The 576716-nt window shown below is 45.5% G+C and overlaps 2 protein-coding genes and 1 pseudogene across 2 annotated transcripts in view; 2 read left to right on the plus strand and 1 right to left on the minus strand.

The window, feature by feature from the left end:
• Positions 1–71673: 71673 nt before the first annotated feature.
• KCTD3 (potassium channel tetramerization domain containing 3) lies at positions 71674–391261 on the plus strand. The gene is made up of 18 exons (XM_086927901.1): positions 71674–71889; positions 118238–118291; positions 125849–125894; positions 204583–204656; positions 210213–210271; positions 213310–213390; positions 232223–232399; positions 238722–238812; positions 261676–261866; positions 304066–304181; positions 317771–317858; positions 317963–318079; positions 319998–320168; positions 338339–338494; positions 350004–350100; positions 371254–371438; positions 371547–371685; positions 389610–391261. The coding sequence occupies exons 1-18, from the start codon at positions 71798–71800 to the stop codon at positions 390187–390189; spliced, it is 2514 nt and encodes an 837-aa protein (XP_086784027.1). The 5' UTR covers positions 71674–71797; the 3' UTR covers positions 390190–391261.
• Positions 345245–346906, plus strand: LOC147709325 (uncharacterized; annotated as a pseudogene).
• Positions 391262–450279: 59018 nt separating the features above from the next.
• The window catches only part of USH2A (usherin), a 2319650-nt gene continuing 2193213 nt past the window's right edge, over positions 450280–576716 (minus strand). The window contains exons 55-62 of the mRNA XM_086925936.1: positions 514561–514770; positions 510716–510954; positions 509158–509375; positions 502233–502409; positions 492322–492405; positions 471023–471267; positions 453708–453932; positions 450280–450369 (exon numbers count right to left, since the gene is read on the minus strand). Coding sequence (XP_086782062.1) covers positions 450280–450369; positions 453708–453932; positions 471023–471267; positions 492322–492405; positions 502233–502409; positions 509158–509375; positions 510716–510954; positions 514561–514770 — 1488 coding nt within the window. The remainder of the gene's footprint in view (positions 450370–453707; positions 453933–471022; positions 471268–492321; positions 492406–502232; positions 502410–509157; positions 509376–510715; positions 510955–514560; positions 514771–576716) is intronic.

Here is a 576716-nt window from a genome sequence, read left to right on the forward strand (position 1 = left end):
ACCTTAGCTGCAACAGGCTTTGCACCTAACTTCAAGTTGATACTGTGATTGTATCCTTTCAAACGTCCTAAAGAGTTTTTGAATAATTCACCAAACTTCTTTACACATTTTCCACCATCACACTCACTAGATTGCACCTTAACAGGAGGATTACTATTGGGATCTAGAATAATTCCAAGCCTCGCTTGATGTGACCAACTCAATAGATTATTCCCTTTCTCCGCTACATATATCTTTGCCTCTGCAAGTCTCTCTTTGCACTCCACACAAGACATAAAATACCCTAACATCTTGATTAGAGTTCCCCCATAACCTGTTGGCCTAACATCTGTCTTTAATAACTTTACTTTGTCTTTAAAATTCAAATCAAAAGTATCCTTTGATATGAAAGTTAAATGAGAACATGAATCAAACTTCATCTTTACTTCCACAATTTCTATCTTAACCAATTTAGATGGATGTTCTAAACCACACACCTCATTCACTTGAAAGCTGACGTCTTTCACATCAGTCTTAACATCTCTTATGTTTCTGAAATGGCAGTTTTTTTTAAAAGGCCCCTTTTTCCACAATAATTACAAATCACATAGAATGCAGTGCAAAAATATCATTTGCTTTATGACCATTTCTCCCATAGCGATAACAAGTTCCTTTGAAAGGCAAGACATTTTTTTTACACTTTCCCCAGACTTGTTTGCCTTCTCATCTTCTTCACTTTTTTTGTTATCAGTAACATTTCCCTGTACTGCCTGACATACAACTTCTACCTTTTCTTGTACTACTGCAGACTTGTTTACCTTACTCAACTAATTAACACACTTCAACATGTGTTCAACCCTTTTTGCAATGATCATTACTTCATCCAGTGGTGGCTCATCTTTTAACCAAAGTTCTTCTCTTATTTTATCGCTTCCACACTTTAACACAAACTGATCCTGTATCCTTTCTTCAACTAGTTCCCCAAATTTACAACTTGAAGCCATTTTCCTAAGTGCCATTACAAATTCCTCCACACTCTCTTCTTTTCCCTGTTCTCTCATTCCAAAATAGTAACGCTCCATAATACTGCTTATTTTTGGTAGGTAATGTAAATCTAATTGTTTCACACATAGCTCATATTCATTGAATCCTCTTTGACATACTTGACTCAAGGGAGGTAAATTTTCTAGCACCTCTTGACCTTCCCCCCCTAAACAATGAAGTAAAAGTGCCTGTTTTCTTTCCGCACTTAAATTTGCACCACACACCCTAGCATAATTCTCAAAAATCTTTTTCCATTTCTGCCATTTCACCGGTGGTTCACCTGGACTAGTCATAAAAATGGTGGTACAGTTACATTCTGCATTTTTGATTATTATGAACCTTTTTCAAATATTTTCTCTTAGTTTTGACTATTCAAATTCTCAGAATATCTTAATACCTATTAATTCTAGATACTCTACACCATAAACCTGCTCCAACTTTTAACTACTTCTTTCAACTTTAAAAAAAGAATAACAAAAGTATTTTATGGTGTGCAAGTCACCATGTTGGTTTGCTTGCAGTAGTGTAATTATATCTGTCCACGCAATTACAGTTCTTTATGGTGTGCTTATCACCGTGTTTTCCACATCCAAGCTATATAATCCACTGTGACAAGCTTTTTCACTTTTTTTTCCGACTTAAACTTTGCCACAGATGTTTTGAACACCATTAGTCCTTTTTCTTAGGTTAGTTGCGCTTGTTTTATTTTTTTATTTTTTATTTCCTCCCAACCTAAAATGGCCACCGACTACGTCACGTACTCACTGAGTATTTTTCCTTTAGTTTGTTGGGCTTGTATTCTTTGCACAAGCTTGACGTCACAATAATGAATGACTCACCAAGATTCAGCTTGCAACGCATACGCAATCTGCTTTTAATCAGGCTTCCCTTGCTCGCGCTGCTCAGCTCTACTTGGAAATTCACCAAATTTGACCAGGACGACACCAGCTACGGACCGCCACACAGGTAGACTGCTTCCGCGATCTCTTGTTTCCGATGTTCCCGTCCGATGATTTACTTTGATATATAATGTTTCAGTGAAGAATCCACTCCTTACACGTGTTAGAGTCACTCTTACATCTTTCAACACGCGATCATCACCACTGTAATAATGTTAAAATACACTGGAAATGTTCAGATAAATCCAAGTATTTATTAACGTGACCCCATCCAAGGAGGACTTCAGTCAACTGACTAACTTAGAATACATTCCATGTTCTAACATGGAATCAAAGTAACATCACATCTTTCTTTGCCGACAGAGAGGGTGGGAATTAGGGTGTCCAAACTACAACGTTAGCCACCCAATGAGGACCATTAATCATTGACCAACCCAAAAATTTGAGATCAGGTTCAAATACACTACTCCCAGGACTATACTATAGAAATACAATATTGTGATGGGAAGATCCAACCTCCTAAAGAAGTTAAGTCTAACTAACACTATTCACACAAGAAGTTCTGCTTGTGCTACACAAAATAAAAGAAGCAGAACGTAATATTCTGGAAAGATTTGCTGAGTCTGCCCACAACTAATTTGGATCTAAAAGGAAAAATATAGCACCGTTTTAATGAAGGAACATCAGGGCACAATAACAGTTGCAGACAATTTAGATAGTTTGGTTATTGTATTAATAATATTAAATTATTCCAGATAAGCAATCTTTTAAGCATTTCAGTCAGGAATATTACAGCATGTAGTACAAGTCTACACATTTAGTCAGACAATTAAAATCCAAAAGAGAATGGCTTAATGGTTGCAGATTCCAACTACTATTAAAGACAGAAGGATGTTACACTCTCCAACAGCATTCAAAAAGAATTCTAAGCAAAGGGGCAAAAAGTATCTGGTTTAAAGTTTTCTAATGGCAAGTCAATAAGAATAGGCAAAAGGGGAAATAAGGCAAAATCAAGTAGTTCGGCAAAGAAGGATTCCAGAACAACTTCTCACGGAAGCAGTATAAACAATAAGGCAGTCCAAATTAAGAAATGAAAAGATGGGTATAAAATCATAGGGAAAGCATTCAGTCCTCTTGCAAGGGAAATAAAATAAAAACAAATGTGTTGTGTTGCCCCATAAAAGGAAAAATAATAGCATAGCTCTCATATAGAGAGAAACAGTAATGGCATTGAGTACGTCCTCCAAAGAAAGGAAAAACAATTATATTGAGAATGATGCCCCTCCCTTAGGGTTTCTTCCTTTATAGTCTTTATGACACTTTGGGTGATGTGGTATCACCCCACGGTCAGTCCATCACATGATTAGTTTACCTATGAAATTACTAAATATGTTTTGTTATCCCTACATATTTATTTTCCCATGCTGTTCATGGGAATGTCTTGGCTTTCCAGGCCTCACAAGTTTGTGAACTGTCAGCGTTCAATGAATTAAACTCAAGTTGAATCAAATATATGTTATGTTATGTTACATATTTTTATATATTAATCAAATATAATGCAGTTATATCAAATATCTCATAGTAAGAGAAAAATAAATAATACTTCACCACTGCATTACCATACAAAATTGATTACCGTTAGCTATGGCCTATTGCTGCAATTTTTCAATATACATACATACATGTCATTTTATTCTTAAATGTAATTTTTCTAAAATTGTTTCTTAATTTCTATGTTCGATATGGTCTTTACTATTACATTTCTAAATTTCAACTTATTAAGTTACTTTTATCAATGAAAGGCAGTAGAAATACTAAGCCACACGATTCATTCTTAGTCTCATCAGTAAACGAATAATAAAACATCACCTTATACATATTTTCGTTGTGTAGTTCCAATAAATCTATATAGGATCTGCACGTTTAGACATACACTGTGGGATTTGTGTCCAGACGGGTTCCAGACACCCCCACTGGGTATGTTAGTCTGTTTACCAGCTAGCTCACAGTGCCACTGTAAACTCCTCTTACCAAGGAGAGAATAGTTCTTGGCAACTATCGAACATGACAACCCTGTCCCATCAGGGATTGTGAAAACAATACAGTACTTTTCAGTCAGTCACTCGTGCTCATAGAATAAACGGTGGGGACGCTTTTCAATAAGCATGTATTGAACCAGTGTCATTCTAGTGTAAAATAGATGAGCTGAAACAACCAAAAGACAGAAACAGATAGAAATGATTATAAGCGCCAATAGAGTAAATGGTTGGTAGATTCCTACCATAGTGCTAAAACAACGAATACAGGCAGGTATATAAATGCATGATGTACTCCTACAATGCAACCCTAACAAGATGTACCTATGTGTACCTAGCATGTATGTAGGTGTAGAGCCAAGAATCCCCCTAGGCTGAAGCAAACCCCATAATTTGAAGAGAGACTGTGGAACCCCGTCTTGGTCTTGAGATGGACACCCCGCGAGGGATGTCAGACCACTGCATGCTGGAATGTCTGTGTGCAGGAATCGCAGCGTTTTGCGACAGCGTGTCAGCATGGAAGTCTTACTTCTCTGCCTGCCCCAGCCAAGATATGGTGTTTCTATACCCAAGAAGGTACCCTAGGGTTTCAACCTTGCTGTGTCATGTCAGTTGAGGAGGATGAAAGGGATGACCCTTATACATATTTAATATGCAGAAGATGGTAGTCCTGCTGTGATTCCAAAAATCCTTATGCACAATAAATTAGGCTAGTTTTTAGAGAAAACAATACAACATTTATGCAGTCCCTTAACCAGCTGAAAGGTCAATACCAAAAACCGTTATGTAGTGTAATGGCAGGAGAAATATAGGTGAAAGGTTGGGTGACTATCGAAGCCTATATTGGGGTACATTTATGAATCACAACAGTTTGTTAAAGAAAAACCTGTTATTAAGGATTAAAATTATTTTTTTTATTCTAAAACTTTCAAACACTCTTTTACGGTGCTATTACTCCACTTGTTCCTATTGCTGTGTCACTTTATTCAACACATGTAATGACCACATTCAAGTGTCTGTGTCTAAATCAGTAAATGTGTTGTATGAAATGTTTTTATCATAACCATTACTGTAATTCCTCCTATCCATGGAAATGTCATATTGCTACCTACTTTATTTGAACAGGTGAGTGTGGGTGTGTGCATGCCTCCTTCACAGTTTAATATTTAGCGTTAGGTGTGGGTGTGTTTGTGCTGTTTGCAGCATTATGTATGAAACAAGGAACACTACATTAAGGGCCATATGTAGGTGGCCAAATATCGGTCGGTAAAGCCGAAATTCAGTACATTGCGGCTTTAGCGACCGGTATTTAGCCCTGTGAGATGTACGTATTACCGAATGGCATCTGTAATAACGATTCGGTAAATAATTACCGATTCCTTATTTACCGATCGGTGAACACCGAAACAATGAATACCGAATCGGTAAATAACGAATCGATAAAAATCCCAAAATGCGATCAGTATTACCGAATTTGATCAAATTCGGTATTAACGATTCAGTATTTACCACTGACCCTGAGCAGGTGGTAATCAGGTGCAGTGCATAAAAACAGCCCCAAAATGCAACAGTGTGAACACAATGGTGAGCCTCTACCTAATAGCAAGGCGGCTACGCTTGAGGGCAGCAGCAGTGAGGATCTGGAGACGGGAAGAGCGGGTGTACAGACTGCGCATCACATTGTTTCAATTGACTGAACCAGAAATCCATGAATGGTACAGGCTGCACCCACACACCATCATTGACCTAATACGGGACCTCAAACCATATCTTGAGCATCAGTCACCAAGGGCGCACACAATACCCACCCATGTCCAGGTACTCTGTTGCCTGCACCTCCTGGCATCAGGAAGTTACCAGGGTGTGATAGCCGCAGTAGGTGGTGTGTCACAGAGCTGTCTATCCCGTTATTTCAACACCTTCTGGATGCCATGATGGACAGAATGGATCATTACAATACCTTCCCCAGTACACCATGCAGAAGACCAAGCTGGATTTCTACCAACTGGCGCAGTTCCCACACATCATTGGCTGCGTCGACGGGACCCATATACCAATCTGCCCACCTGCAGCAACTGAATACATTTACCGCAACCGCAAATCCACCCACTCCATTAATGTGCAGGTGATATGTGATGCCACGTTCATCATAACTGAGATCGTGGCCAAATTCCCAGGGAGTACCCACAACTAGTACATATTCCGGAACAGTGGCATCCATACACGTCTGGCCGCTGGTGACTTTGGAAAAGGATACCTACTAGTTAATCAATGTGACACACCCTGATGTATACCTTGGCTCAAGCTATTGGTGATGCAAATTAATGGCACTTTCTTTTGTATTTAGGTGACAGCGCATATGCCCTCCGGCCTTACCTACTCACACCATATCTCAACCCATCCACCCCAAGGGAGAGGAGATACAATGTGGCACATAGGAGCACACGCAACGTGGTGGAGCACACCTTTGGACTGTTTAAAAGCAGATTCCGTTGCCTCCACAAAAGTGGAGGTGCACGTCAGTACAGCCCCATCAAATGTTGCAAAATAATTGCTACATGTGCAATGCTACACAATCTGGCCACAAAAAAAGGAACAGCAGTGGAACTTACTGACTCTGAGGATGAGGATGAGGACAACCCCAAGCCAGAGCCCTGCGCAGCTCGTGTTGCAGTTGAACATGATGGGAGAAAGAGACGGGCAGAGATAACGTCAAACTATTTCTGAGTGAGTAACGAGACAGAGCCAGTAACAGATTTTTGGAATGGTGTTTAATAAGCACACCACCAGTATTGTAAGCAGTGTCCATTTGGACATGGGTTACATCACCCATATAATGTTTGCCAATTGGCAGTAGTACCTATTTCCTGCATCCACACGCTGCATGTGCAGGTTCCCTGCCAACACTGTCTGTAGTGCCAGACTGTTCCTGCGCAGCGCTGTGGCGTTCGCTGCGCCTCCTGCCCTCGGTGGGAGAGGGCATAATGCTACCGCGGCTGGTAGCCTCCTCACTGTCCCCCCCCCTTCCATTGTGGCCGCCTTCGCATTCTGCGCCAGTTCTAATGCAGAGGTCATTGATAACATGCACCTGGCCACATCCCTGCTACAAGGCGCCATCTCCTCCTGCATGGCGATGGACCTTCGATACATTAGTGAGGTTGCAGTGGCCAGCCGGTTCACTTACTTGGTATAGGCCTGGAGTCTCTGCCTCTCCCTGTGCCTGCCAAGACGGTCCTGCTCCAACTGGCTGCAGAGGTTGTCCACAGAGGTTGCAACTCTCTGCATTCCCTCACACATGTTGTCTCCCATTGCACTGATGCCCTTTTCCATCCGGGGCATGTGTTTGTTAATGTGGGCCACCTGCCTATTTAGTGATCGCATCTCTCTCCATTGCAGGTGCTGGACCTTGAGCATGTTGCCTTCCAGTCCAGAAAACACACTTTCACCCTGTTTGGATGCTTCAGGACTGGCCGGCCTTGCCCTGCAGCATCTGGATGAACTGTGGGCGCCCTCAGATGGAGTACCAGCACTCTCTCTGTTGCTCCTCATGGACTGGAGACTGTTGGTCCCCTGTGCCCTCCTCTGACGACTCCTCCATCTGCTGGAGGGTGGCCACGGCATGCCTCCTGCCTGACTGTGGTGGTTGTGGTGGTGGTGGTGTTCATCACAGTGGGGACTGGGAATGAGGGGATGGCAGTGTTCCCTGACGCTGTGGTGATGCCTGTGATGGAATAGTTGGTGGTGGTGGTTGTGCGGAGCTTGTGGCCCCTGCAGGCATACTCATTTCCTCATGTTGCCTCCCCTCTGGCATGGCTGTCTTTGCTCTGCTCCCCTTTGCAGCACTGCGAGATGTCTCGCCTGTAATGACACAATGTAGATATACTCACTGCTCTGTCTGCATTTGAATTGCATTAAACATCATGCATACAGATCACAGTGACTGTCCTGAGATTGCCAATTACTTTCACATGCTATTGTGTTTGCTAGCCTGACTGTCCTATACATCAGTTCCCTCGAACTACATCTCCCACAATGCATAGCAGGTAATGAGAAAGACATGGAGTGGAGTGGGAGCCCCCATGCCACTATGGGGATTGGGGTTGGGGAGGGGGTAGCACAGCATGCTGGGCATGCATCTTACCTTGTTTCCTTGCTGCTCTGGCAGAGCTGTCTGCATCTCCCACGCCACTCACACTCTCCGTCTGGAAGGTGGACTCTACCATCAGTTCCAGTGGTGTTGGTGTTGGTGCTGGTGCTCTGTTCTTTCCTCTGCCAGCCTGTCTCTGCCTCCCTGCCATCCTTGCCTTCGCCGTCTTCCTGAGGTCGTACCACCCCTTCTTGATGTCCTCAATGGTACGCTGTTTCACACCAATGGCATTAATTTTGTCCTGTATCCCAATCCAGATCTGTCTCTTTTGAGACTCGGGCACATGGTGGGACTGCTTACCAAAAAGCCTGTCATGGTCCTGACTCACATCCTTGATCAGTACCTCCAGCTGAACTTCAGCTTCCTTTTCCTTTCACTTCCCTCCTTCTCTCTGTCCTGGCTTGCCATTTCCAGGTTTTTTTTTTGGTTTGTACCTGTGAGGCTCTGTTGCTCCTGGCTCCTCAGCTCACCTGCCTGCCTCACAGTAAGCTCCAGGTTATGTGCAGCTGCCTGGGTGTGGCCACTTCCTGTTTGGGAGGTGATTGGGTGACACAGGATTGGCGATTCATCAATTATGATTTTTTGAATTACTGAATCGGTATTTACCGATTGAGTAATGAATTCGGTAATTCCGATTCGGTATTGGTGTTTCGGTATTTTATTTTTTACCGATTTTTAACGAATCGGTAAAATTTACCGATTTTTTATCTACATCGCATTTTCCGATTCCTTAATACCGAATCGGTAAAATTTGGTATTAAGGAATCGGTATTCATGTTTTACCTACATATGGCCCTAAGTTATTAGAAAAAAAGTAAATAATAAACTTAGTTTAAACATATTAACTTTGGTTTAAAAAATTAAAAACATGTCAAATAATTCAACACATTACATTTAATATAATGTAGTACATACAAAATAAAATGTTATAGTGGGTAAAAAATATATGTCATTCTTTAAGAAATATGTGTAATTAAATAAATATATTTTATGTAATCAATTATTTAATACACATTTAATGATTTATTATCCTGTGACTTTTTATTTTACTAGTTCTATGCTAATAATAAATATTACACATTATTTACATTTACATTTTATAATAAAATATTTAAAATATTATTTAAATAATAATAAACTTTAATAATGTTCCCTTTACTTTCCCATATGAAGATCTCCCCCAGTGTGGCAGAGATCTCCACCTACATGTGAAAGTTACTAGAAGTAACTTTACACTCTTAAATTCAGTCTTAAAATGCATCCAGAACATGAACTGATTCAGTGGATATATGTCAGTCTACATAACAATTAGTAATGAATACCACAGAATATTGTATTATTCAAACGAATGGTTGTTTTAAAGAATTATAAAGGATTTGGGCAATACCACACGTCCTAAAAACAATTTGTTAGCATCTTGTTTTTCTGAGCTGCTCTTGTCCCGTTTGCAGGTCAATAGTTTAAATCTGATGTACAGCGCGAAAAGAAAGAAACAATAAAAAGACTTTTGCCGCCATCCTGTGGTATAAGTGCAAATTGAAGGTGAATGTGTCTTGAAACGCAGAAGAAAGTATATATTTTTTATTTCAGATGAAAGATAATTATTCGAATACGAAATTAAATCAATGCACTGTGCGTTTGGAATACTGGGATTTTCACTGATGGTGTTTTAACTCTCTATATTTCGGTCAGCAAATCACTGTACACAGTCACGATAATATTTGTGGGAATGGGGAGTGAAGCAGGTTACCTGGCTGCGCTGCCCTGTGTCACAGGGAAAGGGCAGGGATGCACCGTATGTATTCAATAGGGTGCATTTCAGCAGCCTACAATCCAATATAGGCACTATTGCACCTTGGTGTAAGGGTGCCTAAGTTGTAGGCAGGATTATTTTTGTGCAGGAAGGGATACCTACCTGTACAAAACCAATCACTTTCAGCACACACAGAAAAAGGAAAAACAAGGAGAAATAAACATATTTTTCCTGGTTAGTATCATTTTGGTGCATTTCCAGGTTTACCAGATTTGGTAAATCTGGAAATGCGTCACAAACTATGGAATTTGTGTGGGAACGCCGACAGAAATGCCTCCCTTGCGCAGAGTAGTGCAACGCGGCGATTTGCACTGTGCCTCATTACCCCATATTTATGAAGCCTCTCAAAGTGGCTTTGCGTGGCTTCAGAAAAATGACTTGGAACTTTGCATCGTGCATGTACCACATGGCTTGGTGCAAGCATGATGCAAGGCTCTCGTAAATATTCCTCCAAGAGTTGTGAAAAGTTGCATACAATTTCTGTGCCGAATACCTTTAATTCTAGCGAGAAGTACAGGTATTGTGCTTAATAGGGGAAATGTATTTTTGCTTGAAAATTGTGTTTGTGAAAAATGTTTCTCTGCTAGGTTCTGATTTTCCCCATCCATTCACTTTTATATTTAACCTGGCACATTTTCCCTGGTGTTTGTCTACTGCCCTTCCCATCTGAAGAAAATGCAAGGTTTGTACCCAACATTTGTTAACAAGATCATTAATCTTCTACATGCCTCCAATGAACTGTTGTATTCTTTACATTTCTTGTACTTTTTGCTGCTTTTTGTTGTTGTTAATATTATTATTGTTGTTATTAGTAGTGTCATTTTAGTTGGCGTTGTAATTTTAATCCATACTGAGAAGCCTAGTCTCAACATACATGAAATTGTGTGAAAACTATGAAAGTTTTCTTCACTAACACTGGTTTCGTTATGTTGTGTTATATTTGTTAAATCTTGGCAAATTTACAGAATGCACTACAATACACATAAACTTCCTTTTGACCAACCAATATTCTGTTCTTTGTTTTAATGGAGATAATTTCCCAGACAGATCATTTTCTTCCCCTCATCATTCTCACACAGTATCATCACGTTTTGGCTTGTCGTTCAGATGGCACATCATTAAACTGAGCAAGAAAATACTTCTTCATTTTGAATATGGTCGGTCTTTTGCCATTTTCTGCACAAAGATGGTTCTTTCTGTCATTGAAAACTAACTCAGATGAGTTGAAAACATTGGCTGCAGGACGTGATGGATATTTTATTGCCAGCTTAGTAACTTCTGGCCACGCCTCATTTTTTCATCGCAATATACCATCAGCTCTTGATCTAGAGCATGGGTACTCGCAAACATTTTCCTTGGGGCCACAAAGCTTGGTCTGTGATGTGACAAAGGCTTGCATTGAAGTCAGCAGGGTAGCGATCAGGGATTTGGGGGGGAGTTGGCGGTAAGGTGGGTGTGGGGGAAGCAAAGCATAGTATCTGCATTGCACAATGTGAAACCAAAAACTTGGGATTAATCCCAGTTTCTCCACTTAACCAAATTGTATGATCGTAGGCAATTGTTTTGCTACACTTTCCATACTTTTTCTTCATTATCGCATATAAGAGAATATCAAAATTCAGGACTTCAGCATGTGTGCTGTACAAGTCTTCTCCTTTGTTTGATTTAATACACTATAATGTAGTTCAAGAATAATCCAAACTTAGGCCAGTGTACATAAACACCTGACTTGCCTCTTAGTTCACTGTTGGCATTGTTGTCAGTATTGGGGGGGAGGGGGTTGGGGGTGAACAAATGTTTCCAAATTCATGTTTGGAAAGTATCACTTCTCAATGCACTGATATAATCTGAGGTACCAAGGTGAAACGGTTCTGCATGATAATGAAATACACTTGTTGAATTTTTAACACACTTTATCATACTTTTACATTTTTGCTCCAAGATGTCTTTACAAATGAAGGTATTTCGAAAGTAAATCAATGCAAGACACCCTAGTTACTTCCTTACCTTAACTTCAAGTATCCTTTAAATAAATGCTTTCTTGTTTATTTTAACATCTTTGCAATGTTAGTGCTGAGTCAAGTAAACAGATGCCGAGTGCTGCTGTTAACCGGGGGGGGCGCAGGTAAAGGTCTGGAGGGCTGTATTTAACCCCCAGGCCTTACGTTCAGTATCATGCTCTAGAGGGAGGTTTTTATATCCTCCATGGGCTCCAGTACCATTTTCTATATTATCATTGCGGTCTGTAGAAGCTATGTACTTCCAGCAGCGGCTGACATGACTCATGGGTGGTGAGATCGTGGGGGCGAACAATGGGGAAAAAGCATTCACTTAACTTGCCGCCAGCGGTAGTTATGCTTCTCGCTCTGCTCCTGTTCTCATCGTGGGACAGGAAGCAGAGAAGAACAGCCGGGCTCCCCTGACCAATCACAATGCTGCAATACAGATTTGTGAATGGTAAGCACCCAGGTGTCCCTTACCAATCACAATGCTACAATGTGTGATTGGTTTTGAGCGTCCTGGTTCGCTGCTTAACCAGGGAATGGGGGCCTGGGTATGTTCTCCATGCACGCTGCAATGCAGCCTGCATGGATAACGAGGAAAGTGTTAATGACTGGTTTGGGCAGCCCTGAGGGGGCCGACCAAACAGTCATTGCGCACTTAGGAGTGGGTAAACCACTTCTCCCCTGCCCTGCTCCGAGAGCAGTGCAGCCCTGCCTGCGCACTCAAAAAGGAAATAGAAAATGATTATAAGTTATTATCATTTTATATTTCCTTTACTGCACACTGCACAAAAGCAGTGGGGCAACGTTCCTCCGCCATACTGGAGGAGCTGCCACTGTGTACTTCCTTCAGGTCTGAGGATGTCTCTGGGGCATTTTTTAAGACAACCCCAAACAGAGTACCGTAATGTTAAGGATGATGCTATTTTTTTGTGATTTGGATAGAGGAAGAGAATTCATGGAAACTGATTTGGAAACATACCCCATATAGTTGTATGTCAAATAATTTCAGTTTTGAATTCTTCTTTGTCACATCTCTCATCATCCTCAAGTGTGCAAGTGTGTCAAGCGGATACATTAGGGCAATGTCTTTATTGCTACAAGCAACATTAAGGATTCATTTAGTCATTTTAATCAGAATGTATAGTTATTATGACAAGAATAACTGCAATTGTGATTTAAAAAATCTTCATTCCCCATTTCCCAAATATTGCCCACAACCAAGACCAGATGTCACTCAGATTGAAAACTCAAATCCTTTCTTCACACTATCCTCAATGTGATCCACCTGCTTTTGTATGCTAAGGGAGATGGTGGAAAGTTAACTACAACACTCTGAGCCTGCTAGCGCCTTAGAACCTGACCTAGCGGCTTTACTGGCCATTAAAGGCCCGCTTCAGCGTTAAAGGACACAGAAGAAGGTGAGGGCCTTTAACAAGGGAGTGGGCCTTAAATGGCAGGTAGAGCCCGCTTGCAGGGATCTAAGGCTCCCCTAGAGGGCAGAATTTTCTAATTAGTAAAAACAAAGGCCTCTCGGAGCCTGATCCGGTTTAAATCCCCTCAGGCTCTGAGAGGCCTTTCTCCACAGCAGCAGCTGTGAAAGGAAAACACCATTAGAACGTTGCTCTCCGAGATTCTCCCGGCCAGTAGAACTCCAGAGCACTCCATAGTCTTCAATGAAGTGCTCAACACTCTGATGTTCTAATATGACACAGAACCTTCCTTTTGGCTCAAGAATATAAACTAAGGCCGTTAAATCCTGTTCCCAAACTGTGCACCGCTGCACCCTGGTGCGCTGTTATGAGTTGCCAGGGGCGCCGCGCACGGTGTGGTAAAATAGCGTTGGGCCGTGTGCTGAGCAAGACCCTCTACCAGGGCCTGAATGCAGTGAGCAATTGAAGGTTATTCCAGCCGCAGCGTAACATGAGGGGGAGTCACTGCTCGCTCATGATTAACAAATTTATTTTGTCATGTCGAGTTTGAAAAGGACAAGTGTTAAATAAATGTCTGTGCAGTGGCCCCCAGTCTCCTCAGAAAACAGGACAGCATCTTAAAGATCACGTAGGGCAGGCTCCTCGCAGAACAAGATAAACTTTAAATATTTCAAGTATTGCTACTTCACACAGCCCTTGTATAATTATATGCTGGCTGCTGTCCCCGCACTTTATGTGCACTTGAAACACCGTCCTGATTTTATAAATCAGGAACTCCAGTGGGGAAACTCGTGGCCGCATTGCAGCCAGGAATAAATGCCCGACCCCACTCCTGGCCCCAGTCTTACATTTTCCCATGTTTCAAAACTATTACTACCCGTCCCTCAGCCATGTCCCAATATGGCTTTGAGTCTACATGACAGATTTACCCTACATTTACCCATTATTGTTGTTAGGTCGGGGAAGTTCCTCTAAAGCGCAACACCAGGCTATCAATACAATCTTACAGTTAGTGTCTATTAAGCAGGTAACACTTTTATTCGACCCTACATGCTTTTTGCAGAACTCTAAATATGATTTCAGGGCACTAAAGAAAACAAAACAAGAGCTATTGGGGACACAACTTATAAAGATTGTTCATTTTCTGATATGGCCAATGTTTGGATGTTGATTGATTACATATTTCTCTTTTGTTCAACAAAGGCAAGGTGCACTCAGAAAGAACAAATTAACCTGAATGAATACCGGAGTTACTGTGAGGTACTGGGGAGGTCCAGAGTGCTACAACGTTGTTTGGTTAAATAGGTCACAAAGGGACTAAATGGGATGAACTGTGTGACCTTAATAGGGAATACGATTTCAACCAATAAATGCACATTATAAAATAATTTCTGAAAAGATGAAAAGCACTTGAGAAGTGAAGTGCACACAAGACTGGAAATACACACTTCCAGTTACCACTGCTAAAAATGCCTGAGTCACCATTGGCTACCTGTGAATAATCCCTTTGGCTTTGTGGATGGACACACGCCCGTTTCCCTTTTTAGACTGCCCATCTCACTTGTTCTTGGCATACATGTTCTTCTCTTAAAAATTGCAGGTCCCTATTGCTTACACTTGACTAGCCTAGCGCTTCAACCTCAGACGATACATCACAGCGCTGATAGTTGTGGTCATTCTCCCCGCTCAAAGAGGGTGAAAGGATTGTTTCCTCGCTTTTAACAGGCGCGCACTGTGTCTTGTATGTACCAGAGCAACCCGTGACCCAGAATTGAAGGACACAAGCCTTTCTGATTAAAGAGACAGGGATATATCAGTGCCCTCCATACCCAACGCACAAGAATAGAGAGCAATCCGTGGATGTGGATGTGGAGTTTTATGAATATTCTTTAATTGGGGCTCTTGTATTACTTGATATAAGGCACAATTAGGCTGGTTCTACTCCCGGAAGCAACTGGCAGAACCCCAGGCCTGCATCCACTGCTACTGTACTAGCCTCTCATGCCACTTGTTCTTCTGCTGCCCTGATGTCTTGCCATGTGACCTGCTCGGTTAAGATGTACTGGCCGGTGTGCTAAAGTGACTTTCTCTCCCACCGTCCAGCAGACTTGGCATGTGACAGGCTCGCCATATGAACTTGCTTTGTGCCTGTCTGTAACCAGACCTACATGTCTGCCCTGCCAACAGAATTAGCTTGGTCCCCCTCATTCGCCTTCCAACTGACTTTGGCCAAGTCCTTCTTGCTTGTCATGCAATCGGTCTCAGTCTCAGTCCAACTGGCATGCCATGCATATCTTAACCTGGCCACCACTGACCTGGGATGTTACTGTGTCTACCACCTCCACCTTGTGCAACGGACTCTACCTTATCAATACCAGCATGCTACAAAACTGCCTCTTGCCCGTCCATTCTTCATCCCATGAGACTGGGTCTACCTCAGCCCCACTGAGCTGGCTGGATCTTACGCAGCCCTGTCTTCTGCCATTCATCTTGTTCTGCCCCCAACCTTACTGTCCGGCCCTGCCTCAGCCCCTGTGACCTGGAGTGTGCCTACTAGCTCTGCCAATGCGCGCTCACCTGGCCCCACTGACAGTATATTACTTGCTGCTCACTAGCCCTCCCAGTCTGCCATCCAACTGACTGCCCCATCCCTACTGTACTACCTTTACACAGTAAAGTGACATGGCATGCACTGTTACTGCATCACCCGGCATACTTGCATAAACCCATCTTTGTGGTAACTTGACCTGACCTGTTTTGGCCTGCCAGGGAACCTTTAACAATCACAAAACGCTCCAAAACATGACTTCCTCTGCTTGTCATCAATTGGAAAATCAAAAAGCGTACTCACAGAAATATTCAGAGTTGCCAGCTAAATAAAAAAGTTAGTGCTTTCTATTTCCTAGTCCTTCCTTGAAAAAAATGACGATTCTATTACCTATTTTACCCTGTTTAAAATTTAAGAAAGTACATATTCAACAACAATTTGAAAAATGAAATAAAGTCAACAGGTGATTGTATCGTTTCTCACTTAACGAGTTCTTATTGAACAACTGTTATATTTTTATTTTGTTACTAATATGATTATAATACATTCATCGCATCCCAATTAATTTCAGGAAGACAACTGGAAGTGCTCCCGAGGTCGGGCTTACATCCCCTCACCGGTAAAATAAATGGTGGGGAGCCACGGCCAACTGCCAATTAGGTCACGGGAGCCACAGGTCAAAAAAGTTTGGGAACCACTGCTGTAAGGGCATGGTATTTTGGGCATCTGGTTGATCTACTACTAAACCTAGGGAAACTGTGTTGGCTTCTTCCAGGTTGTATGACGTTACAACACGGGCTTTTACCTCGCATGCCATTACAACGCGGGAATTACAACGAAAGTTGTTACAACGACTTTCGGTGGAGGGCGCTGGATAGTGGAATAGTTTAATTTTCTACTCCAACTTCAGCCCACATTGACAGTAGGGAAGGTATTGAATAGAAAATTAAACTATTCCCTATCCAACAGCGCCCTCCAGAGAAAGTCGTTGTAACGACTTTCGTTGTAATCGCATTGCCGGGTAATCCCCGAGTTGTCATGGCTGTTCACCCTTCTTCCAGTATGTGAACATTGTGTCCGGGCTCTTGGATGATCTGTCTGTCACCATAGATAGGGAATATAAAGGAGAAGACTCTGTACGTTTCAGAGACCTTGTAGCACATCTGCAGGAGAGGGTGAACAGTAGTGTCCGATAGCAGGAACAATATAACCAGGATACTCTTAAGGCAGCCACAGATAGGCTTTTTCCACAGATATAATCCGCATGATCGCTGTGACATTGAAGCTCATGGAACACTATGCCAGTTGAACCATGGAGTTTATATGTGGTTGTTTCATGGTGTATAATCTCTACAACACTGCCCCATTCACTTGGCCCATCAAAGAAACTGCAGTTAGTTGTTTCACAATGTTCACCCCCTTTTGGAAAAGACAAAATGAGTGAGCGAGCTGTGAGATTGTTGTTCTCGCCAAGACCCTGCAAAGACTGTAGGGAAGCACTGGTACATTACAGCAGTCTGTGGTGTGATAGCACAGATGATGTCAAGTTCTGTTTTTGCTGAGGAGCACAACGATCAAAGGCATACTCCCCAGGGCCGCTGGCAGGCAAGTGCATGCAGATCCACCAGGAGTAAAGATTAATCGTTTGGTAATATATCTCAAGTGACAGCAGGTAGGAGTTATTTTTATACACAGAACAATGACTCGACTCAAGAATGAGAGCAGTAGTTAGGTTTCTTGATTACTCCTCGTTCCATAGCTATTATAAATCCCACCAGCAGCCAGAGACTGAGGACGGTGACAGAAATAGAAGGCCGGACCGACCAAGGGGTCCAGTATCCAAGAGACTACCGCTTATGTCAGGCAGAGATGGTGATGATGAGGAGTAATGGGCCATCCTCCAGCTGTGGTGATTCAGATGAGGATGGTGGGCACTGAAGACCAAACCCACAGGCAGATGGCATTTGAGCCACATTAGTCCTGGTCAGGGGCTTGATGCGGGTCCAGACGCAGGCACTAGTGAGAAGGCATCTTGGGAAGGTATATCATTCTTGTACTGGGAGGAGTGAACCCAGTTGTCAGACTACAACACTTGATGCATATGTTGATGATGAGCAACACCAGTCATGGACTATTTCGTGAGATTGTAGTGTGGACATCCTCTGATGAATGCGGATATAGACCCAATCACTGAGCTTGAGGGAAAGGCAGACTTACCTCCGGTCAGTGACCTGCTCTCTTCCCCAGCAGCTCCACCATCATGCCTCCGCTGCTGCTGCTCTTGTAGGGTTCGAGCCTGCCCCTGCGACCTTCTGCCTCGCTGTGCCCGCTTTTTTATTCCTGTGTCTAATTTTGCCTATTTTGTGTTTTTCCTGCCCAAATTGTATTGTTGTTCCTGTTTATTTGTTTGTGCTATCTTGATACTGTTATCCTGTTTTTGCCATGACCCCTCCGCCCTGCCGCCCACACTCCTGCATCCCAGCTCAGCTTTCCCTCCCTCCTCCCCTACTTAATGGCACCCGCTGCGTGGCCGCGAAGATGCGCCCATCTGCAACCCGACCACGACTCGACCGCGACCAGCGCCAGGAACCCTGGATCGCCAACCATCCACCACTACGACTCAGCTACCCTTCTCGCACTCAACCCCAGGTGGAACAACAACTGCCAGCTAGGCACGCCGAGCACCACCCACGGCAGTTCTCCTGCCTCCACTGCTGCCAGACCTTCAACACTATCAGCACCCCCACAGCCACAAGGCCCACACAGAATGCCAACACCTCTGAAACCCTGAGGTGCATCCTCCTCAACATGCGCTCCCTGCTCAGAAACTCTGTTGAGATCTGAGACCTTCTCGACACCCTCTCACCAGACGTCGCCTTCTTTACAGAAACCTGGACCAACACCCTTCCTCCCCATCTTCTTTTGTTTCATAAAAACATTTATCCATACTTAAGAACATCCCGCCAATGTGTTTAATTCAAACAAATTTTGAACTTCGTCAGGGCTCAAAATAATTCATATTCCTTATGCTACTTAAACACCACTAGACTACCCTAAAAACTAATACACTACCCCCTACACGACCTTCCCCCTGCCGGGACCCTACACTCTAACACTACACTTCACGACCCCTGACACTATTCTAAACCCTAAAACACTACCCTACACTAAACAAACACCACAGCACTAAACCTAAACCCTAAAACAGTACCCCCTGGATGACCCTCACCCTTCCCCCAGTCTGCTCTCTACACTACAACACTACCCTGCACGACCCGCGACACTACCCTAAACCCTAGAACATTACCCTACACTACAATACAACACTACCCTAAACCCTAAAACACTACCCCCAGCATGACCCTGCCCCCACCCCCAGTCCGTTCCCTACACTAAAACACTACCCTGCATGACCAACCGACACTACCCTATACCCTAAATCACTATCCTACACTACACAAACACCACATCACTACCCTAAACCGTAAAACCCTAGTCCCAGCACGACCCTGCCCCTACCCCCAGTCCGGTCCCTACACGTAAACACTACCCTGCACGACCCTCCGACACTACCCTAAACCCAAAAAGACTACCCTACACTAGACAAACACCACATCACTACCCCCCAACACTACCCTTCACGACCCCCGACACTACCCTAAACTCAAATACACTACTCTACACTACTCAAACACAACCCTACAACCTAAAAGACTACCCCTGCCCAACCCCAAAAAACTACACTTACCTCTCTCTCCTCCGTGGTTCCTCTCTACTCCGGCTTCCAGCGATGTCAGATCTGCACATAGTTGTTTGGAAACAGAAGCGCTTTCCAAACAATGATGTGGATAGCGCATACCATTACAACGCATGCATTGTAACAATGCTTGCGATCTAACATCTTGCATACTAATGGTACGCGTTGTAACATCGCAACACATCGCAAGCATAGTAACGAATGCAATGTAATGGTATGCGCACTAACAGTCGTGCACTAAAGGCTGTTTACCATTGGTAGCGTACATTGTATAAGTACAAAGTTATCATCTGGGAAAAACCATTCCCAAGCATTTTTGTTGGATAGGAAATTTGATGCTGGTCTTTCCAGGAGGGGATGAGATCCTTTGTTTCCCACATACCAAAGAGTAATTTCATGAATTGATTTTTAAGGCGGTTGAAAAAGGAGCCGATAAATAGTCCTGTGGTTTCCAGGTACCATATGACTTGATCACCGCCAAGCATGACGGCTTTGTAATAAGATGTTCTCATCTCTTGAGTGAGACAGGAGTTTTGTTGTCAGGTTAATTACTTTGTTGAGGGCCAGTTTCCCCATGCCGGAGTTACAAATTTCTTGAGCGGAAAACTCCTCTATAACCTGGCTTAGGTAGGAGCCCCAGAAACCTGCTGTTTTTGTCTCTCTATGAGCTTCTATTTCTTTCCAGCACAGGTTATCTGTCTCCCACATAATTTGATAAATGCACCTTTGCTCTGGAATATTTGATTTGACAAACCAAACTCGAGTCGGACTTGAGCCTTGATTGCTAAATGAGGAAGACGTTTTTGTAAACTTTTGTTTGGATGTTATTTAAAGTTGAAATTTTAAGACCCCTCATTATTTCGGTACTGTACGTCAGGCAAGGCATTAGCTGTGCGGACATGACAGATAGCAGATAGCTATAGGATGGACAGCTTAATTTCTTTTTTAATAATTTGAATCTGTATATGAGGTGTTGGGCTTTGGTCCTCATTGCTGAAAGCTGCTGCTTGTAACTCAGTTCTTCTTCGATTTTAAATCCCAGATATTTGTATGAGGTGACTGCCTCAACTTTTTTTGCGTCCAGATACCACATATCGTTCTTGTATTTGGCATCTACTAACCACACTACTTTTGTTTTAGAAAGATTTAGTTCAAGCCTGTGCCGGTCCATGTACTTAGCTAATGCATTCATGCCATGTTGAATCCCAATTGGAGTTTGGCTTAGAAGCACTGTGTCATCAGCATACTGTAAGCACCTGATTTCCTCATTGGCTAACGTTAGTGGACAGCTATTTTTTTTTGTCAGTCATTAAGTCTTTATTGCGATTCTTCATCATAAAAGACCGTGTATAACCAAATTATTATAAATTCCATCCAGAATAAAATACACAATTTTGAAATCTCTAAAACACATCTCTAAATTCCATCAATGTCAGTTAATAGATAAATACATATAAATTTACATTTTAAAACCGTTTCTAAAAAGGATTAAATATGTAAACAAGCAAAGAGACTTAATACATGTGTTAAATTTGAAAGAGAAAAGGGTGGGAACTCTCAAATCATGGGATAATTACCAACACCAACCCCTACTTTCGGTAGCGCAGCTTGGATCTTTTCATGGCTACTATGCCCCCCTTTTTTATTACGAAGAACCAATGCCCAGCTCAAAAACTTTGCTACTCCAATTACAACAGAGTTGGAAGTATCGGTTTTTAGTATTTTACTTGCGACCGTCGCTGATCTCGTTCCCATTGGCAAGCATACTGGTTTAAGCCAGATAACTCTAACTTGGGAGTTGAGATGCGAGAGTGTTATGTTATGTAGATTTGTAGAGTGTACCATCACCCGGGAGGGCATGCTGGTACTGAAGGTTAAAGAGTAACATCATAGGGCATTCCATAACTATTTCATTAGGGCTCAGGTTGATATTATGTGTTGGTATGGTCCTACAGATAACAGAGCTAGGGGCACAGCATCAGACCATTTCATTGGTTTTCAGAAGTATGTCTGTTATCTTGTTTTTGGCAGTACCGCTAATTCTCTCTACTTTGCTAGCTGACATGGGGTGATTGGTGTATTGGAAGTGGAAGTGCTGAAGAATCCCTAAAGGTTTGTGAATCTACTATGAATGAAATGAAGTATGTTCCTTTGTCACTCAAAAGGTGACTTGGAATACCAAAACATGGGATGGGAGACCCTTCATAAGGGATTTGAGACTATAATGGCATTTGGTCTTGTGCAAGAATAAGTCTCCTATCCTGAAGATATACAGATAATTACTAGCAAATCAGAATACGAAGCACATCATTTGAAAAAAAAAATCCAGTTGCAGGTGGATGAAGGGGCCCCAAGGAGAATGGTGTGCAGGGGGATTAATCATTTTCCTAGCATTATGGGACTGGCATGTGACACAGAAATTCAAATGATTTCGGGCCATAGAAGGTAAGAAGAGCACAGACCAGTTTGCTGCAGGAGTACAAATCATTCCATGACTGGTGACATGGGCAGCTGCAGGATACAACCATGCAAGGCAAGACTGGGAAGAAGAAATTTCAGCATGACCACTTGTCCTGAGCTGTCTCTCTACACTCCCTCAGGTTTCCTATTACATTGCTGCCTGATTCAATACTCTTTCTCAGTCTCAGAGGCACATTCCTGCAACAGAGACAAATCTTTTGTGGATGGTACAGAAAACACCTTAGTCTGTGAAACATACATAGCAGCACCCTAATGAGGATAGCTAGTAACATCAAGTCCGGCTCTCCCAGTGACCCTGCAAGGCCTAGGGTGCTGAGAGGGCGTATGGAAGTCCTTGAACCATATTAGACATCTGTTAGAGCTCTCTTTTAGCTCAGGCATTGTGCCAAAATAAATGGAAGGAAGCCGTGCTTATCCCGTTGAGGAGGAAGCCGAATGTCAACATGGACGAGCTAGACAATTTGCATCCCATCTCACTACTCCCTTACTTTGCGAAAATTGCAGAGAAGGTAGTGAACGTCCAGCTGACGACACATATCAGCAAACATGATCTTCTCCATCCCACTCAGTCCAGTTTTCGAGCATTGTACTCAACTGAATCTGCTTTGCTCTTTTCCACTGAGACCATTCAGAAGTACGTTGCTGAGGGTCAGACGGCGGCCTTAATTTTATTAGACCTGAGTGCCACCTTTGACACTGTTGCTCATCACTCGTTGCTTCAGTGTCTCAGGAATGGAGGGGTGGGTGGGAAGGCATTGGCATGGGAGGAATCTTTTCTGCAGGACCGCAGCTTTCAGGTAGCACAGGGACCTTATCTGTCTAAGAGCATCAGGCTTAATCAGGGGGTGCCACAGGGGTCCACCCTTAGCCCGACCCTGTTTAATCTTTATGTTGCCCCATTGGCAGACATCACTGGAAAGTATGGGGTCAAAGTCGTGTCCTACGCTGATGACATGCAGCTGGTGGTGTCCTTAACACAGTCGGACGAGGAGGCGGCCATTTATTTTAATTCCTGCCTGCAAGAACTAGCGGTATGGATGGCTAACAACTGCCTTAAACTGAACGGGAGCAAGACAGAAGTGATGGTTATTGGTAAGGCCCCTTCTGTGTGGACATCGGCGTGGTGGCCACCGACCCTGGGCCCTATCCTTGTTCCTAGTGATCAGGTTCCGTAGCGCGGGGACACACTAGTTTAATGTAACCAATCACTTTATAAATGCCATTGTCATTATTATTATTAATATTATTATTATTATTATTAGTGATAAGGTTGCTTGCTTGGACACTTTGTCAAGGGGGTACTGGTGGACATCACATTTTACTACCGAAATCTTTTATGACTTCATTAAAACGTTCAATAACTTTTGAATGTATAAGCCATTTTTAATGGGGGGGTACCAGCAGAAATCTCTTTTACATCTAGAGGAACCAAACATCATGCATCGATCCAAACACATACTTTGAGCCTGTGTACACATTCACAATCTTTTCTCTTCCAGGATACAGGTTCAAGTGAGTACAACGGGTTTGGCGACATGGGCAGTTTTCCCATTGGGCAGGCAGCGAGTTTCAACCATTTGATTGATCGTGCATACAGTGCAACCTGCATTCAGGACACTTCTGTCATTTCTGAGCTATGAACCCTACAAAAAATACATTAAATCACAGTTTGGTATGGTTGCATCTGTTACATCAATAAAGATAATATGTTAGTGACATGCTCAGTTACAACAATACAATCATGAGGTGCTCCTTCCTTACGGGTGGGCATCTAACTGGGTTTAGACTGGGAGAGCAGACAAAGGTAATATGAGAAGCAGACCGTAACTGTTTTCATTACATTTAAATAAAATGTCAGAATAAAAAGTATGTCTTCCTCCTTTGTTGTGTAGAGCCCCTCCTTCAGGATGGTTAGGACAGAAACTAAATATTATTAGGTTGCATTGTAGAGCTATCGGGCTAAATATCTATTCTAAGACATTCATTTCATTAAATAAGGGTATACAGAACATCCATTCCACTCCTAGTGACTGTTTCTCAGGAGCTACCTGCCCTAATAGTGGAAGACTTTTACTGCTGTCTATACTACTTATCTATACTACGCATGAATAAGAATGTATATTTATTACATGAAGAATGAATATTTTATAGTGAGGTTTGTATGGGGCAAAGTATCTTCTGCTACACATTTTGAGAATATTGGAAATTACCAATGAGTTCAATGAAAATATATAAGAATGGATTCTATATATCATCAAAGAACTCCTTGTGTCATGTTACCGGGTTAGGCCCATGTAGCAAAGTTGCTAATTTCTTACATTGTCCTCTTTTTCACAATAACATTTCTGCTGTGAACTTTTGCACATATTTTTATGCACAACAATATTGGATTAGTCTCTCTGAAACTACTTTGTTTACAGATCTATCTTTGCACAACATTATCACATTGCCTCGAACATAATGTACAAGGCCTCTTTACGCATAAGGTACAAAGTTTGTTCTATCTCCTTCCACGGGATGGCAGAGCTAACTACATATCCAGAACATTGCTAATCTACACATGCATCTCAAGGCTGCTTTCTATTATAAATAATGAGCATCCCTATAGATTAGCCAAGGAGGCACTTCAGCTGACACTGAAGGTCCCTGCATGGTGAGACTTCACCACACAGCGGACTCACATCCCTGTGAAGGGGTCCAGTTTGTGACCAAGATGGATCCTACATTCTCTCCCAACAGGTAATGGAGATGGATCGTCCCTTGGGGGGATTCTTGGATTCACACCTACACACACTCGAGTTACACTCAGAGTAGGGTTTTGCATAGAAGAAGTATGCCTGATTACAGCATTGTTTCTATGCCTGCATATATACACTGTTTTAGCACCATGGTAGAACTCTATTTACTATTTACGCTTTTGGTGCTTGTTAACCCGTTCATCTGCTTCTGTCTACTGATTATCACAGCACATGTATTCTATAACAGAATAATGTTGGTTCAATAAAACTACTGAAAATGTCACACTGTCTATTCTGTATATTTCTCCTAGCACAAGAAAGCATGAGTGACTGAGTGAAAGGTTCAGACCAGTTTCCAAAATCGCTGAGGGGTTAGGGTTGTCATGGTCAGTGGTTGCCAGAAACTATTCGCGCCTTGGTAGGGTTAGGAGGGCTTATGCTGGCACAGTGAGCTAGTTGGTCTCTGGACCAACATATCCTGTAGGGGTGCCCAGAATCAGTCTAGGCCCCTCACCCAAAGTTTATGTTGTTCAACAAATGCACAGGTCTTATGGTGTAGTAGGAACTACATGACATGGCGCTGCCAACGTTGGTTGGGTTCCCTATTTAACTGTCTATCTGAGTACTTCAGTTGTGCTTTTCTCAGAGAGCCCTACTCAACTCTAACAGGAGACGTCCATTGTGTGAAGTAATTCCGTCTCAGTGGAGTAGGTATACCTTATGTATTGGCTGTGGGTTAATTCAAGCTTGTAGGATAAAGATTTTCTTACAATTGTGCTAACCCTATCTCCATATATTCATTTACTAATAATCTACTCTCTTCAAATATTGTCTGAGCACGGAGATAATGGGAATAATAATGCAGATCGAGAAGTTAGACTAAATATTACAGAAATTTGCTGACATGCAGTTACTACATTACCGCCTCCCGGAAATGGGTGGAGAGGCAACCTTCGTGGTTAAGGCACACTAAGCATTCAGAACAGATGTATTCTACTCTTGGGTTACATTCCTGCCTGCGGATGCATGCACAACATTGATTTACACTTACATTGAAGATGAAACCTCAGAGGCTTACTTTCCATACATGGACATAGAAATTCCATTAATTTACCAGGAACACATAAATTGGTTTAAAGAGGCCCTCCCCATACCATAGAAAACGTGAGACTCAGTCCGCTCAGTAAAGAAGGAGCAACTTGGCCGGTCCTAGCTGCTTATACACTGCATCCTAACCTTGGTAATTTAGATGCAGCAGAAATAACGATACTATCAAAATTCTAGTAAAAATGTACAGAAACCATACGCAATTTATTATACGACTAGTGCTGGGCGTAGTTTGCAAAGTAGCACTACGCGAAGCTACGCAAAGTGCACTTCGCACTACGCGAGCTATGCGTAGCACTACACGAACTGCGTAGTACCCTGTTTGCACTGTGCAAGATGCCGTTTTCAATAATTGCACAGTGCGGACAAGCATCCAGCACTGTGCAATCATTGAAAACGGCACCTTGCACAGTGCAAGCTGTAGTTTTCTGCCGCTAGAGTAGGTTTTTACTTGAGCGGCAGATTTCTCAATGCGGACTGTTAGTTTCTCATCACGAGCGGTCGCAAGCATACGTGAACACTCTCAATGAGAAACCTGACCTCCCCGCGTTGAGAATCTCGCCGGGAGTTTATTTTCCAGGCTCACGATCGGCAACTTGATGTTGCTGATCGAGAACGAGGAAAAAGTCTCGCCGCTGTGTCATTTTGCTTGCTCGCGGTCGCCAACTTGACGTTTAGGACCGCGAGCAAGCAAAAAATGACTGCTGCACTACGCTACACGTGTTTGCACTGTGCTACGTGCTAGCGCAAACTACGCAAGCGTAGTGTAGTGCTTTGCCCAGGGTTATATACGACCACTGACATTTATACCTGCACGGACTGCTCAAGCTGCACAACCACAATTGACTGCTACGGGTATCAGCCCTCAAACGTTGAATGCTGTATTGGGAAAAGTTCCCACAAGTCGGGAGCAAATTCCGTTCTGGGTAGCACAGAAGACAAGCCAGCATGAACAGTTTTTCCCCATATAGGACAACAGGAAAAACACAGAACATTAACAATTTGCTTGTCCATGTGGATGGCTCCCGCGGTGGAACACTGTACCACTTGGGGTACAGTCTTCACTGCAGTTTAGACCAAAACCCATGTTACCCCTTCAATAGCAGTTTATTCTAAGGTACTGAAATAAGTACAGAATGAATATGGAGCAGGACCTGCCCTGGACTTGGGGATAAAACTGATGGCAATTTTGTCACAATATCCAACATTATGTTAAGTAACATAAAAGGGGAAGAAGCATTGGATATACACCAAAGCAGAAGGAGCGGTAATTGCTAAAAATATCAAAGAAACCTATACTACGCTAGGCAGAGATATTTTGGGAGCCAAACCTGGGAAACCACAGGTTAAGAGTAATTCTAACAAGCATTTGCAATGCAATAGGTCTCGCATTTGCGAGAGTTTGAGATATTGGTATTGTAAATGACAATGCCTTTTGTTTATGTGTTTTGAAAACTGCAAGCGGTGCAATCTTTTAGGTTTTTAAAACACAAATAAAAGGCTTTGTTATTTACAATGCCAATAGCTGTCTGAAAAACTAAAATAACGTACATGCGCACAGTCTCGAAACCACCAACCTTATCAGGATTTGGTGCATTACGATTCATACACAACCACGTTAATAATGAAAGAAGTCCAGATGCCTTCTGGATACTAGCAATGTAACACGCATTTTCTTAGCTGATCAGAGCCCTTCAAAATGTGACTCATCTTGTAACCAGCAATCACTAGAAAAACTGAATTATACTCGGCATCCTACAGTATGTACCCAACCAGGGGTCTGCCCAGATAAATCAGTCTGAAAGAGTTAGCCAGGGGAGGCTCTGAAGCATGGTATTCTACAACCGCAGCATGTACTCTGTATGAAAAAAACAAAAGAAATGAAGTGAAATCATTAAACATGCATATCAAAAGACGTTATACGCACAAATAAAAAGACTGCTAACAATTCCAAGTACAGTATACAATGGGGGTCTTTGTTCAGGTAATTATTTCATTTCTTTAATCATTTTTAAAGTGCCTAAACTGGACTTTGAGATGTTTTAATTACGAAATATACACTAGAAATAATTAAAAATCTGATTATCTTTGTTATGCTGCTAATACTTAACCTAATGAAGCAGCTTTTAGATACAATGTTAAATGTGTTCTGCTATTTTGTGAACAATTACGATCATTAAGCATATTTCTTTTATTTTTATAAAGGCCTTCAAAAGAGACATACCACAATATGCTGCTTAATGAGCTTTCATAAAAGAACAATTGCATAAAAGTCAGAGACAAGCCAGATGGTGAGTCTATATTTGGTAATAACTAATTACCAAATCAGAGAGCAATAGGTTTGACAATACCGATTCCGCAGTGATCGGGCCTGCATTAAATGAAGTAGTGGTAGTGCCCAAATACATTTCCGTATCATGTGATAAAATAAATGATAACAGTAACTGACACAACAGACAATGAGAACTGTAGTGTTTGAATAAACTATTCTGGCTCTCAGCAGGCACAGATAATGAATGGAACTAGTTTTCAGAGAACATATTTTCAGTACTAGCTTACCCGTTGCTGCGATCTCAGAAGAAAGGAAATTTAAGGAAGCTTGTTATGATAACATTTAATTTTTGTGTCATTTTTATTGAAACTTATTCATTTTAATATGGAAAACATTTTAAAGTGTTGTTTTAATTCTGTTTATTTATTCGAGTGCTTGTGGATACACGGTATTTTTTGTTTTTCCGTCTGGTGCGTACACAAATAAATCAGAAGGTTTTCCGACGCGTGGGCTGGCCACATACAGTTGTCCATGTGAGAAGTACGGATTCTCCAAATCTAGTCCACACACTTGCAGCGATTGTCCTTGTGCTTTGTTGATGGTCATTACAAAAGCGAGTCGCATCGGAAACTGTAAACATTCAGTATTGGAAAGATTATGAGGGCCCTGAGGGGGCGGGGGGCTGATATTTAACACGTTTTTGTTTTCTTTTTTTTTTGCCAGAAACCGTTGCGGGAGTGTACTCAACAACTTTTACAATTTTTTTTGTGTTTTTTTTTGCCAGAAACCTTCGCGGGAGTGTACTCAACAACTTTCCAAAGTTTCATGCCGATCGGATGAATGGTGTAGTAATGCATAAAGGACAAACAGACATAATTTCGTTTTTATATATATAGATGACATGGTCAGTGGCAGGCCCCTCCTTGTACGATATAATACCGAAATAACCAGTGCAACTTACCTGAAATCGCTGCAATGTTGCATGCAATAAGCAAATGCCAATATCTAGAATGTAAATACGGATTGTTTTTTAAAGGGCTGGTAGGGGTGGGATTAAACCACATATTTGTTTTTCGTTTGCTAAACAAAATTCGGCCCAAAGTTTCTTTAGTGAAACCGCAGGGAGAGACAAAAATGAAGAATTTCAGTGATTACCAAGCAAAAACAATAAATAAGTTAAAAAAAGACAGCATGGGGTTGATTCAATACTTACTGCACAGAGTTCCTGGCTGTAACAACTCTTTCTGGCATTGTGGGCAGCTGCAGGGGAGGAGGAGAGGTGGGCAGGTCTGAGGCTGTTCAGCGGCTGATCACCGTGGCTCTTGCAGCTGAAGAGGTGATCCGGGAAAGGCTGAGCCTGGCTGATGATGAAGGGGCAGTCTCCTTAACCTAGCAGCAGGGGATGGGGGGAGGGTGAGGGAGGTGCAAAGTGGTGGAAGGAAGGTGAGGGAGGGAGGGCACCCTACAGAGAAATACAGTGTCCAAGCTGCAAACAAAAACGTAGCAAACGAGTTTGAACCCGGCCGCTGATGAATTCCTTAACCTGGCAGTGAGGGTGGGAAGAGATTTCAATAGGTAGCTTCTTTTGGGTGGTGGGAGGGAGGGTACCCTACAGAGTAATGGAGATTTAAATTTGAAAGAACAGCGCTTGTGAAATAGGCGCTGCGCTGAATAGTGTAAAGTTAATAACAAAAAATGGAGGTGCAATGTCAAATAAAGTGCAGCTGAAGGATTCTCTCTTTCTCTCGTGCCCCGCGGGGAGCTTTTGCCCTGAAGCATGCAAGGTGCTACTAATACAAAGGCTGATGCTGTGCTGAAGCAAAGAGTGATGTTCTATCCCACTAATACTGATTACTTGATGCCTCCTATGTGAGACCTTAAAAGTAAGTCCCTGCCCCCAAAGATAAGCGCTGGTCCCCACCTCCTCCAATCACTTTCACTGTAAGCACTGCAAACACGCCTTTGCTTTTAAGAAGCTCCTCTATACACCCTTCTCTCCTCCCGATAATAAAGATATCTCCCCCAAAATATTGTCAGTTTTGACGGTGATGCATTTCTGGTATGTTGGCAGTGTCTGGCGCCTTCTGGTTTAATGGTTCTGTAAGACTGTCTTCGTGCTCCTGTCTGCACAGGCCAGTTTTACAGGCACTGCAAGCATGACCTTTTGAATTGACAAACCCTGTTGCACTATGTTGTCAGTATCGAGGCGCTGACTTTTGACGGCAACTTACTTTTGACCTGTTGCCCGTGCACTGCTGTAGTTGCGTTTAGTCGTTCCTTGAGGATTAATTCTTTGACTCCTTCCTTGAAGCAGCCAGCACTTGCAGTAGTGAAAAATTCCCGTCAGCATCTTCTCCTGAGCTCGGTGTTTGCTCGTGAGGCACAGCAGAGCGTGATACCGATGGTTTCCGGGTTTCAGTGGAAGGAGCCAATTGAAGTCTCCGCACCCCTCCGCTACAGCCAGTGAGCGGGCATTGGTGCCGGAGGGACGTGTGTTTGGCTGTAAAGGCATCTTGCCTCTGCTCGATGGGGCTGCTCCCTTTCATGTGTGCCAGGGTGTCACGGCAGCCTTTTGACAGCACTGCCTGCGATAGGTCAGAGGTGTGCGGGGACAAAAACATCCAAGAAGCTATGGACGCCCCAGAGAGAGAGTGCGATGCTGAGGAGCTATTGATGGACGGTAAGCCTGGAGCAATGGGCACTTTTTATAAACCTGTGCCAAGTGGCTGCTATGCTCGACTGTAGGAATGCCGCCATTCTATCGAGAACAAATTAGTACAAAACAAGGAAATAGTCCCTAACTAAAAATAAAACAGCCTAGCAGTGAAACTACACTGTAGTTGGTCGGTGCTGCTTCCTGAAAAATGGAAGCAAAACTTAATCAATGAGAGAGATAAGAAGACCAATGCCAGATTTAACCAATAACAAGCCACAAAACAAATTGAAAGGCAATGGTTAGAGTTTCTCCACTAATTCTGACTACTTGATGCCTCGTAGAGGCAGCGCATGCGCTGCCTAATGCAAGACCTAAAAAGGATAAGTCTAAGCAAGCAACCAATTCTTCTAAGAAGAAATGGGAAAATAAACTAAAAAAATAAATAGAATAAAACACAATCTCAGGGTGGGTCTCCTCAGAAGGAAACCACTGACAAAAAATATAATTCAAGATACTGTGATAATATTAAAAAGCCTGACAGGTATCCAGGACACGTTCCTCTCATTCCTTTCAGGATTTAACCAATACATGTTTAGAGAGAGGTGGACGGTCAGAGGGCAGATCAGAAAAGCGCATGAAGCCGAAAAGGGAACCACATCACACTTCAGTCAACGTCCTTAAAGAGGACAAACCAAAGACTCAATTAAAATAAGACATGCCCAGACTACTGGGGACTCTGCTTCTGAACTGGGAATGGGCAGAGACGATGCTGGACAGTGTGGCAGAAGTCACAGTAGCTCGCCGGAACCTGATGAATTACTTGGCAGTAGTAGCACTGAATGAGCATATCTCAGTGGAAATACCTGATACAAGGGTAAGTGTGCCCCATTGTTTATCCAAAATTTCACTCTAATTGAAAGAGGACATACCCAGAAACATGAAGACTCACTTTTGGGATAACCTAACATAAGGTTACAACATTCTTTTAGCTGAAAAGGATTTTGCCACCTGAGTTCATAATGGAGGGCCCAATGGGAGAAAATGTAATTATACCTGCTTTCTCAGACCTTGTTCCAGAATCATACATTCATACATGCAGGAGTGGGCAATAGCGCTAGCTCCTGCACTTTACCACAATCCTTTTGGGTGGGATGATGAGTCTCCCCATCACGAAATCCCATCAAAATCATCTCCTCAACCTCAGAGACCGTGCCCAATAAAGCATGAAGCTAAAAAACAAGTAAGGGAAATGTTAGATCAACTTAAATACCAAGGTATAATAGAAAATTGCACTTCGGCCATAAATAGTCCCTTGTTTCCAAAAATAAACTGGACAATTCATACTTTCTAGTCTTAGACTACAGGCATTTGAAGACTTCCACATGCACATAGAGCTGCACTAATGAATAACATTGTGGGGAAGAAATATAAACAACACTAGGTATCTCAAATGGATTTTTCTGCTAGAATATAGCACCTGGAAGTAGATATTTGACCACATTTTCAGCGCTAGGTCCTCAGGGTCAATGTTGCCGTTTACCTCAAGGGTATCAGAACAGGCCTGGATTGTTTGCAGCAAGGGTAACAGAGTTACCTCAAATTTTTAGATAAGGAGGCATTTTCCTATGTAGAGGATATTTATCCGATAGATGGTTAGCTAATGGAACACTTGGCTAGAGTAAAACACCTAATTCATGGGTTCGCTCACTTGGGCTACAAATTTAATTTCTGAAAATCACAATATGCCCACCTCACTTTCAATGACTGTTTCTGGGTTACAAGTTGTTAAGTGAAGGCAAAAGCCTGGCAGCAATTTTTTTTAGAAAAATGTCCACTGCTCCAAACTTCCAAAGACTCTAAAAAGACTACAATCCTTTTTAGGATTCCTACATTTTGGCAGAAAATACATTTTGGATTAACCACAATAAGTGAAACCATTCCCTGACTTAATTAGACCTAATTTTTCAATCAACCATTAGATACAGGAACATATAAACATTTTACGTTACGCACAAGCGGATACAATAGCTTCCAAACATTTGCACACACGTAAACACAGCTTACCTGTTGATCAGCATAGTCGCTGGACCAACCGGGTACACCTATATCAATTTTAATGAAGGTGATATGGTACCAATTGCATACAAATCAGTTTTGCACACAAAGCTGAAATGCATTTTTCACCAACTGTGAAAATTCTCATTGCGATACAGACTGCTGTATTGAGAGAGAGAGAGAGCACTCGCTCAGAATAAGCGCATAGTTGCTGTTACCCCAGTACTGATTTTAGATGCTGTTCCTAAAGCAAGTGTTCCAAATGCCAAAGCATTTTATCCAAACTAAAATCAATGGGCTAACTCACTTACTGCAACATATGTAGATTACAGATTCGATTCTACATTACAAACACAAGCATTCCTGCAGTACTAACAAGAATATCCTCTGCCGGATGAAATTATGCCTCTAGATCGATATGAATACATAAATTATACCAATGGATCTGCTCAGCCTTCCGTAGGGACACAACAATGATATTCATCAGCATGCGCAATTGTAAAGGGGCTTATGCATGATGGGAAGTTTCGTCCTGAAAAAACACTCACTCAGTCACTGAGTCCCTAAGGGACTGTACAGCGCAGCTGGCAGAACTCAAAGCCCTGATACAGGCACTACAAAGTACAGTTCTCAAATTCCCCACACTTATAGTGTGCAATTCATACTACTGTGCCCAGTCATATAACGAATATCTTCACTATTCGGGTCAAACTGGATCATGAGATACCAAGAGTTGCACAATCAAGCACAAGATGCTTCAGAAACAAGGGGCAAAGCTGAAAGAAGGCTTGCCACAGGCCCATGTTATCCATACATTGAGTCAAAAACGTATTGGCATTCATGTTGAAGGGAATTCCATGGCTGATGAAGCCACTAAGGCAACAGTCCGTACTGCTGCCTTTGCTGCAATCACTCATTCAAGTACGAGATTGGACAGAGACATTTTGGGGGCTGTAAATGAGGCCCACAATAATACCCACCTCCCGAAATGCTTTCCACTCAAGTTCTCCCTCAACATAGATGCACAAAACATTCTGTATGCTCAGATTATGGAGTGGAAGATAGAGTAATTATAAACACTGATCGCAGATTGGGATTGATACTGGCTGCACATGAGGGTCTAGGCTCAGCACAAACAGGGATTACTACTACAGTTTTGTTACTGAAGTAGCGCTATTGGTGGTCAGATCTAACAAAGCAGACCAAGGGCTTTGTCCTAAAATGTGACATATGTCAACAGAAGTGTGTGAGAAGTGTGGCTCACTGGTTAGAGCAGGCAGACCCTGAAGCAGAGGTCAGACCTGGGACCAGGGTTCAATTCCCGACGCGGCAGGGACTTGAGCTCAAATGTCCACGGACTCGATAATTCTCGCTTCGGTGCCTGACCTAATCATGTGTTCACACTCTGCAACTCTGGGCATTAAGCTTGCTTAATCTCCACAACGGCCCCCCGCGGCGGGATGCCTGGCTTTCACCTTGGGGATGCCCTGTAGGGGCTATCTCACAGGGAAAAGCCAGGACGGGTTCCCAAGGCAAGCGCTTAGAGACCCCTGGGTGATAAGCGCTATATAAATCCAATATACAATACAATACAATACAACAGATGAAAGGCTTAACCATAGCACAACCACCTCAAACACCTATAGTGATCTCAGATAAGCCTCTATCAGTTACTTATTTGGATCACTGCAGCCCCCTACACTCAGACAGGGCTTACAAGTACATCTTGGTGGCAGTGGATTCATGCTCCAGAATGCTGTGGATTTGGCCACAGCGCTTGGATGATGCTCAAACTCTTATAAAGGATTTGAAAGTCTTCATCAGGACATACATGATTGGCACACTACATTGTGGCCAGGGCCTGGGGTGTAGCTCTCAGGCTTACAAAGAAGCCATGGGAAGTTTGGGTGTGGCCTTGAGGTAATCCTCCCCCTACCATCCTGAGGGAAATTCAGTAGTTGAGAAGACAAACTGTGACTTGAAGCAGTCCTTAACAGCAAGGGTATTAGGCTAAGGTGGCAGTTGGATCAATCACCCCCATGGGGTCCAGAGGGCACTCAATAACATGCCAAGAAAATCCCTGAGGGGTTGCACACCTTATGAATTCCTGTTTTGTGTGACAATGTGGATACTTAACCTTGCTTATGTCAGCACAGTGGTAGCAGAAACACCATTTGACATCAAAAACGTTTGGCTGTTTTACAAGACTCAATGAATTCCGGAGTGCACAAAGCAACGTCCAAGTAAAACGCATGGCCACTGGAGAAGTGAAGGTCAAACCTGCAAGAACTGCCTGGGTCCCGAATGTTGGGGGCTTGGACAGACATAAAATTGTGGACAAGAAAGAATGTGGGCCATCTTACAGAACGCCTCCACCTGTCCTGGCTGTCGAATGTACTAGAACTGTACTTCTTCCGCTCCTTGCCAGCTACAGAGACAAAATGTTCATCTCCATTGATTTGATCAAACCACACTATGTGGCCGATTCTCAACAGTAGGCTGTGTGGGCTCCTGGGGTGTCACCGTACTCCTATTACTAACGTCTAGGAAATTCAGATGTAAGCTTTAATTACTACAGAAGATCCCGCTCTCCAAAGAGAAGTTGTAAACAACAATGAAGTGCTGCTTCTTCCTGTTGAAACAACTAGAACTGTAAAATCAGTGAGTACAGAAATCTGAATTCCAAAAATCGACAATGGCTATATGAATATATACAGATCGAGTCACTTCCCAGTTCTACAAAACCTGATGAGCTGTCGAAAATAGATCAGACAGCATCTGGCTACTTTGAGCATTATGTCAACTTCTACCTCTCACTTTCAAGCTACAAGTGTATGCTTTCTATCTTTGGCTGAAAAAGACATACTTTGTTGTTCCTTAGATACATCTCTGGATTACAAATGGAGTACTTTTCCTGGTCCTCTGGATTGGTTTGGTAACTGTCTTTTTCCTACTTCTGAATGGCAGTACAACTTGTGAACTGGATCCTTAAACAACATGCATCATCGCACGGTGAACTAAGGGACCTGTCCCGGGTGAACACTAAAGCAGTTCCATTTCCAGAAGGAATAGTGTGGGACAGGCTATTGTATGATGTATATGTTCCTACTGAACTTTTGCAAATACCATATTTGTTTCAAATTTCCTTAAAGATATCCTCACTTCTCGCACTTTCTCTGATGATTGGGACATAGAAACTGTGCACAATTTGCTTGCAGATCTAGAGCAATCGGCTACAGTTTCTAATGATGAACTGTATGATGGTATATATAATTTAGGTAACATGCTCTGCTATAAACATTATGGTCACCATCTCTTACACAAAGCAAGTATCCCACACTCTGTTTACAAGTACACTCAATGGGGACATTACCCAACACTGCCCATAGGTAGTTCAAAAACATTTGCACAAAACTTTGCTTATTTTTTTGGTTTTGGCACATCAGACCCTGCATCTTATTATTATGGGCTTGCACCTACACTTGCAAAGAAAAATAAGCTAACAAACACCAAGCTGATATACTCTGCTTCTTTCATTTCCCAACTGTCTATACAGGGTTTCGTATTTTCGAAAGACACAATGGACACAAAATCTGTCAGGCAACAAAAGATTGTCAGGTTCAGGCAACTGAGGCTTTATTTAGAGCTTGACCATATATAAACAAAGAGGTTGAGGCAATATGCCACCGCACCTCCGTAGGGAAAGGTAATAGAAAATTCACAAAGGAGCAAGAACCGAAAGTTCAACCTCTTTCAACTTTAGACAATGGAAAAATAAATTCCAACATTAATCTGAAGACATGGCTCAGCACTCAATTATTTAGAAGATCATATTACTCAATATAATTATGCTAAACAGAACTCATGAGGTTCAAAGAACAGTTTAAATGACACACATTCTTCATTAGGTGTATTTTGAAAACTATTTCTCTTTAGAACCACAGTCTTCCATTATAATTAAGAATAACAGTAGCCAATGTGTTTCACCCAGAAATACTTCTTCAGGGCTTCATTGAAGAGCTGTTTTAGTTGAAGAAAGCAATTTTTACTTTATTTTGTCTAGTTCCATAGCAAATGTTTGTGTCTGGCATCCTGTTAGAAATGGGGGTCTCTAGTTGGCAATGGTGTGCACCTTTGTCCAAGTAGGGACCCTTCTTCCTAGTCAGGCTAAGGTAGTTACACTCCTAGAATAACCCCTGCTCACCTCGTTGGTAGGATGGCATGAGCAGTCAGGCTTATTTCTGAGGCAGTGTGTAAAGCATTTGCACTTAAACAACAGTAACCCAGTGAAAGCACTACAAATGGACACCATACCAGTTTTGAAAAATATCCAATACTTTATATATTTAAAACAAGGCCAGAATGATAAAAATCCAACATACTGTACTTTGCAAGAAAAACAATGAACATTCAGTTCCTTAGAGATGGTAGCTCTGAAGGGGTGACGGAAATGGAGGGCAAGTTTCAGTGGTGGAGGGCACGTTGGGTGAGCTGCAGAACACGGTCTTGAGGCTGGTGGGCATGACACGATGCCTAGAGGACCCTGAAGAAGATGCAATGAATAGGGCCGGCGCTATAATCTACACTTTGTAGGCTATGTGGGGGCATGATGGGGTCCACACCAGAGCACTTTCTTGAAGAATGAATCGCATCCTGGTTGCCATCTGCCCAGGTGTCCTCCTGTTTTTTGATCAAGTGGGCCCACAGGTCCTTGGCCACCAAGCTGCCCTCGGGGGCTTTGCCCAGCCTGCTTATTTCCAAAATCCGCAGCAATAGGGATTGGGACTGCATCCTGCAGGAGGCCCTACATACCTGGAATCCTGCTCAGGGTGAGCAGCGAATCATGATTTTCCCGGACTATACTCACCAGGTGCTGCTGGCCCGGAAATCCTACAACATGGTCAGGGTGAAACTCTGCTCCTTAAATCTGGAGGACATGTTGATGTTTCCGTTGTGCCTCCAGGTCATTCATAAGTTCAAAACTGTCTAGATCTATACCCTGGAATCAGCCTGCAAGTGTGCGACAGAGCATCAGGCCTTGACAATGAACCTGGGGCCGGAATGGGTGTCCCACCTAAGTATGTACGTATGTATGTATGTATGTAAGTATGTGTGTTCTTTTATAGCGCTCTATTTTACCCTTGGGCATCTCGGCGCTTGCCTTGGGAACCCGTCCTGGTTTTTCCCTGTGAGATCACCCGTGCTGGGCATCCCCAAGGTGAAAGCCAGGCATCCCGCCGCGGGGGCCGATGTGGAGATTAAGCAAGCTTGTTGCCCAGAGCTGCATAGTGTGAACTCATGCTTAGAGTGGGCACCGAAGCGAGAATTATCGAGTCCGTGGACAATTGGGTTCAGGACCCTGCCGCGTCGGGAATCGAACCCTGGTCCCGGGTCTGACCTCAGCTTCAGGGTATGCCTCCTCTAACCAGTGAGCCACACTTCTCCACAAAGTTAGAGGCCCCTGGAGGTGAGAGGAGCAGGCTCTCAGCTCACCACCAGAAGTCACAGAGATGGGGCCACCAGGATCAGTACTAGACTCTGGCTCTGAGGTGGGGGACCTGGGCTCAATCAGGACTGCTTAGCTCACAAGGGCTATCATCACCGCAGCAGCAGCTCCCGCAGACACTGATCTGTGCCTTATCTGTGGATTCGATGGACATAGCTTGAGGCATTCCGGACCCTTCTCTACTGAACTTAAGTCTGCATCACTGTCTCCTTAGTCATGTTAGGAAGGAGCAGGACTGAGCAGGGAGTATGCTCTCAGACTTTCACCTAAGTTTGAGTTCTTGTTTTTGGGGAGGCAACTGATACTTATGGGGGGAAGTGTGGGGTGGGAGGTTGTTGGGGATGGGCAATGTTTGTTTTGTTTTTACATTGCAGGTTGGTTGTCTTTTGTTTTGCAAGGAAGGGGGTACAACAGGAACGTTGCTTTTCTATTTCGTTCCTATCAAGGATGGGCAACCAATTCCTGTACACATACATACCCGGGGTGATACTAGCAATGTAGGTCCACTCCCTAGGGGATTGCTCCTTACGAACTGATGACGTGGAATGTTAGTGGTCTTAACAATCATGTCAAACGAGGGACGGTGCTCCACTTTCCTAAGCTGCAGGGCCTCATGGTCCTGCACTTGCAGGAGACCCACCTATTCTGCACTAATTGCCCCTTCCTGGCCCGTTATGGGTTTCATAGGATCTTTAATGCAGGACACACTAGGGGCTCCAGGGGTAGAGTGGTGCTCCACCATAAAACATTCCCGCTAGTGGTCTCACAGGGCCACCTAGACTCTCTGGGGAGTATGTTGTGGTGGAAGGTACTGAAGAACCAGGTTTTAAACCCAGCGGCGCCAGGGGCACGCCCGAAGTCTTCGGATTCACCTGTCTTGGTATACAGAGACACAGAATACTTCTGGGTGGCGTCAAAGACCAAATTTATTAGCTGCAGCTAGTAACAGTGGTCCTAGAAATACAACACGGTGTACAACTCAGGAAACTTTTAAATTTTGTAAGGCGAAACATCCCTTTTTATACCTAATATTCACTTTACAAATGGACACCCACTGTGCAAAATTCTAGCCAATAAGGTACATTTTCAAACAAAGTATCACATAGCAAAAACCTCAATTTACATTGTCCCAACCCACAAGTTAATTATTAGGGATGTCCCAAATCCAATCTCCACAAGCCGGACAAACCCATAATTGAAAGCACAATGCATGTAATGAAAAAGCATAGAAAAGAAACAATGACAGATAACGAGCAAGATAAGGCATGTGTAAACAACCTAAAAGTTAACGATGTCCTGAACTTTGATTGGCAATCTCAGACAACGATCAACCAAGGAAATTGGCTTAGCAAGGTCAGTTTCAAGTGAAGGGGTCAGTTTCTTACAATTCACCTTAGAGTCAAGAAAAGGCCTAGTTAATAAGTGCATGAACAACGAAGCCCATGCAACTTTGTTCGTTCGTTACCACCACGGGCCCACGGGCCTACGTGATGGCAACACAAAATGGAGGCACGGACAAAATGGAACCCATATTCGAGACAAAGTCTCTGAATACGTAATGAACTCGCTAGTTAACGCGACAAATTCACTCCATATTAGCCGCACTTACTGAATACGGTACAACATCACCAAAATCGTGACGGAACCATAACCTCACAAGACAAGACAGAATTTTACAGAACCTCAGACCCTCCTTTTGCCATTACGTAGACAATAACCCAAACTCACGTTAATCTGAATCTAGGTCTATATCAATATTCATCAGATCGTCAAGGTGTTGCTGGAGCATCATCCTACTACTCTCCACTTCTCTCGAGACAGGTCTCCGCACACACAAGGTGGCACAAAGACTACAAATGGCGGGGCCACACTGGATGCAAAGACAGCAAGAGAAGAGGATAGCTAAAACCATACCAAAGAACATCAGAATCTTACATCCCCATTTGGACAGTAGTCCCCAAAACCATCCAGTCAACGACCAGTCTCCTTCGTTCACATGAATAGACTCAGAAACCTTATACAGTCTAGAGATGGCTTGGTATACTGTAGGGGCATTGTCTGGTATGAAAACACAGCAACTAGATGGGATCAATTTACATACCCCTCCTCGATCTGCAAGTATGATGTCTAAAACCATACGGTTTTGTAACATCATAAGACGATCCGCTTGAAGCTCAGCGGTAACATTACTAAGGGCACTTGCAGTTTCATTGATAGTGGCCTCAACCACTCTCGTAAGTTGTCGTATGTTCCTGCTATTGGCCATAGGACCCCAAAACAGTAGGAAACCCATGAAAAAGTCTCCTACTTCTTGTGCTGCAGTATCTTCCTGATCGAAGACACCTCTACCATATCTTGTCCTATGATAGTCCGGAGTAGTAGTGTATGTAGGGGGAAGCAAAAATGCCACATAACAAGTTCCAGAAAAATCAGGCGGCAACCATGTATAGACTCTGTCGTGACAAACAAAATACGTGCCTTTAGCTGGCACGAACGGAGGAGAAGTCTGAGATGAATAGACATAGGTTTCAGCACACACACTCTTACCTAGCTGAGCTCTCGGATTTCGACCACTACCTTGCAAACAAAAGTGGCCTCGATGTGGTACAATCCAAATCGGGGGAGACCTTTTTCGTCTCTCCTTCTCTGTCAAACTAGTACTGTATCCAGTCACGTTCCAACCAACGTAAGCCTGCTCCTCATCCTTAGGTATAGCATTATATGCATTAATATCTCGAATCATATCCACTATTCCCTTTATCAAGGCACTATTACTCGGATTGTCTTTCACGGAATGTAAGGGATATACCTCATTTGCATAGATGAACATAGTCTGAAAAGCCCATACAGACCCATTGAAAGAAAAAGGCAAAACCAAATAAGGCATACCTCTATCTGTCGTATGAGGCATAAGACCACAAACCCAGCAATTAGTGGTATTTACTACCAACTGATGCTGATGCAACAGCTATATAAACGAATTGTTAACAAATTCTGACCTCCTTGTCTGTTCATGTTCAGGCAACGTGTAAAATTGGTGCAAAGAAACAGTAGAAAAGGAAAGCATAGGTTGGTAAGTGGGTGCAGATTTCAGTGGTGTAGCAGAAACAATCCAACCCACACAAGCTAATGTGATACTTAAAAACATAAAAGAACACAATATTATAAAACATTTGCTACGTATTAATGTATAGAATCTTGTCTTAAAATCCATTTTATCAACAACTCTCTCAGTTACAAAAAACTCCATCCTCTAACGTGCTGCTCACGGCAATTTTCCTTCTTCACTTAAGTGTGCGTCCAGGCGTCCTAGACGTCCTTAGAACCGCAGACCTTTTGTCAATACGCGGGTCACCCCTTAAGAACTTATACTATGACCCTGCAGCTGAGATCGGATGGTAGCTCAAAAAAGAAAAATAGAACAAAAAAGTTTCTTGTCTGAAAGAGTATAATTCTCAAGAAAACATTCAAATATTATTTGTCCTTTTTACACCGCAGATTATAACGTTCTTTACCAGACACCGTCTGATCCTCGAAAAGCGTCTCTGGTTGTGTAATATCAAGTCTCAAATGCAATGGCACAGCTTCTTGCAAAATTTTGTCATCCACACGTTCCGACTGAGTTCATTTCAAACATGCATCACAGAGAGGCACAAATCTCGGAACCCTTTCAGTCTCGGAATCAGCAATACCATCTCTGACCCATTGGTCATATGGTAAGGGTAAGGGTATCCTTTTTCAATGGGTGGCGTGCACCCAATTTTTCTTGCCGCAAACCTTGACAGCAGTTTGAGTTGCCAATAACACCTGGTATGGACACCTCCACCTCGTTTCCAGATTCTTTGTCCTCTAGAAATTCCTTACGAGAGTCCAATCTCCAGGTTGAATCGATTGACCTGCATCCACAGAAGCTGAAGGTAAAGTATTGTGCACCTGTTGGTGAAGAACACGCAATTTAGCAGTCAAGTCATGTAAGTAATCAACCAACATAGGATACTCGATGTCGCTATATTCATTCGGCCTCGGCACACCCCAAACATTCGCCCGGCGACCAAAAACAATTTCGTATGGGCTAAGTCCCACACGAGAATGTACTGTCGTCCTCGTTGACAAAAGTGTCAACGGCAAAGCATCCGGCCATGTAAGGCCAGTGCTTGCTTGTATTTTGGCCAATTTAAGCTTAAGAGTGCCATTGTAGCACTCGACCAAACCAGCTGAGTGGGGGTGATTCACAGCATGAAATTTCTGTCTGATTCCCAAACCCGCACACACTTTCTTCATAATCTGACCCACAAATTCACTTCCGTTTTCACTCCATACCATTCTCGGCAAACCATACCTAGGGAAATATTCTTTGAGCAAAACCTTGGCTGTAGATAAAGCAGTATTATCCATGAGGGGGTAGGCCTCTATCCATCGGGAAAAGTCACAAACAACCACAAGGACATACTTTAGGTTATTGCATCTTTCCACGTGAATAAAATCCAGCTGTAACACCTCAAACGGATACGTTGGAGGAGCAAAATGACCCGCTGGAGTTGGGGTTCCCTTGCCAGGATTATGCATCAAACAAATCATGCAGTTTTTAACCAGATTCTCAGCATACTTAGGAAGTCCAGCATTCTGCCATACCGGAGCCAACAACTTACATATCCCTTTTGAACTGATGTGAGCCAATCCATGAGCCATTGTAACCACTGGGAGCACATATGCATCAGGCAACAACCATCGTCACATCTTTCGCCGTTTCTCTCGCTACTTCATCCGCAAACGCATTACTACGATCAACATCATCCGTAACCTTCCTATGTGCACTGCATTTCACAATCGCAACTTGTGTTGGCAAAGTAAGTGACTCAAGAAGTTAATTCACTAATTGTCCATGCTGAATTTTCGTACCATGAGAAGTAAGAAATCCTCTCTCTCTCCACAAACGTCCAAAGCTATGGGCCTGCAGCGATCGCCACCGTCGACACAGCCAAATGCAAAAGATTCCGTACCGAACGCCCCTTATGGAAAAACTACAAGTCCCAGAAGGCCATCCGGCGCTGGGGGTTGAGTCAATGGGAGGACCTTATTTAAACTCCACCTACGGATGGTAACGGGGCTTGTCAATCTTGTTCCGTATTCTCTCGTTAGCAGTTGGTTTGTTCTCTCTGAGTTGAGTTACCTTTGTCTACGCCGAAGAAAAGCCTCCGTGGTCAGAATTCTGGTAAGCAAAAACGCCGACGAAGAGCCTGCGTGGTCAGTTATCGTTTGTGCAACCAGCGCCGACGAAGAGCCAGCGTGGTCAGAGTGTTGTTCGTTGTGTGCGCCGACGAAGAGCCAGCGTGGTCAGAGTTCCAGTGGAATAATTGTTACAAGCCGTATATTGCCTCGCAAGTATACCTGAGGAGTGCGGGCTCCTACGATATTGTCTTGTTGTTTATTGATTTTTGTTTAGTACTGTGCAGAATCATCTTCCATTATAGTTTATGTACCGTGGGGTTACAATTCTCATTATCAGTGTTTACTGACGCTAACCTTAATTTGGGCTAAACCTTCCACAAGGAGTATTGTGGTTCTCACGAAGCGTGTCAATTAACGCCGAGTACATTTAGCCCTCATATAATCTACCCTAGGCAACTGAAGTGTGTTTAGGTCGAGAAGTGAAGCTAACTTCTCCGTACTTCTGGCAACATTTCCACAAACGTGCAGAGTGAATGTTATGGATTCATTCTCGGATACATGGGGTTGAGAAACTGATGAGTTTAGAAACAGGGGGGACCATAGTTCAGACAGTAACGGTTTGTGGTATTAATTTCTTGCTCTCTGTCCTCTCCTCCGTCTGCAGTGTCACAGTACCGGTAACCTCGTGGGTATATCGACCAGACGATACCAGAAGTACCAGATCCCCCGCTGCCAAACCACCTCCCGGCCCCTTTCTGTACATGCTCGAATAGTGGGTATAATTCCATTGTTGGGTTTTGTGCAGTACGGAGTTGGGAGGACTATCGTCTATCGTCTCTGCTGGCCATCGGAGTCAGGTTAGTGGCGCTTGCGTGTTCTTGCGCTGCTTTCAATCCCGACAGGGCCACACCAAATGCATATTGGCTATCAGTATACAAATTCACTCTCTTTCCTTTCGACAACACACACGCTCTCGTCAGTGCAATCAACTCTGCTGCTTGAGCTGAATTCTGTGCAATACGTGCAGTTTCAACAATCGTGTGCAAAGTCGTAACCGCATACGCTGCAGTCATATCGCCATTCGGAAGCTTAAAGCATGAACCATCTACCCATAAGGTACCATCTGGATTCGCAAGAGGAGTATCTTTCAGATCAACTCTACCCTTCGTTTCCTCATCTGTCCGAAGAAAACAATCATGCTGTTCCTGAGCGTCTGTCTCTACAGAAATCGGCAACAATGTACCTGGATTCAACGTGTTGCACCGCTTATTGTGCACATGACTAGCCAAAAGCGTCAACTCATAACCTGACAAACACGCACTAGTAAGGTGCTGAGTCCTTGTTTTATTCAATAAAGTATCCACTGCATGTGGGACCATCACAATCAATGTATTATCCAATACCAAACCAGCAGACTGTCGAATAGAAACAGCCGCTGCCGCTGTAGCTCTCAAACATCTCGGCAACACCCTAGCTACCGGATCTAAAGTAGCTGAAAAATACGCACATGGGCGCTGCTTGTCTCCAAAGGCTTACTGTAGTCCGGAGTACCCAACACCGGAGCAGAACACAATGCATCACGCAGCTCAGAAAAACTCTTCTGACATTCGGCAGACCAAGGAATAGGATTTGCTGAATCCTTAGGGGTAAGTGCCAACAAAAGTTTCGCTAACACCGAAAAATTCAGAATCCACTGCCTACAATACGAGGTGATACCCAAAAAGGCACGCACCTCTCTCTGTGTGGGTGGCACAGTCATTTGAGCAATCGCTTGAATACGCTCTGGGGTCAATCGTCTTCCCTCCTTCGACAAGAGATTACCTAAGTAGGTCACTTCTTGGCGGCAATACTGCAACTTCGAAGGTGATACTTTATGGTGAAGGTCAGACAAATGTCGCACCAAAGAAAGCGTAACTGCTTTACAAATCTCTTCATCATCAGCAGCAACCAACAAATCATCAACATACTGTATAAGAGTCGCACCAGGAGGCAAGACAAAAGCATCAAGCTGAGGTTTCAAAGCCTGACTATAGATGGAGGGACTCTCACAATAACCTTGAGGAGCGCGCTTAAACCGGAAGCTTCGGCCTCCTAAAGAGAAGCCAAAAATATACCTACGTTCTTCAGCAATCGGAATACTAAAGAAAGCATTCTTCAGATCGATAACAGAAAACCAAGCAGCTGAAGCAGGGATCATAGTCAGTAAAGCAGTAATGTCCGGAACAACAGGAAACTGTGGCACGACAATTTTATTGACCTCTCGAAGGTCGATCACAAACCGATACACAGGTGGCTGGGAAGAGTCAGTACGCTTAAGGACAGGCAGAACAGGACTATTACACACATTACCTCTTGTTTCTTCAATCACACCTTTCTCAACCAAATCATAGATAATCGCTAAAAGAGCTCTCTCACCATCACTAGAGATCTTGTATTGGGGAATGCGAGGTAGCTTAGCATTCGACTTGAGGGTAACAACATAGGGTGGAATCTGCAAGAGGCCAACATCATTGGGACCTGTAGCCCAAAGAGTATCAGGGAGCGAACGCAATTCCAGTGGAAGCCGATCTTTAGACAAATACATCGGAGAGATCACTCTCTTACCCAACGTAAGATGTACTCCCGAAGGAGAACAATGTAATGTCACATGCAATCTTTTCAACAAATCCAAACCCAACAGATTCTCACCACAACCTGTCGTTAGAATAAGGGGTGCTTCCAATTCACAGGGACCAATAGTAAGAGGCAAAGGACTAGAAACCGGATTACGAACTGGGGCACCAGAAAATCCTACTGAGACATTCATCAAGCCAGACAAAGGTGCGCCAGGGAGTTTAGAGTGCATGATAGAAGTCTTAGCCGCACCAGTATCCAAAAGAAAAGTTTCTGACACACCTGATGTAATTACTTCAACATAAGGTCCACTCTGGTCTACTGGAACTGACACTGCTCCCTCCCTTTGTCCATGGCTGTCCTAGCTATCATTAAAACCAGCACTCTCGCTTTCAACATAATAGTCATCCGTGTAGTACTGAGCAGAATGAACAATCAGAACATTCTGTTGATCAAAAAATAATTCATAGAATTCTGACGGGGAAAGGAATGTTCATTCTGAGGAAACGCACCACGTCCTCTACCCCTAGGCGCTTGTTGAAAACCACCACGACCTCTCGGACCAGACACACCATTCGTACGTTGTAGCAGAATCGGGAAACTATTCTTGAAATGACCTTCTTCCCTACAGTAAGCACACTGATTAGGACCTAGCGAAAGTTGCGGAGGAAAAGACTCAGGCTTCTGCAACAATCTCTAAAACTGTGGAGGCTGCTGAAACTGGGAAGGTTGCTGACGCTGATTAGAGCGAGGCGGATACGCCTGCTGTAAAAGAACCTTTGTTTTCAATTCTTTAGTCTTCTTTTCTGCTTTATCCTTCTCATCTTTATCTCTATTCTCATAATATTGTGCAGTAGCCAATATCTGGGCCGAGGAAGAAACAGCCCATGAACTCTCAGAGTCCTTCAACTTATTACAAAGTTCAGGAAGCAAATTAAAAACAAACTTGTCTACAAACAACCTTTGACTACCTTCTGTACTCATGTCCTGACCACTGTGATCAATGAATGTTTCCTCAAACCTAGTGAAGAAATCAGACACACTCATCTTTCTTTTGTTTGCATGCTGCTCACTTGTCCCAATTCATTCGCATAGGAGGCATCAGGGTTTTCATTAAATTAATAATCCTACCAGGTAGATCTGCAACTAAAGGTTCAGGTTTGGCACCTCCTACCTGTCGACCATCTGCAGCAACAATATTAACCCAGGGGGAGGAGCTACGACGGAGACCAAGATGGCTGCTTAGGCTCTCGGCTCCGCTGATCTCCGTATCCCGCCGCAAGTTCCTGCATCATATCCTGACTTTACGCCCAGCCTCTGCGTACATGAATAGTTCCTCATTCCGAAGGTGAAATCCGGGGACTTTTACCGTCCGATTTCACGGAGATACACCGTGTTGAAGATTGTGGCCTACTTCAACATCGAAGCCGGGGCCTCGAGTATCTGCGTGGCCGAGTGGTAGTGCAACAACAACGGCTGAGAGACCCAGGCAGGGTCCGGTCGGTTGTGGTGGAGGCTTCTTTGGCGCCCGGAATTGGCAATGACTGCTCTCTTTGCTCGGCACTGATGGAGCGGTGACCTTGCTTGTTACAGACGGTGGGCGGGGGTTCCCATCTCGCGGACCCGGTGCCGGTTCCCTCTGGGGCTCGGCGGGTCGGGGCCCCGGCCTGCGACGATAAGCCGGATGACCGCGGCTGTGGAGAACAACGGGCTGCCGTCTACGCCTGCTTTCTGGTGATGCCTGTCAGTCCCCCCCCGGCGATACTAATTCATCCGGTGGGAGATTGCGGTCGGTCCCGGGTGTGAGACCATGGATCGGACAGTATCCGAGCCATCGCTACGGCCATTATTGGCGGAACTCTGGGCGCTTAGTTTGCAAATGACACTCTCCATGAATAAAATGGATGCAAGCCTGTCGGGAATTCTGCATACTGTACCGGACCCTGCCCCACTGTTTGAACTACCATCGGTGGCCATTCCACCAGCGGCCATTTTGCCTCACTGCGAGGACCCTAAGGGGATGCGAGCATTGGAATCACCGGACGTAGCCCTGGAAGATGGTATCCTGGAGGTCGTGAGAGTGCCACTGCACCTTCCTCTGTTATTGACTATCGAGGAATTGAAGGGCTTCCTACCCCCGGAGAATTGTGTTGGTGACCTTTCTTTGTCTGTTGATCGTCTCCCCCCCATTTTGGAACTGTTGCGGCCCCGGGGCAAGAAACATCGACATTGTTTTGTTGGGGGAGGGAGGCTTTCTGTACATGGAGCTCCTGTGGACTCAATTGCTGCAAGCGGTAATGGATTGACTTTCGGTGCCTTCCCTCTCCTCTATGACTGGCTTCTATGCCATCGGGTATCGTTGGGGAGGGTTTCTGTGCTGGTTCGGAAGGGTCAGGGGTGAGATTACTTGACTCGGGGTGGATTGAAATGCTGATGGGACTGTTCGATCCATGAGGATTTGAGTTTAGAGGCTGGGCGATGTGTTATGGTTCCCCCCATTTACTTTCATAAGGTTCGCATAACATTCGTATCTCTGTGGTAGGGGGTGCCTGTTTCTGGCGGAGGGAGTAAGGGGCTGGGGGTAATGTACTACTATGCCCTCCTCCATTCTTTCTTCTACTTTCCCTTCTTTTAGGGGTTTTAGTTTTTAGGGCGACAGGCACGCTGCTAGTGGGTTTAGGCTATAGCCATAGGCAGGGGTGCAGGGTGGGGGGTTGGACGGGTTTTTTTTTATTTTGTCTTTATTATTTTCTATGGCCTTTTTCTCCCTTCCCTTTCTTACCTCTCGGGTCAGTATCGTCTGTGTACTATTCTGATTGTACTGTGTTCTGGAATTTAGTGCTTTTTAGGTTAATCGACGGGATCTGGGACCTAGCGCTCATGGAACTGTCTCCTGTATTGTTGCTTACATCGCTGTATAGGTATTGGCGCTAGGGTCCCACATATTGTTGTTTCTGACGTATATCCTGTTTCTCGGCTTGTCCCCCGTCTCCTTTAGCTTGATTATATTGCACCTGATCCGTCTATTTCTATATTATAAAATGAAAACCTTTATTATATTCTGTACCTTACTTATACGCTCCATGATACACCTTATCCTGAATCGCTGCCGGACCTCAGGTTGTCGACTGATGAGCTGTGTTGAACCGTGATATGTTTGGGAACGTTTTTGACTAGCCGCCAGCCCCTGTGGTTGTAGGCCCATACTTGTATTTTCATAATGTTGCAATAAAGGTTTTCGAAAAACAAACAACAAAAAAAAACAATATTAACCCACGTATCTCCTAACTCTACCGCATGATCCTCGTGACGGATCTTTGCCCACAAAGGTTGAGGGACTACATTAGCCAACCACATATCCACGTCAGCTAAATTCATAACACACGCATCAACTGTCTGGGACAACTCCTTGTAGTAACCAGCAGGATTTTTACGGGGATCAGGCAAAGTCTGTTTAAGAGCCAGGACCTCTGCTCTCTTCCAAGGAAGATGTACCCACACTCGCTGAAAATGAGCCGGTACAGCCGCAATACCATTATAAGGATCAGCAACAACTGCCTCTCTCCATACAGGGGGAACCTCTCTCATAGGATACTGCTTCACTTTCCTCCTAACAGAAGGATCAGGTTCAAACAACGACTGAGAAGGAAGTCTACACCTAAACGCAAGAAGCGTCTCTACCGCTTCCTCAACATCGGGACCCACTATCGTACCTTTAGCAAATTCAGACTGAACATCAAGCACTTCCTGCAGAATCAGACCCAACTCATTATTTTCCCATTCTTCACGAAGGAAAGTACACATTACATCAAAAACAAGCCTTTGCGGATCCCACTGTAAGAAAACATCCATAACCACTTGTAAATTATACCTAGAAACATTTAAAACCCATCTACGGGCCAAAAGATCCAACACTGCCCGCTCTTCGGGACCAGGAAGCTGACTACGACTCTGCTTACTTTCCGAAACCGGGGTCATACTCAGTGACCCAAAGAGTGGAGACAAAAGACTAGCAACAGTCTCAGTCATTCGTTTTCGAGTAGAAGGAGAAGAAGTTGACATAAGAACAGGAGACAAAGTGTTTTGAGGTGACAAAGACATAGGGTCAGTAGAAAAGGAAGTCAAAGGCAAAGGAGTTTGAGGCAGAACTGGTAGCAAAGCTGGCGGCCCTAGAGAAGGCTGCGCCAATGGATGAAGAACCACCTGTGGAAGAGCTGGTGGCTGAACAACACCAGGGGGTTGAACAACTGGGGGTCGCGGAGGTGCTGTAGCACTCTGCACATAAGGGGGTGGTAATCTCAACAAATGCGACATCAAAGGATCCTTTTCAGGGTCATTTGTCGCATTCGGAAGAAGAGGTGGCAAAGCCGGATAACATTTGTCAATGGCCATGCAATGTTGTCTATCTGACACCTCAATCGCACGATCTTCTTCATCTTCCTTAAACTGCCTAGCAGCTTGCATTATCAATATATTCTTTTCTTTCCTATCTCTCTTAGCTTGCTTAATTTCTCGCTGTTTGGCTACCTTACGCCAGAGGCGGAAAGAGTCAAACATAGCCGGCCGGGCTTTCTTCCTAAATAGCGCAACTTCTAGGTTATCTAAAACGATTCGAAACTACCATGTTGGGGCCATCGTAAGACACCATCTTTCTTCGTATAGCGGATCCATACTTCATTAAACGTAATTGGACCCATGCCATGCTTTGAATAGAGCTCATAAGTTGGAGTTACAACCGGAGGTATCGGACAGGAGTATTCAGCAGGTCAATGGTTCACCCCCTGCAGACTCCGTGGCCCATGCCTCTCTCCAACCTCAAGTTCACTCCGCCTCCCAGAGACTGGGCACATGTGGCTGAAGTCATACTTAGTGTGGGTCCTCAGGAAGCAGGTGCGAATATTTAACCGTTTTAATAAGGAGGTAGATATAAACAAGGGAGTGGTTAGCAGCCACAGGTCTCGAAACACAAAGGAGTCATGCAGTCTCATGACCTGCTTCTGAACTGTTTCCAAAGCGTTTCTTCAACCAAGTCAATCGCTCGTGCTATGAGCTGGTGCCAAGACATCTTCAGGAAGGGCAGGGTGTGGAGAGGGCAGTTTGTCCACCGCAATGAGGGTCAACAAGGGAACAACCAATGAATAGGGAGTAACACATTGGGGCCTCTCGATAGGAAAGGAAGCACAGTGTCCAGTGCACGATGATACAGCTGTACCAGACCAGTCTGGTCACACACATAAGCGCAAGTGCAGCAGAGCCACATGAGGTAGAAATGAGGCACTACTCTGGGTACAGCCCCACCCCAAGGATTGCACCTTGTGAATTGAACACCATACACCATTAGTAGGAAGTCAGCATGTCGCACGAGAGAGATGCAGTGCGATCGACAAAACGGGCCACGGGGTCCCGCAACTGGTGAATACGTTCACCACCAACTACACGCTTAAGAGACGGAATACCTGAGGTACAGAAACCACACGTCTTAGATGTAGGACCGATTTCTGGAGGTACGCACTAGACAATCCGGTCTCCAGACATAAGTCTTAGTTCCATGCTCGCACCACGCGGCCAGTTGAGATTCAGTAGCCGAGGTGGGCACTTGAGAGGGCACCTCTCTCCAGATTTCACAAATAGATGATGGAGGGCTCTCACAGAAGATCTTTGATGTCCCCGAGAGCCCCAAAAGAAAAGGAGACCCACGGTCCGGCCCTTGGAGAGCACAATTCGGAGCGCCACACTTCAGCAGGTCCTTGGCCCAGGCCAGCCTGTATTTGGACAGTTATCCTCCATGTGCACAACAGAGTCATCTTACAATGTGCAGTCCGGGTTCTCCGGTCCCACCTCCCCACAAGCGTTTCTCACCCTTTACTGAAGGATGACACCCATAGTTATAATGCTGTGTGTCTTTGAAGTTCAGGTGGTTTAGGAGTTTTCCCATTGAACTACAGATTTCTCCTCTAAATTTTATGTTGCAGGGAAAGGGGTCCCAGTAGTTACACTTTAAAGAAAACATATAATTCAAAAGGAATAAATTCATAAATATACTGATGATTGGTGAGTGATGTTATTTAATCACATCCTCATCAAAGCTTAAACATGACAAAAAACTCTTCCTTATAGATATACACATGTATTAAAAATATTTGTGCCCAGAGAAAGGGAAAAGGGAAGGTAGGTAAGTGGTTTTGTGGTGAGGGATAAGGGTTGAGTGAAAAGTTTCAAAGGTTAGGTGTGGTCACAGTATTTATTCATAGTTGACAGCACACACGTATTTTGCTAAATCACATAGGATAACATTTTTGTCCTAGCCCATGTGTCAGAACACAGTAACAATAATTCTGTTGTTCAAGGGTAGGAGAAGGTAAAAAGAAGTCGAAGTTTCGACCCTTGCGGTACGTAGGTTGAGTTCCACCTTACACTGGGCTCTCTACTGAGCCATTTTTGACCTCCCTTACCAAGGCACATTTTGCCTCCCTACATTGTTTATTATACCAGTGCTCCTGTGCTTTTGGTCGAACCCAACTGGATTATAAAATTAATCTGCTAAAACTTTAACTAAATTGGTATGAATTGTCTCCAGCGCCCCAAAGTTCTTGGGATCATTGGTGGCTGGGAGCTTAAAAGTCTCTTCAAGGGAGGAGGTGACTTGTTGATAGAGCTCCGCTACTTTGTCTGGAGCCATCACGAACTTGGCCCATCTAATTAGTCTGCCACCTGCCTCCAAAACGAGATTTGAATTCGTATAGTTGGCAGGTTCCCTTGCACCTGAAGTGCTATCCAGGGCAGTGTTTAATTTCAGCGACAACAAGCTGTGGTCGCTATCCACCCTCTCTATAACAGTAAAAGATTTAATTTTGGACCAGAATTCAACATTGACCATAATATAGTCAATAGTTGAAGATTTCCCGACTCTGTTATAGGTAAATTTTCCCGGCATGTCAGGGCAAAGCCTGCCATTACATGCCCTTAAGGAGTGGGAGACTAAAAATGTTTTGATCTGTAGTGCCAGTGGAGTCAAGCGTTTAGCTTGATATGAGGAACACTCCTGTCTCGCTCTTGCCGGGCCTCGGCAAAGTTGCTGAACGATTGGTCAACAGGCAGTTGTCAGCCTTTTTGGAGTCGAATGGACTCCTTCGACCATCACAAACTGGATTCCGCCCAGGTCAGGGCACAGACACGGCCCTCTTGGCAGTAGTCGAGGAGGCAAGATGCATACTTGACTCAGGAGGGTCAGTGGCGGTGATCCTCCTGGACCTCAGCGCGGCGTTCGACACTGTGAACCATCAGGTGTTGATCCGACGGCTGGCTGAGGTAGGGGTCTCCGGGGCGGCCCTGCAGTGGCTGAGATCTTTTCTCTCGAATCGTTCCTACCAGGTGTGGGATGGCCCTGAGAGATCTAAATCCACGATACGCAGCTAGTGGTTTCCTTATCTCGTCTGGCCGACAATCCTGACATCTTGAACTCCTGCTTGGCAGATGTTCACACTTGGATGGGAGACTCCTCCCTTATGTTAAACGGCTCAAAGACGGAAATATTGCTGCTGGGGAGTAAAACCACCCTTCTCCCGCCGCTTAGTTGGCCGGGATGTATGGGCGACCCCCCGGCCCCTAAAGATGCGATCAAAAGCCTTGGAGTCTGGCTGGAACCAGACTTGTCTTTCCGCACCCAAGCCAAGAAAACAGCAGGAGTATGCTATGCCCTGCTCAGGTCGGCTCGGAAAATCTTCCCCCTACTTCCGGTAACATCGAGGAAGCTGCTGATTCAGGGGCTCATAACATCTAGACTCGATTATTGCAACACCATCTTTTTGGGCGCCCCTGAATCAACCTTTAAGACTCTTCAACAGGTCCAAAATGCAGCGGCTAGGCTGCTCACGGACATTCCGAGGACGCAATCTGCGAAACCAGCATTGAAGGCGCTGCATTGGCTCCCCGTGCGGGAGAGAGTGACTTTTAAAGCACTCTGTACCGCTCACAAAATTCTTGCAGGCAAAGGTCCCCTTATTTTAAATAACCTAGTGACTCCCTACAAAGCTGGCAGAACGTTGCGGTCAGACACGAAACATCTTTTGATGGTGCCTAGAGTCAAAAAGGCCCGCACTGGCGGGAGAAGATTCTCATTTAACACGGCAAAGCTTTGGAACTCGCTTCCACAAAAACTCCGAGCCGAGCCCTGCACATTGCGTTTCCGCAAGGGTCTTAAAACCTTCCTGTTTCCGGCATAACGCCCCGATGCAGTTCCATTTACCATCCGATGTTGTCTTGAAGCGCCGGGATGCCCTAGGGTAGCTGCGCGCTATATAAGATTTTAAATTAAATTAAATTAAATTAAACATGCCACATAGCGTCCTCCTCCACGGTTACAGATGGTATACCCGCCAAAGGTTCGAAATGGCAGTTAAAATCCCCTCCCAGTATCCTATGGGTAGGGGCAGAATATAAAGAAAGGAGGTCATCAAGCACCTCAATTAAAGGAGACCCCCTCGATGGGGAACTAGGGCGCTGGTAGATGTTAAAAACCACCAAAGAAGTATTATTTAAAAATGTAAGAGCAATACCCATGATATCAGGGGAAGAGGTATCTACCACCTTTACAGAACACCCCAGGTGAGCAGCCACCCATATACACAAGCCACCCGAAGGTCTGCCTCTAGGTCCCTGTAGTGCCGGGCTATAATAAGAAGGATACCCCACCCTATATGGTGCTGTTGTCATCCAGGTCTCTTGGAACAAACAGACATCATAAAGGTCAACCAACTCACCCCAATCTGGGTCTGATAGCTTGGTACCAATACCTGCTACATTCCAAGACCCCACAAGTGACATGCGGGCTGGTACCCTAATCATCCACCAAGGGAGCGAGCAGACTGCTGGTCCGGGAAGTACCTTCGCCATTAGCCACCCCGGTGGCCTCCTCATGATGGCTGGCCATTATCGGAATTGGTGGTTGCATCACCGATGAATCCACTTGAGGGGTCCAGGTACTAATCGTGCCCTCTGGCCCGGCATGCCTCCGACCTTTCTTTTCAACCCGGTTCCCTGCTACAGTGGGCTCAATATCCAAGTCCAAATGCCCTAGTGGAGGAAGTAGTCAATCCACATTTTCCAGGGTATCGAATCTGTTCTCCATCGGGATACTATAATCCATCCTCGCACCTCTATTGTGTATAGGGGTAGGTCCAGATGGGCCTGGGTACCTTGAATGGAGATAAAAATGCCCCAAATGGAGGGGGATAATTGGGCACCGATGTTGAGCACCACCCCCTGCTAAAATGTGATTGACCACACTCGGGTCCCTAAAGTTGATAATCACACAGTCTCATGCCCTATCTTTGGGTTTGTTCCCTACCCAACTTACTCTTCTAGTGAAAAGAATTTCTCCCTGACCTGGATTCATTAATGGTCTGTGTTTGTTCAACCAAAAAGTGACTTTATTTTTAAGCCCTGGAAATGCTTCTCTTTGCTCACCTGACAGTGGTGGAACTCCTGATAAGACTACCACATAGGGGGCAGCTTCGGGAGGAAGCTGTATGGATGGTAAAGATTGGGGGGGAAATTAAAGTGGGGGCGTAGTAGCAATATTAGATGGTACCCAATATTTTGGCAACTGGTTACTAGGTCCTACTGAATTTGGTAATAGCATGCGGGTAGCAATATTCTCACCAGTCGGGAGTTTGCTTAGCTGGCTAGGGATTGCAGGACTGAGATGGATAGGGTCAGGGTTACAATTAGTCATCCCCAAATGTCCCCTCCCTTGAGCTTGGTTGTCTTGACGAAGGTCTACCACCTGGCTGAGGACTTGGGAGGGCTGTCTAGTGTTTCTTCCCACCGACTTTACAGATGTATTTGTCTTTAGCGTTGTTGTTTGCGGGCATACAGGACTCTTATTGTTTATCATGGATACAACGTTATCAATTCTGCTCATCACAATTTTAAACTGTGAATTGATAAGTTGTTCCATGTGCGTTTGTAGGTCAATTATTAAATGAGTGGCCCACAGCGGAGGCGATGTAAGGGAGAGGGAAGGCCCTGCATCCGCTTGTGGGTTATCAGGAGCAGATAAATTCCGTCTAGCCACTTTTTTATTAGATTTAGGTTTCCTTTTTTTGTGGCAAAGCTTGGGAGCCTTAATGGGTCCATGGGGACCCAGAGTAGGTGGAAAATTAATGCATAGGCTAGCGTCCAACTTGGTTGGCCCACAAGGGAATGCCGCAAAGGAGGGAGCCAGCAAAGAGTCTGGGGGGTCTGCTGTTAGTATATACTCATTTGCAAGTGACAATGGATAGGTTGGGGTGGGTACCTTAGGAATGGGCGTAGCTGGAGTCAGGGAAAGTCGGCATTCTGTATTTTCAATGGTTGTGGCTACGACCCCTATTGTCTTCTGTAGCATTTTGTCAATAGCAGTAAGGGTTGGGAGTTGAGTAGTTTTAGCTGCCATTTGCCGAGTGTTAGGGCGAATTGTAGGGGTATTATTCTTACCCATTTCCCTCACCAGTCTAAGTTCCTAAACACTAGTGTGGAGTATGAGGTAGATGTGTATTAATTACAAAAGAAAGTATATAGTAAATCCACCTATAAAATGAGTTAATGACTGACTACAGCTAACATTTTGATTAAAATACATACAATAAGAGCCAGAAGTCAAGAATGTCCAAATAAATTGTTATCTTAACCTGCCAAGAGATTTGGCCCAGCCCGGCCTCCTTCGGCCCCGGACGGCCACAGACAGTCCCGCCCTTGTCCCAGGCTTTGCCCGGCGCCCGCCCGCATACCGCGTAGCAGGAACTATGGTTAGTTAAATAATGGGAGGGGGCGTGGCTAACAGCTCCAGCACAGGTGTGCCTGGCCTCGAGGCTCCTGGTCACTGGAGTTCTCCCGTCTTTACCAAATGCTGCTCCTTGCTGATTGCAGAGTGTAAAGTCCCCCAGCAGCAGGTACGCACACAGATGCCCCAAAGATACTTCCACGAGCGGCGCATTGTAGCCCAGCAGGAAACAATATGTTTTAATCAACTTTCTAAACATCAATACCTTGTTATATTGGCTATGAATTGGCTAACACATCATAAGCCTTACATTAATTGGACTACTAAGCTGTTATTACTCTGATCGAAGTTCTGTGTCAACCATTGAATATTAAGTGGTCCTGTAACAATTGGAATTGGAATTGGAATAGCCTTGCCCTCATCCAGCTAACTCAAACCACAAAGCTTAAAATGAGTTCCTCAGTGGGTTTTTTTCTGAAGCTAAATATAAGGAACTAACACCCCAGTAGCAATTTGACTTTTTCTATTGACCTGGTTCCAAATGCCATTGTGCTGTATGGTCAGCGTTTTTCACTGTCTCCTCTTCAGAAAACTACTCTGCCAATTAAAAGAATGAATAAGTTGTACCTTCCAAGTCTCCAAGAGGGGCACCATTTTCTTATTCTGGAAAAAAAGTAACCAAACTTTGACCTTGCATTGTATATTGTGGGTTAAATCAAGTCATGGCCAAGGACTGTTCGCTTATGCCCCTGATATCTGACATTCTAGAAGCAGTCCAAGGCGCAAAAATCTTCAGAAAATGGGTTCTGAGAGGGATACATCACCACATTCGAATAAAAGCAGGAATCGAGTGAAACACTGCCTTTAGAACACTTTTTCAGCACTACTAAGATCGAGGCATGCTTTTTTGCTTTTGCAATCTGCCAGCAGTTTTCCAATGTTGTATGACTACTATATTCTCTGATCCTATTCTCCATTGAATGTTAGTTTACCTGGATGACATCCTCGTTTCTTAAGATCTTAAAGATACCCAAGTTTCAAGCGAAACCCGAAAAGTGTATTTTTTATAAAGACCTTTGGCTTATGTCCTCTTTGCTGAAGGTCTTTCAATGGACCCCCAAAAAGGAAGGCTACACTGGATTAGCCAATACCAACATCTATCAAAGAGACTCAAAGTTTTATCATCAGGAAAACTACTATTGCAAATTTCTTTTAACAAACTAAAAGAAGAATTAGCTCGGACTCCTATTTTGCAATCTGATTTGTCCAAAGCATTCATTCTTGAAACTGATGCCTCTGACCAGGCAATTAGGACAGTTCGGATACAAGAAGGTCCAGATGGGATGAAACATCTAATTGCCTATTTTTCTCAGAAATTTACTCCACCAGAATTTAATAATTCTTGTTGGAAAATGACCAATTGGCCATCATAGAGGCCTTTATTGAATGGAAAGAATTCCTTCTGGGGGTTTAATTCAAGGTAACTGTTCATACAGATCATTGGAAGTAACAAATACAGAGTTCCGGCATATCGGAAAAGCTAGATGGGCCATTATCGAGCTGTACAATTTTTCAGTCAATTACATTCCTGAAACTTGTAACATGGTTGCTGAAAAATACTATCTGGAAATTAAGTTACTTGGAAGTATAGAATAGTTTCCCACACAAGTATTTGTTGCTGACCTCACATTAAATTTCTTGGACTAAGTTTGTATACAGATCAAAGGGCTTCATTGCTACCTTTTTTATAGTTACTTCCATCCTTTTCACTTCAAGATTATCGGTTATTTACTAAGTCCTGAGTTACCTACAATCCTTTGGTGTTGGACATTGCCTCCTTAGGGGAAATTACCCCAAAACGTTTAGCTTTTCCTCCTAATCTTTGCCAACACTCTCTGCATAACCTTAAGAAATTGGGCACCTTTCCCCTGTACGACGGAGGGAAGGTGTGCGAGCCCACGTCGCCCGTATTAGGCTCGGGGGGGTATATGTTGGGTTTCTGGTGCCATACCTCTGTGCACCCTGTAAGCAGTTACACCACATACCTGGGGTGGGTATGGCATTGGCTGGTAGTGGGACGTAGGGCTGAGTCTGCCACCCAGAAAATAGCCATCAACCCTATCTCAGGTCTGCCATGACAGGCATGGGGACTCCATTGGGCCCCTACCTAGATTGGCACCACTTACGCCTCAGCCAACCCCGAGTGGGCCATCCTATAGCAGAAGGGCGCCCCCAGGGAAGCCCTGATGGGCACCAGAGGGGTGGTAGGTACAGTGGGCACCTATGAATGTTCCCTGCCCAGGCAGTGAGGAACCTCCCCAAATGGTTCTTCCCCTTGTCTTAGAGCTCGACTGTACCCACGGATACTCTGGGGGTATTGTCAATTCTTTGGATTGGTTTAGGGCCCTGCGCATGTCCTCACTGTCATGGCCATGTGGAAGTATGTCAGCCTTCTTACACAGCTGAGGAAGAGGCGCTGATATGCTGTTACAGATCATGGACTGGTCTGCCAACGCAGACTGTGGTGTGCGCACCGGTCCTGATGTTATTTCGGACAGTGTCCTGCATGCGGTGACAGGCTGGAGGATGTGCCATGGCACCAATGACATTTTGGATAGGTGTCCGGGCTGCCATTGTGGGCTGATGAGTTATACCTGTATCTCTCCGGGCTGCACGCTCGCACCCATGGTGTTAGCAGCAAGGTGCAAGGTGCACTGTGCCTGGTCCGCCATCGCTGGGTTGGAGTGGTCAATCGCACCGAAAAGGGGGCCACCCATCTCCGGCTGGTATGAGCAGGGTGGTGTGTGCGCCCCTGCAACAAGTGTGCTAGGGCCTTGGTAAGCCAAGTGGCTGGCCTGTCCTTGCCGCATGAATGAGTGCGCTCCTTTTCTATCCATGTTGGGAAGTGGCGCCGAATCCATGTTCTGAAATACGGGCCGATCTGTCATTGCCGACTGGTGGGTGCACACTGGTATCTATCATGAGTACACTCATGGGCAGCATTCAATTGTAGGCCGTTGTGAGTATGCACCTGTACCTAGGGCACCCATGATTGCATGTGCTTCCTGCCAACACACAGACACATGTATTAGTTAAACCCATGTCCAGTCTGCTGTGCAGACTCGGACAGGCGCACTTGCCCCACCGGTGCTGGGAATTATGTGTCCCTCCTGCCATCACAAGTAGGTGGGCGCAATGGCGCAAGAGTTCACATGTAGAGAGAAGTACCTATGTGTATTTTCACTATTGTTGAGGCCTGCTGTTCACATAGGTTAACATGGGGAAGTGGTTGACATTACTTCAGACTGCAATAGTGGTTTGCAGTGGATTAGCCTCATGATGTTTCATATCAATGGATTCGCAGTGCCAAACCCTTTCGATTGGTAATGGGGGTGCTGGCATAACTCGTTTAAAAATGGCACTTATAGAACAGGGATATTTCTATGCTTCAAGATTCCCAGGGACCATAGTGTCTGGCTCCAGTGGACTCCAGGGGTCAGTTGAGGCACATCTTTGCATTCCCCAATCAACAGCAATAAACTATGGGTATTCTATGGGAACCAGACCTCTGCCATTAGAGTGCCGAATGGGACAGATTGAAGATTGAGGTTGTGACACTTAGCCTAAGGGGCTGGATCATGTTCCCATCAAAGATTAAGATCTGCCTTCAATAGCCCCATGTTATGTATAAAGTGGTCCCAGTTAAAGCAATATTCAAAAGAACAATCAAAATTTTCATGCAATCAGTATATTATGAAAAAAGGACTTTTTAGACAAACTATTCTTGAGTGATGTTATTTAATATACACATCCTCAAATGCAGATCAGTTGTCAGAACAATCAACAAAAACAATAATCGACATTCAATCTTATAGCCCAAAGAGAGGGGGGCGTGGGAAAGGAAGGACAGGTGAGGGAGGGGACCGTGATCAGGATAGTGAGAAAGTCAAATGAGTTGTGAAGTAAATAAAGCGTGGCCATATATACATTCTAAATTCAGTACCACATTGACATATGTACATTGTCATACAAAATAATTATACATTTGATATTCCTATCCCAATAGCAAAATAACACAGCCACTTAATGTTCTGTTGTCAATGGGTGGGAACAAAGGAAGAAAGTGTGTCGACGTTTCGACCCCAAAAGGTGTGGGCTGAATCCTGCCCTACTGGGTCTTCCTCAGGACGAGTGGGGGGTAGGGTACCGGGGTGGTGAGGGAGGGTGTAGGAGAGTAGGGTCTGCAATCCTATGATCACCCAGATTTTTTGCTTTTGTTTCACTGGTTTACGACTTTCTCTGGCTGTGGGCCTGCCAATCAGACCCACAGCCTGGCTGTTCTCTTTCTAAATTACGATATGTACCCTAGGTGCATTTACCAATTGGTACTGGGCCACCTTATCAGACCCTGTAACTCAGGGCATAGGTGTACCCAGGGCCGCCAGGGGCTGCAGCATGTATTATGCCACCCCTGGCTGGCCTCCTAAATTTGACACAACTGGCTGCATGACAGCTGGGGCGAAGTCGTGTAATCACACTTTGCTGTAGATATAGTAGCCCTATATCTAACCTTACAATGGACACTCGAGTTCCTATCAGTCACTCCTATGGCAGGCCTTGACAATCCTGAAGGCAGAGTGCATGGGCTCGTGTGAACTAGGCTCTGGCCCGAGCCGAGCCCGGTTGCAGCTTGCGGAATCAAGACCCAATGGCTGTTCCATGATAACGCGTACCACATCGGTAACTTCGGTGTCGCGTTATCAAGACATGTCGAGTAAGGTGTCATACGAATTGGGATGCTGCCCTCTCACCAACTCTGGCGACGAGGTTAGCATTCCGCCCTTCTAGAGGGACACGACATGTACGTAACTGTGAACCCCGGTTAAAGTTAACTAAAGCCTCAGCTCCACAAAATGGGTGCTGCCACCACAGACACGAGTCTGACCTCCTGCTGCTGGGAGTCCCTCCAGCGAGGAGAGCTTGGACAAAGGGTTTCCTGTCGAGGGCGGTGTTCGCACCGTCCCAGACAGGGTTTGTGTATTCTGGGTAGGTAGGGCTTTTGCGAGAAGGTGACTGCGGTGTGGCACCCCGGTGCTCACTACGCATCTGCCGGTTAGAACCAGTTCCAGGGGCACCAGCCCTGGCCTGGGGAAAGTCCGGCAGGGGAGAGGGGTGTAACTACCCCCCTTCCTGGTCCCACCCTTAGGGCAGGACCTAGTCATGTACCCACCCCTTTCTTTAGAATAAAGGCCGGAGCGGGCACCCTTCCAAATTAGATCATCTTTGAATCAAGAACTACTTTCTACGAAAGGACATTCGAGACTCTTCTCAAGATTTCTCCCTTGTGACTAAGGAGTAGTCACCCTGCATCAGCGGGCACCATCTAAGAACTCTGCGGTTTGCTGCAAGTCCTTCCTCAAGGAATCCGACGGCCCAGCTCGACGAGAACCGACTTCCCTGGCACCTCTGACCTCTACCCACGTCATCAGCTCAGCTGTGATCTGTGGGTGCGACAAGACCTCGAGGGACCGGCCATCATCAGAACCTGCACGCTCTTAACCAGCACGACCATCGAAGCAATTCCCTGGTGAGTGCTCTGGGGTCCGAGAAGCCCCGACCCTGAGCCGCTCCAGCACCGAAGTGCAGTCCCCCAGCATCTCCACGATCTGCGTGGGGCCCTTCTGCTCGCTGCTCAGCACGTTGTCTGGTCACTAGCCGCTGGCTTGTGCCCTTCTGCGACGACTTCCGACAATCAACACTGCTAGTCTGGTTGCTCCAGACTGGCCCTTGCTTCCATCTTTGCGAGAAGCACCCCGGACCCTCCTGGTCCACTCAAGACGCCATCTTAGGCCCACCACGTGGCCCTGAGATCTGCCAAGGCTTGTTGCCCCATCCTGGGCCCAGCGACGCCGACAGCATCATCCTTCGTGGGACAGCTCGCACCTCCGCCGTGGTCGCCGACAACGCCTCCTGGTCCGTGAGACTGCAGAGCCTAGCGTCGCCCACTCACCTGGTCGAGGTGACGGCCAACCGGTGCCATCCTGGTACCCTCTGACTACTGGCTAGTAGTACGAACTTGGTCCCCTCTGCTTTCAGGTATCATCAATCTCTGATCCAGGCTTGGATCTCTACGAACTATTCATCACTGGTCGCCGGCCAGCAACTCCTTTTCTTCCGGCTCCTGGCTCGTCAGCGAAGACCCCGACGCCTGTAAGACTTGTGCAGCCGCAGCCCTCGTGGCTAGGTAACTCGGCATTTCGGTGCCTGCATAGCCTCTTTACTCTAGGGTCCCGAGTCCCTCGCTTCCGACTTGCCTTATCGGGTCCGCCCGAGACCTTAAACTTCCGTGTCCTCGGACACTTGTTTTAATTGTGCACTTGAAGTATTTTCCTAAGAGATTTGGTTTGTGCTTAGTACCCTGTCCTCATAAAGAGTCCAGGGCTGTTGTGAATCTTAATAAATATCCTGTTTATTTTCATAACACTTGTGTGGTGTCCTTTCACTGGGTGTTCAAGGGGTACATGTGTGGTAAACAGCTGGCTTAACGCGCCCTCTCGAGTCTTTAGCCTTAGACTGCTCGTATCCACGCTACTAGGATAGCTGGTCTATAGGTTGACTTACAACCAAACACCATAAGGGTCGTTGGAACGATACATAGCGGTCGCTAGAACAGCGAACGTTGCATATCGGGCCAACTTCTCACAGAGGGCACCTAAGAATTTAAAACAAACTGTTCAGTTGGAGAAAATCTAATATCATTCCTAATATGTGCAGTATCAGTCACACCGTATTACCTAAACAAACCACCTCTGTATCGTGTGGCACCGTCTACAGTGTATGATGGGCCAGAAGGCTCCTATGATGAAAGAGAGCGCATAAACCTAAAGGAAATAGGCTTAAATTAGAATTGTGGGCAATTGTGGAAAAGCGTCCCACATAACAATGGATTTACTTTCACAAAGCGTGCATAAATTACAACGCATCCAATATGTACCCAGCCGGGTTAAAAAACAAAGAAGTTATTCTGTCATACGTAGGAGGATGAACCAACCAGAACGTAACCAGGATAAAACCACATCTTATCAACACATTTATACACCGTAGTGCTGTGTAATCTATGCCCGTCAACGGCAATCTCTAAGGAAAAAGAGGTATTGCTAATAGAAAGTCCCTCGTGATATTATCACAGAGAATACAGCGATATCCATCGCCACAAAAATCATATTTGTAATTACCTGAAGTTCATGTACTCAGGCCGAGCTTCATATGGTAAACTTCATAGGTAATTATGTCCAGCATTAAATCAGGGGGTGACGTTCAGCCTTTCTGAAATGGAGTAAGGAAATCAATGTGGGTAGTACCTTGTCCCATAGACTAAGACCAAAGCTGTATTGGTCCACGAACGACGTGTCTAACTGTCTCACCTCAACAACTTGTGGTGTTGGTAAACAATGCCGACTTTTAACTTTCGTCAAAGCACAGGTTCCAGGTTGTGGATCTCAGGAAATTGGGGCCTCTTAGCTCGCTGGGTTTCTCAAAACGAGTTAAACCTCGGTCACCGCATCGCGCTTATTTAAAGCTGCCGTGCGCGTGTTGGTGCAGCAGCTACATGTCTCCTCATCATTTAGCCAATGCCGAACCGTTAGTGGTTTAAAAGAAAGACTACTGAATGGTAGTTCGAGGGCCGGCTCAAGTTAAGCTCAAATCGAAAATAGTACGAGGGGTGATTTACACGGAGCTCAGATCGTATTACGTAATTGTGCGGAGGAATTGGAGTTATCCGTTCGGTACCACCCGTAATGTTTATGTTTAATGAAAGCAGTAATTATTCCGATTCAATATTAGTGGCACACATATTCTCAGGTTTGTTATCTCACATTATGGGTTATTCAGTGATGATGCAAACTATAAACGTCAATGAGGGTCACATCATAGTGGAAGGTCCTTCTCAGGGTTACATAACTGAACATCAAGTTAAGCAAATATTCAATCACATTTGAAATTCCTGAACAATGTAACGATAGATGCTGGTGGTATGACAACTCAATGAAATTCGAAAATTACTGAACAATGTAACAATTGATGCTGGTGGTATGACAACTAAATGGAATTCACAGAGGGCTAGATAGTATCATTCATTATATACTCGGACATCAGAGTACCACAGCATCATAATTTTAGGTTACACATATTTCTAATGAATACCACGTTTGTAAACATACAGGTAAGAGAACATTGCATGAAAACCTTGTAAACATTAACATTCTGTTCCTTTCTGCGAGATCCAAAAAAGAAAATAACCAGAAAACAAATGTATACATTTCATAAAGACAGTTAATGTAAGCATGCTAACTGCGCAAAGCTAGTGTCTTGTTCATTTAACCCATCTTGTATAGTGTTCAAACGGTTCATCCATTTACTTTCCCTTAGGTCAAGGATAGCACTGATGTTACCACCCCTGGGTCCTAGGGATACTCTTTCAAGGACCACCCATTGTATCTGCTCTACAGTATGGCCTGCTCTTCTGTAATGTTCAACCAATGGTGCCCCAATCACCTCACATCTGATCCTACTCTGATGCTGGAGGATGCGTGCCTTGACTTTCTGCTGTGTTTGTCCTATGTAGGCTAAACCACACGGACATAGAATGCAATAGATAACATTGTTCGTGTTACAATTTGTGAATGTCTTCAAGTCTATGTTGTGATGTTTGTAAATAAACTTTTTAGTTTGTAAACACATGGGACAAGCTTTGCAGTGTCCACATTTGTAGTTGCCTGTTGTCATAGGTAAGTTCCACATGGCTTGTAAGGATGGGGGCTCCGGAGTTTCCAGGAAGGAACACACCACATGATCTCTTATACTTTTTGATTTTTTAAAATAATGCATGGGTAACTGTGATTGTCCAATCTCCTCAGATACCAATGGCCAGTACTTGTTGACAATTCTTTTTATATTGTTACTTTGTGTACAGAATGTAGTTACACAAATCATCCTCTCTTTATTGTCATCTTGTTTAGGCTGTGGGGTAAGGAGTTCATCACGTGGGCTATACCATGCCCGTTTCTGAGCTCTCTTCACGAGTCTCCGCGGATATCCCCTTTCCATCAACCTGGTGCTCAGATCTTCAGATTCTGAGAAATAGTCCTCTTTCTTCTAGCAATTACGCCGTATTCGAAGGAATTGTCCCACTGGTAGATTGTCTCTCAACCCCCTCGGATGGTGGCTGTTATAAAGCAGCAATGAATTCTGCTCGGCATGTTTTCGATACAAAGTCGTTGCCAACTTATTATCCTCATGGAAGATCGTAATGTCAAGGAAATCCACTCTTTCTTGATTCGACTGCATGGTAAATTGGATATCTCCACTTTGCTGGTTCAACCATTGATGGAATCGGTTCAAAGCTTCTTCCGTGCCCGTCCATGGCAGACAGGCCTAAAATTTAGAGGACGTTACATGAAAGGGTAAACCCAAAAGTACTGGGACCTGGGTAGTCAATGTTGCAGGGAAAGAGGTCCCAGTAGTTACACTTTAAAGAAAACATATAATTCAAAAGTAATAAATTCACAAATATACTGATGGTTGGTGAGTGATGTTATTTAATCACATCCTCATCAAAGCTTAAACATGACAAAAAACTCTGTCTTATAGATATACACATGTATTAAAAATATTTGTGCCCAGAGAAAGGGAAAAGGGAAGGTAGGTAAGTGGTTTCGTGGTGAGGGATAAGGGTCTCACCTCAGTTCATACTTTCGAGTACTGATAGAGTTTACACCTGGAAGAGACCGGTTGCACTGAATGCTAGCGATAATAGTTATATAACGCATTTCACGTTTCATTTTATTTTATTTTCGTTTTAATTTTTGGTTAGCATATTTTGTGATTCTACACGTGTATAACCCTACATTAGTGTATGTAGTTACAGAGCGTCAAACGCGATTGTATCCATATCCTGTAACTTCCACTCTCGCACGTTATACAGCTTTTTTAGCATCATAACAGTATCTCTTAAGATCAAAACTATATTCTTTGCACGTTTTGTACTACTTATTTTCACTATTGGTTATCATGTTTATGCTTGCTGATTCATTAACCTGGTGATGGATAGAATTTGGTAGTGGAATCGGAATAGTACAACCTATTCTTTGATTTATTCAACAGACTTCCCCTGATGAAGGCAAATGCCGAAATGCATTGGGAATGCGGAATTGCTGTTATTTATGTTGGATGAGCATTGAATATTGAAATCAATGGAATTACTTCAAATTTGAGAGTCAAGAAGTATTGGCACTCTTAAAGGATCTTAATAATCAACATTAAAATACTGATACCTTTGGAACTTTGGCTGAAGTTTTTGTTTGGAAACTTTGCTGTTGTACAACAGCCTACGAATATCAGTGCCCTAGGAGACACCCACACACACTGGTGTCGGTGCTACTTTTTTGTGTAATTGTTGTACTCCCGAGCGGGAAGTAATCCGGAGGAGCACGATCAACAGATTAAACAAGCATTTACAATGCAATGGTCTCGGCAATATTATAGGTAGAGCTATTAGAATTGCTCATTATTTTTTTATATCCCTAAATAAATGGCAGTGTCATTTGTATTGGCATTAGCTTTGTTTTTTGCATATGTGATACCTATTGCATTAGCAGAGAGAGAGTGAGATAGAGAGAGCGAGTGAGGTATTGAAATAGAGAGAGAGTGAGGTAGTGAGAGAGAGTGAGGTAGTGAGAGGGATGTTGTGAGGTAGTGAGATATAAGCATAGAGTGATGTTGTGCTGTAGTGAGAAAGAGGTAGTGAAAGAGAGAGTGAAAGTGAGTTAGTGAGATAGAAAGAGTGAGGTAGTGAGAGAGAGTGATTGAGGTAGTGAGTGAGTTTGTGAGGTAGTGAGATAAAGAGGTCGTAAAAGAATGAGGTAGTGAGGGTGAGAGTTGTTGGTCTGGTGGATGGGGACTGGTGGTGGTCTTGGGGGGTACAGGGCATCATTGGCAGCCTAAAAGAACTGTTGCGGGGAAGGCGAGGCTCGGAAGATGGCAGGGGATGTGAGGTGCTGTCGGAGGCTGTTGGGGGAGAGCATTTTGTTTCCGAAGTACGGGAAAGGCGGGCGATGGTCGCGTGTTAGCACCACTTGGCGCAGAGGTGCCAACTGAGTCCTGGGTTAGGGGCGTGGGGATGCTCGGGGTGCGGAGTGGGAGCCCGTGCGTGTGGGGTGGGCACGGGGACCACGCGGGGCGTGCGGCAGCTAGGCAGGACGTGGGCCGCACTCCGGCACACTATGCGGTGGTCAGGTCTTTCGATTGTCACTTTTGTAATGCACCGTTTCCTACCTCTTGTATTTGTTGGCTCACGATTGTCACTTTTGTAATGCACCTTGCAACAGCTTGTCTTTGTACATGTGAGAAGGGAGTGATGGCTTGGAGTCATGCGAGAAGACAGGCAGCAAGGTGCAAGAACCAGTCTGTTAACAAATTGTTTCCTGAGGCATGAAGTAGTGCTATGTTTACGTTGCCAGGTTAATGACTCTGAAAACAATCGGGTAATATCGTTATTTTTCAATAACTGCCTTCGCCCAACCAAAAGAACAACGGGTCTGCTGAAGGCCAGCGAGCTAGCAGTCGCAGGAGATGACAGTTCCTTTTTAGGTAAAGCATGACTGCCCATAATGACATTTCCGGTCCGACAATAATGAAATGAAAAACTACTAGGCTAGCTAGCACCAGAGGCTCGAACCACCAAACTCCCTTTCTTCAAAAGGTAAACAGGCGAGTTTAGTTGCATACTAATGGAAGGTGTGGGTATGCCACTCAGTTCGGTATTATATAGTAAACGTATGACATCACCCTAATATGATAGATCAAAGAATAGAGAAGGTATGAACACCTTCACGAAGTATATGATAGACACCTTAATTCGAGATCGCATGTAACAATGCATCTTGCAATCTCCTTACCGGGCTAGGGATTCATTCTGACCAACTACTGTGCATATCACTTAGACACTGCGACTACTGTCTTTTCCAACAGGAAAATACTACAGGGTACTGGACAACTACACGTGTGCTGCTTTCCCTTACAAATATACTCGAAAGACTCTAGGGTAAAGAGGTCTCGTTCTTTTGCAAATTTGGATTACATGATTCCCAGGCTGCAAATGACTTGTAATTAATTCTCATTCCCCCATTCTGCTGCTGCATTTCAATATTATTGAATTATGACAATCAAGAATGAGCCGTCTATAAAAAAAAAAGCAGCGGGGTCAATGTGTGTGCAAAATGGCACACCACGAGTCAGGCTGGCGCACAGATTAGGATGTCGAATAGAACCGTACAACGTACCTCACCTGGGCTCAGACGGCACACGTCCTCATAGAGTCAGCTGTACATCTTCCCACCTCCGCAATGCCCTTCAGACGCTATGCCCACCCCTCAAACAAGGAAGCCCTGCCAGATTGCATGCACTCCCTAGCCTCAGCTGCGTTGCACCCCATCACTTCAGAAGCTGCCCTGGCCTCATGTCAAACGACCCCTGCACCATGACATCAGCCTGGTGCAAAGGATATTTACACGATCCCCCTTCTGCATTATACACATTATATAGGCTGCACACTCAGCTAAACTGGACTGCACTGTATTCTCAGACACATTAATTGCCCCAAACTCATGTGACGTTCTACTGTTGTTTGCACTGCACTATGTACATACAGGTTAACTGTATCCCATCTTGTGCATGTTGTTGTATCCTTCGGCTCTACTTGTCGTCCCCTTCCCTGCAGAAGGGGAAGGGGGTGCAGTTACCTCTTTTTTTTATTTATTGCGATTTTCTATAGCGCGAACATTAACAGAAGGTGTCAGGGCGCTTCACAAAAGAACCAGTTGCGATACATACGGACTTCGGATTAAATGCAAATGTACAAGTTGTAAAGTCACACAGGGAAGAGATACAAATAGAAAAAAATGCAAATGTACAAGTTGTAAAGTTATCTGGGATAGCTGCACCACTTGGCTTGCAACACCAGCCCCCTCGCTCACCTGGACGGGCGGTCGTCACGGGCCCCACTCTCGTAGTATTCCTGCTCGGCTGTCGTCTCGTCGTCCTCCACTGTCACATCAGCACCTGAGCCGGGGAGGGAGCGGAGGCTCCGGCTCTCGCTGGCACCTTCCCCTGGAAACGCATTGACAAGATCCGCCGCCCAGCGCAGCAGCCAAAAGGTGAGCAGAGTCACCCGCAGCGCGGACCGGCAGCCCATGGGCACAAAGCATGGGAGCACCTACGAGCCCCCGAATCCAGCTGTCACCCACAGAGGCGCGCGCCCGCCGCCATCAGCGGCACCCGCACAGATGCCACACCATAGGCATGGACGACGGACTAGCCTGAGTCGAGCCTGGTGACGTGACGTCACTTCATACACCGGCGGGGAGGGGGCTACCTTGAAATGCGAGAACTGTTTAGACATGGGGTTCAACGGAAGCATAGCAAACGCCGCTATAGGAATGCTACACAATAGTGGTATGGTAATGTTACAGCTGATATTAAGATTGTAGGAGAGCGCAAATGAAAAAAAAAATCATAATTCAAACGGAGGTATAACATAATTTGTTTTCCGCACTAGAAAAGTAAAAATAAAATAATTTTGAATCATGTTCTTTTCATGACCGACCTCCGGAGGGCTCGAAGCGAGCTTCAAAATGGGAAAATACACGGAGAGCGGGAGGGGGTGGGAAACAGACCGGGGGAGACGCAGAGACGCCCACCGAAACAGACAGGGGAAAGAAGGCACACACGGACATCGGGGCACGCAGGAAAACAGAAGCACACGACCCAAACCAACCTCCGGAGGGCTCGAAGCGAGCTTCAAAATGGCTGAAAAAAGCCCCGAGATTTTTTCGGATTTGGGGGCGTGGTTTTGTGGTTCTGAGTGACGGACAACGTCACTGTCTAAAGAACGCAAAAAATCACGCCCCCAAATCCGAAAAGGACGGGGCTACATTGGAGTGACTGATCTCTCCTCCAATGGCTGGCCTCCGTTTAGGAAGCCAGCCAATGAAGGAGAGATGGGGCACGGAGGCGGGACCTTCGGCGCTACTCAGACTCATTAAATCTCCGGCCTAAGACTGCGCAAGCGCAGCCTTTTAGGCCTTCGACCTAAAAAGGGCTTTGAATTTTCGCTGTGCACAGTCATATCCTATTGTATTACCATTTAACGATAAGCCATGACACATTTAATGTAATTGCCAATCGATATGTAAACCACAATACTCTTTGCTATAGTATTCTATATAGTACTGCCACCAGGGCCCCAAGAGGGGTTTGCCTTTGCCCCCTATGTACAGTTTCTTCTGCTGTGGCCCAATCGTCCATGGATCTAGAAACCGGTCAAACTTGCCTGGAAGACACTTTCACTGGAAACCAGAGGTTCGAATTGATTGTTCCTTGAGAAATTCAAATTCAGCTGTACCCAGCCTTTGTCGAACGTATGTTTAAAGTGTGGATCTAACGAGTAAAAAGGACGTTTTTATTACTTCAGAAATTGTACATGACCAAAAAATGCCAATAACAGAGCCCCGAGTCCTCCTGTAAACTCCTCTCCCGCTGCTATGTGACTCCGGGCGCTCGCTCCCTCCTTCCCATGCCGCTATCCCGGCCCCGATCCCGCCCAGCGCCTCCTCCCTCCCTGCTCTCTCCATTCCTCGGCTCCGGGAGCTCAAGCGGCCGCAGCGGGCCGGGGCTGCTCCCGCGGCTGCTGCTGCAGCAGGAAGCGGACGGCGGGGAAGCCATGGCCGAGAACGGCGGCGCCGGGGCGGGAGGAGGAGGCTGCCTGGCCTCGGGCATCGGGGAGATCATCCAGCTGAACGTCGGGGGCACCAGGTAAGAAGCGGCGGGTGCTGCTTGGCCGAGGCGGGGCCGTCAGCGCTGCTGCAGCCGGGAGGAGGCTGCAGGAGCCCGGCTCTCTGGCTGGAAGGAGCCCGGGGACGCCGCTGGCTGCCCCGGCCGAGGCAGAGAAGGCACCGGAGGGGTAACGGGAGGGCGCCCTGCCCTGACAGCTGCTCATAAACACTGAGCAGCGGAATCACCAGCGGGACCGACACTGCGCGTATTGATCTGACCGCAAGGCTGGCCACCTCCGGGCGACGTGGACCCGAGCCAGGGACCGCTCCAGGGAGCGCTCTGCGTGACACGTTGTGGCGGACGCGGGCAGGGCCCCCGGAGGTCCACCAGCACCCCCGAGGGGTCAGAGCGCATCCATTATTCATTCTTGTTTACAACTGGTGAAAAAACATGGACGTGGGGTTTAATGGGGATGCTGACGTCTGACAGAAGTAACGGGCAGGTGACAACACCGAGCCAGCGCTCAAAGTGCAGTGGTGTGCCCCGGGGGCTGCTGGCAGCTATCCGGGCTTGGCACGAAGCTCCTCGTTTAGGCTCACACTTACCTTTAGCCTCCCACTACTATTCAGATGTCATCGGAGCAAAATGGATGTCCGCTGTATTGTAGCTTTTTTATAGCGCTTATGTGGGGCACTGAACCACTTATCCACATGGATAGCAGCCATAACGTGCAGTGTCGTTGGAAGGGTGTTGTTTATTTTTGAGGCTGCATGAGAAGTGTTTTTATGTGATATGCGAGGACCACAGAGGTGCGGGTATTGTGTTTTGGGAATTTATTTATTTATTTATTTATTTATTTATGCAATTTTATATAGCGCGGACTTTACCCGAAGGTGTCAGAGCGCTTCACATAAGGACCAATAATGAAATACAAGAACAAAATACAGATGCATACAATACGTTACATGGATCAAAAGTGACACTAGTGAGCAACCAAAAATACATGAGGTAGCAGTCGGTGCATTACATGAGAAAAAAAAGTGAATGGGTGCAGGTTACAAAGATGTACAAAAAACAAGTCGAAGAATAGTACTGCAATAAAAGGCAGACACTCCATCACAAGAACAAACGTTACGTAGGCAATGGAGGCACTTGTGCAAGTATCTAAAACAAACAAAATGTGTGAGGTAGCGAACAGTGTGTTATAAAACAAAAGTGACGTGTGCAAGTTCCAAAAGGGTACCATACACAGGTGATTAGGATATTACTAAACATTTAAACTATCAAAACACACTGGGGAGGAAGACCATACTCCTGGCCAAAAGACTTTCCAGTAATGGGAGGTCTTCCTTCAAACGAAGGCAAGGGTGTGAGTTAGACTTGGAGGTGTCTTTGGAGGAGGAGAACTTTAGCCTAACCATGTGTTGGCTGAAGGTATGTGAGAGCTACCCGTGCAAATTACAATTCTAATAAGGACTAGCCCGCTTAGCCACAGGGGAAACGGGGTGTTGTGTTCCCGTGTACCCTTTTATTTTACTTATTTATTTTTAAAGGCGGGGACGCTGTCTACTGCTGATTAAATATACCTCACGGAGGTAGAATGATGAGGAAGAACAGTCAAGGCTGGGAACTTGAGCAGAAAGCTGTCAATTAAGACCATCATGCATGCTATATCCACCACGTTAACGCCACAAATGTTATATATGCCTAAAGCAGTGCTTTAAATGGAAAGAAAATAAGTGCAGGTACTCACCAAAAATAAGCAGTGGACTGAGGGGTGGAGTTTTGGGCAGGGCAAGGGGCGGAGCTACTTCTAAACTTTCTAAGCTCTGTATGCAAAAAATATGCATGCATTGTAAGAATGTCTAACCATGTATACGGTACTCACCAATAAGTCCTTAATATTAACCAAAGTAACTTTTTTTAGCAACCTTATAATAATAAAAATATTGAGAGAAAAAAACAGCAAGTTTCCTTACGTTTGCCGGGTAGTGATGCAGGATCATGAATCACTAAACTATATGACAAAGATTTTAACTCGTGACCTGCAGCTAACACCATGATCCCTGCAGCAAAAACAGTAACCAACAGTGTTCTGTATAACAAAGAAATCTGTGATCAGCATGTTTCATGCTGTGCGTTACAGCAGGCACATTGATCCTCTATGCTATTTTATGTTCAGTCAAACCTTTTATTAGAAGAATGCACACAGATATTTCCAGCAAGTGCATTAACCACCAGAGTTATTAAAGTGCCACTGTCCCTGAGAATTTAGAGGATATGCAAAGATCTCTGTATCAAGTAATATTTTGAAATGCAGCATGTTGTGATGAGTTAAGCAAAGCAGAATACATTTATTATCCCATTTGTCTTGTTAAATTCTTTGCGGCAGATTTAAAAAAAATAATTACATTCAGACTTTGCTATTTGCGACTGCGCCCACTTTCTGCTGCAAACCCTTGGCATTTGCCTGATTAATAAAGCTAGAGTTAGCCTCATGAAAAGCTATTTTTAAAGTACATTTGCCTAGAGGTGTGTGAGCCACTTACAGGTCAAGTCAGGCTTGAACCAGATCCTGGGTTCTGGATCAACTCAAGGTTCTCTTGGAACTTCGATCCCAAAAAGAGCCAACATTTCATGTGGCTTCTGCCTGCTGCACTCCCTGTACCCTTATGCACAAAGATACTCATTTAGTGGCTGATATGTACAAAGTGAAACAAGAAAACCTGGGATATCTCCCTGCTTCACCACTTAACCAAACTCTGTGATCTTAGGCTAATATTTTCTTTCACAAATCTTCCTTTTTCTTCACTATACCTCAATATTGTATAATGTGACCTATTAATGTCAAAGTTGTACTATGCTAAAGAAATATGTTTGTTTTTAATTTTGAAGAGACTTTATCCTATTTTAAGTAATGTTTCTTGTATAATTTACATCGCAAACTGTTCCAGGGCTCGGCTCATGCTTCCCTTTGGAAGGCACCCTGCAGCGATACTTCTCCTCTCCTAAGTTCCAGAGAGGCACACGCAGCTCTTTTGGGTTTTTGAACCAGCTCAGCCCATGCTTCAGCTCGGTTTGAAAGGCACTTCATTTTATGCAGGACATGCAGAAGGTGCTTCCAAGGATGGAGCTCAGAAGCGCAGCACCAACCGCATCAAAGTCGGACCTTTATGAGTACCGGTACTCTCCTTGTCCGAGGGAAGGTCCCGGTACTCAAGGGGAGAAAATATAAAAGTGCAGGTACTCGGTACCGGTGAGGACCAGCCCATTAAAGCACTGGTCCAAAGTAACCAGCGTTATGAGTGAAACTCCATTAAACTCACACTCCACAAATCCGATTTTCCAACTTTATTCAGGATGAATAAACTTGGAAAATCGGGTATGTGGAGGGCTAGTTTACTGAAGTTTTACTACTAACGCCGGTTACTTGGACATTGTTAACGGGTCCTGCACCCGCTTACTCGCACCAGATTTGCCTCTGGTGGACGTGGCCGGATCTAGCTGTAGGATTTTTCCTTCTCTCTTTTGACACTTTCTATCCTAAAATATTGGTATTGAACGTATTTGTTATGCATTAGGCCATCTGACTTTTTTTTTTTTTTTTAAATATATTTTTATTGCAGGAATTAGCCAAAGTTACATGACAGATCAGCGACATAGCTTCAAAGGAAAAGAAAATCATCAGATCCCCCGTGAGGAGGTACTTCCCATACACAGCCATTCAGCCCACAACCCGAGGGTCGGGCGGCGTCTGCGATAAGATCGCATACGGGGATCTGGTAGTTTGCTGGGGTTGATCCAAATAAACGAGCAATCTTCATCTGCTTTTCTAAATCATCCTAAACCCCCCCCCCCTAACACCCTCCCAACCCAACGTCCCCCGGAGGAGCGGGGACTAACCACTTAACGTGAAAGGACTCAGAATGATAGTAAAATGAAATGAAAGCGATCTACGCACCCCCCTACCTCCAACTACCCCCCTCCCCCCGCCCAGTCCCGCCATCAGTGTGGTGTGTGTGTAAGACGAGCTTGTGGATGGAAACCTTAATCAACTGCGTGGAAACCAGTGTTATGGACACCTAATGGGACTCAGGTTGTGCTGCTTCATCACTCTCGGAATCGCTGGAAACGCTGTAATCTCGCAAGGCCTGCACTAAAGTCTCCCATTCCAGTGCAGCTTCTAGCGCCCTCTCATTCTGCTGTCGCCTCGCCAGCTGGTATCGCAAGGTGCTCTCCCCCGTAGCCCACTTCAGAAGTTCATTGTGCCATTTAGTGCCTGTTGGACCAACTCGTGCCTTCCAATGCCTGGTTATCTCTCTCTTTGCTAGAATGAGCCCGAGGTCAATAAACTTACTAGAGATCTTGTTTTTAGGGGTATGAGGGAACCAATGTAGGATCCCCACCGCCGCGTCAAAGGTCAGGGATCTCCCAGTGACCCTATTGAGGGTGTCCCCTATCAGGAGCCAGTAGGAAGATAGCGCTGGGCAGGACCACAGAATATGTATAAGGTCCGCAGCAGGAGATCGGCATCTGGGGCAAGCCGCCGTGTCTGAGGCGAAGTATTGTTGGATTTTCGCCGGAGTCAGGTAGGCCCTGTGAAGTACGTAAAAGTGAACCAATTGAAACCGGGCGTGGCGCGTGCCTTTCCAGGCACGACGCATTAGTTGTGCCCACGCTGTTTCCGGTATATCTTTCCCTATGTCGGCTTCCCACCGGTTCCGTAGTATGTTGAGCGGGGGCAATCCCTCATTGATTAATCTAGTATATAAACACGTGACCGCCTTGACCGTCCCCGAGGACATCATAACATATTGGCACACCGGTGATGTTGGCGGTTCCTCCATACCTCTCTTCCAGTGTGTCTGAATTGCTCGAATAACTGCTGTGTGAAGGAGGAAGTCGCCTCGGGGAACGTCAAAGCGGTCTAGAATCTCCTGGAAGGGCAGTAACACCCCATCTTCGTAGAGGTCTCCCACTAATTGCAACCCTGCATCTTCCCAGTGCCGTAGGCGCGACCAGTCACCACAGTGCGGCAAGTCAGTGATCATCCCCAACGGAATCTCTGGAGCATACAGGAGTTGCAGCTCCCCCCGGCCATGTGCACGATTCCAGCACAGCTGTATAGTCCGTTCCTCGAGCGTAAGGTCTTTCAGAGCTAAGCGCTGGCGTAATGTAATGTAGGAGATAATATGTCTGGGCATTCCCCTACCTCTCCCATCTTCCGGGCCCCGGAACTCTCTCGCTACCTCCTGAGTAAAGGTTTGCAATTGAGCCGCTAGATAGTATTTTTCGAAGTCCGGCACCGCTAGGCCGCCCTCCGCTTTTGATCTCATCAGGGTCTTGAGCGCCACCCTACGGCGGCCCGATCCCCAGAGGAACCCCACCAACATGCATTAGGCCATCTGACCTATGCGCTTTGCATATATAGAGACTCAAAACAACACATTTTGAATCTAAAATAAATACTTTAAACATTTCTGTTTGTCCAGACTAGAGTTTGGGAAACAGAAGAACAGACTTAGCAAGAATGTGGCCGGTTCAGATTTTGAGTTTTTTTTTTTTAACAACAAATTTTATTGGGTTATAATTCGAGAGGATGGGCAATAGCCCTACAGTGACCTGTAGGAGAGAAAGGATGATGTGCACACAAATAACCACATTTCTGCCATCAATCAACACCTGCCAAACATGCAGGTGAAACAATGCACAGACAGTTCAATCTCCATATTAGTGCATACGGCATAGTGACATCGATATTCATATACAAATGGCGCTGCATAGCCCGGTCAAGGTGAAGTAGAGAGTAATGTGCAATAAAGATCAAGGGGTCCGTATCCGGCAGGGGGGGAAGTTCGATTCCTCGATATGTCGTCCATTGGGTCCAGATCTTTCGGTGTTTTGCAGGGCATCCCCGGGCAAGGAACACAGCTATCTTGGGCCCCATACATCTGTCTAACTCAGTCTCCCATTTACCCAAGGTCTGGTGCGATGTTGCTGTCCACAGTTGTGCTATGTCCCTCATGGTAATAGTAGGAGCCAGAAACAGTAAGTGCTGCATGTACCTATTCCCCCAATGTCGTCAGTGCTGTGTAAGAGGAAGAGTCACTGGTCAAGTGAGAGCTCCCGCGATAGTACCTCATTCAGGCAGGACTGAATCCTGCGACAAAAGGGGTGCACCACCATACAGCTCCATACCGTGTGCAGAAATGTTCCCTCCTCCCGGTCCACCTCAGACATGTGGGGGACTGAATAACTCACATTCGCCAGAGCCAGTCCGGGTACAGTACGACCGGTGTAAGTATTTGAACTGTATTAGACGGTATCGCATGTAGACCGCCGAACCCCTCAGGCTAGCGATGGCTTCCGCCCAGTCATCATCAGTCAGGTCTGGGGTGTCGGCCTGCCACGCAAGTCGTGTCTTGTCAAGGGTAGTTGGTGTGTGGGTTGTCAGAGTCTGATATATTTGCCTGATCTTGTGGAGGCCAAGGTCGCCCATCAGCAGGCGGCCCTCCAGGGGGTGAAATTCCTGGGGGTCTCCAGTGTGCAAATCAGGGGGGTGAGTGCATGTCGAAGTTGAAGACATTTGTAGAATTGTGTTCTATGGAGGTCGAAATCAGCCTGTAGTTGTGGGAAGGATTTCAATGTGGTGCCCCCCAACACATCCCTGAGGGTCGAGATCCCCACCAGGTCCCACCCCCGGAACCCCTTCAGAGCGGCCACTGGGCAGAGGTATGTACCCTGCCACAGGGGGGCTTTCTGGGTGAGTTTCCCATTCCAGCCCATTTGTCGGACTTTACCCCGCCACAGCTGTATCACAACTCTACCTGCTGGCGGCACAAACTGTAGGTGTGTAGCACTGTATAAAAGATGAAGGAGGGGAACCCGCTCCATCACTGCGTGCTCTATCACGGTAGTAGTAGGTGGTGGCAGCTCCTACGATTCCGCTTAATGCTGAGGGCCAGACTGCGAGGCACTTGATTGTAATGACTAAGATTACTGTGTACTCTTCTGCTTTACTGATCGCCTAATTGCTCGTTTTGACTATTTTCACTTGCATTTTTAAATTAATTTTTAACAGTTCCAATTGCTGCTGCAACACCATTTTTGATTTCCCTTTCCTATCTGGAGCGAAGTGTGCTCCCCCTGCCCCGGTCCATCGTGGCTGCATTGCCGTTTGTGTGGAGGGCAGGGCGCCATCTTGGGTCAGTCCCGGAGCCCGACAGGACCAGAGGTTGCGGTCTAGCTGGAGAAGGGGCTAGACTATATCTTGGCTGACAGAACGAAGCACGAGGCGGTAGTATTAGGTGGTGGCAGCTCCTACGATTCCGCTGAACGCTGAGGGGCAGACTGCGAGGCACTTGATTGTAATGATTAAGATTACTGTGTACTCTTCTGCTTTACTGATCGCCTAATTGCTCATTTTTACTATGTTCACTCGCATTTTTAAATCAATTTTTAACAGTTCCAATTGCTGCTGCAACACCATTTTAGATTTCCCTTTCCTACCTGGTGCGAGGTGTGCTCCCCGTGCCCCGGTCCATCGCGGCTGCATTGCCGTTTGTGTGGAGGGCAGGGCGCCATCTTGGGTCAGTCCCGGAGCCTGACAGGAGCAGAGGTTGCGGTCTAGCTGGAGGAGGGGCTAGACAATATATTGCACATAATCTACCGGATGCGCCGCAGGCGCACCAAAGCCGCGCCAAAGGGAAGCCCGTCTGCGCCCGTCCGCACCTGGATCGCGCCAAGGGCCATATCCCTTGGCCCTCCGAGACCCCTAACTGGAGATAAGGTAATAACCTACACTAGCTCCCTACTCATGGATATTGGGAACACCACCTGCATTTCTCGATGCCCCTATTTTAATTCCGATTCCCTCTTTACCTTATTATCCACTCAGTGTCCCAACTGCTCCTATAAAATGATCCTACCTTTCCACCAACAAACGGATAACTTATCTATGGGAGCAAATGATTTCCAATACATTCAATGCTCGCTCATCAATGCTCGTTCACTTGTAAAACATAAATATGAAATCTTTGAAATGATAACTAGTCATAACATTGATCTCCTTTTTATAACAGAAACCTGGGCAGACCAAGCATCCGGCCCGGACTTCTGCATTGCCACCCCCGATGGCTACCAAGTAGTCACACAGGACAGATCCTCAAATAAAAAAGGTGGTGGTATAGCAATTATATATAGGAAAAAGTTTGTGACTAAAATAGAATCTATTGACTTCCCATTTACAGAAGCATTAACTTTCTCAATTATGCTTTCTCATTCTCAATCCTTTAAAGGAACCCTTCTCTATCGCCCACCTAATCCCCAGACTGAATTCCTTGCAGCTCTTAACAGCTTATTAGAACCTATATCCACTACTCCTGATTACACTATATTAGGAGACTTTAATTTCCATTTAGAAACCACCACTGACAAAGACTCCTTAGTTTTAACCTCGGACCTTCTATCAGCAGGTCTTCGACAATTGATTACAGTACCCACTCCTCAAGCGGGACACACCCTTGATGGTTTATTTACCAATAACTCCCATATTGCTTCTTCAACAGTTATACCAATATCCTGGACAGATCACTCGGCAGTTATGTTTACCATCATGACAACTAATCACAAAAACTCACATGTCACTTCTCGCTCCCCTGTTCAATTTTGAGACTGGAAGAACATCGATGTCTCGACCCTACAGACAACCCTTTCATCCACTCAACCGGATGACATAACAAACCCACATAGAGCCTCCAACAACTATTGTCGTTGGCTACATAATGCCTTTACTACTTTAGCACCTTCTAAGAACATGTTGCCCAACCGTACTTCACCATCTGCCCCCTGGTTCTCAGAAACCCTTAGACTGGAAAGGCAATGTTGTAGAAATTTAGAAAGGCGATGGCGCAAACATTATGATAACAATGATAGAGCTGGGTATAAAAAAGAACTTGCCACATATAGAAAGCTTCTAATCACAGAAAAAAGCAACTTCTATCTTACACAAATAGAATCAGCTCAAATTTCCGCCAAACAACTTTATCAAGTAGTAACAAAACTATCTATTCCACCGGCAAGTGCAACCACAGAACCTTCCCAAAATCTATGTAATTCCCTGGCTGACTTTTTCAAGGAAAAGGTCAATGACATCTATTCCAACTTTGCATCCAAGGCTGTCACTGATCATCCTAGTCACTACCCTAGCCCCAGCTCCTCCTCCGTCTCTTTTCGCAAATTTAGTCAAATCTCCCCGACACAGGCAGCACAACTAATAGCAACCACTAAATCAGGATCCCCCCTCGACCCATGCCCACCTTCCATACTCTAGTCTGTCTCTAACCTTATAGGACCTGCTCTTACTAAAATATGTAACTCCATGTTCCTCCCAGGTTCCTATCCATCCATTTGGAAAAAAGCCATCATTAAGCCCTTATTAAAAAAAAAACAATCTTGATCCCGCAGAACCTAAAAGCTACAGACCGATCGCTTCTCTTCCCTTCCAAAATATTCGAAAAAATCATGAATATCCAGTTGTCTCATTATATTGACCAGAACAATCTCCTGGATGACACCCAATTTAGGTTTAGGAAGGGTCATGGGACAGAAACGGCACTCATAAAGGCATCGGACGAAATCAGAATGATCATCGATCAAGGCGGCGCGGCAGTCCTGATATTATTGGACTTGTCCGCAGCCTTTGACACGGTCGATCATGCCATTTTGATCGACCGTGTATCCTCTAGTAGCCACCAGTCAAACTTGGTGGCTACTACCAGCATGGTGGCCTTCTGATCTGGGTCCCCCTCCACTACCTGTTACCAAGGTCAGGAACGTAGGGGTAATATTTGACGACAAGCCATCTTTTGTCAGCCATGCAAATGCTGTTGTCTCCTCCTCTTTTTACACCCTTAGAATGGTTAGAAAACTCCTGCCTTTTCTTCCTCCCAGTGCTGGCAAGACCCTCATGTGTACCTTAGTACTATCTAAGGTTGATTACTGCAATTGACTTCTATTAAATGCACATGAGAAAGTCCTTAATAAAATGCAGTTAATCCAGAACGCGGCAGCAAGAATTCTGACCCGCACCCCAATGTTCACCTCAATATCTCCCATCATTCGTCAACTTCACTGGCTCCCGGTCAGAAGCCGCACTAAATTCAAGGCTCTGTGCATTGCTTATAAAGCAATGATCAATATAGGGCCGGAGTTCTTAAAAAAAGCTTTGCGCATATATACTCCCAAAAGATCCCCACGCTCATCCACGGCGCACCTGCTCCCAATCCTGCGTACAAAAAAAGTGGCCTGGGGACACAGACGATTCATAGTGGGGGTATCCAGATTGTGGAATACTCTCCCCCTCCATATTAAAAACAGTCCATCCTTGATGTTATTCCGAAAACCGATAAAAACATGGCTCTTCAACCAGTAAGACCATCTAGCGTCTCTTCAGCCACTTTCAGCGCAGAGACACCCCAGGGTATTTGCGCGCTATATAAATCGTATAAATAAATAAATAAAATAAATAAATATGCCGGATCCGTGAGGGAGTTATACCACCATTCATTCACCACGAGTATGTGAGACACTACATAATATGAGTAAAAGTCCGCAGCTGCAATCCCCCCACAATTTGTAGATTGCGCACAGGTGCGGAGAGCAACTCTAACTTCATCACCATTCCAGAGAAAAGTATTTTGTATGGTGGCAACTTCTGCGAACGAGGAGCGTGGAATAGGGTATGTGAAGTTTTGAAGGCGATACAAGACCCGGGGCAGCGACACCATCTTAAAGATGGCTGAGTGCCTGTATAGGGAGAGTGGAAGAGAAGACCATATTGCTGTTTCGCCATTGAGACTTGTTAGCAGTGGCGTGATATTATGTGCCCAGGAAACTTTGGGGCACGGGAACACGAAAATGCTGAGCTATTTGAAACCATCCGTTGCCCGGGAGAGTTGTGAGGTCCACGCATCGCGACCCTGGTGTTAGCACACTGGAAATAGAATAGATCTGGTGGGATTTGTGTGTAGGCCTGTAGTTCCTCCAAACACTCTTGAGGATTTCTAATATGCGGGGCCCAGAGTACCAGGGATCAGTTATGAAAAAGAGGACATCGTCCGCATATAACGCGATGCAGTCCGATCTCGACCGTGACCAGTCAAAAAGCCCGGAGTACCGGGTCCCTTCTGACCCACAACGCTAAGGGCTCAATTGCAAGGGCAAAAAATAATGGGGACAGGGGGCAGCCCTGTTGAGTACCTCTTTGGATAGGGAAGGGGTGGGAGCGATAACCCGCGATGCATACAGACGATGCCATCAGGTCGGTGTATAACAGGCGTACATACGCCAGGAAGCGCGGCCCAGAGTTGATCGCCCCGAGCAATTTGAAAAGAGTCACCGAGCTCAGCAAGTCAAACGCTTTGTCAATATCGGTGAGGAGCATGGCGGCCGGCCGACCGAGTGCTGGGGTTGCCGCCATAGCGTTATGTACTCTCCCGATATTGTGGCAAGTGGCTCTTTGCAGCATCAAACCTGACTGATCGAGGTGTACCAGATCCATTACACATGCATGCAGGCGATCGGCAAGGACTTTTCCCAACAATTTGGGTTCGAAGTTAATAAGGGAGATGGGGCGGTAGGAGGAGGGGTCGTCTGGAGGGCGGCGGGGCTTGAGAAATAACACCATTTTTTTTGCGTGTCGCCAATCCCGGGGCAGAATGGTAGGTTCCGTGGCCTCCTAACAAATGGGGCCCCAAGAGGTATATGTTCGGCCGTAGATATTCCATAGGGAATCCATTAGGGCCAGGGGTGTGTCCGGGGTGAAGCGCGGTGAGGGCACCAGTCAGTTCATCCACTGTAATTGGGGCTTCCAATTGCTCTCGTAGATGACCAAGGAGCCGCGGAATGTCAGCGAGGAATTTCACTATGAGTTCGGCCGAGATATGTTCATGTCGTGCATAGAGCGTTGAGAAGTGTCTCGCGAATTCCTCAGCAACACCCTCCAGGGATGTGTGCAAGGACCCATCAATGCCCCGAATAGTGGGTACGACCGCCGGGGGAGTATCTGCTTGGCAGAGCCAATGGAGCATCCTGCTGGACTTGTTGCCACATTGATAAACCTGATGTTGTGAGGCTTCCCAGATCTCTTTGGCCTCGCCCATGAGTAATTGCGTAGTTCCTGTTGCACCTGTATCAGGTTTTGCTGTATAGTAGGGCTAGGGTCCGAGTTAAGCTGCGAAGCCAGCGTCGTCTGGCGTAACTCTAAAGCCTTTAGTTGCTCCAGCCATGCATGTTTTTCTTTGGTGCGATAACTGATTTCAGTACCCCGAATTGTTAGCTTTAGGGCCTTACATAAAATAGACTGAGAAGGGGCAGAGCAACCATTATCGTCCAGGTAGGTGTGATCGCCATGTGAAGCATATTCTGATAAGCAGGGCACCGCAGATGCCAGGGAGACATGCACCAGCGGAAGGGGGGTTCCCAGGAGCATGTGTGGAATTGCAAGGTAACCGGAGAGTGGTTGTAGAGCCCACGGGGCAGATGTGTTACCTGTGAGAATCGGTGAAGAAACACCCGAGGGGCAAAGAAATAGTCTAAACGGGACTGCGACCCATGTACTGCGGACAAATATGTGTAGCTATGTTCTGCAGGGTGATATTCTCGCCAGACGTCAGCCAACCCAAGGTGGAGACCAATATATGCAATTTTGTGGTGCCCGGTAGTAGTGGGCTGTGTGCACTGTGTTGTCAGTCCAGTGACCCCATTGTATCGTTCCAGTCACCCCCTAGCAGGGTCAAGCCTTCAGGTATGTTCCCCCCAGACTCCTGAGATCTTATCAATAAAGGCTGTCCGTAGGGTGGGAGGGGCGTAGATACTGCCTATGGTGACCCGTTCCCCGTACAGCGTGCCTGTGACAAAGAGGAATTGACCTCCATGATCAGCCTTGTGTACTATGTGCTGAAACTGGACCATGAGATGTATTAAAATAGCCACCCTCCTGGAAGCCCTGATAAACCCTTCATGATAAACATGATAAAAGCCGAAGCGGGCCAGACATGGGGCTTTGGTACTTAGGAGGTGGGTCTCTTGTAAAAGTAGAATATCTGCCCCATACCTCTTTGCCTGACGCAAAACGGCACCCCTTTTCACTTTGTTTAGTAGGCCCCTGACGTTCCATGAGACTACTGTAAGGTCTCCAAAAGGGGTTACATCACCTAGCACCATTTCCCCTTGATTTAAAAACAATTGCAGAGGAGAGATCAAAACCGAAATGGCCTGTTTGCATATAACATAAAAACACTAACATACTAAGACTACGTTCCCTTAAACCCCCCCCCCCCCACCTTACACTGCCAAGAATTAGGAGCATCTGTCGCGGTGTGAGGCACACAAGGCTCCCAACAGAGGAACCCCGCGCCCCCACATCAAAAAGACCCTACCCACCCTAGAAACATGAGAACAAGAGGGGCACAATAAGTCTGTCGCTCAGCAGTCCCATGGCACAGCCCCCATGCCCACCTAGAGAAAACTTTGTATATAGAGGCTTAGTAAACAATTATCACTGTCAAATTGCTGTTGGTCACCTGTGCTGCTCCAAAATGTTCAGGGGGGCTGCTCCAAGCTTGCTGACATCCTGTCCGATCCTGAACCCCGTTGTTTCTTGGATTTGGTTCTCTGTGGCCGTTGGCTTCGCGAGCTCTGTGAAGAATCTGATCTACTAATGGTGGTGAACCCGACCGGAGCTGGGGGCGCTCATCTGTCCAAGCGAAGACGGCCTCAGGAGTGCCAAAGAAAAACGACTTGGAGTTGTAGATCACTCGCATCCTAGCTGGATATAGCAGCGTGTATTGTATATTTAAGTCTCGAAGCCAGTGCCTTGCCGCAGTGAAAGACTGGCGCTGCTGTTGGACCAGGCAGGTGTAATCCGGAAACACCATGATGGAGCTGGACTCATGTTGGATACTGTCCTTATGAGTTGTGGCATAATGCAAAATTGCATCTCTGTCAGCATAGTTCAGGATTTTGGCGACTACCGGCCTAGGAGCCGCACCTGGGGGAGGTTTTTGTGTCAGGGCCCAATGAGCCTGCTCCACCACAAAGGCAGAGGACAGGAAATCTTTCAGCAGGAGGTCTGTGAGCCACCGAGTGATGAAGACTCCGCATCCTCCGCATCCTCCACCCTGGAAGCCAGCTCCTGCGACACCACGGTGAGTTTGTTCATCTTTGTTTGGAGGGTGGCAACTGTATCTTCCACTGTTGAGACCCTCATTTCTGCCTCCATGATATGATGCTCTATACCGTTATAACATGCCTGTGCATGCTCATGATGCTCTATACCGCTATAACATGCCTGTGCATGCTCACGTTCAATAAGAATTAAAATCTCTCAAAATAGCACATAGACTAATTCATGATTCTGATGATGATAAAGTTCAAGTTCAAGTTCAAGTTTAAAATTTGTATAGAGCACTACTCACCCAGAGGGTCTCAAGGTGCTTGAGGGAGGAGGGTACATTACTTATCGAATATCCAAGTTTTTAGTTGTTTCTGAAGGAGAGGTGGTTCTGTGTAAGGCGGAGGTGGGAGGGGAGAGAATTTCAGGTCTTGGCCGCTAAGTAGGAGAAGGATCTTCCCCCCATGGAGGATCTTTTGATGCGTGGAATTGCGGCGAGGGCTTGATTGGACGATCGTAGTTGGCGGGTGGGGGTCTAAAAGGACAGGCGCGTGTTGAGGTATTCGGGTCCTAGGTCGTAGAGGGCTTTGTGAGCGTGGGTGAGGAGACGGAACATTATTCTCTTGTTGACGGGGAGCCAGTGGAGGTCTTTCAGGTGACCGGAAATGTGAGCTTGGCAGGGGATGTCTAGGATGAGTCTGGCTGACACACCGCAAAATTACCATTCACCTGTAGAAAGATAAATTCCAACGTACATGTGCAGTGTTTTCACATGAGTGCTGTGTTCTCACCTACAGTCTGGCACCTTAAATCAGGGTATAATATAAAAAATAATAATAATTTGGCTATTCATCATATCTCTCCATTATGTCTTGGGACTGTTTTCTTGGCCACCTGATCCGCTGCATATGTGTTTTGGCCAAAGTGAAGCCAAATCACCTTATCAACAAAAGTCTGCTGCGGCTTGGATCACAAATGCACTGATCCTGGTGCTGCTCTGTCTCCAGTCAAGGCTGTGTGTGTGCACAGATCTGATCAACATATTGGAGGGTATGAGAGTTATCAACAGGAAGGACACTGCTGGCAATAGGCCACCCGAGATGATTAGTTAAGTGTACCATGTTGCCTGAAGGGGTAAGACCCCAATAAACTAAGCATATTTGACTGTGGCATGCAAAAAAACTGCAACTAGATCTGATCATGCTACAACTTAATTCAATAGAAGGGAAACATAGAGCTAAAGGAATTATCTGGGAGTAGAGAGGGAGCAGGGAAGGGATAGCTCCTCTAGGGGGACTGCACTCAAAGGCAGTAACTTGTGTAATCACTGAATTGAGTGGTGATTAGTGAAATTGTGTGATTAAAGTACTTGTATTCTTTTAAAGGCAAGCACTGGGCTACACATTAAGATTATGTTATCTGATGGTTGATTGATGTGTGCTGAGCAAAAGCACTTATACACTTTCTTCCTGAGAAGCCTGTGACTGACTGCCCTGGATACTCTGAGAGTTAAGCGTGGGAAGGGTTGTAGTTAGCCCAAGACATAGATAAATGGGCCCAAAACATTAATGGGAAATAAACTCAGCTTCCATGGTTGTGCCGCAGTAGTCCCTGCCTGCCCCAATGTCCCTGACAGGTGTCAGACACCCTGCATCAAGCCATTTAGTAGTTTTTAGGTAGAGACAGTCACTTGGTGTCTGCTAAAAAGGCCACTGCTGCATAACTAAAGCAGCCCGTCTCCATTCTTCCTCATCTTACTGTTTAATAACAAATCCAAAGTTTGGAGATGCCATGAATATACTTTGCCAAACTAGGAAGGGTGTCCCTTAACCTTCATTTTGTGTCCGCATTTAACAGGGCCTATTAGCCATGTAACAGCATTAAGCAGGGACTCAAGCCATATAGACTCTTGCTGCAGACAACACTCATTCAGGGATGTCAGCGCAGGGTCTAGGCAGATCATGGTAGAAGAAATGTAACTGAATGGGAGTGTTGGACTTGGCCCTTCTGGCAGGTTCACCCCTAGACTTTTTGCCTTATGTGTGACCCTGTGTCAGTGATTTTTGGGTCTCTGCGCACTTTCCCCTGAGTCCCAGAGTGAAAGTGCGTGCGTGTAGTATGGCTGGCCTGCCCTCCCATAGGAATGCATGGGGAATGTGTGTGTCCCTGGTAGTTCCTGATGCGTGGGGAGTGCAGGCTCGAGTTTAGTATGTGTAAACTCGTGAGAGTGAATGCTGCGAGATGGTGTCTGCGGCATGTATGTGTCTAGAAGGGAAGTGCTACTTCTGGACATTGAGATATGTGTGCATGTGCTGTGAGGGTGCTGGAGCGTGATTGGCTGGAGCTGGCTGGCATGCCAGGCTCCAGGAAGTCTAGATGGGTTTGCCCGGTGGTGAGTGGGAGATTAGCATGAGTGATGTGTGGGAGGAGTGTACCTGTGTCCTGGATGGGCTGGGTTTTCCCCACACAATGCTGGCTCCGCCCCCCTGTGGTGTGTCTAACGACCCTAGCCTCCCCAGTGAATGAAATGGGTGGTTGGGCCATCAAGAGTGCTCCAGAACCAGCTGCGACTGGTTTTCCCCCCACCCTGCACCTTGAAACAAAGGATTTTACAGTATAAAGAAGGGGCTGTGTCCCCTTAGAAAATGTTCTACTTTTGGATCCTGCCAGAGGGGGCTGTTGCTGCTGCTGGGCCAGAGGACCGCCACTTGGGGAGTCTCCCTGCCTGGAGACCCAGTGTGCTGGCTCTGGGCCCAGCCTTGCCCCCCTGCCCCTTGAAAGGACTTTTGCTGGACTTGTTGGCCCCTAGCGCCTGGGAGCGCTTTTGATTGCTGTTTAGCGCTTAAGAGCGCTTTATTTTGCTTGCAGCGCTTGGGAGCGCTGTGGTCACCCCTCTAGCGCTGGGAGCGCTTTGTCTGCATAGGCCGGTGCCCACCCGGCATTGTCCGCCCCAAGCGAGTGCCACCTCGCTTATTTTTGATTAATTTGCCCCCTGGCAGGTGCCCACCCTGCCAGGGACCTTGCCGCTATCTTTTAAGTTTACCTCGAGGGAGCCCACTCCTCGGTAAACTCACCCCCCGCCTAGAAGCGCCGGAGACGGGCCGCCGCGCTGCCCACGACGACCCGGAAGTGTTCCTGCCGGTCGGCCAATCAGAGAGCGGGCCGACCGGAAGTCCCGCCCCGCAGCCGCGACCCGGAAGTCAGGCCGGCCGGGGGCAGGACAGAGAAGCAACCGGAAGCGGACGGGAGGCCACCCCGCGCTCCGGTGAGGGGGGAAGCCGGCGTCTTTCGTTTTCCCCCTCCCAGGCTCCCAAAGCCAGGAAGAGCCCAGGAGAAAGAGAGGGGAGAAGTGTGCAGGGAGCCCCGAGGAGCGGGAGCTCTCGTTAAGCAGCCGCCCACCGCAGGAGAACCCGGTGAGTGCAGGTGCTTGCGAAGAGGAGAGGGGGGCATCGGGACACATTGCCGGTGTCCGCCCCGCCCCCTCTCTGTAGCGCGACCACCGGGGGCATTGCATTGTCGCTTGAGCCCCGAGAGGCTCCACCAGTCTGGGGGCAGTTCCGTTAAGTGCAGAGTCCCCCGTGAGGGACTCCAACGCCCCACATTTTGTGCCTAGAGCCATGAGAGAGGCTCTAGGCGCGCCAAGTGTTCCTGGGTCCCCCGTGAGGGACCCCACAGCCCAGTGAGGCTGCACCTTTGCTTAGAGAGTCCAGAGAGGCTCTGGGGGCATTTGCATGGTTTAGAGCGCTGAGGCTCTTTGTGCCATTCCCTCGTTTTGGAGCCCAGAGAGGCTCATTGCCCATTCTTGCGAAGAGCCTGAGAGAGGCTCAGGGCACCATTCCTTGTCCAGGAGCCCAGAGAGGCTCCGCAGTGCCACAGTGGTGGTTCTTGAGCCCAGAGATGCTCCAACGTTGCCCTAACTTTCCCTGCACCAGTTGCCCAGCACTTTGTGGGCAACTGCTACGTTTAGGCCCTGACATTGGGACACAGGGACTGTCACAGGTGGTGACTGATATTAGTGTTGCGCAATGTTATTGCTACACCTCTGAATGTTAATGCATCATGTGTTTTGTTTTTACACCCCTACAGGTATTGTGATGTGTAGGTGGTTGTTTTCTCCCTAGTACAGGTGGTGCTAGTGAGGTCCTGTTACCAGTGATTACTGGTTGTGTGCTCTATGTTTATATTGTGTGCTACACTGATTTTACTTTCTAAAGTGCTATTTCTGAAAGTATTGCTTCTAAAAGTGCTGATACCCTTGACAGTGGTCCAAGTGGCCCTGTCCTGTACAAATATCCCTTGTAAATTCCGCCCGTGCCTGTTGGCACAGTGTAACAAGATGTGTGTTTTATCTGATGTATATTTATTATAATACAAAGGCTATTTTTATATAACCTTGTGTGGAGTTTTCCTTTGTGGTGGGCCTTTGGTTGTTGTTGCTGGGGTGCGTGCGCAAATACTTAACTTACATCGCCTCCAAGTTTAGCCTTGCTGCTCGCGCCACGTTACCTAGAGGGCGAGTAGGGGTTATCTTGGCGTGTAACTCCCTTGCTCTGACTTGGGAGTGGTGGTCTCTGACTGACTTTGGCGAAAGCCCTGGCCAGCCGGGGATCCCATTTCCAACATTGGCGGCAAGCGGTGAGGATAAGGATTTGTGTTTGCGTTGTACCACAGTAGCGGCTGGCCACACTTCAAAGCTCTACATTGTTAGATAACCACATTTTGGGGATTATTGTGTTTTTGGTGAAATTCCATTGTTTCTTCTCCTGAAGAGTGTCATTTGATAATTGTGTTCAGTACATTTGTCCCCCGCCCTGCTTCCAGAGTTTGGTACCTGTGTCACATGTGGTCAGGTTGAGAAGTCAGGGGTGGTAGAAACTGCCTTACCGATCCGAGGGGAGGGTGTGTGTGGATGAATGGTGTGTTTCCCTGCACGCATGAGTGAGTTCTTTTTTTAAGGAGAGTGTGGAAGTTTTTGAATCGTGTACTTTTACTTCAGATTGCTAGGTCCCTTGTGTTGCATGTGTCTGTGAGCATCCTGTCAAGATGGAATCTCCTTTTAACCTTTGTGGCCTGTTTAAGTACAGTGTGCATGAGTTGGTACGGTTATGTAAGGAGAGAGACATCCCAGTGAGTGAGTCAGACACCCAGTCCAAGCTTAGGGATAACATGATCCTGTGGCAGAAGAGTGACTGGGAGCGTGAGCACAGTGAGAGGGAGAGGGCCCGGACCGCACACCATGAGGGTGGTGGGTCTGAGGGGAGCCCTGAAGAGTCTGATGTGGAGAGTGAGTTTGACAGTGGATGGGCGCCAGCAGAGAGCGAGTACCCCCTAGATAGGGAGTCCCTTGCTGGGTCCAGTGTCAGATGTAGCCCCCCATCCCTTTCCCTGTCCCCAGAGGAGTGGGTGGATAGGAGAGAAGAGAGCGAGCACCAGCTGGCCATGGAGAAGCTCAGGTTAGAGCATGCCAGAGAGATGGCGCAGCTGGGTGTGAATGAGCGGACTGCAGAGGCTGAGAGGGCCTTGGCCAGGGAGAAGATAGCCCTAGAGTGTAGGTTATCCCCTGACCGCAGTCATAATTTTCTGGATCCCCCAGGGAGGGTTGAGTCCAGTGGTGGCAGCTATTTGAATCTCAGTCTAGAAATTCCCAGTTCCCAGAGTATGGTTCCTGTTTCCCCAGAGGAGGAGAATAGGTTGAGGTTTAGGAACCTTAGGAAACCGTCTCACCAGTCTTGGGTAGACTTTGAGGATGACTGTTGTGGAGCCCTGTGTGATTGGGTACGGGAGCCCACGAAATGTGATTGGGACATATTGTTTGATATGTTTCTCAGAGAGCAGTTGCTCAGTGTTGTTTATCCAGGATTGCGCTAACACCTAGTAGGGTGTGGATTGTCTGAACCATACGAGCTTGCAGAGGAAGCAGACCGCTGGGAGAGGGCCAGAGGTTCTTTAGAGTCCCTAGTGAGTGAGTCCAACAGTAGTGGTATAGGTATCTTCCAGCCCAGCGTGGTGGAAGAGGCTCAGTGTAGCCCAGCTAGGTCCCAGTATAGTGAGAGAGGTGGAGGGGCTGACTACCTGGCTCAGTGGAGCAGGAGTCAGTGGGTGGCTGAGAGCCCCCAGAGGCCCGAAGCCCTATCTCAGAACCTGGGTGGTTTCTTGAGGGAACACCAGGTTAGGGACCTAGGCTGTCCTGTTAGTACACTTGAGGAGGATCTCCTAGTGTCTAGGGAACCTGGAGCATCTGTAACTAGAGCTCCAGGGGTTCCAGTGTCCGGCAGTGCTACTCCAGGAGGGAGTGCACAGAAGTCCGAAGTGAGGAGTGATTGGGGGATGAGTTTCCCAGTGGATGCACCAGTGGACCAGGGACTAGCCAGTTGGGCTAGATCTTCCTGGGTGGACCCGGGTGGCGCCACTTCTGGTCTGGGGGATCTTTGCGCACTGTCAGGTGGACAGGAGGCGGGAGATCTGCGCCAGGCAGACAGTCACACGACACATGGGTCATGTGTCAGCCTCAGGGGGATTGCGTGTGAGTCCCCAGAAGTCCTGGAGTGCCAGGCAATTATTCCACCAAAGGTTTTAGACCGGCGGGTGGATGGCCAGGTTCAGGATCTGCCTGACCTGAAGGGTAGGACGACTGTAACCAGTGTCCTGACCGGTTCTTCTTCCAGAGGAACTTCTCCAGTTGGGAGAGGGCAGACCTCTGGAAGGGGGTTCAGAGGGTGGGAAAGCCCACCTCTGACCCCGGTGCAACCTGAGGGGTTAAACCCTGGGTTGGAGTGGCGTTGTAGGGGTACCCCTCGCAGGAGGAGGAGGAACCCTGGAAGAAGAGGTAGGGGGAGGAGAGCCTTCCCTGAGACTCCTGGTCAGCCTGAGGTTGTAGACCAAAGGCTGGTGAACCAGTGGCAGTCTAGTCCTGTCTTGCAGACAGGGAGAGTGGAGAATGGCTACTATGTGCCAGGGGTTACTACCCCCTGCTCTGCGAATTGGCAAGGACCGGTGGCACCTGGGTGGCCCAGGGCCTGGTCCTGGCCGCGGACAGCTGAGGAGTACCAGTGGGGTAGCCCAGTTGGTCCTTACAGTAGCTTTAGAAGGAACCCTAGGGGTTCACCGTGGCATAGAACAGGAGGGTGTCCCGGCAGTGGCGGGCCTGCGTCCGTGTTCTATCGCCCCAAGCAGGGAAGTCCATCACGGTGGTGATTGTTCTCCCCTGCGTTTTGGCTGGAAGGGGGTTGTGTTGGACTTGGCCCTTCTGGCAGGTTCACCCCTAGACTTTTTGCCTTATGTGTGACCCTGTGTCAGTGATTTTTGGGTCTCTGCGCACTTTCCCCTGAGTCCCAGAGTGAAAGTGCGTGCGTGTAGTATGGCTGGCCTGCCCTCCCATAGGAATGCATGGGGAATGTGTGTGTCCCTGGTAGTTCCTGATGCGTGGGGAGTGCAGGCTCGAGTTTAGTATGTGTAAACTCGTGAGAGTGAATGCTGCGAGATGGTGTCTGCGGCATGTATGTGTCTAGAAGGGAAGTGCTACTTCTGGACATTGAGATATGTGTGCATGTGCTGTGAGGGTGCTGGAGCGTGATTGGCTGGAGCTGGCTGGCATGCCAGGCTCCAGGAAGTCTAGATGGGTTTGCCCGGTGGTGAGTGGGAGATTAGCATGAGTGATGTGTGGGAGGAGTGTACCTGTGTCCTGGATGGGCTGGATTTTCCCCACACAATGCTGGCTCCGCCCCCCTGTGGTGTGTCTAACGACCCTAGCCTCCCCAGTGAATGAAATGGGTGGTTGGGCCATCAAGAGTGCTCCAGAACCAGCTGCGACTGGTTTTCCCCCCCACCCTGCACCTTGAAACAAAGGATTTTACAGTATAAAGAAGGGGCTGTGTCCCCTTAGAAAATGTTCTACTTTTGGATCCTGCCAGAGGGGGCTGTTGCTGCTGCTGGGCCAGAGGACCGCCACTTGGGGAGTCTCCCTGCCTGGAGACCCAGTGTGCTGGCTCTGGGCCCAGCCTTGCCCCCCTGCCCCTTGAAAGGACTTTTGCTGGGCTTGTTGGCCCCTAGCGCCTGGGAGCGCTTTTGATTGCTGTTTAGCGCTTAAGAGCGCTTTATTTTGCTTGCAGCGCTTGGGAGCGCTGTGGTCACCCTTCTAGCGCTGGGAGCGCTTTGTCTGCAGAGGCCGGTGCCCAACCGGCATTATCCGCCCCAAGCGAGTGCCACCTCGCTTATTTTTGATTAATTTGCCCCCTGGCAGGTGCCCACCCTGCCAGGGACCTTGCCGCTATCTTTTAAGTTTACCTCGAGGGAGCCCACTCCTCGGTAAACTCAACCCCCGCCTAGAAGCGCCGGAGACGGGCCGCCGCGCTGCCCGCGACGACCCGGAAGTGTTCCTGCCGGTCGGCCAATCAGAGAGCGACCGACCGGAAGTCCCGCCCCGCAGCCGCGACCCGGAAGTCAGGCCGGCCGGGGGCAGGACAGAGAAGCAACCGGAAGCGGACGGGAGGCCACCCCGCGCTCCGGTGAGGGGAGAAGCCGGCGTCTTTAGTTTTCCCCCTCCCAGGCTCCCAAAGCCAGGAAGAGCCCAGGAGAAAGAGAGGGGAGAAGTGTGCAGGGAGCCCCGAGGAGCGGGAGCTCTCGTTAAGCAGCCGCCCGCCGCAGGAGAACCCGGTGAGTGCAGGTGCTTGCGAAGAGGAGAGGGGGGCGTCGGGACACATTGCCGGTGTCCGCCCCGCCCCCTCTCTGTAGCGCGACCACCGGGGGCATTGCATTGTCGCTTGAGCCCCGAGAGGCTCCACCAGTCTGGGGGCAGTTCCGTTAAGTGCAGAGTCCCCCGTGAGGGACTCCAACGCCCCACATTTTGTGCCTAGAGCCATGAGAGAGGCTCTAGGCGCGCCAAGTGTTCCTGGGTCCCCCGTGAGGGACCCCACAGCCCAGTGAGGCTGCACCTTTGCTTAGAGAGTCCAGAGAGGCTCTGGGGGCATTTGCATGGTTTAGAGCGCTGAGGCTCTTTGTGCCATTCCCTCGTTTTGGAGCCCAGAGAGGCTCATTGCCCATTCTTGCGAAGAGCCTGAGAGAGGCTCAGGGCACCATTCCTTGTCCAGGAGCCCAGAGAGGCTCCGCAGTGCCACAGTGGTGGTTCTTGAGCCCAGAGAGGCTCCAACGTTGCCCTAACTTTCCCTGCACCAGTTTCCCAGCACTTTGTGGGCAACTGCTACGTTTAGGCCCTGACATTGGGACACAGGGACTGTCACAGGTGGTGACTGATATTAGTTTTGCGCAATGTTATTGCTACACCTCTGAATGTTAATGCATCATGTGTTTTGTTTTTACACCCCTACAGGTATTGTGATGTGTAGGTGGTTGTTTTCTCCCTAGTACAGGTGGTGCTAGTGAGGTCCTGTTACCAGTGATTACTGGTTGTGTGCTCTATGTTTATATTGTGTGCTACACTGATTTTACTTTCTAAAGTGCTATTTCTGAAAGTATTGCTTCTAAAAGTGCTGATACCCTTGACAGTGGTCCAAGTGGCCCTGTCCTGTACAAATATCCCTTGTAAATTCCGCCCGTGCCTGTTGGCACAGTGTAACAAGATGTGTGTTTTATCTGATGTATATTTATTATAATACAAAGGCTATTTTTATATAACCTTGTGTGGAGTTTTCCTTTGTGGTGGGCCTTTGGTTGTTGTTGCTGGGGTGCGTGCGCAAATACTTAACTTACATCGCCTCCAAGTTTAGCCTTGCTGCTCGCGCCACGTTACCTAGAGGGCGAGTAGGGGTTATCTTGGCGTGTAACTCCCTTGCTCTGACTTGGGAGTGGTGGTCTCTGACTGACTTTGGCGAAAGCCCTGGCCAGCCGGGGATCCCATTTCCAACAGGGAGTTGTAGGCATCTCACTCTTGAAAAACAGGAAAAAGGCCTGTCCTTTACTATAGATCAAAAAATGTTCTACTGCCACCACCGCTTTATGATTATATTCTGGGACGGATTCAGTAGTCCAGTTTCTTAACCCCGTTACCGCGGCGCAAATTCCGGCACGGTCAGGGGCGTTCCATTGAGTCGGCGTGGCTACGTCGGCCAACGGACATGCGCAGCACTACTGAGGTAGTGCTCGCGACAGCCGTTGCCCGACGGGCACACTTAACGGGTTAAAGAGGTACCTTTAGTGCAACCCTCCAGACCACAGAGCGACACTCTGGGTCTTCGAAACCTTCACACAGCATGGTCCTCGGCATGCACATAATGGTTGTGCGAGCTGAGTAAAATAAGTTAAGATGCCAGCGAAAATTACAATTACAGAGTGTACACCTGTAAAATTATGCATGTGATGCTCTCATCCAAACCACAGGTAATCTGTTTTTTCAACATATATTTACTATTTTGATTGCTTACATTGTTCATATATGTTACAATGTGCTGCCCCAAAGCACTCAGTGTAAAGTGAAGATGGATTACGTTTTCATTGGTGTCAGTTAATTAATTTCCTATTGGGCTACTTCGGTATACAACCTTTACAACGGATCTTTTACCACGCACTACCATTACAACTCAGTCATTACAACGCAAACCATTACAACGCATTGCGCTGGGGGGCGCTCTAGGATAGGGAATAAGTTTAATTTACTATCCAACACCTTCCCTAGTGTCCACGGGGACTGGAGTTGGAATAGTAAATTAAACTATTCACTATCCAGCACCCCAAAGCGCTATGCGTTGTAATGGTATGCGTTGTAAATACCGCGTTGTAATGGTATGCGTGGTAAAAGTATGCGTTGTAACGTCATACATCCGGCTACTTCCCACAGTCCTGTCTGCAAAGGTAAATAGGTTCCCCATAACGCATCCTTGGCTCCACTTTGGTAATGGATTGTGGTGCTTATCACAATTTACACTACTGTCCACTAAAAAGAAGCCTTTTAAAGTTCTAAGTATGTTTAATAAATAAAGATAAATGTTCAATAGTTGTTCCGTAGTAAAATCAATCATCAATTGAATGAAAATATCCATAATTTATGACCAGCAAACGCTGCTCTAAAGGAAGGAAGGAAGGGGCAAAACTAATCAAGAGTTCAAACAGGGGAAACCGTGATGGACACAAATACTTATTGGGGTGGGAACTACCATAGGAACACTCCTGAAAGTTAAAATGTTGAGCTATTGACATAAGGAATCTTTATCACCAGGTGATGTGCTGCTAATGCCTTTCTTTGAGAAACCTCTAAAGTGGTTTAGATTTTGTTTGATATTGCCTTTGCTCTGAATAGTGCTGCGTGGATATCAACTATCTATGGAGAAGTAGGTTCTGTCGGGAGTGGAACAATTACTTTAAATGTATCATAAACATTTATACATGAAGGAAGAACACACCTAGATTGATGTAACCAAGAGGAATTGTATTAGCAACTGAATTCATTTTTTAATTTTACAATTTGCTCCAGCTGTAACGTAGTCAGGCTGTCATAAAAACCAAAACATTATTGAAAAACGACGCAAGATAAACTAATCTGTGATAAGGTGCTATTTAATGTTAATCATGTCTGGCAAGCAAAATCCATCTGAGACTAGTCGTAGCTCAATTTCTTTTCTGACCTAGCTTAAGTAAGTAACCTTTTAAATCTGTAGTTGCAGTTTTGGCAGGATTTCTTTCATCAGGTATACAAGTTTGAGTGTAACAATTTTCAGTACATTTCTTTTTCTTTTTTTTCTTTGTAGACTGTCATTGAAGTCACCGGTGAGATATCTTAAGCTATTTGATATTTGATATTTCGAGTGTATTACAAAAAGAACATCAGCTTTTGGCTGTTATGATTTACCCACTTGGTGTTGACGCATTCTTTAACGCACCTACAATTGTTGCTCATTACGATGTCATTCAAGGAGGGGTAATCAAAAATTCTGAAAAACATTTGGAAGTCTTTGACATAAGTATGGAAATGACAGAACTACTACATGCTATTATGTGTAGATATTAAAGTAAATAATACCTTAGATACTGTGATTGAATTTAAAGTGAATTGAGTATAGCTGTTGCTGAAGAAGGTACAACATAATTTTACAACATGTGTGGGTTCCCCAGCACAGTCTGAAGTTCTAAATAACCGAGTAGAGTAGTTCACGCTGTGGAATAATAATGTGCAAAAACGTCCAGAACCTTAAACAAATATGGCATTTAAAAATAATTTGAAATAGTTTCCTGGAAGTAAGTGCAAAGACTGGTGCATTTAGGGATGAGGTCAGACGCGCTTGAGGTAGTATTATCAAGTTTGAAGTATATAATTTTCATCTAGAAAACATTGAGAACTTTTGCCCTACTATAAACAATTGGATGAAGCCCTATAACATTATATAAGAAAGTGATGATAGGAATTTGTAAAGGAAGAACATTATTACAGCCTAACAAAAGTCAGTGTGACTGAGAGACACTTGATCAAGACAGAAAACGAGTTTCACAATGTAGCAGCGAGCATGAGAAAGAGTTTTCACCCGTGCAAGTGTGTTTGGATATGGGAACATTGAGCATCAATTTATACTTGGAACACAGGAAACGAACAGAGTGATTTAGCTACAGCCTATCTTTAGGAAAACTGGGTCCTACTTCAGGAAGGCAGCAATAGTCCAAGTAAAGAATTTTGAAGTACATTTTTTCTTTTACCGTTTGGTTGCGGAATTGTCTGCATTTGGAGGCGACCCAATCTAAATTCTGCAGGTAGATATGGATGACAGTCCCTGGGGTTTTGGAATCTCTGTTGATAATGTAGGAGATAAGCTGCATAGGCATATTCAAGACTGGATTAAATAAAAGAGCATGCTTTTGCTTGTTAATATGTTGAGTGAAGAGTAAAAACTTTTTCCTCTAGAATGTTGGAAAGAAGCACAGCTCCACAAAGTTGACTTGTCCGCTTATGGACAGCTCAGATAGACAAGATTTGAATGTTCTTTGTTTAGAAGTAAGATCACAGACCAAATAAGCAGAAGAGGGAAGCCGGTACAAAACGGGCATAACTATCTCTAACATGGAGAAGGACAGCTATTGATTTCCTCTTTTGACAGAAGAGAATATTGCACGTTTATCTTCCACACATTTACTGCTGTCCAACGCTATCCAGTTTTCAAGAACATATATGGATCTGGCACAATGTTTGAGGATGCTGCTTTTTTGATAGATACACCCAGGAAAATGATGAAGCATATTTAGTTAATACCAGGGGCAAATGTCTGTAGAAGCCTATCATTTGGATTTTGATTTAAGTTCCGATTAGGATGCCTGACTGACTAATTTGTGACTGGGTCACCAGTGGCCTGATCCATTCCTTTAAGACAATGTTTATTATAACATACCTGTGTGAATAATTTAGCTATATTTTAGAATGTTGTTGTTTACAATAAGGTGGACTAGATGGCTTTTAGTTTACAGAGTTCTTTAGGCTCTCACAAGACATGGTTATGGACTCATATTAAATTGCCAGTGGGGATTATGGCATACACCATCATTTTCACCATGACCTGCTTGAAGCAAGACTTGGATTCACAGTTGGTGAAGATATCGATGTCTGTAATATTTGTCCCGTGAGTTAATTTGGAGCTGGACCCGAGTTGCCAGTCGACAAGTCAAATATACGTGATATTTTTGTAGCATTGAACATCTTCATTGAGCCTGTTAATTTAAGTTTGGGCTTTTTCAGGGATTGTTTGAGAGGTGATACACTCCAGTTGCTAACTTTTCCACTGTAAAAAATATAGATCAGCAATTTAATGAAAATCTACAATTTTCCAGTACAGAAGTGCCCAGATAACAGTTTGTTGTTGATCAGATTCTGTTTCAAAATAACTTTTTTGTCTTGAACATGTTAATTACTGTAAACATCGAATACATAAAAAGGGCACTTAAATATCCTCTTAAAATACAAAACCAGGTTCATTTAGTCTGATATCGCATAGTCTCACAATTAGCCAAATATCAATAAATGAACACAAGAAAAGAAAGCACATCTCATGAATAACGACAAGCCAAATTGTCAGGACTAAAACAGCGTACATGTCCAACAAATATTGTGCTTATATATGTACATTTATAACTGTTTTCACATATATCACGAAGAAAAGATTCAACAATTTTCAATTATTTGGGCATGGTAAGTGTGGACTGAGATTCCCAGTTTATTGTGAGAAAGCAGCTTTTACAGAGCTTTTTAAAATAAACAGTACTGATAAAGTTCACTTTTTAAATTAAACGACATAGCTTTAGTTCACTTTTTAAATTAAACAGTACTGCTGATTTTCAAGCTGTTGAGTAGTTGCACAGTTTGAGGTTCACATTGCCTCTTTGAATCTTTTCCAACTCATGCTGTTCAATTCAGTTGTGGGCAAATTTATCTCTCCCCTGCTAAAACAGATGAACACATTTGGTTTTAAGCAGGTTTATGAATCAAGTAGTACACTTCTTGCTTCTTTTCACTACAAATCGTGTTTGTTTATGTGATCAGATGCAACATTTGTTTGGGCATTTGATTTTGAAGTTATGGGTCTACTGTATATGCTGTAGCGCCACTGCACCCATATACTTTGTCTCACTTTATCTCCTTACACTACACCATAAATTTATTTACTTGGTCCTCCGATGGATCTTGAATCATGCCGAGATGCCTCGTAAATAGGGAATCTAATCAAGTTATTCAATGAGGACCAGGAACTGGGTAACTGACCTACAAACTCGTAATTAGATTCTTATATATAACTCTCAAAACTATGCTATACAAGTACAGGATTATTACAGCTAGACCAAATCTCTTGAAGAAATTCAACCGGACTAGAATCATACAAACAGATAATTCGGTTAGAGCTATGCAAAATAGTAACATTAGAATCTATTGACCAGAGACCTCTCTATTAGAATTTCCATCCCTCATTATTAACATATTGGAATGCACAATTAATTATTGGAGACAAGTCATGGAAAAACAGAAACAGCATTTTGCTAAGATTAGATTTTATCAGCAAAATTTAGAAGTGTAAATACATAAATATCCGGAATTTAAATTGAGAAATCCACGATAATTGAATTTATCTCTTGTGGCCCATCAATTACCAAAGCTATAGAAGAAAAGTTCAGGAAAGGACGTGAATCATATCAGCTTAGAGGTTTTCTCCCAATGAGGGAAAAGTGTCCCGGGAATAGGGCACTCAAAGTATGCTTCAGCACAAGGAAAGTCAGTAGAATCCGCAAGATTGAAAGCTGTCTCTCAATCTGCAAAGAGGAAGATAGAAAAAAAGCTGACAACCTTGCGACTCTCCATCACACAATGTATATCACTCCTTAAGTTCCGGGGTGACACTTCCTGCGTCACCTCATCTGGTCAGATCAAGTCCATTGGTCACTTCCTGTTGGGCGAATGTCATGTAACATGAAGAAGACACATTTTATGCCAAACAGGTGGATCATCACGTAAGCTGTCGTATCATTCAAAATGTAAAGTTTGTGAACAATACTCCTTTAGCTAAAGGCACATGAGTGATTTTAGGAGGGCAGTTTCTCAGGGCAGATGTTCCCAAAGTGATAAAATGGTAGCAAGTAGTCCTAGTATGTGAATGGGAACTCTTTCTATGAAACATAGTTTCATCTCACACTGCAAGTTTATGAAACCTTTCCATAAGAACAGAATCAAGCAAAGAAAATTAAATGCTGGCCTACATTGAATTAATTTCACGAAATACAAAATAAAAAATAATTGAACAAATGTTACATCCTAGAATTTCTAAAACCTTATATCCTTTTCTTCAATTTATGATACTTACACAGTGTTTTAGATTCATTGAAATTAGCACTTGTAACTATGACACATTACTACATTTTCAAAGTACCAACATATAAAATCATTGAAAAATATAAAATATTAATGTTGTTTCTAGTAATTCTGATCAGTACATGTATGAAGATTATTCTGTAGAAGTTTCAAAGTAATTGGAATTATTGTAAACCTGCAGTACTTGTTTCTCTTTTTCTCTGTTGTACATATTTTAACATGAGCAAAGATAGTTAAAAAACAAAACTCTTTAATAAACATTCATATTGTCATCTAGTTTCATAAATTCATCACACACATCATTAAAAGAGAATAGTTAATGAGATCTCTATAACTCAATTTATCACATTTACATTTCTATTCCATGTTAAAATAATACACTAGTGTAATTTAGTAAAACATGAGCCTATGTTATTCAAACCAGCATGTACGTCTAGTCTACACTCTTCTGCATGCATTTACGATGCAGTAACTAAGTCTTATTATGATCTATTTCTCAAGATTCTCCAACGTATAGTGAGCACAAATTGAGCATGTTGTCATTTTCTCTCAAAGGTGTCCAAATTGATTTTGTGTCAGCTAAGAGATTCAGCAGTTTATCGGCTTCATCAATTCCCCATTTGAAGCTGATTTAAGCCATCACAAAATTCTCTTCTGATGTCACATCTTACAAGTCTGTGGTCTTCATCATTTTTAATGTAGAGATTTCCAAATGCCTTCCTTTTGTCACAATACCCACATTGTCTATCTTCCAATTCTATTTCAGCTCTTTTCCTTTTATTTCCCTAGTTCCTTTCTTAGTGTTTAATTGTCTATAAATCTTAAAGATGACAACCAAGGTTAATATACATAATGTAATTGTCAAGATGGGCTTCAAGAGTTTTCCCAAGAACCCAATTCCCAAATTTGCAAACCATCTTCCTATAGAAGAAAATCCTTTCTCAATTGACTCCCACACACCATCGGCTTTTAAATCTTTTAAGTCCTTTCGAAGGTGTGTGATGTTCTGAATGTAACCTTTCAAAGCTTTACTTAAGTCTGGAATATATGTAAAACAATGTTGCACCTTTAGCATTCGACAGACTCCGCCTTCCTTTGCAAGAAGAATGTCTAAAGCAAGACTATTTTGTAGAACCATAGATCTCATGGCAATCATTTCAGTATCTATTTCTAAAAATCGTCCAGCAGTATCAGTAGACAGCTTATCTACCACAGTAGACAGTTTTCATATTTTGTGAGAATTCATTATCACCCCCAACAGATAGTATTAAGGCTCCAAAAATATCTCCCACTATCTCTCCTGAACTTGTACCTCTCTTGTCTCTTGTGGGAAGTTTTGTTGGTTTCATCAGATTGACCCACATGATACATTTTTGGAAAAACTATTCCCATGTAACAAGATCAATACCAGTCTATAATAGGCCTTTTTCCTACAGATGTAATAAAGGCATGTGCGTGTGTGCGTTACATGCAAGGGTTGTGAATGGCACCAGGTCGTGTATTCAGTACGACTGGCCTGCTTCTCGCTTTGGGTTAGCATGAGAGGGTGTAGAGGCAGGCTATCGAGCAGTATTTCCTTCGGGCAGATTAGTAACCGTATAGTGTTTTGTATCTATGAGTTCGTAATGGCAAATCCTCTCCGGTATTGGGAGTGGGTTTGACATTACAGTGATGGAAATGTCACTTTTGGAAAAGTTGGCATTTCAAAGCTCGTGGCTCTGTGATCCTATCGGCTAACTCACAGCTGGGTGCTAGGAGGACAGCCACAACTGTGCATTCCTGATAGACATCCACAAACTAGGGGCTCAAAGTAAACTGCGAACCTCTGACTCCGAGGGCCCTTTCTGGGACAGATATGTTGGGGTGGTATTGGCACTTGCATTCCAAGGGGCAGGATCTTGGCTCCACTAAAAATTATGGTCAAACCTCCCGGGGTAGAATTGCAGACAGTACAACATTTAGAGAGGGCCTGTGCATTTCAAAGGTGGCCTTTTGAACTGATAGTATCTTCAAAGGCCAATGTGAGTATAACTATTGGGACTCTCGTCTCAGCAGTTCGAGATGCTTTCGAACTTGGAACCATACTACGCTGGTACGAATCTGGGACATTGACACGATAAATCTTTAGGGCAGGAGGCACACTAACTGGATGATCAGCAGACTTGTGGTGACCTAGATTTTCGCACTCCAGGAAGAGGACTCTCACTTGGTAGATTTTGCCTGGACGTTGCTGGCCTGCCACTAAGTGCCAACTGTCATGGCCTGGGTCCTGAAGTACTTTCCAAGAGCCTCTTTTCCATGACATCCCAGGTACACAGCGAATATGACTGTCTCCATGAAATTGTAAGGAGAGCCTTGGGTGTGGTGGAGACAGATCGAAGAGATCATGATTGGGACAAGGACCATCCTGACACACATCATCTCACTTTGTAGAGGAGTGTGCACTTAAAGATCAGCTGCCACCTGAGGTGCCAGTACGTGAGAGTGTGGAGGAAGCTGACAGAGTCCAAGGGACCCTTGCTTGCAACCAGGGGACCTGTGCTCATTTTTACTCCGGTCCAGGAAAGACATGGCTTGGCAGTTCAGGCTGGACTGTTCCCATGAGGCACAGGGTCAAGGCTGATTTGCATATGACCATGTCTGAACTGGGGTAGTGTGGAGTGTAAAAAAACAATGGAATTAGGTCCAGATCTCTGTACTGGGGTGAACGTATGACACCGTTCTGCATTCTGTCCATCAATTGTTGTTTTTGCATTAGTCACCCCGAGTGGGATGGGTATGCTCAGCGAGAGTCCCATGCTCTCCAGACCACTGGAGTCAAGCTATCCTGGCTGAAGACGGCTGATAGCCAGAAACCGGTCCTAGGATGCTTGATTCCGGTTCAGGAAAGACATGGCTTGGCAGTTCGGGCTGCACTGTTCCCATGAGGCACACGGTCAAGGCAGATTTGCATTTGGCCATGTCTGAACTGGGGTGGTGTGGAGTGCAAAAAAACAATGTATTTAAGCCCAGATCTCTGTACTGGGGTGAATGTATGACACCGTTCTGCATTCTGTCCACCAATTGTTGTTTTTGCATTTGTTACCCCGAGTGGGATGGGTATGCTCAGACGTGAGTCCCATGCTCTCCACACCACTGGAGTCAAGCTATCCTGGCTGAAGACGGCTGATAGCCAGAAACCGGTCCTAGGATGCTTGATTCCGGTCCAGGAAAGACATGGCTTGGCAGTTCGGGCTGGACTGTTCCCATGAGGCACAGGGTCAAGGCTGATTTGCATATGGCCATGTCTGAACTGGGGTGGTGTGGAGTGCAACAAAACGATGGATTTAGGCCCAGATCTCTGTACTGGGGTGAATGTATGACATTGTTCTGCAATCTGTCCATCAATTGTTTTTGCATTTTTACTCCAGAGCGTGTGGTGTCCAAGGTGTGTTGGGAGAACTTGAGCAGGGAGCTGAGACTGTCTTCAGCCACTGTAACAGGAGAACCACAATGCCTGACATTGCAGCCTCTGTCTGAGGCGGTTGGTTCCCTCTCCCTTGGCCCATACCACAATGTGCTTTGTTGTGGACAACACCGTGACGAGGCCTGAGGGTTTTTGTGTGCCTTGTGTGCACCAACAGATGACTGTCGAGGGCTGCAGCAGGTCACAAATTTGCTTGATGGGAAAATATTTCAACAGACTTGAAATGTGTGTCACAACCTTTTATCTACAAGGGTGGTAGGATTGTGATCCCGCACTCGTGCAGGTGCTGTTGGGTACCTGGTGGTCAAATCCAGAGGGACAAAACCAAGTAACTGTTTCTTTCCGTGTTAGGTGGTTCTGATTGTGTAGTCAAAGGGGCGCCAACAGGGGCAACGTGTATCGTTGGCTGGTGTAGTTGAAGACTGAGGGGCTGGATCACGAGTTGTAAAGAACTGTAACTATTTATTCTTTCTGTTAATAGGAATGTCCAACACATATAATGTGTGTTTCTTTTTGATTTCAATAGAGAAGTTTGACAATTGCGTATAACTGTAAAGTGTATGTCGTTTTGATTTCAGTGTGTTGGTGTAATACAAAGACAAGTGTTTTATACATACGGTGTGAGCAAAGGTTATTGGACAAGTGCATCGTACTCATCCTATTTAGAACAGTGGATTGTGACTGGCTTGGATGCGTCACAGCGAACCCAAAACCGCTGGGTCTAACATATGGGTAACCCAAAATTCAGAGGTGTACAATTAACCACTGCTCCTAAACTCAGTACCTTGTGCACATTTTAGAAATACATAATTTATCTTCATACCTATTTTTCATTTAGATTTTAGCACATGAATTTCTGCATTATCGGTACACAATGAAAAATTATTATAAGCTGCAGCTCAGTTCTTGTCTTTGGGTATCTCAGATTTTTGAACAAACAACAATCACTATATTTCCCTTTGACCAAAAGGGACTGACAGGTGTGACAGTATGTTACTTTTGTAATTTGGCTGTTGGGGCAAAAAAATGACAGATGAAAACTTTGTCACCAATTGCTGTTATTTTCCTACTTTATTCATATTTGTTTTTTATATCAACAATTAGTTATTTCTAAAAACCATGATCAATATACACAAATTACCACTTTCTGATTTTGGAATTTTTTCTAGAGTTTGAAGCTGTTTACCTTGCCTCGTTCATCTATGGGTTTCACACCTGTTTTCACTTCAGCTTTAAGTAGGTTGAAACTACAAAAAATAGGAGAAATGGAGTACCACTTAAAAATTCGCAAAATCTGTGGTAAAAAATTGCTATTCAATAACTCTCGATATTAGTGGAAGCTGGTGATCTTAGCACAGTAAACCATTTGTTGATCCCATTTTTAGGGAACAAAATGCGTTTTCCTGTGCAGCACGTTTTTTTACAATTTTTCTCAACAAAAATAAACAATTGGCTATATTTTGCCTATTTTCTTGGATCCCTCGAGGAAGTCCACAAACCTTGGGTACCTTTACATCCCCAAGATGCGGGGTTAAACACACAAATTCATCCTGAAAACATTTTCTGGAAAAGCAGTTATGAAGGCATAAGCGTGATGTGCCCCATTACATCAACAAATGGCCTGAGCACTGGAAATGGAAAAACCTAAGCAGCTGAGGGTTTAAGGACATTCTTCCTAGCACAGCACACTACATCATGGGTTAGAAGAAATACAACCGCATCACTCTTACCTTGATGGGACTCCATTGGATCAGTTTCCCTGCCTGCACCAACTTCAAAACTAGCTTTCGTATCTACAAAGCCTTCACCACTGGCACTTTCTCCTATCTGTCTGACCAGCTAACCTTATCCAATGGCTCTCAGCACACCTGCAGCCTGGATAGTCCCAGACTGGATGTACATACGTGCAAACATACAAAAAGGAGCATGCTTTCTCCATCCGTGCACCCATGATCTTGAACGATGTCCCCATATCCATTTGACCTTCAACACCAAATCATATTTAGGAAAGCGCTGAAGACATACCTCTTTAAAGGATACTACATCATGAGGCAGTTACAGCACACTTTCGCTTTCAGAAACAAGCTGCCCCTCTATAACAAACTGACTTTGCCATTGACCCTGTATGGCGTTCTGCTGCCTCCTGGCTCGAATTGTGCTATATCAATTCTACATACACATGTACAGACAAAAATAAGTGTTCTTGAATATCATAGTAAAGTAACAAAACAAATGCAAAATCCGTGCCACGAGTACTTGCAAGGCAAAGGGACATTGCCTTCGAGTTTGCAGTTGTACATGTGGTGTGGTGGAATTATACTGACCTTAGAAGTGCCAATAGGCAAACTGGGCAAACCTTAAGGGCATGTTGGGCTCAAGGTGGGTCATAAATGTCTCTAAATTTCTACACGGTCTCCCATAAGATCCTCTTGCCCCGCTTGGAGGAGTTGGGGGGTGGTAGGTCAGGCCCTGGAGTGGTTCCAGTCTTTTCTATCTGACAGATCATTCAAGGTTGCGGCCCCCCCTTCCTGTCCCATGCTCATGCCATCAAGCAGGGGGTTCCTCAGGGCTCGGCATTAAGCCCGGTCCTGTTTAACCTCTATGTTCAACCACTGACGGCGGTAGTAAGAGACCATGGTCGGACCATGATTTCGTACGCCAATGATACGCAGCTGGTGGTGGCCCTCTCTGAAGACCATACTCTGGGTGCAGCGCATTTTCAGGCTGGCCTTGCAGTGGTCGCGCAGTGGATGACCACCAACTGCCTGCAACTCAATGCCAACAAGTCAGAGGTGCTACTGGTGGGGAAAGACAAGGGACTCTGGAGCAAACATTTGTGGCGTGATTCTATGGGTAGTGCCCCCACCCCTAAGTCGGCTGCAAAAAACTTAGGGGTCTGGTTTGACGCCAAGCTGGATTTCCAAGAGCATACCAAGAAGATCGCTGGCACCTGCTTTGGTCTCCTCCGGGGTCTGCGGCCTATGCTTGGCTTCTTTGACCCTCCCACCCGCCAGCTGATACTCCAAGCAACTATTCTGTCTAGGTTGGACTACGCTAATTCACTTCTATTGGGAGCCAATAAGGCAGAAGTCACAAGCCTTTTAAGGGTCCAGAATGCAGCTGCCTGAGTCCTTTTGCGGCTCCCTAGAACGTGCTCTGAGACGGGCGCTTTTCGGCGCCTGCACTGGCTGCCTGTGCCTCAAAAGATTCAATTTAAGGCACTCTGTCTGACCTTTAAAATTCTAAAATGGTCCTCTCCTGAGATTTTGTCTAATCTGCTGATCCCCTATGTACCTACACGCCAGCTGCGCTCGGCCGAGCATTTCCTTGTAACGGTCCCCCGGATGAAGCGTCTTAGTGCAGGGGGTCGGTCCTTTCGGTACCTTGTTGCCAAACTATGGAATTCCCTCCCTGTGCAGATCCGCCGTCTAGACTGCCTTCTGTCCTTCCATAAAGCAATTAAAACTCTCTTATTTCTTAGGGCCTAGCTTCCACTCCTAGGGTCTAGCTTCTGCACTCTGTTGGCATGGCTATAAGCGCCGGGACGCCTCTTTGCTGAAGCATCTGTTGCACTTTATAAAACTTCCAAATAAATAGCTGGCTAGCCAACCATGCACAGATAGGAAAAAGTGGTACAACGAGGGAGGGGTGATTGCCAAGCCTAGGTACTATGACCTCTGCTACATGTTTTGGGTAGAGCTTAAGAGTAGGCTGTCTACATTGCTGGTGTGACCTAGAGTAGCTCAGTGGATGTTCACAAATGTTGTTGTGCATAGACGTTGAATTCAAAACTGCCCACTTTTGTCTCTTTTTGAGGAATAGAGTGGGCTTAGGTCTTGTTAAAGTTTTTCCGTAGTTGTAGGACTCCTTGTGCTGACTTGAGGCTTCCACACAGAACAAGGGTAGTGCAGGCAAGCAGAGTTTCTCCTGGATTGTGGGTTAGTTCCAGCCTGTTATTAAATTAGCAGTACTCCAGCTCTACAGCTGGACACAAACCAGCAACCAGGGGTCCACATAGCTCAAATTTCAATACATGATCAATAGGACAGCTTCAGTTCACACAAAGGTGGACACTTGTCAGCAAGCCAATGTCCAGTCATTACAGATGCTTCTTTAAAGAAGGAAGAGAGTAGCCAATCTGACCAAGTTGGTTTTCCCTCCTTAGGGAACGCGTTTGCTCCTAGTTCAGGACTCTAGGTTAACTCTTCCTTAGCTTCTCTGGCTGGAAGCTGTGTGGTGGATTTCCTTCAAACTACTGTAGAGAAGGGACGGGCCTGGAAAGTAGTGGTGGAATGAGTCATTCTTTGTTTCAGCACTCATCCTCCATGTTGCAGATTCCATACTTTCATTATGGCACATTTTGAAAACATATATAGGTCAACCTTAATTAGGCATGCGAGTAATATTTTTGAATCATTATTGTATGTCGTAAACGCTAATATTTTCAAAGGGTGACGTCAGTGATGGCTTCCAACCAATTTTGAAAACCTTACCATTATTAATAATCAAAATATTCTTGCAAATGCCCCACCCCAAAACCTGTGAACCAGCGCCCTCCAGCAGGGTTTGCAATTTGTACCTGCTATTGGCGCAAAGGGTGTGTGTATTTCACTGGGGGTCTCTCCTCTCACAGTTCACCAAATGGGTAACTTGGGGTACAAACTCAACAAACTTTGCCAAAATGTAAAGAAACAATCCAGGGCACACCTAGAGCCATGGGAAATATGATGGGGTTGCACAAGGTACAGAGAACAATGTGTTAGAGCCTAAAAGTTAAAATAAACTCTAGTGTATGTTTAAGATTACAGAACGTGATAGTACAGCTTCAAACATTTTTTGAGTATAAGTGGTTCAGTTTATGTAAGCAGAAAGGAATTTTGTTTTCTGTATGTCGTTCTTTCTGGGCATACTGGAGATTTTTCTTTGCTAATGTTGTTCTGAACTCATTTGGCAGTACCAGTACATTCCTGGTACACCACTGTCAGTTTTGTTAATTCTGCTACAAACGCTTTTATTTTTCTGAACTAAGAGCCAACTTCCACAGTTAAATTTCAAAAAATACAGAGACTCACATTGAGACACTGAATTTGTAGAACTGCAAATATAATCTAACCAAAACTTACAATATGAAGCAAGTTCCACATAAATGTGCATAGTCAAAGAAATGTATGTCCAGGCCTGGACTATGGCTTGTTATTGGGTGGGTTCAAAAGGCATCTCCTGGAAATAAACCTGCCACTCTTAGATGACTAATGCTTGTTTGGCCAGGACGTTTTTCAACGGGTTTCTGAGCAGTGGGCTCTTGAGATTTGCTCTCAACTTGAGTTCTGAGCTTCTCAAAGACCTACTTATTTGGATACCTGTACTGGTTTTCAAAACTCTGCATCCACCATTCCAAATTTTAAGGTAAATGTTTATCAGAATGAGGTCCTATGGATATTTTTAGTCAAACGTAGAATTTGGTAGTGGTAAATCTACTTGTGCGGCAGTACAAAGTGCATGGCTACTTTAATTGGGATTGTAACAATGAGTCAAAGTCTAAGATCCACAAGGAAATTTTAGATGGTTACACTTATCAAATGAAATTCAAATCTTGTTAACATTTCACAGTGGTGTCCCAATTCCATTCCAGTCAGTGATCTAAGGAGAGACAGGACCATAGAAATAGAACATCAAACCTAGATTGATTTTAATAAAGCTGATCATAAAAATTGTATAGTTAAAAATGGAAATAAAAATAGAAAGCTGTCTAATGTAAAACCTTTCTTTTGGCAGTGTACTTCCACATTCATACATTGGACTGATCAGTCTCTGCATAGGGCTCAGCACAGAGCACTTGTCTCTAGTTCTTAGGAGAAGAAAATGTTTCAGGGAGAAGATAGTAAAATGAATGAATAGATGAGATATGAGGGAGTCATTCTCAAGGTGTGGGAGGAAAGAAAATTGTAACTGGGAGGGATAGGCATGAGAATGGCAATGGGTTATTTTTCCATTCTTGTGTAAGAGAGAACGCGATGAAAATCAGGAATTGAGGAGTGACAGGAGATGTTATATCCTGTACACAGTGTTGCAAACAGTGATTGGAAGTTGTGGAGGAGGAGAGCAGACACACTAATTTCAGCAGTGGTGAGTGAACAGACAATGGCGCAGTGTTGATGCAATGTCGATCGATGGCTTGCAAACTTGGTCACCTTAGCTTGCACGGAAAATAAACACATAGATATGAATGCACACAGCTTCCAGGAAGAAATTCAGTGGGATGCTGTGGCTCTGTCTAACTCCCAGATACAGTGCAGGAGCCATTACTAGACGAAGATAACCTTTTCATTTAAAAGTATTTTAGAGATCATCTAACTGCCTAACATAAAACAGTTACCTTCTCTGGTTGTTAGCAAGTTTTTCTAAGCATGCAAACTTAATTTCTTTTTCTCCCCAGTCAATTCTCATTTATTGCTACTCAAAATTTCACCGTTTTGTTCCTCTGCTGAGACCTACAAAACATTATTTAATAATTCATAAACAAATGCAAATCAAGTATTCATGCTAATACAAAAACACATGATAACAGACTAATTAATTTAGACTGCATTAAAGTTAAGGCGGCCTTTGAAGATTCAATATTGAATATTAAAAATAGAAAACCTAAAATAATTTTCTGGTGTGCTCAAAAAACTTGGCAGACAAAAACCACAGGATTAAAATTATTAATAGCATTTATGCAGAGAGGACACCCACAATGATTTATTGCTAGGTTTTTCTCCGTAATCCTTTCAGTCTGTCTCTGGAAGCGCACTGTTCTTAGCACTGTTCTTAGACATGATGTTTGTCAGAAATTGTCTTATTAGTTTGGGAGAGGGGGCACCCCTACCAACACAATAAACCCACTCAGCTTGGGTCAAAACTCAATTCAGATAAAATTGTTGCTCAACCCCTGGTATCTTTGGCTCACGCAGCAGGCAATCTCAAGAGAAGTACATGATCAGTACATGCAGTAGCAACAATTTCAAAGTAAAGAACGCAACACAAAAAAATTCCCAAATCAATATTTGAAAAATAGAGCAAATTTTAATGAGCAAATAGACAGACACTATGATCATCTAAATGCTAACGGGATATGGATTTTTAAAATTTAGTTTTTAAATTTTATTAAGGGAACAGGCAAGGACTATGGAAAAAACACCTTTTAGCAGTGAACAAGGGCCTAGGCACAAATTGAAGGTCAACCGCTATGAAGCGAAGTTTGGACACGCCAAGCAGGTTTTCCTGGTTAAAGATTTTACCTTCAGGCTTAGTCTCCGGATGATGGGAAAGCAACTTCTGGTCAGCCATTCAGTCTCTAGCTTCTTAGGGCAGGCTTCTGGGCACCAGGTCTCTCCCCAGTGAGGTCTCCCGGAGGATCTTTTTGCTTTTTGTTTCCTTGAAAAAAGTAAATAGGAAGCCAGCCACTCCACCCTGGGAGAACAGTTCCAGTCCCTGGATGCCAGCAGGGTTCAGGAGTCCTGAAGACATTGTCTACGTTCTCTTCTTCCTGCAGAAGCCAGGATTAAGGAGTCAGGATTCTTCTTCAGATAGTCATCAAAGGTTCTGAAGCGATGGTGGTGCTGGTGCCAGATATATACTATGCACTAGCCAATGATTGGAACAATTCTACCACACACACCTAATCATGTTCTTGTTGTCGCCCACTTCCTTTTGAAGCACCTCCTCTTTATCTTACTGTAAAAGTACCCAGAAGCCCATATTTCAAGATGGTGGGCCCAGCTGCCATGAGGCAGTCCTATCTACACTTGAGTCACGTTTCACTGCTGTATTCCAAACCAGGCAAGGACATTCTTTGTTACACAAACACATTTTGGTACACCTTGTTGCAGACTGAGCTAAAGCAAAAACAAATTATAGTCCATTGAAAGTCTGGGTTTATAATGGAGGGCAAGACTGACCCTCAACTAAAGAACCAGTTTGTTTCCAGAGATTACTGTATCAAATCTGCAAATCTAATGCATAACACATGAAGCATTTCGATTGTGTGTGACTTGCTATTGCAATTTCAGGATGAAGCACTGACTGTTGTGGTTGTCAATAAGCTAGGTTAGGTGTTTTAATTCGAAACAAATAGCATATCGTCATATTCATTTAAGCCCCCCACATTGGCCCTCACAAAGACTACTTTAAAAACCGAGAAAACGAGGCTACTGTTTCAGTTGTTAAATGTTTCAAAATAGAACTGCTGAGTGTTAGAAACAGTGTCTTACTCTCATCTGTTTACTACCTGTATATACCCCGACTGAGTAAATGTTCCACCATAATTGTACTGTAGTCTCAAAACCACAAGCCATATTTATGATTGTGGTTAACCTGTGACTTTCTTGTGTTGTAAAGGGTTTCTTTTTATGTTTCCCCTGTGGGTATATTTATTGACTGGTGGAGGTTTAATGAACTATTAGGAGGAATTATGGGACCTCATTTGCATGTTTGTTCCCACACTTCGTAAGTGACATTGGCTTTTTGAGCAGCTGTTGTTTGCTGGACCATGTATGAAATGTAAATCCTTTTTTCAGGCCTGCCAGTCATTTCTTCCGAGAAGTCTATCCATCGCATTCTGAGCAGTGCAGTTATAATGGACGGCAAACACCTCGGTACAAATATTGTCTGTGCATGTAATCCGGACAGATTCTAACTTTTGCCTACATAATGGGGCATAACATGTGAAAATAGCTTTTGTAACCACTTGTTGCCACATATTTCCACACTCCACAGATTTGCCTGTGTAAATTCCTGTGAGTAGAACCTGGGAGAAACTGCACAAGCAAAACTCAGGACTAGTTAATGTTTCTGCTCATCCTGTAATATGTGTAGGTTGTACTATCTTGTTACACTTGTGACATTTAGGATGACATATTCCAGATATGCTGGGTTTGGTGGCTTAGGGGACTAATACATCTACTGTAGGGGCTTGTGTGTGTTTGACATCATGGCCACAGGTTCAAATCCCCGTGGGTCCACTCAGCCTTTCATCCTTCTGAGGTGGCTAAAATGAGTACCATTGATTTGGGCAATAATAAACATATGTTATTCAGTGGCAATAACCCTTGGGTGGTCCCGCGTTTTACAAATACACGTTATGTTATGTTATATTCATCAGGAGTTTACTGACCCCATCGGATTATAGGTTTATGCTGAACACTGCAGCTTCATGGTAGTTCACCCACAGATTGGACCTGCTGCAAGCAGGAAAAGTGTCTGGGTGAAATATGAATGGGCATGGAAAGTCTGATTCCTCTATATTTATCCTGAACACCTGAAATTCCTCTTTGCTCCCCCCGCCTCCCCATGAATTATCAGGCTCCACAATAATGGTAATTTCAGAGTCAGGGGGTGAAGTTAACTGTAGAGATAGAGGGACACTGGTAATTATTGCCTGTAGTTTTCAACCAGAATATTGTTTTTTAAATATCGAAATAAAAAAAAGTGTGACCATAATATTAACTACCAAAATATCACGAAAGTAAGTATACATAGGTAAGTATAGGTTTATTATACTTAACCTCACATGTGTCTTCTTTGACGACATACATAGTGTCAGGGTACATATGTAGAGTTAAGATGAATAAATATGTTTTTATTTGTATATATTTATCTTCACAATATTTTGGTACACAGTAGTCTGGTCACAATGCTTGTTTAGTTCATTATTTCTGTACTCTGTGTTCTGATGATGTAAAAGCAGCCCATGGTGGTTACCTGTCGCTCAGCGTGTGACTGCACGCCTCACCATTCAACATGGTTGAGCACGTCCGGTGTCACTGTACACACACAGAGCCATCTACCAGTTGTTACTTTCTTTTGTTGACTCAGTATTTGAGTAATGACCTACCCCTTTACCTTCAGGTCCCTGAGGATAGGCATGCACCTGAGATCATTGGTCACTGCACGTTCTCTCCTGTCGCAAGGTTTCTATTTGCAGTAACATGCAACATCTTGGGGTATACCAACGATCACAAATATTTTAAAGTAGTTTCCTTTACTATAGCAGGGGTGTTGTGCTTAAACAGCGATTAATTATTTTACACTAAACATTTGGCCAATGAGCCAAATACTGAGCATGGAAGAGCACTATATCATAGATTGTTTATCACAATTACCTGGAAGTGCATATTTACCTTGATACTATATATAGCAATACAGAGCCCAACATGTGAGAACACATGCAGTAGTATTTTAGGAGTTATTTGAAGTTGTGCATGTCTGTCTAGTCTAAAGTGCAATTTTGAGATTAATGTGCTAGTTGTACACTTACAACAGAATTTCCTTATCGAATTCTTGAAAGACACCTCTTATAAAGCGATCCGGGTTAAAGGTGATGCACTGCCATTTTCTTTGATATCACTGGATTTAATGGATGTTTGATGTAACTTGTGGCATCAGGGTGGAAGGCCAAAGGGTATTTGTGGTCTCACCCACTACTCCTGGGATTTTGGTAACCAAAGGGAGGAATGATGCTATGCAGAGATCATTCTCCCTTCCCCAGTCTGTGGTCATGCAGTGTAAGGTCAGAATATCTAATACTGTAATATCTCCATCTTGCTTAATTAAGCATATACGCGTGATGGCAAATAAGCAGAGTCTGTATAAGGTAAGCCATCTGCCGATAAAATGACCTGGTGAGCAAAGCTTGCTATATTTTAACCACTGAACACTAATAAAAATATACAGGTACATGACTAGATTCTCATGTCCAGAAGCCCAAATTCAGTATCTGCTCAGGACATTGTAACTAGAGATTGGCATACTCTGTCTTAGTAAACAAACTCAAGGAGATGATGGACGGAGCGCTGAAACCTTTCAGACACCCACCCCCAGTCACAGATCTGGGTTGAATCCATCATCGTTCTTTATCTCACTTCGCCACCTCAGTTTGGACCCAGCTATATGCAAATCAGTCTTGATCCTGTGCCTCTTGGGAACAATCCAGCACGAACTGCCAAGCCAGATCTTCCCTGAACCGTAAAAAAGCATCCTGGGACCGGTTTCTGGGTAACACCCTTCATCAGCCAGGCTAGCTTGAATATAGTGGCAAAGTGAGCAAGGGACCCACGTCTGGGCATACACTGCCAATTTAGGGCGACCAAAGTAAAAACAAGGAGATGATGGACAGAGCGCTGAAACTTTTCAGACAGTCACACCCCAGTCACAGATCTGGGTTGAATCCATTATCATTATTTAGCACACTTCCCCACTCTGTCTTATTACCTTCTCATTTCTATTTTTTTCTCATAAATATTTGTGTCTACAACTTATGAAATTAATGTACGACACCTCTACAGCCTTCACTTCTGTACAGCATTAATGGCTGTGGAATATGAATCCTATTGTCTTACGCATTATTAAGGTACAGTGAGGAGTGGGCTGAGCTAAGTTCACCCACATCCGGGTACCCCATGCGATCAATAGTGTTTCCTCTGATGGCTTAAGTAAGGATCAGATAGGAAGTCGATTGGCAGTGCTGGAGAGATCCCTGCTTGGAATAAATCCAAACAGGTAATAATCTCATCTAAACTCCAATAAAAGTTCTTACTTAAATTACCAGAAAATTAGCTTCTGGCTTATCCTCCATAAGCCACATCTGTGTACAGACATCACTAAAAGCTGACCCTATCTACAACCTTATTGTGAATACCTCTGTACAATTTTGAGTACTATGCAAATTATTCCACCCGCTGCGGTATACAGTGTACAATGTGGTATGCTGCTACAACCTTACTGTGAGTGCCTCTGTACAATTTTGAGTTCTATGCAAATTACGCCACCTGCTGCAGTATACAGGATACAATGTGGTATGCTGATATACCATGTATCAATACTGATCTAGAACACCTAATCCTCGCCTTATTTACAATAGGGTGACTCTGAAAAGGGTGCAAAATAGCCGGGGGTAACGCAATCGCCCTGCGCTAACAGCTGTTTATTTAATCTGTAGTAGAGTGTGCCCTGCATTCCTCGATGCCTCGCATCTGATGCTTTTTGAAGGCACATTTGTGCTGTGGCTACTGAGGTGTTGCCCGGTATGCCCCCCAGCAGGTAACACATGCAGCGCCCATGCCCGACCATGGGGCCTGCTAAGGGAGATCTGGATTCTACTACCTTGTTGCTGGCGCTTTCCACATTAATTACTGCATAAGCCAGAGCCACTTAGATAGGAAATCCTTTCACCTATCAAATAATGTCATGCCACTCATATCTAGGAGTCCTTTCTGGAGAATGTCAGTATTAGAGTATTAGCATTAGCATTATTGTATGAATGGCTCAGCCTTTGATTATTACTAAGCACCGTAGTTATAGTATTACAGTAAGAGCATTAGCATTATTGTACGAATGATTGCCTTTGGTTATTATAAAGCACTGTAATTACCGTATTATAGTATGGGCATTAGCATTATTGTACGAGTGACTCTGTCTTTGGTTATCACAAAGCACTGTACTTACAGTATTACAGTAAGAGCAGTAGCATTTTTTGTATGCATTACTCCGCCATTGGTTATCACAAAGTATTGTACTTACTGTATTACAGTAAAAGCATTAGCATTATTGTACGAGTGACTCTGCTTTTGGTTATTACAAAGTACTGTACTCACAGTGTTACAGTAAGAGCATTAGCATTATTGTACGAGTGACTAAGCCTTTGGTTATTATAAAGCACTGTAATTACCGTCTTATAGTATGGGCATTAGAATTATTGTATGAGTGACTGCTTTCGATGAATGTACATAGCAGTGTACTTACATATTTACAGTATGAGCATTAGCAATGTACGAATGACTCTGCCTTTGATTATTTTGTATCGCTTTGATTATTACAAAGCACTGTACTTACAGAATTACAGTACAAGAATTATTGTGCGAATGACTCTGCCGTTGATTGTTACAAAGCGCTGTACTTACAGTTGTTTTTTTGTTTCTACCTGCAGGTTCAGTACCTCAAGACAAACATTAATGTGGATACCAGATTCCTTTTTCTCTAGGTAATGCAGTTCATGTACTATTGTTCCCAGTTAATGTATGTGTTTGCTGAAATCGGAACATAGTCCGTGTATCTCTAATCATAATGTGCCTGTTCAAATCATTTCAAACCATTACATGTCATGGTCATTTTTCAATGTCCCTAAACTCTTTTAATTCCAGTGTAAGGTGGGGCACGGTAAAACTTGTCAAAGAGTGCTACTTTAAGTCCAGGCAGGGGAGGAAACTTTCCCTGATGAGACCTGGGAGTTTTTGGAACACTATGTTAGCAATCATTACGGTCCCGCCGACATGCTATATATAGTCTATATTTACCCTGAACAAAAACGCACTCTTTATATTAAATTTAGATTTTGGACCTTGTCAGCAAGAAGAATACCTATTCAAATGTTCAAGGCTTCCCATAAGTAAAGAATATTGTACTGTCATTTTGGGGGGGGGGGGGGGTGGAAGGGGGGGGGGGAAGGGGGGAGGATAATCTATTGCACTTTCTGCCGTTTTGCATTAGACACGTCTTAGCACGTTAAAGGTGGTTTGTTCCCCTCTTTAGAAAGTATGAGACTAACTCTGTTGGAGCAGCATTACCATTTTGTTTTAGAACAGATGATGAATGTATTTGTAACTGATTCGCCTCACACTTCTCGGCCGCTTGGCCATGTACGAGGGGGTTGGTAGCCGTACAATGGCGCTAATTCGGTTCTAACAGGAATGAATATAATCATGGACATCACAGTGCTTACGCCCCTTTATATAAAAATGTGTATATCTGCCCCCTGTGAGGATCTTCATTAGTAGTTGCTGCATTAATAGACACAATTGACTGGTAGGAAATTGTTGGTTTATGGGTTTGTTATGTAATTTGGGGAGGGCAGATATACTACTGTAAGGCAGAACAATGTTTCGGACATCATGATGCTTATGCTCTTTATTATTATTTTCTGTTGTATATGCATATTGTTCTTTATGGGCCCATTAGTTTGTAGTTGCAGGGCCTATGGTGGTATACAACTGTTACAACAAAGTTTTTACAACGCACTACCATTACAACGCAGGCATTACCACGCATACCATTACAACGCATTGTGCCGGGGGGCGCTCTAGGATAGGGAATAAGTATAATTTTATATCCAACACCTTCCCTAGTGTCCACGGGGACTGGAGTTAGAATATAAAATTATACTTACCACTATCCAGCACCTCTAAGCGCTATGCGTTGTAACGGTATTCGTTGTAAATACCGCGTTGTAATAGTATGCGTGGTAAAAGTATGCATTGTAACGTCATACATCCGCCTATGGTCTTTACTGTCCTTATTGCTTGTTTTTTGCAGGCTAATTTGATTAATAAGAAACTATTTTATGTGATTTTATGTATTTATTGATAATATTGTATATAATTGTATGGCAGAAAGCCGACAAAAGAAATAATAAACTATAAAATTATTACGTCCCAGCTTTTTTCAATGTCCTAAACTCTTTTATTTCCAACTTGTGGGTGCCAGGTCTCAGAGTACCAGGGCCAGAAATTGTTCTCAGAAGCTGTTCAAAGTGCTTCTCAGAATCGCTGATGGTATAAACGTTTGGGCCGAAACATGTGCCAACACTTTTTGCCCCACTTTCTTGCACACCCTTGCCAGCTCCTTTACTTCTCATCCTTTAGTGTGGACTGAAGCCAGCTTCTCCTATGTTCTACACTTGAAGCATGTTCTACATGGGAAATATGCTCCTGCGGCTCACATGTCCTGTATGTGGTACGGTTGTTAGAAGGTCCCTGAAGAACCAACTCATGATTTCAGCGCAAGGATGACATATACCACAAGAAACATCAGATCTTATTTTAAAGATGAAGTGACAAGGTGCAGTACATTTATGGCATAATACGGAGTACATTACAATACATTGGGGAAGAAAGGCATATAATCTTGTAACTTTACTTAATTTCATTTTGGATGCTTTCCTCACAGACCCTATACAGTGGATGGTTGCAACCAACTCTAGATGGGTGAAAGCACCAATCAAAAGTATGAAAGCCATGCGCATGGGTGCATTCCAAGCCCATTAACCTGAAAGCTCGACAAGGAACAGAACATATCTTTCTCTTGTAGACTTGTGTACTATCAGGTCGAGTAAGATAACTAATCTACTTTTGATGGTTCCTGCCAACAATTGCATCTCCTAGTCCAAGTACTTCCATTTCAATGCATAGTGACACTGGTTTGTTGCTCCAATCGGCCATGCATTCGTCTATCCCTGGATGCGTATCAAGGGAACAGACTTTTAATCGCTCCTGTGGCAGTAAATTATTGTACCTTGGAGTAAATGTAGCCGCTTCCAATGCCACCCTTCATATCTCCTAAGTAAGATTTGCCTTGCTCTGTCCTCTTCTGCAACAGGCCAACTCCTGTTCCTGGTAGGCAACATTTTTACAGGAAGGTAGCGGTTTCCCATATGTCCACACCACATGGAGAAGCATAAGAGGTCAGGTCCACATAGGCTCCCAGCACGGCCCAAAACTCACCAGTTGCAGGAAAGCATTTGAAAACATTTGGGTGGCACAAAAACCTGAGTCCTTCAAGCTTACCTACATAGCTTGACTGACTCCTTTAGTCTTTTGTTTTACTGTAACATTCCCACAACTGCAGACTAAAGAAAATATGACACTGCCATCCGTCTCTGACAGCATATCATATAATCTGGCAACTCAGCGTCAGGGGCTGTTCCTCCTGTCCGTGCAGGGGTATGCCAAGACTCCACTGGTCCCAGCTGTTTGCCTCTACTACACTCCTTTGGTGCAAATATCCCTAGTGGCTTGCTACGACCTGACACAGTTAACCTCCCAGTTTACCACTGTGTTCATGCAGCCACTAACTTCATGAGGTTAATGAGTACTTTCAATTCAAAGCCTATGAGAAAATGACTTTGCCAACAATATATATTCTATCTTGTGTCTGATTCATTCATGTCTGGCTGAAGCACACAACTGTGGGGAAATGAATGCTGTCCCAGTCTTTCCGGTCCTGCAAGTGTCTTTCTGATATCAACCACTCTTGAGGATGCTTCTACAGATTCTACAACAAAACACCCTCGGCAACAAAACACCCTCGGCAACAAACATCCGAGGCTTGCAGACCCCAACAGTTTTCTCAGTACCAATCGAGATGGTGGTAATGGTGAGGTAGAGAAAATTCTGCATGCCCAGAACTACCTTGCAGTTTTCAGTAATTTTTTGACAGTGCCACTAGAATTAATTTCCTCCTCCTCCAAAACCATGATTTCTCATCGAGGCCAAAGTCCTCAAGTAAACAAATGTAGTTTGGAAAGCCTAACTGGAAATGATAACTAGAAACATCCCTGACCAACGCGGCTTTTACTCCTAATACTTGTGATGAAAGAAAAAAACCTGCCTCTACCGCAGGCTCTGTCTGTGCAATCTTTATCTGCTCACACGGCTCAATATTTTAGATGCTGACTTTGCTCAAGTTCTGTAAGAAGTTCAGCCTGATAAATTGAAGTTCCAAGGGGCTTAAAGTATTTATGCTTTCATGCCCCATGTGCATCAGGTCCACTTGTAATGTCTCTGCCTCACTCACTTCAGGCTGCTTCCTGAAAGACATTTAAATTTTCATGCTTACCATTACTTCAGTGAGGTGAAAGCCCTGAGTGGTTCAGACCCTACACTGTCTTTCATCATGGCCATGGGGATTTATCTCCCAATTTTCTTTCTGGAACCTCATGCTTCTTCGATCAAGTAGGTCATCAATGCTATGCACAATCTGTTTTAATGTGAACAGGACCAAGGAAGTACCTTCATCAAAGTCAGGTGGATAATCTATTTTACAAAACGTAGGTATGCCGCATAACGTACTTCTTTTGTGTTCATTGCCTGTGCATTTAATCACAAGGAAGGCAGCTTAAGTTGGGTTCATTAAACATGTGCCTTTTATGGCCAAATGGTGGCCAAATGGAGTACCTCATGCATTCTGGAGACATTAAGCCATCGATGGGTCTTCTTGAGGGAAAAAACTATTTGACTAAGATAATATATGCAATTATTTGCTTACCTCTTGGCCGACTAATGCTGCCCATTCTTTTTACCCAGCCATTTTTTTGCTCACTGTCTAATTTATCCACAAGTTGGAAAACGATTCTAACCACGATGATGAAGTAGGATAAGAGTACCTTAATGATGACTCCATTAGTGCTTGTCTGTGGGCACCCTGTAACATTTAATAAATGATATAGAATGGTCAAATGATTCTGAGAAATTATAAATAGTGGACTTAAAATATTCATGAAGATGTGAGTTCATGTCCAGAAGGCAATACATTTCAAATTATTGCTATTGAGAATCATAAATTGTGATAGCATTGCAGGCATACACTTCTGGCATATACCTGTAAATAGAGTCAGTCAGTAGCTCGGGCAAAAAATAGTTGCAACGCTTAATTGGGTTCAAACTCATTGAAGCCCCTTACCATGATGTCCCCGCAGGGCTTGACTTTGGACTGGAACTGAAAAATTATTTGATCACTCAATTACGTATTTTATTTCACAGCTGAGCTTTTGTTTGTGAATAAATGGAATTGGGTTTGTCCAACTCTTTGCAACATTGTACATGATTTACTTCCCTTTACATAAATTTACCCCCGATAAAGTGAGAGCTTCTGTGTTTGCTGGGAGTTGCTTTGCTTCTCCATAATTATCTAGTTTTGCCTTTCAAATCTTAACAAACACATTTAGAAATGCCTGCTGCAGTGTAAATACATTATTTCTTTTTGTATACAGTACATCTATGAGCTAAACGTGTGATAATTCAGAATACCTTTGTGATAGCAGAATAGGGCATAGGAGGCGGAATAATACACCAAACAGCATGACACGAGAAGAAAATACTCCTCTGAGTAGAGCCAAAGCTGAATCTATGTATATTGTAAGGAACTGATAACAATAGAATCCTGCAGACAACTTCTCTGTCAAGCCAGACCTAAAAAAGAAAGTTTCATGTTAGAATCGACTGGTCTCTAGTTGGCAGAGGTATACACTTCTGACAAATAGGGACCTACCTCCTCTAGTCAGGGCAAGGGGATCACATACTCGGATAACCCCAGCTCACTCCCTTGGTAGCTTGGCAGAGCAGATACGCTTATCTCAGAGGCAGTGTGTTAAGCATTTATGACCACATACAGTAATAAAGTGAATACACCGCAAATGGACACAACACAGAAGGTATTATAAAAATAAGGATGTTTATAAAAGGCTTAGCACAAGACCAAATAACGACAAAAATATACCACAATCTTAATAAATACTCTTTGGAAGGACAAAAATAATAGTTCAGGTAAAGTCTCTTCTTAGTAAACGGTTCTTTAGCAACAAAAGTAAATCTTCTTCTTTAAAGCACAGTTCTTGGCAACAATGTAACCCCCACAGGAGTCACACGACGTTGAGGCAAAGTTATCCCAAAGGTGCGGCGTCGACCGCGTGGAGCGCGACGTCGAGCCCGGAGTCGAAACAGACCCCACAAACAAAGTACCTTTGAGAATGAAGAAACGATGGTCCACGGCATCGAGATGTATCGGCGTCGAGTCTTTGGCGTCGATCGGGCCTTGGAGTCGGAGCGATCTGCAGTGGCGTCGACAGGTGTCAGGCTGGAGCAGCACTCACAGTGGCGAAGCAGGGTACGGCGTCGTCGTCGATGTCGTTGTTGCAAGAGTGAGCAGCGCTCACGGCGTCGAGAAGGGCTGCGGCTTCGATGCGATCAGCGGCGGCGTCAACACCGGGTCACTTGGAGCTGGAGCCGAACTCGCTACTCACTGGCGTCGCTACTGGCGTCGATCGGGCCCGGCGTCGAAGGTGCGGGACACTGGAGCCGTTACTCACGATGTCGAGCTGGATTCGGCGGCGTCCGTCGACGTCGAGATTGCTGATTTCTTTAGAATACTGGAAACACCACTCTCCAGTTCAAGTATATGACAAAGTCCTTTAGCCCTGTGACTTCAGCAGGAGACTGGCACTCTTCCAGTCCTTCGAGATTTTCTTGGCAAAGCTTGAAAGTACACACTCAGTTCCTCTCTCCTTGTTCCTTGGCAAAAATAAAGAAGCAACTGCAGGATTCCCCCCAGAAAACAGCACTCTGGCAAAAGGGGTAGCCAAGTCTTTGGATCAGCAGGCTTCTTGTCCTTGGTATAGGTTTCCTTGTCAGAAGTGATCGTAATTCTTGGTTCAGGGGTCCTTCTCTTATACCCCTTTTCTGATTTGATCTCTTTGTCCATGCAGGGGAATTTCCCACCCAGCCTGGGTTTGTTGTAGGTGTTGCCAGGCCGAGGCACCTGGCCTATTCACTGTGCAGGGCAGGGTCCTCAGCCGCCCAGCAGGAGGTGGAGCCAGTATTGTCACTGGCAGGAGCAGGGCTATCATTCGCCCGGCAGGAGGTGGAGCCAGTATTCTGCCAGGCAAGGCAGGCTATCAGGAACTACTCTTCCCCCACTCTAAACGCAAATGCCTCATTCACCCCACACTGACTCATTCAGACCTCTGGAGCCACCCAGCCCCTGTCACACACACACCAAACCAGCAGAGACCGGTAAATAGTTAGACAAGAAAATAGTCACTTTCTAAAAGTGCGAGTTTCAAACTCAGAATCTAAAAACCATCCATCCTAAAGGATGTGTTATTAAAATCTGAGTTCAGGGATACTAAACTCGACTTTCCACCATGCTCTCTGAGTCTGTTAGGATTATATAGTGTAATAATTCCAGCAGCCCAGTCTGGCCTAAGGAGAGCATGTAGCCTTACAATAGTGAAAAACGAAAATGGCTGTAATTCACTATTAGGGCATGCCACACACATCAGGGCTTGCCCTACCTTATGCTTACAATGCACCCTGCCCTTGGGCCTACCATAGGGGTGTCGAACATGAAGTTAAGGGAAGGTTTTGGGGACTGGCAAGTAGGTGTACTTGCGCAGTCAGCATGGCAGTACCAGACTGCATGCAGGTTCTGCAATGGCAGACCTTAGACATATTTTACTAGGCCGCTTCTGTGGGTGGCACAACCAGTGCTGCAAGCCCACCAGCAGCATTTGTATTTACAAGCCCTGGCACTCCTGGTGCACTTTACTGGGGACTGATAGTAAACCAAATAAGCCAATCATGGAAACCAATTAATGTATCAATTTAACACAGGGAGCACTTGCACTGTGGCACTGATCAGCAGTGGCACAGTGCCCAAAGCAATATTCCAGCAAAACATCGTAAACAGAGGAGGCAAAAAGACAATAAAAATGGAGGAGAGACTCATGCCAATGATGCCAGGTCTAACATTTCATTTCTTTTATTCTTACACAGGTATGTGAGGATTATTTTCTAGTAATCCAGCAAAATGACTCTCTCAGGAGTGTGAGCTCTTCTCAGTGTGTACCAACATTGTGTGAAGAGAGTGCATAGGTGGCAGTGGAAGCCATTTATTAATCTAATCTAATACCATTACTAGACAAGAGAACTTGCAAGAAAGGACACTAAATGGTGGTCAAATTAATAATAATGTCATCTTTATTTTTTAGTTTGTTGAGTGGAAGAATTTCAACACTTCGGGATGAAACTGGAGCGGTAAGTATTTTCATTATGCTCTAATAGTTTGGATTGTTTTGATGACACTAAGCACTGGAGCTATTTGAGTTGTGATAGGACACTATGAACGTTTTAACTGTCCACTTGTTTACCATCTTATGCAAGTAATCAGAAAGGAATGGTACAATTTCAATGTGGTCCCATGTTAATATGGTTAGAACATGTATAAGGATGTGCTGAGCAGGAGAGCCCTTCAAACCAAATGGTGCTCACCTAACTATTGAAATCGGTGTTGGATGGCCACAGTGTTTAGTATTTCTTTCTGGTTTTTAGCGACAGATTAACAATGTCCAAGATGTATGCTGGCAAGAAAGTTTTAGTTGGCTTCAATTTCCACTGTCTGCAATCAAGCCGTTTGTTGTTACTGGAATCTGAGTTTGTTTCTTTTTGTGCAGGGAAGTGATTTCATCAGCTGTAATTTCAGTCACTCTGTGGTTTGTTTCTTTGACAAATGTCCCTCCTTTGCTGCATATACAGTCCTCCAAAGAGGACATCCTCTTTATTTTCCTGTCAGATTATCAAAATGTTATGGAGTATGACATTTGTTAAGCAGTGTTGTTTATGAATGGAGGAGTAGGGAGGCAATTATGGAGAAATTGACACTCTTGTGGTCAGAATTTAAATCCAGCCACAGGCTAAACAGAGACTATGCCTTCTCTTTGTGCCATTGTGTGATCCTGTTGGGAATTGGGTCTCCAGTTGGCAGAGGTGTGCACCCTGTTCAATTGAGGACTACAATTCTAGTCAGGGTAAGCTAGATACACTTTAAATTAACCTGTGCTCACTCTCTGGTAGCTTGGCACAGAGCAGGGAGGCTACAACTCAGAGGAAATAGGTAAAGTGTTTGTGCAACACACACACAGTAACACAATGAATACACCACAAAAAGACTCCACACAGGTTAAGAAATATAGGGACTATTTATTCGATTAAAAACAAGACCATAATGACAAAAATCTGATGTGTAGAAGGTAAGATATGAATTGGTAAAGATTACATCCCAAAACAATGCTTAGAAGTTAGTAGCACTAAAAGGTTACTTGAGATCGCGCTGGACCAGGGTCAATCCAGAGTTCAGGCCGACTGCGATGGAGGGCAGGCCGGCTACAGGACTCACTCAGGGTCTGCTGAAAAAGTACCTTGGATAGAGCAAAGCATTGTCGTCTAGAGTCCGATGCATCGGCTCCGATTCACACAGTCGTGTCAATGCGTCAAAGTTCAGCTTTGCAGTCGGGCCCTTGGATTGGAGTTGCGTTGTCATTGAATCTCGCAGTCTGGTCCCATGTCATTGTCAAGCCACTCAGTGATGCCTTCGGATCAGCACCGCGCCGGTTCTGATTGGTGCAGTGGTGATGATTCATTGAGTTTTAAGCAAATCAGCTGCAGAACCCAATTCAGAGGCCCAGGGCTGGAGGGTCGCCTCAGGCAAGGGTAGGAATCACAGATAGCAGAGCCAGCAGCACCATCAGAATTGCAAGAAGTCTTTTGTGTCCCTGAGACTTCAGAAAACAGGACGCAAGCCAGAAAGTCCTTGGAGTCACTCTGGGTTCAAGTGAGATGGGTTCAGTCCTTGTCATCAGCAGAGCAGAGATCAGCAGGCAGCAGGGGCAGCTCTTCACAGCAGTGAGGCTGCTCCTTTTGAACAGTCAGACAAGCAGACTGGCAGTCATTGTAGCACAACAGTGCTTACTCCTGGCAAAGTTCTTCACAGGTCCAGTAGTGTACTGGGGGGGGGGGGAGAGGGGGGAATCCGTTTTTTTGTGTGGGGACAGGCCACAGCTTAATCAACTTTGTGTCAGCTCCCTCTCCTCCTTCCTGTCCAGGAAGGCTTTCAGAATGCAGAAGAAGGCAGATGAGTCTTCAGTCACACCCACCCTTCCTGTGTTTGTGGCTGTCTAGAAGGAATGCACAAAGTGTAGCTGTCACCCAGCCCAGATTTGTATTGAAGACAAGCTGCAGGCACACAGAGCTACGTTGAGAGCAGAGGCATGTTCACTTTCTAAATGTGGCATTTCTAAAATAGTAATGTCCAAGCCAACTTTTACACTAAAGAGAATTTCATTACCATTCCAAAATTCTGAAACGTGTTAGCTACTCCTTTCTAATCAGGACATACACCAACGTCACCATGGTTTAGGGGAGAAGCCGATGCACATTTGCACTGGTTAGCAGTGGTAAAGTGCTCAGAGTCCTAAAACCAATGAAAAGATAGAGCAAAACGTGAAGGTAAGCAGATAAAAAGTTGGAGGAAGACCACCCTAAGGATGACAAGTCTAACAGACCCCCTTTGGTACCTCTAGGCATTCTTTGAAGGCAAGGTATCATTGCTCCCATTAGTGCTCCACTTTTGTGGTAAAAGCATTGATGTTGCAGGCTTCAGATCTCGGAACCTTACTGTCGACTTAGGGCCAGATTTATATACATACTGTTGGGCTGTTGTTCCACCAGGGAGACTGAGTAAATTCCTCTGTTGCACTGGCAGAAGTCCCGACCGCCATATTCATAAATGTCCGCTAAACTGGTGGTCATTTAGAAAGCATTGGCAGAAACCGCCGTCACAGTGGTCCCCTTTTTTGCTGTTTGTTTCAGGGCTTCTTCAACATGATGGTGAGTTGCACTAAACAGCAAAATGCACTAACAGGGCCAGCTAAGAAGTTTGGCTATGGAGTTCCGTCTCCAACAGCAACATATAAATTAGGTCCTTAGCCATCTTCAGGGCACACTTCACTGTCTATAGTCCCACTGGACCCAGAGGGCTTCAACATAAATAAAAACTTTTGACGTTTGATGTTGAGAGCTGAAAAGTTGGATCCTCCATTCTTGGGCTCTCCATGGTAAATATCAATACTCCCTTCTACTCCATCTTACAACAATATGCCAAAATCCTGTGCTAGAGTTGAAGAAGATTCTGAAACTTCCAATGTGTTCCAGTCTTTCATCATGCTCCACTTCAAGGTCTAGGGCATCTCCTTTCTAGAAAAAAAGAGCAATATTCCTTCCTAGATAGTAGGTCAAGCAAGGTTTAACGTCTCCCTGATTATTAGCCAGACATTGCCTTCTGGGAAGATCCAACAAAATATGCTGCATAAAGAGATCGTGCCCTAGAAGACCAACAAAAACCAACACCTCCTCTCTTTTCTTCCTCGTTAAAGAGCACCACTAAGCAGGCACACTACCACCAGACCACTCCCTAATTATGGCTAGTGCTATCTAGCATGACCATATAGTGTCCCTAGTAGAATCTCTTCAGCATGTAACATTACATCCTTCAATGTTTCCACGTCCCATTTGAGAACTTTCAGTATGTCTAGAAGAGTTATCACTTGGAAAATAAAAGGCAAGATTGACAATGATTTTTCTGTGCCTAATCTGAATTAATGCACAGGTAGGCAGATGGTCCCTAATGAAAACTGACCGTTAATCCACTAAGCCAGTTTTTCATGGAGATGTCACACACGTTCAAATGCGGCTACTCATGGAGAAGTTTTCCTTCATAAATGGCACATGACAAATGATATAAACACCCCAAAGCTATAACTTTACACATAACCTTCAATACCTTTGTCTCACTTACCTGCCCTGTTATACTGCACCAAAGAAAAAGACAGATGTAAGTAGTGCAGAAAATCTATGAAAGTTTATTGATACCCCTATTTTTCATGCAACTTGAAAAAAGATTCTAGACTTTCACCTCGCTTCCCTGAAAGGCCATGAGCCACCAGCCTAAAAACCAAAAGTACTGTACCCTGGAGAATATCTGAGACAGCTCCTCCCAAACCAAAAGGCCATCCATGAAGGGAGCTCCCCGCCATCCACATTACGATGGAGGAAGTTGATACATTTTCGAGATTGTTTTAGAAACACAGACGTCACTTTTCTAGACCCTTGGCACCAATGATTTAGTCAATGGCCAACCTGAATCAGGAACCAGTTGTACTGCAACCATTTCACAACCAACTGAGCAATATTTCAGTGAGCTGTTTTTCAGGTAACAATCAATCCAATGAGACATTACAGAGATAGTCAGTGGAACCCCAAACTCTCTTTCATTAAAGAATAAACATTAAAGAACACTTGAACATGACAGATACTTTTGAAATATTTATTTGAAGTTAAAATCCTAGTCTAGTGCACACAATATGAATTGTAACTACAATAAAGACAAATAAAATGTCAGCAGCAACGTTCACCAAAAGTGTAAATTAGAGGAAACACTCTAACAGCGACAAATCTAAAGCAATCCAAGCCTAATTCTGCTTTTCTCAGCACTAATCTAATTAGTACAAAATTAAACCTATTTCTAGTTTCAAAGATGAAGCACGCTCACATATGTAATGTAATGTAATGTAAAAATTACTTATAAAGCGCAGCATTCACCGGACGGTTTCTTGGCGCTATTCACTTTATTCAACAAGAGGCAGGGAGCGGGGGGAGAGGAAATTATGAGTCAGTGCCATGGAAGAGGTGGGTTTTTAGGAGAGATCTGAAATGAAGGTGAGAGGAGGAGAGTCTCAGTTCCAGTGGTAGTGAATTCCAGAATGAGGGTGCCAGAAAGGAGAATCTGAGACCTCCGTGTTTTTTGCGCTTGAAACGGGGAGTTTGAAGGAGCGCAAGATGAGAGGAACGGAGGTTCCTGGAGGGGGTATAAGGGTGCAGGAGGGAAGAAATAAAGGAGGGACCGGTGCCGGCTAGAGATTTATGAGTCAGGCAGCCAAGTTTGAACTTGCAGCTCTCCGAAACAGGGAGCCAGTGGAGGGCCTTGAGAAGGGGACGGACGTGTTGATGTTTTGGTTGGTGGTAGATAAGGCGAGCTGCCTGATTCTGAATCAGCTGCAATCTGCTGATTAGGTATTGTGGGATGCCAACATACAGGGCATTGGCGTAGTCGATCCGAGAGATGACTAACGCCAGCAGTGCCAAGGTGAAGGCTTCAGTGGTCAGGAAGTGGGCGATTTTCCGGATCTTCCGGAGCTGAAAAAAACAAGAGGACACAGTGGCACTGACCTGGTGCTTCATAGAGAGGTCTTGGGAGATGTAAATCCTGAGGCTTTTCACTTTGTCCGCAGGTTGGGGTGGGGGGCCGAGGGAAAGGGGCCAGAAGGTGGAGTTCCAGGGGTTGGATGAGCCTCCGACAAGAACGAGCTCCGTCTTGTCGGGATTGAGTTTGAGATGGTGAGTGCTCATCCAGTTACTGATATGGCAGAGGGTGGATTGGAAATCTTGAGCCGCTTCGTCCGAGGAGTCGAGATTGAAAACGAGCTGTATGTCGTCTGCATAATTAAATGCAGTGACATTCCTACCGCGGAGGGAGCGGATCAAGGGGGTGAGGTAAAGGTTAAAAAGGAGGGGTGACAGGGATGAACCCTGCGGCACACCGCAGGTGACTCTCGTCCGGTTTGCTGTGAACTGGGAAAGACTTGATGGCGGTCCGCAAGGAAGGAACAAACCCAGTTAAGGGCCGTCCCGCTGATGCCTGCCTCTTTGACACGGTCGACTAAGATGGTGTGATCGACCGTGTCAAAGGCCGCTGACAGATCTAAGAGCACCAGGGCTTGGCTGATGTTGAAGTCAGCGCCTCTGCGAAGTTCCTCCATAACAGAGAGGATAACCGCCTCTGTCGAGTGGGCAGGTCTAAACCCAGCTTGCTGGGAGTCTAGAAAATTGGAGTCCTCGATGAAGGAGCTGAGGATGCTGGTCACATGCGTTTCAAGTACCTTGCTCAGGTAAGGCAGAAGGGAAATGGGGCGGAAGTTGCCCAAGACCGAGGGGTCGGCGTTGGGTTTCTTTAATATGGGGACCACTTCGGCGTTCTTGAACTGGCTGGGGACCACGCCGAGCAGGAGAGAGTTGTTCAAGAGGGCCAATGGAGGGCCGGGGCAGGTCGAAAAAGCGGTCCGGAGAATGGCCGGAGGGCAGCAGTCTGTGGGGGAACCAGATGAGACTTTGTGGAGTAGGGGGAAGAAGTCTACTTCGGGAATAGGGGGGAGCTGGGTCAGGGAGCGAGAATTGAGAAAAGGAGCGGCCTCTGGGAGGGACATTGCTGGGGCATACCTACCTACATACCTGTTTGTACAATAGATCTCATGTTCAGTGGAGTCACTCGGTCTACTAATCGGATTTCACAAGGGCAGCTGCACTGATAAGTGAGTGAGTGAAGGCTAAATGACTCCCATCCTGGTAGCTTTTAGGAGCAGGGAGATAATTCTATTTAGCGTGTCCCAAAATCGTCTGGCGTGAAGATTCCCCTCTACTCTTGGCTCTCCGTAATCAATTTTATTACATAATCTCATTATAAATTCTTATCAAAAACAATTGGCAGAAAGGGACCTCATGCCTTTTAACTATTTTAATTCTATGAGTTTGTGTACTTATAAAATAATGGTAAACGAGACATGTAGTATTCAGCTTTCAAAGTAAATACTGCATTGATAATCACATTGCAGAACATAAAAATATAAACTAAATGTGAGTCATATTACTCACACTCGTTTAGCATTTTAATAATCCTACATATTCGGTTTTTGATTTATTGACTTTCACATGTAAGTCATGCAGGGGAATGCTCAGAATAATAAAGACATGATATTCATGACAAAGTGAAGAGTTCATTATAAAGCGTTTCCTTATGTGAAAATAAAGAAATACACTTTTTTGGGGAAATTAATTCATTTTCTGAAACTTTGTGTACACATTTTACACCGTATGTGGTTGCAGAAACGTAAAAAAAACTATTTTCTCCTAAATTTTTTGTGAATTACATTTTGTGGGCCTCATTTAGAGTTTGCAGAGAACTAAAAATCCTCCAATTTGATGAGGAAACTTTAAAGGCAGAAAACAGATTACTCTAGTGTAGGCAAATTATTGTGTAGGAAATCAGCCAGTTGATTCTACTTCATATTTAGGGGGTCATTATGATTGCGGATTTTCCGCATCCTCGGGGCCGGCGGAAGCCACCGCCGGCCCAGAGGATGCGGAAAATCCGCAGCGGACTGACCAAAGACCCACCGCCACATTAGGATGGCTGGTGGGTCCTGGTTTCCGTCCGCAGCTTTTCCGCCGCGGCTGGCTTACAACCGCGGCGGAAAAGCTCTAATATGGTGACGGTGTCTGGAAGACACCGTCCACCATATTAGGATGGCCAGTAAAGTATGCTTTTCCGCTGCGGGTTTTCCGCCGCGGAAAAGCATACGGAACTTCACTGCGGGGGCCCGTTGCGGGCCCCCTAGGTGAAGGGGGGTGGGGGGTGCACATGGGGGGTACCTATGGTACCCCCCTGCATTTGCATGCAGAAAGCGGCAGGCACCGCGCGGTGCCTGCCTCTTTCTGCATGCAAATGCAATGCGTGCATTTTTCACATTGCCGCGGGTGCAGCTTGAAGCTGCACCCGCGGCAATGTTAAAAATAGAGGATGTGACCGCAACCCTTGCGGTCACATCCTAATTGCACAGGAGGGAACTCCGCATGCCATGCGGAGGTTCCCTCCTGCTCTGGGGTCGCGGACGGACGCAAGTCCGTCCGCGATCCTAATCGACCCCTAAGTGTTTCATTTTAAAATTATACCATTGTAAGTTCCCCCCTTAAGAAAATTCTTAAATCTTTACAATACCTCACTCCTATGCATACAGAAATGTCAAACATTTGTGATTCAAGCTTAATTTCCACCAGTGAAAAGTTACAGAGAGACTAGCTCTTATTCTCAGTTCTTTAGTTTGGAACTTGGTTATCTTTATTCATGATTGTATGATGACAGTAGTTATTGTAGGAGATTTCCCTCCCATTTATACCCCCTCAAAATCCTGTACCTTCTACCTGTCAAAAAACAATTACTGTTACACTTAACAATATCGTCTAAACTAATACAATTCTGTCAGACCAGCAAATGTGGTCATTAGTTAATGAGAACACAGTGGTATGATGTATTAAAGACTTCACACCCTATAAATGCCTACACTATGCAAAGCTGCAAGGTTTGCAAGGAAGTAGAAATTAATTATATCCATGTTCCAAATGCTTATCAGAAGTTCCTTGTATGCTAAGAATTCAGGTGGTACTGACAGCTCTCTTGCATAGACTCAAAGACGTAGCTGAATGGCAAAAGAAAAAGTCTATACTAGATGGCCTTCAGAACTGAGAATGCTGTCACCTGATTCTGGGCCAGCAACCTAGAAACTAGAATTGTTTCCTACTAAGTTTTAATATATCATCGATGCTGCCGTCAATCAGTATGGATGATTAGAAAAAGATAAAGAATCCATACCAATGCTTCCACTCCATTCATGGGAGATAAGGGTTAACGGGTTTCCAGCTTTAGTCTGTTTGCTTTTCAGCTGGTTCTTTCAGTACCTTGCCACTCTGATTTGCCCTTCCCCAACCATCAACTTCAAGTCAGAGGGAGGGTCTAGAATTGGGAAATCTAGGGAGTAACAGACAGTACCCTCACCGCCCAGCCTTTAACGCAGAGGGGCACGGTCTTCAACTGTGTTTGCACTACGAGCCACTCGTTCTGAGCAATCCGCCAGACACGTGAAGAAATAAGTCCAATGATCCTATAGACACGTGCAATAGCCACCGGCATAATTTTTCAAGCTTTGCACTAAATAGACGACATATGATATGTCTCTTGTTTGAACTGCATTTAAGCCCCTTGTTCAACAACACCATGCTCACCAGCTTCGCGTAATGCACCTAATAGACTATACCGCACGCACTATTGGGTCACCATGCATGCTGTTTCCCCAATTAAGATTTAAATCAGCTACTCCATTGGCAGCGCAAAACAATCTTGACATACTCACTCTTCTCTCACTGATACATTGATCACTGTGCTGTTCCGACCAAGGCTGAGGGCCCCCAGCCTATGAACACAGAGTGAGTACACATGCTTCCTTCTAATTTAGGAGCAACGTATAGTGCCCCTACAGTCTCTCTGATACACAGCCTCTTGTTTAATTTCAGACTGTCCAAATCAATCCCCCGCCCCCCTACCACCGCCACTTGTCTTGAGAAAGACCCCGTGACCACCGATTTGGGCACCTTAGGGTCGAAACGTCAACGCTTGTCTTAGGTCCAGCATCACCAGGATTCTATCAAGAAAAAAAGGGGTCCTTGGCTATAAATCAGAAGCTGGCCGCTAAAACATTTGTATATATCTGTACATATGTAATTGATTCCACTGTATATATCTTGGACTTTATGAGCACTACATACAAATGTCACTGAATTTCCCTTTAACACTCATTCAGACAGTCTACTCATGTATTGTATAAAAATCATTGAATGACTAAATTGAGATTAAAAAGAAACAATACAACCACTTGATCGTATGACGTATTTGTTAAAGCATTGTTTTCTGTTAGCTGGATATTCCAGAGAGCGTTCACCCCAGAGTGCATTAATAGCAATGTCAAAGCAATTTTGTCTTACCCAACAGAACCACATTTTTGTTTAACCTAGAATTTTCTGGCCAAGTGGAAGTCCTTGTCCATGGAATGCTATGTGCTTCATTTGATACAGAAGGATTTCTCCCTCCCCTTTATGGCCAGTCCTTGGCTGTTGGGAAGTATTCTCCAGTCCATGATACATTCTCGGATGGGGAAGTGCTGGCCTTGTTGTTCAAAAGGGCCATTGATGTGGTGCCCCAGGAGTAGTGTGGCCTGATACTTTACTTGAGTGTCTCTACTCCCTCATACCCAAGAAAGATGAGGTCCTAGGTCCATTCTGGATTTGAGGCTTTTGAATCTCTTCCTGCATCCGGACAAGTTCAAGATGCTGTCTCTATTAGTTCACTTGGCCTGTATTGCACAGGATTGGATAGTATCCATGGATCTCCAGCAGTCCTCTGTTCACATATGAATTCTTCCACCTCACTGTGTTATCCTGGCTTCACATGTCACTCCTAGCTCTATAAATATTGTTGTGTTACCTTTGAGCCTTAACAATCACTGCAGGTTTTCAAAAAATGAGCGTTGCGTCACCCTCCTTCAGGAGTCAATGTACTCCAGGACTTGGATGACTGGCTGGTGAAGCCAGGTACCCCACATTGGTGGTGGGCCTTTTGTTGCACACACTGACTTTGGTCCATCCCCTGAAATTCAGCAGAATTTGCACCTCATTCTGGCTCAGTGGCTGTCTTCATTAGACCCATCCTAGATTTGCATTGCATGTGAGTATTTCCTCCACCTCAGAGGATCTCAGAGGTTCGGGGTACTATCTCAAATTTTCATACTCTATTACCCTTTCGGTTCTGAAAGTCCTGCACTTTTTGGGCTGGGTAGCTTGTATCCCTTCAGTGTCACATGCCTGGTGGAAAAATATGGCCTTACAGTTGTGCCTTAACAATCACTGCAAGTTTTCAAAAAATTAGCGTTGGGGAAGACCTTTCTGCTCTGGTGGAGATATTCAGCTTAGTCTTTCCAGATCTACATTGGTAGAAGTGTCATTTCATGTTTATGATGTCACCCCTTTTGCTTTCAGCAGTACCTGGCCACCTTTCTAATGGATGCCTCAAGATGTAGTCCGCTCACCTTGAGAAGATGTTCTTGTCCTTTCAAACTAACACATTTTGCAATTTCTAGATGAGGGCCTAGAGCTTCCACTGCTCTCATTCAAATGAGGGAGGGCCATAAGAGACCACTTGGTTACAGTTTAAAATCCATGTAATGCTAACTCTGCTCCACAAAGCCAAATCACTCAGGTACAGGGTGGGGTTTGGCCCCTGCAGTGGACATTAGAAATATGGTACCCGTAGTGTATATGATTATAACTTTAATACAAGGGTCTTTACACATTATAGTGTGCAGTTCACACTGGCTTGTCATATGAATTTCAGTTTTCAAAATGTGGTTTAGACTGGCTGGTGCCTGTGTGATAAGATCTATATAGGAATGGCAATGCATTTGCTGCAGGATTTTGCTACACAAGAGTAGGATCCGATGTGGCATCACTAATGCTCTTCAGTCGAGCATTACCAGCAGAAAGGACTCCCTGACCAAGAGTTAAAATGGCAAAATATTGAACAAGTGACTACGAACACACAAGTGGCCAACATGCGATGGATTCATGTGACCTTAGAATGCAGAAGAATAGATCATTTGGACTTGGTTACTGGCCCAAATATCAATGAAGAAACTATGCAGACATTATCAATTTATAGGCTCTGATGACCTCTGATGGCTCTGATGACCTCACTCACATGCTACAGATTTCTACCCTTAGTAAGAAATGGTTATACCATCTGGACGTTTTGAGTCTCTCCTTGAAATGGTATCCTGGTGTTTTACTGATTGGACTGTGCGTGCCTTAGAATAGAGTGATGTCCGAGCTCAGCACACTCGAGCTATTCTTCGGCAGCCCGGTGGGTCTACTCTGGATTATGGATTCCTGGCAGTTGTATGCAATTTATAGGTCGAGCTAAACGGTGCAGCTGTCTCTTCTAGACCTGCTTTAATTAGTCTCTAGTCTCTTGGGGTCCAGTACATCCACTTTCTTGATAATGCTTTTCATTGGTCTGTGTCAGTGTCCTTTAAAAATCTGTGCTTGCTTTTGGCCAGTCCTGCCTCTTTGTCCTTCCTTTCTCTCTTCTGTTCCTCCCACAGAGCAGGGACTTAGTACTGTCTCATTCCATCTGAGGGACTATTTGTTTTTGGTCCTGCTCTGTTACTGTTTCTGTGTTCAGCTTCAGAGCCTTAGCTGTTTACATTAAAACGTAGCATTCTTCCTCCCACCTCCTCCTAATGCCACAGTTTTAATCCTGCTGCCTTTTTCACTGGTGCCTCCCCAACCGGGACTCCTGCTGCATTGTTTGTTCTAAACCTCTCCTCTTCGCTCCCTCTCTGGCTGTCTGTGGCTGCCTCCTCCTCCCTCCTGATTAACAAAATAGAGTGGTATATTTAGCATGGGCTTGTTTTGTCTCATTGTAAAACCCTGTCCTGAAACGCTAGAAACAGTGCTGCAAAAACATAACAAACAATGTTTGTACATTGACCATTTTTTAAATTTCTTATGAATGGGATCCGAAATATGTATATTCGTGCACAATTAAAGCTTCCAGAGCACGAGAGGATGAATTGTTTCCGCTGTGCCAGCACTTTCACTTTTGGTTTTTAGGTCTATTGTTGCCGACTTGCCGGGAATGTTGGACAGTGGATGGGCACGTGCTTTCCCTTGGCAATTTCACCTCGTGGGCGCGCACGTCCAGCCCTGCGCCGTGCACATCTCCTGTTCCACATTCCCAGCAAGTCAGCCTCTCGCCTCTCTCAATCGCGCGCGCGCACACCCACACTCATGCATGCACACACGCACGCACCCACACACACACACACGCATGCACACACGCACACTGCATGCACACACACACAAACACACACACCCTTACCTGATTTGATTTGATTTGAATAAAATGTATATCGCGCAGACAATAACCCGAAGGCATCAAGGCGCCTAACAAAGCATATCATTATCATAGGCATGACAGCATTACAGATAAGCCTGCACAAACAGCCTCACTGGGCTCTTGTCGCTGCACTCGATCTGCTGTCCTTTCGTCTCCTCGATGTTGTCTGTCTTCGCCCTTTAGCTTAGGCCTGCACTATCGAGGAGGGTCGGAGGCACGCATCCCCGAATGCCAGAATGACTAATGTCCCCTCACTACCCTCCCCAGCCCCTCGTGCCCCTTCCCACCCCGCTCTGAAGAGGAGTCCCCGGGAGGCGGGTTTAATTGCTCTCTGGGGACTGCGCGTGCCGCTCACCCTGCCTGGAAAGATAGATGAGATAGAAAGAGGCCAGATGGCTGGCAAGAACAACACTGAGGCAAAGGAGCAGCGGCTTAGAGGGGTTTCCTTCGCCTCAGACCTAGCTAATGATGAAGGACCCCGCCGCGTCAGGCATTTCCATGACAAAATATCTCCCACACTGACTCTGGGATAGAATGTGGCACATTTACCCAGCTGGTGGGGCGGGGATTTATGTGCTTGAAGTTGCATAGCAGAGCCACGGATACTTAACAAATGAGCAGAGTACACCATGGAGATGTGGATATGTGCCATTGAAAATGCCGAAGGTGCCAGCCCATACGTTCCTAAATACAATGTGCGTTTTGTACATGAAGTTAGTTGCTTCTTGTAATGTGTGCGTGGACGCTGCAGTAAAAACATGATGTGGCATAACGACCAGAGCTGCCGACCTTCGAGCTGGGTTACCGGGTTCGAGCCTCGTCTTTGACTCCACATCCTGTGGTTCTGAGAAAGTCACTTAATCTCCCGGTGCCTAGCAACACCTTCAGGTCGAGTTTGTGCTATATAAAACTGCAAAAAGCAAAACAAAGTGTGAGTTTAACTTCATAGGGCTTTTCCCCGGCATGTCAAAGCGGCTTTCCTGTGACTTTAATCATAGGTACCTCTTAGCACCGCTGATTGGATGCATAGTGATTCTCAAAAGAGGCCATGCCGAATTCTAGGCCTGCGTGCTGTATTTCGTGCCATTGTGGTGCTGAGCCACAGCTGACGACAGGCATCCACTCACATGAGACATTGTTTGCTCTCGGGTTACTTGGCACCATGGCCTGTGGCATCACTGATTAATTTCTAGCACACACAACACACACAGGATGCATGGTAATATGATTTATGATTACAAAGTGACGTTATTGCAGAATTCTGCTCCCTCTGTATGAACTCAGGGCCCCTGAAAAGTTCTATTAGTTCACCGAAAAAGCAGGTTACTCGTTTAATCGTTTATGATACGGGCCTTTTTGTAAAACGCTTTCTATGGCTGATGGGCCGCTGAAGTGCTTTGTGAATGGGTAGGTTGCTCGCTCCTCCCTAGAGGCCCAGTGCTAGATTTAACCTAGTTAAGTTTACAAATAGTCGTCCGCTGAATTAGTTTATTGCGAGTGTAGCAACATTGCAGACAGATTTTAAACTATTGTACAAGTTGCACGTGAGTGTTACCCTGTTAGTCGGTATGTTTTTAGATTGGATAATTTACAGCGTGTGTTAAACATTTACTCTTTGGTTATGAGTATTGTAATTATGTGGTTTGTTTCATAGGCCTCAGGGTGGGGGTCCTTTGCATCAGACATGCTAGGATCAGGCAAGATCCTGGCTGTACAGGTTTTTCTGCAGTAGTATGGTCCGGATTGTTAAAAATAATCTTTAATGACATGCTGTCTGTTTTGTTTGTGGGTAGCGGAATGGTTGTGTAGACAGACCTCCAGATGGCGCCAGACACCATGTTTTCTCTTTTCCATAAGTACTTTTTAGGTTTTGGCTGGCGATGCGCTTTGCACATGCGCCAAAAAACCTCTTGAGTTTTGTGTGATGGTCGGGTATACGCCCCCTCCTCCCATTGGCTAGCTCCATAAATGGAGGCTAGCCATTGGTAGAGGGCTCCGTCCGTCAATCTCGGACCAGATTCGGGGGCGTTCCCGAGATGTTTTGGCTTTTGGCTACGTCAGCCGAAAGCCTGTTCTCGGGAACGCCCCCGAATCTGGTCCGGCATTGAGCCGGCACCCGCCTTCCTGTGCCCCGTTCCCGCCCCCCTACCGCTGCTCTCCGTGTCTAGTTGCTAATTAAGTACAGCGTCTCACATGCGTATAGAAACAGAACCGGTCAGTGGCACAACACAGTCCCATATCTGTACACAAGTATACTTTCTCGAAGAGCGTGTGGAATAGATAACATTAAAATGAGTCCGTGAAACAGGGCAATAGAGAAACTACCTTACGTTTGAGAAAAGTTGAGGTAGCAATAAAAATAGCCGGCAGCCATTAAATTATGTCAGAAAGCGGATATAAACGGGGTTGGAGTTTGCAGCCAACAGTCATTGTTTTCTTAACTTTAAATTGCACACATTCCGAAGTTATTGAATATCCTTATTTATAGATGGATAAGTGAAAGATAAGTCAAAGCGCCAGGATGCCCTTGGTGGTGACAGGTCGCGCTATACAAGTATGCCACAATACAATACAAAGAAAATGGGGTTTCCAAACCAGTAGCAGCACTGCCATCTAGTGGCGAGGACCACTTATGAAGAAAAAGTGAAGTCCTTTATAAACCTCAACCTCGGTGTTGTGTTGTATTTCAAGATAGCGCTTCCATCCCTCTGCGGGGCGCTGAAGCACTTGTCCACGTGGATAGCACGCTGCACCACTTAGGGTGCGCATGTGCCAGGAAGTTGTCTTTGGATCGTATTTGTGGAGTGTTTCCAGGAGTCCTGTCCATCCCCAGCGGCTCGATCTCCTACCCGCACCAGTCCCGTTCCTCTCCCGCTCACCCACCACCTGTAGTACATGTAAGACACTCACCCGAGCCCCCACCCCAGCCGCAGCGCCTAGAAGCCCCTCGCTTCGCTTACCTGTCCCAGTCTAGTCCCGCTTGCTGGCAGTCCATCCCCAACGCCTCGAGCTCATCTTACCCGCACAAATCCCGTTCCTCTCCCGCTCACCCATCCGCTGCAGTCCCTGGAAGACATTCTCCAGTGTTGCATCCCACCCACAGCGCCTAAAAGCCCCTCGCTTCTCCTACCTGTCCAAGTCCAGTCCCACTTGCTCACAGTCATCCCCAACGCCTCGAGCTCCTCTAACCCGCACCATCCCGTTCCTCCACCGCTCACCCACCCCACCACCTGCAGTCCCTGGAAGATGCTCTCCCTCGCACCACCCGCAGCGCCTAGAAGCCTCTCTTACCTGTACCAGTCCAACCCCTTCTCGTAGCCGCGGTCGAAGAAGTGGGGTTCGGCCCCCAGCGCCCGCACCTCCGGGTGGATCCGCGGCACATATGCAAAAATCCGGAGCCACGGGCAGCTACGGAGGTACTGGGGACGCGGGACGACGAGGACATCAAGGATAGTTTGGGAGATAGCAATGCTACTGGAGCGATAACGGGCTCAGGGGAAATACATTGTGGAAATAACTGTGACAGTCGCACGGGCACTGGGGCAATAAACACCTAACTGGTAGAGCGGCAGGACCACGACGGCAGTAGAACGTTTGCCATAGAAGCATTGGTGCTGGTCCAATAACTGGGGTTGAGAGTATTATGATTATTAGGGGGTAATAGGAGGTAGTTCATACGTGGATATTATGAGCATTGGCAATACGTGAGAGGTGCACGGCGGTACAAATAGTTGATTGTTTTAATGTATTGAACACCATGTTAGTAGCACAGAATCTACATAATAGCAGTGAGACTTGGAACAGTAACTGTTGCTCTGTGTACGAGAGGGATGTGGTTAATAGTGTAGGACTATCACATTGACAGGAGTACTAGGGCACCAGCTCTTTCCTGCCATGTTCACTGGGGCGCCCTGGGCAAATAGCCGGGCTTTTGAAATAATAGCACAAGAACTAGGGCAATAATGAGTCTAGTGAGCCTTGATGGGGTGCGGCGACAATAAAAAACACACTGGGGACAAAAACTGTGGAACTGGTGAAAAAACAGATTAATGACAAGTATTGAGATAATAGGCAGGGGGCACTGGGGCATTAGCTGGGCCAACGTGTACCAAAGCAGCTGTAGTGACATTAAATATAGCAGTGCTTGTGCCTCGGTGTGCCCCTGTCGCCAGCTTGTGCCTCGGTGTGCCCCTGTCGCCTGCTTGTGCCTCCGTGTGCCCCTGTCGCCTGCTTGTGCCTCCGTGTGCCCCTGTCGCCTGCTTGTGCCTCCGTGTGCCCCTGTCGCCTGCTTGTGCCTCCGGGTGCCCCTGTTGCCTGCTTGTGCCTCCATGTGCCCCTGTTGCCTGCTTGTGCTTCCGTGTGCCCCTGTTGCCTGCTTGTGCTTTCGTGTGCCCCTGTTGCCTGCTTGTGCCTCCGTGTGCCCCTGTTGCCTGCTTGTGCTGTGTGGGTGTCTGTGGAAGGCTCTGTGTGGCTTTGTGTGTGGGGGGCTCTGTGTGGCTGTGTGTGTGGGGGGCTCTGTGTGGGTGTGTGTGTGGGGGGACTCTGTGTGTTTGTGTGTGTCATTTGCGAGAGATAAAGCTAGTGGCATTGTAAATGACAATGCCATTTATTTATGTTAAAAAAACATAAATAAAAATAATGTCAAGAGCAATGCCAATAGCTCTAACTTTAACAAAGGCAAAACCATTGCATTGTAAATGCTTGTTTAATACTTAGAAACAGGTGCTGTAATGCACATACAGGAGAGAGTTAAGCATGCACTCTGACACTCAGGGGCTGGAACATTGTGGGCTGCCTGAAACTGAATTCCTTCGGCTGCTGGTAATGTATATCAGCGGGTTAATGCGCATACTGCAGAGCTCAGCTTGCAACCTTAAAGGAATCTACTGGCTCAGCCTTTCATCCTTCCTTATCCTTCCTTAATGCCACTAAGCTGGACAAATCCCTGTGCCTAATAATCATCGGGTTAGTACAGCTTCTCCTCTGCACTAGTAACTTACGAAATCTTATCGCCCTCACTCTATCTATCTATTGCCCTCACTCTATCTATCTATCGCCCTCACTCTATCGATCTATCGCCCTCACTCTATCTATCTATTGCCCTGACTCTTATCTATCGACACGGTGCCCCACTCCCTTCTTCTTACTAGATAAGACTCCATTGGCATTACTGGCAAGGCACTCGACTGGTTGACGTCCTTTTTAGATAACAGGACGCAACAAGTCTGGATGCCCCCATTTGCTTCCTCTCCAAAGAAACTTTCCACTGGGGTGCCCCAGGGGTCTACTTTGAGCCCCCTGCTTTTTAATATCCACCTGACCCCTTTGGTCTATTTGGCAGAACAGCTAGGGGCTAAAATTATGGCCTACGCCGATGATACCCAACTTTTGTTCACTTGGCCTAAGGACAATTTGGATACGTCAGCGGTTCAACTTTGTCTCTCTTCGGTCTTTCGTTGGTTAGCATGGGCCCAACTTAAATGCAACGAAGGCAAGTCTGAGGTTCTTTTTTATGGCTCCTTCCCCGATAATTTTAGCAATCTTATATGGCCCAGTGATCTGCCCTGCCCAAAATCCATTGGTGGTCCAGCTAAAAACCTAGGAGTTTGGTTCGGGCAGGACCTCAAGTTTGAGGACCACATTAAAAAACTTACGGGGGTCTGCTTTTCTACCCTTAAAGCCCTACGTATGTTTTTTCCGCTTCTCCCGTGAGAGGCCAAAGAGACAGTTTTCCGTGCACTAATACTTTCCAGGTTGGATTACGCAAATGTTCTGTTCTGCGGCCTACCGGCCTATCTGATCCAACGCCTTCAGGTCATACAAAATGTGGCCGCAAGGCTTCTGTTTAACTTAACTAAGAGATCCAGTGTCCGTTCTTATCTCCGCAGCCTGCATTGGCTCCCTGTTGCCCACAGGATCATGTTCAAAAGTCTTGTCCTTTCTTTTCGTGCTGTCCATCAGACTGGCCCTACCTACTTGAGAAAAAGGTTTAACTTGTACATCCCTAATCGATCCCTCTGGACGGCCAATTTGTGCCAAATGACCGTGCCTAAATTTAAGTACGCCCGTTTAGGTGGTCAGTCTATCTCGGTCCGAGCTGCGAGGGCCTGGAATGCTCTCCCCCTGTACTTAAAGACTGCTCCGACCATTACGGCCTTCAAGAAGGGGCTGAAAACTCACTTGTTCAACACCACTTTGTAAACTATTTCTCTTTCCCTTGTGCCCTCTGAATCGACCTTACCTTTCCGCGCCAGGATACTATTTTAGTAATAGAGCGCGCTACAAAAGTTTTTATATCATATCATATCTATCTATCGCCCTCACTCTATCTGTCTATCGCCCTCACTGTATCTGTCTATCGCCCTCACTCTTATCTATCGCCCTCACTCTTATCTATCGCCCTCACTCTTATCTATTGCCCTCACTCTTATCTATCGCTCTCACTCTTATCTATCGCCCTCTCTCCTATCTATCGCCCTCACTCTTATCTATCACCCTCACTCTTATCTATCGCCCCCACTCTTATCTATCGCCCCCACTCTATCTATCTATTGCACTCACTCTATTGCATCACCACAGCATCACTCAGCACCACCACATCATCACTCACTGGCAACACAACATCACTATGCGCTACCACAACATCACTGAACGCCACAGCATCACTCGTTCACCATCACAACATCACTCAGCACCACCATAGCATCAATCTGTGCAACCATTCAACAACAACTGGTTCAAATATGTTCTCTCAATGTTTCAAGCTTTATTACACATGTCACAAAAAAGATGTTAATATTTCTCCTCTGTTCTTGGATTTTCGTCACAATAAAATACATTGAACATAATCTTCACAAAAGTTATTTACAAAGGTTTAAGCTAATGCCATTATAAATTACAATCACTTTTATTTAAGTATTAATTTTACAAAAAATTAAAAGCCATTTTTATTTGTAATATCAATACATCTAAGTCACGTAAATACAACACATATTGCATTACAAATGCTGTAGTTGTCACATTTGCGAAAGTTAAAACTATTGGTATTGTAAATGACAAAGCTATTAATTTCGCTATTTTCAAAACTAACACATAAATAAAAAATGTGTCATTTACAAGACCAATAGCTCAAACTTTCCTAATGCGAGACCTATTGCATTGCAAATGCTTGTTTATAACCGTCTCTAGAAGTGAACTGGGACACTGGACGCATGTATGTGGTGAGGTGGGGCTTACAAGAGCTCGGATTGTACCAGTTATGGGGCTGCTTACACAAGTTTGTTTTTTTATGGCTAGCCACCAGCACATACTGCGTTCGCCATCCGTTCCCAAACTTCCCACAAAGTGCTAGTCCAGTGCTACCTTTCATTAGCCCATACGAGTCAGCCCAGACTTCCGTGTAGCCCAAATGTGCCTACCCGTTACTTGAGCCATCCACCATTTATATCCTGTATCCTAGCTCAGTCAGCTCAGCATTGCCTCCCTCAAGTTGTGAATTCTGAAGCAGTTACTTGAACGCCCGGAGACCAACGTCTGCTGTTCGATTCACTAGCGCGCAGGTAGGGAAGATAGTGTCGCAGTGTGGAGCTGGAAGAGTCTTGCTTTGTGAGAATAAAGTTAATAAAGCATAAGACTAACTGTCAACTGACCGGAGGCAACATTTTGGATGTTCCTTCTAAAACATGAGGAGATGTGATCTGGGGGTACAGACCCTGCTGAGACAAAGGCACCTCTTCTGTTTACCTGACTTAGAAGCTGTAAAAGTCAATTGTAGGCCTATTTTTCACTGAATCCGCATTCCTACTGCTGTCCCTGTCATCCGACTGCCTCTGGGTCCGCTTTCACTCATCCGTATGGTGAAGTGCGCCGCCTGGAATTCCGCCTTCTGGTGTTTGCCTTCCCTGACAGATAGGTGTGGTAAATGGTTCTATGTATTTTCCCTCTCTACCACTTTATCTGAATGTCCTGTGACATCATGGAATGTTAGTGTGCCTCTCTGTGTGGAGATTGTCAGTTGGTCATCTGAGGCTGAGGAGCTGGTAGCTCTCTCCTGGTGGGGTTTTCTCCTTGTAACTTCCTATCCTGTAACCTGCCACCTAACTACCTGCTAATAAAGAGGGATCTTCTACTACACCTGGACTACGCATCCTTGTTTATGTACCACATTTTGGCGACGTTTTGAAGCTGATGAATCTACGTGTCAACCAAGAACAAGTGTCTACTTAAGGACTAAGCAATTTAAAAGAAGGAACCTGAATCTAAATTCAAAGGTAACGCCCAGCTAACCCCACCAGTGTCCTTTTCATCTTGGACAGCCTCCACCCTGGGCGTCTGTTTTGTGAAGGAGCTAACTGCTGTTCTACTGTCATCTGGAGATTGTCTGCCTCCAGCTTCAAAAGCGAGTGTGACCCAGCTGGCCTGATCAACCTGTTGTGTCCCTGTTGCTTTTACTCCTTGACAGTTCGCCCTCGCTACATTTGATGTGGGACTGGCTAGACAGCTGTGTGTTCTCCCACGTTTCTTGGGTGAGCCTTTCCTGCCTTTGCCTTCATGGATGCTCTGGGCGCAAGCAGTACTTCTTTCACAACAGCCACCACTATCTGTAGTGTCGGACCCGTCATGTGTCTTTGGAGGGCGTGTTGAGCTGGATTTTGTTAAGGTTTCTCTTTGTCTGCTTCGGTGTTCAACATGACACACGTGTTGAGTCTGTTTACTGCCCTCTTTCAGACATGCTAGCACACAATGAATTTGAGGCCGATATCGAGGACGTTAAGCATCTGACTACATTGTGGTGAGACATTGAATCTTTATTGTTCGAAAGTGACTGTGTGGAGGATTTGAATGTTTGACTCATCAGCGTATTTTACCCTGAGCGTAGGGTCACGCAATCCATTGTGCTGTGTCTACGCTGCCTGCTTGATGCGCTCGAGTTTGAAAGTGGTTCAAACTTGACTGTTGTTTACCTGCTTTGGCGTGGGAGTCGCGAGACTGCTCATTCGTTGCCAACGGCACTTCTGTTCTCAACTGTTCTGCACTCCCTGCTCTCTTCTGCCTTACTGATGACGTTCTCGGATGTCCAAGGGAGCTGGTGGAAGGCATTGATGACGCGTATTCTAGCCTCCAATCACGTGTTTACACGTCATGAAGGAAGCCATTTTCGTTCTTCGTTGGGCACACGTCTTGAAGGAAGCCGTTTTCGTTACCATGGTAACCTGTTCGTCTCTTTAGTCTTCGGTGGAAATTCAACGCTGATCCTCTGTTGCGCCTTCAAGTTTACACGGCGCATCTGTTCTTCGGTTTTTGCATAATCTGAAAAGAAACAACAACACACGATCTTGAAAAGAAACAACAACACACGATCTTTTCTTCAGTGTAATTTACACGCTGCTCGTGTGTATGTCAATATGTATGTCATTAGTATCCAGAACTTGCTTGCGTATCACTTCACGTTTCCTGTGATGCAGTCACTCTTTGGAACTTTTGGACTATTCTGCCTAAGAAGATCTCGGGTGAGATATCGCTCACCGGAGCTAATGTCTGTTGTTTTATCATTTCCTATGCTTCAACTCATTTGTTTTTCAGTGTATGTTGTGGGTTGGTGTATGTGTTGAGCATATTGGATTGTTATATTTACCTTTTGGGGGTTGTTGTATGTCAATGTTGTTTTATGCTGTACCCTACCATTGTGAGTTTGCGTTGGGTTCCTAAGGCAATGTTTTAACACCTAGGGGAGGGTCTGTGGCCAGTCAATGCCATATTTCTCCTTAGGGGGATGTTGTACCTTTTTGGCACCCTGTATATTTATAGGGGATGTTGTAGTTTTTTTGGTCTCACAGGGTGTGTATCCTGTGTTTCACCCTGCTTGGGCAGCTAGGGTGTTTGTGTCTTATCTTACTCCATCCATGTACGTAGGGTTAGTACTTATGGTGTACCCTTCTTTAGGGGGGGTTGCGGGGTTGTGGTGCCAGTCAGTGCCTACATTTTGTTTCCTAGGGTCTTGTTGTTACCCTTTGGAGAGGTTACGTTGCGCACTTTCACGTGGTGTACCCTTTTATTAGGGGAGGTTGTCTGCATGTAACTATTTTGTTCAAAAGTCCCAAGGATTGGTATCCTTGTGTACCCTTTTCTGGGGAAGGTGGTGTGCGTTGTCAGCGCCGCCATTAAGTGATGATGCGTTGAACAATTTCTTCATTGTTCAATTGTGTACCCTTTTGTTAGGGGAGGTTGTCTGTGTTGGTCTAAGTTGCATCACTCTATGTGGGTTGTCGGGGTGCGTTGTCAGCGCTACCTCTTGGTGTAGTTGCGCCACTATTGCCAGTGTGCGGCTACTGTGTACTTTGTTCCAGGGGCGCTAGTTTCCTCTGGTGTACCCTTTCCTGGGGAGTTGTTTCGTTCCACAGTTTATAGGTTGCCTTGTTTGGTGTACCCTTGGAGGGGAGGTTGTTAGTTCTGTGTGGGTTGCTATTTCATCTTATTGTGCTTACTTCCATCTGCACACATTTTGTCATTTTGTGGTTTCACCCTACTTGGTTTGCCTGGTTCGCCACCTTGTTTTATTAAGGAGGGTGGATGGGCATGTTATGTAATTTGCATTTAGTTCATCTGTGCATCTTATGTTTATCTTTCTACATGCCTCTTTTTTTTGTCCTTTGTTTCTGCTTTCACGCTTGAGTTTCTTGCTTTTCAAATTGTCTCTTTGACTAGCTCTTGTGTCTACAGTCTCCTCTGAATCCTTCTGCTCCGTCTTAACTTCTTTCTTGCTGTTGTTTGTTAACGAAAGAGGATGTGTGGTAAATGGTTCTATGTATTTTCCCTCTCTACCACTTTATCAGAATGTCCTGTGACATCATGGAATGTTAGTGTGCCTCTCTGTGTGGAGATTGTCAGTTGGTCATCTCAGGCTGAGGAGCTTGTAGCTCTCTCCTGGTGGGGTTTTCTCCTTGTAACTTCCTATCCTGTAACCTGCCACCTAACTACCTGCTAATAAAGAGGGATCTTCTACTACACCTGGACTACGCATCCTTGTTTGTGTACCACAATAGGACTATTTGTTTCTAATTAAGTTAATTCCTATTAAACTGTGTTTAAAAGCAATAGAGCGTGGATCTCTGAATACTAGAATATTGATGGTTTTTTTTTTAAATAGAATAGTTCTTAGCTTCCAACTCCCAAAGTGATACATAGCTGATTATGAGCAGTTTTCCTTGTTAGGTTACAGGTCGCTAAATATTTGATGCGTTTTTGGCAACTCTATCTCTACAAGCCCACCTTCAAAGCGCAGACTCTTTGCTTTATTATTTATTATTATTTCCACAACAACGACACCTGCCTTGAAACGCAACAAATTGATGCGCTGCATTAAGTTGACTTTTACTATGGAACTCTTAAATCTCATGGTCTAACTGGAAGTGTATTGAATGGACATATTTTGGGGTGCAGTTTGACAACAGGTACAAACCAGTTAATAGATAGGCATAAAGTTTGGCCCGACAAAATGTGATAATGCTTATTTGATTAATTTTAGCCAATGCACGTTAATAGTTAGGTGAAATACATATGTTCACAATGACCTGCTAACAACACCGACCTGCATTGTTTTGTCCAAGGCCACGAGGTAGTCCTCTCACCCCCCACGGAGACATTCACTGGGATACGCCATGCGCCGCAGCGCACAGATACGAACAGTGAGCTGAGGAGAAGGGACGCATCCGCACAAGTTTCGTGGAAAGTCCCAATAGAACTGACCTCGCATAGAAGCACTGTGTTGACATAACTTGCATGCAAGCACACATCTAGAGATCCCCAACAGCAGCCGCGGGACATGAAGCAATGTATGTTGTGTTAAAACATATTTTCATGTAATTCATGCTTCCGTCATGCTGAGGATTTCTATTATATCAATGTTACTGTGGTAAACTTCATGATGTTACTCCGCTCTGAAAATGTTGTGCTGTTTGGCTGTGCAAAAATGGATAGGCCCTTACTGCTGTGTGTGGCTGCCTCTCCCATCGAGTCGAGAGGGGACGGAGAACTTGGATGACGTACCAGCTTTACAATAAATATTTTCATTATGTACAGCTTTGTTTGTTTAACTGTTTATGATGGCTTCCTATCCCTCAGCCATATTAAGGTTTAATTTCAAAGGGCTTTCCCAGTTTTGTGTTTTACACTTGGGCTGGTAATTTCTTGGGGGTGTACTGCTGAGAATCCATGTCAAGAGCAGAGGGTGTAGAATGTTTTTTTTTCTAGCACACAAAAAAAGAACTGCTGATGTCTCAGAATGTATGGGAATTAGTACAAATGAAGCACTTTTTTTGTAATGGTGTACACAAATATTTGAATACGATCAAAACACATCTAGGTGTTGACATTTGCACACATTGTCGTTTGTGTGCAGTAAAACTAATGGCTATTTCAATTGAAAATGTGTTGTCTGTAATGGCAGTGCCCTACCACATTATGCATAATCCACACTACTCTGCCCTGCCACTCCATGCCACGCCACTTGACTCACAAAAGGCCACTACCCTCTACACTGTCAACTCCACACCACTTAACAAACTCCACTCCAATTTACCCCACCCCATTATACCCACCGCACCAAATGTATCCCACCCTAATGGTCCCCACCCAATTTACTTCACTCCAATCTACGCCAATACACTCTGCTACACTCCACTCTGTTCCATTCTACTTCACTCCACTCAATTTACTCCACTCCAATCCAATCTACCCCACTCCACTCTGCCTAACCCAAGCAACCCCTCCCCACTCAAATATACCACACCCCACTCCAATCTACAGCACTCCATTCAAATCTACCCCACTGTGCTCCAGTCTGCCCCAGTCCACCTGACTCCTGTCCACCCCACTCCAATGTACCACACTCCAATGTACCCCAATACACCTACTCCAAAGTACCTCAATCCAACCCACTCGAAATTACCCGACTCCACTCCAATCTACCCCACTCTCCCACGTCTAATGTATCCCACTCCATTCCAATTTACCCCACTCCACACGTCAGTGCAATCTATCCAAATCTTCTCCACTCCAATCTACTCCTCTCCAATCTACCCCACTCCATTCTACCAGGGCTTTTTCTGGACCCCATTTTTACTATGCACTTTACCCCCACTAACCAGTGAAGGGCCCTTTTTAACCCCCTTTAAACATTGGTAAATTGTCTTCTTCCTAATTGACACCTTTAACTTGCATATAGGTCCTTTATGGTGCACCCTGCACCCTGGACCTGGAACTTAAATGCCACTTGTAGACTGCAAAACCTATTGTGCCATCCACAGAGTGTGCCAATAAAACATGGCATCAGGCCTACCATTGTAGCCTGAATACTGCTGGGTAACAGCTTCAGTCTGACCTATCAAAAGAACCCTTTTTGACAGGGAAAGACCTCCGTTTTATAAAATAATATTGAGCCACCCCTTTGACGGACATGCAGCCCACGAGGTACGGTGCATGGTATTTAAAAGGGGGACATGCAGATAATTAATGTCACTCTGTCCCTATACCGAGAAGGCCCCAAAAGCTATTTCCACTGCACCAGGCCTGTCCTAGAGAGAAAGCCACAGTGTAAATTAAAATATTAATTCTGTATTTCCGGATTTGGACCAGTTAAAAAAACCTTAATGAGATGTGAAATTCCTTCCAGGAGCTGCTCATTAGATCTCTTTGATTGACAGGTCAACCTGGTTGGGCAGGGAAGACTCCTCTGAGCTCAACTGGACTTGCAAGGTGGGATTGCTGCTCCTCCTGTTGGCACTAAAATGTCTAACCTTGTCTGAAAAATCTGTCTGAGGCACATGTAAAACCTTTTCACCCTTGAAAGGGGTCCAACATGGCCAGAACAAAACCCCCCATTCAGTTTGCTGAATGGCCGTGCTTTATCTTACCAGACTTCTGCCTCATTTTTTGTTGTGAATCCTAGGTTTTTCAAATGTATTTTAGTGTTAGATGAGGGGAACACAAGAAATCCATAGTACGCTCTCCTACTCCCCTCCAGCTGTCAGAGCTCAGTTTAGTGTGGCTGAAGACTTTGGTCTATTGGACTTGCCATGACATATTGCATTTTTTTTTTGCAGAACAACAAACCGGTCTAAAAAAAAAAGTAGGAAGGCCAGGGCCTGTGAACTTTTACCCCTTTGGTTAGTAACGGGTTGAGGAGTCATCCTAACCCAGCAGCTAGTGTCAACCATAAATGTAGCACCCCAGGCAACCCTCCTCAGAACACTTTCTGGACCTGTGGTAGTACAGGACAGGACTGGACCCTACTTGCTGCTACATGTGGAGAGCCCTAACGGGACCTGCTCCCTCTTTTACTCACAACAAAGCAGAGGACTCCAAATGTCAATGGGCAGACCTATTGTGTGGTTTCGGGGATGCAATTAGCTGCAAGAGGCCTGTTTCCTAAAGTGATTGTAGTTGACCAGCATCAACTGGACCCCCTTGCTGGGTGGCCTCTGTTGTACTGAGTCCAGCCCCTTAAGTGCTGCCCCTGAAGCCCTCTGAGCCTAACAAGTGGCCCAGAGGAATTACTCTGGGAACCCTGAAAATGTAGGACGAACCTGCTTGGAATATTCGACTCTCTCTCCATAGTGTCAGCTTGAAATTACACCTAGGTCCCGGTCTTCTGTGTCCAGAGACAATCATTAGTGCTTAGCGCTGTTGGCTGACATTCTTACTCAAAACTTTAAAAACTCATATCTCTGGTTCCCTTTATTGGATTCCTGTCATTTTGGTGTAATTTCGTTCAGTAATTGTACTCTATTTTATTGCTTGATGTTAATTTTATTACTTTTTTCATACTGCATAATTACTTTACACATTGCCCTAAGTTAAGCCTGTCTGCTCGTTGCCATTGCTACCAAGGGTTTGAGCTCCGGTTAATTTTGCACCTTTGAGGTTTGAACCTGATAAGATATATTTTAGTACCTTGAAGAAGGCAGTCGGCCACACCAAATAATGATCCTCTTTCTTACAATCACAAATGGGACTGGTGTGTTCTTTAATGAGTTGGAACTGTCCCTGCATCAACCCCTTTATTACAGCCCTAAATAGGAAGTATCCTTTATTCTGTGCCTTGCACTTTATTTTGCGGGACCGCTACCAGAGGCTACTTTATGGGCACCCTTTGATTCTGCTAATCTTGAGTGTTCTTGATTCTGCTAATATTGAATGTTCTGCAGAAAGTGCATAGGTATAGCTCGCCTCTGCTTCTCATCGCCCCGGACTTGGCAAGCAGGATTTGTATGCTGATCAATTGGAACTTGGTGTTTGGGCTCCTTTTCTTCTTCTGACATGCCTGAACTGCTTTGCAGCAGAAGGGGGGGCAGTTCTTGACCCCAATCCTTGGACAGAGGCTTCTCTGTCACTTTCACACTCAGCAGGGTTTGGAGGTCTCACCCATGAAAGGGTACTTGAATATATTGTGTGATTTCTTGTCTCTTCTAGACCAGCCTTCTTTTTAGGTCTCGGTACTATCCGGTTCGTCAGAACCGGAAGTAGCGAGATCTTATGTCTCTTAGAGGGGCTCTTCATCCCGTCTCTAATTTTGGCTCTCTCCCATTGGCTGGCTTCCTAAATGGAGGCCAGCCATTGGAGGAGAGAGCCGTTGCTCCAAATAGGCTCCGTCCTTTTCGGATTTGGGGGTGTGTTCGGTGTTCTTCTTTCCACTTTTTGGCCACGCCCATTCTGAGAACACTGAACACGCCCCCAAATCCCAAAAAAACGCAGAGCTTTATGCCGCCATTTTGTTTTCTTCCTCGCTGTCCTCTCCTCGCAGTCCTCTTGTTCTTGTCTTGCCTTCTGCCCGCGCCGTGTCTATTTCCCGCCCCCCTCCCGCTGTCCGTGTCTTTATCCCTCCCCCGTCCCGCTGATGAGGTCACAGCTGTCACAAGAGCCGGGCACCGGCCTTCTGCTTCATGTGCGCCTGCTCGCAAGCCTCCCTCTCAGCCCCTGCAGACTCCCACCTCCCTACTCCCTTTCGCTCTCACCCGTCCTCCCAGTCCGTAGAGCGGGGCCTCGAGGGGCTCTGCGGGTTGTCCGGGGCGCTGTAGATGTCCGGGCGTAGGCGTCCCTTCGACGCGAAGCTTGGGGGCGGAAGACTCCTCTGGGGGAAAATGCCACTCAGAGCGGCCCGTACTCGGCGTACAGGGCAGCTCCTCTGACGGTGGCGCAGCCTCGGGGTGTCTCCTGGTGCGGTGCGGGTCAACGCAGTGTACCGGCGTTAAGGCACTGGCCGGGTACCGGAGTGAGTAGGCAAGAAGGGAGGTGGCGCAGCGGCACCCAGCAGCGGGTACAACTTGTACCGGTAGGTCAGCTAGTGCAGCGCAGCCTCAGCAGCAGAGTACGGTGCGGAGCAAACGCTCAAGGGCACGCACCGTACACACCGTTGATCTAGCATCCCTGACTAAGGTGCTCCCGGTAACATCCCAGGTCGCTGATCTGGGACGCAGCCTGGACCGTGAATACTCTGATCTAACCAGAAGCATGACCCGGGCCATTGATCAAATAGCGCCGGTGAGAACGCAGCAAATAAAGCGATCCGGTAAAGGGGCTCCCTGGTTTACGCCAGCCTTAAGGGAAACAAAAAGAAAGCTTAGAGCTCTGGAAAGAGTGTGGAGGAAAACCAAGCAGGATACTGACAGGAAACTCTATAAAGCCTCCCTTCAACAATATAAAAACCTTATGACCCAAGCTAAAGCGGACCACTTTGAGTCCCGCCTAAGTAAGGCAGCGAATATTCAGAAAGAGACCTTTAAAATACTGGCAGAGTTGAGCAAAAAAACAGATAACTCCAAGGCCCCTATTGACTGTAACACCTTTCAGGCTTACTTTTTAGAGAAGGTGAAGATCATCATCCAGGAGATAAAGAACGGGGTGGTATTGGGGACTGCTATAACATCAGCACCTGAGATCATGACCGACTGCTCCCTTGAAATGTTTCCAGAGATGGATGTATTGATTCTAGAACAGCTGATGAGTAAAATTAAATCTGGCTCCCCAGCTGATCCATGCCCACCTGAGATCTTCCGTGTTGCGCGCCCCTTGTTGGAGGAATGTATCATCTCCCTCCTCAATAGATCATTAGATACGGGGTACCTACCGGTTGAGCTTAAGGAGGCGCGTGTAAGACCTCTACTGAAAAAGTCTGGATCAGATCCTGCGGTGTTAAAGAATTACAGACCTATTTCCCAGCTGCCTTTTCTCTCAAAAGTTCTTGAGCAACATGTATTAAAGTCCCTGTCCCTCTATCTGGAAACTCATCATCTACTCCATGAGCGACAGGCAGGTTTCCGAGCTCATCACAGCACTGAGTTGGTGATGCTCTCGGTGTTGGATGAACTAAGAGGCATGGCTGACTGCAAGAAACCGAGCGCCCTGATTTTGCTGGACTTATCAGCGGCGTTCGATACTGTCAGCCATGCCTTGCTTTTGGAAAGACTGAAGGACTTTGGGATTAAGGGCCTGGCCTTTCAATGGTTGCAATCATTCCTTACAGGAAGGACCCAAAAGATACAACTGGGGGACGAAACATCTGAGATAGGGATTTTAGAGTGCGGGGTGCCACAGGGGTCCGCCCTGTCCCCGCTTCTATTTAATCTCTACCTGCAACCATTGATTGCTTCTTTGGCCACCATGGGCTGTAAAGTCTTTAACTACGCGGACGACACGCAATTGCTGTTAAGTGTCGATGACACTATGGCCGCACAACTCCAAGCTCAGAACATCTTGCGGTTCACAGTGCAATGGATGACGGATAACCTGCTCAAAATTAACCCTGACAAGACTGAGGTACTAGTGATTCCATCCACTGCCTCACCTTGGTGTGATCTCTATTGGCCCAGAGAGTTAGGCCCTGCTCCAAAACCAAGCCCTTTTGTAAAGAGCCTGGGGATCAAGCTGGATGATGATCTGTCAATGGCCCCTCAGATCTCTGCGGTTGTGGGAAGTTGTACAAACATCATTAGGCAACTGCGGAAGTTAATTCCTGTCCTCTCACAATCCATGATGCGATCAATAGTAGCAGCCACCATCATCTCCAGAATTGATTACGGTAATGCCCTTTACCTTGGCTTACCTAAAACTCTGACCAGTAGGCTTCAGGTCATAATGAATGACGCTGCCCGGTTGATCTTCAGGCTACCGAGGAGATCTAAAGCCACTCCCCTACTACAAAGTTTGCACTGGCTCCCCATTAAAGAAAGAGTGGAATTTAAGAACTTATGCACGGCCCATAGGGCAATCTATGGCAAAGCCCCAACCTACATCAAAGATCGTCTGCAACTTTATTGCCCTATGAGAACACTTCGATCTTCAGACTCCCAACTACTGGTCTGTCCTCGCTACAGGTTAGTGACCAAGGGAGGGAGAGCCTTTTCAGTGCTAGTTCCTCAGCTATGGAACAGGCTGCCGGAGGTGCTGCGCCGGGAAGGGAATCTATTACGATTCAGGAAGAGCCTAAAAACATTTCTGTTCAGCAAAAGCATGAGCACAGTATAATCTAGCTATGACCTCAGCTTCCATCTTGCTAAGTTATTGTCTGCTACCATCTTTCCAGGGGCTTAGAGACCTGCAGGTGATTAGGCGCGATATAAAACCTCACTAACAATAACAATAACAATAACAATTGAGTCACTCGGGTCCCGGGGGTTCGGGGTGGCTGATAGGCAGGCGGTGCAATTTTGGCCTCGCAGATGGGTGGAAGCAGGGTGCGGGGCGGCCCCTAGGGACACGGTGTGGCTCTCTCTGTCCGTGTCTTTCCCCCCCCCCTCCCGCTGATGAGGTCGCCGCTCTCGCTGTCCTCTTGCCTCCCCGGTGATCTTGGAAGCGGGCATCGGGGGGCAAAATTCCTCCTTTAAAAAAACTCCCGAATCCTAGGGGCACATATCGTGTGCTGTGCTGATTGCACCCAGCGCCCTGCTGGTGTCACTGCGAGGCTCAACACCAAATTGACTGGGCACCCGCAGGGGCGGTCGGTCCAGCCAGAAATGCCCCTAACCAGCCCTGCAAGCTGCTGCTCAGGTAACGCCGGCTCCAGCGGACGTCTGGAGGCTACATTGGAGGCCGGGAGCGTGAGTAGACTGCGGCCATAGGAGGATCCGGCCTGGAGGCACTGGTTCAGCCTGACGAGGTGAGTGTGTGGCTGGTCGGGCTGAGCGGAAGCCTGTGTGTGTTGCTGCCATCTCGTTAAATATTCCCCGCTTTCTTCACTTTAATCAATTTTGGGTGCGTTGTTGTGGATGGCGTGTGAACTAAATGGCACACGTCTGGGCGTTCATTCGAGAATGAAGCTTACAACCACGGGGTTAAAACTCAATGCCCTCATACAGCCACTTTGTAGAGTTTTGCCCACAGCTGACATGGTCGTCACCATCAGACACGTCCCCAGGCCCGGTAGGCTGAAGTTGCTCTCCTGGGCTCCAGCGTTTCCTGTTGACAGTGGTGGTAACACCTTGTACCGTAGCGAGTTCTTCGGGGCGATGGGCACGGAGAGTAGTGCTCTTCGAGGCTGTACACTGCAGGAACCCTCCTGGACCTTGCCTTCCGGCCTCTCCATCCACCCGGCATTGCTGCAGGATGGGCGGTTATGCACTGTTATCATCTACCAGCCCGACAATCAGAACAAGGTTCACAAGGCAGCACAGGTACCGAGGGGGTTCAGACTGATATTTAAACACGAGATGTGAAATCGCAGCCTATCCCAGAGAGATTTAAGATTATGGTTACCCTGGAGCCCTACATGGGGAGACTTGGTGTGAATTATCCGACAGAAGAATATTTTTTCGTAGCTAATAGATGGGAGAACACCCTAGCCAGTCATTTGCGGTACGAGCCTTTCACTTAGTCAATGCCACCATTATTTGAAGGGAAGCATTTCACAGACCAGTCACACACGCTGCATTTACTGCTTCCTTTGTGGGGTCCGCGTTTCCCAGGAATGCTCTAAAATGCTCATTGTTAATGACGTGTCTGACTGCAGCAACGAGAATGCTACCTCAGAAGTATGTAGTGGAAAATGTTTATAATTTTTGTGCCCGGTGTCCATTGCTGGGCGCAAGTGTAACTTCCCCCATGGGGGGGGGGGGGCTCCTCCTGTTTCACACCTCCACAGGCATTCAGGAAGGGGAGGGGAGGGGCAAGGGGTACCAAGGAGAGATTAAGAGATTGGGTAGGCACATTAGGGGAGAAAATGTTTATAATTTTTGTGCCCGGCGTCCATTGCTGGGCGCAAGTGTAACTTCCCCCATGGGGGGGGGGGGCTCCTCCTGTTTCACACCTCCACAGGCATCCAGGAAGGGGAGGGGAGGGGCAAGGGGTACCACGGAGAGATTAAGAGATTGGGTAGGCACATTAGGGGAAACATTTAACGACACAAACAATGGTATCATGCTTTTTTGACACAGCTAAAATTGGACTTTTGTGGTTGTGTTTAGTTGTCGTGTTTTCAAGCGACATAAACGTTTTAAATCACAGAATGGATGTGCAACAAACTTCTACCGTGAGCTAAACATGTTACATGCTGTCAGATTCCGAACAGAAGCATCTAATGACAGGGTCAGAGTCTGAGGTCAGAGTCTGAGGTCAGAGTCTGAGGTCAGAGTCTGAGGTCAGAGTCTGAGGTCAGAGGTCTGAGGTCTGAGTCCTGCCTGCATGTGTGTGTGGCTCTATGTGTGGGTGGCTCTGTCTGTGTGGCTCTGTGTAGGTGGCTCTGTGTAGGTGGCTCTATGTGAATGACTCTGTCTGTGTGGCTCTGTGTAGGTGGCTCTATGTGAATGACTCTGTGTGTGTGGCTCTGTGTGTGTAAATGCAATAGGTCATGCATTTGCAAGCAATTAAGCTATTGGCATTGTAAATGACAATGCCATTTATTTAACGATTAAGCTATTGGCAATGTAAATGACAATGCCATTTATTTAACGATTAAGCTATTGGCAATGTAAATGACCATGCCATTTATTTAACGATGAAGCTATTGGCATTGTAAATGACAATGCCATTTATTTATGATTTAAAAAAAAGAAAGAAAAAAAAATGTCATGAGCAATGCCAATAGCTCTACCTTTAATAATGCTGAGACCATTGCATTGTAAATGCTTGTTTAAAATTGCCCATGGTGTCTTGTTTCATGAAAGTTGTGCTTGATATGTTTTTTCACCTACTTGATTTGTTGTTCCACGGTGAGATTTAAAATGTGTTTCAACAGTACGTATGGCTTCTGCATTTGAACCATTGCACAGCTGTTCTGTTTGTGTTTTGACTCTCCATATTGCCATCCACGTTTTGACTACTTCAGCCCTTAGAGTTAGGCAGTTACACTTCCTGTCGGTCCAGTCACCTTTTACAGTATTTTGCACAGACACCATAGTCCTACAATCTTGCCTCCGCTTTCTGTGAAGGTGGTGTTTGTCTTCCGGAAGAGCTAGTCGTTAGCTCAAACAATTTTCTTTCTCCCTCTTCAAACTTCTTAGGAGGAACAGTTGCATAGCCTGGATCATAACCTTGCTATCTCCTATTTCTATAATCTGAAAACCTCAAACTGGGTGAATGATAATTTTTGTTGGGGTGAAGAAGGGTTAAATAGTGACAAAGTTAACTGTTTCTTTTTGGGTCACTCTTTGCATCAACATCTGTTATTCCTTGGCCAAGAAAGATCCTCCATTTAGCATTTGTTTGCATTCTTCGCAGACCATGCAAGCAGCTTCTGTTGCCTTGACCAGGGGTATCCCAGCGGCTGATATTTGTGAAGCAGCCACTTAGTCTTCGCTGCATTCTTTTGCCAAGCATTATTGTCTGGTGGCTTAGGCAAGGAGCGGTGGCTATTTTATCAGAGCAGTTCTGCATGATTTCCTTGTTTAGTCAACATTAGTGTGTCCTGAATCCTTTCCCTGGACTCATTCTTAAGGTGAGGGATCTGTGGGAAGAAGTATCCATGAGAAGAAAAAAAAAACTTACCTTTGCCAGTGACATGTCTGGGAGATGTTACATCTGTCTGTAAATTCTTCACCTTCCTCCCCTTCTGTAGTAGGGCTGACCCCTAGACGATTCCACAGTATCTTAGTGTTACATTCTGATGTTAAGCATTTGTCTGTACCTCTTTACACCTCAGGTTGGCACAGGAAATATAAGAAACTGATGCCAGCACTCGAGGTGACACTATCAGTTACTACGGGTTGGAGAGCGGATTATGCAGTTGGAGTCTTGCAATACCACCTGTCACCACTAGGGAGATACTACCAGGAGAAAATGTTTCCAGTCGGGTCTGGCACCACTGGATATTTGTAATGTGGGGAATCTGCAGGAATATATTCTATACACAAGAAATATTGTTACCTAGAAGCTAGAGCTGTCAACTTGAGACCTTTGGATCAACAAACACCCTGTGATTCTGGGCAAATCACTTAAACTTGCTGTGCCTAACACTCATGATGAATCGGACCTTGTGTAATGTAATCTAGTACTCCTGTAAAGCACTCTAATACCTTTGCACTGCACAAAACTGCAAAAACTAAATAAATAAATATACTAGAACTGATTGTTATTTTGTTCCTTTTTTTAGTTGATTGATTGCTTTCTTTTGCTGAGGAAGAAATACAATAGTGTTGTTTTCTAACTAAAGTGTCTGTATGCTTTTGGACTGCATTTGTGTACCTGAGTGTGTCAGATCTGGACGATTAGTTTAAACTCCACTTTCTTCCATTTTGCATTGATATTGAAGAGAACCATCTTAGATCATTTCTCTCACTAGCTTCTGAATTGAACACATGAGCTATGAAAAAGTAAGTGTGCTCTTTTTGCTTACTGTCCTCCCAATTATCACATACGTTGTGGTTCTGTTGTCTGCTATTGCCATCGCATTATGTACATGGCCGTTCATTGAACAAAATGGCAGGGGTAGCAGAAGTGACATCATATACCATTTGACCTTAATGGCATCCCAGGAAGTGACATCATAGGACCCTTGGCTCTGAAATGTCCCAGGAAGGCATGTCAAATGAGCCAAATATCCCAACTATTGACATTACTGAAGTACCATAAAAACTGCATAATTATTATAACAGCATAACACAAACAAAGGTTTAATTTTGAAACCAACTAAATTAGTATGCCGACTTGATCTTTGAAAGTCCCTGAATTGTAGTGAGGGAACCAAGAGCATTAGCCAGACCTCTTCAAGGTTGTTTGTTACCAAGAGAAAAATATCTGAAAAATGGATGATGGTGTGTATTTTAAAGCTAATTTTCAAATAAATGTGCTAAAATTCCCTAGGTGCTGAAAGAGCACTTATTACATTTTCAAATCATTTCATGGTTTGCCAAGCCAATGAAACCTGACATTCCCCAGGAGTTGACCCCATTTTTTTTCATATACTATGGGTGAACTTTATATGTCAAAATTTACCTCCATCATGCCAGGAATTATATATGCCAGTGCTAGTATTTTGCAATTTCTTTTGCCCATATACCATAGGTGACCCTTATATGGCAAAAGTTACTTCAGTATGTGAGGGCAACCGTTTTGTCATAGGTGCCACACTCCCATAAGCCAGGTTGTCCACCTTTATGGCAAGAGTTACCTCCATTGTACTAGCGCTAGTACCAACATTTTGCCACTAGTGTCCACATGCTAAAAATGTCCTCAGGTATGTGAATATTTTTCCATGGGTGTCCTATACACCATGAATTAGCTATTTTATGACAGTACCTAGTATTTTACCATTAGTTCCCTTTATGGCAACAACTGCCCACAGTGTGCCAGTCTCATGTCACATCTGTCTGTCATGTTAAGAATTCCTTCAAGTATGACAGCACCAGCATTTTGCTTTGGGGGTTTCTATAGAACAATAATTACCATCCGTAAGCCAAGGCCAATGACAAACTTGCAAGCATCACATCCCATTCTCACTCTCACTTCCATTCACTCAGTCAGAATTATTGTCTCACTTGCACTCATTCTCACTCATACACTCTTACACCCCCTGACACTTATTAATTCTCACTCTTTTGCATTCACTCTTAATGTTACTCACTCATTCTCAGTCACTCAATCTCACACAGCCTCACTCATGATCTGTGGCTGACTCACATTCACTCTCGCACATGCACACGCATACAGACACACACGTTCAAACGTACACTCAGTTATATTAACACACTCTCATTGCAAGCACACGCACAACAAACATTTAAAACCACTTTTGCTCATCACAGCAGCCACCGAATGTCCCGTTCCAGCTAAGGGTGCTCCATTTTTTATTACACTAATAGTGAGTAATAGACTAATGTTCACTATTAGTATGATGAAAAATGGGCAGAAAATAGGGAATGCGGTCTCAAGGCGCTGGGGGTGAGTTAGGGGGGTTGCTGATTCGTCTGGGTTCAGAGGTCCAGTGGAAGAGACGGGTCATGTCCAGTCTGCTCAGCACTGCCTTTAGCAGGGCCTGCTCTGAGCAGCATTGGGAAAAAACACTTTTCATTAACTGGACTGTGTGTTGCAAGGCCGACTTTGTTGAAAACAGAAAGCCTGTGTGTTTGGTGACTTTGTGAGTTAAAGAAAGTAAACTGTTTCCCTTATGTTCTTGGCTCTGCTTTTCCTCTTGACAGTCTCTGGGTCGGAAGAACAGTGCCAGGGGTCGCAATGGACAAGCCATGGGTAGCAGACGCAATCATCTGCAACCGCTAAATGCGTCCATGATTATTTAGTGTTATGTGCAAGTCGCAGCAGTAAACACACTATTTCTGAATTCTCCTTTCCAGTGGTAGAACCATTAGCTGACACTTTCATTGAATACTTGTCCTCTGTGTCATTGCTTTTTATTTGCAGGTATATTCCTAAAATATTTCATGCCTCCGAAGTGTGTTCAAAATACCGCTCATTGACCTGAATAAACACATTTTGGTAGAAGAGTGCCTGCTCTGAGCTCATTCACATTGGGTAACATTCCCGCCCTATGTCTATCTGGGCCTTTGACCTGCCAGTAAAGGCAAAGTTCTGAGCATGGAGGTTAACATTTGCTGATTGGTTCTATCCTTCAGACCAAAAGAGTCAAATGTTTACTGTTCTTTGTCTGGGAGTAAACATATATAACCTTCATTTCTCACTTCTAAACTAACAAAAAAACGAATAAAAATTATTTTTCTGATTTCGAGTGTTTCAGTAAATCCCATTAGTTGTGCCTCTAGGCCTGAGAAAGTAATTCAGCTCTAGGTAAATGCAGGAAGGGTTAGAATTGGTTGTCACGTTCTATCTAACCGGAAGAGAGGTTTTCTAGGACTGCAGCAGGCCCACATTTATTTATTTATTTGAAAAGTTGTATAAAGCGCAAATATGATCCTTGGGGGTATCAGAGCGCTGTACACAGAGGCAGAAGCATGAATAAACTCAGGACATTAGAGGTCAACACTGCGAAACAACAAGGAGTACACAATCATGATCAGGGACCGGGTAGTGAGCCAAACTAGTTCAATTTCTCATCGAGTGCAAAAGATTTCCTGTAACATTCAGCAAAACAATCAATAGTGACTCGAAATCCAGCCGTGAGGGGAACGGCCATTTGTTTCTTTGGCAGCAGGTCCTGCGGAGTACTCGTGACAGCCCCTTGAGAGGAACGGCTGTCTGCTACATCATCGCCGTGACTACAGTATCCAGCAGCCCCTGCTCTCAGTGACGCCCCTTTACCTACCTTCCCGCATACGGAGGCGCTTAAGTAGCTGCACGCGCCCCCCGCAACGCGGGACGCGCGCGGGCGGCGTTAAGGCAAAGCCCCGGCCAAGGGCGGGCCCGTCCTTGCCCGTCATCGCCAGGAAGAGGCAGGGCTGGGCCAGGTCTCTATCGTCAAGATTCTCCATATGGAGTCGCATATTCAACCCATTCAATTCACAAACGAGGCAACAGGCTAAGGTACTGTGTGCTTACATTGTTAATACGCTGCAATCGCCCTACACCTGAAGCAACAACTGTGACCCCGACCTCTACCTCTACCAGTAATATCTGCCCAGGAACACTCTCAATTCTCGATATACTTCATTCTAGTGAGGACATTAGACCTCTAGATACAAATCAAGTGATTAAGTGACATTTAATTAATTGTTTCTTTCAAGTACAAATGATTTGTTATTTATAAATTGGTTTAGTAGGTGTAATATAGTTGGATTGCACTCCACGCATTTGATTGGCCCATGCTTATATCGCCTTAATGCTGCTAAAGTACTGTATACCCTTCTAACTAGGTTGGTTTATGGTCGCCCAGGGTGCTGTTCTAGTCTGAATCTAGTAGACAACACATTACACTTTACATTTTCTGCCCAAACAAATGTTCTAGGTTTTATGTTTCAGCAATAGTTGATACCTACCAATACTTACCCTCGTCCCTGCCCGTTGTAATTTCTTTGATATAATCACGCACGTAGCATTTTATTTACTCCCAGTTTGAGTGAGGAACGCTCCTTACATTTTATTACGCCTGAGGAGAATAGAAGGGGCAAGAGAGGGAAAGGATGTTAAGATCGAGAACTGGGCAGGGGGTGTTCGATACACTGGATGTGTTCTTAATAAGAGCAGAATCGGGTCTAATTCACGAAATCAAATTCAACGAACGTAGGCTATCCTTGTCCCTGGACCCCCCCCCCCCTTCTACCAGCACAGACGCCTAGGGCGGAGGTTACTGGATTTGCCAACCCTGATGAATCGATGGCACATCAGGGGCCATACAACAGCCTATTACAATTGGGCCCCCAGGAATACACCAATCTCCGGTTAAAGAAAAGCTGCACAAAATTGTAACAACAAAAGTTGTTACAAGAGGTCAATCCACTAAAAATAAGGGGGGAGGAAGCAAACCATTACAGCCAAGGAAAAAAAGGGGCCAGGCTGCAACAAAATCTTCCAAACAGCTAGTTGCCCATACCAGTCTAAGCCGATCCCAGGAGAACTTAGAAGGCATGGAGCCTGACCTGATCTCAAACAGTCCTGTTATTCAAACAGCAACGCCATATGCTCAGCCAATACTCCCGGGGGAAGGCGAGGGTGAGTGCTTTTGGGGCAAATTACAGGCACTATTAACAGCAAGCCTAGACCCCATTCTTCAAAAACTGTCTGATATGGACTGCAGGCTACGTAGCCTTGAAAATAACGCTACCGCCCCCCTACCTTCGTTAACTCTGACACCGATGCCCTAACCCTCGAGAACTAGTGTAAACAACACACGGGGGAATATCCCTGTAAATAATAAGGGAGACATCCATTTAATGGTTAATGTAGCTCAGAGGGGGACACCCCCTAACAATAGACACCCCGGGCCCATAACTCTAGAAATGGGCATCCAGTACAAAACGTACTTCCTAGTAAGGACGGGGGAACTCAAATAAAATTTGTAAATCTGACCGCTAGCCAATCTGATTGTGGTCCTAATCAAGGCCACCAGAGAGATTATAGTAATGGATTTAGTTTACACCTACCACCTCAGGCCACACCATATATCACTGCCCTAGCCAACGTCCCGAGCCTTCGGCCACGGCAAAGGGAAGACTGGCCCTCCCTAAGAAACAAGGCACTTCATTTTATAAACCAAAAAACAGGCTTGAACAATAAATGCCTTTTTGGCAATTTAAATATGGCCCGCAGAGTAAGTTGGGTGGGTGCAAGGCACAAACATTTAGGGGGGGATTGCATTGTACTGACTTTTATATCCCCGGGTTTGGCAAAGGCAATTCTTGACATCGCAGCCAACCAAACCGGGGATGACAATTCCCCCCAAATACTACCCTTGGGCTTTTTCTATCCCCCTCCCACTTCTAAACCCATGAGTTATGATATGGGGAGGGGGAGAAATACCCCGACTAATATGTATTTTACTGGTAGCCATTTTCAACCATGGTTGCACGATAACAGATTTGCACCATTGAGTGATCTAGCAGAAATAGATTGACAGCAAACCCATAAGGACGGGCTAGGAAAATTTACTACTGATCACTCTATGGAGTGGTGTGGCTCACTGGTTAGAGGCGGCAGACCCGGAAGCAGAGGACGGCCCGGGCCCGGTACCAGGGTTCAATCTCCGATGCAGCAGGGTCGTGAACCAGGGTCAGCGGGCTCGATAATTCTCGCCTACATAGAGTGTAGAGAGAGCTACCCCAAATATCGTAGCATGGCCTACTGTACAAGTCACAAGATCAGTTCAGGTTCAGGATGCAAATATCTGTCTCATTTGCTTTTTATCTCCCATTCAGTTTTATATCATATATATTTCCTTATGGCCCATTGTTGTATTGCTCCTCAGTATAACGCCATATATGTGGCTATCGTCTCAACCTCTATGCACCTAAGTCAGAGGTTGTAGCGGGCCGTCGTGTCTACCAACTTCATGACACGTATCAAAGTCTCTACAATCCATAGGCCTATAGATTGTATACTGTAGTGGGGTCCAACTGCTGAACTCTCTGATATTGGACAAGAATAGTGGCTTTTTATTTGATGTCCCCTGGGCAAGTGTGGTTGTGTAATCTGGAAGAGGTCCTGAGGAAGGTGGTCTTGTACCACCGAAACGCGCGCCGACCAAGTGCGAAATCTCATACTGTGGTCTGAGATTTATCTATTGGCAGAGATTTCTCTGCCAACTAGATCCAGCCCTTGTACAGATTTTGTTTGAATGAGTGTAGTGAGGGTATGATTGTGTGAGATTGACTGATGGAGAGTGGTATTATCCAGGGGGTGTAATTGCTTTATGATGTGTAATTTTTTTCGTACATTGGTGTTTTTTATTATGCGTATATTTAAATGAAATTTTTTTTGAGGTATGAATCTGTAATGAAATGTCATGTTCACTGTTTATGAATTGTTTATGAACATAGACACAAGGTAGTATAAACCTTTATGAGAGAAAGAAAAAATGTATACATTATATATGAAAAGATATAGAAGAGAATATCTTGTGGAAAAAAATAATAACATTTTATAAAAATAATAAAGGAATATTGTGCGTTTGTCACCCATGTTCTGTTCAAATAAATGTTAAAAAGTAAATGAGAATTATATCTTTACTAAATTATTGTGGTCAATGAGGGAAATGTGTTTCTCTTGTATTATATTGAAATGGGACAGGGTGGACAATGTCAAATTTGAGGAAAATATTGTCAAGTGTAACCTAGCTGAATTTAGGACATGCACAATTTACTAGGCCCCTCCGAATGCCATTATAAGGAGCTACGAGAGCATTTGTGAAGAGGTAAATAAAAACCTGTCCAGACCGTCTAAGAAATCACATCAACCTGAACACAAGTAGTTTGACTCAGAGTGCTCGAAGGCGAACAAAGTTCTTAGAAAGGCCCTTCAATCTGTACCCCGAGAAATGAACCTGATTAAGGAAGCCAGACACTCATATAAGCAGACGCTGGAGCATAGGAAAGAGGAATTGAGGGAACAGGCATGGGGTGACCTAGAGAAAGCCAGTGCTTTAAGGGATTCAAGATTTTTTGGGGAAGTACTAAATCGCCCAATTTCTTTTTAGATGACCGTAGGTCGGTAGAATCACATATATCAGCTACGTCTTGGTGTCCCATTATTCTAAAATTTTTAACCCACATGACATTAATCTTAAATTTACCCGGTCAGATATCGGTTTTAACGTAGACACAGCACGGCAATTTAGTGCTTCCCTAAGGGTGGATGAGATAGAGGCAGCTCTTCAAAAGGGCATAAATTGTAAAGCCCCTGGCCCAGATGGGGTCCCGTTAGAACTTTTTAAAAGAAATCCGGATCTATGAGCCCCCATACTTCTAAATGTTTTTAGAGCCTCTATAGAGGACCACATTCCAAAATCATGGAAAAAGGTGTTGGTCGTTCCGATATTTAAAAAGGGAAACAGGAACGACCCGACTTGTTATAGGCCAATCTCCCTTATAGATGCGACATGCAAGATAATGGGGAGGGTCATTTTAGCACGCCTGGAATCGTGGTCTAATAGTATGGGGTTATTATGTTGTACCCAATATGGTTTTTGCAAAGGCATGAGAACAGAAGAGCAGTGCCTCAACCTCTCGATGATTATGGGCAAGTACATGAAGGCAAAGGGAACGGCGATTCACCTGGCGTTCATGGACTTGTCCAGCGCCTTTGATACGGTTTGTAGGAGTAAGCTGTGGTCTATGATGAAAGACCTAGGCTTTGAAGAACCTTTAGTCACGCTGCTTCGTAGACTTCACGACTCTACCTTGGTAGTCATTCGATATGGCCCAGGGGGAGAGAAGACTGAAGCTATTGCCTCGACCGAGGGGGTTCGCCAGGGCTGTATTCTGGCCCCGTTTTTATTTCTGGTTTATACGAACGGGCTGGAGCAGTTCCTGCTAAGTAAAAATCTTGACTCCCCTAAAATAGATGGCGTTAGAATACCCCCGTTGTCGTACGCAGACGACACTGTCCTGATGGCCCTAACAGCCAACGGCCTTCAGGGCACATTGGATGCCTTTATGGATCACATGTCCGCATTAGACCTGAGGGTAAACTATAACAAATCTTTCATGATGGTCTGTGGCCCTAAGGCCACAAAATCCCGAAAATTCATGCTGAATAGCCAAGAAATTGTGAAACTGAGGGAGTTTAACTATTTGGGCAATACTTTTGATTGTAGACTGAACTGGGATCATCTGTTGGTGAGTCGAACCCAACAGACTAGCAAATCAATAGAGGGACTCTTTCGCTTTGCAGCGAAACTGGGACCATAAACCAGACGCTCAAATGCTAACCTTATATAAATCAAAGTGCTTGCCAGGAGCCATCTATGGATACGGTGTGTGGGGATATCAAAAGGGACCCCAGCGCCAAATTTTGGAGAACAAATTCTTAAAGAGAATTCTATGCCTCCCAATCTGTTCCCCAACATCTTTTAGTCACACGGAGGTGGGCATGGATTATCTCATAGACAAAATCCATCTAGCCCCGCTGCTCCTTTGGGTAAAAATTTGGACCACAGGGGAACTTTCCCTTTCACAAAGGGTTCTAAGGGATTGTATGAACCTGGCTCCGCTATGTCAAGCAAAATTTGAATAAACTAGGAATGATTGCCCTGTTTAATAATCCAGACAGTATTGAACCAAACTTGAAAAAGAGTATAAAAGAAGCTTTTGAAACCAAGCTGAGCACAGCCGATGGTCAAATAGGCCTATCGGACCATCCCGTCCTAAAACAGCAACAAATGTTATCTTTCTTTTAGTAAACAAATTCATGCACGCTTTTTACTAACTAGATTACGCCTAGGCACGTTGCACTTTATTGTGGCTTTCCCGAAACAGATGGGATGGTGTGAGTGGCTACCCCCCTGTATGTGTGATAATATGTCAAAACAGTGCACATTGCACTTAATGCTCTTTTGTACACTCTATAAAGATCCGAGGGCACGCTTTTTAAAACCCATACTAAAGGAAAATGTTATTCGTTCGCACATAGTGGGATTTAATTTTCTATGTTCATTGTCAACTGCTCGTATATGTATATCTGTTATTAGATTCTTAAAATCTGTTTTAACCATAAGGAAAAGATACGCAATGTAGTACTAAATGATTTCTTTTTCATGTAATGCTGTGCTGTGGTGGTTGTCTCGAAGCTTTTATAACTTTTAATGTATGTCTATCTGTACTTTTATGGTTCAAATTTGAAATCGAATAAAGAAATCTGACTGACTGACTGACTCGACAAAACATAATACAATAAATGACAAATCTGTAGTCGGCCCAGCTAGTATAGTTGCGTAAGGGCCCTAGGGTAAAATACCAATTTACCAACCAAACATGAAATAAATAGAAAACGATATGTTGGGATAAATGTCAAATCTGTCAACAAGGGGACTAGAAAAAGAGTACAAGATGATGCAGTTATGATCACTCGGGAAAAGGCATTTAGCCTGTTTCGTGAAAGAGGCAGTGGAAGGATTGGCTCTAATCCCAGTAGGAAGAGCATTCCAAATTCTAGGAGCATGTTTGTACGTACTTTTCTTTTTTAATTTGTGAGTTTTCAAGAGTAGTGTGTACGTACTTCTTAAGTTTCGACCCGCGCCAGAAAGAAAAAGCTTGTTCGCCAGATAGGCTGGAGTGTTGTAATGCAAGGCTCTATGCATGAGGCAAGCTATTTGAAAACAAATCCTCGCTTCAATAGACAGCCAGTTAAGCTGCAAAAGGTCAGGTGTAATGTGATTGTGTTTTTTGGAGCCTGTGATGAGCCTGGCCATTGAATTGAAAGTGGTTCTGAAAGGGTACAAGCTCGCTTCTGGAAGCCCCGCAAGGGTCACCAGACCATATTCAAGTTGTGAGATCACCAGGGATTGTACTGCAGGCTGTATTTCTTCGGGGGGAAGGAATGGCTTGATTTTCTTAACCCCTTCGATGCTCATGACGAGGCACAGTGCTCGTGTGCTCATGACGAGCTGAGCTCGTCATGACCACACCCAGTTCTATTATGGCCCAGCACCGGAGAAGAATATCTGCAGCATCGATGAGGTTAAGGGTGTTAAGATGAAAGTTGGCACTGATGTTAGTGGCACTGATGTTAGCTTGCATATTAAGGTATTTGTCCAAGGTAATGCCTTACGATTTAGCGGAATCAACCATGTGAGGGGTGCGGTTAAGGGCTGTAAGTTGATTTAGCCAGTCCAGGGTGGGTGCAGAGTGGTTGTGGGGGACAATCAGCAAGAATTTAAAAGATGGTTCTAGGCTAACCATTGCTGCGTTTGCGAAGGAGCTTCATTAAAAGTTTTAATGTCATCCATAGAGGAGACCTTCAAGTAAAGTTGCGTGTCTTCCGCGTACATGTGGTAATGAATGTTAGAATGGTTCAGAATGACAGTGAGCGGTTTCGTAAAAAGTTTGAAGAGCGAGAGTGCGGATCCTTGCAGAACTCCAATCCTGACCTGGGTACTGGATGCAAGGGACTGGTTGAGTTTAATCCTTTGTGTGCGGTTATGTACGAAAAAGTAAAACCACTTTAGGACTGGTCCAACGATACCCATCCTACGTTGAAGAAGATTTCATGTTTGATGGTGTCGAAAGCAGAGGACAGGTCCAGAAAGATCAGAAGACAAGGGGCCTTTTGATCAAGGGATTTCAGGGCATCATCCACAATGTTAGTTAGTGCAGTTTCACTACTATGTCCTGCTCTGAAACCGTATTGATAGAGGTCAAGTAGTTGAAATTTCTCTATATGTTGCAGAGCTGCTTGTGGATGCATTTCTCTAGCAGTTTGGCTAATATCATGATGCTGGTGATAGGTCGGAAGTTGTTAGAATTAGATAAATCCGAGTTGGGCTTCTTAGGGATGGGAGTGACTTGCCCAATTTTAAAGTAATCAGAGATGCTCCCCTGCAGGAGAGATTCATGAATGATCCTCGACTAAAGAGGTACAATGGCCGAGATGAGGTCTTTAATAAATTTAGCAGGCAGTGGATCATTGAAGTGATTGGCCGGTTTTAGAGTTGCCATAACGTGGAGTAGTTCTCTGAGATCTGGCAGGATAAAGGAATTCCAAGAAGCTTCATTTTTGGGAGAACAACCAAGAAGAACTGAGACTGCAGAGGGAACCACACGCTCCGCTGTGGTGTAGATTAGAGGCGGCACCATGGGAGTGACAGGTTGCAGCTCCAGTTCAATTTTCCAAGTTTTTTCAGAGAGGTGCACTGTGAAGTCCTCCCCGCTAGGAAGCGGAGTCAAGGAAGACAGGTTTGGGTTGGAAGTGTGGTTTGCTTGCTGTTAGATGATTTCAGATAGCATCTTGGGTCTGTTTTTAGCGCCTTCCAGCTGCGCCCTGAAATGGTCAGTTTCAGCAATGCAGATTTGTTTATTGTAGGCGCTTCTTATTTTCTTTAGCTGATAGAGGCTTGTGGTGAAAGGCTTCTTTCTCCAGATCCTCTCTGAAAGCCTAAGTTTACGGCGTTCGTCATTTAGTGAATCATCAAACCAAGTTTGAGAGGAATCCTTTTAAATTGTTTCAGCGTAATGGTGTAAAAAATATTAGCCACAGCGCTATTGTAATGATCAGAAAGATCATCCAGGTTGGTCATGTTAGGGGGAGGCTGAAGTCTATTCGTAGTGATGGAAGTAAGAGCATCAATGTTGACGTCTCTCGTTGTGAGACAATTGTTTAGCTTTAAGAGGTTGTCCCTTTCTGCTAGTGGTCTTTTCCAGTATGTGGAAGGCAATTTGATGATGATCCGACCAGTCACAAGGTAGGATGTCCTTCATTGAAATGAGATTGTCTCTAGCAATATTGAGGTCAAGGGTGGCGCCTTTGTTGTGGTTAGCTCCCTTACAAAACTGAGAGAAGTTGAGATCGGAGAGGAAAGTCTTAAAGGAGCTGACTAAAATATCATTGGTGTCATTTCAATGGAGGCTAAAGTCTCCAAGGAAGATATGGAATAGTTGATCCGAATACGAGCTAATAACCTTGAGAAGGCGGGATTTCCGATCTCTTATCTGATCACTCTTGATCTCAATTCCCACCTAAATCGACTGGATCGATTGTTGCCTGTCATAGAGTAAAAAGCAATCCAGTACCAAGTCCAACCCCCAATATTTACACGACTCTAAAGAACCACTTACCACTAATCAGTTTTAAAGTTTTATTATAAAGCCAAGGTTAACTGAAGGTACAAGCATCTCAATATAAGGTTCAAAAGGTATACTGGCACTAATACAAACATAAGCTGTCCAAATGCTCTTAGGCGACAAAAGAATATCACCAAAACAAGTTCAAATATCATTAAGTTTGCAAGAATGGACACAAGTTGTAACCTGTGCGGCATTTACAAAAAGGAAGAAAATTCAGGTTAGACTGTCCCTACACTAGTCTAAGTGACATCCCTACTTAACGAGATCTTAAGCTAAAAAGGTGTCAGCCGTGGTGACTTCCAAAGAAGCTCACTCACTTTCTCTTAGCCTTAGGTGAAATCTATGTATAGCAGTCATACCCTCTCTGCCTACCCATCCGCTCTCTAAGGGTCCTCAGGCCATCTGCTCTAACTCCTCCCCAGGGTGCTGTCCCTAATACAAAATCACAGTTGTGGTTGGAACGCCCCTCTGAGACGCCCCTCACGTACACCTCTCACGTGGTGTCGGTTCTGGCTTTTTCCATACTGGCACTCCTTTGGGCCTCTTGTTAGCGTTGACCTTGCTTCCCAGGCTTCTTCTCCAGCACGCCGGTACCCCCCAGGACATTCCTGAACCCTCCTCCAGGCCTGTGCCTGTCTCCCCGGACAGAGCTCTATTCATCACGCTCTTGATTGGAACCCCCTCGCACCTGCAAACAGACACACACAATTTGGGCCCCAAATTCCAGACTCCCCTTATCTGTTCAGGCCATAAACTTCGAACATGGTCGGCAATTTATTCTTAACGAGACTCGACTTTAACTAACACGTGCAGATCAAAGAAGCCACTTTATCTTTCCAGGCCTACTAAATTTCTTGCAATGGCCTGCACTCAGTGAACCCTTTTCTTAGTCTAAAATAATATTCTAACACATTACACATTGATTATATGAAACACTTCTATAAAACATAACTCTAATATATGATCAATAATATTCTAAACAATAGCAAATCCATGTCATGTGGAAGATGTAAAGGCACGTTTTCGTTCTTCATACATTGCCATGAGGCCTGCACATTTCTACGTTTTGCAGCATTACAATTTCTTCAGTAGCAGCTACATAACATGGAATCTAATAACACTCTAACATTTCTAAACATTACTACATTAGTTTCACACTCTAAAATATGCTCTCTATATTAATTAAACACTCATGAGTATATGCGGTTATATATTTTCGACATTTCTAAATGCTTTAACTGAATTCGTGCAGCTAGGTTGTACATATGGTGCACTTATACATTTTACTCAAATTGCGCTCTCTCAGTTCCCCCCTTTGATGACCTCTAGGGGTCATCACCATCACAACATCAATCTGAAATTGTCAAACAGAACACGTTGCAAGGCTCCCTCTCTTGATCGTTTCTAGAGCCCTCAGGTTATCTTGCATGGCAGCTAGTCTCTATTCCCGCTCTCTCATGGATCTTTGCAACCTATTTGACCCATACCATTGGTACAACCTCACTAACCCCCACAGTATGATAATGCAGATCACTATTATGAGGATAGGCTTTAGTATGTACCAGATAAAACTCTTCCCTAGATTGGCGAACCAACCTCCAACTTTACCCATTCCGTGACCAACCTTTTCCCACACGTTCACCCGTGTTAAGTCCTCAATTTCCTGATGGAGCTCGGTTATATTCTGTATACCTTTCTCAAGAGGCTTTGAATCGTCTGGAATGTAAGTGCAACATTCCTGAACCTTCAAAGCCTTACAGACTCCGCCCTCTTTGGCTAACAGAACGTCTAAAGCAAGACGGTTCTGAAGAACCATTGCCCTTATTCATTGCATCTCTCCTTCCACCAGCATTAATGATCTTGCAGTACTGGCAGACAACCTATCTACGACTGTTGCCAATCTCCTGATTTTGACATCATTCAATAGAAGAGGGAACATAGCACCAAATACGTCTCCAACTATCTCAGCATCTCCTACATCTCGTCTCCCTCTAGCTGGAGTTTTTCCCTCTATGATTTCTAAATCTTTAGCATGATATATTTTGGGGAAGACGATCGCCAAATAACATGAGCCGTACCAATTGTCAGGCAGCTTCACGTAGGCATTTCTCCCACATACAAAATATACATTTGGAATCATTTGCATTCCCTTTAAGAAATCCTTCGTGTAGTATTCTAATTGGAAAGCATGTTCACAACTAACTTCACCTACAAACACATTCTCATAGTAGGTCTTACTCCTGTGTATACATAGCTTCCCTTTCTGTGTTCGATCTAACGCTATTGGACCGTTACTACCCTTCCTCTTGTGTGCCTTCTCCTCCTCGGTCCAATCTGTTTTCCATTGTCCCGACATTTTCAGAATCTTTTGCCTTCTGTAACGGTCATCCACCTGCCCTATAAACTTCTTCTCAATTTCTGACACTTTGCAAGTCAGATTATTTCTACGAGCATGTGAAGTATCTAGGGTATTCCAAGGAATGAAGAATTTCGTTAATCTATCGTCACTCTTGTAATAGTCCCATTTATTCATCTGTTTGTAGTTCGGGACTTCTGGTAGCACTGAATCAAATTTTGAGAAATAGTATTCAAAACTATCTCGTCCATAAAATATGCTAAGCAGTAAACTACATGTAATCCCATAAGTCAATGGAAGATGATGATATCTGATACCTTCGTCTACAGAGGCTGGCATTTGCATGCAGACGTAACAATCCTTAGCCTCCATGACATCAATGTATTCGTATAACAATTTGGCATATGCATTGGATTTGAAATTTCCCTGCGACTCATCCATGTGCAACCTGCGAGCTTCTGCTGCTAGTAAAGCTTTGTCCTTCGCTGCATTGTCCTCCTTTTTACCAGCAGTAGTAGGTTTCGGTGTTATTATAACCTTTGCTTCTGTTGCTTTTGTCTCACTCTCATGTCCCACTATATATGATACAGTAACTACTAAAAGTATAAGAAAAATCACTCCTGCTAAAAGTGTGCCTACTATGCATTTTGCCTTGCGGTTCGGGTTACCGGCCTCCATGTTCTCAAATAGTGTAGTCTCTTTCTAATTCCAACTCAAAAGTCTCTTTGTTCCTTCAACCAGGTTCTTTTTGCATATTCAGTCTTTCTGAACCACACCTGGAAGCTGATAAACCCCTTTTGCAAGTTCAGTCTCTTGAATTTCAACAACAGACAACCCTAGCCCTTCTCCGTCCACTAAATGAAATGTCCCTACTTTCTTCTTCTTCCACTTGGCGCTAGGTTATCCTTTCGATCTATTTTATTTACAAAATGTCCTTATGTATCCACTATGATACGGGTTCCAGCGGCTCTAATAGCGTATTCTAATATTTCTAGGCGAAGAATGGTCTCCTCGCGTTCTGATACTGTTGTGCCAAAAGTTGGAAATTCCACTCTGTTCAAGACCAGTTCTTTTATTTTGCTCAGGTAGGGAGGATTGGGGATATTGAGTGTCAGTAACCCTTCAGCTTCGACTCCAGGCACCAACAACGCCACTTCCACCTTGATGATGGGGTCAGTGCTGACCACTATCACTCCCCTCACTCTCCCGGATCTCTGTGCCCAAGACATCTGCTGCCAGATAGGTCCACTCATGAGTAGCGTATCTTCTGCAAGGCACACGCACCCTCCTTGATCTTCTTAGACCCTCCGCTTCTGAGTCCTGTGCACCTTCGTCCAAGTCTGAGTCTTCGGATATCGTAGCAAGGGTTCTCTCTGGAGTTGTCCTTAGGCTTGGCCTTCTTCTTCTTTCAGGCCAACTAGCCTCTCCACGCCTTGTTCTCCCGCTCCTTGTCCTCGCACTCGACTCTTGATCACTCGCAGCTTGATCAGTGTCTGATTCGTACTCACAGCTACTTTCTCCTTCTGTGGCAACGTCAGTTTCACTGTTGTACTGTCCTTCTTCAGCCTGATCAGACACACTCCCAACTTCCTCTGACACCCCTACAGCTTGACTGGTCCCCTCTGTTGGTTCTCTGTCAACAGCTGGATTTTCATCCGAGAGAGGAGCTGTTTCTTCCAAGGGTGCTGGAACTCTTCGAGTGTGGGAGGCGTGGATCCAGTTGGGCAGACCTCCACACTTAACTGCAGTGTTCGTTACCAGTATGATCTGGTAGGGTCCACGCCAACGCACGTCTAAGCAATTCTTCCTGACGTGTTTCTTCACCACGACCCAATCACCAGGGCACAGGTCGTGGCACAAGTCTTGAGACGATGGAATTTCGGCAGCCTGCACCTGAAGAGACACAGAATGAATGGCGTCAGAAAGTCCCTTACAATAGTCCAGGATCAGATCATCTGTGATATTCAACAATGCTGCAGTTGGGACTGATGGTAGTCTCATTGCCCTCCCCATTAAAACTTCGTGTGGAGAAAGTCCTGTTCTCCTGTCTGGTGTGCTACGTATGCTCATAAGTACTAGTGGCAGGGCATCAGGCCAACTTAAAGATGTCGATGAACAAACTTTGGCAATCCGGGACTTTATTGTGCCATTGATCTGCTCCACGATTCCCGAAGCTTCTGGTCGATAGCTACAGTGCAATTTCTGGTCTATATTCAGGGCTGAGCAGAGCATTTTCACAATTTCGCTGTTGAAATGTGTTCCCCTATCTGATTCCAAGGAGGCCGGCACCCCGAAGTGCGGTACTAACTCCCTAAGTAACAATTTTGCTACTGTGAGTGTGTCACACCTGCGTGTAGGGTAAGCCTCGACCCATCTGGAAAATATGCAAACAATCACCAGAACATATCTGAGGTGATTGCATTTTGGCATTTCAATGAAATCTAACTGCATCCGGTTAAAAGGGCCACCAGACCTTCCAATGTGACTCAATGTAACTGGTGTCCTTTTCCCTATGTTCAATTGTTGACAGGTGACACATCGTTGACACACTGCCTCTGCGGCTACTCTAAACTTGGGGTTGTACCAGGTTTGCCTGAATACCCGCAACATAGCATCTCTGCCTAAGTGTACTGGACCGTGTATTCGCCTTGCCATTGGACTGATTAATTCGTTTGGTAACACTGCCCTTCCGTCTGCTGAAACCCAAAAATCCATTTCACTCTTCACACAACCTGCAGTTTCCCATGTCTTTTTCTCAATGTCGGGTGCGTTTTCTTGTATGCATTTTAACTCATCCCAGGTGTCTACAGTTTCTAACATCATAGTTAATTCTGTCTTTTCCTGTATCCCACTCACTTCCACTTCTGTGAAAGAATATCCTTGCTCTGCACAGTAGCGTGCAACTTCATCCGCATACCTATTTCCTTGTGACACAAAGTCAGTGTTTTTTGTATGGGCTGTACATTTGACAACGGCAATTGCTGCCGGACCTTGTAATGCTTCCAACAATAGGCGTACAAATTCCCCATTTCGAATAGGTGAACCTGAAGAGGTCATGTAACCTCTTTGAGACCACAATTGCCCGTAGTCATGAACTACCCCGAAACCATATTGGCTATCGGTGTAAATGGTGACTCGAATTTTGCTACCTGCTAAACAGGCACGTGTCAATGCAATAATTTCAGCTACCTGAGCGGAGTGTACTCCTTCCAGGCAAGCGGCTTCCACAACTCCGGTAATAGTGCAAACAGCATAAGCTGCTCTCAACTGACCAATATTGTCCCTTACACATGAGCCATCGACAAAGAATATTTCATCGGGGTCAGTCAATGGCTCATCCACAATATCTGGTCTTGGTTTGGTACATAGTTCAGTCACATCAAGGCAATCGTGATCTTCACATTCTTCATCTTCTATATCATTTGGAAGCGGCATCAAAGTAGCAGGATTCAAAACAGAGCATCTCTTAAGGGTCACGTTTTCTGCGGCAAGAATAACTTGTTCATAACGCGTGAGCCTGTTATTGGTCAGATGCTGAGTTTTAGTCCTGGTCATTAACAATTCCACTGAATGAGGTACATACACCACTAACTGGTGTCCCATGACGATACTCTCGCACCTCTCAATGCTGACACCCGTTGCAGCAACGGATTTGAGACATCCGGGCAACGCTGCGGCTACTGGATCTAAGGTAGCCGAGAAGTACGCAACTGGTCTACGGGCATTTCCATGAATCTGGACTAGAACTGACAAAGCACAACCTTCTCTCTCACAGCAGTAAAGTAAGAATGGTTTTTCGTAATCCGGCATTCCCAGAGCAGGGGCACGACACAAGTCCTCCCTCAGCTGCAAGAATGCCATCAAACAATCCTTGTCCCATGGTACCGGATCACTCACCTCCTTGTGCGTCAGCTTCTGTAAAGGTTTTGCTTTCAGTGAAAAGTTAGCTATCCACTGTCGGCAATAACCAACCATTCCTAGAAACATCCTGACTTCTCTCTGAGTCGTGGGCGAATTCATTTTCATGATCGCCTCTATTCTGTCTGGTGACACCTTCCGTTTCCCTTTTTTAATTCTGTGACCCAAGTACTGCACTTCTGTCAAACAGTACTGTAATTTGCTCGGAGACACCTTGTGTCCGTTCTCAGCTAAATGGTTCAACAAGGTGATGGTGTCTATCTTACAAGCCTCCTCTGTTTCTGACGCCACAAGTAGGTCGTCTATGTACTGGACCAGAACCGAGTTCTGTGGCAGTACTAGACTCTCAAGATTTTTCTTCAGCAGCTGGTTAAAGATCGATGGGCTTTCTGTATACCCCTGTGGGATACGACACCATGCTAATACGCGATTTTCCAGCTTAAAAGCGAAAAGAAATTGGCTCTCCTCATCTAATGGGATTGAAAAGAAGGCCTGGCAAAGGTCTATCACTGTAAACCACTCAGCTTGGAATGGTATCTGAAACAATATCACTGATGGATTCGGTACCACTGGACAACATGAAACAACTATGTTATTAATCTTTCGAAGATCCTGCACTATTCTGAATTTCCCACTAGGCTTCTGCAATCCCATAATCGGGGAGTTACAAGGACTACCCATGATTTCCTTCAGTATTCCCTGCTTAATCATGGATTCGATCACGGGCTTTATTCCTGCAATCGTCTCTGGGGTCAACTTGTATTGGGGTGTTCTTGGATATTCAACATTCGGTTTTACCATGATTTTCACTGGTTCCACCCCTTTGATCAGTCCTATCTCTTCCCCAGTGAAATCCCACACTTCAGATGACACCAAACCTCTTAAGTCCCATGGAAGCTCCTCCAACGTCAAGGTAGGATACAGCTCCACGCATACCTGGGAATTTGCAACTTTAAAGTCGGCATCATCGTCGTTAGTCTGTACCTCCACTCCTTGAGGTGTGCAGTATATCGTGCAATTTAATTTGCACAATAAGTCTCTTCCTAACAGACACACAGGGCTAGAATCACAGACCACAAGCTGATGTTCATCGCTGTATTTCCCTATTTTCACTAATACTGGCTCTGTCAGAGGGTTAGTCATTCTCCTGTTTGCGACTCCTACCACTTGTATTGTTTCTCCCGACATTGGCAGACCTGGACCTACTGCTGATCTCAGAGTGGATCGAGTGGCCCCTGTGTCCACCAAGAAGGTCGTGGGACACCCTGCCACTTCGGCCTCCACGTATGGTCCCCTTTGGTCCACCTCTAGAACTGCCCCAAGGGTACAGTCTTCCTCTCTATCCACCCGCTGTCCAGTTAGGGGATCAACATAGTAACACTCTTCTCCTCCTACAAAAAGAGGCATCTGTTTGTAGGTCTTTCCCCCTGTCGCAATTGTAGGTGGTTGAGGGAACTGGGCTCGAGGAGCCGGGGTCCCCCCTTTGACCACCTTTCCCTTGTGCATTGTTGTCCCCTTAGCCAGACTGCTCTGAACTTCTTCCTCCTCTAGTTCTAGTTCTCCATTTTCAGGGTTATAGAGACACTCGCGTTTCCAGTGTCCCACCTGGTTACACTGGTGACACCTGGTTGTCTTTTTCAATGTCGCAATGTCTAACCTAGGTCTCGAATTGGAATTTTCCTCACTGTCCCTATTCTGGTTATTTTGTCTCCTACCCATGGTCCCTGTTCCCTGTTGCTGCTGTCCACCCTTTCCAGCCGACTGCATCTGCACCATCATCAACTTCTCCTTAAGCTTATTTGCTTTGGAATCTATCTCGTCACTGCAATACCTTGCATATCTCAAAATCTCATCTAATGGTTTGTTTTGCCAACAAATTAAATGTTGCTGAATCATCAAGCAAATATCAGGTCTCAACCCCAAAACAAATTTTGACACAAACTGTCCTATGTCTTTGGGATCCATCACATCTAGCCCACTGTACTGTTTGAACGCTTTCAGTAATCTCTCATAATATTCATGAACTGTCTCCTTGGGTTCTTGCCTAGTCCGATCTATTTTAACCCAATCTATGTCCTGCAATGGCACCTTATCTTTCAGCCATGTCATTACCCTTTCGTACTTTTCCATGACTTTTTCTGATGGTCCATTTGTCTGAGTATCCCTCTCCGGTTCGGACGTGGGCCATTCAACACTAACCTTACATGCTGTCCACAAGTCTCCTGGCACTACAATATCAAACAGGGTGTTCAGGTCAACCCACAGTACTTAAGAGATTTTTACGAACCTTTCTACCTGTTTATACCACTCCACGGGGTTCTCCCTCAGCTTAGGAAAAGAATTGGTAAATGCTGCTAAGTCCCCCCTACTCCAGGGCACATGCACATAGCTCCCATTCGCGATTTCTCGCAAAGGGTATGCTTCCATCCTCTGTAGCCCTCCCTCCGGGGACATTCCAATTGTGCTTCGCCTGACAGTCCCTTTCTTGGACCACCTTTCCTCCCATTTATCCAACTCCCTCCATGTTCTTATTCCCGTGATCAGTTCTCTTATGTGTGTCTTTAATCCGATTTTCCTTCTCTCATCTAGATCCTGATCTGAATAATGCAGCCTATGGTTACCCTGCAATGCCTTTGTCCTTGACAGATCCACCATGTACTTGTCTGCCAATTCAGATAGCCTCTCATGTACTGCTCTCGCTTTCCGAGTAATATCCTTTGCTATAAACAGTACCTCATCTTGCTCGTACATGTCAATCCTCTCCAAAGGCAACGTACCATCTATTATTTCATCTAAATCCGATTTTAAACTGGTTACATCAAGCCTTCTTGCTTTTATCTCGGCTCAAAGTATGTCTTTCTTAGGGTGTTCATTGACATCTCTCCCATCCCAGCTCCGAGTCCTACGCCTAGGCTCAGGTGAGTTATGGGGAGTCCTCCCATGTTCCCATCTTTCTAGATCCCATGCTCTTCCATCTTCTCTCGGCGTGTGGTGAAACAATGCTCTATTTCCCACACTTTCATTCTGTCTATTCTGTTTTATTTCTCTAGACACATGATAGGATCCTCCATCGTTCCCCATGCTTTCGCAATTCCCTTGTTGCCTAGTGTCACTCAACACATGATAAGATCCTTCGCAGCTCCCCATGTTCCCACGATCCTGTTCCTGTCCGTGATCACTGGACGCATGGTGAGACCCCTCGCGGCTCTCCATGTTTCCGTGACTCCAATGTTGTCTACTGTCGCCAGGTGCATGGTGAGTACACTTAAAGCTATCCCTGTACTCCTGCGTTCTTCGATCCCCTTCGCTGTGAACGGGGCGAGGCACCCCTCCACATCCTGTACTCCCATCCTCCTGCTCCTGTCTACTTCCACCACTGGTATGGCGGGTAGCTCTTTTACTCTCCTGACTCTTCCCGTCCCACTCTGGACCGCTTTCGCCAGCCCCGCAGTGAGACAGGGTTCCTTTGTCTCGGCTTCCCCATTCAGCTTCCGCTCCTGATTGCTTATTCTGAGTTTCTACAGCATCATCCCATTCCTTCAAACACTCCCTTAACTCCTTAAAGGATTTAGTCCGTGGTCCCCTTAGATCCATCAGCCCTCTCTGACCCCCTTGATCTATGGTGGGATTCCCTGCCGAGTTCAATGGAGTGCTCCAATCTCTTGGTCCTGGCAACTGCCTTTGAGAATTAATCATTTTGTTCCTACTTTCCATTTCTGCTCTCTCCCTGTCCAAGCGTACCTGTTCCTCCCCTCGTGCTCTCTCTGGGTCATAAATCGATACTATAGGACCTATGGTAACAGGTACTTGGAGAGCATCTGGTAATTGATAGGACTTGGCACGCTCTGTTTCTGGCACCTTTTGTACCACAAGCCTTCCGACCACTCTCTGTACTGGGCTAGGTTGAGGTATTTCCTCACTTTTGGTGGGTTCCCAATCCGTTATAGGAAGTGGTCTATACTCCCCTATGCCAACCCTATCTTCTCTTTGGAGCTCGGCACCTTCTATCCCTCTGTTGTACGGAGGTGGTCTGTCTGTCAACAATCTATTTATCAGACTGTCCTCTGTCTCGCTCTCATCATCCTCTTCTGGTGGTCTCTTATCTCCTGTAACCTCTATTACTGGGTACAATTTATTTACTTCAATAGTCTGCACTCTCCATTTTTTGGCTTCCTCATCCCACTTGGCGTCTTGCACTGCCCTTACCGATCGTTTCACCCTTTCTTGACGCCTGTTCTGGTTCCTGTCGTGCGCCGCCCTAATCCATGCATTAAGGGCTTCAAACTGTGTTGGTCTAGTCAGAGGTCTCATAGAGGTCATAACTGCTTTTAGCTGATGCAATACTTCTAATCTAAACGTTCCGTATTTCGGAAACGTCAGTTCCTCATTCCCCTCCGTGATCTTACTCCAATTAGAAATCCACAGTATAGTGTGCAACCCAACATTCGTAGCCATATAATGAGCCGGTGTACCCTCTGGCGGAGCTTCTTCCCCGTCTAACGATTCTCTCTTTTCTTTCTTAAAGATCGCTCTCAGACATTTAAAACATTTCATGTTTGAACTCTATAAGTTTCCTTGATTCCCTTCGTTTGTTTACTTCCTGATGACAATCCACCAATCCGTGCGCGACTCTCGCTAACTGGCCTATCACAGCGCGGCTATACACCAACCGTCCTGTCACAGCGCGGTTCGCGTCAAACAGCCTATCCCAGCGCGGCTTCACACCAACCGACCTATCACAGCGCGGCTCTCTCTGACGTCACTCGTCCCCTTTGCAGCGGTCCCCCTCCTTTCTCAGCTCGCGTCCCGGTCATGCATGCATCCCATTCATACTCTGAAAAATGATTACTTCCGACCAAGCGATCACTTTTCTTGACTGTACGTCCACAGTCTAACTGTAATTGTCACCTCAACTGACGAAACGTCTTCCATAACCGTTCAGACGATCGCCTTAACTGATAGGTTACTTACACACAGTAAACGTCCGTCCAGCGTCCGTTACTCATACACTCACTCTTACGTTCCCCCTATCACGGTCCTGCGGGCGATCAATGGTACCTCATGACCCCCTTCACAATGGTTGACAATTACTCTGGATGTCCGATACACCCGAACCACTTAAGCTCTCCTCTGAACTTAAGATTTTCACCAGGTTGCGCGCGCTCACAACCGTCTCACAATCACACTACAGGCATTCAACTCTGCATGACATTACAATACAAGTACAGCACAAAACACTGCAATCTGACAACGCATGACCCTTTATACTCACTCTCGACCGTTTCTGCTGCTTTTCTCTCTCACACCGTCAGCACCTTCTTCGGCAGGCGATTCTTCTTCTGGTCATCGATCTCTAGGGGCCTTGGGGTAATCTTAACCTAGCCTAGATCACCTTCCTCAAGAAGGCAACCATCTTTCTCTGCTACCAACTGAGAAGGCGGGATTTCCGATCTCTTATCTGATCACTCTTGATCTCAATTCCCACCTAAATCGACTGGATCGATTGTTGCCTGTCATAGAGTAACAAGCATTTACAATGCAATGGTTTTGCCTTTTTTAAAGTTAGAGCTATTGGCATTGCTCATGACATTATTTTGATTTATGTTTTTTAACATAAATAAATGGCATTGTCATTTACAATGCCACTAGCTTTATCTCTCGCAAATTACACACACACAAACACCCACACAGAGCCCCCCCCACACACACACACACACAAAGCCCCCCCCCCACACACACACCCACACAGAGCCCCCCACACACTGCGAGCCCCACCCCACACACTGTGGGCTCGCTGCGAGCCCCCCCGCAGGCAACAGAGGCACGAAAACAGGGTCACAAGCAAGCAACAGGGTCACAAGCAAGCAACAGGGTCCCAAGCAAGCAACAGGGTCACAAGCAGGCAACAGAGGCACGTAAAGAGGGCCACAAGCAGGCAACAGAGGCACGAAAACAGGGTCCCAAGCAGGCAACAGTGGCACAAAAACAGGGTCCCAAGCAGGCAACAGAGGCACGAAAACAGGGTCACAAGCAAGCAACAGGGTCACAAGCAAGCAACAGGGTCCCAAGCAAGCAACAGGGGCACGTAAAGAGGGCCACAAGCAGGCAACAGAGGCACGAAAACAGGGTCCCAAGCAGGCAACAGTGGCACGAAAACAGGGTCCCAAGCAGGCAACAGCGGCACGAAAACAGGGTCCCAAGCAGGCAACAGTGGCACAAAAACAGGGTCCCAAGCAGGCAACAGTGGCACAAAATCAGGGTCCCAAGCAGGCAACAGTGGCACAAAAACAGGGTCCCAAGCAGGCAACAGTGGCACAAAAACAGGGTCCCAAGCAGGCAACAGTGGCACAAAAACAGGGTCCCAAGCAGGCAACAGAGGCACGAAAACAGGGTCCCAAGCAGGCAACAGAGGCACGTAAAGAGGGCCACAAGCAGGCAACAGAGGCACGTAAAGAGGGCCACAAGCAGGCAACAGAGGCACGTAAACAGGGTCACAAGCAGGCAACAGAGGCACGAAAACAGGGTCACAAGCAGGCAACAGAGGCACAAAAACAGGGTCACAAGCAGGCAACAGAGGCACGAAAACAGGGTCACAAGCAGGCAACAGAGGCACGAAAACAGGGTCACAAGCAAGCAACAGGGTCACAAGCAAGCAACAGGGTCACAAGCAAGCAACAGGGTCACAAGCAGGCAACAGAGGTACGTAAAGAGGGCCACAAGCAGGCAACAAAGGCACGAAAACAGGGTCCCAAGCAGGCAACAGTGGCACGAAAACAGGGTCCCAAGCAGGCAACAGAGGCACAAGCAGGCAACAGAGGCACAAGCAGGCAACAGAGGCACGAACACAGGGTCACAAGCAGGCAACAGAGGCACGAAAACAGGGTCCCAAGCAGGCAACAGAGGCACAAGCAGGCAACAGAGGCACGAAAACAGGGTCACAAGCAGGCAACAGGCACGAAAACAGGGTCACAAGCAGGCAACAGAGGCACGTAAAGAGGGCCACAAGCAGGCAACAGAGGCACGAAAACAGGGTCACAAGCAGGCAACAGGCGGATCACTTATAACAAACCAACTCTCCCCTTTTTTCCCGAACTATCCACCACTTCTTGCTATACGCTATTTCAGGCCCCTCATTCTCACGGTCTCTGAACCCCACACTTTTTCCAGTGTTGAGTTGAACATTTCTTCCTCCCATGTACTGCAGAGAGAGATAGCGACACAGGGAGGGGGAGCAGATTAGGGGAGATAGTGACACAAGGAGGGAGAGTAGCACAGGGGGAGATAATGGCAAAGGGAGGGAGAGTAGTGCAGCAGGAGATTGCGACACAGGGAGGAATAGCAGCGCAGAAGGAGATAGTGACACAGGGAGGGAGAGCAGCGCAAGGGGAGATAGCGACAGGGAGGGAGCCGAGAGTAGCACAGGGGGAGATCGTAGACGTGGCCTGGTGATGGCAGACATACCACTTCGGACTCCAGCAGCCAGGTGCCAACCAGTGCCTCAGTGCCACACCCTGCGAATCACTTACTGCCTCCCCGTGCATTAAAGCAATGCGCAGTACAATGCTCTAATATAAATGTCCAAATAAAACATAAAATAAAAAAGGCATCATATTTTAAAGAGTAAAACACCCACAACTCACGTGAACAGACGAGTCTCTCAGACAACCCACGCACAGCACAAGCAGGGCACAGGCATACACAACACACAACAGCACTTACAGGCCCACACGACTTTCAAACACACAGACAGTGCAACACTCGCAGAACATAGACAGACACCACAAAGAACAGCACACCCCACAGACCCACATACAGGACCATCAATATATTACACCACCTGGTGACACGTAGGAAACAGGACATAGACAAAAAACAGCACAAAACACACACAGACAACCCATCCGATTTAGAGGTAGCATATACAGACACAACACAACGAGATGCACACTAGACACACAAATCAGCAACATGATGCAGACCCCTGGTGTACAATTCAGATTTACACAAAACAGAACACACGTAATGCAAAACGCTGGGTGGCACAAAGCTTGTTTCCACAGACACCACTGATGCTGAGACCCCGCCCCCACCCCTTCCCCACCTGGCAGCCTCCATGGTAGGTTCCAGCAGTGCTGGGTGGCACGTGGCTTGTTCCCACAGTCACCGTTGGTGCTCACAGAAGCCCCCTGCCCGCCTCATGTGGTAGGTTCCACCAGTGCTTGGTGGCACAAGGCTTGTTACCACAGACACCGCTGCTGCTCAGAGAAGCCCCCCCCCCAACCTACCTCATGTGGTAGGTTCCAACAGTATTGTGTGGCACCAGGCTTGCTACAATAGACACGCTGCTGCTCAGGCCCAAGGTCACGCGGTGGATCGTCGTAAGTGGCAGCTCACTGGGACTGCTACAGTGAGGGGTGGGCCAAACCGACCCCACCACCGCGGCTAGTGAAGGGGCGAACTGGGCCGGATTTTACCCCTTCTCATAACCACCCCCGGGACGAGAGTTCCGCACATGGTAATCCCGCTTTTATGGGGTTGTGGACGATTTGACGGAAATGGTCCGTGGTCGCTCCTCATCTGCATGGCAGCGGAAGCAGTCACAGCGCAGTGAACTTCCCTAATGGTTGAGGTGAAAGTGCTGTGTCCACTTCCTGTTAGAATGTTCCAGACACTCTTTACCGTAATGTTGCTACACCCCAAGGCTCGAACATTGGCCGAAGATGGGCCGAATCTATTTTGCGGCTAATTCAGCGTTTACGGGTTCCCCGGCAGGCGCAGCATGCACCCCCCTCTTGAATTGCCACCCCCTACCCGACTCGGGGTTGGGGGGTGGGATATGGTCCTCCTCGGTCGTGGTTAACCGGGGGAAGGGAGAGAGTAGCGCTCTTACCTGGCATGGCCGGCCGGCTAGCTGTGCTGGGTGGGCATGATCTTGAGCCCGTTAGCGCTGGGTCGGTTAGCGCTCGATAGTCAGGTGCTCTTCGGCCATCCTGGGTACCTGGTGTGGCCATGATCCACGCAGGGGACCGGGCGGTGCACATGGTGTACCTTTTCTCCACGCTTGGTGCAGCTCTGCGTTCCTCTCCTGACCGAGGCGCCGCTGCCTGGCGCTTTTGAGAGCCCCGTCCCCTCCCTCGGGCTGGTTTGTGCCTCGCTGTGCTGGGGTTTAGTGGTGCATGCTTCATTGCGAGCAATCGGGTGGGGGGGGAGCAGGAACAGACGACGGAAGGCGGGTGCCGGCAATGCCGGACCAGAATCGGGGGCGTTCCCGGCGTCGCGTGACGTCGGCAAAAGCCAAAGAATGTCGGGAACGCCCCCGTGTCTGGTCCGGCATTGACGGACAGGCCCCTCATCCAATGGCTAGGCTCCATTTACGGAGCCAGCCAATGAATGACGAGGGCCGACCCAAAGCACACTACAGTTCTCATCAGGTTTTCGCCTGCGCGAAAAAGATGCGCAGAGCGCATCTTTTTGGCGAGGCAAAACCTAAAAAGCAATCCAGTACCAAGTCCAACCCCCAAGATTGACACGACTCTGAAGAACCACTTACCACTAATCAGTTTTAAAGTTTTATTATAAAGCCAAGGTTAACTGAAGGTACAAGCATCTCATTATAAGGTTCAAAAGGTATACTGGCACTAATACAAACATAAGCTGTCCAAATGCTCTTAGGCGACAGAAGAATATCACCAAAACAAGTTCAAATATCATTAAGTTTGCAAGAATGGACACAAGTTGTAACCTGTGCGGCATTTACAAAAAGGAAGAAAATTCAGGTTAGACTGTCCATACACTAGTCTAAGTGACATCCCTACTTAACGAGATCTTAAGCTAAAAAGGTGTCAGCCGTGGTGACTTCCAAAGAAGCTCACTCACTTTCTCTTAGCCTTAGGTGAAATCTATGTATAGCAGTCATACCCTCTCTGCCTACCCATCCGCTCTCTAAGGGTCCTCAGGCCATCTGCTCTAACTCCTCCCCAGGGTGCTGTCTCTAATACAAAATCACAGTTGTGGTTGGAACGCCCCTCTGAGACGCCCCTCACGTACACCTCTCACGTGGTGTCGGTTCTGGCTTTTTCCATACTGGCACTCCTTTGGGCCTCTTGTTAGCGTTGACCTTGCTTCCCAGGCTTCTTCTCCAGCACGCCGGTACCCCCCAGGACATTCCTGAACCCTCCTCCAGGCCTGTGCCTGTCTCCCCGGACAGAGCTCTATTCATCACGCTCTTGATTGGAACCCCCTCGCACCTGCAAACACACACAATTTGGGCCCCAAATTCCAGACTCCCCTTATCTGTTCAGGCCATAAACTTCGAACATGGTCGGCAATTTATTCTTAACGAGACTCGACATTAACTAGCACGTGCAGATCAAAGAAGCCACTTTATCTTTCCAGGCCTACTAAGTTTCTTGCAATGGCCTGCACTCAGTGAACCCTTTTCTTAGTCTAAAATAATATTCTAACACATTACACACTGATTATATGAAACACTTCTATAAAACATAACTCTAATATATGATCAATAATATTCTAAATAATAGCAAATCCATGTCATGTGGAAGATGTAAAGGCACGTTTTCGTTCTTCATACATTGCCATGAGGCCTGCACATTTCTACGTTTTGCAGCATTACAATTTCTTCAGTAGCAGCTACATAACATGGAATCTAATAACACTCTAACATTTCTAAACATTACTACATTAGTTTCTCACTCTAAAATATGCTCTCTATATTAATTAAACACTCATGAGTATATGCGGTTATATATTTTCGACATTTCTAAATGCTTTAACTGAATTCGTGCAGCTAGGTTGTACATATGGTGCACTTATACATTTTACTCAAATTGCGCTCTCTCAACCTCCATGATTTGCTCTACATTCTACTTCATCATAGTATGCATACCAGTTATGTCACTGGGCGGTCTTATGCTAGACTATGTTTAACTTGCAGTATGCTTGTTACTAATGCTGCATGTCTCAGCGTGAGTCCAAGGTTCTGATTCGTACCAGGGCCATCTCACAGTACATGCAAGCGCATGTAAGTAGTCTGCAGCCTACAGCGGAATGCAGGACTTCTAAAAGTAACACAGCTGGCAGCAGGCTGTTGTTGTGCTCAATAACCCACTGCTCCTCATGGTTGGTGACAAAACATACTATTTGGTGTGCACCGTGAGACTGGCTGGCTGCCATGATGCCACTGTACTTCTGCTGTGGTCTTTATTCTATGCCCTCATTGCATTATTGGATCGTACCCCTATGAGAGCGGGAAAAAACACACATACTCTTGCTTTCTCGGGCCCTACAGTGCATGGAGCCTATTGGTCCTTTCAAATACTCGTGGAGTGGGCTATAGCCCCGCCCACAGCAATACTCTCTCCCTTCGTTCTGTTTGCTGTCTCCTTTCGTCTCCTGTGGAATTGGCAATGCATTAGGTTCTATTTTAAATTATACCCCAAAAGTACCCTGAATCTTCATGTACAGAAAGCAATATTTTATTTGAATATTTTTCACAGCAGCGGTTGTTTCTTTATTGTTTTTATCAACTCCGTAAATAACCCAGATCGCTTGGGTTTACCAATGTTCGGTTTTATAATTTGACTTTTAACGCATATAAGTTACTATTTTCCGTTCTGCATTTGATTTAAAAAGGTATTATACCAACATGATCAGTATTACTTCGATACGGAAATATATGTAGCAATTTCTGTGCAATGACCGCCATCTCGTGGCTAATGTTAAAATTACACTTTGTTAGAAGATTCCTAAACTCTCCAAGATTTTAACTCTATTAGCGATTCGCCGCCCACGGTAAAACAAGAAGATATGCCTCTGCTCAAGGGATGGTAGCAACAATTTGTAAATATGAAATACCATATACGTACTAGAACAACACCGTAAACGATTAATATATGTATTTTTTACACATTTAATTCTTTGGGTATTTTATGAATGGCATCGTACAGGCAGGGCCGGTCCTAGGACTTCTGGGGCCCCGGGCGAAAGGGAGGATGTGAGGCCCCTCTAATTTGCATGTAACATCACAAGGATTGACATCACAGAAAGTGACATAGCAGAACTATTGATCTTATTTGGCTTCACTGAAGAGACCTAATGTGGATATCAGTAACATGGACAAAAAGATAAATATACAGATGGAATAAGTCCATATATTTTAAAACTGTATGAAATGGATTACATTTGTCACATTGGATGGAAAAGCTAGGTGCAGGTCTCAAAATAATGGATATTTTTTACTCCATGTTAACTGATTGTTTCCAGATGAGCGCATGATAAAAATCCCACAGCATTGTAGAAAATAAATTGAATGGCATCACTGGGAAAATGTTTGCAAAAGGGAATATATAGCAAGATTAATTTGAGTTCAGATACATGTATTTTTCATTTTACTTTGAAAGCTATGTAATTCACTGACCATAACACAAAAGGGCAGCTGAGAACCAAGAACCAGTGCTTTTGGATTTAGAGTACAGAATTATTCACTTTTCCTCACAAGGCTTGAGGGGATGAGAGCATGGAAAACAAGTGAGCAGATCTACATTTCTTATAAAAAGCAGATAAAAGGAAAGATTGCAATCAAACAATGAAGATAGAGTAACTCCAACATTCTAGATTATTCTTGTTGAGTGGCTCCCTGGTATTGATTCATTAGGAAAGGTCTAGTATCTGGGTGTGTTTAAAGTAAAGGTATGCTGTGTAGATTCAAGGGGTTTTCAAATCAATGTTTTTGATTTGGTATTAAACTGTAGGAAGTGGTACTGGCCGGCTTTAGCGCTGGTGAAGCACTGTGCGACAATGTTTGTTGGTGCCCTCCAATGACGCCCTCCGCTACAGATTCCCTCACTAACACCCTTTAGCAGTGCCTCTCAAGTCTCCATAACCATACTTTCGCTCAGATGCATTTAATTTGATTTACAGTGCCACTGATACCAGTGTAGAGTGTCAGAGCACTTTTTCTTTGCAGAGTTTTATATAGCGCGGGTATCAGAGCACTTTACATAGCACCAGTTACGTTACATGAGGACACACATTCATTTTTGTTAGGCAGGGGGAGATTAAGTGATTTGCCCAGAATCACAGGATGTTTGGCATTGTTACCGAGACTCGAACCCAGATCCCGAGTTCGAGCGCCCTAGCTGTTAGGCCAATTCCTCTCCCCCACTTAATATCACATACATTACACAGAGACAATCAATCCTATGTGTGTAAATCACTCTATAGGAAATGTTACGTACAGCAAAGGACTCGCATGACAACACATGACAACCATACTAGTAGAAGTATAGTTTAATAGTGATTGGTCAGGAGAAACACAAACTATGAATTTAGAATGTAACACCATGGTTGAGGGTTCTCCTTAATAACCAGAATTGATTTCTACCTAAAAGGACCCATTTTGCAACATTAGGATAATCATAGACTGAGGGAAAAACATAATGCTCTAATTTATACCTTGCAGTTTGCATCAAGCTCTAAGATGACAGTTAACAGCTCACTGTTCTTTGTTAGGATTTTGACTTATAAACTGCAACAAACAAAAGGCTCTCTCTGACAAAAGCAGTAACCCACTGACCTATTTATATTATGTGCACTTGATGTTCTGCATAGTACGTGTTCTTTGCAGCAGGCACATTAACCGTCTGTACTACCTTTCCACGAATCAAAACTTCCACTTGACAAAACTCTATCTCTGACTAGGAAGAATATTAATCACCGGAGTTATCATGAAATTTTTATTGTTGCCGGAAATTGCTGGAGGCCAGGAGGAGGCATTAAGTGTTTTTAAAAACATAATATACCTGCAAACATGACACCCCATCCGAAGTCAGCGCCAGGTGCGATTGTACCGGTCGCAACGCCCTAGAGCCTCCCTGCTCAAGGGTCCTCTGACCTCAGTGACAGTCATAGTCGCATTATGATGTGCTGCTTCGTAGGCCTCCGTGCAAAACTGGAGGTGAACTTCAGTATGGATTATGATTGTCAGACTTTCAAGGTTAACCCATGCTTGCCACTGTTAGGGTCCACCTGCTGGTGCTAAGACACCAGAGCTTCTAAGGTCTTGCAGGGCCTTCGACAGTCTAGCATGGTAATGTGCTCCCTCAGGAGAGTTGTTTAGCTCTAGCAGACAGGTCATGAAGGCTGAACTTGGTTCCCCATTTACAAATTCAGCAGCTCTGGCCATAGTGCCACATCTTCTCCCCCACTGAACGCCGCTCTGCCCCACTGAGAGAAACTCGCACTGCTTTCAGCTACAACCCAATTGTGCCCTGCTATAAACACCTGGTTTTGACTCAATTGAAATTATGCACTAGACAAGAGTAATATGCTGCTGAAAAAAAATAAGTTACAACATCCTGGAGAAAGCAAACACTCAAGGGAAAGCAAGATTAAGAAACACATGTGAAATGTAAGAAGGAACAACATAGTTAGTTTCCTTAACACTTTTGCACTTATTATTCAGAAATCAGTGAGTGCTTTTGCCTGAAAAGTTAAGGATGTGACTACAAGTCCCAGAAAGTACATTTTGTTATCCAATCCACCCTTCAAGCAGGTATTTCAGTACCTCCAGGAGTGTTGCACTTCTCTACCGGGGAAAACCATGTTGCTCAAAGAAAGACTAGAAAACAAAAATAGCGCTTCACTGGTAAACTCTGTAATGTGGTGCTAATGTGTTTGGATTTGAATAAAATCAATCCGGCCACTTTGCAACCCACTGTGTCTTGCTTTATTTGGTTATATTTCCCATCTTGAAACTTATTTCTCTCCGTCCTGAGACTGCACTTTGGAATAGAAAAATTTCTAAAAAAGACGAAATTTCCAGCTAAAGTGTTTTTCTTTTTGGATTAATTTCACGGAAGAACAAATAAAGAAAAGAGATAAGAGGAAGTGATACCCATTTCTTGAAGTTACGGTTTTCAGTAAGTGCGGAGGAGCAAGACAGACAAAGAGTAAGAGGGGGGGGGGGGCAGCTGCCAGCGGCAGAGCGAAGTGGGCACTGTCCTTGTCCTCTCTGGGCAAGAAGGAAAATGACAGTCTGACCTCCCTGCCCCGAACAGCCAAGCCTTATCTATAGGCTTTGGCTATTTCTGCCATCCTGGGAGGCGTGTTTAAAATGAAAAAGTATGGGGAACTAAATATATTAAATTAAAGAAGTAGGGGCATGCCACCAAGGCTCTAGACATGAGACCTAAAGACAGGCAAAATACTTCGAAGTAAATCTATAGGCAATCATGACATGCCTGGGGCTCATCTGCTCTTAGCATAGCAGCACTACAAAATGGGTACAAGGCCCAGGGAAGGGGGCCCCCCACACCTGGGCCTTGCAGCTCCTCCGGCGAGTAGAGGCCCAGGGAAGGGGGCCCCCCACACCTGGGCCTTGCTGCTTCTCCAGCGCTTAGAGGCCCAGGGAAGGGGGCCCCCCACAGCTGGACCTTACAGTGTACTCAAGTGTTTTGAGACCATGGGAAGGGGGCCCCCTCTCCCCTGAGCCTCGGAGCAGTAACGAGCAGGCACATTTCCATTAAAAAACAAATCGGTATCAGTGATGCGATCTGGCTGCTCCCTCCTCCCCTCACCCACCTCTCCTTATCTAAACAAAGGGGCCTTCTGTCACCTAGAATGGCCGGTACTTAACAGGGGCGCTGCGCCGTCCCGCACTGTGAGTTAACATAATTGCTGGCCCCTTCCCATTATGTTTGTCTCTTCCCCCACTGCACCCCCTGGAATGCCACCACTACCTCACCAGCAAGATCAAGGCACCTCTTTTTGTAATATGATAGTGTGGGGCATGGGGCCTCAGAGGAGCAGCGCGGCTAACTGTAGAAGTGTGGCCTTTCACACGGATGCGGTGGCCCCCCGGTGTTTTAGCTTAGCGCGAGGCCCTGGGCAGCTGCCCACACTGCCCATGCCTAGCGCCGGCCCTGCGTACAGGCGTACGCTTGCTTGACCATCAAAATCGTAAACTTTTGAGGCAATGCAGTTTACACAAAGTGGGAAATCATTCAGGATAGATATTGACACGCAGCATCAGTCACATACGACGTAATAGATTTATCAGGCTCAGTGACCCATCTCCTGGGTGTCCAAGACAGAGTATTTTGTACGTAACGAAGTGTAACTAACCCATTGGTCTTCCCAACAGGTGAACGTTCAGCGTAGGCGCTATATTTGCGTTGGCAATAAAAAAAAAGGTCTGAGTAATAGCCCTGTTAAACTTTCAAAGTAATAGCCTAGAAAGGCAGATAGTGTTGGGGTATTACGTTATGAATCGTACAATAATGTGTGTGTTATACCAGCCTTTAAGAAATACACAGGTGTGAATGCAGGCAGAAAGCACATGATTTTAAGATGTGTGTGTCAATGTAAGTTTATTGTTTTAGTGAATTAAAAAAATCACAATTTGCATACATACAATATTAAATTACAATATCCAATTAAAATGACTAAGAAGCCATATTTTACTGTCCTATTAAAATTGTTTCCAAAAACACAGGATCCACTCCATAGAGAGGGGACGGGGGAAGTTAGTTTTAGTCAAGAACTCGTAGGTTGAAACTGCATGAGCAAAAGGAGGTGTTAAAACCGAATGCTGAGTGTTTAAAGTGCGTTGTGCGAGAGTTTGGCATAGTTCACAAAGAGAGCTGCAAATCCAAGGACACTTCGGTTGTTGCAGTGCTGGACTGTTTCACTCAAGGTAGGCCTTGCACCTCCCCATGCACCCGTGTGCAAAAGGTCTCCTTGAACTAAAGTGCATAGATAGGACAGGCAGTGAAGTGGAGAAGTGTGGCTCACTGGTTAGAGGAGGCAGACCTGGACCAGGGTTCAATTCCCGGCTCGGCGGGGTTTTGAGTCCTAAAATGTCCATGGACTCGACAATTCTCGCTTTGGTGCCTACTCTATTCACGGGTTCACACTCTGCGACTCTGGGCAATAGCTTGCTTAATCTCCACAACAGCCCCTCGCGGCGGGATGCCTGGCTTTCACCTTGCGGATACCCTGCAGGGGTTATCTCACAGGGGAATACCAGGACGGGTTCCCTAAGCAAGCGCTTAGAAACCGCTCGGTGATTTGCGCTATATAAATTCCTGTACATTTACATTTACATTTACAGTGAAGGAAAATTGTGTTGTATAGTGCATAAAGTTATTTCACTCAGAGCTGTCTCCTTGATATTGCAAGAAGAATAATAGGATTGTTGAAAAAGGAAAAAAAATAATTCCCTCCCTCCACCCCCAAGTTATACTGACAAAGTGCTTAATTCAAAGCAAATAAGCTGAACCGCTTGAAGGTGGTATTGAAATGTAACTACAGATGAGTGGCGGGGTGCAAAGTCTTTGCCCTCCCTGCTGGAGAAGGGTGGCCCCAGGTGTTTTACACTGTTAATTGCTCAAATATTCAAATATCATTCTTGTGTCATTCTGCTGATTACCACTCTCCCGCATCCATTGCCACATGTAGACCAAAAACCTCTTCCTGCACCATTATCTCCAAATCTTTATTTCGATCAGATGATCATAAAAGATGTACAAAATTTACCACATCAATTAAAAATCCGAAATATCAAATGTCATTAACATAAAATACATTAGGGATTAAAAAACTAGTAAAAAATGGTGCCAGTTAGTCAAGGGATGAAAGTTTGTCAAGAGTCTCCGACCCCGTTTATCAGTCGGGTGCGGGCATACCACATTGCAGTTAAAATTTTTGCCATGGCGAACACAATTGGCGGGGATAAATCAGTCTTTAAAACTCTGTATGCGGGTAGGAATGTTCTAAATCCTAAGTTTTTGAGGAGGGGGACAAGCCAGTGTTTCCTACTTTTCCGGTAGGCTCGACAAAAGAAAACCGCGTGCACATCCTTTGTGTGGGCACATGCAGGGCATGTCTCTGTGGCAGGCCGACAGGACCATACTTTGGTAAAAGACCTGAGAGGAAGGGTCCCATACCTCCACTGCAGGAATAGCTTCCTTGTTAGAGTCGGAGTCATACCATCCAAAACGCATTCAAGGTTATACGAGTCTTTAGTTTTAATGAAATGGTGTGTTAGGGAGCCTTCACGAGTGCTATCCAGAGCTCGAAGAAGCATGTGGTCATAATACGCTCTGGACAGCACTTTCCTCGGAATCCTATTGCTTGTGCTTTCCGGGTCTGACCATAATTCTGGTAGTCCAAGGGAATCACAAGTTCTCTTGATGTAGTTTAACCAGGGCGTTTTGGAGGCATTGGGCAGGGATGGAAATTCCTGTAGCTCGGTTCTATAGGTGGTGAGATTTTGACTGCTCCAAAGACGGCGCCAAAAAGTTAGTGGTTTGAGCCCTAGTTCCTCCGTAATGGGCCTCAGACCCAGGTCCAGTCTCAGGGGCAGGAGTGGAATGCTTAAGGGAAGGGCTGTCAGCTGCCTAAGGAATTTGTTTTCTGTGGTCAGCAAGTTATGTGACAGGATGTGGCCCCACAACTCTCCCCCATAGGTACCTCCCCCCCGCGCCTGGGCTTTATAAATTTGGATTGCAGGGCCGAGTGGGCGATATGGTGACTTACTCGCAATTCTCGAAATGCCTCCCGCCCTCTGGGCCAGTTTCATGTTAGCTTTTGTCCGGTGTGCCCCCCACGTTAGATTTTGGTTTAGGGTTAGGGAACAAAATTCCTGAAAACCCATCCAACACCCGCTGTATGCCCATCGGGGATTTGGACAGCAGCAGGGTGTCATCCGCAAACATAATTGCGGGCACCCTGCTGCCGCTCAGTTTTGGGGCGTCAATGTTGGCAATCCTTGTCAGGTGCGCGATTTCCCCGTTCACAAAGAGGCAGAACAGGGTCGGTGCGAGCACACAACCCTGTCTCACCCCTCTGCGAACGGGGAATCTTTCAGTAAAGTTGCCGCTTCTCCCGCACCTGACACGTGCGAAGTTATTGTGGTGTAGTTTTAACAGGATAGCAAGGATGTCTTTCGAAACGCCTAAGTCCTACATTACCTTCCACAATTTTGATCTTGGCACCAAATCGAAGGCGGCACATAAATCCACAAAAACCGTGTACAAAGTGCCGCCCTCGATCAGTGCGGTCCTCCAGTAAATAAGGTTTAATTGGAATATTTGATCAATTGTGGACACTCCCCTCCTAAATCCCGCCTGGTATGGGCTCAGGGTATCAGTCTCCTCCAGCCAATTCTGCAACCGGTCCAGTATTAGCCTACCGAAGAGCTTCTGTGATACGTTGATAAGGCTTATTGGACGATAGTTGGATGGAAGCAGAGGCGATCCCTTTTTAAATATTGGAACCACCTCTGCACCCAGCCAAGTATCCGGGACCTCCATTCCCTTAAGGACCGCATTGATTATCAACAGGAGATAGGGGGCCCATACTCCTGGCTCCTGTTTGAATAGGTCACCTGGCACCCCATCCAGCCCCGGGGCTTTGCCTGTTGACAACCCTGCGATAGCTGCCCGAATTTCTTTTTCAGTGAACGGTTCACCCTACGGGTCACTCGCTAAAGTGCAGGGGGGGGACTCAGGGCCTCATCCTCTAATGCATATAAGGACTGGAAATGGTTTTGCCATATGCCCGGGGCAATATTGGGTTCAATTGCCGAAGGGAGATCTTCTGATCCGTTATTAACTACCCGCCAGAAGTTGCGAGAGTCTCTGGTAGCTAATGCGCCAGAGAGTTCCTCCCAGTGTTGTTGGTCCCATTCGGCCTTGGCGTTTGCCAGCAGTTTCTTATATGCCCTTCTTCTGGCTTGTATCTCCTCCCGGCTTCTACACGCCTTAATTGCGAGTAGAAGTTCTCGTTTGGGGTTCCGGCATGTGGCATTATACCAGGTCTTCTTGTGTATCCCGCTAGTTCTACCTGCACCATTTACAAAAAGATCTAAATCCATGGTGTTTATTAGATCTTCATGCGTTCGCCATAGCTGCTCTCTATTTTTTTGGTTGCTAAGTTCCTCCCTAAGAGCAAATGCCTTTTCCAGCACTGGGATAATTCTGGCATAGAGCCTGGGTAACTTATCGCCACTTGTGACCAATTTTCCCCATCTTACTCTCCTTCTGTTGTTCTCCAGGAGTAGCCCTGTCTTTGCCCTTTGTTCGTCCTGTCCCATGTTCTCATTACCTGGCATGGCATATTCAAGTTCCAGGACGCTATGGTCACTGTCCAATCTTTCAATTACCCTAAATCGTTAATTCGTGACCAGGTTGACAATTGGACAATTGGACTAGGACGTAATCCAATCTTACTCCGGTGGGGAACTGTGGTCTTTTAATTCCTCTCAGCATGTCTGTACCTTTATTAATCTGCTAGACCTCACTTCAGGAGGAGTGGCTTTGTACACTAATTGTAACTTTCCAGCTATGGGCACCAGCCACATTCCAAAATCCTCAAATACCGTATCCAGCTAACGCTCCCAGCAACCCACCGACAAAGCTATGGAGTTTATTCCTTAATGCTCACTTCCTTGTTAAACATGCATGGGAACTAGCCAATTTGATTGAGAGTTAACAGTTTGAATAGCATTTTTATTATGGAAACCTGAACTAATGAATCCTCTAATACTGATCTAATAGTATCAACCCCTTCAGGTTACTCTCTTTACAGACTAGATCGACCCATCAAAAAGGGTGGTGGCCTGGGCATTATCTTCAGAGACTGGCTAAATATCAGATTTGAACCCACATCAACTCTGGACTGTCAACCGATGCTGATCACTCTGGATTCTGGATTGTCGAATCCAGGGTGGTCAGAGTAGACTGTTATTGGTGTGAGAGAACGTGACAAGGGTTTTTGATCTATCGCTCAATAAACTTCACTTAATCATCCTTCTGCATGGCGTCTTAAAAGTGGCGACAGAGGATGGGAATCAATATGCAGGCAAAACGGCATGAGGATTGCAATTGGAAGATTGTAGCGAGCAGGCAGAGTTAAGTGCAACTCCTTGGCTATCGGGTCGCAGAGACCAAGCGGCTCCTCCCATGCAGTGAGTCTAGCTGTATGGTCCCAGGTGTTTGGTGCAGTGTTCATTTTTGACTAGTGTGTGCTGCTGTGGTTGAATCATTTGGGCTAACAAGCGCCATTGCAGAAGACATGAATTGAGTATCTGTGGCACGAGGAACAAGAGTACGTTAAATTACCGCAAGGCAGCAGCATGGAGAAGAACTCCATAGACGGCTGTGTGGGAGTCAGGAACGTGGCGTGTAGGAAGCTGAAGCTCCAGGAGCGACAACATGACGTGGTACCACAACATATTGCATCACGCACATTACAGATATCCTTTGTAAGCAGGGTAATCACGGAGATATGTGTTGCTACAGGGAGACAATACCATTGGTACGGCACCAGTACAGCGAGGTGCGCATGGCTCAATTGACGGCTGTTAGGAGGAGGGACCAAACATCCTTTGTCAACAATTCTCGAACGGTGAAGGGATAAGTGATGGAAATCACCAGTGTACTGTTACTGTGCGTAATTTGGTAGTTGGCTTAATAATGTTCAGTCTAGCACTTTTGGCATATATTACATATATATTATTAGCAATTAACATAGTGCACATTTAAAGTTGAAGTATATAGATGTGTAATCAATAGCTGCTCCCTCCCAAGTTTTTACAAAACCATGGGGTTCCTTCTAAGGTGTGGGAACATTGATGTGATTCCTTAAAAAACCTACCTAGAGGCAATTGGGGGGAATCTTTTGTGTCATCATGAAAAGTTGCATTATTGAAACACAATTTAAGTGTGAAGGGCAGAAAGGTTTTAAAAACCATACACAAATCTGTCAGGGCAACATACTCTAATCAAGAAGGAGACTTCTTTTGATGAGTATGTTGAGGTTATGGAAGCACTGGAGGACAAATACGGGAAGAAAATCAATATAGAAGTGGAAAAAAACAAGTTTTGTTCTAAAGCTCATTGCAAGGGGAAACAGTGGAGCAGTATGTAGCTGTGTTAAGAAGTTTAGCTTCTATCTGTAGATTTATGGACTTACACGTGGAAATAATTAGAGAACAGAACTAATAACATTAAGATCCGAGAAAGGTCATCAGAGCTGGAAGATCCTTCTTTACAAAAGACTATCGATGTTTCTAGACATGTAGAAAATACATCTAGCTATGGCAAAGAACTTACGGTGGATCAAGTCAAAGACAAAGGTGCACTCAACAATGTTGAACGTTGTCCAGAAATCAAGAAAAGTAGTTGAAACTCCTTCAAAAGTGCCACCAGTTGAGGACAAACGAATGTGCTATAGATATGGGAGCTTTAAACTTACAGCGGATTCAGAAAGGTGTCCTGCTGCAAAAGCAATCAGTTTTAAATGAAAAAGTTAGGACATTTTTCATGCATGTGCAAAGCAGGTGGGCAAGATGGTTGGGAATTTTCAGTGAATGTTGTTAACAAGTATTCGGCTGAATATTCAGAGGAAAATGATAGAGTTGAAGTGCTAAATGAGAATGTAATTGAAGGAATAAGGGAAGGTGTAGTCCATCCAAATGAACTATGAAGATTACTGGGACATGTGTGTCTATTCGGGCAGACTCGTGCTCCTTGCATACGGTTATTAACATACAAGTGTGGGAAAGTTTAGATGAATGCAAATTGTTTCCATCAGACATAGAGCCTGAATGATGTTGTTTTGTGAAGCTTCCCTTAGTGGGATACTTCGATTGTAACTTATCTTACACGGATGGGAAGATATGTGGGCGAGTGTATGTTGTGGAAAAAGGGAGATCTGGTTTGCCTGTGCAACTGTCATCTAACCTTTTAACCTACACCTATATTATCCTACAGTTCAGTATCCACCCAAATACATATCCATTTACCTACTTGTATACTTCACATTACCACACAACATTGTTTTAAAGTCAGACCTATATTCATTACCAGTGCTTGCTTGTTTTCTGTGTAAGCAAGGAAAATACATAGGTATAGTATTTATAGTGTACCTAGTGGAGAAGTGTGGCTCAGGGGTTAGAGGCGGCAGACCCGGAAGCTGAGATCGGCCCTGGACCAGGGTTCAATTCCCCGCCCCGGCGGGGGTTGGGCTCAATAATTCCACGGACTCGATAATTCTCGCTCCGGTGCCTACTTGATTCACGGATTCACACTCTGCGACTCTGGGCAATAGCGTGCTTAATCACCACAACGGCCCCTCGCGGCGGGATGCCTGGCTTTCACCTTGTGGATACCCTGCCGGGGTATCTCACAGGGGAATACCAGGACGGGTTCCCTAAGCAAGCGCATAGATGCCTGCGATGTGGGCGATTTGCGCTATATAAATACATGTACATTTACATTTTTACATTTACATTTACATTTACTGGTGTTAGGAGGGGAAGGGTGGATGAAGAGCTTGCTGAAGGGCTGTTTTTAGTACAGATTTTTTTTAAAGATGCTTATTGAGGCGGGGTTGGGGAGGTGGTTATTAATTGAAGGAATATAAATAAATTCTTGGATTTCTTAGAGGTAATGAAAGGTGTTCTGGAGAGGTATCTGCTTTTTGAGTTATGTAGATAATCCTAGCGGTCTTGAGATCTTCGATTTCATTTCTGGCATCAAGTCAGTAATCAAAACACGTGACCCGAAAGTTCAGTAGCATCTTTGGGCTGTAAAAACTTGTACATTACAGGAAGTGACAATAACAGTACAAAGTAGTGAACTCTTTAGGATATGGGTCTGTTTTATATACAGCAAGCAATATAAGGAGTATAAGCGAAGACTGTGGAGTTTACTATGTGAAAAAAAGTGGAGACAAAGTATGACAATTATGTCAAGCATAAAGGCAGAGTAACTGAACGTGAAAAGCAAATTATAAAAATAAAGCGGCTAGTAAGGCAGGTAATTGGAGAAATGTTATAAGAGAATGTTATACACAGGTGGTCAGAACTACTTGCAAGTGGATAGTACCCAGAGTGAAAATAAGAAAGAAAGGCTTGTGTGTTATTTATGCAGACATCAAAGGCTGTCATTGAGTGGACCTGAGTAAAAGAATGTTGATTGATGCTATATCTCCTTAAACTTTTTCATTGTGGTTGCCATGTAGCATATTTCTATTTTGGTTACACAAATGCCAAACTCGGAGGCAAAAATTGTGAGTTCAAAGGGAATTTGCATATATCTGCCACGTGGAAGATGGTCTTGATGTGGGCTCATCTGTTGAATTTTAAAATAGTGCTTAAATAACGCAATAGAATATGGGTGTTGGTGGCAGCAGTACATTTGGAAAACGACACCGCAAGAAGATTATTCCGCTCAGTATTTAATGATTGTGTTGAATGGTTTATGGTACAGAACTACAACTTCTAAAGACAATGTTAAGTGTTTCAGACCAAGCTGGAGTGGTACAAGCTGATTGGCCATTCAAGCTTATTGTGTACTCTGAGTAGCTCGCATTATTGTTCTTGTTATGTAAGCCAATGGGAACTCCAGGATGTATGTAGATGTCAGAGTTCCATATTAAAGCCTCCAGCTAGCCCACAATCTCATTTAAATACATTGCTGGCCCAGTGTGAAAAGGAGAAAAGATGTAGGGGCACATGCATCAAGCCTGCATTTTGCGATTTCTAAATAGCAAATTTTATCCTTTCGCTATTTAAGAAATCGCAAGTGCAATGCACGTAGGATTTGCAAAAAAAATGTGATTCCTTAAAATGTCTTAATTGCGACTTGCAAATTGCGATTCTCAATTAAGGAATTGATTCTCTTTCATTCCTATGGGCCCATAGGAATAGATGGAATTTGCATGAGCAATTTGCGAGTACTACATAGGAACTCGCAAATTGCGCATGCCATTTCAAGGGTTCAAAAAAGATAACCTGTTGCACCTCTGAAATTCCCCTTTTTCCACATGTTGCGCAAACACATGCCCCAAGCGCATGTGTGTGTGTAAAATGTGACTTTGAAAAACGCACTTCAGTGCATTTTTTAAAGCAATCGCAAATTTACCATCAACTTTAGTTTGATGGTAACTTGCGATTCCTAATAGCGAAATCGCATTAATTCTTTGCTTAATGCATTGCATTAAAGGAATCACAATGATGCATTCCAAATGCAAAAATAACGGTCGCAAAGCGGCAGATTCTGTGAATCTTCCCCATTGCAACTGTTTTTTGGTTTGATGCATGAGGCCCGTAGTATATTAAAAATGTCCTTTAGTTACAAGTCCACAGTATTGCTTCTTTCCACCAAAGGCATAACATCCTTCATTGCACCGTTTGGGCCTTTCAGGTATGCACATTTGCCACTTGGCTTCTCATTTGCATTGAGCATATCATTCATAGATTTTCTCTTTAAGGCTATTCCCTAGAACACAGATAATCATGCACTTTATTTGCAGTAAGTACAAAGTTTGTTTTTCCACTAAAAATTAATTTTTCTTTTTTTTAATTTCCAGATATTTATTGATAGAGACCCAGCAGCATTTGCACCTATTTTAAATTTTCTCAGAACAAAGGAACTTGATTTGCGGTAAGATAATTTTTTTTCTTTTGCATGATATTTAGTGATGCATAACCTGTGAATTAAAGAAACTTAAATATATTTAAGGTTGCAGCTCCTCCATAGCCTTGCATGTCATGTCAAGCATTGATGGTTTTCATGGTTGATTCATAAGACTACAATGTTACCATACAGCAAATAACTTGCTCCCATTCAGTAGGACTATCTCCTAGACCCTACCTCTTTTCATCACCCAGTATGTGTTAATTCAGTTTTTCTAATGCATACATCTAAACGCAGATTCTTCATCTTGTAAGTACTCCCAGCTGCCAAATTGGGTCCAGAGATTTTCTCTGCATCGCTCCTGTGCTTCTTTAGGTTGCGTCATGCAGCTCAGCATCAGCTTCGTCCCACCCTGGAAGGGAAACTGTAGCCTCATATATGCATCACCCCTGCATGTGACGTCAGCTCTTTTCTTTCCATACATTTGGAGACTGATCCGGAGCTTACTCACTCATCTTTTTCTTGTCCTTTTGTCAAATATATTCTCTCAGTGTGCAAGGAATTATATCCCCTCCGAAAACTACAGGATTTAAACCTTGTACAGCCTGTCACAAGCAGATATCTGTGATAGATCCCAACAACGTATGTCTCTGATGCCTAGGGTCTTCACATGACTGCAGGTGTTTCGGGGACTGCACCTGGATGAATCTGGGGCCAGGAATCCTTGCTGTACCTTTTTTGAACACTGTCAGAAGGTGCATAAAGGCCAGCCTCGGTCGAAGTTAAGGACACAGACCCATTCCATCGAAAAGTCCTATTCACACTCCAAGTCATCCAGTAAGTCCAAATCAAAAAACAAACACAAGAAGTCGATGGGTCATTCTCCCTCATCCTGGCACTCATCAGAAGTCGCAAGGATGTCAAGCTGCCTCCCAGTCTCCTAGCAAGGAACAAATTCTACAGCTCATACCAATGCAACACAAATGGAAAGGGTCCATCGGCTATGCTGCGACAAGTATAGGTTTTTGGGGAAGCATTGTTGCACGTCTTTGTACTCCAAGTATCCAAGGTAGCCTCGAGATGGGCTACCGTCAGTGAATCCCTCTTTGACGCCATCTGCACTTCATGACTCTGCTGAGAGATCTACCCCGATTTCAGGACAAACGCTGAGTCCGACTTTGAGTCTGGTGCCACAATCCTCGCCTGCCATTTGTATATCAAAAGATGAAGAACTGATTGTTTTAACGGAGTAGGAAGCCAACCTGACATTACCTCGACTGAAGAGGCCCCTTTCAAAACCTCTAGCGCAGCCAGTCCAACATCATTGTGACTAAGATAGAACTCTGTCTTGACCTAGAAAGGTACTTGGCACACAGACAACACTAAGGTCCGCGTCCACAGCAACATCCCCTGTCCTTTGGAGGCTGGGATCGGGGATGCGGCTGACAATGTCTACGTTCTCTGTGGCAGTGTACTGCCCAGTTGCCCACAATTCCCACTACTGCCACCAAACCACCTTAGCTTGCCCTCCGCAGTACATGATCACTGTATTGGAGCCAGGATAAAATATTACCTCCATGGTATCAGAGCATCACATACCACAGATAGGTGCCTCAAATACTCCAGCAAGGCTATGCCCTACCATTCCTTTTGGACCCACTGGCTATTCAACCCACATCAGACCGACTGTTGACGACCATTTGTCCATTTTCTGCCGGTAGGACGATTTCCTGGTGCCTAAGAAGGATGGGGACCTTTGTCCTATTTTAAACCTTTGTCTTCTCAATTTCCTCCTAATAAAGGACAAATTCAAACAGTTCATATTGGCCCACGTTCTGTCTGCCATGTATCCAAGAGAGTAGATGGTAGTGCCTGCCATGCAGCAAGCCTGTTTTCACATCCCTGTGCTGCAGGTTCACAGGCATTACCTGCCGTTGAGGTTGGGCCAAGAGCATCTCAGCTTTCCTCGGCCTCACCAGTGCCCTTTGAGAGTTCTGTAAGTGATGCCGGTAGTTGCAGCACACCGGAGATTGGGAGTACCATACTAAGCAGGTATTTTTACCTAAAGTAACGACCGCCCTTCATTTCAGAAAATTAACCACCATTCTGGCATTTTTTGCTCCACCTCTCTACTTAAAAAAAAGGAGATGAGAGACCGTTTCAAATATCCCAAAAGGTCTTTCAGCTTTTACTTCGATCTTACCAAAGACCATCAGGGTCACCTCTTTGTTGGGTTTCCTGGGATGAAGAAGGGCGAGGCAGTGCAGAGAAGGACCATACCCAGGTGGATAGGCCTCTGTATAAAAATGTGCAATGCATTGGCCAAGAAGCAGCCCATGGAAGATCTGAAAGCTCATTCAAACAAAGTCAACGCTGCTACCACTGCAATGGCGCACCGAGTGCCTGCTCTGATTATCTGTCCAGCTGCGACGTGGGCGTCACAATATTTTCACAATGCACTCCTTCTTGATAGCCAGGACCAGGAAGGGCATTTTCTACATTTGGCCCTGCAGGCCTATCTGTTTTAAGCCATTCCACTGACCCACCCCTATGGGAGATACTGCTTTGGTATCTATTCACAAGGTGAGGAATCTTCAGTTAGAAGAATCCTTCAGAAGAAGAAGCTACTTCTGTTCAGTAATCCTGTTTCTCCTTGATACTCTATTTAAGCACAGATCCTCCATCCTTTAGTGAAACAGACTCTTTTCACCATCCGTTTAAAGACCCCAATTTAGAGATCTGCGCACTGTCATATCTGATCAGTTATTAAGCTCTGCGTCCGATGCCTCAGACAGAGTCAAGAAAGAAAGTGACATCAGTGTGCAGGAGCTGCTTATATAAGTGACTGGCAACCCTTTCGGATCAGGGTGTAGCCGACACAGAGCTTCATGATGCCACTTGCTTGTACACAGAAACAATGCTGAGAAAAATCTCGGCTCAAGTCTAGCACCTGGAGGTATTCAGAGGTTTAGGAATCTGCAGTTAGATAGAGTATCTACCAGAAAGAACGTTACCAAAGGTAAATCATTTGTTCATTAATGCTATTTGGTATTCTTGCTTTTGACCCAACATACATTACTACCCTACAGCTGTGCCATGGATGTCCCAACACAGGTACCGGAATGCTGATTTGCAGATAAACTCAGCAAAACAGGTTTTTGAGTCAAGCTGCCTAGAACACAAACTCTATCTTTAACACTCAAACTCTCAATGCAATACTGTATTGCTCATGATCTTACGCCAATTTCAGGTAAGGTAGTCATCTGCAGTCTCTAGTGCAGAAGTCATGCTATCAGTAGAACAACCTACCACCAGAAGAAGAAAACTACCAGCATCAGTTTCAAAAGATTCAAAAAATAATTTATGATGTTCCCTGTCCATTGATGCATTTTCACAAATGTCCCACTGCTCTATCTTCATAAAAATGTACCCCCTCTGTTGGACCTGAGATGGGCAAACCCAGCACAAAGGGGGTAGCTTGGCTCAAGTGTCAAGGCAAGTGAAGGTTGTCGTGTTAAGCCGGATTTGACCCAATAATATCTCCTTGAACAACCACCAAAAAGAAGGACACCACACCACTGTTGTAGAAAAATACGATTCCTTTATGTAAAAAGTTCTCTGTTTGAATGGGGATCAGTTAGGAAAGTACATACATATTTCTTTTGGCCACAATTTGATGGGTTTTGATTCCGGGTTGAATACAGTAAATATATCAGGAATAAATATCATCAATAAATAGAATAAATATCACTTTTGTTCAGCAGAATAAATACTGGTTCATTTAAATATACAAACACATGTTCATTCTGGTATCGCTGCCACCAATTAAATATGTCAGGAACATTGACTTGCAATGCATTTCAGGATAGAAAGATTACTCTTACAGTTTATGAAGACTTCACTGCTAACGAATACAGGCTTCTCTGGGCACAAGAGGGTGTTGGGACTCTTTGAAAATCTCTCAGGGCATAAGCACATATATCTACAAAGCAAGGAAACACAGTGAGCACTTCGTTTACACTCGGCTGCCACCGGGTTGAGTTCGCGGTTTGCCGGTGGGGTCTAAGCGCGCCTAGGGGCTTCGTTACCACTAGCACTCAGGCGGCACGAGTTCAAAGTCTTTAGACTGACGAACGGGGCTGCCGAAGATGTCACACAATCTTCACGCTCAGTCAAGTAAATGCCGGTTCACGGTTCCTTTTTAACAGCGCTTCCCACCTGAGGAGACGGGCCCACCTCACACCGGCTGCAATCGAAAAGCGATTCAGTCGGGTTCAGCACTTCTCTCGCCAGCGACGGGTTCTCAGGGGCTCCACGGACCTCCCTCCGACTTCCTCAAACAGGGATGGTTCCCGCCCACAGCTACAGCCGCCGATTCACTGGGGAGGGGCAGAGACAGTAGTCCCGCCCAACGTAGGCCGGCCTTTCCCCGCCCCGGCGCACCACCTCACCTCAATCTGCGCAGGAAGCACTCTACGCCTGTGGAGCTCGGAGACGTCCGAGCTCCTCGCTGGAGGCGTCGGTCACACAAGGGGCACAGAGGACGCTCGCGGTCGCGGCGAACTTGCTCTCGCCTCGCGACCCAATCGGTCGAAATTCACCACCGGGGGGGGGGGGGGAAGGCACACGAAAACGGCCACAGTCTTTTGGGGGTGACGAGGCACTCGCTGGGCAGGCGCTGTAGGCGCGAGGTCACCGCACCCGCGGCTGACTGGAACGCCAGTCAGGATCCACACCAGTGACTCTTGCTTGCTCTACTGCCCGCGCTACCAGCTGCCTCAAGGGGTCAACAGGGCAGGTGTCAATCTGGTGTCAGGTCTGGAATCTCCTTCTTCACCTAGATCTGGAACATCATTATCCTATCTAGTCTTCAGATCATCTCCCAAAATGGCCGCCAGGGACTGGACCTTATATAGCCAGTGCCCTGACGTGCTGGCTCGGGCCAGTAGGTTCTAGAACCTTCTTTGGGCTAGGCCAATGACATGGCACTTCTGGGGTATTTGGGTCTCTAACAGCCACCATACTGGGGTTCTAGAGCAGCCATTTTGTGTACCTGAGAGAAATAAAGTAATTCCTGTCAGGAATGCGCGCCAAGTAAAAGAGCGCCAAAACCTTGAAAGGTCAAGGTTGTTGGAGGCTCCAAGGGGAGTCACTCACATGAGGAAAATGGATGGCCACCATTTTGAGGTCATTCATACAGGTTGCCAATACCAGTCTATAATGTCACAGGGCCCTTGTAAATAGGTGCCAAAAACCTTGTGAACAACTGGGCGTCAAGGAACATCTAGCCCCATGAAACAGCACACAAAAGGTCCTGGTAGACAAAAAAAAAGCAACACATTTTGGGAGGTACAGGGGAACAAAAATCATAGTGGTGAGGGGACTCTCAGAAACAGACGGGTCTAACACCCTCCAATATCCGTTGTTTCAGGTTACCGTCATAAACCTTCAAATGATGATCATTCTCTTGTAAACACAAATAAATAATTTGCTTTTGCATTAGAAGACCAGGCCTGAAACGTGTTGTATTCTTTTCTTCAGCGGATCTACAGATGCTTTTAATATTGTGTTTGTGTTTTGCAGTGGCGTGAGCATTAGTGTTCTCAGACATGAAGCAGAATTCTACGGGATCACTCCTCTAGGTAAATAAATGTTTGTTGGATTCAGTGCACTTTTGTCCAAAGACGTTTTTAAAGAGGCTGAGGCTGTCACTCAATGGGCAGTTCAGAAATATTTGTAAAAAAGTAAGTAGTGATTGCTAATAGTAGAGAGTCAAATGCTGTTGATATGTGATTATATTTATTTATTTTCTATGGCCTTCCATGAGAGAGAGAATTGGGGCTTGATTCTACAATGTTACCTGCAGAATTGTTTCTTTGTAGAGTTACTCATCTGCTCGGCGTTAATGTTCCACCTTTTAGGAATTCACAAAGACTTCCATCAATAATTTGAGGAAAGTCAGACTGTCGCACATTCTCAGAATTTCACCCTTATGCAGAAATACTAGAGTTGTTCATCCTGCTGGTGAAATGACAATCTAAAGTGCACTTTTGTTGTACACTTTTGTTTTTCCACTGAGCAAACTGTTTTCCCTACATAAAAAACCCTTCATCCCTACCAGTTTTGGGAGAATTTGCTTCCCGTTTCAAAAAACAGATGTTCCCCTCCCTTTATAAGAATACATTTTCCAGCTTATTCGGAAAACAGCCTGGGCAAAATTTCAGTTTTACATGTTAAATTGTGTGAAATGCCTTAAAGATTAGCCTTGTGTTATTTTATATAGTTTTCCCGCAGGACACTGATTTGTTCAGCAATTGTCTTGCTGAGAAACCTTTGCTGCTTGACCCAGTCCCCTGCCGGCTGCTTGTGTGAAGTTTTTACACGAGTTACATTCTCATGAAAAAGAAAATCACCTGAGCTTCTGTCAAAAGCACAACTCCTCTTCATGGAAAATTTCATGCAATTTTGAGAAATGTCATTTTTATTTGGAAACTGCCTTTAAGTGTTCAATGAACGTCCACAAACTTGTTGAGTCTTAGTTTTTTTCAAACTAAACCCACGTCTACAACTAGATTGTCTGACACAGAAACCCCCCTATACTGGTTCCATTTCCATTGTTCCCCCATTCTGTGATTCAGAAGTGGTATTTTTCTATCACAAATGCATTTACTTGTATCCCGAAACCCAAATTATTTAGTCAAAAAGGTATACGAATGGGGCCTTGAGTATTTTAATGTGTGTGTTCTATGAGTTGGATTTTCTTGATTTACATGAATGACATTGATATGCTTACCACACGTGGAGAGAAATGTCAGTGTTATGCATTGAAGGTAGTGATGAAAACCCCACATTTGCATATTGAAGAGGGACATTTTGCATGAACTCATCACTAGCTCACGTTTACATGCATGGTGTTATCTGTGTTGTTTACCTGTGCCACCTTATCTTATTCTGAGCCAGGATAGCTATGCAATCTGTGCGACATTTCATTCGCAGAAACTCTGCAAGCACTTTGGCTCATGAGGTAAACGATTTTGTGCTTGTCCTGCAGCAAGGCTGGTTTTGCATCTCCCAGCTGCAGTCTTGCTCTCAGCACTACCCCTGATAGGGTCTCTGTACAGTGGCTGCCTTGCCCCACCATGGGGACACACCAGTCCTGTTCATTAGTGAATGTAGACAGTCTGAATGCCTTTAGCTTTCGGTACTGGATGCTTTCCGTATTTCAATGAAGGCATGCAGGTCTGCAGGGCTTTGTATCAGGTGGGGTGTCAGCAATATCCTTCTGCAAAGGGACAAAAGGTATTTTGTGGGTAGCAATACATTCAGTGGTGGCCCGTTCTTAAGGGCGGAGGGCAACACCCTCCTTACTTTTTTCTGAACCTGAAAAGTATGTGTCAGTCTGAGCAAAGTCACTCGCGCAACTCCTGGACGCTTCCCCCGTCACACAAGGGAAGGAGATGGTGCAGCTTACATATTTTTGGGGGTTATACATGCCCTTATTGTTTTTAAAGCTAGCTGGATGATCCTCCATTTAGGGTGACCCAGACCTCTTTTCCACTCTACACTTCACTCAAATTTAAATTGGTGTTTGTGGAAGGGGTTTTGCTTTTCTCATATATCGACTTTAAGAGGGTTGCCAATACATTGTTAGGGACTCTGCATACCAAATACACTCTTTCAAAGATCGCTCCACGAAGCCCTGAAGAAGTTCCAACTTGGAACGAAACGTGTCGGCTGAGCCCTTTTAAGAATTTTGAAATACAATAAAAAGGACTATTTTTGAAAATTATAGCGCTTTGGACTGATTTATAGTGCATCGTCTCCATTTTGAAAAAATCAGACGAGCAAAGTCTGCCTGTCAGACACTCTACACGTTCAGGTCTGGCGACCCGGTGGTGTACAGGCACTAAATGTGCAGGCGCCGGGCTGCCTGAGCTGAACCTTTGCCAGGTTGAGGATTTCACGACCTGTCAGGCGTGAGCACCCCAGTCTGTCAAATGTCTAGGTGATCCTCCCCCCTCATGACAAGCCAAAGTTTTAAGCCCTGAAGTGCCCAGGGACAAGTGTCTACCATGACGCTTGTAACATAGTGGGGTGTGGTCAGCAACTCTCACTGACCCAGTCCCACTCTGTGTCGAGTAAGGGACTGCCGTCTCCTCCACCTAAGGTCAGCCAATGAGAGGAGGCCGCAATTTCAACTCTTCAGGAACCTCTGAGGCTTCCCTCAGGATGACTGCTGCAGCCCAATAAGTGGTCTTTTTTTAATTTTGGCGCGTGCAGATGTGTGTATGTACAAACGTATGTGTATTTGTGAGTACGTGCTGAGAACGTGCTCTGAATGTGTGTGTGCACGTTTGTATATGCGTGTGAATAATTGGTGAATGTGTACATGTGTATGCATGCATGGGTGTGAGGGTGTGTGTGTGTGGCCTACCTGCCCTCCCACCCCCCCCTCACAGAATACATTGTTTCTAGACTTGTGGTTAATTGTTCTTTCTTGCAGAGCTTCCCTTACTGTTGAAGGCTACATTAGCCGTTCATGGGTGAGGCTTGCTCTGCACTCATGAGTGAATGCTTTCTTGAAACCGGCACAGATGTGCACATGCACCATGGTGAAAAAAAAATTCTATTGAAGTTTTAACATCTACACGCTCCACTCATTTATATTGTTTTTGCTTAGTGAGAAGACTTTTACTCTGTGATGAACTGGAGCGCTCGTCTTGCGGCAGTGTCCTGTTTCATGGCTACTTACCTCCTCCAGGTACTGGTATTCTTCATTATAAGTTTATATTCCTGAACCCACAGAATTGCTGCTGATAGGTGAATTTACTCTCTAGATGTTGATGTCATTCTGCCTTCACAGTAGTGCACATGCATGGTCCTTTAGGCGCTTGTTTGGATAGGCGTATAATCCCAATAGGTTTCTTAAGGTTGCTCTGTCCAGTCACTGTTAAATATATATATTATGAAGTGATCTATTACATTTTGCTGCAGTTGATTTAGGATAACGTGAACATTTATGCAAGCAATTGTGAGAGATTTTGCTGTAGGTGCTTGAATGCAGTTGTACTCTAGAACAGTGGCAACAAGTCTACACCTTCTGGGGATCATATCGACAATAAAGGGTATAGTAAAGAAAGACCCGTCTACTTGAATCAGTTGGTTTGAATTAGGTGGAAGATTGCCCAACCTGGCCATACCTAAAGTCAGTAAATGGATTCATGAGCGTTATGTGGTAAGGAATTACAGCCGCACTTTAGAACCGGATCTCCTGGTAAAGGGCTCCTAAATCGCACTCCTGTGTCTTTTAACTTCACCTTCAGGGAAAGTCCTTTTTAACTGCACTGTTGTTCCACCTAATCACCTCACCACCAGCTTAGGAGCGCCTGGCAAAGGGCTCCTCCAGCTGCTCTCCGAGCGAGTATTTTGTGTAAAATTATTTGTAAGCGCCTAATAGTACTTGATTGCATGCCTGCTGAACACTTACCGCCTATAGTTGTGCTTTTCCCCGGTCCACCACCGATTCTTCGGATTGAGTGGAGAGAATCCTACGGCACTACACGACGGGCCTGCCCTTCCGGCGCGCCCAGGCAAATCAGCTGATCAGCAGCTGACTTGCTACTTAACCGGGATGCCACATGCTCCGCGCAGCACCGAAGGCATGCCAAAGGCAAGCCCGTCTGCTCTGTCCGCGTCCGGTCGGGGGCCAATGGACACAACCCCGACTTTTTCCCCCCAGAAATCAGGAAGTACAACGCCTCAGCCCTTCACAGCTTTAATGTAATGCCAACTACTACCTGTCACACACTTGGAATGTAGATTTTAGGAATGATGCCTGTCCACACTGCGGGTTCCACTTTCAAACAAAAGTCCTCTCATCGGCCCCCCTCCCCCAAATTACATCCAGTGAAGCATCTATCTTCTTAACTGTAGGTCCCTTCCCAAGCACTCAACCGAAATCACTCTGCTCCTAGAAGAACACAAACCTGATGTTCTCTTCTTAACAGAGACCTGGCTCAACACGGACTCTGAACCGGATATCCTCTTAGCACTTCCCCCAGGGATACCACATCCCTCTTGAGGATCGAAAGACCGGCAAAGGTGGAGGCCTAGCGATGATTATTAAGGATCCTCTTAACTGTCGCTGCACCTCCAACCTAGTTCCAGACTGCGAAAGTCTCTCTTTCGCAATCGATTTTTTTCCCCACTAACACCTTTTCTGGGATTCTTATTTACCGGCCACTCAGTTTCTCAACGCCCTTCCAACTATCACAGCTAACTTAGCCGCCACCCCAGCTAACCTCTCAGTACTAGGTGATTTGAATATTCATCTAGACAATGCCTCCGACCACAGTGCTAGGGAACTAATCGTTTGTCTGGCGGCCCTACAACTCAAACAGTTAATTGTAGTAGCCACTCATGTTAAAGATCATCTACTCGATCTGGTCTTCAGTAACTGCTCTCAACACTCCGCAGGAACTCCTTGCCCGCTCCCATGGACGGATCACTCCCTGATCCCCCTTTCCTGTGTTACTCCTAATTTACTCTCTCCCTCTGCTCCAAACACATGTAAAAAACTAAACTTGTCCAAACTCCCCCTTGATCTCTGGCTTCCGGCCCTTGAAACCTCCAGACCTCCCACCAACCCTGACCCCGGCATAGCAAATTAAGAGTATAAGAGGTGGATACATTGCTCTATAGACGCGGTACTTCCTCTGCAAAATTTGCATGCCAAACGCAGCAGCCCTTTCTCTCCCTGGTACACCCCCCAACTACGGGAACTGAATTGTGAATGTAAAAAATTTGAAATGAAATGGCGTATTGAATACTCCCCACTCAGTAAAATCAGGTACAGGGACGCAATAAAATTATACAAGAATGAAATCAAAGCATCCCAAGCAACATTCTACGAAGAGAAAATTAATGCTGCCGCCTCTGCCCCTAAGGAAATCTACCGTATCGCTAAAACCTTGCATAAACTCCCTCAGAAACCTGCTAACACAATTGACGCCACAGCATGCTGCAACAAACTGGCAGAATTTTCCTACACAAAATACAGAGTATTTATACTTCCTCCCCCCTCTCCCAGTGTGTCCCGGCCCTGACATCCCCTACAAGCCCTAAATCAGGACATGCAGCCAGCCTAGACTCCTCCCCCCCCTTGTCCCCAGCACGCCAATTTACCTTATGCACAAAGTCAAATCCGGCTCCCCTTTGGACCCAGCACCCCCACGAGCATTGCTGCCGGCTATAGATAACATTCTCCCAACTGTTCTGGAGTTACTTAACGCCTCGATCTCATCATGCACAGTGCCCCCCTCATGGAAGCATGCCATGGTTAGGGCAATTTTAAAGAAACCCACTCTTGACCAAGACAACCCCAGCAACTTTAGGCCAATCTCTTGAGACTGCCCTTCTCACAGTAACGGAGGAGGCCAGACGAATTCTTGACCAGGGAGGAAACGTGGCGATTATTCTTTTAGACTGAAGTGCTACGTTCGACACTGTAAACCCCGAGACACTGCTCCACCGACTTACCAACTTAGGTGACTCAGGGAAAGCCATCACCTGGCTTCGGTCTTTCTTAGCAGATCGTTCCTTCCAAGTTTTTGAGGCCAATTCAGCCTCCTTCAGTCTCTCACTCAGATGTGGTGTTCCTCAGGGCTCCTCCCTGAGCCCTACTCTATTCAACTTATATATGAGCCCCCTAGCTGAGATCGCCCGCCCTTTTGGCATAAAAATTATCACCTATGCCGACGACACTCAGCTAGTGGTGGCTCTAAACCAGCTAAACGTTGTCTCACCCAATATGAGCGGTTGTCTTGAAGAGGTGGCTAACTGGATGACCCGTTCCTGCCTAAAACCAAACAGAGAAAAAAGAGAGCTGATGTTCCTGGGACACTCCCCCCACTCAATTCTAACCTATTGTGGCCCACTTGCCTTGGACCCCCCTCTACCCCAAAAAGCTAAATAAAAAGTCTGGGTATTTGGTTGGACCAATCACTCAACCTCAACCACCAAGCAGTGATACTATCCACCTCCTGCTATGGCCTACTCAGACTACTATGCAAAATCCTTCCCTTGCTTCCTTTCCAGGCGAGACAAATTATGGTCCAGGGCCTCATCATGTCCCGCTTAGACTACGGGAACGCTTTATATTTGGGCGCCCCGCAATCCACTGTTCACAAACTCCACATTATCCAAAACTGTGCCGTCCATACCCTTCTTCAAATTCCGCGCCGACTCTCCTCCAAACCCGGACTGAAAAACCTTCACTGGCTCCCAGTCAAGGAACAAATTCAGTTCAAGGCCCTGTGCATTGCTCATAGAACACTCTGGACTACAGGCCCGGATATCTGTCAATCACTGATCTCCCCCTTTCAGCCTCCTAGACAGCTCCGATCAGCTACATCCCATCTAGCCCTTCGTCCCGAAAATCAAAAGAACGATTTGTGGTGGCCGCTCCTTTTCATATAATACATCCAAGTTGTTGAACTCTCTTCCTCTTCCGCTACGAGCAGAACCCAACTTGCTGTCCTTCCGCAAACTTCAAAAAACTTTCCTTTTTAACTAATTCTTCACACTCGTCCTTTCTCCATATACACGCTCTGTCTATAGCACTGGGACGCCTCAGGGTAGCCATTGTGCTCTACAAATGCTATTTTCATTTCATTTCATTTAACCACCTGCGTGCGAGCGGAATTCCGCTCGCACGCTCAGATTTTCTAAATCCCATTATTCATGACGAGCTGGGCTCGGTATCAGCGTGCGAGGAGGCTACGCCATGACGAGCCCAGCTCGTCATCAGCCCCGAAGAGGTTAAAAAAGAATTGTTGTGCAGATTGGGAGAATTAAAGCCGTACTGCGAATAACTAATTGTTTGACCCTGATGTCAGACACTGCTGCTGTGTAGAAGACAACCATCACCCTATTCAATTCAACCCCTTAAACAAGATCAGTACCGTTTGAGAAACAATATGTACAGTTTAGAGAAAAAAGCCTTGGCGTAGCCACTGCATAGATAAACGTTTTATTTTCTATACAATTTCAGATGTTAATGGTTTGCAGTTTGTCTCTTTGGTATTGCTAATCGTTTAATCAACAAATATGATATAAACAGCTTATTATTTTCATAATGTGATATATATATTCTGTTTGTATGAAGCATTAAATGCTTTTACTTAAAAAAGACTATTTGACTATTTCTCAAATGTTTAGCTACAACAAACTCAACGTGTTCATTCACACAATGTAATGGGGTCAAAAATTAATTCAAGTGCATTTACTTTTTAATGACATATCACCTGAATTAATCTACATTAATACATTAAACCCACCCGAGAAATAAAACTGAGCTGGTGTATCTTCCTTTTTACTTGGCCTCTTATATCCTGTGTGTAGAAGATAGGCATCCAAGTAAATCCTCTGGATTCATGCTGCAAGTGATTGATGACAGGAGGGTTTTGCCAAGATTGTTTACTTGTTTTAATGAACTTATAGTTTGTGCAAAATAGATTATTCCATTCAAAGTTATATATTTGCTCTGCTTTCTCTAAGCTAGGATGGTGGTCGAGCTGAATAGGATATAAAACCTTTTTAGAGCAATACTAGCAGAGATGTGCCTAGGCCCATAGTAGAAGCTTGCAGTAGCCGTACAGTCTAGAAATCCCTTTATTCATTCATCCATTCAAGCGTCTTCTCTCCGGACACGGCTGCGACATGAACTTGCTGGACTTCTCTTGCAGGTTAGGCATTCAGTGACCAAGACCAGGGCCTGAAACTCCAGCTAAGTGGAAAGACGGAATGCTTCATTGAATTGAAAAAAAAATTGAGAGACAGGTTTAACAAGACTGGTATTCAAGACTTAGCCTAAATTTTTATTTTGCAGTTTGTTATAGAATAAAATGTTGGACCGGTAATGACTATGGAACATGATCACAAACAATAGGTGGCTGTGAATGGGTGCAGCGGAGGCCGGCATGGATCGGGGTTAGAAGGGCGGGGATCGGGGAGGGGGTTAAAGATTAAATAAAAATAAACTTATCTGATAGCCACGTCTCTCCTCATTGTTCCTCCGCATAATCTCTCTGCTCCAGTTGGAAGAAGGAAGCACCCAGGCTCCCCTGGAGCCAATCACAATGCTGCCGAGCAGTGTTGTGATTGGTCTGAGCGCAGTGGTTCAGCACTCAGCTGGCTGGATTGGGAGTCTGGGCAAGTTCCCCACCCAGACTATAATGCATCCTGGGTGGAGAACATGCAAAGTGGGCATGAATGTTTAGCCAGCCAAAGATGACCGACCAAACATTTATGCGCACTATCAGAGTGCCCACCACTCCTCCCCCTGCTCCTCCATCACCAGAGCAGCCCCGCCCGCATACGTGCCGCAGCAGGAACAAAGAAAATGATAATAACGTTGAGTTATCATTTTATGTTTCCTTTATTTACACTGCTAAAAAGCAGTGGGGCGATGCCCCTCCTCCTTAGCGTAGGAGCTGCCACTAAATGGGTGCGTGATTCTCTGTCTATCAAGTTGGGGAACTCTGTAAATGCCTTAGTACTGAAGCAGGACCATAGCTGTGATCAGATGTAACTCAGGTTTTTCTCAACAGCTTGATGAGCCCTTGCTCCTGAATGTGCCATGTTTTGTACTGAATTTGTAAAGCGTGTTCAAGGCCTTTGCTAATGACATTGGTTATCTCTTCCTTGGGACTACTTTTGTAGGAATACTCAGCAACATTCCTTAAGGGAACTGCAGTATGTCCTGACGAGAAGAATATTTCTCACTAGTCAGACGCAGGTTGCATATAGGCCTGAGCAAAATTTTATTACGCTGGCGTAATTTGTGTAATTTTGTATAACAAAATTTATGCAAATGCCATTATGCCACACTGTGTAATTTTGGGTAGCAATTTTAACCCAAGATATATCATACAGGTAATGTTTCAATACGAGCAGTATTTCAAGTAGATTTTATTTACCAGAGTAGACCATTTGGGTAATTTATAAGCGCAACACTACAAATCTCAATGCGAGGAGCAGTGTTTTGAATGTGAGCAACCAGAAATCGACTTGAAATTACCCATTTTTTAGTTGAATTTTTACCCAGGCAGATTGTTTGGTAATTTTATCAGTGTGAGATGCATTTGACTCAATTACAATTTGCTTTTATTTCGCATAATTATGCTACTGCTACCTCCACATATTTTTCACACCCATAGCTGCATATTAGGTAAGAACAAGTATGTGTACGCATTGGGGAAAAAGTATTACATAACAGAGAGCAGCGTTTTTTGTTTATTTAAGAGCTTCTAGTGTCACAGTCTTATACTCCGTAGAAAAGGGATCCTAAGGAGTGACGAGCAAGGAAAGTCTTAGGAAGATACCACTGCCATGTAGAAATGTGACTGTGTTTTTCCAAGCGGTTCTCACACATTTTTCCACTGACAGACAGACTGTTATTTTTATTATGTCTCGTAGAATTAAGCATATACTCGGAGTGAAAGCCTGAACTCTCTTTTGGAATAAAAAAATATTGGAACTATCTACTCAGTGAAACTGGAGTTATAAGATCTTTGTTAACATAATTTGCCATTAACATTTAAATACGGTTCACCAACTTCAGCCAAAGGATCTCCAACTGCGCCAACATCCTTGCACCCATCGAATCCCACAAACACTGCAGTACAAACAACTGGGCCTTTTGCTACACCGAAGAACTCCGGGACTCCAAAAGATTCTGCAAACAGTTGGAGAGGAAGTGGAAAACCAACCAGGGCGCCGAGGCAGGATAAACCTACAATGCCACCTTCAGAAACTAATACCTCTTCCTGAGAGTTACCAAGAAAAGAGCCCTCATGAGTAGGATCAAAGCCAGCTCTAAAAGCAGCAAGGAGATTTTTGAAACAATCGTGGAATTCACCACCCCATACACCTCAACTAACTCCATCTCCCCCTCCCAGGAATTCTGCAATGACCTTTCACATTATTTCAGCAACAAAATCGAGAAGATCTACAGCAATTTCAAAAAGCAACCAAATCCAGTGGCCATTATCAGCACGCTTGACACCTACCACTCAGATAGACACCTAACCAACTGGAGGACACTCACTGAGGAAAACTCCACATCAGTCATGAAGACTTTCCACTCTGAGGCCCCCACAGACCTTTGTGCATCCCTTATCTACAACCTAGGAGGACCCATACTCAGAAAATTCCTCACCCTCATCATCAACTCCTCCATCGAATCCGCAACTTTCATTGATGAGTGGAAGCATGCTGCAGTGACAGTACTTCTTAAAAAATAATCAGCTGACCCCAACAAACTTAGCAAATTCTGACCAATCTCCCTACCACTGTACCTAGCGAAGGTGTTAAAGAAAGCAACCAACCAACATCTAACCAACTACCTGAATCTACGCAATCATCTCAACTGCTCCCAATCCTGATTCCTCAGCAGTCACAGTACAGAGACAGCACTTTGTGCCTTCACAGATGAGATTCGCAACCTTCTAGACTGAGGAGAATCCGCCAGCCTCATACTGCTGGACTTCTTTCCAGCATTCAACACCGTGTTACATTCCAGCCTCATCAAACGATTACATGACACATGCATCCAAGGAAAACACACAAAATGATGGATGGAATGTTGCACAATGGCAAAACATTCACCCCCAGTCACAGATCTGGGTTTAATCCATCGTTATTTTGCTAACCAAGCCACCCTGGGTGAATGTTTAGCCATTGTGCAACATTCCGTCCTTCATCTTGTGTGTTTTGCTGTTCACCCTATGTGGGAAGGGTATGCCCAGACGTGGGTCCTGTGCTCACTAAGCCACTGAAGTCAAGCTATCCTAACTGAAGATGGCTGATAGCCAGAAACCCGTTCTAGGATGCTTGATTCCGGTCCAGGGAAGACATGGCTTGGCAGTTCGGGCTGGACTGTTCCCATGAGGTACAGGGTCAAGACTGATTTGCATATTGCCATGTCTGAACTGGGGTGGCTTGGTGAGCAAAATAACGATGGATTAAACTCGGATCTGTTACTGGGGGTGAATGTTTAGCCATTGTGCAACATTCCGTCTATCATCTTGCGGGTTTTACATGCATCCAAGGCACTGCCCTCCATTTGATATGCTCTTCCCTCACAAGGAGAACACAGTGACTCAGACTCCACCCCTACACATCGGAGCCAAAGGACCTGATATGCGGAGTCCCTCAAGGATCTTCCTTCAGGCCCCCCATGTTCAACATTTACACAAAACCACTCGAGGACATCCTCCCATCCCACGGCATATCCATCATCTCCTATGTCGATGACACCTAGCTTATCTTCTTCATGTCAGAAAAATCCTCCACAATCAGATCCAACTTCACTGAATGCGAGATCCACGTATCAGAATGGATGAGAAACAACTGCCTGAAACTCAACGCGGATACAACTGAAGTGGTTTTTTCTGGGAACAAAAAGTCTACCTTGGACTCCACCTGGTGGCCTTCAGAGCATTGGTCCTACTCCTTCACCCACCAACCACGCATGCGACCTGGGGATCAGATTAGATGTTTTAATTTTATTTAAAAAAAAATTGGGGGGAGAGTTCAATTTACAGTTGTTCATATACAGAATAAAGTGCTTACGGTGTTCAATTTAAATTTTGGTTGAGACATTCATACAAACATGGTCCATCCTCAAAGCATATCGCTATCAATAATGCCATTAAAAAGTATATAAAAGCACTTCTGAAAAAGAAAAGCCACATATTGCACAATTTCCCTTTAACATTCCATTTTATCCAATTTGCTGACTAGTTTCCTATGGACTTCCAGCGTTTCGCAAATTTTGTAAGTGTGCCTGACCTTAGAGTGTAACGCCTTTCCAGCTCTTTAACATGTACAATTTTGCCTGACAGGCATCGAAAGTGAGTACAATATTATTTAGCTAATTCTGGAGAAATCATGATTTTGCCACAAGAGCCGATATATATAAAGATTCCTCTTGTGTTTTATTTGTCGTTATGTTTGGTGAACACCCCAGAATTGCAATATACTTGTCAATGTTTAATGCAGGTCCTATAATCTTTCTGAAGTGTTTCTTAATTTCTTCCCATAGTTGATAGATCTTTGGGCAATCCCAAACAATATGAGTCCAGGTACCTCCACCCTCTTCAGAACAGTGAAAACATCTATCCTCAATCTGAGGGTATATATTATGGAGAAAGGATGGAGTCCTGTATATTAACCATTTTGTGTAGAATTGCATTCTCCTTAAATTAACGCCTCTTATTATTGTGTCATTAACTTTGTTGATTGTAATCTAGACCGCTCTTGAGATATGGAGGTCTTCTTTCTCCTACCATTTGTCTCAGGCTTTTTCATAGACAGTAGAGGTCTTATTTTCATTAAAAATGTTCACCCAACTACTTATTGACCACTTCTTCATTGCTTTTAGTAGCGCCTCACTTAGTTCTAATCTTGCTCTTAGTGCTGTTGAATCAATATTTTCTAAAAAGTACTTGATTTGAATAAACAACCACTTAAGCATATCTATAGAGTGAAGCAGCCCATTCTCTATCTCTGGCCAGTGTTTGTGTTTTTGAGGAAAAACTATAGATTTTGTTTGCTACCTCTATGCACCATTCCTCTCTCTCTAAATTAATTTCATTAAAGTATCATCTCCTAGGTGGTCTTTCAGGCCCTACCCCGGTTACTACCATTTTGACTAGTGCATGGTCTGAAAAGGCATTTGGAATGTAGTCGTGCGTACTCATTTTGAGACCATGCGAGATCAGAAAAAAGTCTAGTCTAGAAGACGTATTGTATTTTTGCAGAGAAACATGAAAAAGCATGTTTCCCAGGTTGCAGGAGGCGCCATGGATCTACTAGGTCTAGGTCCCTTTTGCAGCTAGCCACAGTAATGGCCACCTGTGGCTTATTTTGTTTTTGGGCTTTAGTGGAAGAATCAACTAGTGGATCCTGAAGGAATTTGAAGTCACCACCCAATATAATAAAGCCGGGAATGCTGGTTGGGGATCAGAATAGATGACAAACTTAACATGGCCACTCAGGTGAACGCAGTCAGCTTCTCCTGTTTCCACATGCTATGCATCTTTAATAAAATAATCAGATGGATTTCCAAGAGCACCAGATGTACCGTCACTCAAGCCGTAATCACCAGCAGACTCCACCTCCTCCACTGGCTTCAGACAATTCAGAACGCCACTGTCCGATTCATCTTGGCCCTCCCCCAGCGTACCCACATCACTCATCACCATAGAGATTTACACTGGCGGCCAATACACAAACGCTGCCAATTCACACTCCTCACACATTATTCTAAGCACTGCACAACATTGGATCAGCATACCTCAACTCCTGCCTCCACTTGCACCTGCCCACCAGACAACTACACTCTTCCTCCCTCTCTCTCTCTCTCTCTCTCTCTCCCTCGCGCACACACACCTGCATTCGCGTGCAGAACAAGAGGGCTAGCCTTCTCATCTTTGCACCCAAAACATGGAATGGCCTCCTGATACACCTAACAGCCTCTCTACTTCCGGAATTCCGCCGGATGCTGAAGGCATGGCTCTTCAACTAAGACCTTGTCAACGACCTTGAACACTTGTTCCAGTGTCTGGATACCCCACAGGAGATTGGTCGCACTTTACAAATCCTTATAATGTAAACATAAAGAAACTGAATTGATGCTTTGAAATACTAGCACAAACATGTAAAAATCGTAATCCTATTTTGCTGTACCTTGCCTTGGTTTGAACAGTGCTTTCATAGCCTTAACCTTAAAAAAAAGACCTATCTTTAAACATTTGATTTTTAAATTTTATTAAAGCAACCTAAAATTTAAATAAATTTTTGTAGTGAGCGTACTAGTTTATGCATGTCACGTAGACGTGACGTGCGGCGGCCATTTTGGAGGCGGTGCGCGCGCTTAGCATTAGCGCGCTGGAGACGAGGAGAGAAGGCAGCATCGGCCGGCGCTCTTCAGTTATAACTGTACTTGTACAATAAATAAGTTTGAAGCACACCTAAAGCATCAGAGTGATCATTGCAAGCAGCGACTTTACAGTGGCGACGAGGGTGGGATCGGCCCAGCAGAACCACGCTAAAGGAAAAAAGGAAAAAGGAAAACGGGCCCACCACGTGGACAGCTGAAGAGAGCACAGCCCCCCAGTCCACCCTGAGCAAGGCAGAGATCCACCCTGTGCGGCCAGCTGAACCCGAACAGCACGAGGGACACGACAGCACACACTGAAGGTACGGCGAACCTGAAGAGCGTGGCAGAGCCACGGCTACCCACACAGGCGACAAAGAGGCCGAGAAGGGGACACAGACACCCTATATCAGCCAGATTAAACGCGCAAGTCCCGCCGAACGCGTCAGGGAGGAATAGAGCTGGCTACCAAAGAGGAGGAAGTGGGGACTAGCACGGAAAGTCCCCAGGTGAAAACCAGCACAGTAACAAAGGACAGCACCCCAGGGAGCCCCACCAGCAAAGAAGACAAAGCAATTGTAACCAGGGAAGTTAAAATGAGCACACCAGCAGGGTATGCAATTGCACCAGTACAATTTCTACCGAAACCAGGGGACCCACTGATGAAGTGGGAGGACTGGAAGGAATATATTGACAATTTTATAGGGGTCCTGGAGGACGAGAATGAGGAAAAATTTACCCCACAAAGGAAGAAACGCATACTGTTACTCAACTTGGGACCGGAGGGACTCAGGATTTACAAGAGCTTGGTGCCCAAACAGAGAGAAAGTACTGATGATGATGTGTATGCCCACGCCATCGAAGATCTGGATGAACGTTATCGACCCACGGTCTGCGTGTCAGTCGACAGGTTCAATTTCCAGCAGAGGAAACAACGGGATGGTGAGTCCATAGAAGAATATGTAACGGCCTTGAGGAAGCTGGCGACCACGTGCAGGTATGCACTTTGGGAAGACGAGTTCATCAAGGATCAGATAGTAATGCACACGACCAGCACGAACATGCAGGACAAGTTATGGGCAAGTGGGGACACCAAACTCAATGACGTAATGGTCATTGTCAAAAGAGCAGAGCTCGCACGGAGGTGTGCTGACGCGACCAAGAAGGACGTAGCAACCCCACCCATGGTGAACAAGATACAGGAGGAGGAACATCACAGAGACCAGAGACACAAGAACCCAGTACCCAAAGGAGCCAACAGATGGCAGGGAAATTCCGGACCACAAGGGAAGCAAGCAAGTAGCGACAACAAGAAAACGTGCTATAGGTGTGGAAGTTGGGCCCATGAGGCACATGACAGAAGATGTCCGGCGTTCCGGGCCAAATGTCTGCACTGTGGCATCGTAGGCCACTATGAGAAAGTGTGTCGGAAGAAGTTATCTAAGGGTGTAGTGAAATGTGTTGACCAAGGCGCAGTGGATCAGGAAGGGGTCGCAGAGGAAGATGTGGTCACCGTCTTATGCATATATGACCAGATATTATGCGTGGAAGGGGAGAGGACAACCAAACCCGTACTGGAAATGACGATGGGTGGTATTACCATCAGTGTTGTGGCAGACACAGGTTCCCCCTACACTATAGTTCAAAAGGCTGTCTGGGATGAAACGTTCAGACCAAAGTTAGGCCCAGAGTTGGAGAGATTAAACATTCGACCAGTCACGTACAACGGCGATCGCATCCCAATGGTGGGATTCCGACGCATGAGGTTTGAATTCAGAGGCCGATCGGCGTTGTGCAAGCTGTACATAGCAGAGAGGGGACCCTCCGTCTTAGGTTGGCTAGATCAGGGCGATCTGGGAATCAAATTGGACCCAGGAGGGAAGGAACAAATACTGCTCATGGAACCGGAAGTGTGGCCTGATCTGAATAAATGGAAGGAGAACTACCCAAAAGGGTTTGTGGGCACGGTAGGAAGAATGGAAAAATTCCAACACAAGATTGTGCTCAAGGAAGGTGCCATCCCAGTAGCCCACAAGGTGAGGAATGTACCCATAGCAGTAAGAGAGGCAGTCCAGACAGAACTCCGAGACTTGGAGAGGAAAGGAATAATTGAACCAATCACCTGCGCTGAATGGCTTGCGCCCCTGGTGGTAGTCATGAAGCCCAATGGGAAGGTCAGGCTTTGCGTGGACTTGAGAGAACTAAACAAGAACATTGTTGTAAAGAAATTTCCCCTCCCAAGGATTGAGGAAATGCTAGCAAAGACCAGGGGAATAAGGTGGTACTCCACAATTGACTTGACCTCCGCATACCACCAAATAGTACTACACCCGGACAGCAAAAGTCTCACATCCTTCATCACCCCGTTTGGGTGCTACCAGTTCTGCCGTATGCATTTGGGCTGGCCTCGGCTGCCGCAGTGTTTCAGAAAATGATGCACCAGCTGTTCAGAGACATTAAAGGCGTCCAGTATTTCCTGGACGACATTCTGGTGATGGGGCGTGACAGACTGGACCACGATCAGAAGCTTGGAAGGGTATTACAGACATTGGAAAACAAAGGCCTCACAGCAGAGTGGACAAAGTGTCGATTGGGCCTAGAGTCGGTGACGTATCTGGGCCACGAGATAGGTGTGCGGGGCATCACACCCAAAGCAGAAAATGTGAAAGCAATCGCAGAAGCGCCGCCCCCCAAGAACAAGGAAGAGGCCAGGTCGTTCTTGGGGATGGCGGAGTACTACAGCAAGTTTGTGGTACACTTTGCCTCGAAGACTCATCATATGAGATTGTTGACCAGGGAGAGCACCGCGTTCCAGTGGACCCCAGAAACTCAAGCGGAGTTCGAAACAATTAAGAAGGATGTCACAGGAGCCGTGCCGCTCAAAGGATATGACCCCCAGGGCGCCACAGTACTCACCACTGACGCCAGTGACAAGGGCCTGGGTGCTGTGCTCATGCAGGATCGGGGACGAGGAGAAATGGAGACGATCAGCTTTGCATCCCGGGCATTGACAGATACTGAGAGCAAATACAGCGTGATCGAAAAGGAAATGCTGGCGGTGGTATGGGCCATGACGAGATTCCGGCAATTCCTATGGGGTACCCGATTCCTACTCAAGACAGGCCATAAGCCGTTGGTAAAAGTGTTAGCGTCAAGTGGACACACCAGCGCCACTCCCAGGATATCCAAAATGACTCTAAAACTGCTTGAGTTTAGGTACGATGTGGAGTACATTCCCGGAAATCGGAACCGAGTAGCCGACTACCTGAGCAGAGCGGCTGCCATGGAGCCAGGGGAGGAAGACCCTGCAGGCAAAGGGGAATTGGTAGCTCTCGTAGAAGACCTGGAGAAAGTCATCAGCCACCAGGAGTGGACAGAGGCATATGAGGAGGATAGCAACATGAAGGAAGTGAAGAGACACATCGTACAAGGCTGGCCAGACAAAAGACACGTGAAGGAAAGCATGAGACCATACTATGAAGTAAGGGAAGAACTGTCGGTAGGAGACAAAGGGGTGTTCACTTACAGAGGAGACAAGGTGATTCCCCCAAGGAACCTCATCACCAAGCTATTGGACATGCTACATGAGGGCCACTTAGGCATAGGCAAACTGAAACTAAGGACCAAACAAAACTACTGGTGGCCAGGCATGGACATGAGGGCGGAAAGGCACGTCAGGGAGTGTCCGCAGTGCCAAGGCGCGGACAAGACACTCAAACCCCTGCGTCCAGCGAGAGGGCGAGAGCCCTTCACGCATGATAACAGGATTTGGAAGGAGAAAGTCATCACCAGCGAATGGTCCCCTGCAGTAGTGCGGGCCAACCTTGAGAGGGCACAAACCATCTACACCAATCATTACAACAAGCGACGGAATGTTAAAGGAACTGACCTGGAGAAGGGAGAGTGGGTAAGATTAAAATTAGCCACCTTACAGAAGAAAGGAGACAGTAAATATAGCAAACCCATGCAAGTCAAGGAGGTGTACCGAGCGGCCCTGCTGAGTGATGGAAACGTGTGGTCCCAGGACCGCATGGCCAGGTGCAATAAGGTATTGCGATGGGGGCACACCGGAACGGAATGGGAGGACATTGAGGTTTCGAATACAGAGAAGGGACAGTGTGTAAGTGAGCAGCAAGGCGGAGCAAGCGAAGAAACGGAACAAGAGGACGAAGAAGGAGCGAGTGGGAGTCAAGGGACCGACATGGACTGGCCGGGGAGAAGAATGGAGGAGAATGTGATGGCGAAGGAAGGAATGGAAGGCACCGAGATGCAGAGCCAAAGGACCCCGGAGAACCCTATCAGGATAACAAGGAGCGGAAGGCCGGTGGTAAGGCCCTCCAGATTTCGAGATTTCGAATTGGACAATGAACTGTAAGTGACTCTTTAATGTTTGGTAAAAAGGGGAGATATGTAGTGAGCGTACTAGTTTATGCACGTCACGTAGACGTGACGTGCGGCGGCCATCTTGGAGGCGGTGCGCGCGCTTAGCATTAGCGCGCTGGAGACAAGGAGAGAAGGCAGCATCGGCCGGCGCTCTTCAGTTATAACTGTACTTGTACAATAAATAAGTTTGAAGCACACCTAAAGCATCAGAGTGATCATTGCAAGCAGCGACTTTACAATTTTAACAACTCTTTTTAATAGTATTTTCGTTATTGAGGTTATCCAGGTTTCTATATAATATCGTCACTGTAATATGACGAACAAAAATTGCATTTGTAATGCAAAAGGTCTCGCATTTTTAAAACGTTGACCCATTGGCATTGTAAAGGACAATGCCTTTAATGTATGTGCATTTTGTATTTCTAGTGAGTCGCTGCTTGCAGGTTTTCAAAACACATAAAAAAAGGCATTGTCATTTACAATGCCAATAGCTTAAAAGTTCGCAAATGTGAGACCTATTGCATTGCAAATACTTGTTAGAACTTTTTTCCTGTTTGTGGCCGAAGCGTTATCCTGCAGATGTGAGAGGGGACTGCTGGTACCTGGATTACTCTTTTCCTGCAGACTTATTGGTCTGTTCTGGATCTTCTAAGGTAGTGTCATGAAAGGCGGTGTGAGGTCCACAGCGAGCGACAGCATGCTGTTACTGCTCACAACATTCACAACATTTACTTAGGACGTAACGATCTGGACATAACTTTGGTGTGCATGAATTGAGTGATAGAAAATGAGGTTATCACTTCATTGATGTCTGTTTAGTTGATTGCAGCCCTCTGCTGCCATCCAGTGACCAACGTTACAAATGCTTGCTTATACAGAAAAAACACAATGTTCTGGCAGGTTGATATCCCCAGAGTAAAGGCCTGATTACAACCCTGCTAACCAGTTTAGCCAAATACTTGTGTAGACCATTCTTATGGCTAGGTTGCTTCATATTTAGACTAGGCATGACGTTACATTGTAAAACTTGCAGATGTAAATAATGAGGATAGTTTTGACCTTGTGTGAAGAGCTGCAGTACAAACAACATTTGACGGCAGCACTAGTATTAAGCTTATATTTAAAAATGGGTATGGACGTTGGAAGGGCGAGATTTTGATCGATACCTTATCACTATTGATCTAAAACCCCGATCTGGTCGACTGAACCTTTATTGCCTGTCATTGAGGGAAGAAAGTGCATCCCTTACCAAGTTAGTTTACCCAATGAAGGACTCCGCTCCAAAAGATCACAAACAACTTCTAGCTTTCAAAGGTTTATTATAAGGTCAAGATAAGTTGCAGGTACAGGCATCTCAAAATGAGATTCACAAGATACACGGGCCCAACTACATACATGTGCTCTCTGAAAGCCCTCAGACGAGCAACAGAAACTACAAGAACCAGTTCTAAAAATAATAAGGCTATTAGCATAGACACGTATTCAGATCTCTCAGTCATTTACAGCCGGAGGGAAAATACAGGTTAGGCTGTCCCTACCCTGATCTAGATGGTATCCCTACTTAGCCAGGTCCCAACCTAACAAAAGGTGTCAGCAGTGAATGACCCCCAAGGGAAGTCACCCACTCTCAGTCTCTTGGTGAAAACCTATAGTTCTCCAGTCATGACCCCTCTCTGCCTACCCATCCGCTCTCTAAAGGGTCCTCAGGCATCTGTTCTAACTCCACCCAGGGGTGCTGTCCCTAATACAAAAATACAACAACAATTAGGACGCCCCTTGTGAGACGCCCCTCACGTGGTGTAGCTTCTGGCTTTTTCCATGATGAGGCCTTGTGGTTAGAGTCGACCTTGCTTCTCAGACTCTTCTCCGGCCCGCTGATACCCCTTAAACATTCCGGAACCCTCCTCCATGTCTGGGCCGTCTTCCGAACAAACCTCTATTCATATTATTTATAATTGAATACCCCCTTTTCTCTTACAGACAGACATCTGCAGCCAAAATCCCAATTCTCATAGTCTTCCAACAGCGTTGCAACATTCCCCGGCCCAGACTAATATGTGTAAATCAACGTTAAAACATTCCAGCCCTACAACATTTCTCATAATGATTATAGCATTCAACTTCTTCTTTAATTATTAGCATGTTAGTACTCTTATTCTATTTATTCGGTAAACACATCTATAAATCATGGCCTATTCGTTATTACTAAAACATTAGTGCAATCCATGTTATGAAATGAACCACCTTCCCCCTCCCCTCTAACTCTGGCCCTGAGGCCTACCTCGTTCTACGTTTAACCGTATGCCATCTTACATTTTAGCAGCTACACAACATGGATTCAGGAATAATCACGTCTAATAAAATCATATAGTTTCACACATTTCTGTATTAGTTCCACTTCTACTTAAATCTCTACATTAACTACACATTTCAGAATATAGATGTAGGTACTATCAGCACTCATGGCATTTCTCTTCATGACTTGTGCTTACTACGTGTAAGTGTGATGCACTTCTACATTTAGGTCAGTTTGCGCTCTCTCAACGTTTAGTTGCTAAAAGAAAGCAAGTTTCTGTAGCGCAGCTGCTAAAGTCAAAGCGGGCTGCACTGCAAATTAATTAAATAAAGAAGCGCAGCCGCCTAAGTGAAAGCGGACCGTGGAGTAAGTTAAATAAATAAAGCAGCACGGCCGCTAAAGTGAAAGCGGACTGCACTGCAAATTTAATTAAATAAAGCAGGGCGGCCACTAACGTGAAAGTGGGCCGCGCTGCAAATGACAAAATAATACGTAACATCAATGTAAAAGCAGGCTGCGGCGCTGCCAATTTAATAAATAAAGCAGCGCAGCCTCTAAAACAGACCACGCTGGAAATTACAAACAAAAACATAACAATGTAAAAGAGTGCTGCGGCATTGTGTGGGTGGAATAGGGAAAGACCATTAAAGAAAATAGTGCTTACCCACTAGATAACGCAGACCATGTAATGAGCCAAGTAAAAGGTCCAGTTGTAGGTGGTAACAGATACAGGCAAGGTGGTACCAAGGAGGGACTAACAAGTCTGTGTACGAATCAGAAGCCTGCATTTACGAAGGACAGTGACACAAGCCAATTACAAATATGGGTGGAGAGTGAGCGGGGCTTCCAGTGCATACTCCCATTCAGCATGTCTCACAGAGGGAGCAGCACATGTGTGCTGCCGCTAGGCTCGACCTAAAAAGGTACATTACATTTTTATTAGTAAATGGTGCCCTGATTTTCTTTTTGTAGGTATTCCTAGCCGTAAACTAAGTTGTGCTGCGGCTGTAGCCGCTGCAACTGCTGCTTCAACTTCCTCAGAAGCCAAACTTGTTCAGAGTCCATCAGAGGGTGGAGTCAGAGGAAATGCCTTGCAACCTACAATACTTGCTGCTGCTTCCGCCACCGCAGAAGACATGGCTAAACTCGGTAAGGATTCAGAGCATCTTTCAAAAGACCATGTTTTACCTTGACTGACTATTAAGTTAACATACATATTCTCAAATAAACTGGTATGTAATAAAAAGATTGTGTTTCACTTCATTGCTGTATCCTGTGAGAAAATATAACAGTTGGTCATTATAAATATTGTTTATTGGTTAGCACCCCTTTACATTCGCAGTGGTGCTTCCTACGTTTCATTATTGCCATTCGGAGAGTGTTTAATTTTAATAATGTTGTCTGTCTGGGAAAAAAACGTGTTTGAAGCTATTCAGGACTAGTGTAAAAGTTGACTAATATATAAATACACTTGTAACATTTAGGGAGATTGGTTGTGTCTGTGCCTGATCACCACCAGGTAGATTCCGGGTACATGTGTCTGTATCGAATGTAGATGCATTAGGGGATGGTATGGAATCTCTGGAATGCCTGTTTGGTACATGAGAGGTGCTACCCTCATCAGATTGCTGAGATAAGTGTGAAGCATTGTGGGAACTCTGAGCCTTAGACACCAGCATTCACTAGAGATGCATGTACCCTAAAACTACCTGGTGGTTACTCAGATACAGAGAAAACGGGGAGAAGGCAATTAGGAAGTATGCTGCGGGAGTTAGAGATGGAACAATATGGAAAGAATTAATGAGGTATGTCTATCTGATATCATCTGCAATAATTTACAACCCAGAGATTATGGACATATTCAGATATCCTTGCACGAATAAGGTAATATATATCATACGCTTTCTGCTTCACTTGTCCCTTGAGGCGGTAATGTTTACTGCTTCAGGTCTTACACTAATGCTAGTCCTTACTTTGAATGCTCAAAGCATTCCATCTCCTGTTCCTTGTCAAGAGAACTTAGCATCCTCTTACTGATTAACAAAAAGAACGCAGTGTACCTTTCACCAATCTAGTACCTTTCACTTTTTACAATAGGCACACATTTTGAGTTGTGACCTTCCCCTAAGCAGTTTTTAAAATGTCTTCTACCTTACACACAACTAAACCTGGTGGTTCATTGGCAAATGACAAATCAGAAAGAATACCAAGAGTCCTGTTGCCTCACAGACCCTCTATCTTCAGATACTGAACTGCACACACACCCCAGGCCCTACCGCATATCGAAGTTCTCGGGCCAGAAAGAACTTAGTTGATATGAGAGAACTACCGAATCTCCGCTACAAAGACTTATGTTGCTTGGAGATAGCAACAGGAAATGACAACAAGGAACAACAAGAGCCATCAATACTCCACTGCTCCCAGCAGAACAAGGCAAGCACTGCTATAGCAATGAGGGCATGGCACCTATTTATATTTGGCCTGCAGAAAATGACTGCCGAGATTTGAGCTAGTCATGCACATTTTCTGCAGAGCACACCTTGCACAAGACTTGCTTCTGATATGCCCTCCAGCCACTACAACTGCCTAAAAGAGCTCAGGAGTCATCTGCTGCCATCTAATCTGTTATCTGTCATGCTATTGGTACGATCTCAAGTCACTCCAATTAAAGGACTAATTAGCACAGAGAATTTAGCGCTGGACAGAATTGAGGCGGGGAATGAGGTTTTACTCTGCAGCCAAACTTGAAACAGGGCGGTGAAAAACACCCATCGTAGCCTGATTCGTCATCTTTAGACTTCCCTGTCCGAATTTTATGGAAAGATAGTTGGTTAAATCTACTCATCTTTAACGCCTATTGGCTAGATGTTCTCGTCAATTATACATGGTTTTGTGTCATGCTTCCAATCGGGTTTCTCTTTCCTCCGCGCTGGTGTCGTTATCTAGAAACCTTGAGCCATGTAATTTTGTTTCCTACCGTGTTTTTTTTTTGCGCATGTGTTTGGTTGGGGTTTTAGAATCATGGGAGAGCGACTGCGGGTGATCCGCCATTTTATCGCTCAGTGAGCGTGCATTTTCTAATGAAATAGTGCATGTGGATCGGAAACGGTTAATTGCACCCACATTGTAATATTATATCACATCTGCGTCCCCCGTCCTCATCATAATCATTATTATAAGAGGCAGATCCCATCTTCAATTTAAGAATGCTACAAATAAACAAAGAACACAGCTCACCCTCGCTAGCTGCCATACAAACAGGCTTCCTTTGTTGAGTGACAACTACGTACATCCACCAAGAGCTTGCCATGAGACAGCCTTTTGTCTCTAAGCCCCATGCGTTTCGGATTGGGGGCGTGTTTTTTGTTGAGTGACGGATGACGTCACGGATAGAAAGGACCACAAAAAACACACCCCTCAATCCGAAACAGACGGGGCTTAGAGTGACAGGCAGAGCTCTTCTCCAATGGCTTGCCGCCGTTTAGGAAGCCAGAGAACGGAGAAGAGCTGGCTCGTTTACCTCCCTACTCTAAGACATAATTTCTCGCCCAGCGAGACTGGGCAAGCGCAGCCTACGCAGGCCGAGACCTACAAAGTCTTGCTTCTGGTTCCCTTCACCAAATTAGGATAGTCACTTTCTTAATTACGTTTTCCATTTCTAATGGGTTTGGGAGTTTATTGGTCTGTTTCCCATCCATTTAAATTACATTGTGTATAGCTGTATACTTTAAATCATGCAGCTGAGACCTAGCCCGATTTTTGGTGCATGTCCCACATTATTCAAACCTTGAATAACACACAAATCCCTAAGGTAAATGTATTTACTGTTGCAAACAGGTGTTCTTACCTACCTGCACTCCATGGCACTGTTGATGGAATGGTTAACAACTTACACCTTCTGGAAGTCTTGGGCTTGGTGGTGGATCACTGAAGTCCATTCTTGTTGCCACTTGGACACTACTATTTCTGTACTGGGACTTTGCTAGTGTCTTCATCTTTGAGCTTCCTGACCATTGAGTGAAACAGCTAAAAGTCTTATATCTACTTTAATGTTCTTCATTGGATTCATTAGAGACATTGGATTTGTGGGAGAGGTTGGTTATGCTCCCTGTGCCCTATGGCTGTTGTGCATCTGCAGGGTCATCACCCTCAGTTTGTGCTGTTTGCTTAGCTTTCAGTCTTGTGTAGGGTGCCTAATGTGCCCCGTGGATTGCTTGGCAGGATTAGCTGGCTGAATGATTTGTTTGCAGGTGGGTTTCACCTCTCTAACAATTTTCTGACCCCTTGTGGGAAAACCCAGTGGATCTTAGTTTATTTTAACATTTTCTGTAGGGTTCCAGTGTGATCTGGTCCTAGCTCTTAACCCCTTCCACGTGGGGCTAATTCCCCCGGGGCGCGGGGGAGGGGGAGCGGCGTGCGGCGCCGCAGTGCTCGTGACGAGCTCAGCTCGTCATGCTCCACAGCGGAGCGACGACTCCACCCACTCAATGGAACGCCGAGCACAGGAGGGGAATTAGCTCCTCGTGGGCATTCCATGGCTGTTATGACAAGCTCAGCTCGTTATTAGCACAGCTCCACTGTGCCGAAGGGGTTAATCCTGCTTTTAATCTCCTACGAATCGGGACGGTACTCGCAGGTACTGAGTACCGGCACTTTTATCACTCTGGGTACTGGCACTTCTCTACTGCAGTGGAGAGTACCAGTACTCATAAAGGTTAGGCACATTAGCTGCTAGTGGTGGTAGCCTTTCTCTTTGACAGCCAGAGAATTTTTTTAGCCCTGAGCTGAGCCCCCGCTGAACTATTTAGCGTGGGCTTATTTGCATGATATCTGGGTGCTCGCCATCATGCTGTGTTGCAAGGAATCGAAGCAGCCCAGTGATAGGACAATGAGAATAGCCATGGGAGGTAAGGAGGTTTAAAGGGTTTTAATCCCTCCTGATTCTTTGGTGTGAGTGTCTGCTTATGTTTGTCTGTTTGCCTGCTTGTGTATGTGTGTTTTTGTGTGAGAGAGAAACGAGAGAAATAAAACAAAATAAGGAAATGTTAAAATACCTCAGTGATTGACTTTCGTTTTGTATAACGAAGTAACCTGTTTTGTTTATAGAAAAACATTTCTTGTGTTTTGGTATGTGCTGCAACTAATATATAAGTCAATAAACTTTGCATGTCTTGCCTTTAGTCCCGTCCCTAGCCCCACCCATCGCCACATTTAAGTGAGTATCTGCATACTTTTTCCCCCATTTAAAGCACTGCCTACGATAATTCATGATGGGCGCAGCTGACATTTTCTTTGTAAGGTTCGACATAGCCCCGGTTTCTCTGGTAATTTCTTCTAGTTTGCAGAGGTGCAGGCCGAACCCAGCAAATCCAAGGGAGATCCTAGGACACCAGTTGCAGCGTGAACACAGGGATTGACTATGCTGGCACCTAAAGTGGCCACACCAGGGCTGCAAGAAAATCCAATCCCTCAGTCTGGCTGACCCCACCCCTCCCCAAGCAATTCCCGCCAACTGCATTAGACCTTGAGCACCAGTGCTTGTGTAGAAACTAAGGAACAATCCCCCTGGCCACAGTGACCTATGTCAATCTGTGAGTCACCCTCCCAGGGAACACACAGGGCGGCACCTTGAAAGCTATCACCACCACAGAAGAGACCGCAGAAAGCAAAGAAGCACAAGTCTGAGCTTTATAAGTATGTGGGGGCCTGATCTGGGAGCAGAGTGCAGGGCTCAGCGAAGGAAGGGCACTTGGACGCCGTGGTGGATGCCTCGAGCGGGCAGAAGCCTCACCTGCCTAATGCCGCCGACTTCCATGCAACGCGGGGTGTCAGCAGCCTATTGTGCTTACCTTCGTACTACCACACCACTGTCTGTCTTGGCCAGTGCTGGAAATGCTCTCGCATTTTTCCACTTCCTCCTGGATGTCTCCCTCCTCCTCTGGCAGGAAGGACAGCGGGAGCTGAACAATCCACCCGCCTTCCCGCCTAAGTGCTGAATCAGCAACAGCGAGCCCCTCCTTGCTCCTCACACGCAATCATCAAATGGTGGCCTTGTTCAAACATGAACACATTAACCAGCAGAGACACTACTTGGTAGCTGCAACTGATGGAATCGGAAACACCCCCTCCATTTTGGGACTACCCCAGTTAAGGGTGGGGGGCAAGGTAGTCACCTTAAACACAATTGCTCCATATCAGTGACTGGGAGCTACTCGCAAGATCATTCACCGTCTGCAAAGGGCCAGGTCCAATCCTCTATCAAACTAAAAAGTGAACCGTTGTTACCATTAGAGATCTTTTTGGTTTGTGGCCTTGCATCTACCAACATATGATTATTTCAGATGAGCTAGTTGGCTTTCAGATAGACAAGAGGATGTTGACAGCCACATTATCTTGCATTTTCTATTTATTGTCCAGAGCCGTTATGTAGAGCAAGGTAGGACAATTGTTGGTAAAAGGTCTTACAACTACCTAGGCCTATATTGTATACATTGGGGCTCATAACAAGATAATCCTTTGCTTTGTTTTATGTTTGACAGAGGATGACTCTCAATTTTTGGAGATTATTTAGTGTACTGTGCAATCTTTAGTATGAATGGGAGAGTATGGAAGGAAGAGGTTTTGAAAACAATATATTGGGAATTTCACTTTTTTTGCAGAGTTTTGCAGAGTGTATGCCTGATGGGTTCAGGTAGCATTTATTTTCCTGATATGAGGGAATTGCAACTGGGATTTAAACTAGTACAATATTTAAGTATCCATACTATGCATACAAATTATTATTTTTTAAATTATGGTTGAAGAGAAGAGACGGATCATCCATTACAGGGTTTTGACTCTTCGTTTTCTTTTCCCACCATGTGTTCTTGTCACAAAATAGATAATAGGAACATTCATATTGTTCTACATCTCTGTCATTAAGAGAATTAATAGTTTTAAGTGCTTTATGTGATTCTTGTTTGCTTTATAAGGGTTTGGTATAGGAATACCCTGGAATCTCTTGGAGAACATTAGGAAAACTCAATACGTTGGTATTTGTAGGATGGGATTATAGGTTTCTGTTAATAGTTTATTTTTGAAAGTAGTGTAGCATATCAGAAAAGTAATAAAAGAGAAAGTATAACGCCCCACACAGAAAATCCTAGGTGACCTGCCTTTCAGAATAATGCCTTGTAAGCTATCAGAATGTAAATGTCCTATGGTTGGCCTGTAACATGTTTCTTTCCCTTAGGAGACCCATAGGTCAGTTTGATTAGAGACTGATATCACAGTTGTAGCTGTCATGATCTTTTCAGGGTGTATTTAAGTAGCAAAGTGACGTCTGTATGCCAAGAGCAGTCTGATTGCAATTCTATTGTAAAATTGAAATAGGCAAATAATAAAATGCATTTTGATCCTAATTTGTTGTATAAGAACAGGGATCCACTCAGATTTGACTGATGCATCTGTTTTGTTGTTGTTGGTGTATTAGGTCTTCCGGTGGATCCACGCAAGGTGTTGATAGTGGCCGGCCATCACAACTGGATTGTTGCTGCTTATGCCCATTTTGTTGTTTGTTACAGGTACACATTTCTTCGAAATGTCATGTGATATTTACCTTTGTCTTGTTTCCTTGTCTAATCATTTTATAAAACATGGGAGCATGCAATCCCTGTAATAAAAACACTCCTCGAAATTCCATTTTACGGGTGATTTCTCTTGTCTTCAGTTGCCTGTAATAAAGAAAGGATGTAGCTTCTCAGTTGTAAAAATGTATTGCAGTTGAACTAGGAAGCCATAATACATGCTGCTTGCTTTCGCTATCGATCCGCTGTATGGTCATGGATGTATTCGGTGATAAGCAATATTCATATACAATACTATGGGGATCCTTTATCCTATATCAAATATGCTTCAATCAAAACTCTTGTTTTCTGCTCATATTTCCTTAAGCTTAAAAAAAAATTTAATCCGTTTACAAGCTTTACTCAATACAGGCACTTATTCAATGTCACGTACAATGTTTTTTATACATAACAAAACAATTCATCAAAATCACAACGTCAAAATATTAATTAAAGAAAACTGTAATGCAGCATAGAATTATACTTAAGAAATAGCTTCATTTACATAACAATGTGCCGTTGAGCATTCAATTGTGGCCATAAGGCATCATTTGGCACTATATAAAATTCCCAAATAAACGACTAATCAATGCACTTTTGTAACGTATGCTACACTCTACATCACTCCACTCTGTCACTCGAGTCTGCTCCACTTTACAACCCTCTACTCTACTGTAGACCCCTCCACTCTACCAAACTTTACTCCGCTCTGTGCTATTCCACTGTACAACACTTCTCGTCGGTCACTGTACCACACTGTAGTTCTCAATATGCCACTCTACCAAACTCTACTCCACACAACTCTCACTATGCCACTCCACCACAGTTATCTCCACTTTACTCTATAACACATTAGTCCACTCTACTCGACTCTACTCCACTGCACTGTATGCCATTTGACTCTACACCACTATGCCACTCCAATGTACCCAACTCAATCACATTCTACTCTTCTCTGACTCTCTCCAACCCAGAATGCTTTACTCCACTATATACCACTCCACTCTAAGACAGTTTTCCACACTCTGCGACACCCACTTTACACTCCTCTCCTCTGCTCCAATCCAATCTACGGTATTCCACTGAATGCTACTCTGCTCTGTCTATTCCACTCAATGCGTTTCCACTGTACGCTACTCCACTGTATGCTACTCTAATCTAGACCACTCCACTGTAAGCCACTCTACTCTACACCACTTCCCCGTACGCTATTCCAATCTACGCCAATCCACTCTATGCTATTACACTGTAAGCAACTCTACTCTATACCACTCCCCCACTCCACTGTATGTCACTCCACTCGCTATTCCACTGTACACCACTCCACTCTACGCCACTCCAGTCTAGGCCACTCCATTGTACGCTACTCTATGCTGTTCCACTGTTCGCTATGCCACCCTACCGTACACTATTCCACTGTATGCTACTCCATGCCATTCCACTATATTCAACTCCACTGTATGTTACTCTACGCCACTCCAGTGTACAGCATTCCACTCTATGCTATTCAATTGGACCCAATTCCACTCTACTCTACGCTATTCCCTGAATGCCACTCCACTCTATGCCGCTGCATTGTACACCATTTCATTCTATGCTATTCACTCCACACCACGCAATTGTACGCCATGACACTCTACTTCATGACACTGTATGCCACAATACTCTACAATATAAAACCCTATGACGCAACACTACAACACGAGACTCTATGCCTCTCCAGTCAATGCCTACTCCACTCTACGACCCTCTTCTCCATTCTACGCCCCTCAATTCTCCCAAGATTAACTCCACTCTATATTACTCCACTGTACAATACTGTGCTCCAATCTATGTCACTGTACAACAGTATAGTCTTCTCTGTGTGAAGCTACCAGACTCTACTCCACTCTGACACTCTCCACTCCCTCTACATCACTCCACCACAATTTACTCCACTCTACTCTGTAACAACTATTCCATTCTAATCGACTACACTCTACACCACTTAAGACAGTGGCACTGTATGCTGCTCGACTCTACCACACTATGGCACTCCTCTGTTCCAGAATCTATTCCAAACTCTGCTCTTCTCTATTACAAGTTTCCTGCACTCTGACATGCCAAACCATGCCACTGTATGATGCGCTGCAGCACTTTACTCTACGAGACACCACTGCCCTGTATGACACTTTACTCCACTGTCGGTTGCGTCACTCAACTTTGCAATACTTTACCCGAGTTCACGCCACTGTATGACTCTCCATTCTATGCCGCACCACTTTACAACACTCTACAAATCTCTACTGTACTCTATGCCACAGTATGACCCTCTATTACACACTCTACCCCTGTACAACAGTTTACTCTACTCTGTGTCACTGAGTGAAATTCTACTCTATTCTAGTCTATGACTCTCCACTCCGCTCTGAGGCAGACTACCCAACTACCTTTATGCCACACCATCTCCCTTTACTCCACTCTATGACACACTATTCGACTCAACTGTACTCCACTACTCCACTTCACGTCACTCCACTGCTCATCACTCAGTCACTCTACTCTACAACACATTATACCGCTACAATTTATCACACTGTATGCCACTACACTCTACTGCACTCTACTCCACTCCATACCACTGCACTGTGTGACATTTTCCAACACTGTGTGACACTCCACTGTATGATAATGCACTCTACTGTGACACTTTATTCCAGTGCATGATACACCAGCCACTCTATTCAACTCCACACCACTCTACTCTACAACATAACACTCCACTGTATTACACTTTTCTCCATTCTGTATCCTATGTGACTCTACTCAGCTCCACTCCACTATAATTTACACCTCTCTACAACATTGTTCGACATTCCAGTGTACAATTCCCTACTGTACTCTGTGCTAGTCAACGCAACAAGTGCATCTTGCTGAACACCCGCTCAGTCCACAGACACGCCACTGAACTCTGGGACCTACTTGACACCACATCGCCGGACGTCGACTTCCTTACAGAAACCTGGATGAACGCCTCATCAGCGCCCAACATCGCCATAGCCATCCCGGACGCTTACAAGATCATCCGAAAAGACCGCACCAACCAAACAGGAGGAGGCATTGCCATAGTCCATAAGAACACCATCCGAATCACGACCAACTCCAACGTTAACCTCGCGACCGCCGAACACCTTCACTTCCAGATCCACACCGACCCCAGGACTACACTTAGAGGCACCCTCATCTACAGACCACCAGGAACCCGCACACATTTCAACAAAGACATCACTGACTTCATCAGCCCACATGCCCTCACCTCGGAGAACTATATTCTACTGGGAGACCTCAACTTTCACCTGGAAAAGAAAAAAGACAGCAACACCACCACCCTTCTGGACAACCTGGCCAATCTCGGGCTCAAACAACTTGTTGACACCCCCACCCACCTTGCCGGACACACGCTCGACCCTATCTTTACCTCCAGCAAACACATCTCATTCGATCACACCACAGCTCTCCATTGGACGGACCACAGCTGCGTTCACTTCAGCTACAAAAAGACCACGACCCACAACCCCCCACAACCTATTCCTCGAAGAAATTGGAACAAAATTACCACCGACCAACTCTTCACATCGCTTAACCAAAACCCCGTGCCATATCATCCGACCCAAACCATGCTGCCACCAAACTCACACAATTGATCACCCACAGCGCTGACGAATTAGCACCCTTGAAAAACCACCAGACCAAACAAGGTAACAAAAAGGCCCCCTGGTTCAACGATGACCTTAAGAAATCCAAGAAGTTATGTCGTACATTCGAGAAAAAATGGAGAAAAAACCCAATCACTGACAACCTGACCACCTTCAAGGACGCCACCCGCAAACACCACCAACTGATCCGATCCACCAAGAAATCAGCATTCAAGGATCGACTCGACAACAACGCCCACAACAGTAAGGAATTATTCAACATCGTCAAAGAATTTACCAACCCCACCGCCGGCACCAACGACATCACTCCCTCTCAAGACCTCTGCGACTCTTTATCCTCTTTTTTCCACAACAAAATCGTCGACATACATAACAGCTTTGAAAAACAATCCGAAGAACAGTCCACTCCACACACCTCCGAACCAAATCAGCACTCTCACGAACTTTGCGCCTGGAACCCAATCACTACTGAAGACACCATCCGCCTGATGAACTCCATCCACTCAGGATCACCAACCGACCCATGTCCCCACCACATTTTCAACAAAAGCAGACTCCATCATCGCACCCCATCTTCGCGATGTCATCAACTGTTCCTTCAAATCCGCCACCTTCCCGGAAAGCTGGAAACATGCCGAACTCAGCGCACTTCTGAAGAAACCCACAGCAGACTCCTCAGAACTTAAGAACTACCGCCCCATCTCACTCCTCCCATTCCCTGCCAAAGTAATTGAGAAAGCCGTCAATAGTCAGCTCGCCGCCTTCCTTGATTCCAACAATTCCCTCGACCCCTCACAATCTGGCTTCCGAACCAAACACAGCACCGAAACCGCCCTCATCGCAGCTACAGACGACATCAGAACACTACTGGACAACGGAGAGACAGTCGCCCTCATCTTACTCGACCTCTCCGCCGCCTTCGACACAGTCTGTCATAGCACCCACATACAACGCCTCAACAACGTCGGAATACAAGGAAAAGCCTTGGACTGGATCCTCTCGTTCCTCGCCGGGAGAACCCAGAGAGTCCGCCTCCCCCCATTCAAATCAGAGGCCACTGAAGTCATCTGCGGCGTACTACAAGGATCATCACTCAGTCCCACCCTTTTCAACGTTTACATGAGTCCCCTCGCTTCCATCGCACGACAACACAACCTCAACATCATCTCCTACGCAGACGACACCCAGCTGATCCTCTCCCTTACCAAAGACCCAAACACCGCCAAAACCAATCTACACGAAGGAATGAAAGAAGTAGCCGAATGGATGAAAAACAGCCGTTTAAAACTGAACTCAGACAAAACGGAAGTTCTCATCCTAGGATCATCCCCCTCATCCTGGGACGACTCATGGTGGCCACCGGCCCTGGGCACAGCACCCATACCTACAGATCACGCACGTAACCTGGGTTTCATCCTGGACTCCTCCCTCTCGATGGCCAGACAAGTCAACGCCGTCTCATCTTCATGCTTCAACATCCTACGCATGCTCAATAAAATCTTCCGTTGGATCCCCACCGAAACAAGAAAGACAGTCACCCACGCACTGGTTACTAGCCGACTGGACTATGGAAATACCCTTTACGCCGGAACCACTACCAAACTACAGAAAAAACTCCAACGCATCCAAAACGCCTCCGCCAGACTCATACTGGACATCCCTCGTCAAGCTCACATTTCCGTTCACCTGAAAGACCTCCACTGGCTCCCCATCAACAAGAGAATAACGTTCTGTCTCGTCACCCACACACACAAGGCCCTCTACGACCTAGGACCCGAATGCCTCAAGACAAGACTGTCCTTTTACACACCCACCCGCCAACTACGATCATCCAGTAAAGCACTCGCCGCAATTCCGCGCATCCACAGATCCACCATGGGAGGAAGATCCTTCTCCTACTTAGCGGCCAAGACCTGGAATTCTCTCCCCACTCACCTCCGCCTTACACAGAACCACCTCTCCTTCAGAAAGCAGCTAAAAACCTGGCTTTTCGATAAGTAATTCACCCTCCCTCCCTCAAGCGCCTTGAGACCCTCTGGGTGAGTAGTGCGCTATATAAATTCCTGAACTTGAACTTGAACTCTATGGCTACCCACTCTTCACCACTGTTCTACCTTACATGATTCTAGCACAAGCCACTGCAGTCTTCTCTACAAACACCACTCACTATATGACACAGCACTTCACTCTGCAACACTCTCCTCCAGTGTGCAACGCTGTACCACAGACCACTGTATCATAGGCCACTCAACGACACCACATTGTTCTAGACTCTCTGCCACTCTGCTGGACTACACTCCACTCCATAACACTGAACTGACGACACTTTACTCCACTCTATGCCACTACATTGTAATACACTCTTCTCTACTCTATGAACCTGTATGACTCTCTACTCGATTTCACTACGCGACACTCCACTCCAGGACCCTGCAGTTGACAACACTCCACTGTACAAAACTCAACTCCACTGTATCACACACCACTCCACTCTATAATACTAAACTCCACTATACGAGACACAATGCCACTCTACTTCATAACACTGAACTCCACTTTACACTATACAAGACCACTCTGCTCCACTTTGTTCCACTTGACTTTGTGCCACTAGTCTGTACAGCACTGGCCTACAGTATACTCTACGACACTCAACTGAACTACGAATTGAAACACACTTTTAATTAAAAAATAAAAACAATTTAAATTAAACGAAAAAGGCTAAAGATAAGTTATAATTTGGAAAACTTTATTCTTTCTATATTAACCAAACTTAAACTATAAACCATTGGAACTTCTGAAGCTATAGTTATAACTTAAATTCATAATTTACTCACCACCTTCAATTTACTGTAAGTTCAGCACCTCCGTACACAGTGTTGTCACCTCACTTGCTGCACACAAAAACTGCAACTCCCCAGTGTACCGTGCACTGTATTCCCAGAAATTATGTCATATGTGTTGTTGTGAATGTTATTATTTCATGTGTTATAAGTCATGTACTATGCAAGGGTATAACCAGTACCTAGAGAAGGCATAAGTTATATAATGTAGTGTGGCGAGTGAGGTGACCAGACTGTGTATGGAGGCTCACAACTTATAGCAAATTGAGGGTGGTGTGTAAATTAGTAACTGAAACTTGAGAATTTCTTATGTTTGTATAGTTTAAGTAGGGTTTTTTATAGAAGAATAAATAGATTTCCTTACGATAACTTATCCTTAACCTTTGTTTTTACATAATATATATTTTATATATATATACATATATGTCAGGCGCGCAACACCCATATGGCTCAAAGGGCTTAAGCTCCCTCCCCCCTGTAGTGCGTGTCAGAACGGGTTAAGACAGCTTCCCTGGCTGGCGACCGTCTTATTGCAGCCACACCCGAGTACTTCAGAGGTCTTTAAAAGATGATTTACTTGTTAACGAGGATTTTTTATATAGCACCCCTTCTTGGAGCCCCTGCATCTCCACTCTGCCTATTGCTGGAAAAATTAGTTGCCCCCCTCGCTCCGAAATTTGGTTCTAGTTGTGATAGGTATATTCACTGAAAAAAACTAATGTTAAGGTAACGCTATAGTTAAGTGAATTTGTCAGTGACCACATTAACGTTTTGAACTAAAGAAAAGCACAGAAATCCAGCAGTTATAGTTAGCAAAGCTAGCTATAACTTGCGCCCCTGCTGTGCACTGCTTGCAACTTCACATATTACATCTGACACTCATGACATGTTCTGTGACATAATTTATGACATCACTGATGACATCTCAAGTGAGATCATTGATGACATCATCCAAGCTTCATCTGTACCCACTGCTCGGTTAACAGGTATAGCACTAGAATTCTGAGAGTAAGTACAAAATAGCTCAGAGGAATATGAGGCATCATTAGTGCTAGCACAGAAACAACTCCCTTAGGTGTAGTAAGCAAGGATTAGTTGCCACATTGACCTATAACATACACTTCACGGGTAGCGTAGTTCATATTCACAGCCAACCACAGATATGTGTGAAACCCATATTGCATACAATGTTCAATCTGTATACAACTGTTCAGAGAAAGCCAAGTTCCTAAAAATACTGAACATCTTTTTGAGAAAAGAAATACCCTGCTACAGACCACTTTTATCTGTGTCAAATCACGGACAGTCACCAAACCTACTTTGAGAAATGAAGTTGATATGAGTAGAGAAGTGGGTATTGTACACTGTATTCACTCTATGGAGAGAGGTTACCTTATACCACACTATTTGTAGATAGTAAAACTCATGCGAAATGCACTGCAGAGTATTAAAAAGTATCTACTAAGAACAGTGTTCACTCTATGCAACAACATCTGAAGGTGCTTAAGATTATACTACCTGCAGCCTTCATATGAAGGAAGTGACCCGATTCTGGTCACCCGGGTCATACAAGACCACCTCTCAGCCTTCCATACCAAATGAAGAGTGGATCAGACGGTCGAGAATACAAACTGATATCTGTTTATTCGGAGTACACTAGTAGCAGAGCCCTGTCTCCCCAGTCTCTAGAAAGTGCTGCAGAGGGACTGACATCAGCAAGCATAACAATACATTTTGTACACTTCGAAACCAGTAAAAGCACGCCCACCTTGGAATTTTCCAAGCAGATGCAGCTGGACAGTAAATTACAAAGGAGTAAGTTTCGATTCTGAGGCCGGGCACACATTATCTGCTATTCAGGGTCACTCTGCCTGTGCCTACCACATGACAAGTGAGGGAAAAGGCCTATATCTTATGAGAAAGGTATGCACTAATAAGAACAGTGTATTCATTAGTAAAGCAGAACTTAGCCTCAGAGAAACAAAACCTAGGTTAGGCCTTTTCTCGGAAAAAGCAAAGGACAAGTTTTGATTGTAATTCAAAATGGTGGCCATATACAAAATGGTGCAGCAAATTCTAACTTATATAAAACAATGCAAAAGCATATTTTTTAATTCTAACACTTAATATGGTGACAATTTTACAGGTAGCCCGCATTCTGAAGCAACAAAATCACATGTACATAGTTTGATACTTGGTGCACAGAGTCTTCTATGTTTTGTAGAAATGTTCATGCTGAGACGATTCAGTCTAATAATTCCAGGATTCTTACAATACTTAGCTGTAGAATCTTTGCCCTATTGTAGACGTTTTCCGCAGAGCCTGAAAAACTTGTGTGCAACATGCTGGACAAAAGTTGTCAACTGTCACCTGCACACAGGGTTAATCTTCAATGCAAACATTTATAATGTGTTCAATACCTCAACACACCTATGTGTAAACACTTATTCTCATCAGCTGGTCACTGGCTGTAGAAAAGTAGGTAGGAAAAATAACATTGTAGATACCAGTCACTATATAAACTGTAACACAAACTAGCACACTCGTTGGATGATGTCTTGGTGATGTATTCACTGAAGTCATAAATGATATCCTAGAACATGTCATGAGTGATGTAATATGTGAGCAGACTTTGTGTTTGCTCACGTTTGGCAGGAGTTTTCAAAATGCTCCCGCCAAGTGAGAGCCACCACAGGTTTCCCTGCCCCTGCTGGTATGGGCATGATAACCACTATGTCACATATCTTGATGAACCAGCCACAGAGAATGGCTCACTCACTCACCCACTCACACCCCCACACAACCTCTCATACACTCATTCACACCCCCACTTACTCTTCTACAGAACCACTCACATGCAGTCACTCGTATAGCCACTCACCCATATACCTATTCCCACAGCTACTTCTCACCCATGCAGTCACTCACACAGTCACTGACTCACCCATACAGCTACTCACTCTCCGACACTCTTCAATACAGCCACTTACACACACTCACACACCCACTCAAATAGCTACTCACTTACCCATACAGCCACTGACATAACCACTCACCCACCAATACAGTCACTCACACAGGCACTCACCCACCAATACAGCCACTCACACAGCCACTCTTACCCATACAGCTACTCATAACCACTTATTAACCCATACAGCTATTTACACATCCACGTATTTACCCGTACAGCCACTCACACACCCATTCAGCCACTCACACACCCACACACAGTCACTCACATAATATATGTTAGAAATACTGTCACACATTAGTACTACACAAAGTTTACTAATGTAACTTTTGTGTTATCTTAGTATATATGTTTAACACTCAGAAGTTTTAGAAAACACTCACAATCACTGGATGATTTTATCAGTGATATCACTGACCATGTCATGAGTGATGTACTATGTGGGGTCATAGGCAGTGAAATGCGAGGGCATAAGTTATTGTTAGCTCAGGTAACTATAACTGCTTAATTTCAATGATTAGTGCGAGTGAAATCTGGGCATAACTAGAACTTCCCTGTAACCTTTAGTTTTTTCTGAGAATATATATATATATATATATATATATATATATATATATATATATATATATATATATATATATATATATATATATATATATATATATATATATATATCTCATATATATATATATATATATCTCATATATATATATATATATACACATTATATAATATGGCCCCGTCTTTGCGGATTTCTATCAAGGTGAGCAAGGAACCTGCAGCCAAAGAAGGTCATAAGGTGACTGGTGGGAGGCTTGTGGTACCACCTTGTCATGCTCGCAGGACTTGCACTAAGCACGGCATAGCGTCGCCGCATTGAAGCTACCTGCCATTTTCCCTTCATTTCTTCATGTTGCGTAGAGCCCAGTTGTCTAGTGAAGATGCTGTTTTTTATCCATTATCTCTCCTTCTTGTGTGATCCTGCACACGCTGGCATCTATTCATGTTGAGCTAACCACAAATATGGATGTAAAACTTCCCAAGTGGAGCCCACTGTAGCCCCTATGACTTCTGTCCTCATGACGACCCCTTACATCTTAAGCGCGCATTCATTTCTCACCCACCAATCTCAGACATAAGTGAGGAATGCCCAGCGTGGACCAATTGATTTCTCCACCGTTTCTCCACAACTGCTATCCTCATGATGACCCCCTCATTCCCTAAAAGTGCCTTCATTGCTCCCTCACCAATCTGAGTCTTAAGTGAGGTACGCCCAGCGCGGAGCACATGCTAACTATCTCTCTGTTGTGCCTTTGAACTGGAGTTTCCTCGCACTGTGTCTCTACTGAAGCACTGCTCAAGCGCCTCATCCTACCTGCAGTTTTCCTTTTCCCTAGGAGTAGTCGGCCGGGACCTCAACAGGTTTTTGACTTCTACCACTTAACCTCTGTTTCCGCTGACAAATCATGCATTCTCAAAAACAAATAACAACAAATAAAGGACTTCAACTCACTCTAGATCTCTTCCTGCAGGGCATCAAAAAGAGGCCCTCGCCTTTTCCATGGGCTTGGAGCCTCACTTAGTGGCCAAATGCTGAACTGTGGCCTCCCTTCATAATGACCCTAATGAACCACTAATTACTTACTGACCTCTGGAACATTCGTCCTTAGTCAGCAACCCCCTCCCTTCCATTGCCAACACCTGGTCACGCCCCTGTCTACTCCAAATCCAGATGATGGATCCTCCCGCTAAAAACTTCAAACACAAAATCCTCAAATAAACTCCAGAGACACTAATAACAGACGTCTTCTACAGTCCAACACACAGAGGCCTTAAAATGGACTTCATCTTCTACACTAAAAGACCCGCCAAACGGAGATAGAACTTCCTTCAACATCTTCATGTAACTAATACTACCAGAATTACATTCCCCCATCCATCACACACCGCCACTGCCCAGCTTCATTCATCTAACACACTCGAACCCTATCAGCCCATCAACCTCAGCAGGATGGATTCAACCCTAGCCTCTACCCCAGACTCCATCAAGCTCCATCAGACTGCAATATAATAGCTGGTCTAGAACACAAAATGAACACTGTTCTGGATGAAAGTTCATTACTGCGTAAGGAAGCAAAGATTAGCTACATCCTGCCCCACCGTCACGCATCTACGGTGAACACCGATCCTGCCACAAACATACACTGTGACCCCATCCATCACCCCTAGAAAAACTATCCCCCACATTTATCACCACCTCAAACCGAGCCGCATCACGACCTGGTTGTTGCAGCGGGAAGCCGAAATGTTGAGAAACACTCATGACAATGCTCCTTCCCAACCCTACCACCACAAGATCCCAGTCATCCTGGGCACGAGTAGTACCCGGCACACCACTCGCCCCTCCAGGCCTACTGTCTTGCTACCATCCAACCTAACCAGCCTGGTCTGATATCACTTCATGCATGGCACTAAACTATCAGTCAGCAGTCAAGCATGCCACTGATATAACTGCAACTATCCCAAGGCACAAAAATGACATCTATTTGTAACTGAAACCTGGCTGAATGATCACTCATCCCCTTTCATTGATCTCTTCAACCCAGGGCTTTTCAATCATTTGCTGCAATTGCAAGGCAGGTGCAAATAGCCATCATACACAAAAGTGATTTTGTCTTAACTCCCCTCCGCATTACCAAATAACCTACCATTGACTATTTTGGAGCTCAGCTCTCCTCTAAATGCCCCAACTCCATCAAATTTAATTTCATCTATTACCCTCCAGTGGAAAACTCACAATTTCTTGAAGACTTAACAGACCTAAGATTGCCTAACTCCCTAAAAGACAGCACAGACATTATACTTGGAGACCTAAACCTGCACCTGAAAAATACCGAAGACCCAATAATACAAGCCCTATCCTCCATCCTGGAAGCAAACAATCTCACCCAACACTGCAATAAATAAACTCAGAACCAGGGCTCTACTCTTGTCGCAATCATCTCTAAGCAGAACACTTTATCCCTCCACTCTATCATAACCTCTGACTTGACTGGCCACCACCTAATCCTTTTCGATCTCGATGCCTAAGGCTCTCCCCAAGCTATCCATCCCAAGCACTGGGCGAGGAACACACATCGAATCCCCCAGGGAGAGTTAGAATCATTAATCAGTTCCCCAATTCTACCCCTACCTGACCTCTCCTCCGTTGATGACCTCCCCACCAACTGCACACAAAAATGGCAGAACTCTTTGACAAAGTCGCCACTCTGGAACTCAAAAAATCAAGATGTATCCCTTCCAGATCCTGGTTTATTGAAGACCTAAACAATGAGAGGCGATAGCTCTCCTCAACACTCAATCAATGACTCTACTAAGTGCTGCCAAGAGTTTGTAACATTCTTCTCTGAAAAACATAACATTGAACTCTCTCTTTGCTCACCCACCTCCATATACTCCACACTATGGATGCACGCCTTGCAGAGAGGGTCCACCCAAGGCCTTACCTTCTACTAATGGCTGTCTCCCTAAACTTCCCCTCTCAGCTATCCAGAACTCCAACCTCAACCACTTGCAATTGAAAAATGATGCAATTTGGACCGAACTAAATTATATCCCTGAAGAAGTAGTTCTCAAACTGTTCGCCTGCAAGAAGCCAACATCGCACATCTGCAACCTCCTCCCTGCTATGCTTCTAAAAAATCTCAGTCACATCATCTCCTACATGGACCAAAATCATCAATTGCTCCATATTGAGCTGCTCCATGCTGGCCTCCCTCAAAATCGGCCAAGTAAACCACCTTATCAAAAAGCAAATGCCAACAAGATCGACCTTAACCATAACAAACCTATAACCATCCTCCATTCCTGCCTAAAATCATCAAAACATGTGTGCTGGTACTACTCAACAACCACATTGTAAAATACAACCTGCCCAACACCTTCCAATCTGGGTTCAAGAAAGAATGCAGCACAGAGGCTGCAATACTGAAAACTACAGATGACCTCCGCAGTTCTCTGGACAAAGGTCAGGCCTGCCGCTTAGTACTGCTGGACCTCTTGGGTGCCTTTTATATTGTCAACGATGACATCCTCCTAAACACCCTCTCAAAATGTACAGGTATCAATGGAACTGTCCTTCAGTGGTTTGCTTCCTTAATGAAAGAACGTTTACAATTACTCAAATGAAACAACTCCTCCTCAAAAGCAACACCAGTCTCTAAAGGAGTTCCGCACAGGCCAATCCTGTCTCTTGCCTTAGTCAACCTCTTTATGGAACCCCTTGCAATGACCCCGAAACAAACTAGGATTGCCTATCATTTCTATGCAGATGGCACTCAAATCTACATTTAAATCCTTCCTTCACAACTCCCAACCATAATTACCTCAGAACTATATATTGTTTGCACATCATACTGTCTGTTTTATACTTATTTTTCATACGATTACTATGCACTATTTACCCTTTTAATTTAACTTATGTAATTGCTGCTATATGGCCCACATATTCTACTGTCTATCGTACACTTCTCTTCATACTGGTATTATGTAGTATGGTTGGGATACCCGTCACCCCCTCCCAACACAATCCCCAAGAATGGGAAGACGGAAACGGTTCTTGAACTTTTGGAAGGCGGGAGGGAGTTACCCTCCCGGCCGTATTTATTAAAATATGAAACAAAATTAAAACATTAAAATAACAGTTTCATATCATGTACAATTTCATTTACACATTACGATGTTTCTTGGCTAACCTTAACACATCTCTAATACAAAGGTTCTCCTAGCCGATTCTAAAACATCCTGTAAATGCATTTCTCCAAATTCAAATTGTACATCCTAACATTACGGGCCAACGGCAAGGTCCTAACCGGTGTCAGATCCCTAATACCAGAACTCCCCCCTCACTTGTGAGGGGCGGGCGCACAGAGGACTGTCCCTCTGTGCCAACTTCCAATTTCCCTTGTCTTAACGGGGGCCCCCTATTTACTCAACGCCATCTTAGTGGTCGTCCGAGGACTCGTGTGAGGTGTCTAGAAGGTAGCGTAGACCCCCCCCCACCCCACACTGCTTACCACATCTGCCGTCGCAGATGTCCTGGCCCCGGGAAATTACCAGGAGGGGCCCGTAGCCCCTCCTCCCCAGGGAGGGGCCTATGACCGCCTTCCCTTTGGGCGGCCCCATCTTTAGAGGGGACCGCCTCCCCGTTTGAGGGGCCAATGGCCGCCTCCCCCCGGGCGCTCCTATCCATAATGGGTGACGCCCCCACCTATAGGGATCTTCCAATTACTGCTCACCGATCATGACCTTACCGCCCGACCAAAAAAAATACGACATTTTTTAAACTAAAGAGGATGGAAAAGACAGTTATACTGAGCGGTTCAAAGTATAAACACCTACTAAGCACTACATTTAACTCTGCTGCAACTACTTCGCCGAAATACATGCTGAAAGCGCAACCACTTTATTACATACCAAAATTACCAACTTTATTCGAAAACAACCTGGAAAAGAAACAGTATCATGTCACTCGACTTTATTCCAAAACAAATCGCTGTCATCAGGGGCTGGTGGGTGGGTCAAAATTGGCTCCTTGTTCCGTCTCGAGCTCACGTGCAATGGGGAGGTGCAGCTTCTGAGCACAGGAACAAGAGGATGCTTCCTTGGATTGTTGCTCCTTTTATCCTCCTTCGGGCGGGCGTGGACCCTCCTCCAATCCGCCTACAGGGCGTGGCCATCGGTGTAGGTGTCTAGGACAACCCCTCTTGGGCGGGAAAAGGCGCGCCCCGGCTACGCCGCTTCGGGCATACCAGCCGAGACACACCTCCCGCCCAAAATGGTTTCCCGGGGGGATCGGGGTACTCCACCATACGTTCGGGGGGACCGAGCGGTCGCCCCTTTCCATATGGTTGGGATACCCGTCACCCCCTCCCAACACAATCCCCAAGAATGGGAAGACGGAAACGGTTCTTGAACTTTTGGAAGGCGGGAGGGAGTTAGCCTCCCGGCCGTATTTATTAAAATATGAAACTAAATTAAAACATTAAAATAACAGTTTCATATCATGTACAATTTCATTTACACATTACGATGTTTCTTGGCTAACCTTAACACATCTCTTATACAAAGGTTCTCCTTGCCGATTCTAAAACATCCTGTAAATGCATTTCTCCAAATTCAAATTGTACATCCTAACATTACGGGCCAACGGCAAGGTCGTAACCGGTGTCAGATCCCTAATACCAGAACTCCCCCCTCACTTGTGAGGGGCGGGCGCACAGAGGACTGTCCCTCTGTGCCAACTTCCAATTTCCCTTGTCTTAACGGGGGCCCCCTATTTACTCGACACCATCTTAGTGGTCGTCCGAGGACTCGTGTGAGGTGTCTAGAAGGTAGCGTAGACCCCCCTCCCACCCCACACTGCTTACCACATCTGCCGTCGCAGATGTCCTGGCCCCGGGAAATTACCAGGAGGGGCCCGTAGCCCCTTCTCCCCAGGGAGGGGCCTATGACCGCCTTCCCTTTCGGCGGCCCCATCCTTAGAGGGGACCGCCTCCCCGTTTGAGGGGCCAATGGCCGCCTCCCCCCGGGCGCTCCCATCCATAATGGGTGACGCCCCCACCTCTAGGGATCTTCCAATTACTGCTCACCGATCATGACCTTACCGCCACAGGCCGGATAGTTGACCGGCTATCCGGACCCCCCACAAAAACTCCTACTTAAAGGTCATGGCTGCACAAACTCTTTAACCAAGCTACGAAGTCTCCTATGAGTAAGGTATTCCCCTCCCGGGACAAATGGACCCCATCCTCCAGATACATATGGTCCCCCCGGATACATCCATGAGGAATACAATGCAATTTACCTGTACGAAACAACCTACCAAGTTTGTTATTAACTTTCTTCACCGACTGATTTAAGGCTGACACAGAAATAGCCCCCCGCCACACCCTCCAAATCATGTGTGACCAAGCAATCGTGCACCCCGGAACCCTTCTCGCCAACCAACTTACTGTGGATAGAATTAATTCGAGAAGTACTCGTCGACCAGTGGTCACCAAATCATTGCCCCCAAGATGCTTACAGATGGTGGTGACCTTGTCCGCCCTAACAATCCCTCCATGAATTTTTGAAACTGGTCAATACAGAGCCCGCCCCTTCCGTGGAAGGTCACCCTGTACCCATATTCCCCAGCCACGTGAATCATGTCACCTGCTTTGAATACGTCTGCGGCGCGCCTCACGTATGAGTGGCCGACGACCCACACCACTCTTCCCTCAGCCGGTGTTCTTTGACCGCTGGTCCCCAGGTGTCGGGTCAACTGCTCAGTCCGCCCCGCAAAGCCTGCTCGCGAAACTGAAAACCAAACAGAAAACAAGAAGCGTGAGTGCATGACATTAGCTTCACAACATGTGCAACCGCACATACCTCTTATAACAATTCGAGGACCAACGCCCCAACTGTTTCACTTCATCCACACTCAACCCCCTGGCTGTAGCCTCTGTAGCAGCACCTATCTGGAATGAGTGGGTCCCAAAATCGCCCGGGTTCAAGCCCGCTGCCGCGATTGCCATTGTTAACACCCGCTGAAACTGAAACCTGGTCAGTGGGGTGGCGTCGGTATGTCTCAGCAAGCTCCCCCCCATGATGCCGCCCTTTGCGCTAAGTAATCCTCTACGCATTTCACTGGGCTCATGTGGGGCCCTAGCATCCGCCGAACAACCACACTGTCTCCGATCGCTCCCTGATCGGTTTTGGACTTGGCTATCGTGACTACCATCTTGTCACCTCTGATCTGGATGTGTTCTTGACACAGACCTCCCCCTGCTTGTTCTTTGCTACCAGTTCGCTTATCCGCATAGCCCCATGGAATGCTAATGCAAAGGCGGCCCGGAACAGCACTGTCTCTGACTGAGATGAACAAGTCGCAGGGAGTACGGACATTAACTGGGACAACCTTGCTAGCCCTATCGGGCGCCTCTCGTCCTCTCTACGACCCTCAAGGCGTTGCCACCCGCGCAGCGCCTTCTTCACTACAAAGGACGCTGTGGGGTCCTGAATGCCATGAGCCTGCGCCATGAACGCAATGGCGGCTCGGTGTCTATTGGCTGTTGCCACTGATCGGCCTGCCTGATGTAATGATACTAGGAATTTCAGAACATACTCTTCCTGCCCCCAATGCTCCCCCCTAGCTGGACCCAAAAATGCCCAAAAGGAACGGAACGCCCCTTCATATGCCTTCCTTGTCCTGGGGGCTAGACTCTCTCCCACGAGGTTTTGTAATCCGGGGCACCGAGAGACCAGAGAACTTCGGGAAATGGTGCCGCCACCAAGTCCACAGAGGGCAGATGGCCCCGGAAGGCCTGCATGTGGGAACGAGAGAGTGCATCAGCCGCCTGGTTCAGTACCCCAGGCACGTGTTTTGCTCTAAAGTGGACGTTTAATTTCATACACAGCAGGACAATTTCTTTCATTAATCTCAAGATCAATTTGCAGCGTGCTGCCTGATTATTGACACATTCTACCACGGTCATATTATCCGACCAGAACACCACAGTGCGATCACGAAACCCCTCCGGCCATGTCTTTAAGGCCACTAGGATAGGGAACAGTTCAAGAAACCCAATGTTACCTGTGAGCCCACTCTCGTGCCACCATGCCGGCCAGGTTCGTGCCGACCAATGATTACCAAAGATGGCGCCAAAACCCACACTCCCTGCCGAGTCGGTCCACAAACCCAGCTCCTCGGAGGAAACCGCTGGTTTGTTCCACAGGACACGACCGTTGAAATCCGCCAGAAATGCCAACCATATGCGCATGTCCTGGCGAACCTCCGCCGAGAGTCTTGTGCGGTGATGCCCTTCCTTAAGGCCAACCATGGCTTGAGCAATAGAGCGAGAAAAGGGACGAGCCATCGGTATCACTCTAAGGGCAAAATTAAGCTGACCCACAGCCTGCTGCAACTGATGCAATGTTACTTTCGTCTCGTCAATACATGTCTCGAGCGAGGCCCTAAATTTTAATACCTTCTCCTTAGGCAAACGGAAGCACCCTTCTTCAGAATCGAGCTCAATTCCCAGAAACTCGAGTGAAATAGACGGCCCCACTGTCTTGCCTGGTGCCAATGGCACGCCAAATCTTCTCATGAGATCACAAAATTTACTCAAAGCCTGCGCACATTCCGTGTCCCCGGCTGCCCCCAGAAACAGAAAATCATCAAGGTAATGCATAACCTGCGTAAAGCCTGTGGCTCTGGTGAACGCCCATTGTAAAAAACTACTGAATCATTCAAAATACGCACAAGAGATGGAGCAACCCATTGGCATACATTTATCCATGTAATAGCGTCCCTGGAACACAAAACCTAACAGACGCTGATCTTGTGGGTGTACCGGGAGTAACCGGAACGCTGACTCGATATCAGATTTAGCCATCAGCGCTCCGGGCCCCAGGCGATTCAACATGGCGACGGCCTCATCAAAGGAAGCATACCGCACTGAACAAACTCCCGGGTCAATCGCATCATTCACGGAAAGACCCTTAGGAGCGGACAAATTATGTATCAACCGAAACTCACCTGGGTCCTTCTTGGGGACTACTCCCAACGGTGAGCAAACAAAATTAAGAACAGGCGGGTTCGCATAAGGACCCGCAACCCGACCTCGGGCCACCTCCTTTGCAATCTTTGCCTGTACTACAACCGTATTCTGTTGAACCGACAGTTGGTTTTTACACAGTGCTTCCCCCCCGAAAATCCCCCGCCGGGATGCGGAAACCACATGAGAAACCGTCCCTCAACACCCCGGCGGAGACATGATCAGGGTATTCGTTCAGCCAGGGAATCATTGCCATGATGTCGATGGGAGTAGGTAGCAGCGCCCCTCGGCCGTCATTAGACCTGTTTGGCGCCGCCTCTGCCCCCTGTATCGCCATTCTTGGCTCTGCCTGAACTCTCGGGGTGTGAAGACTGTCCGCACCCTGCACACTCATGCCTGGACTTGCACGTCCCCTGTGGTCTAGTGCACTTGCCCCTGTTGAAGCTCCAACAGACCCCTTTCTTGCCCGAGTTCCCATTACTCTTTGTGTGCTGATCACTACCGGCGCCCGCTCGAAAGGGCACCGACGGGGAATGGCGGGAAGGCTCTGCCCCATTCCCGCCAAACGAAGACGGCTTTGTCGGGTTTGACCTGACCTGTTTCTGCCAGGAAATGGAGTCGAAACAATCCCACGTCAGGGATGAGTCGTGCTCCTTGGCCTTACGAAATTTGTTATCATAACCCAACCATTGATCACCATCGTACGGTTCATAAAACTCCATTATTCGTGTCTGGTAACAAGCCAATTCCTGTAACACCTCGGGCCTACGTTCCCCCATGATTGCAGTGAACATCCCAAAAGCCCTGGCCCAATTAGCGATTGTCTCATCAACTCTGAAACCCGCCATCTTTGCTCGCCATACACTTGGATGCAACAATTCTTTCTGATTTCTAACGTGTTCTATTTCATAATGATCAGTCAATAGCGAAAACATGTTCACGTATTTATCAGCCCATATCATTTCCTTTGTGGCCAACGGGATATGTTGCACCACCTTTTCCCTCCTTGAGGGCAACGACCCCTCCCCAGCCATTGGCAACGGCTTCTTACCCGAATCAGTAGCTGAACTCGCTGCTGCCGCTGTTCCAACGCCCGAAGACGGTTGTTCCACGGGAACCTGAGGGGGAACAAAAGAACAAGGTGCCTTCGCAGCATCTCGCGATTGCCGCAACTGCTTCATTATTAGTTTGGCCCTTTCGGCCGTATCCCCTGGAGCTATGGCACCCTCATTATTCTTGCCCAACCACGCCGCCAACTGGGCGGCCAACTCGGGTGGCATATCCCCCTCGTTCACAGGTGTAACTACGACAGGGATCGGCTGTCCTGCGTCCGGAATCGGGACTGGGGCCTCTACTGGCCTGACCGGGCTCGCCGGAGGTGACTCGGGAACCGGAGCCTCACCCCCTGCCGCCCTGTTCCTGGCCCTTTTACCTCTCCCGGCAGGGACTACTCCCGGCAATGCTGGTCCGATGACTTTCTTAGGCCGGCCCGTACCGTTCATGGCCGCCATCTGCTTCTTCATGTTCGCCATGTCCTTAACGAGCATACGAAGCATTTGGTCGGTGCTAACCTTCTTTCCGACCCTTTTGCCCGGCATTTTCTCACGATAGTCGACCGAAAGGTCCTTGAACCAAAGTTCGAAGCGCTAAAAGAGAAAAACACAAAAATTACTAATTCTCAAAATTGGCTCCTTGTTCCGTCTCGAGCTCACGTGCAACGGGGAGGTGCAGCTTCTGAGCACAGGAACAAGAGGATGCTTCCTTGGATTGTTGCTCCTTTTATCCTCCTTCGGGCGGGCGTGGACCCTCCTCCAATCCGCCTACAGGGCGTGGCCATCGGTGTAGGTGTCTAGGACAACCCCTCTTGGGCGGGAAAAGGCGCGCCCCGGTTACGCCGCTTCGGGCATACCAGCCGAGACACGCCTCCCGCCCAAAATGGTTTCCCGGGGGGATCGGGGTACTCCACCATACGTTCGGGGGGACCGAGCGGTCGCCCCTTTCCAATATTTACTTTTTATGTAACTTGTGTAATTGCTGCTATATCATTCACATTTCGTGCTGTCTGACTTATTCTCCTTTTATCTACCATTACTATGTACTGTTATTTGTCTTTTATGTAACTCGTGTAATTGCTGCTGTGCTAACTCTGTAAAGCGATCTGATGCCTTCGAGTCAATTTCGTGCTATACCAACCTCGATAAATAAATGAATACGTGCACATACACACATAATCACAAAAATAAACATAGCTTAAAGTAGCGTTTTAGTAAATTACGGTAATAATAGTTAATGTTTAAAAAAGAAACATAGAAATTCACTGTAAAAGCCAAAGTTGAAAGTGACATTATTGTAAGGTGTTGAAGTAAGTTAAAAACTAATGTTATCCCTAACCAAAACTTCAATCAGGGCAAATTGAGGCTATTTTGGTCCCCCATAGATGCTCTCATGCAAACCGACATCATTCCAAATTTGAGAACGGAGCACCGAATCACTTGGTATATCCCCCTCCTCCCTCCCCCGATCTCCTTCATATCACCATCTCTCTCTTCTCTTCTCCTTTCTTTCTATCTTTCTTCACACCAGAAGAAGACCCCCATCCAACCACCAAGCATTTGCTGGCAATCATTGAGACTTTTTACAGATTTGCCACCCAGCTCCTCTCATCTTGCACTATTCCTCCAACTAGATTATTACCTGAGGTATAAAGGTGATTTTTTGGTATTGACTCATGTTTTATTCACGGGTGATAAATGGAACGAATTGTACCATTGTTTATTTTTTGCTTTTCTTTTTATTTGTTTACTGTATCTCTTTTTTGTACAATTGAAATGCCTAATAAAATATTAAAGTATAAAAAAACTAACGTTTAAAAATGTGCCCCCGTCATGCACTACATATGACTTCGCAATTTACATCACTCATGCCATGTTGAATGGCATAATTGATGTAAAAACCCAGTTTTTAGTTTTAACCTTATTTTAGCAGGTATCTACACCGTCACTTTCACCTTTGGCTCTTTTAGCGTATATATATATATATATATATATATATATATATATATATATATATATATATATATATATATATATATATATATATATATATAACATTATACTGCCTTAAGAATCACATCAATTACATACACATTTATAGTTTGTCTGTTTGTCTGGGAGGAATACCATGAGAGTGTAACCTACGTCCAGTATAAGTTTATTTTGTATATGATTTCTAAACTGTGTAATTCTAATCAGGAGCTCGGTTTGCAGTCATAGTATGCATTCCCCAGCTTTGAATCATTAATAGATTCACATGGTTTTGTAATAAGCTATGATTTCAGACTTGAGATCCTCTCCAAAACAGATTAAAATGGCACTTTTTTTTAGCCTAAGATCACTCTAAATTCATAACTCGTTTTACTCACTCTTCTGTTGTAGGTACTGCAACTCCAGCTCTTCACACCAATTTAATCTGATTATTCACTGTGTGTTTCTATAAGATTGCAGATCTTAATGATTGAAGTAAATAAACTTCATGAAAAAAACGGTTAAAATATGTTTTATTTTTCTGCGTTTAGAATATTGGAGTTTATCAAGAATGCACTTAGGATATTACTTAAAGCAGTTTAGTAATTTAAAAAGAGAACACACATTACAATACACTTTGCATTGTTTTAAAGTCTGCAGTTGACTGAGGCTGGATTTTCTTTTCTACAGAATTAAAGAATCCTCTGGTTGGCAGCAAATATTCTCAAGTCCCTACCTTGACTGGACAATTGAGCGTGTTGCTCTGAATGCAAAAGTAGTTGGGGGTCCGCATGGAGACAAAGACAAGATGGTTGCTGTGGCATCCGAAAGCAGCATCATTCTGTGGAGCATTCAAGATGGTGGAAGTGGCAGTGAAATCGGTGCGTACAAATGTGCTTCATATTTTCTCAAATAAAGTAAATGAAACTGTACTTTTCCCCAGGTTATCAACCTTTAGTACATTGTACATAGAATGTCAATAGAATCAGATTCAATATTGTATTTAGAGTACGGTACATATTTATTAAGTCAGAAAATCATTCTTTAAAGAAGACGATATCGAGATATGAGGTGAATATCAAATGTAAGTTAAGGAAAAATGAGATGAGGTTATTTTTGTAAACATATTTTATTGCGTCAATTAGCACATATAATGCAGAGCCCCTTCAATCAGAGGTCGTCTGCTACATTTTAGGCACTACACATTTGCATTGACATTTTATATGCACCCTTACCCCTGTTGTAACATAAAGAAGAAGAATAATGAATCATACCCCAATTAACTCCCCCCTTGCACTGTCCTGATTCTGCATCTCCCACACCACTTGCGTTCTAATTTACTGTAAAGCAATTCCATTTGAGCCACTTGTCTCCTGTATCTTAGTCTCAAGCTTTTGTTTCTACACTGCATCATCCCTGGATGAAATGGGCTCTAAATATATGCCTCTATACTCCTCCTACCGCCTCTAAATCTTTGGGTGTTTTTGCCGGTTGCCCCGTACTTCCAAAATGGGGATCTCCATCCCCAGGTTAAAGTCCAGGCCATTTTTCCATGCCGATAGAGAAGGCGGGGTTTCAGCTTTCCAATTTCGCGCAATACCTCGCTTTGGTAGCAGTAGATGACGTTTATATATGTTCCCACGTCTCGCCAAGTATTTTTGGAATTGTTTTTGCTGGTATTATGACCATTGCCACATTGCCATTTAGCCTCAGTGCATGTACTGAATCCCTGTAACGTGAGATGAAATTGGATAACCTCATTGGCCTATTTACCTGCAGGGCCGCCATAAGTTGGCGCAGAAGTACTGCACAAGGGGCGTGAAAGTTAAATGCCAAGTTCGCAGCAGAGTACATTTACTCCACCCACAGGTTCTACTGAAAAAACATGGTTTTAGCTTAATCATTGTGGCCTGGTTGGTTGCAGTTTAACCCACTGCAGTAACACATATTAAACAAGCATTTGCATAGCAATAGGTCTCGCATTTGCAAGAGTTAGAGCTATTGGCGTAGTGATGTTTTTTACTCATCTTTTTTTGAGTAGAGCAGATATATGTGGTGTGTAGTGGAATTATGTAGTATGTTGTCGAGTGGAATTATGTGAATATAAATTATGTGGTATTTAGTGTATAGGAATTTTGTGGAGTGGGATTATGTGTTAGGGAGAGTAATTATACGGTATGGTATTTTGTATTGTGGAGAGTTAAATAGTGGAGTTTAATTATGTGGTGTGTTGTTTAATTTGTGGCGTGTTGTGGAAGGATGTGGTGTGGTTTGTATGTATGTGTTGTGTAATTGTGTTGTTGATTTGTATTATGTGATATTCTGTTGAATGATGTGGTGTGTAATGGAAACGTGTTGAGTTGATTAAGCACTGCCCCAGACACAGCAGGGAAAAAGTGGTGAAGAAATAAAGCCCTCTAAATGGGGAATAACAGGCAGTGCAAGAACACTGATTTCCGATTCATCTGTGGCCTAGTGGATTATACAAGGAGTACTTAAAAAGATAGTATAACACCTCATGAACATACCATCCAAACTGTGGTAAAGGTACTGCTTTAAGTGGTGAATTTCTCTTTTTAAGTGTTGTGTCTTAGCCATCGGCTGCTGTCGGGTCCCTCGGTGCACTGCACAGCGCCACAGTCGCTGCGCATAAACAAAGGACCCGGGACACGCTCTGACTCTCCGCGTCGTCCGTTCAGTTTGTTTTGTATTTTTCATAATTTTTTTAAGGAAAGCACGTTATTTTTAAAATGTGAGAGCAATGAAACAAAAGGTACGTCTTGAACTCAATTTGTAAGACAACTATTTCAGATTTTCCTTGCAGAAACGACTTTTACTCAGATTGAATAAATAAAGAGATGTTTTAAATAAACAAGAAATGTGTCATGAATCCTCAGAGAAATCTACAAAATAAGATACTAAATCTTTTTAACTTGCTCCATATTTATTACATGTTTTTGTAGTTTATTTATTATCTTTTGAGTTAGTACCACTGTATTGCCAAGCTCTCAATCACCACATATCGCCTCCCAATGCATCTGTTTACACACTTGGAACACCTGACTCTTCTGTTCCAGTTCGACCAAAGTACTTTTTCCACCGAGCAAAACAGAGCAGCAGCCCTTGACAAGGAAGGTGACAAGTGAGCAGCAGAGTGCTCTCTGCCTTTTGCATGCCATCTGGGCGGGCGCTGTTGTCGGAAAGCAGCAAAAAAGACAAATGGAGGAGTGGGTAAAAGGAGGAAGAAGGGTGCAGCATAATGACCAGAGCGGCAGAACTGGAGAACTAGTTTTTTTTAAAACTCTTTTTATTGAAAGATAGGCAGGTAAACAATTAGAACACAGCATTGTTCAGGTAGTCGGTAATACTCATCACAGTAAGACATCTAAATCTCATTGTCACAATACAATATGGATGTCATCTGGAGTTCCGTACCATCAAACTTCTTTAGCAGTTTCATCTCGGCTCCTCGGTGGTTCACATATATCCCCCAGAATGTATTCCATGGCCTCCATATGTGCGACCACTTCTTCAGACATCCCCTGGCGATATAAATGGGTATCTCTGTCAGCATACACCAGTCCATATCCCTGGCCCGATCAGCAATCCGAGGGTTCGGAGCCCTCCATAGGCGCGCAATTTTCTGCTTGGCCACCATGAAACCCAAGGTGACCCAAATTCTCTCCTTGGCATTAAGGTTAGTTGGGTCTCATATGTTCAACAAAATCAATTTGATGATGCATTGTATCTGTTGTTCCAATACCTCCTCCATCATGAGTACCACTCCCTCCCAGTATTTCTGAATTGTCACACATTCACAGAGAGTATGAATAAAGGTGCCCTCTTGCCCACATAGCTGTGCACAGCCACTATCTTGGGCGTAGCCCATATGGACCAATGAGGGTCCTGACAAGTACGTCCTATGAAGGATCTTTCGTTGGACCATTTGGAGCCTGAAGGAAATGGCAACCTCACAGGGAGAAGCCACCGCAGCCCACCATTCCTCATCCTCCAAACCAGCTACATTGTGGACCCATTTACCTCTCAGGTGGGTCAGGTGATCAGTCATATTGTTAATATGTTTCTTATATATAAGAGAGATAGCTTTTTCGGGCAAGTCACCATCTAGGATCCTGTCTTCCAGAGGGGAGGAATCAGGGAGAACAGTATCCTTTGGAAGAACTGCAAGCAAAGCGTGCCTAATTTGGAGATACTGAAACTGTTCGGATGGGGTAAGTAGTCTTGCTGTAATCGGGAAAAGAGTATAACTTCCCCCGATTTCCAAATGTCCCCCACTCTGGAAATACCAATGATATCCCATTTATCGAAACCCATGGAACGAGACAGCCGACCCAGCTGGTCACAATGCCAGAGCGGTGTAGCTTGAGTGAGTTTGTCCTCCCAACCCAGGCTTCTAGTAGCATCCTTCCACACTTGCAAGGCATGTTTGGTCGGGCCGGACAGGACAGGTTTCTGAGACTTCGTGTACAAGGCACCCTCAAAACTACCCCCCAGGAGGAGCCAACGGTCGATCCGAAAAGCTGGGTCATCTTGCTGTCTATAACTGCATTGGTTGATGGCAGCGAACTGCGAGGCCCAATAATTGGGCATATGCATAAATAATCGGTAAAACAAGACCTTATTTGCGAAAAATAAGGAATCACAAATAAGGAGTTGCATACCGTGATGCATCAACAGATTCGGTATTGAATACCGAATCGCAAAAAATCTTTAAATAAATCCAAAATCACGATTGCGAGACTCCAAAATAAAGATTAGCAAATACCGAATTAGCAAATACCGATTCGGTATTTGCGATTTCGGTATTAGCGAATTTTCAAAAAAAAAGTCGCATCGATAGCAGGTTGATAACATCACAACCAGGAAGTAACCCAGCCCATGCTGCATTCAGTGCCCTGAGGAGCTCAGAGGAGGAGGCAGAGCACAGGAGCTGAGGAGAGATACAGTGACAGCACAAACCAGCTATTGCACTGCATTCCAGGATGGAGAAGGATGCACCCCAGGACAAGGACACGTCCAGGAAGAGGAAGAGAACGTTTTCTGACAAAGAACTTGAACTTCTAATCAAGGGGATGAGCAGCAAACATGACAGGCTGTTTGGCAAGCTGTCCCTAAAGGTGCCTGAAGCAGAGAAGCGCAAGATCTGGCTGCACATCAAGGAGAGGGTAAATGCTGTATGAGTCACCCACCGCAGCATAGACAATCTAAAAAAGAGGTGGTATGACCTCAGGAAAAGGGCGAAGGAGAGGATTACAGAAAGGGTGAAGGATGCAGCTGGCACAGGAGGGGGAACATCCAACGTCACACCAAACACTGCCCTCGAGGACCTCGTTGAGGGTACCATTGAGCGTGAAGCTGTTGTGGGGGTCACCCAACGGGACACTTCCGGCGATGCGGCAGGAGAACAAGGTAAGATGCATGCCAGTGCAGATACGCAGCGTGTTGTCTACCCCTGCCCATTCCCCCAGGCCAAACACAGTGCACATGTAGGTGTGCCTAACGCATATACACTCACTCACCAGAGTGTTGCATCATGGGAGTTGTAGTCATATCATGAAAGTGTGCATGTGTGATCTCTAATGTTAGTGAAATGAGACCAGCAGCACAGGGCCAATTGTCAGTCCAAATATGTCCCTTATGTAGATGAAAGTATGCAACACAGATACATCCAGACAAAATAATAACAATGCACTGTTTCACACAATGATGCATCAGCCCTGGATTCAGATGACAGCGGACGCCTCATAATCTCTGAAACCCCGGCAGTGACCGATGCTGAGACTCCGCAGGGACGTCATCCCACGACACCACCAACACCATCACCACCACCACCATCATCACCACCGCGGACAACAACACCACCACCACCGCGGACAACAACACCAAGCTGCAGGGCAAATGTCCCCTCCCTGCAGGTGATGGAGACGGAGCAGAGGCCAGCAGCCACAAATGTTCCACGGCAGTCAGTTGTCACTCCGTCAGCTCAAACACCAGCACGTGTCTGAGTCCGACAGCGGGGCAGGCCCCTGGGTAGAGCTGCAGAGAGACCTGAGGATCCAACACACGGCTACGGTGTGGTTGAGACACTGATGCTGCGGGTTCAGTGCCTGCAGGGGAGACACATGGGTGCTATCAACATAAACATAGGAAAATTGGCAAACAAAATTGGCACCATGACTGACGCTGTGCATGAGATGACCACAGCCGTTGCTGAGGGTAACAGAGACATGAAACTGTGCCTACAGGATCTCACACGTGCCGTCATAGCAGGGCAACAGAGCGAGCGCAGGAGGCATCGGCAGAACATGCTCCGTTCCAAGGCCTCCATTAGGGCCATCACAAAGCTGTGCAACAGCACAGCTGTACTGTCACGCAGATCTGTGTCCCTGCAGGTGGACTTGGGCCATTCCTATGGAGATGTGGCAAAGGCCTTGGGCAAAGGGATCACTGCAGTGGAGCATCTGCAGTCTCTGTGAAGGAGGCCAGCGGGAGGAGGCGTAGTGCGCGCAGCTCCACAGCCACTGACACCCATCGCAGTGATGTGGTGGAGTCACGTGACAAGAGGCTGGCGGTACGTGGAAGGCGCAAATAGCCATGTTCCATTGGCTCTCCGGCCATGGTGACGTAACCATGGACCACCACTACCACAAGATACTCCCGTGATGACAACGGACATGTATCCTCACCTATGTTTTGAATGTGCGTCATGTAGGCGTATTATTCATATGCTCCTGACAAGTGCTCATGTGCATTAAACATTTGCAAACAAGATCATGTTGTGATGGCTCATTCTTACCTGTCTCAGAAGTGATGTTGTGTAATGTATGTCCGCCTCCTTTGGCCTTCAGCTGTGTTGGGCACGTGTGCCTGTTGGTGTTGTGGGGGGGGGTTGCTGTGCACGTAAGTCATCCTCTCCGTCCACCTCTATTGGTATCCCCCTCCTTGTGGCAATGTTGTGCAGCATGGCACAGACTGCGAATATCCGGCAGCAGGTCACTGGGTCATACTGCAAGGCACCTCCTGTCTTGTGTAGTATCCGTAAGCAACTCTTGAGGATGCCAAAGGTTCGCTCTACCACATTCCTGGTGCTGATGTGTGCTGCGTTGTAGCACTGCTCCTGAGGTGTTGCTGGGTTGAGGTAGGGAGTGAGGAGATATTGCTGCAAGGCGTACGCGCTGTCACCTGCAGGGTGGGGAGCAAAGGGTTAGCAGCATGAATACAATTACATATGTGAGAATGTAGTTAATGATGATGCATTAGTATCTACCTAGTAGGTGTCCCTCTCCAAATTCACTGTTGATCAGATGCCTGAGGATGCCACTGTGTCGGTATATGTATGCGTCGTGTGTGCTTCCTGGAAATTGGGCTACAATGTCGGTTATGATGTGCTTGGCATTGCACGTTGATGGAAGGATATGACTTCCGTTTGCAAAAGATGTATTCGTTGGCTGAGGGGGGACAGATTGGGACATGTGTGCAGTCAACACATCCTATCACATGGGGAAATTGTGCTACGTGGTAGAACTCCTGTTTGGTGCGGTTCAACTGCTGTGAGGTTGTAGGGAAGGTGATGTGTTGATGTATCAATGCCAGCATGGCATCTATGAATTTGTGGAAGAAGCGTGAAAGTGCGCTTTGCGACACGCCTCCGGCTTCTGCTATGACCCCCCTGGAAGCTTCCAGACACCAGCAGTTGCAGGCTGCATAGGACCTGGACATGGGCTGGGATGGCGTTGGTCCTACGAGTCTGGTGCGGCAGTAGTTTTTCCAGGTCAGCAATGAGGCCCATGATCATAGCCCAGTTCAGTCTGTACTTGTCGTAGATTAGTTCCTCTGTCTGGCCCAGCAATGTGATGCGCACCCTGTAAACCCTGTCCTGGATCATCCTCCTGCGCTGTGCAAGAGCGTTGATTCTCCTCCTCCTAGCAAGCACATAGGGGGCAGCCATTTTGGTACACCTACAGGGTCTCCAAAGGCATATTTGAAGGGTTTCTGATTGTATGCACCTGTATTTTTTTTTCTTCCTTCCTACAACTTTACCTCTAGTTTGAGATTCCCCTTATTTTGCTCATGCTAAATAGAGATTTTGGGCATTTTCGTTATTTGCGAATTCTGATCACTTTTAAATAGCGATTCGGTATTTGCGGGGGCTGATTTCTTTCTGGGTATTACCGATTGGCTAATTTGAGAATCGGTAATTTAACGCGGGGTTAGTTTTTTAGGAATTGGGGTTGATGCATTGGGTTTTCAGGTTTTGCGTTCGGTAACGGCCTGTTTTACCGATTCGCTATTTTACCGGGAGCTATTTTGTTTGATGCATCTGGCAGCATATCTTTTCATGTCTGGGAGCCTAATGCCCCCATCAAACCAACCCAGTGTAAGTTTATGGGTAGCGATGCTGGGGGTGTTCCCTCCCACAGCAAATCCTGCACGGTACTTTCAAGTTCCCTGAAATACAATGCTGCGACCGGACGAGGTTTATTCTGTAGGGCATACCAAAGTTGGGGGAGGGACATCATCTTAAACAGGGCCGCACGTCCCAGGAGAGTTAAGGGGAGCAATTTCCAGTGCTGGACATCAGATTTGAAACGTGCTAATGGGGGCTGAAGGTTGGTGTCATAGAATCGAGACAAGTCTTTGGATACCCAGATCCCCAGATACTTAAAGCCTTCTACGGCCTCAGTCAGCTGACAACCCCGGGAAAGCCAAGGTACTTCCCATTAAGAACGTAGAGCACCGATTTGGACCAATTGATCCTATATCCTGCGAACCTTCCAAAAACTGCAAATATGTCCATTCTCACATTAAGCGACGCTGCTGGAGGGGCAAAATAAAGCACGATGTTGTCCGCGTATAGTGATATACGGTCCTCCCACCCATATGTCCATTTGAGGCCCTTGATGGCGGGGTCCTGACGGATACATGCCCCCAGAGGTTCCAGGGCTAAGGCGAAGAGGAGTGGTGACAGGGGGCAGCTTTGCCTGGTGCCACTACAGAGAGAAAAGACCGGGGGTTTCCAGTAATTGAGGACCACCTGTGCCAACGGTTGACAATATAGGAGGTGCACCCATTTAATAAATGCTGGCCCAAATCCTAGTTTGTGAAGCACAGCAAACATGTAGTGCCATTTAATGGTGTCAAAAGCCGAAGCGGCGTCCAAGGACACCACCACAGCATCTTCTCTAATCGTATCCGCCCTGCAGAGTACTCCGTCTAGTCAACGGAGGTTAAGAGATGTATTTCTGGCCGGAATAAACCCGGACTGGTCCGGGTGTATCAAGCGGGCAAGAACTTGTAATAGACGAGTGGCAAGGACTTTCACAAGTATTTTGGCTTCGCAATTAGGAGAACCAGTTTTAAGTATTGTTATCGGCTCATTGTCCTGCTAGGAAGCAATATATATGTATTTAAAGACTCTACTGCCTTTGAATTTGTTCAAACCCGTAATGTTGGGACTGAGAGGGAGGTAAAGTAAATGAAGCTTCTTCTACTGAAAGAATATAAATTGTGAAATATATTTCCAGATGGAACAGACAGATTGCAGACAGCTAATCTCCTTCAGAATCAAGTGGTTAAGCGGCTTGGTTCTGCATTCGATCCAAGTTAGTTTTAATCTGTCTGGTCTATTCAGGGAACGCATTAACTGCTTTTGTAATTTTTTCTTTCATTAAACATTTTCGCGTCCTGTTTGGAATTAGCAGTTATGTGTCAGTCAGTCTGTGTTGCGTGCTGATTTTAAAATCTGATCGCAGTTTGAGAAAAAACACGCTCTTTGAGGCAGCAGAGAAAACTACAGCTGCTCGAAAATCTCACTTTGTGGTAATGTATTGGGTTTCAAGTCACTCTGAGCTTTTTGCTTGGAAAGTAAAATGTTTCTTATATGGAGCTTGGGATCGCTCACTGCTTCTGCTTGTTAGGTCAACCTTAGAGAACATCTGCTTTGTTTTAACAAGGAGGGGGCATGCAGAAGGGGGGATAGGTGAAACTGCGAAGCAAGAGGGGTTTGGGGGATGAAACAGGCACCCATAAGCGGAAAACATCTCGGGCTCGTGTCGAGTACAAGACCCCCCGCCCCCACCATGTCCCCATCTCTACAAAATCCTACAGCCTGATGTCCTAAAAGCAACACACACAGTAACAGAGCAGGAAGCCTAGGGAAAAAGAAGTCCCCTAAAGAGCAGAACAACTACCATAGAGTACTGATATCATATTTAGTCCCTGCTCCATGGGAGGAACGGAAAAGAAAAAGGAGGGACAAAGAGGCAGGACTGACCACTAGCAAGCAAGGATTTTATAGAACACTGACATCGAAAAACAAAAAGCAAATCCAAGCAATGGGTGAAGTTGAAATTCCACAAAGCATATACAACAGGTCGCTAATCGACTTTCCAAGTGCTGTCTAGGCTCGACCTAAAAAATGCTCTAATAAATAAAGGAGTAGAGAAGCCTAAATCTGTTGTCCTAGTCACCATAAGAATGTCTTGTAATCACGGGACTGGACGCAAAATGTGTAAACTTGGGACATGCCAAATATTAAGGAAAGTATTTCCCTTACATGATAGCGGTTCAGCTTTGATGAGGTATGCGAAATACCTATGACCACGGAACAAAAGGACAACTTCTGAGAATATCTTGAACGCGGCCAAGAAAAAAATGTCCTACCAAGGATACCAAACTCTGTGTGGTCAGTTCAGTTTAGTTTAGTTCAATATCTTCATTCAGCAAAAGCCATAATAGAGAATCAAAGTATACAATACATAAATACAGCGAATATAAAAACCAACAGTAATAAAAACATGATAATATCAGTCATTTGCTACACGCAAAGCAAGCCAGCATCACAAAATTCAATCTTCATAGCATTTGCTAATGTACAATGCCACTCTTAAATAATTTAAGAATGCATTGCAAATATCCGCTGAGCATAGGCGGCGTAAATGCACAAGCCTTTCTTTGTAATGTCTCAGATTCATTTTACGTTTGATGGGGACCAAAAAGAGGACAAAGGAACTGCATACAAAAAGCAAACCAGTATAAAGGGGATTTGCCCTGCTTGGAGGTGTTATCACACAGATAAGTAGGGTAAATCGCGTTGCCATGAACCTTGTAGTGAAAACGCAAACTTAAAGTGCATAGTCTAAAATGTGTAAGGTAAAAATGGTAGATGTGGTTTATTATTCAATCTAAGTAAGGCTCCAGATTCCATGATGTTGATAACGAACAGTACCTAAGCTTTGTTTCCTTAATTTTCCCTCTCCACGCACGAGCTCATGCAGTGGTTTAAATTTCTGTGCTTAACTATATCTTTGTGTTTGAATGATATCTTGTGTGGATTACTAAACAAATCTGAAAGACCCTTAGTTTTAAAGATGTTCTTCAAGTAGGCAAGCTAGGGTATTTCATTGACCCTATCTATGGATAAACAATCCAAAATACAAACTTAACAAGTGCCGCCAAATGAGGGCACCAGCTCTTAATCCAAAGAAGCAAAGAGGCAAGCCCACTCAAATCCTCCAAATAAGATAGCCCTTGTTCCTTATGACATATCAAAGTGGCAGTACCTCTGGTAACTTACAATAATCAACGTGTGAAACGATTTTCGACATGCTGGAGGGCCCCTTCATTACAAAACCCCGATTGCCGCGCCCCATGAGTGGTCATTTTGGGAGTTGCGCGAGTCACAGCTGGACTGTATGTTTCCTCTTTTTAAGTTAATACTCTACTGATTCATGAAACATTGTGTGTTTGAATCCAATTATATAATCGTGTGGACACAAGAATTTGGAATCTATGGTCGTGGCTGTTGCAGGACTACGAGCCCCACACTGCCCTGAGCACCCGGACTTACAAGCGAAGTGAGATCCTACTTTGTGAGATGTGAGAATCTGGAGGTGGTATAAGACTAGCCTCAGAGTGCACTGAGTACTTTCGAAGTGGGGTCTGTTGTTTTCCTGCTACATATCACGCACCGCATTCCCACTGCGCAGGACTCGAAAATCCGGCTTCTGTGGCTGGTGCAGGACTACAAGCCCGCTACTGCCCTGAGCATTCTGGAAGAGGGGCCTGTTGTTTGTGCACTACATGGTGCACCGTGAGATCATACTATTTTGTTGAACACAAGAAATCTGGACTCTAGGACTTGGGCAGGTCTATGAGCCCTAGACTGCCCTGAGCACTCTGGAAGAAGAGGCTGGTTTTTTGGAACTACATAACTTGCAGTAAGCTCCCACTGTGCTTTACCCTCCTGGGACTTGACCGGGCCAGGATGGGCCCATCTGAGCCCAGAAGAGGCTGAGCTGGGCAATCCTCTTGGCTGCTACACTTGAGTAGCAAGGTTTATTGTCCACTATAGGAATCCAGTTGGGAAAAGTACGTTGGCATGGATTGCTCAGCTAAATACTCTATTGCTAAATATTTGACCAATGCCATGGGGGGTTTAAACAATTACATTGTTAATGTGAAGGTGAGGGTGGTGCCACCCAGCAGGCTGAAACTGAGGCTCTTAGCATTGATGGACTGCTTACTGCTCCTAGGACTCTTGTAAATCTGCACTGTTGCAAGTCACAACATATTTGTCTCCAAAAATTGTGTAAGCCTTAATTGTAACTCATGTGTTTCTCATGGTCTACTCAATATTGAAGTTCTCTCTCCCTAACTTCAATTAATTCATCTCAGTGCTTGCAGAAACAAATTAATCTGCCCTGCGTTCCACCCGACAAAGAGTCTGTTTAACTTTAACTGAGAAGGCTTTGTGTAATTGTAATTGCAATAGCAAGAGTACTGAAGGATTGTCTGGGCAAAAGGAGTTGCTTGCCCTCAAACATTTCATGTTGAAACAGTGATTGGCTGTAAAAGGAAAATGCCTGAATACCCTCATGGGTGACAAGCTGCTCTCTACAAATCCACCTCACAATATATTGTGGGGGCATCCCATTGGGGTGCAGATCCACTTGTACTAAATTACTATAATGATCTTTTTAGCCTTTGGAGTGGCGATGTAATCAAACACCTCAAGAAAGCATTGAGGACCTTCCTGTTAAAGATGAAAAAGAGAGTTTAGTATAATTTTGGTGGAAGATTTCAATGTAAATCTTTGTTCTTTTCCATCTAAATTGGTGTGTGGGTTGACTCTTTCGGGAGTCAGCCAGTTCCACTTTGCTCTTGATCAGTATGTGAAAGCACTAAGAAATGTATTTGTTAAATATGCTTTTATGTTTGGCCATGATGTCTTCTCTATGTGCGAGTTCTCTGTAGGGATAGATCCATGTGTTAGTCAGTCAGTGTGGTCCGTGCAACTAGAAAAACTACACAGGTGGTGAATCAAGGGTTTTACTGAATTTACTCCCAATCAATGGCCATTGCTGGTGTGGAGGGTGCACAACTTTTCAGTTCATAATGAATTCTAAAGAAATGAATATCAACTGGATCAAAGGGTTCACTATTCCCTAGAGACAGTTCTCTAACTGCAACAAATTGCACTCAGCGCAGACCCTTTGTTCTCTTATAGATGCTGCATCACATTAGCATGTACATTGGGTGATGCTTTCACATCTTTAATTTTTCCTCAGTAGGTGGAAGTAATACACGGACAAGAATATACACTAGGTGAACACACTAATACGGCGCCCACCCTCGTCGTTGACTCTGGTGGTCCATTATGATGGGGATCTCTCCAAGTGCAATGCGGGTATGAGCCATTGTGTGTCTAGATGCCCTTTTTGCCCCACACAGTATGGTTGGTTGCCTTGTGCTATCAAGTAGGCTGATCTGACAGCAGACGTCACATAGTTAGAACCCGGACATGTACACCAGTCTTGGTTCAGAGAGACCTGTGTCTGAGTGAGTGTTCATGACAGCCCCCCACACACAACTTCGTCAGCGAGGCTGGCATACCTAAATACGTCTATGTCTAGGTTGGTGGGGTGAGTATGGACTACACAGCTATTTTTTCTCTTTCACAGGTGTGGGCTGCTTTCGTTTTTGTCAGTTTTCATTTAACATTTTTTTTGTTTTAATTGATTAGATAGCTTCAGAAGTTCCACAATGGCTTCTTTAAAGTCAAAGTTTCTAGCACAGTCGCACTTTTAGTCAGAGCAAGTTCGCCCAGAAGCTTGATGCCCCAGCACTCTATATTACCCGTTCTCTATTGGAGCTGTGATTTGGCAAGTCTTATCAGACGTCAGAGGCCAGGTGATGAGGAGAAGACTGGATGCAGCTTGGAGATGGCAGGCGTCTACAGCACTCCTCTAATTGTGTTCTAAGTCTTCCTGAGTCTGGCAGCTCGTCTTAGGTGCTCCAGGGATCAGGGGATGGAATTGATGCTCTTCTCCTGCTAGCCACAACCTGCTACGCTGCTTTAATGCAACTGCTCTAATGCAACTGCTCTCTACTTCACACCCACCCGCCCAATAGGGCTGCGAACAGTGCAATCCCAAGGACTGCCCGTTTTGGTAACAACACTGTGCGGGTGACAGCGCACTTATTGCCACAGCGCTGTACTAGGGTGACTGATCTTATCTTCATCTCTGCACCCACCTGTCAGTGGGGATTGCGAACAGCGCACTTCGGGCGATGGCTCCTACGGCTCATAACTCTGCACAGGCAACGGCTGGCTTCTTGCCACAACGCTGTATTAGTGTGATGGCCATTAACTTCACCGCAGCCCTCACCTGGCAATAGGAGGGGTTGCGACCAGCACACTCCAGGCTATGTTTGTTTGTGTCACAACACTGTACGGGAAACAGCATGCTTCTTGCAGCTGAGCTATACCAGGGCAACAACCCTTATCTTTACCCGTGTCCCCCACCTGGAAACGGGGGTTGCGACAGCAGCCCTCAGGCAGACAGCCCAAATGGTGCAACGGTCCTCATCTCAGACCCAAAATCTCACACTCTGCTCCAGGGATCCAATCGGCAGGACACTCACTGGACCTCGCTACCTCTGGGCACTTTACTCCTCTGAACAGGGTCCCGGGTCTTGGCAGACAGATGATGGTGCTCCAGGGCGAGTTGTCTTGAATCTCCTGGGCAACGTCCTCTCTCCTGGCACACATCAGTCCTCTGTCCTGGTTATAACGGGATGAAGTCATGCTGAGTTTATCCGTGCTGATTTTCTACTCCAGTTTGAAAGTTTTGGGAGGCTCAAGCTCCCCTTTCTATAATCCATTTCCAGACCACATTCAGATGTGATTAATGTCTAAGTCTTTGACGTTTGAAGCTTGTGATGTGGGGGTTGCCAACTTTGAAGTGCCCACTCCTCTGTTCGGTGTCTTTGTCCAGGAACCAGTCTGTCACAGCAAGAGTGACTCCAAACTTGATAGCCCCACACACAAGTCATTGAAGTAACTAGAGAATAACACCTGGATGGCAGCCTCACATATATACTCATATCAAAAGGTTATTTTATGATTTCCATATCATCTCCATCTCCATCTCCTTCATGAGATGTGCCTATGCCCACCTTACCAGTGACCGTAACAGAATCAAAGAAACCTTTTAAAGTGCACAAGAAAGACAGGCTTTCCATTGTTGCAGTGTATGTGTCCCGCCCAGCTCTCTGGAATTTAGGCAATACACAAATATGTCTGGGATGGCACCTCCACATGCCTCTCTGGTGCCGTTGGCTCCCAATATGTAACCCACAGGCCTCCATGCACTGTCCCATACACAGGCACACATACATCATGGTACGTACTTGCAATCTCATGTGCGCTATACAGAGCAACATATTAACAAGATGCAAGCCATGGGAGAGTTAAGTACAGAACAGCACATCTTTACATCAGTAGGCCGGTAGGCCTCACTCCAGTGACTTCGATAAAAAGCTGTATTAGAACAACACAATGAGGGAGGTACCCAAAGACCAGTGAGGGACTGGGTAAACCAATATGCAAAAAAACACAAAGAGCCCCTAGTTGGTGGGGGTATATACCCTACAGCGTAGACTGACCCAACCAAAAGGCTCTAAGGGTAGCTACGTTGTCAAGGACAAGATAGTCTTTAGCATAACATACACATAATTTACAAATGATTTACAAATACAGGCTAACAGTCAGTATAGGAACCCTGTCTACAAAGCACCACATTAATTAGGAAACTATAATCTTTACCAGTGTAAAAAACAATTTATTAAAAGCAATACAGTTTAAATTCGCATTCATAAAACAATTATACATTCAAACATATATTAAAAAACCAAAGAGTCGACGCGGCGTTTCGGTGTCTTGTTTCGATGATAACACCTTCTTCAGGACAGGTTTTTTAGTTAAAAAAATCTCTCAGAAATAGAGGGATTTAGGGAATTTGTGGTCTCATGAGGGTACAGTTTTTTTCAGTCATTAGTCTGACTCTCATGGACTTATCTTCCTTTGATGTAGTATAAAAGCAATTTTGTTCCACCTGGATATAGGTATTCAATAAAATTATCTGTGCTGTATCAGGGGTGACCACCGTATATCAATTCGGCTGTTTAACATGTAACTTTAGTTGTATCAGGTTGGGGATGCTCCAACTTATCTCTTGTAGGTAGCGGTCTTCAGATTTGTTACATTCCCTTCTACCAATTCGCTTACTATTCCTTCTTAATTCTCAGAATAGTGCTTTTTCCTGTGTATCGGCCTCCCTGTCACCTGGTCCTCATACAGCTTCCCCATGGAATCATGGAATCATGGGGAATCATGGGGAAGCTGTATGAGGACCAGGTGACAGGGAGGCCGATACACAGGAAAAAGCACTATTCTGAGAATTAAGAAGGAATAGTAAGCGAATTGGTAGAAGGGAATGTAACAAATCTGAAGACCGCTACCTACAAGAGATAAGTTGGAGCATCCCCAACCTGATACAACTAAAGTTACATGCTAAACAGCCGAATTGATATACGGTGGTCACCCCTGATACAGCACAGATAATTTTATTGAATACCTATATCCAGGTGGAACAAAATTGCTTTTATACTACATCAAAGGAAGATAAGTCCATGAGAGTCAGACTAATGACTGAAAAAAACTGTACCCTCATGAGACCACAAATTCCCTAAATCCCTCTATTTCTGAGAGATTTTTTTAACTAAAAAACCTGTCCTGAAGAAGGTGTTATCATCGAAACAAGACACCGAAACGCCGCGTCGACTCTTTGGTTTTTTAATATATGTTTGAATGTATAATTGTTTTATGAATGCGAATTTAAACTGTATTGCTTTTAATAAATTGTTTTTTACACTGGTAAAGATTATAGTTTCCTAATTAATGTGGTGCTTTGTAGACAGGGTTCCTATACTGACTGTTAGCCTGTATTTGTAAATCATTTGTAAATTATGTGTATGTTATGCTAAAGACTATCTTGTCCTTGACAACGTAGCTACCCTTAGAGCCTTTTGGTTGGGTCAGTCTACGCTGTAGGGTATATACCCCCACCAACTAGGGACTCTTTGTGTTTTTTTGCACTTCGATAAAAAGGCCTGTACGCTCTACTGAACACTGTCACAAAAAAAGTATGATGCCACAACCGCACTCATGGGACTTAAATCCAGGAAAGGGCGGAACCCCTTTAACACTACCAGGGTAGCTCTTTGTGCCCCCCTCCTGGACTAACAAGACAGCAGTCTGTGAGACAGGGCCAAGTCGTTGTATACACGCATGATCTGTGTTCCCTCATGACGACAAAATCAGTACAAATGATTCAGATACAGCTGGGATACTCAGAGCAGGAGTACACAGCTATGACCATGCAGATGATTTCTTTGTCCCAGCAATATATTTACATCTACTTCTGACTTTGGGTGCCCTTACTGACCAATGTCTTAAGTGTGGTCCCCCTCCCTTGCTCGTAGTCCGGATCAATAATAGTCCCATTGTTTAAAAAAGGGAACAAAGAAGACACAAAATGTTATCACCCAATACTACTTTTGGATTCTTTGGTGAAGGTTGTGGGGTGTATTTTATCACCAAAATTGGAAAACTGGGTGGATGAGAATAATGTTTTAACAGATATACTATATGGTTTTAACAGATATACAATATGGGCACATTGGAACATTTCCTAAATTTACATATTTTAATATTTAGCCTTTATGGACTTGGCCAATGCTTTTGATTATGGGAATCTAAGCTCTATATGACCATGGTAAATAAAGAGGTGGACCAGCCTATAGTTCTATTCCGAAGGCAAATATATTCAAATGCATCGGCTCGGGGACATTGTGGCCCAAGCAGGGAATATACCAAGTCATTTGGGATAGGGAAGGGAGTTAGACAGAGGTGCGTTTTAGCGACTTTTTTTATTTACTTTATATATTAACTACCTGGAAAGTACCTGATTGACAAAGGTCAGGATATGCCCCTTGTAAGAAAGTCGCTGATCCCAATTCTGTCTTATGCGGACAATGCGGAGCTGAAGTTGAGGAATGCAAACGACCTTCAAATATTGTTGGATGTTTTTTCAAGTCTTTATAGGGGAGCTTGATTTGAAGACGAATTTGAGCAAAACCTTTACTCCTGTCTTGCGGCCCTAGGATTCCGAAAACTTGCCCCCTTGTTGTCCTTTGTGCTAAATTAAAAAAAGTATTCACTTTCTTATACATGAGGATTCAGTTTAATTTGACCAGGAATTGGTATTACTTGAGATCAATCAGAAAACATCAATTGGTTTGTTCAATAAGGCGTTTTTTAGGTATACATTAGATCAAAAACTCTAAAAGAGATTTGTATGGTTCACAAAGCAAAATGTGTCTATATTGCATGCTAGGGATTGGGCTTTAGGGGCTCTGTTGATAGTGGAAACCTGAAAAAATTAAAAAAGGTCTATTTTTGAAGGTACTACTGGTGGTCCTGCTCAGTTCTTCTAATTATTGCCCCAGGGAAATGGGTTGGAAGATTTGATCAGTATCCAACTCCATTTATAGCACGCCATATAGACTAAACCCAAACCTATCATTATTAGGTTGGTTCTTCAGGACTGTTTATCCCTAGCCCATGCTGCTTATCTTCCCTGGATAAACCACTTAGCAAAATTGTGTGCAATGATGGGCAATTCTGATTTATTTAATAATCTTGACTCCCTTTGTACCCTTTCCAAGAATCATATCAAAACCCTCCTGATAAATGTACCTGCTCAGGGGGATGCCAGTAATGTAACCAATATTGCCAATGTTTTGCTGTTAACAACCTAGGAACTGCAGTTTTATCCAACAGCAGTCATTATTTCCTAAATTACATTCTTGTTATTCCTCTTTCTAATAATACTGTTCATCTCCTGGTTGCCTTGTTGAATGTGCCTTCACAGGTATTTTGTTTCTCTGTGTGTTATTTTGTGCCCTATATGGAGTGCTTTTGGGTACTTTGTTCTTGTAGCTCGCACTGTGTCATGGATACATTGCTGTATGTCCTGTGGACTTTACAACGGACTTTTTCATTGTATACAATCACTAAGTTTTTGGAGGCTTATACAAAGAATGGCAACTACAAACATGCTTTGATGTCTGCACCAATGACCGTTAATCGATTTCTATGTAGCTGCTCATCCCATTCTTAAAACTATTCCAAGATGATATATTGACTCAAGATGCATATCTGATGCTGCTTTTATGTGGAAAGAGGGCACCTGAGTAGGAAAGCATTGTTCCTCTTTCAGTGTTTTTGCTATAGAGTAGCTATAGTTATGTAGCACCCATCTTTACGGTTATATTGTTGTTCCTGGAAAGACTGAGTGTCCCCCATGTATTTCTGGGTTGTTTCGCATTGTACATTAATACAAAGTTTGATAGTTACGATATCAAGTTTTTTTGGTATTAAGATTTTCAGATCGGATAATTGTTATCCGGTATGATTACTCATTGATAGACTACGCAGAACAATAATCTCCCTATTCGGATCTCTGTGGGAGGAGTTGCGGACTCGGTTTTGGTTGCATTTTCACGTTGAGCATGCTCACAATCTTACTCTTTCCCTTCTAACTGGTTGGTAAGGAAATAATATGGAAAAAAGTACACTAGAACACAATTTGCTTTGGCTGCTGTAAACATGCAGTTTCTAATGATACCTTGGCACTCCACCAGTCTATGGAGGGTAAATTAACTGTTGAGGTAACATCTTTTCGTTCCTGCCCTGGTTTTATAGAATTTTGATAGTGCAAATGTTTGTTCTATTTAAATTATCATGATCTTCACAGATACACTAGAAGTTTCATAAGTTAGCACACCACAGGTTCGCCTCTGAATTCACATTGAAATTTGCTGATATACCTGAATTTTAATTCTGTGTTGTGTGGTGTCAGGGCCAAGGTTAGAAGAAATCACAACTTTCTTATCTCTGCAGAAGACTTCTTTCCTCATGGTCTCTTATATTAAGATACCCTTTCTGTGAGAAATTGAATTATTGATGTGAATGGTAGTCCACTACAGGGAATAAAGTCACTATTCTTGTTTGGTCCAATAAATTAAATCTGGGCTCATCTCTGGTAGCAAAGGCACAGAGCAGACAGGCTTAATTTGAGAAAAGGTTAACGCCTTAAGAGGTACCTAACCAGTTAAAATGTTGAAAGCACAATATAAAAGTTCCTCCCATAATCTGAAAATTGAGAATATTGTAATGAGTAAAATGACAAAAAAATGACATGAATCCAATAAGGGGAACTAGGGATGAATTTTTAAGTTTTAAAGAAACATAGCGCCCAAAATCGGAAAACGCCGACCGTGGGCAACTGGTTGTGCTAGACTGGGGCAAAGTCAGAAAGTGAAGGCAGACTGCGATCAGTCACTGGTCGGATACAGGGACTGGGTTTGTCCCTGTCAAAGATGTACCTTCTTTTTCTAGAAACAGTTCTGAATGTTGAAGTGTCGTCGATGTATTCATCCAAGTGAAAGGCAGCGTGCGGAAGCTGAGGCAGGGCTTAACTGCGACAGATTGCAGGAGGATGGGGCCTGATGCAGTCATTAACGAAGGAGGGAAGACTCTGAGCAGGAGAAGTTCACATTTCTTGCCAAAAATGGCCTTGACGCCGATCAGGTGTCAATCCTTGTCGGTTCCTGTGAAATTGCTACTAGTCAGTTTTCAGCTCTTCTCTGGAGCTCAAGATTCTTCAGTGGAGCAAAGCTGCAGGCTGGAGCCAGCGAAGGGTTCGAGATCAGTCTTGGTGAAGAGCATAGTGGGAGTTGCAGGAAGTCCAATTCCATTGGTGAAGAACCCTCAGTGTAACAGCTGCCAGATAGGTCCAGCTCCTTTGTCAGTGCTTCTGAGGTAAAGTTTTCATAAAGTTTCCAAGTCCCCACTTTTAATATTAGGCAGGAGGAGTAGTCTCTGATGTCAGCCAAGGGTTGCAGAATCTCAGGAACAACTCTTGAAGTCAGGACTCACTCCAGCAGAAGCCAGCATCAGGGCTCAGGGCAGTCCCATTGAAACTGGTCAGCTTGGCTCTTCAGGATAGTGGGTTTCTTGCAGCTTTTGTGGAGCTTAACAGAAGTTCAGCCAAGAGAACATTAGAGTCCACTTCTTTGTCCTGAGTACAAGTAGACGCAGGTCCAGCTCTTAAGGTTCTCCTCACAGGTCTCACCATCAGGTTCACTTCTACTTCTGTCTTCCACAAGTCTAATAGTGTTCTGATGAAAGTGCCCAGGCCTGCCCCATGTATGCCTGGCACCAGCCTGTGAGTAGGGCTGGCTCCTGGCCCTTCCCTAACCAATAGGAAATCTTTTCCCTGGGACCCCTTAAGCTACCCACATTTTTTGCAGTTCATGTGTGCCCTTATGCAAACAATCGCACAGTGCCTCTCGCTGCCTACAACCAAGATGGTAAAATATTCACTTGCTTGTGCAGAGCTCCTGAGCCCACCTTAGGTGTGACCAGGGAAATGAGAAACCCCCTCCTCTGTGATCACTCTAAACTGGCCCTGTGGGCAGCTTCTCTCCCACTGGATTTGGTGCCTGACTGGCTAGAAGGACAACATAGGGGACATGTCCAGGTGTTAACTAGGCATGCCTGTGACAGGAAAGCCTCTTTGAAGATAATTAAGTTTGTGGGTGCTGCCCAGATGGTCATCTTGTCAGGAACAAAATACCACTGGACATCCAAGGTCTTTGTCTTAGCTCTGGGAGCTAGTTCATATCTCATCAGCTATGGGAGCTAGTTCATATCTCATCAAGGAGCTATTGCTCCCAGGTGACAGTTGTAAGCACATGTAAATAGGCTTCTGGAGGCTTTAGGCAGGCAAAAGGTTACTTTTTAAAAGTGCATTGCGAATGATATTAAGTACAAATCCAAATTTACTGATCAATTAGATTTGTAATAAATAATACAATATTGAATTTTAAAACAGTAAAAATAGCTTTTTTTGTCACTGTGAGGACATTTTTTGTGTGACCAGACCTTTATGTTCAGACGTCACCAAGCTTTTGCTTCCAGCTTTTAAACTCTCTGTTGCCGTCTCACGAGCAGGTGATATGCCACTATCCTGCCCTCCTGAATGGCCTGCAGTGCCACCATTGTTTTCTGCACTGCAGACCGTTTCATCCACCCCAGGCACCCTTAGCGTGCCTGTATTAACTACCCAAATGCTGCATCAACTTGTTTGGACAAATATATTAGACCAAAAAGAGATTTTGCTGAAGATAGAGTTAGTTATTCATGATTTCTTGATTCAATCAGAATTTTAGGTTTGTCGTGTATATGTAATGATGTACACAATTAATAGGTCATTTATCAAAAAAATAAGTTGCCTCTTTTTAGATATCTGCTACAGTCAGTAGCGGTTGTTTCCAATATACATGGCTCGTGGTGAGTTGATTTTTTGGTTTGTCTCGGTTGTCTTTTTGTGATTTCATGGCTTTCCTCCCTATTCTTGTGTTTGTCCTGTCTAGGAGCAATTCTGCCTTACAGTTTTCTGACTGGTTGGCGTGCTTGCATTCAGGAAACTACTCTCTTCCTTTCCTTCAGTCAAGTCAAGTCAAGTCAAAGAATTTATATAGCGCTCTACATACCCAGAGGGTCTCAAGGCGCTTGAGGAGGGGAGAGGAATTACTTGTCAAATATCCACGTTTTAAGTTGCTTTCTGAATGCTAGGTGATTCTGAGTAAGGCGAAGGTGAGTGGGAAGGGAGTTCCAGGTTTTAGCTGCCAGGTAGGAGAAGGATCTACCTCCCATGGTGGTTTTGTTGATGCGGGGTACAGTGGCAAGGGCTTGGTTGGATGATCGTAGCTGGCGGGAGGGGGAGTAGAAGGACAGTCGTGTGTTGAGGCATTCTGGTCCGATTTCGTAGAGTGCTTTGTGTGCGTGGGTTAGGAGACGGAAGGTGATCCTCTTATTGACGGGTAGCCAGTGGAGGTTTTTCAGGTGACCAGAGATATGTTCTTTACGCGGGATGTCTAATATGAGCCTGGCTGAGGCGTTTTGGATTCGTTGGAGTTTTTTCTGGAGTTTAGCGGTAGTGCCGGCATAGAGGGTGTTTCCGTAGTCCAGTCGGCTCGTGACCAGGGCGTGGGTGACCGTTTTCCTAGTTTCGGTGGGGATCCAACGAAATGTTTTTTTGAGCATGCGAAGAATGTTGAAGCAGGATGAAGAGACGGCGTTGACTTGTTTGTACATCGAAAGTGAGGAATCCAGGATGACGCCCAGGTTCCGTGCGTGGTCTGTCGGGATGGGTGCTTTTCCAAGGGCTTCTGGCCACCAAGAATCGTCCCATGCAGAGGGGGAGGTACCTAAGATAAGGACTTCTGTTTTATCAGAGTTCAGTTTCAGACGGCTATGTTTCATCCATCCGGCAACTTCTTTCATTCCTTCGTGTAGGTTAGTTTTGGCGCTGTGAGGGTCATTGGTGAGTGATAGGATGAGTTGAGTGTCGTCCGCGTAGGAGATGATGTTGAGGTTGTGTTGGCGTGCGATGGTTGCGAGGGGGCTCATGTATACGTTGAAAAGGGTGGGGCTGAGTGAAGATCCTTGTGGAACGCCGCAGATGACTTCAGTGGCCTCTGACTTGAATGGTGGAAGGCGGACTCTCTGGGTTCTTCCGGTGAGGAACGAGGTGATCCATTCTAGTGCTTTTCCTTGAATTCCGATGTTTCTGAGGCGCTGTAGAAGGGTGATATGGCAGACTGTGTCGAAGGCTGCGGAGAGGTCGAGGAGGATGAGGGCGACTGTGTCTCCAATGTCCAGTAGGGTTCGAATGTCATCTGTTGCTGCGATGAGGGCGGTTTCAGTGCTGTGTTTGGCTCGGAAGCCGGACTGTGAGGAGTCGAGGGAGTTGTTGGCTTCGAGGAAGGCGGCGAGCTGGTTGTTGACGGCTTTCTCGATGACTTTGGCCGGGAATGGAAGGAGCGAGATGGGACGGTAGTTTTTGAGTTCGGTGGGGTCCGCTGTGGGTTTTTTCAGAAGGGCGCTGAGTTCTGCGTGTTTCCAGCTTTCCGGGAAGGTGGCGGAGTTGAGGGAGCAGTTGATGACGTCTCTGAGGTGCGGTGCTATGATGGAGTCTGCTTTGTTGAAGATGTGGTGAGGGCATGGGTCTGTGGGGGATCCTGAGTGGATGGAGTTCATCAGGCGGATGGTGTCCTCAGTGGAGATTGGGTTCCAGTCATTAAGGATGTTCAGGGGGGGTGAAGGTCCAGCAGATGGTTGGGTGGAATGGTCTCCGGGTTGGTTGTCGAAGCTGTTGTGGATGTCTGCAATTTTGTTGTGGAAGAATGAGGCTAGGAAGTCGCAGAGGGCTTGAGAGGGGGTGATGTCGTTGGAGTTGGCCGAGGGATTGGTGAATTCCTTGACGATGTTGAAAAGTTCCTTGCTGTTGTGGGCGTTGCTATCTAGTCGGTCCTGGAAGGTGGTTTGCTTGGCTTTTCGGATCAGTTGGTGGTGTGTGCGAGTGGCGTTTTTGAAGGCTTCCTTGGTGCTGGTGGTTCGGTCTTTTTTCCAGGCCTTCTCCAGGGAGCGGCAGAGTTTCTTGGATTTCTTAAGATCATCGTTGAACCAGGAGGCTTTCTTGCTGCCAAGTTTGATTTGTCGTTTTTTCAGTGGTGCTAGGATGTCGGCGCTGTTGGATAACCATCGGGTGAGGTTGGTGGCGGCTTGGTCGGGGTTTGAGGAGTGGGCGGGGGGCTTTTGAAGAAGCGATGAGGAGATCTGGTCGATGGTGATTTTGTTCCAGTTTCTTTGCAGAGTTGGTTGGGGGTGGTTGTTGGGTTTGGGCTTGTTGTAGGTAAAGTGGACGCAGCTGTGGTCAGTCCAGAGGAGAGCCGTAGTGTGGCTGAAGGAGACATGGTTGCTGGAGGAGAAGATAGGGTTGAGTGTGTGACCTACGATGTGGGTGGGGGAAGTGACCAGTTGTTTAAGTCCGAGGTTGGCGAGGTTGTCCAAAAGGGTGGTGGAGTTATGGTCGTTGTTCTTTTCAAGGTGAAAATTGAGGTCTCCCAGAAGGATGTAATCTTTGGATGGGAGGGCGTGTGGAGTGATGAAATCCGTGATGTCTTCACTAAATTGTGCGCGGGGTCCTGGAGGTCTGTAAAGGAGGGTGCCTCTGAGTGTGGTTTTGGGGTCGGTGTGAATCTGGAAGTGAAGGTGTTCAGAGTTGGCGAGATTGACGTCAGAGCTGGTTGAGATGTGGATGGATTTTTTGTGGACGATAGCGATTCCTCCTCCTGTGTGGCCGGTACGGTCCTTGCGTATGATCTTATAGTCTTCTGGGATGGCAATGGTGATGTCTGGGGCGGAAGAGGCGTTCATCCATGTTTCTGTTAGGAAGGCGACGTCCGGAGAGATGGTGTCTAGTAGATTCCATAGGTCAATGGCGTGCCTGTGGACCGAACGGGTGTTGAGCAAGATGCATTGTAGGTTGTTGGGGTCGGGAGTCTGTGGGGTGATCGTAGCGGAGTTGTTGACGGTGCCGATGAATTTGCAGGAGTAGCATGAGAAAGATCCATGGGCGTGTCCAGGAGCGGCTTGGACACAGTTGGGGGAGCGGCCGGGGTTAAGGGCTAGGAGGGTGGGGGCATCGTAGGTAATGCGGGAGGGCTGGGCAATGCGAGGGCCTGGGGGTATGGCGCTGGGCGCGGTCCAGGCGCGGACGGGCGTAGACGGGCTTACCTTTGGCGCACCTTCGGCGTGGCCGTAGCGCGTGGAGGCATTGGCCATAAATGGATGGTGGAGGGGGCGGAGCGTGGGAGGGTCAGCTGGGAGGCGGGGTCTAGGTGCAGGGAGGGTCTGGGACGGGCGAACTCCATGAGACTATATGTCTGTTCCTGCTCACTGTCCCCTGTGCTCTACTTCACTTTCCTCATGCCCTAAGCCATCCATGTTGCTATCCCCCTCTTGTCTGTTACTTACCCTTCTCCATTTCACTCATTTTTAGGTCGAAGCCTACCAGACAACAGAGTTGTCTGGTTTACTAAACACATCTGGGGGACATTCGGAAAGCTTCTCTAGGAATGGATCATGCTTGTTACTTACCATTAGTTTTGTGGTTTGTAACTTGCATTTTCTGGCTTTCTATTTGCTGGCTTTAATTGTTTTAGGCTGTCCTACTTGAGTTTGTGCCTCCTTAGGAGCAAATTCTTCTCATTCTACCTCTCCTTGTATTCTTCCTTGAGTGCTCTTTTCTGTAAACAGCCCTGTAAATCTTGTTCTTATCTTATTTCATTTGCTGTGCATTCAAAGATAGAAGACAAATAGTAGGCTCTGTCTTCCAAAGGAGCTTGGTGTTTACTTTTCTTTCTCTGACTTCAAAGTGAAAGGCTGTATTTGCCAATTTTTCTGGATACTGGGGGTAGGAAAGGCTTTTTTTTACTAGCACACAACAACATTTGAATGAACTGTGCTAGTATTCCAGAATATTTCAAAACTAGGAAGGCACAAATAAAGTATTTTTTAATTCCAAAATGTGTTGGAAACAATACTTACATATGATTTAAACACATCATTACACTAGGTGATGCCTTTTCCACTCATTATCGTTTAATTGTCTCAGTATAGTTGCATTAGTAAAGCTGTATGTCTGTGGAAATGTAATGGTAATTTCAATTGAAAATGTGTTGTCTGCAATGGCAGTGTGCTACCACACCATGCACACTCCACACTGCTTTGCACCACTCTATGCCACCCACTGTACTCTTCGCCACTTTGTTGAAGCAGATTCTGATTATCAAAAAGAACTACTCCACGCCACTGTACTCTTCTCTGTACCACTCCACTGAGCTGTACTATGCAATACTCCATGCCGCTGCACTCTGCTCCACTCGTCACACCTCTACTCAATGCCCTTTCATTCAATGCCTCTCTACTCTGCACCACTCTACTCTATTCTAGTACACTCTGTCACGTTCCAATACACCACTACTCTCATTGCCCCTGCACTCTACACCACTCCAGTGTAGGCCACTCTACACAACTCTACATCACTCCATGCCTTTCTGCAACATTGCACGTTATGCCAGTACACTCCATGCCAATGCACTCTACTCTGTACCTAGCCAATCTACGCCGATCCACTGTACGGCACGCTAAGCTACTCTGTTCGTTTACACTCTGCGCCACTGCACTCTACACTACTTTACACTCTAAGCCACTGCACTGTAAGCTAATGCAATCTACGCTTCTCCACTCTACGTCAGTGCATTCTACACCACTACACTCTGCACCACTGCATTCTAAGCCTCTGCCCTCTATGCCAATGCCACTACACTACTGCATTCTACAACACTCTACTCTGTAACGCTGCACTCTCTGCCGCTGAACTCCCCGCCACTCAACACTACTGCACTCTTTACCCATGCACTGCACGTCAATGCACTCTACGCCACTCTATGCCAATCCACTCTACTGTACACCAATCCACTCTGTGTAAGTTCACTCTGCTCTAAAACAATCTACTCTATGCCACTCAGTGCCATTCCACTCTATGCCATTGCACTCCACAGCACTCTATTCTAAACCACTGAACTCTGCGCCACTGCACTCTATGCCACTGGACTCTACTCTGTGCCACTGTACTCTATGCCACTTCACTCTATGCCAATGCTCTATATGCCACTCTACACTACTGCACTCTATGCCAATGCACTCCAACCAGTGCACTCTATGCCTCTCTACTCTATGCCAATTCACTCTACCCTACACAATCCACTCTATGCCAGTTCACTTTACTCTAAAATAATCTACTCTACCCCACTGCACTCTATGCCACTCAGTGCCATTCCACTCTATGCCATTGCACTCTACGCCACTCTATTCTAAATGAATACACTCTACGCCAATGCACTCTATGCAAGTGTACTCTCCATCTCTGCACTCTACACCACTTCACTCTACTCTGCACCACTGTGCTCTATGTCAGTGCTCTCTGTGCCACTCCAGTGTTTGCAACTGCACTGTACACCAGTGCTTTGTATGACACTGCAGTAAACAGCACTCCACTCTACTCTCCTGCACTGTACACCACTCCACTCTTCACCCTCTACTCCACTGCACTCTATGCCACTTTACTCTGCACCACTCCACTCTGCAACAGTGCACTCTAAGCCACTGCACTCAACTATGCACTCTAAGCCACTGCACTCAACTATGCACCACTCCAATCTACGTCGCTGCATTGTACGCTGATTAATACTATGTCACTGCACTCTACGCTGCTGCACTCTACATCTCTGTACTCTGCAACACTCTAATCCAATGCACTGTACACCAGTCCAGTTACAACACTCCTCTCCACTCTGCGCCACTCTACACCACTGCTCTCTATGCTGAACCCCTGTAGTTGAGGCCACTGCACTGTACACCAATACACTCTATGCCACTTTACACCACTGCACTCTATGAAACTATACTCTAGTACACTGCATTCTTGCCACTGCACTGTATGCCGCTATGCGCTGGTACTAAGGTACTGAACTCTATGCCACGCTGCTCTCCATCACTCCTCTCTATGCCAAATCACTCTGCAGTGCTGAACTCTACACCACTCCACTCTATGGCACTGTACCCTACTATGCAACGCTCTAATCTATGACACTGCATTCCGTGATACTCTACACCATTGTGTGTTACAATACTGTACTCTCCGGCACTGCACTCTACTATGCAAAACTCTAATGCCTCTCCACGCTACGATACTCCACGCTACTCTCCTCTACGCCACTTACTTTTAGCCATGCTGAATAGCAGCCACGCAGTGCACAACATGCTAAAGCACATTGGCAAAGCTTCCATTAAAGAACTTAGCATGAATGCTTTTGAGAATTGTGATTTAACATAGCTGTGTTTCGCAAAATGACTATTTCTGGGCAATTTAACGTTTAAATTGTTGTAATTTTTGTCCATGTCCGGTAAATGTAACAATATATTGTTACACACAATCCTCAGAGCCCGCCAACACCTTCTATAGAATATTACAAAGACTGGCATCTCATGATAGAGCTCTCCCAGAGGCTGCACGCCCTTCAATATTACTTACACCAGACACCAGCGCCGGATTGCTGCTATAAGCAGGATTTCACAGAGAGGGCCCCCTAAGACACCAGCCTGTCATTCCATATACCGTCTCCTTCCCTGTGGATGGGCGTCAAAAGTGTTGAGCCTAAGCAGGAGTGACATTTTACATTCCTTCAGACCATCCAAGCTGTCTGCCTTGATTTCCCCGATTCTTGTCCTCCTCTGGAGTAATCAATTTCAGTTGTTTCCCTGTTTTTTTTAATAATGCCTGCTTTTATATGCCTTGTTCTGCTCAAAGAGGTTGCCATCAGGGATGAAAAGATCATGCTCCAAGAGAAAAAGATAATTTTGCATAATTAAAATGCTGCTGTATAATAATGAGCTACTTTTCTGGCTTTCGGGAAGACTAGCAAATTATTCACTGCTTTTGCATTTTGCGTTTTCTTTTGCTTGACTACGTGTCAGTCGCTCCAGTGCTACCATATTAAATAGTCCTTTTCGTTGATTATCTGCTCATATGTGTATTTTTCTAGTACCTCTCTGGTACTTTCGCCTTCTGACTCCTGTTGTGATAAGTCAAGATACCTTATGAGATATGTTGACATGATCTTGCACACCATCCAGTCAGTCGCCTAGCTATGTGCATAAACAGCTCCCTGTCAGGACTGCTGAGGTCCTTAATTATATGTTTATTGGACCTTATACAGACATGGAAATCAGCTGTCATCAAATTGTTCATTGTGGTGCATCTTTACTCGAGTCTGTGTAACTACATATGACTTCTGCTCGAGGTATCTTCTAGAGTCCTGTGTGAATGAAAGATCATCTTTAGGACATTTATTGTTTACATTTGTGTTAAAAAATATTGTATTTGAACTTTTTCTCTATTGGAACTATTCACTTTCTTCTTTTCCTGAAGGCCTCTTCGTTTCAAAGTAAACGATTCGGCTTTCCAGGTCTATTTCGGTGATCTGTTAGCTGCACACTAATCTGATTTCAGAGAAAAAAACTAAATTATTGTGTTTTATATAATGGACTCTTACGAAATAGATGTGTTTGACAGGTTCGGCAGTACAAACTAGTATTGCAGTTAGAAACATAGAGATATATGTTCCAATCGCCTAGAAGCGCTAGTTTGTATTCCTTAAAAAAATATCAAATACAATTTATGATGATTAAAATCACCATTAATACAATATCATCAGACTCGTAGTGACCAAAGGATAGTTTGGTTAATAAGAGACGCAGTGGGGTTGTCCTTACAGGATAAGGGTTTATTTGATTTGATGTTGGCTTTAGCTTTCCAGCAAATCTCACTTAATTGGAAATTCTATTCTAAACTATCAGTGAAGGCCTGGTGGAACGATGTTTGTCACTATCACAGGTTGGACACTGCATTTGCTTCTTCTGTTCAACCTTATGTAAACAGGGACTTATTTTGGAAATCTTTAACCAATTACTTGACTAATTGTTCACTTCAGGTTTCATGTAAACGTGCTGAGAATTGTTATCCTCCTTAGATATTTTGTTCATTATCTCTTCATCCCTACAATTTGTTCTCGTCTTGATTAATGTTTACATTTCTCATGCTCTGGAATTTTTCTATTTGCCTCTTGGATAAGATAAGATACAATAAGATAAGTTATGATAACAGTGGTTTAAGTCATATAATATGTTTATTTATCTGCTTAGTTTTTGATATGTTTATAATTTATTCTCATGATCTTCAGTTTTAGAACTGCAGTATTTCTCTTCGTTTTCTCCCGCCCTTCTCTCCCGTATTATTACTAAAATGTAAACAGCTTTCTACTCTGTAATTCTTGTCTGTACACTTTTTTCTATATTTATTGTTTCATAACCAATTCTTTTATTATTACTACTTACTTAATAAAGCTTATTAAACATAAAAAAAGAAGAGATGCAGAATTGTAACATCTAGTGTGGCTTGACGCAGTGTCGAATAGTTGGATTCTCCAATGACTGGAAGATGCAGATTGAGTAACAATTGTTCAACCGGAACTGTGATAAGTGCGTCCCTTCTGATCCTTCCCTGCTGGTTATCCAATTCCCAGTTTTATTATTCATAATCCCTGTTCAGTACATATAGAACAAACACCTGGACGCCAGATCCAATTTAGGCACTAGCCATGTCCTGCCACTAATCTTGCAGGAGTCGAGATAGGGTTCAGTTAAAGAGGCTGGCACTTACACTGCTCCTGGGTGCTGCCACTTACACTGCTCCTGGGTGCTGCCACTTACACTGCTCCTGGGTGCTGCCACTTACACTGCTCCTGGGTGCTGCCACTTACACTGCTCCTGGGTGCTGCCACTTACACTGCTCCTGGGTGCTGCCACTTACACTGCTCCTGGGTGCTGCCACTTACGCTGCTCCCTGGTGCTGGCGCTTAAGCTGCTCCTGGGTGCTGGCGCTTAAGCTGCTTCTGGGTGCTGGCGCTTAAGCTGCTCCTGGGTGCTGGCGCTTAAGCTGCTTCTGGGTCCTGGCGCTTAAGCTGCTCCTGGGTGCTGGCGCTTAAGCTGCCTCTGGGTGCTGCCACTTACACTGCTCCTGGGTGCTGCCACTTACACTGCTCCTGGGTGCTGCCACTTACACTGCTCCTGGGTGCTGCCACTTACACTGCTCCTGGGTGCTGCCACTTACGCTGCTCCCTGGTGCTGGCGCTTAAGCTGCTCCTGGGTGCTGGCGCTTAAGCTGCTTCTGGGTGCTGGCGCTTAAGCTGCTCCTGGGTGCTGGCGCTTAAGCTGCTTCTGGGTGCTGGCGCTTAAGCTGCTCCTGGGTGCTGGCACTTACGCTGCTCCTGGGTGCTGCCACTTACACTGCTCCTGGGTGCTGCCACTTACGCTGCTCCCTGGTGCTGCCACTTACGCTGCTCCTGGGTGCTGCCACTTACGCTGCTCCCTGGTGCTGCCACTTACACTGCTCCTGGGTGCTGCCACTTACGCTGCTCCCTGGTGCTGCCACTTACGCTGCTCCTGGGTGCTGCCACTTACACTGCTCCTGGGTGCTGCCACTTACGCTGCTCCCTGGTGCTGCCACTTACACTGCTCCTGGGTGCTGCCACTTACGCTGCTCCCTGGTGCTGCCACTTACGCTGCTCCTGGGTGCTGGCGCTTAAGCTGCCTCTGGGTGCTGGCGCTTAAGCTGCTCCTGGGTGCTGGCACTTACGCTGCTCCTGGGTGCTGCCACTTACACTGCTCCTGGGTGCTGCCACTTACGCTGCTCCCTGGTGCTGCCACTTACGCTGCTCCTGGGTGCTGGCGCTTAAGCTGCTTCTGGGTGCTGGTGCTTAAGCTGCTCCTGGGTGCTGGCGCTTAAGCTGCTTCTGGGTGCTGGCGCTTAAGCTGCTCCTGGGTGCTGGCGCTTAAGCTGCTTCTGGGTCCTGGCGCTTAAGCTGCTCCTGGGTGCTGGCACTTACGCTGCTCCTGGGTGCTGGCACTTACACTGCTCCGGGGTGCTGGCACTTAGGCTGCTCCTGGGTGCTGGCACTTAGGCTGCTCCTGGGTGCTGGCACTTAGGCTGCTCCTGGGTGCTGGCACTTACGCTGCTCCTGGGTGCTGGCACTTACGCTGCTCCTGGGTGCTGGCACTTACGCTGCTCCTGGGTGCTGGCACCTAGGCTGCTATGACTTGCAATGGCGAGAAGACATTCGTGGGCCAACCGCCTCCTTGCTCCCAATACCCTAAAGGAGTGAACCACCAGTGACCAGATTGCCTCAGACTCCTGAATATTGTGCCCCTTTAAGTTCCACACACTCGCACCCAATGTGCAAGCATCTCTCCCCTGGGAATTCCTGACTGCAGTAGCTTGGAGGGATGTTTTGAATAGCCGCACTGCGTCTTTTAATGCATATCTTTAAATTGTTTAGGCAAAGTTATGGCAATAATGCCTTTTTATTTAACTACATTCAAAATCAATCAAAATAAAATGTATTTAATCTAGTTTAGTCTAAGAGCAAAATTCATGCCCGTTTGGAACCCCAAAGAATAGAGTATGTACCTTGTCCCGTGACTGAAGAACTGCACTTAGCTCCGCCCTAATTGTGCTTCTTCATATTGCATTTTACATCCTGCTGCTGCATGGTTATTGTAATTCAGTTTTAATGTACGGAGTATATGCACACCTGAACGCATAGAAACATCACGAAGGCAGAATGTCAACGTTCAAGTAATTAACGGTGGGCTACAGCTAAACATTTAAAAGCAGAGGGTATGTTCAGTACCCTAGCCACATTATTTCTTTTGTTCGCCATATCAATATGGTGCAAGTGGCGATCTGAAGATCAATATGGCAGTTATATTCATACGTACACATTACAGTAATACATCTGGGGGTTTCAGCATTACCAATCATTTTTTACTGACTGACAAGTACTTCAAATGTGTGTCTGTCGTGTAGAATTGCAAAAAACACAGTTGATGGACAGAATGCAGAACAATGTCTTACATTCACCCCAGTACAAAGATCTGGGCCTAAATCCATCGTTTTTCTGCACTCCACACCACCCTAGGTCAGACACTGGCTATATGCAAATCAGCCTGGACCCTGTGCCTCATGGGAACAGTCCAGCCCGAACTACCAAGCCATGTCTTTCCTAGACCGGAATCAAGCATCCAAGGACCGGTTTCTGGCTATCAGCCTTCTTCAGCCTGGATAGCTTGACTCCAGTGATGTGGAGAGCCTGGGACTCACGTCTGAGCATACCCAGCCCACTCGGGGTGAAAATTGCAAAAAACACAGTTGATGGACAGAATGCAGAACAATGTCTTACATTCACCCCAGTACAAAGATCTGGGCCTAAAACCATCGTTTTTTTGCACTCCACACCACCCTAGGTCAGACAATGGCTATATGCAAATCAGCCTCGACCCTGTGCCTCATGGGAACAGTCCAGCCCGAACTACCAAGCCATGTCTTTCCTAGACCGGAATCAAGCATCCAAGGACCGGTTTCTGGCTATCAGCCTTCTTCAGCCAGGATAGCTTGACTCCAGTGATGTGGAGAGCCTGGGACTCACGTCTGAGCATACCCAGCCCACTCGGGGTGAAAATTGTAAAAAACACAGTTGATGGACAGAATGCAGAACAATGTCTTACATTCACCCCAGTACAAGGATCTGTGTAGGATGTCACACTAGAAACTCTGGAGCTGTTTCCCTCCCAACATGTGAGTTCTCCATTACTGCAAGAGCAGCCGGAAATACTTGCTAATGTCTGTAATTGACCTGTGAAGATATTTCAGAATACATCAGAATTAGAAAAGCACAAATGAAGGACATTTTTAATAATTCAGGAGTCTGTTTGAAACAAATATTTTAATATGATGCACTTGATGATGACATTTCCACACATTATTGTTTGTGCCCTAAATACGTTTATCAGTAAAACGGCATGCCTGTGCAATGGTGATGGTCAAGATGTATTGTCTGTAATGGAAGTATGCCGCCACACCATGCATACTTCACTTTACCTCACTGCAGTCTACTCTGCTCCACTCCACTGCTCCCTACTCTGCACCACTCCACACTCTGCCACTCCAATCCACACTGCATTATTCCACTTCACACCGCGTCACTCAACTCCACACTGTCACTGCACTCTACTCTACTCCACTCCACTCTGTGCCACTTCACTCTGCGCCTCTCTGCACCACTCTATATCAATGCACTCTACCCCACACTACTCTGCTGTGCATCATTACACTCTTCGTCACTGCACTTTACACCACTCCACCCCACTCCACACTATGCCACTCTGCTCTGCAACACTGCACGTTGTCACTGCACTCTTCGCCAATGTACGCTGCACAGTACCACTCCACTCTGTGCTAATACACTCTCTGCCAATCAAGTCAACACAATTTTAATCTGCTCTTTACTCCATGCCACTCTACGCCACTGTACTCTAAAATGCACCATTCTTCTCTGAAACAATCTACTCTGTGCCACTCCATTCTGCACCACTCCACTGCAGTGCACCACTACACTCTGCATCACTGCACTCTGTCAATTCACTCTGCACCACTTTACTCAGTCAATGCACTCTGAACCACTTTACTCAAAACCAAGGCACTCCCAGTCTACTGTGCACTCTACACCACTATACTCTGCAGTACTTTATGCCACTGCACTCTACATCACTGCACGTTATGCCACTTTATTCTACTCTGCACCACTGTACTCTGGCACTGCTCTCTTTGTCACTCTGCTCTGCACCACTCTATGCCACTGTGCTCCACAGCAATGCACTACGCCACACTATGCGCCACTGCACTCTACACCACTCTATACCATTGCTTTCTATGTCACATTACTCACCACTCTATGCCACTGCACTCTACTCTACACCACTGCACTAAACACTCTACTCTGCAACACTGCACTCTTCACTAATGAGCTCTAGACCACTTTACTTTGTACCACTCTAGTCTACACCACTGTACTCTATGCCATTCCACTCTACGTAACGCCATTCTACTGCGCTCTACGCAATGCACTCTACTCTGCAGCACTCTACTCTATGCCAATGCACTCTACCCCACTCTAATATGCACAATCCATTCTTCGCCACTACACTCTGCACCACTCCAGCATCAATCTTCACCACTCCACTATGCCACTCCACTCTGTACCATTCAATTCTGCAACACTGCATTTTAAGCCACTGCACTATATGCCACTGTACTCTACTCAGCACCACTTCACTCTACGCCACTTTACTCTGAAACAACCTACTCCACAACACTACACGTCATTCCACGCCACTGCACTCCACATTGCTACACGCCATGCCATTGCACTCTACTCTGCGCCACTCTAATCTGCGCCTCTTATCTGCGCCACTCTATTCTATGCCACTCTACTCTAAACCACTGTACTCTATGCCAGTGCACTCAACACCACTTTACTCAAAATCAATGCACTCTATGCCAAATACTCTGCACCACTGTACTCTACAGCCCTATACTCTACTCTGCAACACTGTATGCCACTCTACACCGTTGCGCTCTATCACTGCACTGTACGCCACTCTGTTCTACTCTTCTCCACTGTACTCTTCACTGCACTCTTCGCCACTGCACTCTACTCTACATCACACAGCTCTATGTCACTCAACGCCAAAGCACTCGACATCACTGCACTCTACCCTGCACCACTCCAAACCACTTGACTCTATTCTTAAACAATCTACTCTATGCCACTGCACTCCATGCCTCTGCAATCTACTATGCACCATTCTATGCCACTGCTCTCTGTGCTACTCTATGCCACTGCACTTCACACTTCTATACTCCACGTCACTGCACTCTACGCCAATGCACTCAATACCACTTTACTTAAAACGAATGCACTTGACGCCATGCCACTCTAGTCTACACTAATGTAATTGATGCCACTTTACTCCAGGCCAATCTACTTCACTCTATACCACTCCATTCTACAACACTCTCCTACATTCTGCTCTACAACACTACTTCACTCTACGATTCTCTATGCAACTCCCTCTATGCCACTTTATTTCACTATATTCTATGACACACTACTCCACTCTATGCCACTTCACTCTATGACTCTCTATGCCACTACATTCTATGCCACTGGACTCTACAACACTCAATTCCAATCTCTGCCACTCTTCGCTAGGACAATCTACTCCAATCTACATAACTCTACTACACAACACTGTACTCTACTCTGACACTCTACTCAGCTCTACTCCACTTTACACCCTTCCACTCGATGACACTCTACTCCACACCACTCAATAACACTGTACTCTGCTCCACTTTTTAACACTCCACTCTCTTTTACCCCACTAACTTTTATCCATACTGAACAGCATCCATGCTGGTGTACAACATGGCTAAAATGTATTGGCAAAGTCAATTGCTCTTGCAAAGGTGAGACCTATTAGATTTGTCAATGCTTATCTCCTGTGAAATGTATGTTTTTTTGTGACAACCAAAGTTAACTGCCTTTAAAGCGACAACATATGCTATCTGCTTCAAAGCATATTTTTGCTAAGACATGGCACAATGACTTTCTTCAAATGATAGGATTTTTTGCCTGTCATTTTTTTGTTTTTTTTCATACATGGGTAGACTAACCAAATTATTCAGAATTAGGGGTGTTGTGCCGGTACCCAACAAGCGTTGGGAAAGCCAGTAGATCGTGCCTTTGAAACTATTTGTTCTTCTATAAAGCATGGCACTGCCAACGTTGTCAATGTTTTTAGCCATGCTTTATAGCAGCGTGCCTGCTGTGCAGCATTGCTGAAAATAAATTAACAAGCATTGGCATAGCTAATAGGTCTCGCTTTTAGTATTTTGTAATTGGTTACTTAATTAGCGATGTAGTTATGTGTAGTAATATAAAGTGTTGCATGTGTAAAGATTTATATGCTGTTGGAGGTGATGTTTTTTTTGTGTGTATTGAAATACATGTTAAGCTAAAATTGCGTATATGTATGTGTACATGTTTGTTAATGCAATGTACATTTTTTGTAATACTATTTTAGCATTTTGTTTCATGACTGTGTTACTTTGTAAAACCATTGTTTATATTCAGTTAGCACTTAGTCTATATTCAGTTAGCACTCGCTGGCTTGTTCTATTTGGATCCATTTCACAGGGAAGCAACTAAATGAAAGAAGGAAAGAGAGGTTGTGAATCATTTCTTCAAGTCACGGTTTTCAGTAACGCATTTCGTTGGCACACTTTGTTCCCCTCTGCACTTGCTCGTAATCCCATTTGGCAGGAGATTCTCCTCGACGTGGTTACATTTCAAACAGAAAGGGCATGTTTCTTCTGGGTCCCGTTTCCTCTCTCTGTCCTGTGCTTTGAAACCGCATTTCAATAATGACATTGTGAGAGAGGAGACGTCAGCGGTGTGCAGCTCACCTGTGGTTTTCTCCACCTGCCATCTATCTCACTTCCGTGTTTTAGTTTTGTGGGAATGTCTCTACAGTGTGGCCATTGTTTGCTGTTTACTAGAAACCAGATCTAGTCACACGTTTGTTTGAAATGTAAATGCTCTCTTGGATCCGATTGGCATTCGCACTGGCAAACAACAGGCTCCATTACTGGCATGGCCCTTCCAGTTACCTGTCAATTGTTCATTCACCAGGCACGTCTAAATTATGAAAAAAATACGACTCGCTGTTTCTTTAGTTTCTCTAAACGTGTGTTTACAGTGCTGGCTTCCATATGCTACTGAAGAGTCTGCTAAAACCATACATCCTACTACAAGGTCATTTTATGTTACTTTTGTTCATAATCAAAATCTGGCTCCAGGCGGCTATGAAATAGTACGTATCAATTCATATGTGTTTCTACTGCATACTGCGAACCAGGGATGGCCTAGGCACTCCCGAATTTTCGGCAGTTTAAGAAAATCTAGCATAGGACGCCATCATTCGTGACAGCAAAGCAAACTTAACACGCAACACTCGTGCAGAAAGCAAAATGGGACGACGAAAATACTGAAACACGCAAGAGAAGAGCGGGGCGAGCGAGCACGGCAGCAAAGCGAAAGCACTAATCAAAACCTATGCTGCTGCTGCACGTAACCGTAAGCAAAAGGCCATGGGCGGTTACATTTGTTAAGGAAGATGGGACATGCACCTGCCTTAAACCAAAGGCATGCTGCCTTTGTGAAAAAGACGCACGAAAATGCCAATAGCACTTAAGCACACGCACGCACCTGTGCGGAACGTTTGTGAGTATCTGGTGAGATTTTGAAAGCCCTTACATAAAGTCTCGCAGAGCAGCGCATGCGCGTGGCGCTAGGCTCGACCTAAAAAGGTGTATGACGCATCGAGAGCTAATGCACTTTAACCAAAAATATTAAAAAGTGCATTAGCCCTGGCTGCATCTTAGCACTTTTTAAAAAGTTGTTTTAGCTTCAGTGCAAAAACATTGCCAAAGCCAAAAGCTCTTGTAGGCGAGACATATTGTCGTTGTCAGTGTTTGTTCAATGTTGGTATGAACGCAAGGAAACTAGGAATAAATGAGGTCCATTAATTTGCCTATATCTCTTCAGGACCAGGCAGTAGCTATTTGGTGCAGTGTGGAATCCCTGTCATACTGTAGTACCACAACAAAGGTCCGTCCATCAGAAGTTACAAATGGTGTTGCGTGCTGCTTCAAGTATATTTCTCTCTCTTTTGATGGTGACAAGGTAGGGTGAAATCATCAAGGCTGCCTTGGCCTCTGCTTTTGAAAGCTGGTCTGATGGCTGATACCTCACCATCGCTGATGGCCTCTTTTCACAGTTGTATGCGGGACATTTCTAGTTGGCTTTGTGCCAAACTCACTGAAACTTAATGGCAATAAAATAGAAGTTATGTGTTGATACTCAAGGAATCCCAACTGCCATTGGATTTTAGCTCATTGAACTCTGTTCTGGTGGGGGCAACTATAGTCTGCAATTAGTGAGTGGACATGGACAGTGATCTTCTGCTCACAAGTCATGTCAACAATCTCTTGTCCACTTGTTTTGCGCATATGCGAGTGTTATGTAAAATCTTTCCTTTGCTTCATAGTCATTTATAGTCTCTGGTGTCATGTTTTGAGTAGGCTGGATTACGGTAATGCTTTGTTGTTGCCCCACAATACCTCCTAAATTATCTTTTTCATATTCAAACACCTGCTGCAAAGCTCTCACTCTGCCACCGGTTCTTCCTAGTGGTTGAAGTGCATCAAAAAAAGTATGGGAACTTTGATGCTCTGTGCCGGGGTGCGTGGTAAAAGGTGTGGCTTGAAAAACAAAATATTCTATAACTTTTTTCAGTCTCTCACCTTCAGGTAACTACATATATAATGCGAACACAAGGAGGTGATGTACTGAGTGCTGAAACTTCGCAGTCACAGATCTTGGTTCTAGCCATCATCGTTCTTTAGCTCACTTTGCCACCCCAGTTCAGACCCAGCCATAGGAAAATCAGTCTTGACCCTGTTCCTCATGGGAACAGTCCAGCCCAAACTGCTACGCCAGGTCTTCCCTGTAAACAAGCATCCTGGGACAGGTTTTGGGGTAACACCTCATCGGCCAGGCTAGCTTGAATCCAGTGGCAGAGTGAGCAAGAGGCCCACTTCTGTGCATACCCTACAAACGTAGGGCGAACAAAGCAAACACAAGGAGATGATGGACGGAGCACTGCAAACTTTTCAGACACTCACCCCCAGTCACAGATCTGTGTTGAATCAAAGAGATGATGGATGGAGCGCTGAAACTTTTCAAACACTCACCACCAGGCGCAGATCTGGGTTACCACAAAACTCGTCCCAGGATGTTTGTTTCTGGTATAGGGAAGACCTGACTGGGCAGTTCGGGCTGGACTGTTCCCATGAGGAACAGGGTGAAGACTGATTTGCATACGGCTGGGTCTGAACTGGGGTGGATAAGTGAGCTAAAAAATGATGATAGGTTTAACACACATCTTTGACTGGTGTTGAGTGTCTGAAAAATTTCAGCGCTCCGTCCATCATCTTCTTGTATTTACTTTGTTCACCCTAAATTGGCAGGGTATGCCCAGATGTGGGTCTCCTGCTCACTTTGCCTCTGAATTAAAGCTAGCCTGGCTGATGAGGGATGTTACCCCTAAACCGGTCCCAGAATGCTTCTTTCCGGTCTAGAGCAGTTTGGGGTGGACTGTTCCCATGAGGAACCGGGTCAAGACTGATTTGTGTATGGCTGGGTCTTAACTGGGGTGGCTAAGTGAGCTAAAGAACAATGATGGACTCAACCCAGATCTTTGACTGGGAATGAGTGTCTGAAAAGTTTCAGCACTCGTTGAAAGGGTATGCCCAGAAGTGGGTCCCTTGCTCACTTTGCCACTGGATTCAAGCTGGGCTGGCTGAAATGGGGGTGTTACCCTTAAACCGGTCCCTGGCTTGGTAGTTCGTGCTGGACTATTCCCACGAGAAACAGGGTCTAGACTGATTTCCATATGGGTGGGTCTGAACTGGGGTGAAGAGATGTGCTAAATAACGATGATGGATTCAACCCAGATATTTGACTGAGGGTGAGTATCTGAAAAGTTACAGCGCTCCATTCATCATCTCCTTGTGTTTTCTTCACATGTAATAACACACCGTTTAGATGAAAATTAAATGCAAATTAAGTTAATCAGTGGAAAAAGCACTGTCATAAATTATAAAACCTCTGTTAGTTAGTGCTACTGGTGTTTTTAAATTAAAAACTTATGGGCACATCGTGCCCCTCAGAAAAACCCTAACTTCGACCACTGGTTCGCCCACTACAGCTAGTCTGCATTATCTTCACTGTCTCCCTGTGCTAAATCAAATTCAATTTAAATCAATCTGTATAGGCCACAGAGCCATCCTCCAGATTGGTTTGCGCCCTCTTCAGAATAAACTACTTAGTTACCTCCCCCAGAAAGCACTAGGCTTTGCTGTGGCTAACCTTTTCAAGGTCCCTTAGTTCAAAAAGACTGGAGCAGATGGCCGGCATGTCTCGGTAGCGGCACCTCTACTGTGGATTAGCTTGACTTCCCACCCTCCGAGCCATTCGCGATATTTACGCATGTATTCAAATCCCTTAAAACCTGGCTTCACACTATTTAAACTTTGGCTCAACTTTGGACCCTCATTCCCTCTTCTTTCTTTATAGTATATAGAGCGCAATATAAATAATAATAATACTACTAGTAATAATAATAATACTGATAATAATTATATGTAACCAAACTGGCACAGTAGAATGATTATAACTATTACTGGTGAATGAATTGTCACAGGCTCTTAGGGGCATATGTAGGTAATTCACATTTTGCGATTCTCAAATAGCGATTTTTAAGGAATCGCTATTTGAGAATTGCAAAATGGAATGTAGGTAAAAATTTGCAATTTTTTTGATAATCTCAAAAATTCCATAATTGTGATTAGCAAATTGCGAATCGCAATTAAGGAATGAGTGCCCCATTCATTCCTATGGACCAAGAGGCCCATAGGAATGAATGGGGATACATTCTCAAATTGCAATTTTCTATGAAAAAATCTCAATTTGAGAATCTCAATTCCAAGGGTGGCAGGGTGTCCAAAGGACACCTGTTGCACCCCTGGAATGTGCCTGTAAGTACATGTGGCGCACATACATGCCCTAAGGGCATGTCTGTGCGCCACATGGCACTTTGAATAAAAAAAAAATCATTTTGAAAGGAAATCGCAAAATACCATCTACTTGGAGTAGGTGGTAATTTGCGATTTCTTAAGCTCAAATCGCTATTTTAAACGCACCCCTACATAGCATTTAAGGAATCTCAAAATTGTGATTCCTTAAATGCTTGAGCAAAATAAGGAATCACAATGTTTGCGATTCCTTATTTTGCTATGTGGCACCTACATACCAAATCGCCGTTTGCGGTTCGCAAACGCCAGAATTCTGCAAATTCCTGCGTTTGCGAATCGCAAACGCCTACCTACATATGCCCCTTAGTCTTTCCTCTGGGCCTGCTAGGCCTGACTAATTGTTTTTGTCCCTTTCTGGCATAGCCTTTTGTCATGACTCTCAGCTTCTTTCTGACTTGTCATTAAGAATGTTTTCTTTCACTTCTAGAAAGAGAGATGTTACTAGTCTTGTTTTCTTTCTCTCTGTCGTGGGTAAATCATGAATATTTATTTTCTGTTGTAGGAATGTTTAGTCTTGGAGTCCCCGTGGATGCTCTCTTCTTCATCGGAAATCAGCTTGTTGCTACTAGTCACACTGGGAAGGTGGGAGTGTGGAACGCGGTGACTCAACATTGGCAGGTAAACAAATTGTATTTTACACTATGTGTATGGGCGTACAACATTGCTTAGTGTTAGAACTGGCTATTTCTGGTAGGCTAAGGCTGACGCCAAAGCCAGGCAGAAACCACCATTCTAGTCAGGGCAAGGAAGTCACACGCCAAGATAACCTCTGCTCACCCCCTTGGTAGCTTGGCACAAGCAGTAAGGCTAAACTCGGAGGCAATGTGTAAAGCATTTGCGCCAGCGCACAACAGCAACAACATACTAGGCACACCACAGAAGAGACTCCACACAAGGTTATTATAAAAATAACTTTTGTATTGTAAAAACACATCAGATAAAATCACACATATACATGGTGCCAACTGGCACGGGCAATATTCACAGGGATTATGTACACAAGACAGGGCCACAAGGGTCCCTGTCATAGTCAGATATAGCACTTCTAGAATAAGAAATAATAAAACATAAAATGGTAATCACAAAGATAACAACCAGTAACCACTGGTAACAGGAACCAGGACCTTACTAGGACCACCTGTACTAAGAAAGAAGAACCACCTAAGTATCACACAGCATTAGGGGTCTAAGAAAGAATACATTACTCATGATGCAATAAACCTACATTCAGAGGAGTAGAAAAGACAACCACCTAAGTATCACTCAGCATTTAGGGGTCTAGGGAAAGGACACATTACCCATGATGCAATAACCTACATTCAGAGGAGTAAGAATAGAGCACATGATGCAATAAACTACATTCAGGGGTGCAGCGCAAGAAGACACATGATGACTAACCATTCAGAGGTGCAGCGCATGGAAAGGAAGACACATGATGCAGTAACACATTCAGAGGTGTTAAGAATAGGGCACATGATGCAATAAAATACATTCAGGGGTGCAGCGCAAGAAGACACATGATGACTAAACATTCAGAGGTGCAGCGCATGGAAAGGAAGACACATAATGCATAAACAGTCAGAGGTGCCTAATAAATCAATAGCGCCAAAACACACAGTAGGCAATTACTATTTAAAAACATAGAAATCACATTGCGCCAACACTACATAAGCCACTACCTGTGGCAGTCCCTAGGCCAACTGGCCTTGTTGGGGCAAGGATGCCCTGGGTCCAAAGTCAGGGCGCGCTGCCATGCAGCGCCAGTCCAAAGTACAAAAAGCCTAAACGTGGCAGGTGCCCACTAAGTGCTGGGCACCTGGAGAATCAACAAAACGGCGCCAGCTAAGCCACACAGGCTCTGAAGCCAACACTGCGCACGTTGGAGCCACACAGGCTCTGGCCAACACTGGTCAAACGTTGGAGCCACACAGGCTCTTAAAAACACATATGGCCCCTCTGAGCCACACAGGCTCTCTTCAGCGTTGGGGCGACCCACTGCCATCCGGGGCCGCCCTGACTCTCCAGTCACTTCATAGAATGCCCCCAGCGCCTCTCAGGGCACGAAATACAAAACAAATGGGGCTGGGAGCCTCTCCGGGCTCCGTGCACGTTGGGGCGACCCACTGCCAACCGGGGCCGCCCATGAAGCCTTCATGGCTTCCTTCTGGCACTCTGGGTAACGTTGGGGCGGCCCACTGCCATCTGGGGCCGCCCTGGAAGCCTTCGTGGCTTCTCTTCACCGAGCGCGAGCTCGCGCTACTGCGGGGGAGGGGCGGACACCGACATCGCGTCCCGGCGCCCCTCCCCTGCTCTGCCCCACTCCAGCCCAGACTCACCGGGGCTCTCGTTGCTGCCGGTCTTCCTCCTGCAGCAGGGCTCCCTCGCATCACGGGAGCCCTGCGATCCGGCCGCCATGCTGCCTCCTCTCTCTCGCCGGGGAGCCTCGCGGTGGGGGCAGGCACCGACAAATGTGCCTCGCGCCCCCCTCCGCTTCCGTCCTCAGGCCGCTCCTCTCGCTGCAGGGCTCCCTCCGCTCACGGGAGCCCTGCCGACCAGCCGCCATCACTCGTCCTCCTTCTCTCCCCCGGGCAGCCTCTCTCCTCTCGGGCTGCGGGGGCGGGACTTCCGGCCGGCCGCGCTGGGATTGGCCGGCCGGCCATCCACTTCCGGGTCGCTGCGGGCAGCGCAGCGGCCCTTCTCCTTTAGGCAGGCAGGCGGGGAGGCATTTTAAAAGATCGGCAATACCGGCGTGGGCAGCCGAAGTTTAAATAAAGTAACAAATAAGCGAGGTGGGCACTCGCCAGGCTGGCAAAGCGCTCCTCAGCGCTAGAATCAAAAATAAAGCGCTCGAAAGCGCTATGGGCAATAAAGTGCTCCCAAAGCGCTAGAATAAAAAGTAAAAAGGGTCCTTCCAGCAATGCAGCTCCACCATGCTGCACAAAGGTCCAGAGAGTCCCAGGGGGCAAAGCAAAGTCCCCCCCATCAGCCCAGCAAGGCAGAGGGGTCCCCCAGGAGTCCAGGAAAGTCCATCAGGTGCCCAGGGCTGGGCAGAGCCAGGGATTCCCCTTAGCTCAAGCAGCAGCAGCCCCTGGCAGATTCAAGTTGAAAACAAGAACAATTTGGAAGGAGATACAACCCCTTTTTATACAGTGCAAAACCTTTGAAGTCCTTTGAAGCAGGCAGTGTGAGAACCAGCTGGACTGGTTTAGAGGGAAGTCCCCTTCAGTATCAGGGACAGAGGTGTCAGTCGCCCAGCGGGAGGTGGAGCCAGCTTTGTAGTTACACAGGAACAGCCCTTCACTATCAGGTGCCATCTCCTCCCACTTCCCTGGCAGCAGATGCTGCCTTTCATCCATGGGCTGATTTCAGACAACCTCCTGGGCTCTCCAGCCCCTGTCATCCTCAAACCAGACAGTCAATCCACAAGCAGGCCCATGCACTCTGGGCCAGGCTCACCAGCCAATCACACGCTAGCACCAACTTGCACAAATATGCCAACTTCCAAAAGTAGGACTTCTAGACTAGACACAGCCATGTCGCATACATCATTTTGCGGCATTCATTCTCACGAGTTCTCTCATACCAAACTCGCCCCTGCACTCCCCACGCATCAGGAACTACCATGGGCATACATATTCCCCATTCATTCCTATGGGAGGGCAGGTCACTCACCATTCATCCACAGAGAGCTCAAGCACTTTACACTGTACCACAGTGAAAAAGTGCGCAGAGGCCTAAAATCACAAATACCAGGTTCCATAAATAGGCTAGGAAAACGCAAAAAGTCTAGGGGTGAACCTGCCTAATAGGCCGGGTCCAACACAACCCCCTTCCAGCCAAAACGCAGGGTAGACCAATCACACCACTGATGGGCTTCACTGCTTTGGGCGACAAAACCACGGACACGGCCTCGCACAGCAGGGACACCGTCCAGTTTTTCGCCACTCTGAACCTACATGGTTTCCTCCAAATAATAACTCTCTGACTCAACTAGGGTACCCCACTGGTACACACTAGTCATCCACAGCTAAGACCAGGCCATAGGCCATCCAAATCACAGGTCCTAACTAATCCACAGAGTGGGGGGTAGTAACCCCTGGCACACAATAGCCATGCTCCACTCTCTCTCTCAGTGTAGCTACAACCACCACCGATCCAACAACCTAGGGACCATACCCTCAGGCTGACCAGAGGTCACGGGAAAGAATGCCCCACCCTACCTCTACTTCTGGGTTTCCGCACCCTCACAGAAAAGCACTTTACCAGAACACAATTCTCCTACCAGATCAGGACCTCACTCCATCACTGGTCTACCACCTGGAAACTATTTCACTTCTGAGGTACAAAGCACACAGCACAGTTCCTCTTCAAGCAGGTGGGGGACACAGCACACAGCAAAGTCCCCTTTCCTCTACCTTAGTGAAAACAACAAACTGCAGGTGAGCCCCAGAACACACAGCAAGGGCAGCCCCCTCAGTCTCTTCAGCTGATCCACTTTGGTAGAGATTCCTCTTGACCTAGAAGTTTCCTAATCTCCCAACCTAAGATCTAAACCCTCAGGTTACACCGGGGTCAGAAGTAAGGACACCGTCCCTCTGCACCCCCTTCCAGTTCCAGCATGTCTCAGGCTAGACAGAGCACACGCCAGCGGCGTATCAGCGACACACTCTCCTCCAGTACTCCCTATCACAGGGTGATTCTCAGAATGTCCCAGGCTAGACAGAGCACACGCCAGCGGCGTATCAGTGACACACTTTCCTCCAGTACTCCTTCCAGGTCAGGCCACACCCCAACCTGGCTTTCCCCCCTCCTTGGGGAACGACCTCCAGAGGCCCCACAAATGGTCAAGCACTCTAGACAGTCAAATGCTCAGCGAGCCAGGACTTCTGCACCCTCCACTTAGGAGCGGTACTGCCCAACACTAGGACCGCCGGAGTTCTGGTTACAGACACTCCCCGTCCTCTAGACACAGGAAGATCCTCCTCAAATGACCTATGTACAGCTTAGGCCCCTGACCTGGCGCTCCCTTAAGGAACCCTCCAGGCCCTGAGATAGGGTTTCAGGCCAACGTGGGACACACCGTCCCACACTCACTCCGCCTCCACTGAGACAGGGCTTGAGCCCCTACACCCCTACCATACTACTGGGACCAAGCTGGGTTACACATGAACCTCTTCCCCTTTACAGGATCATCAGATACACAAGCCACTCCTTTTGGAACCACTCCCTAATGCCTCTGCAAGACATCTAGCACACCGCCAGACATCCACCTTCCTGTCCAGTGCCTCTGCAGGACCTCCTGCACACCACCAGAGGTACACCTCTCATGCAAGCTTTTTAACAAAAAGAAAACTCACACCAACTCCTCCAGTTCAGCACATCACTCATTCGCACAACCCCCCCCCCTCGGACTGGTAAGGCAGTTACTACCACCCCTGATCACTCAACCTGACCACACGTGACACAGGTACCAAACTCTGGGAGCGGGGAATGGGAATTAACACACTGGACACATTAAAGCTGCCACCACTGGATCCTACCACACTGGGGAATCCAGACACACACACTACACTCAGGGAACAACCACCCTCCTGAGCTAGTCATTTCTCCTCACACTCCCTCTCTTCCATCTACCCACACAGGGACAGGATTTGGGATTGGACATTGGACCCAGCAAGGGATTCCTAAGCTATGGGAACCTCCCCCTCTACTGGCGTCCCGCCCTATCACTTTCTCTCATCTGCCACTAAACATAAAGCGCAGAAACACATTTGAAAATGACACTCTTGAGGAAAAAAATCAAAAACAATAATCCCAAACATGTGACTATCTGAAAAAAACAATTGCAGAGTTTTGTAATGTAGCCAGTTGTCGCTATGGCACTGCGCAAACACATGTCCAAAATCCGCACCGCTGACCAACAATGTTAGAACTGGCTATTTCTGGTAGGCTAAGGCTGACGCCAAAGCCAGGCAGAAACCACCATTCTAGTCAGGGCAAGGAAGTCACACGCCAAGATAACCTCTGCTCACCCCCTTGGTAGCTTGGCACAAGCAGTAAGGCTAAACTCGGAGGCAATGTGTAAAGCATTTGCGCCAGCGCACAACAGCAACAACATACTAGGCACACCACAGAAGAGACTCCACACAAGGTTATTATAAAAATAACTTTTGTATTGTAAAAACACATCAGATAAAATCACACATATACATGGTGCCAACTGGCACGGGCAATATTCACAGGGATTATGTACACAAGACAGGGCCACAAGGGTCCCTGTCATAGTCAGATATAGCACTTCTAGAATAAGAAATAATAAAACATAAAATGGTAATCACAAAGATAACAACCAGTAACCACTGGTAACAGGAACCAGGACCTTACTAGGACCACCTGTACTAAGAAAGAAGAACCACCTAAGTATCACACAGCATTAGGGGTCTAAGAAAGAATACATTACTCATGATGCAATAAACCTACATTCAGAGGAGTAGAAAAGACAACCACCTAAGTATCACTCAGCATTTAGGGGTCTAGGGAAAGGACACATTACCCATGATGCAATAACCTACATTCAGAGGAGTAAGAATAGAGCACATGATGCAATAAACTACATTCAGGGGTGCAGCGCAAGAAGACACATGATGACTAACCATTCAGAGGTGCAGCGCATGGAAAGGAAGACACATGATGCAGTAACACATTCAGAGGTGTTAAGAATAGGGCACATGATGCAATAAAATACATTCAGGGGTGCAGCGCAAGAAGACACATGATGACTAAACATTCAGAGGTGCAGCGCATGGAAAGGAAGACACATAATGCATAAACAGTCAGAGGTGCCTAATAAATCAATAGCGCCAAAACACACAGTAGGCAATTACTATTTAAAAACATAGAAATCACATTGCGCCAACACTACATAAGCCACTACCTGTGGCAGTCCCTAGGCCAACTGGCCTTGTTGGGGCAAGGATGCCCTGGGTCCAAAGTCAGGGCGCGCTGCCATGCAGCGCCAGTCCAAAGTACAAAAAGCCTAAACGTGGCAGGTGCCCACTAAGTGCTGGGCACCTGGAGAATCAACAAAACGGCGCCAGCTAAGCCACACAGGCTCTGAAGCCAACACTGCGCACGTTGGAGCCACACAGGCTCTGGCCAACACTGGTCAAACGTTGGAGCCACACAGGCTCTTAAAAACACATATGGCCCCTCTGAGCCACACAGGCTCTCTTCAGCGTTGGGGCGACCCACTGCCATCCGGGGCCGCCCTGACTCTCCAGTCACTTCATAGAATGCCCCCAGCGCCTCTCAGGGCACGAAATACAAAACAAATGGGGCTGGGAGCCTCTCCGGGCTCCGTGCACGTTGGGGCGACCCACTGCCAACCGGGGCCGCCCATGAAGCCTTCATGGCTTCCTTCTGGCACTCTGGGTAACGTTGGGGCGGCCCACTGCCATCTGGGGCCGCCCTGGAAGCCTTCGTGGCTTCTCTTCACCGAGCGCGAGCTCGCGCTACTGCGGGGGAGGGGCGGACACCGACATCGCGTCCCGGCGCCCCTCCCCTGCTCTGCCCCACTCCAGCCCAGACTCACCGGGGCTCTCGTTGCTGCCGGTCTTCCTCCTGCAGCAGGGCTCCCTCGCATCACGGGAGCCCTGCGATCCGGCCGCCATGCTGCCTCCTCTCTCTCGCCGGGGAGCCTCGCGGTGGGGGCAGGCACCGACAAATGTGCCTCGCGCCCCCTCCGCTTCCGTCCTCAGGCCGCTCCTCTCGCTGCAGGGCTCCCTCCGCTCACGGGAGCCCTGCCGACCAGCCGCCATCACTCGTCCTCCTTCTCTCCCCCGGGCAGCCTCTCTCCTCTCGGGCTGCGGGGGGCGGGACTTCCGGCCGGCCGCGCTGGGATTGGCCGGCCGGCCATCCACTTCCGGGTCGCTGCGGGCAGCGCAGCGGCCCTTCTCCTTTAGGCAGGCAGGCGGGGAGGCATTTTAAAAGATCGGCAATACCGGCGTGGGCAGCCGAAGTTTAAATAAAGTAACAAATAAGCGAGGTGGGCACTCGCCAGGCTGGCAAAGCGCTCCTCAGCGCTAGAATCAAAAATAAAGCGCTCGAAAGCGCTATGGGCAATAAAGTGCTCCCAAAGCGCTAGAATAAAAAGTAAAAAGGGTCCTTCCAGCAATGCAGCTCCACCATGCTGCACAAAGGTCCAGAGAGTCCCAGGGGGCAAAGCAAAGTCCCCCCCATCAGCCCAGCAAGGCAGAGGGGTCCCCCAGGAGTCCAGGAAAGTCCATCAGGTGCCCAGGGCTGGGCAGAGCCAGGGATTCCCCTTAGCTCAAGCAGCAGCAGCCCCTGGCAGATTCAAGTTGAAAACAAGAACAATTTGGAAGGAGATACAACCCCTTTTTATACAGTGCAAAACCTTTGAAGTCCTTTGAAGCAGGCAGTGTGAGAACCAGCTGGACTGGTTTAGAGGGAAGTCCCCTTCAGTATCAGGGACAGAGGTGTCAGTCGCCCAGCGGGAGGTGGAGCCAGCTTTGTAGTTACACAGGAACAGCCCTTCACTATCAGGTGCCATCTCCTCCCACTTCCCTGGCAGCAGATGCTGCCTTTCATCCATGGGCTGATTTCAGACAACCTCCTGGGCTCTCCAGCCCCTGTCATCCTCAAACCAGACAGTCAATCCACAAGCAGGCCCATGCACTCTGGGCCAGGCTCACCAGCCAATCACACGCTAGCACCAACTTGCACAAATATGCCAACTTCCAAAAGTAGGACTTCTAGACTAGACACAGCCATGTCGCATACATCATTTTGCGGCATTCATTCTCACGAGTTCTCTCATACCAAACTCGCCCCTGCACTCCCCACGCATCAGGAACTACCATGGGCATACATATTCCCCATTCATTCCTATGGGAGGGCAGGTCACTCACCATTCATCCACAGAGAGCTCAAGCACTTTACACTGTACCACAGTGAAAAAGTGCGCAGAGGCCTAAAATCACAAATACCAGGTTCCATAAATAGGCTAGGAAAACGCAAAAAGTCTAGGGGTGAACCTGCCTAATAGGCCGGGTCCAACACTTAGCAGTAACCACAAGACCTCCTCGAAGACCTTGAAAATGATTACATTGGATGATACATTTGCCTTCACTTGGGTGCCCTGTTAGAATAATCAGTCTTGATTATACATTAGCAAATTAAAAAGATTTGCAGTTTCATTATTTTGGGTATCTGTTTAGCAGTGTGAGGTAGGTTGCATGAGCAAGTCTCATCTATCTATGTACAGCACCAGTGTGAGATTATTAACATTTGTGAGCTATTTTATATCAACCACAGGATGGATATCAAATCATAGGCCTTCCTGGAGCTCCATATGGCGTCCAACTCTATGGGCATTATCCTTTAATACTCATCCCCAATTCCAATGCCTTCTTTTGATCTCTGCTAAAGGTTTCTCAGTCAACTCCTGTGTAGGCCAGTCAGATTGAACTACATATTAAAGTCTTCAATTAGATTGCTCCTGTAAACCTTAATTGTTCTGGGTCTGCCTATGGGCCAACGGTGCCTCATCAATGTGGAGACCAGCCCTTCGTGACGCCCTTATAAGGAGTGGAACTCTCACTCCCTTAGATGTAGTGCATCTAATCAGCCATTAGAAAACTATTTCCGGGAAGCTCCTTTGACTCAGCTGAATCATCTTCTCCCACTTGTGAAATCTTGTCATTAGAAATGGTTCGACCAGTCGACTATTGTTCGTTTCTCACGAGAGTGGGAATATTGTTGTCAGGAACCGTTTTTAATGTAAGTTGATAATGACAAGTGAACCATATTTAATTTAGCCTATCCATCATTTTTGTGGGGTGCCTATGTAAAATTCCAATTTCTTAGCTTACCCGTGAAATATTCCATTATGAATTTGTTCTCCGTTAAAACATTTCTGTAGTGTGTACCTATTCTCCTGATACATACTAACCCATTAAAGATTTTTGTTTTCTTCCACCCCGATACAGAAACTCAAAATGAGGTAGAGGCGCCACTGTTTTAAACGTTATGAGGTCCTAAATGTAAAAGAGGGTCTCTAGTTATATGTTGCTGCATATTCTTACTGCGTCTGTACTGTTTTGCAAAGTTTATGTTTTACTTAGTGTGTAGAGGGCCATGCAAGACATCTATTTAACCACTGTATATTTACATGAATGTGTGTTTGAAAATGAAAGAGGCCCATTAACACATTGTTTGTGAAAGTGTCCAAGATTAGGAGAATTAAACACGTTAGTATTTTCAATCGATATTACAAAGAGCATTCTAGGTTTCAGTCTAATTGACTCCACCAGGGAGTGCACTACATTCCCTGTCAAGTCAGAGCATCTTCTTCTGCGTTACTTTTCTTTTAAGGTCATGATCTTCCATTTGCATTGTCATGTGTGCCAGTGTCTTCCTAAAGATAATGTTCGTTTTTCAATCTGATGTTGAATTTATTATCCAGTCACCTGTAATATGTGTAGTGCTTCATATTTGTAATCATATTTCCAGTGTTATCAATCACAATCCCCTTACTGATTTTGTTTGAATAAGAACAGTTTATGCATTGATATGTTGCACCTTTGTTATTTTGATCACTCTCTTTTGACCTTCCTGTTGTATCTTTTCCCTCTTCCCTCAATGTATCCTTGATATTGAGTCCCTGTTGGTGCACACACAAATGCTGTTGTGGAAAGTTTTATCTATTTTCATAAAGAGGAAAATTGACTGCTCAATACCACGAGTCATATTCTTTTTTTGTAGCAATAACTTGTGAAAATTGGTTCATTGATGTGTTATAGGTTAGCTCCTCAGAAATTATCTTGCTATAGCTTAAGAGTTCTCTATAGGGCAAGCCTTATATACATTTTGAGTATTGTAACTTTACTCATGTGGGAATGCATTTATAACTGTTGGTTTTGCAAATAATTTTGTAAGGATTTTTACTGACCAGTAAGATTTCAGTGTCCAAAAATACATGAAAATAAATCCTATCATTACGCAGAATTATCTTCTTTTTCCAGTATCATTTGATTTCCTGCAGATTTATTTCAATTCACTGACATCACCATTCCAAGTTCTAACAATATTGCTAATATGTTTTCCAGTGTATCAATTAATTATTCACTGTGCTCCGATTGAAATTAAGTTGTTCAAACTCGTGCATAAAAATATCGGGATATGTTTGTGCCATATGGAAGGAAGCACATCACTGTTCCCGTCAGGTGTAGGTTGTATTAGGGTCTGTTTCTGCAGTAATGAAGGCGTAAGATGAATTGGATCAGTTTTGCTCATAGTAACAACAGCTTCCAACAACAGGAAAAACCACCAGAGGCCCAGAGCTGGAGCAGGCACCCTCTGGCAGGTCAGTACTACCAGCAGTGGAGTTCAAGGAAGCTGGTGGTGAAGTCTTCATGTCCCTGTGACTTCAGGACAGGAGGCAAACATACACACGCCCTTAGAGATTCCACACTAGCAGGTTTACAGCTAAGTTCCAGTCTTTGTCCTCTCCTTGGCTGAAGCAGCAACTGCAGGCCACCCCAGCAAAGCAACACACAGCAAAGGGGCAGTACTCCTCCTCACAGCTGTCCAGCTCTGTTTTAGGTCTAATATTTATGCCAATTTTCTCTTTGTACTCTGTTGAAAGAGTCTCTGAGCTCAGTAAAAAATAGTTCTGTCCTCCCTGGTCCAGCTTTACTACAGGAGGTGGAGACAGCATTGTGAAATGAAATGAAATTAAATGCAATCCATTATTTGTAAAGCGTGAACAAGTACCCAAGTGTGTCAAGACGCTGGGGGAGGTTGGGAAGATTTGGCAAGCTATTGCCCAGGGTCACATGGTGCTGGGCTAAGCTGCCGCTGGCGCCTGGGATCAAACCGAGAGCCCCTATATTCCTGAGTCAGCCGCCCTGGCTGCTGCGCCATACCTTCCCAAGAGCAGAGCAGACACAACCTATTCAGGTGCTAGTGAAAACTCCTTCCACCACTCTAAATGCAGAAAGGTCTATTCAGCCTGGCTGAGTCACCCAGAAATGGCAGGGCACACCTTAACCTCCCTTGTGACTGTCTAGAGTGAATGCATGTCCCCAGCTCCTATTAATCAAAAACCAGACAGTGAATACACAAACAGACAGAGGTATACAAGTTAAACAAGAAAATGCCCACTTTCTAAAAGAGGTCCGGATGGGCATAGCATTCGTACTAGAAACTTGAAAATTGCATCAGAAACCTGAGTGTGGAGTGATATATAGCATGCACTAATGTGGATTAATGGATTTACCAGAGACTGATAAAAGAATGGCAAATAATGTTTAAAAAGAACTTCAATGGAAGGTGCTAAAAGCGACCTCAGAGAGGCTCAGCAACTGTGCGGTGGGTGCGGGCAATCCTTTTGCCCCTTTACCTGCACTTTCTAAAAGAGGCATTTTCAAACACACAATTTAAAAAAAACCTTCACTAAAAGGTGTGTTATTAAATTCTGGTTACAGAGAACCTAAACTCCAAATCTCCATTTTTTTTCCAATTGAAAGTTACACATGTATATTGTTACAGTGCCACCCCAATGATGCCTATGGGAGAGCTAGTACTTGCAATAACGATAAAACGAATACACAGTATTTCACTACCAGGACATGTAAAACACACCAGTTCATGTCCCACCTTGAACATCCACTGCACCCTGCCCCTAGAGGTACATTGGGCCAACCTTAGGGGTGACTTATATGTAAGAAAAGGGAAGGTTAGGGCATGGGAAGTGGGTGCACCTGCCAGGTTGACATGGCGGAGATACTGCGCACGCAGACTCTGCAGTGGCAGGTCTGAGACACATTTGAAAGACTACTGGGGTGGGTGGCACAATCAGTGCTGCAGCCCCACTAGTAGCATTTGATTATTAGGCCCTGGACGCACACAGTGCACTTAGCTAGGGATATACCAGTAAATTAGATATGCCAATCATGGATAACTGATCATATTCACAATTTACACATACAGCACTTGCACTTTGACATTGATCAGCAGTGGCAAAGTCCCCAAAGCATCTGCAGCAGCAAAAACAAATTCAGCATACTGTCAAAAATACAGGAGGTAAAGGCAAAAAGTCAAGGAAAACCATGCAAAGGATGCCAAGTGTAACACCGTCCAACCCACCTCATTGTATCTACCTCAGAAGTAGTTCCAGTGCTTGCATATCCAGCTGAAGGAATTGATACAAATGTCCGTCTCCTACTGTTTTTGGGCATAGCATTTAAAAACAATGAGTCTAAGGTTTTATGAACTGAAAGAGTGTGCATCCTGACCTGCTAGCTTATGTCTTGGCAAAATTAAAGAGAATTCAGAATCATCGTACAGTGAAAGTTGAGAAGCAAATACAGGAATTCAGCAAACGTTGATGTTGAACCAAGGGTGGTTTTGCACCTTTATTTGATTTTGCATCTGAGTGTGATACTGCAGCTTTGCTTAATTAACAACGGAGGCGAATGTGCACCCAAATGAGTGTACACTAGATATTCTTTTGCATATAAATGTGCATATTATGCTCTTTAAAAGATTTCCACACGCCACGATGATGCACCAAGGGTGATGAGTGTGCACCTCAGCGTGCTCTAAGTAATTTGTGAATTCACATTGGTGCACAGCTTTCACACCTAAAGTGACTTTTCACTACAGCATTTTCTTTCTGTGCTGAGTGGCACCCCACAGCTCCATACTGTGGCTTTAATTCTTTTATTTAATTCCCTCCGTTTGTGATGGTGGTGACATGGAGCACTGAAAACTTGGTGAATAATACAAGGATATTAACAATGAATGTACATAAACAGGGTGCACTGAGACAAGGAAGAAATAGTGTATGTGCCTATGTGCACGTCTATGTTTGCAAACATTATTACATTAAAACCTGATTAATTTACGGTGCTTATTCATGAAACTGGTAGTTTTGACATTACTGTCCAAAGAAAATGTCAGTATTGTATCAGAAGAGATAATGGGCCTCAGTTTGCAATTGAAGAACTAGTAATCTTAACACTGAATAAAAACTCAAATATATTCAAAGCTGTACTGTGCGACTGTCCTCAAGTACCCCAATTCTTGTTCACTGGCCTGAAATTATTAAACGGTTAGCATAAAAGGCCTTCTAAATCAAGTCTCCTGTAAAAATATTACAATGTATTTATTTCACTTCCTCCCAGGTTCAGGATGTTGTCCCTATCACTAGTTATGATACAGCAGGCTCCTTTCTACTTTTGGGCTGTAACAATGGATCTATATATTACATAGGTAAGGTTACCAATCTATTACAGTGTATGGGTGGCACCTTGTGATAACCATTTGTGGGTGCTGTATTCTTTTTACATGTACTTTATTTTCTGTTTTGTTTCCAGATATGCAGAAGTTTCCTCTGCGGATGAAGGACAATGATCTTCTGGTGACCGAACTCTATCACGACCCCTCCAATGATGCAATAACCGCTCTCAGCGTCTATCTGACTCCTAAAACAAGTTAGTGTAATAACATATATAGCAGTGCTTCTGACAGGAAGTGTTTTAAAATAATTATATAAAAATGCAAATATAGTCTCTGGGGTGGTGTATGAAGAGTACTGTAAAATCAAAATATTTGAAAAAGAAAGCATAAACGATCTACCAAAATATTAATTAATTATTGCTTAAAGTAGATTTATCACCAAAGCCCTTCTGGCATAACACCTCTCTGCCAGAATCCTTGCTCGTATCTTGAACACACGCCCCTCTGGGTAAGATGGCTTTTGCTGGGTGATTTGATATTCCTACACCGCGTAACACAAGAACTGATTCCTTATGCTGATGAATGTTGGTGCTTTGGAGTGAGCAAGGACCTCCCTACATAACTACTTCATGTATTATGTTGTTTGCTGCCTCCGCTTGCAGAGTTGAATGGCTTACAGAAGCGCCTGGCTTCTACAGACAGCCATGTGGGAGTGGTGAGCACTGGGTTGGTGTGTTCTGATGTTGTTTTAGGTTCGAGATACTTAGCAGCAGCCATGATCAAGCCTTGAAAGGACTAGTGAATGAACCCCTGCTTTAAAGTATTCTCCTGGTATAAGGGATTTTATTCCGTGGTGTAGTCTGATTTATTTTTTAGCTTCGCTGATCTTTTCTTGCAGGGTTTTTAAATTAGAATTATTATTGATCTTGTCAAACACTGCTTACATGTAAAGAAGGAGGAGGAGACAGGATCTGCGTTGCAATGCAACTTTGCAGAGCATTAGTTAAAGGAGGAGGTTGGCCACAAGTTTATAGGTCTGCACTAGTCCTTTCAAATGAAGAATGAGGCAGTGCTTCTGCCTTTCATGAGATTGCCTGGAATGGGATCAGTGAAATGTTAAGATGGTCGGAGATCATTTTGAGTTATCATAATTTCAAAGATTTGTGCCAATTCTTAGGGAGAGGGATTTGCTCCTATTTCACTTTTTCTGGAAATGAGGACACCACCATTTTTTGTCATCAAATATATTTGAATAATTATCTTTGTTATCTTTGGTATTAACATTGAGAGAAGCTGGGGGTTGTGGTACTTTTAACAAAAGAAAGTTTATAGGATGGTTAACCATAAAGTGCACCACTTCAGCAATGGTCGTGAGTATGCTGCACCTCGTATTGCTGGATCTCACCCTGCACACCTCATACCCTTGCATCACTTTGAGCAGTTTGGGCAGTGCTTGGCATATCCTCTAACACCCTTTACTCAGCCTCAGTCTTTCTTTGCTGACCTTCATTCATGTTCTGATCACCGTCAGCAAACCTCCTAAAGCCTTACCTATCCTTTGTACATCCTCAACCATATTCAGGCTACTTCCAGCATCCCTCTTCACAGAGATACGCAGCATAATCTTTGCCACCACGCTGTGCTTCAGCTGGACTCGGCCCATGAGAAACCAGTGTTGTTGATCGGAGAAGATACTAGGTATATTAGTAGAACTACCTAACAACATAAGAATACCCTATAGTTTATTTATTTATTGGATGCGATGCTTGGCTCGAATTATGAGTTTCCCCTTGAAAATGGGGCATAACATGCAGATGTTGATGCTTTCTGCACCAAAATACATATGTACTAGTCTTTACCGAGCATTTTTCACCCAGTAAATTTCGGCAATTTTAGTGAGGGGATAGTCTGTCTATAGAATCTGATAAACTCTGAATTCCTAAACCCTTGTAAACAGTAGTTTGCGCAGGTGTCAGAATTTTACAAGGCAGTTGTAATTGAGGCCCAGATATCTGTATTAGTGTATTTTCTGGAACACAATTGCACATATGAGGTATCCCACTGTTGTATATTCCAAAGCTGATTCTTGGTCTTAAGTAACAATAGCCTTACAAGTTATAAATCCTTCAGAATACCATGTTGTAAAGTTCTTACTCTGTTTACTTTCTACAGGCGTGAGTGGTAACTGGATTGAAATTGCCTATGGTACCAGCTCAGGGGCGGTGAGAGTGATAGTTCAGCACCCGGAGACAGTTGGGTCTGGCCCTCAGCTTTTCCAAACCTTCACAGTACATCGAAGTCCTGTTACAAAGATCATGTTGTCTGAGAAGTACCTCGTCTCAGGTATCTTAGCTCAATTTTTAGTATTATTTTTTACTTTGTGTTATTTCCTCTACTGTTTGATGATGTTAAGAGAATTTGCTATATTGCACTCACTGCCATTTATAAGCAGAGTAGGAGGGTGCCATGGACTAGTGAGTACCCCGAAATGAAGCACTCTAGATTACCCATGGAAGGGAGAGCAGGGGAGCCTTAACGCAGATTCATGCATTACAATTGTGATCTCACTTACCAAGGTCTGCACCAGGGTATTTATGCCCCCAGGCTTTTCAGACTGTTTGGTGGCCTCATCATGGTGGGGTTGACTCTGTCTGTCCAAGCCCCGAGAGATGACAAAGTGATAGGAGCTGCCGCACATTCATGGTCCATGTGCCTCCTTTCTACTAGTGGATTTGGGGCTCAGGGGAATGCATTGCATCTAAGGAGGGGCATTCTGATGGATACTTTTAAGTGCAGCGTCCTCCCCTTGTGACTCCCCAGGCACCGGACGGAATCTGGAAAACGTTTCGGCAATAGCTTATGTATGCGAGTCCAAATCCATCCCCTTCTAGGTGTGACAACATGGAGTGACATATAGGCCCCGCCCATGGTCACTGATGTCAGTTCCTCTTTTTTCTGCAGCTTGCAATGCATATTTGAAGTTTACCTTTCAAGGAGGCCATGCTGCAAGTTTTCAGTACGAGTCTGGGCCCTCTGGTGCACCTTTGGCCTCCCACTGGCCAGTTCGACCAGAAGTATGAAATATTTTGTGGATTTTCAGAGGTCAGAAGTGGTGTTAGAGGCCATGTCTTTCAACAGGTGCAGCAGTTCTCTTCTTCCGTTCTTCTTGGTGTTGCATCCATACCTCTTTATTGTGGTGGATACTTCTAACAGCAGATTCCTCACCTTCAGAACATCCTCAGGTACCAGACTAGATCCTAGAATTTTTCCAGCAATGGTCCAGCGCGATGGTGGCGCCGAATGGCTCTGAAGTCGCTCTCTTCTGCACCAGACGTAAGTGAGCTGAGAAGCATATATGTGCCACTCTTGCGCAATAATGTTGGTTCCTTTCTTTCCACGTCCTTCAGCATGGAGCCAGAGGTCCACTTCCAACTTTTTAGGACTTCCGATGGCCACAGATCTTCAATGTTGTCAGTCTTCCAACAAGTCCACATCTTTGCTCTGTATTCTAGGGAGCAATGTGAGAACACTCACCATGGGACTCCAACTGGTGTCCAGCTGAACTCGGACCTACAACCAGAACCTCAGATTAATCATTGACATCAAACTGAACATGACTTCACAAGTCAACACTGTGAGAAGTTGGCCCGATATGCAACGTTCGCTATTCTAGCGACCGCTATGTATCGTTCCAACGACCCTTATGGTGTTTGGTTGTAAGTCAACCTATAGACCAGCTATCCTAGTAGCGTGGATACGAGCAGTCTAAGGCTAAAGACTCGAGAGGGCGTGTTAAGCCAGCTGTTTACCACACATGTACCCCTTGAACACCCAGTGAAAGGACACCACACAAGTGTTATGAAAATAAACAGTAAATTTATTAAGAATCACAACAGCCCTGTACTCTTTATGAGGACAGGGTACTAAGCACAAACCAAATCTCTTTAGTAAATACTTCAAGTGCACAGTTTAAAACAAGTGTCCGGGGACAGGGAAAGGTTAAGGCAAGTCGGAAGCGAGGGACTCGGGACCCTAGAGTAAGGAGGCTATGCAGGCACCGAAATGCCGAGTTACCTAGCCACGAGGGCTGCGGTTGCAAGTCTTACAGGCGTCGGGGTCTTCGCTGACGAGCCAGGAGCCGGAAGAAAAGGAGTTGCTGGCCGGCGACCAGTGCTGAATAGTTCGTAGAGATCCAAGCCTGGATCGGAGTTTGATGAAACCTGAAAGCAGAGGGGACCAAGTTCGTACTACTAGCCAGTAGTCAGAGGGTACCAGGAAGGCACCGGTTGGCCGTCACCTCGACCAGGTGAGTGGGCGACGCTAGGCTCTGCAGTCTCTCGGACCAGGAGGCGTTGTCGGCGACCACGGTGGAGGTGCGAGCTGTCCCACGACGGATGTCGCTGTCGGCGTCTTGAGTGGACCAGGAGGGTCCGGGGTGCTTCTCGAAAAGATGGAAGCAAGGGCCAGTCTGGAGCAACCAGACCGGCAATGTTGATTCTCGGATGTCGTCACAGAAGGACACGAGCCAGCGGCTAGTGACCAGACAACGTGCTGAGCAGCGAGCAGAAGGGCCCCACGCAGATCGTGGAGATGCTGGGAGACTGCACTTCGGTGCTGGAGCGGCTCAGGGTCGGGGCTTCTCGGACCCCAGAGCACTCACCAGAGAGTTACCTCGATGGTCGTGCTGGTTTTTAAGAGCGTGCAGGTTCTGATGATGGCCGGTCCCTCGAGGTCTCGTCGCACCCACAGATCACAGCTGAGCTGATGACGTGGGTAGAGGTCAGAGGTGCCAGGGAAGCCGGTTCTCGTCGAGCTGGGCCGTCGGATTCCTTGAGGAAGGACTTACAGCAACCCGCAGAGTTCTTAGATGGTGACCGCTGATGCAGGGTGACTACTCCTTAGCCACAAGGGAGAAATCTTGAGAAGAGTCTTGAAGGTCCTTTCGTAGAAAGTAGTTCTTGATTCAAAGATGATCTGATTTGGAAGGGTCCCCGCTCCGGCCTTTATCCTAAAGAAAGGGGTGGGTACATGACTAGGTCCTGCCCTAGGGGTGGGACCAGGAAGGGGGGTAGTTACACCCCTCTCCCCTGCCGGACTTTCCCCAGGCCAGGGCTGTCGCCCCTGGAACTGGTTCTAACCGGCAGATGCGTAGTGAGCACCGGGGTGCCACTCCGCAGTCACCTTCTCGCCAAAGCCCTACCTACCCAGAATACACAAACCCTGTCTGGGACGGTGCGAACACCGCTCTCGACAGGAAACCCTTTGTCCAAGCGCTCCTCGCTGGAAGGACTCCCAGCAGCAGGAGGTCAGACTCGTGTCTGTGGTGGCAGCATCCATTTTGTGGAGCTGAGGCTTCAGTTAACTTTAACCGGGGTTCACAGTTACGTACATGTCGTGTCCCTCTAGAAGGGTGGAATGCTAACCTCATCGCCAGAACTGGTGAGAGGGCAGCACCCCGATTCGTATGACACCTTACTCGACATGCCTTGATAACGCGACACCGGAGTTACCGATATGGTACGCGTTATCATGGAACAGCCATTGGGTCTTGATTCCGCAAGCTGCAACCGGGCTCGGCTCGGGCCTGAACCTAGCTCACACGAGCCCACGCACTCTGCCTTCAGGATTGTTAAGGCCTGCCATAGGAGTGACTGATAGGAGCTCGGGTGTCCATTGTATGGTTAGATATAGAGCTACTATACCTAAAGCAAAGGGTGATTACACGACTTTGCCCCAGATGTCATGCAGCCAGTTGTGTCAGATTTAGGAGGCCAGCCAGGGGTGGCATAATACATGCTGCAGCCCCTGGCGGCCCTGGGTACACCTATGCCCTGGGTTACAGGGTCTGATAAGGTGGCCCAGTACCAATTGGTAAATGCACCTAGGGCACATATCGTAATTTAGAGAGAGAACAGCCAGGCTGTGGGTCTGATTGGCAGGCCCACAGCCGGAGAAAGTCGTAAACCAGTGAAACAAAAGCAAAAAATCTGGGTGATCATAGGATTGCAGACCCTACTCTCCTACATGACCCCCCCCCAAACGTCGGAACAACTAGCTAACCTTGACCAGGTGAGTCTTCTTGTTCTAAGTGGAAATATCTGGAGAGCCCATCGGCATTGCCATGATCAGTACCAGGTCTGTGTTCCACTGTGAAGTCCATCCCCTGTAGGGAAATGGACCACCTAAGCAGTTTGGGGTTTTCACCCTTCATCTGATTTAGCCACAAGAGGGGCTTATGGTCGGTCTGAATCTTGAAGTGAGTGCCAAACAAGTATGGCCTCAGCTTCTTCAGGGCCCAAACCACAGCAAAGGCCTCCCTCTCAATAGCTGACCAATTTTTCTCTCTAGGGGTCAGCCGTCTGCTTATAAAAGCAATGGGCTGGTCTTGACCATCAAAATTCAGTTGAGAAAGAACAGCTCCCACACCCAACTCAGAAGCATCTGTTTGGACAATGAATGGTTTGGAGTAGTCCGGACTCTTGAGGATAGGCGCCGTGCACATGGCCTGCTTTAGGTCATCGAATGCTTTTTGACAGCTCGCTGTCCACTGAACCTTTTTTGGCATTTTCTTACTTGTCAGTTCATTTAATGGTGTCACGATGGAACCATAGTTCCTGACAAACTTCCTGTAGTAACCAGTCAGGCCCAAGAAAGCTCGAACCTGAGTCTGGGTGGTTGGAGGAGCCCAGTCCCTGATTGACTGTATCTTGCTCTCCAGTGGCTGAACCTGACCTCCACCTACAAGGTGGCCCAGGTATACAACCTGTGTCTGCCCTATCTGGCACTTGGTGGCCTTGATAGTGAGGCCTGCTGCTTGCAGCACCTCCAATGTCTTCCGCAGGTGGACCAGGTGATCCTCCCAGGTGGAGCTAAAGACAGCAATATTGTCAAGATACGCCGCACAGAAGTCATCCAGCCCAGTAAGGACGTGATTCACCAACCGTTGGAAGGTGGCAGGTGCATTCTTCAGACCAAAGGGCATCACCACGAACTGATAATGCCCACCAGGGGTTGAAAATGCGGTTTTAGGCTTGGCGTCCTCAGCTAACCTGATTTGCCAATACCCAGCTGTCAGGTCAAACGTACTTAAGTAGTTGGCCGAGGCCAGCCTATCAATAAGCTCGTCTGCCCTTGGTATTGGGTGGGCGTCAGTCTTAGTGACTGCATTGAGACCCCTGTAGTCTACGCAGAACCTCATCTCTCTCTTACCACCCTGGGTGTGAGGTTTCGGCACTAGAACTACGGGACTAGCCCAAGGGCTATCCGAGGGTTCAATGACTCCCAGCTCCAACATTTTCTGCACTTCACTTTTGATGCAGTCTCTAACGTGATCAGGCTGCCTGTAGATTTTACTCTTTACGGGCAAGCTGTCACCAGTGTCGACCTCATGGGTGCACCAATCGGTCTGACTGGGTGTCAGAGAGAACAGATGTCGGAACGACTGAAGAACCTGTTTACAGTCGCTCTGTTGATGTTCGGAGAGGCTGCCACAAAAGACAACACCATCTACCGAGCCATCGTCAGGATTCTGAGAGAGCAGGTCGGGGAGAGGGTCACTCTCCTCTTCCTGTCCCTCATCTAGGGCCATGAGCAAACTCATGTCCTTCCTGTCGACATATGCTTTTAGCCTGTTGACATGAAGCACCCTGTGGGGGCTCCGGGGAGTTCCCAGGTCGACCAGGTAGGTGACCTCTCCCTTTTTCTCCAGGATGGTGTGGGGCCCGGACCATTTGTCCTTGAGTGCTGCTGGGGCCACTGGCTCCAACACCCACACCTTCTGTCCGGGCTGGTAAACAGTCAAGACAGCCTTTTGGTCATGCCAAGCTTTTTGGAGTTCTTGGCTGGCCTTAAGGTTTTCGGATGCCTTCTCCATGTATTCAGCCATCCGCGAGCGGAGGCCGAGCACATAGTCCACTATGTTGGTTGCAGGCTTTTTGAGAGGTCTCTCCCATCCTTCCTTCACCAAACACAGGGGTCCTCTTACAGGATGCCCGTACAAAAGTTCAAAAGGGCTGTAGCCAACCCCCTTCTGTGGGACTTCTCTGTAGGCGAACAAGAGGCAGGGGATCAGGACGTCCCATCTTCGCCGAAGCTTTTCCGGTAGTCCATGAATCATCCCTTTTAGGGTCCTGTTGAATCTCTCAACAAGCCCATTGCATTGTGGATGATAGGGTGTAGTGAACTTGTAGTTGACACCACATTCCTTCCACATAGCAGTTAAGTAGCTCGACATAAAGTTTGCACCTCTGTCGGAGACGACCTCCTTAGGGAAGCCCACTCTGGAGAACACTCCAACTAGGGCTCTTGCCACAACAGGTGCTGTAGTGGTCCTAAGGGGAATAGCTTCAGGATACCTGGTGGCATGATCCACTACCACCAGTATAAACTTGTGCCCTGATGCTGTCGGTGGTTCCATGGGACCGACGATGTCGATCCCCACCCGTTCAAAGGGCACCCCCACCACAGGCATTGGTATAAGGGGGGCCTTTGTCGTGCCACCTGACTTACCACTGGCTTGGCAAGTGACACAGGAGCGGCAAAACTCCTTGGTATCTTCGTTCATGTGGGGCCAGTGAAAGTGCGAGACAAGCCTGTCCCACGTTTTCGTCTGGCCTAAGTGACCTGCTAAGGGAATCTCGTGGGCCAAGGTAAGTAGGAAACCACGCTGAGACAAGGGGACGACCAGCCTCCTGGTCATGCCAGGCTTGGGGTCTCTTGACTCAGTGTACAGGAGTCCATCTTCCCAGTATACCTTGTGGGTACCTGTGGCGTTCCCAGCAGCCTCAGCAGCAGCCTGCTGTCTGAGGGGTTCAAGAGAAGGGCAGTCTAACTGATCCTTCCCCAGATCTTCCCTTGAGGGTCCCCCTGAGCCCAAGAATTCAACTTGATCAAGTTCGAACTCTCTCGGCTCAGTTTCCCTCAATTCCTGTAGGTCAGCCTCCTCTGAGACTTGATCCTCGACCTGGGGCAAGGGGGAAGGCGCAGCCTTAACCCTACTGCTCTTTTTCTTGGGAGGTGTCTGGTCCGTTGTTCCAGGATCCAGCACCTGTTCAGTGGGGCATCTCCTGACCTGTGACCTAGTCACAGCGAACACATGTGCTGGCAAACCTAACATTTCCATGTGAGTCCGGTGCTCCACTTCTGACCATTGTGACGACTCCAAATCATTGCCCAACAAACAATCCACTGGGAGGTCTGGACTAACTACAACCTTCTTTTGGCCAGTTACCCCTCCCCAGGAGAAAGCTACAATTGCCATACTGTGATTGGTAGTGACATTGCTTGCATTGGTCACCAGGAATTCTGTACCTGGCATGATCTGTCCAGGGTCCACAAAGTTAGGCGTCACCATGGTGACGCTGGCACAAGTGTCCCTATAGGCCTGAGCCATCTTTCCATTTATGAAAGGCGTCTGTCTGTATTTGCCCAAGGTATTGGGGCTTACGTCAGGGGACACGTCCACGTCCCCTGTACTGACAAGGACAGCCTGAGTGAGCGTGCCAACTAAGTTGTCACGCCCCTCAGAACCCAGGGTTAACCCTACTAAACCCTTGGGAGGCGCACTACCACTGCTGTCTGTACTAGGGGGCACAGGTGCCTTAGGGGCTGCAGTGGCAGGAGTCTGCCCTCCTCCTTTCTTGGTGCACTCACTAAACCAGTGAGATTTACTTTTACAGTACTGGCACCATCGTTTGGATTGGCCTTCTTTCTTCTTTTGGGGAGCCTGACCCCCACCCTCTTTGGGTTGTTGGGGACCTGTCGAAGACTTCTGGTCATTTTGTTCCCCTTTTGAATCTTTACCCTTCTGGTCTGCTTTCTTCTGACCACCTTGATTCTGGCCCTGGTTCTGTTTAACTCTCGTACGAACCCATTTGTCTGCCTTCTGCCCCAATTCTTGAGGAGAGGTCAGATCCGAGTCGACAAGATGCTGATGCAACAACTGGTTCTGACAATTGTTTAAAATTTGTTCTCTCATCATCAAATTGTACAATCCTTTGTAATCAGTAACCTTACTGCCCAGCAACCAGCCCTCAAAAGCCTTAGTGGCACAATCGACAAAATCAGACCAGTCTTGAGCCTGCGTTTTCTGGGTATCCCTGAACAGCACCCTGTACTGCTCAGTGGTTAGGCCGAACCCTTCAACGAGTGTATTCTTCAAGACTTGGTAATTGTTAGCGTCCTCTACCCTTGTGGTGAGGAGCTTGTCTCTTCCTTTACCTTCAAAGGAGAGCCACAAGATAGCTGCCCACTGACTCTGGGGAACACCTTGCACAGTGCAGGCCCTCTCCAAAGCAGTAATCCATTTGTGGATGTCGTCCCCTTGTTTAAAGGGGGGCACTATCTTCCCAAGGTGTTTCGTATCGAAACTCTTTTCCCTATTACTAGGTACATTGCTGCCACCAGTGGGGACTGCCCCACTTAACTGTTGCTCTCTAGCAAAAGCAAGCTTTTCTTTGGCCAGGGCAAGTTCTTCCCTTTCGATCCTCAGATTAGCTGCCCTTTCCTTAGCTTCGTACACTCTCCTCTGAGGGGATGTCATCCCTCTTTGAGAAGAGTTGCGAGAGCCATTGGTTCGAACGGATCTGTTAGAGCCTCTTGACAGAGACCTAACTCGTCCATTCCCAATGTTAAGCGCACCTGACAGTAGCGCCGGGGGTCCCCCAGTACCACTATCATGTCTGCTTAAGTTGGACTGTGTCAGTCTGACGACTTCTACCTGTCCCTTATCTGCCTCGTCCCCTGAGAGATCCTCATCCTCATCCTCCTCGTCATCTTCGTTCTCAGTTGCGAGGTGAATGAGGTCAGGATCGTCCCGGGTTCCCTCGAGGGGAGGCATGCCTCCTTCTGGATTAGAAGGGCTAAGAAGCTTCTCAGCCTTTCTGGCATCATAAGTCTCTAGGAGACCAATCAGAAAGGAGGTGGTGGGGTTAGCCCCTTGCTTAATCTTCCTAGAGGTACATACTTGTCGTAACTCATGGAAGTTAAGCGCAGTATATCTTGGCGGGATGACCTGTGGAGGGTCAACTGACACAAGGGGAGACTCAGAGTTTCCACCTTTGTCCGACATACTGGTTCTAGTGTGGTGTAAGTGATGCACCTACCTACACTATGTGTTTACCTACTTTTCCCTTGCTAAAAGCTGTAGCCAAGGTGTGCTAAGCCTTGAGGAGCTACAACAGCTGGTTCAGTAGAACTCAGAGTATTCTAAGCTTTAGTTATATGTACTAGCAGTACTTGTGCGATCTTTCAACAAGATATTCTTAGGATACGTGTGGTAAAACAACAGCAAGCTCAAATCCCACCCGCTGCTCACCAATGTGAGAAGTTGGCCCGATATGCAACGTTCGCTATTCTAGCGACCGCTATGTATCGTTCCAACGACCCTTATGGTGTTTGGTTGTAAGTCAACCTATAGACCAGCTATCCTAGTAGCGTGGATACGAGCAGTCTAAGGCTAAAGACTCGAGAGGGCGTGTTAAGCCAGCTGTTTACCACACATGTACCCCTTGAACACCCAGTGAAAGGACACCACACAAGTGTTATGAAAATAAACAGTATATTTATTAAGAATCACAACAGCCCTGTACTCTTTATGAGGACAGGGTACTAAGCACAAACCAAATCTCTTTAGTAAATACTTCAAGTGCACAGTTTAAAACAAGTGTCCGGGGACACGGAAAGGTTAAGGCAAGTCGGAAGCGAGGGACTCGGGACCCTAGAGTAAGGAGGCTATGCAGGCACCGAAATGCCGAGTTACCTAGCCACGAGGGCTGCGGTTGCAAGTCTTACAGGCGTCGGGGTCTTCGCTGACGAGCCAGGAGCCGGAAGAAAAGGAGTTGCTGGCCGGCGACCAGTGCTGAATAGTTCGTAGAGATCCAAGCCTGGATCGGAGTTTGATGAAACCTGAAAGCAGAGGGGACCAAGTTCGTACTACTAGCCAGTAGTCAGAGGGTACCAGGAAGGCACCGGTTGGCCGTCACCTCGACCAGGTGAGTGGGCGACGCTAGGCTCTGCAGTCTCTCGGACCAGGAGGCGTTGTCGGCGACCACGGTGGAGGTGCGAGCTGTCCCACGACGGATGTCGCTGTCGGCGTCTTGAGTGGACCAGGAGGGTCCGGGGTGCTTCTCGAAAAGATGGAAGCAAGGGCCAGTCTGGAGCAACCAGACCGGCAGTGTTGATTCTCGGATGTCGTCACAGAAGGACACGAGCCAGCGGCTAGTGACCAGACAACGTGCTGAGCAGCGAGCAGAAGGGCCCCACGCAGATCGTGGAGATGCTGGGAGACTGCACTTCGGTGCTGGAGCGGCTCAGGGTCGGGGCTTCTCGGACCCCAGAGCACTCACCAGAGAGTTACCTCGATGGTCGTGCTGGTTTTTAAGAGCGTGCAGGTTCTGATGATGGCCGGTCCCTCGAGGTCTCGTCGCACCCACAGATCACAGCTGAGCTGATGACGTGGGTAGAGGTCAGAGGTGCCAGGGAAGCCGGTTCTCGTCGAGCTGGGCCGTCGGATTCCTTGAGGAAGGACTTACAGCAACCCGCAGAGTTCTTAGATGGTGCCCGCTGATGCAGGGTGACTACTCCTTAGCCACAAGGGAGAAATCTTGAGAAGAGTCTTGAAGGTCCTTTCGTAGAAAGTAGTTCTTGATTCAAAGATGATCTGATTTGGAAGGGTCCCCGCTCCGGCCTTTATCCTAAAGAAAGGGGTGGGTACATGACTAGGTCCTGCCCTAGGGGTGGGACCAGGAAGGGGGGTAGTTACACCCCTCTCCCCTGCCGGACTTTCCCCAGGCCAGGGCTGTCGCCCCTGGAACTGGTTCTAACCGGCAGATGCGTAGTGAGCACCGGGGTGCCACTCCGCAGTCACCTTCTCGCCAAAGCCCTACCTACCCAGAATACACAAACCCTGTCTGGGACGGTGCGAACACCGCTCTCGACAGGAAACCCTTTGTCCAAGCGCTCCTCGCTGGAAGGACTCCCAGCAGCAGGAGGTCAGACTCGTGTCTGTGGTGGCAGCATCCATTTTGTGGAGCTGAGGCTTCAGTTAACTTTAACCGGGTTCACAGTTACGTACATGTCGTGTCCCTCTAGAAGGGTGGAATGCTAACCTCATCGCCAGAACTGGTGAGAGGGCAGCACCCCGATTCGTATGACACCTTACTCGACATGCCTTGATAACGCGACACCGGAGTTACCGATATGGTACGCGTTATCATGGAACAGCCATTGGGTCTTGATTCCGCAAGCTGCAACCGGGCTCGGCTCGGGCCTGAACCTAGCTCACACGAGCCCACGCACTCTGCCTTCAGGATTGTTAAGGCCTGCCATAGGAGTGACTGATAGGAGCTCGGGTGTCCATTGTATGGTTAGATATAGAGCTACTATACCTAAAGCAAAGGGTGATTACACGACTTCGCCCCAGCTGTCATGCAGCCAGTTGTGTCAGATTTAGGAGGCCAGCCAGGGGTGGCATAATACATGCTGCAGCCCCTGGCGGCCCTGGGTACACCTATGCCCTGGGTTACAGGGTCTGATAAGGTGGCCCAGTACCAATTGGTAAATGCACCTAGGGCACATATCGTAATTTAGAGAGAGAACAGCCAGGCTGTGGGTCTGATTGGCAGGCCCACAGCCGGAGAAAGTCGTAAACCAGTGAAACAAAAGCAAAAAATCTGGGTGATCATAGGATTGCAGACCCTACTCTCCTACAAACACCATCACTGCATCCTGCTTCCACACCCTGAAGATGCTTAGGAAGATCTTCAAATGGCTCTAAAAAAAACGTTGGACTGTAGGAACACCCTCTATTCTGGGATCACCAAGAAACTCCCTAAAAGACTACAGACCATCCAGAACTTGGCAGCCAGACTCTTCCTCACCCTCTCACAGAGAACTCACATTGATCCACCCCTCAGGAAACGACACTGGCTTCCAATACACAAACATGCTCAATTCAAATTCCTCACACACACATTCAAATCAATCCACAACTCAGGTCCCACCTATCTAAACAGTCACATCTCCTTCCACCTAATATCCAGATATCCCTGCTCTGCAGGGCTCTTATTTGCCGACATCCCACGCATACACAGAACCAGATCTGGAGGAGGAGCAGTCTCTTACATCGCTCCAAATGTGTGGAACGACCTCAAATTCCAGATCTGAGTCTCCTCCTCTCTTCCAGAATCCTGCAAGATGCTGAAGACCTGGAGAAGTGTGGCTCACTGGTTAGAGCTGCAGACTCTGAAGCAGAGATCAGGCCCGGGACCAGGGTTCAAGTCCCGACGCGGCAGGGTCTTGAGCTCAATGTCCGTGGACTTGATAATTCTCGCCTCAGCTCATACTCTAATCATGGGTCCCACGCTGCAACTCTGGGCAATAGCTTGCTTAATCTCCACAACGGCCCCAACAACACTGGGATGCCTGGCTTCACCTTGGGGGTGCCCAGGAGGGGCTTTTCACAGGCAGAGCCAGGAAGGGTTCCACAGTGTTATACAGCGCCGGGACGCCCCGTTGCTGGGGCAGCTGTGCGCTTTACAAGTATACTATATTTATATATTTATTTACTTTTCCATTAACCAACCTACCATAGGTAGGACTAGACACACACGCCTGCTCAGCACCAGAATATCCTCGCGGATCATAGTTCGCTTTACAAATGCACATAACAAAAAGTTCCCCATCAAAAACCAGAAGATTCAAACCATTATGAGAGTGTAAGGAAGATGATATTGGTCATGGACCTGCACAAGGTATGCCTATAGTGGTTGGGCTCCATCCACAGTTTAAAAGTATGTAACAGGTGTCCTTATGCAACCAAAGGTGATTTGGAACAGGGAAGCTAAATTCTATATCACAGAGCAAACGAAGAACATATATAGCATAGGTCCTGTTCCTGTTTCAGGTCGCAGGCTTGATTGCCCTACCATCCACAAGGCCACTCTCTTAAAAGCTCTCATCCCTCTCAAAGTTTCTGTTAAGTTGAAGTAGAAGTCTAAACACCTGTGTAAGCAGGTCAAGCGGGACTCAACCACATCCTGCCTGTAGTGAAGAAGCATGTGGGTGTCAAGATAAAGATCGCAAAAACATACAGATTAATCTGATGTCCCACAAAGATCCCTGGGCTTTCTTTGACCCTGCAGAAAATAGAGGAATTCAAAGAGGCCATACTGCAAATTTTTGGTGAAGTTCCTTTGGTTCCCCTTTTGGGACATCAGATCAGAGCTCTTCAGGCAGACTTCTGCCAGCAGGTCGCCCCCCAAATACCCTTGCCCCCTGGGGCCTGGTACTGGACCCATACCAACTCTAGTACTGACTTCTACTCCAGCACCAACATCCATGGAAATTCTTTTCAAACCAACAGCATTTCTGCTGGCCCAGGTTGATGATCAGTTGCCAGCACCAATTTCCGACCCCGAATCAAAATTATCCCACTCCAGGCCTATGTCACACTAGAAAATCTAAAAAGACATCCTGGGATCATATAGCCAGATTCTAATATGAGGTCTCAACACCAGTTCTAGCTGAAGGATTCACAGTTTTTTTTACTTTGAATCCGATCCAAAGAAAGAGGCACCCAATGTGCTCTAGCACACCTACCATGATGAGGAAGGGGATATGTAGCTGCCTCCTCATCATACTGATGATGCATTGTATTTCGACTTGAAGAATACCGATGGGCTTGACTCATTCCTGAGACAGAGCTGGATTCTCCACTTGGGCTGCCAAAGGGGGAGAGTACTTTGTTTGCAGCAGAGTTTGGGAGTGGGAAGCTGAAATACTCGAATTGCAATTGCTCATTATTGAGACCAAGATAAATGAATGGACTTGGATCCTTCAACAATGGCCAGCTTCATCTGAACCAATGTTGCTGTTTAATGACGGTCTTAGTGGCTGAATGCTCATGTTCACCAGTTATTGGACTGGTTACTTGTTTAATAACCAGTATTTATTTAGTAGTTATTTAACCAGTATCTGGCTCAATGTTCGTGTCCACCAGTTATTTGACCCAGACTTCCTGACCAAGCACTATAAACCTTGGAGCCTGATTTTTCAAGCTTCAACAAGTAAGGTCAATCCAAATTAGTTCTCGACCAGTTCTCTGGATGGTTATCGAAAACATTTGATGCTTTCAGAAAGAGAATGTTTCTGTTGCTAGCATATCCTTTAGATCTATTGGTGCTGTCTTGAGCAGGTAAGGTACGTCCGTGCATTATGGGATATGGCCGGCGATGTCTTGTCAGCCATCCAGGTGGATATCTGGGCCCAAATTATACTGGATGGTCAGGTCCCATCCACGTATTTGCTACAAGCTGGTCTGCACACTGTTGACTGCATCGGCAAAACTATTGGCAACAGTGCTTGGCTCAGAACGCAATCGTAGTTGAGATCAACCAGATTTGTTGGAAATGTACTGCCATCACTAATGGACATGCCATGAAAGGCTCCTGCAAGGAAAAGCTGATTCTGCGCTGAAACAATTTGAGGACAGCCACACCCTGGCATTGAGTGCTTTTGGCTTGAGCTAAACCCTTTCCAAACCAAAGCAGAACATTTTGAGGCTGCTCCGGGGGATAGGATGGGGAAGGCGGGGGGCAGCTGACAGGCAATACGAATCCTCCCATCCGACATTGTGGCTGTCAAACCAGTCCTTTTGAGGCTGCAGCTATAGCACTGGTAGACACTATTTCAATCAGCAGTGTCAGCAGTCTTTCCATTCTTCCTCTCCTGTTACTGCAACTGCTAAGCCACTTTTGTTTGCCATCCCTGGTTCATACCTGGTCGATAGGAGGCAGAATATAGTATTTTTTTCCTGACTGGAGGTCTATCATGTTGAACAGGTGGTTCCTACAGAGTGTTTAAAAGGACTGTGCCCTTCCCTTTTTTATGAGTATATCTAACTGCAAATTAATCATCTTGTGAATATCCCCAGATGCCAAACTGGATCTGGAAACTCAAAAAAGCAGAAGTCCTGTGTGCTGGTAGGTGACGTTGTGCAAATCTGCATTGACTCTACTCCGCTCTAGAAGGTACAAGCTGGGACGTATTTAAGCTGCAACAGATGCACTGACGTCAGTTTCTTTCGTAGGATCGTCTGTGCCCTCAGATGCGGATCCCATCAGTGAATTGGAAGAACCAGTGTGTGTGCATATTCCTAAACTAACCACAGATTCCTCACTGTTAGAATATCCTCAGCACTAAACTGGATAAAGATTTAAACCGCATTGCTCCCGCAAGCAGGTTGGCAGCTCTGTGTTGACTCCATCCCCCGGAAGTGACAATGGATCTGCATGTAAGGTCTATGCATGCACATCGACTTTATTTTCTTTCTTGAGTCAGTTTACGCCCTTGGACATGGAGCCCCACAGTTATCCATGTGCAGATCTGTAGTTTGGGGGTTTTTTTAATGGAAAGGAAACCATTCCACAAAACGGGTAGGTGAGAGAGCGGTGAGGACTCTACAGTTAGAATATTCAGCAGAAAGACAATTACTGAAGGTAAATGACTTGCTGTTTTGATGGATACTTCTAACCACAGATTCCTCCCCTTGTGAATAGATACAAAGGCAGTACCTCCGAATTTGTTGGGTCTGTGAAATGGCTCAGACTTAAATATCCTTCAGAACCGAATGGGTAAAATGTCCATCTTGACAGACCTAACTGCAAGAGTGTTTTATGAATGTGTGCACTTGTGCCCACTTAGCTGACTTTCATATATCCTGGACAGGCACTCTGTGTGCCAAAACTATGGTATTAGCCTTAAATTTGGTGGTGTGAAGCAATGCATAGCAGATCTTTTCCTTCTTTACCTAAAAAATAAACACTTGATGTTTATTGGTGCAGTCAGTGTAAAAGCTCTGTCCTTCCTTAGGGTCCGAATGGTGGAGTCTCTCTTCCTCTTTAAGGAGTCCCACTTGAACCCCACACAGAGAATTTCAATCATCGAGGCTGTTCAGGACACTGCGGCGTAAAATGATTTTCCTCTGCCAGAGTAAGTCCAGGATATTCAGTATATGATCCAGATGTTTTGGGATCATTTACTGGGTTTCTTTGAGGATGGCTGCGATGAGTCTTGGTCTCTTGGCCTTAAGTATCCTCCTCATCCCAAAATCCGGGTGCTACATGTATGCCCTAAAGTAGCCAGTGGGCCTAGCATCTGAGCTGCCTCTTACGTTCAATTCAGATCCCCATGGAGATGGCACAGAGTTTTAAGTGGTGTCTAGCAGACTGCAACCTGACCTGCAGCAGGCCACTTTCCCTTCCTGTTGGGCATGGCCCTTTTTGCAGGGTCATCCCAGAACTTTTTGCTGTCCTCCTGTATTTTGTCTGACCTGTTTTTGTTGGTTTTATGACTCTGGGCACTTTACCACTGCTGATCAGTGCTAAAGTGCATGTGCTCTCTCTTGTAAACTTGGTAGGATTGGTCTACACCTGTTTGGCATATTTAATGTACCTGTAAGTCCCTTGTACAGTGGTATCTCATATACCCAGGACCTGTAAATTAAATGCTACTAGTGCGCTTGTAGCACACTGGGGGGGCATTCGGCCACCCCAGCGAGGACCCAATGATGAAGCATGTCACCAACTAGTGGTGAGTGAGGGTCCTTTTACGAAAAAGATAAGATTTTCCTTTCCTTCTGGAAATCACACAGGGACATTGGTTCCCCCTTAGGAAAATGTTTCTTTAGGGGTTTCTTTGTTCTTGGGGGGGATAGTGAGAGAGATATATATGAAGAAAAAGTCACTAAAAAGATATTTTGTTTAAATATTCTTTATTCGTTTACACTTAGTCACTCCTTAGTTGTTGTTAATATATTGACTGGGGTACAGGAGTGCCTGCTCATGCCCTTTCTCTCTAGTTGTTATTTGATATACATAATGCTAAGCACACATTTTTTGTTAAATCAAAATCGGCTCTTACAGGACCTTAATTTGGTTCTTATCTTCTTAGTGTGCTCTCTTTTCAAGCCTATGCACAGCTTCTCTTTGAGGCTACTGACCCTCAAAACTCTCTTATCGTGATGACTTCCAAACACTATGTCAGTGAACTGCAGGTTCTGTAAATGTAGTCAGCGTATACCCAACTTTGTCTCGGGCAAGTTGTTGCTGTGGACTCTAGAAGCTTTTCTACCAAAAGTGTTACCTTTCCATGTGGGTCAGTCCATCACTCTCCATGACTGCTTGCTGCCACATCCCTCTCAGAAGGAGAGACTACACTGGTTGGTGCCCAAGAGACCCCTTAGCTTTCGTATTGATTGCATTAAGGAGCACTGAGTGCATGACCATCGTTTCTTGGTTTTCTTTGGTGTTAAGAAGGTAAGAACATCCCAGGAATCAACTTTATCCAGATGAATCATTCTTTGCATAAAAATGAGCTATGCCTTGACCAAAAGGAGCCGCATGCAGGCCTTAAGTCCATTCTTGTGAAAACTCCTCATTGCGATTCTTCTTCGTTCTTGTTAGATTCTGCACACTGTCTCAATTCTCAATCTGTTTCTGATACTACAAGTCAAGAAACCTCCTAATTCATGAAAATAATTCTTCTAAATCCAGGGAATGATTGAAACATTCTATATACACCATATTCTTTAAATTTGTTTGGGCAAAATCTAATTTTGTCATACACAGCCAGAAGGGCTGGGGCCTAGCTACTCCTTACTCATCTGAGAAACAGCCCCTCCCTCCAGAAAGATGTTCGCGCTCAGAGTTTTGAATCAGCTCCAACCATAATAAGCAGGAGCCGGGCTACACTGCGATGTAATTTTGAATCACTGCAGGGTACAAAATGCGGTGTTGCAAACAGTGTGGAAGTGTGGCACCTATGTACGCCTTTGCTCTGTCACTTCCGGATACATGATAAGGCTGCTGCGTAGCCCAATTTTACCACCTACCAGAATGTGGCAGCAATTGCAGGGAATGTTTCTGGATCCAGTCTGGTGCCTGGGGGAGTTCAAAAGGTGAAGAATTTTCAGTTAGAATATTCACCAGACAGAGCATTACCAAAGGTAATTAACTTGTTCTTTTGTGCCTTCTTGAAACCATTGGATTGTTATTTCCTTGAAAACCGTGACTACTTGGTCATCTAAAACGTATCTAGAAATATTCCTTTGTTTGCGGTCATTAAATTACCTGACGATAATTATCCTTAAAAGTGATTTAAGATGTCCGAGTTTTGCATCTGGCTGTCTATTATTCTGGGCAGTGTATACGTAATAAATATGTTTTTTGAGTAGTGCATGAAGTCAGCTGTACTGCTAATGGGAGTCTTACAACAGGTGATTGGGTATCTTAATTTATATATTATTCCTCGAGGGAGATTTTCAGGGAACATCAAACATCTCATCATTTTGTGTAGTTTTCTGCAAGGATCTATATCCTGGGTGTGGGCGTATTTGGCCAGATTGACCCATACCTTCTATGATCATTACCAACATAACATGCAGTCCTGTATAACATTCAGATGTATTTCATTATTTGATCATTCTTATTGTCTGTACCTTTGTTTTTTCTTTCTAGTTTGTGCTGATAATAACCATGTGCGTACATGGACAGTGACACGCTTCCGAGGGATGATTTCTACCCAACCTGGATCAACTCCTCTAGCTTCCTTCAAAATATTGTCCTTGGAGGAAACAGAGAGTCACAGCAGCTATTCCTCCGGAAATGACATAGGTAGGTAAATACCTCCTGTAGTTTATTAGAGAACATTGATGAAAACTTGCAAACTTTCTTGCCATTAACCTGCTGACAAAAAAAAATATGATAGTTCAAATTCTATAAGTGCCCCTTGGAAAAATGTTAGTAATTTCTTGGAGCACCTCAACATTTTGATACTAGTGGGATCAAAGCACCTCAAGCTCTTTTGTCTTTTCACTTTGAACGTGTGCCCTGCGACTAGACAGATGCCAATAAGCAAAGGAAAGTCCTCTGAATTCTGATGTAGATCTCTCTATGATATGGAGCTTGCCTTGCACAACCTGGCATTCATATTTGCTTCTGTACCCTGGAGGATGACAGACTGCTGTAGTCACAGGTAATACAATGTATCACACCTGTATCAAGTTACAGATCCCATCTTGATTTATCTGCCACAAAGATTCTACCCATTTATGCCATGTGAAGAACAATTACAGGGTCTCCAGAACATGAGCTCAAGTTCAATGCATAGCAGGTTAAGATTTTGGGGCATTTGATTCTGCTGCTGTTTCGGAGTTAAAACTGATTTCAGTTTATATGGTAAATTTTCAGAAACCGAATATAAATCAAAAAAATATATTGAGCATGTCTGTTAGGCACAAATGTGAAAGTCACGGCTGCTTAGAGATGGAAGAGAAGAAAACATGCCTATGCCTTAAATCTGAGCCTTCAGAACATCATCTAAGGCTTCAACCCAGAAGAAAGCTTGAAGGTGCAACAGGAAGGAACAGTACTTGCAAAACAGGTTAGAGAAAATAAACTTAAGATCATGACAGATGCTGTTCTAAACATAACATATGTTTTGTTTTTGTAAGCTAGTATCAAATATAGCCCATGATGTAACTGAGCTGCCACATGATCCTTGCCAGTAAATCCCTAAAGAATGAGAGGCCAAAGGCCCAATTTCTTGGCCAATGAAGACCATGGGTGTTACTCCCTTAAGAGGTCTACCCACCATATATAAAGGTACCCTGCAGGCATGCAGGATCTCTGTGCCTTCAGCTCCATTGAAAGAACTGATTCTTTGTCAAGTGATGCACGTTTTTTCTTTTAACAAATTACTAAAATAGGAGTTTGTTTTCAGAAAACCAAACAACGGATTAGAGTTTTCTCCCTACGCGTAGGCCGATGTGATTTTTCCCTACCCTCAAAAAATGGGGTCGGGGTGAGCATCAGTGTGACCTGGTAGTCTTGTAGTGTTTGGACCATAAGGTTTAAGCCGGCAGGGCCAGGTCAGATTTGCCAGGTGGAAACCCACTGCATTTCCTGACTTTAAATAGCATTGAATGAGGTGGGGCAGGTGAAGTGGTTATTTACAGCAGAGCTCCTGCTCCATCAAACTCTAAATATTTCTTTTAATCAGAGGGAGGTGTTGGTGGATGGAGGCAGTGGTCTAAAAAGACATTTAGAAAATAAAATAAAGCGTAAGTTCTGATAAAGGCTCAGTGGTAATATTAACAGTGTGTTTTGTGATTACCACTAATAATTTGTAAAAAGTAAAATGAGTTAAACCAAATCAACATCTAGTCATTTTTCATTGAAAAGAGTATGTCCAGTGATTCTAATATACTATGTATGGCAGTGGGAAATATGACTAGACATGATTTAAGTATTGTCGTGGATCTGTTCAGCAATACTGTGAAAAGAGAATCACAAGTGACCTATTTCCATTGTCAATGAAAGTAGGGTCTTGCTAAAAGCAAAAGCTAACTTTGCACAGGGCCCTCATTATGAGTGGCTCTTTAATCCCTATGGAGTCGGTAACGGGTCCCGCGAGAAAATCGCAGGTCTAAAGTTTTTCAACCAAGCGTTTCACCTGCTGAAAGGAGGAGAAAGTTCCCAGTGAAAAAATCATAATGAAATGGCGAAAATAGGTAGGAATCAATGAGAAAACATGAATTCTCGCTTGTTATTTGCTGCTACCTTGCAATCAACAATAATTCCACACCAAAGAATAACCAAAGCCTGCAGTGACATTAATTCTGGGTAGCTTGAATTGTGGTCAGCCAAAGTGAGCACCTTTGCCCCTAACTTCTGCGCGTGCCCTGATACTAAAAATGCAAAGAAAGGGAGTACAGACACACTCACCCAAGACTATTGATTTAGAGAAAGACTGTTTGACTAAACTGAAGGGGAATGATAAAGAATTTATAGAGGGCTGATGCAAGGGATTTACATTGATTCTTCAGTCACAGCTGCTACCTATATCGGATTTAATGCAGATTACATCCCGGCTATATATTTTTGAACTGTTTGAAATTGTCCCAAATGTATTGCTTGCTTGGATTTTTTCCTTCAGATTTGATGAATTTCATTCCAATTTATTATAATGCATGTTTGGTATATTAGTATTTCTGTCAGCTGTTGGTTTTATCCCTTGATTTTTGATGAATTATTTTCAACTTTTAATTTTTTAATCTTTGACTTTTATGCATATCTCCGGTTTGTGATAATGAAGAATTGATTGATTGAATAGTAAACTAATTTCCAGGACTAACATAGCGAGCCCTTTAGAAGTGTTTTTTGGAGCTCTGCACGGGTAGTCTGGAGCCTTTGGCTTAGTCTTTAAGGTTTTTTGTAGGGTCTGGGAGATATGACCCCGATCCTTGTAGCAGAAAATAACTTTAAAAACAAACTCCAAATGTGGAGTAATGTTGCTGGTATAGAAAGGGCCATTAGCTGAAGTATCTTTATTTCTTCAACTGCTTGGTTTAAAATATGTTTTTCTTTCCTTCATATGGTTAATGAGGGATATTTAGAACCATTTGTGACATAAACATTACAATTTTATTCTTCAATCACCCTCCAACCCATCAGGTTTGTATTTATTTCTAAGTGCCCTGATGTGGGGATTTTGTTTTTCTAAGCCACAATTTTGTTCTTGTATGCTTACACATTTCTAATAACCTAAAGAACAATGTTTTTTACACTGCTGTTAACTTTGTATTATGTGCATTTTGATTTATAGGCTTTTGATTAATATTGATTTATTGTGGAGTAAATGTATTTGGAGATTCTGTTGAGTGATATGATGTTGCCCTATAGCCACTTTGCAGTCCTGAGAAGACCGCTGATGTGGGCAGCTTGAGGGATGTTTGTATTACACAATCACATAGTTCAGTGATTTGTCAAAAATGTGTATAGAATCTGTTATGTGCGTCCATGTGTTCCATAAAGGAATAAATCCCTATTATAAAGAAGAGGACCAGCATTTTTAGAGTTTATTAGCACTCATGAAGAGTTCTATTTTCAGGGAACATAGTTAGATTAAAGGAGCACGAAGCTCAAAGTCAAATTTAAAGCAGCTGAACATCCCATTAAGTCTAGTTTACCCAATTGAATCAGCATACAGTTGCAGTAGCAATATGTAAAAATAAAACCTCAAAATAAAGTAAGGAATAAACAGAAGAAGCAATAGCCACAACTGTCAAGAGTCTGGGAAGGGAAATGGGAAAAAGCATAATACCTCTACCTAGAAACACACAATAATATACAAGACTAGCTTACCCGTCGCGCGTTGCTGCGATCTCAGAAGAAAGGAAATTTAAGGAAACTTGTTATGATAACATTCAATTTACATTGTGTCATTTTTATTGAAACTTATTCATTTTAATATGGAAAACATTTTAAAGTGTTGTTTTAATTCTGTTTATTTATTCGAGTTCTTGTGGATACACGGTATTTTTTGGTTTTCCGTCTGGTGCGTACACGAGTTTTTATATATATATAGATAAAAATACATATTGCAGAAATTGTAGCTGGCTTCTTCCAACGTGGACCAGTTAGGTGGCAGCGCTCGTCTGTGAGCAGGTACAGCTCCTGCGTTCCCACGAAAATATATGTGGCTTGCAAAGTTTACCACAAAGTTAGCTACAGACATTCTGACGTAGTTAAATTCTGGAAACGTTGGTCTCCATTCCCATTGGCATCGGTACACATGTCGGCCTTCTAAAACAAATGGTTCACTGCGAGAAAAATTTACTATACTAAATAAAGGAAACATTAATTTGTAAATTGACTGTTAGGTAAAGTAGTTTATTTAATACGAACAAGAATAATGATTTAAAATGCACAACTATTCTATTCAAGAATTATGTGAGACATGAGAAACTAAATAGGAAGTTCTAGTCCTTTATAAATAAAATGTTGCTTATAAAAAGTAATACATTTGTCAAACCGGAACATTCTGCAGTTATGAAGGGCATTTCTAACCATCTCACATTAAGGTCAAGCTTTTAGTTCAAGTTGTGCACATTTCAGCAATTTTAGGTTTGCTTGTATTGAAAGGAAACTTGCTTTTTAGCTTTTCTATGGTCTATACAGACAATTAAGACTGCCTATTGAAAATCGGCTCATTTTGAATGCGCGTCGTTTCAGCTATGAATTTTACATTAATCATTGCACATTTAGCTCCTAAACTAAATAATTTGTGTCTTAATTTGTTGACCTTATCAGTTGTTTGTTGTTATACCCCCAATGCCCGTTAATCGTGTTTCTTCATTCCAAACCGCAATTGCCCTTGTTTCTTTCTCCAGTCCACCCCCGCCCCTGTTTTGTAGCTGATTTATCTCCTCTCACCACCTCTGATCGTGCAGCTTTACTGCCTACCACCTCCATTTTTCATGCTGCTCTACCCCCTCTAACCCCTCTACTGTACTGCTTTTCCCCTAACTTTTAGCCATGTTGCATGACTGAAAGTTTTGAAACAAATAGTGCTGTGCTGCGTTAGAGTGCTATTAAAAAGTGCTAAAACATGGCCCGTTGGGGTGAGCCACAATAAGAACTTCTTTCGCTACATGAGCCTGGGCCGAACCTATCGGGGGCAGTGCTCATGAGTGCAATAAGGCACGGTTGCAGTGTGTCAGGCACGTGACACACTGCTAACCCAGGTGAGAAGCCTTAGAAAACGTGACTTGCGTTCATCATGTCAGTACTAGTAAATGACACCGCCTGGTGAAAAGTGCCGCATTTGTGGGTGACTGTTTGTGGAGGGGGTTGGCAGAGGTGGGAGGGGAGTGACCTGAAAGGGAATAGATGATAACTTATGGCTGGAGCTTTGAAAAGCAGAGCTTATTGGTCCAGCAAAGATGGCCGGGCTAATGATTTCAAACAGAAAGAAGAGGCAGCAACAGGACCTATCCCCCTCGCCGGCTGACCCCCAGGTTATATGTCTAGCTCATATTGCAGAGCATGCCAGCTGCTCATATATACACATTCTCTTCTGTCCATTGTGTGCATGTGTAGAGGTTATGTTCACCAGCCGGCAAAGGAAGGTATGCACATTTCACTGTCACAATATGGAAAAAGAATATACTTTTGAATGTGTTTCATATCTTTGCTCTAATAACACAATAATCTGTTCCCGTTGTTTGTGTTTCTTTCCACCTTCCCCACTTGCCGGTTTGTTGTTTTTTATTTCTGCCCTGCCTCCGTTGTTGGTGCTGCTATATCTCATCTCACCATCCCCGTTGTTCGTGCACATGTACCGTCCTACAACCCCATACCCCCGTGTAATGGTGCTTAACCCCCTCCAACCCCTCCGTCCTAGCACCTTTCCCTTAACTTTTAGCCTTGTTGCATGGCTGAAAGTTCTGAAACATAGTGCGGTGCTGCATTATAGAGACATGAACAAAAGCTCTATGACATGGCCAGCACTGGATGCGTTATTTTTATTTCAGCCGTGCTGCTGTGCAATATGGATAAAAGACAGTGACCAACTCAAAGCTCTTACATCGGCGAGACCTATTGGCTTTACCAATGCTTGTTATATCCATGTGGTCTCAAAAGGGGCTACAGAGGATCTATGCAACCCATTTTTCAACTTTCACAATAACGTCTCTGTAAAAGGAAAACAAGGGATTTGCGATGTAAAAATATAATAGCCATGGTATTTAGTGATCAATGAGGTGTCCATTGTAATGCTGGCAACGGTCTAGTTGCCACACGCACACACGCACTCCCACACCCGCAGGCCAGGCGTGGCCTGCGGGGTTAAATAAAAGGAGGACGGGCGCTCGAGCACGTCACTTCCGACAGTGACACTGGTGTCTGCTTGATTGCTGTAGCCGCTGCGCGACCTGCCCCTGCGCAACAGCAATAGCCCCTCTAGGCCTGAGGTGGCCCCACATTGCTGTACACAACATTGGCGACGAGCGGAGGGGGCCCAACCCTCGCCCGTACACCGGAGGCCTGATCGGAGCGACCCGCTCCCTTCCGCGGTGCCGACCGCGTGCTTGCCTGCTGTGGCGATTGCCTGCCCCTGAGCCCACACGGCTGTCCCTGCCTCCACACCTGGGCCCTGGAGTCTCCCCTACTACCTCACAGGAGACGCAGCACTGAAGCTGGCGGAGCCGGACCGCACACGCGATTGGATGCTGTTCCTCACGCATCTCGCGTGCGTCGCGGACCGGCACGTCGCTCTACCATTCCTCACGCATTGCGCGTGAGATGCGGAAAACGCCCTGCAGATGCTCACGCTTTGCGCGTGAGTTGTGGAAACAGCCGGGAGTGTGCCATACTGCGCCCTGGAGGGAAAACAAACTGCATTCCAGGGTTGAGTAGGACCTCAACACTCCCACACCACTGGAGGCCTGCTGAACTCGCGACGGAGCGCGACGGAGCTGAGGTGAGCCGCGCAGCTACCACGCGACATCACAGAACCGGCGCAACAGGGGACAACACTCTGCGAGGAACACACAGACAACTGCATCCAGGTACACCGTCACTATGGGGGACGAAGATGCACCAGCCGCCACTATCCACATCCCGTTTCAACACGCTGCATCGGGGGTGCTGCCACCATTCAGTGAAGCGGAAGACCCGTCCACAGCCTCACCAAGGTGGAAGGTATGGTTCCAAAGACTAGAAAACTACTTCATAGTCACGAGAGAGACAGACAAAGCAGTAAAAAGGTCGCTCTTGCTACACTACGCAGGGGATGAAATATTTAGACTGTTCAAACACCTGCCGAACACGGGGGCGGCGGATGATTACGACGCGGCGGTTGCTGCCCTCAACTGCCACTTTGACCCCCAACTGAATGTAGACTTCGAAGTATTTAAACTGGGACAGGCACGTCAGAGGGAAGGTGAGACGATGGACCAGTTCCATACCTGCGTCAGGGAGCTAGCCAGTTCCACCGACGAAGATCAACCAAAGGCCATAAGGAGGCAGATTATCCAAGGGTGTCGAGATAAGGCACTGAGAGGGTCGATTCTACGTAAGCCAGGGATCTCCTTGGAAGATATCTTAATTCTGGCCAGATCTCACGAACTCGCAAACGTCAGAGCCACCGCCATGGAACAAGCATTACACAAACTCCAGATCAAGACAGAAACCATCAAGGTAGAAAGGGCGGACGCGGTGCGGGCCCAACCGCGTGGACCACCACAGAAAGGATATCGGAGAGACCCAGATTATCGGAGAGACCCGCCCCGAGCGCGGTGTGGGTATTGTGGGCACGAGCCCCACGCAGCCAAGGACTGCCCAGCCCAAGGGCAAACATGTGCAAATTGTGGAATCCCAAACCACTTCGCATCAGTGTGCCGCAGAAGGAACATGTCAAAAACCTTCAAGAAATCACGGACGCCTACCAAAGCTGTCCATCAACTTTCGCTGGCCGACCCACCGCCGGCAAAAGCAGAGAAACACCTACCCACGGTGTATGACGACTCAGAGTCGGAGGATGAAGAGGCCTACATCGTCTCATTCGCACGAGAGCTCAAGCGACGGCGACGGCCACAACCAACGTGTGTTGTGCAGATGGCGGGAAATTAAGTTAAGGCCATCATTGACACTGGTGCCACCGTCAACGTAATGGGCCTGCGGAAGTTCAACAAACTACGCCCGCGGCCCCTGGTATTGCCATCCAAGACGAGGATATTTGCCTACGGAGCGGACACACCGCTACCCCTCAAAGGAAAAATCACAATACCCATTCAGGCCGATGAGTCAGAAGTGATGGCGACAGTCCACATAATCAACCGATAGGCCGACACGCTGCTAAGTAGTCACACCGCTGAAGATTTGAAACTAATAGCATTTGCCAATCGCATCAGAGCACATCAAGTAGATGAACTGTTGGGACGATTCCCAGAATTATTCCGAGGCCTGGGTTGCATAAAATGTGAACCGATCAAACTACATATCGACAAGTCTGTCATTCCCACCGCCCTGCGTCTCCGCCATATACCATTTCACCTACACCCCCTGGTGGAGAAAGAACTTGAAAAGCTGGAGAGCCTGGGCGTCATAGAAAAGGTCACGGGGCCCCCACCCCTTGGGTATCACCAATGGTCATTGTGGAGAAGCCTAAGCAACCCGGTGAAATCCGCCTATGCATCGACATGCGGCTACCGAACGCTGCGATCCGGAGGGAGAGACATCTGACCCCCACTATGGATGACATTGTGGCTGATGTGAACGGGTCGAAGTGGTTTTCGAAAATAGACTTAAACGCTGGATACCATCAACTGCCACTAGCGGAGGAAAGCCGATTTATCACCACCTTTAGCACTCATCTTGGCCTCCGACGCTATAAGCGTTTAAACTTTGGCATCTCATCGGCGGCGGAGGTGTTCCAGAACACTATCAGGGAACTCCTGTCCGGACTGCCGGGGGTAATAAATGTCAGTGATGACATTCTGATACACTCCGCCACCGCGTCGGAACATCACAAACAGCTGCGAGATGTCCTAAAGAGACTGAGCACCCATGGAGCGACACTTCACAAAGAAAAGTGTCAGTTCTTTCAGCCCTCCATAGAATTCTTTGGCTACGTCTTTAACCAGGAAGGCGTCCAGATAGATCCGAGGAAGTCCAAGGCCATCAAGGATGCCTTAGCACCAAAATCCCCGACGGAAGTAAGGAGTTTCCTCAGCATGGCCACCTACTTTGGCCGGTTCATACCGGGCCTAGCCACGCGGAGCGAGCCGCTACGAGCGCTGACCAAGGCGGATGCCACGTGGCAGTGGGGCCCGAAAGAAGACAAAGCATTCCAGGGGATCAAGGATGCTCTCCTGGAGAAAGCCACTCTTTCATACTTTGACCCCACAAAACGTACAGAGGTGATCGTCGATGCCAGCCCGGTGGGCCTCGGTGCTGTCCTGACCCAAGAGCACGAACCCGGCCAGTGGACTACATTAGCTTTTGCCAGCAAGGCCCTAACTCCGACTGAAACCAGGTACGCCTAGATCGAGAGGGAGGCTCTCGCCATTAAATGGGCGTGTGGCCATTTTCATTTATACCTACAAGGGCACTCCTTTGTCATGGTCACTGACCACCAACCCCTGGTGTGCCTCTTCAAGGGAACTGCCCCACACCCACCACCTCGCATTGAACGATGGGTGATCCAACTACAATCATACGAGATGGAAGTAATATATTGCCCGGGGGTCAAGAACCCCGCAGTTTACCTCTCGCGTCATCCCTCTCAACAGGATCCAGAATCAGTAGATGACGACTGCGAGGAGTACGCCCAGTGGGTGGCACTCACCTCATGCCCGCAAAGCATGACAATAGAGGACATCAAGGAAGCCGCTGCCACCAACAACATCTACCTGAGGTCTCTTCAGGCAGTCCAAGAAGGCTCATGGACCAAGTACTTATGCCCACCCAATTCCTGGTCCGTGGAAGATAAGGAGTCACTCACAAAGATCTGGCGAGTCCGGCATGAACTAAGTGCCACAGAAGACGGAGTATTGCTGAGAGGGTCACGGCTGGTAATCCCCCAAAGCCTGAGACACCGAGCAGTACAACTCGCCCATGTGGGTCATCTGGGCACGACAAAGATGAAGGCGCGCATGAGGGAAAAGGTATGGTTCCCGGAGCTGGAGAACATGGTGGAGGAGTATGTGAGGAACTGCATGGCCTGCCAGCTGACAAGTGACCCTGAAAGGCCCGCACCAGTGATCACGGAAGAAGCCTGCACGTCTCCCTGGACCAAGATCAGCATAGATTTTGGAAGCTTCCCGGGCGAAGGACACAAATTAGTGGCCATCGATTCCTACTCTAAGTACCCCCTAGTGGAGAGGGTTGCCTCCACCACATTCACACACGTAGGGCCGGCGTTGGAAAAGATATTCTTCATGATCGGATACCCATCTGAGGTACGGAGTGACAATGGGCCACCCTTCCAGGGGACTGAATTCGCCACGTTCCTCAGGACAAGAGGGATTCACCACCGTCACATCACACCTCAGTGGCCCCAGGCAAATGGGGACGTTGAGAGATTCATGCGGACTCTCAACAAGGTATTTCGGATAGCAATGGTGGAACAAGCCGACCCCGAACAACGACTACATGAGTACTTGCGGGAGTATCGGGGCACTCCTCACTGCACCACGCAAAGGAGCCCATGGATCCTCATGTTCCAAGGACCACGGAGGGAGCTCCTCCCTACTGCCCCGGGCTGGACACCATCCCCGGTTGACACTGAAGAGGCACAGGAACGGAGACGACAAGGAAATCGAGAGCCAGCTGGTGCAGGAGAGCAACTCCAAGGAACCTGAGCCAGGGGACCCGAGTGATCATACGGAACAGACGCCCCGGAGGGAAGTTCCAAACTCGATATGAGCCGGGAACCTGGACAGTAACATCTACCAAAGGCACCATGGTCACTGCCCAAAAGGGGGAAGAGGAAGTGTCACGAAATGCCTCGTGGTTCAAGGCCCTACCACCGGAATCCAGACAACGTTCGGAGGCAGCGTAAGCGAACAACGAGCCACTCGTGACAGCGACTCCCATGGAAGACGATGACACACCCCCAGAGGGCCAGGCAGAGGGACCTGAACTTACGTTGGTGTCTCAAACATCACCGACTGCCAGCCGAGAGGGGCATTGAGGCGCAGATGGTGGCAGGGCAAACGCCCGGTTATACAACTTGCGGCCCAACCCTCCACCGAGTCAGAAGTTGAAAGACTATGCCTGCTTGCTGAGACCCTGAAGTTGTCATCAAGGGACACGCAAGTACCCGGGCATCATTATGTGAACTGTTCTTTAATATAGGACTGATTTTCATCTGTTGCGAAAATTTTATATAGTTGGATAGAGATGTAATGCTGGCAACGGTCTAGTTGCCGCACACACACACGCACTCCCACATCCGCAGGCCAGGCGTGGCCTGCGGGGTTAAATAAAAGGAGGACGGGCGCTCGAGCACGTCACTTCCGACAGTGACACTGGTGTCTGCCTGATTGCTGTAGCCGCTGCGCGACCTGCCCCTGCGCAACAGCAATAGCCGCTCTAGGCCTGAGATGGCCCCACATTGCTGTACACAACATCTATCATAATAATGTAGGTCAGGGCCGGACGGGCCGTGGCGGGCACCGAGCAGTTATCCGGTGGGCCGGAAGGGTGGGGCCGGTTTTGGATGGGCGGGGGACATTTTTGTTACTGCAGCAGCAGTGTTTGTTTTACTTTCCTGTAGCATTTGTAGTTATTAAGTGGACATTAATATTAAAATGCAAAGTATTGTTTTCCTCTACAGGCCCTTTCGGTGAAAGAGATGATCAACAAGTGTTTATCCAAAAGGTTGTGCCTGTGACGAACAAGCTCTTCGTAAGGATGTCTTCCAGTGGGAAAAGGTAATATACACTGTGCTGGCATGGATAGCATGTTTTACGATAAATCATTGCAGTACAGACTAGGGATTGCTCAGTGATTTTGCCTCCTACCCTGTGATGCAGTGGTGTGAAGCTCACAAGTTGGAACTCTGGCAAGGCAGAGTCTCCCTTCCATCCTGCAGAGTTTAATAAATACAGTGGCATTAAATGGTGTAATAGTATCTGTTATTTGTAGAGCATCGAAGCAGTACAAGTGTGGTGTGAGGCACAATAAAAAAACAAGGTGTTCTTGTGGATATGAAGTGTTTGATTATAGAAAATTATTAATTTCTTGTTGAACTTGTACAGTGTTCACAGTATGAATTTGTAGTTCTGATGGATACTTCTAAAAGCAGATTGCTCACCTTGTGAATAACACTAGACGCCAGACTAGATCTGCTGACTTTTTTTCTCAACAGTTCCCTCGTGTGCCAGTAGGTGGTGTCATGTAGCTCCGCGTCAGATCCATCCTACTTCTGAGGTGACTTTGGGGCCACACTATAACTGCAACCTCAGAGCATCACCGTGTGGATCTAGAGCTTGCTCCCTCAATCACTGTCTTTTCACAGAGAATGTTTCTTTAAAAATGTTCCAGGGTGCAAAGGACATTTCTACCCCTAGTACAACCAGTTTCAAACCCCTGCAAGGTTTGCCAGAAACACATGTCAGTAACAGATCCTCAGAAGATCTATCTCTAATGTCTCATCTCATCATATGATGCAAAGTAATGTAACAAAAGCACTTGGATGAATCTGACAGCCATCCAGGACTGCAAAGTCAAACTCTATGTTGTTGAGAACCCTAGGAAGACCTGCTCTTTGTCCAAATAGAGGTTGTTGATGCACTCTTGGGCCAAGGAAGTTCTCATGAGGCCATCATTCCAATCCCGATCCTCAGGTAAGTTCAAAATTGAAAAAATACAAAAGGTCCAACCATGGCTCCCCTTCTTCCTGCCACTCGCGTCTGAAAACATTTGCATGGACATCGGGGTTCCTCCAGATCGCAGTCATCCACTACAGAACAAACCCCTCTCCAGTTTCTGGGTCCATGGGCACTTCTGCAGAAGATTCAAGCCTGTTGTGAGTTTTCGGTACCATTCGTAACCCTTGGGCGCATTTTCAGACCCCATGTACCCAAGGAGGCCTCCATTCGGTTTACAGCTTCCAGCAAGGAAGTCAGGGAAGCTGGGGGTGAAGTCCTTTTGTGCCTGGGACTTCAGAAAGAAAAGTCCAGTTCTTCTCAGGCCCTTAGATACTTTTCTTCTGATGGACACAGCACACAGCAAAGTCCCTTTGTCCTCTCCTCAGTAGAAACAGCAAACTGCTGGCCAGCCCCAGACACACAGCAAGGGCAGTACTTCTCCTCAGTCTCTTCAGCTGTCCTCTTTCAAAACAGGTTCCTCTTGATCACAAAGTAGTCTAAAGCTCAGGGGTTTCAGCTCTCATATTTATACCCCAAAAGTATTTGTTCTCTATGTGTGAGGGTTCCTGGACCCAGTTCAAACCAGTTCTAGGTGCACTCTGCCAGTGCACAACTTCTTCCTTTGTCAGTGTGGGCCAGGTTCTTCAGACGCATGGCAGGAGATGGAGCCAGCATTGTGGAAGGCAGGCACAGCCCTATTCAGGCCCAGGTGCTACTCCTCCCACCACTCCAAATGCAGATCGGCCTATTCAGCCTTGTGCTGAGTCACACAGACTCCTGCAGCCACCCCAGCCCCTGTCACTCTCAAACCAGACAGTCAATCTCAACTAGCCTCCTCTGTCTCCAACTTTCTTATTGTGGGTGATCTTAACCTCCACTTCACAGATCCTACTGACCGGAATGCTTCCGATCTGCTTTCGGACCTTCTGTCACTTAACATTCGGCTGGTCAATAACGAACCCACTCACAACAAGGGACACCTCTTAGATCCCGTCCTTACCAATGTCACCAATATTACCACCAATCCTCCTATGCCACTGTCATGGGCCGATCACTTTTTAATTCCCATCTCCTGGGAGTCTCCTTCTGTTACCCTCCAATCCGCGAAAATTAAAGTCTCTGACAGACGTTGGCACAAACTCCTACCATCTGAATGGGCTATCACCCTCTCTAACTCGACCCCAACGCTTTCCTCCGACCCAATTATGGCTGATAAACAGTTTAACTCCTGGATTACATCCTCTCTGGACATACTTCTCCCTAAAACAGCCATCCTCAAACATACTAAACGAATACCCTCGACCCCTTGGTATACATCTGAGCTCAAGTCGCTACGGCAGAACTGTAAAAGAGCTGAGCGTTCTTGGAGGAAGGAGAAATCCAATTCCAACAAGGAGGCCTATCTGACCTCCCTTTCAATATACAAATCGTCCATTGGCAAGACAAAAAGTCTATTTTTCCAGGAAAGAATTGAAAAAGCCGCCAGCTCTAGCAAAGAAACTTTCACCATCCTGAAAGAACTCCTCAATGTCCACGACCCCGGCCCGCGAAACCCCCCTGACCCCAAAGCAGGCCAGGAAAAATGCCATCAGCTAGCCAGCTTTTTCCACACAAAGATCCAAAAAATCCTCGACTCCATCCCTGCCACTAATTTGGGCGAGACGGACGTCCCCTCCGATACCCTAATTTCCCCCCGCCTATCCTCCTGGGGGCAAATAACCATCAAAGAAGTTGAGGACACGCTAAAAATCATCAAAAGCGGATCTCCTAGGGACCCCGCCCGGCTACGGATCCTTAAGGAAGTAGCCCCCACCATCATCCCCCCCCCTCACCCAACTAATTAATGCGTCATTACAACAAGGAGTCGTCCCCCCTAGTTCGAAAGCGGCAGCTGTTAAAGCGCTTCTAAAGAAACCCTCCTTGGACCCTGCAGAATTGGCCAATTACAGACTAATATCCCTTCTCCCCGGGACCAGCAAGATTGCAGAGAAACTGGTGAACAAGAAACTATCCCAGTTTCTTGAATCCAATAATCTGTTAAAAAACGCGCAGACAGGGTTTCGTCCAGGGCAGGGCACTGACATCGCCCTCCTGGCAGCGGTGGAGGAGGCCAGGTCACTCTTAGACGAAGGGGGATCAGTGGCAGTGATCCTCCTCGACTTGAGTGCGGCCTTCGACACCGTCAACCACCACCTCCTGATCAAACGGCTTAAGAGGGTAGGAGTAGAGTGCAAGGCTCTATCCTGGCTCTCCTCCTTTCTTGCCCAACGCTCCTTCCAGATCTGGGAGAATAACACCTGCTCCTCCGAAACACCCCTCCAATGTGAGGTGCCTCAGGGCTCCTCCCTGAGCCCCACTTTGTTCAACATATATATGTCCCCATTGGAGGAGGTCGTGATCCCGTTCGGAGTGAGCATCGTCAGTTATGCTGATGACACTCAACTAGTGGTCTCCCTATCCCACCCCAGCCAACAACCTGCGGACTTACTCAACTGCTTGACGCAGATACAAGGGTGGATGAACAGCTCAGCCTTAAAACTGAATGGTTCAAAGACGGACATTCTCTTGCTGGGCCAAAAAGGACTCATCTTCCCTCAGAACATCTGGCCACCCTGCCTGGGCCCACCCCAGATCCAAAACAGGAAGTAAAAAGCCTTGGAGTATGGATTGAAACCGACCTCTCATTCACCACCCAAGCAAAAAAAGTAGCCGGGACCTGCTTCGGGCTACTGAAATCAATGAGAAAGATTCTGCACTTACTTCCCCGCACTTCGCAAAGACTTCTCATTCAAGGCCTTATACTGTCCAGACTTGATTATAGTAATTCTATCTATCTGGGCGCGCCTGTAGCAACTCTGAACAAATTACAGAGAATCCAAAATGCGGCCGCCCGAATCCTCACCAACACCCCTGTCAGAGCCTCAGCCAAACCTGCACTGAAGATCCTTCACTGGCTCCCAGTGAGGGAACGAGTGATATTTAAAGTCTTATGCCTGGCGCGTAAACTACTGCATAATCAAGGTCCCCCTATTCTTAGGAAATTCATAAGACCATACAAAGCCCCAAGATCCCTCCGATCGGACAAGGAGTCTCTCATCACCCTTCCTAGATTCAAGAAAGCTCGCACGGGTGGAAGACGCTTCTCGGTCCATACCGCTCGCCTTTGGAATGCTCTCCCCCGAGATCTGAGAACAGAACCTAGCTATTTTGCTTTAGGAAACGGCTGAAAACTCACCTGTTCCCTTAACATTCTCGTCCCGCCTTAACCTGCTGTCCTCCCTTCCCTCTGTTTTTCTGCCCCCGGACCCTCAGATGTAGGGATCTTCAGCGCTGGGATACCTCAGGGTGACTACGCGCTCTATACATTTTTTTAATAATAATAATAATAATAATAATAATCCTCAAACAGGCAGAGGCACACAGGAAGTATTTTCAAACACAGGATTTAAAAAACATTCTTCCTAAAAGATGTGTTATTCAATTCTGAGTTCAGGGATAACAGACTCCAAGTTTCTATCTCACTCCTATTGGAAGATATGAAGGTAAACATGTTACCCAGCATTCCCCATTCTGTCCTAAGGGCAGGATAGCCTTTCAATAGTGAAAAACGAAATTGGCAGTATTTCACTATCAGGACATGTTACACACACTAGTACATGTCCACCTTTTACATACACTGCACCCTGCCCCTGCCGACGGGGGTACCTTAGGCCTACCATAGGTCTGTCCAATGTGTAAGAAAAGGGAAGGGTCAGGCCTGACAAATGGGTACACTGGTCAGGTCAACATGGCAGTTAGCAAACTGCGCACAGGCACTGCGGTGGCATGCCTGAGACATCTCTGTGGGGCTACTCATGTGGGTGGCACAATCAGTGCTGCAGGCCCACTAGTAGCATATGAATTACCAGCCCTGGCACACTCAGTGTACTTTACTAGGGACCTATTGGTAAAACAAATATACCAATCATGGATAACCAATCACAATAACAATTTACACGTGGAACACTTGCACGTTGGCACTGATCAGCAGGGGAAAGGTGTCCTGAAGCATTAACCCAGCAAAAACGAAATCCAGCACAGTGTCAAAAATACAGGAGGTAGAGGCAAAAAGTCAGGGGAAACCACGCCAAGGAAGCCAGGTCTAACACTCATGCTCTGACTCCTCCACTCTTAACTGACATTACCAACAAGCTGAACTATCTGACCGCACCACTACCCGAGTCAACTTTCTGCAATTTGATAATAAGCATTTTCTTCTGTATTCAGCTTACCAGGACGTGCTTTACTGAGGTACTCTGTAGACTTGCCCAATGTGTGTTCTTCATTCATGTTTTATCTCCACTCTACACTCAGTACTTCCTCTGGCATCACACATTCAGTTTCACTATACACATTTCTCTAGCCAATCTTAACTCTCCTCTTCCTTAGATACATTCTCATCATCAGCAGGAAGGCAAGAAGGGATATTTACCTTTTCGAATTTTAGACCAGATATAGGTTTCATCCAAAAACAATTCTCCTGACTTTTTTGTGCTAAAGAAATTAACTCATAGCTTGTGATTGATTTGTAAGCTGCTGAACTCAGTGCTTCATAAATCGGATATAAAGTGATTACCAATCCAAGTAAGAACTTTGTGCTCAATTACAGAATGACTAGATTCAGACCCTCTCATGGTCTCAATGTAAAATGTACCCTTTTTCTTCCACTTCTCACATTAGCACTGCTAAGCCTCACCCTACCCCCGGAAACCACATTGACTTCTATTCAAGGCCTTGGTATCAAGTGTTTAAAGTGAGGAAGACTTAAAGGTATCACCCTTTGCAAATTTAAAGACTTTTCCCATTCTTTGTGCCTCACAAATTTGGTGTAAAATCTGGACAGTCCCACAAACAATCTCTGTTGTTCTTCATTCATAGGTCTCAGTGCATCCTTTAGTGCTGTGATAAAACCTTTTCTTACATTCTATATTCGAGATATCAAACCACATGTCAAATTGTCCACAATCCAAAGGAAAACCTTGCATTTGTCACACTTGAGGGTAATTTCACTGCTCTATAGAATTCTTTCCACACTTTGTAACTCTTGATTGTGCAGACACATTATTTACGTTGTGTGTCTCACTCCCTTTTTCCAACTTTGAATTCTGGGTGAGATTTGGATGAGCTTGCTCCTCCTAATTGGAATGTCACTCTGGCAATATACACATTTATTTTCTTTGGATGCTCCCCTAAAGTGTACATCTGTCCTGATGATGACCTTAAAATAAAATGCAGTCATTAACTGCCATCTTCTTTTCTTGTTATTTGTTGGACTGTTTGTTTTATTTGAGTTTCCTTTTGCCATTTGTTCTATGTTTTACACAGTATAAATATGTTGTGAATCATGTTTTCTGTGTTATTATGCGAGCACCATGTTTTTGAAATCGTCTGTTTACATTCTGCTATTGCAGTAAAAAATTATATTTTTGTAATAACCTTTTTTGTTGGGTATCCCTCCTTCTCTTTAAGTCTTTATTTGCCTTAAAAAATCTTTCTTTATTTGACCAATTTTTTTGTATTATTGATTGCAAACTTATTTTCCTTGTTATATATTTTTTCTCGAACCATTGTAGCTTTAATATTGTTTATTTACCCCAGGTTTGGGAAATAGGGTTATCCCCTGTTTGTTGCAATCTGTCTTGGAAAATATGTCATGACATCAGTTCAAGTAACTGTGCAATGCAATCTGAAAACTGATGGTATTAGAACATAGAGGCATCCAGTTACAATGATAGGTTATGAGCTAGAATAAGCTTGGTTACGTGACACAATGGAGTCAAATAATGAATCCCTGTAGCACTCTGACTGGTGATATGCAGAGGACAGGTCTAACATAATGAAAGCAGGCCTACTTTCTGCAATGCCAACATTTCAGCTATATTGGGAAGTGGGTTGTGATCTACCTAAATGTTGGCATTGAGATTGTGCAAGTCCATCTGCATTCTAGGTGTCTGAATGGACTTGCTTGCCTAAAGTACAGGTGCCATCCATTGGGAACTTTCAATTTACTCTGTGATGTCTTGATTGCTTAACTTATTTAATTCTGTGTGAAGCCCTCAAATCTACCAGTACCCTCTGTACTTTTTGTACTTCATCCTTGTTCAAAAGAATCTTGTTATTGAATTCTTCGAAATTCCCCAAATTGTACATCACCCATCTGGTTCTTTGACTCCTTTAACGCATAACACCCGGTCCGGGTGATGGTTCTAAGATAATGTTTATCCCTTTTTAGGTCTCGGCCTGATCCAGCGCATGCGCTGATCTCGGCCCAGACATTTTGGGGCTCTGAGAAATGCTATTTAGCGGCGATCAGCTTGCTAGAACGCGCACAAGAGCGCGTGCGCGCATGTACTTTATAGCAAGCTGATCGCCGGCAACTAGCTTACTGTAAGTCACTGCCAGACCTCTCTGCCCTGTCTTGCTTGCCCCGTGCACTGCCGGTGTTCGCTGCTCCTGCTGTGATCGCCGCTGGGGTTGCTCACCAGTGCACTGCTACAGCAGATAGTTCCCCGTTCTCGCCGGGGCTTGCAGGGTTGCACTGTAGGCGTCCAGATACCCCCTGCGACTTTAGGAGGTGTGTGTGACGGAGCCCCGCTGCTCCCTTTACATTTCTCGCTAGCTGCAGCTACCACCTACCTGTGCATTCAGAGAGATCCGCTGCCTCTGCTCTCATCCCGCCAGTCCCCTTGCACCCACCCCCGTTCCCCTCCTGTCTTGCGCCCGCACCGTCCTCCTGCACCTTTACCCCTGTTTCACGGCGGCCCCAGTGTTTCTCTCTCGTTGCTCCTACAATGCTCGTGTTTCTTTCTTCGGGTGCTTGTACCCCGCAGTAGGCCCCCTGCTGCCGAAGCGCCTGTGCCGCCCTTGTTGACATTGCCCCTTACAAAGCAAATATTTTAACAGCTTGAAAAAACGTACTGTGTGATTGAATTCCCAAAGCCATATTACCATGTTCTGAGTTATGATGCGGCTAGGCGTCTAGGGCAACAATGTATTGTAATTTCACGTCTCCAAACTTTCAACATAGTTCCAAAGTAGCATACTTCCTATGTTCCGAAAGTTGACTACACGTCTCAGTGCCCTACTGCGCGTGCAGCACTCCTGAGCTCATTTGCTTCCCCCTTCAGCTTTACATAATAAGCTCTCCCCCCTCCCTCCAGGCACAAACAGAGCATTTCCCTTCCTCTGACGCTAATGTCCTGGCTGGAGATGCCTCTTCCAGCGCCATGTGTGATTGTTCAAAGCGGCAACCCTTGTGTAGTTTACAGTGGCACGCATAGTATTGCAGACTTTACACGGCAGCTCACCTCCTGAAATTCAACCGAAATGTGTAGGCATCATGGCAATATGCGGCACAGCGGAGGCACGGGCAAAACTGAATTATTTGCCATTCTGTACTAGTCATATGAGATAACAAACAAAAATACGGACGGAGCGCTGAGCTTAACAGACACTCACCCGAGCACTCTTGGGCCCCCTCCTGTCTGCCCGGGGCATTGCAGTGTGGACAGAGAGCCAGGCAGATGCACTGAAATATTTTGACACTCACGAGCGCTCGCCCCTGTTTCCAGCATTGTCACATCTGCCGCTGCGGAGGGGAAAGCTCCATGTCTGCGGCTCAGCATCTGATCCACAGTTTAAGGCAGGCCGTGAGTTTTTCCCTTAAGGAGCATCAAAAGAGTGATTCCCTCATTTAGCAAGAAGAATGCTAGTTTAAAGAAATGGCCCAGTGTTGCTTGCACATTTCTGTTTCACTTAGTGTGCATGCAGTACCTTAGTCTTTTTCACTGGGCCGGGTAGGCCCATCTATTCCCCTGTCTCTTCTCTGCTTTGCCCCTCTTTCTCTCTCTTCCACTGCCTCTCTTCATGACCCAGTCTCTGGCGCTCCCATTGTCCTTCATTTATGGGCATGGCGCAGACAGCCACAACGAAAGCAAATGCAGACACGTTTCCGAGCAGTTGAACAGCATTCACAAGCAACAAACAACTTCACGTCGCACAAACCAACGCACGCTGGGGTTAGTACCACGAAAAACGAGAGGAATGTCCTCATCTCAAAACTAGGGGCTATTTATATTTTGTGTTTAATTTAGCTGCAGATGTTCTGCTTGTTTTTTTACACGCCCTTGTGCTGCTTCCTTTCCCTGGTGTCTCGCTGCCTCCACCGTGAGCGTCTCCACAGCCCCCTGCTGCTCTTTCCTCCTGCCCCACCAAACCTCTGCTCCATTCCATCCACTCCCTTTGTTTATATTTGCAGTTTTATATGGTTGGAACCTGACCCGAGTGATTTTACATGAGCACCAATGATATAACACAAGGTCACATTCCTTCCGTTTACCTATGGGGATGTTAATAAATTGGCTTTACATGTACTTAATTCTCCATACACCTACATGTACCGGTACTTAATTTGTAAGTGCCAGGTCCTTTGTCAGGAGGCCTCCACAGCTTGCATCGCCCATGGCCACTGCCAGCGCTGCCAATGACAGTACCTAGACAACTAATAACCTGCTATAAGTGTTACAATTCACACTATTCCAGGCCCCCACAGCTATAAAAATGGTGTGGAGACAGGCAGTTTATCGCCCTCACTTTATCGCCCTCACTCTGTCTATCTATCTATCTATCTATCTATCTATCTATCTATCTATCTATCTATCTATCTATCTATCTATCTATCTATCTATCTATCTATCTATCTATCTATCTCCCTCACTCACTCTATCTATCGCCCTCACTCTATCTATCGCCCTCCCTCTATCGCACTCACTCTATCGCCCTCCTTCTATCTATCTATCGCCCTCACTATATCTATCGCACTCACTCTATTTATTGCATGACCACAGCATCACTCAGCACCACCACAGCATCACTCAGGGGCACCACAACATCACTCTCCGCTACCACAGCATCACTGAACGCCACTGCATCACTCGTCGCCACCACAACATCACTCAGCGCCATCACAGCATCAGTATGTGCAACCATTCAACAACAACTGTTTCAAATATGTTCTCTCAATGTTTCAAGCTTTATTACAAATGTCACAAAAAGATGTTAATATTTCACTTCTGTTGTTGGATTTTCATCACAATAAAATACACTGAACATATTCTTCACAAAAGTTATTTACAAAAGTTTAAGCTATTGCCATTATAAATTACAATAACTTTTATTTAAGTACTAATTATTTTAAAAAAATTAAAAGCTATTGTTATTTGTAATTTCAATACATCTAAGTCACGTAAATACAACACATATTGCATTACAAATGCTATAGGTGTCACATTTGCGAAATTTACAACTATTGGCATTGTAAATGACAAAGCTATTAATTTCGCTGCACTCAATGCAACATACGATCCAAATACCACTCAGAGCCACATAATTATACGCCACATAATTACACTGTACTCAATGCAAAATACACGCCAAATACCACTCAGTGCCACATAATTACACGCCACATAATTACACTGCTTGATATTTTGCTTTTAAAAATCTTGTGTAATACTTTGTTTGTTTTAAAACTATCTACTCACTCGCACTTTCTGGCTCCTCCACAAACAGCGCGCTGACGCTGCAACGAAGCACCTGATCCGGGTCGCCAGTCTCGAGGGTGAGGTGTGCCACGTGACACGCCCCCTCGGTCGGCCACGCCCCCTCAAAACGCTACAAATAGTGCGCGCAGCGCCCATAGCGCGTCACTACAGCTGGACTCCTGAGGCGAAAAGCCGGGAGCTTGATATTTTGCTTTTAAAAATCTTGTGTAATACTTTGTTTGTTTTAAAACTATCTACTCACTCGCACTTTCTGGCTCCTCCACAAACAGCGCGCTGATGCTGCAACGAAGCACCTGATCCGGGTCGCCAGTCTCGAGGGTGAGGTGTGCCACGTGACACGCCCCCTCGGTCGGCCACGCCCCCTCAAAACGCTACAAATAGTGCGCGCAGCACCCATAGCGCGTCACTACAGCTGGACTCCTGAGGCGAAAAGCCGGGAGCTTGATATTTTGCTTTTAAAAATCTTGTGTAATACTTTGTTTGTTTTAAAACTATCTACTCACTCGCACTTTCTGGCTCCTCCACAAACAGCGCGCTGACGCTGCAACGAAGCACCTGATCCGGGTCGCCAGTCTCGAGGGTGAGGTGTGCCACGTGACACGCCCCCTCGGTCGGCCACGCCCCCTCAATAAAACCACCTGACAAATCTGCATAAATTATGTGCCTTGGGAGGAAGCGCAGCGGGCGCGACGATTGCGCGCCGAAGGCGCGCCTAAGGCAAGCCCGTCTGCGCCCGTCCGCGACTGGCCGGAGCTAGGGGCTTGTCACTCTGCCCAGCGTATCATCTATTCCCCGAACCAATTGCGAAACCTCCAGGGACCTTGGCCTATTATGGCCTCAACACTCTCCCGTATCTCCTCTCATGGACTCTCCCCCACCACCACCCCCCTTATTCCCCCTCCCGCTGTTGGGACCCCCTTCCCGCCCTGTTGCACTGTCCCCCAATCAACTCTTAAAACACTTAAAGTTTTCTATCTTAACACCCGGTCGGCTGTCGCCCATGCGCATGAGCTCTCGGTCCTGCTAGATCTCCATGCCCCAGATCTCCTTTTCCTCACGGAGACTTGGTTCTGCGATGACTCCCTCCCCGCCCTTCTATCCACCCTACCGGCCACTTACTACGCCCTTAGGGTGGATCGCCCTCACGGCAAAGCTGGGGGCGGTGTAGCGGTCATCGCACGCACCGACCTACCTTTCCAAACTTTATCTATGCCCAGCATCGCGACCTCTGAATTTTTGGTGATTCGTACCACCTCCATCTCTCCTCCTTTGACCTGTTTTCTTACCTACCGTCCTCCTCAATCCCCGCTACAATTCCTCTCTGACTTTCTGGATGTCCTGGCCACAATTACAATTAATAACTCCTCCATTCTGCTTCTTGGAGATTTTAACTTCTGGCCATCTGACCCCGCAGAATGTCTATCCTCCAAGGAATTCTCTGAAACTCTCCACTCCCTTAACTTTACATCTTTTGTTCAATCACCCACCCACATCAAAGGTCACACGCTCGATCAGATCTGGTCCCTGAATTGCCCTGTGGAATCCCTATCAATCACGCCCTGCCCTTGGACTGATCATCACTTGATCTCCTTTTCTCTTCCCATTCTCCCCCCTACCAAGCCCCCTTGCCCCAAAAACACCTGGGTCCGTTCATGGAGTCGAGTTAACCCAGACAGTTTCTCTCTCCTTCTTAGTTCCTCCATTCCCTCCCTGCACGGCCTTTCCACCTCCTCCCAGGTGGATGCCATAGATAAATGGCTCTCCTCTGGCCGCGACTCCGTTGCCCCGCTCAAACGCATTACCTCCAAACGGGAGAAGGACGCCAATCGATGGTTTACCGTCGAGCTTAAAACCATCAAACTAAAAGTACGTCGCGCAGAACGGGCTTGGAGAAGAAACTATTGCCCCATTCTAAAATTGGAGTATACCATCACCCTTACCCAATATAAAAAAGCCATCTTGGAGGCTAAAACATCATACTTCTCCTCTAAAATCCTAGCTGCGGAAAACCAGACCAAGGAGATATTTACAATCGTTCACGACCTGGCATTCTCGGATAGAACAACCCTCAAGCCTGCCCCGTCTGAAGAACTCTGCCTCTCCTTGAATGACTATTTTATCAACAAAATTACCACCATCAAGGCCAACATTCCCCCTCCCTCCCCTTCCTTTGTGGACCCTCAATGCCCCCCTCCCAAGGGCGAACTCACCACCTTTCCGCCCATCACTAGAGAAAGTTTGGCCACCCTAGTGCCTTTGGTCAAGTCTGGTTCTCCTCTTGACCCTTGCCCGGCCCATATTCTCCGTCACATCTTTGTTACCTGCCCAGACCCCCCCCTCCATCTTCTAAATAGCTCCCTTGCCCAAGGTGTAGTTCCCAATTCTTTGAAATCGGCGGTAATTGTGCCCATTTTAAAGAAACCTGGGGCTGATCCTTCTGTCCCCGCCAATTTCCGCCCCATCTCCCTCTTGCCATTTCTGGCTAAGGTACTCGAGCGTCATGTCACCCGCGCTCTGAGTTCCTTTGTGGAGACGTATGGAGTCCTTGCCCCCCGCCAGGCTGGTTTCCGCCCCGCGCACTCCACGGAGTCCGTTGTCATTTCGGTCCTGGACAACCTCAGGGAGGGTATGGACACCAATCAGCACCAGGCCCTTGTGCTCCTAGATCTTTCAGCCGCCTTTGACACGGTTGACCATACCATCTTGTTGTCCCGTGTCAAGGCGGCAGGGATCCGGGGGACCGCCCTGGTCTGGTTGTCCTCTTTCCTGAGTGACCGCACCCAGGCTGTCCGTCTGGGTGATTTTATGGCGGACGTCCGGGGAGTGCAGTGCGGGGTTCCCCAGGGTTCTTCCCTCTCCCCCCTCTTGTTCAATCTCTATCTTGCCCCCCTCATCTTTTCCCTTCAACAGATGGAGGTCGCCGTATTTAATTATGCGGATGACCTCCAGCTTGTTTTTAATCTATCCTCTTCTCCCTCCTCTGTGCTAAATTTTCAATCTGTCATGCTTCACATCAGGGACTGGATGAACCACAACCACCTTAAACTCAACCCTGATAAGACCGAGTTGGTGTTGACGGGTGGTTCATCCAGCCCCTGGTCCTCCCTCTTCTGGCCCCCCTCTCTTGGTACTTCTCCTGCTCCCTCCTCCTCTGTTAAAACCCTGGGTATAAAAATCAATTTGCAACTCACCCTTCACTCCCAGGTTAGCTCCGTGGTATCTTCCTCTTTTCTTTCCCTGCGAACTATTCGCCGAGTGTCTCGCTTTTTCACTTTTTCTGCTCTCAAGCTTATAATCCTGGCCATGGTGATATCCCGCCTGGATTACGGCAATGCTTTATATGCCGGCATCCCCGCCTACAGCCTGCGGCGTCTACAACAGATCCAGAACCAGGCGGCCCGCCTGGTCTTCAATCTCCCTAAATTCCACCACTCTTCCCCCCTCTTGAAATCACTACACTGGCTCCCTGTGGGCGCCAGGGTCCAATTTAAGCTTGCAACTACGACCTTTCTAGCTCGACTTGGATTGGCTCCGGCCTTTATCTCGTCCGAGATTACTCCATACATTCCTACTCGGGAACTTCGCTCGTCTTCCCAATCCCTCCTCACCGTTCCCCGTTTCCGGAGAAAGAAGTGGGGAGGATCTAAATTCGCCACCCTTGCCCCTACCCTTTGGAACTCCCTTCCCCTTGAACTCCGGACCATTACACAGTACCCTCAATTCCGTAAGCACCTTAAGACTTATCTGTTCAAAAAGTCCTTTAACTAATTTTCCCCCACCCCTCTCTGCCTACTAGCTTTGGATCCAGTTAGAGTCAGCGCCAAGAAACCGCTGGTATACGTGCGCTATAGAAATAATTTTAAATCAAATCAAATTAAATCAAAACTGCACTCAATGCAACATACACTCCAAATACCACTCAGTGCCACATAAGTACACACCGCATAATTACACTGCACTCAATGCAACATACACTCCAAATCCCACTCAGTGCCACATAATTACACTGCACTCAATGCAACATTTACTCCAAATACCACTCAGTGCCGCATAATTACACTCTACTGAATGCAACACACACTCCACACAATACCACTCAGTGCTACATAATTATATGCTACATAATTACACTGCACTCAATGCAACATACACTCCAAACAATACCACTCAGTGCCACATAATTACACACCACACAATTACACTCTACAGAATACAACATACACTCCTCCTAATACCACTAAGTGCCACATAATTACACGCCACATAATTACACTCTACTAAATGCAACATAGATACACTCCACATAATACCACACAGTTCCACATAATTATATGCTACATAATTACACTGCACTCAATGCAACATGCACTCCTCATAATACCACTCAGTGCCACATAAATACAGGCCACATAATTATACTCTACTCAAAGCAACATACACTCCAAATACCACTCAGTGCCACATAATTACATGCCACATAATTACACTGCACTCAATGCAACATACAATCCAAATCCCACTCAGTGCCACATAATTACACGCCACATAATTACACTGCACTCAATGCAACATACACTCCAAATACCACTCAGTGCCACATAATTACACTGCACTCAATGCAACATACACTCCAAATACCACTCAGTGCCACATAGTTATATGCAACATAATTATACTGCACTCAATGCAACATACACTCCAAATACCACTCAGTGCCACATAATTACACACTGCATACTTACACTCTACTGAATGCAACACAATACCACTCAGTTCCACATATTTATATGCTACATAATTACACAGCACTCAAAGCAACATACACTCCAGACAATACCACTCAGTGCCACATAATTACACGCCACACAATTACACTCTACAGAATACAACATACACTCCTCCTAATACCACTAAGTGCCACATAATTACACGCCACATAATTACACTCTACTAAATGCAACATAAATACACTCCACATAATACCACACAGTTCCACATAATTATATGCTACATAATTACACTGCACTCAATGCAACATGCACTCCAAATAATACCACTCAGTGCAACATAATTACACGCCACACAATTACACTCTACTGAATGCAGCACACACTTCACACAATACCACTCAGTGCCACATAATTTTATGCTACATAATTACCTTCACTCAATGCAACATAGACTCCAAACAATACCACTCAGTGCCATATAATTATATGCTACATGATTACACTGCACTCAATGCAACATGCACTCCAAATACCACTCAGTGCCACATAATCACACGCCACATAATTACACTCTACTCAATGCAACATAAATACACTCCACATAATACCACTCAGTGCCACATAATTATATGCTACATAATTACACTGCACTCAATGTAACATACACTCCAAATAATACCACTCAGTGCCACATAGGTGCACGCCACACAATTACACTCTACTGAATACAACATACACTCCCCATTATACCACTCAGTGCCACATAATTACAGGCCACATAATTATACTCTACTCAATGCAACATAAATACACTGCACATAATACCACTCCGTGCCATCTAATTACACGCCTCATACTTACACTCTACTCAATGCAACATAAATACATTCCACATAATACCACACAGTGCCACATACTTATATGCTACATAATTACACTGCACTCAATATAAGATACACTCCAGAGCCACATAATTACACACCACATAATTACACTCTACTGAATGCAACATACACTCCACACAATACCACTCAGTGCCACATAATTATATGTTATATAATTACACTGCACTCAATGCAAAATACACTCCAAATACCACTCAGTGCCACATAATTACACACCACATAATTACACGCCACATAATTACACTCTACTCAATGCAACATAAATACTCTCCACATAATACCACACAGTTCCACATAATTATATGCTACATAATTACACTGCACTCAATGCAACATGCACTCCAAATAATATCACTCTGTGCCACATAATTACACGCCACACAATTACACTCTACTGAATACAACATAACCTCCCCACAATACCACTCAGTGCCACATAATGATATGCTACGTAATTATTTTGCACTCAATGTAACATACACTCCAAATACCACTCAGTGCCGGATAATTACACACCACATAATTACACTCTTCTGAATGCAACACACACTTCACATAATACCACTCAGTGCCACATAATTATATGCTACATAATTACCTTCACTCAATGCAACATAGACTCGAAACAATACCACTCAGTGCCGTATAATTATATGCTACATAATTACACTGCACTCAATGCAACATGCACTCCAAACACCACTCAGTGCCACATAATTACACGCCACATAATTACACTCTACTCAATGCAACATAAATACACTCCACATAATACCACTCAGTGCCACATAATTATATGCTACATAATTACACTGCACTCAATGTAACATACACTCCAAATAATACCACTCAGTGCAACATAAGTTCACGCCACACAATTACACTCTACTGAATACAACATACACTCCCCATAATACCACTCAGTGCCACATAATTACACGCTACATAATTATACTCTACTGAAAGCAACATACACTCCACACAATACCACTCAGTGCCACATAATTATATGTTATATAATTACACTGCACTCAATGCAAAATAAACTCCAAATACCACTCAGTGCCACATAATAACACACCATATAATTACACGCCACATAATTATACTCTACTGAATGCAACATACACTCCACACAATACCACTTAGTGCCACATAATTATTTGCTACATAATGACACTGCACTCAATGCAACATACACTCCAAATGCCACTCAGTGCCACATAATTACACACCACATAATTACACTCTTCTCAATGCAACTTAAATAGACTCCACATAATACCACTCAGTGCCATATAATTACACACCACATAATTACACTCTTCTCAATGCAACTTAAATAGACTCCACATAATACCACTCAGTGCCATATAATTACACACCTCATACTTACACTCTACTCAATGCAACATAAATACACTCCACATATTACCACACAGTGCCACATACTTATATGCAACATAATTATACTGCACTCAATGCAACAGACACTCCAAGTACCACTCAGTGCCACATATTACACGCCACATAATTACACTCTACTGAATCCAAAATACATTCCACACAATACCCCTCAGTGCCACATAATTATATGTTACATAATTACACTGCACTCAATGCAACATACACTCTGAATACCACTCAGTGCCACATAATTACACACCACATAATTATACTCTACTGAATGCAACATACACTCCACACAATACCACTCAGTGCCACATAATTATATGCTACATAAGTACACTGCACTCAATGCAACATACACTCCAAATGCCACTCAGTGCCCCATAATTACACTCTACAGAATGCAACATACACTCAACACAATACCACTCAGTGCAACATAGTTATATGCTACACAATTACACTGCACTTAATGCAAAATGCACTCCACACCATGACACAATTTCACTAAGCATAATTTCACAGAACACCACAGTTCCAGGCCACACAATTCAACACCACACATTTCCAATACACACCGCATAATTACACACCAAACAACATATTTCAACTCCAAAACTCCACAATCCACAACATACCTCCAATCCACACAATATAGTATCACCAACTGAGCACCAAACATCATTCACCACCACCATTTTTGCAACAGCGCACCACCTAAGCATCACGTCAGTCTGCCCTTGGAATATGGCCCGTGTTCTAATTAAATTACTGTTTTCAAACTTCCACTCCCCCGTTATTTATGTCCCGCTCCCCCATAACAAAAAAATTATAACAAACAAGCATGAGAACAGGCAGGAAGTAGTTGCCAGCAGTGCAAGCACAAAAAAAGTAGAATACAATTTTTATGTTAAAATCTTTTTTTAATCAGGTTTTTCAGTTGTATATAATGTTGTCTTTGTATGAAGGTAACAAAAATGATTAATACTTTTTATTATAAGTTTTCAACATAATGCACAGCAGCCACAATGCTCTACAACATAGCCAAAAGTTCTGGCTAAACACATAAGGTCCCAAAGGCAAAACCTATTGGCTATGCCAATGCTTGTTGCCTCCTCCAACGAACAAACCATGACTAGCAACATACTTAACACAATTTGTCTGTTTGAGCTTAATAAACTCATCATTAAATGTTCCCACAATTTCATTAGATTTCTTTTAATGCGTCTCTATAGCACCAACCCTGGGAATTTATATATCTGTGCTTCTCCGTGCAATTTATATGGAGGACAACATAGTGCTATGATCTCTAGATCAACCCCACTTACCGTCATTGTGTAGAATGGAGCATTGCACTTTTTTTTAATGGAAAGCACATTACCCTCTCTTCTTTTACACCCTCCTCTCCGTTTGTTCGGGTGACTCACAATGTTTTTGCTACTGTCAACTTTGTAAACTCTTGCAAAAAAGCCCTTCTTGATACACTTTTTAACCTGAATGTTGCATAATTGAAGATCATTGTGCTTTTTGGATGAAATGTACTCCCACACCTGTTAAAGCAACATGTTGTACTCTCTTTAACTCACATGTTCCATTCTAAACCGATTGTGGTGTCACAATGCGACCATGTGTACTCCTTTTGAGCTGATGCACAGCTGCTCATTGCATATTTTGATACAGAAGATGGTTTTCCTCATCACAATCCCTTCAGCTTGTTGTGATGTCAATCTGAAGTGATTGCGATGAGGTAAACAGTCTTCCAGACAAACTGGTTCTGAGGACTAAGGTGGCCTTTTTGCTGAAAGTTGGCACTCCTTTTTATATTGGGCCATTTATGTTCTTTGTCCCACCTCACCCCTCGAAGGAGGATGAGAGACTCCATCGGCTAAACCCCATTAGATCTTTAAGTTTTTACATAGATCACACCAAAAACCATTGGGTCAGCTTTTTGAGGGGTTCTGTTGTGCAAAAAAGATACGTCGGTCCAGAGAAGGACTTTGTCAAGGCAGATAGTCCTCTGCCTTATGATATGCTACGTGATGGCCAAGAAGCAGCCTCCAGAAGGATTGAGGCTCATTCCACCATTGTTAATACTACTACCACCGCATTAGCAAGCAGAGTGCCTATTCTTTACATCTGTCAGGCCATCACGTGGGCATCAATTGCACACATTAACAAAGCAGTAATGCCTTGACAGCCAGGTCCAACAGTAAGGACATTTTGACTGTTTGGTCCTCAAGGCCTTTTTAATCTAAGCCCACTACACAAGCCCTCCACTTTGGGAATACTACTTTGGAATTAATTCTAAAGGTAAGGAACCTGCAGTTCGAAATCAAGTTGCTCACCTTCTGTAACACTTTTCTGGTGGATACTCTTTCTAACTGGAGGTTCTTTATCGCCCTCAACTCCCCAATCTGTGGCTTTTTTAATCTCTAAAAAGATCCCAAGTTAGGTACCAGCACACTTGTACCAACAATTTTTAAATGCTCTGCATCTAAGGGGCTTATATGGGGCTCCTTTACGTCAATTCAGTGGCAGAATGAAGTTAACTCTGAGTCACATGGCGCCATGTGGCAGCATGCAGGAGCACAGCTTTGAAAAGTTGCGGATCCAGTCTGGTAAATATTCTAAAGGTGAGGATTCAGCGATTAGGTAGAGCATTCACCAGAAACAGTGTTACCCAAAGTTAGCAACTTGTTTATTAGAACAAACACCAAAACCAATGATTTCCCACTCTACTGTCGACCTTTGAGGTTGTATTATCTCAGTACATCTGTCTTGTTGCTGTCCAACTTGGGAAATATTTGCATCACATGGGCACCTCTTATGAGTAACAGATGTTTCCTTTTCCAAGTGATAAATGCTTATTGAGTGCTATTCATGTCTCTCAGTCTGGTACTGCCTTAACTGTTCCTGCCTTGTCTTGTGCCCAGGCAACTTCATCATTGTTTTCCCAAGCCTTTTAACCCTTTCGCCGCGGAGCTAATTCGCTTGAGATGGGGGGCAGGGGGGCCACGCGCTGCGCCGCAGTGCTTGTGACGAGCTCGGCTCGTCATGCAGCACAGTGGTGCTGTGCTCATGACGAGCTGAGCTCTTCATGACTCTGCCCACTCAATGGAACGCCCCGCACAGGAGGGGAATTATCCCCGCGTGGACGTTCCGCAGCAGTCATGACGAGCTGAGCTCGTCATGAGCACAGAGCCACCGTGCTGCATGACGAGCTGAGCTCGTCATGAGCACCCAAAGTGTTAAATTTGCCATTCCACTCTGTGAATGGATATGTTGTTTGTGGTTGAGTGATCCAAAGGGTCCAGACGGTTGTTTAATGAAATACATCTAATGAGCCATTCAACACAGGGACTAAACATATATTTGACAAGTAAATGAAGAGTAGTTGAGGCGTATTAGCTGGAAGCGCAGAGATAAAAATTAAAAGAATGTGTTTATTGTCCTAGGCAAATAAAATCCAAATGTGACCCAATGTGATCATCATAGATGACCCCTATGTAGAAAACTCCCTTTCAAATGCTGCCATAAAAAGTGCAATTATTTGTATTTCCTTTTTAGGATCTGTGAGATCCAGGCTGTTGACTGCACCACCATTACTTCGTTTACTGTACGAGAATGTGAAGGTTCTAGCAGAATGGGGTCAAGGCCACGACGCTACCTCTTCACTGGGCACTCAAACGGAAGTATTCAAATGTGGGATCTGACTACCGCCATGGACATGGTGAGCAAAAGTGAAGACAAAGGTATGTGCATTTGGGATTTCTTCACATTTCTGCTCATGTTGTTATTGAATTCATTCATTGTGACTTTGATGTTCAATTACCTATTCATCGTGTACCCTTTTTTCTTAGATGTTGGGGGGCCTACAGAAGAGGAACTGCTTAAACTTCTAGATCAGTGTGATCTGAGCACTTCTCGCTGTGCCACGCCTAACATCAGCCCAGCCACTTCGGTACTTCAACAAAGTCACCTACGTGATTCTAACACTAGGTAAACAGCTTAAGCTACTTAAACTGTATTGTGAAAAGCTGACTACAGTTTTTTTGTAGATATTTGTAAATTATATTTTCTCAATTGTGAATAACCATACTGTTAGTTTGTTGAATTCTGGTGTTATGGGGATGCACATAAATTCCTTTGATCAATCAGTATTACAGACCTTTAATTGAAACAACTAATATAAAAAAAGAGAAAAAAAATTACTTTTTAACCCCTTCCACGCTGATGACGAGCTGGGCTCGTCATGGCGTAGCCTCCTCGCACGCTGATGACGAGCCCAGCTCGTCACGTAAAGTGCGGTTTTAAAAAACTCAGCACAGGAGCGGAATTGCCATAGCGCGCATGCAGTTAAAAGGATGGCTAAGGGTAAAAAAATGAATGAGGAAAATTAGAGAGAGTTGTGATGTTACTCTGTGAAGCAGTTCAGTAGTACTGCTCCAAGAGGTGAGAGTTTTAAAGTTTTTGGAAGCAGAGTAGGTCCAAAACACGCCCCATCACGCTGCCTGCACGCCCAAGTCGGCTCTCTGATTAGTTGACAACTACCAAATAAACACTACCATTGGTGTTCCTTATTAACCAATCAGAGGGCCGGCTGGCGCGTACAGTCAGCGTGAGCAGACACACTGTAGACTCTCTGTGTTCCACCCTGCCCGGGTTCGCACTCTGCCTCCTCTCCACACTGCTGGACGTGCGGTGAGGTGCCACGACATTGCTGCCATCTCTGCTGGAAGGAGACATGTGAGCTGCCCCCACGCTGTAGACTTGCTGTGTCTCACCCTGCACACTCTGTACGCACTCTGCAGCCCGGTGAGCCTGGGAAAGGCGCCCGCCGCCTCCTCTCCACACTGCTGGGTGTGCTGTGAGGAGCCATGCCATTGCCGCCGTCTCTTTGTGTTAAAAATGCCTGGGCTTGTTGGTGCAACCAACGCACGCGGTGGACGAGTGGAGCCCCCAATGCATGCGACTGCCTCTACGGGATCCTTCCCGAGGGGTGTACCTGCTATTTCCGGTTGACTCTTTAGCATTTTGTCGTGTTTTAAAAAAAAAAAAAAATCTGTGCAATCACCTCGTGATTGCATAAATAGTCAGTGTTATATGAATTGAGCTGTGTCACTGGTTTGCGAATGGCGGCCTAAAGGGGTAGTCTTGGCGCTTATGAACCTAAGCTTGTGTGTATCCCTTCTCCACCTTTGTTGTTGTGCTACAGCATCACAGGTTCTAAGGGGGTGAGGTGCGGTGTCTTGCGCTGCTTATAGACCACTCCCCCTCTGTGTGTAAGCGAACCACCCCTACAGCTGCATTAACAACTATGATAGTATTAATTTGCCCTTCTCACCCAACTCATAAATTCTACATATCTGATAGTCTTTTAGCTGCAGATTCCGTAAATTAGACTATTCTCCAGGCGTCAGACTGGATCTGAAAATGTTCGTATCACTGCTCACCTAAAAGTGGCATAGTTCAGATCTGCGTGTATGGTCAGCATCGTTCGTTCAGTGTGCTGACGTAAGTTCTTTTCTTTCCACGACAATCTGTGTAGATTTGGAGCGAGATACCCCCAGTAACCTTGTAACTGATATTTTTCGAGACTTAAATCCTGGGGTGAGAGATGTCAACCAAAAAGGCAGGTTTTAAGCCATGCAGCACCTGTTAATGCCAGATGTCGGTGATAGACCTGTATTCTGTGTGCCTTTGATGTCTGGAGTGCAATCACTATGTCAAGATGTGAGAAGATTACAGCACCATGTTTCCTAAGGAGCAGAGGGAGTAGTCCCTCCTGCTCCCCGCTGCCGATCGAGCCCACGACACTCAGGATCTCAGTTGGGAGGAAGGTCTTGAGATCATTTGAGGGGTAGTACCTGCGATCCTCGTTGCACTGCAAGTTGCCTGGGAAGTCAGGTAAGTCCCTCAAGAAAAAGAAAAAGTGGAAAAGGCCTTCAGATGAGTTGCGGGCCGTCAGCACTTGTTGCCTAGCTCTGTGGTGGAGCCTGGGCCGTTTCCATGCCTCCTTGAGTTTACGGAAGCCGGAGGGACCCCCACCCAAATAAAAGAATTGCCATGCACCTCATCTTTGAGGAGGGGCCACCACTGGTTTTATGCTGGCAGGTTTGCTCTTGGGGCAAGTCAGGCCTCAAGGATCCAGTGACGAATCTGGAGCGGCACTGGTTGAGTGACCTCCACCTTCCCCTGCAGCCGCTCTAGTGCCAAAACCGCCCCTATCGGCATCAGACCGACTCAGACATTCAGCAGGAGAGGGATCATCGGACGCCAACTGGGGCAGCCACCTCATGTCAGAGTCAGTGCCTTATTTCTATGAGAGGTCTGGATTGGGTGATGATTGGGAGCGGTCTTCAGACCCTTATGTGTACCAGCCATTAAAGATCCTGCGGACGCCTGGTATGAGGATCTGGTGGATACCAGTGGACTGGACACCTCCCCAGATACTCCCCCTACTATGGCTACTGAGGAGGGTGCCTCATTTGCAGCAATGGTGCAGAGGGCAGTTAAGAGGCCAGGACCTTACGCTGCCCTCATTGGCAGTCAAGACAAACATTTTGACTGAGGTGCTTCAACCGGTAGTTGCCCCCACTAAACCATTACTCCCATTTAATGAAGCTCTTACTGGTGTCCTAATGGGGGCCTAGTCCAAGGCCTACACTGTGAATAGGATGATTACTCACTGTCCTCACCCTGCCCCAGTTCCCTCACCTAGGTCCCATCCTAGAGAGCTTGGTGGTCCAGGCCTCCACTTCCAAAATCAATCCCGGTACATTCCCTACCACCCCACAGAATAGATACCCAAATGGCTGGATACCCTAGGGAAGTAGATGTTCTCATCTGCCAGCTTGACACTGGGGTCAGTGAACACCATGTTCCTCTTGGGCTGATACTCACATATGATCTGGAACTCGGTTGGGCGAGTGCTGTCCATGGTTGTGGAGGAGGCCCAAGCCACACTCTGTCAAGCAATTGATCATGGCAGAGATGCAGTCAAAATCAAGATAAAAATTGGGCTGGATATGACAGACTCACTGGGCAGAGCGATTTCATTGTTGGTGACCCTTAGGCAAGGGCCCTGGGTGAGAACTATTGGCTTTTCAGCATATGTCCACACCTCGGTCATTGACATACACTTTGATGGCTCCGGTTTTTTTAGAGAGAAGGAGAGTGCTTTAATGACAGCAGAGATAGGCAATGGTGCCAGCAAGGGATTCATTTTTGATAATTGCTTTCCAGTTCAGGAAAAGAAAAAATAATTCTCAATAATCCTGGCTGATTAATCAGCAACTGCACTAATAAATGAATATCAAACAAGGAGTTCGAATTAATCAACTGACTTGCATCAATTAGTTATTGAAAAATAGAAGGAGACACGGAGAAGATTTATTTTTTTTGATAAAAAGTAGTTGATTTATATGTTTGATTATTCAAATTCAGAAAAACAGGGTACAGATCAACAATTTCAGGTCATAGACACAGATCAACATGAATGAAATAAAGAATTGTGAAATCAGCCAATATTTCATTCATGAAAAAAGTCCAATACAAATATGATACAGAAAAGATGAGTATTATCATAAAATCATAGATTCATCATCTGATTGAATTAAATCGCAAGCACAGGAATAGGATTCAGTAGTCGACGTTTCGGTCTCCTGTAGAACAAATCAATGAGACCTTCCTCAGGACAAAACAGTAGATCAGCAGTTGTGACCCTTGAAAAAAACACACAGAAAGGACTGCATAAATTAGTCCTCCATCGGATTCAGCAAACTTTTGTTCTTATTTTCTGTTTGTTTATGTTGTTAGATTTTGTAATGTAACAGATGATCGAACCGTGGTCGTCATAAACTTTTTTGGAATGTTCAATTTGCAGACAAATATCTATATGTGGCACTCTGTAACCGCGATCAGAGCAGCATAGCAGTCAGTCTCAGCGTCGGTGTGAAAGCTTGGCCTCGAACGAGGCCAAGCTTTCACGCCGACGCTGACGCCGCCGACGACACAGAGACTGACTGCTATGCTGCTCTGATCGCGGTTACAGAGTAACTAATTGATGCAAGTCAGTTGATTAATTCGAACTCCTTGTTTGATATTCATTTATTAGTGCAGTTGCTGATTAATCAGCCAGGATTATTGAGAATTATTTTTTTCTTTTCCTGAACTGGAAAGCAATTTTCAAAAATAAATCCCTTGCTGGCACCATTACCTATCTCTCATAGACGCCCAAGCCCGCAAGGGTTGATTGGGTTTTCCCACCCCCTCTTTTTTTGTTTAATGACAGCAGGGCTACAGCCAGGTCCTTGGGCCTGTCTATGGCACCTCAACAACCCCAGCCTACCTTCTGCCCCCTTTGTGTCCATGGAAGAGGCTTTCAACTAGGTCTCTACACTCCCAGCCAGAAAGTTTCCCAATCTTTTTTGTGTCCGAAGACGCAGTGCCCACAGCACACGTGAGACAGGTAGCCAGAAGTTGGACCAGTCCACCAACCCCACCCTATGACAGCCACAGCTTACAAACCCCTTTAGTTTGGCCCTTCAACCATCGTGGGATTCCAGTGGGGAACATGATACTTCATCACCTGCACAACTTGAGGTCAATAAGATCTGACCTTTGGGTTTGTAGCTCATCCAAAGGGCTACTTGCCCTATGTGACCACCCCTCCACCCATACTACCCACTCACGACAGGCTGACAGTGGACCAGCTCTCCTTTCTCCATATGGAAGTGCTGGCTTTCTTAGTCAAGGGAGCCACAGAGAGGGTGCCCGCATCAGAAGTAGGTCGTTGTTATTCCCATCACTTCTGGTGCCCAAAAAGGACGGAGGTCTTTGTTCTCTTTTAGACCTGTGCCTTCTCAACCTCTTCTTTAACAAGCATTTGCAATGCAATAGGTGTCACATTTACGGGAGTTTGAGCTATTGGCATTGTAAATGACAATGCCTTATATTTATGTTTTTTTTTTAAACTGATAAATAAAGGGCATTGTCATTTACAATGCCATTAGCTTGAACTCTCACAAATGAGAGACCTATTCCATTGCAAATGCGCTAAAACAGAGCGTGTCCTGTCGTTTCCTGTTGGCAAGAGCAGGCAGGGCAAAGCTCTTTGAGAAAATAGAAAAAGGAGGTACTAAGAAGGGACTACTAAGCCTATTTACTAATAAAAAGCCACAGTTTACAATGGACAATGACACAAGCCAATAAAAAAACTCAGCGGAGAGTGGGTGAAGCTTCACATCCGTACCTAACACAGCATGCCTTGCAGAGCAGCGCATGCACTGCTTAGGCTGGACCTACAAAGGAGAAATTCAAAATCCTCAGTCCCGCAAGTCCTGTCTGCCGTGGACCTGAGAGACTGGATGGTAACGTTGGACTTGCTGGACACATATTTCCACATCCCCGTCCAGCCTGGCCACAGACCTTACCTTCTTTTCACAGTGAGCCGAGAGCGTTTTCAGGTTGCTGTGCTCGCCTTCGGCCTTACCAGCACCCCTTGGGTGTTCACGAAAGTGATGGCAGTGGTCACAACTCATCTGCAGAGGTTAGGGATTCCAGTCGTCCCCTACCTTGATGATTGGTTGTTGAAGGCGAACTCACCCCATGCCGTCGTCCCACCTCCAGACTCCAGAAAACCTTCTGCATTTGCTGGGGTTCACTAACAACGTGCCGAAGGGCCGCATGACTCCTTCTCAGATGCTCCCTTTCATCAGAGTTGTACTGAACACTGCGCAATTTTGGGCTTATCCTCTGCTCCGTGTCCAGGATATTAAGGTTATGATATCAGTGTTTCAGCCTCTATCTGGGATTTTGGTGTAACGTAATTAGGCTGCTAGGCCTCAGGGCCTCCTCCATCCTGCTTGTGACATATGCTCATTGGCATGTGCAAGCTCTGCAGTGGGTCCAGAATTTCCAATGGGTACAGCATCAGGAATCTCTTCAACATGGTCCAGATCTCGGAGGGAACAGCAGAAGACCTGCAGTGGTGGCTGAGAAACCACAATTGGGTCAGTGACAGACCCCTCCCTCTTCCCCAGCTAGAGCTGACTGTAGTGACAGATGCGTCACTTCTGGGCGGAGGCAGCCATCTGAGAGAGGTGGAGATCAGAAGACTCTGGTCTCCAGTGTCGTCCGGGATCCACATCAGCCTGTTGGAACTTCGAGTGATGCAATTGGCTTTGAAAGCCTTTCTTCCTTTCATCAGGGGAAGGCTAGTACAGGTGTTCACAGACATCGCCAGCGCCGTGTGGTATTTCAACAAACCAAGCAGAGTGGGGTTGTAGACCCTTTGTCAAGAGGCTTTGCACCTCTGGACATGGCTGGAACACCAGGGCATATCCCTGGTGGTTCAACACCTGGCAGGCTGTCTTAACGCGAGTATAGGAGCAAGTATGTGGCATGGTGTATAGACCAACATGTTGCCCTGCTGTCAGCTCCTCTTTCCTAAGTCCTTTAGTGTATTTTTTCCTTGGCCCAGAAGGTCTCTGCACTGGGCAAGTTGAAAGGTTATCTTTCTACCATCTTGAAATGTTTGCAGTTGCCAGACCAGCCATCCCTCTTTAAATCCCCTGTTGTACATAGGTTCTTAAAAGGCCTCCAACATATTTTTCTACCAGCGCCCTTTATTACGCCCTAGTGGGACTTGAGCTTAGTTCTTACATTCCTGATGTGCGTTCCTTTTGAGCTGTTCTACAGCTGCCTTCTTAATCTCCTAACCATCAAAAGGGTCTTTCTGGTGGTAATAACATCTGCGAGGAGGGTCAGTGATTTAAAGGTGCTGTCTGCACATCATCCATATTGTACCATCTACCCAGACAACCTGGTCCTCTACTCTAGCATTCTTTTTACCGAAGTTAGTAACTCCCTTTCACGTAGGTCAATCTATCACTCTGCCTACCTTCTATGCTCCGCCTTACCTCTCTATAGAAGAGAAAAGACTCTACCATTTGGACCCAAAAAGAGTGTTGACATTTTAATATTTCCGGGTGGACGATCAACTAACTCACGTCGGAGCCAAGAAAAGAAAGGTGGTGCAGAAACAGACTATCTCACGATTGATAGTGCTGTGAGAAGTTGGCCCGATATGCAACGTTCGCTATTCTAGCGACCGCTATGTATCGTTCCAACGACCCTTATGGTGTTTGGTTGTAAGTCAACCTATAGACCAGCTATCCTAGTAGCGTGGATACGAGCAGTCTAAGGCTAAAGACTCGAGAGGGCGCGTTAAGCCAGCTGTTTACCACACATGTACCCCTTGAACACCCAGTGAAAGGACACCACACAAGTGTTATGAAAATAAACAATATATTTATTAAGAATCACAACAGCCCTGTACTCTTTATGAGGACAGGGTACTAAGCACAAACCAAATCTCTTTAGCAGATACTTCAAGTGCACAGTTTAAAACAAGTGTCCGGGGACACGGAAAGGTTAAGGCAAGTCGGAAGCGAGGGACTCGGGACCCTAGAGTAAGGAGGCTATGCAGGCACTGAAATGCCGAGTTACCTAGCCACGAGGGCTGCGGCTGCAAGTCTTACAGGCGTCGGGGTCTTCGCTGACGAGCCAGGAGCCGGAAGAAAAAGGAGTTGCTGGCCGGCGACCAGTGATGAATAGTTCGTAGGGATCCAAGCCTGGATCGGAGATTGATGAAACCTGAAAGCAGAGGGGACCAAGTTCGTACTACTAGCCAGTAGTCAGAGGGTACCAGGAAGGCACCAGTTGGCCGTCACCTCGACCAGGTGAGTGGGCGACGCTAGGCTCTGCAGTCTCACGGACCAGGAGGCGTTGTCGGCGACCACGGTGGAGGTGCGAGCTGTCCCACGACGGATGTCGCTGTCGGCGTCTTGAGTGGACCAGGAGGGTCCGGGGTGCTTCTCAAAAAGATGGAAGCAAGGGCCAGTCTGGAGCAACCAGACCGGCAGTGTTGATTCTCGGATGTCGTCACAGAAGGGCACGAGCCAGCGGCAAGTGACCAGACAACGTGCTGAGCAGCGAGCAGAAGGGCCCCACGCAGATCGTGGAGATGCTGGGAGACTGCACTTCGGTGCTGGAGCGGCTCAGGGTCGGGGCTTCTCGGACCCCAGAGCACTCACCAGAGAGTTACCTCGATGGTCGTGCTGGTTTTTAAGAGCGTGCAGGTTCTGATGATGGCCGGTCCCTCGAGGTCTCGTCGCACCCACAGATCACAGCTGAGCTGATGACGTGGGTAGAGGTCAGAGGTGCCAGGGAAGCCGGTTTCTCGTCGAGCTGGGCCGTCGGATTCCTTGAGGAAGGACTTACAGCAAACCGCAGAGTTCTTAGATGGTGCCCGCTGATGCAGGGTGACTACTCCTTAGTCACAAGGGAGAAATCTTGAGAAGAGTCTTGAAGTCCTTTCGTAGAAAGTATTCTTGATTCAAAGATGATCTAATTTGGAAGGGCCCCCGCTCCGGCCTTTATCCTAAAGAAAGGGGTGGGTACATGACTAGGTCCTGCCCTAAGGGTGGGACCAGGAAGGGGGGTAGTTACACCCCTCTCCCCTGCCGGACTTTCCCCAGGCCAGGGCTGTCGCCCCTGGAACTGGTTCTAACCGGCAGATGCGTAGTGAGCACCGGGGTGCCACTCCGCAGTCACCTTCTCGCAAAAGCCCTACCTACCCAGAATACACAAACCCTGTCTGGGACGGTGCGAACACCGCCCTCGACAGGAAACCCTTTGTCCAAGTGCTCCTCGCTGGAAGGACTCCCAGCAGCAGGAGGTCAGACTCGTGTCTGTGGTGGCAGCATCCATTTTGTGGAGCTGAGGCTTTCGTTAACTTTAACCGGGGTTCACAGTTACGTACATGTCGTGTCCCTCTAGAAGGGCGGAATGCTAACCTCGTCGCCAGAGTTGGTGAGAGGGCAGCATCCCGATTCGTATGACACCTTACTCGACATGTCTTGATAACGCGACACCGAAGTTACCGATATGGTACGCGTTATCATGGAACAGCCATTGGGTCTTGATTCCGCAAGCTGCAACCGGGCTCGGCTCGGGCCTGAGCTTAGTTCACACGAGCCCATGCACTCTGCCTTCAGGATTGTCAAGGCCTGCCATAGGAGTGACTGATAGGAACTCGGGTGTCCATTTGGGGGTTAGATATAGGGCTACTATATCTAAAGCAAAGGGTGATTACACGACTTCGCCCCAGCTGTCATGCAGCCAGTTGTGTCAAATTTAGGAGGCCAGCCAGGGGTGGCATAATACATGCTGCAGCCCCTGGCGGCCCTGGGTGCACCTATGCCCTGAGTTACAGGGTCTGATAAGGTGGCCCAGTACCAATTGGTAAATGCACCTAGGGTACATCTCGTAATTTAGAAAGAGAACAGCCAGGCTGTGGGTCTGATTGGCAGGCCCACAGCCAGAGAAAGTCGTAAACCAGTGAAACAAAAGCAAAAAATCTGGGTGATCATAGGATTGCAGACCCTACTCTCCTACATGACCCCCCCCCAAACGTCGGAGCAACTAACTAACCTTGACCAGGTGAGTCTTCTTGTTCTAAGTGGAAATATCTGGAGAGCCCATCGGCATTGCCATGATCAGTACCAGGTCTATGTTCCACTGTGAAGTCCATCCCCTGTAGGGAAATGGACCACCTAAGCAGTTTGGGGTTTTCACCCTTCATCTGATTTAGCCACAAGAGGGGCTTATGGTCGGTCTGAATCTTGAAGTGAGTGCCAAACAAGTATGGCCTCAGCTTCTTCAGGGCCCAAACCACAGCAAAGGCCTCCCTCTCAATAGCTGACCAATTCTTCTCTCTAGGGGTCAGCCGTCTGCTTATAAAAGCAATGGGCTGGTCTTGACCATCAAAATTCAGTTGAGAAAGAACAGCTCCCACACCCAACTCAGAAGCATCTGTTTGGACAATGAATGGTTTGGAGTAGTCCGGACTCTTGAGGATAGGCGCCGTGCACATGGCCTGCTTTAGGTCATCGAATGCTTTTTGACAGCTCGCTGCCCACTGAACCTTTTTTGGCATTTTCTTACTTGTCAGTTCATTTAATGGTGTCACGATGGAACCATAGTTCCTGACAAACTTCCTGTAGTAACCAGTCAGGCCCAAGAAAGCTCGAACCTGAGTCTGGGTGGTTGGAGGAGCCCAGTCCCTGATTGACTGTATCTTGCTCTCCAGTGGCTGAACCTGACCTCCACCGACAAGGTGGCCCAGGTATACAACCTGTGTCTGCCCTATCTGGCACTTGGTGGCCTTGATAGTGAGACCTGCTGCTTGCAGTGCCTCTAACGTCTTCCGCAGGTGGACCAGGTGATCCTCCCAGGTGGAGCTAAAGACAGCAATATCGTCAAGATACGCCGCACAGAAGTCGTCCAGCCCAGTAAGGACGTGATTCACCAACCGTTGGAAGGTGGCAGGTGCATTTTTCAGACCAAAGGGCATCACCACGAACTGATAATGCCCACCAGGGGTTGAAAATGCTGTTTTAGGCTTGGCGTCCTCAGCTAACCTGATTTGCCAATACCCAGCTGTCAGGTCAAACGTACTTAAGTAGTTGGCCGAAGCCAATCTATCGATAAGCTCGTCTGCCCTTGGTATTGGGTGGGCGTCAGTCTTAGTGACTGCATTGAGACCCCTGTAGTCTACGCAAAACCTCATCTCTCTCTTACCACCCTGGGTGTGAGGTTTCGGCACTAGAACTACGGGACTAGCCCAAGGGCTATCCGAGGGTTCAATGACTCCCAGCTCCAACATTTTCTGCACTTCACTTTTGATGCAGTCTCTAACGTGATCAGGCTGCCTGTAGATTTTACTCTTTACGGGCAAGCTGTCACCAGTGTCGACCTCATGGGTGCACCAATCGGTCTGACTGGGTGTCAGAGAAAACAGATGTCGGAACGACTGAAGAACCTGTTTACAGTCGCTCTGTTGATGTTCGGAGAGGCTGCCACAAAAGACAACACCATCTACCGAGCCATCGTCAGGATTCTGAGAGAGCAGGTCGGGGAGAGGGTCACTCTCCTCTTCCTGTCCCTCATCTAGGGCCATGAGCAAACTCATGTCCTTCCTGTCGACATATGCTTTTAGCCTGTTGACATGAAGCACCCTGTGGGGGCTCCGGGGAGTTCCCAGGTCGACCAGGTAGGTGACCTCTCCCTTTTTCTCCAGGATGGTGTGGGGCCCGGACCATTTGTCCTTGAGTGCTGCTGGGGCCACTGGCTCCAACACCCACACCTTCTGTCCGGGCTGGTAAACAGTCAAGACAGCCTTTTGGTCATGCCAAGCTTTTTGGAGTTCTTGGCTGGCCTTAAGGTTTTCGGATGCCTTCTCCATGTATTCAGCCATCCGCGAGCGGAGGCCGAGCACATAGTCCACTATGTTGGTTGCAGGCTTTTTGAGAGGTCTCTCCCATCCTTCCTTCACCAAACACAGGGGTCCTCTTACAGGATGCCCGTACAAAAGTTCAAAAGGGCTGTAGCCAACCCCCTTCTGTGGGACTTCTCTGTAGGCGAACAAGAGGCAGGGGATCAGGACGTCCCATCTACGCCGAAGCTTTTCCGGTAGTCCATGAATCATCCCTTTTAGGGTCCTGTTGAATCTCTCAACAAGCCCATTGCATTGTGGATGATAGGGTGTAGTGAACTTGTAGTTGACACCACATTCCTTCCACATAGCAGTTAAGTAGCTCGACATAAAGTTTGCACCTCTGTCGGAGACGACCTCCTTAGGGAAGCCCACTCTGGAGAATACTCCAACTAGGGCTCTTGCCACAACAGGTGCTGTAGTGGTCCTAAGGGGAATAGCTTCAGGATACCTGGTGGCATGATCCACTACCACCAGTATAAACTTGTGCCCTGATGCTGTCGGTGGTTCCATGGGACCGACGATGTCGATCCCCACCCGTTCAAAGGGCACCCCCACCACAGGCATTGGTATAAGGGGGGCCTTTGTCGTGCCACCTGACTTACCACTGGCTTGGCAAGTGACACAGGAGCGGCAAAACTCCTTGGTATCTTCGTTCATGTGAGGCCAGTGAAAGTGCGAGACAAGCCTGTCCCACGTTTTCGTCTGGCCTAAGTGACCTGCTAAGGGAATCTCGTGGGCCAAGGTAAGTAGGAAACCACGCTGAGACAGGGGGACGACCAGCCTCCTGGTCATGCCAGGCTTGGGGTCTCTTGACTCAGTGTACAGGAGTCCATCTTCCCAGTATACCTTGTGGGTACCTGTGGCGTTCCCAGCAGCCTCAGCAGCAGCCTGCTGTCTGAGGGGTTCAAGAGAAGGGCAGTCTAACTGGTCCTTCCCCAGATCTTCCCTTGAGGGTCCCCCTGAGCCCAAGAATTCAACTTGATCAAGTTCGAACTCCCTCGGCTCAGTTTCCCTCAATTCCTGTAGGTCAGCCTCCTCTGAGACTTGATCCTCGACCTGGGGCAAGGGGGAAGGCGCAGCCTTAACCCTACTGCTCTTTTTCTTGGGAGGTGTCTGGTCCGTTGTTCCAGGATCCAGCACCTGTTCAGTGGGGCATTTCCTGACCTGTGACCTAGTCACAGCGAACACATGTGCTGGCAAACCTAACATTTCCATGTGAGTCCGGTGCTCCACTTCTGACCATTGTGACGACTCCAAATCATTGCCCAACAAACAATCCACTGGGAGGTCTGGACTAACTACAACCTTCTTTTGGTCAGTTACCCCTCCCCAGGAGAAAGCTACAATTGCCATACTGTGATTGGTAGTGACATTGCTTGCATTGGTCACCAGGAATTCTGTACCTGGCATGATCTGTCCAGGGTCCACAAAGTTAGGCGTCACCATGGTGACGCTGGCACAAGTGTCCCTATAGGCCTGAGCCATCTTTCCATTTATGAAAGGCGTCTGTCTGTATTTGCCCAAAGTATTGGGGCTTACGTCAGGGGACACGTCCACGTCCCCTGTACTGACAAGGACAGCCTGAGTGAGTGTACCAACTAAGTTGTCACGCCCCTCAGAACCCAGGGTTAACCCTACTAAACCCTTGGGAGGCGCACTACCACTGCTGACTGTACTAGGGGGCACAGGTGCCTTAGGGGCTGCAGTGGCAGGGGTCTGCCCTCCTCCTTTCTTGGTGCACTCACTAAACCAGTGAGATTTACTCTTACAGTACTGGCACCATCGTTTGGATTGGCCTTCTTTCTTCTTTTGGGGAGCCTGACCCCCACCCTCTTTGGGTTGTTGGGGACCTGTCGAAGACTTCTGGTCATTTTGTTTCCCCTTAGAATCTTTACCCTTCTGGTCTGCTTTCTTCTGACCACCTTGATTCTGGCCCTGGTTCTGTTTAACTCTCGTACGAACCCATTTGTCTGCCTTCTGCCCCAATTCTTGGGGAGAGGTCAGATCCGAGTCGACAAGATGCTGATGCAACAACTGGTTCTGACAATTGTTTAAAATTTGTTCTCTCATCATCAAATTGTACAATCCTTTGTAATCAGTAACCTTGCTGCCCAGCAACCAGCCCTCAAAAGCCTTAGTGGCACAATCGACAAAATCAGACCAGTCTTGAGCCTGCGTTTTCTGGGTATCCCTGAACAGCACCCTGTACTGCTCAGTGGTTAGGCCGAACCCTTCAACGAGTGTATTCTTCAAGACTTGGTAATTGTTAGCGTCCTCTACCCTTGTGGTGAGGAGCTTGTCTCTTCCTTTACCTTCAAAGGAGAGCCACAAGATAGCTGCCCACTGACTCTGGGGAACACCTTGCACAGTGCAGGCCCTCTCCAAAGCAGTAATCCATTTGTGGATGTCGTCCCCTTGTTTAAAGGGGGGCACTATCTTCTCAAGGTGTTTCGTATCGAAACTCTTTTCCCTATTACTAGGTATATTGCTGCCACCAGTGGGGACTGCCCCACTTAACTGTTGCTCTCTAGCAAAAGCAAGCTTTTCCTTGGCCAGGGCAAGTTCTTCCCTTTCGATCCGCAGATTAGCTGCCCTTTCCTTCGCTTCGTACACTCTCCTCTGAGGGGACGTCATCCCTCTTTGAGAAGAGTTGTGAGAGCCGTTGGTATGAAGGGATCTGCCAGAGCCTTTTGATAGAGATCTGGCTCGTCCATTCCCCATGTTAAGCGGAACCGACAGTAGCGCCGGGGTTCCCCCAGTACCACTATCGTGTCTGCTTAAGTTGGACCGTGTTAGTCTGACGACTTCTACCTGTCCCTTATCTGCCTCGTCCCCTGAGAGATCCTCATCCTCATCCTCCTCCACATCCTCGTTCTCGGTTGCGAGGTGAATGAGGTCAGGATCGTCCCGGGTTCCCTCGAGGGGAGGCATGTCTCCTTCTGGATTAGAAGAGCTACGAAGTTTCTCAGCTCTCCTGGCATCATAAGTCTCCAAGAGACCAATCAGAAAGGACGTTGTGGGGTTAGACCCCTGCTGAATCTTCCGGGAGTGACACAATCGTCTTAACTCCTTGAAGCTCAGCACAGTATATCCTGAAGGGATGACCTGTGGAGGGTCAACTGACACAAGGGGAGACTCAGAGTTTCCTCCTTGGCCCGACATACTGTTTCTAGTGTGGTGTAAGTGATGCACCTACCTACACTATGTGTTTTCCTACTGATCCCTTGCTAAGAGTTGTAGCCAAGGTGTGCTAAGCCTTGAGGAGCTACAACAGCTGGTTCAGTAGAACTCAGAGTATTCTAAGCTTTAGTTATATGTGCTAACAGTACTTGTGCGATCTTTCAACAAGATATTCTTAGGATACGTGTGGTAAAACAACAGCAAGCTCAAATCCCAACCGCTGCTCACCAATGTGAGAAGTTGGCCCGATATGCAACGTTCGCTATTCTAGCGACCGCTATGTATCGTTCCAACGACCCTTATGGTGTTTGGTTGTAAGTCAACCTATAGACCAGCTATCCTAGTAGCGTGGATACGAGCAGTCTAAGGCTAAAGACTCGAGAGGGCGCGTTAAGCCAGCTGTTTACCACACATGTACCCCTTGAACACCCAGTGAAAGGACACCACACAAGTGTTATGAAAATAAACAATATATTTATTAAGAATCACAACAGCCCTGTACTCTTTATGAGGACAGGGTACTAAGCACAAACCAAATCTCTTTAGCAGATACTTCAAGTGCACAGTTTAAAACAAGTGTCCGGGGACACGGAAAGGTTAAGGCAAGTCGGAAGCGAGGGACTCGGGACCCTAGAGTAAGGAGGCTATGCAGGCACTGAAATGCCGAGTTACCTAGCCACGAGGGCTGCGGCTGCAAGTCTTACAGGCGTCGGGGTCTTCGCTGACGAGCCAGGAGCCGGAAGAAAAAGGAGTTGCTGGCCGGCGACCAGTGATGAATAGTTCGTAGGGATCCAAGCCTGGATCGGAGATTGATGAAACCTGAAAGCAGAGGGGACCAAGTTCGTACTACTAGCCAGTAGTCAGAGGGTACCAGGAAGGCACCAGTTGGCCGTCACCTCGACCAGGTGAGTGGGCGACGCTAGGCTCTGCAGTCTCACGGACCAGGAGGCGTTGTCGGCGACCACGGTGGAGGTGCGAGCTGTCCCACGACGGATGTCGCTGTCGGCGTCTTGAGTGGACCAGGAGGGTCCGGGGTGCTTCTCAAAAAGATGGAAGCAAGGGCCAGTCTGGAGCAACCAGACCGGTAGTGTTGATTCTCGGATGTCGTCACAGAAGGGCACGAGCCAGCGGCAAGTGACCAGACAACGTGCTGAGCAGCGAGCAGAAGGGCCCCACGCAGATCGTGGAGATGCTGGGAGACTGCACTTCGGTGCTGGAGCGGCTCAGGGTCGGGGCTTCTCGGACCCCAGAGCACTCACCAGAGAGTTACCTCGATGGTCGTGCTGGTTTTTAAGAGCGTGCAGGTTCTGATGATGGCCGGTCCCTCGAGGTCTCGTCGCACCCACAGATCACAGCTGAGCTGATGACGTGGGTAGAGGTCAGAGGTGCCAGGGAAGCCGGTTTCTCGTCGAGCTGGGCCGTCGGATTCCTTGAGGAAGGACTTACAGCAAACCGCAGAGTTCTTAGATGGTGCCCGCTGATGCAGGGTGACTACTCCTTAGTCACAAGGGAGAAATCTTGAGAAGAGTCTTGAAGTCCTTTCGTAGAAAGTATTCTTGATTCAAAGATGATCTAATTTGGAAGGGCCCCCGCTCCGGCCTTTATCCTAAAGAAAGGGGTGGGTACATGACTAGGTCCTGCCCTAAGGGTGGGACCAGGAAGGGGGGTAGTTACACCCCTCTCCCCTGCCGGACTTTCCCCAGGCCAGGGCTGTCGCCCCTGGAACTGGTTCTAACCGGCAGATGCGTAGTGAGCACCGGGGTGCCACTCCGCAGTCACCTTCTCGCAAAAGCCCTACCTACCCAGAATACACAAACCCTGTCTGGGACGGTGCGAACACCGCCCTCGACAGGAAACCCTTTGTCCAAGTGCTCCTCGCTGGAAGGACTCCCAGCAGCAGGAGGTCAGACTCGTGTCTGTGGTGGCAGCATCCATTTTGTGGAGCTGAGGCTTTCGTTAACTTTAACCGGGGTTCACAGTTACGTACATGTCGTGTCCCTCTAGAAGGGCGGAATGCTAACCTCGTCGCCAGAGTTGGTGAGAGGGCAGCATCCCGATTCGTATGACACCTTACTCGACATGTCTTGATAACGCGACACCGAAGTTACCGATATGGTACGCGTTATCATGGAACAGCCATTGGGTCTTGATTCCGCAAGCTGCAACCGGGCTCGGCTCGGGCCTGAGCTTAGTTCACACGAGCCCATGCACTCTGCCTTCAGGATTGTCAAGGCCTGCCATAGGAGTGACTGATAGGAACTCGGGTGTCCATTTGGGGGTTAGATATAGGGCTACTATATCTAAAGCAAAGGGTGATTACACGACTTCGCCCCAGCTGTCATGCAGCCAGTTGTGTCAAATTTAGGAGGCCAGCCAGGGGTGGCATAATACATGCTGCAGCCCCTGGCGGCCCTGGGTGCACCTATGCCCTGAGTTACAGGGTCTGATAAGGTGGCCCAGTACCAATTGGTAAATGCACCTAGGGTACATCTCGTAATTTAGAAAGAGAACAGCCAGGCTGTGGGTCTGATTGGCAGGCCCACAGCCAGAGAAAGTCGTAAACCAGTGAAACAAAAGCAAAAAATCTGGGTGATCATAGGATTGCAGACCCTACTCTCCTACAAGTGCTCTGTATCAAAATCTGCAACGCTTTGGCCATAAAGCAACCTCCTCGCAGCTTGTGAGTTCACTCTACCATGGACAAGACTATGACCACCGTGTTAGCTTGCGGAGTTCCTGTCTTGGATAGTGTCAGGCAGCAGTGTCGGCTTCCTTGCACACATTTAGGAAGCTCTTCTGCCTGAACACTCAGGCCTGGTGTGCTGGTCCTTTGCTTGTTCGATCTTATAGAAATTTTTAGTCTAATCCACATCACCGCTCCACCACCGGGGAGGCATTGCTTGGGTATCTATTCTACGGAACGGAATCTGCGGCTAGAAGTCTAGGAATCTGCACACTGATTACATAATTTCGCTTTTGGAACTCTGCATCTGGGGGCGTGGGGACTATCGCAAGCAACTGATGGTGCCACCTACTGGTGTGCAGAGTAACTGCAGAAAGGTTTCTAGATCCAGACAATCTGATTCCTGGGGAATATTTAAAAGGTGAGGAATTTGACGTTAGACAACGTCCCCACCATAAAGAGTGTTTCTATAAGTAAGTAACTTGTTAATCTAAGCATTCTATAGTCGTTATCCCTTTCCTTATTAAAAATGTTGCCAATCTGTGGCTACTTGAAGCATCCGCCTCACTGCTTGCAAAGATACCTTATTTGTTCAGTCATAAAAAGTTGGATATCACTGGCAGTCAGAAATCTGTGGTACAGTATCTACAAATGTAAAACAAGATCATTGCTTAAGAGGTCATTCTATATATAACGTGACTTGCATTTTTATTTCAGCCTCCAACTGCAGCATCATGAAACCATCCATGAAACCGCTACCTATGGCTCTGTAAGGCCATATCGAGAGAGCCCTCTGCTGGCCAGAGCGAGGAGGACAGAGAGCTTTCACAGTTACAAAGAATTCCAGACTTTTAACCTGGGCAAGCACTTGATTGAGCCCAGCCTTCCTGAAAACAGCAGCTTCCTGCCATTGCAAGATGAAGTGAGGGTACCCGGACAGGAGGAGAGTACATCTCATAGAAAGATGTCTGCTGTTGAAGTGAGGGCCAACAGGAACTCCAATGGAGGGTCTGAATCTCAAAAGACACCCGAGAACATGCTTGATGTGAGGAAAAAGGGCTCAGAGGAGGAGAGTGAGCCAGGAAGAACAGACACTAGAAAGAAAAGCGGATTTGAAGGCGCTTTCCTACTGAGAAAAAAAGTGGTTCCCGTACCGCATTTGGCTGCCTCGCCTACACCAAGTGCTCCTGAAGCGGGGAACGAGTCACGTGGTACAGCATCCCCATCACCGACAAAGTCGAGCACATCTCCAAGGCACAAGAAAAGCGACTCGTCCAGCCAGGACTACAGCTTGTGACTATAACGGTTTTCGAAAATGCATGCAATGATTTCGTCATCCAGCACTTAGTGGGGAACAAAAAGACGGGCGCGAACTGGAATTTTAAATGCTATTCTTGAGAATTTCATTGATATTTCAATAAGGATGTTTTTAATCCTCTTATGGAACGTATAAACTCAAACCCTTAAAGTATGTTTGTTACTAAGAGCTGGACTTTACCAGTGCTGTGCACCTGACATCAAACTTTTTGCTGTGTGGCATGCTTGTTATGCTAGGCGCAAGTGTGGTCAGGACACCTGTGTGTACAAGATAAATTATTGTTTCCCCATTCGTAAATTATTGTAAAATACCTGTCTTTCCTTAACAGTATATGCAACTGCAAACCCATTCCTTCACACAGAAGACAGATCAGAATGGTTAACTCAAATCTTTTTAAAGGCAGATCCTGTTTCTGCGAGAGTTTACTTTTCCTGATGACTATCTATAATTTTTTAATATTATTGAATTCAAATATCTTAATTTTATATGCTACAATTTTCCAAAAAGATTTTCCAAACGACTAGTTGCTGTTGCCTCCAGATCCAGCAAAACATATTTTTTAAAACGTGCGTTCTTCTAATGTTAAAGTATAAATGAGAATTTATTTAAGAAAATATATAGACAGATATATAGATATGTTTGTTTTCATCGTCGTGAATGGTTTTACGATTGTTTAAAAGTTAAATATTTAAGAATTTTAAAAAATCATGCACAAAGTATGGCAAGCATGGGATTGAGATTTTGCCATAAGAAAATATTTAACTTCGAGAAAGCTGCTATTTCAGAAAAAGGCATATGGTTAAAAAATTACGTGAAATATTTTTGTTTGTAAAACATAAAACTGTAACATTGGATAGCATGCGACTCCCCACTACAAACTTTCATTTGTAATAGTTGGAAACAAATTACAATGTCTGCAGTTTTTATCGGTTTAACAGTGGTTTTGTATTTAAACGTTTAATCAAGCACCAAATGAAATAATTCTATGAATCTATGTTTACACCTTTTAAAGGACCAGAACATAAAAAATAAATGCTGCATTTTTAATGAACTACTTACTCTGTTTGCCTTTCACGAACTACCCCATCAAATGTTTTTCCTTAATCCATACCTTTCATGCTGTGCAGCAAATGTGGGCCACTGGTTAGTAGTCTTGCTGGTAAAATAAAAGCACAAACTATCACTTGCGCCATAGCTCTACACAGCCTGTGCTCAAAGAATCAGAAACCTCATTAGCTCTGCCTGCTCCAAAAAGTCGAAGTAATTTTCAAATTGCTGGGTCTTCCCACAAATTTCCTCATTTGACAAATCTCACCAGACAGGATATGGGACTGTTAGGCAGTACCCTACCTTGTATCCAGGTGGCGTAAAAGCTGTTTTTGCTGAAACAACCTCTCCAGAAATAATGTTGCAACTCCAAAATGGTGCTGTACAATCCAGTGTTATCAGGTTTTTTTCCTGCATGCCACAGATACTAATATATATTGGGGTATTTTTGATGTATTTTTCTGAATTACGGTTTCAAATCCTCTGATCCTTGTAAAAGGCCCTTATGTGTGACAAACGATTATGCTACCAACGTATGGGTGTTTGGGTCTAGACCGTGATACAGAGGGTTGTGGCCTCTCAGCCCAGATGCAACCTGAGGCCAAGAGTGAGAGGGATCTAAGGTTTTTCTAGCTCTAACCAGCTTGAGGGAAATTCTATTTCCACGGTATTGAATCTTAGATTCACATGCTTGCATTATGCCGTCATCGAGCTGGGAATCCTATGGTATTATCATAATAGTATTGCTATTTTAAACATAGGCCATAAGCTGAAAACACAGCTGCTAGGCAACCTGGTCACATCATTTTAAAAGAACCAAACTCCAGCCAATCAAAGGCAAACAAACTGAGGACCAAACCCAGAGAGGCCACCATCCATTAGAATTCTAACGCACGTGGGCCCAGATTTGCAAACATTTTGCTCTGGCTTTGCATCAAAAAAGTGGTGGACATCTGCATAAAACGTGTTTTGTTTGATTTTTGTGCCAGAGAGTTACCTAAAAGTAATGGAAACCGCAGCTTTGCATTCCTATGCACACGGGAGGCATTACATAGGTGATACATGGGCGTTTCTGTGCTACCACCCATGCTTTTAGACACAAAACACTATCAGATAACAATAGCAGACAGGGTTTTGCACCAAAAAATAACACCAATTCAAAGCAGGCATTAGAAAGAGAATTAGCTTTATTTCTCCTTTTTTTCCGACTTTCCATGTGTGCTGCACTGTACAGCACACTTACAAGGTAAGAAACTTTTTAAGTAAGTCTAAGCATTGCATTTTTGTACATAAGGGGACCATACCAGTACAAAACCCATGCCAGACTCACACAGACACTCTTGCACTGTGGTACAAGAGTGTGTGCGTGGGCACTAGGGAGAAGGGAGGAGAGTGCCAGATTTCTGCAGACCTGGCGCTGTCCTCTCTCCCTCTCACACAATGCAACGCATCAACTTTAGGTGCTGCGATGCTGGGAATCTTTATAAATCTGACCCATCTTGTGTGAAAGGAGTTCCCTTTAGCTTGGCTCAGAAAAGTTGATATTCAGAATACTTTCAGACTTATGAGATGGGATTTGTAGAGGATTTCAAACCCCTTAACATCCTAGAATACTTCAGAATGTCTGATTCCACCAAAACCAGCTTTTTTAGACTTCGTGGCTTTTGCAGAAAAAAGAGACTTCTAGCTGCAGATTTCTTGTCTTAGAATATTCCTCAGGCATCAGACTGGATCCAGAAACCTTTTCAGCAGTACCTCTGCCTGCTGGTAGGTGGTATCATTTGGCTCTGAGTTGGCATCATCTACTTTTGGAGTGACGTGCGTGGTGCCTATAATGGCTCCATGCTGTTCGCCGTAGCCTGTTTCAGCGGCATCTTTCTCAGCGCCACACGGCACCACACGGCTGTCTGAACCCATAATCATACCCAACTCTGATATGGAGCCAGCTTGGCGTAGACCCTGGCGCCAGCCAGAACTCTACCTTTTGAGTCGCATCCAGTGCCTCCTTTTTCAACAGGCCTCGAGAGGAGTATGATTATGAAGCATCTGAGGATTCTTATGGTTACATCAACCCCCTTGATGAGGCAGCAACTAACTAGTACGAGGAACTGGTGAATGCCAGTGGTCTGGAAATATCCAAAACACTGGCCTGGTCTTTCCTGTTAGTATGGCTACAGAGGAAGGGGCTTTATTTGCTATTGTGGTGAGAAGGGTGGCTAAGGTCCTGGACCTTACACTGCCCTCAATGGCAGTTAAGATGAATGTCTTGACAGAGTAAGTCACCAGGAGTCACCACCTCATGGCCTCTACTCCCTTTTAACAAACCCTCACTGATGCCCTGCTCAGGACCTGGGACAAGTCGTGCACAAGGGTGCCTCTCCACAATACAATTGGCCGCCTACATCACCCTAATATTCAGACTCAATATTCTTCACACAGCACTCCACCCCTGAGAGTCGGGTTGTCCATATCTCCACCTCCAAGGTCTACTGTGGCGCATTCCCTTGCACATCACAGAATAGGTAATGCAAGAGGCTGGACACTTTTAGCAAGAGTATATTCTCTTTCACCAGCCTTGCATGCAGTCGGTGAACATCACATGCCTTTTGGGCTGATGCATCCACATAGCTTGTGTTAGGCCGGGCACCATTGGCGTAGGTCTCCCTTCCATTTGTTCGCTATGCCTCCTCTGTTGTTGACATGTTTTTGCTGGTTTTTCCACTTTGGGCACTTTGCCACTGCTAATCAGTGCCAAAGTGCAGGTGCTCCCTATGATAAATTGATGTATGGATTAAGGACTTCATGATTGGCTTATTTGATTTACTGTCAGACCCTAGTACAGTGCACCGCGCATGTTGGGCATGTAAGTCAAATACTGCTGGTGGGCTTGCAGCACTGGTTGTGCCACCCACTGGAGCAGCGCGGAAAGTGTGACTCTGGCCTGCCATTGCAGAGCCTGTGTGTAGTCTGGTACTGCCATGTCGACTTGGTAAATGCCCCCCTTACCAGTCCCCAAACCTTCCCTTTGCAGCATGTTAGTCACCGCTGAAGTAGGCCTGCGAGCAGGGTGCCTTGTTTTACACTATTGCAAGGCTACCAGAATGGGCAGTTTGATTATAACAACGTATAATCCTAACTGACCCAGGGAACATGGTAGAAAGACGAATTTAGTATGCCTGAACTCAGAGTGATAAAATGCATCTTTTAGTGAATTTGGTTTTAACATTCTGTGTTTGAAAACACCACTTTTAGAAACTAGATATTTTCTTGGCTAACCATCCAGCCTGCCTCTGCTAGCTTGTGTATTGTGAGTCTGGTTTGTAAGTGACAGGGGCAGGGGGACTCCAGGAGGCAGGGTTAGTCAGCCCATCTGCAGGTAGAGTGGTAGGATGAGTAGCACCTGGGTCTGAATAGGGTTTGGGCCTGCCTTCTGCAATGCTGGCTCCACCTCCTGTGGTGGGTTTGAGGACCCTGGCTCACCCTGACAAAGGAAAGGAGGAGTCCTGTAAACAAAGTGCTCCAGGACTTCACAGAGCTGGTTTGGACTAGGCACAGACACTCTCTGCATTCAGAGAACAAAGAGAATAGTAGTATAAATAGTGAGGCCCAGGCCCCAGGACTTTAGATCACATCTAGGAATCAAGACAACCCTTTGCTGAGGAGAAGGACCTTGGAACTGAAGGAGGAAACTACCTCTATGCTGCGTGCTGTTGGGGTTGGCCTGCAGTGGTTGCTTCATTGCCAACGGAAGAAGAAGAGGACTGAGTGTGTTTTTCATCATCTTGAGAAAGATCTCCAAGGGCTTGAACTTGAGCTTGCCTCCTGCCTGAAGTCTCAGGGATACAAGTCTTCACCCCTTCTGCTTGCCTGAATCTAGAACTGTGGTTTTACCTGCTGCAGAAGGAAATCGCAACACCGACACTGGCGAGTGATGCCGTCTTCTGCACCGATGCCATGAGCAAAGCTCCGACTTGCACCGTAGATCGGACGCCTAGCCACATCGACGCCAGGGAGCGACGACGTAACCTGCCCGAAGCCAGGAGCTCTGGTCTTACTTGTGCCATGGTCCTGACGCCTGCTGCTAGGCCGCATCGACTCCGAAGCTGACATCGACATCGCAGAGCCGATCCTCGAAGTGGGTGATCAAAAATCCATTGGCAGCACGACATCGTAAGGAACCATGGTTTGGGCGCCATCGTGACGTCACCTCCCTGACGCAGTAAGGAACCGTTGTCTCTCCTCCCTTGCGCTGCAGTATGGAACCAAGTCTACACCGCCCCTGGGGTGGTAAGGAACGCTGCGCCAACCAAGCCGCACCACCCCGACGCCGTGAGCTGTCTTTCTTTTTCAAGGTACTGTTCTTTGGGGGTCTGTATGATTCCGGGTCCGACGCTGCACACCTCGAGGGCCACTGATTTTAATTGAATAACCTATTTTTGAACATATCTTGAGTACAGTATTGTGGATTTTTGTTGTTTGAGTCTTGTGTTAAGTCTATATAAAAATACTTATTTTTATAACACAACCTGTGGGGTGTCCATCTGTAGTGTTATCACTTTATTACTGTATGTGTTCACAGATGCTTAACACACTGCCTCTGAGATAAGCCTGTCTGCTCGTGCCAAGCTACCAGGAGGGTGATCAGGGGTTATTTAAGTAGTGTATCCCCCTTCCCTGACTAGAAGCAAGGGCCCCTATTTGGACAACGGTGTATACCATTGCCAACTAGAGACCACCCGTTCTAACAGCTTGCAATTCGGTTGTGCAACTAATGGCCATAGTTTCGGAGGAGGTCCGAGCCACAATGTTACAGGCTAATGCTGATGGCAGAGATACAGCAAAGTGTATCATTCGCTGCAGACTAGATACGACTCGCTAGGCAGAACGATTTGTCAGTGGCACTGGCTGAGATCTACTGGCTTTTTGGGGGATGTCCAGGCTTCCCTTATAGAAATGACCTTAGAGTGACCTCTATCGGAGACAAGGCAGATTCAGTGCTGGAGAGCTTTATGGACAGCCGAGCCATGGCCACGTCTTTGGGCCAATCCATGACCCCAAACCAAACTCATTCTGCGTTTTGCCCCTTCTGTGGCTACGGTAGGGGCTACGAACCACATCCATTCCTTCTCAGTCAACAAGACCAACTGATGCCCCTGTACTGCCTTGGACATGGTCCACACATGCCTCTTGAGACACACAGCCTGAGGTCCACTTGTCTGCAACCCCCCTTGGAAGCCTGTAGCCTCAAAACCAATTATTTTGCCATCGTACTATCATGGGCACCCAGTTGAAGGCAGGATCCAATAGCACCTGCTCTGCTGGGCGTCCGAAGCAGCACTCAAGTGAGCACTACAAATTGTTTAGCAGGGTTATTCCATCCTTTTGCTAGAAATCCCGCCACCCATGCCTCCATTCCCATGCTACCATTCCCAAAGCGGCCGAACTAGGGCAACCTCTCCCTGGTCCCTCAGAAAGTTCAGGCTCCTTGGGCCAAAGAAGCCATCAAGGGGGTGCCAACATCAGAAGTAGGGCATGGTTTCAATGCCACTACTTTCTAGTGCCAAGGAAGGAAAACAGCCTCTGCACTATTTTAGACATGTGCCCTCTCAATTTCTTCCTGAAGAAGGAGAAATTGAAAATGTTCATGTTAGCTCAGGTTCTGTCTGCCCAAATCCTGCAGACTGGATAGTAACGTTGTACTTACAGGCCGCCTACGTCCACATTCCCATCTTACCTGCCCGCAGACTCTATCTGTGGTTCACAGTGATCCACAATCATCAGCAGTTTGCTGTGCTCCATTTCGGCTTCTCCAGTGCCCTTGGGGTGTTCACCAAGGTGAATGTGGTGGTTACAGCTCACATGCCGGGTTCCCAATCTTCCACTACCTTGACGATTAGCTGTTAAAGGCAGGCCCGCCCAAGGCAGTCATCTCCCACCTCCATGCTATGATGGACCTTCCGCATTCGCTGGCGTTTACTATAAACTTGACAGTCTGAATCACCTCACCCAGACTGTGGACCAAGGAGTAGCCCTAGGAAGACCCCTGTCGACTGCGCAGCATCTTCAGCATCCTTGAGCATCTTCAGCATTCTTTATCCCTTACATTAGGATCACTCCATAGAAGTCAATGGCAACCCACTTATACTGGAACTGTATTGATTTAACTGTTTTGTTGGAACATGCTGGCCCCCTTCACTGGCACCTTATTGGAATTGGTTGGTCAAATAACTCCAAGTAATCCGTATACCAACTTGTGAAGGTTTCTACGTGTCAAATTTGTGAAAGTTCCGAATGCTTGTTCTCAGTTAAGTGAAAGGTGCTGATTTACTGTTTCTTGTCAAATCCATATCTCCGGAACCCTTTGGGGGATCTTTTTATTTTTAATGTCCTTAAATTCATAAAAATATAATCAATTTTTATAAATTGGTGTCAGATTTTTCAGGCTGTTCCAGACTGTTCAGAGCCACTGCTACTGAAAGTAGAGCTAAGGTTTAACAGCCAATACCTGACTGGTCATAAGGGGGATGGTAGTGTATTACACAATGAGGTCACACAACTACATCATATAATACATTGGTGGCTAGCTGTGGGATCCAGAACTTCTGTTTAGTAGTACCATGCAATTGGTAGAGGTGGAATCTAATGAGATGCCCAATGTGACACTTGAAAAGTTATTCTTATTTTTTCCAACCAGCAGTCAAGTTCCAAAATCTTCAGAGACACTTTTGTCAAAGAGTCGCTGAAAACGTTTAAAAAAATGGTGACAAAATATTCCAAAAGTCTTGAAAGTTTTTGGGGGGAACTCACCTTAAGCAAGGAAAACATGGAACTCGGCATGGCCCATCTGTTCACCTTCAGAAGAGATGAGCTGCGGGGGCTGTGTAGGGACAGAAGGATCCACGTGGGAAACAAGGTAAGGAAAGGTGACCTAATAAAGTCCCTCAAGGTTTGGGAAGAAGACCACAGAGCTCTACATTTGTTGTGAAAGGAGATACAGAAAGGGAGTGGGGAATATGAAGAAAAGGGGAAGGAGATATCAGGACTTTCATTGAAGGAGAAGGAAGGTTTATGTCCTTGCCCCCAAGCTAATATCCGTATGTCCCATGCAGGAGGTGCATCGTGGGCATCGAGCTCCCCAATTCCGACACAGCCTGCATTAGGCGCACATACAACAGTCCAGCCCCGCTCTGTTCACACACACAAGGGGAAATGAGGCTCGATAAGGGAAGGGCCATACCAGGCATGGCATTGGGCGCAATGAGAGAGGAGAGTCACAACTCACTGCCTGACCCCACCTCCCCAGGTCCCTCAGAGCAGATTTGCAACTCGCACACAAGGGCATCCCACTCTTGGCCATGGGGACATTTTGTAAATCTCTAGCCTCTACTCTACTCAGCGCTATGGACCCTGCCCTGTTCCATTGCCGCATACCAGTAGGACATGCTCGGGAGGGGGGCGTTCTTTCAATTCATGGCAATTGCGTGCTCAGTTATAATTAGGACTAACAGCCTGATTCATGAAAACCGGATTCTGCGATTCTCAATTAGCGATTAACTCCGAATCGCAATTGAGAAATCGCAGAATGGTATTCATGATGTTTTGCGATTAAAAAAAAGCGATTCGCACGCGGCCGCAAAAACCATTTGCGATTATCGAAAATCGCAGAAAAATCGCTATTTCCGGCTACATCCGTGTCGGATTTGCAATATCGCAAATAGCGATATCGCTAATTGCGAGATCGCAAAAAGCGAGATCGCAAAATCGCGAGATCGGGAAAACGGGAAGTTGCATTTCGAGCACAGTGATGACATCACAACCAGGAAGCAGCCAGTTCCCACCCCCATTCACCACAGTGAGGCAGACCTCGAGGCAGCCACAGAGACAGCTCCTGCAATTCACCTTGGATTACCACTTTCCAACTACACTGCAGCTATGTCTGAGGAGGCAGTACCTGGGCCCAGCAACACCACAGGGTGCAAGAGAAAGCTAAAGTTCTCCGAGCAGGAGTTGGAGCACTTAATTGAAGGGGTGGTGGAGAACCACTCCAAACTGTTCGGGAAGGACTCAAGGAGGGTGCCCGAGCAGGAGAAGCGCAGGATCTGGGTGGGCATAGAGGCCGCTGTGAACTCTGTGGGTGTGGCCGACAGGTCACTCGATGAACTTAAGAAACGTTGGTACGACCTCCGAGGTTGTGCCAAAGAGAAGGTAGCTGAGAGGCTTGGAGAGTCCCTGGGCACTGGAGGGGGAGGACCTACAGTCCCTCCAAACACCCCGATGGAGGATCGAGTAGAAGACACGCTGGAGGCTGAGGCGCGCATCGGAGCTACCCGTTTGGACTCATCCCGCCCCACCCAAGAGATCCAAGGTAAGTGGCATGCGACTGCGACCCTGTCCCCTATGAATGGCCATGACCATATAGCCTCCCATAATGTTCCATAGTCATGCCATCGGTGCACATCAGGTAATGCCCTAAAGCATTGTGGGACATGTAGTGTGGCCACAATGTAGAAGTACCCCAATGCAGCCAGACAGGTTCAAAAGTACGCAAAGCCATAGGCAGGCAGGGAATGTCACCCAGCATTCATGTAGCAACTGCACGTGTGACAGATACAGGCAACTAATGAACGTCCACTTCCCCTCACAGGTGGCGCAGACAGCAGCGACAGCGAGAGGCTGCAAATAGATGAGGAAGCACAGGATGACGAGGAGGTGCCGTTACATACACAGCCTCCTGCGTCTGCCGCAGCAACAACCCCTGCAGCCAGGTCCACCACCAGTGTGCCTCCAGCCCCTGCCGCAGCAACAACCCCTGCAGCCAGGTCCACCACCAGTGTGCCTCAAGCCCCTGCCGCAGCAACAACCCCTGCAGCCAGGGCCACCACCAGTGTGCCTCAAGCCCCTACCGCAGCAACAACCCCTGCAGCCAGGTCCACCAACAGTGTGCCTCCAGCCCCTGCCGCACCAGCAATGCCTAGCTTGACTCCACCATCCGCTGGAGCATCAACATCAGGTCCCGCGACAGCGGCGACACAGCGGCCACCCACTGTGTCAGGCCAGCAGAGCAGGCGTGGCAGGTCTCGCCTGCAGACCAATGTTCCCAGCACCAGGAGGGGGAATGGACAGCCGCTGCCGAGCATGAGTGTTGAACGTCGCATGCTCAGGATTCACCAGCTGCAGGCACGCCGGCAAGGGGCCATACAGCTTCAGCTTTACAACATTGGCCGCAATGTGGCAGGTGTGGGGGACCGGATGGACCGCATGACGGCAGCCATGGCAGGTGTGGGGGGGGATGGCACGCATGACTTCAGCCATGGAGGCCAACACAGCTGCAATGATTTCGCAGCGCAACACAGCCCGCCGCCGCCACTGTCAGCTACTGACCCGGCTGACGGCTTACACCCGGTCAAACTATGTTGTTGGCAATGCCACCTCGCAGCTATCGCGCCGGTCCCTGGCGCAGCAGCAGCAGCTCATTCAGTGCTGCGAGGATGTGGCCAGGGTACTTGAGCACCTGACCACTGCCGTGACCGCACTTCACCCTGCTCTACCTGCCACTGTCGGGGGTGAGGATGCCAGTGAGGGGACATCAAGTGTGAGCAGCCACTCTGCCTCACACGTAGGGGCGCTGAGACGCAGCACCAGGCCCACTGCAGGGACACGTGCGGAGGCTGAGGTGGAGCCAGAGAGGCGCGCGGGTGCTTCGCGCCGGAGGCGCACCTGACTGAAAAGTACTTGTTCAGGCACAGGCTGAACATAAGCCTGCCCTGTGTATTGGATGCAGCAGTATGCTGAAATACTGTTAGCATTTGAAGGATGGCAACTGGAACCTTTTTTGTGATTCAAACAATAATATTTATTTAGCATCCCACATTGGCGTTGTGTCATTATTAAATTTTGCATGCAATTGTGATTTGTTGGGTGAGGGGAGAGGGTGCACTAGAAACTGTTCATTGTGATGTGGTTGCGACGTCTGTGGCCTTCAGCTGGGTTCTCCCCGCGTGCATGGCGCACATGTGCAGGTGGCCGGTCGTCCCCTTCCGATTCACTGCCAGAGATGTCGACAGGTATCCGGCGCTTGGTATCAATGTTGTGTAGTATAGCACACACAGCCACAATGCGGCAGCAAACTTCAGGACTGTAGTACATGGCCCCTCCTGTCTTGTGAAGTATGCAGAATCTGCTCTTCAGTAGCCCAAAAGTTCTCTCAATGCAATTCCTTGTGCGTATGTGTGCTACGTTGTAACGCTGTTGCTGTGGTGTAGCAGGGTTGAGGTATGGGGTGAGGAGGCATTCACGCAGGGCGTAGCCACTGTCACCTGAATGAGAGGAGCAGAGGGTGAGTGCCTGTGCAGCGCAGCTACTTCATCGCAGTGTGACATTGTGGGCAAAGTGTACTTACCAAGTAGGTGTCCTTCCCCGAAGTCTCCCCTGGCCAGTCGTGTGTGGAGGCCGCTGTGCCGGAATATGAATGAGTCATGTGTACTCCCCGGGTACTGTGCCACTATGTCTGTGATGTATGTCTTTGCATTGCAGACCATCTGGATGTTGAGGGAGTGGTAGGACTTGCGATGGCAGTACATGTACTCCGTTGCAGCTGGTGGGCAGATGTGGATGTGGGTACAGTCAATGCATCCTATCACGTGTGGGAAATGCGCAACATTGTAGAATTGAAGCTTGGTCTCATCCAATTCCTGTTGGCTTGTTGGAAATTTGATGTGGTGGTGTAGCTGGGTCAGCATTGCGTCAAGGAAACTCCCTAGGCAGCGGGACATGGTGGGCTGGGATATCCCCCCAGCAGCCGCAACTATCCCCTGGAAGTTCCCGGAGGCCAGGAGGTGCAGGCTACACAATACCTGGACATGTGTTGGCACAGCATTGGTCCGCCTTGTTGGGTGCTGCATCAGGGGGTCAAGGTCCTGAATTAGCTTGATGATCATTGCCCCATTCAGGCGGTACTTTGCATAAATTTGCTCTCTGGTTTGGCCCAGCAGGGTGACCCGCTGGCGGAAGATCCTGGCCTGGATTCTGCATCTCCTCCGTGCTGCTCGCTGTAGCCTTCGCCGCCTGACCACCATGTACATTCCTGGCATTGTGACGCTCCTTATGCTGATGCTGCTTCTCCTTAAGTGTGTTTGGTCAGGCCAGCACCAGTTGCTGATAGGCCAACGGTTTTTCAAATTTTTTTTACTATGGGTTTGATGGTTACCACCTGCTTTGGGTTGTCCTTAAATTGCGCCTCGCAAAATGCGATTTTGGGTTTTTTCGCTAATTGCGATTTTTCATGAATCCCGATTGCGAGGAATTTGCGAATTCGCTATTATTTTCGCCGAATCCGTGATTTCTCGCTATTTCCGATTCGCAAATGGTCTACTGCCAGGATTCTGCGAATATTTTAGCGATTTCGCAATTCTGTGTTTTTTATGGTGAATTCCGATTATGGGAATTGCGCCCACAATAGCATTTTCGCAGCTATTGCGAGCTCAATTTAGCTTCATGAATCAGGCTGTATGTCTATGAACCGGGTTGTTGCGCCTCTCCACTGTTTCCCCATCGGTAAATTCCTAGCAATCCCGCCCACAGTGCTTGTGCCTCTGAGCAATTCCAGAACGTGTGTGCCATATCCGCATTGCTAGAATCACATATAGGTCACACAGACACGCTTTAATGCATTTGGTGCAGTCGCTTGGGGGTAATATAGGCCCCGTGCAAGATGTTGTGTGGAAAATATTGAACATTCGCATTGCAGGAATGCTTACGGGGGAGATGAGCAACTTATCCCATTCATTAGGTGTGATCTGTCGGCCGATTTCTCACTCCCAATGCAGTTTCGTGGGCCTCAGCAACTCTTGGGAGTTAGAGGCCATCACGCGTGCAAACCACGTAATGAGGAGCTGGCAGATGCGAATGCCTAGATATCGGGACATGGTTGGTTCCCAACGCACCTCATGAAGTCCTGCCTTCAGAAGTTGTGACGGGCAGATCGGTCTCTGGTAGATGCGAATGCCTAGATATCAGTACATGGTTGGTTCCCTACGCACCTCATGAAGTGCGACGGGCAGATCGGTCTCAGTGGAAAAAGGCAAGAATTGTCCCAGTTCACTCTCAGCCCTGAAGCGTTCTGAAAGTGTTCGAACACTGAGTTAATGCTTTCAAGTCCCGAATGATGTCTTGCATGTAAAGGAGGACATTGTCCATAAGTAGGGAGACTGCATGCAGTTCAGTGCCTATATGTATGCCCCATTCCTCCCCCGAGTGCCTCAGACCCTGGGCCACTGTCCCTGCAAATAGAAGCAGGGGCAACGGACACTCCTGGCACATGCCTTAACTGATTACAAAAGGGGCAGAGATGAGCTGTCCCATTTTAACCCTGGCGTTAGGGCCTGTGTAGAAGAGGCTGATGTGTCGAAGCAGCCTCCTCGGGAGCCCCAGTCGCGTAAGTCCCACAAACATTTTTTCCCAGTCAGTGGTGTCAAATACACACTCTAGGTCTATTACCAAGCAGGTGGCAAAAGGCCAATAGAGTGGAGCCCATTATGTAGCCCTCTATGTAGTCTTTGTATGTTTAGGGTGGTCGATCGACCAGGTATGAAGCCATTTTGGTCTTTATGCACCAACATAGGCATATATTCTATTATCCGACCAGGGATTGCTTTACTAAGTATTTTATAATCTGTGGCAAGCATTGACAAGGGGCGAGAGGATGTCACATCGAGTGGGTCTTTGTAAGGCTTTGGGAGGGATATTATAAGAGACTCGCGAAGTGTCTGCACTAGCTGTCCTCCCTCTAAGGCTGGTGAATCTCCATTAATTTTGTGAACTAGTATACCTTCTTATACTTTAGGGGCAGCTGCAGTTCCTCTCAGGCCATGCAAACAATAGTGGGCAACTCTAGGTCCTCAAGGAAGGCTTTTATGTGCACTGTACGGGCAACAGGAAATGGGTGATGGAGTCCTTATAGCATGTTGTGAATACATATCTCTGGGTGAAGACTGTATTGATTGGGGATTGTTGTATTGCCGTGAAAGGTGTAGGTGGGTTCACACTGCGCAGGAGCCAGGTTCAAGAGCTGGACAGCTTTGCCTCACTCCCCAGACACTACCCAGGAATATCAAGTGGCTGTTCGGTCATCCTCCACGAAAATGTAACACCCCTCACCCCTCTGGCAATTCCGGAGTATGTTGTGCTGTAACACTGTCCATGCCACTTCTTTTTTAAGCGGACATCCTCCCCACCTGTGACGTGTTTCCTGCAGCAGTGCAATATGTGTTTCATGCCGACGCAGATACTGGTGTACCAGATGTCGCTTGCGTGCGGTCCCCATCCCCCGTATGTTCCAGGTGATGACACTAAGGTTCCTCATTCTGTGGATAATAAGCGGTACAAGTGGAGTGCTTGGCGCTCATGCGTTGCCTGTCTCATGCCCTGCGTAACCATAAAATACAAAGGGGCAGATTTACAAGCCCCTTGCACTACCAGTACATCACTTTTTGTGATGCACTGGCAACACATTTCTCTGCCCCATATTTACAAGGACAGGAAAAGCCACAATGCATGACTTTTCCTGTCCTTGTAAAATGGCCCCTTTACTTGCAGCACTTTGTGTGAAAGGGGCATTCTATGGGTGTTGCTGTGGGTGTTCCCACGCAACACCCATGGAACCAGACACATTTCCAGATTTACGAGAAATCGTAAACCTGGAAATGTGCCAGATTGCTACGCCACCCACGAGGAGAATTATTTTAATTTCTCCTAATATTTTTCCTCTTTTAATGCATGCTGCATTCTACAGCACACATTGAAAGAGGAAAATGCCTGTAGTAATTGTTTTTGTGCAGGTAGGGCCACCTTCCCGCAAAAAAAACAATCTCCCCATGACAGAGGCATCTTTGCACCATGGTGCAAGGGTGCCTGCGCCGGCGCGTGGCAGCTGTTTGCGCGCCAGCGCAGGGGAGAGCACAGGAATTTGACATATCATTGTAAATATGTTGCTTTCTTGTGCTCTGAAAGTGCTGCAGAGTGGCACAGACAAAGGGCATGCAGTGCTGCGCTGCGGTACTTTCTTGCAGATCTGCCCCCATGTTTCCAACTCCCCTTCCAGGGTAAGCATGAATAGGTAGTCACCCAAACAAGAAACCACCAGACCCATTACAAGCGGTTCTCCCACCAGTACTCCACACAAGATCTCACAGTTCAGAGGAGATGGCCACCAGCAGATCGAACACCTAGAAGGAGGAAAGTAGTTAGGGAAAGCAGGCAGCCTATAAGTCATCTACACAGTCAGCGTGGTCCGATCCATCATAACATCAACATTTGCTAAGAGTAATCTTAGCCAACAATTGTACCCATAGACAAGAGTTCATCGAAAGTAACAAGGCAGGCAGTATCAGCAACACTGTCAATTGAACAAAAGTAGGCTGTAAGATCTAAGAGTTTGCTGTCTTTGAAGTGACAATGCGCAGAATAAGTGAGGTGGTGCTGCTGGGTGAATCAGGTGATCAAGTGCCTGAGCGTGAGTCATCAGTGAAACCGGTAGACAGGGGGAGCGGCGTTCCATTGTTAGGAGTGACACACCCAACAGCATGGGCTGGTATCACATCTGCTCCAGGGAGGGAGCCCCCTCCATGCGGGATCTCGCCTTACCCTGATCACGCCATCTCAGAGTGTACTGCTTCCTCTCTGTTCCTGTTGGCTGGCTTGGCGTGGACCATTCATATTGTCTCTGTTTTACCCAGTCCCAGGCCTCTGATGGTTCTGTAAAGAAGTAGATTGTTTGATAGGCTTTTAGCTTCGCCGGGTATAGTAGTGAATACTTGAGGCCGACCTCTCTCAAACGTTTTTTAATGCTCAAAAAGGATGCTCTTTTGTGCTGCACCAGCAGGGTATAGTCTGGAAAGATGTAAATGTGGGCATTCTTGTGGTGCAGCGGGCCCACGCCACTGACCACTCTCAGTATTGTCTCTTTGTCTTTCAAGTTCAATAGGCAAAGCACCACCTGTCTAGGGAGGAATCCGGTGGCAGTCGTCTCGCGGGACCCTGTGTGCTTGCTCAATCTGATACTGAGGGGAGATAACCGATGGAGCCACTACCTGTGCCAGCCACTGTTCACATAATGAGACTCGATTTGAGCCCTCTACTCTCTCCGGAAGCCCCACAACCCGAATGTTGTTCCGTGGTAGCGGCCTTCAGAGTCTTCAGCCCTTTCCTCCAGGTGCTAAACTCTGTTCATCAATGTACAAATTTGACCCTCCATGGCCTTCAACTTGGGTTGTTCCTCAAGGTACCCTCTGTCTGTGTCACTCAGCCAGCCAGCTTCTTCTGGTCATCCCGTGGTAGATTCAGATCTCGTACCACTGCGACTATGCGATTGCGCAAGTCTTGTCATGTCTCTGCGATGTCCGCTAGTATTGGTCAAACTTGTCACCTGTGGATTGCTCACTTGATCCATCACCCTGCTCACCGAGGGGGAAGGTTCACCTCCTGGAGGCCTAGAGAATGCAGCCTAGATCCCCCTAGCTGCCCCATGACTCAGGGGGACCGTCCCAGAGCAGACAATCCGTCCAGTCTGCTGACAGGGGCCAGCAGAATCGTCAAAACACTTCCAGGCCACACAGCGTGATGTGCTTCGAGGCAGCACAACAATGCACCCTTCGGGACCCCACTCTCGTGATCACAGTTTCCCACCCGCATCTCTTAAGTAGCCAGAGATTCAAAGCACTATCACGGGTATTGGCAGAGTGGCGGGGGCCCAGGGTAGGTTCAGAATCTTCCTGCTCCCCAGGCTGTGCCAATGCACTAGCCCAGAGCGGACACGCAAGAACAACTAAGCTGCTGCCAACCGCACCCTGCTATGACATCAACTCGTCCATAACTGTCTAGACTTGTATATACAGTCTTATTTGTGTTCTCATGAAGCATCGACTATGTAGTAGTCCACCTTCGATGCAGATGACAATTACGACACGAACTACACTCTATATGTCAGTATATCGTGTGCATCCATATCTATTTGGACGTACTGCTATGGTCTTAGTCTGCTAAGTATTTCTATGAAGCTTCGATCATGTGGGGCTTCCATACTGGCCCTCTCGGAAGTCCGTTGTTTATTTTAGATCATTGCAGATCGGCCGAATCGCCTTTTTCGGAAGTCCATTGTTTACTTAGATCATTGCAGATCGGCTAAGTCGCTTTTTCGGAAGCCCGTCATTTATTTTTATTGCGGTCGAGTCGCGTTATTTGAATAAACCACATGACATTACTTATATCATTGCAGATCGGCTGAGTCGCTTTTTCGGAAGCCCGTCATTTATTTTTATTGCGGTTGAGTCGCGTTAGTTGAATAAACAACATGATCAATTAGGCGTGGCGGTCCTGATTATCTGACGGTTTATTAAAGGCTTAATGCCGGATGGCAGTTGTTGAACATTTCCAAACCGAGAGATACGTTGCCATCTGCACCTGGTCTGCGCTATCTATCTAAATATCATAAGGTAAGCATTAGTGTACTGCTCAGCTCGAGCCTTTAGTGTTTATATAAGGACAAATCTTTTGTAAAATTAATTTCCGCCTTTTTATTATATTTTTTCTACAGCATTTTAATATCCCCACATCGGGAGGATCGTTCATTAGAAAATTTAGAAGTGTCTGCATTACCTATATCATTATCTTAAGGTAAGCGTCACTGCATTACTTAGATTGAACTTCCAGTATTCATATGAATTAGGATTCTTTGTAAAGTCAGTTTTCGTTCTTTACTATTTTTCCTACAGTACCTTACTATCTCCATATCAAGCAAATCGTCTATTGGACCTTTTTAGAAGAGTGTTTATTCATGTATTTGTTCGTAGACCAGGAGGCACTCATTAGTTTCAGCACCCTCAGGTAGCAGAAGGATTAGTTTTATCACTATTTCTGCCAATTTATCTGAGACATAGATATATCCTTAAGACATTTGTCCTCTTTCCATTTTCCAGATTCAGGTGTGCTTGGTTATATCCACGAAACCGCATGAGACGCCGCTCTACAGACTTATTGATTCTTAACTCCATCTGATATCGGCGATTTAATGCGAGTGTTTTAGGTAATTATAACTGCCACTATTGACATTTGTAGAAAAGAGACAAAATATTTAATTATTTCTTGAAAGAATGAATATCTATGGTCTTTAAATTTTCAGCCTCATATAATTTGGACTGCATTTTTCGTATATCATGAAGGTCTTCTTGAGCCAAAATCAACGCTTTTGAAATGTATTAAAATATAAGGTAAATAGCTTCTTTATAATTGTTCAACTAGTATTGTTATTTAAAACCTATGTAATTATGGAGTTTCTTCAGAGTAATTTCCACCTTTCACCGGCAGTCTCTTTTTTATCTTTCATGAAACGAGATCACAACATATAGAGTTACTTGAAGAAAACCTAAAATTTAAAATAGTCTTTTAACCTTTCGTGAAATGAGATAACAACATATAATGTTGCTTGAAGAAGACCTAAAATTCAAAGTACAACACGATGTATTTAGGAAACCATAAAATACCAAGAGAGCCATTCAACTGCCTTATAAATTAATTTCTCTCTTAATGAAGACGGTATTAAATGAATATATATATTCATATACAATGAATTTATCTTCACAGAAAACCCTCTCCTTATCATATGGAAAGTGGAATCCAAAGTATTTTGTGTTGCTCGCATTTCGTGACTTAGTAAGTACTCTGACCAATGAATAACAATGTTAATAACAGAATCGCTTCATTTATTTATAAGCTCTATATATTCGTAAATCAATATAGAAAAACCATTTAAAAACACTTTAAATTTCATAAATTGTGAAACCCCTAACATGAAAGTACCATCATGACTTTGTTAAAATGTGATATCAGTACTTATGTCTCTGACCATTCAATTTGGAATATGAGATATATTATGTTGGGAATACCTAGATGTACATATACTGAGTTCTATACACTTCCCTTTCAAATCAATTTAAATGATTAACTAAATCTTGAAACTTTGAGCAATGAAATAATTAGATTCACGAGACTAGATATCACTAGTTAGTCTCCAGTTGCTTGTCAAATATGAGAGGTTTATAACTGTTGAAAGTTCGGCATGAAGGTTGTGCATAATTATCTATGTATTTTTTCAATTGTGGCCTTTTTGTAATGGTTTTAAAAAGTATCTATTATGTATATTCTTTTGTATTTTATAGGTAATACGTGGCTACTCCTGAAGAAGGTGCTGGTCGCCGAAACACGCGTCGACAATAATATTGTGCCACTGTGTTTTTTTTTATTGAAAAAAAGTCTTTCTTTTTCAACAAAATATTGTGTGTATAACTTTATGATCTCTTTTGTTGATGTATTGGCTCTTCGCCTCTGACTTATACATCTTTTTAAATAATATGGTATTATGTATAACCTTTTGACTGAATTAATAAAAAGCAGATTTTTTTATATGTGATTAGTTTTTTCTTCCTCTCTATCATTAGATTTGACAAGCATATAGTAAATTGCCTAGGTTGTTATTTCACATGTTATCAAGGGAGGGGCCCCCAGAGCAGGCAACACCACATCCATGGCACCCCTCTCGAGCTCACCACATACTCTCCAAGCCCTGCCGGGAGGAGGGACAGAAAGATGAGGAGACCAAGTCCACTGCCTCAACAAATGGCCTCAGACCTTTACAGGAGCAGGCCCACCACTGCACAGAGAGGGATCCGATGCCTACCTACCTGCTCTGCTGCGCTCAAATGTTTTCCTCAGTGGCTATGGTGTTAGCAGTGGAGGGGCAGAGGGACCTCAGCTGCCATCCTCCAAGACTCCCCCAGGTCTCTGCCCACTTAAAAAATGGTCCCACAGGTCTCAGTCCACATCCAGCTGTTCTGCGGTGCTAGCTTCTGGTGGGAATCGACAGCCATGAAGGCTCACATTGCAGCTCAGTCCTGGATGCAAACCTCCGCCTCCACAGTGCAGAGCACAGACTCTGCAGGCCAAACTCCATGCTGGTTATGCTAGGAGGGGAGGAAGGACCCCCATCGGGACAGAAGAGGGCCGCTTCTCGATCCCCCACTCTAACGCGGCAGGTCTGTCCGGGTCACACTGGACCACAAGCCGCCGCTGTAACATACTTTTGGCAGAGGTCAATTTGCCTCCACCTTTTGTTCTTGCATCCTCCCCAGAGTGAGGATGTCATTCCACCTTTTTTTCACATCTTGTTCCGGGCGAAGTCAAACAACCTTATTCTTTGAATGGGCCCTTGCATTGGCCCCCTGTACTTTATCTTAACCATACGGGTTGTGATAAAGATTCCCCTTACCATGTCATTCCCATACAGTCCACACCTCAAGTACAATCACAGTATCCTTTCAAACATGATGCTAAAGCACCTGTTAAGGAAATTCTTTCGCAACTGGAGCACCAATAATCCTCTTTTTACTGTTCTGAAACCCGATAATACCTATTGCATTGTCTTAGACTATAGACATTTGAGTAGTCATACACGCTCATTTGCAGTACAAAATACACATAGTACGACTCTTATTATTTATGTAGTCCATAAAAAATACAAAGCAACCTTGGATATTTCCAAGGTTTTTTTCAGTCACAATTTAGCTCCTGAGAGTCGTGACTGGTCCACCTTTAGCCCCTTAGGCTTTCAAATGCACTATGCTCGACTTCCTATTTGTCTAGTTGTGTTGATTCGTCATGATACTGACCCTGATGCTCTGTCCTATGTGGATGAAACATACCTGAAGGGCGATAAAATAAACCTCCACTTGGGAAGAGTGGATCGCACGATATTGTGATTTGCTTAACTTCAATATAAGCTCAACTTAAAAAAATCTAACATACCTTTCCTCGGTGTCCTTTTCTTAGGATATGAACTTACCAATGAGGGAAAGAGTCTTGCCACAAATTGTTTTGGGGAATTTGGCTCAATTGCAATCTCAAAAGACACTTAAAAATTTGCAGTCCCTGCTGATATTTTGGAATTTTGGCAGGATGAAAATACCTGATTATGCACAACGCATAAAGCCCCTATATGCATTAATACATCCTGATTTTTTCATTTCATTTTGGAAATCAGAACTTAGAGAAGCACTCTGAATTTTACAATCTGATTTGTTTGAAACACGACACTTGCAAAGACATAGTAATACAACAAATCTCGCCATCTGAGTCTTACTGGGTGCAGCTGGATCCACATATGTCACCTTTAATGAGGGTGAAACAGTTCCTTTGGCATATAAATCACATTTATATTCCACTGCAGAAATGTGTTTTGCTTCCATTGAACAAAAATACTGACTGCTGTGAAGATGGACATCCTTATAGAAAGGCCCCTTCCACATGGAAAGCGCATTATTTTTGTTCCTTCCGTGCCAGCCTTAAAGGCTGTTACAAAACCAGCCTTAAAGGCGGTTACAAAACCTAGCGTTCCTAATGGTAAAGCCCTCCATCCTCAATGGGCTATATCCTTAACAGCAATTGATGTAGACTTTGTCTTCGACCCTTCTTTGCCAACACAAGACTTTCCACAGCATGAGCATCTTTATCCTTTACCCTCTACTGTTCTGCCTCTTGATCAGTATATACATGATTTACCCTGATGGTTCAGCTCAATCTGCTATAGGTTCTAAGCAGCAATACTCTGCTGCAAGCACCATCGTTATTCGTGTTGCGTTAGATGATGTTTTTCACTCCCCAAACAACTCACATGCACGGCCTCATTTATGAGGCCCCTTGCGCCATCGGAACGTCACTTTTTGTGACATTCTGTGGCGCAGGTGCCTGCGTGATATTTATCAGGCAGCACTAAGCCACTTTTTTGGGCTTAATGCTGCCTGATCAATATCAGTCCCTTTAACACAGTGTTCTGCATTAAAGGGGCATGCGATGGGTGTTGCTGGGGGGAGTTCCCAGCAACATCCATCATAAATCTGAGGCAGTGCCAAAAGCTTATGCCTACCCAGGGGAGGCGTGAGGGAGGCGCAACGGGGAGAAATATCTTCATTTCTCCTCGTTTTTCCTTTTTCTATGTGTGCTGCATTCTGCAGCACATGTAGAAAGAGGAAAAGCTTCTTGTGATTGTTTTTGAACAGAGAGGTTTCCTTTCCTGAACAAAAATAATTATCCCCGCAAGGCAGGCACCCTTGCACCATTGTGCAAAGGGGCCTGCGTTGGCATTTGGCGGCCCACTGTGCGCCTGCGCAGGGGAAAAGGACAGGAATGCACCGTATCTCATAGATACAGCGCATTCCTGCCCTTCTCTTTTGCCATAGGGAAGAGCAGCAGGAAGGCCTGCTGCACTTCCCTACGGCAAAACCTCATAAATGAGGCACACAGTCTTTAGGAGACTGCACTGCACAGTTAGCTGAACTGAAGGCTTTGCTTCTTGCACTTGAAAATGCGGATCCTAAATTCCCGACATTTATTATGTGTGATTCATATGCCTGTGTACAGTCATTTAATGACAATTTACATTTTTTGGCAATAAAAATGAGTTCAGATATTCGAAGGGTAGAACGATGAAGCGCAAACTACTTTGTGTTAAAGTGTCAGATTTTAAAGATAGGTTGCCACAAACTAATGTTACATATATATATATTGAGTCATCAACATGTGGGGCCATGTGCTGTAGGAAATTATATGGGAGATAAAGAAACCAAATCTACCATCAGCCACAGCTAAAATTGCAACAGTTACATGCTCTAAGAGTCGTATCGATAATGAGATCTTGGTTACTGTCAATGCATTTAAAAACTGCACCCCTTTACCTTAGAGTTCCTTCTATATACTCTCATCACTTAAATGACCAGATTGTTCCCTTTGTAACTATTCCTGGAGTTGGAGATTGTGTGATTCCCAACTGCGCCCACAGACATGCTTTAATTGTTGCTGCACTTGAAGGTGTAGCTTTCTTAATGCGGGAATGGCACCTCTCTTTGGCTCTTACAGCAACGATATACCAACTTATACCAACAGACCCAAAAATATATCCTGTTTTGGGACATTTGCCAGCAGATTAAAACCTCTACACTGTCTCGTCCACCAGAGACACATCTCTTAATTTCTAACAAGCCACTTGGCTGTGTTTATCTTGATCATTGCGGGCCACTGATTTCAGATACTGCATTCAAATGTATTTTGGCTGCAGTTGATCCTTGCTCTAGATTCCTCTGGGTGTGGCTAGAGTGCTCGGCTGATGCTCAAACAGTTATTAAAGACTTGCAAGTCTTCTTCAGGACCTATGCATGCAGTGCTTTCCATTCAGATCCGGGTCCAGCTTTCACCACTAAGGCATACCATGATTCAATGATGTCTATGGTTGTACAGGGGCATTATACTTTTTTGGCCTAAGGGCAATTCTGTTGTGGAAAGAATGAACCATGACTTTAAGCAGTCCTTAACGGCTAGAGTATTAGGTAGAGGGTAGATGGTATGGTTGGGTGAATCATCTCCATGGAGTTCAACAAGCGCTTAATAAACCCCCCCAAAAAGCTCTGGGTGGGCGCACCCATATGAAATGCTTTTTGGCATCAAGACGTATGTTGAGGTTTTGTAATTCTCGAGTCTGACTCCATTTTGTTCTGTGCCACCATTTTGTGTTGCCCTCACGTAGGCCTGTGAAGGTAGCCTGGCGAACAAAGTGGCCTGGCCTTCCTAGTTCATGTATACATTAACTAGGTTTCTTTTTGACTCTGAAATGAACTGTAAGAAACTGTCCTCTTCACCTGAAACTGACCTCGCAAAGCCAATTTCCCTGATCGATCTTTGTCTGAGTTTGCCAATCAATGTTCAGGACATCGTTAACTTTTAGTTTCCTTGCACATACCTTATCTTGTTCAGCATCTGTTACTGTTTCTTTTTTATGTTTCTTAATTACATGGGTTATGCTTTCAATTATAGGTTTGTCCGGCTTGTGGAGATTGAATTTGGGACATTCCTAAAAATTAACTTTTGGGTTGGGATACTGTAAATTGAGTTTTTGTTATGTGATACTTTGTTTGAAAATGTACCTTATTGGCTAGGATGTTGTGCAGTGGGTGTACATTTATAATGTGAATATTGGGTATAAAAGGAGACGTCTCACCTTAGAAAAATGAGCAGTCTCCTGAGAATTTACACCGTAATGTATTTCTAGGATCACTGTTACTAGCTGCAGCTAATAAACTTGGGGCCAGATGTAGGAGCCTTAATACCGGTCGTAAACGGCCGATTTCGGCCGTTTCGGACCGGTATTTGGGTTTTGAGATGTAGGGGGCATTTTATTTACAGAATCGGTATATTTACCGATTCGGTAAATATACAGAATCGGTAAAATACCGATTTGGTAAATTTACCGATTCTGTAAATCAAGATGTAGGTGGCACTGTAATCAGTGCCACAGGCCCTTACCGAATCGTTATTTACCATGGAATACTATTCCATGGTAAATAACGAATTCCAGTGTACATGCACATCTGTGCATGTACACCTGTGCCATGTGGCACACAGACATGCCCTAAGGGCATGTCTGTGTGTCAAATGGCACACAAGCCAGAAACAGGGGTGCAACAGGGTGTCAAAGTGACTCCGTGTCACCCTTGCAAAATCGGTAATTTTACCGATTCTGTAATTACAGAATCGGTATTTGCCATTGATTCCTATGGGCTTCAAGGCCCATAGGAATCAATGGCTAATACCGATTCTGTAATTACAGAATCGGTAATTACCGAATCATACAGATTCGGTATTTTTACCGATTATTTTACCTACATAGCAATTACCGAATAGTGAATACCGAATCTGTAAAATTCGGTATTTACCATTCGGTAAATTGCTTTTACCTACATCTAGGCCTTGGTCTCTGATGCCATCCAGAAGTATTCTGTGTCTCTGTATACCAAGACAGGTGAACTCAAAGATTTTAGGCGTGCCCCTGACGCCGCTGGGTTAAACCCCGGTTCTTCATCTGGCACCCAACGTGGGGCGACTTCAGCGGTACTGGTCCAAGCCCGAAGATTGTAAGGAGCCCTGTGAGGAAATTCTGGAGGACGGCCGCCACTTCATCGACCCCTGCATGTCGACGTGAACCGAAGGTTTTTTCTGCGAGGCTTCCCCTTTCTGACGGCTGCGAAAGACTGCTGCCCTGACTGCCGCCCTGTCTTGGACCCTCTTGTGATGCTTTGTAAGGCGAGACGTTAGACGGTCTTCTGGTGGCGTGACAGACATTTGGTTAAGGATAAGTGGGTCGCTCCCACGACTTTGTTTTGTTTCTTGGTTTTGATTCGGCCATTGCAATAGTCGAAGCCGAGGGGTTCGTATATTTGCGAGTGTATCATTTTTGATAACCCCTTGAAGTTTGAAGCAAGACTAGTGAGCTAAAAGATGCCTGGTTTTAGCAAATTTAGGAAATGGTTTTGTTGTAGTTGTAATAGGGATTCCCGATTGGAGGACTCGTGTCCGATACCTCCGGTTGGAACTCCAACTTATGAGCTCTATTCAAAGCATGGTGTAGGTCCCATTACCTTTAATGAAGTATGGGTCCGTTATACAAGGAAAGATGATGTTTTACGATGGCCCCAACATGGTAGTTTTGAATCAGATGTTTTAGATAACCTAGAAGTTGCGCAATTTAAGAAGAAAGCCCGGCCGGCGATGTTTGACTCTTTCCGCTTTTGGCGTAAGGAAGCCAAACAGCGAGAAATTAAGCAAGCTAAGAGAGATAGGAAGGAAAGGAATATATTGGTAATGCAAGCTGCTAGGCAGTTTAAGGAAGATGAAGAAGATTGTGCGATTGAAGTGTCAGATAGACAATATTGCATGGCCATTGACAAATGTTACCCAGCTTTGCCACCCCCCCTTTCAAATGTGACTGAAGACCCTGAAAAGGATCCTTTGATGTCACATTTACTGAGATTACCACCCCCTTATGTGCAGGGTGATACTGCACCTCCGTTACCTCCAGTTGTTGCACCACTTGTTGTTGTTCAACCCCCTGTTGTTGTTCAGCCACCCGTTGCTTCGCAGGTGGTTCTTCCTCCCCCGGCGCAGCCACCTCCAGGGCCGCCAGCCTTGCCACCAGCCTTGCCTCAAACTCCTTTGCCTTACACTCCTTTATCTTTGACTTCTCTTATTTCTGTCCCTACGTCTCTGTCGCCTCAAAACACTTTGTCTCCTGTCCTCATGTCAATTTCTTCTCCTTCTGCTCGGCAACGAATGACTGAGACTGTCACTAGTCTTTTGTCTCCTTTTTTTGGGTCACTGAATATGACCCCTGTTTCTGAACGTAAACAGAGACGTAGTCAGCTCCCTGGTCCCGAAGAGCGGGCAGTGTTAGATCTTCTTGCTCGTAGATGGGTTTCGAATACCTCCAAGTTGAGGTTCCGTGACGATTTGAACCCGTGTTTTCAACATTGTCGTAAATACATAATTTTGGTATCAGTGAACCGCAAATGATCCATTTAGCATATCCTGGTGTTTTCGCTATGCTACGAGCAAGAGTACTCCTGTTACAAACACATTTCTGATCTACCCATGGCATCCATCTTAGATTACGGCAGCCATTTTGTATTTCTTGCCCTCACATAGTCAATGGACACGCAATGACCTCTGATTACTTTATTTCAATTAAGGACACGTAGGCTTTGGCCGGCGATTCACCTCCCTAGTGACACGTGCACCTTAAGACCGAAAACGCCATGGTTACATGACTCGACAGAAACTGCCTCCTCTGCCTAAGGCCAGTCCTGCTATACTGGTTCTCGTGTTCGTTGGCCTGATCATGATTAGGCGGCCGAATTTGTATTTTGTATTTTTGTATTTATTTATTTGTAAAGCGCTAACATTCATCCTGAAAGGACATCACGGCGCTGAAGAAAGTTGCAAGTGATTTGACATCAGCTCTGATTGAAAATTATTGATCTGGCCTGGGAAAGAGGAATGTTTTCAGTTGTTTCTTAAATGAGACAAAGCAGTCATTTGTTCTAATTTTAGGGGGTAGCTCGTTCCACTTTGTTGCCGCAATGTGAGAGAAGGCCCGCTCTCCCATCCTGACAGTACGAGCTCGAGTGATGACTGCTCTTCCTAACGTCATAGATCGTAGGTGTCTAGAGGGTTTATGAAATCTGACCCTGTCGTGTAGGATGGTGGGGCCTGAGCCGTGGAGTACCTTATGAGAAATGCACAACAGCTTAAAAATGGCTCGTTGTCGCATTGGGAGCCAATGAAGCTCACGCATGCAACTTTTAGCTGAATCATATTTTCTTTTATTGCAGATGGCTTTGGCAGCGGCATTCTGAACCAAATGTAATTTAGAAAAGAGATAATCCGCCATTCCTACAAACAGAGAGTTACCGTAGTCCAGCCTACTCATCAGTAGTGACTGGACTAAGGTTTTCCTGCAATCCGTTGGCACCCAAGGGAAGACACGTCTAAGCAACTTCAAAAGTCCAAAGCTCCTTCCACAAGTTATAGAAACATGGGATTTCATGGATAAATCCCTATCCAGTGTTATACCTAAGTTTTTTGCTTTAGCAGTGGGGTTGGGAGGCAAACCCAAGTCACTTGGCCACCAGCTGTTGTCCCAGGCCTGCTACCGAAGCTGGTAGCCTTGCCCATTTACGACCCACAAACATCTCTTATCCTGTTTTTCTATCTTCTGCACCTGGCTCTGCTCCTTTCCTTCTGGGCCTTTATTAGGGGGAGGTAACGAAATTTACGATGAGGCGGTCCGGCTCTTGAATAAAACGTTGACATGAGATTTTGATGGAATAGTGGGAACCCCTCGTTCGTAATGTTTTGACATCAGATATTGTTGACGATTCCTGTGCAACGCCAAATATTTATTGTTTAGAACACAAAGGTTTAGGAATGTACTAACATGTAAAGAATTTGCCCGAAGCCTAATATTTAGTATATAAGGAGCAACCCTCTTTGTACAAATCGAACAGGCTCCTAGATACTGCCCGTGTGTAGTTTCTGTGACTTCTGTGTCCCTGCAGTAATAAACCTTTGGTCTTTGACGCCACCATCGAGAAGCCCGTGTTTCTGTTTATTTGTGCACCGAGACAGGTAGAACTCCGGGGTCTTCGGGTGTTATCCCTGACACCTCTGGACGGAACCAAAAAGTCCAGAACTCCAATTGGCACCCAACGTGGGGCGACGTCATTCGGTACCGGTCCAAAAGCCTGAAGAGTTCGAGAAGCTTCGTGTGAAGATTCCTGAGGGAGGCGCCCCACTTCATCGATCCCGGCATATCGCAAAAGTGGCCCGATGTTCTCTTCCACGAGGGTTCCCGTTCGGACGGCTGCAGTGGTCCGTTGCCTTGACCGTCGCCCTGTCTTGGACCCGAGGTGCAGACCTTAGTACAGCGAGACGTGACGGGTTTCTCCTTGGTGACGTCTTCAGTGCCTCAGTTAAGTATTAAGTAGTGGTTGCTAGTTGGTTACTTCGTAAGGGTTGCTCCTGTTTGGATAATCCTTTTAGTTCTTGGTTTGGTTTGGTTTCGTAAGATTATCACTGGTTGTTCTGGTTACGATAATCTCTTGGTTTAGTTTGGGTATCGATACATTTGTTCGCTTTGGTAGGCCTAAGTTCTTGGTTCGAGTGCACATTTTTGTTTGTGTTTTCGTTTGTTCTGTGTTCCGGATTATAAAATGTTAAGTCGGAAAAATTGTATGTTTTCGTGTTTTGGTTGCAACAGTGATTCCCGGTTGGAGGACTCATGTCTGGTTCCTCCGATTGGAACTCCTCTTTATGATCTTTATTGTAAGCATGGTGTGGGTCCTATATCTTATAATGAGGTGTGGATCCGATATACGGAGAAAGACGGTGTCCTTAGTTGGCTATTGCATGGTAGTTTTGAACCCGAAGTCCTTGAAAATTTGGAAGTGAAATTGTTTAAGAAGAAAGCCCGGCCGGCAATGTTTGATTCTTTCCGTTATTGGCGAAAAGAATCTAAACAGAGAGAAATTAAAAAGTTGAAGAAAGAACAGAAAGAGCAAGAGTTGACTTTAGAACAGTCTGCTAAGCAGCTACAACTCAACGAGTCTGAGAAAGCAATGGAGGTGGCTACTAGAGAGCGTAATTTAGCGATAGACAAGTGCTATCCTGCCTTGCCATCGAGTACAGCTAAGATAGTAGAGGACCCCGAAAACGATCCTCTGTTGTCTTACTTGTTAAGGTCACCCCCACCGTATGCACAGGGTGCTACGGCTCCACCTTTACCGAATGTTCAATTGCCGGTTGCTGGACAACCTGGTATTCCTGCTCCTGCCCCCTTGAATCAAGCTCCTGTACTTCCTGTGGTCAATGTTAATGTTCCTCCGGCACCCCCTCTTCCAGAGTTGTCGGCTTCTTTACCTATACCTGCATCACTTACGCCTGCTGTTTCACAAGCTACTTTGCCTGCTACTCCTACTCTTCCTGTTCTATCTGTTCCAACTGCTACTCTGTTTTCTGCTTCGGCTAGTGTTATGACTCCACTTTCTGTTCGTCGGAGAATCACTGATTCTGTCTCTAATATTCTGTCTCCCTTCTATAAAACTTTAATTAAGACTCCGGCCTCTGACTCTGTGCAGAGGCGTAGTCAGCTTCCCAGTACTGAAGAACGGGGAATATTAGATTCCACAGCTCTTAGATGGATTTCAAAAAGTAGAAGATATAGTACTAGAGATGTATTAGATACGTTTATGCAATGGAATGAACCGACACAACGATATGTGTTCGATGAAATGTGCTCCCTTTTACGTGAGGAATTGGAAGAAGATGACTCTGAATCAAATCTAGAAGAATTAATTAATGTTCAGAAAGAGTTTGCTGCTGGTACGATAGTTGGTCAAAATATAAAGGAAGCGATGGAACTGATTTTAAGCTATAGGAATGATCCATCCCTTCGTTCACCGAGAGAGTTAGAGAAACATAGTGCGAAGAAGAATCGCCAATATCCAATGAGGGAAGTTCCTCCAATTTGGCGCGAAGCTGTGCCAGCTGATGCGAACCGTGGTATTGCAGCCACTCCGGCGCAATTCCAGAGAGTGTGGATACACATTCCGTGGAAGCGAGCCGAAGTGTTAGGAGTGAAACAGGCCTTGCCAGATCCGCGTAAGAATCCTGCCGGATACTATAAAGAGTTAGCGCAGACAGTTGAAGCTTGCGTGATGAATTTAGCGGACATTGACATGTTATTTGGGAATGTAGTTCCGCAACCAATTTGGGCTAAAATTCGTAAAGAGAATCATCCAGTTGCCCTAGGTGGTGATTGGGCAGCTATCATTGCGGTAGATGATCAACAAATAGGTGGTTCGAAACCCGAACCTCTAATTGCTGATCTTCCAGGTAGAATAATTGAATTGATGAAGACTCTGATGCCAGCATTGCGCGTTAACTGGGACAAGTTGTCCGCATGCAGGCAGAAGAAAGACGAAAGTGTCTCCGACTTTTTCACAAGGTTCGAAGAGACTTTTGTAGATCACAGTGGTCAGGATATGAGCACAGAAGGAGGACAGAGACTGTTTGTCGATAAATTTGTACACAATCTGTTACCAGACCTCAGTAATAAATTGAAAGATTCTGAGAGTGCGTGGGCTGTCTCTACAACTGCGCAAATACTTGCAACCGCACAGTATTATGAAAATAGGGATAAAGAGGAGAAGGAAAAGTCAGATAAGAAGACGAAAGACTTAAAAACTAAAGTTCTTTTGCAGCAAGCATATCCGCCTCGCACGAATCAGACTAATACACAGCAAGGGTCATATCAAAGAACAGATTATAGTTCGCCGAGGCCGCAATATCAGTGGAACCAGTGCGCGTACTGTAAAAAAGAAGGTCATTATAAGAATGACTGTCCAGTCTTAGCGCAAAATAATGCTGCAGCAGCTCAGAGAGGTCGTGGTGGTTCCATGCAAAATTCTAGAGGTCAAGGACGAGGTGCTATGCCTCCACAAACGAATGATCGCCCTTCTAATCATTTTGATCAACGGAATGGACAGTCTGCCCAACAAAGTAGATCTCAACAGTATCATGTTGAAGACTATTGTGAAGTTGATGAGGGATTTCAACAAACTGAGTACTAGGACAGCCATGGACAAAGAGAGGGAGTAGTATCAGTTCCAGTGGATCAGAGTGGGCCTTATGTCGCAGTAGCAACATCAGGTGTAGTCGAACTGTTTCTGTTGGATACTGGTGCAGCAAAAAGTTCTATCATTCATGCGAAACTCCCTGACGCACCTTTGTCTGGCTTAACAAATGTTTCAGTAGGTTTTTCAGGCGCCCCTGTTTACAACCCCGTATCTGGTCCTTTGTCTATTTCTGTTGGACCGCGTCGATTGAAAGCACCCTTGATTTTGACAACCGGTTGTAATGAAAATCTGCTTGGTTTAGACTTGTTAAAACGCCTGTATGCGACATTGTACTGTTCTCCGTCAGGAGTACAGCTTACATTGGGTAAAAGAATCACCTCTCCGATGTACTTGTCAATGGATGCACTCCCGCCAGAGCTGCATTCACTCCCTGATACTCTTTGGGCGACTGGTCCTAACGATGTAGGCCTTTTGGAAATTCCACCTTATGTAGTCACTTTGAAAGCAAATGTCAAATTTCCACGAATTCCACAATACAAGATTTCTAGTGAAGGTGAACGTGCACTCTTATTGATTGTGCAAGATTTGATTAAGAAAGGCGTGGTTGAAGAAACTAGAGGAAATGTCTGTAACAATCCCGTATTGCCAATTTTGAAACGTACTGATCCTTCAAAGCCTCCAGTGTATAGGTTTGTAATCGATCTTAGAGAGGTTAATAAAATTGTGGTTCCGCAGATTCCTGTGGTTCCAGACATTACTGCATTGTTAACGTTGATTCCTGCTACAGCCACATGGTTTTCAGTTATCGACTTGAAGAATGCCTTTTTCAGCATTCCGATAGCCGAAGAAAGCAGAGATATTTTCGGCTTTTCTCTAGGAGGTCGAAGCTTCAGGTTTAAACGTGCTCCACAAGGCTATTGTGAGAGTCCGTCCATTTACAGTCAGGCATTAAAAAGTCAGTTAGATTCCTTTGTACTTCCTCCTGGTTCTACTCTAGTGCAATATATAGATGATCTTCTAGTGGCTGCCGATGACAAGGATATTTGCAAAGCAGCTACAATTTCCTTATTGCATCATTTGTCTAGTTTGAATCACAAGGTGTCACCTTCGAAAATGCAATAATGTTGCCAAGAAGTGACCTACCTAGGTCATCTCTTGTCAAAGGAGGGAAGGAAGTTGACCCCAGAGAGAATAAAAGCAATTATGCAGATGAATGTTCCTAGCACACAGAGAGAAGTACGTGCCTTTTTAGGTATTACCTCATACTGTAGGCAATGGATCCCACATTTTTCCCTTTTGGCAAAACCATTGGTAGCTTTGACTGGGAAAGGTGTTCCGAGTCCGGTGCCATGGTCTGCTGAATGTCAGGAGAGTTTTTCTGAGTTACGAAATGCACTATGTTCAGCTCCTGTATTGGGTACACCCGATTACGGTAAGCCATTCACGCTCTATGTCCACGAGAGAGAAGGTTGCGCGTTGAGTGTTCTGACACAGAGATTTGGTGATAAACAACGCCCTTGTGCGCATTTTTCATCAACATTAGATCCGGTAGCTAGAGCATTGCCTAGTTGTTTGAGAGCTACAGCGGCAGCTGCAGCTTCCATTCGACAATCTGCTGGTTTGGTGATGAACAACATGCTAGTGGTCATGGTTCCACATGCCGTGGATACACTCATGAACCGAACCAAGACGCAACACCTTACCAGTGCTAGATTATCAGGTTACGAGCTGACACTATTAGCGAGTCATATTCAGATCAAAAGATGCAATGTATTGAATCCAGCAAACTTGTTGCCGACTAATCAGGAGTCGAGTGATTCTGAACCACATGATTGCTGTTTCAGAACCGAGGAAGAGACAAAAGGACGAATTGATTTAAAAGACACTCCGTTGTCAGATCCGGATGGCACGTTGTATGTTGATGGGTCGTGTTTTAAATTGGAGAATGGTGATGTGACTGCTGCTTACGCAGTAACGACTTTGAGTACGATTGTGGAGACTGCGAGAGTGAGTCAGAATTCTGCCCAAGCTGCGGAATTAATCGCACTAACGAGAGCGTGTGTTTTAGCTAAGGGAAAGAGAGTGAATGTGTTCACAGATAGTCAGTACGCGTTCGGCGTGGCCCATAGTTTTGGCCGTTTGTGGAAAGAGAGAGGTTTCATTACGTCCCATGGGACTAAGATTCAACATGGTCAGCTAGTTACCGACTTGTTGGAATCTCTAACCTTGCCGACTGAAGTTGCGATTGTGAAATGCAGTGCTCATAAAGCAATCACGGATGATGTTGGTCGTGGGAATGCTTTTGCTGATGAGACCGCTAAACAGACAGCTAGAAATATGATGAGTAGAATGTATGTTGCTACGTCTGCAAGATGGATTTCTGAGTCTGGAATGTGTGAGGACACAGTGGAAAGTGTGAAAGAAATTCAGAAAGAAGCGACTGAGGAGGAAAAACTCGTATGGAAAGAAAGCACGGGTAAATTGGACTCGAGTGGGTGTTGGATTGATCTGTCGGAGCAACAGCGTTGGATGTTGCCTGATGCGTACGTGCTTGCAGTAGTAACGATGGCGCATGGAGCAGCGCACATCAGTTCTAAATGGATTTGTAAGATGTTGGCTCCAGTCTGGAAGAATGATGGGATTAGTCGGTGTGCAGAGAGAGTGGTGAAAAATTGTATGGTATGCCTGATGCATAATCCTGGCAAGGGAATCCCCACACCCGCTGGTCACTTCGCTCCTCCTTCCTGCCCCTTTGAAGTGATTCAGTTAGACTTCATTCACATGGATCGTTGTAACAATCTAAAGTACGTCCTAGTGGTAGTTTGTGCTTTTTCCAGATGGATCGAAGCATATCCACTAAAGGACAACACTGCTTTGTCCACTGCCAAAATTCTTCTCAAAGAATACTTCCCCAGGTATGGCATGCCATGGATTGTATGGTCAGATAATGGAAGTGAGTTCGTAGGGAAAGTTCTGCAGAGTGTGTGTGCCGGCTTAGGGATCAAACAGAAGTTCCACAGTGCGAATCATCCCCAGTCTGCTGGTTTAGTTGAGGGTTACAATGGCACCCTCAAACTGAAACTTGCTAAGATACAAGCATCCACGGGTTTGTCCTGGCCAGATGCACTACCTTTGGCTCTGCTATCCACAAGAGCGACAGTGCATTCTAGAGTAGGGCTTAGTCCATACGAAATAGTATTTGGTCGTCCTGCCAATGTTTGGGGAGTACCTAGACCGAAGGAATTCAAACAGCTGGAATATCCAATGTTAATTGATTATCTTTACGACTTGACTGCTAAATTGAGTCTTATTCACCAACAGGTTTTCGATGCATTGCCAAAGCCACCGGAGAGTCCAGGCCATCAGCTGAAACCAGGTGATCAAGTGGTCATCCGTAATTTTGCCCGGACGAAAAATCTCCAACCCAGATTCTTTGACCCCTTCCAGGTGTTGTTGGCGACGAGAACTGCTATTCGTGTGGCTGGACGGAAGAACTGGATTCATACAACACACGTCAAGCGTGTGCCTCTGCCGCTTCCTTATGATGACTGGGTGAAGAAAGGAATCGGTGCCTCTGAATCTGAACAAATCCCCAGGTTTATCCCTTTCAGCGATGCAGAACTAATCACTGACACATCGAACTTTGACTCCCCTTCTGAAACTGCTCCTTTGAATTCTGAATATTTACCCTCTGCATCAGAAGAACATTTGCCATCTGCGAACTTGAACATTGCAACAACTGCTGAAACTACACTGTTTCCAGATCCAACAGCTCCTGCAAAATTGAGATACAATTTACGATCTCGAAATATGGACAAATAAAGCAGGAAACTGCCTATTTTACACATTTGAATTTTGATACATTGTCTCCAGCCAGGAAGTTTGCTAATACTTTGTATTGTTTTGTTATTTTAAAATTGCCTTGCCGTCTAGGTAGCCGTAGGGTCGTGGCTGTGTGCCTAGTTGAATCTGCGGGGGTCAGACACTAGGTCGATCTTTCTGTTAGTTCTGGGAACTCCCAGGGCTGATAGAGGCATTTTCATCTACGTACACATCATCAGTGGTCGCGAGCGGATTGTAGAAGATGGAGCTTCCTGAGCTGCAACGAGAGAATGTAATTTATGTTCGCAGAAATAGACTTTACAAAATTCTTCACAGGAAATGCTTTCTAATGCAATGTGCTATTACGTTTTTGATTGTTTTAATAACGTTGGTGGGTGGAATCGTCTTTGGTGTGCATTTAATCCTTACACCGGTAGCAACTACAGTACCTCCCCTTGATCCTGTGTCTTCTACTGTTGCTTCTATGCATTCTTTTCACTCGTTTCCTGAACACGAACAAGCTCGACGCTCAGAATTCATTAATAACACATTTGTACAGCTCTTGCACCAACACCAACTGGTAGTTAACACTACAGACTGCTGGGTGTGTGGCTTGATACCCCACACTATGGATAAAGGAATTCCCTATCTAGTCTTGCCTTTTAGCTATAATGGATCATTTCAGGCCTTTCAGACCATTTTTGCTTATGCCCTTGAGACCTATCCTCCGCGTCCACCACGTTCCACTAAATACAACTCTGTCAACAAAGCTTTAGTCCAGGGAATTATTGACATGATTAAAGACGTCAATAATACTCCATCTTACCCTAGAGATGAATTACGGGTATATTTGAGTTGGAATTCTACAGAGTATCGCCTTAGTTTGGGAGAGAGCAAGCGTAAAAGCTCCACTCCAGTCTGGGTTGTACCTCACCGAGGTCAAGTCTGTTTGCAGGGAAATGGGAGTAATCCGAGAGCTCAGCTAGAGAAGAGTGAGTGCGTTGAGACTTACGTGTTTCCGTCTAACTCTTCCCCTGCCTTCCTTACTGCTAGGGGTACCTACTTCATCTGTCAAGACAGAGCGTATACATGGTTGCCTGCTGACTTTTCAGGTTCATGTTATATTGCTCGACTGTTACCTCCAACGTACACTGCTTCTTCAGATTATCACAAAACCAGAATAGCAAGAGGTGTCTTCAGCAAGGAAGATACCGCTGGTCAGGAAGCCGGAGACTTCTTCAAAGGTTTCCTTCCGTTCTGGGGGCCTATGGCTAATAGTAGAAATCTACGTCAGCTAACACGGGTAGTTGAATCTACTATTACCAAAACTGCTGGTGCCCTTAGTAACTTGACAGCTGAGCTTCAGGCGGATCGTCTCATGACGTTGCAGAACCGTATGGTTCTAGACGTAATACTTGCAGATCGAGGTGGGGTATGCAGAATTATCCAATCGAGCTGCTGTGTTTTTATTCCCAATAATGCTCCAACTGTCTATGAAGCGATCTCTAAACTACACAAGATTTCCGACTCTATACACGTAGACAAGGGAAATTGGTCCTTAATGGAGTGGTTTTGGACTCTGCTATCAGCGTGGGGATGGAAGGTTCTGATGGTCATTGGTGTCATCTTAGTATTCCTGTTCTCGTGCTGCCTTATTATCCAATGTGGTCCCGCTTTGTGTAGTCTCTGTGCTGCAACCTGTTTCAGAAAACCACCTGCGTTTGGAGAAAAGGCGCGAGAAAGGATGATGATACAGCAACATGTCACTGACCTGATGAGCATAGAGTTAGACTCTGACATAGACTGAGTAATTGCCTATGTAAGGGCAAAAGGAGGGTCTGAGGTTCCGTGACGATTTGAACCCGTGTTTTCAACATTGTCGTAAATACATAATTTTGGTATCAGTGAACCGCAAATGATCCATTTAGCATATCCTGGTGTTTTCGCTATGCTACGAGCAAGAGTACTCCTGTTACAAACACATTTCTGATCTACCCATGGCATCCATCTTAGATTACGGCAGCCATTTTGTATTTCTTGCCCTCACATAGTCAATGGACACGCAATGACCTCTGATTACTTTATTTCAATTAAGGACACGTAGGCTTTGGCCGGCGATTCACCTCCCTAGTGACACGTGCACCTTAAGACAGAAAACGCCATGGTTACATGACTCGACAGAAACTGCCTCCTCTGCCTAAGGCCAGTCCTGCTATACTGGTTCTCGTGTTCGTTGGCCTGATCATGATTAGGCGTCCGAAGCTGGTAGCCTTGCCCATTTACGACCCATAAACATCTCTTATCCTGCTTTTCTATCTTCTGCACCTGGCTCTGCTCCTTTCCTTCTGGGCCTTTATTAGGGGGAGGTAACGAAATTTACGATGAGGCGGTCCGGCTCTTGAATGAAAAGTTGACATGAGATTTTGATGGAATAGTGGGAACCCCTCGTTCGTAATGTTTTGACATCAGATATTGTTGACGATTCCTGTGCAACGCCAAATATTTATTGTTTAGAACACAAAGGTTTAGGAATGTACTAACATGTAAAGAATTTGCCCGAAGCCTAATATTTAGTATATAAGGAGCAACCCTCTTTGTACAAATCGAACAGGCTCCTAGATACTGCCCGTGTGTAGTTTCTGTGACTTCTGTGTCCCTGCAGTAATAAACCTTTGGTCTTTGACGCCACCATCGAGAAGCCCGTGTTTCTGTTTATTTGTGCACCGAGACAGGTAGAACTCCGGGGTCTTCGGGTGTTATCCCTGACACCTCTGGACGGAACCAAAAAGTCCAGAACTCCAAAGTACAGTCCACAAGTGGTTATGGATATCTTCCTACAGTGGGAGGCACCAAAACAAAGGTATGTTTTTGATGTCATGTGTACCTTCCTTTGTCAGGAGTGGGAAGATAATGAGTTGGGATCAATTCCACTGGAATTGCTTAATGTTCAGTCTGAATTTGCTAAAGGGACAATAGTGGGTTCTGATGTTGAGGAAGCGGTAGAGACACTACTCACTTTTAGGTCTAGACTTCCACATCAGTCATTATTCGAACCTGACCCTTCTGTTAGGAGAAAAGTGAAGCAGTATCCTATGAGAGAGGTTCCCCCTGTATGGAGAGAGGCAGTTGTGGCTGATGCCGCTCATGGTATTGTGGCCGCACCGGCTCATTTTCAGCGAGTGTGGGTGCATGTCCCTTGGAAGACAGCTGAGGTCCTGGCTCTTAAGCAGACCTTGCCTGACCCCCATAAAAATCCTGCTGGTTATTACAAGGAGTTGTCTCAGACATTTGATGCATGTGTTATGAATTTAGCTGACATAGATATGTTGATGGGTAATGTAGTTCCTCAACCCTTTTGGGCGAAGATCCGTCACGAGTATCACGCGTCAGACTTAGGAGATACGTGGGTTAATATTACTGCTGCAGATGGTCGGCAGGTAGGAGGTGCCAAACCTGAACCCTTAGTTGCAGAACTACCTGGTAGGATTATTAATTTAATGAAAACTATGATGCTTCCTCTGCGGGTGAATTGGGACAAGTTAGGAGCATGCAAACAAAAGAAAGACGAGAGTGTGTCTGATATCTTCACTAGGTTTGAGGAAACATTCATTGATCATAGTGGTCAGGACATGAGTACAGAAGGTCGTCAGAGGTTGTTTGTAGATAAGTTTGTTTTTAATTTACTTCCTGAACTTTCTAATAAGTTAAATGACTCTGAGAGTTCATGGGCTGTTTCTTCTTCGGCCCAGATATTGGCTACTGCACAATACTATGAGAATAGAGATAAAGATGAGAAGGATAAAGTAGAGAAGAAGACTAGAGAATTAAAAACAAAAGTTCTTCTGCAGCAGGCTTATCCGCCTCGCCCTAATCAGCGTCAGTTTCTGCAACCTTCCCAGTTTCAACAACCACCACAGTTCAGTAACTGTTGCAGAAGTCTGAGTCTTTTGCTTCACGACTCCCGCTAGGCCCTAATCAGTGTGCTTATTGTAAAGAAGAAGGTCACTTCAAGATTAGTTGCCCGTTCTTGCTACAGCGTGCGAATGTTATGTCTGGTCTGAGAGGTCGTTGTGGTTTCCAACAAGTACCTAGGGGTAGGGGACGTGGTACGTTTCCCCAGAATGAACGTTCCTTTTCCCCTCAGAATTCTATGAATTATTTTGACCAATAGAATGTTCCGACCCTCCAGTCCGCTCAGTACTACACTGATGATTATTATGTTGGAAGTGAGCGTGCTGGTTTTAATGATAGTTAGGACAGCCATGGACAAAGAGAGGGAGTAGTGTCAGTTCCAGTAGACCAGAGTGGACCTTATGTTGAAGTGATTACATCAGGTGTGGCAGAACCTTTTCTTTTGGATACTGGTGCAGCAAAGAGTTCTATCATGCACTCTAAACTCCCTGGCGCACCTTTGTCTGGCTTGACCAATGTTTCAGTAGGGTTTTCTGGCGCTCCAGTTCGTAACCCGGTTTCTTGTCCTTTGCCCCTTTCTATTGGTCCCTGTGAATTGGAGGCTCCCCTTATTCTAACGACTGGCTGTGGCGAGAATCTGTTGGGTTTGGACTTGTTGAAAAGATTGCATGCAACATTACATTGTTCTCCTTCGGGAGTACATCTTATGATGGGTAAGAAAGTTATTTCCCCGATGTATCTGTCTAAGGATCGCCTTTCACTGGAACTGCGTTCTCTCCCTGATACACTTTGGGCTACAGGTCCCAATGGTGTTGGTCTCTTGCAGAGTCCACCCTAAGTTGTTACCCTTAAGGCGAATGCTAAATTACCTTGCATTCCTCAGTACAAAATTTCCAGTGATGGCGAAAGAGCTCTTTTAGCGATTATCTATGCTTTGGTTGAGAAAGGTGTGGTTGAAGAAACGAGAGGTAATATGTGTAACAGTCCTGTTCTGCCTGTCCTTCAGCGTACTGACTCTTCTCAGCCACCTGTGTATCGGTTTGTGATCGACCTTCGATAGGTCAATAAGATCGTTGTGCCACAGTTTCCTGTTGTCCCGGACATTACTGCTTTATTGACTATGGTCCCTGCCTCAGCAGCTTGGTTTTCTGTTATTGATCTGAAGAACGCTTTCTTCAGTATTCCGATTGCTGAGGAAAGTAGGGATATTTTTGGCTTCTCTTTAGGAGGCCACAGTTTTCGGTTTAAGCGCGCTCCTCAAGGTTATTGTGAGAGTCCCTCCATTTATAGTCAGGCTTTGAAAACTCAGCTAGATACTCTTGCATTGCCTTCTGGTGCTACTCTTATCCAGTATGTTGATGATCTGTTGGTTGCTGCTGATGATGAAGAGATTTGTAAAGCAGTTACTCTTTCTTTGTTGCAACACCTGTCTGACCTTCATCATAAAGTGTCACCTTCGAAGTTGCAGTATTGCCGCCAAGAAGTGGCCTACTTAGGTCATCTCTTGTCGAAGGAGGGAAGACGATTGACCCCAGAGCGTATTCAAGCGATTGCCCAAATGACTGTGCCATGCACACAGAGAGAGTTGCATGCCTTCTTAGGTATCACCTCGTATTGTAGACAGTGGATTCCGAATTTTTCTTTGCTAGCAAAACCTTTGTTGGCACTTACTCTTAAGGACACACCACACCCTCTTCCTTGGTCTGACGAATGTCAGAAGAGTTTTTCTGAATTGCGTGATGCATTGTGTTCTTATCCGGTGTTGGGTACCCCCGACTACAGTAAACCTTTTACACTTTATGTACACGAGAGAGAAGGTTGTGTGTTGTCAGTGTTGACACAACAATTTGGGGATAAGCAGCACCCATGTGCGTATTTTTCAGCTACTTTAGATCCAGTAGCTAGGGCATTGCCTAGTTGTCTAAGAGCTACAGCGGCTGCGGCTGTTTCTATCCGACAGTCTGCTGGTTTGGTATTGAATAATACATTGATTGTGATGGTCCCACATGCAGTGGATACCCTATTGAATAGAACGAAGACTCAACATCTTACCAGTGCGCGTTTGTCAGGGTATGAGTTGACGCTTTTGGCTATCCATGTGCACATCAAGCGGTGCAACACATTGAATCCAGCTACATTGTTGCCGATTTTTGTAGAGATAGATGCTCAGGAACAGCATGACTGTTCTCCGGACAGAGGAGGAAACAAAGGGTAGAGTTGATCTGAAAGATACTCCTCTTTCGAATCCTGATGGTACCCTATGGGTAGATGGTTTGTGCTTTAAGCTTCCGAATGGAGAGACAGCTGCAGCATATGCTGTCACAAGATGATTCAGGCAGAAGCTACTGAGAAAGAATTGAGTATGTGGAGAGAGAGTACGGGAATGGAGGATTCAACAGGCTGTTGGGTTGAGTTGTCAGAGCACCAGCGATGGTTGTTGCCGGATGCATATGTGCTTCCAGTGGTTATTATGGCTCATGGGTTGGCTCACATTAGTTCAAAAGGGATATGTAAGTTGTTGGCTCCGGTATGGCAGAATGGTGGAATTCCTAGGTGTGCTGAGAATTTGGTTAAACACTGCATTATTTGCTTGATGCATAATCCTGGAAAGGGAATCCCAACTCCAGCGGGTCATTTTGCTCCTCCAACGTATCCGTTCGAGGTGCTGCAGATAGACTACATTCATATGGAAAGATGCGTTTGTCCGGCTTGTGGAGATTGAATTTGGGACATTCCTAATAATTAACTTTTGGGTTGGGATACTGTGAATTGAGTTTTTGTTATGTGATACTTTGTTTGAAAATGTACCTTATTGGCTAGAATTTTGTGCAGTTGGTGTACATTTATAATGCGAATATTGGGTATAATAGGAGACGTCTCGCCTTAGAAAAATGAGCAGTCTGATGAGAATTTACACTGTGATGTATTTCTAGGATCACTGTTACTGGCTGCAGCTAATAAACTTGGTCTCTGATGCCATCCAGAAGTATTCCGTGTCTCTGTATACCAAGACAGGTGAACTCGAAGATCTTAGGCGTGCCCCTGACGCCGCTGGGTTAAACCCCCTTTCTTCAACGTTCCAGACCTTGATGGTCCAGAAATTGTGGTGGCTGCCGCAACCTTTGCCGTTGATAACCATTGTGTGGTCTTACAGGACCTACAACAGTTACGCAATGCTCAGCCACACAAATACTTGACTGCATCTTTCTCTTCAAGTACTGAAGACCAAACTCCGGTTTCTGGCAGAAATGAGAAAACTGGGTCATCCCGCCAAACCTCTTGAAGGCAATTAGATCGCTATACGAAGTCACCTGGGTGCGGGTTAAAACAAGCGCCTGCACAGTGTCCCTCAAAATAACAATGAACAATGGGCTGAAACAAGGATGCTTCCTGGCCCCCATCCTTTTTAACCGGTACACTACAGATGCAGGGGACGCTCTGAAAGGAGCCGTACAGTGCAAAAGGTGGTCCCAGGAGACAGTTATTCAACATCAGGAGGAGCACTCATTTTTGGTATTGTTTGATTTAAATACTGTTACAAATGTATGTACATTCAGTGTGATTAAATAACACTGTATCTTCCAGTACACGTGTTTTTTCTACTGTGTTTCTCATTTTCCCTGTTATTGTATCTTTGTTGTTGAATACCTGTCGACTGTGACCACCTTTTGCATTGTCCTGTCCTATACCCAGGTGCCAGCAACGTATTTTAATAAGATTTGGAAATAATACCAGAAGAAGCTGCTGCACACTTGAGACAAATTGATCAAGGTACGTTGTTTAAAGTTCTTGCTGTTGTAGATAATAGTATTAAGATGTTATCATCTTGCATTTACAATTTAAACATTATGTCGTCTGTTTTTGATATTTTACAGAGTGACATGTCAACTGTATCATGCTCAAAGGCACCTTTGATCTATTAGGCAGTTTAGCTGAATGCTTCAAAAACTTACAAGTGGGCAGATTCCATGACATCAGAAGTGAAAAGGGCAATGAAACAAGTCTGAATATTGGTTTCTTTGCTCGCAGATTTTGAAGAGACTAACAGTGCATATAAGTAGATGTAAAAGCAAGGCAGTGGCACCAGTTATGTGGCAAAAAACATTGTATGTGCATTGGAACTGTTTGAAAACATGATTATAATTGAAGCATTTAATAATGGACTGTGATCTATACAAATATGCTACTGTGAAAGTTAATTGACGTTAATGGTTATCGGTGCACATTCCATAGAAAGAACACGACCAGAAAACTATGATAAAAAAGTGGTTTGATTCACGAGGGACACATGGTCAGTCTAAAATGGAGATAAGGTCCCCTGTAATCAAGGGTCCTGCGAAAGCTGAAACGCATAAGGTTGGAATGAACTGTTGCATATCTCTAGAGAATATATATACACGTGAACAAGGGCTTTTGGCTTAAAACGCATTGTGTGTTGGGCCGAGAATAAAGAAGATTTCTGCCTAAGTACTGTGGGGTCTGTGTCTCCTTCTTCGCCGTACCGCCGCTGGCGAGATTCGGAAGTGGCTGGAGTGTCAAGTTCGAAATATATATATATATATATATATATATATGTATATATATATATATATATATATATATATATATATATATATATATATATATATATATATATATATATATATGAAACAAACCGTTCGCTCTTGCAGCAACGATAACAGGCCACACCATCTGACTTCAAAAAGGTCTTTATTCCCATGAATGAAAGCCGATTCAGGCATTACGCGTTTCGAGTCCCATGACTCTTAATCATATGCCACTGACTGCTGTTTGCGGTGGGTTCGTTTAGATTTTAAATACGTAACTGTTAGACATGGAAAAGGGACATTAATCCAGTCATTTAAAGGACCAGTCGATTTGCCTTTCTTCATTTTAAATAGAGTGTTATTAAGTCTCTTTAGTGCAACGAGGAAATGTACAATTTTCAATAAAGGTTAAAGCAGTTAACCTCCAAATGTATTCCATCGTTGTAGATTTCAAAAAGCTCTTCTCAGTGTTTAAGGGACTGCATCCCCCACAATGTTTTACGACTGTCCTCATTCTTTCGCTGGTTCCCCATGTCGATTTCGGTACAACTTCCCCATTTACACTGTGCGCGAGTGCAAACTTGCATCAAAAGGAAAAGTTCCATACCTCGAGCACAGTTTCCAAAGGTGAGTTCCACTACCACCACGTTTTCCTGCAGTCTCCGGTCAGCTTTGATTTAGATATTTGGAGTCACGAAGTGCATCGGAAAGATTCCTACAGCAAATCCTAGCTGTTTTCATAGTTCAATTCCCAAGTTCAGACGGGCCTCTCAAAGCAGCCTCTTCCATCACAGCTCAGTTACTGTTCAATGTCACAGCCGGCGGGCATCCCTTTAATAAGCTCCAAGCTTCTGTCCCAAGATTTCTGACAATAGGAATGCCGCTACCTTGCGGATTGTGGGCCTGTTTACAGGTGTGTCAGACACCTCAAAACACAGGAAACAAACCGTTCGCTCTTGCAGCAATGATAACAGGCCACACCATCTGACTTCAAAAAGGTCTTTATTCCCATGAATGAAAGCCGATTCAGGCATTACGCGTTTCGAGTCCCATGACTCTTAATCATATGCCACTGACTGCTGTTTGCGGTGGGTTCGTTTAGATTTTAAATACGTAACTGTTAGACATGGAAAAGGGACATTAATCCAGTCATTTAAAGGACCAGTCGATTTGCATTTCTTCATTTTAAATAGAGTGTTATTCAGTCTCTTTAGTGCAACGAGGAAATGTACAATTTTCAATAAAGGTTAAAGCAGTTAACCTCCAATTGGCTTCATATTCATGTATTCCATCGTTGTAGATTTCAAAAAGCTCTTCTGAGTGTTTAAGGGACTGCATCCCCCACAATGCTTTACGACTGTCCTCATTCTTTCGCTGGTTCCCCATGTCGATTTCGGTACAACTTCCCCATTTACACTGTGCGCGAGTGCAAACTTGCATCAAAAGGAAAAGTTCCATACCTCGAGCACAGTTTCCAAAGGTGAGTTCCACTACCACCACGTTTTCCTGCAGTATCCGGTCAGCTTTGATTTAGATATTTGGAGTCACGAAGTGCATCATAAAGATTCCTACAGCAAATCCTAGCTGTTTTCATAGTTCAATTCCCAAGTTCAGGCGGGCCTCTCAAAGCAGCCTCTTCCATCGCAGCTCAGTTACTGTTCAATGTCACAGCCGGCGGGCATCCCTTTAATAAGCTCCAAGCTTCTGTCCCAAGATTTCTGACAATAGGAATATATATATATATATATATATACTAGCAGCCCGTCCCGACCTTGTCCGGGAGCAACAGGCTTCCCCGACCCCCTCCTGCCCCGACATTGTTCAGCAGCCCGGGCCCCCGCCCGGCCCATCCCCCGCCTGTCCCGACATGGGTCCCCTTACCTCAGCCGCCACTCCTCCCGCCTGTCCACTGCTCGCACCGCCGCTGGCCTGTCCGCTGCTCCTCACGTCACCGCTCCTCCCCCGCGCCATGTCCGCCGCTCCCTTACCTCAGTCGCCGCTCCTCCAGCCTGTCCGCTGCTCGCACTGCCGCTGGCCTATCCGCTGCTCCTCACGTCATCGCTCCTCCCCCATGCCATGTCCGCCGCTCCTCGTCGCGCTCCTGGACGCCGCTCCTCCACGCGCTCCTGACATGAGCACGCACGTCGCGGCCGGCGCTACTTCGGAGGGACTACTTTTTTTTTACTGTAAAGTTTTTTAAATAGCGTTTTTATTTTTAATTTATATAGCCTATGACCATCTACACACCCTGACGATTCCAACGGTGTATCGGGTGTGTGGATTGGCGCTGTGGTTCCCGAGTTTACCCACCTCAAAGGCTGAAAGTTCTTCCTTTATTATAGTATATATATATATATATATATATATATATATATATATATATATATATATATTGTCATATTGTTACTGAATTATGACACTATGTCAATAATTGTGTGAAGGACAACAGATTAATTAGCCACCGCAGGTCACATGCAAACAAAGGGTTAAATGGGTAGGCTGTATACATCGGAAGCGCCACCCTCTGTTTCCAGCTCTATAAGTTCCCTCTTCACTTGCAGCAGCATATCATGTGATCAAGCCTCTGGCTAGAGGCGAAACGCGTCATGCGGACTTGCTGGGTGTTATTCTTTTCTATGGAATAAAGCACTTATTTTTTGCACTATACCTGGGTTTGGCTTGTTCGTCCTAGTAAAAGTCCGGAGATTGAGGCTGAGACGTGTTGGCGTCAGACGAAGTGAGTTGGATATATATATATATATATATATATATATATATATATATATATATATATATATATTACCTACTGGCGGTCGCCAGTAGGTAGTTATAGTTAGGATTTTTTTCAATGTTAAATCTCAAAATTCTATTTGGAATAACTTTGGCCCCGGTCGACGAATCTGCCTGAAAATTTCCTCAAAATGGCCTCGCGGCGTTCCGGTCCTTCCCTGAAAGTTTGGGGGGATGCGTCAAGCGGGCCCGAGATAAAAGGGGGGTCCCAAAACGCGTTTTCCCCATGTTAATTTCCATAGGGCGGTCGATTTCACTTTTAGCCCGAACGGCTGAATGGATTTCCACCAAACTTGGCAAAATTGTAGGGACTGGTAGCCCGATGTGCCTTTGCTATGTCTCAAGATATGTGCTCCAGTGGATTTTGAGTAATTTAGGTTCCAAAAAATATATATATCCATGGCAGCGCCCGGGTACGCGCACCGGGAAGCGCACCAGGCGCGACACGCGAGGTGCGCACGGAAAGCTGATTGGCTCTCGGGTGTCTGTAAACATTCGAAACAGTCCGGAGTAGCCGCCATTTTCTGTCCCGGGAAAATCGAGAGATAAGAGGTAGAAAAATCTAAGGGGGAAATGACCATAAGGGGGCAGGGATAGACCCCCCTGACCCCCTAGGTTTGATGTTTGGGCCATAAAAGGGCCCTGCGGGGCCCAACATTTTTTTTTTGATTTGCGCGGGGGGAGCGCCCGGTACGCGCACAGGGGAGCGGACAGGGGAGCGTACCATGGGAAAAAAAGAATAATAGCATTTTTAAAAAATGTAGCCTTTTTTTAGAAATTGGAGGTAGTTCTAAAAAGAACTGTTTTTTTTCTTCTTTTTTTTGTTTTATATTTTTTTGATGTTTTTTGAACATTTTGAACTTTTTTTGGCTTTTCTGAACACTTTTATATTTTTTTGTATTTTTCATGGGGAGAAACGAAAAAACAGGGAATTGAAAATGGCTCAACTGGAGCTAAAAAAAAAGAAAATAAATAATTAGGGTCGATTGGGGCATTTATGGTTGTCCCCAGCAAGGACGTTGAGCTTTACGCTCTGTTCTCCGTAGGAGATGGTCTTCCCACAATATTTGCATGTGATTCTGAAATCTGCAAATCGGGGCTGAATGCAACGCATCGTTTCACTTTCTTCTGGTGTTGACGGAGTGAGTTGCTTTCTTTTTGAGCTGGTTCTTGTTGATGGTGAAGGGTTACTGGCCAGTTCCTTCATCTCTGCAGCAGATTAGTTTATAGGATGCTTGCGCTGCATGTGGCAGATCATTGTGTGATTTCCAAAGGAATATTTTTTAAGAGGGTTCCCTCGGGAAAGTTCCATGCCACAGATCAGGCAAGTCACCTTGGCTGCATTTACCTTTTTCTTCCCCTGTGAGAAAAAAACTCCCAAATAATGTGTGGTCTGGGCTGGTATGGGGTATTGTGTTCTTGGAGAAATGTTCTCGTCCCTTCTTCCTCCACCTCCTCCTCCTCTTCCTCCTCTTCTTCACCACCAATGAAAACTTGTGGTGGTCCTTTTGGTTGTTGTGGTGGTGGTGCAGATGCACCAGCTGCTGCTGCTACTGAAGCCATTATAAAGATGAAAATTGTACAGAGAGGTACAAGCAGGTCTTCCTCAGTCAAAGGACAAAGTCAGAAGAAAGGAAAAAGGTGGGGTCTTTCATCAGAAGGAAAAAAAAAAGTTAGATCCAATGAAAAGTGTTATTTTCAGGTCACATGACCAGGGGCTTCATCATTATGAAACCAAAACTGTTATGAACCAATGAAAAGTGTTATTTTCAGGTCACATGACCCGACGCGCTTACGCTACGCTCCCCGGGGCGCGCCCGGGGGCGCACTCAGGGTTGCGTAGCGTAAGCGCGTCGGAAGTTTACGTTGCGCGATCGTATTCGCACAAGTGCTTCCGGGTGCGCTTACGCCGTGCGTTTCACACAGACGCGGCTACGCGATACGTCACGATCATGTTTTCGTTCGCGATAATGGCACTTACGGGACGCTCGCCAGTGCGCGCCCCGGGGCGCTTCATATAATTACGCTTTCTGGGGCGCTCCCCGGGGCGCGCACCGGGAGCGCACCAAGGCAAAAAAATATGTATATATTTAAAAAAAAAAAAGGCAAAATTGTAGGGACTGGTAGCCCGATGTGCCTTTGCTATGTCTCAAGATATATGCTCACGTGGTTTTAACGAAAGTTAACTTTGAAAAAATATATATTGGGCTACATTGGGCTATATATATGTTAGAGCCCAAATGTATCCCAATGTAGCCCAATATAGACCAATGTAGCCCAAAGATGGCCACCAGAGACAAAAAAAAATGTAGCCAAAATATCAGACAGATGTAGTCCAAATATAGCCCAATGACAGAATGTCCCAGAGAACAACTAGTGCGCTAACAGTCTTACTTATAAACTGAGATTTATAGTTAGGAATTAGCATTTAAAAAACCTTTGAAATTCACAGAAAAAACCATAGGTTTCCCAACAGTTATAGTTAGGAATTAGCATTTAAAAAACCTATTAAATTCACTGGAAAAACCATAGGTTTCAGCAGAGCATTACACACGCAAGTTATAGTGAGTCCAACTAACTATAACATGGGAATTTCATTGGTTTTATGTCAGTAAAATTTCCACCTAACTATAACTGGTGTGAAACCTATGGTTTTTTCAGTGAATTTAATAGGTTTTTTAAATGCTAATTCCTAACTATAACGGATGGGAAACCTATGTTTTTTTCAGTGAATATATATATATATATATATCCAACTCACGTCTCGGCCCCAATCTCCGGACTTTTACTAGGACGAACAAGCCAAACCCAGGTATAGTGCAAAAAATCAGTGCTTTATTCCATAGAAAAGAATAACACCCAGCAAGTCCGCATGACGCGTTTCGCCTCTAGCCAGAGGCTTGATCACATGATATGCTGCTGCAAGTGAAGAGGGAACTTATAGAGCTGGAAACAGAGGGTGGCGCTTCCGATGTATACAGCCTACCCATTTAACCCTTTGTTTGCATGTGACCTGCGGTGGCTAATTAATCTGTTGTCCTTCACACAATTATTGACATAGTGTCATAATTCAGTAACAATATGACAATATTAACAACCACCAGAGCAGAACTGTGCAAATTGTGCAATACGTAAATTAAATTAGACATACTACATACATTGTAACACAATATCTTATACAAGAGGACATTTTTTGTTTAAAACTTATTGTTCACAATGAATGACACAGTGTCTCAATTGATAAAAAGCCTCCAACTGGCTACAAGGCCTAGCAGCAAATATTTGTGCAAACTAAGCAATATAAATAAAGTTCATTTAAAACCTCATTGTTTTTAGGTAAAAAATTCCTTCATCCATGAAGTACAGTTAAAAAATAATTATTTATAATAAAAGAGACAGTGTCTCAATTGATGAAAACCCTCTAACTGGCTACAAGGCCTAGCAGCAATTATATGTGCAAACTAAGCAATATAAATAAAATTCATTTAAATCTTTAATCAGATAAAAAATTCTTAATCCATACAGCACAGTTTAAACAAAGATCACATGAAAAGGGTATAAGACTCACATCTTTTGATCTGCATAATACAAGCTCTAATATTATATATACAGTATCTTCAAGTACACAACATGTTTTCACACATATATATATATATATAGTATTAGTAACCCTTTCTGCTTGGTGTCAAAGACTGAAGAGATTCTTTGTTACCCCCAGGGCCGGACTGGGAACCAAAACCGGCCCTGGCAAAGTGCGCAGCCACAACCCCCCCCCCCTCCCACTCGGGGGGGTTGGAGGTGCCGATGAGCGCTTTGCTAGGGCCGGTTTTCGGTCGATTTTGCAGCAATGCTGCAAAAACGGCCCTGTTACAAAATCGGCCCCAGGGGCCCAAAACCGGGTCCCACCCGTGCGGCGCACCAGGGGATTGCCCGGTTCCTGCTATGGCCAGTCCGGGCTTGGTTACACCCCTGGTTGACCAATTAACTTGAATGATGGTGCTCCTAATTATAAATGTTCTAATGGAATGTCTCCTTGGACTTTCTAATATTCTTGGTCTGACAGAGCAAGAACCCATAAAGCCATACATTTGAGTATAAATTTGTTGGTAAAAATGTATTTTCATGATATGGCGATCGGTCTGGCTGTTACTCAATTGATGCACAAAGGTAGTGCCAGTCTTTAAATTAATGTATTTTTAATACTATTGTGTAAGCAGATTCTATTTTATGCAGATTTGATTTATTTTAGTGCACGTTTAACTAACTAATTTCTCCATATCAACTATATTTTAAACTGAACTGAAACTAGTACATGCTGATAATTATCATATAAATTACAAAAACCAAAGTGCCATGAAAAATATTTTTTTATTTGTGCATGAAAATACTCATTTAGCTAAATGTAAGAAATACATATTCTGCAATACAAAAATGTTTACGTACAGACAACATTAAGTATAGTTTCCACGGGAGAAAGAATTCTCAAAAAAACACTGTATCCCATATTTCTAATGTGCATTATAATTAAAGCAAATCTCCGTGCGTTATCAGTTAGAATTAATACTTCTTCGACTCATACAATGCATTAACTTACAAGGGCAGGCAAATTCACAGCACATTTACTTTTTATAAAAACATTGACTCAAAAAAACAATTCATTTTCCCCATCCAAAAGACATACATCAGATATACAAGTCAAAACTAAGTGTCTAAAAATATATATTTAATTTTAAAGATTTAATATAACACATTGTTGAATAAACTATTTAGAAAAATGATTCACTAAATTAATTTACACACATAAATAGCACAATAACAATGTATTCTCTTTTGATTAAATATCCATCATAGCAATCTACACCAAATGCATTTTGAATTCCTAATTGCGTCAACATAAGCTCTCATGTTCAGTTTTGAGGTAAAACAGAGGTATCCCTACGTGACAACAAAGCACCTCATGTATTTTGAGCATTGCATTTTGCTCAAGGGAAACCTATGGTCATCACAATCCTCCGCTCCTTTCCTTTTCCTTGCGCAGTAGTTAAGTAATCGAAGGCAACATTGGAGTTGGGATTGGATATTATTGGTGGTGTGTTAATGCCAACAACTGAAGGATGCAAAGAAACAGCCTGCAGATGTTAAATAGCATGCATTATAATTCGAAAGAACAAAGACCAAGGGTGGTATTATACATGTGCCGCCTATTCCTTCATTGCTCCGGGTTCACCTTTTAAAAAGTGCGCCCTGGGCAATGAAGGTAAATTCAACGTATTATGATGAATGAGCTGCCCCCAGTGCAGCCGCGAACTCACGCTGCCCCCAGGACAGTGCATTCATGTGAAAAACAGAGAGGCTGCCTTTATAGCTGCTATGTGTTTTCACAGTTCAGGCGGCAACCCACCTGCACTTTGATGGGGGAATAGATATCCCCTTGAAGGCGGGTGCAGTGAGTGACTACACCCAACTGCAAGAGGATGTCTGGGGAATCCATGGGGCCCCCTCTCCCTTGAAAGTGACCGTGTAATGTTTGTTAGGAGGGAACTGAAAGCCCTAACCTAGAACACAACTATAAACCTGGGTTACCCATTTTTTTCTATACCATTTATTTCGCCTTGTGGCTTTCAATACTTTGAAAATGTATTTTGATTACTTTTCTGGTATTACAGTTCTGAGCTAAATGCATTTCTGTATTATAAAGTATTCCTATCGTTTGGAAAGGGGCGACCATTCGGTCCCCCCGAACGTATGGTGGAGTACCACGATCCCCCAGGGAAGCCATCTTGGGCGGGAGGCGAGCCTCGGCTGGTATGCCCGAAGCGGCGTAGCCGGGGCGCGCCTTTTTCCCGCCCTGGAGTGGGCTGGCCTAGACACTGACGCGGCCGGCCACGCCCTTTGGGGCAGGCAGGGGCGGGTGTACGCCCGCCCTGAAGACGGATAAAAGGAGCAACAAGCCAAGAAAGCTTCCTCTTGTTCCTGTGCTCTGAAGCTGCACCTCCTCGCTGCACGTGAGCTCGAGACGGAACGAAGAGCCAATTTTGAGCGTTGTAATCGTTCTTGTTTGTTTTGCAGATACTCTGTCGGAGAATGCCCTCTTGTTCCTGTGCTCTGAAGCTGCACCTCCTCGCTGCACGTGAGCTCGAGACGGAACGAAGAGCCAATTTTGAGCGTTGTAATCTTTCTTGTTTGTTTTGCAGATACTCTGTCGGAGAATGCCCAAGAAAGCAGGAAAACGAATGACTACCGACCAGATGCTGCGGGTTCTTATGAAGGAGGTGACCGACCTTAAGAGGCGAATGGCGGATAAAGACGAGGAAGGGGGGCCGAAACGTCCTTTGGCGGGAGCAGCTCCAGGAGGAAAAGGCAAGAGGCCCAGAAGGGGAGCAGCCGGGGGAGACATCCCGGTTCCCTGTACCCCACTCGAAGCACCAACTCCCGTGCCGGAGGAAGGGAACCCAACTCCCGTGGTGGTCACCCCCGTTTCCGGGGAGGATATGCCGCCCGAGCTGGCGGCACAATTAGCAGCGTGGTTGGGTAAAGGTAGCGAGGGCGCCACGGCTGACGATGCGCAGGTGTTGATGAGGCAACTGCGTGAAACGAGGGAAGCAACGAAGGCACCATCGCCGGCTGCGGCAGTAGAGAAACCACCTGGGTCAGGTCCAGTCGCAGATACAGCTTCCGGTTCAGGTAAGCGGCCATTGCCGATTGCGAGGGATGAGTCTGCACCCTCTCGAAGGGAAAAGTTGGGTCAGCATGTCCCTCTGGCTATCAAAGAGAAGATATGGGCAGAGGAGTGTATAAACATCTTCTCGTTGCTTACCGATCATTATGAGATGGAGCATGTTAAGAGCCAGAAGGAGCTCATGCATCCGAGTGTTTGGCGCGCTAAGATGGCCGCCTTTAAGGTGAACGAAAACATTGGCAATTGGGGCAAAGCTTGGGGGATTTTTACATCCATCATGGGTGAACGTAGGCCCGAATTGCTGTCCGAGTTCCCGATTTATCAGTCAAGGATCATGGGGTATTCTGTGTCACACGAGGGCAATCAATGGTTCTGTTACGATAATATTTTCAGGAAAGCGAAAGAACATGATAAAAATTTAACTTGGGATTGTTATGATTCTGTGTCTTGGTCCAAAATGGAAGATACTGGTATGTTGAAATTGCCATTGGTAGGGAGTAGCGTGAGTGAATCCTCCCGCCAATATGCTGGAACGCCCTTTCGATCGGGTACGAGTAACGACAACCACTCGAGGCCGAACGGCAACGCAGGAAAAAGGGGGATTTGTTGGAACTTTAACAGGGGTAAATGTACCAGGCCTCAGGGGTCCTGCAAATTTAGGCACGAATGTGGTGGGTGTGGGCAAGCATCCCATCCTGAGTCCATGTGCAGAGCCAAAACGGGTGATAACGGGGGTAGAGGAGGCGCCAAACAGGTCTGAAATAGTCCGAGGGGCGCCTTTACCTACCCCGATTGATACCATGGCGATGATTCCTTGGCTCAGCGAATACCCAGATCACGCTTCCGCTGGGGTGTTGCGGGACGGGTTTTCTTATGGTTTCCGCATCCCAGCGGGAGAGTTTCGGGGTATAGCGAAATGTAAAAACCAAATATCGGTCTTGCAGCATACGACCGTAGTGCAGGAAAAGATCCGGAAAGAGGTTGCTCGAGGTCGAGTCGCCGGTCCATTTAATGTACCACCAGTTGCTAACTTTGTTTGTTCTCCTTTGGGGGTGGTCCCCAAGAAGGACCCGGGTGAGTTTCGGCTGATACATAATTTATCAGCCCCACGTGGTCTTTCCGTAAACGATGCGATAGACCCGGAAGTATGTTCGGTGCGGTACGCATCCTTCGATGGGGCCGTAGCCATATTGAATCGCCTGGGGTCCGGCGCGCTGATGGCAAAAAGTGATATCGAGTCAGCGTTCCGGTTGCTCCCGGTACATCCTGACGACCAGCGTCTCCTTGGTTTTATGTTTCAGGGTCAATATTACATGGATCGTTGTATGCCAATGGGGTGCTCTATATCTTGTGCCTATTTTGAAAAGTTCAGTTGTTTTCTGCAATGGGTCTTTACAAAAAAGACGGGGTTTCCACATGTTATGCATTATCTCGATGACTTTTTGTTTATGGGGGCAGCCGGGGATCCGGAAGGTGGACAGGCTTTGACCGAATTTTGTGTCTTGATGAATCAGTTTGGTGTGCCATTGGCACCAGGTAAGACGGTGGGTCCCTTGACTTGCCTCGAGTTTCTAGGGATCGAGCTTGACTCTGGAGAAGGTTGTTTTCGTTTACCAGGAGACAAAGTGTTAAGATTCAGAGCATGCCTGCAAACGTGTTTACGAGAGTCTAAGGTTAAGTTGCATCAATTACAGCAATTGGTGGGACAGTTGAATTTTGCCCTAAGAGTAATACCGATGGCCCGCCCCTTTTCCCGCTCGATCGCTCAAGCCATGGTCGGCCTGAGGAGGGGCACCACCGCACGAGGCTCTCGGCAGAGGTTCGCCAGGACATGCGCATTTGGTTGGCATTTCTGGCGGATTTCAATGGTCGAGTTGTATGGAACAAACCGGCGGTGTCCTCTGAGGAGCTGGGACTGTGGACAGATTCGGCAGGGAGCATTGGTTTTGGTGCCATATTCGGCACTCAGTGGTCGGCACAAAAATGGCCGTCATGGTGGCATGATAATGGACTGACAAGTAACATTGCCTTTTTGGAACTTTTTCCCATTCTGGTGGCCCTGAGAACTTGGCCCGAGGGGTTCAGAGATCACTCTGTGGTATTCTGGTCTGATAACATGACCGTGGTTGAGTGTATCAATAGCCAAGCGGCACGATGCAAATGGATCCTGAGATTGCTCAAAGAAATAGTACTGTTGTGCATGCAATTGAATGTGCTATTCAAGGCACGACACGTGCCAGGGGTGCTGAATCAAGCGGCTGATGCGCTTTCTCGTTTTCGTATGCAGGCCTTCTGGGGTTTTCTGCCCACAGCGGACCCGGTGGCGGCACCCTTTCCCGAAGCTCTCTGGTCTCTCGGTGCCCCGAACTACAAAACCTCGTGGGAGAGAGTTTAGCACCCAGGACGAAGAAGGCATATGAAGGGGCGTTCCGATCCTATTGGGCCTTTTTGGGGACTGCTAGGGGGGAGCTTTGGGGCCAGGAGGAGTCTGTAGTAAACTTTCTGCTGTCTTTACATCAGGCAGGCAAATCAGTGGCTACGGCCCAGAGGCATCGGGCCGCCATTTCCTTTGTGGCTAGGGCTCACGGGATCCAGGACCCGACAGCGTCTTTCGTGGTACAAAAAGCGCTACGTGGGTGGCAACGCCTTGAGGGTCGCAGAGTAGATGAAAGGCGCCCGATAGGTTTGGATAGGTTGGCCCTTTTGTTATCCATACTCCCTGCAACATGTTCATCTCGGTATGAAACAGTCTTATTCCGAGCCGCCTTTACACTGGCATTCCATGGGGCTATGCGGGTAAGCGAATTAGTGGCGAAAAACAAGCAGGATGTGATGGGGGGACTGTGCCGAGAGCACGTTCAGGTCAGAGGGGGGACAATGTCTGTCTCGTTCGTCAGGTCCAAGACCGATCAGGGTGCATTGGGCGATTGCATAATCATACAAAGGATTCCCGGGTCCTCCATGTGCCCGGTGAGTTGTGTAGAGGAATATTTAGCACAAAGGGTGGCATCATGGGGGGGGACCTTGTTGAGACACGCTGACGCCACCCCACTGACGAGGTTTCAGTTTCAGCGGGTGCTTGCGATGTCCATTTCCGCTGCGGGCTTGAACCCGGGCGAGTTTGGGACCCATTCCTTTCGGATAGGGGCTGCTACAGAGGCTACGGCCAGGGGTCTGGATGTTGAACAAGTTAAACGTGTGGGCCGTTGGTCCTCCAACTGTTATAAAAGGTATGTGCGGTTGCACATGTTGTGAAGCTGTAGCGATGTACTCACGCTTCTTGTTTTTGTTTGGTTTCAGTTACGCAAGCCTACGAGGCGGGGCGGACTATGCAGTCGACCCAACACCGGGCCAGCGGTCAGACATCACCGGCTGTGAAAAAGGCGGTGTGGGTCATGGGCCACTCATACGTGAGGCGTGCCGCGGACGTATTCAAAGCAGGTGACATGATTCACGTGGCTGGGGAATACGGGTACAGTGTGTCCTTCTACGGAAGGGGCGGACTCTGTATTGACCAGTTTCAATCATTTTTCGAGGGTTTGTTAGGGCGGACGAGGTCACCGCCGTCTATAGTCATAGTACACCTTGGGGGCAATGATTTGGTCACCACTGGTAGACGACTTCTCCTTGAAGCGATGCTTTCCACTGTAAGTTGGTTAGCAAGGAGAGTTCCAGGGTGCACGATTGCTTGGTCCCATATGATCCCACGAAAAGTATGGCGGGGGGCTATTTCTGTGTCTGCTTTGAATCATTCAGTGAGGAAAATTAATAACAAAGTGGGTAGATTGTTCCGTTCCAATACTTTGCATTCGATTTCGCATGGTTGTATTACTGGTGATAGTATGTATTTGGGGGATGGTGTTCACTTGTCCCGGGTGGGGAACGAGCTACTCATAGGAGACTTGATAGCTTGGCTAAAGACTTTAAGACATGACCTTTAGGTAGGAGTGTTGTGGGGGGTCTGGATAGCCGGTCAACTATCCGGCCTGTGGCGGTAAGGTCATGATCGGTGAGCACTAATTGGTAGATCCCTATGAGTGGGCGTCACCCATTACGGATGGGAGCGCTCGAGGGAGGTGGCCATTGGCCCCTCAACGGGGAGGCGGTCCCTTCTAAGGATGGGCCGCCGAAAGGAAAGGAAAGGCGGTCAAGGCCCCTTCCTGGGTAGGAGGGGTTACAGCCCCCTCCTGGAGAATTTCCCGGGGCCATGTCATCTGCGACGGCAGATGTGGTAAGTTGTGTGGGGTTTGGGGGGGGTCTACGCTACCTTCTAGATACCTCACACGAGTCCTCGAACGACCTTTAAGTGGCGTCGAGTTTAATGGGGCCCCCGTCAAGTCAAGGGAAATTGGTAGTTGCACTTGAGGTACGCCTCTGTGCGGTCGCCCCTCACAAGTGAGGGGGACATTTCTGGTTTAGGGATCTTGACACCGGTTACGACCTTGCCGTTGGCCCTTAAACGTTAGGATGTACAATTTCAAATTGCAAGTTAATATTTTGTAGGATGTTAGTTCGGCTAGGAGAACCTTTGTATTAGAGAATATGTTAAGGTTAGCCAAACATCGCAAATGTGGTAATGAAATTGTACATAATATGAAACTGTTATTTTAATGTTTTAATTTTGTTTCATATTTTAATAAATACGGCCGGGAGGGTCACTCCCTCCCGTCTTCCAAAAGTTCAGAACTGTTTCCGGTTTCCCATCCTTGGGGATTGTGTTGAGAGGTGGTGGCGGGTATCTCAGCCATATGGAAAGGGGCGACCATTCGGTCCCCCCGAACGTATGGTGGAGTACCACGATCCCCCCGGGAAGCCATCTTGGGCGGGAGGCGAGCCTCGGCTGGTATGCCCGAAGCGGCGTAGCCGGGGCGCGCCTTTTTCCTGCCCTGGAGTGGGCTGGCCTAGACACTGACGCGGCCGGCCACGCCCTTTGGGGCAGGCAGGGGCGGGTGTACGCCCGCCCTGAAGACGGATAAAAGGAGCAACAAGCCAAGAAAGCTTCCTCTTGTTCCTGTGCTCTGAAGCTGCACCTCCTCGCTGCACGTGAGCTCGAGACGGAACGAAGAGCCAATTTTGACCCACCCACCAGCCCCTGAGGACAGCTACTTGTTGTGAATAAAGTTTTTGATGTGGTAACTCTATTTTCTTTCAGGTTGTGATGACTGTCGTGATATTTTGAATCTGCAATAAAGATGGTCATGTGTTGGATGTTTTCAAATAAAGTATTTGCACTAGTGTTGATCAGTAATCATGCTTATAGTATATTATTCTTTAGTAATTTAGATAGTTTGTCGTATTTATTGTCGGGCGGTAAGGTCATGATCGGTGAGCACTAATTGGTAGATCCCTATGAGTGGGCGTCACCCATTACGGATGGGAGCGCTCGAGGGAGGTGGCCATTGGCCCCTCAACGGGGAGGCGGTCCCTTCTAAGGATGGGCCGCCAAAAGGAAAGGAAAGGCGGTCAAGGCCCCTTCCTGGGTAGGAGGGGTTACAGCCCCCTCCTGGAGAATTTCCCGGGGCCATGTCATCTGCGACGGCAGATGTGGTAAGTTGTGTGGGGTTTGGGGGGGGGGGGTCTACGCTACCTTCTAGATACCTCACACGAGTCCTCGAACGACCTTTAAGTGGCGTCGAGTTTAATGGGGCCCCCGTCAAGTCAAGGGAAATTGGTAGTTGCACTTGAGGTACGCCTCTGTGCGGTCGCCCCTCACAAGTGAGGGGGACATTTCTGGTTTAGGGATCTTGACACCGGTTACGACCTTGCCGTTGGCCCTTAAACGTTAGGATGTACAATTTCAAATTGCAAGTTAATATTTTGTAGGATGTTAGTTCGGCTAGGAGAACCTTTGTATTAGAGAATATGTTAAGGTTAGCCAAACATCGCAAATGTGGTACTGAAATTGTACATAATATGAAACTGTTATTTTAATGTTTTAATTTTGTTTCATATTTTAATAAATACGGCCGGGAGGGTCACTCCCTCCCGTCTTCCAAAAGTTCAGAACTGTTTCCGGTTTCCCATCCTTGGGGATTGTGTTGAGAGGGGGTGGCGGGTATCTCAGCCATATAGAATGTTCACTCGATATAGGAATCGAAGTGTGGCTCACTGGTTAGAGGAAGCAGACCTGGAAGCAGAGGTCAGCCCGGGACCAGGGTTCAATTCCTGGCTCGGCGGGGTCTTGAGTCCTAAAATGTCCATGGACTCGACAATTCTCGCTCCAGTGCCTACTCGATTCACAGGTTCACACTCTGCGACTCTGGGCAATAGCTTGCTTAATCTCCACAATGGCCCCTCGCGGCGGGATGCCTGACTTTCACCTTGTGAATACCCTGCCGGGGTTATCCCACAGGGGAATACCAGGACGGGTTCCCTAAGCAAGCGCTTAGAAACCGCTCTGTGATTTGCGCTATATAAATTCCTGTACATATACATTTACATTTACATATGTAGAACGACATGCAAATATGATTATTTTTTTTAAATAGGAACACTAAAAACGTCCAGAAATCATTGATCCATATTCAGCATAAGTTTTAAAACTCTGCACCTCAAACGGAATTAATAGAGAAAGGAATGCTTTAAAGGAAATATGTGTATCAAATTTTACCCAGCAAACGATAGATGTTAAAGCCCCGTCTTGATAACAATCCAAAACAGTAATTTGAAAAAATTATTTGAGGATTGGATTCCAAAACACAAATACTATTATTACACAAATGAAATTGGTGTAAATCGTGTATGTGTGTGCTCACACACAAACTAAGATTTTGCTTATAACATTTTCAGTGAACCTACCATAAGACTGCAGATGGTACTAAACTTGCACACGAAGAGGAACAATGTGTTGTTTCTAGCAGTCAACAGTGAGCAGAGAGAGAGCCAAAGGTACCACAATTGCTTCATATGCATTCTGCGAACGATCACCCAAGGTGCAGATCCTTGAATGGGACCTGGGCTATGTATATTCCACTTAGACGCAATAATACTGATCATAGGGTGACATGCGCTCATGCCACAAATCCATTGAAATTGAATCCGCGGCTTAAAGTTCAGTTCATGTAAATCAAAGAGCTGATGTTGGTACCATATGATGAGGCACAAGTCTTCACATACGCCATGCTAAAAAATGCACAAAGGCAATAGGGAAAAGCACTTTAAGTAATGCATGTTAGCTGAGTCCTCTCATATAGCAAGTTGCCTTTTACCCCTACAACGGGGTATCTGTAAACGCAGTGTGCTCCTTTGTCACTGAGCTGAAGCTTTTGATGGTGCTTACCAAGTCTTCATCATCGGCGTACTGGAGAAGAAAAAAGTGTTAGAATTTATATCATGAAGTTGGATAATTTACCATTTTAGTATCTATTTCATACACACACATATCAGTTGAGCGGGTATCATTTATCCTAAAAAGCAGAGAAGGTTATTATAGAATAACACATGCTTTGTTGGGAATATAAAGTCAAAAGGGGTAGAACGTTGCTCTGCTTGGACTGTTGTAGGTGTAGGAATTGAGTATTGTTTAGTGGGTTCAAAGTCACACTAGATTTAGACAACTGACTGCCAGCGTCTTTTCCCAAGCTAACACTCATAGTCTTTGTTTTTGTTTCATAAGGACTGAGTGGGAATTGTGTGAGTGGACTGTGCCACTGAGAGATGTTTTGTGTGGTGTGTGATTAACAATTGTCTGTTTTCTGTAGTTGCTCTTGAAGTCTTACACTTTATATTTTCTATGAGTACACTATTGACACTAGTTCATTAAATGATGGTTAAACCTTGGTTTCGGTGCCAAAAGTTCTAAATATTTCCACCGACTGAAGCCCCTTCTCATAACTGAAGGGCGAAGCAATTATAATCGGGCTTTTACACCACCTCTAAGTTTTCCTATCTGCTGTTCGTAATTGTCATTCTGAGTACATGGCATTTTATTGCTCAAGGTCATAGCATGCTCCTGAGTACTCTGGCCAGGATGTGTGGGTAACCGGGACCTCTTAAATTTGCGGCTCTGACATATTGAAAAGGACTTATATTTCTCTTGAAGAATCACTTTGGAGGATTTAGTAGTACATGCATACTTTGAGAGAACTCACCAGAAACCAAAAAACAGAAGGCAATGATGCTGGTACATATAGGAACTGTGTGCCTAATAAAAAATATTTGTGTATTCACATATGTAGTACCTGGCCCTCCTACAGGGTCACACACTAAACATTTTGCCTTCACCCCTCCAGTTTTCTGAAACTGTTTGTGTTCGCTTTTAGTACTCTGTGCACTTTACCACTACTAAAGTACTTCTGCTCACTCTTCTAAACATGCCAAAATAGGCCAATTGTCACATTTAATTTCCTTGTAAGTCCAGAGTATATGGCGCTAGATGTACCTAGGGCCGGTAAATTAACGCTACTGGTAGGCCTTCACCACTCAAGTAGCCTTTCTAAAAAATGCCTCAAGTCTGCCACTGCAGCCTGTATGCAGTTATACAATTTGATTTGGCAAATCAACCTTTGCTAAGCATAAACACCATTTTTAATACATATAAGATAGCCTCAGGATAGATCCCAAACAGCCGGAGCAGGGTGCATTTTAATTAAAAAGTTGTACATGTACTTTTAAGTTTTACGTATAACATTGGTTTACCTTATTACATTTAATAAGTGCTAACTTTTGTTTGGAGTGGGTAGAAATGTCATGTTTGGTGTCTGATGAATTGTAATTTAAAACCCTCTTTAAAGGTAAAGTTGGATTTTAAGTTACAATTGTGAAAATGCCACTTTTAGAAAGTTGGCATTTTCTTGTGCTAACCATTTGATGCCTGGAGCCTGTTTCCTTGGTCACTTGACTAGCTGTAGTTGCCAGTTGGCCTTTGTGGATTCCTCCCAAACAGCCAGACAATTGATGAGAGGTGCAAAGCTGCCACCTGTCACTATTGCACTTCACAGACACTGCCTCAGCTCACACAAAAAGAACTTCACACTAGCCTATTGTGACTGCAGACAGACTGGGATAAGGACATGGAGGCAGGACATGCCAAACAACTGTCTGAGGGGAAATCTCCTAAAGCTTCTCCCATTTCAAAGCTAGCACCAGGTATAAAAATGGGACCCTCACACCCACTCTTCAGTACACTCTTGGACCTGTTGACACTAAAGAAGAACTGCCCTGCCGCCAGAGGACTGCTTCGATGCTTGAGGCCTGCCCTGCTGCCTGAGAAGACTGGACCTGCTCCCTCCATCCTAGGCTAACTGCATGACTCTAAAGGCTAGTTAGCTGGCATCCTGTTCTGAACTACAAGGACACAACAAGCTCCTGAGAAATCTCTGCGACTGTCCACCTGGCCTGCTACACTGGACCTGCATCTTGACGTGCTTGAGTCCTGCTGACCTCTACTGGAGTGAGTTCCTCACCCAAAGAGGTGCCTCCCTGGTCCTGGACCCTTGGCGTGGCATCAATTGAGCTCTCGCCTCAAGAAAAGAAGAAATCCCGATGTTTTGGGCTCGTCATAGCAGGCTCATTTGGGCCAAAATCTTGCTGCCCGCCAACAGGCCCAGGTGAATCCAACCCTTTGCACTACAGTACATGCAAAGCTACAGAGAACACCGTCCACAGCGCTGGCCAGCGCTTTGTGCCAAAGCACCGACCATCTGTAATGCTCGCCCTGTTCCTCTTGGCCTCCTCAACTGCGAATGGGACTATTTGTGCTGGACTCTAGTATGTAATTTTTACAGCGGGACTACCTTGGCCCCTGTATCCATCTCACGCCCCGTCATGGTCCATCTGAACTTGTTACTTTCACCTGGTCTCAAATGACCGTATAACTGTGAGTGGTGCTTTTAGGTGTCATACTTTCCTAAAATCCTTGAAATTGTATATCTCAGATTCTATTGATTGTATTTTTGTTGTTTCGGTGACAAATAATTTATTACACTTTACACCATTTTTCTCAATTGGTATAGGATTGTTCTTGTGTTTTGTTTTCACTTTATGTGCTACATAAATACTTTACACATCGCCTCAAAGATAAATCTGACTGTGTTTGTGCCAATCTACCAGAAGTTTAAACTCAAGTTAATTTAGTGACTTTTCTACTTCACCCTGACAAGGAATGTGGTAGTTACTTGAGAAGGCCTCACACCTCCCTAAACAAGCAACTCTATTTCTCACACCATCTGTTTACCGCAAACAATTGATGCAAGTTGAGTAGTAAATATAAACACACAATATAACCTCTCCAAAATAATTGCATTTGGGAAAAGTTTAGCATTAATTCAAATTACGAGTTGAGTCCAAACTGCACTCTCCCAGTGCTATACAAATAGTTACCGCCATGTTTGACCTATTGGTAACTGCCTATTAAAACTTGTACTCAAGAAGTAATGACGTGTAAAAGAGGAGCATTTAACATTTCTTTGTGTGTAGTTATTGCTCAAGCGCAAAAACACATTATAGTTCAGCGCAAATATTAATTGTGCTGTGAAGATTCTGCAGAAAGTAACATCACATGGGTGTACATTACTGTGGAATGCTCTTACTAAAGCACACTTAAACAGCATAAACTTAGCCTTTTACTGTGATTAAGACTGGTCCCTTGTTCAGTGTAAGATCTGTGTCCTTCTTACCGCGTGCAGAACAATAACTTACCATGCCACTGTCATGACCTTGAAGAATAGTGTCCCACACTGGATCATCAATTACAGATTTTTTATCAGGCATATCCAGAAGCTGGCTCACACTACGATGTAGGGAATTCTGAGAGAAGGTCTGACTAAGTTGACCTTGGCTTGGAATTCGAAGGACAGACATATTCCTTTCACTCTGAGTAGGGGCGTTTGTTTCTGATCCGGGAATTTTTGTGTCAAGCATTCCCTGTGAAAATAGAAACTTTTTGTTACATTTCTTAGCACAAAGTTTAGCACAAGCATTAGTAAACCCTATAGGTCTGGCCGCTGTAGGTCAACCAATTATTTTGATATATTTTCTTTTTACAAATATGTACAATAATCATTCACAGTGTGAAAGTATTAAAAAGAAAAAACGGCATAGCGTAAAGATGTATATATTTGCAGACTTGGTAGAGAGTGCAGTGACCTGTTTTTTAAATGATAAAATATAGAGAGACCTTCTTTACCAAAGCACAAGCTTTCACCACAAGGGCCCAAAAGATGTAGGGCCATATTTAATAAAGAGTAGGATTGTCCTTGCATCACACAGAGCTATTCCTTAATTGGTGGTTTGTAAAAACAAAAAAAGAAATGCAATACAAAGCAGCTGCTTGTGCTGCGTTACTTTACTCATCAAGCTGGGAGGCATTCCATGGATAGAGCGGGGTCATTCCCATGCATCCATCCAGAAATTTGAGGCAAACCTGGGATTGCATCAAATCTGCATGCCCCCTGCGGATAGTGTAACGAGGAGAAGCATTTATCTCTATGCTGACAACTCACAAAGCCTGACACTGTAGTAGTGCACAGATGTGCATATATGAGCAAGCAAAATGGTATCACTCACATTGCAAGGAAGCCAATGGCTAAATAGTGGGCTGACCCACTGACCTATGCTATATGCAGTGGTGAGTGGAAGCAAAACGTGAACGACAGCGGAGAACAATAATGGATGAAGAGGGATGGTCCAATGTCCCTACCTGCATTTATGTATGTATATATGTAGGCATTTTTAAAATATATTTTGATTACTTTACTCTGGCATAACAATTAAAGATGTCTCTAAGCCAGACTGTTAAATGGGAAAATAAGCACCGCTGGCATTTTTCCCTCAGAAAAGTAAACCTAAGGAAGCAAATTCAAAAGAGAATCACAAGTATTTTAGAAGGGTGTGAACTATCTCTAAATGCTTAATAAAGCATACAGAGGCAGGACTGATATGTTAAAAAATGAATTTAGATGATTAAGCTTAAAATCCCATTCAGTGACCTGCCCTTGGCAATGATAATCACTAAAGAATGTGCAGTGACGTGTACCACCCTCATAAATCTTGGATTCACCAGTCCAAGCTGAAAGGGCTCTGCATTCTTCTCTTAACAACAAGTACCCCTTTTTGCTAGACAATATGGATCCTTACGTTTGTGTCAAAACAAGGAAGTAGAGACGTGTTTTCAATGATAAACTTTATCATCTGCATGAAGGGAAAAATATTCATATGAAGTCAAAACAAAACATTTAAAAATAGGTATCCCTGCAAAACGCTAGGCTGAAACATTTTTGCTTCTGATTCTCTGCTGCTTGTGATGGTCTATTGACAGCTGCTAATGAAAACAAAAAGTAGCATACACATTACTTTTTAAATTATTTTATAGCGGGTCTTATTTTAAATGCTTTAAAAAATGAATCCAGCCGCCCACAATGGTGCAGGGCCGTGGCTCTGTCTGACGTAGTTCATTATTGCGCTAATACTTTACTGAATTTGACATGACAAAGATCTGATTAGAAACACTGCCAAGTATGTAATGAGGTGTACAGTGTGAATATTGGCAATAGTAAAAGGATGCTACCTCTACTGAGTCTTGAAGAAGCCATGGTGTAAGCATTTTAGTTGGTTGAAACATCAACAGATCACCTCTGTTTTCATACAAGTTATAAACGTTTTATTCCTAGGAACTGGTCAATTTCAGAAACCAGTGGACTCTTTGCTTGTACATGAATTATTATTGTGCATTAATTCATCTCTGTTACACAATTTCACTTGCCCTGTGCCCCCACCAGGAGCACCTTTTGGCTTTGATGTGCTACAGTAATATTGATAGTACAATATGTCCATAATATATGTTATATTAAATTGCCTTTTATCTCTGCTCTAATTCATTCATTGTAAATTGGGATATTAATTTAGCATGTGTTTAGGCTCCCAAGAGAGCTGATTTGTGATGAATGAAACAAATGCAGCATTGTGTTCTTCTTAATAATATCATGTTTGTGGAAGCAAAACAGCACAAGGCAACCGCCTAGAACTTCCTTGCCACACAACTGTACCTGTGTGTATGAATGAGACAGACACTTGCCTGAGTTTAGCAGAGACACCTCTCCACCATTAGAAGTGCAAAGGAAATAACAGCCCATTAGCTATAGCAGGGCTTGAGGGGGTGGGGGGGGGGCTGGAATGTCCAGGTGTCTTGGGATGCTTCCCTGCCCCATTATGGCTCCTTCACTTTGATTTTTCAGGATACGGGGACAAGTCTTTCAGTCCTTTATAGACAGCTGCAGAATGTTCTCCTAGTTGCTGCCAGTCAGTCAGAGGGCTTTGGGTCTGTAAACTTGCCTTTAGGTCTGCAAATCCAAAATGGATGACAGAAGAAAAAGCCCCTTCATCCAATCACAATTTGTTTTTGGGGGGGGATCCATGGATGATTCGCACACTTATATATTTTTTTATCTCTGCAGACTAGCAGTCCAGATATCTCTTTTTAACACTTTCAATCAAACTTGAAACATTTTGAAAACACTAATTTATCAAAAATACTGAACAGATTTAAAGTAAATCAATCAAAAGCACTACCTTGAGTAAAAATCTAATTTCATGCCATTTTTGGTGTAAGTCCATTCAGTTTGCGAATTTGGAACCCATTTGATGTCGAAGGGAGTACTCTCCCAGATATAATGATTTATTATTCCGCCTGAACAACTCTGATTTGTGAAAACAGATAGAGTTTATATTATCACGTGAGAAATAGTTGACCTCTGGAATTGGCTGTTGTGCCTTTGAAGAAAAATACCTTTATGCCCTGAAGAAGTCATTGGGTGATTGTTTCCCGTGACGAAACACGTGTTGGCATTGGTTTCTGTTCTGTTGGCTACATTTTGTATGAATTCAATGGATTATGAAGACTGAGAATATGATGAAGATCATTTGATGTGTGAAGAGAAAAGAAAAGAAAAAGAAAATAAAAAGAACTGATTTAATGAACTTTGCAAAAGAAAGATTTTGATTTGGTTCTTCTTTTCTCTTAGAGACTACTAGAAACTGTTGGATTGTGCTCGGGGACAACTTATCTTTTTTCCATTCAGTTTTCTTTTCTATCTCAGTGAGTAAAGATTTCTATGAGTTAAAGTAAAAAACATTTAAAAAATGAATAAATTAGGGGCTGTTTTGCAAAAGATTTTGCACAAAAACTTTAATCTGGGACCTCAAATCACAGATTCTGATTCTCAGATTTTGTATTTTCTTCCTGGAGCACTTTACATTCATGAATTCAAATATCCACCAGGTGGCCAGAATTTCTACTATTCTAACAGTAAGTTTGCAAAAATGGGCGTTTCCTTTGAAGTTACAAGGGTGTTGGCCTTACCAATATGGCAATTGTATCTTTCTGGGTATTTGCAAACATTTTCGACGTATTTTTTCTTTCTACCTTTAAACATATGCTTGTTTAAAAAGAGGTCAAAATGATACAATAAGTGTGAGAAAGTGTCTCAAACAAACTTTACTTCAGGCCGTGGGGATGGCTTGTGGCACATAGAAAAATATTTTTAATTTGTTAATTATAGCCTTAGTATTAGGGAAACGATAAAAGTCTAAGGGCATATTATCAAGGGGGGCGATAGGCAATTTTCGCCGCTTTAGCAGCCATTTTCGGCCGCTAAGCGGCAAAAATTCTATTGCCCTATTAGCAAGCTGTCGCTAACAGCAGTTAGCGACAGCTTGTAGGCGATAGCGATCGGTTTGGGGCCCGCTTTGCATGTTAGCGATAATTATCGCTAATGACATGCAAAGTGGGCGCTCCCAACCCGGCAGTCCTATAAGAAAATCGTTGCTAAGCCTAGTTAGCGTTAAATATCGCTAATCGTTGGTAATATGCACCTAAGTTTGTTCTCCGGGTACATGTGAGTTTTGTGAAATGTATTTATTTTAATGTTTTTCCAACACACTAGTGCGATCAATGAACACTACAGAGAGTCGGAGGTTGGTCTTCTGCTGTTTGTGAAAAGTTAAAATATTAGTTTCATAGCAAAGACCTTGTGGAAGAGAGTCTCAGTAGAGGAGCCTTTATGATTCAAAAGTCTGTCCCAAAACGATATCAAGCTTAACCAGAGCACTTTGAAACCATGCTGAGATGTTGGCCTTAGGCATCTGGCCAGTTAGTATAGAAGGAATAGTTTGGGAAGTAAGACTAGGCCTGTCACAGTCAAGGGTAAGTGCAAAAGGCAAAAAAAATGTAATTCAAACAGGGAACCAGCGGCGTGGTTATAATGATGGTATGGTGTGATTGGAACCTTTCAAACAGAGAATAAGTTGGAAGCAGGGTTTGTGTAGTTCACTCAAGGTCTTAGCTGGTGGACCCCATAAACTCCTTCATGGTAGTTGATGGGTGAGAGATCCAATGTTATGTTTACAGAAGGTGGAGAACCCTAAAAAGATTATGGTGGTAGAAAAACGGAGTGTTCACTCAAGTGAATAAAGATAATTCAGGGGCATATTATCAAGTGCATTTTCGCCGCTTTAGCGGCCGACTTCGGCCGAAAAGTGGCGATTTAAATATCGCACTATTATCAAGGACACGCTAACTCATGCTTCCTTGATTCAGTAGCCGTTTTTCATCCATTTTGCAAGTCATCGATTATTATCGCTAATGACATGCAAAGTGGGCGTTTCTCACAATGTCTGCATGATTAACGTGGCAAGAACAACTATGCACTATTAACAATGCGCCCCTAGAGATAAAACAAACCACGCTAACTGCGGTTTTCGCATGACGTTAACACTTTTACTTAGCTCTGCTAATAATGGGAGTTGGATCGCCATGTTACGACCACACTCCCCTATCTGCAAGCATCTCCATAAATATCGCTGGATTTCAGGGGGTATTTCTGTTTCTCGCCGTCTATCGCTAGAATTAAATCGCCTGTTCGCAAAGCGTTCATAATACGTCGCTAACATGGCGATGTATTCCAGCGATAGACGGCGATAAACAGAAACGCACTAAGTGCGCTTAGCGATGTTTATCGCTCTTCTTTGCTAATATGCCCCATTCAGTGTCAAAGATAACACACAGATTTCTATCTACATTTGAAGGCTTGCTCAGAAAGAAAGAGCCAAGATCGTGGCGAGAGTCCAGATTTCTCAGAGCTGATGTGAAGGATCTCAGTGTTAATGCCATTCAGGCATAGCCAAATGCATCATCTTGCCACATATTTCAGACAATTGCACACTTTCCTTCTATTTTCTATCTTTCAAAAGTTCAGTTGAATATTGTAGCTATTGAAGATTTTTTTAAATGGAGCAGTATAGGTTTTGGCATCAGTGCAGAACGTTGCACCACTTGAGTGTAGTTTGAAAACAATGTTTTAAGCCTTTGGCAAATGATACATCTCAGCTGAAATGTAGTATCTAGTTGATATAGTAATATGTTGTGGCGGGTTGCTTCAAAAGCTGTAGACAGGCCCTGCAGAATCAAGGCACACTTTTGATCATTGTCCCTCGCAGAGAGAATTTCTTCCTTTAAATTCCTCAAGGTCATTCTAGGGATTTCCCATCATCCAACTGCACAGCAAGTGACATCTCTGTATTCCCATCAAAACCGTTTTGATAAGAAGAAACTAAACAAGAGGATTTAATTTCCCATCATCCATCTGCACAGGAAATGACATCACTGCAGTTCCTATCATCCATACGCATGGGAAGTAACATCAATAGTTTCCTGCCAAAACTGTCTGCAAAAGAAGATGCCAAGCAAAAGGAATTCATTTCCCATCACCCATATGCACAGAAAGCGACATCTCTGCATTTTCCATCATTCACCTGCAAAGGAAATTATATCACCGGTTTCCAGCCAAAACCATCTTTAAAAGAAGCCAAGTAGGAGGAATTAATTTTCCACCTTCACACTGCCCCCTGCACTCTTCCCCCTACTTAATGGTAGAATCAGCACAGACACCCACAGTGGGTACGCCAAGGATCAGCCTGTCCATGCCCAAACAAACCTGGATGGGGCCCAGTGCCAGGTATCCTGCTCCTCCCTTTACCTACTTCTACCCTGCTACGCTACTCACGCTCTCAATACCAGCCACTGCTCATTGGACTGCTTCTCCACCGCACCTCATAACACGGAGGGAGTGTTCACATGCACCTCATGTAAGTTCTCATACACTTTTCCATAAGCTACATCCACCACCCCCGCACGAACAGCACCCAGCACTCCACTCGTCCGAACTCACGCAAACCAGCCACCTGCTCACACATAACAATAACCACTCACGCAACAGGTCACAATCACATATATGCCCCACAACATCTGCTCTTTTACCAAACATGCCCTGGATATATTGGACCTACTGTACGACCATGCTGTGGACACGCTCTTCCATAGAAAAACATGGCTAACCCCCACTGCTTCAGACATTGCTACAGCCATCCCTACCACTACAGGATTGCCAGCATGACTGTCAGCACAAGCCTGGAGTCGGCGTTGGCATCATATTTAAAGGCACCATCTGTTGTATCACCTACACAGACACCCCAATTATTTACATGGAACACCTGAAGTTTGAGGTATGCATCACAGCTAACTTCTCCCTAGGAAGAACCCTTGTATACAGACCACTCGAAGCCCTCACCAATGTCACCAGTGACATCAGAGACTTCATCGCACCCTTCACTGTCAAATACCATCATAGTCCTGGGCATCCTTAATTTTCATCAAGAAGACCACTATCCAACCCAAACTCCCAGACATCTCTAGAAAATCTCAGAAATCCTGGGTTCTCCTAGCAAGTTACCGAACCCATCCACACTGTCGGAAACCTACTGGATCTATTTTTCTCCTCAATCAGTAACATCACAGTCGACAATGACAGGCCACACTCTCATCAGTTTTAGTATACCCAGCCTTCTCCACCACAGACCTACCACACCCGCCTGCAGCAGCTGGAAACGCATACCACAAAAAGACGGGACTTCCGGCCTGTCACAAGCACACCTGCAACTTGCCGAAATCCATCAAGAACCTCAACAGCTGTATCATAGTATGTGCCAACACACGGGGTACCCTCATACAGAACCCAACAGCAAGAGCCCAACCTCAAGCCAGCTGGTACACAGAGGAACTGAGACTGCAAGCAACTGGAGCACACATAGAGAACAAGTCAAGACATCACAGATAAAGACATTTTCCAATTCGCCCTAAGACACTATCAGCAGCAGACACAGAATACCAAGTGTACAGCTCTTGCAGGCCACATTGATAAAGGCACACAAACAAAAAGCAACAGATTCTTTGCCATCATCAAAGATTTCATCGTGATCTTGCCACCTTCAGTAAAATCAGCCCCATACAAGATATTTACAGCAACCTCTCAGAGTTCTTCCACAACAAAATCACCTACATATACAGCAGTTTCGACCATCAACTGGACACTGTGACCATTTCAATACCTCAAGAAACCCTCAGCTGACCCAGCAATGCTCTCCAACTACAGACCCATCTCACCAACCACCTCACATACCACCAGCTCCTCGATGCTGTCTCGATTCAAGCCCAACCACAGTACAGAAACAGCACTCATCACCACCATAGATGACTTCTGCATGATCCTTGACATAGGAAACATAAGAGTCCTCATTCTCCTGCACCTCTCTGCAACATTTGACAGAGTATCACACCCAATACTCAGCAGGCACCTGCACAAAATTACCATCCAAGGATTCATTGGCCATTGGATCTGCTCCTTCTTAACGGATTGTCAGACTTACTCCTCAGAAGCCGGCAAACTCATGAACCTTGAAGCGCAGAGTGCCTCAAGGTTCATCGCTCAACCCCACCCTATTCAATACATACGTCATCCCTCTCGCCAACTTCACCCATGCACACCACATCAACATCCTCTCCTATGCTGACGATATGCAACTCACACTCCCTCTCAGAGAAGACTCCCAACAGAAGAAACACGTTTACCACCTGTTATCCTTTCTTGAATTCCACAAGAAGCTGAAGACCTGCCATTTCAATTAAACAGCCTATCATAGGCAGGGCTAGGCACACACACCTACTCAGTGCAGGATATCCTCATGGGTGACTGCGCTCTTTAAAAATACACAGAGAATAACAATGTCTCTCTGCAGTCTGTAAGTCACTGAGGAGGTTTTTAGTTTTTAAATAGGCCTGGAGTATGTGGTGGCCACAACTTCCAAGTTTTGGTAAAAGTAAGGTGACCAGAGAGTGGTTTGTAGTTTGCCAGGACATTCAGGTCAGTGGTGTGACTATAACGTTTTTAACTATGTTGCGGATGTCTCCTGCAGACAGGGTTGAATTGAGAAATCTTATGATGAATGGCACTATGGCTGATTAGCCTAGTTGAATTCTTTTTGCACTGCAGGACCTAAACGGATATCAAAATGGGCAGTAAAGATTTGAGGTCAATGATGATGCTGTTGATCGTGTTCACAGAAACTGGGAGGTGTCTGGCTACATAATAGCATTGACATATTTATGGAAGGAAGAATGTGTAAAAATGTGTTAAATTGCAGGCACTTTCATATATGTAGACTTGTTTTTGTGTATTGGTCCTTTTATGATCAGATATACTTGATGCCAACCCCCTTGTAATTGAATTAACAGAACGCTCAGAAATTGGGGTTAAAGGAAGTAGCAATGTCTCCTGATATTGAAATATGCTAGGGTTAGGATTCTATAATACGTTTTTACCCCCATGATCTCTTTAAAGTGTGTGGCAGCAGGCAGGTGGCAAAGAAAAATTGTGGTGTCTTTTGGTATTTTACAGGGTCAGGGTTTCAAGGGCTGAATAGGCTTAAAAAGGACCTAGCAGGCATGTCTCAGAGCGATATACCTTCTGAATTATAACCTTTTAGAAAGGTAATGTAATTCGATGATCAGAGTGCAAGTAGTCTCCAGTGACGTTATCACATGCTCCCCTGTCCCGATTGCTACTCACAGTTGAGAAAACTTTCTAGATGCAAACAGACACTGACATTAGTGGATCTTTTATTCCTGGGGGCTCATTTATGAGCCCTTGCGTCACTTTTGCACCACTGGTGCGTCACTTTTTGTGATGCACCAGCATTGTAAAAAATGCGCCTTGTTGCTCCACATCTACAAAGTGACGCATCTAGGTAGATGCTTCACTTTTCTAAACCCCTGCGCTACATTATACCTGCGCTAGGTATAATGTATGCAGGTGAGGTGTTCCCACGCAAGAAAGGGTCATAGAAGTGACGCAGTGAAATCTACCAGATTTCACTGCGCCACTTCTAAGACTCAAATGCGTCAATATCTTATGCCTGCCTCACAGCAGGCATAAGACTGATGCAGGCACTTTCACATGGGGCTTGCCCCATGTGAAAAAACACATTGCTGGGGTTACGTCAATTTGTGACACACTCCAGCAATGCGTTACTTTTGCGCCTTACAGATACATCAGAAATACTGACATATCTGTAACTCCTTGCGACATGATGCGTCATACAGTAAATATGATGCATCAGGTATGTCGCAAGGAGTCCGCACTGAGAAGTGACGCATCGCTGCTTTCATGCAGCGATGTGTCATTTCTCATAAATGAGGCCCCTGGTTTTGAGCTGCAGAGGTCTCTCGAGCTGTTTGAGTAACAGTTGATATGAAGTCTCATCTCAAACCATTTGAACTCCCTCGGCTGATGCTGTCTCTGAAGCTACTTGAGAATGATAAAAATGCTTATGTTTGGTACAAGCAATGTCATGACAGAGGCTGAATTTGAAATTCCTGGAAGGGGGTCGACCTGTTCTGTTTTTACGGAGATGCTGAGTAGACTTAAAATGGATTCGGGTTGAGAAATAGTTTGACAAAGTTGCAATGTCTCGGGGTGGCTTCCCAGAGGTGCATTCAACCAGTGTTACAAATGATTATGGGTTTTAAGATTTAGGATTTTCACAACTGCTTCTTGTTCAGCTTCCTTAAGGAACCGGATTGGGACCTCTATACTTGTTTGAGAGCTCTTCATATTGAGGCAAGAGGCCAGAATTAAGACCTGGTTCAACTGGATAACTTTCCTAAGGGGGCGGACAACATAACTTTAAAATACTCCCCCGAGATGCACTCAAAAGGAGAGATGTGGCACACACTAGACAGCTTCCTTGGATCTCATAAGCAGCCTTGGGCAGTAAGCACATCTCCAAATATTGGATCTATCCACCTCCCAACACAAAACTAGGGGACCTTGGTATTAACTAAATACCACTTTCCTATCTCTCATCCTTTCTTTCTCTACCATATCTTTTTCCTTGCTCGAAGGTAATGCAATATTTCTCCAGTCTAGTAGAGCTATGGGCCACGAATAGTTATTTTCGTTTTTGATGCCTTAACATATGTTGTGTAAGCCAAATGTAACTGCAACAGCACAATAACAAGGTCCTACATTGCCTTCTCTTTCTCTGTATTGTATAACAACATTTTATTTTCTAATAAAATTGTTGAAATAAAAAAAAAGACTGTTGTATACAAATATGATGTCATGCAAATTGGAATTATCTTATTATAAACGTTCAATGACATTTTGGATGCACAGTAAGGGCCTAAAAACCAGTTTGGCGGTGCGGCACCAGGTCCGCCCTGCCACTGCACTGGCCAAACTCGTATTATAGGGTGGTCTGAAGACCGCCATCCCCACGCCCGTGAACTGGTAGACTCTTAATTGAGCCCTCAGTCACTAAAGCAACTGTTGAGAACTTTTTGTATCAGAAGAAATATGTAAACGCACAGCAACCTATGTTGTTGTGATTGAAATTGTAAATCTCATTAATTGACATGCATTCAATTGCCACTGAAAAATGCAACTCTGTGTGTAATGATTTTTCATAATCGCTCTACATTGCACTTCATGCGTACTAAGCAGTCATGGTTACCCTTTTGTGTAACTGTGACTTATGCAGTGTCCCACTGCACACATCAGTTTATTCACAACAAAATGCCATGCAGAAGTTCGTCATGCAACACAGCAGATCATGCCAAAAGTTCTTGGTTCAGACCACAGTCTGCGCCCTCCTGGACCACTCAAGGTTACCTCAGAGTGCGCCGTGTAGCTCTTTAGAGTGATGTGGCTTGAGGATTCTGACATTTCGGCAACCGGATCAAACTAGGGTTCAAAGAGGAGGGTTGAGATCATGAGAGGGCGTTTCGGCATTTTCTCTCGTGTAGCATTAAAGCGCTTTATTCTTTCTCCAGACTCATTGAACAGGCGTTCTTTTCAGCGCTTAGTCAGACACCAGATCAGAAAGGAGAGGAGGAGTGTTAGGAACTGAGCGTGAGAGGTGAGGCAGGTGTGTGAGTTAAGGGGATGAAATGTGTAGGACAGACTTAAGCTGGACAGTTTCTCACAAAAAGAAAAGAGTTCAGTGTGACCACACAATAGCTGTTGGAAGTGTGACAGAACAGTGGGTATCCACTCGGACATCAATATCATCCTTTGTGGGAAAAATGTACGCAATTTGTCTAAATATTTACAGATTTCTAGCAAGAAAGACCTAGGAGGGAAATACTGTGAAACTGCAGAGAACCTCGGGGGCCAATCTCGATCCTCAAACTTTGTAACATAATTGTGGAGGTGTTAGAAGACCTGGCAGTCAGAACATCTCAGTCCAATAGCACACTGATGGTACTCAAATACATTATAGTGTAAGATTTCATCCTTGGATGTTGTGCACCGTCTGAGGGGACTGTCTGGGTGACATTGAGAACTGGACAATGGTTTGCTCTATAAAAAGCATTTCTGCTGAGATGGTGTTTTTCTTGGTTCCGAATCACTTTCCCTTGTATTCTTTCAGGCTGGCCATCTGCATTATCTGTTTTTCAGTATAATTCAATCATGGGCGTATTTGGCGGAATCTCTGTATTGGGTACTTCATTCTAATCCGAACATTGTGTCATTTCATTTTAATTCTCACATTTCAACAGTAGCTACATTTTCTGCATGCGTGTATCCATGTGTTATTTGGTCAGTGGAAACTTAAGCGAAACACAGCAGAGGGCTATAAAGGGTCAAAGGCAGGGATATAGTTAATGAGTGACAGCGCCTTGAGACCCTAACGGGTGAGTAGCGCCCTCTATAAATAGTCTGATTGATTGATTGATTGAGGGTTATATGGAGTCTGACAGCAAGTGTTGACTTTCATGGTGTTGTAATGTATTGTTCTTTAGAGATGCTTGTTCAGCTATTTTCTTAACTGGAGCAGGATTGGGAGGTTCTGATGGGTATGGGAATCACGTTTTAGATCCTGGTAGATATATGGAGAAGATCTGTTTCCTTGCTTTTCCTTTTTTGCTCTTATTTGCCTCCATTCTGATGAAGTCCTTTCTATAAGGGTTGGTGAGTCCCGTGCTCTCCATGCCACTGGAATCAAGCTATCCGGGCTGATGAGGGCTGAAAGCCCGAACCCAGTTCTAGAATGCTTGTTTCCAGTCCAGGGAGGACCTGGCCTGGCAGTTCGGGCTGGACTGTTCCCATGGGGCACAGGGTCAAGACTGATTTGCATATGGCTGGGTTCAAACTTGAATGGCATGGTGAGCAAAAAAAAGATGGATTTAGGCCCAGATCTCTGTACTGGGGTGAATGTATGACATTGTTCTGCATTCTGTCCATCAATTGTTTTTGCACTTCTAAATCTGGGGCAGCATCAAAATCCATGGGTGTTGCATGGGAAAACCCACTGCCACGCCCATGGAACGCCTCCCAAGAGCAAAGTAAGGCAAAGCAGCGATTCACGCTGCCTTGCCTTCCTCTATATCTATAAGGCCATTCAGAGCTAAGCATAGTGGCTGCGTGTGGCCTTTTAGATATGAATTTGTAATTTGTACTACCAGACTGTCACTTTGCTTCAGTGGTGAAAGGGGTTCATAAACATGTCCCCTAGTGTTTTCAGTAGAATAGAGTAGGCATTAAATGACCTGTTTTTTTAAACTTTTGTCTTTGCTTGACTCAGATACATTTTCATCCATTCTTAACATATTGTTTAACTATCTGCATGGTTAAATTCTGGTACATTCTGCTCTGTTAATGCTTCATTATATCATATTTCTTGCCAGTTTTGCTCTATTTTCTGTGCGCTGATATAGGCTGATTTAACCTATGTAATGTGAAGGTATGTTAAATGCTCAACTAACACTCAGGGTCAGGTTGTGTGTGGCACATCAAATAGCTCATTCTGAGTGGAGTGTTACTCCCGGTAGGTAAAATCACGGGGGGAAACACTGATAGGGGATGATTAATTTTTCCAAGTATAACTTTACCTCGGGTGAGAGAACGTTTTATTTTACATACAACTACGGTGCACGTGTGTGCTATCTTCATCAAACAGGTGTTTCGTAGTTCACTTTACATCATCCTGGCTTAAGGGTCGCGTGAGGTCAGCAACCCAGTTCATAGTACCTGGGTTTCATAGTGTCATAGCCTGAGGCTGTTGAGCAAGTATCACCATCATCGTCTTCTGTTCCAAAAGAGCACAGGTGATTTGTATTTTATTTGTGTATATAAGCCAAATTCGTAGTTTAAAAAAGTATATTGTCATCCATCCACTGAAATTAAGGATTGATCGGGGGTCGAGACTTGAGCAGTCGCCAAGATCTAAATATATTGTGAGAAATATAATGTACACATTTCGATTTTTCTAAGCTAGACCTGCAGCCCCTAGAATCATTTGAACAATGGAATCACTCTGAATGTCGTTTTCCAACAAAGGTTTCTAGCGGTAGAAAGGGAAGAAAGAGTGTGAAGACGGAGTTTTTCCTCAAAAGAAAATCTGTTAACCAGAAATTACAGAGGTGATAGATAGAATAGCAGCTCAAGGAACAAGTTCATACAGACATTTTTTCTTTTGTGCAAGCCACACTTCAAGCAAGAACAGATGCCAGACAGCAGTGTGATGTCACTAGTCATGTAAAGTTGCCTGATGTAATATACAGTGTTTGCTAATGCCACAGTGATTATGCCTGCTTTGAAAGGGAATGCAACAGAAATAAATAATATATTATAAGCACAGTACAATGAATGCTACGATCTCTTGGTTTGTTTCTGTCAGCTTTTTCGAAAGTCTGTCAGCATTTCCTAAAGTCAAGCGCAAAGGGAAAAATATATGTAAATAATGTCCTGAGAACCTAACTAAATCAGTACAAAAAAAGTAATTCCCAACTTGTACGCCTCACCACTTTCAAATGTCACCAGCCGCCACTGCTTTTATGAATTGCACCAATGCCCATCTCTATTATCCTATGTAGCCACTGAGATCTGAGAAAAATGTTTAATTGACATAGAGATATTTTCGTTGATTGCTTTTGCCAAGAAACCTCAAATTGAACAGAGTGTTCAGGACTAGAAATGGTCAACAGGAAGGTGTCTAGTGGAATTTGCTGGAGGGAAAAAGCTCTTATTGCTAAAAGCACTTTACAATATCTGAGCCACTGGCAGATCCTCTAGACTCTGGCAACCAAGCTATCAACTACAGAAAAACTTAATTTAGGGAAACATTTTGTCATTCTAAGCATGGCATGTCCTGCTAATTACCATTCCTCCCCCTCCATTTTCCTAAGCATGAGGAGTGTGTGTCAGGCTCAGCAAAGGTCAGGCTAACAGATTTTCGCCATGTCAGTGTCAGGCATCCAGGTACTTTCCATGCACTAATGTGTACACGCTTGGTAGCCTGAGCCAAGCTTAGAAAGGCTGAAGATTTCACAGCCCTGAGGGCAGTGACTTTATCAGTCAAGCAGAACTCTGTGTAGTCCTCCCCTTCATGACGAGTAAGAGCGTCATCAATAAAGTCAGCCCAGGGCACTTTGTTGACTGTCTACTAATGACGCCTCGTCACAGAGTGGAGTGGAGTGGGTTCAGTAAGTCTCACTGACCACGCTCCACTCTTTAAGCAGTTAGGTGTGTTCCGCCCCTCATTGGCCGACCCATGACAAGGGGAACATCCTTTACAACGCGGTAATGACACCGCAGTGCCATTACAACGCGGGTTTCAAAACGCAAGTCGTTATCATGACTTGCGCTGGAGGGCGCTCTAGGCTAAGGAATAGTAGATTTACTATTCCAGCTCCTTCCCTACTGTACGTAGGCTGGTGTTGGAATAGTAATTCTTACTATTCCTAAGTCCAGCACCCTACAGCGCAAGTCGTGGTAACGACGTGCGCTGTAAAACCTGCGTTGTGATGGTCTGCGGTGTTTAATACCGCATTGTACCGTCATACATCCCATGACAAGCTTAGCCAATGAGAGGAAGCCATAAGATCTTCTATTTTTCCCTTCCCTCCCAGAAACCTCAAGCTACTTCTCGTACCTTCTTGCTTCCCTCTGCCGTCACCTGTGTATGTCGTTTTTAATGCTTGGATGCCTGTAAGTGCATATAAATGTATGTGCATTATGCACATGCGGATGGGTATGAGTATGCACGATTGTAAATCGATGGGCAGGAGTATGTGTCGGTGCCTGTGGGTGGATAAGTGGAAGTGAATGTGTGTGTGTGTGTGTGAATGTGTTTGTCTACCTGTGTCCTCCCCACTATTTGTAAACACAATTACGAGCAGCCACTGCTTTCCACAGTTCAGGGTGCTGGGTAGAGGTCAGTGAAGGATTTCATCTAGGGCCTGTTGCAGGGAGTAGATAATGTGCATAATATGTGTTGCTTACTGTCATTTATCAAGGCCTTCCAGGCCTATAGAAACTTCCGCATTCCAACTGGATAAATATGCTACATTACCTTTGCACTCTGGACACTAGAAGGAAGGGTGATGACCAGCATTCCAGGAATACTGCAATTGGGAGGGGGGTGATAGCTTGAACTCAGCAAGTCAATCAAACATGTCACTGCAATCAATAAACTCGAAAGTGTTTATCCAGCATCATCAACATCGTGGATGTTTTGACCAATTGTCAGGACCTAAACCTTCTGGGACTTTCTTCCTGTGAAAGGAGTGCATTCTACCTATCTGGGTGTATTGTTGTTATTTAATAGCCATTTAGCCCTAGAATTGGTTGCGCAGTAATGTGTCTTCAATGAGAGGTCTGATTCGGTGGTGGCTACAGTGCCAAGTGAAAAAGCAGCTGCCACTGTTTGACATTTCTTTAAAAATTTAGGGCCATATGTATCAAAGGGTGTTGCCCATTCTGTGTCCACGGGAAAATGCTTTAGTACAAGTGGTCCTTAGCTTCTAACCGGCCGCAGAGTATGTGCAGGACTTCCGACTCAAAATGTTTTCCAAAAAAATATGCGTTTCTGTTGCACCATATTGAAGGTCTCTTGCAAGAGACTTCGTCCACAAACATGCAAAGAATGCTTGTGTGCGCACTTACAGCCAGGTAGAATATCAAAGAAAAGAGCTAACATCATAATTCTAAAAAAATGAACATTGATATGCAAATTACATTTTTTCGTCAACTATTATTTCTTTCATATTTGAGCTAAAATGTTGCTATATGTGTTCTTTACTCGACTATCGTGTACAATGAATGCAGCGTGTTTTAACACAGGAAAGTTAAATTCCTTCTAAGCTGTTCTATTTCTTACACTTCCGCATAAAGCACACGTGCACAGCTCGAGATGTTGTCTTTATGATTAATAACCCCTAATTCAGATTGCATGAAACTGTCTGATTGTTTCATGAAGGGCTGTCTACTTTCATAACCATGGTATTTTCCTTTCAGTGCATTAACAGCTTTCTGACTCGCACAAAGAAATGTGCCAATCCATGTAACATTTGCATAATTATAGAAGAACAACTATTAACCCCATTGGCTCCAGATTGTCATACAGGATGCACAATGCAATTGTCCCAGGGCAGGCACAGGCGTAGATTTGGAGCTGTCACACTTCTGAAATAATTGAAGGCTCTGAAACATGAAATAATTTCTCGCATAGTTTCTTGACCTTATATTGGTTTCCATGATTGCGCAATCACTTCTTGCATCCCACCAGGCAAAAATAATTGCATCGACAGTACTGTCAAACTCGCTGTAATTTGTTAGGCGTACCGTATAGGTTTCATTTTGTGAGTAGACGCTGGTCGGAGACGTTCTCTTCTGAAGTGGGACCAGGGGAGGACGTTCTCTTGCATAAGGTTGTTTGCTGACCTTTCTGTGCAGAATCAGGGACAGAAAGATGGCGAGCAGGAGCAAGCCCAGAAGAGCCATCAGTATAATGAACCACAGCTCGGTGTAGAAGTGGGTGCTCCTGACCTCCGTCCCGTTCTTAGCTTCTGGCGCGGACAGGAAAGGGCCTGGAACGGGACAAGCCAAGTTTACTTACAAGAGGCAAGATAGTGGTTGCATTTCTGGAGGTCAGAACATGTAAAAAGTCTTCGTTTAACATAAAGAGCTCATAATGAAAAGAGAAGCATAAAACACAAAAGGGTTCATTAAATTTCCAGCACTAAACTTGTGTACTCATACTACACCCGGCATTCGGGATACGGAGGGGGATATTTACAAAGAAGTGGAAGAGTGAGGTGTTAGCCGTCATGTCTTAACGCCTCTCTCCGCCACTTCAGAATCGCAAGGCTGCACCATATTTACAAGGATATGGGGCAGCCTTGCATTTCCCCTTGCGCTGGCGCTATACTTAGCAGTGTATCGCCAATGCAGACATCCTTGCACCATAGTGTGCAAGGGTGTCTGTGTGCAGGGTAAGATTGTTTATGTACAGGAAGGTCCCCCTTCCTGCACATAAACAATCTTGAAATGCCATTTAGTCACATCCTTGTGTGCTGCTTAATGCAGCACACATGGAAGTTACAAAATGTAATTTTTTGAAGAATTTTTTATGTGCAGGAAGGGTCACCTTCCTGAACATAAACAACCCAAAGCCTTTTTGCTTTTTCCATGTGTGCTGCACAAGGCAACACACATGGAAAAAGTAGAAAGGAGGAGAAATAAAGCATTTCTCCTTGTTTCGCCAAGTAAAGACCAGGTTTTGCCTGTTCCTAATTTTGATGCTGCCTCTATTTACGCTGCCCTCGTAAATAGGGTCCGGCATCAAAATCAATGGGCGTAGCAGTGGAACGCCCATCACAACACCCACTACCCACCTCTTTCACGCTAAGCATAGCATGAAAGGGTGCCTTATTTACAAGGCAGCATTAAGATACGTTAAGTGGCTTTACGCTTTCTTGCAAATAAGGCAAAGCCCCTATCGCCACGGAAACGCCATAAAAAGTTACGTTCCCGTGGCGATAGAGGCTTGTACATATGCCCCTGAGTGTTGTAGTATTTACTGAGTGCAGAAATGACTGCTTCCTCCCAGGTTCTGAACCTCAGAACGGGGATATTCTAGCGATACCATATTTTCCCTGCTACCAACCTTTAATAACTCAAAAATATGCTGTTTTCAAACATGTTTTACCTGAAAACAATTGTGCTTTGAAAAACTTGTGGATGTTATGTCATTTTATGTCATTTTATGTTATGTTATGTTGATTTGTAGAGCATAAATGTAAAAAAATTTAAATTGATACTTGTATAGCGCACTACTCACCCGCAAGGGTCTCAAGGCGCTTGTACGAATACCGCTGTGGAACCCATCCTGGCTTTCCCTGTGAGGCGTCCACTACTGGGCACACCCAAGGTGGAGGCCAGGGATCCTTAGCGTTTTGGGGGCCGGTGTGGAGATTAAGCAAGCTATTGCCCAGAGTTGCAGAGTGGGACTCCATGATTTGAATAAGGACCGAGGCGAGAATTATCAGGTCTGTGGAATTTTGAGCCCAAGACCCGCCAAGGCGGGGAATTGAACCCTGGTCCCGGGCTAGACCTCTGCATCAGGGTCTGCATCTCTAATCATTGAGCCACACTTCTCCACTCCAGCGTGCTAATCACCGGTGAAGTGCGGTAAATACCACAAAACTCAGACTTCCAAATTGGGTGCAAACTCCTGTTTGTGACTGAATCAGAATTCCACTAGACATGGAATTAGTCTCAATGGGTCTCTTGTACATGGTGTTATATACAATATAGTAAAATGTAGAAAGCGCACAGCTGATTCCAAGGAATCGTCTTGGATCGAGCAGCAAGATTCCAGTAATGACCAACATCCACAAGAATCACAAAACATATATCCTAGGCTAAGCAGCAAAAAGGAGAGTCTTCAGGCGATGGCGAAAGAGCGGTTCAGAGAGGAAAGAGCGCAGAGCAATTGGGAGGGAGTTCCAGAGCTAGGCAGTCATTATACATATACCTTCAGTCATTGTATTATGTACAGCTCAGTTCCAGGTAGCAGACCCAGATGACATGTAGTAAAAAGTATAAATATATTCTTTGGGTTCATATACCGCAAAGTGTTTTGAAATAGCTGCAATGTGCCACATGGGTGCTATTAAAAATACATGTTTGGATACGTTTCTAAATAATATGCTGTATCAGAATATTTGTCTTTGGTGTGGGAAATGTATTTGTTAAATCTTTTCTTTCCTAGTATATGAATGATGTAAAGTACACAATGCAACTACCCCCTTGATACCGAAAGCCGGATTCAAGGTTTTTGCACTTGAGTACAATTTACATACACTTAAAACTGACCTATAAGTGTAAATTCCCTGACCTTTATTCTCAGGATCAGTGGACACTTCTGCCGGAAGACTGGGGTTACTCTTGATGATAGCAGGCCTTTTTAGTAGATTGGCCAGGGAAATGGACAGATGGCCAGTGAAAACGTTGGCGAAAAGCTACACATTTGTACATTATCAGACATTCCAATGATTTTGCAGGTCTTTTTCCACACACAAAAGTTACTCCCGAGTAGGGCAAAAGTAATTCCCCAATTTGTGTGTGAAAGGATGTAGAGATTGTATATCTTTATGGAAGGTTTGTATCTGTCAATTCTATATTCTGGAATTGTTAAAGTGCATCTTTCAGTCACTGCCTTTTTTATTCAGTTACTGCCCTACTGTTCATGTCTCATGTAGTGGGTCCTACTTGTGGAACAAATCCTGTTTTCAACAACTATTCTTGGACTCATACTTTAAAGATAAGATTGGATTGTACTTCCTACATTTATTGGCGACGAGGATGGGATGTTTTAGGGTCGTGGATGGTGGAACACAAATGCTGTTGTGAAGATTACGAAAGAACAAGCGAAAATCATTTGTGATAGATCTGTTAAAAAAGCTTATTCTTGTTGGCTTGATTTTGAAAAGATGTGTCAGAAAAATGACATTGGGAATACTACTTCTTCTCAATGCTTCATTGGATTTTGGGGGTGGTGATTCTAATGCTGTCATTCGTCAAAATGTTGAAAATGTAGAAAATATTGTTGGTATTTCTGGGGATCATGCACCAACTAGATGCAGTTCTCGTGTCAGAAATCCTGTCCGTTCTGATGATTTTGTTTATTATTGAATGTGGTTTTTTTTTTGTTTTTTTGTTGTTTTAGGTTTATTATAAGGAGGGGGTGTGTAGAGAGTGTATTTCTTTATGGAAGGTTTGTATCTGTTAATTCTATATTCTGGAGTTGTTAAAGTGCATCTTTCAGTCACTGCCTTTTTTATTCAGTTACTGCCCTACTGTTCATGTCTCATGTCGTGGGTCCTACTTGTGGAATAAATCCTGTTTTCAACAACAACTATTCTTGGACTCATACTTTGAAGATAAGATTGGATTGTACTGCCTACAAAGGAATGGGCACAACCTCAAATGTTATGGAGCTGTTGGAGAGCCAGGGTACATTTGCATATTTCGGTCACTCATACATTAGCAGATTTTTCGCCGTGTATGCAGGTCACAAGTGTGCATAGTGGCAATGTTCGATTTTCAGAGATTTCCAAGATGTACACGCAAGGGCTCTGTGAAATTCTGAAAGTGCATAAATCTATATTAATTGGAGGTGAAAGTCTGCAACACATCAATCAGCATTTGTGTATTTGAAGCACCGAGAAGGCACCACTAACTAGAGATAAAATGCTTGATTGCATCTCATCTGACAAGGGTCTCCGAAATCCATGATTGGCATACGTTGAATCAGAAATGGGCAAAATTGGCATGCAGACGGCTTTCACTGAGCCAAATTCATGTTTAAGTTTTAACAAAAGAAAACTAGCCTCAATTGTTTATGAATCTGAGACGAAAAGGAGCCATAGAAGTACAGAAGGGAAACCTCAGATCACTGCATATTGGTCCTCGAGAGTCCTAAATTGCCCCCCTGTTTATCTGGGACAGCCTTGTGGGAGATGGGAGCGCTCTCTGTTATTTAGGTTTCGAGCCGATTCTACTAAATATCTAGGCACTCATTTATGAGCCCTGGGCCACTTTTGCGACACCGGTGCATCACTTTTTGTGACGCACCAGTGGCATAAAATATGCACCATGTTGTGCCATATTTACGAAGTGGCGCATCTAGGTAGATGCCTCACTTCGTAAACCCCTGCGCTACATTATACCTGCGCCAGGTATAATGTATGCAGGGTGGGCGTACCCCCGCAAGAAAGGGTGGTAGGAGTGGCGCAGCGAAATCTATGAGATTTTGCTGCGCTACTTCTAGGACGCCATTGCGTCAAAGCTTTACACCTGCCTCATGGCAGGAGTAAGGGTGACGCAGGTCCTTTCGCATGGGGCTTGCCCGTGTGATGGCAATTCTGGCCACACAATGATACACTTTTTAATACTCTGTAAATTTCAATGAATTTTATACTAGGTTGTTCCTAATTTATCTTTTTAAAAAGAATAATATCAGACAGTGTAGAGCCGTGTTCTCATTGGTTCTGAAACTGTCTGATATGGAAACCTGTTTACATGTTGGCTCATTTTTAACACATGCTGTGAGGCATGGTGCTTTCTCATTTAAAAATTTGCTGCTATTTGATATTTATGTCATATCATTAGGATTTTAACTGTAGGAAACGTTTATTTGTCATATGTATGTTACTTTTATGGATACAAATGTATTCCGAATAAAGTGTTTGAAACTGAAAAGAAACTGAAACCTCAATCAGCATTCATACAAAGATTTCTCTATGTCATCCTTTCACTTTTCTGCACTGGGTGGAGTTAATGAGAGCCCATTTGTGTGTATGTAACACTGGGCTCTGAAAAAAACTGATCTATGGGCTCCAAAGGACACCTTCCTGCGCACACACAAACAATCTTCCCCTGCAATGCAGACACCCTTGCACTATGGTGCACGGGGGCCTGCGTCGGCGATAGGCAGCTAAATTTAGCATCTGCATAGGCAGAAACGTAGGGCTGCACCATATTGTTGTAAATATGGTGCCGCCCTATGGTGCTGCCCTGCGGAGTGCAGCGTAAGTCGAGAAGGCTAACACCGCGCTCCGTCACTTCTATTGTAAACATGCCCCTAACTTTATTATCCATCTCTTTACGACTTTGCCAGAAAATTGACATTTGAGCAGGCAAAATAGAATTGCACTGGTATGATAATGAATTTTAAGTGGATCTTGATAAAGTACCATCCATATCAGCCTGTAATAAAATAAAAAATAACTCCTACCATGCATTCACTGCATAGTCGCATATAACCAAGGAATTCAATGCAAAGAGCTTGAATTAACATTTATCAAAATACACAAACTATCAGTACTGACTGTCATCTTGTGACTCAAGGTAGAGAACATCTTACTAGTTTAATGCTTGAGAGGTGTGTCAGAGTCTGGCTCGTTAGCAGCTAAAATGGAATTCTGGTACAGGGTTGATGCCTTTGACTGTCTTCCTAGAATATGAGTCCTTCAGATCTCCTTTTTCTGCTGTGTGTATTTTATGGAGCTCTCTAAACAACTGAGCAGTATGATTTCACATTTAATTCATGTATACATTGATCATATATGGAACTTTACTTCCTTGAGAGCAATAAATGCTGGCAGTGCCAGAGCTATCTTCTTACTGGTGGGCATTGATGGTTTTTACTAATCCAAATGCTGTACTACTTCAGAGTTCGATGGTAAAGCTTACATCATTGTCCTACTCAATGTAGAAGGTGTTGCTTACAGACTATGTCAGAATACAGGCATAATAGTGAGCACAGTAATATATTTGAAGGTGATTGGATCATGTGGTTCACTTGACATGAGTTCATCATAAAAAGGAAACATTCAACACTGTACTTTGTCTTTAGAATGCTTCTTGCAGAGTGCCACACTTTGGAGCAGTGTGGCTAGAATCAGGCACTTTCTCTATTCCATACTAAGCTATGGTCCCACAGTGACAGCGATTACCATTATTTTATTCTTGATGGGCGAAGGAAATTGGGTTATTAGTTGTGTGGCCTGTATGAGTAATAGCTGCACAATGTCTCCTTACTGGGAATCAAGCACCCAATTGTAGTGCATGACTCTCTCAGGGTAGCAAAGGAGAGTAGTCCAAGGCCTACTAAGGGGAGGAGGAGTGGGCTAGTAATCAACATTCACTGGTACAGAATATTAAGGCTTAATAAATGATTGTACAGTCAGTGCTTTTTCTTTAGGGAAAGAATAAGTATATTTATACTACGCAACAATTTACAAATATGTACATTAGGTAGATGGAAAATCCCCATAGATCCCCAAAGTAATCACACAAACATGCAAGAAAAGTCTCTTGGCTTGAGGTTCCTCACCTGGACGCTAACGCTGACACTGCCCACCTTCCTTTTGTGGAGACATCATTCTACTTGCTGCAACGCCTCGCCGGACCCGCTTTGCGGGTCCCGCAGCGCGGTTTCAACCGCTGAATCACCATCCTTAAAGGGGCAGTATCCTTCGACCGGCAGGGCTGTGAGCACCAGCAGGGACTCCGAGGACCAGGAGTCCCTGCGCGCCCTATCGAGACCAGCTGGGCTGCTCTCCCTGCCGGCCCCGCCCGCCCGCCAACTGTGTTAAAAGGCTGCTTCTTCAGTAAGCGAGTGGGTTCCTCACCTGGACGCTAACACTGACACTGCCCTCCTTCCTTTTGTGGAGACAGCATTCTACTTGCTGCAACGCCTCGCCGGGCCCGCTTCGCGGGTCCCGCAGCGCGGTTTCAACCGCTGAATCACCATCCTTAAAGGGGCAGTATCCTTCGACCGGCAGGGCTGCGAGCACCAGCAGGGACTCCGAGGACCAGGAGTCCCTGCGCGTCCTATCGAGACCAGCTGGGCTGCTCTCCCTGCCGGCCCCGCCCGCCCGCCAACTGTGTTAAAAGGCTGCTTCTTCAGTAAGCGAGTGGGTTCCTCACCTGGACGCTAACGCTGACACTGCCCACCTTCCTTTTGTGGAGACAGCATTCTACTTGCTGCAACGCCTCGCCGGACCCGCTTCGCGGGTCCCGCAGCGCGGTTTCAACCGCTAAATCACCATCCTTAAAGGGGCAGTATCCTTCGACCGGCAGGGCTGCGAGCACCAGCAGGGACTCCGAGGACCAGGAGTCCCTGCGCGCCCTATCGAGACCAGCTGGGCTGCTCTCCCTGCCGGCCCCGCCCACCCGCCTATTAGATCTGTTGTTATATAAAGGCAGACGTGATCCCGCTGCGCGGGAGCGCGCGGGATCACGCCGGGAGAAGCCCGGGACAAGGGTGGGACCGTCTGTGGCCGTCCGTGGTCGGACAAGGTTGGGTTGGGCCCGGACCCCTGTCAAAATTCATCTTCAGATCTAACATTATTTTTCTTGTACGGTACCAAAAGGTATATTGTCATTATCAACCTCCACAAGGGAGGGTGACATATAGCACCCAAAGCACAGTGGAACTATTTATTTATATAATTAACTACTCAGAATTTCATCATGCCATTGAGATCAGGGAAAGAACGTTTAGTTCAGATACAAACTTCAAAGGGCGTAGTCTCTGGTCCCCTAGACGCCTTTATCACCAGAGCCACTGGGATTTTGGAAAAAGAAATAGAAATGGTGGAACAAAGGCTGTCCCTCGACCTAGTCACCGGAAAGCGCTCGTCAATGGGTGGTTTAGCTTTAGCCAAAAGCCCTGTCTCTCACGCAGCATTTAACTGCATTTCTACCATTGAGACAGAGGCAATAGTCCATGTGGATGGAGATGGGGTTACCTTACCCCCTTCCCTAGACAACAGGGCCCAGAAACCCAACGTTAATCAGACAAGGGATGGGGATGAAAGCCAGATTACCGGGGATGACGAATATAGTTTGGTCAATTCACCCCAATCTATTGATTCTACTCCACCTAATTTGATTGAGTTGACTCAAACGAGTCCAAAACCGATATCCCGGAAGAGAAAACATGTCTCGAGCCCACAGGGGGATAAAGATCAAAAACAGCCCAAATTGAACGACACTTGCAGTGTGAGTATACCACCCCCACAACCACCCCATGGTCTCCCAATTGTGTATTGCCCATCATTAGCTCCCCTGGGGTCATCTAATCCGTGTCCAACATGCCTCAATAGTGACGACACTTTGTTGGTCAAAATTGAGGCTATGCTAAAAACCATTCTGCTCCCGGTTTTGGAGAGAACAAGGCTGATGACCGCTAAAATTGATGCACTGGAAACAGTAGTAAACACCAATTTGGGTTTACTGCAAAAATTAACGACGTCTAGTCCTGGGGCGGGGGTTTGTAATCCGACACAGGGTAAAAAACAAATAGCAAGCAACCCCTCAGTGATCCAGGTAACTAAGCCCGCACCGTCAGGGGCAACTACTACTATTAATAAACCCATAGCAGGGGCTAAGTCCGCTGTTACATCTACCACCGCTAGTAGAGGTCCCCCAAAACCCCTACCAAGGGAAAAACACCCACCCACATCTAACTCAGCTAAAGCGAATCAGTCTATGTCAAAAGGCATGGTAAAACAATCTAACAGTACCCCAGTTCAATCATTTAGTAGGGGTAAAACTAATCCCCAATCCTCTAGGACGCAGCTTGTGGGTAAACAAAAGATGCGTCCCTCACCCGAGTCAATCTACCCCCTGAAGCGTCCCAATATACCATAGTTTTAACTGGTGTAGCTCCCCTAAGGGACGGTATCAAGGAGACCCAAGGGGAATTGCGGAATAAAGTAATATACTGGTTAAACAAAAACCGACCACTACCACCATCATCCCCTACAGAAATCCTTTATGTAAGGAGAGTAGACTGGGTGGGTAAGGGCACCAAAGATTTGGAAGGGGACTGTATTTTGATATCATTCAAAGACCCCTGGGTGGTCGACCTAATACGACGGAATGCTAGATTTGCTCGTCAGGGCGAAGTCCAAACCTTGGACCTTGCTTACTTTTATCCTCATACACATACCAACTATCCTATAGGCCCAAACCAGTGGAGAGTGAGAGATGGGAGGTTTAAAGGGCCTAGAACACCTCACCTACAACAGTACCCTCTACTCTTCAATCACTTTGGACCGTTGTCTGACTTGGAGTTGGTAGATTGACTGTGTTTACCCAGTACGATGAATAACCTTACCGATGTTAGCGGGGAAGAAGTACAAACTCCATCTAAAACCCCTATGACATTTACACTGGGTAATCAGTTTATGCCAGACAAAAAGGCAAAAATGATGGTCTCGGCAGAGGGGGAAAGTGTGCAAAAAATGAATATCGAAGAAACAGGGGTCAGAAATATGCCTATAAGCACCACCATAACCAATTCCTCCTCCCCTCCCCATCTAGGTAATAACTTTGCAGAACCCACTACAGCGACATTTAATATTGTGTCCTGGAATGTTGCTGGAGTGAAGGCTCGTATGGACTCTGAGGATTGGCTGGAGTTTATCGACAAATATGACGTAGTGTTGCTACAAGAGACTTGGGCAACTGTACCCATACATAAAGCTGGCTTTATAAACATTTTCAAACCTGCAATTAAGAGCAATAAAGGGCGTGCTTCGGGGGGTTTGATAACGTGGGTCAAACAGGCTTGGGGATATACAATTACAGAACTTTATGAGGACAATCCCGACATTTTGGCTATTAGGCTGAGCAAGGAAGGTGGTCAGAACATGCTCATTATTAACATCTACTCTCGTGGCCTCCCTGGTGGTCGATGTCCCCCGATGGTGGATGCCTTGGATAGTCTTTTGGCGGGGTGGAACAAAGGAACATTGATCCTTCTAGCTGGCGATTTAAATTGCACCATTGAGCCACTCTACTTAGCAGGGGATAGCTGGGGGTCCGCAGAGGATGCAACATGGAATATACCGGACCTACTGACCAACAAACCAGTTAAAGCAACGGAGGCTGCCTTGAACTGGACTGCTTTTTGTCTCACCTGGGGGCTAAGGGCAGTAAACAGATGCACTCCTTCTGACCTTGGCACCAACTTTACCTTTGATAATGGCCTGAGAAAAAGCCGCAAAGACTATATCCTCTTAAAAATGGAATTCTGGAGACTGATGGTCGATATGGAAATTGTCCCTCGCCCAGAAAGCGATCATAACCCTCTGTCTCTGAAATTAAGGCTGCACGGTTTGGTAAGATTGGAAGATCCAGTTCTTACGGGGCAAGGGGTTGTAACCATATCCAATGATCGTAGGAGATTGAAATGGTCCAACATATCAGGAGATGAAACCATACAGACTAATATAGAGAAATTGGTGATGCTCGCATCAAACAAAATGCTGCCAGAGGACATTGGGAGGGGTACCATAGAACCAAACAAAATTATGGACTTGCATGAACAATGTTTTGCTGAGCTCAAGTTACTTCTCTCTAAACCTTGTCAGCAGGGTGTTGGGCGACCGCTTGCCATTCAGGCAAAGTGGTATAATTAAGATTGTAGGGAGGCTCACAGTAATCTAGTCGAAAAAGTTAAATCTAGAAATATGTGTGCTGTAAAGGAGGCTAGGAAACGGTACAAAAGAGTACAGTGGGAAGCAAAGAGGGCGTGGGAGGATGGTTATTGGGCCGACCTCTTGGATGCCACCAAGTCAAACAACCAGACCAAATTTTGGGACATAGTAAAATGGGGGAAGGATGGCGATTCCCGTATTCCAACCAACCATGTGTCCCCAGAAGCCTGGATAACCCATTATTCATCCCAATTTAGTTCAGAAGGCATTGACCCTCCTTCTATTTTGAATAAGTTGTATGTAATGCCCACTTGTGAAGAAACCCTGACCTTCACTAATACCGAGACAGAGTTAGCCCTTGGTTTGACTCAGCGGGGGAAAGCTCCTGGGTTGGACCAAATACCAGCCGATTTGTTTAAAACAAATACTGCTCTCTGGGTGCCATATTTAACAAATATAGCTAATGCTATAGCAAAGGGTGCACGCATCCCCAAAACATGGAAGGGGGCTGAGATTCTTCCTATATATAAAAAAGGAGACAGGTCTAATCCGGGCAACTATCGCCCGATTAGTTTAATCGACTGCCTCCAAAAGGTCATTGCCCGTATGATCTTGGCCAGAGTGCAAGGGTGGATGGATTCTGAAAACATACTGTCTCCCATGCAGGCGGGCTTTAGATCTGGGACGAGCACTATTGACCAGGTGCTCCGATTTTGTATGATCTTCTGGAAGGTGGTTACGCTAGGCGGTGGTACCATCTTTGCCGCATTTATAGACCTGAAGTCAGCCTTCGATCTGGTACCTAGGGGTAAATTGTGGCAGGTACTGAGGGACCTGGGAATGCCTGGAGAATTACTAGAGTTGATCATTAGATTACACGAAGAGAACTACGCTAGGGTAAAGTGGGGAGAACAAGGACAACACACGGATTCTTTCCCTGTAACCCGTGGAGTTCGACAGGGGTGTGTCCTCGCGCCCACTCTCTTCCTGCTCTTTATAGACCAAGTAGCAAAATTCTTCTCGGCCACCCATACTGATGCCCCATCCTTGGCAGGGACTAACAGCCTGATTCATGAACGGGCCGTTTTGCGAGGCTCAAATAGCGAATCATAAGGAATCGCTATTTGAGACTCGCAAAACGGTAATCATGTAGGAATCGCAATATTAATTGCGATTCCCACTGATTCCTTATTTGCGATTAGCTAATTGCTAATCGCAAATAAGGAATAACTTCCCATGCATTCCTATGGGCCAAAAGGCCCATAGGAATGCATGGGGAGTCATTCCTCATTTGCGATTAGCAATTAGCTAATCGCAAATGAGATTGCGAGTACAAGGGTGCCAGGGGTGTCCAAAGGACACCCTGTAGCACCCCTGCAATGGAAATTAACACAGGTGTTGCACACACACATGTCCAAAGGACATGTGTGTGTGTAACGTGCAACTCAGAAAAATGCATTTAAATGCATTTTTCTGAGTTTTCGCAATTTACCACGAGGTTTGACCTCGCGGTAAATTGCGGCCCGAAATTGCGATTTCGCAATTGTAAAATGGATGATGAATTACATTTAAGGAATCTCAAATAGAGATTCCTTAAATGTAAATCCTCGCAAATATGCGAATTAGCAAATAGCGATTTTTGCATTTGGGATGTTGAATCCCAAATGCAAAAATCGCACTCGCAAAGGGCCAGATTCTCAGAATCTGGCCCTTTGCGAGCCGATTTGGCCTTGATGAATAAGGCTGTAAATTCCCCATGCTCATCTTCGCTGACGACACCTTACTCCTATCCAAGACCCGGGCAGGTCTACAGCGGGCCTTGAACCGTTTTGAGGAGTTTTGTGTGAAAAATGATCTCCAGGTAAACGTGGGTAAAACCAAGTTCATGGTTTTAACCAGGAATAACATCGTATGTAGTAACAATCAAATGAGCGGGGTCAACTTGGAACAAGTTGAAACCATGACTTATCTGGGGGTCACCTTGGACCGCCGTCTGTCGTGGAAAGAACAAATCGCGACCCAGCAGTTAAAATTTGCCCAATTGACCGGCTGTCTTTTGCGTGAGCAGAAGAGATCTATTGCCAAACGGGTCATCCCTGCCATGAAAATTTAAGACACAAAAATAAACGCCGCCATACTTTATGGGGCTGAGTTATGGGGATTTATGGACCTCTCTAGTCTCTATAGAACCCAGTGCAAATTCCTTCGGAACTTGGTAGGGTTACCACAATCCTCTCCATCGATACCCCTCTGCCATGATATGGGCTGCCCACCAATTACAGACATGGCAAGATTTAGAGTAGTGGCTTCTTGGAGGCGCTTGTGGACCTCCCCGGATCTCACACTTTTTTCTAAGGAGTTAGCAGAAGTGAGGTCCATGGGGGGCTCTGAACGAATCCCCTGGCTTCGTTCGGTGAAAAAGAGCTTGCATGATATGGGTTTAAAACATCTGTGGGTCTCCCCAGGCACCAACACTTTCCCATCTAAAAAGGAATTCAAAGAACTATTTTGGGCCTCAACTCGCCACTCTTTGGTAACCGCTTCCAGTTCTGGCAGCCTCACGGGAAGATTCTTAAGCTTTAAGCTGGATGCTTCCCGTGAGGTCTACTGGGATACCATCACCAGACCACTGGACAAGAAACTTTATCATCAGTTTCGAGTGGGTGCCTTACCTTTGAATTCATTTACTTCATCCTGGGGTAAAACTTCCTCTAGTTCCTGTAGCTGGTGCCCAGATCAAAAAGAAACAGAAGGTCATCTATTGTTTGCCTGCCCGCAGTATTCAGAACCTCGTTCCACATGGCTAAAACCCCTGTTCAAACGCCTTTCTTGTAGAAGGTCTTCCGAGGCGATCTGGGTGCTGAAAACCAATACCTCGGAAATTTTTGTGATATGCTTGGCCAAATTTTTAGGCTGGGCATGGGCAATTAGAGCCAGAGGAACTCATCTTAATTGTATCATGTAAGATCTCAATAAGTTTATAAATTGTGCTAATTCTGCTCTTTCAGCCCCAGGTTTAAATATGTCTTTGTAAAACTAACAAAGTTTAATAATTAGTTTTAACTGTGATTCCAGTGTAATTTAATAATATGGTCATTGGTTTTCTTTATAATTTAATGTATAGTGGTTGATATGTTTTGTAATGTTTTTAAATTTGTCTTTTATGATTTTACTATCGAAATAAAGACTTTAAAACCTGAACCTCTTGGCTTGGTCAAAGGTTCAAGAACAACAAACCACAAGACATCATTTTATATGTGCATGCAATCCTCAATAATAATAATCATGTATAAATCCACTCATTAATGTTATAAAGCCTAGTCATTGTGATCCATATCCATATCCACAATATTATAGCACTATAGCATTTTAAAATGATCAACATGTGTCTGCATGTTTTTATATAATTTCCAACCATGAAAATACAACCATTAGAACAGCCCCTGAAAGGTATCACATTTGATCACATAACATGCAACCATAGACTTAGCCCCTAGAGGGCACTGTACACCAAGCACTTTCTTTAAACAGCTTTATGCCACCATAAATGCTGCCATATAATAAGCCCCTAGACAGCTGTTCACTACCAGCTGTAGAGCAGACGTTCCAGCCGTGGGAATGCTTCAAAAACATTAGAAAATCCTAGAGGGGTCCTGGATTCTATGACCCTGCGTCCATAGGGTCCGACGCTTGTAATATACCCTGTAGGAGGGAGCTGCTGCACTACTGCAGCTCCCCCCCCCCCCACACACACAAACTTCCATTAGTACACTGGTGGTGCCCCTGCCATCTTGGGGCCACCTTGAGTAGAGAAGGTTACGTAAATTAAAAGGACTTGCAGGGCACTATGAGGTGCCCCAGCTAGGCGCAGTGCATATATAATGAGCAGCTATACTATACAGTCTTGCGCTGTGCAGCTGTTCCTCTTTGTGTCTTTTTTTAGGTCGAGCCTCTGAAACGCATGCACTGTTCTGCGAGGCATGCTGTATTGGAGTATGCACTTGAAGCCCCATCCACTCTCAGCCCATATTTGTTATTGGCTTGTGTTATTGTCCTTCATAAATACTGGCTTCTGATTGGTTAATGGACTTGTTAGTCCCCCTTAGTACTGCCTTGTCTTCATTTGTAACTGCCCCTGAGTACTGACCCATTTACCACTGTTGTTACACGGTATGTCTTATTTACTCTGTAAACATAATTTTGATTAATGAATTTCCCGTACTGCAGGCATGGCATGCTTTCCTGCAACATTCAGAACACCATGCACTTTACAGGCCGTTATGCGCACCTGTTTTATATACAAGGGCACCGCTCCATATTTCAGTTCGGTGCCCGCTTTCATGTTTTTAAAAAAATGTGTATTACTATGGTGCCCGCTTCACGTACTTCATCTATTTACGCATTGCTTGTTTTTCCAGTAACTTAAAAAATATATCTATAGAGTCTCCAAGTCTCCCTCTGACGCAGAGGTGGGCTGTCTGTGCCTGCTGCCCTTTTTAAATCCTTCTCTCCTGCTCCTTCCTTCCCTCCCCGGGCTCCTTCCCACCCTCCTCCTTTTGCACGGAGACATCAAGGGAGCTGCGGAGCCTCCTCCAGGAGCCGGCTGAGGCGGGAGGAGAGGAGACGCACAACCACAGACCTCTCCTGCTGGCACACAAACCAAGTCACCTTCCTCGCTCTTCAGCACAATCAATCAAACAATGAATCATTTAATTTGTAAAGCCCACTACTTACCCGTAAGCGTTTCAAGGCGCTGGGGGGTAGGGGGGTGCTGCTGCTACTGGTCGAAGAGCCAGGTCTTGAGTTGTCTCTTGAAAGTCAGCAGGTCTTCGGTTTGTCGTAGGTAGAGGGGGAGGGTGTTCCAGGTCTTGGCGGTGCGGTGGGAGAAGGACCTGCCTCCGGAAGTGGTTCTGCGGATGCGCGGGACCGTGGCCAGGGCGTGGTCAGCAGAGCGGAGTTTCCTGTTGGGTACGTAGAAGGAGAGTTGACTGTTGAGATAGGCTAGTCCGGTCTTGTGGAGTGCCTTGTGTGCGTGGATCAGGAGTTTGAAGGAGATTCTCCTGTCGACGGGGAGCCAGTGCAGGTTCCTCAAGTGGGGGGTGATGTGGTTGCAGTGCGGGACGTCGAGGATCAGGCATGCAGAGGCGTTCTGGATTCTATGCAGTCTGTTGATGAGCTTGGACGAGGCTCCGGCGTAGAGGGCGTTACCGTAGTCGAGTCTGCTGCTGTCTAGGGTGACTTTTTTCCTCGTGTTTGTCGGGATACATCTGTAAATCTTGCAGAGCATGCGGAGGGTGTTGAAGCAGGTGGAGGAGACTGCGTTGACTTGTTTGGTCATTGTGAGTTTTGAGTCATGGATGACTCCCAGGTTGCGTGCGTGGTCGGTGGGGGCAGGGGGGGTCCCCAGTGATGCAGACCACCATGAGTCGTCCCATGCTGAGGGGTTGGACCCGAGGATGAGGATCTCCGTCTTGTCTGAGTTCAGCTTAAGTCGGCTTTCCTTCATCCAGTCGGCAACTGCCTTCATTCCCTGGTGGACTTTGGATTTGGTGGTGAGAGGGTCCTTGGTGAGGGAGAGGATCAGCTGCGTGTCGTCAGCGTAGGAGATTATGTTGAGGTCGTGCTGTCGGGCGATGCGTGCTAGTGGTGCCGTGTAGACGTTGAACAGCGTCGGGCTGAGGGAAGATCCTTGTGGGACGACGGAGCCATATTTTTGGGGGACTAGCCAGAGTTATTAAAGTTGGGCTATGTGTACTATTAAACCAAGGACAGACGGCGTCACTGTGCCTTTGAATGAAACTCAAAGCAAGTAACTCTCACGAGGGTCCGTAAGGCTGGAATGTCGAGAAAGAGTGCACACGCTAAGAGCTGGGGAAATGGGACAACATTCACGTCTCGCTCAAATTCTGTGATGCTTCTATCCACAGCTTGAAACGTTATTTAAAAAGAAAGTGATGCCTCTCCCTTTCCTCTAGTTCCTGCCCGCTGGTACCTAGATATCCCATGTCCTCTATACTTTTAATTTCAAATCATTATCTTGCCATCCATCTCCATAATTCATTCTTTCTCCCACCTTTTCTTCCCTTTACTCCTTTGTTATCTACTCCCAACGTCTCAAACTACTTCTCTCTTCTATTTTCATTTATTAGGTTGAGCCTGGGCAGCGCATGCGCTGCTCTGCGAGGCATGCTGTATTGGAGTAAAATATAAAAATGGAAATCCAGTATTTGTAAAGAGCAAACAATTGCCCGAGGGCTGTCAAGGCATTGGGGGCCATGGGGAAAATTAAGAGAGCTATTGCCCAGAGTCACATGGTGCTGGGCTGATCTGCCGCCGACGCCGGGGATCGGACTGTGAGCCCCCGGGTTCCGGAGTCAGTCGCCCAGGCCACCGCGCCACACCTCCTCCCTTGGACTTGATTAGGTCGAGCCTGGGCAGCGCATGTGCTGCTCTGAGAGGCATGCTCTACTGGAGTATGGACATGAAGCCACGCCCACTCTCCGCTCATATATTTGTCATTGGCTTGTGTCATTGTCCTACATAAATGCTGGCTTCTGATTGGTAAATAGGCTTGAAAGTCCCTCCTTAGTACCTCCTTGTCTTTATTTGCAACCTCCCATGAGGACTGACGCTTTTACTAATTTCTTTCACTGAGTTTCCCTTACTGCAGGCACAACATGCGTTCCTGCAGCATTCAGCGCGCCATGCGCGTTTTCACAGGCCGCTTTTTTACAAAAAAAAGCATTTGTTTGTCAACTTGACAAACAAATGCTTTTTTTGGTGAAAGCGCCCCATACCGCGCTTTCACTTTAATAGCCGCAGCAAACCTTTCTTTCGACATGGCTCGTCTAAAAAAGGGGAGTGGCCTCTATTAACGTGAAAGCACAGCATAGAGTGCTTTAAACAACAAGCTTTTGCAAAGAAATAGGTCTCGCATTTTAGAAAGTTTGAACTATTGGCATTGTAAATGACAATACCTTTTATTATTGCAAGTTTTTAAGCACATAAATACAAGACATTGTCACTTACAATTACAATAGGTCAAAATCTTGCAATTGCGAGACCTATTTCATTGCAAATGCTTGTTTTGTTGGGCGTGTCTGGTCCTCTCCTTTGAGAACACAGCTCAAAGGGTAGCCCCCTCCTGTGTTGGCTCCAGCGGTCTGGGCTCACTCCTTCGTTGAGTAGGCTTGGGCAGGCCAATCCCCGGTACAGTATTATTGATTGATTCAGATGCCTTATCGCACTCCATTTCGCCTCAGGAGCTGAGTTAAGCACTGGTAATTGCTCCCTTTGTGTGTGGATGTCTTTCTTCTTGCTTTTGGAGAGAAATGTAATTAACCTGGCACAGCTGGGTGACAAAAGACCTGGGTTCTGATCTTGAGCTGAGCCAGAGAATTGTGGCGATTCTGAATTACCCATAAATTGTACAAATTTCTTTGTGAAAATTGCAGATTTGATGCTCTCAACAGGTTACTCCCCATTTGGATATGACACTGGTCTTTGTAGGTCAAAGTAGAGTGAAACTGCGCTCTAAGGCAATTTTCTCCCTATGTGTATTATAAAGTGTCACTATAGACAAAACAGTAAATCACACTGACTTTCCCTATTAGTGTACACTAACATTATAAGGCACACCCCAGGTCAATATCTAATCCTGCAGAGTCCCCTCTGCACCAAGCTCCCTGGGCACAGATACTGGGCTGTGCATGACAGTAGTCACCAACACGGAGACCTCACATGTGTGCACACACATGTGCACGTGTTCACGTGTAATCCTTCAAGAGCCCCTTACCCTAGCAGCATCACAGTGCCTTATCTTAAAAGGTGGACACTGATGATAATAAGCACAGTCCATTTGCCATGTAATTACCATGAGTGAGACACATGTAGTGAGATTCACCCACAGTAAAATGTCCAAAACCGGGTGATCCAAAAATTAAAAAAAATCCAGGCATACTGAATGGGCAGAACCCAGTTGAAACAAACACAGATGCCAGCTGAAAATAGGGAAGGGACAGCCATCACTCATGGGTACCCTTACCTAGTCAATAGTAACAACTGGCAATAGGTTCTGACCAGTCACACCACTTGTGCGCTACCACTGAGACCTTCCACTTGCCTTCCTATGCTAAGACCATCCACCTAACTCAACCATGTGGCTACCGATCCCTACAGGGAACCCAGCCTGCACTAAGAACACTACTATTTCTAGATCGGATGCATGCAGGATATTAACCACGTTCATGGTCTGAGCAAGTCTAGGCCCACCTTTGCCCTGGATAACACAACACTCCGGCCACCCACTATTCCTGGCAAGAGTTCAGTGTCTCAGCACTGACGCCTACACAACAGACAGGTCTAAAACCTGTGCCATCGGTTACTGGCTGCTTCCCTTTCTGAGACTACACAACCCAGTACCTGCACTCAACTGGGTGTTTATCAGCATCTGACCCTCACTCACAGTCGTTACTCTGGGGTCTACGCTGCCACCACACGCTCTTGGGATAACAGTGTCCCCTAAGGAGACCCCAGCCCAATTACAGGTTGCTCCCAGACAAGAGTCTCCCCAGGCAGTTCCCACCACAGGATCTCATCACCTGTGGACTCCCTCCAGCCCCACTAGTCAACAGACAGGCTGCAGAGTACTGAGTGACTGAGACCCTGCTTAAGCCACTTCCAGGCACCATGCTGACAACAGGAAGGGCAATCAGGCACCATAAAGATTCCCCAGAGAAAGGTTCAACAGGTCACCTGAGGCCCACACTGACTCATTTCATCACACTTAGCAGAGGGCTACCCGGGGCTTGCCTGGCGTACCAAGACTTCCGAGGATCTAGGGCAACACCCTAGGCTGGTACACCTGAAGTGCACCACACTGGAGTCTGACCGGTGGAGCCCTCAACAGCCTCCCGTTTGACAGCCTAAAGCAGACCTCCCTGACAGTAGTAGCTAACACAATCCCAGAATGAAGAACAAGTCCCCTCCCTTTGAATAAGGCTCACCTGGACACCTGGCACCACCACTGCAGGTACACCCGCCTTCCGCACACCCTTGCCACGGACATCCACTCCACTGGTACACCTAAAGTGCACCCACCAGAAGTCTGCCAGGCAAAGTCCAATGGGTATGGATGGTAAATTATTATGTCACTGTTTGTCAATGAGTGGCTACTATTCCAATAATCCAAAACTTGTAGACAGTGCCATAATCTAGACAGATCAGCAACCAAATGTTGTAGCTAGACACCTATAAAGCAAATAATACATGCTTAATTTTCAGGACTACTCTTCAGGTCTATATTTTGATGAAAAGGGAGCTTTGTTTTGCCAGTAGGCCCATGGAACCCCCAAACAAAAAACGTCTTTCCCTCGCAAACCTCATGTACTTTTAAAATAATGCAATGTTTGTATACTTATTGAAATTGGGGAAGTGTTAAGAAAAAATGAATGTCACTTTGTAACATAAAATGCAGAAAAAAAAGTATACCATGAGAATTGGCTCACAAAGACCTTTTTTTTGTTTCGATAAAAAGTAACTTGCAACATTTTTTACAGCGAACCGCTACTGCAAGCACATTGGGGTGACCATGGGTAACTCGATCATCGAAAACTATAGGTTAGATTTACTAACGTTTGTTTGGGTGCCCATACAGCATAATGAGCTTTATTCTCCGAAGACATCAACCACAATATGTACTGAGCATGCAGCAGTCACCAGATTTTAGATTGTGCCATACGAATCATAAACCTAGACCATACTTACAAACAAAATCCAAACATCATATGAGTGCCCTTACATGAACATGTGCCTCCTGGCCAAAATTACTATCCGCCTGATTCATGAAGCAAAATTGCACTCGCAAAGGGCAAGATTCTCAGAATCTTGCCTTTTGCGAGTGCAATTTTGGCATTTGGGATTCACAATCCCAAATGCAAAAATCGCTAATGAGGAATTAGCAAATATGCGAGGATTAGCATTTAAGGAATCTCTATTAGAGATTCCTTAAATGCTATTCATGACACTTGCAAAAATTGCGATTTAGCAAAATTGGGCCGCTATTTACCGAGAGGTCAGACCTCTCGGTAAATAGCAAAAACATAGAAAAATGCTTTTAAAAGCATTTTTCTAAGTTGCATGTTGCACACACACATGTCCTTTGGACATGTGTGTGCGCAACACCTGTTCAAATGTGCATTTTAGGGGTGCTACAGGGTGTCCTTTGGACACCCCTGGCACCCTTAAAATCGCTATCTGATTTGCGAGTAGCAAATTGCTACTCGCAAATAAGGGATACTCCCCATTCATTCCTATGGGCCTTTTGGCCCATAGGAATGAATAGGGAGTTATTCCTTTTTTTGCGAGTAGCAAATTGCTACTCGCAAATAGAGAACATGTAGGAATCGCTATTGATTTAGCAATTCCTACATGAATGCCGTTTTGCGTGTCCTCAATAGCGAGTCGCTATGATTCGCTATTAGGGCCACGCAAAACGGCCCGTACATGAATCAGGCTGTATATTGCCTAAACATGAGCACGATTACTTGGTGAAAACTTACAGATCACAAATATCTTTGCAAATGTATTAAGTAACAAACATAAATAAATATTAAATGTCTTTACCAAGTCCTGTTGAGGAGCTGTACTTGACCACAGGTGTGCTGACGCTTCCTATATCAGTTGTGCAAGTCACTTGAAAGAAAAATTCTAAAAAGAAAAATTATAAACAAAATAATATATTAGAAAGAAAACTTGTACAACTTTTGGGAAATAAGCAAAAAACAGAATATGTTAAGGAAAAGAGCAAAAAGTGTAAGATGGAAGAAAGTTAGGAGTGAGTGAATTGAAGTAAGAACTGAAGAGATGGAAAATGAAAAATGGATAGACGATGACTATTTCTGCAAAAACCCTGTGTACCTGCCACAAATTCTTGTAATTGTGTCTTCATTGTATTAAGCAAGTTAATTTAATGTGTGATGCTGAAATTAATTATAAACCATGTTGAATGCATCCTAATCATTAGTGGAAGTTAGAACAGAATTGATTGGGATATTTAACAAATACTTCTCAAATACCTCTAGTTAATCTCTAATATTAACTTTTGGTTTTTACATGTCTCCACACGGTCCTGTTATCTGGTGCAGTAATGTCGCACAAAGTAAATACGGATGCCATTAAGTACCGTTTTTACCAGGTGCGGGGTTACTGCCTGGTTCCACAATGGGGATAACAGCAAGTTACATCAGTGCCATTGATTTTAAACTAGTAAGAACAAAAACGTATATAAAAAAATATGTAAAGAAATTGAGCTTTAGACAATTAATGTTTCGAGGCAGATACACAGTTTTAGATTCCAATAAATGCATATATTAGTTTCAAAAAATGTTTATAACTATTTATTTTAGAGTATGAACCTGGTAGCAGATTCAATTTTGGGTCGCAGTCTAAAAAACTGCATGGCGTCAAGGTTGCTAAAGACATCTAGGGACATTCAGGAAGTTGGCCTAGGAATGCATTCTGTCCGTTGTTTGCCTTTGGGCTTGAGGTTTGTAGCTTACGTTTTCTTGCTTTCTATTTGCTGACTTTCTTTGTTTGAAGCTGTCCAGCTTGAGTTCGTACCTCCCCTTGCCCAAACCTTATTTATAGTATCCTTCAGAGTGCTCCCTTTCTTTAAACAGGCCTGTAAATCTTGTACTTTCTCATCACATGTACTGTGCATTCAAAGACTGAGGTCAAATATCAGGCTCTGTTTACTGTTCTTTCTCTGACTTCAAAGTGAGAGGATTTATATGACAATCTTGCTGGAAACTGATGGTAGGAAAGAGTTTTCCACTAGAACATGACAACTTTTAAAATAACTGTGTAAGTATTTCAGAATATATCAGAATTAGGAACACAAAGGAAGCAAATGTTGTGTTATTTCTGAAGTGTGTTGAAAACAAATACTTTAATATGATCAAAAGAAAACATTACATTAGGTGATGCAATTTCTACATTTTTTTTTGTCTGTGCACTGTATAGTTGTATTAGTAAAACTGTGTACCTGTTCAAATGTAATGGCCGTTTTAATTGAAAATATGTTGTCTGTAATGGTAGCTTGCTTCTCCACTCTATGCAACTCCACTCTATTCTGCACCAACCCACACCACTGCATTCTACTCTGCACCACTTCACTTTACACCACTCCATGCCACTGCAATATGCACCACTCCACTCTACGCCACTGCACTCTACACACTACACTTTATGCCTCTCTACTCTACCATGTATCACTCCACTCTACACACTGTACTCTTTACCACTGCACTCTACATCCCTCCAGTGTAGGCCACACCAATCTGCTCTGCACAATTCCACCATACACCACTTTGCAACAAGGCACTCTACGTCCCTGCACTCTATGCCAATACACTCTACGCCAATGCACTTTACTCTGCAACACTCAACTCTAAGCCCTGTCCCTCTACACCAATCCACCTTACGCCACTCTAATTTACTTTGCACCACTGCACTCTATGTCACTGCATTCTACACCACTTTACTTTATGCCATTAGACTCTATGCCACGCTACACAACTGCACTCTAACCTGCACCACTCCACTCTACGCCACTTCACTCTACTCTGAAACAATTTACTCTATGCCACTGAACTCTAGGCCACTCTACTCCAATTTGCACCATTCCACTCTATGCCACTGTTCTCAAAACCACTGCACTCTATGCCAATGCACTTCACACGAATGTGGTCTCTCACTGCACTCTACACTACTGCACTCTATTCTACATCACTGTGCTCTACACCACTACCTCGTGACCAATGTACTCTGACACTCTACTCTACTGAACTCTATGCCACTCTACTCTGCACTACTCTGCACTACTCCACTCTATGCTACTCCACTCTACACCACTGCACTCTATGCCTCTGCAGTCTGTGGCACTATACGCTACTCTGCACCATTCCATGCTACTCTACTCTGCACCACTCTATGCCACTGCACTCTATGCCACACAACTCTACTCTGCACTCTACGTCACTGCTTTCTATGCCACTCAACTCTACTCTGCGCCACTGACCTCTACATCACTTAACTCTATGCCACTCCACTCTGTATCAATCTACACCACTCCACTCTGCACCACTTAACTCTACATCACTGCCACTCCACTCTACGCTGTTCCAGTACACTCTATGCCACTCCACTCTGTGCCACTACACTCTCCCACTGCTCAGTGGCATAACAAAGGCACCAACAGCCTCGCAATGTAGGGGCCCCAGGTCCAGCCCACCCCTACAGTACAGTACCCTGACCATGAGAGCTCCTAAGTGTGACCAGAGGGAGGGCCCCTCTTTGCAATATGCAGGGGGGCTCCCTCTAGTTTCGCTACACCACTCGCACTACTGCACTCTACACCACTGCACTCTACTATACACCACTCTAGGCTATGCTACAGCGTTCTACGATGCAGCATTCTACACCACTGAATTCAATCCCATTGCACCACTCAACGCCAAAGCACTCTACACCAGTCCAGTGTATGTGACTCCACACTATTCTACACCAATACATGCCACTGAACTCTACATCACTCCACTCTGACTGCTCCACTCTACGCTACTCTGCTCTACTCTATGCCACTGCAGTCTATAGCACTATACTCTACTCTGCACCACTCTATGCTACTCTACTCTGCACCACTCTATCACACTGCACGTTATGCCACTCAAGTCTACTCTGCACTGTATGCCACTGTACTCTATGCCACTCAACTCTACTTTGCGCCACTGCCATCTGCATCCCTCAACTCTACGCCACTCCACTCTGCGCCATTCTACTCTATTGCACTGCATTCTACATCACTGTACTCAACGCCACTATACTCTACCCTGCGCCACTCTACTCCTTGCCACTCCACTCTGCACCACTGCACTCTACTATACACCACTCTAATCTATGCCACTGCATGATACGATGCTGCCTTGTACGCCATTGAATTCAATGCCACTGCACCCAATGCCACTGCACTCTATGCCACTATACTCTGCAACACTCAACTCAAATGCACTCTGCACAAGTCCACTCTACTCTATGCCACTCCAGTGTATGCCATTCTATGCAACTCCACACTATGGCACACCAATACACAAAACTCTCTGCTGCTCCACTCTACAACACTCTACTCCACTCTTCACCATTCCACTCTACGCAACTCCATGCCTCTCTCCTCTACACCACTAACTTTTAGCCATGCTGAACAGCAGCCAAGCTGGTGTAAAACATGGCTAAAGCACACTGGCAAAGCCAAACGGTCTTGCAAGGGTGAGACCTATCTGCTTTGCCAATGCTTGTTATTAAATTCCTGCAGCCCCAGCTCAAACCCTGCCTTTCCAGCTGCTGAGAAACAGTTATATAAGGGAAATGTGATCACACATTTCATCTTCGCATACCTGTGTTACCTCGTTGGCCTCTGGGTAAATTCAAAGAACATTTGTAAATATTTCGAGAATGACAGTGCACGATATTGTTTTGCATCAAAAATCAATAAAATCTATTTATGTGGAAGTCTATATTCATTGTCCTCTCATTGCCATCATCCTACATGTCCAAAATCTTGAGTTGACACATACTCATCAAAATATGCTAATTTTGAAAGAAGAGTTATGGAAGCACTTACTTGAGTGTTATTTCTTGCACTTTAAACCCTAACTATGTTTTTGAAATGTAAAATTCAGTCGGGCAGGTATTATCCTTTACCCCTTCAGAGCAGTGCGGGATGAAGTTGATGGTGCTCATAAAAGAGGAACTCAAACTATCGTTGTTAAAGGTGCGAATGTTCTCTATAACACATGCTTTGAAAAAACACTCATGTTCTTGTGCTCACGTATTATTGTCAGTCTACATTCATATAGTCTTTTTAGGATCACTCAGATGATATCAGTGCAACTCGAAACCTGGGCATAAAATTCGACGACATGCTATCCTTTAAACAACAAACTAAGGAAGTAGCTGCCGTTTGTTTTAACATCATCAAAGGCCTACGCCAATTTTTTCACCACCTGCCTTTGCCTGCCCGCCGCACAGTAGCAATTGCTCTAATCACATCGAGAATTGACTACTGTAATAGTCTGTATACAGGGGTGGCAAAATCTACCCTGCATAAACTACAGATGGTTCAAAATGCGGCGGCCCGGCTGGTTTTGAGATGGCCCAGAAGGTCATCAGCATCAACCGCCTTGGACACGTTGCACTGGCTTCCCATCCAGAAACGTATATTATTCAAAATCCTCGTGATTACATTTAGAGGCTTTCATAAGCGCGGCCCAAAATATCTGTCCAATAAATTCCACAGATACCACCCAAACAGAGAACTCAGGTCAGCTACGGCCAACTTAATGTCTGTCCCCAAGTTCAGACTGGCCACCAAGGGTGGAAAATCACTGGCAGTTCTAGGAGCCAAAGCCTGGAACACACTTCCAGCTCACCTTCGAGCAACTACATCAGAACAAACCTTTAAAAAATCCTTAAAAACCTGGATTTATGGATTGGCCGAATCAAAGTGTAAAACCCTTGTCTAAACTGCTTACAACATCTAAAGCTCAGTTAAAATCATCTGACAATCTACTAGCAATGAAGTCGCAGTGCCAAGATGCTCCCTGGAGTGTTCGTGCGCTATATAAAACCCCCCCAAACATCAAACAACAATGACATCTTAGGTCTGCTTAGTTGTAAATATATCATGCATGAGCGGGCAATGAACATGGTATTAGCATGCATAATCAACTTCAATGTAGAGAACTAAATAGGGTTATCCTTTTACACTTAGGCCGTATTAAGCATGTGATCTATACAAGAGCCTATTGGACTGTAACTTAACAATTGAGCTATAAATGCTCTTAAGGGCCATACCAGAACAACATATGGAGTGTTGTACATATACATTTGAGGCTTATAGTAAATTTAGGAGGATGCACTAAGCATACAATGCTATAATAGGTAAAAAGGGCTATACCTATGTGGCTATACTGAACAGTTGACTCTACAACTGTGCGTATGAGGCTTAATAGGTAACAGTGGGCTATACATTAGCATATAAGTCTATGACAGAGCAGATTGGCCTACACTTAGTGCAAAGGTTATGCAGATGAACATTTAGGGAGAAAATAAACAAAGGGACCTATACCTTTGGGTCTTAGTGCATATGAAAGTGCACTTAATATTTAGGGCTATACCTGAAAACAAAGTTATGCCAACACATATTTGTCTGTACTGGGTATCTGATTGATAACATCATTTTATGCTTTCTATGAGCATTTAATGCTATGTAGATGCATTTGACACAGTTCATGGAACACTTAACTTATACCATGGAATGTGATGGCTGTGCCTTTAGCATGTGAGCACATCTATGGGCTTCCAAAGCAATGCCCATGCATTTGATTTTGGCCTGTGGTAAACAGTCTCAGAGACATTCTGTAGGTACTCCTCCTTCTGAGAAGACAGGGGAGTGGTTGCTTTTTCATATACAAATTTTATGAATACTGCTGATTATCATGTTTTTCTGTTGTTTCTTTTGGACATATTTCTTCTTTAACTGAGAGACAAGGGGATTCTAAAGGCTTATTTACAGGAAAATGGGCAAAATGGCTTAATTTTACAATCCGTTTCACCTGCTGGAGCACCATTATTTTTTTGTACCCAAGAAAGACCAGGATCTCTGACCTTGTATTGATTTTAGAGGCTTAAAATAGATTACCATCATGGATGTATTTTATCATATATATATTAAAATAGTTTCTATTTTTCCACGTGGATACCTTTCTAGTGTTCTCACCGACCCATAATTAACATCAAGAATATATGAGTTTGGTGTTATCAAGACTTCAGCAAAATCACTTGTCATGCAATCCTAATAAGGTTGAGTTTGAGAAAGAAGATGTTTAGTATCTTGGTCTCAGACTGTATGCTTCTGGCCTTTCTCTGGATCCTAAATTGTATCCGCTATTTTCAATTGGTCCTCTCCTACTAATGTCAAGGAGGTTCAGATTTTCCTCGCATTCACAAACCTTATCGCAAATTTATCAATAAAAATTTTTTTGATAAAGAAGAATAGGATGAATGGCTTAAGCTTGGAGGATAATTCTGAGAAAATACTTTTTATTTGCTGAAACAAAAGCTTACTCACACACCAATAATATGTCATCCAGATACTTCAAACAAGTTTATTCTGTGACTAATCTGGTCAGCAGTTCTGCTTCAGGGCAGTACGGTTACAAAAACATAACGTTGTTAGAAAAGAACATCCTGTCTTTTATCTATCCCATGTTTTTCCAGAAATAGAATGAACATTTTCAGTACCTGAAAGAGAACACTTCTTACTCATGAAGGTGGCTTTTCGGCTTATACTAAGTGGAGACATCTGTTGATCGATACTAGAAAACCATCTTAAATTCAAACTTACCATCAGAATTTACAGTTTTTGTGAAATCTTCAGTCTTGAAATAGTACCTAAGCAAAAATGTGTTTTCTTTGCCCAGCATAATTTCACCATCACCTATATTTCTTGTTTAAATAAAACATTAGTGGATGCTTTATTCTGCCATTATATTGAATCCTCACTTACTCATTATCAGCTAGTAATTTCCTCTTAACAAGTAGTTGGAATAGTTCAGTCCTTAGACAAAGTTAAGATGGTTTAAGTGTTAACGAGCTAGACATTTATTTAAATACTGTTCTAGTTCAAATGAATTTCTTTTCAATCATAAAGTTATTTGTGTTAAAAATAAGTAAATACAGCTGAGAGGCATGAAGATGTGACTTATTTGACATTTCTAATAATACGTGAGCGAATGCTGCTTTCAATTTAGTTTTACAATCTGTTTTGGTGTCCTACTGTTCGAGCTGATGTCCAACAATATTTGCTTACTTGCCAGTTTTGTACCCATCATAAATCCTTATCCTTTTGAATAAATACAGCCATTACCAGTATTTTTTAACCTTGGCATGTGATTTCTGCAAATTCTATATTGGAGCTTCCACCTTCAGAAGTATAGTGTGTGATAATGCTTAGCATGTTTGCCTTTTGAAAGATTGCCCATTTGTCGAATTTACCAACAGCTGAAAGAATGGCTCAATGTTTTTTACTAATATTTTTCATCTTGGTTTGGTTCTTAATGTTATTTCTGATAGAGGTACTCAATATGTTTCATGCTTTTCGAAAGCTTTGAGGTTATTACATGCAGTCAAATGAGCAAACTGAGTTAACAAATAAAATGTTTGAGCAATATCTACAGTGTTGCCATAATGCAATGCAATGCTGTCATACAACTCAAGCTAATTGGTTTTCCTATTTACTAACTGCAAAATATTCCTCTAATAATTCAACTTATAGTACTAGCAAGATTTCACCCTTCATTTGTGTGAAAGGTTTTCATCAGGACTTCTTCCATCTTCTCCTTGTATTGATTTGTTGGTTCCATCAACAACTAAGTTGTTCAACCAGTTGCAGAAGCATAGGCAGCATGTTCCAGAAAGCTCACACTGGCCCAAGGTCATGATTAAGGAAAATGTAGACAAATCAAGATCAAATTCTGTTCTTTGTGTTCCTGCAAGAAAGGTTTGACTATCTTCTCATATTCTTCAGGTTAATACACTGCCAGTAAAACTTCAATCAGATTTTTTTGCCATGTGTGATAATTGATCAAATCAATCCTGTGTTATTTTGTTGAAGTTTCATTGTACTCACAAGATTCATGCTGTTTTTCATGAATCCCGACTGATGTCAAGTTTTCCTGATCATTACAAGTGGCTTCCATCTGATCCTCCACCAGTTATGGTACTAGGGCAATCAGAAAATAAGACTCAATAAATGTGTGATTCTCTGATATTTCAAGATCATCTTCAATTTCTGATCCATTGGGATATTATCCTTCTAGTGAGCGTACTTGAGAAGATGGTCTTTTTTTTGTCAAGCCCCCTTATCAGTTCATCAATTTTGTTTTACAGCAGCCTGTAGAGCCTGAAGCTTCAGGGTAACCTGCAATATCCATGCTAACAGCAGTGTCAAGAGCTTATTGAAGGATGTGCATATTCAAGGAGGAACAAAGCACTCCTCATGCTGACTGCCAGCATTTAACTGAACGCTGTGCTTGGCATATGTCTAAACATCCACATCGCTTAAATGGCTCTGAAATCTCCAAGTTTGCAGTGACCCGGAGGCGTGTTTTTCAAACTGCCTTGAGTGCAAAGCACTAGAGGGCAGCAGTAGAGCTATGGATTCCAAAGTGGAAGGAAGGTTGTCAAACTTGGGTCTCTTTTTTGTTTATCATAGAAACACCATGACTTTCTGAAAAGATGTGTGATAAATCTTTAACCAGATCTTCCCAAGATGGTTTTCTGTCCTGACCATAAGATACTATTTGAGGTGCCTAATCTAAGTTTAAAATCGATAATAGAGGGATAATTGAATGACTAGTTTTCTTATTTTAGTTTCTATGTACAAGTGGGCAGACACTATTTTGAATCTTATTATGTGGGTGTATCCTCACTAAGACAGCTTTCTAGGATATCATTAATGCAGCCAGGTACCTGAGCATTTAAGACTAGTGTAACCTGTTTGATGCTACATTCTGTATGTAACTGAACAGTGGAACTGCTGCATGCACCAAACGGATGTGTCTGGCTCGGTTATCTCGGATCTGTGAATAACTATTGATTTTCACTCTGCATTTTCCAAGTACATATGAATAAATGGATTACTCATTAGCATATGTGCATGTTTATAAAGCACACAAATCTAGTCGGGGCAGCAGAGCTCTGTATAAAGCTATCGGGGTACTGTGCTCATTGAAGGGCTTTCTAAGGTGTCATAATAATGTCACTAAAATTGCCTTTGAAGTGCAATATGAAAAGTTTATGTGGCAAAAACGGCGATATATATATTTTATGGGGAGAATTGAGAGGCTATTGGAAATACCAAACAGATTTTAACTGCCTGTTATACCTACAGCTCTTTAACCATGTTTTATCCAAGTTGTGCTACAATGAGTTATTCTATGTAATTGCTTCTGACTTTTTCTTGAGAGGACAACTCCTAATACGTCTGTAGGGGGTAAGCCTTGCCTGGCTCACCAGAGAACTACTGGTATGTTGCATTATTGTCTCTCTAGACCTTCTGAATTTGTAGCTAATGTCTAAAGCAAATGCATTGCATATACTCCAGTTTGGACGTGTTTCAAAACGTTCTTAGGGTTAAGAGCCTATCCTTCTACCCCCTTAAACTCACTCTCATGTATTGAAATTTGAGATATGTATTTACACCTCACTCTATTCAAAGATCAAGGGATAACACTGGATGAAGTCCACATTAGGCCATTGTTGTAAAAACGGAATTGAAAGACCGTGGGTTCATGACTGCCCATCCAACCACACCTGAATGATTCCTCACATACCGAGAGTAGATTACATTAAATCGCATGCCTATCATAGAAAATAAAGGCCATCATCAGTTTCAGACGCAAAAAATGCAAACATACTTTTATCAGAGGTCTTAAGGAGGTGTAATGTGCCATCAAAGCCACTGTAGAGGCGCTGTCCCCCCTCCGTCAACACATACTGCTTCAGCTGTCCATTCAGATGGAAGCTATGACTCCAGTCCAATGAGATGGTAGACACATTGCTTGTGACAGAAAATGCTGCTTTGTACATAGGCACTGAAAAAGAAAACAAACAAATCAACAGTTCGTAATACACGTGAAACAGGCCTTTGGTTAAACTGCATTGAACTATTCAAAATCAGAACTGTTTGGCATGTGTGGGGCGCCTTTATGAGAAAACAGTAACCAGATATCATTCTATTTTACAAAAAAAAATTCTGAATTTCTTTCTTATTTTTTAATATGAATTTGTCTTTATTAAATACATTTCATAAACCACACTCTACGGTATGGATAAAAAACAAGAGATATGTTTATGTATTTATTTTTGTTATGAATGTCTATTTATTGGAGCACTATCCAACAGTTATGGCAGGTTCATCAAAGCATGCACCCTCTGGTGATTCACTCCTTTCACTGCAACAGTGTGAAAGGCCAGCCATGACTTTAATGCCTGGTGCACTCATTTGTACTATAAGGGAGGCAGTGCCTTCCTTGAAAGTCCTTTTAACAGTGAAGCCCCAGGACCCAATTCCCTTTGCAAACAGTAGAAGTACTGCTCACATCTTCTCCCCAGCCAACAATGACAGGACTGCCAGTGGTTAAATTGATGCCACAATGCCTGGCACAATCTGGAAGACATTACTGTCACCAGTTCATTGTGCCAGGCCTGTGGTACATTGACATGCTTCCTGCAAATCCAGGAAAAGACAGGACTTTAAGGATGCCCCAATGACATGCTTTTCTGGGATTAAATGCAAACCTCACCGCTCTGCACAAACTGATGCCAGGTTTATCACTCCTTGTTCCTGCTTTATTTTGGTAGTATCTGTATGGCAGTCACTGGACAGCTTTAACTTTCAGAGGTGTTTATGCATACTCGTTTCTGAAAGTTCAACATACAATTTAATATTAATATTAGGAGGTTACGAATTGCTTGAAAATGGCTCATACAAATTAGTTTGTTCTAAACAGGGGCCCCCAAAATGTGTCCTTCCCAGGGCCTCAAAGGTGGGCCAAGCACAGAGGGAATGGAACCAGTATCTTGCAGGGGCGGCCAGCACGGACCTGGGGTGGTGAGGCGGGGAGGGAGGGAGTAAGGAGGTATAATTGCAAAAAAAGAAAAATTCACTTACATCCTCGCCACTCTGAGGGCCGTGGTTTGGTACTCAGACGGGGACTGGGCGCTTGGGCATGTTCTCCATGCAGGCTGTATTGCATCCTGCATGGAGAACATCAATCAATCAATCAATCACAGTACTTGTATAGCGCACTACTCACCCAGAGGGTCTCAAGGCGCTAGGGGAGGGGGGTCCGCTACTGCTCGAACAGCCAGGTCTTGAGTTGCTTCCTGAAGGCGAGGTGGTCCTGGGTCAGGCGGAGGTGGGTCGGGAGGGAGTTCCATGTCTTGGCGGCGAGGTAGGAGAAGGACCGTCCCCCTGTGGTGGCTCTTCAGATGCGGGGGCGGTGGCGAGGGCGTGGCCGGTCGATCGAAGCTGGCGTTTGGGAGCGTAGAAGTTGAGGCGGCTGTTGAGGTATCCTGGTCCTTGGTTGTGTAGGGCTTTGTGTGCATGGGTGAGGAGTCGGAAGGTGATTATCTTGGTGACCGGGAGCCAGTGCAGGTCTCTCAGGTGTCCGGAGATGTGGCTGCGGCGGAGGATGTCCAGGATGAGTCGTGCATGCGGTGCTCATGACCGTTTGGCCGGCCCGCGAGTGCCGGTCAAAGTATCATGCGCACTTTAGTGTGCCCATTGGCTCCTCCCCTGCTCTGTCAGCAGAGCAGCCCCACCCTCATGCTGTCGCAACTATATGAATGGATATTAAACATTGCGTTATCATTTTATTTTTTCTTTCTTTTACTGCTGCACAGCCACAGTGGGGCGACGCTCCACGGTCTTACAGGAGCAGCTGACACTGGCATCTTGTGCAAAGCCTTTGGAAGGGGCCAACAATGGGTGTAATGATGTGTTTCCAGAGCAGGCACGAAGGAATGTTACAATCTCTTTGGAGCAATGCAGAGGAGGCCAGTAGCTCAGGTTTGTGTTGCGATGGGGGGGTTGTGTTGGCCAAGTTGAAGTCCTGAGGACTGTGAGTGGATATCAGATGTCAGAAGGTGTGTTCTCAGCAGCATCTCGGTCAGAAAAGGAAACCTAAAAGAGCAACAACCGTGCAGGTGCTCGAGGCTGTAATCAGGGACGGCTTTAGCTGGTGGCACCTGGTGACAATATCTTTAGGCCAACCCACCCCCCACCCACCTTCACCACCATGTCCTCCTCCTCTGATTCTCTCTCAACCGCCAAAGAGACCCTCATCTCTCCATAGCCCTTCTATCACATATATTTAATTTGTTTTTAAGAACTGGTAAAGACTCCGCTATCGACATAAAATACAGGTCTGTTCTTTGCAACAGACATATTAAACCTCAGTGCTACATTATGGTGAGTCAAAACTGCCACCAGACAAAACTCCGATCTCTCTCTCTAGCAGGAATATTAGTCACAAGAGTTATCTTGACATTTGTATTGCTGCCTGAAAGCTGAACACACAAGAAACTCTGCAGTTTTATTCCTAAATACAGCGCACCTGCCCCCGATGTCAGTGCCCTTCCTCCAGGGCAGCGTCCAGTGCTGCTGCACCGGTCGCACTGCCCTAAAGCCGGCCCTGGTTGTAATGACTTGTATTTCTCACCCAAGATGGGCTCCCAGCAGTATGAAAGGTACCCCTTTTGGATAAGTCCAAAGGAAGGATGAGCAGGGCAGATCTGGAAATGGCGGGCCACATCCTTTTTTCCTCGCAAGAAAAACCAAGTGAAGAGAGTGTGCAGGCGGTGAGATGCATGGTGCCTTGGTGCCCGAAGGGATGAAGAGATGGTGCTGACATAAATGCAGGGGGGACAGGAGGGCCACAGCAGCCGGACAAACATTAAGAAAGTGTGGAATTGTGGGTGGCACAACAGCAAGGGATGGAAAGGCTGTGCGATGCCTTTAGGCCCCAGACAGGAGAGAGACGTGAGAGGCAGAGGAACAGGTTCTATATAGTTGTGGGACAGAGTTAGCACCACAGCAGTTGAGACCAGACCAAAAAGAAGCCCATCAAGCACAGCAATATGAAGAAGCAAGGTCACCAAGACATATGCCATGAAGATGAAGCCCCTACTGGACAAGATAGAGCGGAAGAGATTTGTATGGCCCCTGCCTCAAGAAGAGACAGTTCAGAAAAGGGGGTGGTGATGAACAGAGTGTCTGAATTAAGCAGACCACTCTTACCCAGTCCAAAGATCAGGGCTTGATCCATCACCGTTATTTAGCTCACTGCACCATCCCAGCTCAGAACCTGGCTATATGCAAATTAGTCTTTCCCTGGCCCAGTGCATCATGGGAACAGGGCAGACCAAACTACCAAGCCAATTCTTCACCAGAAAGGAGACAAGCTTCCGTTGACCGGTTTCTGGCATTTCAGCCGTCGTCGGCCCGGCTTGCTTGAATCCTGGTGGTGCAGTGAGCAAGGGACTCATGTCTGAGTATACCCTGCCACACCTATAGTGGCCAAAAACGATTCAGAAAAGGGGGTGGTGATGAACAGAGTGTCTGAATTAAGCAGACCACTCTTACCTAGTCCAAAGATCAGGGCTTGATCCATCACCGTTATTTAGCTCACTGCACCATCCCAGCTCAGAACCTGGCTATATGCAAAATAGTCTGTCCCTGGCCCAGTGCATCATGGGAACAGGGCAGACCAAACTACCAAGCCAATTCTTCACCAGAAAGGAGACAAGCTTCCGGGGACCGGTTTCTGGCATTTCAGCCGTCGTCGGTCCGGCTTGCTTGAATGCTGATGGTGCAGTGAGCAAGGGACTCATGTCTGAGTATACCCTGCCACACCTATAGTGGCCAAAAACGATTCAGAAAAGGGGGTGGTGATGAACAGAGTGTCTGAATTAAGCAGACCACTCTTACCCAGTCCAAAGATCAGGGCTTGATACATCACCGTTATTTAGCTCACTGCACCATCCCAGCTCAGAACCTGGCTATATGCAAAATAGTCTGTCCCTGGCCCAGTGCATCATGGGAACAGGGCAGACCAAACTACCAAGCCAATTCTTCACCAGAAAGGAGACAAGCTTCCGGGGACCGGTTTCTGGCATTTCAGCCGTCGTCGGTCCGGCTTGCTTGAATGCTGATGGTGCAGTGAGCAAGGGACTCATGTCTGAGTATACCCTGCCACACCTATAGTGGCCAAAAACGATTCAGAAAAGGGGGTGGTGATGAACAGAGTGTCTGAATTAAGCAGACCACTCTTACCCAGTCCAAAGATCAGGGCTTGATACATCACCGTTATTTAGCTCACTGCACCATCCCAGCTCAGAACCTGGCTATATGCAAATTAGTCTGTCCCTGGCCCAGTGCATCATGGGAACAGGGCAGACCAAACTACCAAGCCAATTCTTCACCAGAAAGGAGACAAGCTTCCAAAGACCGGTTTCTGGCATTTCAACCGTCGTCGGCCAGGCTTGCTTGAATCCTGATGGTGCAGTGAGCAAGGGACTTATGTCTGAGTATACCCTGCCACACCTATAGTGGCCAAAAACGATTCAGAAAAGGGGGTGGTGATGAACAGAATGTCTGAATTAAGCAGACCACTCTTACCCAGTCCAAAGATCAGGGCTTGATCCATCACCGTTATTTAGCTCACTGCACCATCCCAGCTCAGAACCTGGCTATATGCAAATTAGTCTGTCCCTGTCCCAGTGCATGATGGGAACAGGGAAAACCATCATGCACTGGAAACCAGTGTTTCACGAGCCGGTAGATGCTCAAAGTTATTCTTTTTCTCACGAGCAGTCGTACTTCTTAATTCAATAAGATCATTGACCTTCGTTATTTTGGCCAATTTGTGAAAAAGTGGTGCACGCACCGACATGGAGACGCTAGGATCTTCCCAATGGGTACGCGCTAATCTGGCCGAGTCACGTGAAATCAGGCATGATGCCTGATTTCACGTGACTCTGGGGCTTCTATGGGCTTCTATGGGAATTTACAAGGGCATATTATCATGCCCATTATCGCCACTTTAGCGGCAGTTTCCTGCTGATAAAAGCTCTTTCTTGATAATATGGCCCTTTGTTCTTTGTAAACAAATTTTCATTGTTTAATAATGTGTATATATTGATAAGAGAAGACAGGAAAGCTCTGGTCTAGTTTGTTTAGTGACAGGTTTGAATGTTTTGTAAATCCAATATGAAAAAATGAGATAAATTTAAATGAATATATCCCAAAGATAATTAAAAAATCGAATGGGCAGAATTACGTTTGTTTGATCTATGGTGTCAGAGGCAATTTGCTCATTATACATGTATTAGGAATCCAGACTCTGGCCAATCCAAAACTGAATCATTCCCCCACGTTTTATTCGCAATAATAGTATCAACACAACTACTAACCATCACACGCCTACAAGTGTGACAATTCAGACTGTTCCAGGCCCCTAAAGCTGTGAGAATGGCTTGGGCACAGGCAGTAGTAATTTTTAGAGTATATTGAATTAATAATTAACTGTTGTTCTGGTCATCTCTAAATTACTCAAACACCGCCACCTTGTGGAAGACTGTCACAAGCACTGGTGTTGACAATTAAGTGCTGGTGCAGAGCACTGGACACCACCGGCTCAAATTAAGCACTGGTACTGAAGAACTTTTGCCCATGGAAACCAGAGTAAATGTTTATTTACAGAGCCCAGCAGGCATGTGAATACTATCTGCATGTGCGGCTGGCCGTACATGATTAAATTGTGCAGAAATCGCACAGTTTGTCATTACACAGTTTTGCACTTTTCTTTACAACTTAATTTCTAATGACAAAGCATTGCCAAAAATGAACAAAAGCTGGTTAAATGAATGATAAACAAAATAATGCAGGCTGATTTTCTCCAAAATTACACTCTGTTAGTATGTATGATGTTTACTGGCGGGGAGAGCCTATGGTAATTTCCCTGATCTTAAGTGTCACGGGGTGTGCACATGCCCCACTTAGAAAAGGTACAATGTCTTTAATGGGCTGCAGCAGAAGGTAGTATTTCATATCAAATCAATATTTATTGCAAGTAAGCCCCAGGGACTGAACGAAGTTAATATATTTTTCTGCAAACTGGAAAGTGAAATATGTCACCTAAGCATCTACTCATTTTAAAGCTTTTCCGTGAACCATTAGTTTGTTTTCAAAGATAGTTAAAAAGCCCTATAAACAGCAATTTAGGTGCAATAAATCACCTATATGATTAATCAATCAATAGTTGAGTACATTAGTATATCATCAACCACTGGTCCTTTAATACTATATTAGCTGAAAGCAACTGTGTTTTCACACCGAGGACATGACCATTTTTCATCTGCCTGGCAGCGAACCATAGCACACAGCACTGTTAATTCTATGGTCGTTGTTTTGCTAAGTATCAGATGACATTTTTTACAGGCCTCTCTACATTAGGATGATATACACATATGTCCTTAAAATTCACTTTATAGGGTACAGTCAAATTTCTAAAAAGGGGCCACAAATCTTTGGAGCATCTGAGATGGTCCCTCCTTTATTTATTTTAACCTTTTTTAAACATCACGCTCATTTTTCAGGTCTTCTGACATCTTAATGCAGCGCATTTTTTATCCACCAATTACTCCCGGCTGACATGTTAATGCTATTTGCTTTTATTTTCACACACCTATTGCCTCCAAGGAAGTAACACATTGTGGCGCCAGGCAACAGTTAGCCTTTTTTATTTTTTTTTATTTCTACGTGCATGCAGTACTCACTCTCTTTGAGAGTCACAAAATGGATCCACTCCGAGGCTGTACTTCCGGCAGAATTAGAAGCGGCCACTCTGGTGTTGTAGCCGGTGTAAGGCCGCAGCATGGTCAGGTTGGACTCCACTTCCTTGCCTCTATAAACGGCTTCCGGTGGACCAGGTGTACACGCTTTCATGACAGGCTGCCGTGGTTGGGGACAGGCTGTGCGCATGTGCAGTTCATAGCTAGAACAGCCAGAGTTATAAAAGTTATTTTAAATATATTCGCAGGCACTGCACACACACCAACAAATGAACTTCTTTTGCATACAGTAGCATCAACACTATTTTAGATATTGTGTTAAACGTGACTTTAATTTCATCTATAAGAACTGACTTTAGAAACAATAATGTTAGGGGTAAAAGAGCTAAATTGGTCCAAATTGTTGCAGCAAGCACATCCAGGCTTCTAATTTACTCTGAATCTCAGGGTGTCCACCCATAGTCAGTGCTTTGGTGCTCGCCACCCAGCTTTGCCATATAGCTTTTGCCCTTTCTGGGAAAGTGTGCACATGGCACTATTCCTCTTGTTGTTGACCATTCCATGGTCGACGGCAGAGGAGATGTAAGTAATAAGGCCCAGGAGTACTAACTGTTCACGCAAAGCATCACAGCATCCAAATCTTCTGTTCTCTGTTGGGAAAACACAGCGCCGAGCCGTACCTACTAAGAACGGCCTGTTTCTTTCATCCCTGCACTGACGGCTCAAGGTGAGGCTGCCTCGTGCACCGCACTGCCTGGCACCGTGATGTAGAGGTGAAGGTGCTCTGTCGAGTATTTGCACTGAAATTTTTCCGTCCACTCCACATTCCTGTGCACAGACAACCTCCGAAATCCCCCTTGCAGTGGAATTGGGCACATGTTCCCTTGTTTGCACCTGCCTCACATGGGTGGTAGTTTTTGACACAAAGCCCGGTCCTGCTATCTCAGGAGGTAAGTTTTGCCCTGAAACCTATCGGTGTTTGCACTAATATATCTCAGTAATGCACTTTTGTTGTCATCTTGACGCAAAGCTGTATTTTCACTGCAAAAGGTCACCATTCTAGTGCAAAACACTTTTAGCACAGGACAGTAAAGTGCATGCACTGCTTTAATGTGCTTTAAGTCACTTTGCGTCTCTTTGCATCGACGCAGTCTCGTCTATGACCTCTGTTTTGAATATTTCATATCTCGCATTTCGTGCAAGTGCACAACCCAAAGAGATGGAAAAAATCTGCTATTGGAACGAAGACAGCATGAGAGGTTCCAGCCACTTCAATTAATTCAATTAATCAATTCTTACCAGTAATCTATTGCATCCTCAATTCAATCTCCTGGTAATTTTGAATTTTGCGGCTCAAAGAAATGCCATCACCTCAAACAACCCCCAGTCAAACAGTGCGGAGGAACAGCAGGTACTGATTAAATATGGACATGGCAGCTTATAAGATTAATGAGAAGAAAGTTTGAGCCAAATATGACATTTCATTCATTAATTAGCTATAGATGAAAATGTCACTAATGTAAAAAAAAGCAGAAAAGCGTACCTCTGAATAATGCCATTCGGTTGCCCCGGCTTGCTCCAGCGAAGGGTCGCAGACCGCGAAGTTAATGCTTTGACCAGTGGAGGCGCCTGCTCTGAAGGCGGCGCAGCGGGGGTTGTGACTTGGACCACAGGCCCCCTGGTGCAGCAGTTGAAGCAGGTGCAAGCTTCCACCCCCACAGAATAAGTGGTGAAGGGCCTGAGCCCATATAAGGTTTGTTGACTGGAGGTACCTTCTGACAACTGAGGAGAACAGAGAAGAGTGTGACACCAGGAGTCTAGGCTACATCATTCCCTCTCCCCTTAGGAAGAGGCAGGTGACTAGGAAGCAAACAGAAATAAGAACCAGATACAAAACAATAGGGGACGCATTGCATATTCCACAAACCAAACTCGATTTGAAGATTGTGGCCCGCGCTAGTGTGGTGCACTGCTTCTATCGGAAGATATAGTAGGCTGTAAAGTAAATGTGGAAACATGCTCAATTTTTTCACTTATTCAGAGGACAAGGCATGAAAGTAAAAATAAAACATGTTAATCTTTTTTTTTTACTCCACTTCCACAACATGGCACTCCTAGCAATGGAAATAGCAATGTTTAGATGCATGCATGGATATCTTTGGCTCAACTACATCAGACTTGAGTGAGGACAGGCCCTCATCAAAAGCAACACTGTTGTTTTTTTCACTGATGCAAGTCCAGCAAAGCAGGCACATCTTTCATAAACTCAAAAAAAGAAATGTAGGGTTAAAACAGCTGCAGAGAACCTTCCATGATATAGGTTTTTAGATGGATAATAGCATAGCGGCAAAGAGACAACTGACCCACCAGCCATTATATGGCTTCGGCCTTGACGAAGCCATATATACACATGTGAAAGCAGTTCTGCAGTTTAAGTAGGCATTAGCAGTCACAAACCATGTCTCTGCTCGATGCACCTTTTTTTGTCGCGTGCTCAACCGTACATTAGGTTGTACCGGGGACATGTTAGGTTTCCTCTCTGGATCCACCTATCTATTAGCCACTGTGGCCTCAATGGGGCTATCCAGTTTGGCAAAAAACTATTCTCTTTACCCAGTCCTGCATCATAACAATCCTTAACAACAGACATTCTAGAATGGAGCTGCGTTTGATGACGACTGCTGGGGTAAGTTGATCTCTGTGCGAACCCATGAATGCTCGGGATCATAATTCTGAGATGTGTGGCGAACAAGGAAAGATTTTTCACTTTCTCCTGACAAATCTTGCCAGAGGAAACCTGGTGAAATTTACCAGGGTTGGGGAAGTGTTAGAGTGACAAGATGTGAATTCTGATGCATGTGGAGTTCAGTGTAGAAAACACCCAATCCACAGGTAATTCGAATTTTCAAGAGGTAAACTCAGAACATGAGGTATGTGACCACCTGTACCCGGAATTAACAGTAGTTACTGGGGTGCAGCAAAGACCTCACCCTTTCCCAGCCCTTGTGCCTGCTTTCCTTTCCTCCATGCCTAGATTACTAAATACGTCCTTTATTCCATGCCTGCGTGCTCCCACACTACTTTAACCAGCCTGGATGTGTCCACTTCCTCGCTGCCTAGATCTGTTTGCATCCCCTACCCCTCCTACCAGCTATGACCCTGAGTAGAATGGCAGGGCTAATTGCTTCTGGTGCAAGTCGACCTCTACATCGGAAAAAGCATTCTATGTTGGGCAGTATCAGCCCATGCACTATTCTCACGTCAAATTGCAGACACAATGGGGCAGATTTATGAGGCCCTTGCGCCACGTTTACGCCGCTGTTGCGTCACGCAAGGCGGCGTAAACATGGCGCATCCCTACGAACGATTTACAACGTGACGCATCTAGGCAGATGCGTCACATTGTAAAGCCCTGCGCCGCTTGTGGGTGTTCCGGCGCAGGGTGGGCGTTCTGGGGCAGGTGCGCCTCGCAAAAGTGGCTGAGTGAAATCTATGAGATTTCACTCAGTCACTTTTAAGCCAATGCTGCGTCAAAAGCCTGCGCCTGCTTGAAGCAGGCGTAGGTCTTGACGCAGCAGTGTTAAAATGGGGCACCCCCGAGCCTTGCTGGAGCTGCGTCGCGCTTATAATGCGGCGCACCATGGCTGGCGGAGCTGTGGCGCACTGTGGCGCATGTTAACTGGTGCATCCCTGGGGATGCGCCAGTTAACATAAATCTGCCCCCTAATTTTTTCCCACGAGCTTACAGCTGGTAAAATCCGTGAAGAATTCTGGTGTAAATAATACAAAATTCCAGTTCGAGCATTCTGGGTGAGACATTCTAATTCGTGGAACCTGAAGTGCGTTTCGGGGTGTGGACTCACACGGGAACCAATACTGTTAGGTAAAATGCCTTCCTGACTTCACATAATTCCAGGCTATTCATTCACAATTACTGCTCGTTAATTTGCTGGTAAAAGATCGCATTTTTTAAAATTGAAACATTTACCTTGGAAAAGCTCCAAGGCCACATTCCCCCAAGTGAAACACATTTATATTTACATTTATGTCCATTTAAAATAAATGTGAACACTATATACACATGATCTTGTGTCACTTGCAGCACTCAGGTTGCTTTTGTCTCCCCCACCCCTGCAGGAGAGCAGAGTCTCGGGAGATACAGTGCACATGTGGGGCACAAGAGATTAAGCAGGACGGAGGAACACAGTACTATTGATGAACAGAAATCTGGGTCCTCATCTTTAGGTCGAGCCTGCTCTGCGAGCCATGCTGTATTAAAGTATGCACGTGAAGCCCCGCCCATTCTCCGCCCATATTTTTCATTGGCTTGTGTCATTGTCCTTTCTGAAGGCTGGCTTCTGATTCATTAATAGGCTTGTTAGTCCCTCCTTAGTACTGCCCTGTCTTCATTGGTAACCTCCCATGAGGACTGGCCCTTTTACTTAAGTTGTTACACTGTACGTCTTATTTTGTCTGTAAGCACTATTTCTTTTAAGGAGTTTCTGCTACTGCAGGCATGACTTGCTTTCCTGCAATGTGCTCTCCTGCAATATTCAGCGTGCCATGCGCGCTTGCACTTTTATTTAGTGCACGTGATTTGGTTATGACTACATGGGTCACCTTAGCGAGATCTGCAATTTTTCCTTACTTTATCTTTAAAAAAGGCGGTCACACGCCTTAAGCTATTAGCATTGTAAATGATAATGCCTTTTATTTATGTTTTAAAAACCAACACATAAATAAAAGGTATTGTCATTTACAACACCCAAATCGTGTAAATGCGAGACTTATTGCATTGCAAATGCTTGTTTTGAAATTACTGCCTGCTTACCGTACTGTCTTGTGGCTTTGGCTAACCTTCCAAAAAGCATATAATAATATAGCCTTATAGCCCGCCGTAGCTGGCTATACCGGTTATTAAAGGACCACTGCAGCGTTAAAGGCCCGAGCCGAAGGCGAGGGACTTTAACAAGGCAGAGGGACTTTAATAGCAGGTATAGCCCTGCTACGAAGTGCTATAAAGCTATTAGAACATTCTGGCACTAGAGGGCAGAATGTTCTAACAAATAAAAAAAGCCTTCAGGGAGCGCGAGGGGATTGAAATCCCCTCAGGCTCCCTGAAGCCTTTGTTCACAGCTCTGGCTGTGAACAAAGAAACATTGGAATGTTGGAGCTCCAGGCTTATACCAGCCATTATAAGCACGGAGCACTCCTTTGTTTTCAATGGAGCTACCAACATTCCAATGTTCTAATACTCATTAGAGAGACTACTATATGATATAATAATAATCTTCTTACATAAAAAGATGGTATGAAGCAAAAAGAAAATCTCAAAACATTCTCACAATTAATACAACTTGGAATTGCTGTGAAAAGTAAAGCACTTACCACTGTGTGCGAACCTCTGTTGGTAGTAGAGAAGAGTCTGTAGAGGGTGATGATTCCATTGGGCTTCACAGGGGGAGTGATGTTAACAACCACGGAAGTAGAAGACACGGTGTGGAACGCCGGTGCGCCAATGCCTTCAGGAGCTGCAGGCCCAATCCTACAGCGGCTCCAAGAGCTGGCAGCTCGGCCTGCAGTATTTACCGCCCAAACCTTGAGCAATTAAACAAATACACATAAGGTCAAAAGGCAAAGCTAGAGAAAGGGATAATGTGATATTAAAGCCTTACAGCCCCCGTAGCGGGCTATACTGGCTATTACAGGCCCGCTACCGCGTTAAAGGTCCGAGCCGAAGGCGAGGGACTTTAACAAGGTAGCAGGACTTTAATAGCAGGTATAGCCCTGCTACGAAGAGCTATAAGGCTACTAGATCATTCTGCCACTAGAAGGCAGAATGTTTTAACAAAAGAAAGAAAGGCGTCACAAAACTCGAGGGGATTTAAATCCCCTCAAGCTCAGAGAGGCCTTTGTAAGACATTGGAATGTTGCTCTGCGGGCCTTTATCGGCCCGTAGAAGCAGGGAGCACTAAATTGTCTACAATGGAGCTCCCAACATTCCAATGTTCTAATATACAATGAAAACTCTTATTTTGCTAATCTGGTGGAGACTGGGAGTTGCATTGACAAACAGGGACATTTCAAAGATTTTGGGGGACCTGGGTCAAACATATTTTTGAGGGCCCTGTTCCCAACAACTTTGAATTTCTGATCCATTTTCATGTAACTGACACCCATTGAATAAAAAATATTCCTAGGCAACCACTAACCTGTCGAAAATCAGGTTCAACATGAACCATTGATAAACAGAAGCCTCAATATACTGACAAACAAGAAATGTATATAAAAATATATATATATATTTATTAGGAGATTCGACAATAAACATCATGCAATAAAAAACATACATTAAAAAAAGGTAGCAGCAAAACTTGTGACCTGACCACCTTAGTAACTTAAAAACATTTCATACAAAGTATCAAATTACATGAGCACAGTGGTAATCAAGGTATTCAGACAATGAAGTAAATGTTTTAAACAATCTCTACGCACGTTTCGGCAATGGACCGCCTTCTTCAGGACAACCACTTGATGTTCTAAATGAAAATAGTATACATTTCAAACTTTCAGAGTACAAAATACAGTATATTGAGGCTAGAATATGGTAAAGATTAAGTAGTACACAAAGGACCAGAGTGAAGTAGGCCATGTGATTTCGCTATTCGTGCATTCAAGTGTCAAAGATATAACATGCGGTATGACAAAAATAAAACTGAAGAATTGAGTATGAAAAGTGATTAAATAAGTCACCGAAAACTTCAAAATAAATCTGTATTAATAGATTGAAAAGAAGGGGATATAGTATAGCCTTAGTGCTCACATGGAAGACATAATGCCACCCAAAGTGCAGAACCCAACAGATAAAAGGAGGGGATATGCAGTCTTACCCGTACAGAATGTGGCATATGTACTCCAAGCGATGAAATAACAGGCTAAAAGTTGATGTATTGCTACAAAGGTGCAAAGGACAAAAAAAGAAAATATAAAGAGAATATCTAATAGAAAAAATAATCTATATCCATGGCTCCACTCTATAGGTTAGCGCAAAAACTGTCAAAGGAAATACCTGATCAGGCGCTACGAGGCTGCCGTGATAGATGAAGGACCACGTGATAAAAACGCTGGGATAAACTGAACTGCACCCTGCAGGTCTAAATAAAATAGTGACACGGTGATCAGCTAAAAGAAGTTATTTTTCATAGTAATGAAGTGCACCCTAAAGATGGTACTGGTACCTGGAACTTATGACAGGCTTGTGCGAAGATGTAGAGCGACGATTAAAAATATAGAAGCTTTCCAGGCCACTTGAGATTGTAAATGAATCTGTAGTAAATAAAAGACCAACAGGCCAATGATGAGTAACCTACTAATAATCATGTGGTTAAACCGATATACAAATGAGGCGATAGTTACCTCTATTTCTTTTAATATGTTAATATGAATATGTGAATATCAAAAGATATCTCAATGTCTACTTTGTAATAAGGGCACTGGCATAAAAGGGACCTGTGAGAGAATAATGGACCATACTGGATTATAAACATAAGTGGATACTCACGATGAGATAATAAGCATCATTATTGGTAGACCAGACTATACCTGAGTTTTAAAGAGTAGAGTGCATTCAAGGATATTTGAAAACTTATTCGAGCAACTGGCAACGGAGGTACTTGTTTTTGATAATCTGTAGCGAGAAAAATAAGATCCTCTTTAGTAGCATTTACTGATGGGGCGCATCCAAAGGTCAGCACGCCACGAACGGATTTAGGCGTTTGTTTCTACATATTAGTGCAAAGTTCTGGATAGACAAAAAGAATCCCTGCTTTTACTTACTAAAGATATGTACAACTGAAGTCCTCCGAGGGGTAATTCCAGCTTAAAGGTTCGATAGAAGTGAGGACGCCGATTATAAAGCCAAATAATGAATACTGACATGCCGTGATGACGTCAAGAATAGTCATGTGATCAGGAATTTGCTAAATTACGGATCACGAGACGTATTGTTTCGAACACTAGAAGGCTGACTGGCCAAACATAGATCAAGATAATATTAAAATGGAAATAAAAAATAGACTATAGGGGTAGAACTACAGACTTATATTAATTCATACAATTAATCACTGAAGTTCTTGATAATCAAACAGCGAACAGTAGTGACAATATAAAAGCATTAAGAATAGAAAAAGAGCTTCTGCAAATTCATAATGTAAATCACGAAGTCCACTAGATGGAAAATCCCTAAAGTAGCAGATGAAGAAGAATAAAGACTTATTCTATACTGATTCAAGTTAATTTTAAAGTACCTTAAACTGGACTAATAAAAATTGCAGTCAGACCATGATCCTAGCAATTAAAAAGGAAAAAGGAATCTGTTTTATACTGGGGCTTACTTATCTAGTGTTATATTTAATCGCATTTCCCCAAGGGATCTAAATGTTCAATCCTTTAGTGTTAGCTGACAATGTAAAGATCCAGAACACTTCTCGTTAGGAATATTTTTTATTAAATTTGTAGTTGCCCTGTCCTCGGAACTCCATTTGGATTCAGGGGGTCCCTGTTACTATAATCAGCTGACACCCATTGAAGCATACCTTAAATGGTAAAAGAAAGACCACAAATAATAGGCAATTGCATATATAAAATCTACAGGGACCCATCCATACCCTTTAACTTTCCTCTCCTCCTGGATCAGTCCATGTACTCCCTTTATCTACATCGAGCACACAGATTGTAATGGAAATGGTCCATGGGGCAGCCCAATATGACACTATGATATACTTTCCAACTTTATTTGACCAAAAGAGGTAGGATGATTCCGATTTCAATGACATCACAGGACATTTAAGCAGCGCGATCACATGAAATGAGCACATGACTTGGAACAGACAGTAGTTAATCTATGTGGCTGTTGATTCTGAGGACATCACTATAGGGTGGAACCGCTAAGCTAAACTCATATGAATATTTTATTGTGCTCCAAAGAAACATTATAGCAGATGAGGACTGCAAGCCCCATCCATCCTAGCCATTTACTACCCATTGTTTATTTACCAACCATATGTGGTCTCCAGGCTTACAATGGCTTTCTCCAGTTTTATTCCTACCCTATATTCTAGGATATTTAGTGGATCATTTCCAGTGTTTTCATTACTCTTAGATCATTTTTGGTCTCAGGCGTCAACGTTCCTCACACAAGTGGAACAGATCTATTGTCATATTCTTGTGCCTTTTAGAGAAACAAGGTGGGAGAGAAACAAGTAAATGGAGGAAGGAAGCAAGTTTAGAAAACAGAAGGGAGTGAGTGGGGAGGCAGGATGGGAAAAAGGGTACAGAACAGAAGAGATGATAGAAGAGAGAGAAAGAGAGTTAACAAGCCATAGGGGCGAAAGGAAGGAGAAGCAAGACTGTGGGACAGAGTCAGAAGGAACGATGCAGATAGGATTAATCAGTTAGGAAATGAATGGAAAACCTGAAGGGATCAAGGAAAAGGGGATGGAGAGGGAAAGGGAAAAAAATTAAGCACGAATGAGAGTGGAAATGTACACTAATGGGTAGTAATTAAATGGGAGTTGAAAAAAGGAGGTACAAGAAAGGTAAAAATAGAGAGAGCAAGAGAGAGAGAGAGCAGAGTTTAGAGGAAAATGAGATTGGGAAAGAAAGGTTTAAAAAATAGAGAATTTGACTTGTTAGTATAAAGCGTTAGAAGGAAGGAGGATGAAGAGAACAGAGAAAGAAGAGAGATAAAAGTGATGTGGAGAATGGAAGCATGCGGAACAGAAGTGGAAAAAAAGATGAGAGAAGGCATGGAAGTGGAGTGAGTGGGGAGTGCAACAAAGATGACTGTGCTCAGGAAGGATGAATCAATAATCACCTGCTAAAAAGGTTACCACAGAGTTTCTAAAGAAACCTATGTCTCCATTCCCCCACTCTTCAGTGTCTGGAGCTATAACCTCTAGGTCAGTAGTTCTGAAAAAATACACTTCCGCTGGATGGGGAGGCTGTATCACAACCTCTATCCTGGGCGATGTCACAGGGGGCATTTCAAAATAGAGCCCACTCAAAAAAAACATGGATTCCTGCTACCATCCACCATATATACAAACAAGCGCTCAACACAGTGTGAGGGGGTTGGCCATCATACTCTCACTTTCAACATTTGAATAGGCCTGCCAATACTTTTTATTCAAACACAGTATGTTGGCACCACCATTCACAGTTCTTGTCCAAATGACACACAGTAGTCTTATGTCCGCTAAGGAGTACACTATTGGCACCTCTCCTGACCTCAGAGCCAGAGCCTTTCGCGAAGATCTGTATATGAACACATGATATTGTAAATAGCCTTGAAAAAGCCCCGGCGCAAATCGCCATAGGGGGCGAAACACGTGTCGGCTGTTCATGTTTTAACCTAATTTAATAAAAAGTAATTTTTCTACACTATATGGACTCTTGAATCTGATTACATGAGCAAGGATTCAGCCTAAGGACATCAACAATTTGGTCAAACACACTCATCACCCCTCTCAAAGACCTCTAATGTGTGCCCTTGGTAGCCATGGGGCAGGGTGCAGTGTATTTAAAAAGTGGGAAATTTACTTTTAAGTTTTTCCTGGTAGTGAAATACTCTAAATTAATGTGTGTTTTACTACTGCAAGGCCTATCTCTCCCATCGGATAACATTAGGATTGCCTTATTACATCTTATAAGTGTAATCTCCAAATGGGAAGAGTTGGGACTCCCAAATTTAGTGTCTTTGGAATCACAAATAAAACACAACTTATGGTGGAATTGGCTTTTAAATTGTAATTCTGACAAACCACATTTATAAAGTTGTCATTTTCTGTAACCATTTGGTGCTTTCTGCCTGTCTCTGGAATACACATTTAGGGTGGGTAGGTGTGACTGAGTGGCCATCTGCATGCTGATGGATCATACTGACAGGATGGGAGGGAGGAACTGACACTTACACCTGAAAGTGCTGTGTCCTGTCCCCATACAAAAGGCTGCGTACCTCGTATAGTGAGTCTAGAGCCAGGCAGGAAATAAAGGGACTCTATGCACTTCAAAGCATTTCTTTGAAGTCTCCCCCACTTCAAAGGCCTAACTGGGTATATGTACTGGACCTCTGACACCACCAAATCAGAACACTTCTGGAACTAAGGACATTCTATTAGGAAGACGAACTGCTATGCTGCTGAAGGGACTGCCACTTCACTGAAAATCTTTGCTGTGTTGGCCTGCTGCCTCTTTCCTGAAAGTGAGAAGAACTGAACCTGCATCTCTACATCCCAAAACCACAGTATCTCAAAGGGCAGCTTGGTTTGCCTCCTGTTTTCTGAAGTCACAAGGGATATCAAAGACTTCTTTCTTCATCATGCAACCAGCACCTGAACTTTGTTTGCTGTGAGTCCTGCTCTGCCAAGTGATGCCCATCCAGTCCTGAGCCCTTGGAAGAGGGAACAAAGTGCTGCAACTGAGAAAATCTGTGCATCGATGACGTTGCACCGATTGGAACAGGTGCATTTCCTTTGGCACTATTCCATCGCTGCTGCTAAACGAACCACGGACACCGCATCGCCAACTGCGGGACACATTGTCCCCAATTTCTGATACATCTCTGACTTTGCGCGGCTCTGCACCATTTCATTGCTTTTTGCTGCTCGCATTGCCTACAGTCCAGTCGTTCGATAAGGACGCATTGCCTGATGTTCATAAGATTTTTACTCTCACACATCTTTGACTTTGCAAAGCTCAGAGCAGATGCATCGCCTACATCTGCAGGATCAACAGAAACTCATTCCCTCCTTTGCTCCATGCATCACCCTCTACGCATCCACGGTACTCTTTAGCGGGTCAATGCTTTTCCCTGTATCTGACTTAAGCTCCATTGCAGTGGTCCTGAAAATGTGGATTTGCCCCGGTCAAGCACACCCAGATAGCCCCGATCAGTAGCCCTGAGCATTAGAAATACATTTATCCTTTAAAAAATCATAACTTGACTTCTACTTATTGGATTTTTGTTGTCATTATTTTGTTGATAAAAATAGAAGCTATTTTTCTAAACTGATGTGGAGTCTTTTTGTGGTGTTTTCACTGTGCTACTGTTTGAAGCATTGAACAAATACTTTGCACATTTCCTCTTACATTAAGCCTGACTGCTCTGTGCTAAGCTATTAGAGTGTGAGCACAGGTTAATTTAAAGTGTGTTACTGACTTACCCTGACTAGGATTGTAGTTCCTGTTTGGACAGGATGCATACTTCTGCCAACCAGAAACCACGTTTTTAACACCAACCAAGACCCACTGTATTGAACTTATGTTTTCCAATAAGGCAACCCCCTCACAGTCATAAAATTACAAATATGTTTAAAAATGATAAAACAATACCCAACTAGCCCTACGAAGACCCAACAAGAGTTATCACAGTGAAAATCTTCTACTCCCAGAGTTTGTCTGAGAGTGTAACCAAAACCAAAGGCTGTGCCTACAACAGTCATCCCGGAGAGTCCCGTAACAAAGAATGTCACTGCAAACTTTAATACCCTGTAATAACAATGCCCATTTAAAGGTCTACTGGCTTTTTTAGCATATGCTTTTACACAGTAAATAAATCAAGTCAACTTCTTTTGTTGCAGATTTTCATAATAAACAGCCCAAGGGTATCAGACTCAATGTTTCCCTATACACCAAGAAGGCCTATAGCATTGGCATGTCACCCGCAAGGCAACCATCAGGCATACAACCACAACATTACAGATATGTACTAAGTTGCAGTTGGTAAAAGAATATATAACCCCTGCTAATGGGCGCAAGAAGGTAACCACAGTGCAAATTGCCAACCCTCAGGGTTTCTCAGAAGAGGAGCCAAAACCAAAATCCTTGTCTGCTGGGGAATTCCATGAGATCATATGTAACAAAATGTATAGGTTTTAAGATGGTGTAATATCAATCCTCCATTAAAGGCGTAACAGCTTAACATATGCTTTTTACAACAAGTAGCTCAAACTACTGCCTTTGTTATAATTTTTCATAATAAACAGATTAGCATGATAGTCTGTGAGATTGCTTGTAACAAAATACCTGTCTAAGAGTTTACAGCAATGCAATAACAACAAATCCAGAAAGACCTATTGACATTTGCGTATAATTTTCTCAATAAATATGTCAGGCCAAGCTTTTCATAATAAACAAACAAGCCCCGCTACATCGGTCATAACGTTTTTCAATGTACTAATCAGGCCTCCAGCTGTGATTATTGTTTTGTCATCTTAAAAAGCTTACTGTTTTGAGCATAGGATTACAGCTAAAACAAGCGCTCTCTTTTGGGGTGGAACACACCTCCTGCTCAATCAGATGATTGTAGAGATGAAGCCTAACTTGTGCAGAGCCTAGGACCCTCTCCAAGTAGTGATTCTTGAACCTCTTTTTCTGGTGACCACATAAGGTCTGGCAACAGCTATGCTGTCACGCCAGGCATAAAAACTGGATTTCATATCAGTCACTGGTCGTTCAATGCAGTTATTTAGAAGCACTACTAACAAGAATAAATGGATGAACTAGCAGAATTCACTTATCAAGGATAGTTATTCATTCAGACTATTTATAATTGAACACACATTCTGATCTCAAAATATTGCAAAATACTTCAGTAAGGGAGTTAAACAGTGATAAGGGTGTGGTATATATGGACTGTATGGAAAGGCTTATATTGTATCACCAAGGTTCTCAATAACAATGCAATCAATTGGAAATGCATGGAGAATGAGGCATAATGCCAAGAAACCCCCACTTGTACCATATATATTTTCCCTCATAAACATTTGATAAGTGCTTTGAAGTCTTTGCTTTTTACAAGTGTATACTTGGACAAGTCTTGATAGCATAGATAGACAGGCTGTTCTGTCATTCTCGCTTTTTTACCAATAGGCGTCAGCTACAAGGCTGTTTTCAGAGTATGATGGGCTGCCAGGACACAACCATACTCCCTTGGCCAAATTCTAGGTGCAGCCTTCTGCAGAGTGCGCTGGTTTTGAATATTTTCTAGGATGCATTTTGATATCCAATCTGAACCACCTTATCGACCTCTGTTTGGGCCCCTTTATAGGATATGAATTCCTAAGAATTTACCATTGCAACAATATTGGCTTTTTTAGAGTAAACGTTGTTTCTAGAAACATTTGGTCTGATGACTGCTTCTATATTTACTGTTTGAGCTCTGTGTCAGGTTTTTCCTATTCCTCAAAATGTGGTTCACAATGTAGTTCAGAATTGTTGCTTCTTGTTTCATTTAGATCTTATCCTTCTTTTCTGGGACCCCATAGAAGTGAAGATTGGTAACTAGTCAAAATATTGAGTTTTTAATTTCGACTAGACATAATATTGAGTTAAAAATATAGAATAGACATAATATCGACTAGACATATATAGAATACAAAAATATTGACTAGAAAAAATTAATATCGACTAGAATAGCAATAATATCGAATCAAAAATATAGAATGGACATAATATCGACTTGACAGAATGTAGACAACAAAATATCGAATTGAAGGTAAGTTAATATTAATATTTAATTTTTGTGTAATATAATTCTGTAGCGGGTTGTGGGTTTATAGGGGAATAGGGTGGGAAGTAATTTAATTATAATTAATTAAATATGTTATTTTATTTATTGGTATTTATTTAGAATTCATTGTTATATTATTATTAATTGACAATTAATTAAAATATAATTGTTAATTAATTGTAATTGATTAATTGATAAATATTTTATTTTTAGTAATTTATTTTCTGTAGCGGGTTGTGGGTTTATAGGGGAATAGGGTGGGAAGTAATTTTATTATAATTAATTAAATATGTAATTTAATTTTTGGGTATTTACTTAGAATTAATTGTTAATTAATTATTAATTGGCAATTAATTAAAATATAATTGGTAATTAAATGTATTTGAATAATTGATAAATATGTTAATTTTGGTAATTTATTTTCTGTAGCGGGTTGTGGGTTTATAGGGGAATAGGGTGGGAAGTAATTTAATTATAATTAATTAAATATGTTATTTTAATTATTGGTATTTATTTAGAATTAATTGTAAATTAATTATTAATTTGTAATTAATTAAAATATATTTTGTAATTTATTTTAATTGATTAATTGAAATTATGTTACTTTTATTAAATTAATTTCTGTATTGGGTTCTGTGTTTTTAGGGGAATAGCTTGTGAAGTAATTTAATTGTAAGTAATTACATATTTGAATAAAACATTTATTGAGTTAATTTTTCAAAATACTTTTAAATTGTTAAATATTTTATTATTAATAGGTAAATAATTAGTATTAGTAGGTAATTTTTATTATTAAATAATTTTTATTTGTATTTTAAATTGATTATTTATTATATTTTATACAATTGTAAAATATTTTAATTAATTTGTAATTGGTGTAACTATTTATATTATTTATATTTAAATAAGAAGTATTTACATGCCCTACTATTGCACTCACTGTAGTTGGAATAGTAATTTTACCCCTACGCTATCCTACGCTTTCCCTACTGTTGCACTCACTGGAGTTGGAATAGTAATTTTTACCCCTACACTATCCAATGCTTTCCCTACTGTTGCACTCACTGGAGTGGGAATAGTAATTTTTACCCCTACGCTATCCAACGCTTTCCCAACTGTTGCACTCTCTGGAGTGGTAATAGTAATTTTTACCCCTACGCTATCCAATGTTTTCCCTACTGTTGCACTCACTGGAGTTGTAATAGTAATAGTAATTTAAACCCCTACGCTATCCAACGCTTTCCCTACTTTTGCACTCTCTAGAGTGGGAATAGTAATTTTTACCCCTACACTATCCAACGCTTACCCTACTGTTGCACTCACTGGAGTGGGAATAGTAATTTTTACCCCTACGTTATCCAACGCTTTCCCAACTGTTGCACTCTCTGGAGTGGTAATAGTAATTTTTACCCCTACGCTATCCAATATTTTCCCTACTGTTGCACTCTCTGGAATTGGAATAGTAATTTTTACCCCTACGCTATCCAATGCTTACCCTACTGTTACACTCACTGGAGTTGGAATAGTAATTTAAACCCCTACGCTATCCAACGCTTTCCCTACTGTTGCACTCACTGGAGTGGGAATAGTAATTTTTACCCCTACGCTATCCAACGCTTTTCCTACTGTTGCACTGTCTGGAGTGGTAATAGTAATTTTTACCCCTACGCTATCCAATGTTTTCCCTACTGTTGCACTCGCTGGAGTGGGAATAGTAATTTTTACCCCTACGCTATCCAACGCTTTTCCTACTGTTACACTCTCAGGACTCTGGAGTGGTAATAGTAATTTTTACCCCTACGCTATCCAATGTTTTCCCTACTGTTGCACTCGCAACCGTCCTGACTCTGGCAGTAGCGGTCGCTACCAAACGCTCCCTTGGCCAGCTGGTATTGTAGCGCTTTGCTGCTTTGCTGCCAATTACCTTGATTTGTCTGCTTTCTGTGCCTGCATATCAGCATAGCGCTTATCGCATATTGTGCATTGTAATTTATTCCTGTTTACTATTTGTGCTTGCTCGTGTTAACGTAATTCTGTAGCGCTTTTCTGCTAGTCCGCTTTGACTGTTGTTTAAATCTTTTGCCTGATTATGCCGGTGCCTCTGCCCACATTCTACCGATATCCCTACTTGCACAAACAAACTCGCCCTGTTTCACTTTTACTTTCCTCCCAGCCCGTATCTCCACCCCGCTCCTGCCTCCCAGCTGACCCTCCCTCGCTCCGCCCCCCTCCACTATCCACATATGACAGACGCACTTGCGCCCAGCGGACGCGCCCCATGCGCGCCGAAGGTGCACCAAAGGTAAGCCCGTCTACGCCCGTCCGTGCCTGGACCGCGCCCAGCGCCAGACCCCCTGTCCCCCGCAATACCCATTCCACCCGCATAACATACGACGCCGCAACCCTCTCAGCCCTTAACCCCGGCCAACTCCCAAACTGCTACCAAGCCGCCCCAGGACACACCCATGGACCCTTCACCTGCCACTCCTGCAAATTCGACTACATCAGGACCCAGACCAAATCCACAAATTCCACACAGAGATCCGACACTAACCAACTAAAGTGCATCCTGCTCAACACCCGTTCTGTCCACAGACACGCCATTGAACTCTGGAACCTACTCGACACTACATCGTCGGACGTCGCCTTCCTTACAGAAACATGGATGAACGCCTCATCAGCCCCCGACATCGCCATAGCCATCCCAGACACCTACAAGATCATCCGAAAAAATCGCACCAACCAAACAGGAGGAGGCATCGCCATTGTCCATAAGAACACCATCCGCATCACGACCAGTTCCGACGATAACCTCGCTACCGCCGAACACCTTTACTTCCAGATCCACACTGACCCCAAAACCACACTTAGAGGCACCCTCATCTACAGACCCCCAGGACCCCGCTCACAATTCAGCGAAGACATTGCTGACTTCATCAGCCCACATGCCCTCCCATCCGAGAACTACATTCTACTGGGAGACCTCAACTTTCACCTGGAAAAGAAAAACGACAACAACACCACCACCCTTCTGGACAACCTCGCCAATCTCGGACTCAAACAACTCGTTGACACCCACACCCACTTAGCCGGACACACGCTTGACCCTATCTTCACCTCCAGCAAGCACATCTCCTTCGATTACACCACAGCTCTCCATTGGAAGGACCACAGCTGCGTTCACTTCAACTACATAAAGTCCACGACCCACAACCCACCACAACCCATTCCCCGAAGAAATTGGAACAAAATCTCCACCGACCAGCTCTTCACATAACTTCTCCAAAATCCCCCTACCAATTCATCGGACCCTAACCAAGCAGCCTCCAATCTCACACAGTGGATCACCCATAGCGCTGACGAGCTAGCACCCCTGAAAATCCATCTATTCAAGCAAGGAAGCAAAAAAGCCCCCTGGTTCAACGATGACCTAAAAATATCCAAGAAGCTTTGTTTTACTCTCGAGAAAACCTGGAGAAAAAACCCAACCACTGACAACCTAGCCACCTTCAAGAACGCCACCCGCAAACACCATCAACTGATCCGATCCACCAAGAAATCAGCATTCAAGGATCGACTCGACAACAATGCCCAAAACAGCAAGGAACTTTTCAACATCGTCAAAGAATTCACTAATCCCTCTGCTGGCACTAACAACATCACTCCCTCCCAAGACCTCTGCGACTCTCTAGCCTCGTTCTTCCACAACAAAATTGTCAAAATTCATAACAGCTTTGAAAACCAGTCCGAAGACCAGTCCACTCCACCCACCTCCGAGTCTAAACCGCACGCTAACATCCTTTGCACCTGGAACCCATTCTCCACTGAAGACACCATCCGCCTGATGAACTCCATCCACTCAGGATCACCAACCAACCCATGCCCCCACCACATTTTCAACAAAGCAGACTCCATCATCGCACCCCATCTCCGCGATGTCACTAACTGTTCCCTCAACTCCGCTACCTTCCCGCAAAACTGGAAACATGCCGAACTCAGCGCCCTTCTGAAGAAACCCATGGCAGACCCAACCGAACTTAAGAACTACCGCCCCATCTCGCTCCTCCCACTCCCTGCCACAGTCATCGAGAAAGCCGTCAACACTCAACTCGCCGCCTTCCTCGAATCCAACAAATCCCTCGACCCCTCACAGTCCGGCTTCCGAGCCAAACACAGCACCGAAACTGCCCTCATCGCCGCAACTGACGACATCCGAACACTACTGGACAACGGAGAAACAGTCGCTCTCATCTTACTTGACCTCTCTACGCAGCCTTTGACACAGTCTGTCATAGCACCCTCATACAACGTTTCAGCAATGTCGGAATACAAGGAAAAGCATTGGACTGGTTCATCTCGTTCCTCACCGGAAGAACACAGAGAGTCCGCCTCCCCACTTTTAGATCAGAGGCAACTGAGTCATCTGCGGCGTACCCCAAGGATCTTCACTCAGCCCTACCCTCTTCAACGTATACATGAGTCCCCTCGCCTCCATCGCACGCCAACACAACCTCAACATCATCTCCTACGCAGACGACACCCAGCTGATCCTCTCCCTCACCAAAGACCCAAACACCGCCAAAACCAACCTACACGAAGGAATGAAAGAAGTAGCCGAATGGATGAAGAGCAGCCGTCTAAAACTAAACTCGGAAAAAACAGAAGTCCTCATCCTAGGGCCATCCCCCTCTGCCTGGGACGACTCATGGTGGCCTCCGGCCCTCGGAACCGCACCCATACCTACGGACCATGCACGTAACCTGGGCTTCATCCTGGACTCCTCCCTCTCGATGACCAGACAAGTCAACGCCGTCTCATCTTCTTGCTTCAACATCCTACGAATGCTCAAAAAAATCTTCCGCTGGATCCCCGAGGTAACAAGAAAGACGGTCACCCACGCACTGGTCACAAGCCGACTGGATTACGGAAACACCCTCTACGCCGGAACCAGAGCCAAACTACAGAAAAAACTCCAACGCATCCAAAATGCCTCAGCCAGACTCATTTTAGACATCCCTTGGCAAGACCACATCTCCGGCCACCTGAAAGAACTCCATTGGCTCCCTATCAACAAGAGAATAACGTTCCGTCTCCCCACCCACGCACACAAAGCCCTCTACGACCTAGGACCCGAATGCCTCAACACGCGTCTTTCCTTCTACACCTCCCCTCGACTACTACGATCGTCCAATCAAGCCCTTGCCGCAGTTCCGCGCATCCACAGATCCACCATGGGAGGAAGATCCTTCTCCTACTTAGCGGCCAAAACCTGGAATTCTCTCCCCACCCACCTCCGACTTACACAGAACCACCTCTCCTTCAGAAAGCAGCTAAAAACTTGGATATTCAATAAATAAATACTCCCCCCTCCCTCAAGCGCCTTGAGACCCTCTGGGTGAGTAGTGCGCTATACAAATTTCTGAACTTGAACTTGAACTCGCTGGAGTGGGAATAGCAATTTTTACCCCTACGCTATCCAATGCTTTCCCTACTGTTGCACTCACTGGAGTTGGAATAGTAATTTTAACCCCTACGCTATCCAACGCTTTCCCTACTGTTGCACTCACTGGAGTGGGAATAGTAATTTCTATCCCTACGCTATCCAACCCTTTCCCTACTGTTGCACTCTTTGGAGTAGGAATAGTAATTTTTACCCCTATGCTATCCAACGCTTTCCCTACTGTTGCACTCTCTGGAGTGGGAATAGTAATTTTTACATCTACGCTATCCAACACTTTACCTACTGTTGCACTCTCTGGAGTGGGAATAGTAATTTTTACCCCTATGCTATCCAACGGTTTCCCTACTGTTGCACTCGCTGGAGTGAGAATAGTAATTTTTACCCCTACCCTATCCAATGCTTTCTCTACTGTTGCACTCACTGGAGTCGTTACAGTACATTTAACCCTTTCGCTATCCTACGTTAAAAATATTGTATATGTTTTGTAAATAATACATATATATATATTTGGTGTGTGATCAAGCTCTCTTGTAGAGTGAAACGCGTCATCCTGATTAAAAATTCGTCTACCCTGATATCCATTGTGGATCTATTTCTTTGAGGCTCAACTGTTTGCTGGTTGTGAGGAGTTACGAGGTCTCGACCGTTGGTTCCAGCACTTTGTGGAACCTGGACTGCTTTTTTCATATTTAGGTATTTTAAATATGTTTAAATTAATTTAATTTATTATTATATTACTTTTAATTTACTTTTAAGACATTTAAAATATTCGATATTTTGACAGTCTATATTTTTTACACTCATCATTTCCTTCACCTACATTCACTGTTTCCGGTCTAACCCTAATTTCTTTCACACAAACGGCTGGAGGTTCGGTACTTTTTGCAACATCGATTGTTTCACTTAAATCAGGATTGCGAGCTGGTAATTTTATGGAATTCACAAATTGTTTGTGCACTGCACCGACAGGACTTTAATTAAAAACTACATAGTACAGCACAGTCGCATGCTCTTGATAGCTCACATAAAACTACAATGTAACTGGTTACTTTTTCTTTTTACATTGTACTCAGCTGAAGAACTTTTGTCTTTCTACTACTACATTTAGTCTTTCACCAAAATGTTCCTTCAGTGTCTTGAATGTTACCTGAAAGTTTGTGCTTCCTCTGCCTTCCCCTCAATTGGTACAGGTTCTGTTTTTCAAATACCTGTCTCTCATGAATACATACGTTTTGCAGGACTTATATGTTGCTTGTGAGGTGGAGAAAATGTTTCTTCACCTATAGCGACAAGGTATCACTTGTTTTAGCCCTTCCTTCAGGGAAGAAGTGGTTCTCCTGTTTCATTTAAGAATGCAGGGGTTGTGACAAACTGTCATAACGTTTTATGGACAGGTAGATGAAATAAGAGCACCAGAATGAAACTGAAAAGAGAAAATTATAATACAAGTAGCGAACAAGAATATAAAGTCTGGCAATATGTTAGTGTTGGACCTGGCCCTTTCTGCAGGGTCACCCCCAAGCTTTTTGCCTTCCTCCTTCCCTTTGTCTTACCTCATTTTTGCTGGGTTTAGGACTCTGCACACTTTACTGCTAACCAGTGCTAATATGCATGTGATCTCTTCCCTAAACATGGTATAATTGATTGATACTAGGGTGACCCAGTTGGGTGCAAATTCAGGATGGTGAGTGTGAAAATTCGGGGCAAAGGATCAAAATTCAGGACAAAAATCCGGGACAATGGGTACATTTTACAGACATATAAGAAGTGGTCGCACAATGGTATATGAGTACATAAATAGACAACCGACATAAGAACAAATCAAAATAAGTTTATATTAGGTTGTGACAATTGTTGACTGCGTTTATTTGGTATGCATGCAGCTTTGAGCAACTGCGCAGGCATTTTTGTGGTATTTCACATCATCATAATTTATTTATATGGTTACTGCACTGGGTTGTCCCATCTCACAGATGAGAGCCAAGCAGGGCAAATACTGTCTGTGATTATTAAACATTGTTTTGAGAGGTCACTCTCTGACTCACAGTCAGAGATTGACTCCTTTAAAATATTCTGATTGTTGTGGGGAGAAAATCAAGCACCACATACTTTTTTCATGCTGGAGTCCCCACATGGCATCATGTGAAACTTACTAGTGAAAAAAATTCACTGTGCAGAGAGGCCCATTATCATTCTGTTTGTGATAATTAGGCCGACATACAGAATGGTAATGGGTCAATAGCAGTCTGACCCAGGCCGGGGAGGGGCTGCTGCAGGCTTTTGAGCACAGCAGGAGTGCGAGCTGGCCCTTGCAGTAAGAGTTACAAAACTCTCAGGCTGCTTGCAGGGGGACATCTCACTGCAATATGCAGAATTACGGGCAAAAGGCAGCCGTGAAAGAAATCCTTACGGACAACGGACATGAGGCCCAACTAGGGCAGTCTGTGAAATTTACAGACGGTTGGTCACCCTAATTGACACATGTTTGGCATATTTAATTTACTTGTAATCCCTTGTAAAGTGGTATATCATATACCCAGGGCCTGTACATTAAATGCTACTAATGGGCCTGCAGCACTGATTATGTCACCCATACAAACAGCCTTTCAAACCTGCCTCAGGCCTGCCATTCCTAAACAGACTCCAGACCATCAGAAGGCAGAAGCAAGGCTCAACCTTAACCTCCCAAGGCGAACACACATAACATTCCACCTCAAAGCTCTGCACTGGCTCCCAGCGATAAAACGGTGCCATTTCAAACTCTTCACCCACACCCACAAAGCCCTCTACAACAGTGGCCCAGTTTACCTCAACCACAGAGTCAACTTCCACCTACCCACCAGACAACTACTCTCCTCGTCCCTTTACCTTGCCCACACACCTCGCATCCACAGAAGAAGAATTGGTAGCCGCACTTTCTCCCACGTAACCGCAAAACACTGGAACAAGTTTTTTTCTCCAACTCCAAACAATCCCAACCTTTCAGGAGTTCAGGAAGAAGCTGAAAACATGGCTATTCAACAGAGAGCCCAGAGAAGCGCTCCCCTCCCCCCCCCCCCCCCCCCCCCCCGCACATGGAGACTATCACGGGCGATAAGTAGAGCTCTCGAAAACCTCTTTGATTAATTCATGTTCTGCTTTTAGGTGTTACTTATTGATATAACTATTGAGATGAGATAAAGATTGCATGTAGTGTGCTTGTTATATTATGCATTCCTACTGAGGAAGTTACAGATCCAGGGGCTAAACATAACTGGTGCATTTCAGTGGTTTTTAGGCTTTGCTTTGTAACCATAATTTCACTTACACTGAATTTCAGTGCACAGGGTCTTTGGCCATGTGCAGTGGGTTTAGCCAAAGAGTATGGCCTTCAGTTACTCCATGTGGCCACCCTGGCATGAGCAGTCAACCCGACAGCACACAACCGTTAATGTGTAAAAGTTGCAAAATAATGAAACAATAATATCAACCTAAGTGCCATATTATGCCACATAATTTGCCTTTTCTTGCCACATCATTCAGTCAACCCTGCCTCATAATTTGTGCTCCCCTGTCGCATAATTCTAGTGACTCTGACTATAATACAATCAGAACATTAAATCCGCTGATGGTAAAATGCTCTAAATCAAAGTGAGAGAAAGAGTGAGACAGCCATGTTGGACAGTATGTTGGAGCGGAATGGCCATGTCATCTATTGTTGGCCCTCTGCCGCTCTATCTTTAATGGAAATCTCGGCTTTTCCATGTTCTAGTGCAATTCAAATGTCGTGCTGAAAGTTACTATTGGACCGAATCACTAACTGGGTAGATCAGTGTTATCTGCCTTGCATATTACATGATACAATCTCTCAGGAAACTATTTTGACCCAAACTCAAAGGACCAGTTACCAAGATTTAACCTCACTTAACATGTGCGTATGATTCTGTTTAAATACATGTGTGTATAACATCTGCACCAGAAAAAAAAGAAGGCACAAGCCATACATGACGTTACAACCAGACTTGAGTCTTTCTTCGTGCAAGTGAAGCAGTCCTTTAAACTGTACACCCTTCAAATATGAGTGTGTTTTGCTGTTTTCACATATACCTGACCTTGTTTTAAAAACTTTTTTCCACTTGTGTATACTTTGTGCACATACTAATATTTTTTCGCTGGCTAGCCTGAAGGCGAGGTGAAAGTATCTGAGTGTAGCATTAATCCATTAAGGCATGTGCTCGCAGATGCACACATCATGATCCTCCATCCCCTATGTCTGCTCAGAGGGGCGTCAAGCAAGGAACATTCCCTATACCTCCGCCTGCAGTAAACAGCCAGATGTGGGGCGCACATCAGGTTCTTTGCTCTCCATGTAAGGTGAGCAGTACTGCAGCTCTTCTGCACAATGATGCAAGTGCTCATTGTGAGTTGTGCTTGCTCGTCTCACCTACAGACAATGAGAGCTATCTGTTTTAAAAAGAACTAGGGCTTAGTGCAAACAACTTTTACCACTGTATATTCAAAGCAGGTTTCTGGAGGTGCTGATATGTGACAACAATAATTGTACATCGTTGCTGGGCAGCATTTCATTACGGTTGTGCTGGCTTCTATTGTTTGTATGCTGTTGTACTTTGTACTGCATTATTGCAACGTGATGTTGTGGTTTACTCCTGTGCTCACGTTTTGACTAGTTTGTTGTGTTGTGCTCTTTTTATGTTTTGATTGTGCTGTTAGGTTGGTTTGTGTGTGTTTTTTTGCTACTTTTTTTTCCTTACTTAGGCTACATTTCCAGCCAAGCGCTGCACATGCCTTGATAGTCCCTGTAACAATTCACCAGTGTTTAAGGGGGTAGAATACCGCTGCTCAGCTCTTGGACTACTCAAGTCATCAGTCAGTCCAAAACTATGGCAGAACGTGCAATGCAAGACTGAGACAACCACTATGCGCACCTCTGACTTGAAAAGGGGCTTGGTGATTGGTGTTGTAGGTGTGTAGACTGTGGTTGAAAAACTATTTGGTCTGTGTGCTTTACAAAAATAAAAAACAGTCATGCGTACAGCTACTCCTGCAGAACAGAGCGTGTAATTAGGAAACGCTTAAAAGTTAAAAGCAGCAACAGGCATTTGCTCCCAACTTCCCAATCGAGCCCCCGGATTTAAGCTTAATTAAAATGGCCCTCCCGTGAACTCTGCCCACGAATTCTGCCAGCCTCTGAAAAGGGGCTGCCCTGCTGCCAACTGCATAAAAACTCAGCAATTATTAAGCATGCCCCCCTCAACAAATCTGCATGAAAATTAAATTGTGCATTCATCAAACATATGGAAGGAAGTGTAATCTTATTTATCAAGAACCATTTGTATAATTAAACACGAGTATCATAAAAGGTTGCCCTGGGTCCTCATTTGCATGAGTACGTAATTTGTAGAATGTCAGCTGGAATAGACAGAATAGATGGATGCGCGAGCCTATAGGGTTAAATTAGGCTCAATAATAGCCAATTACACAGTGATCAATCAGAATGATAGATCGAAATGGCAATACAAGAAGACTGTCTGAGCGATTTTTAGTGTACGTATTCCTTAGTAAGCTTTCATGCTGAGCAGCTCTAACCGAAGTAAAATACAGCCCCGCGTGTCTCTCGCCTGACCACATTTAGCTCATTTATATATATATTTCAGCACCTCTTGCAAAAAAAAACCTTCTGGTGCTGCACATATTCAGGGCCACGGTAAGAGACAGGCTGTAGTGCAAACTCTCATCGTGCAACTGCTCCAAAAGTCACGTTGGTGGTAGTAAAAGTGATTTAAATACGATTCGATTTGTTTTTTACCTTTTTCATTTTTTGCATTGTGTCTTCTGAGATTTCCCTTTTCGAGTTACATAATACTGCTCAAAAATGCCCATCTTGGTGACATGGGGCAGGCAGGCAGGTTTACAGAAAGGACACGATAGGAAAATGAATGGCAAAGAGAATATTCCCATAGAGTGTGCTGAAAATGTTTCCTTTGGGAGAGAGTGGAGCAGACTAGACAAGACAATTTTGCTGTGTGAAAAAGGCTGCTTTATTGAAACAGGTGAACATCACAATGAAAATCCCTGGCAACGGCCTTACAAAACTTAAAGCCTCACTAATACTCCAAATACCTGACCCCTGATCCTGCCCCCGCCCCTACGATCCCCTGAACATGCCCCCAACCTGACATTACCATTTAATCAGCAATACAAAGCATTGCAGTAAAATGATACCCTTTAATTATACACTTCAATTAACCAACATCCTATGCCTGCCTCTCTACAACAGTAAATCCGCAAACTTGTCTAACTGAACTTAAAATAACCTGCATACCCTTTCCCTGTCCATAAACCCAACTTCAACAATAACCAAAAAACTTCCGCCAGCCCTTAGCAAACTTTCAATAATCCCCACACAGCACATATTCCAAGCTACATTACATGCTACCTCTTGCTCACTGTTCGAATGAAAGCCAGCCATGGAGAAAAATGCAAAAAACGAACCTAAAGGTTACCCCCAAAAAAACAAGGGATATAGGGAGGGAGGGGAAAACTAATCCATCACCAACGCTCGCAGCCACCACGTCACCAAACCTGAAATGGTGGCGGGGAGCGAACGCACACCGTCCTTATAGTTGGGCTACTATTGGGCTACTTTTTTAGAGCCCAAAGACAAAATGGACGAAGCGGGGGGCTGCTCGCCCCGTTCCTCCCAAACCGCCGGGGAGGAGACCTCCCTACGGACGGCTGCCCCCCCCAAGTCCCTCTTCTGTGTAGAGATCTTTGTTTTCCTGGCTTAGGATCTCTTTGCCAATATCATCTACTCTCGCAGCAGATGCACTTCTTGCAAAGCTCAATACTGGATGGTGCCAACGTCTGAAAATGTGTGTCAGTAGCCTGCTCTAAAAAAAGACAGGGTTGCTGCCGCCGTGACCTGGTAGACCTGTGGTGAGTGTGCCTCCTTCAAAAGGGTTTCTGAAGGTTGACCCTGCTTTTGGAAACCTACCAGTTCCCTGACCTCAAAATGTGATGGGGATCTCCAAGTCTGGCAGGGTGAGAGCTCTGCCAATTTATGTAGGAGCTTCTGCTCTGCTTAACTACAAATGGCGCCCTAAATCCTAAACTGTGACTCTCTTTTCCGATGTACAGATGTTATTCATATTGCTATAGTGATAACCAACATTGGTATGGCACTGTAGCTACTTCTTTATTTTGTCCACCTTTTCATGTGGATATGGGAACCCAACTGGACCAGAGGAACTACTGTCTGATATTTTATTTTGGTTTTTGGCTGTGCGTGGTCAGTATAAACTGTGCTGAATTTTGAAATGGTTTATATCAGTTAATGTGAAAGTAAAATTACTTGATCTTTTACATGCTCACATGTGGGTTTGCGGAGAATTTTTATGGTTTTCTCTAGGGTCAGGTATCAGTTGTTATTGGCAGCTCTACCAAATTAGTAATTCCCTCTAATCACTTCTCTCCTGTGAAGAAGCAAACTATCAGAAAGTGATAAAAACCATGGTCTTCTCAATAAATTCCACTCTTCTGTCATAATATAGAAGCAGTTGCCTTTCAGTAGCAACACATTTAGAGATGATAAAGAAAGTGGATAGATGTAATTTCTGACACCCATACTCAGGGCTTGCATTTTATGTTATGTTATGCAAATTAGTAGAGCAAAATATCACCTGGGAGGGTGCTGAGCACGTGTGAGTTTAGGCACACCTAGGGCCTAGTGGGACTACTCAAAAAGCCAATTGTGTGGAATTCAAGGAGCGAGGAGGAGGCTCTTATCTGTAGTGGCAGGTCATTCCACACTTTAGGTGCAGTTTAGGGGAAGGTTCGACAACCTGATCTGGTTTTCCATATGCATGGGATTTGTGCAAGTAGGAGACTGGAAGAGTGGAGGTGTCTAGAATGTTTGCGGTGGCGGTTTCTCCTGGGATGATGACATGCCATGTGGCTAGCATTGTTTCTCTGGGATAAGATTGGGACGTGTTTGGCGAGGTCTGTTGGGTCCGGTTGCAGGCTGAAGTTGTTGTAAATGGTGGTGATGTTACTGAAAAATTGAGAGAGATTGCTGCAAAGATCCAGTGAGGGAGTGATCGAGTTAGAGGCGGCTGAAGGTGAGGTGAAATCTTTCACATTGGCAAAGATGTCTTTGCCTCTGTTGGTACTGGCATTAATTTGGTCTGCCAGAGTGGAGTGTTTGGTGGTCCGAATCATTTGGTGGTAGCATCTCAGGATGGATTTGAACATGCTCCTGTCTACATTGTCCTGCCTCATTCTCCATTTGTATTCCAGTTGTATAAAGAGGTGTTTCTTCATTCTGAGTTCCTCCATGTACCAACTGGCCTGGGGTATGGATCGTGTTGTATCGTGTTTAGTGGGGTCCAGGAGGTGATCCAATTGTTGAAGTTCTTAATGGCTTTGGGGAGGCTGTTGCTGTGCCATTGTTTTGGTGGGGGTAATGGTGATAAGTGATACTGTTCCAGTTTCGGGAGGCTGGTCTGGTGATGGTGAATGTGCTTTGCCTGGGACAGCGACGCTGAACTTGATGAGAGTGCGGTCAGTCCGTGGAACTGGTGCAGGCCTGTTGTCTCAGACATGCCGAAGTTGGTGAAAATAGGGTCTAGAGATGTCCAGTTACGTGGGTAGATCCCTTTACCCCTTGTCGTGCAGCAAGTCTCAGATCTCTGTGGCATGTTTGGTGAGTGAGCGGGTGTTAAGGAGCATGCATGCATGTGTGGATTATTGGGTGGGTGGCTGCAAGACTGTGTGAGTTTTAGAGAGTGGGGTGTTGGGTATTGTCAGTGTGGTGAGTGTTGGATTTGGGAGTGCATAAAACCTGCAAGAAGCACAGAGAATGCTCTCTCAGTGGTGCAGCGAGCCAGCAGTGGCTGGGGCTGAGGTCATGGTGGGTTGTAGCATGGTAGCAGCGGGAGAGGGAGGGATTCTGGGTGAAGCAGCGGATGGGCACAGATGGGCTTGCCTTTGGCATGCCTTCAGAACGCCAACAGAGCACCTGCTGCATGCATTTTCTGCATGTCCATGCTATGCCAGCCATTAATAGGTCCTGCAGATGGGAAATCCAGTCATGTTACTGTCTGTGCAGATGACGGTTGAGAAATCCAGCAATGTCACTTCCTGTGCAGGTGGATGATGAAAATGAATCCTCTTGCTTGGCTTTCTGTTAAAGACAGTTTTGGTGAGAAACAAGTGATAGAAATTGCTGTGCATGTGGATAATTGGACATCCAGTGATGCTACCTCCTGTGCAGATGAATGATGGGAAATCCAGCGATTTTAGGGACCAACACTTCAAACCACGGACTTGGTATTTTCCATATTCCCATTATAAGCATGAGAATGTATGCCTCAGCACCCCAAAGTATGTTTAGATAAAAGTCAAGGACCCCGTGAATATATGGCACATGATCTGGGGCCACACACCAGATGTACCAAAATCTTCTACCAGGAATAATTTGGAATTCTAACTTTATGCTACTATTCTTTTCAATTCCAAGCCTCTTCTCAGATGAACTATGTAAAAGATTGAAGCACTACTTGGACTCTAACTTATTTGCAGTTTTGTACCATCCAAGATATTTACCTAATTTCCTTGCACAAGATACAATTCCTACAACCGTATTACCACTATTGCTGAAATGAACCATTCTCATTCTACATATTAACATGTGTGCCTTCTAGGCACAGTGTAATCCTGGGCAAGTAATTTTAAATGCATTTGATTGCTTACCCTTTTGGAAAATATGAAGTATTCAGAGTCAAGATAACATCTTACACTTTGGGGCAGTACCCAGTCTCCAACATTCAATTAGCATAGAAATGCAAGAAAATATCCAACCCCTCAAAAAAGCTTTCCATTGTCACTTGGTTGGCTTATGTAGTCTCCAGACTTTTGTGCTTGAAACTGTGGTTCCCATTTAAGGTTGAAACTGTAACCACTACACTACAGATAATCGGCATCAATAGGGGCCTTTGCTGCGCCCAGAAACTACATCCGGGGCTGCAAAGGGAAGTAGATGGACAGCTGTATTCATTGGAGCACCTTTAGTTCTGTCTGTCAGTGTAATCACATGACCCTTCACCACTAACACCTACTGATGTCCAGAATGAGTATCCACTGGCATGGGTACTCACTGAAAAAGTACATTCTCTTCCACAGGCGCTTAAAGCCTACCAAACCTCATACATCTGAAGAAAGATACCCAGATTCTTCCTCTATGTTATGTTACTGTTTGTTTTATAGAGCGCTCAGCTGCTCAAAAGAGCGTCCCGGCGCTAAAGATCATCACAACCAATACCAGCAACTAACACACAGCCATAACGGCACCAAAATTCACCATAATAGCATTACAGGGCAAAAAGATGAGTTTTAAGTCCCTTTCTAAAGACAGAAAGATTGGAACATGTCCGCAACGCCAGGGGCAGCGTGTTCCAGAGACAGGGTGCGAGGTAGCTAAAGGAGCGACCTCCACAGCGAGCACGTTTCACTATTGGGACGATGGCATTGGCCTGGGCAGCAGACCTCAAAGGTCTAGATGGAAGATAGAAGTTGACCCTTCTCTGCAGATATCCAGCGCCGACATTGTGAAGCGCCTTAAAAGCTGTAGTTAAAGTCTTGAAAAAGATGCGCTTACGAATCGGCAGCCAATGCAGAGAGACAAGGAGATTGCTGGCCCTGGCTCTTCTAGTTAGACCAAAGATTGCCCTGGCTGCTGAATTTTGAACTATCTGCAGACGGGTCAGCAGATATTCAGGAAGACCTAAGTAAAGCATGTTGGCGTAGTCTAGGCGAGAGCCTATCAGGGCTTGCACCGTGATCTTCTTGTGCTCCAAAGATAGGTATGGCAAAAACTTACGCAACATCCTTAAGATGGCAAAGCACTTCCCAGTCAGGCCAGCAACCTGGGCTTTGAAGGAAAGAGTGGTATCAACCATCATACCCAGATTCTTTGCTGTAACCGAATCGCTAGCAGGGGGAAACATAGCCGAAGGCCACCATTGCTTCCATCTCAGGTCTTCAGGACAACCAAAGAACAATATCTCGGATTTGTCGGAGTTGCATTTGAGGCCACTTTTGCCGAACCAATCAAACACAAACTCCAGACACTTCCGGATAGCTGCTCCATCGAAGTCACAGCCCCTGTCACAGGTGAACAGGAGCTGTGTATCATCCGCATTGGATATGATCTGTGCCCCTAACTCCTCCACCCATGCCGCCAGAGGTGTAAGGAAGATATTAAAAAGGGAGGGACTGAGAATGGAGCCCTGCGGGACCCCAACCTCAAGCTGCGGCATCAGGGCGGAAAAAGGGGGGGCCCAGATCGTTTGTCTCCGGTCGGCCAGAAAAAATTGAAACCATGCGAACACCGTTCCCCGCAGGCCAATCTCCCAGAGTCTTGTTAGGAGGAGGTCGTGGGGAACGGTGTCGAAGGCCGCCGACAGATCGAGCATGATAAGCAGGGCCTTTCCACCCCTGTCGAGAGTCTCCTTCACAGCCTCGGTTACCTCAAGTAGAGCTGTTTCAGTGCTCAGGTTAGATCTAAACCCGGACTGTGACTGATGTAATAAGGAGTTACCCTCTAAAAAGTTGGTAAGGGTGGTATGAACATGCTTTTCCGTAATTTTGGCCAGGGCAGGAAGCAGCGAGATTGGCCTGTAGTTGGAATGCAGTGTAGCGTCTGCATTCGGTTTTTTAATGAGGGGAAGAACTAGGGCCTGTTTCCAAGATGAGGGGACTTTGCCCGAGTTCAAAGATGCATTGATGATAGGGTTGATGATCGGGTTCAGGGCAGGTACCAGGGTCGCAAGACACTTGGCGGGACAAGGGTCCAGTGGAGAGCCAGATTTCAGGCTAGACAAAAGGTCGAGCGAGGCCTGAGGCTCTATGGAGGGGAAACAGCGCAGGGTAGGACCCGAGGAATCAGAACTGGCTCTCTAGACATGTCTCACACATTTGCAGATGACATAGAACACAATACGTCTAAATTACACATATTTTTCTCCACAACACCGTTTCTTTTCTCTTACCACTTCATGTCCAGCACTGAAGGGGGCTGCATGATTTCACACATTAAGTTTTTTCCAACCATGTCTCTCCTTTTCCCCAAAGTACTCTCAGCAGTAGAGCAATGTGATGCGTTTCTCTTTATACAAGTTTAAATTATATTTCAAGGTTACTTATTGAGAGCGCTTCCTAATTTTAGAAATCAAGGCCTACTCTGACTTGCAGCTTATTTCAGAAATTATTGGCAGTTCTTGATGATTTTATACAACATTGTGAGAAATTGGGTTATTAGTGGGGGGTGGGGGTGGGTGGGTGGAGCCCCACGCAAGTAATTAATACAATCCTTGTAAGGGTGACCCACAAAAGTCACTAAATAAACCTGTGCCTAAGCCTCTGGTAGCTTGGCACAAAATCAGCCAGGCTTAAATTAAAAGCAACATGTAAAGAATGTATACAGCACTCAAACAGTAGTAACCAATTAGGAAAAAGAGAGTAAAAGTTATTAATAAAATTACACCAAAACTGCAAAAATGCAATCAGTAGAATGGGAGATATGAGTTTTTAACATTTTAGGTGAAAATAGCACCAAAATCACAAGGCGCCACTCGGGGTTTGTTAAAAGTTAGGCTGCAAACGTCAACATTATCGGCGCCATCTTGCTCTTTTTCGAGCCCATTCGTGCGCGTAAGCGGCAGCCATTTTGAGCACCATGGCCCCACTGCCCCTCGCTGATAGCCAGCGCGCTTCTCGCTCTCTCTTAGCCCCGCAGGCATCCCCCGCATGCTGACAACCTCCTCGCTCTCATATGCCTCGGGTTATAAACCCCTCTTCAGCGCAGCTCTGCCTCGGAATCCCATCCTGTTCCCAGCGCGACACCTCCCTCCATCCCTTTCATGGTCCCGGGTCCTTTGATACAAACCCCCTTTTTCCTGTGTGCCCGTTTGTCTTCCTTGTTCCCAGGCCGCCACCTGGCCCTGCAGATACTGTTTATTACCCCGTACAGTAGGGAGCTTCCCCTCCCCATTGAAGGACCCTCGACTTGATCAAAGCCCCCACCCTATGAGATCCGATCAAACCCCACACATTCCGTGAATCGGCGGAATGCCCAGCTGTGCGATAATCATCACCTATTGTGACCGGGGCAGGGACTTCAACTGTAAATGTGTGGGAACGAGCTTGAAGCGGGGATTCCTAGGATACCTTTCCGTACATCAAAGTACTGACAAGTATATGTTTCATGTAATAAAGCAATAAACCTGTGTATAAGAGGCCAGGCCTCAGAGATGCGGTTAGAGCACCTCTTGACGATACTTGCTGTCCGAATTGATGTGTTCTCCTCCGGAGAGAATAAACCCTCGTTTCCTGCCTTTCAGTCTCCAGCGCCTGCTTCTTCATTGATTAATATTTTGTGGGTAATAGAGGCGACACCGCCGGGCAACACAAAAGGGTCTTTTGGTCACTGGTTGTCTAGCCACCCTTTTACAAATTGGCGTCCCAAGCGTGGGGCCCATCAGCGACTCGTGGATCCAGTGGGAGAGGTCCTGACGACAGAGTGAACGACTGCAACGATCGGGAGGTACCCTGTCCGATAGACCCTCGTCTGACAGCCAATCATCCGAACTTCACTGGTTCCGAACAGACCTCTCTCGAGTGATCTACGGTCCTGACTGGGAACCATCAGGAGTGCCGCGAGGATTACGAAGAAAAGAGGACGATCGGGCGCTGGATTCGGAAGACAAGAAACTGTCCACGCGGTCCGGGTAAGGTCGTGTAGACACGACGAATTACAAAAAAATTGTTTGATTGATTGAAAAAATACTAGTATTACTCTTTGATAATTTATTTGGAGATTCGCTGTCTGCAAACGGAGAAACAACAGGCTCTCCCTTTACAAACAGTGAAGGATAGGTAACGCATCCGTCGTGCCTATCTTTCTCCCCCACTGATCAATTGCCCCTCCCCATTGATTAACTGTTACAGATCATTTTTCTGGAGATTCTCTGTCTACAAACAGGAAAGAATAGGTTCCCTCTTTGCAGATAGTGAAAGGGTAGGTAACGCAGACCTTTGCGGGCCTACTTATTCTCCCCATTGACCATTTTATTGACCAAACATTGACTGCCCGATATTGGTTCATGAGGTATTCACTGCCTGCAAACAACGTAGAATAGAAATATTCTGTCTAGTCTTTGCACGCAGTGATAAGATAGGTAGTGCTGACTATTATCCCCATTGTGATCCGTCATGCCTGTCTTCTCCCCACTGATTGGTAGCCTGTTTAGCCCGGACCGCTTATTAGAGATGAACCATCCGGCTCCACTGGAAGGCACCCCTAATAAGGACATGTTCATGAAGCATGGATTGATCGCTATAGCCTATAGCAAGCTGTGGCATAAATATACGAAAAAGGATCGAGAAAGTCAGTGGCCACTGATAGGATCCTTCGATGATGATAAAATAAACGCTCTAGAAACAGCCCTTGGTAAAAACAAGACAACGCCCACTATGCTTGATAGTTTCGGCATGTGGCGCAAAGAAACTGAACAACGAAAGAAGAGAACTGAGAGTAGGTTGGGAAAAGAGCTGCGAAAAGCAGCCCAGCTAGCTGCTCAGAAACTAGAAGAAGAGATAAAAGAAAGGGAGGAAGCCAAACAGAAACTAGAAATAGAAACGTCAAGCCAGTGCCCGGTTAGAACGTCTCCCACGCTCTACCCTGAATTACCCTTGAAACAACGAGCCAACGATGATCTGCTGCTAGGTCCCCCGATCATCTACATGCCCCCTCCATATGCCCCTTCCCAACCCCTAGCGCAACACCCACCACCCCCAGGTACAAACCGGAGTAGCGCCACAGTTTCGGCCCCCATGGCCTCTGTGCCGGCCGAACTCCTTGCATTAGATACTACGCAAACGACAACGTTAGGCGACCCTGAGGCCCGAAGGGTTGGTTCTGCAAGAACAAGCAGACTAAGCAAAGATGAGCGAGCAGGGATTGACAAGATAGCAAGGACACTGGTAGAAAGGAAGGAAGATGAAGAGTACATCACAGATGTGTTTAACTCGTATACAGGGAGTCACAGACGACATTTTACCGTACAACTGTGTTACCATGTCTTGAACGCATACGAGGACCGATATCGAGACAAAGGTCCCCAGAGCCTAACGACTCTGTACCGGAAGGTCGATATCGGGGATGAGGGTGAGAGTGATGTGACGGACCTCCTTATGCGTACGCTTGAGGTTTTCCGCCACCTCACTGAACGAAAACCGGCAACTGAACCCACGACAGCCGTAGTGACCGAACCACAAACTGAACAATCTAACGCCATGATGCTGATACGAGAGGCTGCCCCTTACTGGGTTCCTCCACGAGGTGAAGGGACTCACGATGACGCAGACCACAAAGATGCAAAAGGAAGGGTAGTGTACAATTGGGTCTACCAGCCGTGGGACCGGCAAGAGATTCTGACATTCCGGAAATCTCTGCCTGACCTACGCAAAAACCCCACTGCCTTCTATACCGAATTAGGTACAGCCCTAGGTTCAACGATTATGACTCTGGCTGACATCGACTTGTTTTTCGGGTTATGTCTACCAGCTGATGTGTGGAAGCAAATCCGGAAAGTCGACCACCTTGAGCTGTTTGGACATACCTGGTCACAACTCGATGGCTTTGATAAACAACGAGAACCTGGACAAAAGCCTTTGAAATGCATTTTAGACCTCCCGGATAAAATCGTACAGAAATTAAAAACCCTGATTCCAGAAAAGAAAGTGGACTGGTCGATAGTAACGGCCTGTCGCCAGAAACCTCAGGAGGACGTATCGGACTACTTCTCCCGGTTTGAAACGGTGTTCTCCGATTACAGCGGCCAGGACTTGACCACTGCAACCGGACACCATCTGTTTGTCCAGAATTACGTTAAGGGTCTGTCACCAGAGGTCTCCCAGAAACTGCAGGCCAGCGAGAGTAGTTGGGCAGCCTCCAAACCAACGGCTATCCTCCAGATGGCCCAATATTATGAACATCAGAAAAACAAAAACGATAGAGCAACAGAGAGAAAGAAGAAGGACTTAAAAGAGAGGGTGATGATTGCTCAACTGCAAGGGGTGACTATAGGACGAGACCAATACCGGGGAAACTATCAGACGAACGTCCCTAAAACTGCACCTCCCAGGGACCGCACTTTGACTCCCCACATTGGACGTACAGACATTAGAGAGGACCAGTGTGCTTTCTGTAAAGGAACGGGCCATTGGAAATCTCAGTGCCCAGTTCTGTTGGAAATAATCAGAAATAAAGACTCTAGGGACATAGCAAGTGGGCCGAGAAATAGGGGACAGCAGCGAGGGCCCCCAAATGACACGACTAACGATAGATCAGGCAGGCCAAATACATTTGACCGACCCAGACAGAACCAATGCCAGCAATCTGACTACGATGACGTCCATGACTTTGCATAGGACTGCCCAGGGCAAGGGAGGGATCCAGTCGAGCTCTATGTTGACCAGCAAGGCCCTTACGTCACTGCTAAGGTCTTGGGTACAAAGTCTCTATTTCTGGTAGACACTGGCGCAACACGTAGTGCGTTATCTAAACGACTGATTCCAAGGGCACCCTTGTCTGGCTCACTAATAACATCGACAGGTTTCGATGGAACGCCCTCCACTAACCCTTTGTCCGCCCCGATCCTCTTCGACTTAGAAAACAACACCACTGACACCACGTTTTTGCTTTCCTCCAATAGCCCTGACGCAATTATGGGACTTGACTTATTGAAACACTTCCGAGCGACAATTAGATGTTCTCACGACGGAGTTCGAGTTTTTCTTTACGACAACCCCGTTCTGCTTAGACATTGCCCTCCCAGACGCATGTTCTCCATCACCGACGCTGACACATCCCTGCTTGACACTCTGCCTCCGTATCTGTGGGCCAAAACGGATTCGGATGTAGGGCGCATGATGATTGACCCAGTACACATTACTGTCCGACCAGATGCAACACTCCCAAAACTTCCACAATATCGGATATTGCCCGAGGGCGAGAAGGCATTGGTAAAGATTATTCAGTCACTGATAGACGCAGGAGTGGTAGAGGAAGTGGTTAGCAACGTTTGCAACAGCCCTATCTTGCCCATCATCAAGAAACAGGGAGAGGGAGATGAGAAAGCATACCGCTTTATCATTGACCTTCGAGAGATCAACAAAGTGGTGGTACCCCAGTACCCCGTGGTCTCAGACATCACCACCATCCTGACTTTGATTCCCTCTACTGCCACCACCTTCACTGTCATTGACCTCAAAAACGCATTCTTTTCCATCCCCATTCACCCAGACAGCCGATATCTCTTCGGCTTCACCCTAAAGGCCCGCTCATATAGGTTCTGCCGAGCACCCCAGGGCTACGCAGAAAGCCCTAGCATCTACAGCCAGGCCCTCAAGAGACAACTGGATCAAGTCCGGTTACCCGATGGAGTGGTGTTAGTGCAATATGTCGATGACATCCTTTTGGCAGCCGACACCACTCCATTAGCTGTCACAGCCACCATTCAACTCTTGCACTTCCTTGCAGAAAATGGCCACAAGGTCTCCAAGAAGAAGTTGCAATTCTGCCAACCCCAGGTCACTTACCTAGGCCACCTTTTGTCCAAAGACGGAAGGAAACTCACTCCCGACCGGATCCAAACCATTCTCGAAACTCCTATCCCTAAGACTCAGAAACAGGTTCGCTCCCTACTAGGCCTCACCTCCTTCTGTCGACAGTGGTTACCCAACTTTAGCCTCATCGTGAAACCACTGCTTTCTCTGCTAGCTAAAGACGTCCCTTCCCCACTCCCTTGGACCCCTGAGTGTCAAACCTCCTTCACTGAACTACGAGATGCCCTTTGTTCGGCCCCTGTCCTAGGTACCCCCGATTACACGAAGCCCTTCTCCCTTTACACTCACGAAAGGGAGGGGTGCGCTTTATCTGTCCTGACCCAGTCCATCGGCCCAAGGCAACGACCGTGCGCTTACTTCTCTGCCACTCTTGACCCTGTAGCCAGAGCCTTGCCTGCCTGCCTTCGAGCTGTAGCTGCTGCTGCAATCTCTATCCGACAGAGTGAGGGGATCGTGCTCTCGAATTCCCTCACGGTACTGGTACCCCATGCAGTTGACACCCTCCTGAACCAAACCAAGACGCAACACCTGACGAGTGCACGACTGACTGGATACGAACTGACTTTGCTCGCACCCCATATCACCCTGAAAAGATGCACCACACTGAACCCGGCAACTCTGTTACCCTTACCAGAGAACGATCCCAATGTGCACCCTGTGCATGACTGCGTGACCCTTACGGACGAACAGACTAGAAGTAGGGTTGACCTCAGAGACACGGCTTTTCCTGACCCTGACGGAGAGCTGTGGGTGGACGGTTCCTGCATCAAACTCCCCGATGGCACCACTTCAGCTGCCTATGCAGTCACCACGGCTCGAACTGTAGTCGAGACAGCCCGCATCACGCAACGATCTGCCCAGGCAGCGGAACTGATTGCCCTAACACGAGCCTGCATTCTAGCAGCAGGAACCACAACGAACATTTACACCGACAGCCAGTATGCCTTCGGGGTGGTTCACCATTTTGGGCTCCTTTGGAGGGAGAGGGGATTCTTGACCTCACACGGCACCCCCATTTTGCACGGGGACCTAGTCTCCGCCTTGATCGAAGCCGTCCTTCTCCCCAAAAAGCTTGCAGTCATCAAATGCCAGGCACACAAAAAGGTGACGGACATTATAGGACAGGGAAATGCACTAGCTGACATCACTGCCCGAATGACAGCTGAAAGTAGGACGACAACACATATGTACGTGACCAGGTCACAAGCAGAAAAATGGACTGACGCTAGGGATACTATTAGAGACATTCAAATGGCTAGCACACAACACGAACTCGCTGAATGGACACGGTGGGATTAAAAGATGACGAAGGCTGCTGGCGGACAAAAGACACAAACAAATGGTTGCTACCTGACTCGTACCTGATTCCCATACTGACTATGGCACACTCCCCTGCCCACATAGGATCAGCCCCCATGATTGAACTTGTCTCCAGGGTTTGGCACAACGATAAAATCACAGACTCCGCCAAATGTCTGGTCCAGCAATGCTTGATATGCCTGCAACACAACCCCGGAAAAGGAACTGTAGTACCCCGGGGGGGGGTTTGGGGTCCCAAATCACCCGTTTGAAGTCCTGCAGATGGACTACATCCAACTAGACAGATGTCAAGGCCTGAAATATGTACTTGTTGTGGTATGCGCATTTAGCAAATGGGTGGAAGCATACCCAACCCGTGACAACACTGCTATGGCCACAGCAAAAGTTCTGTTAAAGGAGTTTTTCCCCCGTTACGGCCTTTGTCGAATTTTGTGGAGCGACAATGGCCCCCACTTCGTAGCCGAAGTTATCCAACTCATTTTGAAGGGGATGGGTGTAAAACAAAAGTTCCACGCAGTCTTCCACCCCCAATCTGCTGGACTAGTTGAACGACATAATGCCACACTGAAACTAAAATTGGCCAAAATAGTGGCTACCAAAGGACTGAAATGGCCAGACGCACTCCCACTGGCATTGCTCTCAATGCGTTCCACCCCTACCAAACACCACTTGACACCATACGAGGTTGTATTCGGCCGGCCTATGAATGTCTGGTCTGCACCGAAACCAACTTCCATTCATGACGTCCCGGACGTCCTAATGTCTGATTACTTATGCCAGTTGACTAAAACACTGTCTGTTATCCATCAACAGGTGCTGCATGCCATCCCTGACACTTACAGGGGTCCCGGACACACCATCCAACCTGGGGAGTTCGTTCTGATCCGGAACTTCCAGCGTGCCAAGAGTCTGGAACCCAGGTGGACGGGCCCCTGGCAAGTCCTCATCACCACCCGAACAGCACTTCGAGTGGAGGGAAAACGCAACTGGGTGCATGCGCACCACTGTAAGAAGATCTCCTCGACCCTGGCCACGACAGAAAACATCGACAACCAAGAAGAGCTCCTGAACAAGGACCGACCGTCACTGACCTGCTATCCTGATACCGAAGCACTTGAACTTTCAAAATTCTCTGATCCCACTGTACCATCCAGAGAAGGGTATTTCCTGCGTCGAAGGGAGGGAGCTTCGGCTAAGTAGACCACGGACTAAGTTGAATCTCAGAACGGTGACCTAAACACAACCAAGGGTTACCGGGAGAGAAGCTAAACGAAGTCTGTGGTTCTGCCCACCACCGAGCACCTTGAAGATGATGGAAGCGCCAGATAAGAAGATGATGGAAGCGCCAAATAAGAAGATGATGGAAGCAACAGGAAATACCCACTACAGAAACCCAAGAGCAGACAGACTCCACAGCTCAAAGACAATTGCACTCTTCATCACAATCCTTTTCTGCTTTCTCCTCATGACCACACTCTGGATTGTGGAAGAAAATGCACCTGCTCACGAAACATTCCTGACCACTGCTCAGCCTACCACCATGAAGGAACATTATCTGATTTCGCTCTCTCCTCAACTCAGAGAGAGGCGAAAGGAGTTTTGGAATAACTCTTTCGTACAGCTACTTCACCAGCACAACCTCGCCACCAATGCCACTAACTGTTGGATCTGTGGGTTGCTACCCCACGCCACTGGACACTCGATACCATTCATCCCTTCACCTTTCTCAGTTCACGGCTCCTGCCTTGCTTGGCTGATCCTTCTGCAAGAAAGCTTTAAGGACAATGCAACCTCCAGCAAAACTGTAACGCATTACTACCACGGGGTCTGGCGAAACAAAACAAAGACACACTTCTGCCCGCAGACCTCCAACGACTCAATCCACATGGACATTCCTGCTAAAGAGCGAATTGAAATGCAGGTGTTCAACAATCCAACCAGACCCACCTTCTCCTACCTGCGGAAACGAACGGCTGCCACCCTGACTGTGGCCCTGTCAGTCATCAACGTCACAGGCCACATGTGCATAGAAGGGCTTGGGACCCAGCTGGTAGGCCACAGTGCTTGCCGGTTTACCAGAACTTTGGACTCCACCGATCCACCTTCCTTTGTGTCATCCCCAAACATGTATTTCGTCTGCGGCACGAAGGCGTACACCTGGCTCCCCAAAGGCTGGGGGGGCACTTGTTTCATTTCCTTCGTCCTTCCTCCGACTTATGTGGCTCCAGCAAATCATCATAGACAAAGAGGAGCCAAGGACATTGAACAAGCCGACTCAACAGGAGCGCAGTTCCTCGATGCTATGAAGGGACTTGTCCCCCTCTGGGGCCCGATGGCAAACAGCCGTGCCATCCGACATCTGACTCAGGCAGTTGAGACAACAATGAACATTACAGCTGGTATCTTTGCCAACAACACCGCCGAACTTCAAGCGGTCCGCTTGGTGGCCCTCCAGAACCGCCTTGTCCTAGATGTGGTTCTTGCGGACCGTGGTGGAGCATGCCGCATCATTGGGTCTAGCTGCTGTACATACATACCGGACAACTCACCCTCAGTGTACAAAGCCATCGAACATCTCCACAGACTCTCTTCAGAAGTCCACCAGGAACAAGAAGAATGGTCGCTTGGTGGTTGGTTCTGGAACACCGTTAAGAACTGGGGTTGGAGACTGTTCACCATTATCCTGATTCCTGTAGTTGTAATATGTGGCCTATGCTTAGGAATTCAATGTCTGCCACCTCTGTGTTCATTATGTACAAATTGTATTTGCCCTAAGACTGTGGACTTTGGAAACGAACGTATGAGAGCATTATATGATGCCGAGGTTAGGAATTTGATGAAAATTGACATTGAGTAGGCAAGTTGGCTAGATATGTTGAAAAGGGAGGACTGTTAAAAGTTAGGCTGCAAACGTCAACATTATCGGCGCCATCTTGCTCTTTTTCGAGCCCATTCGTGCGCGTAAGCGGCAGCCATTTTGAGCACCATGGCCCCACTGCCCCTCGCTGATAGCCAGCGCGCCTCTCGCTCTCTCTTAGCCCCGCAGGCATCCCCCGCATGCTGACAACCTCCTCGCTCTCATATGCCTCGGGTCATAAACCCCTCTTCAGCGCAGCTCTGCCTCGGAATCCCATCCTGTTCCCAGCGCGACACCTCCCTCCATCCCTTTCATGGTCCCGGGTCCTTTGATACAAACCCCCTTTTTCCTGTGTGCCCGTTTGTCTTCCTTGTTCCCAGGCCGCCACCTGGCCCTGCAGATACTGTTTATTACCCCGTACAGTAGGGAGCTTCCCCTCCCCATTGAAGGACCCTCGACTTGATCAAAGCCCCCACCCTATGAGATCCGATCAAACCCCACACATTCCGTGAATCGGCGGAATGCCCAGCTGTGCGATAATCATCACCTGTTGTGACCGGGGCAGGGACTTCAACTGTAAATGTGTGGGAACGGGCTTGAAGCGGGGATTCCTAGGATACCTTTCCGTACATCAAAGTACTGACAAGTATATGTTTCATGTAATAAAGCAATAAACCTGTGTATAAGAGGCCAGGCCTCAGAGATGCGGTTAGAGCACCTCTTGACGATACTTGCTGTCCGAATTGATGTGTTCTCCTCCGGAGAGAATAAACCCTCGTTTCCTGCCTTTCAGTCTCCAGCGCCTGCTTCTTCATTGATTAATATTTTGTGGGTAATAGAGGCGACACCGCCGGGCAACACAAAAGGGTCTTTTGGTCACTGGTTGTCTAGCCACCCTTTTACAGGTTATCTGGTAGCACTGTATTAGGGTGAATTTACAAGTTCATGCTGATCGCGATGGAGCATGGGTCAGATACTGGGGCCAGGGTCATCTCATGATAAGCAGGGCCTTTCCACCCCTGTCGGGAGTCTCCTTCACAGCCTCGGTTACCTCAAGTAGAGCTGTTTCAGTGCTCAGGTTAGATCTAAACCCGGACTGTGACTGATGTAATAAGGAGTTACCCTCTAAAAAGTTGGTAAGGGTGGTATGAACATGCTTTTCCATAATTTTGGCCAAGGCAGGAAGCAGCGAGATTGGCCTGTACTTGGAATGCAGTGTAGCGTCTGCATTCGGTTTTTTAATGAGGGGAAGAACTAGGGCTTGTTTCAAAGATGAGGGGACTTTGCCCGAGTTCAAAGATGCATTGATGATAGGGTTGATGATCGGGTTCAGGGCAGGTGCCAGGGTCGCAAGACACTTGGCGGGACAAGGGTCCAGTGGAGAGCCAGATTTCAGGCTAGACAAAAGGTCGAGCGAGGCCTGAGGCTCTATGGAGGAGAAACAGCGCAGGGTAGGACCCGAGGAATCAGAACTGGCTCTCTAGACATGTCTCACACATTTGCAGATGACATAGAACACAATACGTCTAAATTACACATATTTTTCTCCACAACACCGTTTCTTTTCTCTTACCACTTCATGTCCAGCACTGAAGGGGACTGCATGATTTCACACATTAAGTTTTTTCCAACCATGTCTCTCTCCTTTTCCCCAATGTACTCTCAGCAGTAGAGCAATGTGATGCGTTTCTCTTTATACAAGTTTAAATTACATTTCAAGGTTACTTATTGAGAGCGCGTCCTAATTTTAGAAATCAAGGCCTACTCTGACTTGCAGCTTATTTCAGAAATTATTGGCAGTTCTTGATGATTTTATAAAACATTGTGAGAAATTGGGTTATTAGTGGGGGGTGGGGGTGGGTGGGTGGAGCCCCACGCAAGTAATTAATACAATCCTTGTTAGGGTGACCCACAAAAGTCACTAAATAAACCTGTGCCTAAGCCTCTGGTAGCTTGGCACAAAATCAGCCAGGCTTAAATTAAAAGCAACATGTAAAGAATGTATACAGCACTCAAACAGTAGTAACCAATTAGGAAAAAGAGAGTAAAAGTTATTAATAAAATTACACCAAAACTGCAAAAATGCAATCAGTAGAATGGGAGATATGAGTTTTTAACATTTTAGGTGAAAATAGCGCCAAAATCACAAGGCGCCACTCGGGGTTATCTGGTAGCACTTTATTAGGGTGAATTTACAAGTTCATGCTGATCGCGATGGAGCATGGGTCAGATACTGGGGCCAGGGTCATCTCACTGAAGAGTTACCTTTTCAAGTCCATGAGAGGAGTTGCCGTTTGCGTTGGCTCACAGGAGGTTGTTATCAGCTGGTTGTATGTCAAGGACAATCAGCTGAGTATAGAGAAGAGCAGGTTGTCGCTGGAGCTTTGCGTTGGCAGTTGTCACAGACGGTCAATGTTGAAGTGAAGAGAAGGACCCGCTGGAGTTTCGCATTGGCGGTCATCATGGGTGGTCATTTCTCAGGGCAAAAGTTCTGTATCTTCAGCTCAAGTTCAGGAAGGGTACACTCCGATGCCTGCCAAAGGCCCATGACTCACTACTGCAGAGACCAGCAGGGTTCAGACAGGTCCAGTTGGTGCTGGTGAGTTGCAGGGAGGCCTCTGGAGGCCTGTTATATCCTTGTAACTCAAACAGGAGATCAGGCAACTTATGCTTGTAGTCACTTCTGGGGAGTCGTGGTCCAAGGTAAGCAGGTCCAATCTTCTTTCTTCAGACAGCAGGGCAGTTCCTATTTCACAGATCCCAGAGTGTTCTGATGAGAGTTTCTGAAAGTGTTATTATTATTCCCAGTGCCAGGTTGTGGGTAGGGAAAGCCTCATTTTTCTAACCGTCCCTCTTTTTTTGGTTTGGCTCAAAACTGTCTAGGGTAACAAAAGGCTGGCATGCCTAGGAGTGAGCGGCATTTGACAGTGGTAGGGCAGGATACCCTTAGAAGTCAGGAAGGAGGTAGGAAAGCCTAGAGGCTACCCTTTGAAGCTGAGGAAGGCTGAGTGCAATCCTCGCAGGACACTCTGCCCAGGAGAGAGACACCCTGCCCTTCACCAAAGGCCTTTTAGTCCCTATTTCTGGAAGCAATTCACAAAACATCACAGGAGAGCCAATCACAATCATGTGACTCCCAACACTACAGGAAGGCACATTCGCTTTAGGCAGAAAAGTATTAAGTTTCCAAAAGTGTCATTTTCTGAAGATTAACTTAAAATCTGCCATACCATGAAAGAGGATTTTAAATTATGAATAATTTGAGTGGAAACAGCATTTCTTTATTTGTTCCCAAGCTGAAGTTATCACTTATTAAGAGTAATAAGGAAACACTCTGTTAATCTAAGGGAGAGATAGCCTTACAAATAAGGAAAAAGACGTTAGGAGTTTTCCACTCTCAGGACATGTAAAACCTAATTACACATGCCCTACTTTTCAAATGCCATAGCACCCTGCCCTATGAGCCTTTAGTGCCTTATTGGGATGACATATAAGTATTAAAAATAATGGTTTAGGCCCTGCAAAGGTTTATTTTGCCAGGTCGAAATTGCAGTTAAAACACTGCAGGCTGTAGTGGCAGGCCTGAGATGTACTTCAGCTACACTAGTGGGTGGCACACTGAGTCCTGCAGCCCATAAATTAGCATTTGTCTGACAGGTCCTGGGTACATGTAGTACCATGTACTAGGGAATAACAAGTACATTAAACATACCATCAGTTGTTTTCCCATTGTATCATATTTTCAAGGGAGAGCAAAGCACTTTACCACAGATTAGTAGGAGTAAAGTGCACAGAGTCCTAAAAGCCAGCAAAATGGGTTCAGTAAAAGAAGGGAAAAATCTTGAGTGATGCTGCATAGAGGGTCCGGTCCCACAAATATCAAATCTTGCTTCTTAGTATCTCAAGTCTCGCAATGTTTAATAGTTCTGCATTTTATTAGGATTACTGGGAGCCTGTGCAACCTTGCAATTTGGTAAACTCAGACTGCTGGTGATATCATCTCTACAATTTCTAATTGACAAAAAGTGTAACAGTGAATATAGTGAATATAAGCTGCTTGTCTTCGAATGTTGCAGAAGCATGCACTAGTTTAAAAAAAGCTGTAAATGTTCTATGTATATGTTTGAGGCTCCTCCCCTCTACCCAAAACATAAAAACCTGCATAGAGGATGCCAAAGTTGAACATACATAAACCCTGGAGTGAAAATCCAGGCTTCCACCACATAAATCATCTCACCGGTAAGCAAAACCTCCCACTTGCCCATGCCACTCTAGCTTCAACTTCCAGTGCGCATCCCCTCCATTCTCATACAATTTGTCTTGGTCAGTGGACAGATAATTTGCCCTCCACCCCTCGTGTTTATCTCCTTCGCTCATCCTTCGATCCTTTCCTTGTCCTAAGTGAGTTCAACGCCTAACATGTTATAACTCTTGCACAAGTTACCCTGTCTCATTTTCCCATGCAACCAGCACATGTTTTTTTTATTATTCCTCATTGCATAACCACATTCTTCTCTTTAACCTCCATCTGTCTGCTCCCTCTGCTCTTTTAATTTCTTGCTCCAGCAGTCCTCATTCGCCCATCCATCTCCACCTTTTAGAGTCCAGCCTTTTCAATCACTAAGACCCCCCCTTAACTCCATCTTCTCTTTCACCTTTTCCCTCTTTCACCCAACACACTTGCCTCCTGATTACAGTTCCTACTCCTCCACTTACTTTGCTTATTACCTCCACCTGGATATTACATACTTTTTCTATCTCACCCTTGTTTACTCCAAGCCCTCTTTTATGAGGAAGAATACATTCTTCAACCCATTCCAAAATGACCTCAGAGGCCTGAAACGGCTGGTCACCCCTGTGAAATGTATTTACATCCACTTTTCCATTGTCCTCACTTCTAAGCACTTAAGAACTTTGGGGTGCATTTTTCATCTCCCCCTACTTCATTAAACCCCAAAGAGGGCTTCAGTTCCCATCACAAGTACACTTCAATGAATTGCTTGAAGCTTTCCTTTTCTCCTCCTATTTCATTTCTTCTCCCTTCACTCTCTGCAACTAATCTCCCTTTGGTTCCATCATACCTTCCCCTATCCTTACCTTTGCTGCTTCTATACCAGATATTTTCTCTAATCGATTGCATATTGATACCCTATGTTCCCTTATTTTCTCTCTCCAACCTACCTCACTTTTCTTCTGTCATTTCTGCTACCCAAGCTCACATTTTCCTCTCCCAAACTCCTAATTCACTGGAGTTAGTTTCCCTCTCTTCACTGTATGCTACCTTTTTCTGCTTGTGTTTCCTACCCACTGGGCCTAATCTTCTAAACTGCATCCTCTACACATGATCATCAGACAGACCTTTGCACATCTGTTTTCTTCAGGGACATTATTTTGTCCATTCCAGCTGCAACTCTAGCTTTTCAACAGTGATTGTCTTCTTTGACAATTAGAACTATCCTGCTGAACTTAACATTGTTTACATGAACCTCCGCTTAGAAAAACTATCCTGGGATTTTCAGTACAAGGTTACGTACAATGGGTGTTTCAAAGCCAAACCCCTCTAGTGGGCTGCCTATCTTACACACCTAGAGTTGGTTTAATCTAACAACTGGTTTGATTTTGCACAAGTGTGTATTTATCCAATTGCAGGCAGAAAATGGCCATTAAATCCTTTTGTGATACCCGCAAGATGCAAGCAGACTTTAATGGAAATGCTAAACTATTTGAAGATGACGTCTCTGATCCTTTGAACCCTCTGTATCGCTTCATCATACATTCACAGCTCTTCCATCTGGGAGTCCAAGTCACAGTCCTCAAGTATCTCTCCTGATTCTCTCAATTTCCTGCTCCCTGAACATTCCCTATTTTTTTAGACCTAAAAGTTATCAGCAAGTCCAATATAACCTCCTTCATATATGCTAATGATAATGAAATCCTCATAAAAAAATCTTTCCATATACAAAATCTTTGACAAATGTCTGGTTGAAGCGAACCATTGATTGAGAGATGATACTCAACCAATTTACCCTGAAACTTGACAAAACTGAGAGCCTGATCTCCAGTAACCCTTTGCTCCATTTTGTCAAACTCAGTTAGACTCTTCTTTAAAGCCAAGTTAAAGTCACTTTCCATATGAATACAGTAATGAAGACATCTTCTTTCTAAGACAAGACACTAAGACATATCTTTCCTTTCCACTCTCTTCCCCAATGCATCCTACTGACCCAGGCATTACTACTCATCCACCTTAATTGTCCCCAGAGGCTCCTCCAGGAGCTCCAGCAAACCTATGTGTAGACTACAGTATTTCCAGAATTCATATTTCAACTGCATCAAACGAGCGGGAAACAACATTTACAACGCAACTTTTACAACGCACTACCATTACAACACAACTTTTACAATGCAACATCCATTACAACGCAACCATTACAACACATGACACTACAACGCATACCACTACAACGCATGTCATTACAACGCAGTCATTACAACGCATACCATTACAACGCATAGCATTACAACACATAGTACCCTTACACTATCCAACACTTACCCTACCGTTGCACCCCCTGGAGTTAGAATAGTAATTATTACGCCTACACTATCCAACACTTACCCTACTGTTGCAGCCCCTGGAGTTAGAATAGTAATTTTTACCCCTACACTATCCAACACTTACCCTACTGTTGCACCCCCTGGAGTTAGAATAGTAATTGTTACCCCTACACTATCCAACACTTACCCTACTGTTGCACCCCCCCTGGAGTTAGAATAGTAATTTTTACCCCTACACTATCCAATACTTACCTTACATGCAATGTAATGTTATGCATTGTAATGGAATGCGTTGTAATGGATGTTGCGTTGTAAAGAAATGCGTTGTAAAGGTATGCGTTGTAAAAGTATGCGTTGTAACGTCATACATCCCAAACGAGCACACTGTGCCCTTCATTGGCTAAGAATGTCTTGCTGAATCAGTTTTATGGCACTCTGTTTTGGTCCTCCAGTGGTTTGCTACAGGTAAACTAATCTAATAACGACAAAATGCATTATTAGTTCAATTACATGCATCTCTGGAGAGTACCAGCTTACTCGAATGCAAATTAGGCAGCAAACCATTGGAACTGTACATCGAAGGCTACTTGCTGCATAGAAGCCCTGCTCACTTTCAAGAAAGAACTTAACCCCACACCATTCCTGTGCCTTTTTCTTTAGCCTGAAGTTTGGATCTTCTCAGAATGATCTCAATATGCACCAAAAGCCTAACACCTAATCATTAGTACTGCTCCCTTTCATCAATGGACCTTCCTCCTAAACCAACACTCTAGGGTTTCTTTGACTCAGAGGCGGTCTTGGGTGAGCTACTAATTTCCCAAACTCTTACCAAGGTGAGAAATGCTTTTTTCGCAGGGTCACAGTGCACATCAACATGATTCCTGAAATCTAGTGCAACATATACGATTCTAACACGGGACCATCTCGAACTAAGCACCCACACAATGACTCATACATGTGATGGGAGTTTGCATGAGGACTGTTCTCTGTGACCGACACCCTACTATTAGGCACAGTACAGGGTGACAAGGACCAGGACAGGAACGTTGAAATGATACATATTTTGGGAGTATACAGCTTAATGTTGGATCACTTTGCATGAAAAAATTATGTACTATTCCAGTATGTTTGATTACGAATATGAAAAAATGTGTCAGTGTGGTGTATTTTCAGAATTCATAAGGCGCAGTACTAGAAATATGGGCATTCCAGGGGATTGGCTGCATTTTGCAGTGTACATGCACAGACCTATTCATTTTTGGGTATCAAAAGTCACATGCAGGCAATTTCCTACCATGATATTGAACGTAGCACACAACAGTCAGAGGAGGAGGAGGAGCTTTGCTGGCAGCCAACCGCAAGCGACCCGCATGCCTACTAGGCGTCTCGGCATTTTGGCCCTGGGATTCCACCGATTGCCACTTCACTGCTCTGCTGCTTCGGCTACTCCAGGCTGCCTGCACACGGCCTGGCTAAGTTTATCATCCTCCCGAGGTGCTTTCTACTGCTCCCTTTGTTTGGTTTTGTAGCCCTGTGGGCCCCACGGATTCTCTCCTTGGATCCTGTGTTCTCGCATTTTGCGGGAGCGGGTGTGGCCAAGAGTGGTGGTACAGGGGGAGCCTAGGTCAGAGCGTGTCATCCGGGGAGCCGGATGACCAGTGGCCCATGGCAGTGAGGCCAATGCTGAAGAGACATCAAGGACTTTGAGAGTCCCCTGCATCTGGTCCCAGACGCTTTGTTAGCAAGAACAGCAAGGCGAGGTGAGCAGGGTGAGGTATGACAGCAGCGCTATCACTGCCGCACATGGGTTGAGCCAGTGCATGATGGAGACGGTCAGACTAGGTTACGCTACAGTCTGTCGCTCGCTGTGTGCTCCCCTGCCACTACTTGTTTTGCCTGCTCTCTGTCACTAGTTATGTGCTGCATTAAGTACAATCCTGTCTGAATTTGAGCCCTTAATTCTACACTAATATGGTGTGAAGTTCACTTACTTTCTGGATTACATCCATTGGCAGGTGCAAGTGTTCCCAGTCATTGCAAAGAGCCTAGGAACAAAAAGAACAATTCTCTATAATCTAATTTGGGCTCCAAAGTGTAGTGTGCTCGTGCCCCCCATGCCTTTTTTTACTGCTCCATTTTAGGGGAAGTGAGGCGGCGCTAGACTAAGATTTAAGGCACTGTGCCTAGCGACACAGCAATCTGCCTGTAGATACCTGCGCCCAGTCCTTGTTTCCTTGGATTTCATCTTTGGCATTCCACATTAGCCCACATCACCATGATACAGGCAGAACATGGGGAACTGGCCAGTTGACACCAAACAAAAAGGAGTGTGGGAATAAAGCCTCTAAGCAGCGTATTAAAGAGAGATGCGTCCACCACTGAGACTGAGGGCTGCGTAACCATAATTCATTATGTCACTTGTGCAAGGTTGCCAAAATACCTCCATATCACTCATGAATCCACCACTTCCCAAGCACCTCAGGATCATGGATTTAATTTCCAATAACTCCATCCATGGCTTCAGTAGGTGATTCACAGGCACCTCTTAGCACTATGCAGCGAAGCACTTATGCCAATTCTGGCCCCTTGGAAATGTGTCGTCCCATGATGACCACCTCAGCTCAAGTCCATGCTGCTGACTTGCAGGAGGATAGTTTTTCACTCTTGGAGACAATTTTTAACCCCTCCATTTCCCCGGAAATAACAGAAAGTAGCCCGTACCTGCAATTTCCCCACAAACAAGCTTGATTTCATTCAGGACTTGATGCTTCTTTTGGTGTTTGTGCACTTTACACATTTCCGTAATTTCGTTTAATTTCAATCCACACTACATCTCTAGGGGCAATTGCGAAGTACTCAACAGGAGTACCACCCTGAAGTGGCTTGGGTGGCCGCTGGCATGGGCTAGTTGAATTTAGAGAAAACCGTGCCCAAATGGGGCATAAAATTTCCATCACCACATTTTGCACCCTGAACTTGGCGAATTCCGTCTTGCAGCTCAAGGATACTTTTTACACATGGAAAATTGAACTCCACTGCTTCCAAACTGAAGTGACTCATGCATTGATGGGTGAAATCCTATGAGGTGCAACTGGCTCTGACTTCTGCAAATCTCTACCTGTGTCATTATCAGATATATGTGTCAATGCAAAGGACCACTACCGGGATGTTACCCTACAGTCTCAGACCTTCATAGATAATCCTATAGGAAACTGTGGCCTGCCTCAGGTTTCCAGCGGCCAATGAATTAATCATGGAGCTCCTCTTGGCGCAGAATGGGCCAGGTGCATCCCCAGACCCTGTTTTAAATATTGCTACTGGATTTCCCAACTGCCTCAGGATATTAGGCTTGCGGATGGGAAGCGAGGCTTGGAATCTCACCACGCCTAATCAACTTCCTGACTGCCCACCCTTGGAGACAACACAAGAGGGCGGTGTGCAAGGGCTTGGCAACAGTGCTGGAAGCTCTCTTCCCCAAACTTTTCTTTGTTAGTGTGGAATGCGGCCTGAATTAGAGGCAACATCGGGGATCACTTGTGGACCGAATTTGTGCGTTCTCACTCTATGGTATGCTTTCAGGAAACATCGTCTGTCTTGTCTGCCACATCAATGGGTTCAATACATTCCATTTTCCTCTGATTATGTTCTGTGGGGGGTGGGTGCTTCCGGGGTTCACGCACTATTAGACAGGTCCCAATTAATTGTGTGGCACGTACCTGTCAGGTGGCCACACCCAAGATCCACCAAATTAGGAGAGATTATTTGAATGTAGGGTAGGTTGTGCCTAATATGTATATATATATGTAGGTTTCTTCATTTACAGGACGTTTCATCCTACGACTACTGAATACATATCCACAAGATTCCTTGACTTCAGGAATCCCTTGGCCGGTTGGCCACACAAGAGAAACATGTGTCGGGTGTTCTTTAGTTGTATCTATTTCTGGCATAAAATAAATACAGAACACAATAACTCATAATGTATTTAGACTTTGGGGTTTCTTACCACAGAATCCTACATATAAATATATTAGGCACAACCTAACCTACGTAAAACACTCATTCCATTTACCAGCTACTTCATCCCCCTCTGGGAGGTCAAAAGGGGTTTGGCCATCTACATTTCAACTTCGGCTAATGCAAAACCCTTTCACTATGCTGCAGATACTACATTCTTTAGAATAACTATAACTGTACAATTTCTAATGTTAGTGTAGTTTAAGTTGGGTTTGTATAGTAAACATAAAGTATATATATATATTTACGCGTATATATATATATAGAGAGAGAGAGACATAGCTGGTGACATTAAAATTAGGTCAGGTGATAATTTATTAGTTTACTTTAAAAAATCAGAAATCCACTGAAAAAAACAAAACTTTAAGACACATTATAGTTAGCTGTTTAAATGACATAAAAACTAACTTTAAAAAGCTAAAAACACTTAAATCCACAAGTTCTAGTTTACTGAGCTATAACTTATGTAAGTTACTATGTCAACAACAAAAGCGGCTTGTTGGAAGTGTATTGTATACAACGCTGCGTTAAGCCTCACTTTGGTTGGATTGATACCTTAGCTGTTATTAAGACTTGTAAACTGGCTTAACTGTGACAGATGGGAATGTAATAATTTGCTTCCTATGGGTGTGTAATGAGATAGTTATCACATTCCCCGGAGAGAGATAAGCAGATATTAAAAGGTCTTTCCAATACCTGTAATGGCTAAGGGCAGCAGCTAATTCAATAGATTCGATCAGAATCACCACTTCTTTCACTGCTCCTGATTTATGGCTCCGGCTGCAGCAAGTCATCACTCATGTGATTTTGCTTTTCAGGGCTCATAAATTATGCCTCATAAATAAAAAGATACAATCAAGCAAATCATATCAATTCATCCACAGCCTGCATTTTCCCCTGGCAGTCGGGCTAATGTGAGTGGAAAAGACAGATTGTGTGCCTTTCATATACACCAGACTTTCACAAGTGAAAATGCGCTCCACTGTAGTGTAAATAGAAAGATAAGAAAATAAACCTATTCTGCAGATGTAATCGTACAATACTGAACACTTTCTATGGATTGTTTGTACATCTATTTGTCTATCTATCTATCTATCTATCTATCTATCTATCTATCTATCTATCTATCTATCTATCTATCTATCTATCTATCTATCTATCTATCTATCTATCTATCTATCTATCTATCTATCTATCTATCTATCTATCTATCTATCTATCTATCTATCTGCCGATCTGTCTATCTGTCTATCTGTCTATCTGTCTATCTGTCTGTCTGTCTGTCTGCCTGCCTGCCTGTGCACTTTGAATGTGAAGAAACGCTGCTGGGGCTGGAGGAAACAACTGCACCTTTACATCTTCGTTGTCAGGTTTAGGTGCTCATATTCTACAGATCATAACCAGAATGTATGTATTTTCTGTCTGCCTTTTTGACGGCTGGATGGGAAAATATTCGTAGTTTGATAAAATAGTCACCCACATTTACTAATCTTGGCGCAGTGTGAAAATCTGCAGCGCTGTGTTGAGCGAAAGGTTAAATACTGCATAGCAACATACTTAGAAATAACTGGTAACTGACACTGGATTTCACATCATACCAATACTAAATTCTTAGAAAGAATGAGCAATCGAGCAAGATTTTGCATTATTATTACAAGGAAAAATCATGAAATATGCAGGAATATGCAGATGCCATATACTCCAGTACACATTTCGATGCAATAATAACTGGCTAGAAATGTGCAGAATTTACACGTCACCTGTGTGAATGCCGTACCATATATCTGCTTCTCATTTTTGGGTCCCAGGATTTCACTCAAAGGCAGATTACGTTGTGTGTTTGCTCTGTTCCCACTCCGTTATGCTCCCTTTGCATACATTGCTTTGGGACTGGCGCTTAACAACACAAACAGTATTGTACCTGAATTTGCATCAACTTTCAGTGTGAAACAGCTTCTGTGCGCAACAGTTGATAAGTGCTGTTGTTTGCACACCTGACTGTCTGTCAAACATGTGCAATATACACATTGTGCCAGGTGCTTATATATTAAAGTTCCTAATGGCTGACTCGTTTTACATGAAAGAGTTGCACTTTTAGGCATGTGCTATATGATGCTAAACAGTATTCCGATTGGCAGCAATTACAACTTTTTGCTTACACAAAATTATTGGTTAAATTAGCCAGTGGGTGCTTCTAAGTGAACCACAACATCACTCAAATCAATTAAATGCAATAATGAGATGATGTGGTGAGTTACACAATTAGTTATACAATTTGAAGGTTGCTGAAGCTTTCCATTTATGCTGTGTACGTTCTGGCAGATTTGTCTCCATATGTCGGTTCAAGAGCTTATATAACTTCACTTTAATTCAGTAAAGTTTGTTGGCACGACCTTTGGGTTTGCAATCATTGCCATACCGTGATATGCCAAAAGGGATTGCAACAGATTTACTTATGTTACTTTGCTTTCACCCTGGTCTGTGACTGCTGATTGTATTTTGGGTCATTAGTTGCCTATTTTAAGGCTCTGCAATGGGATCCGGTATGTTGTAGGAATGCAGATCCTGTTTAGTCATTTGTACCTATCTATTTTGCTTTGTATCTATATATGATTGTTGCAGTGATTATATCTTTGTTTAACTTCTTGAATTAAGATGTTCAGATGTTGCATACCTGAGTTTCAGTTTTTTCTCTGAAAAGGGAATGTTTCAGCGGCTGTTACGAGAATACACTCTGTAGCTACTAGCAGAGTCGGCACATTCTTTACTTGATGTTAGACCTTTGACCTGGAAATGATGCTGCCTAAAATGCATCCGGAATTCTGTGGTCCACTTTTCTAACTCGAGCAGTAATGCCATCACCATCTTCCTGTTCAACATGCATTGATGGGAGGGACTTTAAGACATTCCAGGGTGCAGCAGCATGTTTTCTTTTGTGTTCACTTGAAATATTCGTAGGTATTGGTGGGCCCCCATACCTTGCTTCCATATTGGTTGAACATCTCAGTCAAATAATTATTTCCAGAATCTTAAAGGCGTAGTTATACCTTGAAGTTCGACAATTATGCCATACACACTTTTATTATTAATTGTGGACACAACAGGGGTTGAATATTATTCTTGTGTTCTCTGTGGGAGACCAACATGTTGTCACTTACTTTCTTTATGTTCATGAGGAATAAGTCACAATATCTCAAAAGTATGCTTAGCTTCTACACGTTGCGATACTGGGGACAAGAGACTGACGAGCACAGATCATCATCATTGACAACTAAGGTGACTTTTGTATTCTAGAAGTAGTCGCTAAGCTAGTTATTTTTCTTGGATGACTGCAATGCATGTACATACTGCATCAAGCTGGGCTAACTTAACACCATTTCATCCCTTGTTCACGTATGTGAGACTCTGTGTTAAGTTCACTGCATAATTCATTCTGTCTGATAGTATAAGTCATTGTTTATTTAATTTACCTTCCCCAAAAAATCTTCTAAAATCTTTTAGTTAGAGTTCTGCATGAAAAGGTGAGAGCAACAGAGTAATACTTTTTGGAAGTTGACGCATATGGAAATCAATTTAATTTCTGTATTTGTTATACCTACTCATGAGTTAATGAGTGTATAGTGTACATATTGTTGCTTGTCATACATTTGGTATGAAATACTCTTTGGCTCATACATTATTAAATATATGACTTTATAAGTACTTCTATTATGAGCAGATTATACAAATGTCAATGCAATTACTTAAGTACAGGCTATTTTGTACCAGAATAAAAACATATTATCTTGGTTGATTGCTCGGTTGAGTGATCACATCACACACACTTCTCTGTGGCTGCACCAGCCTATCACTGAGCAGCAGCTTGATTTATTACTTCTAGAGATGTGAATCTATGACCTCATAGTAAACAGAGCAAATACAAGGCTTTCCTTAAAGTGTTAGTCCTTTGAGTAAGGCATGGTGACCAAGTGCTTGTATAGGGTATCCTCCTCAAACATCAAGTTAAAATAACATTAAGAAACACCCTGGACATGAACTTTTAAAACAAATATGGGCTCAAGTCGTATTTACATGTTACCTACCAAAGCATGAGGCAACTTGTGAAATGAGTTTGAAGATAAGGGGAAATGTTTATTTCTTGAGGTCTCTCTCTACTGGCTGCATTTCCAGACACCTGGCATTGAGATTTTCAGATTTGCATGCTGTGTGGCCTGTCATGTCCCAGAGAATGCAGCGACTGTGACCCACTTGCTGCAGGTGTGAGTAGCTCCTTTGAGTCTTGGAGGAGGTTCTTCATTCTGTCAACATACTGTCGCATCTTCTACTTCAAATAGAAACATTCTTGAAAACTTACAAGTTTCTTGTTACTACAATTCCTACATTTTTAGTTACTACTTTTTACCCATCACAGTATCAATCATTTCAAGTAATGATTTTGCCTTCTATGTCCCCAGAAATATCAAAACCATCAGCTAAAATCTGACCTTTTCACTCTACCTTTGTACTAGCACTCAATTTTTTACCAAGCCTCCATCTCATAGTTCCCCTCAACCTGATATACTTTAGCTCATTCCCAAAATCATAACTGTAAATCCGTCATATGCCCATAGGCTCATTCAGCCCTTAAACTATGAAACCTTAGATTGCCTGACCTAATTTTTCGATGATACGCTCTTTTATTTATTTATTTGAAAAGTTTTATATAGCGCTGGCTAGACCCGGAAGTATCAGAGCGCTTTACATGAGGACAAGCATTGTTTTATAGCATAGTTACAAGTTACAGCGTTGCAAGGTACACTGTTTCAGAGCATAGATACCGGTTGCTGAAGCGCAGCTGCATGAGTTAAAAACAAATACTTAAGGGAACAAGCATTTACAATGCAATGGTTTTGCCGTTGTTAAAGTTAGAGCTATTGGCATTGCTCTTGACATTATTTTTATTTATGTTTTTTTTTAACATAAATAAATGGCATTGTCATTTACAATGCCACTAGCTTTATCTCTCGCAAATGACACACACAAACACACACAGAGCCCCCCCACACACACACCCACACAGAGCCCCCCACACACACAGCCACACAGAGCCCCCCCACACACAGCCACACAAAGCCCCCCACACACACAGCCACACAAAGCTCCCCACACACACAGCCACACAGAGCCCTCCACACACCCACACAGAGCCTTCCACAGACACCCACACAGCACAAGCAGGCAACAGGGGCACACGGAGGCACAAGCAGGCAACAGGGGCACACGGAGGCACAAGCAGGCAACAGGGGCACACGGAAGCACAAGCAGGCAACAGGGGCACGAAAACTGAGGCACAAGCAGGCGACAGGGGCACGAAAACTGAGGCACAAGCAGGCAACAGGGGCACGAAAACTGAGGCACAAGCAGGCGACAGGGGCACAAAAACTGAGGCACAAGCAGGCGACAGGGGCACGAAAACGGAGGCACAAGCAGGCAACAGGGGCACACGGAGGCACAAGCAGGCAACAGGGGCACACAGAGGCACAAGCAGGCAACAGGGGCACACGGAGGCACAAGCAGGCAACAGGGTCACGAAAACAAGCACAAGCAGGCAAAAGGGTCACAAGCAGGAATAGTGCGGCTGGTGCAGTGGTACCAGGCCGAAAGGTGAGAGGGGCTGTCTGCACCCCAGTTTGGACAGTTTCCACTACCTAACAGGGATTGGTGGGAGGGGGGCTTACTTCTTGCTTGCTTTAGAGCTGTTACTTCGGGGACGCAGTGCACGCTCTTGCCTGCTGCCTGCTGCCACCAGGACACAACAACAGGCAGGGAGAGGACAGGCTGGGAGAGGGCAGGGAGGGGACAGGCTGGGAGAGGGCAGGTTGGGAGAGGGCAGGCTGGAAGTGGACAAGCTGGGAGAGGACAGGCTGGTAAAGGTCATGGAGGGGACAGGCTGGGAGAGGGCAGGATGGAAGTGGACAGGCTGGAAGAGGACAGGCTGGGAAAGGGCAGGGAGGGGACAGGCTGGGAGAGGGCAGGCTGCGAGTGGGCAGGCTGGGAGAGGACAGGCTGCGAGAGGGCAGGCTGCGAGAGGGCAGGCTGCGAGAGGGCAGGCTGGGAGAGGACAGGCTGGGAGAGGACAGGCTGGGAGAAGGCAGGCTGGGAGTGGGCAGGCTGTGAGAGGACAGGCTGCGAGAGGACAGGCTGCGAGAGGACAGGCTGCGAGAGGGCAGGCTGGGAGAGGGCAGGCTGCGAGAGGGCAGGCTGCGAGAGGACAGGCTGCGAGAGGACAGGCTGCGAGAGGACAGGCTGCGAGAGGACAGGCTGCGAGAGGGCAGGCTGGAAGAGGACAGGCTGGAAGAGGACAGGCTGGGAAAGGGCAGGGAGGGGACAGGCTGGGAGTGGGCAGGCCGGGAGAGGACAGGCTGCAAGAGGACAGGCTGCGAGAGGACCGGCTGCGAGAGGACAGGCTGCGAGAGGGCAGGCTGGGAGAGGACAGGCTAGGAGAGGACAGGCTAGGAGAGGACAGGCTGGGAGAGGGCAGGCTGGGAGTGGGTAGGCTGCGAGAGGACAGGCTGCGAGAGGACAGGCTGCGAGAGGACAGGCTGCGAGAGGACAGGCTGGGAGAGGACAGGCTGGGAGAGGACAGGCTGGGAGAGGACAGGCTGGGAGTGGACAGGCTGCGAGAGGACAGGCTGGGAGAGGACAGGCTGGGAGAGGACAGGCTGGGAGTGGACAGGCTGCGAGAGGACAGGCTGCGAGAGGACAGGCTGGGAGAGGACAGGCTGCGAGAGGACAGGCTGCGAGAAGACAGGCTGCGAGAAGACAGGCTGCGAGAAGACAGGCTGCGAGAAGACAGGCTGCGAGAAGACAGGCTGCGAGAGGACAGGCTGCGAGAAGACAGGCTGCGAGAGGACAGGCTGCGAGAGGACAGGCTGCGAGAGGACAGGCTGCGAGAGGACAGGCTGCGAGAGGACAAGCTGGGAGAGGGCAGGCTGGGAGAGGGCAGGCTGGGAGAGGGCAGGCTGGGAGAGGACAGGCTGCAAGAGGACAGGCTGGGAGAGGACAGGCTGGGAGAGGACAGGCTGGGAGAGGGCAGGCTGGGAGAGGGCAGGCTGGGAGAGGGCAGGCTGGGAGAGGACAGGCTGGGAGAGGGCAGGCTGGGAGAGGGCAGGCTGGGAGAGGGCAGGCTGGGAGAGGGCAGGCTGGGTGACAGCAGGCTGGGAGAGGACAGGCTGGGAAGCAGAGAGGGTCTTACCTGAGAAGTCTGCCAGCGCGGAGCTCTCCGGGGCGCAATGCAGCAGCAGGGCCCAGCAGAGCAGGGCGGGGGGCGGCAGGGGCTCGCAGAGGTGTCTCCTGGGGCAGCCGCCCAGGTCCACCATGGTGCGGCTCCGAGCCCCAAGCTCACATGGTGCCAGCGCTGCCCGCTTGGAAGGATTGGAAGGGGTCACAACGGATATACCTATTTCTGAAGTACGGATGTGTTTGACTACAATGCTAATGTTTTCAGGGGAGTGAGTGCCTTCTTGTTTTAGCTGTGATGCTTACAATACCAGCACCGTTCGCAGACACGAGTGCACATTTAACAGGCAAATACGGTAGCGTCGTTCATTTTTCACAGCGCACACAGATGAACATGGATAAACAGATCCAAATGAACTGAAAGCAAACAGACCTAAATGTCAAAAAAGGCGGCAAAAACATAAGCGCTATTTACAAATCACAAGCGAGTCCTGGCGCCTGAACCCCTTAATTCGACATTGACTTACTGTGTTAAAAAAATAACTTTTTAAAAGATTTGTGATACTAAAGGGGATTCCAGTTGAGCCATTAAAGGGGAATCTATAGGGTTGGTTCCGCCGCCGAAAAGAAGTGAATTAACTCCATCGGCTTCTGAAACAGTCGGAAGGAATTTCTAAAGACTAAAACCAGCTCGTGCCAAGGACACAAACACGCGAAAGGGCTCCCACCTGCCAGCGCCCCAAAGGTTGAACTCGGAGATCTGAATGACTTCAAGCCGATGAATAGCGCATCAGTGCCTCGTCAAGGCCCTTAAGCACTATATGAATACATTTACAATCACACACCACATAAAGGGCCAGCGTGCAGGTGCGACAAAGCTGCAGGAGCAGTGGGAACCTTAGCTCCTGTGGAAGAAGGGACGAGGCTTCATGGCACATTGGGATCAAATGAAATGCTGGCCAGGTGTACCCTGTGGGGTCAGCCCAAAGCAGGGAGAGGTCTTTTAGCCCACAAAGTGGTGGGCAGGCGCCCAAACAGACGAGTCGCGCTGGGACCTCGCTGAACAGTGATCAAACCCCCAGTTTTCCTTGAGATTTGAAGGCGGCCACATAAACCTGGCAGTCAGAGAGGGGGTACAGCCCATTGACAGAAAACACGAGGCAGACAGAGGGCAGAAGGACACAAAAACGAGAGGGAAGAAGGACTTTTCTCCTGATTTTTAATCATTTTTAAAAAACACCCCCAATTGATTGTCAATTTGTGCTGTGTGTGTTTTTAACCCCTACCTGCTGTTCCGCTGTGTGCGTGAGCGTTTTACCGGTCCCCCTGGGCCCCGGTCCACCGCGGCTTGCCAGTGCCGATTGTAGTGGAGGGCCAGGTCGGGCGCCATTTTGGTAGTCCCGGATCCCAGCTGGACTCGAGTTAGCGGTCCAGCTCGGGGAGGGGCTTGGCCTTTAAATAGCGATGTGCCCTCGAGCGCGCAGCGGTCGCGCGCAGCGGGCACGCCGACTGCGCGCCGAAGGAGCGCCAAAGGAGGGCCCGTCTGTGCCCGTCCGTGCCCCGGACGGGCCCAGGGCCAGTCACCCTGCCCGGCCTCCTTTTGTGCTAGCTAGCTCTGCGACGCTGCAATACTCTTGCGCGGATCTTCTGAGACTTGCTCCTCATAGCAAGGGCTCGCCGGGCACGCGCGCTAACCTAGCTAATGCTCTGGGAAGATGTACTACGTGTGCATTCCAGCCCCAACCCTCTCCCGCTCCACGTTCAGCCAGCAATGCCGCCACTACCTACATCAGGGCGGGACTGATCAATGCCAGATCGGCAGTGAAGCATGCGGCTGATATCTTTGAATTACTTTCAGATGGCCAACTGGAGCTGTTGTTCCTTACGGAGACTTGGCTGACTTGTACCTCCGCTCCTAGCGTTGAACTCGCGATCCCCAGGGGGTTCAAGATAGCTAGAGCGGACCGCCCCCTGGGTAGAGGGGGCGGACTAGCTGTGGTGTTCAAGGAGGGATGGAGCTTTGAAACTGAGCCTCTCACTGAGAACCTAGGGGGTGAGGTTCTCCATTTCTCCATCAAAACCTCTCCCCATTTCACCTTAGGTGGATCTTTGATCTACAGGCCCCCAGGCTCAGCCACCCAATTCCTCAACTCTTTAGAAGAACACTTGGTCCCCCGGGCACTAGGCTTTCCTAAGTTCCTTTTGGTCGGAGATCTAAATGTTCACATGGATACCCCCGATTCCTCCGAAGCTCGTAGGCTCGGGGAAATTCTGGAGCTTGCCCAGCTAGTACAATGGGTGTCTGGGCCTACGCATGTGGGTGGCCATTTACTTGACCTGGTTTGTACGAATTTCCCCATTCAGCCAGTGTCGGTGGAAAAAACATCCTGGTCTGATCATGACCTGGTCCGGTTTAGCTGGGAGTTGGCTGAGTCCAGCCCCCCGCCCCTCACATGTCATCGTCAAAAAATTAATTTACCTGCGTTTAGACTTGCCCTGTCTAACACTCGCCCACATCTCAAGGGATGTTTGGACGACGTAGTGGGGGAGTTCAATGATTGGATAGGGCAGGCGGCGACTGCTTCTACTAAACAAACAGTGCTGACCAGAGCCAGACGCGCGCCCTCCCAACCCTGGTTCTCCCCAGAATTAAGAGAGCTGAAGCAGGGCTGTAAGAAACTAGAACGCGTATGGAGGAGAGAGTATAGCCCCGAGGCTAAATCCGCCCTTCGACTTGCTCAAAAAAACTATTATGGAGCCATTAGGGTCGCTAAAGGTCTCTATTATGCCGGGCGCATTAACAAGGCCAACAACAACAGCAGAGAGATCTTTGCGATCGTCAAAAGCTTTGTGTCCCCTGTGGCGGAAGCCATGGCCCTCCCGTCCTCTGCACAATGGTGTGAGGAGCTGTCTACTTTTTTCATAACTAAAATAGCGAAGATCCAGCGAGGCCTTTTAGAGGCACTTCCCGCTGATCGCTCTGCAGCCGGTCCCTGTTCACCCTCTCCCGCACTCCCTGTGCACCAATTTACCACCTTCGCACAGGTTTTGGAAGAGGATGTTCTCCGTCTTCTCCAGTCCCTTAAATCGGGCTCCCCTGTCGACCCATGCCCTGCCCGAGTGCTCTCGGAGGTGGCGGAGACTGTTTGCAGTGAGATCACGCAATTGGTGAATCTTTCTTTGACCGCTGGCGTGGTCCCCCAGGTGTGGAAACACGCTAAACTCCTCCCACTCCTGAAAAAACCAGGACTAGATGTGTCGGTCCCGGGAAACTATCGACCCATCTCCCTCTTGCCTGCTCTCACAAAAATCTGTGAGAAGGCTGCTCTTCTACAAATGGAGAGCTTTGTGGAAACATCTAATGCCCTCCACCCGGCCCAATCGGGCTTTAGGGCTGCCTATAGCACCGAGACGGCCCTGGTGGAGATGTCTGAAGCCATCCGGGAGTGTCTTGATGGAGGTGGCAGAGCGGTCCTAATTTTATTGGACCTCTCTGCCGCTTTCGATACTGTCCCCTATGATCTCCTTCTTGGCCGGCTGTCAGACATTGGTATTGGGGGAGTGGTGTTTGATTGGCTTTCTTCTTTTTTATCAGATAGGACCCAGCAGGTTTGGATGCCTCCGCATGCTTCGGAGCAAAGACCTTTGCTTACAGGGGTCCCGCAGGGGTCCACACTTAGCCCCCTTCTGTTCAATGTATACATTACACCTTTGGTATACTTGGCTGAACAGTTCGGGGCAAAAATTGTAGGGTATGCTGATGACACCCAGTTGTTGTTTACCTGGCCAGATGACAACCTGGACACTTCTACTGTTCATCTATGCCTGTCCTCAGTATTTCGCTGGTTAACACAGGCCCAGCTGAAGTGCAATGAGGACAAGTCCGAGGTGCTCTTTTACGGCTCCTTTCCCCCCTCATTCAAGAGCACACTCTGGCCCCCTAACATTCCTGGCCCAACAGAGATGGGGAGACCTGCTAAAAATCTGGGTATTTGGTTTACGGAGGATCTCAGATTTGAGTACCATATCAAAAAACTCACTGGCACTTGTTTTGCTACTCTGAAAATGCTCCGCAAATTTTTCCCCTTGCTCCCCAGGGAGGCCAGAGAGTCGGTTGCCAGAGCTCTCATACTGGCCCGCCTTGATTATGCCAATGCACTGTTTAGTGGCATTCCGGCATACCTGGTCAACCGCCTCCAAATTGTTCAGAATGCGGCTGTACGCCTATTATTTAACATCCCTAGGTGGAAGAGCGTGCGCACGGAGCTGCGCTCGCTTCACTGGCTTCCAGTAATACAACGCATTCGGTTTAAAGCCTTGGTGCTGGTGTTTCGCGCAATTCATGACCAAGGCCCTTTCTATCTGCAGAGAAGATTCACTAAGTACATCCCGGCACGCACCCTGCGATCTGCCTCATTGCTCAAACTGTCTCTTCCTCGCTTCAAACGCGCCAGACTGGGTGGTATGTCACTGTCGGTGGTGGTGGCTCGGGCCTGGAATGCCCTCCCTTTCCATCTTCGCTCCATGCCGACAGTAACTGCTTTTAAAAAACATCTGAAAACCCACCTATTTGCGAGTGCAGGTTAGGAGAATTCTCTTGCTGTCTTGTTCTTTGCCGCTTTGATCCCTCTCCGCGCCAGGATACTCACAAGTAACAGAGCGCGCTACAAAACGGTTTATAACATAACATAACATAACATAACACAAGCTACGGCAGCAGGGATGGGGCCATGTCTGGGCACAGACTAGAGGTCTCTCCGGGGAGGTGCTGCGCCAGGCCCTTGGCACAGGGAGGGGGCCATGTCTGGGCACAGACTAGAGGTCTCTCCGGGGAGATGCTGCGCCAGGCCCTTGGCACAGGGAGGCGGCCATGTCTGGGCACAGACTAGTGGTCTCTCCGGGGAGGTGCTGCACCAGGCCCTTGGCACAGGGAGGGGGCCATGTCTGGGCACAGACTAGTGGTCTCACCAGGGATGCGCTGCGCCAGGCCCTTGGCACAGGGAGGGGGCCATGTCTGGGCACAGACTAGAGGTCTCGTCCGTGAGGTGCTGCGCCAGGCTCTTGGCACAGAGAGGGGGCCATGTCTGAGCACAGACTAGAGGTCTCTCCAGGGAGGTGCATGCGCCAGGCCCTTGGCAGAGTTTGTCCACTTCTATAATATTCGTGTTTCTTTGTAGACTGAGTTGACTTCACACTACCACAGACATGAAAAGTAGGTACACTGTGTACCAGTTTAGATGAAAGCGCCCAGAAGTGCCAGGAAGGGCCCCTGGGCTCGTGCAGGGCCCCTCCCTGCGTGCTGGGCTCATTTGTATGGCTGCTTTTGAGCCCACGTTGCTGCGTTTGAAGGAACCGAAGGATTTGCGCCGCTCGTTTTCCGTGTTTTTTAATCTTTGCCGGTATCATCTGAATGTATCCTCAAGGTGAAGCCAACGACCAGACGCGTCGAAATTAATTGAATCGAGTGCGGAATTGTAAAAAGATTAAGAGAAACATCAAAGAGGAGGATTTTACAGCTCTCGAGCCTGGCGTTGCCGAGGCCTCCGACTGGCAACAAAGGCGGCGTCAGGCGCTACAGGCCCTACTTCAAAGGCGGCGCAGCGCCTAGAGGGGGGCGGCGCCGCACGAGGGGCTGTGGCAAGGAAACACGGCAGGGACAGGGAGGGGTGAGGAATACTTCACCAAGAGAGTCTGTGAGAGAGAAACACGGGGGTGGGAGGGGAGGGGGGGCAGAGCGACACGGGGAGCTGTGGGAAAGAAACACGGAGGCCGATGGGGAATCGCTTCACGAGGGGCTGTGGCAAGGAAACACGGGGGGCCGAGGGGGGCAGAGCTTCACGAGGGGCTTGAAGGGAGAAACACGGGGGGCAGCGCTTCACGAGGGGCTGTGGGAAGGAAACACGGGGGGCCGAGGGGGGGCAGCGCTTCACGAGAGCCTGTGAGGCGAAGGCAGGAGTGAGTAATTAAAGCGCCATTGCACAGGAGCAGGAAGGCGGGTGCCCTCAATCCCGGACCAGATTCGGGGGCGTTGACGAGAAGAGGCTTTCGGCTGACGTAGCCAAAAGCCAAAAATTCTCGGGAACGCCCCCGAATCTGGTCCCAGATTGACGGACAGAGCCCTCTCCCAATGGCTAGCCTCCATTTATGGAGCTAGCCAATGGGAGGAGGGGGTGTAGACCCGACCCCACACACAACTCATAAGGTTTTTGGCGCATGCGCACTACGTGCGCATCGCCAGTCAAAACCTAAAAAGCAGGCAAGGGGAGAGATTCTGGGGAGAGAGGATAGGAGCAGGAGAGGGAGATCAAGAATGAAAGAGGGAAAGAGGTGGTGGAGGGAGAAGGCAACTTAACCGGGAGAGACAGAAAAACAGTGTCCAACGTCAGGTGTGCAATGATCCCAGTGGAAAAGGTGTTGTTGTCTCACAACTCTGCTGGTGTGTGAACTCCCTTGACGCTGTGGACTCTCTCAGAGGGGTCTCTGAGACTCCAGGGATAAAATGCTGGATCCCTCCCCAACAAGGGGAGAGGGAGTGCTTTGGTAACGGGCACATGGCTAACAATAGTTACAAGATACACAGTTTCAGAGCACAGAGACCAGTAGCTGGGGCGCAGTTGCATGCATTAAAAACGAGGCAAGTAGCTTGCCTGCTTTGCAGGCAAGTAGCAGCACGTAGCAGGCACGTAGCTTGCCTGCTTCAAAGTGACAGTTGTACTTCCAGTACTTAGAAAAAACAATGTTGATTTCCAGTCCCTTATCACAACTTCCCTTCTTCTCAAAGAAATTATAACTGATCTTTATTTATTTTCAGCTGTACCATTCATGCACCAGCCCTCTAGACCCTTTGCAATCAGGTTTTTTATCATGCCACTCTAGTGAAACAGCATTGACATGTTTCCAACTTCATCAATATAGCTCGCCAAAACAATTTCTCTCCTGATTCCTAATACTTTTTTACTTTTCTGCTGCTTTCAACACTGCAGACCACTCCCTCTGTTCTCCTCCATTCAGTCTCTTCATGTCACAGGCCAAGCAGACATCTGGACACCTCCTCTCCCTCCAACCACTCCTTCTCAATTGCTTATATTTTCAAGACCTCCTTAAGGGAGTGTGTTCCTCAAGGGCAAGTTCTTTGTTCTCTCCGTCTCTTTTTTCCCCTCTATACACTACCTCCTTCAGATACCTCATCTGCACTTTTGGTTTCTCTTGCCATATTCAAGCTAACAATACACTGGTGTTCTGGTAATAGTTTACACAGTACACAATTTAACCTCTAGTTGAATCACTGACAAACCACTTTTTGCTCCTGAATCCGGTAAGATCATCCTTTTAATTCTGAAAAAACATGGGTTAACCTCTGGTTCCTATGGCACAATGCAATAGGCTTTTCACCAGTGAAATGTGTTTTAAGCATTGAAGCAACACCATGTAATATTAAAGGCAGGAAAAAATAGATAAAGGAAATGATGATGAGGATAGACATCTAAGCGTTTCTCATGGTGTATATTGTTTCATTTGGGAGCCTTTAGAGGTAGGCAATAGTAGGAGTGACATCATCCTTTATTAATGATAGCTAGCGTTAAGGCAGCAACATAAAGTAAAGCTCTTAGTGGGGCAAGTATGTTTACAGGAGGCCAGTGAGCAGGGTAGAGCAGTAGTCAAGTCAGGCGGTTAAAGTGATCTCAATTGCCAGTTTCACATTTTGTTCTAACAAAGAAGAAATTTAGCAGATCTCATAATAGCTTGTATGTCTCTGAGGTTTAAGTTTGCATCATGAAAGACATCAAGGGCCTGATATACTAATATTAGTAATAGCGACTACCAAATAGCGAGTCTGTTCGAATTACTGTTTGCTAATT

This window comes from Lissotriton vulgaris, chromosome 6 (genome assembly GCF_964263255.1).
Source record: "Lissotriton vulgaris chromosome 6, aLisVul1.2, whole genome shotgun sequence".
NCBI classification, from domain to species: Eukaryota; Metazoa; Chordata; class Amphibia; order Caudata; family Salamandridae; genus Lissotriton; species Lissotriton vulgaris.

What these genes read in the sequence shown, in the direction of transcription:
- KCTD3 (XM_086927901.1), top strand. Translation starts at nt 71,798, where the DNA reads ATGGCCGAGAACGGCGGCGCCGGGGCGGGAGGAGGAGGCTGCCTGGCC. An exon ending in CTATCTGACTCCTAAAACAA is followed by an intron (nt 318,080 to 319,997) that starts GTTAGTGTAATA and finishes TACTTTCTACAG; the next exon opens with GCGTGAGTGGTAACTGGATT. An exon ending in GAGCAAAAGTGAAGACAAAG is followed by an intron (nt 371,439 to 371,546) that starts GTATGTGCATTT and finishes CTTTTTTCTTAG; the next exon opens with ATGTTGGGGGGCCTACAGAA.